This window comes from Chiloscyllium plagiosum, unplaced genomic scaffold, assembly GCF_037043375.1.
Source record: "Chiloscyllium plagiosum isolate Xiang-an unplaced genomic scaffold, Cpla_swu_hap1 HiC_scaffold_33, whole genome shotgun sequence".
Taxonomy (NCBI): Eukaryota; Metazoa; Chordata; class Chondrichthyes; order Orectolobiformes; family Hemiscylliidae; genus Chiloscyllium; species Chiloscyllium plagiosum.
The window spans coordinates 32821293-33398008 of record NW_028270171.1 but is presented as its reverse complement, the minus strand read 5'-3'; the positions used below and the strand labels follow the sequence as shown (position 1 = coordinate 33398008).

Sequence of the window (576716 nt, the reverse complement as noted above, 5' to 3'; positions counted from 1 at the left end):
TTGTGTGTGTCCCTCCCTCGCTGTGTGTGAGCGTGTCCCTCCCTCGCTGTGTGTGAGCATGTCCCTCCCTCGCTGTGTGTATGCGTGTCCCCCACTCGCTGTGTGTGAGCGTGTCCCTCCCTCGCTGTGTGTGTGCGTGTCCCTCCCTCGCTGTGTGTATGCATGTCCCTCCCTCGCTGTGTGTGAGCATGTCCCTCCCTCGCTGTGTGTGTGCGTGTCCCTCCCTCGCTGTGTGTGAGCATGTCCCTCCCTCGCTGTGTGTGAGCGGGTCCCTCCCTCGCTGTGTGTGAGCATGTCCCTCCCTCGCTGTGTGTGAGCGGGTCCCTCCCTCGCTGTGTGTGAGCATGTCCCTCCCTCGCTGTGTGTGAGCGTGTCCCTCCCTCGCTGTGTGTGTGCGTGTCCCTCCCTCGCTGTGTGTGAGCATGTCCCTCCCTCGCTGTGTGTGAGCATGTCCCTCCCTCGCTGTGTGTGAGCGTGTCCCTCCCTCGCTGTGTGTGAGCGGGTCCCTCCCTCGCTGTGTGTGTGCGTGTCCCTCCCTCGCTGTGTGTGAGCATGTCCCTCCCTCGCTGTGTGTGAGCGGGTCCCTCCCTCGCTGTGTGTGAGCGTGTCCCTCCCTCGCTGTGTGTGAGCATGTCCCTCCCTCGCTGTGTGTGAGCGTGTCCCTCCCTCGCTGTGTGTGAGCGGGTCCCTCCCTCGCTGTGTGTGTGCGTGTCCCTCCCTCGCTGTGTGTGTGTGTGTCCCTCCCTCGCTGTGTGTGTGCGTGTCCCTCCCTCGCTGTGTGTGAGCATGTCCCTCCCTCGCTGTGTGTGAGCATGTCCCTCCCTCGCTGTGTGTGTGCGTGTCCCTCCCTCGCTGTGTGTGAGCATGTCCCTCCCTCGCTGTGTGTGAGCATGTCCCTCCCTCGCTGTGTGTGAGCATGTCCCTCCCTCGCTGTGTGTGTGTGTGTCCCTCCCTCGCTGTGTGTGTGCGTGTCCCTCCCTCGCTGTGTGTGAGCATGTCCCTCCCTCGCTGTGTGTGAGCATGTCCCTCCCTCGCTGTGTGTGAGCGTGTCCCTCCCTCGCTGTGTGTGAGCATGTCCCTCCCTCGCTGTGTGTGTGCGTGTCCCTCCCTCGCTGTGTGTGAGCATGTCCCTCCCTCGCTGTGTGTGAGCATGTCCCTCCCTCGCTGTGTGTGTGCGTGTCCCTCCCTCGCTGTGTGTGTGCGTGTCCCCCACTCGCTGTGTGTGAGCATGTCCCTCCCTCGCTGTGTGTGAGTGTGTCCCCCACTCGCTGTGTGTGAGCATGTCCCTCCCTCGCTGTGTGTATGTGTGTCCCTCCCTCGCTGTGTGTGTGTGTGTCCCTCCCTCGCTGTGTGTGCGTGTCCCTCCCTCGCTGTGTGTGTGCGTGTCCCTCCCTCGCTGTGTGTGAGCATGTCCCTCCCTCGCTGTGTGTGAGCATGTCCCTCCCTCGCTGTGTGTGAGCATGTCCCTCCCTCGCTGTGTGTGAGTGTGTCCCCCACTCGCTGTGTGTGAGCATGTCCCTCCCTCGCTGTGTGTCAGCATGTCCCTCCCTCGCTGTGTGTGAGCATGTCCCTCCCTCGCTGTGTGTGAGTGTGTCCCCCACTCGCTGTGTGTGAGCATGTCCCTCCCTCGCTGTGTGTGAGCATGTCCCTCCCTCGCTGTGTGTGAGCGTGTCCCTCCCTCGCTGTGTGTGAGCATGTCCCTCCCTCGCTGTGTGTGAGCGTGTCCCTCCCTCACTGTGTGTGAGCGTGTCCCTCCCTCGCTGTGTGTGAGCATGTCCCTCCCTCGCTGTGTGTGAGCATGTCCCTCCCTCGCTGTGTGTGTGCGTGTCCCTCTGTCGTGGCAGGAATGGAACCCAGGTGCCCAGAACATCACCGATGTCTCTGGGTTAAAAGTCCAGGTAATGATACCGCTCGGCCATCACCTCCACAAGTCTGATTTTGCTGCTAGTGATACTTGGGAAATTTTCCACCCTATCAGATTAATACCAGTGTTGTAGCTCTCCTGGAACAGCATGGTGGCATTATGGAACATCTATTTTCCATGTTCAGAACCACTTAGAGGGAACACTGAGAGAGAAACAACAAAGACTATGCATCGGAGTTTTTGTGTGTGTGTATCTCTCACATGCTCTCTTTGTCTCTCAGAAGTCCTGCTATGACTGGGCAAACACCTGGAAAACTGTGGAGCAAGTTCACACCCAGGCTGACTGGAAACTGCTTCTGTCTGTATCCTCCAAAAAACTGTTAATATTCTCTTCCCTGTTCACTTGCATTGTCAATTTGTGTGGTATCTGAAAATCGGGCGTTTTGTCCTGATAACCCAAATGTCATGATTGTTGTAAGGTCAGCCAGGTGGACCTCATAGAATATGAAATCCCTGTTTTGGACTGTTAATCTAGCTGACAGGTTAAAGAAAAGGAGGAGCAGACATCCTGACAGTTGGCTCTGAGGGAATTGAAGTAGTGTCAAGAACTTTCCCCATGTAAATAAAAGGTGACTTGGTAATGGGATACCAGTCTGGGTGGAGTTATTTTACCAAGTCCAGTAACATTCTGAATATGAGTTGCCATCAGTGAGTCTCAGCTGCCAGAAGCACACATTGGGACATTGTGTCTATACTGATTGTAATTTTCTGTTTGGTATTTTCAAAGGATCGATCCTGTGATGCCAATGCCACTAAATTCAACATTATAGTGTAATAAATCACAAGAATAAGTTATGGAAAACCAAAGACCTTTTCAAGGAAGAGAAAGTCTGAAATGAAGAGGCTGAGTCTGTCTTATATAATATCCAGGAATACCTTCTCCAGAAGCAGCAGAAGTGCTGCTTTCTTGTCCCTGTTTAGCTCAAACACTTTTTTCCTATCTCGATGTTGAACTTGGAATGATTTGGAGCATATGATCTACACTGCTCCCATTTCCTGTGCTACTATTATTTTTTATTGCTTGTATTGTTCTGGAAACTCATTCATCATCAAACCTTAATTGAAATATGCTCTGGTGAACATTTTCAGGATTTTGACAGAGGGACACCGAAGGAATTGCCCCAGATTCAGAGAACTGTTGTCTCATAGAGCGAGAGGGAGACAACCGGTGGTGGGTTTGACCAAAGGATCACCTCGCCTCTCGACGTCTCACATCAGCCATTCAACAGACGGTGTTAACTGACTCTGACTGATGACATAATGATTCAGGGAAAGTCAGTTTTACAGCCACTAAAGATCTTGAGGAAGTCCTGCAGTGAAGTTCTGGAGCTCAGGTGGCTGACCTCTAAGAACCGCAGCAATTTATGTCGGTCTGGAGTCACATGAAGGCCAGACCGGGTCAGGATAGCCATCTTCTTTCCCTAAAGGGCATTAGTGAACCAGATGGGTTTTTACACCAATTGACAATGGTTTCATGGTCAGCATTACATTTATCATTCCATATATTTATTAAATTGAAATTCTGGCATCTGTCATGATAGGATTTGTCCCAGTTCCGTGATAACAGTTCTGAAATGTCTGAAAATGAGCTGATTTGATGGCTTGCTTCCTGGCTGATTTAGAACCCAGCTTGATTATTTCGCTCTAATTTCAAAATAAAGGTTTAACTTTATGTTATTTATCATTGAGTGTATTGTTAAATTGGTCTCTATTCGATCCTTAAAAATGGGAATACAAATACACAAAGTTGGGGCTGTCAACCACAATGACGTGAATTCACTGTGAATAATTGTGAAACCATTCAGTTTAATTCTGAACAAGATGTGTTAGTGTATTTGCTCAATGAGCAGTTTGAAGGAACTATAGAAGAATAACATGAATTGTTTTCCCATACAAAGCAAGGTAACAGCAGGTCACGTAAGCTATTCGAGAGCGGGGACAGTAAACACATAGACAAGGTAGGGTTAAACAGACCTGGTTCCACCTCAGCAAAGAAACATGTAGCCAAGCACATAGACAAGCTAAGCTAGCTTACTGCAACTTGTCTCTGCCACAACTTGCCCCAATTCAGCGAGACATGAAGAAGCTGTAAACCACATTCATTCTGTGTTGGAGGTGATTAAAGTACATGCTAAGTGCTGTGTATCTGAAGCGGATTGTGATTGGTCTATTTTATTGCCAAGGCTTGAAAATGAGTCTGCAATTGTTCAATAAGGATAAACCAGAATATGACGTGGATTTGTGTGTAAAAATATGACTGTAACGGCCAAAAGGCTGACTCTCCAGGCAAGGACGACCACTGACCCTACCCTGTGGCAACACAATAGACCAATCATAATCTGTGTTGGATACATGGCACTTAGCATGAGATCAGGTATTTTAAACTCCTGCAACACAGATTGCTTCCTCCTGACTCGCTCAACTGGGACAAGTTGCGGTTGGGACAAGTTACGGTGAGCTAGCTTAACTTGCCTATGTGCTTGGCTACATGTTTCTTTGCTTTGGTGGAATCAGGTCTGATGAACTCTATTTTGTCTATGTATTCAGCTGCACATTTACTGATCTCATTTTCACATAGTTTCGGTGACCTAAGTTCATTTTCTGGCTTTGTTTTTGAATCCTCCCACAAATGAATGTCTGTTTCACCAATTTTGAGCGGAGGCAGAGATGGGTTTAGGAGCTGTTTTGCAGGTGGAAACATTAAGTCTTGGTGACAATGTGGATATCTTTTGGAATTGATCTAAGACTCCAGTATGAAACTACAAGCAAACAGCGTTCATCCAGAGTCAGTTCCCATTGAGCTTGGTGGAGTCAGTGTGGAGCCAAAAAACCTTTTCAGGGAAGCACTGAGGATGTTGGCTCATCTGTTGCATTTGACCCTATTCCTGAGCTTCAGATCGTGCCTGTCACTGAGTCCTCTGATTGGGCCTTGGATTCTCCAGCAACACAGCAGCTGATTCATGGAAAGAAACAAATCAATGATATCAGTCTCAGGCCAAGGGGAGCTGAATGAAAAAAGACAAAGTTTTGCTGAATACACATTTGCAATTAAGAGACTTTTTTGCAGTATATTGCTCTTTATGTGAGGAAACCTCTCATTTTTTAACTTCTGTCCAGATGCGTTGATCAGCAAATTCAGTGAGGAAGAATGGAGAGGAGCCTGACATTACATTTCCCCATCTGGCTTACAGTGAATGATGATACTTTCTGACAGTTCACTCGCTGAGGACTGATTGCTTGGAATATCTTTTTTAGTGCATGTCTGATTCTTGTTTCGGTTATGATTTTTTTTGTTTAGATTTCTGCTGATTGTTCCTCATTGCTAACAGCACTTGACACATCATTTTGCTCCTCCAGTCTCTCTCATTTCACTTCTCAGATGGAGCCATTCCTTGCCCATTAGAAAAGGAGTATTATCATGTTGCTACTCCTCCTTCTCCTTTCGTTTCATTATCTGCTGCATCCAATGTTGACTCTCAGTTACTTGGATTTGTTCATCAACTGAATTATTTTCAGAACTGGATATTTCACTGCATACTTTAACTGGTCTCTGAAACTGTTCTGTGTCACCACATAGATAAGCGCATTTGTGCAGCAACTTAGGTTCCGCAACATATATGTGACTTGTACAAAGAGTTTAAAAGCAGCAGAATCTAAGGAATGAGCTACATGAAAGAAATATAAAATATACAGCAACCAAAGAAGCATGAAACTGGCAGATATGGCAAAGAGTAAAATCACAGATTTCCTTCTGCTCTGAATCTCTGGATCATCCTTTATTTTTCTCTGACACTTCAGCCCCTTACGCACCTTAATGGTCTCCGAGATGTGTCTGACAGTCAGAACGTTGAGAAAGAGAATGAAAGTGAATGGGAGCATTGGTGTTAGGAATTGTTCAAAATATTGAAAACTTGCCCATCGACGGTCATTATAATAATGATTGCTGATATAACAGAACCATGGAATATTGTTGATGATCTTTCGAGGTTTATATCGAAAGTAGTTGGGAATATTCTTTAAAGAAAAGAAAATACAGATAGTTGCTAGAAGCCTCGTTGCAGTTTTCTCTGTGCAATACTTTGTTTTCATCTGATGAAAACAAATGGCAACAAATCGATCAAAAGAGAAAGCAACGGTGAACCAGACAGAACAATCAATGGTCAAGCAGCTCAGGACATAGAGAACAGAACACACAGGAGTGATGTCCAGGAAACATAGTGGATAATAGTAATATCGAAATTTACGAAGTACAATATCAAAAACAATGAACAGTAGATCAGACACTGTCATGGCCACCAGATAACGAGTGCTGCATGTGGAAAGACCACACTTGCCCCGAGCCAGAAGTACAATCATCACTAGACTAACTGCAAGAAGGAGAGAAAAGGAAAAAGAGACTTGAAGTTACTGATCAAACATTTCTGTGCCTGAGTCCACGCTGTAAGTGATATATTTTAGCACAAAGGTAGTTGTTGTTCCATGTCATATGACATTTAAATAATCTAAACTCTTGAAATGAATCATTTTCACTTTTAAAATACATAGGGAAGAACATAATAGCAGGTTAATCCCAGAAACACTGTCAGCTACTCAATGTTTTATTGGGGTTGACAGTGGTTGATTACTTCTGCTTTATAGGTTACTCTGTTTGGCTGGAGTTTCCAATAATACCACAATATCCACACAAAGACATCCCTGGATTAGGAAAATAAAGAAAGGGAGTCACTTAATGCAGACAGGGATTCAAAATTCCTGTATTCACTTTAGAACTTCCACAGTTGAAATTGTATCCAGAATTGTGCATCCATATGATATGATATGATTTGCAGTGTATCACTGCACTGAATCACTCCACAGTGTCTAAGAATGGATGCCCTCCACAATATATGTGTGAACAAATCATAAGGTATTTAGTCCCTTCCTCTGAACAACCTGGCAATATGAACTCTGAAGATATTCAGCTATAAATCCAAACACCAAGTTCCAGATTGGATACCCATTATAATCAGATGAACTACAATATTTAGCATGGACTGCTCCCACCTGTCCAACACTGTATACCACAGCCCCCACCCAAATAAAACCTGAATCCATGCAGTATTGGTCATTGCAACTTTGCAGTTCAGAAATCACCATCTGGGATTAAGCAAAGCTTCCTGCCTGAGGTCTAGGCTCACGCACCAAACTCCTCTCTGTGAGAACAAAAATCCCTCTCCCAGATTTGGAAAACACACTGGGGCTAGGAATCCTCATCATTCAATCAGCACGCTCCATAAACATCACCACAATTGTACCACAACTTGTTCTCAGAGATACAAGCAGTGTACTATTGCTAGGCATCCGAGATTACTCTCTGGATTCAGGCCAATTATAGAGATTAGGCGAGATGAAGGTCTAAAGGTCTTATCACTTGATTATTAATTCAGAGATCAAGGTAATGTTCTGTAGATTCGATGTCTGCCATGGCAGATCATGAATTTCAATTCAATAAAAATCTAGAGTTCTGATTTTGACAATGAACAGATGTCAGTTGTTGGAAAAAGAAACAATCTCACTCACTAATACCCTGTAGGGAGAGTAATGTGTTATCCTTACCTCATCCGACCTAGATGTGACTCCAGATCTACAACAACTTGATTGATTCTTACCTGTCCTCTGGACAGTTAGGGAAGGCCAAGCCAGAGACACCCACATCATCTCAATGAATAAAAGAAAATGGAGCTCCCCTTTCACTGCTACAGATAGTTGCTCCCTTTTTAGACTACACCCTGGTATTTAAATATCCCGTATTGAATCCATTGTCTCAACTATGAAACTCCTAAAGTTGATCCACTTTCGAGGATAAAGAATCCTCTACTTAGGTGAGTGTAATTTCCTGGAGTAGGGAAACCAACACATAAACCAGTACCCAGCACAGACAGCCACGGCAAAAGGATCTGCCTCCTGCCTTTGAGACGCTCAAGAGTTGGGAAACTCGCTGGACCTGGCAAAGTATGCTATGTCACGGATTATCCGCTGGGATTTGTGATGCCCTGAATTCAGCAGAATCTCAGCACCAACCATCCATCCTTTCCATTTGGACATTTTTCGAGCTCTCTGCCACACGGGACTTCCCTTGGACACTAACCACCCTTCGGGTTCAGAGATATTATATCGCAGGTTTGAGAAAAGTGATTGTTTTTAAAAGTGCTTATGGGCGGCACGGTAGCACAGTGGTTAGCACTGCTGCCTCACAGCGCCAGAGACCCGGGTTCAATTCCCGACTCAGGCGACTGACTGTGTGGAGTTTGCACGTTCTCCCCGTGTCTGCGTGGGTTTCCTCCGGGTGCTCCGGTTTCCTCCCACAGTCCAAAGATGTGCAGGGTCAGGTGAATTGGCCACGCTAAATTGCCCATAGTGTTAGGTTAAAGGGGTAAAGTAGGGGTAGGGGTAGGGGTATGGGTGGGTTGCGCTTCGGCGGGTCAGTGTGGACTTGTTGGGCTGAAGGGCCTGTTTCCACACTGTAAGTAATCCAATCTAATCTAATCTAATCTCAGTCTAGAATGTGAGCTGTTGTGCCTCAGCCAACTCTAATCGGCTTTGTGATAGTGTTGGATATCAATCTTTGTGAACATCTGTATTTCCTGGGGTGCAGAAAAACCCACAGGAATCTGGGGGAGATTTGCAGAATTTTTCCCCAGCAACAGTGATGGAACGACACTATATTTCCAAATCAAAATGAAATCTGCCTTAAAAGGGAACTTGCATGAGAAGGGATTTCTATGCACCTGTTGTCCTTGTTCTTCCAGGTGCTGGAGGTCATGGATTTGCAAAGTGCTGTTGGATTATAACTGTTTTACATGTAGTAGTGGGATTCATTGCTGGGTGTAAATGTTGTTAGTGAAGACACTGAATGTGGTGATTGGCACACTAATCACTTGACTGTTTGTACTGCACAATGTGGAGCTTTATGAGTGTTGCACTCAGTGTTGCACTTGAGCTGCTTTCAGCCAGATATGTGGAGAGCTTTCCATCCCACCCCTGAGCTACACTCCCGCTGGTGGAGGGATGTTTTTCAGACTGGAGGCCTGTGGCCAATGGAGTGCCACAAGGATTGATGCTGGGTCCTTTACTTTTTGCCATTTACGTAAATGATTTGGATGCGAGCATAAGAGGTACAGTTGGTAAGTTTGCAGATGACACCAAAATTGGAGGTGTAGTGGACAGCAATGAAGGTTACCTCAGAGTATAACGTGATCTTGATTAGATGGGCCAATGGGCAGAGAAGTGGCAGTTGGAGTTTAATTTAGATAAATGTGAGGTGCTGCATTTTGGGAAAGCAAATATTAGCAGGACATATACACTTAGTGGTAAGGTCCTGGGGAGTGTTGCTGAACAAAGAGACCTTGGAGTGCAGGTTCACAAAACATTGAAAGTGGAGTCGCAGGTAGCTAGGATCGTGAAGAAGGCGTTTGGTGTGCTTTCTTTTATTGGTCAGAGTATTGAGTACAGGAGTTGGGAGGTCATGTTGCGGCTGTACAGGACATTGGTTAGGCCAGTGTTTGAATATTGTGTGCAATTCTGGTCTCCTTCCTATCGGAAAGATGTTTTGAAACTTGAAAGGGTTCAGAAAAGATTTACAAGGATGTAACTCTTGTAAAGGGTTGGAGGATTTGAGCTATCAGTAGAGGCTGGACAGGCTGGGGCTGTTTTCTCTTGAGTATCGGAGGCTGAGGGGTGACCTTATAGAGGTTTATAAAAGTGTGACGGGCATGGATAGGGTAAATAGGCAAAGCCTTTTCCCCGGGGTCAGGGAGTCCAGAACTAGAGGGCATAGGTTTAGGGTGAGAGGGGAAAGATATAAAAGAGACCTAAGGGGCAAAGTTTTCACGCAGAGGGTGGTACATGTATGGGATGAGCTGTCAGAGGAAGTGGTGGAGCCTGGTACAATTGCAACATTTAAAAGGCAGTTGGAGGGATATGGGCCGGGTGCTGGCAGGTGGGACTAGATTGGGTTGGGATATCTGGTCAGCATGGATGGGTTGGCCCGAAAGGTCTGTTTCCATGACATCTCTATGACTCTATATAGAGTATAAATAATGAGAAACTGGAGCAACTGGAGTTCGTGAATATGGAATATTCATTCAGGATTAGAACACTTGGTAATTTATGGTATAGTAAAGCACCATGTTAAATGCTCTGAATTCTGGACTGTCAATTCTCCTTAATGCTATCAAACTCAGTTATTAAACACAATCATCATCTTGCAGGTGTTAAGTTTCTTTATTTGTTGAATGAAATATTTTAATTCCTATTAGTATTTTTACTTTTATATATTGCCTCAAAACTGACTGGTGGACAGTTCTTATCAAAACCTCTTCCTCCCAAGGAGGACGGACATCACTAAGTGAAGAGCAGCAATCGCTGGTGAATAAACTGTGGAAAGATGATCAATTATAGATTCAAAAACTGTCAATCTAAATATGATCAGATACAGATGTGAAATCATATCAACATTTCCAGCTCTATATTCATCCTTATTAATGCACAGATAATAAATTAGCCATGTCCCACAGCTTGCCCTAACATAGCTGGAAGGTTAATCAGCCTCAATTATTTGATACAACATATCATGTCCATTGGGCATTTTATTGAATTCATATTGTTGCTCTGTCATTTCATTTTATGAAATCACTTTTTTTTATTATTTCCGGGGCACATTTCACTTTGTAAACATAGCATCAAACATATAGAACCAGCTGCAATCCTTTGTACATTTACAAACTATACTGACAGCTCCAACAGTGGGCAGAACAGAAATGAAGAATGTAATATAAATTAAGCTTAACATTGTTATGGTTCTCGTTCCCACTTTGGTAAAATATTCCATTTTATTTAGTTCCCCACAAACAGTTAAAGCCTTTCATTAGAGATCCTCCTACTCACACAAGACCACTGGGATAAGTTGTTACCCTCTAATTAATAACCACACTCAGTGTACTTTTACTTTGAGAGATGCTCCCAGTAACACTTGGACGCTGTGTTAGTTATTCCCCTTTGGCTAGGAACCCACTCCCTGGTAAAATTGAAAGAGGCCCACTGAATCCCATTGCTATTAGAATTGAGTGATCCCTTCTGGCTATTGACCGACATGCAATACAGTTCAATAGGGAAAGATATTCCCCGTAAAGCCTGTGATTGGAGTCACAGGTGGTCTCCTGTTTGTGCTCCACACTTATTACAATGCTGTGTTTACACAGAAAAGCAAGAATACTGAGTCAGGAGTTTCTATTCGAGCAGTTGCTCACATTCTACAATGACACATCCTCCCACCAACATGAGGCCACAGCAGCCTGAGGTTCATGATCCCCATTCAGTACAATTCCATGATCAGTAATACCATCGCTCAGAGTGATTCCTGTAGATCTGGATCAACAGTACCCAAAATTCCAGCCAATCTCTGGATAATGCAGAGTGCCTGTGAGCTACAGTCAAAAGTTTTTTTTTCTGAGTAACGGAATTACAGAGTTAGTTAGGAACTCGTACTGCCCCAGTCCATTGTCCAGTATATCAAGGGTTCACTGCATCTATCATGCACTGCAATGAATCAGCATTCAGACAGCACCTGATATCAGAGAATGGGATCCTCTGGGGAAGTAAAGATTGAATATCAAGGGGAGAATAAAATACTGCAAGAAAGCCCATTACAGAATATTAGTGCCTCAGAAAACTCAGTCTTCGGTATTGTACTAACTTCTGGCATTACATCAGTTACGTATGTTTTCTGAATCTTACAGAATCTTATCAGATACCAAATTCAATTTGTTTAATATCTCATCCAATACTCCAACAATCACATTTTCCTTCAGGGGCACTATTTTGGAATTGAAGAGATAGGTCGTTATTGCATCAGAGAATGTGATCCACTGTGTTACTCCCGTGATGTAAAACACACTGAGTGTAAAACACACTATGTCCCAGCCAGCAGTGTTGATGCTGCAACCCTGATATTTACAATGTACTGTGGGAATGTTCAGCTCGGTGTTATTGTGACTGCAAATATTTATAAACTTCCAAGTGTTCGCTGGCAACAACAAGTCCCTTCAATACTACCTCACTGCCACCATCAACATACCTTCCAGCCCTCAGTAGCCACAAATCTTTCTGAGGTTACTCAGCACTTAAATGTGACCTCCAATAAACCACCTCACCTTGATACAATGATCCGAACAACGTGAAAGATTCCATCTAAGCAGATGGAGCTGAACATACTAACTGCCGTGTGTGGTGTCAGTTCCCTAAATGGCCATCCTCAACCAGCCTAGTTGTACACAACTTCCCACAAAGTGAACACTGGTGAGCAATCATTCCCACTCACCTCTGCTTTCCAATCACCCAAAGTGCAAGGAGGATGTGGCAACATTCCTAAGAGGCAGATTGGCTCAAATTGGCCAGTGAGATCTTGAACTGCATTGATGGGTAACGACAGCAAGTCACATTATAACTGCTGGAATTTATAAATCTAGATAAATCTGTCTCTGTGTTGTAAATCACAATCACTGTTTGGACAGATATTCCGTGTAACAATCAGGGCAATGATGTCCCACACCATGAGGCAAAGAATATCATGTAAATCTGCGTCAACAGATGATTCATATTCATTTAGCTGTTCTCTGCTGTTGGACTATGAATTGTCTGCTGACCCTGACACAGTTTCCAACTCACCAAATCCTACAATGCTAAACATCAAGTTAAATTGAAATCTCAACAGCAGGGCTAACTTTCACTGCCTATGGCTGGATATTGTTCATCCTTATTTGAGCTTCGGAACGGCACAGCAAAATCAAATATCCGAAATCACAATTCAGACCTTGCAAACTAACTTGTCTTCCATCAGCAAAAAGTCCAGTTGTACCACCCAATCTTCACCCTTCTGTGCCCCCTGGACCAGGTACAATAACAGAGATTTCACAAAGTTGACAGAGTACTGCAGTCCATAGTGTAACACTATGAACTCAGATTGAATAGGTCTAAAACTATATCCAGCAACTGCCTTGTGAAATGGAAATGAAATAATTATCAGTCATAGACTGGAAGTAAGTACGATTAAATGCAGAAATTTGTGCAACATAACTTGTTACAATACTTACCAGGAATACTAATAATGGCAAGGATGGTGTAGTATACTTTTTTGACGATTTCCATTGCAAGATACATTTTCTATTTCTGTCAAACAACCTCTCTCTTCCTGCGGCTGACAATCTGTCAGAATTGTAGAATTCTCTCGGAATTGGAACTGACACAGTTCCAGTGACTGTTTTTATATTGTGAGGCATCTCTACTGGGAAACTGTGATGACATTTTCTTTTTTTTTCTCATTTGTAATAAACACACAGCAACATCAGGTTTATTTTAATTATGTGATATCATTGAGATTTAAGACTGTGTTTATATACCCTAAAGGCTGGATTAATCTGATCCTATGAGGTCTCAAATGTTAATTGTAATTTGGTTTCAAACAACAACGCTTCATTATTTCATCACTACCAGTCCCATCAATATATAAATACCTTTTGATATTGTTTTCAGTGTTGTCCTTCATTTTGCTGATGATATTCAGTCATTCAATACCTTATGTTGTAGAACTCGTTCAGAGCTGTCGTATGTTTTTTTTTTAGATTAGATTACTTACAGTGTGGAAACAGGCCCTTCGGCCCAACAAGTCCACACCGACCCGCTGAAGCGCAACCCACCCATAACTCTACACTTATCCCTTTAACCTAACACTACGGGCAATTTAGCATGGCCAATTCACCTGACCCGCACATCTTTGGACTGTGGGTGGAAACCGGAGCACCCGGAGGAAACTCACGCAGACAAGGGAAAAATGTGCAAACTCCACACAGTCAGTCGCCTGAGTCGGGAATTGAACCTGGGTCTCTGGCGCTGTGAGGCAGCAGTGTTAACCACTGTGTACCGTGCCACCCACAAATGTTATACCACTGTCATTTAGTTGGTGTGTAAAAGTTGTAAAATTGTAAAATGAGGGGATGGTACTGTCATCTATTTAAGAAATAGTATTCATTTTGGTGCTAAAGGAGTTGAAATGAATGCCTCTGTCGCTGCAAGTTCTTGAAATGAAACAGTGTATCGAAGGTTTTTACAGTAAGCTGACAGAAGCAACATTTTACCCAGACAACAGTTTAAATGCAGTCAATTAATTTTAAAAGCACTTAAAAACTAAGAACCCATTGAATTTAAAATGGATTTCTTTGAAATCTGGAAACCAGACCAGACCCCCTCAAAACATTTGAAAAAAGTCACCCAGACCCTAACTTTGCTGGTTGTTTCAAGCAGGTTTAACACAGATATTCCAGGAGGGATGCAGCTGGTCAAACCACTTAGCTTTAAACATAACATAATTTATTACAATGAAACGCAGGCAAAAGATAACAGAATGCAGATTAACTTAATCAATCCAAAAACCCAACACATTATACAACTTAATTATGCTTAAAATCAAACACAGGTCCATCCAGGATAGAATTCAGAGAGAGACAAAGGGACCTGCTTCTCTCGGGTTCAACAGTTTCACAACTGCCTTACTGCCTTCAGTGAATATGCAGACCAAACCAAACCAGTGTCGAGCTGAGCTAGGAGAACTGGCCACCCGCCTTACATTGTTCAAGTTATTTTTAAACTTGAAAACCTTTTGTCCGAGGCAGTATCTGTTAGATATAATCAAATTGGCCCTGAAACCCTTCAACTTAGACTTTTTGGAGACTGTGTCTTTTGCGACCTCACTGAAAAAAAAGCCAAGGACACCATAATCTTGTTAAAAGAGCAGCAGCATCATCACACCTCCCTTCTTAAAAAAATGACCATCAATATCCGAAGATTTTAAAATCCCTTAATTTCAAGTTGTTACTACCCTATAATACACACATACATTACACTGACTGTAAACTTACAAACATGCGCAACTACATTCTGTTTCAGTCTGACTTACTCCTGCCACCGAGCACTTCAGTTTCTCTTTCAAGTCTCCACAATGTGTGGCCATTCGTGGTTCCTCATTCTGCACAATTTTCAAATTGAATGGCTATATCAACTAGCTCCATCTAAACAGTCTGGCAGTTTTGTCCTTAAATCTCACTACAAACTCCAATGGGTTATGATCAATCTATATGATTGTCTTCGATATGTTACTTGTAACGTAAACATTGAAATGTTGTGACGGCAACACCAAGCTCAAAGTTTCCTTCTCAACTACGAACATTTCTGCTGCTGAATGTTAAATTTTCTGGAGAAATATCAGATTGGTCTTTCTATCTTCTCGCTGTCTTCCTGTCAGAGTCCTGCACTGACACCCACATCACTCGCATCAATAGCCACCTTGAATGGCTTTGCATAATTGGTTGTGGCTAATACTGGGACAGTGGTTAACACAGTTTTCAGGCTGTCAAATGCCTTCTGACAGTTCCCTGTCCACTGAAATGCCTTGCCTTTCTTTAGCAATTCAGTGACTGCAGCAGCCATACTGCTAAAATTTGCTATAAATTTTCAATAAAATCCACTCAATTCCAGGGACCCTAGTACTGCTCTTTTTGTCGATAGTACGGAATACTTCCCAATTACCTTTGTTTTTGCATTCCGCGGACCATTTGTCCATGTCCAATAACATGGTCCAGGAAGGTGATTTGGTCTTTGGCAAATTCACCTTTAGCCAGGTTTTGCACCAAGCCTGCTTTCCAAAGTTGATCGAATGAGTTTGATAAATGTTCCTTCCATATATGACTAAAAATCAGCATGTCATCTATCTGTATGACACAGTGGGGTAATCCAGCAATGACCTTATTGGTTAGTCTCTGAAAAGTGGCTGGCACATAGTACAAATGTGTGGTCTCTGAATTCTGACTTATCAATTTCTCCTGAATCAATTTTAGCGTTCCTCTCAATTCATGCATTTTTCATGCGAAATGGCATGATTTTAAACTGGCACAGTCCATTTGGCGTTATGAATTCTGAAATTTCCCTTTACTCTTTCTGACAATAAGTATCTGCCAGTTGCCTCTGAGCAAGTCCAACTAAGAAACATAAATTGCTTGTCCCACCTTCTCAACACAGTTATCTAAACACAGAATCGGATATGTATCAGTCATTATAACTGCATTGGCTTTGCGATTGCACACAAATAACCATTGAGTACCATCTAGTTTTGACACCATTACTATGGGTGAGCTCCACTCACTTTCAAGCACTTCGATTATGTTGTCTTGGAGCATGCGCTCAATCTCCTTTTGAATCTGTGCCAGCTTCTAGGTTTATGCCTGTAAGGATGTTGCTTAAGCAGAACCACATCTCCTGTATCGACACCATGCGTAATTAGGTTGGCACTTCCCAGCTTCTGGAACATAGAATATAGAACAGTACAGCACAGAACAGCCCCTTTGGTCCACAATGTTGTGCTGAGCATTTACCTTAATCAAAGATCAACCTAACCCACACACCTCTCAATTTACTGCTGTCCCTGTGCTTGTCCAGCAGACACTTAAATGTCCCTAATGTCTCTGACTCTACTACCACCACAGGCAGTGCATTCCACGAACCCACCACTCTTAGCATAAAGAACTTTACCTCTGACATCTTCAGTATACCTTCCTCCAATCACCTCAAAATTATGCTCCTTTGTCACAGCCATTTCTGCCCTGGGGAAAATGTCTCTGGCTATCTACTCGGTCTATGCCCTTCCTGAAGAACGGCTTATGCCCGAAACGTCGATTCTCCTGTTCCTTGGATGCTGCCTGACCTGCTGCGCTCTTCCAGCAACACATTATACAGCTCTGATCTCCAGCATCTGCAGCCCTCACTTTCTCCTATGCATCTCATTACCTTGTAATCTCTATCAAGTCACCTCTCTTGCTTCTTCTCTCCAGTGTGAAAAGCACTCGCTCCCTCAACCTCGCTTCACAAGAAAGCCCCTCTAATTCAGGCAATATCCTGGTAAATCTCAGCCTATTAACCTGGTCAATGGTGTTCTCGCAATCAACAAGATCCCTCTCTCTCATGAATACTGAAGCAAATAAAATCCATTTAAGGCCTTCCCTATCTCTTCAGACTCCAAGTGCAAGTTCCCTTCACTATCCCCGATCGGCCCTACTCTCTCTCTGATCTTTCTCTTTTGGTTTTCCCTAATCCTTCCCGCCAAGACTTTTCCATGCCCCTCCGCCCCCAGCTCTCCTCAGTCCATTTTTGAGTTCTTTCCGAGCTACTTTCTAAAGCTGTGCCAGATACTTTCTTCCTCAACCTTAAGGAAGCTTTCTTCTTCCTCTTGCTGAGAAGCTCCTCTTCTCTTGTCATCCAAGGCTCCTTCACCTTCCCATTCCTTGCTTGTCTCAGTGGGCCAAAGTCATCCAATACTCGCAACAGTCTGCTCCTGAAACAGCCTCCACATTTCTGTTGTGCATTTCCCTTAGAACAATTGTATCAAATTTATACTCCACAGCCCCTGTCTAATGAATTCCCTTCCCCCAATTAAATATCCTCCCATACTGTCTGTTCTTATCCCTCTCCATGGCTATGGTAAAGGTGAGGCAGTTGTGGTCACTGTCACCAAAATGCTCTTCCACTAAGAGATCTGACATGTGGTCTGACACCAAATCCAATATGGCCTCCCCTAGTCGGACACACCTGACAAAACCAGCTCCATCCAGACCCTCTGCACTAAAGGGGTTCCAATCAATGTTGGAAAACTTGAAGTCACCCATAACAACAACTCTGCTACCTCTGCACCTTTCCAAGATCTGCTGTCCAATCTGTTCTTCCATCTCTCTGCTGCTATTTCGGGGTCTATAAAAAACACCCAGTAAAGTGACTCCTTCTTCCCTGTTACTGACTCAGGAGACAAACCCTCCTCAAAAACCTCCATTTCTGCAGCTGTGATGCACTCTCTCATTAACAATGCTATTCCCCTTCATCTTTTACCCCCTCCCTGTTCTTTTTAAATGATCTAAACCCTGGAACACCCAGCAACTACTCCTGCCCCTGTGAAATCCATGTCTCCGTTATGGCCACAACATTGTATTCCAAGTACTGATCCATGTTCTGAGTTCATCACTCTTATTCCTGACATTCCTTCCATTGAAACAACTTATTTCCACATTTCTCCCTGTGTGCTAGTAATAACTCTTTTAGGTCATTTTGATTTCTGTCTAGAAGGTAAGTCAATATTTTAGCCCAATTTTTGACAACTTCTTCATTGCCCAATTGAATTTGAGGAATGCCCACTTCAGAGTGTCCTCTGAACGTGGTTCTTCCCTCAGTGTTGTAACCAATAAAAATACTGCCTCCTTTGGCTTTCATTTTCTGTCAAAATACATTTTAAGCATCTTCACACGACACTGTTGAAGAGGAGAGTGTGAAACGGACTGGTAAGCTAGAGGAGATACTTGTTAGGAAGGAAGATGTGTTGGATATTTTGAACAACTTGAGGATAGACAAGTCCGCCGGGCCTGACGGGATATATCCTAGGATTATATGGGAAGCAAGAGAGGAAATTGCAGTATCATTGGCAATGATCTTTTTGTCTTCACTGACAACAGGGGTGGTACCAGGGGACTGGAGAATAGCGAATGTTGTACCTCTGTTCAAAAAAGGGAATTGGGATAATCCCGGGAATTACAGGCCAGTTAGTCTTACTTCGGTGGTAGGCAAAGTAATGGAAAGGGTACTGAGGGATAGGATTTATGAGTATCTGGAAAGACACTGCTTGATTAGGGACAGCCAGCACGGATTTGTGAAGGGTAGGTCTTGCCTTACAAGTCTTATTGAATTCTTTGAAGAGGTGACCAAGCATGTGGATGAGGGTAGAGCAGTGGATGTAGTATACATGGATTTTAGTAAGGCATTTGATAAGGTTCCCCATGGTAGGCTTATGCGGAAAGTCAGGAGGCATGGGATAGTGGGAAATTTGGCCAATTGGATAGAAAACTGGCGAACCGGTCGAAGTTGGAGTTCAACCCTGCCAAGTGTGAGGTTGTCCATTTTGGAAAGACAAATAAGAATGCGGAATACAGGGTTAACAGTAGGGTTCTTAGTGAGGTGGAGGAACAGAGGGATCTTGGGGTCTATGTTCATAGATCTTTGAAAGTTGCCACTCAGGTGGATAGAGCTTGTAAGAAGGCCTATGGTGTATTAGCGTTCATTAGCAGAGGGATTGAATTCAAGAGTCGTGAAGTGATGTTGCAACTGTACAGGACTTTGGTTAGGCCGCATTTGGAGTACTGTGTGCAGTTCTGGTCGCCTCACTTTAGGAAAGATGTGGAAGCTTTGGAGAGGGTGCAGAGAAGATTTACCAGGATGTTGCCTGGAATGGAGAATAGGTTGTACGAGGATATGTTGAGAGTGCTAGGCCTTTTCTCGTTGGAATGGCGAAGGATGAGGGGTGACTTGATAGAGGTTTATAAGATGATCAGAGGAATAGATAGAGTAGACAGTCAGAAACTTTTTCCCTGGGTACAACAGAGTGTTACAAGGGGACATAAATTTAAGGTGAAGGGTGGAAGGTATAGGGGAGATGTCAGAGGTGGGTTCTTTACCCAGAGAGTGGTGGGGGCATGGAATGCGCTGCCTGTGGGAGTGGCAGAGTCAGAATCTTTGGTGACCTTTAAGCGGCAATTGGATAGGTACATGGATGGGTGCTTAAGCTAGGACAAATGTTCGGCACAATATCGTGGGCCTAAGGGCCTGTTCTGTGCTGTATTGTTCTATGTTCTATGTTCTATGTTCTACTGTGAGATTTCTTTCTGTCTGGAGTCCTTATCAAACAATTCATCTCACTGAATGTCCTTTTTACTTGATCAGGTGCATTAAACCTTGCTTTTAAACCTTTATCTATCCTGGAAGTAACACTAACACCTTATCTGCTGTAGCATAATTGCGAATTTTTGATTTCTTGTCTACTCCTGCTTCATTGTATGCTGTGATACGTTTAAAAGTTCTCGAGCCAGCTCCCCCACTCTACTTAATCATTCCATAAAATTTGACACTTAGTTCAAATATGTGTTCCCTGAAAGTTGACTTATCAATTTCTCCTCAATTAATTTCAATAGTCAGTGGATAGAGTTTAGATTAGATTAGATTAGATTACTTACAGTGTGGAAACAGGCCCTTCGGCCCAACAAGTCCACACCGACCCGCCGAAGCGCAACCCACCCATACCCCTACATTTACCCCTTTAACCTAACACTACGGGCAATTTAGCATGGCCAATTCACCTGACCCGCACATCTTTGGATTGTGGGAGGAAACCGGAGCACCCGGAGGAAACCCACGCAGACACGGGGAGAACGTGCAAACTCCACACAGTCAGTCGCCTGAGTCGGGAATTGAACCCGGGTCTCTGGCGCTGTGAGGCAGCAGTGCTAACCACTGTGCCACCGTGCCGCCCACTTGATGCTGAAAAAGATACAATTCAAATGGCCTGAACTTGTTTGATATGTTTGGTGCATCTCTGATCGCAAAAAGCACAAGCGGGTTTCCTTTATCCCAATCATCTGGATAGTCTTGACTATAAGCCCTCCACATAGTCTTTAATATCTGATGCCACCTTTTCGGTGATTCTGGATGGTATGCACTAGATTTGAATTGTTTTATTGCTAAGCTGTCCATAACTTCCTTGAATAATTTTGATGTGAACTTTTACTCTTGATCTGATTGCATCTCTGTCGGTAGCCCATATCTAGAGAAAATGTTGAGTAACATTTCCTCAATCCTTTTACTTGTGATATTACATAAAATATCTAGGGGACACATTCATTATTGTTAACAAATACTGATTCCCACATTTTGTTTTGGGTAGGGGACAGCACACACATCTAAGGACAGGGGAAACATAGACACGCATGAGAATTCTTAGAGGCGTGACATTCTAACCAGAACTCCATCAATAAACACATCAATTTAGATCCTATCTACCTTCCCTTGAAAAAAAAGGACATTATGTCATCCACCTTAAGAAACTCAGACCTATAAATAGAAAGGCAGGACATACACCAGCGTTTCACCAGAGACTCTCACCGATGATGTTACCTAGTATTATGATGAAACATCTGAAAACAAACCTTCCAGCTCAGCGAGCTAGCTTATCATCAACCTGAGCTACAAATCTTCTCAAAAAACACTGTCTATCTTTCCGTTACAACAATTTCTATCCCTCATGGATTAAAATTGATATTGGAAGCCAATCTTTCATTGATGATCCAACTCAATCATCAGCCATTTCAGCTGCTAATCTTGCCATTTTAACTCCCTGCTCTTCCACACGAGTTCTCATTAGCTCAGGAAGTGAATTTTTGAACTCCTCCAAAATAATTGTCTCTCTAAAAGCATCATAGGTTTGCTCTATTTTAATGCCCTTAGCCACCTATTCAAGTTACTTTGCTTGATCCTTTCAAACTCCATGTGGGTGGACCAAAGTCCCAGCTGAGATTCCTGAAGCACTGTCAGTAGGCGTCTGGCACAAGCTGTTATGCACTTAAGATGGTTTTCTTCACCTCCTCATACACTCCAGACACATCCTTTGAAAGTGATGCTCATAGCTCACTAGCTCTACCTATGCTTTATTTGGATCAACAAAACCCACATGATCACTGGTCAGTTGATTTGTTTCACCACCTTCTCAAAGGAGATGAAAAAGCCTTCTGCATCTTTCTCATCAAATTTCAGAAATACTTGAATGCATTAAAACAGATTCCCACCAGGCCTTTGGCTGTTATGGGTTTGTTCATCCTCACACTCTTCCTCGGTAAGCTTACCTTCAGCCTTCATCTCCAGCCTTTTGAACTGAAATTCCGGCCTAAGTGCCAATTTATGAAGCTCAAACTCCTCCTCTTTCTTCCTTTCTTCTCTTTCTCTTCTCTTTCTTCCTTTGTGTAATTCCTCTGCTTTTAACCATAATCCAAACTGTTTCATTTGTTTCTCGCTTTTTCTTTTGCATCTGACTCAAGCTGCTTCATTCTCAATTGAATTTTGGCCACCTCCAAAGATTCTGATGGTGTTTCCAGCAAATTTAAATGCTGAGCTATTTGTGTAATTGTCCCTCCTTTTCTTAAGGGTGAAGGTAACTCCAGCTCTGGCTTGTCTGCCAATTGCAGGGGCTTTTCCTTACTCACCTTTTATAAAACTCACAGTCACTTTTTCCACCCCCAGAAAACATTTAGTAACTGAAAGTGCTATTTCTCTGACATTTAATCTAACCAGCTACAAGTAACTGAATATAAACAGATTTTTGTCACCTAAATTTTATTTAAAGATCTTGGATACTAATCAGCAGGAGTGTTTATAGCTGCTGGAACCTTTTGTACCCCAAATCTGTCCAAATCCGCCCAGATCTACTTCTGATCTAAACCTTTCTAATCCTATCCAAACCCCAGACAATGAATCCTCAAACTGTTATCACATGGAGGATGGACCCCTTTGCTAATTAAAACCAAACACCCAGAAATGCTCCCCTCGCCTCCTAATCTGTTAGAAATGTGTGAATGAAAGAAGAAACCTGATTTCCATTGCATAAATAAAAAGTAACGATTGATTCATTTAACCCTCACAGGGAACATTAACCAAAACTATTAACAAACCAAGCACACTTTCCCCTAACTAATCACTACTCCTTAGCTGAACACAAATCTGTTAATATGCCATTCCAATAACACAATTATTAAACATTACATTAAAGTAATTTCTCAAAGTCCATACAGCCTCTTATGCTGTCTTCCTTGCAGTCTTCCAATTTGACGGCCTTTTCCTTGGGCTGTCTTCCTGCCTTTTACTACTTTTACAGGAAAACATACCTTTTGATAAATAATACCTTCTGAGATTTGTTTTTTTAGATTAGATTTCTTACAGTATGGAAACAGGCCCTTCAGCCCAACAAGCCCACACTGACCCTCCGAAGAGCAACCCACCCAGACCCATTCCCCCTAACTAATGCACCTAGCAATTTAGCACGGCCAATTCACCTCACCTGCACATCTTTGGACTGTGGGAGGAAACCAGAGCAAACCCATGTCGACACGGTGAGATTGTACAAACTCCACACAGACAGTTGCCTGAGGCGAGAATTGAACCCAGATTTCTGGTAGTGTGAGGTAGCAGTGCTAATCATTGTGCCATTGTGTCACCGTAGATCTGTCTCTCTCAAAGTTATGTGCGCCCCTTCCCTCAACTCCATGCTAACGAATAGTCATGCAACTACACAGATGTATACCTACTGTCTGTTAGTCTGTTGACTGTAGTAGCACATTGATTGAAATAATCTGTACCCCAACATTTCAATTTATTCAAAGTGCTTTTTTTATGTCCACAGTTTATTGTCCGTCCTTTGTTGACTTAGAAGGTGGTGGTGACCTTCTGCCTTGAACCATGGAGTCTATGTGCCGTAGGTAGATCCACAATGCCTTGAGGGAGGAAGTTCCAGGATTCCAAATTCCAAGACTCAGTGTCACTGCAGAAACGGTGATATATTTCCAAGTCAGGATGATGAGTGGCTTGGAGGGGAATTTGCAGGTGGTGACATTCCCAAGTATCTGCTGCCCTTGTCCTTCTAGGTGGAAGCGGTCATGGATTTGGAAGGTGCAGTCTCAGTATCCTTAACAAATTTCTGCAGCGTATCCTGTCAATAGTACCTACTGCTGCAATGATGCTTTAGTGGGGGAGGGAGTGCATGTTTGTTCCATTCAAGCAGGTTGCTTTGTCCTAGATGGTGTTGAGTTTCTTGTGTGGTTGGATCTGCACCCATCCAGGCAGCTGGGGAGTATGCCAGAACATTCTTGATTTGTTCCTTGTAGATGATGGAAAGGCTTTGCAAGTCAGGAGGTGAGTTGTGTATGGTAGTAAAATCTAGCCTGTGTCCTATTGTTGTAACCATTGTATTGGTACGTTGAACCCTCTCGAATTTCTGGTCAATGACAGTCCCCAGGTTGTTGATTAAGGATGACACCATCGAGCAGTGGTTATTTAGCCTTTTATTGGGGATGGATTTTGTTTGGCATTTGTCTGCTGTGAATGCTACTTGCCACTTGTTAGCCCAATCCTGGATATTATTCTGCTCTATTCTGCATTTGGACATATATTGCTTCAGTATATGAGGAGTTGTAAATGGTGCTGGACACTATGCAGTGATAAAGTCACAGAGTCCTACAGCACAGAGCCAGGCCCTTTGACCAAACTGGTCCATGCCGACCAAATTGTCCATCAGTGCTAGTCCCATTTCCCTGCACTTGGCCCATATCCTTCTAAATCTTTCCTATCCATGTATTTATCTGAATGCCTTTTAAATGTTGTTAATATGCCTGCCTCAACCATTTCCACTGGCAGCTCATTCCATATGCATCCCATCCTCTGTGTAAAAGAATTTGCCCCTCAGTTTCCCTTTTATTCTTTTCCCTGTAATCTCAAACTGATGCCCTCTCATCCTCGATTTCCCAACCCTGGGAAAAAGACTCCTATTGATGCTGCTCATAAAGTTATGCACTTCTGTAAGATTCCCCCTCAGGATCCCATGCTCTAAAGAAAAAAGTCCAAGTTTGTTCAACCTCTCCAATAACTCAGGCCAATGTCATCGGTGAATGTCCTCACTTCTGATCTTATCTCAGCGAGAAGGTCATTGATGAAGCAGCTGAAGATGGTTGCGTGAAGGACAGTGTCCTGTGGAACTCCTGCAGAGATGCCCTGGAACTGAGATAACTGACCTCCAACAACCGCAACCATCTTTGTATGTGCCACATATGACTCCAACCAACAGACATTTCCATTGATCCCAGTTTTGTTCAGGCAACACAATCACTCAGTTAAATATGGTTTTGATGGTGAGAGCTGTCATTTTGGCCTCTCCTCTAGTATTCAGATCTTTTATTCATGCTTGAACCAAGATTGCAGTGAGATGAGGAGCTGAATGGTTCTGGCAGAACTGAAATTAGGCATTACTGAGCAGGAGACTGCATTAGCGCCACCTCGTGCTCCCGCGAGGAGGTTGAGCAATTCATCAACTTCACCAACACATTCCACCCTGACCTTAAATTTACCTGGACCATCTCTGACACCTCCCTCCCCTTCCTGGACCTCTCCATCTCCATCAGTGACGACCAACTTGACACTGACATCTTCTACAAACCCACCGACTCCCACAGCTACCTGGATTACACCTCTTCCCACCCTACCTCTTGCAAAAATGCCATCCCGTATTCCCAATTCCTCTGCCTCCGCCGTATCTGCTCCCAGGAGGAGTGGTTCCACCATAGAACACACCAGATGGCCTCCTTCTTTAGAGACCGCAATTTCCCTTCCCACGTGGTTAAAGATGCCCTCCAACGCATCTCATCCACATCCCGCACCTCCGCCCTCAGACCCAACCCCTCCAACCGCAACAAGGACAGAACGCCCCTGGTGCTCACCTTCCACCCTACTAACCTTCGCATAAACCAAATCATCCGCCGACATTTCCGCCACCTCCAAACAGACCCCACCACCAGGGATATATTTCCCTCCCCACCCCTCTCCGCCTTCCGCAAAGACCGTTCCCTCCGTGACTACCTGGTCAGGTCCACGCCCCCCTACGACCCACCCTCCCATCCTGGCACTTTCCCCTGCCACCGCAGGAACTGTAAAACCTGCGCCCACACCTCCTCCCTCACCTCTATCCAAGGCCCCAAAGGAGCTTTCCACATCCATCAAAGTTTTACCTGCACATCCACTAATATCATCTATTGTATCCGTTGCTCCCGATGTGGTCTCCTCTACATTGGGGAAACTGGGCGCCTCCTAGCAGAGCGCTTTAGGGAACATCTCCGAGACACCCGCACCAATCAACCAAATCGCCCAGTGGCTCAACATTTCAACTCCCCCTCCCACTCTGCCGAGGATATGGAGGTGCTGGGCCTCCTCCACCGCCGCTCCCTCACCACCAGACACCTGGAGGAAGAACGCCTCATCTTCTGCCTCGGAACACCTCAACCCCAGGGCATCAATGTGGATTTCAACAGTTTCCTCATTTCCCCTTCCCCCACCTCATCCTAGCTTCTAACCTCCAGAAACTCGATCCCCTGACTTGTCCGGACTTGTCCGACCTGCCCAGCTCCTTTTCCACCTATCCACTCCACCCTCTCCTCCCTGACCAATCACCTTCATCTCCTTCCCCACTGACCTATTGTACTCTATGCCACTCTCCCCCCACCCCCACCCTCCTCTAGCTTATCTCTCCACGCTTCAGGCTCTCTGCCTTTATTCCTGATGAAGGGCTTTTGCCTGAAACGTCGATTTTGCCTGTCCTCGGATGCTGCCTGAATTGCTGTGCTCTTCCAGCACCACTGATCCAGAATCTGGTTTCCAGCATCTGCAGTCATTGTTTTTACCTTATTGCTGAGCAGTTGCTTGTACTAGTGAGGTCTCCAATATCGATATCATTATTGATGACACCTTCCATCACTATACTGCTGAACATAAATGGGTTGATAATGCACTGTGTTGGACGTGTCCTGCTTTTAACAAACAGGACATATCTGGGCAGTTTTCCACATAAAGTCAAAAGGTGTAATGCGTGAAAAACATAGCAGGTCAGGTAGCATCCAAGGAGAAGGAGAGACACGTTTCAGGCATACGTCCTTCAACAGTAATTGTGGGTAGATGCCAATGTTGCAGCTGCACTGGAAGAGCTTGGCGAGGCTGTGGCAAGTTCTGGAGCACATTTATCAGTACTGTTGTTGGCATGTTGTCATGGCTGGTAACCTTTGCTGTGTGTCATTGACTGCCTGCATGTATCCATCTGACAAAGCCTCCTCAGAGCAGAGAGCAGCCTTCATCAGCTGGAAGGAATTTTACTTTCAAAGTAAAGCTGATTTGTGACTGCCACAAACAAATTTTTCCTGACCGTCCAAGCACGCATATACCTACACATTGTGGCAAAACTTGGTACGTGAATTTTTCAGGTTGCCTCAAGGTTACATCAAGGTGTAGTACTGGATGACAGGAGATGATATGTCACCGAACTAGTAGTCCAAAGCATGCCCATCATTTACAGTGCTTAAGACAGAAGGATGATGGAATGCTGCTCATTTGACTGGACCAGTGCTGTTCCAACAGCTCGCCCTCATTCGGGGACTAAAGGAATCCATTTACTCCATCACCAATATACTGTGCTAGCTGTGTGTACTGTACAGAAGATGCACTGCTGTAACTCATGAACATGTCTTCCACTTGGGACATCAACATTTCAAAAAGAACAGAGACAGCAAACACATGAAGTCATAACAATCTGCAAGTTCCCTCCAAACTACACACCTTACTTGGAACCATATTGCTGTTCCTTTATTGTCACTGGATCAAAACCCTAGCACAACCTTCTGAACAGCATTGCAGTGCGATAGACTGACAGCAGCAAGCCAAGTGTAATTCACAAATACATGCCTGAAGACAGATGGGCAATAAATTCTGGCTATGCCAGAGATACAAAAAAGAGCAAACAAAGCCAAGCTGTACTGTAATGAAGTTGAAGGTGTGCACTGTACTTTTGTGAGAGAGTGAAAGCTGAAAGCTTGCAAGTATCTGTCATGTGACTAACTGGCAGTCACAGAGTGTACTGGAAAATTATTTTATGTAACGTTTGGTTATAGCCTAGCTACCTCACTTGCTTTCATACCAATTCAAAGCTAACAAATCAGTTTAAAGTATGCCCAAAAATACTAAAACACAATTGAATTTAATTTTTTCTGTTTTGACAACTTCAGACAATGAAACAATTGGGGTATAAAAAGCAGGCATTTTGGACAGTTAGCCAACTGCCATTGAAAGATAGCTATTCACCAGACTCTCTGTCAAAGATACCTTTTTCATATGAGACATCTTTGCAGCAGAAGACCGAAGATGACCCAGGGAGATCCATAACCAGAGGAAGGAGGACACCGGAAACCACTGCCCCATCTGCCTTTGAAAATTAAGTTGCTGTAATTGTAATACAGTCGTTATTGGAACAGTATATTGTTACAAAGATAACAAATCCTTAAGAGAAAAGAGGCTTAGAATTGTAAATAGTTGTTGCTTAATGTTCACTTTTTGAGTTAAAGAATAAAATTGATATGTTTGCTTTAAATTGGGTAGTTCTCTGTCACTGATGCTGTAACAGATTTTGAGGCAAGGTGACTTTTTCTGTGTGTTTGGTTTAATTAACAAAAGGGATACTGCCATGTCACAACAGTTTGGGGGATCGGGTCTGGGATTTGGACAGGTTTAAAGAACAAAAAAAAGCAAGAAAATTCGGCCCTCCAAACGTGCGCCAATCCAGATCCTCGATTTAAACCTGTCGTCTATTTTCTAAGGATCTGTACCCCTCTGCTCCCTGCCCATTCAAGTATCTGTCCAGATCTATCTTATATGATGCTGTAGTGCCCGCCTCCACCACCTCCACTGGTAATGCATTCCAGACGCCCACCACCCTCTGCAGAAAGAACTTTCTACGTGTTTCTCCCTTGAACATTCCACCCTCTCACTGTGAACTTGTGACCCCTAGTAATTGAGTTCCCCACTCTGGGAAAAAGCTTCGTGCTGTCCACCCTGTCTATACCTCTCATGATTTTGTAGACCTCAATCAGGTCTCTCCTTAACCTGCGTCTTTCTAATGAAAATAATCCTAATCTGCTCAACATCTCCTCATAGCTCGCACCCTCAATACCAGGCAACATCCCGCTGAACCTCCTCTGCATCCTCTCCAAAGCATCTGCATCGTTTTGGTAATGTGGCGACCAGAACTGTATGCAGTATTCCAAATGTGGCCGACCCAAAGTCTGACACAACTATAACATGATTTGCCAACTCTTGTACTCAATACCCCGTTCGATGATGGAAAACATACTGTATGTCCTCTTGCTCTCTCTATTGACCAGCGCTGCCAACTTCAATGGACCTGAACACTCATATCTTTCTGTACATTAATTTTCCCCAGGACTTTTCCATTTACTGTGAAGTTTACTCTTGAATTGGATCTTCCAAAGTGCATCACCTCGCATTTGCCTGGATTGAATTCCATCTGCCATTTCTCTGCCAAACTCTCCATTCTATCTACATTCTGCTGCACTCTCTGACAGTCCCCTTCACTATCTGCTACTCCACCAATCTTAGTGTCATCTGGAAACTTCCTCCGAATCATATACGCATATTGCAAACAGTAGTGATCCCATGTGGGATCCCTGTGGAACACAACTGCTCAGAGATCTCCATTTTGAGAAACTCCCTTCCATTACTACACTCTGTCTCCTGTTGACCAGTCAATTCTTTATCCATCGAGCGAGTAAACCCTAGACCTCACTCTGGACTTGACCTTCTCCATCAGCCAAAATGGGGATCCTCATCAAACGCCTTATTTAAGTCCATGTATATAACAGCTACAGCCCTTCCCTCATCAATCAACTTTGTCATTTCATCAAAGAATTCTTCTCAATCACTGACAAGATCATTTTCTTCGACTTAGGAATAGATCTAATCCCTCAGTATTTTCTCCAGCAGCTTCCTTACATTTGACGTCAGGCTCACTAGTCTATAATTACCTGTATGATCCCTGCTACCCTTCTTAAACAAGTGGACAACTTTAGCAATTCTCCAGTCCTCTGGGACCTCACCCATGTTCAAGGATGCTGCAAAGATATCTGTTAAGGCCCCAGAAATTTCCTCTCTCGCTTCCCTCAGTAACCTCGAACAGATCCCATCCGGACCTCAGGGGTTGTCCACGTTAGCGCCTTTTAGAATGCCCAACACCTCCTCCTCATTATGCTGAGCTGACCTAAAGCAATCAAACATCCAATCCTAACCTCAATATCCGTCATGTCCCTCTCCTCAGTGAATACCGATGCAAAGTACTCATTATGAGTCTCATCCATTTTCTCTGACTCCACACATAACTTTCCTCCTTTCTCTACTTACACTCTTGCTCCTTATATATGAATAAAGGCTTTGGGATTTTCCCCAACTCTGTTTGCTAAAGATATCTCATGATCCCTTTAAGCCCTCTTAATTCCTCCTTTCAGATTTGTCATACTTTCCTGATATTCTTCCAAAGCTTCGCCTGTCTTCAGTCACCTAGACCTTATGCATGTTTCCTTTTTCCTCATGGCTTGTCTCACAATTTCACCTGTCATCCATCTTTCCCTAATTTCCCATTTCTATCACTCATTTTGACAGGAACATGTCTCTCATGCACTCCAATCAATCACTCTTTAAAAACCTCCCACATATCGAATGTGGATTTACCCTCAAATAGCCGCTCTCAATCCACATTCCCCAGGTCCTGCCGAATTTTGCTATAGTTGGCCTTGCCCCAATTTAACACACTGTCTTTAGGACTACTCTTGTCTTTGTCCATGAATATTCTAAAATTTACTGAATTGTGATCACTATTCCCAAAGTTATCCACTACTGAAACCTCAACCACCTGGCTGGGCTTATTTCCCAACACCAGGTTGAAGCATATATATATATCCTGGGAAATATGGCCCCTTCCTGAGTTGGACTATTTACATACCGCTCTAGAAAACCCTCCTGGATGCACCTTACAAATTCTGCTCCATTTAAACCTTTAACACTAAGTGAATAACAGTCAATGTTGAAAAAATTAAAATCTACTATCGCTACCAACCTGTTGCTCCAATATCTTTCCATAACCTGTTTACATATTTGTACCTGTATCTCATGCTCGCCGTTGGGTGGCTGTAGTACAGCCCCAACATTGCGACCACACCATTTCTATTTCTGAGCACGGCCCGTACTGCCTCTCTGCTTGAGTCCTCCATAGTACCCTCCTTCAGCACAGCTGTGATATTCTTTCCGACCAGTAATACAACTCCCCTTCCCCTTTTACCCCCTCACCATCCCGCTTGAAGCATATATATCCTGGGATACTTAATTGCCAATCATGCCCTTCCCTCAACCAAGTCTTAGTAATAGCAATAACATCATACTCCCAGGTACTAATCCAAGCCCTAAATTCATCTGCCTTACCTACTACACTGCTTGCATTAAAACAAATGCACCTCATTTTGCAGTCCCTTTGCAGTCATTATCTGCTATCTGCCTATTCTTCCCCTTAGTCACGCTGACTTCATTATCTCATTCTTTCCAGGTTTTAGTTACGACCTCCTGACTGTCCACTAACCTCTTCATTTGGTTCCCATCCACCTGACACATTAAGTTAAATCCCCCTCCCCACCACCCCCACCCCCACCCACCCAGCAGTGTTAGAAAAGCAGATTTGGACAGATGCAGTCTGAAATTTGGAAAGTATTGTACAGATTTGGGGTATAAAAGATCCCCACAGATTTAAAAACTTGCCAACTGGTGTCCTAGATCTTTAAATAAAACGTAGTTGAGACAATTTGTTTAATCTCGGTTACTTGTGGTTGGTTGGATTAAAAGTGAGATGGCTCTTAAAATTGCTAAAGAAGTTCTAGTGTTTGAATATGGTTCCCAAATTTGCCATGAAAGTTTAGAAAGAGAAAGAAAGACCATACTTTTAGCATTAGCAAAGAGGTTAGAATTCAGATTACCCGAGAATATAAGTAAAGCTGAAATTGTAAGGGGGTAACTCAAAAACTAATATGTGCCAGAGAAACAGACAAGTGCAGTAGAATTAGAAAAAACTAAATTGCAAGTGAAAACAATGGAGTTAGAAAATAAACAAGGGGGGAGAGAAGGACAAAAAAAAAGAGAGACGGAGAGGAAAAAGAAGGGGAGAGAGAAAGGGAAAGAGAGTGAGAAGAAAGAGAGAGAGAGAAAGAAGTGGAGAATTTGAACTACAAATGCTGTGATGTGGCCAGGAAAGTCAAGTTAACAGGATGGAGGTGAAGAGAGAAGGTAGTTATATATACAAATGTTAAAACACTGCCACATTTAGATGTGAAAGATGTTGAAGCCCTCTTTATTTCATCTGAAAAATTGGCTAAGCAGATGGAGTGGTCAGAGGACTTGTGGGTAATGTTAGTTCAGACTAAACTGGTAGGCAGAGCTAATAAGATATTTGCACTGCTGTCAGATGAAGGGTCAAGAGAGCATAAAGAAGTTTAAGAGGCTATTAAGAGTGCTAATGAATTGGTACCAGAAGTGTATAGACGATAATTCACAAACAGAAAACAGGAAACATGTCAGTCTTATGCAGACTTCGAAAGAATTAAACATAGTCATTTTGATAGATGGGTGTGTGCTTTAAAGATAGATAGGACCTTTGAGACTTTAAGAGAGATTATTCTGCTGGAGGAGTTTAAAAACTCACATCCAGAGATGGTAAGAATTCACGTAGAGGAACAGAAATGTCAAAAAATAAGAAGAGCAGCAGAGTTAGCAGAAGAATATCCATAAGGCAAAATTTAGATTCCAGCAAGATTTTCATTCCTTGAGGGACAAAAATTGGGAGAAGGGGAGATTCTACACCATGAAAGAAATAGTAGAAAACACTGGTATTTGTTTACAGCAAGTTAAAAAAGGAAGCCCAAGAAGATGGAAAGGAGGTGAAAGACCTCAGGTGTTTCCACTGTAGTAAAGTTGGACACATAATGTCACAGTGCTGGTTGTTAAAGAAAGGCACTGTGGGAAACGATGTGGTAATAGAGGCTAAACCAGATGACATTAGTGAAAGTAGTAAAGGAAACCCCAAGAAATGTTGAGGAGCTGCAGGAGAGTGCACTACCTCGGCAGGGGCTAGGTATGGAGTTAGTGCCTGACCTCAATAAAGAACTCAGCTCTGTGGATAAAGTTTACTCAGGGAGAACAGGGGGAGAAGGGCAAGAAGTTATAATGTTGAGAGATACAGGATGTAACGAGTCTCTTATATTAAGAAATGAACCATTTGCACTCTTTCGGATTTGTGACTGAGAAAGTGGTAATCTGTGGATCAGTGAACAAAAATTCAGCATTCCCCTACGTAAGATCAGGCTTGAGTGCCAACCCAAGTAACAGTACTCGGGTAACAGTGGGAGTGATTAACAGAGAGTCAGTTCCAGGAATACAGTTTGTTCTTGGGAACAATTCAGCAGGATCCAAGGTGGGAGAGACACTCCTTGCTGTGGAGAAGCCAAAGGAAGACCACGAAATTGAGGAGTTAAAAGAAAAATACCCTGAAATAGTCCCGAACTGTGTAGAAATGAGATCCCACTATCATAAGTCACAACACGAAGCAAAAACTAAAGTGAAAGATGAAGGGATTGAGGTTCATTCAGCAGACACCCTGTTTGACATAATAGTGCAGGAACAACCTGACCAGGCAAAGGGTCAGAGAAAGGTTTAGTCCTGAAAGGCTCCTGGACTTCCAACAGAAAGACAAGACAATAAATTATATATATATGTTGATGCATCCTCACAAAAGCAGGCAGAGAATATTCCTCAGGGTTATTATCTTAAAGATGGAATCCTGAGATGAAAATGGAGACCACGGGCAGGTTAGCGCAGAGAAGAATTGGGCCAAAGCGCACCAGATTGTTTTGCCAGTAGCATATAGGGAGGAATTGTTAGGGGTAGAACCCGCACAACCAGTAAGAGATCACCTAGATGTACGAAAGACTCAGGCTAAGATACAAAAGCATTTCCATTGGCCTGGAATGCGCAAGGATGTGATCAACTTTTGCCGTACGTGTCAGACATGCCAAATGGGAGGTAAACCACAGGCAGTAAATAAACCAGCATCTTTGTTGCCAATTCCTGCATTCAAAAATCCTTTCTTGTGGGTTATAATTGATTGTGTAGGTCTCCTGCTGAGAATTAAAAATGGGAACCAGTACTTACTCATCACAATGGATGTGTCTACCAGATTTCTGGAGGCAATTCCATTATGGAGTATTCAGGTAAAAAGGGTGGTAGAGGAGTTAGTAGCTTTCTTCACGCATATTTGCTACCCAGAGAGATTCAGTCAGATCAACAGTCAAATTTCACTGCTCGGCGGTTTAAGGAAGTCATGGGTAGCTTACACATACAATTCTTTAAATTAAGTATGTATCATCTTGAATTCTAGGGAGCTTTAGAAAGGTGCCATCAGACCTTGAAGATCATGTTAAGAGTTCATTATCAGGATTACCCAAATGATTGGGATAAAGGTATCCCATTCATATTGTTTGCCTTTAAAGATGCCCCAAATGAATCTCCTCAGCTTAGTCCCTTTGAGTTAAAATTTCGACCTGAAAGGAGAGGATCTTTGAAATTAATTAAAAGGAACTTGACATGTCTGAAGTTGGAGATCTGTCACTTGGATTATGCATGAGAGGTGAGGGAGACATTAACTTGGTTAGGTGATTAGCTAAACAGCATAGAATGAAGCAGGTGGCTCATAAAAACTGAAATTCAAATGTTTTCCTGCAGAGATGACCTATTAGTATTGTTACCAGTAGTAGGAGATCCTTCAAAGCCAAGTTTAGTGGTCCGTATCAAATTGAAAAAGTTGAGTTAGGTAAACTTTCTGGTAAAGATGCTGGATAGATAAAAACTGTATCAGGATGTCATGTGAATATATTGAAATCTTATAATAGAGAGAAGGAACTGGAGAAACAGGAGTTCGTTACTGCCCCACAGAGTGAGGAATGAAATCCAGTTGTTATGGAAACTGATGTGTTTCAAAATACGTTAAACAATGAGGTAGCCCTCGGGAGTGGGATAGGTAAGTAACCTAACGGTCTTCAGAAGAAAGAATGCAGCTGAAAGGTTTATTGCAGCAATATGAGGACATATGCAGGAATAACATGAGGAGGGAAATGTTATTGTGCATGAGTATGAAGTGGTGAATGTTGTTCTGATAAAACAACACCCCATTCAGACTTAATCCTTTCAAAGCCACACAGGTTCAGAAGGAAGTGGACATGACGTTCAATGACCGATATTATGTCCTAAGAACATCACCTGCTTTTGCAAATTCTGTTTTCTTTAAGTTTATTTCCTGATTTGTTCCTCTTAATCGCTCAAAGAGCTCTGTCAACTCTACCATGAGATCTTTCCATGACACACTAAAGATCACTATATCAGCCAAGTAGACTGCACAGTTTGTTAACCCAGCCATAACTTTCTTTATGAGTCTTTGGAATGTGTTGAGTGCATTCTTCATTCCAAAGGGCATCACTTCGAATTGATATAACCCATTTGGTGTCACAAACATAGAAACTTTTTTTGCTTTGTCTGACAAAGGTACCTACCAATGACCACACTGTAAACCCAACTTTGTCATGTAACTGGCTTGTCCAACTTGCTCTATACAATCCTCCAATCTTGGTATTGGGTATGAGTCATTGAACTGAGTCAGAGCGAGTGGGGTTTGCTGAACGTATTAGTTTGCAAACCTAATGGGACTCAACCATTTTGTGTGGACTATCAGAAGGTTAACGTCCTAATAATATCTGACTCATACCCAATACCAAGATTGGAGGATTGTATAGAGCAAATTGGACAAGCCAGTTACATGACAAAGTTGGGTTTACAGTGTGGTCATTGGTAGGTACCTTTGTCAGACAAAGCAAAAAAAGTTTCTATGTTTGTGACACCAAATGGGTTATATCAATTCGAAGTGATGCCCTTTGGAATGAAGAATGCACCCAACACATTCCAAAGACTCATAAAGAAAGTTATGGCTGGGTTAACAAACTGTGCAGTCTACTTGGCTGATATAGTGATCTTTAGTGTGTCATGGAAAGATCTCATGGTAGAGTTGGCAGAGCTCTTTGAGCGATTAAGAGAAACAAATCAGGAAATAAACTTAAAGAACACAGAACTTGCAAAAGCAGGTGATGTTCTTAGGACATAATATCGGTCATGGAAGAGAGACCACAAGGAATGCAAAGATGAAGGCCACCGAGGAATTTCTATGACCAACCTCAAAGAAAGAGATGCTTCGATTTTTGGGGCTAAACAGATTCTACCGGAAGTTTGTTCCAAACTTCAGCAGTGTAGTGGCACCGTACACAGATTTGCTGAAGAACACAACATGTCGGTGGACAGAACAATGCCAGGATGCATTTGATAATTTAAAAGCAGTATTAACCACCAAATCAGTTTTAGCTACACCAAACGTTTTGCATCCCTTCAAAGTTGCCATCAATGCTAGTGACATAGGAGTCGGAGCTGCTATAGGACGATGTTGATGGAATTGAACTGCCAGTTGTTGACTTTTCAAAGAAACTCAACATTCATCAGAAAAAATAGTCTACCATTGAAGACGAGTTATTGAGTTTGGTCCTGGCCTTACAGTAATTTAATGTTTGTCACGAACAATGTGTCAGAGATGGTTGTGTACGCAGATCACAATCCTCTTATATTCTTTGAACAATTTAAAGACTATATGAGGCTTTTTTTTTAAATTAGATTAGATTACAGTCTGGAAACAGGCCCTTCGGCCCAACAAGTCCACACCGACCCGCCGAAGCGAAACCCACCCATACCCCTACATTTACCCCTTACCTAACACTACGGGCAATTTAGTATGGCCAATTCACCTGACCCTGCACATCTTTGGACTGTGGGAGGAAACCGGAGCACCCGGAAGAAACCCACGCAGACACGGGGAGAACGTGCAAACTCCACACAGTCAGTCGCCTGAGGCGGGAAATGAACCCGGGTCTCAGGCGCTGTGAGGCAGCAGTGCTAACCACTGTGCCACCGTGCCGCCCACGGTGGCACAATGTTATGAGTTATGAGTTGTAAGAAAGTTATGAGTTGTAAGAAAGTGATGGCAGATGCGTTATTGTGGATTTCAAGGATAAAGGATAGATGAGGTTGAACAGAATGCATGTGCGTGTGTGTGCAAAAGGTAGTATAAAATTACATTAATGCCCCATGTATTTCATGGTAATGGGGTTAAGAAATAGAAAATAAAATGAACTGATCTTTTCATTATACCGGTTCATTCTTTTTCTTAAGAGAGGAGGTGTTATGAAGTTGAAGGTGTGTACTGTAACTTTCAGAGAGAGTGAAAGCTGAAAGCTTGCAAGCACCTGTCATGTGACTGACTAGTAGTCGGAGTGTTCTGGAAAATTGACTTATGTAACATTTGGCTGTAACCTAGCTACCTCAGTTGCTTTCACAGCAATTCAAATCTAACGAATCATTTTAAAATCTGCTCCAAGATGCTAAAACCCAATCAAACTTCAATTTCACATTATTGACAACATTGAACCAATGAGACAATCTGATGCTTGGAGTGTAAGAAAGCAGGCATTTTGGACAGTCAGCCAGAGAAAATACACTAACTGTCATCGAAAGACTGCTATTCACCACACTCTCTGTCAAAGGTACCTTTCTCATATGAAATATCTTTGCAGCCGAACACTAAAAATGACCCAGGGTGGATCTCCAGCCAGAGGAAGACCGACATTGGAGACACAGCCGCTGTCAGTTTTGAAAATTAAGTTGTTATAATTTTAATATGGTTGATATATTGGTTCAGTATATTGCTATAGACTGGGAGGTAGATAAAGGAGGCATGGATTTGTAAATAGTTGTTGTTTAATGCACACTTTTAGAGTTAAAGAATAAAATTGATATTTTTCTTTAAATACTGGAATTTGGCTAGTTCTCTGCCACTCATACTTTAACAGATTATCAGACAAGGTGTGCTTTCCTGTCTGTTTGGTTTAATTAGCAGAAGGGTTCACCACCATGTTGTAACAGTACATAGTATACTTGGGGCCAATGTGAATCGGTGTGTAACACATGCAGAGGAAAGAGATACCCATCAAATGTCCTGTGTCCTAGTGGATTGCTGTTGTCTGTGTAACCTGGAGTTACTGTGGGAGACGTTTTGAACAATGAGGAAAGCCATCAGTTCTGTCCGTTTTGAACAATCAGGAGCTAGAGACGATGTTAACCAGACACTACACAATGAAGAGCCCCAGGGACCACAAACAAGGCAATGTCAAATGTATGGATGGAAGTCTCGAGATTCAGTCATTTCAATCGACGCTGACTCTCACATCTATTCAATGTCAAATATTGTCCATCTCTGGTGCAATTTTTTGTCATGAAGTTGAAGGTGTGTACAGTACCTTTAAGACAGAGTGAAAACTGTTCTGCACTGAGAGCTTACAGGCATATGTCATGTGATAGATTAGCAGCCTCAGAAATTCTGACATTTTCCCATGGGATGATGTATTAGTATTGCTAACAGTGATAGGAAATCCATTCAAAGCCAGGTTTAGTGGTCCCTATGCAATTGAGTGAATGGTGAGTCAGGTAAACTATCTGGTAAAGATGCTGGATAGATAAAAACTGTATCAGGTATGTCATGTGAATATGTAGAAATCTTATTATAATAGAGAGAAGGAACTGGAGAAACAGGTGTCAGTTACTGCCCTGCAGAATGAGGAATCAATCCAGATGTTGTGGACTTGATGTGCCTCAAAATGTGTTAAACAATGAGGAAGTCATTGAGGAGTGGGATAGGTTAGTAAAATATCTGTCTCAGGAGAAAAGAATGCAGCTGTAAGGTTTGTTGCAGCAATATGAGGACGTATGTAGGCATAAGAGGGGAGGACTAATGCATGAGGTAGAAGTAGGTAAAAATGTTCTGATAAAACAACACCCCTACAGGCTTAAAACTTCCAAAGCCACACAGGTCCAGAAGGAAGTGGATGCAATGCTTAATCAAGATACCATCGAACCAAGTCAGAGTGGGTGGGGTTCACCACTCATGTTAGTCTGCAAACCGAATGGGAGTCAACAATTTTATGTGGATTACTGGAGGTTAACGCGCTAACAAAATCGGATTCCTACCCAATTGCAAGACTGGAGGACTTTATTGACAAAGTTGTACAAACAAGCTAAATCACACAATAATAATAGCGGAGGAAAAAAAGAAATAGCAGGACAATGAAACCGTGGGACAGTGACAGGCAGATAGCAGGGAGCAGAGGCAGTGTCAATGATAAGAAGGGACAGAGATAGTGAGGAGGGTGGGGAGCAGAGGCTGTGTCAGTGACAGGAAGGGGCAGAGACAGTGAGGAAGGTGGGGAACAGAGACAGTGCCAGTGACAGGAAGGGGCAGAGACAGTGAGGACAGTGGGGAGCAGAGGCAGTATTAGTGACAGGAAGGGACAGAGACAGTGAGAGAGGAAGAGTCAAGAGAGGGAAAGTGAAAGTGAGAGAAAGTGACAGTGAGGGAGAGAGGCAGGCAAGAGAAAGGGGAAATAATAATGAGAGTGAGAGAGAGGTCTAAAGACCAGGAGACAGTGAAAATGACCGTGCCATAGACTGAGGAGGAAGGACAATAAGAGAGGGGGGAGAGATGGAGAGAGTGAGAGAGAGAGGCATTGAGAATGGAAGAGAGAGAGGCACAGTGATTAAAAGCCAGTGAGACAGAAAGAGGGGAACATTAAGAAAGGGAGCGTTAGACAGCGACAGTGAAAGAGAGGGTTTCAGTGGGAGTGAGAGAGAGGGACAAGGACATCGAGGGAGGGAGAGTCAGTGAGAAAGGTTGATAATGAGAGGGAATGAAATAGAGACTGACAGCGAGAAAGAGAGTGAGAGAGAATGTCAGTGGGGGACACGGGGAGAGAAATATTGATTGAGAGATGGAAGGAGAAATTGAGAGGAATATTTAGAGAGAGACAAAGAGAGGGACAGTGGGAGTGAGCAGAATGGGGAGAAGTTCAGGAAGTGAGAGAGATAGCGAGCGTGTCAAGGTGCCTGAGGCAGAGAGAGAAAGAGACAGTGACTTAAGAGAGGGAGAGAGCGACCGTGACATAGTGACGAAGGGACAGTGAGAGAGACAGAGAGGGAAAGAGAGTGGGACAGAGAGAGGAGAAGATAGATGGTTGGGGTGGGTGGAACAGAGAGAGAGAGAGAGAAGGATAGTAACAGACAGAGAGGATGGACAGAGATAGTGAGTGAGACAGAGATAGAGAGTGACAGGGAGAGAGAGTGGGCAGTGGCAGTTGGAAAGAGATGGTGACAGTGAGAGAGAGGGAGAGTGAGATAAAGATTGGGAGAGACAGAAAAGTGGGACAGTGAGATTTATAGAGAGAGATAGAGTGTGTGAGAGAGAGAGGAACAAAGACATGAGAGAGAGGGGGGAGAGAGTGACAGAGAGGGCTGGGACTCTGACTGAAAGAGGAGGGGGCAGTGACAGAGACAGTGGGATGGTGAGAGAGAAAGAGGGTAGGGATAGCAGTATGGAAGAAAGGGGGTAGTGTATGAGAGAGGGTGAGGGACAATGAGAGAGGGAGAGAGAAAGAAGGTGACAGAGACAATGTAAGAGTTAGCAGTGTCACAGAGAGTGAGTATGACAGAGAAAACCTCTGTGAGAAACAAAGATGGACATTGAAGGGGAGAGAGAGAGATAGCAACAGAGAGAGAAGGATGGTGAGGAAAAGAGGGGTGGGGACAATGTCAGAGAGAGAAACAGGGCAGTGGCAATGCGAGAGGGAGAGAGTGGGGAACTGAGAGGGTGTGTGGGACAGTGCTTGAGAAAGAGGGACAGAGAGAGAGAGACAGAGACATTGAGATAAATGAAGGGAAAATGAGAGGAGGGTCACAGAGTCTGCGTTAGTGAGAGGGGGTGGCGACAGTGAAAGGGAGTGAGAAAAGGACTGAGAAAATGAGAAAGAATGAGAGATAGGAACAGGAAGAGGGAGACAAAGAGGCAGAGTGAGAGAGTGAGTGTTAGAGAGTGACAGTGAGAACGAGAGAGAAAGGGAGTGATATTGTGGGACGGAGAGAGACAGTGAGCAAGGTCAGTAGTGAGAGAGAAGGAAATAGAGACAGACAGTGACAGAGAGTGTTGCAGAGACAGGGACGGTGAGAGAGAGCCAAGGAAAGAGAGATTGAGTGACTGAGGTTCTGTTTGCCGAGCTGAAAGTTTTTGTTGCAAACGTTTCGTCCCCTGTCTAGGTGACATCCTCAGTGCTTGGGAGCCTCCGGTGAAGCACTTCTGTGGTGTTTCCTCCGGCATTTATAGTGGCCTGTCCCTGCCGCTTCCGGTTGTCAGTTTCAGCTGTCCGCTGTAGTGGCCGGTATATTGGGTCCAGGTCTATGTGTTTGTTGATGGAGTTTGTGGATGAGTGCCATGCTTCTATGGAATTCCCTGGCTGTTCTTTGTTTGGCTTGCCCTATAATGGTAGTGTACAAACTCCATCAACAAACACATCGACCTGGGCCCAATATACCGGCCACTACAGGACAGCTGAAACTGACAACCGGAAGCGGCAGGGACAGGCCACTATAAATGCCGGAGGAAACACCACAGAAGCGCTTCACAAGAGGCTCCCAAGCACTGAGGATGTCACCTAGACAGGGGACGAAACATTTGCAACAAAAACTTCCAGCTCGGCGAACAGCATCACAGCAACGAGCACCCGAGCTACAAATCTTCGCACAAACTTTGAGTGGGTGAGGGAAAGAGAGAAGGAGGGACAGAGACAGTGAAAGACTGAGTTTTCTGTGTCAGAGTGAGTGTGACAGAGAGACAGAGAGTGAGAGAGGACCTGTGACAGAAAGAAAGTGAGACAGTCAGAGAAAGAGAGGGAGGGAGCAATGCAAGAGAGAGGGGGAGAGAGAAAGAGCAAGTGGGTTGGGAATGAGAGGAGAACTGTGAGAGGGAGTGGGGGACATTGAGAGATAGAGACAAAAGTGGACAGTGAGTGAGAGAGAGAGAGGACAGATAGACAGAGATTCAGTGAGGGGAATGGAGAGCGAGAGACAGAGAGAGAGAAGGGAATAGAGACTGCGAGAGTGAGAGTTTGCAGTTTCAGAGAGACATAGTGACGGGGAGGTCTGTGACAGAAAGAGAGAGAGATAATGACAGGAAAACAGAGAGAGATGGATAGTGACAGAGATAGTGAATCGGATTCCTGTGAGTGTGGCGTTGATGATCCGGTGTGTGTTCTCTATTTCTGTGTTTTCTATGGTCTCATTCGATATAACGGCACTGTTCACCTCTATCGACAAAACCCTAGCCAGAGAAACAATAGCCAACCTGCTGGACATACGGAACAGACAACAAGACGGGGAACCTATCAACAAAGACTGCATACTCAAACCTGTGCCTCACAACACACTTCACATTCAACAACCAAATATATGAACAAATCAACGGCACACCCATGGGCTCACCGATCTCTGGACTCATAGCAGAAGCAGTAATGCAAAGGTTACAACAAACAGTCTTACCGTAAGTTCAACCCAAACTCCGGGTCAGATATGTAGATGACACCTTTGTAATAATTAAAAACACGGAAATAGAGAAAACACACCGGATCATCAACTCCACACTCACAGGAATCCGATTCACTAGAGAGGAAGAAAAGGACAACCAACTCCCATTCCTAGACGTGATGGTACAGAGAACACCTAATGAAGAATTCACCACAAGGGTACACAGGAAAGCCACACACACAGACCAAGTCGTAAACTACGAAAGCAACCACCGCAACACACACAAAAGAAGTTGCATCAAGACACTGTTCAAAAGGGCCACAACACACTGCAGCACACCAGAACTGCAAAAAGAGCAAGAGGAACACCTATACAGTGTATTCGCCAAAAACGGATACCCCCGCAATTTCATCAACAGATGCCTAAGGGAAAGACAACGGAATGAGGACATGCCACAACCCAAAGGACTAGCCACACTACCATACATCAAAAACATTTCTGAACTGACAGCCAGCCAACTACTGCGACCACTAGGACTCATAACAGCACGCAAACCAACAGCTACTCTCAGACAACAACTCACCAGGACGAAGGACCCGATACCCAGCATGAGCAAAACCAATGTAGTGTACAAAATCCCGTGCAAGGACTGAACAAAACACTACATAGGACAAACAGGAAGACAGCTAACGATCCGCATCCATGAACACCAGCTAGCCACGAAACGACACAACCAGCTATCCTTAGTAGCCACACACGCAGATGACAAGCAACATGAGTTCGATGGGACAACACTACTATTATAGGACAAACCAACAGAGAACAGCCAGGGAATTCCTAAAGGCATGGCACTCATCCACAGATTCAATTAATAAGCACATTGACCTGGGCCCAATATATCGGCCACTGCAGCGGACAGCTGGAACTGACAACCGGAAGCGGCAGAGGCAAGCCACTATAAATGCTGGAGGAAACATCACAGAAGCGCTTCACAGGAGGCTCCCAAACACTGAGGATGTCACCTAGACAGGGGACAAAACGTCTGCAACACAAATTCCCAGCTTGGGGCACGGTGGCCCAGTGGTTAGCATTGCTGCCTCACAGCGCCTGTCGACCCGGGTTCAATTCCCGACTCAGGCGACTGACTGTGTGGAGTTTGCACATTCTCCCCGTGTCTGCGTGGGTTTCCTCCGGGTGCTCCGGTTTCCTCCCACAGTCCAAAGATGTGCGGGTCAGGTGAATTGGCCATGCTAAATTGCCCGTAGTGTTAGGTTAAAGGGGTAGATGTAGGGGTATGGGTGGGTTGCACTTCGGCGGGTCGGTGTGGACTTGTTGGGCCGAACGGCCTGTTTCCACACTGTAAGTAATCTAATCTAAACCACAACAACGAGCACCCGAGCTACAAATCTTCTGCCAAATTTTGATAATTGGTCGGAGAACAACTGCCATCAATCAGCCGAGCCACTTCCTTCAAACCAGAGAGCGACTGCCCACTTAAAATATCTCTCTCAAAGAAATTAGAAGATATACTCTGACAATGATACTATATGAGTTCTCTGTCACTCGCATTTGAACAGATTATGAGACAAGGCTTTTCTGGATGTTCAGTTTTAATTAACAGAGGAGTTTGATCTCCCCATCGTAACAGTTTGGGAGCTCATCTTCTGGGATTTGGACAGATTTGAACAGATTTGGGGTATGAAAGGTCCCAGCAGATTTAAACACTTGCCAATTAGCATCCTAGATCTTTAAATAAAACTTAGTTGAGAAAATGAGTTTAATTTCAGTTACTTGTAGTGAAGGAAATGGCATTTAATATTGCTAAAGAGGATCTGGTGTTTAAAGATGCTTCCCAAATTTGCCAAGAATTTAAGGAAGACAGAGGAAGGATATGCTTTTAGAAATAGCACAAAGGTTAGAATTGGGTTGAACCAGCGAGAGCTGGTTGGAGTTGTTCAAGCACTTCGGTGTGTCAGAGAAACAGACAAGTGCAGCAGAGTTAGAATTACAAATGAGGCGACGGGAGTTAGAAGATAAAGAAAGGGCGAGAATATTTTTAGCTAAACAAAAAGAAAGGAAAATAGAAAATTTGAACTTCAGAAGTCAAAATTAGTCAAGAAATTCAAGTTAACAGGACGGAGAAGGTAGGAATGTGCGCAAATACATTAACACATTACCATATTTTGATGAGAAAGGTGTTGAAGTATTTTTATTTCATTTGAAAAATTGGCTCGGCAGATGGACTGGCCAGAAAACTTGTAGGTAATGTTAGTTCAGACTAAATGGGTAGGCGGAGCTCGTGAGGTATTTGCAGCGCTGTCCGATGAGGGGTTAAGAGATTATGCAGATGTCAAACAGGCTATTTTGAGTGCCTATGAATTGGTACCAGAAGTGTATAGACAGCAATTCAGAAACACAAAGACACAACCAGGACTGACTTACATTGAATTTGGAAGAATTGAACATCGCAATTTTGATAGATGGGTGTGGGTCTTAAAAATAGACAAGACATAAGAAGCTGTAAGAGAGATTACTCTGCTGGAGGAGTTTAAAAACTCACTTCCAGAGATGATAATAACATATTTAGATGAACAGAATGTTCAAGAAGTGAGAAGAGCTGCAAAGATGGCAGATGAATATGCATTGGTGCATAAGGTGAAACTTAACTTATGACAGGAATTTCTTTCGGTGAGGGCCAGAAATTGGGAGAAGGGGAGAGCCTACATTACAAAACAAAGGGTAGATCACACTAGAAATAGTTTACCTCAGGTGAAAAAAGAAACCCAAGAGGGTGGAAAGTAGGTGTAAAGCCTCAGATGTTTTCACTGTAATGGAGAGGGCACTTGGAGTTTTACAGGGCCTGTGTTTAAGAAGGGCACTGAGGAAAGGTGTCTTCACTGCCATAAAGCCGGTCCCACAAAGTCACAGTGCTAGTCATTGAATAAAGGCATGGTGGGAACTGAGGAGTTAAACGAAAAATATCCTGCAACTTTTTACAGACTGTATAGTTAGAAGATTCCACTGTCAGAAGTTACAGCAAGAGGTAAAAACTAAGAAGAACGATGAAGGAGTTGTGGCTCAGTGAGCTGATGCCCTGTTTGATGTAATGGTACAGGGCAAATTTGAACAGGCAGAGGTGTTTAGTCTTAGAAGGCTAACGGACTTACAGCAGCAAGAGACAAGACAATAAAAAACATATCTATTGATGAATACTCAGAAAAGGATTCAGAATGTATTCCGGAAACTTATTATCTTAAGGATAGAATCTGAAGAAGAAACTAGAGGCCACGGCAGGTTTGTGCAGCGGAGAAATGGATAGAATATGGAATTGCTGGTAGCATGCAGATGGAAGTATTATGGGTAGCAAGTGAATTGACAATATGTGATCAAGCTAAACAGAAGCTGAAGAGGTCGCGGCATAGAATGAAGCAGGTGGCGATAAAAACTCTGAAACTCCAATGTTTTCCTGTGGGAATGATGTATCAGTATTGTTACTAGTGGCAGGAGATCCTTTCAAAGCCAGGTTTAATGGTTCTTATCAAATTGAGAAAGAGTTGAGTAAAGTAAGCTGTCTGGGAAAGATGCCACATGGAAAACAATTTGTATCGGGAATGTCATGTGAATATGTTGAAACCTTACTATAGAGACAAGGAACTGGAGAATGTTAGTTACTGCCCCGCAGAGTGAGGAATCAAATCCAGATTGTGTGGATTTTGATGTGCCACAAAATGCGTTAAATAACGAGGAAGTCCTTGAGGGATGGGATAGGACAATGAACTATCTGTTATAGGAGCAAAGAACTGAGTTGAAAGGTTTGTTGCAGCAGTATAAGGACATATGCAGGAATAGAATGGGGAAGGCTAATATTATTGCGCATGAGGTGGAAATAGGGAATGCTGTTCTGATAGAACAACACCCCTGTAGGCTTAATCCTCTCAAAGTCACATAGGATATGAAGGAAGTAGATGCGATGGTCAATGAAGACATCATCAAAACAAGTCAGAGTGACTGGAGTTCGCCAAAGGTGTTAGTTCCCAAACCTGTTGGGACTCAATAATTTTGTGTGGACTATCAGATGGTCAATGTCCTAACTAAATCATACTCCTAGCTGACACCAAATTTGTAGGACTGGATAGAGAAAGATGGGTAAGCCACTTGCATCTGCATGGTTATTGGCAAGTACATGTCTAGAATCCCAAATGGACTGTCAGTTCAAAGTGATGTCTCTTGGAATAAAGAACGCAACACCCACCTTCCAAAGACTCATGAACAGAGTTTTGGCCTGATTAACAAACTGTGCAGTTTATCTGGATGGTGTAGTGATCTTCAGCTAGTCATACAAAGATCACATGATACAGTTGGCAGGTCACTTTGAACGACTATAAGAAGTAAAGCCGGTAATAAATTTCAAGAGAACAGAACTCACAAAGGGACATAACATCGATCATGGAACAATGATCCAAAAGAATGTGAAGACAAAGGCCATCGAGGAATTTCCACAAACATCCTCGAAGAAAAAGGTACTTTAATTTTTGAGACTGATCCAATTCTACCAGAAGTTTGTACCGAACTTCACAGCATGGTGGCACTACTGACAGATTTATTATAGAAGAACATGGTGGACAGAACAATGCCAGAGGTGTTTGAGAATTTAAAAATCATATTAACCACCATTAGTCCTCTATTGCTAAAACAAACCACAGCACCTACTGGAGGAACAACAAATTATCTTCTGTCTGGGCACCCTACAGCCCAGAGGCCTCAAGACTGAATTCTACAATTTCAAATAGCCTTCCTCCTTATCCCCCGAATCACTTCCCAGACACTCGCCTTCCTTTCCACTGCTCCCTGCCACCAACCGGATTCGTTCCTTTCATTAACTAACCAGGTCATACCCTCTACCTGTCTTCACCTATCCCATTTCACCATCCTGTCCCCGCCTCTTCCTTCATAGAACATAGAACATAGAACAGTACAGCACAGTACAGGCCCTTCAGCCCACGATGTTGTGCCGAACATTGATCCTCATGTATGCACCCTCAAATTTCTGTGAACATATGCATGTCCAGCAGTCTCTTAAATATCCCCAATGACCCTGCCTCCATAAAACGCTGCTGGCAATCCATTCCATGTTCTCACAACTCTGTGTAAAGAACCCGCCTCTGACATCCCCTTTATTCTTTCCTCCAACCAGCTTAATACTATGACCCCTCGTGTTAGTCATTTCTGCCCTGGGAAATAGTCTCTGACTATCGACTCTATCCATGCCTCTCATTACCTTGTATACCTCAATTAGGTCCCCTCTTCTCCTCCTTTTCTCCAATGAAAAAAGTCCGAGTTCAGTCAACCTCTCCTTATAAGATAAGCCCTCCAGTCCAGGCAGCATCCTGGTAAACCTCCTCTGAACCCTCTCCAAAGCATCCACATCTTTCCTATAATAGGGCGACCAGAACTGCACACAGTATTCCAAGTGCGGTCAAACCAAAGTTTTATAGAGCTGCAACAGGATCTCACGACTCTTAAACTCAATACCCCTGTTAATGAAAACCAAAACACCATATGCTTTCTTAACAACCCTGTCCACTTGGGTGGCCATTTTAAGGGATCTATGTACCTGCAAACCAAGATCCCTCTGTTCCTCCACACTGCCAAGAATCCTATCCTTAATCCTGTACTTAGCTTTCAAATTTGACCTTCCAAAATGCATCACCTCGCATTTATTCAGGTTGAACTCCATCTGCCACCTCTCAGCCCATCTCTGCATCCTGTCAATGTCCCGCTGCAGCCTACAACAGCCCTCTATACTGTCAACGACACCTCCAACCCTTGTGTCATCTGCAAACTTGCTGTCCCATCCTTCAATCCCCTCATCCAAGTCATTAATAAAAATTACAAACAATAGAGGCCCAAGGACAGAGTCCTGTGGAACACCACTCACCACAGACTTCCAGACAATATTTTCCTTCTACTACCACTCGCTGTCTTCTGTTGGCCAGCCAATCTATATCCAGACAGCTATGTTCCCCTGAATCCCATTCCTCCTGACTTTCTGAATGAGCCTACCATGGGGAACCTTATCAAATGCCTTGCTGAAGTCCATATACACCACATCCACAGCTCGACCCTCATCAATTTTTCTAGTCACATCCTCAAAGAACTCGATAAGGTTTGTGAGGCATGACCTGCCCCTCACAAAGCCGTGTTGACTGCATTTAATCAAGCCATGCTTTTCCAGATGGTCATAAATCCTATCCCTCAGAATCCTGTCTAACACCTTACAGACGACAGACGTGAGACTTACTGGTCTGTAATTGCCAGGGATTTCCCTATTTCCTTTCTTGAAGAGAGGAATTACATTTGCCTCTCTCCAGTCCTCAGGTACGACTCCAGTGGAGAGTGAGGATGAAAAGATCTTCATAAGTGGCGAATCAATTGCATTTCGCGTTTCCCAAAGCAGTTGAGGACAAATCTGGTCCCGGCCTGGCGACTTGTCAATCTTAATGTTCGTCAAAATTTTCAGCACGTCAGCTTCCTCTATCTCTATCCATTTCAGCATGCACACCTGCTCTTCAAAGTTAAAAATCACTCAACACCAGGTTATAGTCCAACAGGTTTAATTGGAAGCACACTAGCTTTCTGAGCCACGCTCCTTCATCTGATGAAGGAGCGTGGCTCAGAAAGCTAGTGTGCTTCCAATTAAACCTGTTGGACTACAACCTGGTGTTGTGTGATTTTTAACTTTGTACACCCCAGTCCAACACCGGCACCTCCGAATCATGACTGCTCTTCAAAGGTTTCATTCACGACAAAGTTCGTTTCTTTCGTAAAGAAAGAAGCAAAAAAACTCATTTAGGGCTTCCCCTACCTCCTCAGACTCCACACCCAAATTCCCTATGCTATCCCTACTCTTTCTTTGATCATTCTCTTATTCCTCACATAAGTGTAAAATGCCTTTGTGTTCTCCCTAATCCATTCTGCCAAGCCTTTCTCGTGCCCCCTCTTGGCTCTCCTCAGACCATTTTTAAGCTCCTTCCTTGCCTGCCTGTAATCCTGTAGAGCTGAGCTTGACCCTAGCTTCCTCCACCTTACGGAAGCTACCTTTTTCCTTTTGATGAGAAGCTCCACCGTTCTCGTCATTTATCTTACCACTTCTTGCCTGTCTCAGAGGGACATATTTATTCATCACTTGCAACAACTGTTCCTTAAACAGTCTCCACATGTCTATAGTGCCTTTACCATGGAACAATTGCTCCTAATCCATGCTTCCTAACTCATGTCTCATCGCATCATAGTTTCCTCTTCCCCAATTAAATGTCCTCCCATTTTGCCTAATCCTCTCCTTCTCCATAGCTATGTAGAATGTGAGGCAGTTGTGGTCACTATCACCAAAATGCTCTCCCACCACAAGATCTGATACCTGCCCCGGCTCATTGCCGAGCACCAAATCCAAAATGGCCTCCCCCCTCGTTGGCCTGTCAACATACTGAGTTAGGAAACCCTCCTGAACACACCTTACAAAAACAGCTCCATTCAAATCTTCTGCTCGAAGGAGGTTCCAATCAATATTGGGAAAGTTAAAGTCACCCATTACAACAACCCTACTACGTCCACACTTTTCCAAAATCTGCCGACCTATGCTTTCTTCCATCTCCCTGCTGCTATTGGGGGGCCTGTAGTAAACCCCTAAAGAGGTGACTGCTCCCTTGCTGTTCATAATTTCCACCCATAATGACTCAGTAGGCAGATCTTCCTCGACAATGGAAGTTTCTCTAGCTGTGATCCTCTCTCTGATTAGTAGTGCTACACCCCTCTTTTTCCCCCCTCCTTATTCTTTTTAAATGCTCTAAACTCTGGAACATCCAGCCACCATTCCTGCCCCTGAGAAACCCATGTTTCTGTTATGGCCACAACATCATAGCACCAGGTACTGATTCATGCTCTAAGTTCATCACTTTTATTCCTGATACTCCTTGAGTTAAAGCAAACACACTTTAACTGATACCTTGGTTCCTTGCCAGGAAAATCCTTCCCACTGTCTGCGCTACCTCTTGCTATTGCCTCATCTGCATCAACTCTCACCTCCGGTATACAGCTCAGGTTCCCACCCCCCTGCCATACTAGTTTAAACCCTCTCGAACTACTCGAGCAAATCTTCCACCCAGGACATTGGTCCCCTTCCAGTTCAGATTCAACCCGTCCTTTTTGTACAGGTCCCACCTTCCCCAGAAGGCATCCCAATTATCTACACATCTGAAGCCCTCCCTCCTACACCAGCTGCGCAGCCACGTGTTAAGCTGCGCCCGCTCCCTGTTCCTCGCCTCGCTATCTCGTGGCACCGGTAGTAAACTAGAGAACACTACTCTGTTCGTCCTGCTCTGCAGCTTCCATCCTAACTCCCTGAAATCACTTTTTATATCCTCGATCCTTTTCCTGGCTATAACATTAGTGCCAATATGTAACACGATTTCTGGCTGTTCGCCCTCCCCTTTTAGAACCCGATCGGAGACATCCCGGACCCTGGCACCAGGGAGGCAACATACCTTCCGGGAATCCCAATCCTGACCACAAAATCTCCTGTCGATTCCCCTAACTGTCGAGTCCCCTACCACGAGTACTTTTCTATTCTGCCCCCTTCCCTTCTTTGCCACAGTGTCAGGCTCAGTGCCAGAGAACTGACTGCTATGGCTTTCCTCTGGTAGGTCATCCCCCCCCCGCGCAGTATCCAAAACGGTATACTTATTGCTGAGAGGAATGTCCACAGGGAATCTCTGCACTGTCTGACTGTCCCCTTTCCTCCCCCTAACTGTAACCCATTTATCCTTGTCCTGAGCCTTAGGAGTGACCAACTCCCGGTAACTCCTCTCAATTACCCCCTCAGCCTCCCGAATGATCCGTAGTTCATCCAGCTCCAGCTCCAATTCCCTAACACGGTTTTCAAGGAGCTGGAGTTGGGTGCACTTCCCACAGATGTAGCCAGCAGAGAGTGTGCCGTGTCTCCCACCTGCCACATTCTGCAGGAGGAGCAAGCAACTGCCCTAGCATCCATACCCGACTTGCTGATATATATGGTCACTGCTTTCCTTCCCGGCTGCCCCTCTGGTCCTCGTCACTTCCCCCGTTGCTCCCGCTCCTTCTGTGAAAGGGAAAACATGCTGTCCGCTACCGGTAAGTAATTTGTTAAAAACTGCCTTACCTTCACTGCAGTCTTCTGGGTTCGTCTTACCTCCGCTGCTGCTCACACTCAAAATCATCTGCAACTACCCCCAGTCATGAAGAAGTGTTACACCTGAAACGTTGACTGCTGCACTTCCTGATGCTGTCTGGCTTGCTGTATTCTCCCAGCCACACAACTTTTTTAAAAATCCTTCAAATTTACAATTGATGCTGGTGATGTGGGAGTTGGAGCTGCACTAAAGCAGGAAGATGAGGATGGATTTGAATGGTCAATTCGCTACTTCTTAATATCCATCAGAGAAAAAAAACTCTACTATTGAAAAAGAACTATTGAGTTTGGTAACGGCCTTACAGTATTTTAATATTTATGTGATGAACTATGTGTTGGAGACAGTTTTGTACACGGACTACAACCCTCTCACACTTTCGGAGCGATTTTAAGCCAAAAATATAAGACTATTTCATTGCAGTCTTATGTATAGACTTTTATTTATCAAATTGAACATGTTCCAGGTCATAAAAATGTGATAGATGCATTATTGTGGAGTTAAAAGAAAAGGTGTAGACAAAATTTGTCTGCATTGATTCCAATGTTATATATGTGTGCAGAAGTAAAATTAAATGTATAACTTAGATTAATGACATATGTATTTCATCGTAATGGTATTAAGAATTAAAAGGAAAAAACGAAACCATGTCTTCATTACGATGGTTCACTTTTTTCTTAAGGGGGGAGGTGTCACAAAGTCAAAAGCCTGTATGTTCACTTTAAATAAAAAGTGTTTTCTGAATATTGAAACAAACTTAAAATGCATGCTCAGCTGCCTGAATGGAAAGGCTTGGAGATGTGCTGTTCCAAAATAGATACATGTAACAATTGGCTGTTAAATGGATACCTGGGTTTTGGTTGTTGTTTTGGCAACAATTCAAATTATACCAATTAGTTTAAATTATGGTCAGGATACTAAAACCTAACTGAGTTTGAAATGTAGACAACATTGCTAATTGAGATGGTATGATGTTGGGAATATTAAAAAAGCAGGCATTTTGAGAATTGGTCAGAGACCAACTGGCATCGATCAGCCGAGCAACTGCCGTAGAGCCAGAGAGCGAACTGACTATCTAAAATCTTGCGCTCAAAGAGATGAGAACACACTCTCTATCAAAGATACCTTTTCATGTAAAACATCCTCACAGTAAAAAGAAAGAAGAAGAGCCAGGGAGTTCAGTAGATGGAAGATTGAAGACAAAGACTAGGAGAAAGTGAGGACCTCAGATGTGGAGATCAGAGTGGAGAGTGTAGTGCTGGAAAAGCACAGCAGGTCAGGCAGCATCCAAGGAGCATGGGAATCAACGTTTCGGGCATAAGCTCTTCATCAAAAAGACAAAGGCGGCCTGGTCTTGAGATTAAGTTAACGTAATGTTTAATAATTGTAGTATAGGAATTTTTTTTTAAAAAGTTGGTGTCAGATACTAAGTAGTTAGGAAAAGTGGGGGGCTTGGATTTATGAATAGTTTTTCTTAGTGTTCACTCTTAGAGTTTGAAAATAAATTGTTATTTTTCCCTTAAATAGTGGAAATTAGGAATTCTCTGTCACTCACATTTTAACAGATTCTGAAGTGATGTGAACTTTAACTAACAGAGCGGTTTGACCTCCATGTGAGAAAAGAGACAGAGAGAAGGAGTGGCTGTATGAGAGAGAGGGAAAGGGACAGTGAGGGAAAGAGACACAGAGACATTGAGACAGACAGCCGGGGGTGGAGGGAGGGCAATGTGAGAGAGAGGGAGAGAGACACAGTAAGACAGAGAGAGAGTGTAACAGTGGGGAGACAGACAGAGAGGAGCAGTGAGGATAGATTAGGGTGGTGCTGAAAAAGCACAGCAGGTCAGGCAGCATCGAGCAGCAGGAAAATCGACGTTTCGGGCAAAAGCTCCTCGGATGCTACCTGACCTGCTGAGCTTTTCCAGTACCACTCTAATCTAGACTCTGGTTATCAGCATTTGCCGTCCTCACTTTTGCCTAGAGAGGAGCAGTGAGACAATGAGAACATAAGATAATAATTAGGTGCAGGAGTAGGCCAACTGGCCTTCAAGCTTGCTCTACGATTCAATAAGATCATGGCTGATTTTGTTTTTGTGGCCTCAGCTCCACTTACCCGCCCTCTCACCGTAACCCTTACTTTCTATCAGGAAGAGAATGGGACAGTGAGAGAGAGGAGAACAGGGAGAGGGAATGACATTGAATCAGAGAGAGAAAGTCAGAGAAAAAGATGGACAAAATGAGGGAGAGAGAGTGAGAGGAGAACAGTGAGGGGGTCAGTGACAGAAAGAGAGGGACGGATGGTAAGAGAGTGAGTGACAGTGTGAGCACGAAAGGGACAGAGAGATTGTCCGAGCGATAGACATCAGAGAGGGAGAGACTGTGTGATGGAGGGACGGAGAGAGAGGGGCAATGAGACAGCAAGGAAGAGAGAGAGGATCAGTGTAACAGAAAGAGTGATATGGATTATTATCAAGAGAGAGAGAGGGGGACAGTTTGTAAGAGAGGAAAAGAAAGTGTCAGTGAGGAGAACTGTAACACATCCTCAGTCTGTTCTCTTAGCAACAGGTGATATGGAAAGTGTAATGGAATTGGGAGAGGTTGGAGATTGAAAAGGTAGAGAGTGTGCAAGAGGGAAATTGAGTAAAGGAGAAAGGTGGAGAGAGTGGCATGAAAAAGAGACAGAGAAAAAAGGAGCATGCAAAGCTGAGGAGGACATTGTTAGAGTCGGAAGAGATCGGGAGCAAGATTGAGCAGGGGAGAGAGTTGAATTATGCCATGGCCAGCCTAGGGTGGATGATACCAGAGGTAAAAGCAAGGGCAGAGTGACTTCAACCCAACTCCTGATTTTCGCATTGGTCCCCGTTTAGTCTGTGAGGACCAGGACTTAGGGTTGTGTTTGTCTTTCTCCAGCTCAACTTCTTCAACACAAAGACAAATAGCAAAAAATTTTGTTCTGCTGCTTGGCATTATTTAGTGAAAATTTTTATTCTTTAAAAATTGAAACTACAGGTGCAGACAGTGGATGGTGACTTTTTTTCAGTCGCCTCTGAGTTGAAAGTAATGTTGAAATATGTCTTTGCAACCTGTTGTATATGTTTAGACAAGACAGCACAACATTCACTGTTATTTTCATGAAAGACTGCTTCATTGCTGCAAAAATGGAATTGAAGTGAGCAAACCCTGGATAGATTGATTAATGACTGAATTTGATTGATTGGTGAATTTGATTAAAGGGATATTTCAGCACAGTCTTTAGCTGCTGCCTGTACTTAGTCTGGGTAATGGCATAAATCGCAGTGTTTGTGCAGCAACTGAGGAGCTGCAGCATGAAGCCTAATTCCTGCATAAAGAGATGTAGATAAGCAGAGCCATATCCAAAATAATTCATCCGGTGCCATAGAGAATAGACCATTAATGTTGAACATAACAGGATGAAATTGGCTGAAATCACAAATAGTAAAATGATGGACTTTTTGCGACTCTTCATTTCGGTATCACACTGAATGTCCCCGTTGGTGTGAGCTCGGAGTCTCCTGCGGGCTCTGCTGGTCACTAAAATGTGTCTGACGGTGAAAACATTGAGCAGCAGAATCACGAAAAATGGGAGAGCTGGGTTTAGAATATGGTGGAGGGACTCGATTGTGACCCAGACTGGAGAGTGATAAACATTGTTTGTTACAGAACAAAACCAGGGGTCGTTTCCCAGCCAATACCGAGCCGTGAGCATAAAATACCAGGAAATGTTCTTTAAACAGCTCAGCACAGTCACTGCTCCCAGAACCACAGCCGCCGTTTTCTCACTGCAATATTTACTTTTCAGCTTCTGGCAACAAATGGCCACAAATCGATCAAAGGTGAAAGTGACTGTGAACCAGACAGAGCAGTCAGTGGCTGCATAAAGCAGGACGGCGTGGATATTACACACGGGGATGTCCAGTAGGAAATAAAACTGTTCCTGAAAAACAATGGGAATATGCCTCAATATCAGGTCGAGGATAATGACCAGTAGATCCGCCACTGCCATGGCCCCCAGGTAACGACTGACACATGGAGATAATCCACAATCTTTATAAAGCAGGACTTAGATCGTCACTGCATTAACTGTGAGGAAGGAAAACAAACACATTATACATCAACTTGGAGGCAAAGTTACCAGTTATATTGATGACACAGTGAGATTTTCAAATGAGTCATTGATTAGATTAGATTACTTACAGTGTGGAAACAGGCCCTTCGGCCCAACAAGTCCACACCGACCCGCCGAAGCACAACCCACCCATACCCCTACATTTACCCCTTAAACCTAACACTACGGGCAATTTAGCGTGGCCAATTCACCTGACCCACACATCTTTGGACTGTGGGAGGAAACCGGAGCACCCGGAGGAAACCCACGCAGACACGGGGAAAATGTGCAAACTCCACACAGTCAGTCGCCTGAGGCGGGAATTGAACCCGGATCTCTGGCGCTGTGAGGCAGCAGTGCTAACCACTGTGCCACCGTGCCGCCCACGGCACGTAATCAGAGATTTACTAAATAATTAGTGCTGAAATATTGATATGATGAGTTTTGAATTTTTGACAAAAGTGTGACGTAACACAAAAGAAGTACTCCCTCCCCAAACACAGAGACACCGTCTGCTCTTATGGATGTGTGTCTAGAACATTCCTACACACTCGATCACCCAAGAGCAGACACAGGTCATTTCTTTACAGTTCCTAATACAGAAGGTGAAAACGTTGCTGTTCTGAAGGATTCTCTCCCCATTCCCTGAAGGCAATGGAGGTTGAAAACTTCTGTCTTTTAGTCTAAATTATGGTTGATCCTCTGTTTTGAAGAAATGTAAATGCAGGGAAAATGTATTCACCGCTTTAACTGCCTGAGGGGATTTCAAAAGTGTTTCCTTCCCCTTTGAACAGGATTTCTTCCCTTGGGATCTTGTCTTTTATTTTAACTAACTGATGTCAAGCTGTTCACAAATAATATCAATTGTAGAATGCTCCGAGAGTGTCACTTTTGAAATTTTTTGGAGAATTCACATAAAGTTCCAAACAATTTACCAGGTCCAAGAAAATGTCAGTCCTCCAGTATGTAACACACAAGAGGAAGAAGCATATTTGAATTTTGTACGAATCACATCTGATTAATGTCCATTATGAGATCTTTCAGCCCTTCAAATCTATCCCACTAGTCAATAAGATTGGGGCTGATCTGATTGTGCCCTGAGCTCCATGTTACAGTCATTCAATTCCTTGGGCTCCTGTCATTGACTGGACGACACTTGGACGTTATGTCAACACCAGTTTTCATCAAACCATTTCCACAATGACAGACTCTCCAAACAATATATTGCATCATATTTAAACTTTGATGTTATTTTGAGAGTATCTTACACATTGCAATCAAAAACAATGAGGAGATATGGTTATTTCATTTGACTTATCCTATTGTATTTAACCATTTAAGGTTTCTGTGAATATTTGTAGCTCGGGTTGTGGTTGAAGGTGTTACTCGGTTCGCGGAGCTGCTTGATTTTCCTGCCAACATTTCGTCTCCCGACTGGGTGACATCTTCAGTGCTGTGTTGCCTCTGGATGAAGTGCTGTTGTTATGATCTGCCCAGGGGTTATATCTGCTGACAGACAGAGCCGTATAAACAACAATAACAGCGCTTCATCCAATAGCTACATTGCACTGAAGATGTCATCCAGTTGGGAGTTGAAACATTTGCAGAAAAATCAAGCGAATCAGTGAATCGAACAACAATTTCAATGTCAGCATCTCTACCCTTGTTTCATTATTAAATAAAATAAAAAGTGGTCTTGTGCAGGGAATATCAGGAAGTGGGAACCAACTTGAAGGGCAGGACCTCAAGTGCTATACTCTCCGGCTTATTACCCAAACTTTGTGCAAATTGACGTAGAAAGTAGGCAATATGGAGAAATAAACTGAAGGAGCAGGGCAGGAAAAACAGGTTCAGCTTCATGGGGCACAGGCAGCAGTATTAAGATAGGAAGGAACTGCACCACTGGGATAGGGTCCACGTGAACCATTCAGCGAGCAGGATCCAAGCGGTAACGTCCAACTGTGTGGTCACAAGACCAGAAGCTAGTTAAATAGGGGAGGGCTCAGGAGAGGTTTTTAAAGTTTCCAGAACAAGTAAAAGGAGAGCGAGTATGGAGCAGGTCAGTAATCCCACTACAGGCCCAGCACATAAGGGGCAGGTATCAGAAGGGGGTCTGTTAACGCAACACTGAGTGTTGCACTTAAAATGCATGCAGTACATAAAACAAAGTAAATCGGCTTGTAGCTCATTTGAAATTGCTGGGTACAGTGTTGTGAGTTTTACGGAAACATAGCTACAAGGGGATCAGGGCTGGCAAATACATATCCGAGAATATATGTTCCATTGAAAGGACAGACAGATAGGCAGTGCAAGAAGGGACATCTTGTTATTAAGAGATGAAATTAAATCAATTGCAAGAATATGTTCAGAAAGTGTACAATTGGTCTGGGCAGAGATGAGGAACAGTAAAGGAAAAATCATGTCCCTGTAGGAGGTGTGTGCAGGACTCCTAGCAGTAGTTGGGATGTGAGGCAGAAAACAAATTGGAAAATATAGAAGCCATGTAAGAAAGGCAATATTACAATAACCCTGAGGGACTTCAATGTGCAGGTAGTTTGGGAAAATCAGGTAGGCTGAGGATCCAAGAAAAGGAATTTGTGGAATGTATACAAGAAGCTATTTTGGATCAGAGCCCATCAGCAAATGGACTTGTGGTAGAGCTGAAAATGTGTTGCTGGAAAAGCGCAGCAGGTCAGGCAGCATCCAAGGAGCAGGAGAATCGACATTTCGGCATGAGCCCTTCTTCAGGACTTGTGGTAGAGCCCATTAGCAAACAGGTAATTCTGAATTTTGTGATGTGCAATGAAGCAGACTTGATGACAGAGCTGAAGATAAAGGTCAACCTCGATGCAGTGACCACAATATGATCCATGTTACCCTGCAGTGTGAGAGTGAGAAGGTAGAATCAGGTCTAATTTACAGTTGACTAAGTGTAGCTCCAAAGACATGAGTGAGGAGCTGGCCAGAGCTGTTTGGAAGGGTGGCCTAGCAGGAAAGGTGGTGGAGCAGCACTGGTTGGAGTTTCTGGGAGTAATTCAGGAAGCACAACAAAAATCCATTCCAAGGAATAAAACACATACTAAGGGGGAGAGCGCGCGAAGATAGGGAAATGTCTAATATAACACTCTGTTAAAGGCAGGAGGGAGGCTGTTTAGACAGATCTCCGTCAATGGTTATATTTTACACCCATCATTAAGGTCGGGATGGCAGAATACTTGGAAGTAGATGGTAAAATAGGGCCCAGACAGCATAAATTCATCAAACAGCTGTGATTCCTTATAATTCTGTTAGAATTCTTCAAAGAGTTAACGAACAAGTTAGATAAAGGGAAGCCATCAGATGTGATGTATTTGGAGTTCCAGAAGGCCTTTGATAAGATGCCACAAGGTGTTCGGGGCAAGATATTGACATGCATAGAGGATGCTGAGATGAGAAATAAAACAATATCTTCCAGGATTACAAAGTACAGTGTTGGAATCGTAACTGTTCATGTTGCACATTGACGATCTGGATGAAGAAACTGTTGCTAATCTTGCAGATGACACAAGGATAGATGGAGAGACAGGTAATGTTATGGAGGTGGGGCAACAGCAAAAGTAGAGTTTAAAAAGATAATTAAGAACACACAGGATGCTTTATTATTCAAGGCATCGATTAACAGAATTGGGAGGTTATTTTGAGCTGTTCAGATTGTTGGTGAGGCCAGAGCTGGAGTAGTGTGTGCAGGTCTGGCCACCATGCTATAGAAAGAATGTGATAATGCTGCAATGGGTGCAGAGGAGATTCACCGTGATGTTACCAATGGTCAGACCAAACTGGGAGCATTGCGCATCGGTCTGGTCTGTGGATTGCAAGAAAGATAGTACTGGAATTCCAAAGAAGATTTTAAGAATGATACTAAAACCTGAGAGATTCTAACTTTGCACAAATGATTGGACAGTTTGAGGCACATTGCTCCAGAAAAGAGAAAACTGAGAAGCAAATGAACATGTACTTTAAAATTATGGAGAGAATTGACCAGGCAGTTGTAGAGAAGATGTTTTCCATTTGTGGACAAGTAGGGGTTCCAATGAATGGCAATGATAAATAAAAACAATGAGGGTGTCACAAAAATGTCTTTTCATATTGACCAGAAAGTTGAGGTTGTTACTGCATGGAGCAGGGGAGGGAAATTTCACAGGTATATCGCCAACAAAGAGACAAAGGGCTGAATAGCCTTCTTCTGTGTTGTAATGTTTCGACACATTTCATAGGGAAGCTCTACAAGTGCATGAAAGATAAAAGTATAGGAAATGCTGACAGTTTTCAATGTCGTGGATGGGAGGAGGATCATGTGGTACATAAACAGCAGCACAGACCAAGAGGAAAAATTGCCCATTTCCCTGTTGTACATTCCATTGACGAAACCTGCAAAGTAATGTGTGAGACACAAAGTTAACCAACTGAGTGATTACTGGCAGTGGTATAGGACAGAGCAGCAGCATTTCTGTCTGGCAGTCAAACACAAATCACTTCTCATCAGAAAAACTGCGACATTAGGGATATTAATGGGCAGTGTGTCTGCATGTTCTGGACTGAAAAAGAGTGTGACTACAAAGATCAGGATAGACGAAGGCTCAGGAACTGAACCCAGAATAATGTAAATCTCTATATCTTAGAATGATAAATTCATTGATTTACCACGAGAAACCATAACTAGTATTTATATGATGCTTTCAACACAGGCAAATGTCACAAAATGCTTCACATAGCCTCTTCAGTCATAGCTTGACACTGAGCTCGGGGAGGAGATAGGCAGAAAACAAAATCCCATGCTAAAGACTAATGAGGCCTTCAGTTAACAGGAGGAGACCTTTCAGCGCCTCAGCCTTTCACACCATTCAATATGATCAAGGTGGACCTACCACAGACCTCAGTGTTTCTTTTGTGACAGGTTATCATTGTCAACAACTCCATGGTATTTCAAAATGCTATCCATCTCCTCTTTAGATGCTTCCAGTGAACTAGCCTCCATGATTCTCTGGGTAGAGAATTCCAGGCATTCAATAATGTCTGAGAGAAGAAGTACCTTCGCATCTTAAAGTGTCAGGGACCACTAACTGAAAAATGAGTCCCCTAATTCGAGATGCAAACACGAGTAGAAGCTACTTCCCAACATCTACCGTTCAAGTCTTCTCTGAATCATGATTTTGAAGAAGACCATTATTATGCCAAACATTTATGGACTGGCTCTTTGTGCACTATGTGTCTCTATGTCTTGATGTCTTCAAGAACTGAAATGTTTGTCCCAGGAATCAGCCTTGTGAATCTTTATTAAACTGTCTCCAATATCCTCTCCCAACTGTACATCCTGTCTTAAGTTTGGGATCAAAATTGCACACAGTATTCTGGGTATAGTTTCACCAATAGTGTTACAGTTCAAAGTTTGTGAAAAGATTTGTTCCAATTATGGGTGGCAGGGTGGCTCAGTAGTTAGTACTGCTACCTCACAGAACCAGGGTCCCAGGTTCGATTCCAGCCTAAGGTGACTGTGTGGAGTTTGTACATTGTCTCCACGTCTGCGTGGGTTTCCTCCCACAGTCCAAAGACCTGCAGGTTAGGTGAGTTGGCCATGCTAAATTGCCCATAGTGTTAAGTGCATTAGTCAGAGGAAATGTGTCTGGGTGGGTTACTCTTTGAAGCGTCAGTGTGGGCTTTTTGGGCCTGTTTCCACACTGTAGGGAATCTAATCATAACAAGACTTCTCTTGTAAATAAAAAAAATCCAGCCCCCTCAAAATAAAGGCCAACATTCCATTTGCTGTCTTAATTGCTTGCTGTACCTGTATGCTAAAGTTTTCAGTTTCATGCACAAGAATACCCACGTCCCTTTGTGCTCCACTGTTTTTGGAGTATCTCTTCATTTAAATAACAAACAGGAATTTTGATTCCTCTGGCCAAATGACCACACTTTTTTTCTGACACTGAGCTCCATCAGCAAAGTGTGCATAGAGTGAGGCAATCTATCTCTATTCCATTTGAGATTGTTTATGATCTCATCACACCATACACTATCACTAATTTTTTGCATCATTAGCTAATATGAATACATTGCATCCTCCCCCTTGCAAGTTATTCATATGATTAGATTAGATTACATTACAGCGTGGAAACAGGCCCTTCGGCCCAACAAGTCCACACCGACCCGCCGAAGCGCAACCCACCCATGCCCCTACATTTACCCCTTACCTAACACTACGGGCAATTTAGCATGGCCAATTCACCTGACCTGCACATCTTTGGACTGTGGGAGGAAACCGGAGCACCCAGAGGAAACCCACGCAGACACGGGGAGAACGTGCAAACTCCACACAGTCAGTCGCCTGAGGTGGGAATTGAACCCGGGTCTCAGGCGCTGTGAGGCAGCAGTGCTAACCACTGTGCCACCATGCCACCCACAAATGAACCGTAAATAATTGAGGATCTAGGACATATTATGTTGATACTCCACTGAGTCACGTCTTTCCAACCTGAAAAAATAGCCATTAATCCCAACTCTATTGTCTATTTGTTAGTCAATTATAAATCCATTCCTCATATATTACTGTCTTAACTGATATCTCCCCTTTTGAGCAATCACTGTTTGCTGTATTTCATATTTTATCCAATATCTCATGGAAATCCAAATACTGAACACAACATCCACTGGTTCCTCTTCATCAGCTCCACTTCTCTGATCCTCAGAAAACCAAGCAAATCTGTCAAACTTGATTTTGTTTTCACAGCACGGGATTGAATCTGCTTGATAATGTTCAGGATTTATTATGCTATTTCTTTCTTATTAATGGACTCAAGCAATTTCCCAGCACTGGCTATCGAATTAACTGGCCTGCATGTTCCTTCCTGTGCCCATCCATCCTTGAACAGAGGAGTCACTTCATCAGTTTTCCAATTGTCTGGAATCCTTCTTGAATCCAGTGAGCTCAAGAATGTTTAAACCAAGGCGTCCAGTGTCTCTGCAGCAATTTCTCTTAAAACCCATGGGTCAAAGTCGTAAAGTCCCAGTGATCTATCGTGTCTTCAGATCCAGTACTTTGTTCAAAACGCAGTCCCTTGTAAAGAAAGAGACGTTTACAAGTTTTCTTCTCCAATCAGACCTTGCTTATATGCGTTTAGAATATATATATATATATATATATAAAATCCAAATTAAATAATTAACTGAATCAAAGTCAAATAACTAACTGTAATTTTCCGCTTCTCATTTTCAAGTCCCCAGTCCCACATATACTTGAGTTCCTCTCTATCTCTCTTTATGCACACAGAGAATCTTTTGCAATTTTTTTTGAAATTGCTTGCCAATGTACATTCATAACCAATTTTCTTCATCATGTAAGGCTTTTCAGCCAACCGCTGCTGGTTCCTAAAATGAACAATTCTAAACTTCAATTTTTATTGCTTTAAAAAGTCTTTGTTTTTGATTTGATCCTGTTATTGACAGCCTTCGTTAACGAGAGGTGGGTCATCTTGTTCTCGAGTCCTTCATTTTGAGCAGAAGAAATGTTTTCTAAGCGTCGTGAAGTTGGGCTTAAATGTATGTCATCGTTCGGACACTGTCTTCCCTTTAGTTTATTTTCACATCCTGTGTCAATCAACAAATCATTCAAAGCTCCTGAGCAGCTGATTAGACACCGGTTTCCAAACAATGCTTCCATGGGTTTCCTCAACACCTGCTCTGCTTACAGCATTTAACACAGATGTTCTACGGACAAACACAGACCAAGTTTCAAATGTGTCAGTCAAAGCTGCTGGAAAAGCTTAAGTCAAAGGACACTCCTTCGTGGGGCACCACACAGGGCACACGGGGCAGTATCTGAAATTTACAACATTGGCACAACTGCGTCTATAGAATCAAAAGTCATGGTCAGGGAGAAACCCAGAGGGAAACACACTCATTATAAACACAGAAAAGGACCCGACTTGAAGGGGGAAGAAATCAAAGGCATATAGGGAATGCACGGGATGAAAATGAGACTAATTCAAAGAGAAACGGCATTGAGGGGGCAACAGGACGGAGAAAGTTAAAATGGACATGTTAATGCAGCAGAAGCAGGTGCAGGTCGTGAGTCACGGCTGATTGGCAAATGGGGCAGTGTAGGTCAGTGAGCACAGGGTAATGGGTGAATGGGACAGTGCAGGTCATTGGGTACAGGGATGTGGGAGAAGGGGACTGTATAGATCAGTACGTATAGAGGTGATGGGTGAATGGGACAGTGTGGGTCAGTGAGGACAGTGGTGATAAGTGAAGTGGACAGTGTAGGTCAGTGTTCATAGGCATGTTGGGAGAAGGGGATAGCGTAGGTCAGAGTGTACAGGGTAATTTTGACCAGAACAGTGTATGTCAGTGAGGACTGGGGTGATAGGTGAAGGGTACAGTGTAGGTCAGTGGGTGCAGAGGTGTTGGGTGAAGGGGAAGTGTAAGTCTCTTAATACAGGGTTGATGTGTGACTGGAATAGTGTTGGTCAGTGATTAAAGGGTGATGTGTGAAGGGGACAGTGTAGGTCAGTGAGTGTAGGGGCGATGGGTGAACGGGACAGTGCAGGTCAGTGAGTACAGGGGTGATGGGTGAACGGGACAGTGCAGATCAGTGAGTACAGGGGCGATGGGTGAACGGGACAGTGCAGGTCAGTGAGTACAGGGGAGATGGGTGAACGGGACAGTGCAGGTCAGTGAGTACAGGGGTGATGGGTGAACGGGACAGTGCAGGTCAGTGAGTACAGGGGTGATGGGTGAACGGGACAGTGCAGGTCAGTGAGTACAGGGGTGATGGGTGAATGGGATGCTGTCGGTCAGTGATTACAGGGATGATGGTTGAACAAGTCAGTATAGGTCAGTGAGTACAGGGGTGAGTGGTGAAGGGCCCAGAATTAGTCAGTGAGTAGAGGGATGATTGGTAAGTGGAACAGTGCAGATCAGTCAGTACAGGGTGAAGGCGAGAGTGTAGGTTAGTGAGTATGGGGGTGATGAGTGAATGGGACACTGTAGGTCCATGAATACAGGGGTGATGGGTGAAGGGGACATTGTAGGTCTCTGAATACAGGGTTGATGCGTGAGTGACATTGTGTCGGTCAGTGAGTACAGGGGTGATGTGTGAAGGATACAGTGTAGGTTAGTGAGTTTGGGGGTACTAGGTGAACGGGACAGTGTAGGTCAGTGAGTACGGTGTGATGAGTGATTGGGAGAGATTAGATTAGATTAGATTACTTACAGTGTGGAAACAGGCCCTTCGACCCAACAAGTCCACACTGCCCCACCGAAGCGTAACCCACCCATATCCCTACATCTACCCCTTACCTAACACTACAGGCAACTTAGCATGGCCAATTCACCTGACCCTGCACATCTTTGGACTGTGGGAGGAAACCGGAGCACCCGGAGGAAACCCACGCAGACACGGGGAGAATGTGCAAACTCCACACAGTCAGTCGTCTGAGTCGGGAATTGAACCCGGGTCTCTGGCGCTGTGAGGCAGCAGTGCTAACCACAGTGCCACCGTGCCGAGAGTGTAGGTTAATGAGTACAAGGGTGATGCGTGAATGGGACAGTGTACGTTAATCAAAGTTTGTGAGAAGATTTGTAGCTCGGGTGCTCGTTGTTGTGGTTCTGTTTGCCGAGCTGGGAATTTGTGACAAGCAACAAGCTTGTGACTGACAAGCAACATGAGTTCGGCTGGGACACCACTACTATTAGAGGACAAGTCAAACAGAGAACAGCCAGGGAATTCCTAGAGGCATGGCACTCATTCACAGATTCAATCAATAAGCCCATTGACCTGGAACCAATATACCGACCACTGCAACGGACAGCTGGAACTGACAACTGGAAACAGCAGAGACAAACCATTATAAATGCCGGAGGGAAGATCACAGAAGCGCTTCACAGGAGGCTCCCAAGCACTGAGGATGTCACCTAGGCAGGGGAGGAAACGTCTGCAACATAAATTCCCAGCTCAGCGAACAGAACCACAACAGTGTACATTAATGAATACATGGGTTATGCATGGACAGGACAGTATAGGTCAATGCGTATAGGGGTGATGGCTGAATGGATCAGTGTAGGTTAGCGAGAACAGGGATGATGATTAGATTAGATTCCCTACAATGTGGAAACAGGCCCTTCGGCCTGTTTCCACACTCAGACCCATTTCCCTCTGACTAATGTATCTAACACTATGGGCAATTTAACATGGCCATTTTACCTGACCTGCACATCTTTGGACTGTGGGAGGAAACCAAAGCACCCGGAGGAAACCTACGCAGACACTGGGAGAATGTGACAACTCCACACCGACAGCTGCCCGAGCTGGAATCGAACCTGGGATCCTGGTGCTGTGAGGCAGCAGTGCCAACCACTGAGCCACCATGCCGCCCCACATCCCCATGGGATGATGGGTGAAGGGGACAGTGTAGGCCAGTGAGTACATGGGTGATGGGTGAAGGGGATAATCGATCTGAGTGATTAAAGGGGAGATGGGTGAACGGGACAATGTGAGGGAGTAAAGGGGTGATGGGTGAACGGGACAATCGATGTGAGGGAGTAAAGGGGTGATGGGTGAACGGGACAATACGAGGGAGTAGAGGGGTGATGGGTGAACGGGACAGTTTATGTGAGTGTCTACGGGTGACGTGTTATTGGGGCATTGTAGGTCACTGAATACAGGGGTGATGGGTGAAGGGGACCAGTGTAGGTCACTGAATACAGGGGTGGTGGGTAAAGGGGACAGTGTCGGTTAGTGAGTACAGGGGTGATGGGTGACGGGGACAGTGTAGAGTCAGTGAGTACAGGGCTGTGGGAAAATGGGACAGTGCAGGTCAGTGAGTACAGGGGATGTTGGTTGAGCGGGGTAGTTCAGGTCAGTGAGTTCAGTGTAATAGTTGAATGGAATAGTGTAGGTTAGCGCTTACAGGGGTGATATGTGAAGGGGACAGTGTAGCACAGTGAGTGCATGGGTAATGGGTAAATGGGACGGTGTAAGTCAGTGAGAACTGGGGTGATGGGTAAATGGGACGGTGCAAGTCAGTGAGAACTGGGGTGATGGGTGAATGGACAGTGTAGGTCAGTGAGTACAGGGGTGATGGGTGAATGGACAGTGTAGGTCAGTGAGTACAGGGGTGATGGGTGAATGGACAGTGTAGGTCAGTGAGTACAGGGGTGATGGGTGAATGGACAGTGTAGGTCAGTGAGTACAGGGGTGAATGGGGAAATGGGACAATGCAAGCCAGTGAGTACAGGGGTGAATGGGGAATGGGACAGTGTAGGACAATGAGGACAGGGGTGATGGGTGACGGGGACAGTATAGGATCAGTGAGTACAGGGCTGTGGGAAAATGGGACAGTGCAGGTCAGTGAGTACAGGTGATGTTGGTTGAGCGGGGTAGTTCAGATCAGTGAGTTCAGTGTAATGGGTGAATGGAATGGTGTAGATTAGCGCGTACAGGGGTGATATGTGAAGGGGACAGTGTAGCACAGTGAGTGCATGGGTAATGGGTAAATGGGACGGTGTAAGTCAGTGAGAACTGGGGTGATGGGTAAATGGGACGGTGCAAGTCAGTGAGAACTGGGGTGATGGGTGAATGGACAGTGTAGGTCAGTGAGTTCAGGGGTGATGGGTGAACGGGAGAGTGCAACGCGGTGAGTGCAGGGGTGATGGGTGAATGAGAAAGTGTAGGTCAGTGATTACAGAGGTGTGGGTGAATGGGATAGTGTAGGTCAGTGAGTACAGGGGTTTGGGTAAATGGGATAGTGTAGGTCAGTGAGTACAGGGGTGATGGGTGAATGGGGTAGTGTAGGTCAGTGAGTACAGGGGTGATGGGTGAATGGGACAGTGTAGATCAGTGAGTACAGGGGTTTGGGTGAATGGGATAGTGTAGGTCAGTGAATACATGGGTGATGGGTGAACGGGACAGTGTAGGGTCAGTGAGTTACAGGGATGTGGGAAAATGGGACAGTGTAGGTCAGTGAATACAGGGGTGATGGGAAAACAGGACAGTGTAAGTCAGTGAGTACAAGGGGGATGGTTGAGCGAGGCAGTGCAGGTCAGTGAGTACAGGGGTGAATTCTGGAGGATACAGTATTAGTCAGTGAGTACAGGGGTGATGGGTGAACGGGATAGTGTAGGGTCAGTGAGTAGAGAGGGTGATGGGTGAATGGGACAGTGTAGGGTCAGTGAGTACAGGGGTGATGGTTGAGCGGGGCAGTGCAGGTCAGTGAGTACAGGGGGTGATGGTAAAGCGGGCCAGTGCAGGTCAGTGAGTACAGTGATGATGGTTGAATGGGACAGTGTAGGTCAGGAGGTTTAGGGGTGATAGGTGAAGAGGACAGTGTAGATGAGTGAGTACAGGAGTGATGGGTGAACGGCACAGTGTGGGTTAGTGAGAACAGGACTGATGGGTGAACCGGACAGAGTAGGTCAGTGAGTACAGAGGTGTGGGTGAATAGGACAGTGTAGATCAATGAGTACCGAGGTGATGGCTGAATGGGACAGTGTAGGGTCAGTGAGTACAGAGGTGTGGGAAAATGGGACAGTGTAGGTCAGTGAGTACAGTGATGATGCATGAATGGGACAGTGTAGATCAGTGAGTGATGGGGTGATGGGTGGAGGGGACAATGAAGGTCAGGAGGTTTATGGGTGATGGGTGAATGGGACAGTGTAGGTCAGCAAATGCAGGGGTCAGGGGGAAGGCGACAGTGTAGCGCAGTGAGTGCAGGGGCGAAGGGTGAATGGGACAGTGTAACTCATTGAGTATAGGGTGATGGGTGAATGGGACAGTGCAGGTCAGTGAGTACAGGGGTGAATGTGGAATGGTACAGTGTAGGACGGTGAAAACATGGGTGATAGGTGAAAGGGACGGTGAAGGTCTCTGAATACACAGGGTTGATGGGTGAATGAGATAGTGTTGAGGAGAAAGTGAGGTCTGCAGATGCTGGAGATCAAAGCTGAAACTTTATTGCTGGAACAGCACAGCAGGTCAGGCAGCATCCAGGGAACAGGAGATTCGACGTTTCGGGCACAGGCCCTTCTTCAGGAATGAGCAGAGAGTGTTCAGCAGGAGAAGATAAAAGGTAGGGAGGAGGGACTTGGAGGAGGGGCGTTGGAAATGTGATAGGTGGAAAGAGGTCAAGGTGAGGGTGATAGGTCGGAGTAGGATGGAGGCGGAGAGGTCAAGAAGAAGACTGCAGGTCAGGAAGGCGGTGCCGGGCTGGAGGGATCCGGCTGAGACAAGGTGGGGGGAGGGGGGATGAAGAAACTGGTGAAGTCCAAGTTCATCCCCTGCGGTTGGAGGGTTCCCAGTCGGAAGATAAGACGCTCCTCCTCCGACCGTCGGGTTGTTGTGGTTTGGCGGTGGATGAGTCCAATGACCTGCATATCCTCGGTGGAGTGGGAGGGGGAGTTGAAATGCTGTGCTACAGGTTGGTTGGGTTGGTTCGTCCGGGTGGCCCAGAGGTGCTCTCTGAATCGCTCCGCAAGTAGGCGGCCTGTCTCCCCAATATAGAGGAGGCCACACCGGCTGCAGTGGATGCAGTAGATGATGTGGGTGGAGGTGCAGGTGAATCTGTGGCGGATATGGAAGTTTCCTTTGGGGCCTTGGAGAGAAGTGAGGGGGGAGGTGTGGGCGCAAGTGTTGCACCTCCTGCGGTTGCAAGGGAAGGTGCCGGGAGTGGAGGTTGGGTCGGTGGGGGGTGTGGATCTGACAAGGGAGTCGCGGAGGGAGTGGTCTCTACGGAAAGCTGATAGGGGAGGGGAGGGAAATATATCCTTGGTGCTGGGGTCTGTTTGGAGGTGGCGGAAGTGACGGCGGATGATGCGCTGTACATGGAGATTGGTGGGGTGGTAGGTGAGGACCAGTGGGGTTCTGTCCAGGTGGCGGTTGGAGGGGCGGGGCTCAAGGGCGGAGGAGCGGGAAGTGGAGGAGATGCGGTGGAGGGCACCGTCGACCACGTCGGGGGGGAAATTGCGGTCCTTGAAGAAGGAGGCCATCTGTGTTGTACGTATTTTGAACTGGTCCTCCAAACCAACCGACTCCCACAGCTACCTGGAATCTACTACAAACCTACCGACTCCCACAGCTACCTGGACTACACCTCCTCCCATCCTGCCCCCTGTAAAAACGCCATCCCATTCTCCTAATTCCTTCGTCTCCGCCGCATCTGCTCCCAGGAGGACCAGTAATGAGTAATGAGTAATGGATGAATGGGACAGTGTAACTCAGTGAGTACAGGGGTGATGGGTGAACAGGACAATGTAGGTCAGTGAGTCCAGGGGCGATGGGTGAATGGGACAGTGTAACTCAGTGAGTACAGGGTGATGGGTGAATGGGACAATGTAGGTCAGTGAGTACAGGGGCGATGGGTGCAATTCAGTGAGTACAGGGGTGATGGGTGAACGGGACAATGTAGGTCAGTGAGTACAGGGGTGATGGGTGAACGGGACAATGTAGGTCAGTGAGTAAACAGGTGATGGGTGAACGGGTCAGTGCAACTCAGTGAGTACAGGGGTGATGGGTGAATGGGACAATGTAGGTCAGTGAGTATAGGGGTGATGGGTGAACGGGACAATGTAGGTCAGTGAGTACAAGGGTGATGGGTGAACGGGACAGTGTAGGTCAGTGAGTACAGGGGTGATGGGTGAACGGGACAGTGTAGGTCAGTGAGTACAGGGGTGATGGGTGAACGGGACAGTGTAGGTCAGTGAGTACAGGGGTGATGGGTGAACGGGACAGTGTAGGTCAGTGAGTACAGGGGTGATGGGTGAATGGGACAGTGTAGATCAGTGAGTACAGGGGTGATGGGTGAACGGGACAGTGTAGGTCAGTGAGTACAGGGGTGATGGGTGAATGGGACAGTGTAGATCAGTGAGTACAGGGGTGATGGGTGAACGGGACAGAGTAGGTCAGAGAGTACAGGGGTGATGGGTGAACGGGACAGTGTAGGTCAGTGAGTACAGGGGTGATGGGTGAACGGGACAGTGTAGGTCAGTGAGTACAGGGGTGATGGGTGAACGGGACAATGTAGATTAGTGAGTACAGGGGTGATGGGTGAACGGGACAGTGTAGATTAGTGAGTACAGGAGTGATGGATGAACAGGCCAATGTAGGTTAGTGAGTACACTGGTGAATTGTGAAGGGCACAGTACCGGTCAGTGGGTATAGGGGTGATGGGTGATTGGGATAGTGTAGGGCAGCGAATATAGAGGTTCGAGTGAATGAGACAGTGTAGGTCAGTGAGTACAGAGGTGATGGGTGAATGGGACAATGTAGGTCAGTGAGTACAGGGGCGATGGGTGCAATTCAGTGAGTACAGGGGTGATGGGTGAACGGGACAATGTAGGTCAGTGAGTACAGGGGTGATGGGTGAACGGGACAATGTAGGTCAGTGAGTAAACAGGTGATGGGTGAACGGGTCAGTGCAACTCAGTGAGTACAGGGGTGATGGGTGAATGGGACAATGTAGGTCAGTGAGTACAGGGGTGATGGGTGAACGGGACAATGTAGGTCAGTGAGTACAAGGGTGATGGGTGAACGGGACAGTGTAGGTCAGTGAGTACAGGGGTGATGGGTGAACGGGACAGTGTAGGTCAGTGAGTACAGGGGTGATGGGTGAACGGGACAGTGTAGGTCAGTGAGTACAGGGGTGATGGGTGAACGGGACAGTGTAGGTCAGTGAGTACAGGGGTGATGGGTGAATGGGACAGTGTAGATCAGTGAGTACAGGGGTGATGGGTGAACGGGACAGAGTAGGTCAGTGAGTACAGGGGTGATGGGTGAACGGGACAGTGTAGGTCAGTGAGTACAGGGGTGATGGGTGAACGGGACAATGTAGATTAGTGAGTACAGGGGTGATGGGTGAACGGGACAGTGTAGATTAGTGAGTACAGGAGTGATGGATGAACAGGCCAATGTAGGTTAGTGAGTACACTGGTGAATTGTGAAGGGCACAGTACCGGTCAGTGGGTATAGGGGTGATGGGTGATTGGGATAGTGTAGGGCAGCGAATATAGAGGTTCGAGTGAATGAGACAGTGTAGGTCAGTGAGTACAGAGGTGATGGTCACATGGGACAGTGTAGGTCAGTGAGTAAAGGGGTGATGGGCGAACGGGACAGTGTCGGGTCACTGAGTACAAGGATGTGGGATAACGGGACAGTGTAAGTCAGTGAATACAGGGGGTGATGGGTGAGCGGGGCAGTGCAGGTCAGTGAGTACAGTGATGATGGGTGAATGGAACAGTGTAGGCCAGTGAGTGCAGGGGTGATGGGTGAAGGGGACAGTGAAGCTCAGCAAGTGGGCGGCACGGTGGCACAGTGGTTAGCACTGCTGCCTCGCAGCGCCAGAGACCCGGGTTCAATTCCCCCCTCAGGCGACTGACTGTGTGGAGTTTGCACGTTCTCCCTGTGTCTGCGTGGGTTTCCTCCGGGTGCTCTGGTTTCCTCCCACAGTCCAAAGATGTGCAGGTCAGGTGAATTGGCCATGCTAAATTGCCCATAGTGTTAGGTAAGGGGTAAATGTAGGGGTATGGGTGGGTTACGCTTCGGCGGGACGGTGTGGACTTGTTGGGCCGAAGGGCCTGTTTCCACACGGTAAAGTAATCTAATCTAATCTAATCTAAAAAAGTGCATGAGTGATGGGTGAAGGGGACAGTGTAGGGTGAGTGAGAACAGGGGTGATGGGTGAACGGGACAGTCTACGTGAGTGAGTACAGCGGTGATGTGTGAGTGGGACACACAGTGCTACACACAAACACACACACACGCACACAGTCCTACCCACACACAGTGCTAGACACACACTCCTACACACACACAGACACCTACACACACACACGCACGCACACCCATGCAACCTCTCATAGACCTATGCCCATTTATACTCACACCTACAAACATGCACCCACGCCGTCACAGACACTCACAACACCGCGCATACACACACACGCAGGCATGCACATATAAGTTTGTGGGGTGAATTTGTGATTGCAGAGTTACATTTTACAACCTTCAAAATCTGCATGAATCCATAAAAGATTCTGTAAATTCATTTTTTTAGATTAGAATCAGTCTAAACATTATGGCATAGACAGTATCACACAGGGGAACTCACATCTTCAATTCATTATCTGGGCTGCCATCCACCAATTGCTAAAGTTCACTTGAGAATGTAACTTTTAAAAAAAGGTTTTGCGATTTACATGCGAAAAAACTGAAACCAATGTGGTCATTCTAATAGATGAGAGACATAATGAAGGTCTTTTTCAATATTTAATTTAAGTTACATCACACTACAAACTTTTGCTATAAATTCTGTGTCTTACAATCTTATACTCCACAACCACGAGATGAAGGAGCAGCGCTCCAAAAGCTAGTGCTTCCAATTGAACCTGTTGGACTATAACCCTGATGTTGTGCGATTTTTAACTTTGCCAGTCCAACACCGGCATCTTCAAATCATAAATGTATTTGTACACCTTACAGTGTTACTATAAATAACAGACATTAAACGTCTTCCATTAAATCTTTGCCATGTACTTTTCAATTCATTGAAGCCAAATTGCCTTTCACGGCTTGCATGACTTGGAGGAAGGCCAATTTTGATGGTAATAGGCAAGAACTTTCCAACATTGATTGGAGGGAGCTGATGTTTGCAGGTGAGGGGATGGCTGGAAAATGGGAAGTATGTTCCTGGTGGGGTGAAAGGCAAGTCTGGTAGACGTAGGGAATGCTGGATGACCAGACAAATTGAGGTTTTGTCAAAAGAAAAGGAAATATATGCCAGGTACAACAGCAGCGATGGGGTGAATCCTTAGAAGAGTATAAGGGCAGTCAGATCATTCTTAAGAGGGAAATCAAGAGGACTAATAGGAGACTTGAGATAGCTTTGGCAAATAGAGTTAAGGAGAATCTAAAGGGATTTCATAAATACAGTAAGGACAAATGGTCAACTAGGGAGAGAACAAACCCCCTCAAAGATCAGCAAGGCAGCCGATGTGTGGAACCGCAGGAGATGGGGAGTTACTAAACGAGTATTTTGCATCAGTGTTTACCGTGGAGAAGGACATGGAAGATATAGAATTCCGGGCAATAGATGGTGACATCTTGAAAAATGTCCATATCCCAGAGGAGGAGGTGGTGGATATCTTAAATTGCATGAAGGTGGATAAATCTCCAGGACCTGATCAGGTGTACCCTAGAGCTCTGTGGGAATTTCGGCCGTTCGGGCCCAGGAGCATGATGTACAGATACAGGAGGAGGCCAATCAGCCCCTCGAGCCTATAACACTGGGCCCAGAGTCAGCCATGCAGTACCAATATCCTGTTACACCACAACAGCATCATTCTATCCAGCCTCGTCTTGACCCTTGTCCTGTGACACAGGAAATGGACAAGGCCAATGTGACTGGAGAATGGCATCCTGGAATAAGAGGGGGCCATTCAATTCATTGACACTATCGCATAGTAATTGGACAAGGGCACATAACAACTTGAGATTTTTTGACAGGAAAGAAGGAGTTCATTCAGCCACATGTCTGCTGTATGGGAGGAGCAGAAGACTATCCAGTCCCTCAATCCCAATCCAAGGATGCAGGAGACCATTCACAAGCCTGTTATGGAGAAATATGAGGGGACACTTCAGCCTTTCAAACTGTCACACAGCAATTGAAAAATTCCAATAAGCCCTCAAGCCTCATACACATCAACAGGAGGACAGGCAGACCTTGCACCTCTTATTCAGGAATAAGAAAAAGACATTCAGGCCACCAAGACTACCAAGTAGGAACACCAGGAGGTCATTCAACCGATCGAGTTTGCAAGCCAAGAAGGGAATGAGTCCATTCAGCCACTCCTGCCTCAGCCACAGCAATCAGAGCAGACCTTTAAAACCTTGAGCTGTTTAACAAAGGGATTGAAAGGGAATGTGATGGTCATAGAAAGGGAAGAACTTAATCTTCAATAGAGAATAAAAGATCTGTGTGCAAAATATTAGGATTTAACACAAGATATTGAAATCAATTATCAAGTAATTAATGACAGGAGATTTGCAAAGTCAAACCATATCCATCAGAGTTAGCATTGTTTTGTGATGGATAAATCTCCTCCCATGCTCTCTAAAACTTCCACATCTCGCTTCTTTACTCAGCGAGTCGTGAGTTCATGGAATGCCCTGCCAGTAGCAGTGGTGGACTCTCCCTCATTATGGGCATTTAAGCGGGCATTGGATAGGCATATGGAGGATAGTGGGCTAGTGTAGGTTAGGTGGGCTTGGATCGGCGCAACGTCGAGGGCCGAAGGGCCTGTACTGCGCTGTATTCTTCTATGTTCTATGTTCTATCCTTCCTATAATGAGGCAACCAGATCTGAACACAATATTCCAAGTGTGGTCAAACCAGGGCTTTACAGAGCTGCAGCATAACCTTGCAGCTTTTAAACCCAATCCCCCTGCTAATAAATCCAACACACCATATGCCTTCTTGACAATGATATCAATTTGGGTGACAATTTTGAGGGATTTATGGACGTGGACCCCAAGATCCCTCTGTTCCTCACACTGCCAAGATTCCTGCCTTTAACCCTATCAATCTGCATTCACATTTGATCTTCCAAAATGAATCATTTCACACTTTTCCAGGTTGAACTCCAAATGCCAATTCTCAGTCCAGTTCTGCACTTGTCAATGGCCCGTTGCAACTCACAACAGTCCTCCACACTATCCACAACTACACCAACCTTCATGTCATCAACAAACTTACTAACCCACCCTTCCAATTCCTCATCCACATCATTAATAAAAATCACAAAGAGCAGAGGTCCCAGAATAGATTACTGTGGAACACCATTGGTCACCAGCTCCAGGCTGAATACTTTCCATCTATCACCACCCTTTGTCTTCTATGGGCCAGCCACTTTGGTATCCAGGCTGCCAAATTTCCCTGTATCCCATGCCCCTGACTTTCTGGATAAGCCTTTTCAAATGCCTTGATAAAATCCATATAAACTATATCCAATGTTCTACCTTCATCAATGCATTTTGTCACGTCCTCAAAGAATTCAATAAGGCTTGTAAGGCATGACCTGCCCCTCACAAAGCCATATTGACTATCACTAATCAAACTATACTTTTCCAAATAATCATGAATCCCTGTCTCTCAGAATCGTCTCCAATAATTTGCCCAGCAAAGATTTAAGACCAACTGGTCTGTAAATCCCATGGTTGTCCATATTCCCTACTTTGAGCATGTGCCATCCTCTACCCATCTGGTACTACCCCAGTGGACAACGCGGACACAAAGGTGCAGCAATCTCTTTCCTCGCTTCCTGTATTAACTTTGGGCATATGCCAGCTGACCCTGGCGACTTACCTATCCTCATGCGTTTCGAAAGTTCAAGCACAACCTCCCTCTTAACATCAAACTGTTTGAGCATATCAGCCTGTCTCACATTGTCCTCACAAACGAACAGGTCTCTCTCAGTAGTGAATACTGAAGCAAAGTATTCATAATTCTCCTACCTCCTGCAACTCCTGACACGAGTTCCCTCTACTATCCCTAATTGGCCCTCCCTTCACTCTGGCCATCTTCTTGTTCCTCACCTAAGTGTAGAATGCCTTCGGATTTTCCTTCATCCGTCTCGCCCAGGCTTTTTCATGACCCCTTGTAGCTCTAAGTCCATTCTTCAGTTCCTTCCCAGCTACCTTGTAATCCTCCAGAGCCCTGTCTGATCCTTGCTTCCTCAACCTTAACTAAGCTTCCTTCTTCCTCTTGACTAGATGTTTGACATCCCTTGTCACCCAAGGTTCCTTCACTCTACCATCCTTTCCTTGCCTCAGTGGGACAAACCTGTCCAGCTCCCGCAGCAAGTGCTCTCTTAACAACCTCCACGTTGCTGTTGGTAATTTCCCTGAGAATATCTGTTCCCAATTTATGCTCCACAATTTCTGCCTAATAGCATTGCAATTTCCCTTCCCCCAATTAAATACTTGCCCATACAGTGTGCTCCTATCCCTCCCCATGACTATAATAAAGGTCAGGGTATTCTGTCAGGGAATGGATGGGTCATTTTCTGGTTGACAACTTTTGGGGCACGATAGATTTCAGTTCCCAACCCTAAACTATTTGCAATCTGCCTTATTACTTGGATAAGGGGATAGAAAATATTCGATTCAAACTTTCACATAACACTGAATTAGTTGGAAAAGTAGGTTGAAATTTACCAACAGGTTAGGCAAATGGAACAAGATTTGGCAGATGAAATTTAATGTGGATAAGTATGAGGTTATTCATTTTGGTCAGAGAACTAGACAGACAATTCCTTATCTAAACGGAGAGAAATGTCAGCGTGCTTAGGAACAGAGGGACCTGGGTTTCCTCGTACACATCACAGAAAACTCACTTGCAGGTACAGCAGGTAATGAGAAGTGCAATTTCAGCATTTATTTCTCGAAGGATAGATTATAGACACATGGAAATGTTACTGCAACTATGCAAGTCATCAGTGAGCCCACAACTAGAGTATAGTTTGGATGGCCTGATGAGATGGGGGATGTTTTTGCAGTGGAGGCAGATCAGAAGAGGTTCACTGGATTGATTCCAGGGATGACGACTAGGTCTTATGGTGAGAGATTTGGTAGTTCAACCTTTTATTCTTGAGAGTTTAAAAGAATGAAAGGAGATCTCATTGAAGTATGTAAGATGCTAAAGGCGATTGTCACTGGAGATGTGGAGTGGATATTAGCTCCTGTGGACCTATGTAGAACAAGAGATCATAGTTTTTGGAAAACGTGGAGCAAATATGAAACAGGGGTGAGGAGTACTTAGTTTTTTCAAAGTGTTGTGAATCTTTGTAATGAATCACTGTAATTCATTAACCCAGTATACATTGAATGCAGGGAACATTTAGTAAGTGGAGTGTTATGGAGTGATGTTAGGAAAGTGAAAATGTGACCGAAAGGACATCAGTCATGATTATACTGAATGGCAGAGCAGGGACATGGGGCTGAATTGCTGACCTATGCTCCTTGTTCTTATTCGGTCCTTCAAATGCATTACAGTGGAATGGGGGCAGGCTGGTTATCAAACAGGAAGGATGCATTCGAGATAAATCAGTCTTGATGAGTTTGACAGAATGTAACCAAAGCAGTCCCACAGTAACCAGATCTGGGTTCTCAACTATTGATAATCTACATCCTTGATTAGGAGGAGTGGACCAAATATATTGTAACTAAGTTTGGCGATGACTGTAAGATAAGCAGGAAGTTAAATTATCAAGAGAAGGTGAAGAGTCGGCAAATGGGTATATACAGGTAAAGTCATTGGATAATAGTTTGGCAGGTGGAATATAATGTGTTATATAAGCTGCCATCGTACTTTTCTGGAAGAATGTAAGGTAGTATTTTACATAAATGGAGAGACATTAACAGGACTTAGTGGTACAGTGTGTATTGAAGGATGACTCAGTGGTAAAGTGTGTACTGGAGAATTCACTCCGACCCACTCAGACATCGGAAGCATTGTTCCATCTCCCTGACGGTTCCAGTAGCTCCATTGCTGACAGTGCACACGGGATATTTTCATGTGGTTGTTTAGTGGTAGTGAGTGGTGAAGGGGAGGATATATTGAATGATGTATCAAGGGACTGGCCTTTATCCGAGAGGCCATCCTTCCTTTTTACGTGGAGACCTGAAGATGATGGGAATGGCTGACTGCTTCTGAATGAAGAGGCTGTGACTGTTGCCAGGATAATGGGTATTCACCAACGTGGTCACAATCCAACATTAATGGAGTGAGAGTTCCTTCAATTCCTCTACCTCTCCGCATGGGGACCCCGCAGAGTCATATACCCCATCAGGGATCCTGCAAGACTGGGAAAACGAGGATACAACCGGCATCTCCCTGCTGAGGGAGAAAACATTGCATTAACCTCATTTACCATATGTCACCATCACCGAATGATGACATTGATGTTGACGTACTGGGACCGAATCAATATGTCACCCGCTCCAATCTGTAAAGTTCTGGAACAGAGAAGCTCAATGAAACAATGACCCTAACAGTCACTGGCAGCACGGCCCTCCTCCCGGTGTGAAGCTGCAGGTCGTGTTGAAGGAGGTGACACTACTCTGTGACCAGCTCCTTGTTCAGTGACCCCTTGTTAACTAACAGGAAACAAAACGCAGGGATCAGTGGTTATTTTCACATTGAAAAGCTGCAATTTTGTAAAGTGCTTCAGGGATCAGTGTAATGTCATCAACGATTTATAATCTCTTTTCATAATTTGGATGAAGGGACTGATTTGATTGGGTTTTTCTTTTTTTTAGTTTTGTGATTTGTAAAAACTTTTTCTTTCCTTTTTCATTTATCTAAGCTAAGATGGCAGGAGATCTCAGATCTATGTTATGCTCTTCTTGCTCAATGTGGGAGTTCAGGGATGCGGCTGATGTCCCAGACACCTTCATATGCAAGATGTGTGTCCAGCTGCAGCTCTTGTTAGATCGTATGATGGCTCTGTAGTTGCAGATGGACTCACTTTGGAGCAACCGCGATGCTGATGGGGTCGTGGATAGCACATTTAGTGAATTGGTCACAATGCAGATTAGGATTGATTGCTGAGGCAGAGAGGGAATGGGTGACCAAAAGGCAGAGAAAGAGCAGGAAGGCAGTGCCCTGCGGTCATTTCCTTCCAATTCAGGTATACCATTTTGGATACTGTTAGGGGAGATGGGTCACCAGGGGAAGGCGGCAGTAGCCAGGTTCATGACACCATGGCTGGCTCTGACGTACAGAAGGGCAGGAACAAGACTGGAAGGGTTATATTCATAGGGTATTCAATTGTAAGGGAGTAGATAGGTGGTTCTGTGGTCAAAACTGAGACTCCTGAATGGTATGTTGCCTCCCAGGTGCATGGGTCAGGGATGTCTAAGAAAGTTCTGAAGGGGAGGGTGAACAGCCAGCTGTCATGATGCATTTAGGGGTTTACACCAGAGTTTATAGGCGCCAGTGATATTGGAAACAAATGGGATGACGTCCCACAAGCAGAATTTAGGGAGTTAGGAGCCAAGTTAAAAAGTAGGACCTCAGAGGTAGTAATCTCACCACGCGCTAGTCAGAGTAGAAATGATAGAATCGGCAGGATGAATGGGCGGCTTTAGAGATGGAGCAGGAGGGAGGGGTTCAAATTTTTGGGACATTGGGACCTGTTCTGGGGGAGGTGGGACTATTACAAACTGGATAGTCTACACCTGGATAGGACTGCAACCAATGTCCTCGGGGTGCATTTGCTAACGCTGTTGGGGAGGGTTTAGACTAATGTGGTGGGGGATGGAAACTAAATGAGGAGGTTAGTGGACAGTAAGGAGGTAGTGACTAAAGACTGTAAGGAACTAGATAATGAAGTCAGCGTGACTAACGAGAACAGTACGCAGGGAGCAGATAATGATCGCAAAGGGACTGGTGATCTGAGGTCATTTGTTTTTATACAAGCCGTGTAGTAGGTAAAGCAGATGAACTTAGGGTTTGGATTAGTACCTGGGAGTATGATGTTCCTGCTATTACTGAGACTTGGTTGAGGGAAGGGCATGATTGGCAACTAAATACTCAAGGATACCAATGCTTCAGGTGGGATGGAGAGGGAGGTAAAAGGAGTGGAGGAGTTGCATTACTGGTCAGAGAGGATATCACAGCTATGCTGAAGGAGGGGACTGTGGATGACTCGAGCAGTGAGGCAATATGGGCAGAGCTCAGAGATAGGAAGGGTGCAGTAACAATATTGGGGCTGTACTACATGCCTCCCAACAGCGAGCATAAGATAGACGTAAAAAGATGCTAACAGTTATGGAAAGATGTAGGAGAAACAGGGAGGTGGTGATGTGAGATTTTAATTTTCCCAACATTGACTGCAATTCACTTAGTGTTAGAGGTTTAGATGGAGCAGAATTTGTTAGGAGCATCCAGGAGCGTTTTATAGAGGTGTATGTAAATACTCCACCTCGGGCAAGGGCCATACTGAACCTGGTTTTGGGGAATGAGCCAGGTGATTGAGGCTTCAGTTGGTGATAACTTTGGGAGTAGTGATCACAATTCTGTAATTTTGAGAATACTCCATGGACAAAGATAAGAGTGGTCCTAAAGGAAGAGTGCAAAGTTGGGAGAAGGGCAAATAAATCAAAATTCAGCAGAAGCTGGCGAATGTATATTGGGAGCAGATGTTTGAGGGCAAATCCACAATTGATATGCGGGAAGCTATGAAAGAGCGGTTGATTAGAGTGCAGGAGAGAAATGTTCCTGTGAAAATGAGGGTTTAAAATGGCAAGACGAGGGAATCATAGATGATAGGTGAAATTGTGACAATAGCTAAAAGGAAAAAGGAAGCATACATTTAGTCGAGGTGACTGAAATCAGATGAAGCTTTTGAAGAATTTGGGAATGTAAGACCAATGTGAAATGAGGAATTAAGAGGGCGAAAAGGGGTCATGAGATATGTTTAGCAAACAGAGTTAAGGAAAATTTCAAAGCCTTTTATTCATACATAAGGACCAAGGGAGTAACTAGAGAAATGGTTGGCCCATTCAAGGAGGAAAGCTAGGTATGGAGTCAGAGAAAATGGGTGAGATTCTTAATGAGTACTTCACATTGGTATTTACCGAGGAGAGAGATGTGATGGATGCTGAGTTTTGGTATAGATGTTGGATTGCTCTCGGTTAAGTCGGCAAAAGGAGGAATGAAGTATTGGGTATTCTAAAAGGCATTAAGATGGACAAGACCCCAGGTTCGGATGGAATTTCTCCCAGGTTACTGAGAGAAGCAAGAGAGGAAATAGCTGGTGCCTTAACAGATATCTTTGCAGCAACCTTGTACAAGGGTGAGGTCCCTGAGGACTGGAAAATTGCTAATGTTGTTCACTTGTTTCAGGAGGTTACCAGGGATAATCCAGGTAATTATAGACAAATGAGCCTGACATCAGAGGTAGGGAAGCTGCTGGAGAAGATACTGAGGGATTGGATCTATTCCCATTTGGAAGAAAATTGGCTTATCAGTGATAGGCAATATAGTTTTGTACAAGGAAGGTCATGTTTTACCAACTTAATAGAATTCTTGGAGGAAGTGACAAAGTTGATTGATGAAAGAAGGGTTGTAGAAGTTTTATACGTGGACTTCAGTAAGGAATTTGATAAGGTTCCCCATGGTAGGCTGATGAAAAAAGTGAAGGGGTCAACGGTGTGCCCCATGCAAGATGGACAACAAACTGACAGGAGACAGAGAGAAGTGGAAGGGAGTTTCTCAAAATGGAGAACTGTGCCCAGTGGTGTTCCACAGGGATACATGCTGGGACCACCATTATTTGTGATATTCATAAATGATCTGGAGGAATATATATATTTGGTCTGCAGATGACACAAAGGTTAGTGGAGGAGCAGATAGTGAAGGAGACTGTCAGAGAATACAGCAAAATATAGATAGATTGGAGAGTTGGATGGAGAAATGGCAGATGGACTTCAATCTGGAAAAAAGTGAGGTGATGCATTTTGGAAGATCCAATTCAAGTGCAAACTATGCAGTAAATGGAAAAGTCCCAGGGAAAATTGGCATACGGAGAGATCTGGGTTTTCAGGTTCATTGTTCCCTGAAGGTGGCAACACAAGTCAACAGAGTGGTCAAGAAGGCGTACGGCATGTTTTCCTTCATCGGACTGGATATTGAGTACAAGAGTTGGCAGGTCATATTACAGTTGTATAAGATTTTGATTCGGCCACATTTGGAATACGCATACAGTTCTGTTCATCGCATTACCAAAAGGATATGGCTGCTTTGGAGTGGATGTAGAGGAGGTTCACCAAGATGTTGCCTGGTATGGAGGGTGCTAGCTATGGAGAGATGTTGAGTAGATAAGTATTATTTTCATTAAAAAGCCTAAGGTTCGGGGGGACCTGATTGAGGTCTACAAAATCATGAGAGGCACAGACAAGGTGGACAGCAAGAAGCTTTTTCCTAGAGTGGGGGACTCAATTACAAGACGTCACGAGTTCAAAGTGAGAGGGGAAAAGTTTAGGAGAGTTATGCATGGAATGTTCTTTATGCAGAGGACGGTGGGTGCCTGGAACGCGTTATCAGTGGAGGTGGTAGAGACAGGCACGAGTGTCATTTAAGTGTCATGTATCTGGACTGATACATGAATGGGCAGGGAGCAACGGGATACAGACACTGAGAAAATAGGTGACAGGTTTAGCTGGAGGATCTGGATCAGCACAGACTTGGAGGGCTTGTTCCTGTGCTGTAGTTTTCTTTGTTCTTAGTTTTGTTCTAGGAGCTCAACTAGTTCATACACCAGGATAGTCATCCAGAGTAGGGTCACCAGACCCTCAAGTCTCCTCGAATGAATGCAGCAGCTGACAACATAAACCTTCCACAGAACTTCCACTGATTTTCCAGTGACAGAAGCAAGACAAATTTCTGTATGCATGACGTACCCACTCAGTATTGAAAATGCTTTCTCTCAGTGGCACGATGGCACAGTGGTTGTGGCCGCAAGGTGGCACAGTGGTTGTGGGCAGCACGGTGGCACATTGATTAGCACTGCTGCCTCACAACGCTAGAGACCCGGGTTCAATTCCTGCCTCAGGCAACTGTATGTGTGGAGTTTGCACATTCTCCCCGTGTCTGCGTGGTTTCCTTCGGTTGCTCTGGTTTCCTCCCACAGTCCAAAGATGTGCAGGTTAGGTGAATTGGTCATGTTAAATTGCCCGTAGTGTTAGGTGAAGGGGTAAATGTAGGGGAATGGGTCTGGGTGGGCTGCTCTTCGGAAGGTCGGTGTGGACTCGTTGGGCCGAAGGACCTGTTTCTACACTGTAAGTAATCTAATTCTCCGTTTCTTTTCCTGGTTGATAAGCCATTACATCTCTACCCAGTCCCAGTAACCTGAAATGTCTGCTTTCCACAGAAGTAGTTGAAATGCAACTACACAATTTTTTGTTTAGAGAACAGCAACACCATTACTGTTGTTGGAGATGATCGGTGATGCTAGAGAGATGATGATCTAGGAGTATTATATCTAGGCTATTTACCGAGGAACCCAGGTAATCAACCAGACCCGAATTTGAATGTCACTATTGCAGGTTGTGGAATTTGAATTCAATAAAATTTCTGGAATGAAGATTCTAATGAAACTATGAAGCTATTGTTGATTCTCAGGGAAACTATTTGGTTGACTGATATCTTTCAGGAAAGGAAATCTGTCATATTTATCTGGTCTGGCCTACCTGTGACTCCAGACTCACAGAAATATTATTGACTCTCAATTGCCCTTTGAAATGGCTAAGTCAGCTTCACATCTATATCAATCACTGCAAATCCTGAAAGAAATGAACCAAACAGACCTGTGCAGCGGCAATTTACAGTTCGTGGACTGCAGTGGTTCTAGAAGGCAGCTCACCAACCTTTCAAGGGCAACTAAAGAGTCAGCAACTCCCACACCCCATTAATGAATAAAAGACAATTACCTCACTCAGGGAAGAGATACAGAGAGGACAGAACTCACTTTAAACAGGAATTTGGATATATTACAACATGGGAATGATATTCAAGAATATAGAAAAAAAGGCGAAAAATAAAACCACATTTTATTTCTTTTCCATCAACAAACTCTTTGTTTGCTCCTTCTTTTTTCTATCTCTCTCTTTCTCCACCTATTCAACTCATTCCTTCTCTCCTTTAAAACAAACATCAATGTCACCCGCATAAATCACATTATTTCCCAGCTGCTTTCAGTTCTGATATACGGTCAGTGGACTGAAAAATGCTAATTCTGTTTTTCTCTCGGCAGAGGCTTCCAAATCTCCTCAGTTTCCCCAGCACTTGGTGTTTCGTTTCACTTTAGATCTGCAGCACCTTCCTTTGTTTGATTTAACCTTAATTTTGTTATTTGATGGGACATCGGCATCACTGACAAGGGGAGCATTTGTCGACCATCACTAATTGCCCTTGACTGTGAGACCATTCCACAAGGCAGTACAGAGCAAACTGTATTTTTGTAGGTCTCAGGTCACACTGAATCCAGACCAGGCAGTAATGTCAGATTTCCTTGCCAAAGGACATCAGTGAAACAAATTTTAAACAAAATGCTGCTGATTTTATGGTTGTTAGCAGTGAAATTCAATTTTTATTCTAATTGTGATCAGTTGAATATAGGTTTTGCCATCAACTCTGGTAGAATTCGAAACAGAGCTGAAAATGTGTTGCTGGAAAAGCGCAGCAGGTCAGGCAGCATCCATGGAACAGGAGAATCGACGTTTCGGGCATAAGCCCTTCTTCAGGAATGCCCGAAATGTCGATTCTCCTGTTCCCTGGATGCTGCCTGACCTGCTGCGCTTTTCCAGCAACACATTTTCAGCTCTGATCTCCAGCATCTGCAGACCTCACTTTCTCCTCATAGAATTCGAAACAGCATGTTTCATGTCATCACCTGTGTCTCTGAATTATCTGTCCAGTGACAACACTACTTGGACACAGTGTCCCTATCGTGAAGTCAATTGAGAGACAAGAAAAAGTTTGTGATTGAAATATTTATAATTGGGAAAGTGACCAGAAGAGAACTGGAACTGGAAAACCTAAATTTTATCAAAGTGTAGACAATGATTTATTCAGCAGCAGCAGAGATGGAGAATCGTAGTGGACAGGTTTGATAATGGAGAGAATACAAAGACATAAAGTCCAAAGATGTGTAGGTCAGGTGAATTGGCCATGCTAAATTGCCCATAGTGTTGGGAGCATTAGTCAGAGGGAAATGGGTCTGGGTGGGATACTCTTTGGAGGGTTGGTGGACTGGTTGGGCTGAAGGGCCTGTTTCGACACTGTAGGGAATCTAATCTAATAAATCAACTCAGGGCAAAAAAGACATTCGATATTGTGAACAGTCTTGTTCTCAGCTTTTGTGAAGTAGGGACCGGAAATTCATGAATAACAAATGGACATTTCATTGAAGCTGAAGATAATAGTTGTCATCTTTGCCAAATATTAATAACGGAAATAGCAAAGATGTTCACCATAGTTTATGGAATTAATAAATGGACAGAGTTAAAAATCACACAGCATCTGGTTATAGTGCAACTGGTTTATTTGGAAGCACAAGTTTTTGAAGCACTGCTCCTTCATCGAGTGTTTGTGCCACCTGATGAAGGGGCAGCCCTCCAAACGCTAGCACTTTCAAATAATCCTGTTAGACAATAACATGTTGCTGACTGATTTTTAACTTTGTCCACCCCAGTCCATCACCGACACCTCCAAATTGTAAATGGACAGAGAAAGAGAGACTTACCGGGAACACCAACAATAGCAAGGATGGGATAGTAACCCGCCTGAATAATCATAAGTACAGCTTGTATCCGCATTGTTAATGATGCCCACGGAAAGGTAAGATAGACAAGGCCAGCGGATAATCTCCTGTCAATTGTTGTAACATTCCAATCCATTGTTCTCAGATTCTGATCCATTGTTGGAACATTCCAGTCTATTGTTCTCAGATTCTGATCTCTCTTCTCCCTGTCTCTGCAGCTGCTGATTCCTCTTAGTGTTAGAGATGATGCATCCGATGCTACATTGAGAGAAACCCCTTAGTAAAAGGAAAGGGAAAGCCTTCAGTGACATAATTAGAATCAATGGAGACTGACATCAATCACGGTCACTGAACAAACAGTTCCAGTTAACCCCTTTCAGAACAGCACTTTCAGTTCACAATGATAACTGGACTGGTTTGGATGTTGATATAGCTAATGTGTAAAGGGGGTGGGAACCAAATGAGGAGGTTAGTGGACAGTAAGAGGTAGTAACTAAAGACTGTAAGGAACTAGATCATGAAGTCATTGTGACTAAGGGGAGTTGTAGGCAGGGAGCAGATGATGAACACAAGGGGACTGGTGGTCTGGGGTACATTTGTTTTAATCCGAGAAGCGTAGTAGGTAAGGCAGATGAACTTAGGGTTTGGATTAGTACCTGGGAGTATGATGTTCCTGCTATTACTGAGACCTGATTGAGGGAAGGGTATGATTGGCAACTAAATATCCCAGGATAACAATGCTTTAGGTGGGATAGAGAGGGAGGTAAAAGTGGTGGAGGAGTTGCATTACTGATCAGAGAAGACATCACAGCTGTGTTGGGAGGGCACTATGGAGGACTCGAGCAGTGAGGCAATACGGACAGAGCTCAGAGATAGGAAGTGTGCCATAACAATGTTGAGGCTGTACTACAGGCCTCCCAACAGCGAGCATGAGACAGAGGCAGAGTATTTGCACATATTATGAAAGATGTAGCAACAGGATTGTGGTGATGTGAGATTTTAACTTTCTCAACATTGGCTGGGATTCACCCAGTGTTAGAGGTCTCAAGAGAGTAGAATTTATTCACAGCATCCAGGACGGTTTTATAGAGCAGTATGTAAATCGTCCAACTCGGGAAGGGGCCATACTGAACCTGGAATTGGGGAATGAGCCCAGCCAGGTGGTTGGGGTTTCAGGTGGGGATTACTTTGGGAATAGTGATCACAATTCTGTAAGTTTGAGAATATTATGGACAAAAACAAGAGTGGTCCTAAAGAAAAAGTGATAAATTGGGGGAAAGCCAACTATAGCAAAATTCGGCAGTAAGTGGGGAATTTGGATTGGGAGCATTTACCTATTGCACTCTCAGCTACCTTCCCCCCAGCCCCACACCCTTCCTATTTATCTCTCCATCCCTGAGGCTCCCAGACTCATTTGTGATGAAGGGCTTTTGCCTAAAACATCAATTTTCCTGCTCCTCGGATGCTGCCTGGCCTGCTATGCTTTTCCAGCATCACACTGTACACAGTTCTCTACTCCATATTCCTCAGTTAAACCCAGACTGGCAGCACTGTGCATTGTTACCATTACCATAACCCTTGCCTCAAGCTGTTTTGAACACAATTGGAAAGTCACAAGTCCTTTACAGTGCCAATAATGAGCACATTCTCTTTCCGTTATCCAGCTGAAAGTAAAACTTGCGAGGATATTAGAGGTGCCTGCACATAGTACACCTGCCTGAACACAGAACCGGTGAGCTCTGAAATCTGCCCCCATTTGGAGAAATACTGCATCAAATATCCTTATCCAAAAGATAACGTGTCCCTCTCCAGGACATGACCCTGATCCTGCTACACCTTCCCTGTGGTATCCCAGTCCCCACCCGCTGTCCGTTTGCTGACATTCCCGGTTCCTGCACTTCTGACCCACTGCTTCCCGAATGCTCCGAATAAAATTCACTGCATTGATCATCGCCTCTTGTCTTCTCTCAACTCCCACTGATGTGTGTGTGTGTCTGTGTGTGTGAAAGAGAGAGAATGCGTGTATGAGGGAATCAGCTCAGCTCAGTTGGTGGTATTGTTGGTTTACAGAGTAGTGTGATGCCAACAGCGTAGGTTCAATTCTTCTCACTGGTTTGAGGTTACCATGAAGAATTCACTTTCTCAATTTCTTCCCTTGCTTGATGTCTGTTGGCTCTCAGTTTAAATTAGCACCTTAATTCTGAAAGTTTGTAATTTCACACCGAATGTCCATAACCAACTATGTGCAAGTCAACTGAAATGAGGCTTTGTTGTTCCAGTTCATGTCAGAAAATGTGTCACAGTTCAGAAAGAAAAGAAAATTGAAATTGTTGGAGAGAAACCCAACAAGTCTGGCAGCATCTGAACAGAGAGAGACAGAAATATTTTTTTGTCTCCAATATAATTTTTTTCAGGTCAGGATCACATCAGACTCGATTTGTTTGCTGTGTTTGTCTGCTCAGATGCTGCCTCATCTGCATTTCTCCACCATTTTCTGTTTATGTTTCACATTTCCATTACTCTGAACATTTTGCTTTTCTTGCTCGATCTATATGTTGAACTTGGTTAGATTTGGAGAATATTGTTTGTTCCTGTTCCCAACACCCAGTTGTTGTACCAGTGACATGAGCAAAGACATTTTAGAGGCAGTTGCACTTCATGAAACAAAAGGAATAGATTATTGATGATTGCACACTCTGTGTCTTCCACTCAACAAGATTGTCTCCCCAGGCTCTGAAAACTTTTCATCGATAGCACAGAATAATTGCAGAAAAGATGGTGATCACCCAGCCTATCATCTCTGCACCAGCTTAGAATGAGTTACATATCTGTTGTTATTGTCCTGTAGTCTCCCTTTTCCCCTACACATTTTGTTATCTGCGCCTAATTTTTTGAATGACCAGTGCAGATACGAACAATCTTACCGATCTGCATACCCAATATTAAATAGTGGACATATAACATGTTCATCCCTCTATTGAATGTTATCCTTTTCTGTTCACATTGTTGTTCAGCATTCCATCTCCCAAATATAGTTTGTTTCCTTGCTATACATTATATTTAAATCCGTTTGTCAGAAACAGTGATGTTAAAATACTGGTGACTGGGGAATATGATTGTACTCCCCTCCAATCTCCACAGCCACTCTCCCCATTTCTTTCTGTTTCCCAATCAATGTCAAATTCATTCTGTCTCTGACTCATTAATTCATAGGTTTTCACAAATATGTTCATTGTACATGTTAAGCTTGGCTTTGGACTGAAGTCCAAATATTACTGCTTTAAAGAAAATAAATTGCAAAAAGAAGTTTGTCAATTTTTAAAACAATAAGTAACTAAAGCACATTGTGCCTTGAAGTTACAAAGTTGCCTTACTAAAGCAGTTAAAGGAATGTCCAGACATATCCAAACTTCTTCTGTACGGTCAGGGCAAATATGCCCAATGGCATTCTTTTGGTTGGTGGTTGTTCCAGTGGAGGAAAAATAAACACAATAACAATCTTATGACTGTGTTCTTTTCTTTGTGTGGAGGGGGCATGTGCAAAAAGAAAATATCCATCATTCTCCCTCAAAACAACTTTGTCCATCATTTGCCAATGGAATGTAAGACTGATAGCCAGCAAAGTCAAAAGAATAAAGAGAGCAAATAAAATAACAGCATGGAACAGTACATTCGGCTCTCCAAACCTGCGCTGATCCATCCTCTACCTAAACCTGTCACGTATATTCTAAGGGTGTCTATCCCTCTGCTCACTGTCCAATCATGTGTCTGTCTAGATACATCATAGATGATGCTTTCATGCCCGCCTCCACTATCTCCAATAGTAACGCATTCCAGGCATCCACCACCCTCTGCGTAAAGACCATTACACGCATATCTCCCTTAAACATTTCCCCTCTCATGTTGAACTCATGACCCCTATAATTGAATCCCCCACTCTGGTAAAACGCTTCTTGTTATCCACCCTATCTATACCTCATGATTTTGTAGACCTCAATCAGGTATGCCCTCAACCTCTGTCTTTCTAATGAAAATAATCCTAATCTAATCAACCTGTCTTTATAGCTAGCACCCTCCATACCAGGCAACATCCTCTGCACCCTCCCCAAAGCATCCACGTCCTTTTGGTAATGTGGCGACCAGAACAGTGTGCAATATTCAAATGTGGCCAAACCAAAGTCCTATACAACTGTAATATGACCTGGCAATTCTTGTATTTAATACCCCATCCGATGATGGAAAGCATGCCGTATGCCTTCTTTATCACTCTATCGGCCTGCATTGCCAACTTCAGTGTACAATGGACCTGAACACCCAGATCTCTCTGTGCATCAATTTTCCCCACGGCTCTCCATTTACCATACATTTCGCTATTGAATTAGATCTTCCAAAATGCATCACCTCACATTTGCCCAGATTGAACTCCATCTGCTATTTTTTTGCCCAACTCTCCAATCTATCTATATTCCGCTGCATTCTCTGACAGTTCCCTTCATGATCAGCTGCTCCACCAATATTAGTGTCAGATGACTTGCTAATCAGACCACCTATACCTTCGTCTTGATCATTTATGTACATCACAAACAACAGTGGTCCCAACACGGATCCCTGTGGAATACCACTGGTCACAGTTCTCCATTTTGAGAAACTCCCTTCCACTACTACGCTCTATCTCTTGTTGCCCAGCCAATTCTCTATTCATTTAGTTTGTACACCCTGGACGCCATGCGACTTCACTTTCTCCCTCAGCCTACCATGGGAAACATAAACAAATGCCTTACTAAAGTCAATGCATTTGACATCTACAGCTCTGCCCATATCAATCATTTTTGTTGCTTACAGACATAGCCATTACAGACATAGAGACATACAGCATGGAAGTAGACCTTTTGGTCCAACTTATCCATATTCCTGAAATAATGCTATTAGTTTGGTAAGTCTTGACCTTCCCTGTACAAACTTTGTTGCCAATCACTGATAAGCCCATTTTCTTCCAAATGGGAATAGATCCAACCCTCAGTATCTTCTCCAGCAGCTTCTCTACCACTGATATCAGGCTCACTGGTCTATAATTACCTGGGTTATCCCTGCTACCCTTCTTATCTGGATTAGTGGTGCTGGAAAAGCACAGCAGTTTAGGCAGCATCCGAGGAGCAGTAAAATCGATGTTTTGGGCAAAAGCCCTTCATCAGAAAAGGGGACATCAAAGAGGATGCAAACTATGAAAAGATATTTAGTAGATTAGGATTATTTTCATTAGAAAGACAGAGGTTGAGGGGGGATCTGACTGAGGTATACAAAATCATGAGAGACATAGACAGGGTGGATAGCAAGAAGCTTTTTTTCCCAGAGTGGAGAACTCAATTATTAGGGGTAACGAATTCAAGGTGAGAGGGGAAATGTTTAAGGGAGATATGCATGGAAAGTTCTTTATGGAGGGGGTGGTGGATGCCTGGCATGTGTTGCCAGTGGAGGTGGTAGAGGCGGGCACGATAACATCATTTAAGATGTATCTGGACTGATACATGAATGGGCAGGGAGCCGAGGGATACAGATCCTTAGAAAATAGGTGACAGATTTAGATGGAGGATCTGGATCGGCACAGGCTTGGAGGGCCGAAGGGCCTGTATCTATGCTGCAATTTTCTTTGTTCTTTGGTGTTGTGTGATTTTTAACTTTGTCCACCCCAGTCCAACATTGCCTCCCACAAATCGTAATCTATACCAAGGCAGCACTCACTCTGCTGAAACTGCTGGGATGGGGCTGTGTATTTCTCAGCTTAAAGTTACTGCTGATTGAAACTGGTATATGGCACTGTATTCACATGTTGAGAAGCTCATGGTAGCAGCTCCTTGCCTGATCTGATGCATGTTATTAAAATAATGTGGTTCCTGAGTTGTTGGCACCTTGAGCTCAGCCACAATTATCGCCCAGCCCTAATTGCTGTTGATTTGGGTCACTTTTCAGGATGTCTGAAGGAGCAGGAGAATCAACGGTTCAGGCAAAAGCCCTTCATCAGGAATGAGGTTGGGAGCCTAGTGGGTGGAGAGATAAATAGGAGAGGGGTGGAGCTGGGGGGAAGGTAGCTGAGAGTGTGATAGGTAGACGAAGGTGGGGTAATGGTGATAGATCGGAGAGGAGGGTGGAGCAGATAGGTGGGAAGGAAGATGGACAGGTAGGACAGGTCATGAGGGCGGTGCTGAGTTGGAATGTTGGAACTGGGTTAAGGTGGGGGGAGGGGAAATGAGGAAACTGGTGAAATCCACATTGGTGCCATGGGGTTGGAGGATTCTGAGGTAGAACATAAGGTGTTCTTCCTCCAGGCATCAGATGGTTAGGGAGTGGCAATGGAGGAGGCCCAGGACCTGCATGTCCTTGGCAGAGTGGGCAGGGGAGTTGTAGTGGTGGTGGGGTTGGTTTATGGAGTATTCTGGAGCTGATCTCTGACGTGCTTTGTGAGTAGGCATCCTGTCTCCTCAATGAAGAGGAGACCACATCGAGAGCAACGCATACAGTAAATGAGGAGGAACGCCTCATCTTCCACCTCAGGACTCTCCAACTCCATGGCAGCAATGTGGATTTCACCAGTTTCCTCATTTCCCCTCCCCTCATCTTAACCCAGTTCCAACCCTCCAACTCAGCACCACCCTCTTCCCACCTATCTGCTCCACCCTCCCCTCTGACCGATCACCATTACCCCCACCTTTGTTTACCTATCACACTCTCAGCTAACTTCCCCCTAGCCCCACCCCTCTCCCACTTATCTCTTCAGCCCCTAGGCTCCCAGCCTCACTCTGGCTGAAGGGCTTTTGTGCAAAACATTCGCTTCTCCTGCTCCTCGGATGCTGCCTGACCTGCTGTGCTTTTGCAGCACCATACTCTCGACTATGATCTCCAGCATCTGCAGTCCTCACTTTCGCCTAACTGCTCTCTGAACCTGGACTGAGTTGCTGTGTAAACAGTCGCTGGTGTCCCTTCATTCCCAGATGGTAACTTTCAAACTTCAAACTCTGCAGCAATACCTTTAGATTGAGCCTCCTCTTAGATGGTGAGCCCTAGTGACATATTTTTTCTGTCAGGTGCGTGACCTCAATTACAGCAGCTCCTGTTTATTGGCCCTGAGGGTTTCAGCTCTCCCTCAGCATGCTGCCTGTCTTTTACCAGGACTTAACCATGCCCCTCAATGTTTGGAACATATACGTCTCACTCCGGGTCTTCCTAAGTAGTGGTTATCATCAGAGATCCATTGCCCAAGAAGCAGCATCTTCACCATCAAGTGTCTGGAGGGCCATGGGCATGGGAGAGACTAGAGTTGGGGATGTGCTGGGTAGCAGAGACCTGGTCTGGATGTTGCTGCAGTAATTGGCACACAGGACTTCCAACTCATGGCCACTGCCATTTGACACTTAAAAATGGCAATGTTCGGAAAAGACATAGAGTCATAGAGATGTACAGCATGGAAGTAGACCCTTCGGTCCAACCCATCCATGCTGACCAGATATCCCAACCCAATCTTATCCCACCGGCCAGCACCCGGCCCATATCCCTCCAAACCCTTCCTATTCATATACCCATCCAAATGCCTTTTAAATGTTACAATTGTGCCAGCCTTCCCCACTTTCTCTGGCAGCTCATTCCATACACATATACTCTGTGCGAAAAAGTTGCCCGTTAGGTCTCTTTTATATCTTTCCCCTCTCACCCTAAACCTATGCCCTCTAGTTCTGGACTCACTGACCCCAGGGAAAAGACTTTGTCTATTTATCCTATCCATGCCCCTCATTGTTTTGTAAACCTCTATGAGGTCACCCCTCAGCCTCCGACACTCTAGGGAAAACAGCCCTGTTCAGCCTCTCCCTCTAGCTCAAATCCTCCAACCCTGGCAACATCCTTGTCAATCTCTTCTGATATCTTTCAAGTTTCACAACATCTTTCTGATAGGAAGAAGACCAGAATCACATGCTATATTCCAACAGTGGTCTAACCAACTTCCTGTACAGCCGCAACATGACCTCCCAACTCCTGTACTCAATACTCTGACCAAAAACAGAAAGTATACCAAACGCCTTCTTCACTATCCTATCTATCTGTGACTCCACTTTCAAGGAGCTATGAACCTGCACTCCAAGGACTCTTTGTTCAGCAACACTCGCTAGGACCTTACCATTAAGTATATAAGTCCTGCTAAGATTTGCTTTCCCAAAATGCAGCACCTCGCATTTATCTGAATTAAACTCCATCTGCCACTTCTCAGCCCATTAGCCCATCTGGTCAAGATCCCATTGTAATCTGAGGTAACCTTCTTCGCTGTCCACTACATCTCCAATTCTGATGTCATCTACAAACTTACTAACTATACCTCTTATGCTCGCATCCAAATCGTTTATATAAATGATAAAAAATAGAGGACCCAGCACTGATCCTGTGGCACTCCACTGGTCACAGGCCTCCAGTCTGAAACACAACCCTCCACCACCACCATCCTCTGTCTTCTACCTTTGATCCAGTTCTGTATCCAAATGGCTAGTTCTCCCTGTATTCCGTGAGATCTAACCTTGCTCACCAGTCTCCCATGGGGAATCTTGTCAAACGCCTTAGTGAAGTCCATTTAGATCACATCACCCGCTCTGCCCTCATCAATCCTCTTTGTTACTTCTTCAAAAAACTCAATCAAGTTTGTGAGGCATGATTTCCCACGCACAAAGCCATGTTGGCTATCCCTAATCAGTCCTTGCCTTTCCAAATACATGTACATCCTGTTCCTCAGGATTCCCTCCAACAACTTGCCCACCACTGACATCAGGCTCACTGGTCTATAGTTCTCTGGCTTGTCCTTACTGCCCTTATTAAAGGGCAAATATAGGGAGAGGTTGAACAGGCTGGGTCTGTTTTCCCTGGAGCGTCGGAGGCTGAGGGGGTGACCTTATAGAGGTTTACAAAATTATGAGGGGCATGGATAGGATAAATAGACAAAGTCTTTTCCCTGGGGTGAGGGAGTCCAGAACTAGAGGGCATAGGTTTAGGGTGAGAGGGGAAAGATATAAAAGAGACCTAAGGGGCAACTTTTTCATGCAGAGGGTGGTACATGTATGGAATGAGCTGCCAGAGGAAGTGGTGGAGGCTGGTACAATTGCAACATTTAAGAGGCATTTGAATGGGTATATGAATAGGAAGGGTTTGGAGGAATATGGGCCGGGTGCTGGCAGGTGGGACTAGATTGGATTGGGATATCTGGTCGGCATGGACGGGTTGGACCGAAGGGTCTGTTTCCATGCTGTACACCTCTATGACTCTATGACTCTAAGAGACATATCTCAAAAAACATTATCAAGAACGAACCCGCTCTACTCACTACAGCAGACTTTCTGTGAGACACACTTAAAATGATTAACTTATCTGTTTCTGTGCTGTGACTTCACCCAAACAGTTCCTCCAAGATCAGTTGTGAATTTTGCTGTTTATTTTCCCAGGCATACACCGATGTCCAGTGATACATGAATTCAAACAGCAAAGGTAGTAACTGTGCAGGTACACTGTGGTGTCAGTTTCTTTCTCCCTCTCTCTCCTGCACTGACCTCACCATGTGCTTCCTTTTGTCTGCTCTTCTCCCTTTTAAAACTGCTGTTGTTTTGACTTTTTTTTCAAAGTTCCAAAACAATGCAACAGCATATAAAACAGGAATTGCTGCTCCTGGAATTCGAGGAAATCACCTCCAACACATCATGCTCCAGTTGGAGGATGCTCATGTGTGCAGTGGGATCCCCTCTACGTGTACCATTGTTTGGACAGAAATTCACATAGCTACCAGAATGTGGTAACCCTCTTGGGAGCCTGTGTCCTACAGCCTGAGCTGCCTCAGCCATATGTGTTGTATGTCTTTCAGGGAGGCAAAATGGCAAGCTCTGTAAAGACTGCTGCTGCACATCATTCAGCTCTACTCTTTCAAACACCACCTGGGTACACCTTGGTGTTCCTGTTTACCACTGGGCAGTGGGAATTCCCAGTCAGAGTCATCCCTCTTTCCCTGGGGGATCTGAGGTGGAGGGTGTTGCACACCACAGTTCCTCATATGCACAGATTATGGTAGTTCACAGACTCCCAACCCAACTGCTTATTTTGAGGCACTATGGAGTCCATGGACCAAGTGTATATTGGTTGTGGATGTTTGCATTCTGTTTCTAATTACTTGAAAATGCTTTTGTTATGTTTTTAGTTGCATTTCAGCCTCACAATCTGATCTTTGGGCATCCAATGAGGAGTGGTGTGGGCAGTTCAAAGGAGTTTCTTGTGGGCCTGCTCCTGGGACTGGTCAGGCTGGTTATTAACAGGTCCAGGCAGTAGGCCATAGAGGAGTCATCCCTGCGCACTGCCTGTCCCTGTTCTACAGTTACACTCAAGCCCTTGGAGAGGGAGGATGCGGTGTCCACCAATGCTCGCAATGCCTTTAGGGATAAAGGGCTTCATTTTCCCACCAACTCCGTTTTGATTTAATCCCACCCTTCTCTCCCTACTCCTTCTCCTTCACTTGTTGACACAAGCAATTTATCAGGCTTGTTCAAGTTTAACTGACCACATGGATATTTCTCCTGTTGATAGAAAAGGCAGAATAAAGTCTTCAGACAGTGATGTCTTTTTACTGTATCACTATATATGTACACACAGCCATGGACCTTTTGAGGAAAATATAGGCAACTACTGCTCAGTCCCATTTGGGGGCAGTGGGAGTGTGGGAAAGGAAAAGAAAACAAATAGGAGTGTCAGAGGTTCTGCCCCCTCTTGGAGCTGGCGCTGATGAAGCTGGATCGATGGCAATGATTTTCTATGGCTAAATAGAAGGTGACTTGGCGACAGGATACTGGCATTAGTGGAAGTATTTCGATAGCATTGAGAGAAAAATACACTCCTGAAGACATTCACTCACAACAGTTGTCTTTGAGTTGAGGTAAGCATTTTTGGCATCATGCCACTATTTGGGAAGCTTGACTCATTCAATATTGCCATTAAAGCCTGGGCCCAGTATGTGGAAATGATTTTTTTTTCAAGCCAATGACATTGGAGCAGATAAAAAGCATTGGCTAATTCTCCTGACAGCTTGTGGATCCACAGCATTTTCATTTATTAGAATCCTGACTTTCCACGAGGCACCACATACTAAAACCTTTCAAGAGTTGATGGATTTAGTTAAGAAATATTATGATCCCAAACTCCTTTCATTTTGACATGCTGTCAGTTTTACTCGACAATTTGAAACCAGGGGAATACATATTGGGATTTTTGACGAGGTTAAAATGACTGGCAGTGGCATGTGAAAAATTGAGAGACTGTTTGTTTGGTTTCTGGGATTAATGATGTAATCATGCAAAAGCATCTACTAGCTGAAGCCCAAATGGACTTCAAACAGGTACTGCAAGTCACTGCCATTGACTGCCACTGTCGTGTGTGTATATATATATATATATCTGGCTTTGTCATTGGAAAATGTGACAAGTTGAGCTTAGAGTTAGAGGCTATTCCGATGGAAGTGGACACCATCCCAGGCCAACTGAGCCTAGGGAAACATTACTTGAATGAAGAAGGTGAATGCAGATGCTGGAGATCAGAGTCAAAGAGTGTGGTGTTGGAAAAGCACAGCAGGTCAGGCAGCATCCGGAGAGCAGGAGAATCAGGGATGAAGCCATTCCTGCTGAAGAACTTACATCCGCATTTCTCCTGCTCCTCGGATGCTGCCTGACCAGGTGTGCTTTTCCAGCACAATACTCTTCAACCACTTGAATGAAGACAATATCAGAGCATATCTGAGAGAACTCAGGACATATCCTGAATAGACAGACCCTGGATCAGCCTCTGCAAATCTCCAAAACAACACCAAACCAAATGATTGTAAACATTTCGAGGATATGGGTTGGCAGACCATTGTAGTTGCTGCCTGTATGCTGACTGGAGACAGCAAAAGAGTCCCATTCAGCCTGAATTGAATAAGACAACTCATAGGCTGGTATCCAGGGCAGTGCACACCCGGAAAGTCCACCTTCAATTGGGTTGGAACAGTTCAATTGCTTACCAACATCCAAATCTGAACCAATCAAAATAAAAGTACAATTGAACGTCACCCATTCCCAGTGGAGTTCGATACCGGCTGTATTGGTGATTGACGAAACAATCTTTAACAAAATTTGCTCTGGATTCCAATCCTTAATTTTGCATAATACTTGCACTGGATACAGTTCAGAGAAGAATCACTAGGCTGATTCCTGTGTTGAAAAGATCCTTGTCTTAAACGTCCAGTTACACTGGACTAGAAATGTTAACTCTCTGATCCCTCTACAGATGCTGCCAGACTTGCAGAGTTTCTCCAAAGATTTCAGTTTTTTGTGTGTTCCAAGATGTCAGTGTTCCTCTAAATCCAGTTGTTTGCACAACCCCAATTCCTTGCTGTTTTTTGCATACATTAATGATTTCAATACAAATGTAGGTTTGAATAATAACTTTGTAGGTTATATGAAAATTAGTATAGTAAATATGGGAACAAAAGCCTTCGACTACAGAGCAGTTGCAATTGAATTTCATCCTGAAACATGCGGGGGCCCGCATTTTGTGAGGACAAACAAGGGAAGGGAGTGCACAATGAATGGTAAGACTTCAGGAAGTGCAGAAGTATGTTGGTGTGCATGTCTATAGATCCTTGAAGGCAGCAAAGTAGGTAAATAAGGTGATTAAGAAGCTATATGGGATATTTAGCTTTATCAGGCTAGGCTTATACAAGAGCAAGGAGATTAGGGAACTGCATAAGACAATGGTTAGTCCACAGCTGGAGTACTGTGTGCAGTACTGGTTGTGACACAATAGAAAGGATGTGATTGTATGAGAGACAGTACAAAGGGGCTTCACTAGGATGTTGTCTGAGCTGGAGTTGTTTCAGTTTTGAAGTTAAAAATCACACAACACCAGGTTATAGTCCAACAGGTTTATTTGGAAGCACTAGCTTTGGAGCCCTTCATTGGGTAGTTGTGGAGTATAAGATCACAGGACACAGAATTTATAGCGAAAGATTAGTGTCATGCAACTGAAATGATACATTGAACAAACCTGGTTTGTTAACTCTTTCATCTTTAGAGTGGGTTGCAGGTTTTGCTTCATTAATATGTAAATCCTAGAACTTCTTTTAACTTTGTCCATCCCAGAACCTCTTTTAACATTGTCCACACAAGTCCAACTCTGGCTCCTCCACATTCAGTTTTGAAGAGAGACTAAATAGGCTGGGATTGTTTTCCTCAGAGCAAAGAAGGCAGTGAGAGATCTGGATTGTGGCCAACAAATTCATGAGGGTTGATAGGAGGAAACCTTTTCCTTGGAGGTTGGAGGGGTTGGAGGAATGAGAAGAGACTTAAATTAAGGGCCAGGACATTTAAAAGAAAAGTTTTTCACCCAGACAGTGATGGGCATCCAGAAATCATTGCCTCAAAGGGTGGTAGAGGTGTGAACCATGACAACCATTTAAGAAACATTTGGAAGATAATGTAGCACCACAGCATAGAAAGCTAAAGGTCAAGTCCTGGAAAATGGAATTAAAAGTAGATGAATATTTGATGACTGGCAAAGATGGGATGAGTTGAAGGTAGCATTTGTGCTGTAATAAATATCAAAGAGGCCACCTCCCACATTCCAATTTCAAAACCAATCTCTGTCTCCTTCTCTCTTTCTCTACTTCGCTCCCTCATTCTCTGGTCTCCACTGAACCTCAACAAAAAGAACCAAAGAATGATGTGGCACGATGGCTCAGTGGTTAGCACTACTGAGTCACAGCACCAGGAACCCAGGTTCAATTCCAGTCTTAGGCAACTGTCTGTGTGGGTTTCCTCCAGGTGCTTCAGCTTCCTTCCACAGTCCGAAGATTAGATTACTTACAGTGTGGAAACAGGCCCTTCGGCCCCACAAGTCCACACTGACCCTCTGAAGAGCAACCCACCCAGACCCATTCCCTACATTTACCCCTTCACCTAACACTACGGGCAATTTAGCATGGCCAATTCACCTAACCTGCACATTTTTGGACTGTGGGAGGAAATCAGAGCACCCAGAGGAAATCCACGCAGACACGGGGAGAACGTGCAAACTCCACACAGACAGTTGCCTGAGGCGGGAACCCGGGTCTCTGGCGCTGTGAGGCAGCAGTGCTAACCACTGTGCCACCGTGTGAATTGGCCATTTCTAAATTACCCATAGCCTTTGGTGCATTAGTCAGAGGGAAATGGGTCTGGGTGGGTTACTCTTTGGAGGGCCAGTGTGGACTTGTTGGGCTGAAGGGTCTGTTTCCATGCTGTTGGGAATCTAATCTTCCAAAAAAAAACTGTAGATGCTGGAACATCAAAAGAAAAATCTGAAATTGCTGGAAAATGTCAGCAGATCTGGCAGCATCTGTGGGGGAAACTCAGACGAAACGTTGCAGATCAGTGACCCGGCTTCAGAATTTCCATTAACCTGCCCCACTCTCCCTCATTCCAATTTGATACCAATGCCCACCCCACTCCTTTCAGAGATCACCATTCAGAACTCCCGCGCAGTGACGACAAAGGGCCGCCTCGGCCTCCTATTGGCTACTGAAAGTGTAGAGTGGCAGCTTGGTGGGCGAATCGGAAAAGCGGGTGACTGAAGCCCCGCCCACGCCCACGCGGACCCGGAAGCTGGTGTTTGCTACAGTCAGCGGGAGATTTCCGGGTGTCTTGTGCAGACGGTGAGAAATGAGATGAATGTTGTTTCTGGGAAGGTTACCGTGAGGATATGTGGTCACGCTGTAATGTTATTATAAACACAGACTGGTCCGGGAATCTAATGGTTTGAAGGAAAAAGTACCAACTTTCACTTTTCAGGAGGATGGAGGTCCCAGTGAGGTCAGACAGTGTGTGACCCCGGGGGGATGGAGGTCCCAGTGAGGTCAGACAGTGTGTGACCCCGGGGAGGATGGAGGTCCCAGTGAGGTCAGACAGTGTGTGACCCCGGGGAGGATGGAGGTCCCAGTGAGGTCAGACAGTGTGTGACCCCGGGAGGATGGAGATCCCAGAGAGGTCAGACAGTGTGTGACCCCGAGAGGATGGAGATCCCAGAGAGGTCAGACAGTGTGTGACCCCGAGAGGATGGAGATCCCAGAGAGGTCAGACAGTGTGTGACCCCGGGGAGGATGGAGGTCCCAGTGAGGTCAGACAGTGTGTGACCCCAGGGAGGATGGAGATCCCAGAGAGGTCAGACAGTGTGTGACCCCGGGAGGATGGAGGTCCCAGTGAGGTCAGACAGTGTGTACCCCGGCGAGGATGGAGGTCCCAGAGAGGTCAGACAGTGTGTGACCCCGGGAGGATGGAGGTCCCAGTGAGGTCAGACAGTGTGTGACCCCGGGAGGATGGAGGTCCCAGAGAGGTCAGACAGTGTGTGACCCCGGGAGGAGGAGGTCCCAGAGAGGTCAGACAGTGTGTGACCCCGGGAGGATGGAGGTCCCAGTGAGGTCAGACAGTGTGTGACCCCGGGAGGATGGAGGTCCCAGTGAGGTCAGACAGTGTGTGACCCCGGGAGGATGGAGGTCCCAGAGAGGTCAGACAGTGTGTGACCCCGGGAGGAGGAGGTCCCAGAGAGGTCAGACAGTGTGTGACCCCGGGAGGATGGAGGTCCCAGAGAGGTCAGACAGTGTGTGACCCCGGGAGGATGGAGGTCCCAGTGAGGTCAGACAGTGTGTGACCCCAAGAGGATGGAGATCCCAGAGAGGTCAGACAGTGTGTGACCCCGGGAGGATGGAGGTCCCAGTGAGGTCAGACAGTGTGTGACCCCGGGAGGATGGAGGTCCCAGTGAGGTCAGACAGTGTGTGACCCCCCGGGGAGGATGGAGGTCCCAGAGAGGTCAGACAGTGTGTGACCCCGGGAGGATGGAGGTCCCAGAGAGGTCAGACAGTGTGTGACCCCGGGAGGATGGAGGTCCCAGTGAGGTCAGACAGTGTATGACCCCGGGGAGGATGGAGGTCCCAGAGAGGTCAGACAGTGTGTGACCCCGGGGAGGATGGAGGTCCCAGAGAGGTCAGACAGTGTGTGACCCCGGGAGGATGGAGGTCCCAGAGAGGTCAGACAGTGTGTGACCCTGGGAGGATGGAGGTCCCAGTGAGGTCAGACAATGTGTGACCCCGGGAGGATGGAGGTCCCAGTGAGGTCAGACAGTGTATGACCCCGGGAGGATGGAGGTCCCAGTGAGGTCAGACAGTGTGTGACCCCGGGAGGATGGAGGTCCCAGTGAGGTCAGACAGTGTGTGACCCCCCTGAAGGATGGAGGTCCCAGAGAGGTCAGACAGTGTGTGACCCCGGGGAGGATGGAGGTCCCAGTGAGGTCAGACAGTGTGTGACCCCGGGGAGGATGGAGGTCCCAGGGAGGTCAGACAGTGTGTGACCCCGGGAGGATGGAGGTCCCAGAGAGGTCAGACAGTGTGTGACCCCGGGAGGAGGAGGTCCCAGAGAGGTCAGACAGTGTGTGACCCCGGGAGGATGGAGGTCCCAGAGAGGTCAGACAGTGTGAGACCCCGGGGAGGATGGAGGTCCCAGAGAGGTCAGACAGTCTGTGACCCCGGGAGGAGGAGGTCCCAGAGAGGTCAGACAGTGTGTGACCCCGGGAGGATGGAGGTCCCAGAGAGGTCAGACAGTGTGTGACCCCGAGAGGATGGAGATCCCAGAGAGGTCAGACAGTGTGTGACCCCGGGGAGGATGGAGGTCCCAGTGAGGTCAGACAGTGTGTGACCCCGAGAGGATGGAGATCCCAGTGAGGTCAGACAGTGTGTGACCCCGGGAGGATGGAGATCCCAGAGAGGTCAGACTGTGTGACCCCCCCGGGGAGGATGGAGATCCCAGTGAGGTCAGACAGTGTGTGACCCCGGGAGGATGGAGATCCCAGAGAGGTCAGACTGTGTGACCCCCCCGGGGAGGATGGAGATCCCAGAGAGGTCAGACAGTGTGTGACCCCGGGGAGGATGGAGGTCCCAGTGAGGTCAGACAGTGTGTGACCCCGAGAGGATGGAGATCCCAGTGAGGTCAGACAGTGTGTGACCCCGGGAGGATGGAGATCCCAGAGAGGTCAGACAGTGTGTGACCCCGGGAGGATGGAGGTCCCAGAGAGGTCAGACAGTGTGTGACCGCAGGAGGATGGAGGTCCCAGTGAGGTCAGACAGTGTGTGACCCCGGGAGGATGGAGGTCCCAGTGAGGTCAGACAGTGTGTGACGCCCCTGGAGGATGGAGGTCCCAGTGAGGTCAGACAGTGTGTGACCCCGGGAGGATGGAGGTCCCAGAGAGGTCAGACAGTGTGTGACCCCGGGAGGATGGAGGTCCCAGAGAGGTCAGACAGTGTGTGACCCCAGGAGGATGGAGGTCCCTGAGAGGTCAGACAGTGTGTGACCCCAGGAGGATGGAGGTCCCAGTGAGGTCAGACAGTGTGTGACCCCGGGAGGATGGAGGTCCCAGTGAGGTCAGACAGTGTATGACCCCGGAGAGGATGGAGGTCCTAGAGAGGTCAGACAGTGTGTGACCCCCTGGGGAGGATGGAGGTCCCAGAGAGGTCAGACAGTGTGTGACCTCAGGAGGATGGAGCTCCCAGAGAGGTCAGACAGTGTATGACCCCGGGGAGGATGGAGGTTCCAGAGAGGTCAGACAGTGTATGACCCCGGAGAGGATGGAGGTCCCAGAGAGGTCAGACAGTGTATGACCCCGGGGAGGATGGAGGTCCCAGAGAGGTCAGACAGTGTGTGACCCCCTGAAAGAATGGAGGTCCCAGAGAGGTCAGGCAATGTGTGTCTCCTGGGGAGGATGGAGGTCCCAATGAGGTCAGACAGTGTGTGACCCCAGGAGGATGGAGCTCCCAGAGAGGTCAGACAGTGTGTGTCCCACCGGGAGGATGGAGGTCCCAGTAAGGTCAGACAGTGTATGACCCCCCCGGGAGGATGGAGGTCCCAGAGAGGTCAGGCCGTGTGTGTCTCCTGGGGAGGATGGCGGTCCCAGTAAGGTCAGACAGTGTGTGACCCCCTGGGAGAATGGAGGTCCCAGAGAGGTCAGGCAGTGTGTGTCTCCTGGGGAGGATGGCGGTCCCAGTAAAGTCAGACAGTGTGTGACCCCGGGGAGGATGGAGGTCCCAGTAAGGTCAGACAGTGTGTGACCCTGAGGAGGATGGAGGTCGCAGTGAGGTCAGACAGTGTGTGTCCCACCGGGAGGATGGATGTCCCAGAGAGGTCAGGCAGTGTGTGTCTCCTGGGGAGGACAGAGGTCCCAGTGAGGTCAGACAGTGTGTGACCTCCCAGGAGGATGGAAATCCCAGAGAGGTCAGAAAGTGTGTGTCTCCTGGGGAGGATGGAGGTCGCAGTGAGGTCAGACAGTGTGTGACCCCCCGGGAGGGTGGAGGTCCCAGAGAGGTCAGACAGTGTGTGACCCCCCGGGAGGGTGGAGGACCCAGAGAGGTCAGACAGTGTGTGACCCCCCGGGAGGGTGGAAGTCCCAGAGAGGTCAGACAGTGTGTGACCCCCCCCGGGAGGGTGGAGGTCCGAGAGCGGTCAGACAGTGTGTGACCCTGGGGAGGATGGAGGTCCCAGAGAGGTTCACAGTGTATGACCCCGGGGAGGATGGAGGTCCCAGAGAGGTCAGACAGTGTATGACCCCGGGGAGGATGGAGGTCCCAGAGAGGTCAGACAGTGTGTGACCCCGGGGAGGATGGAGGTCCCAGAGAGGTCAGGCAGTGTGTGACCCCCTGGAAGAATGGAGGTCCCAGAGAGGTCAGACAGTGTGTGTCCCACTGGGAGGATGGAGGTCCCAGAGATGTCAGACAGTGTGTGACCCCAGGAGGATGGAGCTCCCAGAGAGGTCAGACAGTGTATGACCCCAGGGAGGATGGAGGTTCCAGAGAGGTCAGACAGTGTATGACCCCGGGGAGGATGGAGGTCCCAGAGAGGTCAGACAGTGTATGACCCCCTGGAAGAATGGAGGTCCCAGTGAGGTCAGACAGTGTATGACCCCGGGGAGGATGGAGGTCCCAGAGAGGTCAGACAGTGTGTGACCCCCTGGAAGAATGGAGGTCCCAGAGAGGTCAGGCAGTGTGTGTCTCCTGGGGAGGATGGAGGTCCCAGTGAGGTCAGACAGTGTGTGACCCCAGGAGGATGGAGCTCCCAGAGAGGTCAGACAGTGTATGACCCCGGGGAGGATGGAGGTCCCAGAGAGGTCAGACAGTGTGTGTCCCACCGGGAGGATGGAGGTCCCAGAGAGGTCAGACTGTGTGTGTCCCACCGGGAGGATGGAGGTCCCAGAGAGGTCAGACAGTGTGTGACCCCGGGGAGGATGGAGGTCCCAGAGAGGTCAGACAGTGTGAGACCCCGTGAGGATGGAGGTCCCAGAGAGGTCAGACAGTGTATGACCCCGGGGAGGATGGAGATCCCAGAGAGGTCAGACAGTGTGTGACCCCGGGAGGATGGAGGTCCCAGAGAGGTCAGACAGTGTATGACCCCGGGGAGGATGGAGATCCCAGAGAGGTCAGACAGTGTGTGACCCCGGGAGGATGGAGGTCCCAGAGAGGTCAGACAGTGTATGACCCCGGGGAGGATGGAGGTCCCAGAGAGGTCAGACAGTGTGTGACCCCGGGAGGATGGAGGTCCCAGAGAGGTCAGACAGTGTGTGACCCTGGGAGGATGGAGGTCCCAGAGAGGTCAGACAGTGTGTTTGTCCCCCAGGAGGTTGAAGGTCCTAGTGAGGTCAGACAGTGTGTACCCCTGAGAGTCGGTCCCAGTGAGGTCAGTCGGCGTGTGACTCACCCCCCCCGCCTCCGCCCCGCCCCACCCCACCCCAGGAGGATGGAGGTCCCAGGGTATGATACAACAGCCAATGGCCACCAATATCCCGACTACTACTATCAGGGAAGTAAGGATGGAAACTACCACCCCCTTCCATTTTCCAAACCAGGGTTCAAGCCATCCCGTGAGAGATGTGTCTACTCCTGAATTCTCAGCCAGTTCCTCTGCTTAGGTAGTCAATCCCCTTAAGGCCTGAGTAATTGAACCATCAGGTGCAGTGTTATTAGGAATAAAGGTACAACAGCTTCCTCCTAGCGTCACACACACACACTTTTTCTGCTAAAATCATATCAAGGGCCATTCTGTTCTCCCATGCCATCCTCCTTGTCGCATCAAGCTGGTCTGATATTCCTTTAACCGCATCTCTTGTATAATTTATAAATCGCTGTTGATTATAGAAAATGTAAGTTATCCAATCTACATTTTTATTAATTGTTACCCACCAAAAGAGAGCTGACTCAAAACCTGCTGCAATCTGGTTGCGAGCCTTGAATTCATCAGATACCCCCCCCCCAGGAACTCCTACCGAATCAAGATAAATCCTGTCATCGAAAGAAGTATCTAACAGTGATCTCTTACCCCTTCCCTTTTTCCCTACTACCTTTTCCTTCTCAAATGCCAGGGTAAATGGAATTGCCAATTGTACAAATGCACATATCCCTCTCCAATCCGGAGGGAGGGAGGGTCTCAGTATTTTGCCTCCACAGTACCACCACAGATCCACTCGGGGAACCTTTAGTGCTGAGTAGTTCCCTCCTTTCTCCGTTTTGGTGACATTCTTAATCTCTGTCCATAATTTCAGCTCCCCCAAATCTCTCGACCGACTTGTATCTTGTCTACGCACACACAACGTGTGATGTCCAACTGCGGCAGAAAATGTGGGGGGGACTTTTGCATCTATCTTCTCCAAGGGAGGGAACATCAGAGATAGGGAGGTACAATTCCTATCATTCCATGCAGTCTCATCCTGATACAGGGCTATCATACATTTCATGCTCTTCCTGTCTCGCTTCCACCCGAGCGGAAAGGGAACCACCTGGGCCACTGGCCTACCGGAGGCACATCCATAGCAATTGCTTTTGTTCAGACTTTTTACAGTATACTTTACCCATTCAACCCAGGCATTTGCATCCTCGTACCCAGTTTCTATTTCGATAGTCTGTTTCAAGTCCTTTACCTCTATAATTTTTACTACTTTAGGATCAGTGGGACGGGTGAAAGGTTGTATCTCATTATCCAGTAGTTCTACCCATTTTCCCTGTCCTAAACTAATTCAAAAACAACAGCCCAAGAAATCCTTCCCATTTGCTTTCATTTCTATCCCAAATGTTTCATTTAATTGTATCTCATAGGTGCCCCCCTCCCAGAATTGCTTCGTGCCATGTGGTTTTCTTTATCGTTAGGTATATTGGGTTACACTTTTTATCGGGACAATCGCGAGCTGGTCGGAAGGGGGCCCGGTGTACTGTGACGAGACCATTATACCAAGTACCATTCCCAAGGCCATCCCCATAGGACTCAAGGTGTATCTCAGAGCTGCGGTACTGTCTCTGATTATCTACATCCCCACAATTTACTAAGCTGCATGCATCAGCGTCTATTACTTGTGGATTATTAACAGTTAATAATACATATGAAAATGATATTTGACAATATCCCAATACCAAGAGGGCTAGCATCATAACTCTAAACATTCCCAGTATTCTAATCATCATGCTGAAGCACAAAAAGACTTAATATACAATCTTACAGAAATAATCCCGCGCTCGCGTCGCTACTGTACAATCAGTTACTCAAAGTCTCTTTAGTCTGAGTTTCAGCGGGTCTTGCGTTGATTCGGCTGTCCAGACTTCTTCCTCCACTGGAGGGTCCACAGGCCCTTTGATCTAAGTGTAGTGAGTCCAGCCTTTCTCCGCCGTCCTTATTGCCGTTTCGGTGGTCAAAAGAGCCTGGTACGGCCCTTCCCAGTCTGGCTGCAATTTAGTCTCTCTCCATGATTTTACTAAGACCCAATCTCCTGGCCGGATGGGATGAACGGTGAATTCAAGGGGTGGAGTCTGTGCCAATAAACCCTGTTTCCTGAGGAAAGACAAAGAGGAGAACAAGCCCAGTATATACTTCTTTAAAAACAAATCTTTAGTTTCGGGAATTGGCAATTCTCCATTCGTTCCCAGATAAGGTAATCCAAATAAGATTTCATAGGGGAATAGTTCAAAGTTTGTGCGAAGATTTGTAGCTCTGGTGCTCGTTGTTGTGGTTCTGTTCGCCGAGCTGGAAGTTTTTGTTGCAAACGTTTTGTCCCCTGGCTAGGCGACATCATCAGTGCTTGGGAGCCTCCTGCAAAGCGCTTCTTTGATGTTTCCTCCGGTGTTTATAGTGGTCTGTCCCTGCCGCTTCCGGTTGTCAGTTTCAGCTGTCCGCTGTAGTGGTTGGTATATTGGGTCCAGGTCGATGTGTTTGTTGATGGAGTTTGAGGATGAATGCCATGCCTCTAGGAATTCCCTGGCTGTTCTCTGTCTGGCTTGCCCTATGATAGTAGTGTTGTCCCAGTCGAATTCCCCATAGGGGAATAGTCCTAAATCTTTCCTCCGCCAAGGGACAAGCCCAAAAGGTATCCTTTAAATCTATCACACTAAACCATCTGTGGTCATGAGGGACCTTACTTAATAACGTGTAGGGGTTTGGCACCACTGGGTGCCTGATCTGTACTATTCGATTTAATGTTCTCAAATCCTGCACCAATCGATAAGTTCCATCAGATTTCCATACTGGTAGAATTGGGGTATTATAAGGAAACATACATGGCTCCAACAGTCCATCTCTAATCAGTCCCTCAATTACTGGCTGCAGTCCTCGTTTACCTTCTATGGAAATGGGATATTGTCGCTCACTGACAATATCTCCTTTCCTTTTTAAATTTACTTCAAGGGGAGGGATCTGTAGTCCTCCACGATTCCCTTCCCTAGCCCATACAATAGGGTCTATCTCTCTCTCTCTATCCTCTGTCAACATTGCCATTTGTACAACTAATTCTTTTTCCTGAATTCCAATCTCCAGTCCTAAGAGGATAATTAAGTCTCTCCCTAGTAAGTTACTTCCTATATCAGGGATATACAGCAGTTCCCCTGTGATCCTATCCTTAGGACCTTCTATCATCATAGTTCAAATACTGGAACAGTAAATCCTTCCCCTTTTACCCCCGAAATAGTAATTGACGGTGTCGACATTTCTACTTTCTTTGGTTTAAAATTCAGCAATGACCGTGCTGCCCCCATATCTACGAGGAAGACTACCTCTTCCCTACAGGGTCCCACCTTCAAGTTTATCAAGGGTTCCTGGTGGGCCCCCGAGGGCAGGAACCCCTGACACCCCTATTCTTCATCAAAATTCATAAGCGGAATTGCCCTTTCTTCCCTTTGTAGATCAGGACACTCCCGCTTAAATGCCCTATCTTTCCGCAATAATAACATCCTGCCTGTGGAGACCTCCATCTCTGCCCCTGTCGCTCGAACCCTCTATCAAATGCTCTCCCTCTCCCTCTCCCTCTCCCTCTCCCTCTCCCTCTCTGTCCTACATGCTGCCTCCCGCCGCTCCGGTTGCTCAATATTGGTTCCATTCTCCTCTTAACTACCTCATCAACTGTAGCTACCATCATTTTCGCCTTCTGTTTTTGTCTCTCATCCTCTCTCTTTACAAACACTTTCTGTGCCTCTCTTAACAATTCATCTAATGGTTTTTCGCCCCACCCTTCTATCTTCTGTATCTTTCTCTGTATGTCTGGCCATGCCTTTGTCACAAAATATACTTTCAAAAGACCCTGTGCCACTGGGTCCTCAGGGTTCATTCCAGAATATTTCTGCATTGAGTCTCTTAATCTTTGCAAGAAAGCTGAGGGAGTCTCATCTTTCTCCTGTCTAACTTCAAAGGCTTTAGTCAGATACTGCGACTTCGGAACTGCCTCTCTTATTCCTTTTAGAATCAGGTCTTTCAATTCCCTCATTTCTTCTCTATGCACCGGGTTTTGGTTTTCCCACTGGGGATCTCTGAGGGGAAACTTCGTCTCTCCCTTTCAGCATCCCCATCTCCAATCTGGTGTTCCCTGTCCCATATTTTAATGGCTGCTCCCCATATAAGTCCCCTTTCCTGCCCAGCAAATAGTATATTCAAAATAGACATTAACTCAGCCCATGTATACAGACTGGGCCCCAAAATTTGATCAATTTGTTCAGACAACCCTACCGGATCCTCAACCAGGACCTTCATTTCCTTTTTAAATGTTCTGATCTCCCCACTGGTGAGGGGGGCACTCACAAACCCAATCTCTTTGTCCCCTATTGGTACCTCCCGAAGGGGATAAGTCATTACGTTCTTCCCCTTTTTCTTTTTTAAAGAAATATTGCAATATTTCTAGCTCCCCATCAATTCATGCTTGACTAACTTTAAAGCCTGTTCCAAACTTGTAAATATATTTATATATTTATGTTCATTTATTCAGTTTTTAATATTTAAAATGTAAAATGCATACAGTTCCTAATTTTGAAATCCACTGTAATCACCCAGTTTTAGTCCCTTAATTTAAATCCAAAATTAGTTTTCTTAAGTAGTCCTGACCAATCATTGCTCAATTACAATACTATAGGTCGTGAAATAATCAGAGCTGCCTTAAAAGAATTTGTCTATTCAAGTTTAAAAAAAAAACTTCTAATGCATGAACAATGGCCGAATCCAAGGTCACAGATATTAACCATAGGAGTTTCGTTTTTACTACAATCTAATGTTGAACTGAAACTTCAACTGTCCTCCATAAATTGCTTTTATGTAAAGATAAAAGAGATTAGTTAGAAACTGATAGTAAGGCAGTCATGACCTGTAAAAAGAACAGGAGTTATCATTCTTTTTTTCATAATCTCTATAGAATCCTTAACCTTAAAAGAAATCATGTTAAGTTTCCATAATAAAAATCAGATTCAAAACAGTCCTGGAACTCAAGCTCCAGGGAATAAAACACAAACATTCAATCACCAACAAACAAATGTTCACTCAAACCAAATCAGAAAGGGTTAAACTTTCTACCAGCTGTACAGCTTTTTTCATTCTCTTTCTCTCTCTCACTCATTGACATATAAATTCAGATATTTACAAACCCAGTCTTCGTCCGATCTGTACTTTGGCCAGAAGACGGCGGGACGAAGAATGGATTCCTTAGTCCATACAAAGCGACAATATTTAATCATCTTTTTCCCTTGTACAAGTATTATTTTGCCAATTCCACAACATCCTGCCCAACGGACTTTCTGGAGGTATGTTGTAAGGGACCCCGCCTCCATTTCCATTGCCTTGTCCGTCTTTTGTTCTCCCGGAGGCTTTTCCTTACCCACGGCACAATCCATATTGAGTTCCTTCGTTAGTCCCTTATTAACTACTAAAACTCAATCCCGGCCACCAAGGCAATACTTAAAAGTCAATTTTCTTACCTTGGTCTGTGCACAGAGTTGCCTGGCCCCTTTTCTATCGACTTCCTCTCACTGTCTGATTCAGATGTCTCTCTTGTGGGATCCGTACCAGTTGCCAAGGGAGCAGACCAAACCGGGACACGAGACCGCTCCTCAATGGGGAACGGGAAGCGTCTTCCCAGAGTCCAGGGCCAACCACTCCCCCCGGCGATGGAAGAAAATCCCGGACAGCCCCCAATTGTGAGAAACAAAGCTCACTCACTTCAATAATTGCAGTCCGAGACAAAATCTGAATCAGCAGTGTCCTTTATTTTACACTTGCGAGAGGGTGTGATGTCCAGTGCCTATAAGGCAGAGGACATACACACCCCAAATTCAATTCATACACAATATTTATATAATTTGGTTTCTTTTGTTTTACATTGCTCCTCCCCTGTTTACATCTTCCACTTCCCTAAGACTGGCCCCCATTACTCCTGTTTATCTCTTGCCTTATCCGGCCTTGTCTGTGACAAAATGCTTATTCTGGCCTCACAAGGCCGTTTGACCTCATCCCGCTGTAGGTCATTGTTAGGCATATTCTTTCTTCATCATTATCTCCCCCCTCCATCTGTGCCTTTCCCGAGGCCGTTCTGATCCCTATGACCCTTTTAATTGGGGTTTGTTCCTGTGTCTCTGTAAAGGTGGGAAACATATGTTTATACCTACTGTTTGTACAGGCGTATCTAGCTTAACTTCACCCCCCACAACATCTTATCTATTCGCCCTTAATATCTACCATTGTTTTGCTGTCCCGTTTCATTCTGGCATACAATTTTAGCTAATACAAAAACAATTATATATTTCCTCCACATCGTTTCCATTCTTGTTGACTCAGCTCTTGGCTAAAACAATTACACACTGATGTGAGTTCATTTACTTTTATATAATCAATTATAATTGCAGAATTGCAGAAGTAACATTAATTTATCTATATCCCACAGTGACCCTGGGGAGGATGGAGGTTCCAGAGAGGTCAGACAGTGTGTCCCCCCTCAGGAGGCTGGAGGTCCCAGAGAGGTCAGGCAGTGTGTGACCCCCCGGGATGGTGGAGGTCCCAGTGAAGTCAGACAGCATGTGACCCCGGAGAGGATGGAGGTCCCAGTGAGGTCAGACAGTGTGTGACCCCCCCGGGAGGATGGATGTCCCAGTGAGGTCAGACAGTGTGTGACCCCGGAGAGGATGGAAGTCCCAGTGAGGTCAGTCAGTGAGGAGGTCCCAGTGAGGTCAGAAGGTGTGTGACCCTACCCCCCCCTCCAGGAGGATAGAGGTCCCAGAGAGATCAGACAGTGTGTGTCCCCCCGGGAGGATGGAGGTCCCAGAGAGGTCAGACGGTGTGTGACCCCGGGGAGGATGGAGGTCCCAGTGAGGTCAGACGGTGTGTGACCCCGGGGAGGATGGAGGTCCCAGTGAGGTCAGATAGTGTGTGACCCCACCCACCCCTCCATCGGTGCCAGTGATGTCAGACAGTGTGTACCCCCGGGAGGATGGAGGTCCCAGAGAGGTCAGACGGTGTGTGACCCCGGGGAGGATGGAGGTCCCAGTGAGGTCAGACGGTGTGTGACCCCGGGGAGGATGGAGGATGGAGGTCCCAGTGAGGTCAGACAGTGTGTTACCCCGGGAGGATGGCGGTCCCAGTGAGGTCAGACTGTGTGACCCCCCCGGGGAGGATGGAGATCCCAGTGAGGTCAGGCAGTGTGTGACCCCGGGAGGATGGAGGTCCCAGTGAGGTCAGACGGTGTGTGACCCCGGGGAGGATGGAGGTCCCAGAGAAGTCAGACAGTGTGTGACCCCCCAGGGAGGATGGAGGTCGCAGTGAGGTCAGACAGTGTGTGACCCCGGGAGGATGGAGGTCCCAGTGAGGTCAGATGGTGTGTGACCCCGGGGAGGATGGAGGTCCCAGAGAAGTCAGGCAGTGTGTGTCTCCTGGGGAGGATGGAGGTCCCAGTGAGGTCAGACAGTGTGTGACCCCGGGGAGGATGGAGGTCCCAGAGAAGTCAGGCAGTGTGTGACCCACCGGGGAGGATGGAGGTCCCAGTGAGGTCAGACAGTGTGTGACCCCGGGAGGATGGAGGTCCCAGTGAGGTCAGACGGTGTGTGACCCCGGGGAGGATGGAGGTCCCAGAGAAGTCAGGCAGTGTGTGACCCCGGGAGGATGGAGGTCCCAGAGAAGTCAGGCAGTGTGTGACCCACCGGGGAGGATGGAGGTCCCAGTGAGGTCAGACAGTGTGTGACCCCGGGAGGATGGAGGTCCCAGTGAGGTTAGACGGTGTGTGACCCCGGGGAGGATGGAGGTCCCAGTGAGGTCAGACAGTGTGTGACCCCGGGAGGATGGAGGTCCCAGTGAGGTCAGACGGTGTGTGACCCCGGGGAGGATGGAGGTCCCAGAGAAGTCAGACAGTGTGTGACCCCCCAGGGAGGATGGAGGTCCCAGAGAAGTCAGGCAGTGTGAGACCCACCGGGGAGGATGGAGGTCCCAGAGAAGTCAGGCAGTGTGTGACCCCGGGAGGATGGAGGTCCCAGAGAAGTCAGGCAGTGTGTGACCCACCGGGGAAGATGGAGGTCCCAGTGAGGTCAGACAGTGTGTGACCCCGGGAGGATGGAGGTCCCAGTGAGGTTAGACGGTGTGTGACCCCGGGGAGGATGGAGGTCCCAGTGAGGTCATACAGTGTGTGACCCCGGGATGATGGAGGTCCCAGTGAGGTCAGACAGTGTGTGACCCAGGGAGGATGGAGGTCCCAGTGAGGTCAGACTGTGTGTGACCCAACCCAGGAGGATGGAGGTCCGAGAGCGGTCAGACAGTGTGTGACCCCAGGGTGGATGGAGGTCCCAGTGAGGTCAGAAAGTGTGTACCCCGGGAGGATGGAGGTCCGAGAGAGGTCAGACAGTGTGTGACCCAACCCAGGAGGATGGAGGTCCGAGAGCGGTCAGACAGTGTGTGACCCCGGGGTGGATGGAGGTCCCAGTGAGGTCAGAAAGTGTGTACCCCGGGAGGATGGAGGTCCCAGAGAGGTCAGACAGTGTGTGACCCCGGGGAGGATGGAGGTCCCAGTGAGGTCAGACAGTGTGTGACCCCGGGAGGATGGAGGTCCCAGTGAGGTCAGACGGTGTGTGACCCCGGGGAGGATGGAGGTCCCAGAGAAGTCAGGCAGTGTGTGACCCCGGGAGGATGGAGGTCCCAGAGAAGTCAGGCAGTGTGTGACCCACCGGGGAGGATGGAGGTCCCAGTGAGGTCAGACAGTGTGTGACCCCGGGAGGATGGAGGTCCCAGTGAGGTTAGACGGTGTGTGACCCCGGGGAGGATGGAGGTCCCAGTGAGGTCAGACAGTGTGTGACACCCCTGGATGATGGAGGTCCCAGAGAGGTCAGACAGTGTGTGACCCCGGGAGGATGGAGGTCCCAGAGAAGTCAGGCAGTGTGAGACCCACCGGGGAGGATGGAGGTCCCAGAGAAGTCAGGCAGTGTGTGACCCCGGGAGGATGGAGGTCCCAGAGAAGTCAGGCAGTGTGTGACCCACCGGGGAAGATGGAGGTCCCAGTGAGGTCAGACAGTGTGTGACCCCGGGAGGATGGAGGTCCCAGTGAGGTTAGACAGTGTGTGACCCCGGGGAGGATGGAGGTCCCAGTGAGGTCAGACAGTGTGTGACCCCGGGAGGATGGAGGTCCCAGTGAGGTCAGACAGTGTGTGACCCCGGGAGGATGGAGGTCCCAGTGAGGTCAGACAGTGTGTGACCCAACCCAGGAGGATGGAGGTCCGAGAGCGGTCAGACAGTGTGTGACCCCGGGGTGGATGGAGGTCCCAGTGAGGTCAGACAGTGTGTGACCCCGGGAGGATGGAGGTCCCAGTGAGGTCAGACAGTGTGTGACCCAACCCAGGAGGATGGAGGTCCGAGAGCGGTCAGACAGTGTGTGACCCCGGGGTGGATGGAGGTCCCAGTGAGGTCAGACAGTGTGTGACCCCGGGAGGATGGAGGTCCCAGTGAGGTCAGACAGTGTGTGACCCAACCCAGGAGGATGGAGGTCCGAGACCGGTCAGACAGTGTGTGACCCCGGGAGGATGGAGGTCCCAGTGAGGTCAGACAGTGTGTGACCCCGGGAGGATGGAGGTCCCAGTGAGGTCAGACAGTGTGTGACCCCGGGAGGATGGAGGCATAAGCAAAAGAACGGCTATTCTCGACTGGTCTACTCAAGATATCAAACCCACAGCAAGGTTGTTGACCCTTCTCTGCTATCTGGGTACTTGGGGATGGGCAATGAATACTGGTTTATTTAGTGATGTTTAGATTAGAATTCCCTACAGTGTGGAATCACGCCATTTGGCCCAACAAGTCTCCACTGACCCTCTGAAGAGTTACCCTCCCAGACCCATTCTCCTACCCTATTGTCTTGCATTTACCCCTGACTAATGGATTGAACACAATGGGTAATTTAGTCTGGCCAATTCACCTGATCTGCACATGGACTGTGGGAGGAAACCCACGCAGACGTGAGCAGAATGTGCAGATAATACACAGACGGTGGCCCAAGGCTGAATTGAACCCAGGTCCCTGGTGCTTTGGGCACCAGTGCTAATCACTATGCCCCCCCTCACCCTCACTCCCATCCCATGAACGAATAACAAAAAGAAATCTGATGTGGAGAGTTTATAAATTTCAATGATCGGTGAAAGGAGGGAAGGTTGATCTGTTTAGCAAGAACATGTTCTCCTCACTGCAGTATTCTTTATCTCAGCTATTGTTATGGATCTATTACAGAATCTGAGAATACTTGTCACTGCATTGCTGAAGGACTAAACAGGGAAGAACATCCCACATTTCTCAAAGTGTTAGCATGGATGCAGGTATGTTGGCAAGTTGTGACGCATTTATTTTCTTGAACTGGGCACCTGAACCCGTGCAACAACCTGCAGTTCGGACTGGAAGAGGGTATAAGATGGGCTGTGTCGAAAGAGGGAAGTGAGTAATCACCTTTGTTCTTCACGTTGGAAAAGATATGGACTTCAGGAAAAGGGACTATGAGAAACTTGCACAGTTTGATATAAGAGCCAGGGAGTTAATGGAAACTCTAACTGGCTTAAAAATGGACAAATCCCCTGGCCTGGATGAATTGCAACTCAGTTAGCTCTGGAAGGTAAAGTAGGAAATTGCAGGAACTCTGTGTGTGGATGAAGAAAGTTCAGGTCATAGAATCAGAGCTGTACAGACCCTTCGGACCAACCCGTCCATGCCGATCAGATATCCCAACCCAATCTTGTCCCACCTGCCAGCACCATATCCCTCTAAACCATTCCTATTCATATACCCATCCAGATGCCTTTTACGTGTTGCAATTGTACCAGCCTCCACCACTTCCTCTGGCAGCTCATTCCATACACGTACCACTCTCTGTGTAAAAAAGTTGCCCCTTAGGTCTCTCTCATATCTTTCCCCTCTCGCCCTAAACCTGTGCCCTCTAGTTCTGGACTCCCTGACCCCAGGGAAAAGACTTTGCCTATTTACCCTATCCATGCCCCTCATAATTTTGTAAACCTATTTAAGGTCACCCATCAGCCTCCAATGATCCAGGGAAAACAGCCCCAGGCTGTTCTGCCTTTCCCTATAGCTCAGATCCTCCATCTTTTCTGAACCCTTTCAAGTTTCACAACATCTTTCCAATAGGAAGACCAGAATTGCACACAATATTCCAACCAATGTACTGTACAGCCGCAACGTGACCTCCCAACACCTGTACTCAATACTCCGACCAATAAAGTGATGTAGTTTATATAGATTTCAGCAAAGCATTTGGCTGGGTCCCATATGGGAAACTGAGAAGGTGAAAGGACATTGAATTGAGGGAAACTTGGTGAGATGGATCAAAAACTGGCTTTATAGTAGGACACAAAGGGTAGTAGGAGAAGGCTGTTTGCGTGACTGGAGCCCAATGTCTGGCGGTGTACCTAATCAAGGATTAGTACTGGGACCCTTATTGTTTATTATATACATAAATGATTTAGATGAAAATGTGGGCAAGATGTTAAGCAAGTTTGCAGCCAACAAAGGTTGGTAGAGTGGTTAATAGTAAAGGAGGAGAAAGTGAGGATGGCAGATGCTGGAGACCAGAGTTGAAAAATGTGGTGCTGGAAAAACACAGCAGGCTAGGCAGCATCCGAGGAGCAGGAGAATCGACGTTTCAGGCATAAGCCTTTCTTCAGGAATGATTAATAGTAAAGAAGATGGTTGCAAGAAGATATAGATGGGTTTGTCAGATGGGCAGTGGCAGTTGACATTTAACCTGATAAGTCTGAGGTGATGCACTTTCGAAGAAACAACAAGATTAGGGATTACTTAATGGCAGGTCACTGGGAGTCTAAGAGGATTATCTTGGGGTAATTATTCACAGATTCCTTCAGTCGACAGAGCATGTGAATAAGATATTTAAGAGGGCAGATGGTTTCATCAGTTGTGGCTGAGAGTATAAAAGCAAGGAGGTAATGTTGGGGTCGTACAGGGTATCAGTTAGGCCACAGCTGGAACACTGTGTGCAGTTCCGGTCACCTCACTGCAAGAAGGATGTATTAGCACTAGAGGGAGTACAGAGGACGTTCACCAGGATATTGCCTGGACTGGAGCAATTGAGATATAAGGAGACACTCGATCATAGAACATAGAAGAATACAGCGCAGTACAGGCCCTTGGGCCCTCGATGTTGCGCCGATCCAAGCCCACCTAAACTACACTAACCCACTATCCTCCATATACCTATCCAATGCCCTCTTAAATGCCCATAAAGAGGGAGAGTCCACCACTGTTACTGGCAGGGCATTCCATGAACTAACGACTCGCTGAGTGAAGAACCTACCCCTAACATCAGTCCTATATCTACCCCCCCTTAATTTAAAGCTATGCCCCCTTGTAATACCCGACTCAATACGCGGGAAAAGGTTCATACTGTCGACCCTATCTAACCCCCTAATCATCTTGTACACCTCAATCAAGTCACCCCTAAACCTTCTTTTCTCTAGTGAAAACAGCCCCAAGTGCCTCAGTCTTTCCTCATACGATTTTCCTTCCATACCAGGCAACATCCTGGTAAACCTCCTCTGCACCCGTTCCAATGCCTCCACATCCTTCCTATAGTATGGCGACCAAAACTGCACACAATATTCCAGATGCGGCCGTACCAGAGTCTTATACAACTGCATCATGACCTCAGGACTCCGGAACTCAATTCCTCTACCAATAAAAGCCAGATTTTTTTTTTTTTTTTTTTTTTTTTTAAATTGGTGGCATTATAGACAGTGAAGTAGGCTTTATTAGATTAGATTCCCTACAGTATGGAAACAGGCCCTTCGGCTCAACAAGTCCACAGAGATCCTCTGAAGAATAACTCACCCAGATCCATTTTCCTCTGATTAATGCACCTAACACTACGGGCAATTTAGCATGGCCAACTCACCTGACCTGCACATCTTTGGACTGTGGGAGGAAACTGGAGCACCCGAAGGAAACCCACGCAGACACGGGGAGAATGTGCAAACTCCACACAGACAGTTGCCTGAGGGTGGAATTGAACCCAGGTCCCTGGCGCTGTGAGGCAGCAGTGCTAACCACTGAGCCACCGTGCCGCCCGTTTGGATTGTTTTCTTTCAAGCAGAGAAGACTGAGGCAGGGACGTGATTTGAGGGGGATAAGATTGAGGGGGTATAGACAGGGTGATTAGAGACCAGCTGTTTCCCTTGGTTGAGGGGTTAATCACAAGAGGGCATAAGAGGCAGAAGATTCAGAGGGAATTTGGGAAAAATCTTTTTCACTGAGAGTGTTATGAGCATCTGGAATGTAGTAGAAACCTTACAACCTTTAAAAATATTTGGATGAGCATTTGAAATATCATAACATTCAAAGATATGGGGGCAGTCCAAGAAATTAGAATTAATGCATTTTTAGTGGTAGTTATGTCAGTGTAGACTCAATGGACCCAAGTACCTTTTCTGCACTGTATGACTCTGACTCTATATTGAAAGCTGTTACAGTCATAGATGAAGGGAGCTCCTGAGTGCTGAAACTGTCCGGTTTGTAACTGGTATTGGGACTGGAAGGGAGATAAAGGTAGTGATTCAGAGCAGAGTCTTCCTGAACAACAGTGAGACACCAAGGTGGCCACCCTGAGTGTGCCATCAATGAGAGGCAAGTGGATTAAGGAATCGGAAAAAGGTAATAGTTGGAGATTCTATAGTCAGTAGATTAGAAGGACTCGTAGACCAGATCAGGAAGGGTAAGGCACCTTCCTAAAGAGAAAAAACATTGTGTTCATAGAAGGAATATTTAAGTAAAGCATAAGACTTAATAGACAAGGCTTTGGGGTTGATGATTTCGGGGTTATTTTGCAGTGTCTGCTTGAGGAGAGGAATGTGAGGCAGGTCAAAGTGTGGTTAAGGTCTTAAGTAGGTGGGAAGTGTTCATGTTCTTGGGTAATTGAAGTAAGTTCAGAGAGAAGGGAAAGAACGGCTGTGATTTTTAAAATTCTTTATTGGAGTGTTGGCATCATTGGCATTTATTGCCCATCTCGAATTTCCTTGAACTGAATGACTTGGCGAGTTCAGTCAGTATTTCCAATTTGACCACACCACTGTCTGTGGAGTCATATCCAGGCCAGATCAGTTAAGGAAGTTTTGGCTTTTTGTAAAGGACATTTGTGAATGAGATAAATTTTTTTAAAACAGTGTTTGTTTGTTTCTGGTCCAGGTTTCAATTCCAGCTCTGACTAATGAATTGAACTTAACTTCCAGCAGCTGCTGTGTCCCAGCATATTAGCTTCAGCCCAGTGACATTACCAATCACACCATTAACTGGACCAATCCACTACCAACACTGACCTTGAATCAGTGGCCGAGTGTTACCTGATGTGATGGAGCTTCTGAAGTATCCAGGTCTTAGGCAGTTCATAAAGCTATTGGAGATTACACTGTTTGGAAAGTCCCTGTCTCACAGGGACTTTGACCCTGTGAGACAGGAAGGACAATATGTGTTTAAATCTGTCAGGGAAGCCTGGTGGCTCAATGGTTAACTCTGTTGCCTCACAGTGCTAGGGACCTGGGTTCGATTCCAACCTTGGGCGATTGTCTGTGTAGAGTTTGCATGTTCTCCCTGTCTGCGTGGGTTTCCATCAGGTGCGTCAGTTCCCCGTCACAGTTCAAAAATGTGCAAGTTAGGTTGTACGTTTGCTCACTGAGCTGGTGGGCTTGTTTTCAGATGTTTCATCACCATGTTAGGCAACATCATCAGTGAGCCTCCAGTGAAGCACTGGTGTTCTGTCCTGCTTGCTATTTATCTGTGTTGGTCTGCTGTGGTGGGTAATAATCACTTCTGGTTCTTTTTCTGAGGGTGCGGTAAATGGGATCCAAATCAATATGTTTGTTAATGGAGTTCCGGATTGAATGGCAGGCCTCTAGGAATCCCCATTTGTGTCTTTGTTTAGCCTGTCCCAGGATTGTCCCAGTCGAACTGGTGTCCCTTTTCATCTGTGTGCATGGATATAGTGATAGTTGCTCATGTATCCTGGTATCTGGGTTTCTGCCCGTCTGTCTGATGTAGTGTTTGTTGTAGTCCTTGCAGAGTATTTTGTTGATGATGTTTGTTCTGCTGGTTGTTGGTACAGCGTCCTTCAAATGTATCAGGAGCTGTTTGTGTGGTGGTAGGTTTGTGGGCTACCATGATGCTGATGGCCGGAATAGTCTGGTCGCCATCTCAGAGACGTCTTTAATGTATGGCCGGGTGGCTAAAGGTTCAGGGCGTGTTGTGTCTTCTTGTTTAGGCCTGTTGTGTAGGAATCGGCAGACTGCAGTTATTGGTACCAGTTGTTTGTGAATGCGTTGTACAGGGGTTTTTCCTCAACTTCTCTTAGTTCCTGGGTGCTGCAGTGTGTTGTGGCTCATTTAAATAATGTCATAGGACATAGAACATACAGCACAGAACAGGCCCTTTGGCCCACGATGTTGTGCCGAACATTTGTCCTAGCTTAAGCACCCATCCATGTACCTATCCAATTGCCGCTTAAAGGTCGCCAATGATTCTGACTCTGCCACTCCCACAGGCAGCGCATTCCATGCCCCCACCACTCTCTGGTTAAAGAACCTACCCCTGACATCCCCCCTATACTTCCACCCTTCACCTTAAATTTATGTCCCCTGGTAACACTGTTGTACCCGGAAATGATGCAGCTCCTTTTTTTGGGTGTTGGGGTGATGCTCCTGTAGTTCAGTGTCTGATCAGTGTGTGTGGCTTTCCTGTAATCGCTGATCTGTAGCTCTCCATTGGCTCTGCATTTTGTTGTGATGTCTAGGAAGGGGAGTCTGTTGTTGTTGTCTTACTCTTTGGTGAACATTATACCAGTAAGGATGTTGTTTTTGTGGGTTTCTTCTAATTATTTCCGTTTCATGATGACAAAGGTGTCATCCACACAGCGGACCCAAAGCTTGGGCTGGATCGTGGGAAGGGCTGGTCGTTCTAATCTCTACATAACTGCTTCTGCTAAGAATCCTGACATTGGTGATCCCATAGGCGTCCCGTGGTTTGTTTGTAGGTCTTGTTGTTGAAGTGAAGTGGGTTGTGAGGCACAGGTGTGAGGATGCTGTCCTTGCTGATGGAGTTGGTGTTGTTGGGACTTGTGACCAAGTTGCAAATCTAGCGATCTGTGGCAGACATTTTAAAAGTAAAGTCAGAACTTCTGAATGAATGGAAAGTAGAGATTTAAAAAAAGAGATTTGTGTGGCCAAGACATAAGGATCAATACATTTCTTGATAGGTTGTGAAAGCTGTTCAAGAGTGACTAAGTTGGACAAGGATTATACTTTGTAAGGAACTCTGGATTTCATATTTCAAGGTCAAAGTAATGAAACTTAATGATGTACAGTGTGATCAGAGGAGGCTGTCACAGGTAGGATGTTTGACAGAGATGGTCAATTTTGAAGAACACCGGACAGGCAGATTGTACAGGTTTGAAGACTGTGCTTGATATTGTGGTTCATACATATATTTAATACTCAGTATAAGAGGAATTATATCCAACTGATTAGAAAGGTAATAATTTGTTTTATTAATTTGTCCTCACAGATCCAGACTCCACAATCATTGAGTTCTTGACAGAATGTAAGACTTACCATTTATTCTGGTTGACAAAGTTTTACCAGGACAGACTTGAACAGGCGATTGAAGAAGGGGTAGATGGTGTCAGCTCATTGTTAACATATAAGAGGATTTTCAGTGGAAAGGAACATTCGGTAAGTGGGAGAAGCACAGAATGGGTTCCAAATATCTAAGTCATAACAGTTACAGAATAATAGAAAAGGAAATGCTCACAGCCTCATGCTGTATTAATATTGGAGTTTAATAACGGATCACCAGTCATCCGTTCATCTACAACAAACCCAGACATGAAATAAGAAAAACACCTGCAGTTCTGAGTTTCAGAACTACAGATAAGTCACTTGTGTCTCCTAAGCCTGTTATATGTGTCATCGGGAAAAGTTTAGCTTTCAATTTTAACAAAATCTTCAACATTTTACAGCAAAAATCAGGACGGGTCTTCCCCCATTCTTTGCTTATATCTAATTTTTCTGCTTAAACCAACCTTTTTTTGTTTAATTTTTAAATGTTGACTCTTAGCTGCTCTCTGGGCAAAATAAAAATGGGCAATAACTGCTGGCGCAGCCAGTGGCTTCCTTTATCCTGTGAATGAATTTAAAGAAATATGATGTTCACATGTCGAGATGGGACCAGCAAAAAACCTGCACTTTCATCATGAGTCAGATAACATGGGAGAATGGCATTGAGCTCTACAGACCAGAGCACAAGCGTATCCAGATTCGGATAGACATTTTCGTAGCAATTTTAAAATCATATACCATGAGAAATCTGAGATGGTGATGCCATTGAATGAAAATGCTAACGTCGCAGGTAATTGCAGAAAGTGATCAGTTGACAATTCCCTGCCATGAGCATTACTTGCCACTTTAAAATCAATCCTGGCTGTCAATCAGGGCTTGCTGTACATAGTTGAAAGCAGTTGGTCCTAGGAGCCAACGCAGAGAAACTTAGTGATGTCTGGAGCTGAACAATAATTGTGTGCCTTTGCACAAGATATGAGGCCAACAAGTGAAGTGTTTTCCAGAAAAAAGGTTATTGACCTGAACCATAATTTTGAATGATGAACAGGTTAGGCTCAAGGGGCTGAATGGCCCAGTTCAGTTCTTCACTGTTTCGCTTCTGATCAGAATAGATCTGTAAATCGCTCCTGACCAGTAACTACTTGCTGTCCTAAAAACTATTCTGAGGTAGTACTGTTGATGGACAGATCATGCTTGGTGGTGCAACAGCCTATTTCAGATTGCATCTTTCCAGAAGATGTTTACAATATACTCATCCATATTCATGGGGGATTGGGATATGATGCAGTGACTGCTTTCCAGGCTCAGAATAAGAGGGATCCCACGACTGAGGAGATCCTTTCCTTCTCATTCAGAGTATCTGTCTTTCACTTTATTGCTCAATCTATTAATGATTATTCTTTACAGGAAATCACTGAGCTCGCGAAGAAGAGAAACCGAGCGGATAGTTCCAAACTTCTCCTAAACCTGGTGATGGAGAAAGGCTCTCAGGCCCAAAGGGTGATGTGGGAATCCTTTGTAAAAATGCGCCATGGTTTGCCAAAGTTGGATAAATTACTGAAAACGATAGAGGAACATGGTACAGTAAAGTCTCACATTATTTAATTTCGGATTGGAGCATTTCATATTTTGCTGAAGTATTACACTAATCTAAATTAATGAAATCTAAATCTGAACAGGTTCTGATCCAATTCGTTATATGGATAATGTCCGAAGTTTGTCTGAAATACCCAGTCACCTGAAAGGTAATTAACAACATGGAAATCTTAAACCGATTTATTTTCAATTCTGAAAAACAGATTGTCTGATCTTAGCCATTTATATGGAGTTTCATAGTCTAATAATCTAAAATTCAGAAGCTGGGAAACACAAATCTAAGTAATTGGAGCATCCTTCAAATATCAACTGTTTTACATAGATTCAACTTAGGATTGATCCCATTTCTCCTGTATGCTGTAGATGTGTGAGAATTGAATTATTTCATCAAATGAAACTGCTGGTAACTGTTGTGTACGACTTTTAGACAGAGAATCCCAATACCATGTGCAACCCTGTACACACCTGACAGGATCCCAATATACTTTAACGTCTATCCCTATGCACTTGGCATTTGAAAATAACAGCATTTTTAGTTTGACATATTTAGATATGCCTTTCCGATAGAGGGACAGAGAAGTGAAAATAAGTGAATTGAAACACTTTGTTTTTATTCCTTCATGCGATGTAGCTCTCTGTAGCCAGGCCATTTATTGCTCATCCCTGTTTGCCCAGAGGGTAGTTAAGAGTCAACCACATTGCTGTTGGTCTGCAGTCACATGCAGACCAGATAAGGTAAGGATGGCTGATTTCTTTCCCTTAAGGATATTAGTGACCCAAGTGAGGTTTTTTTTGCAATCAACAATGGATTCATGGTCGTCATTAGTCTCTTAATTTCAGGTTCTTTATTGAATTCAAATTCCACCATTTGCCTAGGTGGGATTTGAACCCACCTCCTCAAAACATTAGCTGAGTTTTCCGTTTAATAGTCTAGCAATAATACCACTAGGTCATTGCCTCCCTGAATTGACATTACGTCTATACCATGCAAGTTGGCAGTTCAACTGAATTGTTCGTAAATCTTCTGGTTGCTTATTCATCTGACTAGTTCCTTTTGTAGTGAGGTTCACATTCTAAATCTATCTGTGGTAATGCTGTTTTCACCTGTGTCACTTTCTGGGATGATTGGTGACCACCTTCATTTTCAAATGAATGTCTCCACTCCGTTCGGAGTGGCGAGGAGAGAGGGAGTGGTGAAGCAGGGGCTGCCAGGAAGGGTGAGTTTTCCCGCATTAAAAGGGACTTGACTCGGGAGTCGAGCCTCTATTTGCCGAGAGGTGCCAGGGAGGAGCGAAGGATTTCTGGGAAGTCATATATTTGTGTGGTTGCGTTACCAGAAACACCAATCGGGTAGTGTCTCCCACCCATCATCCTCTAACCAAAAACAAAGATTCTGTGCACCAGATTGGTAAGGTAACGAGTTTATTTTTTATTCCTTATTTTTCAACAGTCTCTTTGGGAATTTAGAATAGTGGAAATGGAGGTTAGGGCAGTTGAATGTTCCTCCTGCAGAATGTGGGAGGTAAGGGTCACCACTAGTGTCCCTACTGACTACATCTGTGGGAAGTGCACCCAACTCCAGCTCCTCAAACTGCGTTAGAGAACTGGAACTGGAGCTGGATGAACTTCGGATCATTCGGGAGGCAGAGGGGGTTATTGAGAGGAGTTACAGGGAGGTAGTCACTCCTCAGATACAAGAAAAATGCAGAGGGGTAGAAAGGGAACCGGCAGGCAGTGCAGGGATCCCCTGTGGCCATCCACCTCAACAATAAGTATACTGTTTTGGATACTGTTGGGGGGGACGACTTACCAGGGGAAAGCAATGGGGCACAGGGCTCTGGCACAGAGTCTGTCCCTGCTGTTCAGAAGGAAGGGGGAAGAGGAGCAGAGCAGTAGTCATTGGGGACTCCATAGTTAGGGGGACAGATAGGAGGTTCTGTGGGGACGAGAGAGACTCATGGTTAGTGTGTTGCCTCCCAGGTGCCAGGGTTCGTGATGTCTCTGATCGTGTTTTTGGGATCCTCAAGGGGGAGGGGGAGCAGCCCCAAGTTGTGGTCCACATAGGCACCAAAGGCATAGGTAGGAAGAGAGATGGGGATTTAAATCAGAAGTTCAGGGAGCTAGGATGGAAGCTTAGAGCTAGAACGAACAGAGTTGTCATCTCTGGTTTGTTGCCCGTGCCACGTGCCAATGAGGTGGGGAATAGGGAGAGAGAGGAGTTGAACACATGACTACAGGGATGGTGCAGGAGGGAGGGTTTTGGATTCTTGGATTATTGGGGCTCTTTCTGGGGTAGGTGGGACCTCTACAAGCAGGATGGTCTTCACCTGAACCAGAGGGATACCAATATCCTGGGGCGGGGGGGTAATTCGCTAAGGCTGTTGGGATGGGTTTAAACTAATCCAGCAGGGGGATGGGAACCAAAATTGTAGTTCGGGTATCGAAAAGGTTGAGAGTAGGGAGGTCCGAAATCAAGTTTCAGGGACGCAAGATGGCACCGGCAAGCAAGACGTTGGTCTGAAGTGTGTCTACTTCAACGCCAGGAACATCCAGAATAAGATGGGTGAACTTGCAGCATGGGTTGGTACCTGGGACTTTCAGAGACATGGATAGAGCAGGGACTGGAATGGTTGTTGCAAGTTCCAGGATTTAGATGTTTCAGTAAAAACAGAGAAGATGGCAAAAGAGGGGGAGGTGTGACAATGTTGGTCAAGGACAGTATTACAGTTGCAGAAAGGATGTTTGGGGACCTGTCAACTAAGGTAGTATGGGCTGAGGTTAGAAACAGAAAAGGAGAGATCACCCTGTTGGGAGTTTTCTATAGGCCTCCGAATAGTTCCAGAGATGATTCTCAATAGGAGTGAGAGAGACAGGGTAGTTGTCATGGGGGACTTCACCTTTCCAAATATTGACTGGGAACACTATAGTACGAGTACTATAGATGGGTCAGTTTTTGTCCAATGTGTGTAGGAGGGCTTCCTGACACAGTATGTAGACAGGCCAACAAGGGGCGAAGCCACATTAGATTTGGTACTGGGTAATGAGCCCGGCCAGGTGTTAGACTTGGAAGTAGGTGAGCACTTTGGTGATAGGTGTATACCACTGGGCAAGAGTAACAGCTGGGGGAAAGGCAATTATGATGTGATTAGGCAAGAATTAGGAAGCATAGGATGGGGAAGGAAGCTGCAGGGGATGGGCACATTAGAAATGTGGAGCTTATTCAAGGAAAAGCTCCTGAGTGTCCTTGATAAGTATGTACCTGTCAGGCAGGGAGGAAGCTGTAGAGCGCGGGAGCCGTGGTTTACGAAGGAAGTGGTCAAGAGGAAGAAGAAGGCTTATGTTAGGATGAGATGTGAAGACTCAGGTAGGGTGCTTGAGGATTACAAGGTAGCCAGGCAAGACCTAAAGAGAGAGCTCAGAAGAGCCAGGAGAAGACATGAGAAGTTGTTGCCGGTAGGATCAGGGTAAACCCTAAGGCTTTCTATAGGTATTTATGGAATAAAAGAATGACGAGTAAGATTAGGGCCAATCAAGGATAGTAGTGGGAAGTTATTCTTTTCTAGATGATTATAAATCCTGTCTCTTATAACCTTTTCCAACACTTTGCCAACAACTGAAGTAAGGCTCACTGGTCTATAATTCCCAGGGTTGTCTCTACTCCCCTTCTTGAACAGGGGAACCACATTTGCTATCCTCCAGTCTTCTGGCACTATTCCTGTAGACAATGACGATTTAAAGATCAATGCCAAAGGCTCGGCAATCTCCTCCCTGGCTTCCCAGAGGATCCTACGATAAATCCCATCCGGCCCAGGGGACTTATCTATTTTCACACTACGCAGGATTTCTAATATCTCTTCCTTGTGAACCTCAATCCCACCTAGTCTAGTAGCCTGTATCTCAGTATTCTCCTCGACAACATTGTCATTTTCTAGGGTGAATACTGTCGAAAAATGTTCATTTAGTGCTTCCCCTATCTCCTCTGACTCCACACACATTTTTCGACAATGTTGTCGAGGAGAATACTGAGATACAGGCTACTAGACTAAGTGGGATTGAGGTTCACAAGGAAGAGATATTAGAAATCCTGCGTAGTGTGAAAATAGATAAGTCCCCTGGGCCGGATGGGATTTATCGTAGGATCCTCTGGGAAGCCAGGGAGGAGATTGCCGAGCCTTTGGCATTGATCTTTAAATCGTCATTGTCTACAGGAATAGTGCCAGAAGACTGGAGGATAGCAAATGTGGTTCCCCTGTTCAAGAAGGGGAGTAGAGACAACCCTGGGAATTATAGACCAGTGAGCCTTACTTCAGTTGTTGGCAAAGTGTTGGAAAAGGTTATAAGAGATAGGATTTATAATCATCTAGAAAAGAATAATTTGATTAAGGATAGTCAGCAGGGTTTTGTGAAGGGTAGGTCATGCCTCACAAACCTTATTGAGTTCTTTGAGAAGGTGACCAAACAGGTAGATGAAAGTAAACCGGTTGATGTGGTCTATATGGACTTCAGCAAGGCGTTCGATAAGATTCTCCACTGTAGGTTATTGTACAAAATGAAGAGGAATGGGATTGTGAAAGATATAGCAGTTTGGATCAGTAATTGGCTTGCTGAAAGAAGACAGAGGGTGGTGGTCGATGAGAAATGTTCATCCTGGAGTCCAGTTACCAGTGGTGTACCGCAAGGGTCGGTGTTGGGTCCACTGCTGTTCGTCATTTTTATAAACGACCTGGATGAGGGCGCAGAAGGGTGGGTTAGTAAATTTTCAGACGACACTAAGGTCGGTGGAGTTGTGGGTAGTGACGAAGGCTGTTGTAGGTTACAGAGAGGCATAGATAAGCTGCAGAGCTGGGCTGAGAGGTGGCAAATGGAGTTTAATGCTGACAACTGTGAGGTGATTCCCTTTGGTTGGAGTAACCGGAATGTAAAGTACTGAGCTAATGGTAAGATTCTTGGTAGTGTAGATGAGCAGAGAGATCTCGGTGTCCAGGTACACAGATCCTTGAAAGTTGCCACCCAGGTTGGCAGGGTTGTTAAGAAGGCACACGGTGTTTTAGCTTTTATTAATAGAGGGATCAAGTTCCGGAACCATGAGGCTATGCGACAGCTGTACAAAACTCTGGTGCAGCCTCACTTGGAGTATTGTGTACAGTTCTGGTCACCGCACTATAAGAAAGATGTGGAAGCTTTGGAAAGGGTGCAGAGGAGATTTACTAGGATGTTGCCTGGTATGGAGGGAAGGTCTTACGAGGAAAGGCTGAGGGACTTGAGGCTGTTTTCGTTGGAGAGAAGAAGGTTGAGAGGTGACTTAATAGAGGCATATAAGATAATCAGAGGGTTAGATAGAGTAGACAGGGAGAGCCTTTTTCCAAATATGATGACGGCGAGCACAAAGGGGCATAGCTTTAAATTGAGGGGTTATAGATATAGGACAGATGTCAGAGGTAGTTTCTTTACTCAGTAGTAAGGGTATGGAATGCTTTGCCTGCAACGGTAGTAGATTCGCCAACTTTAAGTACATTTAAGTCGTCATTGGACAAGCATATGGACGTACGTGGAATAGTGTAGGTTAGCTGGGCTTCAGATTGGTATGACAGGTCGGCGCAACATTGAGGGCCCAAGGGCCTCTACTGCACTGTGATGATCTAAAAATAATGTTCCACTATCCGTCTACTCTGTCATTCAGCCGTATTCATGATAAGAAATACCTTTAACATGTGAACCTTGCCCTTCACTCCCTTGGAGTGAGCAGATTCCTTATCTGTTCAGCCTTTCTTGATCAGGATAACCTTCCACTCCTGTTTGATCAGGATAACCTTCCACTCCTGTTTGATCAGGATAACCTTCCACTCCTGTTTGATCAGGATAACCTTCCACTCCTGTTTGAATGTTTTGAACCATATTGCTTTCATATTTATTATATGGAAACGAGAACATTTCTGTGATGTGTAATTCTTATTCAGTCTAATATATTAACCATTAGAGGGAAATGATCACTTTTGTCGAAATCTTCACGTTCAGTTATTACCAAAACTAAAAGAATTTGAATTTTTTTCTCAACCATCCTTCACTTCCAAGTGACGTTTTCATGAACTGCGGTTTAATTTCTATACAATCCTAGACTGAATCTGTGCACTAAATGCAACATTTCACTGTCCAGTTAAAACAAATTGAGACTTTTTATTTTTCTTTGATGTTAATATAACTAACAGTGAGAACCACTTTCTGTCTATTTTAATTGAAGATGTTCAGCAGAAACACAAGGAAACTCTCCGGGTACAAACTGAAACATTGAGAGTGAACACTATCCTAATAAAGGAGAAGGTGAAGGTTTTTCAGCTGATTGATCGATATGCTGAGCTAACGGTCATTTCTACTGTTCGAGATCGGACACTTGTAGAACACGAGCTACTGGCAAGAGGCCGAGACCATGAAGAGTGGAGAGAAAAGCATCTCCGTCATGAACTGGAAAAAATCAGAGCTGATCAATTGTTCTATAGCAGCTTTTCTCAGAGAAAATTTAACTCTGGGGGTTCAGCAGCAGTGAGTGGAGTCCCGGGAATTGGAAAAACAACAATGGTACAAAAGATTGTTTATGATTGGGCCATTGGAAAAATATACCCAGAATTTCAGTTTGTTTTCAGTTTTAAATTCCGGGATTTGAATGCTATCAACTGCAGAATAAACCTGAAGAGTCTGATACTAGATCTATATCCTTACTTTGGGAATGTTCTTGGAGAGCTCTGGAAGAACCCAGAGGGTTTGCTGTTTATATTTGATGGTTTGGATGAATTCAAGGACAGTATTGATTTTTCTGACAGTCGGAGAAATACAGAGCCTCCGCTGATGTGTATGGATCCTGATTGCTGGTGTGAAGTGTCTGATGTTGTGTATGGTTTAATCCAGCACAAGCTGCTCCCAGGATGTTCAGTGCTAGTGACCAGCCGTCCCATTGCATTGCATTTATTGGAAAAGGCTGAGATCAGTGTCTGGGCTGAAATCCTGGGATTTGTTGGTGATGACCGGAAGGAATATTTCAACAGGTTTTTTGAGGATCAGAAAGTGGCAGCAGCTGTTTTCAAATATGTGGAGGAGAATGAGATCCTTTACACCATGTGCTACAACCCTTCGTACTGCTGGATCCTCGGTCTGTCACTGGGTCCCTTTTTCACAGAAAAAGACATGAAACAGCAGCAGGTGCCCAAGACCATCACCCAACTCTATTCCTACTATATTTACAACATTCTGAAAAACCATAGCCGAGAGATTGAAGACCCCCATGATGTGTTGCTGAAGCTTGGTGAGATGGCCTTCACAGGAGTCTCTGAGAAGAAAATTGTGTTTCGGAATGGAGATTTGATCCAGTACAATCTGCAACCCTCCCAGTTCCTGTCTGGGTTCCTGATGGAACTTTTGGAGCGAGATGATTCTGTCCACAGTGTGTTTTACACGTTTCCACATCTCACCATCCAAGAGTTTGTAGCTGCACTCGCACAATTCCTGATCGCACATCCCAAAAACATCCAGAACCTCCTTCGTGAAGCCCATGGTAAGGAGGATGGGAGATTTGAAATATTTCTCCGTTTTGTAGCTGGTCTCTCTTCCCCACAGGCCGCACAGCCCCTGGTGAAGTTTCTCGGTCCATTTCTTCATCAAACAACCTGTCAAGTTATTGAATGGGTGAAGAAAACCGTTATCAACCTGGCTGGAAGTGTAATGGATCACAGTGGGAAAAGAAGCCTCCTGATGATGATGCACTGTCTGTTTGAATCTCAGAATACAGCACTGGCTCAGGCCACAGTGGGATCTGTGAAACTACTTAACTTTGATGGATTGCAACTGACCCCTATTGACTGTGTGGTCCTCTCTCATGTCATTGGGTTCTGTGATTCAATAAAAGAGCTCAGACTACGTGAATGCTATATTCATTGTGAAGGACTCCAGCGGCTGGCATCCGTTCTGCACAAATGCCACATCTTGAGGTACCGGCTTGTTCAATACTTTGATTGATGATAAACCACTTGCTATGTTGCCAAAAAAAGCACCTTTTTGAGCTCAAATGAAGGAGGCAGAGTCAGAAAAACTTTGGAAGATAAGACTAGTGTGAAATGCTGAGGTATAAAATAAGAATGATGCTTTTGCTGACCAGTTGTTGGTCTGCTTAGTGGATTCTTGTAGAACCTGACCATGGAAGTGAGATGAAAAGGAAAAATGTGGTATTTATTCACTAATCTAGAATATAGGTCCTCTCAGTATTTTAAACATCAATGGTGTGGAAAGTGTCATCGGAAATAATACTCTGGTTCCTTAAAAGAAATGGGACGTATTTGAAATTGAGATAATTACTTTAAATGACTTTTTTAAGTCTAATTATTTATGTGGATCACAGTTCAGTCAAAGAAGTAACCTGCTGTTTTAAAGACTCCAAATCACTAAATGTCCAACACATTGATAAGATCTTGCATGTAGGATACAGTCTCTGAAAAAATTGCAATGATAAATAACAGAGGTTTTTAACGGTCCATTCCCACTGAGTTTATGCCTGGAGTAGACTCCGAGAAATTCCCTTGAAATATCAAGAACAGCTGCACCTACTGTAAACATGCCTTGTATTGACTGACGAATGCAGTAAGAAACTCCCCTTCCCTATAAACCAAGACAACTGTGATATTTCAACAATATAATGACCGAGAATAAAATTTCTTCCTTACATAAAATTTCTTCCTTACATAAAATTCAGTGGACTGGATTTTATAGCAACAGCTAATGTAGTTTCATAGTGTTAGTCACCATGAAATAGTCGAATAGTATGGTGCTGGAAAAACACAGCCGGTCAGGCAGCATCCGAGGAGCAGGAGAGTCGATGTCTTGGGCATAAGCCCTTCTTCATCCACCCCAAAATAGTATAAAGATTAAAATGATGTGCAGTTATCAAGTAAAAGGAATTGCTGGTTTCTGATTTAATGTGTGGAAAATTGTGCCATTCCCTCAAATTCCCAGATTTCGAAAGATCCAAAATGAGAGAAATTTTTCAGAACTTGGCAGGGCCAGCCACTGAGCTTCTGGAGATTTAAATCTGATTATTGAGGAATGAGACCAATATGAAAGGAAAGAGTTGAATTATTGTTTACTGTTCTCTTCTGTCTGTAATAAGAGTGATTTTAGTTTATTTTCTTATCTCTTTTCCTTTTGGAATTAGGCCATGCTGTTTAATCTCAAAATCCATGTTTGTGAAGTTCAGTTTTTAAATGACTCTCAACAACTCTTGAGGATTAAGACCAAGAAACTGGTTTAATCCACGCAGGCTAGTGGGGATTAAATTATAGCCAATGTATTGGCAAGTGGGCAAACGTACAGACCCAAGGAAGCAGGAAGACAAAAGCAGGAAAGAGAATTTAAAAATATGAATTACTCTTTTTTTTTTCCAGCAAAGGAAAGGTATTAGCTTAAGTAATGTGAATTTGACTCCAATAAAATGAATGTTTGTAGTTAGCTTGCAGCAGCTCTGCTGGTGGATTACAGTTGAAATTACAGCAATAATGTTATTTTATCTGGGGTATTGGTTTACTTTGCAGGATTCTCACCAGAAATAAAACCTGAATAACTTTTCTCAGTTTCTCATGTATAAGTTTATTAAGTAAAACTCTATTAAAGTAAATAAAAGACTTACTTCCAGGGACTCAATTAAAAAAAAACTGCTGTTGGATAAAGGGAGAAAACATTATTGATCGAATATAATAGCCCCTCTCCATTGAGGTCACTGAGATGTTTTTATTTGCCGGTACATGCTGATCTTCTCTAGGTTCGCTTCCTTGCAGGAAGCACTGAGTGACTAGAAATTATGAAGTTCTCTAACTTATTGGTTAAAAGCAACACCTTCCAGTAAATAGTGACGACGAATAAACTGACTTTCCTCAAGCTTCAAGTGTTTCCTACTGCTATGAGACACACCACTTCATCTTCAATAGATCTGAAGACTTGTGGCAGTATTGTTCACATTTACGAGCTGTTCACTGCCCAAAACCCAATCACACATTTGTTGGCAGACAGCTGGCCTTTGTCATCCACAGCTGGTCACATCTCCACAAACCAATCAGCAATTTTTGCAGACTAAATCTGATTTTGTGTACACACGATGGTATCACCCTGTCTGCAGCCAGTCATGAGGTATGGTGGTTAAGTGGTTAAGATCTGTTGTCTCAGAGCAGCAGTGACCCAGGTTCAATTCCAGCCTTGGACGACTGTCTGTGTGGAGTTAGCACATTCTCCCCGTGTCTGCGTGGGTTTCCTCTGGGTGCTCCGATTTCGTCCCGCATTCAAAAGATGTGCTGGTCAGGTGTGTTGGCCATTCCAAATTGCCATTCCTGAAGAAGGGCTTATGCCCGAACCGTCGATTCTCCTGTTCCCTGGATGCTCCCTGACCTGCTGTGCTTTTCCAGCAACACATTTCCATTCCAAATTGCCCATAGCGTTAGATGTATTAGTCAGAGGGAAATGGGACTGGGTGGGTTACTCCTCGGGGAGTCAGTGTGGACTTGTTGGACAGAAGGGCCTGTTTCCACACTGTAGGGAATCTAATCTAATCTAATCTAATCCTCACTGATTGAACAAGGCAACAGTGTAAATGCCATTTAAACTGAGTGTTGGCAACTTATTTTAGTGTGGTGCAATACGTTCCAAAATTTTCAATTTTAACATTGTTCTTTTCCTATTTCAGTCCACAATCAAAAACTACTTCCTATTTCTCAGCCTCCTGATAAAAACTCAATTCATATTAATGCACATTTCTCTCTGTTTAGACTGCGCGGTAATGATCTGGAAGATTCCAGAGTGAGAATCGTGTGTACAGCTCTGAAGAATCCAGACTGTGAAATAGAGAGACTGGAGTAAGTACCTGAGTGAGAGACTATTTACAAAAACTGGATGTCTGACATTGTGTATTATCGTCATCATCAGGAATACTGCTAGCTGTAATATACATTATGGGTAACTGTATTAGTAGAGACAGTGATATCAGGTAGAGAAAATGGACATGGGGAAGAATGTAAAAAAAGAGAACATTGCATTTGTTGGTGGTTATAGGAACACGTGATATTCCAGAATAGACCACACTGTTGTTATATCTGCATCAAAATACAGTTGCAGACGACTGTGAAGTGTTAACAAGGTGAATCTCTGGCTCACTGTCAATTTTATCATGTTTCAGTAATTGGTTTCTATCCCTGAGATCTTGTTTTCTTGTGCTATTATCTTCATCTTGCTTCATTAACGACCTAACCTGCTCCTCCAGTGCCCCTCTCATCTATTCCTCACCCACTCCTGCTCACATATCCTAGAGTAGTCCAGCATCCCTGGTGCATTTTTTAAAAAACAGTTATTATGCATCCAGAAAAACAGTATCAGTCCAGAACTGCCCTTCATGGAGCCTGACATTTATCATAGACATAGCTGAAATGGGGAAATTCGGCATCCTGCTCTACAGTTAGACGACTGGAGGTCCTACTGAATCATGTTATCCTGAAGGGGGCCCTTTTCTTCTGCCAGAACTGACAGAGTAGGCCACAACACCAGACCCTGTGAGCCTGGTCTGAGGATGCCACCTGGAACAGTATGGTCTCAGCCGCCTGGAAGAAAGCCCTGCACTGTAGGAGGAAGGAAAATGATTTTCTCTAAACCACCCCACAGTAAATTACAGAATCTACTCTCTGCTACCTCATACTAACTCTGTCTCTGCTGCTGCATGTACCTCACACCCGTCCTGGTACATACTGTTCCATCTTCCCTTACTCACCCAATTCTCCCCCTCCCCACATCCTTAACCCTGCATGGTCTCTGTGCTGCCTACTCAGAAGGCCACACCACATTTTTCCCACCATCGCTAGCTGTAACAGCTGTATCACCCACTATCATTTCCCTTAATCTATCCCTTTTCCTATTTCAGCAGAAAATTGCCCACAATAAGGCAGAGAGAGTCAAGACAGATGGTGGGCTGCCCAATGTTCAGCTCCTTCTCCCTTATGAGGAGAGGATCCTGACTGACCACCCCAAGCGGCTGTCTGACAGTGTCCCAGCTCCTGGACTGGTATCAGAGGCTGCCCTTGATTCTCCTATGACTGTGTACAGTTGGCGCACACATTTCCTTGCTTTACTTCTGCTCTAAACAACAGGGCAGTCAGTAGTATTGTAAGCTTGGTATCTTTGCTTAAAGGGGGAAAGTGCTTAAAGGCAAGGCAAAGCAAAGATGCTGTGAGCATCTGGACAGCACGCAGTCACTGAGCCCAAGAGGTAAGCTGGTCTGATCCATCAGCTTGGTCTGTGTCACTGAGCACAAAATGTCTTTACAGCAGCATTGTAATGCAGTGCTGACTTCGTCCATTGGAAGTGCACCCAGCTCCAGCTGCACAAAAACCACATTAGGGAACTGAAGCTGGATGAGTTTTGGATCATTCGGGAGATGGGGGGATTATTAAGAGAAGTTGGAAGGTAGTCACACCTCAGGTACAAGAAAAAGGCAGATGGGTTACTGTCAGAAGACAGAAAGGGACCTGGCAGACAGTGTAGGGAACCCCTGTAGCCATTCCCTTCAATAACAAGTCGGATATTGTTGGGGAGGATGACTTACCGGGGTAAGCCATGGGATACAGGTCTCTGGCACGGAGTCTGTCCCTGTTGCTCAGACGGGAAGGTGGAAGAAGAGTAGAGCATTAGTCATTGGGGACTCCTAGTTAGGGGGACAGACAGGAGGTTCTGTAGGAATCAGAGAGACTCACAGTTGGTGGGCTGCCTCCCATGTGCTGGGGGAGGGGGAGCATCCCCAAGTCGTGGTCTACATAGATAGGAAAAGGGATGGGCATTTAAGGCAGAAATTCATAGAGCGAGGGTGGAGGTTTAGAGCTAGAACAAAGAGTTGTTATCTCTGGTTTGTTGCCCTTGCCATGTGCCAGCAAGGCCAGGAATAGGGACAAAGAGGAGTTGAACACGGCCACAGGGATGGTGCAGGAGACTGTATTTTGGATACCTGGATAATTGGGGCTCATTCTGGGGCAGCTGGAACCTCTACAAACAGATGGTCTACACCTGAACCAGAGGGATACCAATATCCTTTGTGGAAATTTGCTAATGCCCTTTGAGAGGGTTTAAGCTAATTCAGCCGTGGGATGGGAACCTAAATTGTAGCTCCAGTGTCCAGGAGATTGAGAGTAGTGTGGTCACAAAAATGGTTTCAAGGTCACAAGTTTGCACTGACGAGCAGGAAGGTGATTTGCAGTATATCTATTTCAATGCCAGGAGCATCCGGAATAAGGTGGGTGAACTTGCAGCATAGCTTGGTACCTGGGGCTTCGATGTTGTGCCATTTCAGAGACATGGATAGAACAGAGACTGGAATGGCTGTTGCAGGTTCTGGGGTTTAGATGTTTCAGTAAGAACAAAGAAGATGGGGAGGTGAGGCATGTTAGACAAGGACAGTATTATGGCTGCAGAAAGGATGTTTGAGGACTCATCTACTGAGGTGGTATGGGCTGAGGTTCGATACAGGAAAGGAGAGGTCACCTTGTTGGGAGTTTTCTATTGGCCTCCGAATAGTTCAAGATGTAGAGGAAAGGAAATCAAAGATGATTCTGGATAGGAGTGAGAGTAACAGGGTAGTCATTATGGCATATTTAGTTTTCCAAATATTGGCAAGAAATACTATACCTTGAGTAGTTCACATGAGTCAGTTTTTCTCCAATGTGTGAAGGAGGGTTCCCTGACTCAGTATGAAGATAGGCCAACAAGAGGTGAGGCTACATTGGATTTAGTACTGGGGAATGAACCTGGCCAGGTGTCAGACTTAGATGAACACTTTAGTGATAATGACCACAATTAAGTTATGTTTACTTTAGCGATGGAAAGGGATAGGTAATGCCACAAGAGTTTTAACAGGGAGGGAAAGGCAATTATGATGCGATTAGGCAAGATTTAGGACACGTAGGATGGGGAAGGAAAGTGTGGGGAATGGGAGAGTTGAAATGTGGAGCTTATTCAAGGACCAGCTACTGCATGTCCTTGATAATTATGTACCTGTCAGACAGGGAGGAAGTGGTCGAGTGAAGGAGCCATGATTTACTAAATAACTTGAATCTGTTATCAAGAGGAGGAAGAAAGCTTATGTTAGGATGAGACGTGAAGGCTCAGTTAGGGCACTTGACAGTTACAAGCTTACCAGGAAAGACCTAAAGAGAGAACTAAGAAGAGCCAGGAGGAGACATGAGAAGTTGTTGGCAGATAGGATCAAGGAAACCTATAAAGCTTTCTCTAGGTATATTCGGAATAAAAGAATGACAAGAGTAAGATTAGGGCCAATCAAGGACAGTAGTGGGAAGTTGTACATGGAGTCCGAGGAGATAGGAGAAGTAAATGAATATTTTTTTGTTGGTTTTCATACTGGAAAAAGACAATATTGTTGAGGAGAATACTGAGGTACAGGCTACTAGACTAGATGGGATTGAGGTTCACAAGGAGGTGTTAGCAATTCTGGAAAATATGAAAATAGATAAGTCCCCTGGGCCATACAGGATTTATCTTAGGATTCTCTGGGAAGCCAGGGAGGAGATTGCAGAGCCTTTGGCTTTGATCTTTGTCATCATTGTCTACAGTAATAGTGCCAGAAGACTGGAGGATAGCAAATGCTGTCCCCTTGTTCAAGAAGGGGAGTAGTGACACTCCTGGTAATTATAAACCAATGAGCCTTACTTCAGTTGTGGGTAAAGTGTTGGAAAATGCTATAAGAGGTAGAGTTTATAATCATCTAGAGAGGAATAAGTTGATTAGGGATAGTCAACACGATTTTGTGAAGGTTAGGTTGTGCCTTACGTACCTTATTGAGTTCGTTGAGATGGTGACTAACAAGGTGGATGAGGATAAAGTAGTTAGTGTGATGTGTATGGATTTCAGTAAGGCATTTGAAAAGGTTCACCATGGTAGGGTATTGCACAAAGTACAGAGGCATGGGATTGAGGGTGGTTTTGCGGTTTGGATCAGAAATTGGTGAGCTGAAAGAAGACAGAGGGTGGTGGTTGATGGGAATGGGTTAGTGAATTTGTGGATGACACTGAGATCAGTGGAGTTGTGGACAGTGCGGAAGGATGTTGCAGGTTACAAGGAGACATAATGCTGGGTTGAGAGGTGGCAAATTAAGTTTAATGTGGAAAAGTGTCAGGTGATTCACTTTGGAAGGAGCAACAGGAATAAAGAGTACAGTACTAATGGTAAGATTCTTGGTAGTGTAGATGAGCAGAGAGATTTCTGTGTCCATGTGCATAGATCCCTGAAAGTTGCCACCCAGGTTGATAGGGTTGTTAAGAAGTCATACTTTTTGCTTTTATTGGGAGAGGGATTGAGTTTCGGAGCCATGAGGTCACATTGCAGCTGTACAAAACTTTGGTTCAGCCGCACTTGTAGTATTGCATACAGTTCTGGTCACCATATTATGGAAGGATGTGGAAGCTTTGGAAAGGGTTCAGAGGCGATCTACTCGGATGTTGCCTGGTATGGAGGGAAGGTCTTGTGAGGAAAAGCTGAGGAACATGAGGCTGTTTTCGTTAGAGAGAAGAAGGCTGAGAGGTGACTTAATTAAGACATATAAGATAATCAGAGGGTTAGATAAGGTGGACAGTGAGAGCCATTTTTCCTGGGATTGTGATGGCTAGCATGAGGGGAAGTAGCTTTAAATTAAGGGGTGATAGATATAGGAGAGATGTCAGAGGTAGTTCCTTTTTACTCAGAGAGTAGTAGAGGCGTGGAATGCTCTGCCTGCAACAGTAGTAGACTTGCCAACTTTACGGGCATTTAAATGATCATTGGATAAACATATGGATGAAAATGGAATAGTGTAGGATAGATAGGCTTCAGATTGGTTCCACAGTTTGGTGCAACATTGAGGGCCGAAGGGCACTGTTCTATGATGATCTCTGGTGCACCACATCCTTGTGCAGTCCAGGCCATTAGAAAAGCTTTTGTACCTTAGCCTGAGTCTTCCGTACACCGAGATGACCTGCTACAGGTAATTCATGTACGACCCAGAACACTTCCTGTCTTTATGCTACCGGCAAAACAATCTGGTGTACTTCTGCCCATTTCTCCTCTGCACTAACCTGCCGTGGTCTCCATTTTCATCTTTGGATTCTATCTTTAAGATAATGACCCTCAGGAGTATCCTCTGCCTCCTTTTCTGAGTATGCATCAACATGTTTCTCTTTTATTGTCTCGTCTTTCTGTTGCAAGTCCCTTAGCCTTTCAGGACTACACACGTCTGTCTGACCCTCTGACTGTACAGGTTCTTCCTGCACCATTACATTAAACAGGGGGTCCACTAACTGAACCTCAACTCCTTCATCTGTCTCTTTAGTTTTTGTCTTGTGCTGTGACTTTGACAGTGGGATCTGGTTACTAGCAGTCTGGGAAAATATCTGGGTTTTTTTAAACTCCTCAGTTCCCATGTCTTCTTTGGGCTTTTCTGCAACAAGGGGTGCTGCTCCTACCTTGGATGCTGCTAAATCATTCCCAAGAACTGAATTCCTGGAACTGACACTCTTGTCAATTACTCCTATGGATACTTCCCCAGTCTTGGGTTGGCACTGCAACCTGATCTTACATAGGGGAATGTTGTATTTCTGTCCATCTATCCCACAAATTACACTCTCTTGGCTAACACGGCAGACGGTGTGCAAATACGTTCATTGGGTTTTGAGAAGATTTGTAGCTCAGGTTGAGGTTCTGGATGTAGGTTTGCTCACTGAGCTGGAAAGTTTGTTTTCAGACGTTTCATCACCATACTAGGTAACATCATCAGTGAGCCTCCAGATGAAGCACTGGTGGTATGGCCTGCTTTCTATTTGTGTTTAGGTTTCCTTGGGTTGGTGACATCATTTCTTGTGGTAACATCATTCCATGTTCTTTTTCTCAGGAGGTGGTAAATGGGATCCAAGTCAATGTGTTTGTTGATAGCATTCTGGTTGGAATGCCATGCTCCTAGGAATTCTCGTGTGTGTCTCTCTGGCTTGTCCTCGGATGGATGTGTTGTCCCAGCCGAAGGGTGTCCTTCCTCATCCATGTGTAAGGATACTAGTGAGAGGTGGGGGTGGAGGGAGGTTGGGGGTTCATGTCTTTTTGTGGCCAGTTGATGTTCATGAATACTGGTGGCTAGTTTTCTGCCTGTTTGTGCAATGTAGTGTTTGTTACAGTTCTTGCATGGTATTTTGTAAATGACATTAGTGTTAAGTGTCTGTATCTGGTCTCTCAAGTTCATTAGCTGTTGTTTTAGTGTGTTGATGAGTTTGTGGGCTACCATGATGCCAAGTGGCCTTTGATGTAGGGGAGGGTGGCAAGGGTTTCTGGATGTGTTTTGTCTGCTTGTTAGGGTTTGTTGCTGAGAAATCAGTGGACTGTGTTCATTGGTACCCGTTCTTTTTGAACACTGTATAGGTGATTTTCCTCTGCTTTGCATAGTTCCTCTGTGCTGCAGTGTGTTGTTGAAATAATGTTTTAATACAACTCCATTTGTGGGTGTTGGGATGATTGCTTCTGTAGTCCAGTATGTGGTCCGTGTGTGTTGTTTTCCTGTAGATGCTGGTTTGAAGCTCCCCATTGGCTTTTTGCTCTACTGTGACATCTAGGAATGGCAGTTTGTAGTTTTTTTCCTCTTCTTTAGTGAATGTTATGCCAGTAAGGGTATAATTGATGTTCTTGAAGGTTTCCTCTAATTTGTTTTGTTTAATGATGACAAAGGATTCATCCACATAGCGAACCCAAAGTTGGGGTTGGATGATTGGCAGATCTGTTTGTTTGAGTCTTTGCAATACTGTCTTTGCTAAGAACTCTGATATTGGAGATCCCATGGATGTTCTGTTGGTTTGTCTGTAGGTTTTAATGTTAAAGGTGAAGTGGGTGGTAAGGCATAGGTCTACTGTCCTTTCCACGATGAAGTTGGTGGTGTTTGGTGCATGTGTCTTTGGTTCTTCCAATAGCATAGTCAGTGTTCCTTGGCCACGTTGATGTTGGTAGATGTGAACAGGGCAGTTACATCAAAGGAGACCATTGTTTCACCCTTTTCGATCTTGGTGCCTTTGGTCTTCAGGAATTCTTGGATGGAGTGGCGTGAGTCGTCTTCTCAGTGTTTAGTCTTTGGTGTAGCTCCTTGGCCAATGTGTGCAGGAGGGTTTCCTGACACAATATGTAGACAGGCCAACAAGAGGTGAGGCCATACTGGATTTGGTTCTGGGTAACGAACCAGGCCAGGTGTTAGAATTAGAGGTAGGTGAGCACTTTGGGGACAGTGACCACAATTCGGTGACTTTTACTCTAGTGATGGAGAGGGATAAGTGTGCACTACAGGGCAAGAGTTATAGCTGGGGGCAGGGAAATTATAATGCTGTGAGGCATGACTTAGGATGCGTGGGTTGGAAAAGTAGGCTTCAAGGCAAGGGCGTAATTGATATGTGGAACTTGTTCAAGGAGCAACTATATAGTGTTCTTGATAAGTATGTGCCCATCAGGCAGGGAGGAAAGGGTCGTGTGAGGGAGCCATGGTTTAATAAGGAATTGGAATCCCTTGTTAAATGGAAGAGGGCGGCCTATGTAAAGATGAGGCGTGAAGGTTCAATTGGGGCTATTGAGAGTTATAAGGTAGCCAGGAAGGACCTGAAGAGAGAGCTAAGAGCAGCAAGGAGGGGACATGAAAGGTCCTTAGTTGGTAGGATTAGGGAAAACCCTAAGGCTTTCTATAGGTATGTCAGGAATAAAAGAATGACTAGGGTAGGAATAGGTCCAGTCAAGGATAGTAGTGGGAAGTTGCGTGTGGAGGCTGAAGAGATTGGGGAGACACTGAATGAATACTTTTCGTCAGTATTCACTCAGGAACAGGACATTGTTGCTGATGTGAATACTGAGTCACAATTAAGTAGAATGAATGGCTTTGAGGTATGTAGGGAAGAGGTGTTGGAAATTCTGGAAAGGGTGAAAATAGATAAGTTCTCTGGGCCTGATGGCATTTATCCTAGGATTCTCTGGGAAGCAAGGGAGGAGATTGCAGAGCCATTGGCCTTGATTTTTATGTCCTCGTTGTCTACAGGAGTAGTGCCAGAAGACTGGAGGCGAGCAAATGTGGTTCCCTTGTTCAAGACGGGGAGTAGGGATAACCCTAGTAACTATAGGCCGGTGAGTCTCACATCTGTTGTGGGCAAAGTCTTAGAGAGAATTGTAAGGGATACGATTTATGAACATCTGGATAGGAATAATGTGATCAAGGATAGTCAGCATGGTTTTGTGAAGGGCAGGTCATGCCTCACAAACCTTATTGAATTCTTTGAGAAGGTGACTAAGGAGGTGGACGAGGGTAAAGCGGTAGATGTGGTGTATATGGATTTTAATAAGGCGTTTGATAAGGTTCCCCATGGTAGACTACTGCAAAAAATACGGAGGTATGGCATTGAGGGAGAGTTGGAGGTTTGGATTAGGAGTTGGCTGGCTGGAAGAAGACAGAGGGTAGTAGTTGATGGTAAAGGTTCATCTTGGAGTGCCGTTACTAGCGGTGTTCCGCAAGGATCTGTTTTGGGACCATTGCTGTTTGTCATTTTTATAAATGACCTGGAAGAGGGGTTAGAAGGTTGGGTGAGCAAGTTTGCGGATGATACGAAAGTCGGAGGAGTCGTTGACAGTGAGGAAGGATGTGGCAGGTTACAGCGGGATATAGACAAGCTGCAGAACTGGGCAGAAAGGTGGCAAATGGAGTTCAATGTCGCTAAGTGTGAGATGATTCACTTTGGTAAGAGTAACAAAAAGATGGGGTACTGGGCTAATGGTCGGATACTTGGTAGTGTGGATGAGCAGAGGGATCTTGGTGTCCATGTACACAGATCTTTGAAAGTTGCCACCCAGGTAAATAGTGCGGTGAAGAAGGCATATGGCGTACTGGCTTTTATTGGTAGAGAAATTGAGTTCCGGAGTCCTGAGATATATACTATAGGAAGGATGTGGAGGCACTGGAACGGGTGCAGAGGAGGTTTACCAGGATGTTGCCTAGTATGGGAGGAAGATCGTATGAGGAAAGGCTGAGGCACTTGGGGTTGTTTTCATTGGAGAAAAGAAGGTTTAGGGGTGACTTGATAGAGGTGTACAAGATGATTAGGGGTTTAGATAGGGTTGACCGTGAGAACCTTTTTCCACGTATGGAGTCAGCTATTACAAGGGGGCATAGCTTTAAATTAAGGGGTGGTAGGTATAGGACAGATGTTAGGGGTAGGTTCTTTACCCAGCGAGTCGTGAGTTCATGGAATGCCCTGCCAGTAGCAGTGGTGGACTCTCCCTCTTTATGGGCATTTCAGCGGGCATTGGATAGGCATATGGAGGATAGTGGGCTAGTGTAGGTTAGGTGGGCTTGGATCGGCGCAACATCGAGGGACAAAGGGCCTGTACTGCGCTGTATTCTTCTATGTTCTATGTTCATGTCTTGCTTTTGGAGATTGATTAGATTCTGTATCTCTCAAAATGATAACTGCTTTCCCTTGTCTTTACCCACAGAGGCGCATTCTTTATCGAGATCCGGCACTAACTCCATAGCCAGTCCCTGCCGAGGCTGTGCACTCTCCTGCAGCTCCTCGACTTTTCTTGGGTCTCCTTTACTACTTTCACTAATGCCACTGGCTTAGCTCCTTTTACCACGTCTTTTCCCACAGTGCCTTTCTTCAACAGCCAGCACTGTGTCTTTACATGTCCCACCTTTTGGCAGTGAAAACACCTTTTCCCAGTACCCTCCTTAAACCACCAGCACTGAAATGTTTTGTGTCCCACTCCATTACAGTGAAAACACCCAAGTCTTTTAACTCCTGTCCACACTCTTGGGGTTCTTTTATCACCTGTGATAAACTGTTACCAGTGTACTCTACTCTACTCTATGTTTGGCATGTAGGATCTCCCCCTCTCCCAATATCTATCCCTCACAGGATGAAGTTCTTGCCGGAAGCTAAATTTTGCCGCATGTACCAATATTCATGTGCCACCTCTGCTGCTGTTCTCACTTCTTGAACTTTCTGTTCTTCCACATGAATTCTTATCATCCCTGGAAGTGAGTTTTTAAACTGCTTCAGCAGAAGAATCTCTCATAGTGCCTCAGGTATCTTTAAGTCCCGCACCCATCTATCAAAATTACTATGTTTAAGTCTTTCAACTCAACTTGGTTCCTTCTTTATGTTTCTGAACCGCTGTCTATACGCTTCTGGTACCAATTCATAAGTACTCAAAATAGCCTGTTTGATATCTTCATAATTGGTTGACTCCTCAGATGACAGCGCTGCCAATACCTCACTAGTTCAGCTCACCGGCTTAGTCTGAACTAGCATTACTCACAAGTCCTCTGACCACTCCATCTGCCTAGCCAATTCTTCAAATGAAATAAAGAAGGTTTCTACATCTTTCTGATCAAATTGTGGCAGTGTTTTAACATTTTTGTATATATCACTATCTTCTGTCTTCATCTCCGTCCTGTTAACTTGACTTTCCTGACTAAGTCGTAAGTTCTGAGGTTCAAATTCTCTCTCCTATTCTCTTTCATTTCTCTCTATCTCTCTCTCTTTGCTCAGCTAAGAGCCTTCTATCTCTTTTTATTTTTCCTCTCTGTCTTTGTTTATCTTCTAACTCATGGTGGCTCAGTGGTTAACACTGATGCCTCACAGCACCAGGGTCCCAGGTTCAATTCCAGCCTCAGGTCTGTGTGGAGTTTGCACATTCTCCCCTTGACGTGCGTGGTTTTCCTCCGGGTGCTCCGGTTTCCCCCCACAGTCCAAAGATGTGCAGGTTAGGGGAATTGGGAGTGGTAAATTGCCCATAGTGAGAGGTGCATAGTCAGAGGGAAGTGGGTCTGAGTGGGTTACTCTTCGGAGGGTCAGTGTGGACTTGTTGGGCCGAAGGGCCTGTTTCCACACTAGTAATTGTAATTTAGGTTTTTCTAACTCTACTGCATTTGTCTGTTTCTCTGACACACCTAAGTGCTTGACCAACTCCTTTACTATTTCAGCTTTACTTTTGTCTTGGTTAAACCCAATTCTAACCTCTTTGCTAATTCTAAAGCAATGATCTTTTTCTGTCCTTCTAAAGATTCTTGGCAAATTTGGGAATCTTCTTCAGACCCCAGAACCTCTTTAGCAATCTTAAGAGCCACTTTTAATTTAACCAACCACAAGTAACCAAAATTATATAAATTGTCTCACCTATTTTTTTTTAAAAAGATCTAGGACACTAATCGGCAAGTGTTTAAATCTGCTGGGATCTTTCATACCCCAAATCTGTTTAAATTTGTCCTAATCTCAGACTGGATCTGTCTAAACCTGTCAAAATCTCGGACCTGAGTTCCCAAACTGTTACATCACAGCGGTATGCTTCTGCTAATTAAAGTGAACACCCAGAAAAGCTCACCTTGCCTCCTAATCAGCTAAAATATGAGTGACAGAGAAGTCCCAAATTCTACTATTTTAAAAAAAAACAATTTATTCTTTAACTCCAAAAGTGAACTCTAAAAAACAACTGTCTACAACTCTAAGCCTCCTTTCCCTTAAATGTTTATCTGCTTCCCATTCTATAACATTATACTCTTCCCATAAAACCCTTATTAAAATTCACTGGGACTGCTAGTCAGTCACATGACAGGTACCTGGAAGCTCTGTGCAAACAGCTTTTACTCTCTCTTACTGCGCATGCCTTCAACTTCATAACAATACTGAGCACATACCACGCACTGACATAGCAAAGCAGTGTTTTCCCAGTCTTTGCCACCACAAGTATATGCCCTTCCTCCTCAATGTGCCTGTCCTCCATGACTTGTCAGTGCCTTCTTGCTATTCCTTGCTTTTCCCAATTTTTTCTTTCCTCCTCTTCCATATCCCTTTTTAAAATCGACTATTTGCACTTGCTTAAATGTGATTCTGCTGCTGTCATTTGTTGCTTGGGGCCTTTTGAGTCTGCTTGCTTTGTGCCACATTTGCCCATCAGTTCCCTAACAGACAGAGTTTGTTCCCTTCTGATTGTGCTTTAATCATTATGGCTCCAGCCTCTTGTGGTCCTCTGGCAGATTCTTCTAACTCCTTAATTATAGTCTCATGTTCTAGATGTATCTACCCACCCTCCCCCCAACTCCATGTTACCTTACAATCATGTAACTACCCAAGAGCACACTGACTGTCTGTTAGTATCTGATGAGTGTTGTAGCATATTGAAAACAAAATCAAAATGTAGGGTAGAGGTCATTACACTCAGTGTCATTTCTTCTGTCCACCACACTTGAAGATGTGATGATTATTGTCTCTGTCTCTCTGGTAGCAGCAACACCAAATCACTCCACTCTCAAACAGAAACTATTTCTAATTCTTAATTCCTGGCATTAAGACTGCCAATCTGTCTTATTCATGAGTCCTAGAGAGCCTTCAAGAATATTGTAAGAATACTTCTTTGGATTGTAAAACACCAATCAAACATTTCTATTTGATTCCAGGCACAAACATTACTTGAATGTTCCTTCTTTACATTTGAGTACTTTGGTTTCCCAAAAGAAACTTATTAATTTCTGTAAGCATTTCATATTTCAAAATGTTTCTAATTTCAATTTCTTTTTAAATAAAATTGTTTTCAGGGATTCATCTGTTTTTCTTTCTATTCTCCATCCCAGGCTGCATTGTGGGAATGGAGAACAATGGGAAGTGCCTTGCTTCAAACAGTAGCCAGTCCACCAATGAGGTCATAGCTTCCTTTTTAGCACCAACAAATCTTTTTCATGTTTTAAAATTCACCTTCCAATTTCTCTCCAGGCGGCAATTATTTCACCTGCCTGTGCGGTCTTAGTTTCCGAGGGAAAAACACTGACTGCAGATGCTGGAAACCAGAGTCTAGATTAGAATGATGCTGGAAAAGCACAGCAGTTCAGGCAGCATCCGAGGAGCAGGAAAATCTACCTTTCTGGCAAAAGCCCTTCATCAGGAATACAGGCAGAGAGCCTGAAGGGTGGAGAGATAAATGAGAGGAGGGTGGGGGTGGGGATGGGGAGAAAGTAGCATAGAGTACAGTGGGTGAGGAAATGACCTGGGAGTTGCAGTGGGAGAGGGACTCCCTGAGATTCTTGTAGAGAGAGGAGGAAAACTTCTTCAAGGCAGGCATCCTTGCAAGATTCCTAACCTATTTTGGCCTCACTCATCTGCTTGCAACTCCTGAAGGATCTGCCCTCTATCTTTGGATTTTTGTCTGTCCCACTCAGTTACTTACTTGGTTCCATCCTGACCTGGCCTATCCTGAATTTACATTACGTTCTTTGGGTCTCGTCCCTAACTCTTTGGTGCAGCTTTCTACCATGACCACTGGTGGTAAATGAAAACATACTTGTCTCAATGCAGTGATGGTTCTGGTGATGTGGCCTGAGATCCTCCTGACTCAGCAAATTGGTAGGAAACTCAGGTGACAGATATATGATCATTTTATTTTCATACATTCGCAAGGAGAGCTAGTCTTATTGCTGAGGTGTAAAACCAGCATTATAGACATCGACGAGCTTCATTCTAATATTGCAATCTTACTTATTGTAGTTCTCATTTTCATCATCCATGTGTATTATGTAATCTCCTGCCCCCATTTACACAGTCACTGTCTATATTTTGCCCAAGGCATATGCTATCCTGCTGACAGTGCAACGTCTGCACACCATGCTTGTCTTTTTACCTCTGTGGTTACCATTTGCTTTGACTATTACTGACAATATGATTGAAAAGTAGCCCTTAACTAGCTATAACTCCTTTGGATGAGAAAGGAGCACAGAAAAGGCGACACAGGAAAGCACCCTTTTGTGCATAGACTGCATTACTCATTAAATATGTTTACCATCAGGCTTCCTGCCTGTATTAGGGCAGCTTTGTTGCTGGAGGCAGTGCCTCTCCAGAAAAGCCATTATTGAACAGCGAGATATGATGGAAGATAAATGGAGCCTTCTGGGAAGTGGCGAATGCCTCATGCCAATTGATATTACCAGTCACTGTGGCACTGAATTTCCAGAGCTCAGTTTAATTCCAAAGATCTTGTGCAGATGTTTGTTGTAATTCTCAGTCTGTGGATCTTCGTGACATCAGTGTTTTCTTTAAGAGCACCAGCCAATACAAGTGATTCAACACCAGTTCAGTCAGTTAGGCTGTAGGGCTCAGGTGCAGGGATGGAGGTGTTGCTGGCTGGACCAGCACTAGTTGCCCTTGAGAAGGGGGTGATGAGCTTCTGCCTTGACCTTCTACCATGCCCTATAGGTAGATCCACAATGCTATTACAGAGGGAATTCCAGGATTTTGACCCAGTGACGATGGCGATATATTTCCAAATCAGGATGGTAAATGTCTTGGAGGGGAACTTGCAGGTAATGGGGCGTTCCCAAGTATCTGCTGCCCTTGTCCTTCTAGATGGAAGTGGTCATAGATGTGGAAGGTGCTGTCCACGTATCTTTTGCAAATTTCTGCCGTGTATCTTATCAATAATATAAACTGATGCTATAAGGTGTTAGAGGTCACACGACATCAGGTTATAGTCCAACAGGCTTATTTGAAATCACAAGCTTTCAAAGCGCTGCTTCTTCGTTACTTCATCTGATGAAGGAGCAACATTCCAAAAGCTTGTGATTTCAAATAAGACACTTAGACTATAATCTTGTGTCGTGTGACTTCAGATCTTGTTGATAGGGGAGGGAGTACACATTTGTGCAGGTGGTGCTATATATAAAGAGTTGCAAATGGTGCTGAACATTGTGAAGTCATCGGCGAATGTCCCCATTTCTGACCTTGTGACGGAAGGGAGGTCATTGATGAAGCAGCTGAAGAGGGTTGGGCCAAGGGCACCTCTCTGAGGAACTCCTGCAGAGATAAGCTGGAGCTGAGATGACTGACCTTCAGTCATCTTCCATCTTCCTGTTCGCCAGATAGTACTGCTACTAGCGGAGATCCCCAATCACTCTCGCTGTGTTCAGGCTCCATGGTGCTCCATTCAGTCAAATGCGATCTTAATGCTGAGGGCTGTCACTTTCACTTCACCTCTGGAATTGGGCTGTTTTGTCCATGTTTGAGCCAAGGCTGTAATGAGATCATGAGCTGAGTGGCCCTGGCAGAACCCAAACTGGGTGTCACTGAGCGGGTTATTGCTGATCAGGGCTCGTACTAGTGATGTCATCAATAGTGCTATCACTAGTAGATTGGAGTGTAGATTGAAGTGATGAGGGTTTTTTCTGCTTTATACATACAAGGTTATACTTGGGCAATTTTCCTTGAGCTGGGTTAGGTTCCAACATTGTAACTATATTGGAACAGATTGGTGAGGCATACAACAAGTTTTGGAGTATACCTCTTCAGAACTATTGTCGGCATACTGTAAGGGCCCATAGCTTTTGCTATTTACTATTGACTGCATGCATGTATCCATCTGACAGCTTTCACAGAGCATACAGCAGCCTTCTTCAGTAGGAATTATTTTCAGTCTCAAATGAGAACTCAACTGTGACCACCATCAACAAATCCTTCATGACTGTGCAAACCCCCACAATACCTACAAATTGTGGCAATTCTTGATGCTTGACTTTTTTCAGCATCTCTCTTTGCCATTAAGCCTTGGTACTGGATGACAGGAGTTGGTAGTTTAATAGAAATATCACTGAACTAGCCCAAAGCATGTCCATCATTTACGAGGCTCCAGACAGGAGGATGATGGATTGCTGCTCACGTGTCTGGATCAGTGTTGGTCCAACAACACTTACAGCTCAACCTCTTCCAGGGAACAAAGGAATCCACTCACTCCATCACCATAGCACTCTGCTAGCTGTGTGAACTGTATGGAAGATGCATGCTTAACTCATCAGCATTTCGTCCAGTCGGGACATTGATATCTCGCAAATCCTTTACACCCTGGAAGATTAAATGCAAACAGATGAAGGCAGCATGATCTGCAAGTTCCCTCCAAGCTACACACCATCCTGGCGTGGACCCATATCACTGCTCCCTTGCTGTCACTGGATCAAAATTCAAAGTTTGTGAGAAGATTTGTAGCTCGGGTGCTCGTTGCTGTGGTTCTGTTCGCCGAGCTGGAAGTTTTTGTTGCAAACGTTTTGTCCCCTGTCTAGGTGACATCCTCAGTGCTTGGGAGTCTTCTGTGAAGCGCTTCTGTGGTGTTTCCTCCGGCATTTATAGTGGCCTGTCCCTGCCGCTTCCGGTTGTCAGTTTCAGCTGTCCGCTGTAGTGGCCGGTATATTGGGTCCAGGTCGATGTATTTGTTGATGGAGTTTGTGGATGAGTGCCATGCTTCTAGGAATTCCCTGGCTGTCATACTACCAGCAGACAAAGGCAGAATGACGGTCATCCTGGACAAAGCAGAGTACATCCAAAAAGCACAACAACTACTTGCAAATACCAACACCTACCAAAAGAGGGAGTTTGACCCCACCCCACTGCTCACCAATAGGATAAACAACACACTGAGGAACCTACAAAAAAACGGAGAGATAACCAGGTCTGACCAACAGGGAATGAAACCTGAAAGCAACAACACCCCCAGATTCTATGGACTACCTAAAGTGCACAAACCAGACATCCCACTCAGACCCATAGTATCACTACCAGGGACACCATCACACAAACTGGCTAAAGAACTACAGCAGAAACTGAAACACCTGATCAGCGGATCCAGACACTCTATACAATCAACACAGGAATTCTTGGACATCATCAGAAATACACACATAGACAAGGAAGAAACTATGGTCTCATTCGACGTAACGGCACTGTTCACCTCTATTGACAAAGCCCTAGCCAGAGAAACAACAGCTAACCTGCTGAACAGACATAACAGGCAACAGGATGTTGAACCCATCAACAAAGTCGGCATACTTAAACTACTGGACCTGTGCCTCACAACACACTTCACATTCAACACCAGATATACGAACAAATCAACGGAACACCCATGGGCTCACCGATCTCGGGACTCATAACAGAAGCAGTAATGCAAAGGTTACAACAAACAGTCTTACCACAAATTCAACCCAAACTCTGGGTCAGATATGTGGATGACACCTTTGTAATCATTAAAAACACGGAAATAGAGAAAACACACCGGATCATCAACTCCACACTCACAGGAATCCGATTCACGAGAGAGGAAGAAAAGGACAACCAACTCCCATTCCTAGACATGATGGTACAAAGAACACGTAACGGAGCATTCACCACAAAGGTATACAGGAAAGCCACACACAGAGACCTAGTCCTGAACTATGAAAGCAACCACCCCAATACACACAAACGAAGTTGCATTAAGACACTATTCAAAAGGGCCACAACACACTGCAGCACACCAGAACTACAAAAAGAGGAAGAGGAACACCTATACAAGATATTTGCCAAAAACGGATATCCTCGCAATTTCATCAACAGATGCCTAAGGGAAAGACAACGGAACGAGGACATGCCGCAACCCAAAGGACTAGCCACACTACCATACATCAAGAACATCTCTGAAATGACAGCCAGACTACTGTGACCACTAGGACTTATAACAGCACACAAACCAACAGCCACACTCAGACAACAACTCACCAGAATGAAGGACCCGATACCCAGCATGAGCAAAACTAATGTCGTGTACAAAATACCATGCAAGGACTGCACAAAATACTATATAGGACAAACAGGAAGACAGCTAACGATCCGCATCCACGTACATCAATAGCCATGAAACGACATGACCAACTATCCCTAGTAGCCACACACGCAGATGACAAGCAACATGAATTTGACTGGGACAACACTACCATTATAGGGCAAGCGAAACAAAGAACCGCCAGGGAATTCCTAGAAGCATGGCACTCATCCACAAACTCCATCAACAAACACATCGACCTGGACCCAATATACCGGCCACTACAGCGGACAGCTGAAACTGACAACCGGAAGCGGCAGGGACAGGCCACTATAAATGCCGGAGGAAACACCACAGAAGCGCTTCACAGGAGGCTCCCAAGCACTGAGGATGTCACCTAGACAGGGGACGAAACGTTTGCAACAAAAACTTCCAGCTCGGCGAACAGAACCACAGCACTGGATCAAAATTCTAGTACTTCCTTATGAACAGCATCGTGGATGTATATACACCAGATGGGCAGCAGCAAGTCAAGGTAGCTCACAAATACACACTCGAGGACAATTAGGATGGGCAACAAATGCCAGAGACGCATAAAAGAATAAGCAAAAGCAAGCTATACTCCTGCGAAGGGTACTTGAGCTACTTGTGGAACGCATGCAGAGGAGTGATACACCCAGCAAAAGTCCTGTGTGCTGTGGTATGTGTAACTTGGAACCACAGTGGGGAGAAGTTTTTTCAGTGAGGAAAACCCTGAGTTCTTTCCCTTCTGAACAATCAGGAGTGAGAGTCCATGTTAACTAGAGACAATATAATTAGGAGCCCCAGGGATCACAGACAAGGCAATGTCAGATGTGTGCAAGTGAGGCTCGAGATTCTGTCGTGCAGGTGGATTTCAACTGAGGCTGACCCTTTTATCCATTAGATGTAGAAAAAGATTTTCTCCCTTTGTTAGCCCTAGTGCTGTTGTTTGAATGTCTTTGCTGTCTTGTGGACTCACGACAATATGAATTACAGTAACTAGAAACGTTTTGTCATTTGGCACTTTCTTTCTCATTCTCACTGTTTGCAGGAGCGAATGAACTCTTGAAGAAACAGTGGTGTGCAAAAGTGAAGGGAATTTTTGTCATATGTTCTCTCAGAATTAATTTTAAAAGGCCTATACAGCAAGGTGACATCTAATAAGAGTTTAATCATGTGAAATCTAAAGGCTTCAAGGTCATCAAGAGTGGATTTACCCTCAGTTCTCATTTTATTCTCTCTGATTCCTAGACTGGGTTATAATGGCCTCACAGATTCTTGTGCCGAGGATCTTGCCTCTGCTCTCAGCACAAAGCAGTCGTTGACACATTTGGATCTGATGTCAAACTCCTTCACAGATGAATCCGCCCCCTTTCTCTTCCACCTCATACAGACCTGCAACAGTCTCCAGGAGATTGTGTGAGTATTGATGTTAATTTTTAATATAATGAAGCCTGAGTAGGATTCATTAAATATTAGGCTTAAAACTTAGATCAGAATTATGAAAATATGAACTCCAGTGAAATGAAGTGAGAAAGCGTCATATTTATAACACTAAATATACGCAGTATTTTAAACACCAGTTCTGTGAATAACAAATTCTAAAAACAATGCAACTAATTTAGAAGATTGATCTGAAGCTGCATTGATCATAATGACAACTGATGTGTCATTAGAAATAATACACTGGTTCTTGACCAAAAATGGAAAGTGCTTTAGGTTGTGAAATTCGTAAGATGACTTTTTCAAGTCTAATTCTTCAAATGCATCTCGGTTCAGTAAAAAGAACCTGCTGTTTTAAAAGAAGCTCAAAATCATCCATTATCCACGACATAGGATCTTGCCCATGGGGGACAGTCTCTGATAAAATTCTCAGTGTTAAACAACAGGATTTTTTGACAGTCCCCTCCCATACATGAGCATCTGTGGAGTGTTGGGGTCTCCTAGAAAGATCACAAGAACTGCACCCACGGCAATAAACATGCAGAGTGTTGAGTGCTGAACAAAGTGACAAACTCCCCTTCCCGACAAACCAAAAGAACTGATATTTCAACAATGTAATGACAGAATAAAATTTCTTCCTTGCATGAAATTTGCAGAATAGATTTTATAGCAGCAGTTAGTATAGTTTAATGATATTAAAATAGGATGAAGATTAAAATGATGTTGATTATAACTCACTACTTTGTCATTTACCAGTCTGGAAAATTGTGTCATTGTCATAAATTTCCAGACTTAGAAACACCCGAAATGAGAGAAGTTTTATTTAACTTGGCAGGACCAGTTACTGAGCTTCTGTAGATTCAATCTGATTATTATGGACTGATACTGATGTGAACAGAAAAAGTTGAATTATTTTTACCATTCCCTTCTGTTTGTAACAAAAACGGTTTCAGTTTATTTTCCTTTTGGAATTAGGCCATGCTATCTCCCCCAAAAACCCATGTTTGTGAAGTTCAATTTTTAAGTAACTGCCAAAATCACACTGATGAAAACAAAAAGCTTGATTTAGCAACAGATGATAGGAGCATAAATGAGAACAAATGCTTATGCAAGCACGTACACTTACAAACAGATACAAGAAAGCAGAAAGAGAAAAGGAGGAAACAAATTTAAAAATAGGTATTACTTTAATCGATGCTGACATCTTATTTCTTTTAATATGTATTTGAGTCCAGTAATTGGATGTCAAAGGAATGTTTGCATTTACCTAATGAATTACAGTTGAAGATGCAGCAATAAAATTATTTTGTGGGTTATTAGTTTACATTGCAGATGATATGAGGGATATCAGAACTAAACCTTTTGAGAAATTGATGTTGCTGTATAATTTTGCTAATTACAACTCTAACACTGTTATTGAACTCCCCGTATACACAAACGTATACATACACAAACACATAGAATAAAAGAAATGGTGTTACGGATGGAGGGCAAAAAGAAACATGAAGATAAAGCAATAGCCACTCTCCATTGAGTTCACTGAGATGTATTTACTTGCCAGGACTTGCTGTTCTTCGGTCACCTTTCTCTCATTGAAGGAGACACAGAGTTTATGATTTGTGAAGCAGTCAGTTTCTGACTTATTAATTAAAAACAGCACCTTACAACAAATGGTAATGAGAAATAAACTGGCTTTCCTCAAGCTTCAAGCATTTCCTACTGCAGTGAGACACACCACCTCCTCTTCAAGAGATCTGAAGACTTCTGTCAGTGTCGTTCACATCCACAAGCTGTTCAGCTCCCCAGGAGCCAGTCATACATTTGTCATCCACAGCTGGTCATAATTGCACAAACCAATCAGCCACTTGCTGCAGGCTGAGTCTCATTGTGTACGCACTCTGTCTACCACAGTCAGTCATCCTCACTGACAAAACAGCAGTGTAAATGCAACTTACAATGTCACTGCTTTCTAGTGCTGCAATTGCTTCAAACTTTTCAGTTTTAACATCATCCTTTTTCTATTTCAATCTGTGATGATGCTGCTCCTTTAACAATGTTATGTTGTCCTTCTTTTTTCAAAAGGAGTTGTAAAATGCAGAGGTTCTGCTGTGTTTTGGATTAAGCCACTTTGGTTTTGGCTAACAGATACTGCCTAAGGCAGCAGTCAGTGAGATGAGCTGTTAAAACACTTGTATGAATGAAAGGGGAGTGCCCAGTTCTGCCATTTCAGGGATTTTAACCCTGGTTTGGTTTGGTTTTAGCAAGCAGACTGTTTGGAGCTGCTAGGGTAAAAGGCTCCCTGGTTCAGCAGTTCCCGCGCTGATTCCCTCTCTCTAACATCTTTCCTAAAAGAACCTGGGTTTGAATTGACCTTTTTTGCGCAAGGGTGTTTTTATGAGGATGTTGTAGAAAACCAGGACAGCTCTTTGTTAAGTTGTGGGGAATATCGTGTGTCCGAGTTTTCAAATAGCTGTTATTCTAAATTCTGTTTTCTTTTGCTTGTTTTATTCAGTAGTCTGTAAATAAATTCTGTTTTGTTTAAAAGTGAGTAGTTGGGCCAGCTGCATCACTCTTGGAATATCCACTTTACATCCGCTTAAAACAACTAGCAAATTTATGGTCAGGCAACCTTCTTGAAATGTTTTAAGGGGATCTGGTCTGGTCCATAAATCCACAATCAAAAATACAGCAAAATTGCTTTTATACTAATAATGCTTTTATACTAATACAAAGCCAAAACTAGCTTCTGTTTTTCAGCCTACCAGTGTAAATTTAATCCATATTAATACATTTTTCCTGCTGTTTAGACTGAGTGAAAATAAATTGGGAGATTCTGGAGTGAGATTACTGTGTGCAGCTCTGAAGAATCCAGAGTGTAAAATTGAGAGGCTGGGGTAAGTACCAGAGAGAGACTGTTTACAATCACCGGGCGTCTGACATTGTTCATTATCATCGTCATCAGGAATAGTGTTATATGCCATGTTATATTATTGGTATCTATAATAACATTAATGTCAAATAACAGGAACTAAAATGGATGTGGTGGGGTAGAATGCAAAGAAAGACAAAATTGCATTTGTTTGTGGTTTTTGGGACTCCTGACATTGAGATTTAATCCTGTAATGTATTGCATCTGCATCAAATTATAGTTGTAGACAAGGGAAAGATGAATTGAATATGGCCTTTCTGTCTAGAAGAGCAAAATCTTGAATTTTTGATTCATGACCAACTGTGAAGAGAGTTAACAGGCTGAATGTTACTTTCTTTTGGCTCTGTCAATTTTGTTATGTTTTGTCTAAGGTTTCTGTCTCTGAGACCATACGAATTTTCTAGTGCTATCATCTCAATCTTGCCTCATTAACTACCATGTATATTTGTATATAGGTTAATTTTGAAGACAGTTTTTTAAATCTGAAATTAGACTTATACATGAAGTATTGTTTTCGAGGGATGAATATTTATCTACAAAATAGACAAAATGGGAAATTTACCTTCCTGGTAGCCCCGGTTCCTGGTTCTGGAACGTTCCCTGTAAACTGTATCTGACTTGTTGATCTTGCTTATAGTTCCCAAACAATTAATCATTCCAATCCGAATTTTATCCCTTCTATATTTCTTTCATCTGCACTTGCCTTCGCTCTAACTTGTTTAAATTTCCAAATCAATATCCTCAATTAAATTTCACTCTAATAAATTAATCCTTGTTCTCAAAGCATATTTGTTGCTTATGTCATGTCTTCTAATTGAGGCATTTCATGACTGCTATTCTGTCTTATTCATGAGCCTTCAGGAGCTTTCACAATTCAATAAAGTATTCTTAAAACAGAAATCAAACGTTTTGAATTGATTCCAGTTACTAATATCACTTCAATGTTCCTATTTGACACCTCACCATTTTGAGTTTTCAAAAGCAACTTATTAATTTATGTAGGCATTTCACATTTCACAATCTATCCAAATTCAAATAAATAATGGATGCTCTTTAATTCATTCCTATTTTTAAAAATATTGTTTTCATGGGAAGCAATTTGTGTTCACTGTTGTGGTTCTGTTCGCCGAGCTGGAAGTTTTTGTTGCAAACATTTCGTCCCCTGGCTAGGCGACATCATCAGTGCTTGGGAGCCTCCTGCGAAGCACTTCTTTGATGTTTCCTCCGGTGTTTATAGTGGTCTGTCCCTGCCGCTTCCGGTTGTCAGTTTCAGCTGTCCGCTGTAGTGGTTGGTATATTGGGTCCAGGTCGATGTGTTTGTTGATGGAGTTTGTGGATGAATGCCATGCCTCTAGGAATTCCCTGGCTGTTCTCTGTCTGGCTTGCCCTATGATAGTAGTGTTGTCCCAGTCGAATTCATGTTGCTTGTTGTCTGCGTGTGTGGCTACTAAGGATAGCTGGTCGTGTCGTTTCGTGGCTAGTTGATGTTCATGTATGCGGATTGTTAGCTGTCTTCCTGTTTGTCCTATATAGTGTTTTGTGCAGTCCTTGCATGGTAGTGTACAAAATACCATGCAAGGACTGCACAAAACACGATATAGGACAAACAGGAAGACAGCTAACAATCTGCATACATGAATATCAACTAGCCACGAAACGACATGAATATCAACTAGCCACGAAACGACACGACTAGCTATCTTTAGTAGCCACACACGCAGACAACAAGCAACATGAATTCGACTGGGACAACACTACTATCATAGGGCAAGCCAAACAGAGAACAGCCAGGGAATTCCTAGAGGCAGGGCATTCATCCACAAACTCCATCAACAAACACATCGACCTGGACCCAATATACCAACCACTACAGCGGACAGCTGAAACTGACAACCGGAAGCGGCAGGGACAGACCACTATAAACACTGGAGGAAACATCAAAGAAGCGCTTCGCAGGAGGCTCCCAAGCACTGATGATGTCGCCTAGCCAGGGGACGAAACGTTTGCAACAAAAACTTCCAGCTCGGCGAACAGAACCATAACAACGAGCACCCGAGCTACAAATCTTCGCACAAACTTTGAATTTGTGTTCACCTTTTGTTCTTTCTATTGTCTATCCCAATTTCATTCTGGGAATCCAGGCTGCATTCTGGGAATGGAGAACAAGGGGCAATGTCTTGCTTCAAACATTCGCCCGCCCACCAATGAGGGTTTAGTTTTCCTATCAGCATAAATTCACCTTTGGCTTTGTTGGAAAATACACTATAGCTATACACTATACACTATAGCTATAGCTCAAGTTCGTTAGATGGGTCAGTGTTTGTTCAATGTGTGCAGGAGAGTTTCCTGACACAATATGTAGACAGGCCAACAAGAGGTGAGGCCATACTGGATTTGGTTCTGGGTAACGAACCAGGCCAGGTGTTAGAATTAGAGGTAGGTGAGCACTTTGGGGATAGTGACCATAATTCGGTGATTTTTACACTCGTGATGGAGAGGGATAAGTGTGTACTACAGGGCAAGAATTATAGCTGGGGTAAGGGAAATTATGATGCGGTGAGGCATGACTTAGGATGTGTGGCTTGGAAAAGTAGACTCCAAGGCAAGAGTGTAAATGATATGTGGAACTTGTTCAAGGGGCAACTATTGAGTGTCCTTGATAATTATGTACCTGTCAGGCAGGGAGGAAAGGGTCGTGCGAGGGAGCCGTGGTTTAATAAGGAATTGGAATCCCTTGTTAAATGGAAGAGGGCGGCCTATCTCAAGATGAGACGTGAAGGTTCAATTGGGGCGATTGAGAGTTATAGGGTAGCCAGGAAGGACCTGAAGAGAGAGCTAAAAGCAGCAAGGAGGGGACATGAAAGGTCCTTAGTCGATAGGATTAGGGAAAACCCTAAGGCTTTCTATAGGTATGTTAGGAATAAAAGAATGACTAGGGTAGGAATAGGTCCAGTCAAGGATAGTAGGGGAAGTTGCGTGTGGAGGCGGAAGAGATTGGGGAGACACTGAATGAATACTTTTCTTCAGTATTTACTCAGGAACAGGGTATTGTTGTCGATGAGAATACTGAGTCACAAATAAGTAGAATGGATGGCTTTGAGGTATGTAGAGAAGAGGTGTTGGAAATCCTGGAAAAGGTGAAAATAGATAAGTCCCCTGGGCCTGATGGCATTTATCCTAGGATTCTCTGGGAAGCAAGGGAGGAGATTGCAGAGCCATTGGCCTTGATTTTTATGTCCTCTTTGTCTACAGGAGTAGTCCCAGAAGACTGGAGGATAGCAAATGTGGTTCCCTTGTTCAAAAAGGGGAGTAGGGATAGCCCTAGTAACTATAGGCCGGTGAGTCTCACTTCTGTTGTGGGCAAAGTCTTAGAGAGAATTGTAAGGGATAGGATTTATGCACATCTGGATAGGAATAATGTGATCAAGGATAGTCAGCATGGTTTTGTGAAGGGCAAGTCGTGCCTCACAAACCTTATTGAATTCTTTGAAAAGGTGACGAAGGAGGTTGATGAGGGGAAAGCGGTAGATGTGGTATATATGGATTTTAGTAAGGCGTTTGATAAGGTTCCCCATGGTAGGCTACTGCAGAAAATACGGAGATATGGCATTGAGGGTGAGTTGGAGGTTTGGATTAGGAATTGGCTGGATGGAAGAAGACAGAGGGTAGTAGTTGATGGCAAAGTTTCTTCATGGAGTGCCGTCACTAGCGGTGTTCCGCAAGGATCTGTTTTGGGACCATTGCTGTTTGTCATTTTTATAAATGACCTGGAAGAGGGGTTAGAAGGTTGGGTGAGCAAGTTTGCGGATGATACGAAAGTCGGAGGAGTTGTTGACAGTGAGGAAGCATGTGGCAGGTTACAGCAGGATATAGAGAAGCTGCAGAGCTGGGCAGAAAGGTGGCAGATGGAATTCAATGTAGCTAAGTGCGAGGTGATTCACTTTGGGAAGAATAACAAAAAGATGGGGTACTGGGCTAATGGTCGGATACTTGGTAGTGTGGATGAGCAGAGGGATCTTGGTGTCCATGTACACAGATCTCTGAAAGTTGACACCCAGGTAAATAGTGCGGTGAGGAAGGCATATGGCGTACTGGCTTTTATTGGTAGAGGAATTGAGTTCCGGAGTCCTGAGGTCATGATGCAGTTGTATAAGACTCTGGTACGGCCGCATCTGGAATATTGTGTGCAGTTTTGGTCGCCATACTATAGGAAGGATGTGGAGGCATTGGAACGGGTGCAGAGGAGGTTTACCAGGATGTTGCCTGGTATGGAAGGAAAATCGTATGAGGAAAGACTGAGGCACTTGGGGCTGTTTTCACTAGAGAAAAGAAGGTTTAGGGGTGACTTGATTGAGGTGTACAAGATGATTAGGGGGTTAGATAGGGTCGACAGTATGAACCTTTTCCCGCGTATTGAGTCGGGTATTACAAGGGGGCATAGCTTTAAATTAAGGGGGGGTAGATATAGGACTGATGTTAGGGGTAGGTTCTTCACTCAGCGAGTCGTTAGTTCATGGAATGCCCTGCCAGTAACAGTGGTGGACTCTCCCTCTTTATGGGCATTTAAGAGGGCATTGGATAGGTATATGGAGGATAGTGGGTTAGTGTAGTTTAGGTGGGCTTGGATCGGCGCAACATCGAGGGCCCAAGGGCCTGTACTGCGCTGTATTCTTCTATGTTCTATGTTCTATGTTCTACTTTGCAATTTCTTTTTCAGGCAGCCATCATTTCACTTGCCTATGCAGTCTTAGTTTCCTGACCTACCTTCTCCTTCTGACCTGAGCTCTCACACCCACCTGCATGGTTCCATCCTCACCAGTCCAGTCCCGACACCTCATTGAGATTTTTTCGATCCTGTCCATATCTGCCTGGTGCAGCTCTCTGCCCTAATCACTGATGATAAATGAATACATACTTGCCTAAATACAGTGATAGTTCAGGAGATGTGGCATGAGAACCTGCTGACTGCATCAAAATCTTTTGTCTCAACTTGACCTTGTCTGTTTCCAGAGGTTCATATCAATCATTTATTTTCATGCATGCGCAAGAAGAGCTAATTTTATCACCTGAAAGATAAAACCAATTCCACAGGATTATAGGCATTTACAAGTCTCATACAAATATTAACAATATTACATATTGCAGTTCTCATGTTTCGTCATCCATGTGTTTTATGTGATCAAATGTTTTCCCTCTGTTCACACAGACATTGTTTATACTTTGCCAAGTCATGTGTTATCCTGTTTACAGTGCAGCTCCCAGACACCACACTTGACTTTGTACCTGTGTGGTTCCTATTTGCTTTGACGAGTGCTTACAATATGATTGACAATTTAACCATTAACTACTGCAAGCCCTTTAGGTGGGAAAGGAGCACCGAAAATCAGAGTAAGGAACACTGTGACCATTTTTGTGCATAGACCTGCTAAACAGTTTTACCATCAGAGGCTTCCTGCTTGTATTAGGGCAGCTTTGTTGCTGCAGTCAATGCCTCTCCAGAGAAACCATTATTGAACAACGTGATAAAATGGTGGATAAACAGAGCCCTATAGGAAGTGGCAAATGCCTCATGACATTGGTATTATCAGTCACTGTGGCACTGAATTTCTGTACCTCAGGTTAATTCTTCATGGCATTAGTGTTTTCTTTAAGAACACCAGCCAATTCAAGAGCTTTGGCACCAGTTCAGTCATAAAGTCATCATCATAGAGATGTACAGAAGGGAAACAGATGCTTCGGTCCAACCCGTCCTTGCTGACCAGATATCCCAGCCCATATCCCTCCAAACCCTTCTTATTTATATTGCCATTCAGATGCCTTTTAAATGTTGCAATTGTACCAGTCTCCACCACTTCCTCTGGCAGCTCATTCCATACACGCACCACTCACTGCATGAAAAAGCTGCCACTGCCCTCTAGGTCTGGACTTCCCCACCTCAGGGAAAAGACCTTGTCTATATATCCATGTCCTTCATGATTTTAAAAACCTCTATAAGGTCACCCCTCAGTCAGTTAAGCTGTAGGGCTCAGGGGCTTCATTAGGTTACCACAGGTGCAGGGATGGAGGTGTTGCTAGCTGGACCAGTGCTAGTTGCCCTTGAGAAGGGGGTGATGAGCTTTTGCCTTGAAAAGCTGCAGTCCATGTGCTATAGGTAGATCCACAATGCTGTTACGGAGAGAATTCCAGGATTTTGACCAGGTGACACTGTGAGAATGGTGATATATTTCCAAATCAGTGTGGTGCGTGGTGTGGAGGGCAACTTGTAGGTGGTGCTGTTCTCAAGTATCCACTGCCCTTGTCCTTCTCTATGGAAGTGGCCATATACATGCACAGCACCTTCCACATCTCTTTTGGAAATTTCTGCTGTGTATCTTGTCAGAAATATAAACTGCTGCTATAAAGTGTTAGAGGTCACATGACATCAGGTTATAGTCCAACAGGTTTATTTGAAATTACAAGCTTTCAAAGCGCTGCTCCTTCGTCACGTCACCTAATGAAGGAGCAGCATTCCAAAAGCTTGTGCTTTCAGATAAACCTGTAATGTTGACAATATTTTGTCATTTGACTTCTGATCTTGTCTATTCTGGTCCAACACTGGCATCGCCACACCATGGCTGTACTGGGTTGGTGGGGAAGGGAGTGTACATTTGTGCATGTGTTGCCATTCAAGTGGGTTACTTTGTCCTGATTGGTGTTGAGTTTCTTGTGTTGTTGGAGCTGCACCCATCCAGGCAAGTCGGGAGTATTCCATCACACTGTTGATTTGTGTAGATGGTGGAACGGCTTTGTGAAGTCAGGCTTTGCGTGCAGAATTCCTCGCGTGTGACCTGCTCTTGTAAATACAGAGGCTACATGGTGAACCCTGTTGAAATTCTGGTCAATGGCAACCCTCCATAGTGTTGATAGAAGGTGACACAATTGAACATCCAGGGAAGTAGTTATTTAGTCTTTACTGAGGATGGACATTGCCTGGCATTTGTCTGGTGTGAATGTCACTTGCCACTTGTTATCCCAATCCTGGATATTGTCCAAGTCTTGCTGCACTTGGACATTGATTACTTCAGTATATAAGGAGGTGTGAATGGTGCTGAACGCTGTGCAGTCATTGGTGACGGTCTTCACTTCTGATCCTATGACAGAAGAAAAGTCATTGACCCAACAATTCACAGCTGCTTCATCAATGAGCATCCCGCTGAAGAATGCTTGCAGATATGTTCTAAAGCTGTGATGACTGTCCTTGAGCAACCACAGCCATCATCTTATGTGCCAGATATGACTTCAACCAGTGGAGACTCCAGTTTTGTTCAGGCTCCAGGATGCCACATTCACTCAAATGCAGCCTTGAGGGCTGTCACTCTCTCCTCACTTCAGGAATTCAGCTCTTCTGTCCATGTTTGAACCAAGCATTTGAGAGGTCAGGAGCTGAGTGGCCCTGATAGAACTGAAACTGGGTGTCACTGAGCAGGCTGTTGCTGAGCAGGTGCAAGTACGAGTGATGTCATCAATAACACTATCACTGTTATAACACTTTCCACCACTAGACTGATGATTGAGAGTAGACATTGTACAAGACGTTGGTTTGGCTGCATTTAGAATACTGTGTACGTTCTGGTCGCCACATTACCAAAAGGATGTGGACGCTTTGGAGAGGGTGCAGAGAAGGTTTACAAGGATGTTGCCTGGTATGAAAGGTGCTAGCTACGAAGAAAGGTTGAGTAGGTTAGGCTTATTTTCATTAGAACAAAGGAGATTGAGGAGGGACCTGATTGAGGTTTATAAAATCATGAAGGGTATAGATAGGGTGAAGGATTCAGTAACGAGAGGTCACACTTTCAAGGTGAGGGGTGGAAAGTTTAAGGGGGATACACGCAGCAAGTACTTCACATAGAGGGTGGTGGGCGTTTGGAATGCGTTGCCAGCAGAGGTGGTAGAGGCAGGCGCAGTAGATTCATTTAAGATGCGTCTGGATAAATGCATGATTAGGTGGGAAGTAGAGGGATACAGATCCTTAGGAATTGACCGACAGGTTTAGACGGTACATTTGGATCAGCTCAGGCTTGGAGGGCTGAAGGGCCTGTTCCTGGGCTGTAAATTTTCTTTGTTCTAGACTAATGGGGTGATAATTCACCGGGTTAGATTTGACCTGCTTCTAACATATAGGACATTACCTGGGCAGATTTGCATATAGTGAGGTAGATGCCAATGTTCGAGCTGTACTGGAACAGCTTGCCAAGTGGTGTGACCAATTCTGGAGCACTTGTCTTTCGTCCTGTTGTTGGCTTGTCAGGGCCTGTAGCCTTTGCTATGTGTCATTGACTGCATGCATGTATCCATTAGACAAAGCTTCCACAGAGCATATAGCATCCTTCATCAGCAGGTAGGAATTTCACTCTCAAAGTACAACTGATCTGTGACCACCACAAATAAATCCCTAATCAATGTGCTAGCTTCCACGATACTTAAAAGTTGTTGCATGATTTTTCAGGCTTTGCCTTTTCTATTTAGGCTTAGTACTGGATGACAGGAGATAATAGTTTAATAGAAATGTCACTAAACAAGTAGTTCAAAGCATGTAAATTTTGTACATGGTGGACAACATTCTCAAGATGGGGATGATGGAATGCTGCTCACGTGTCTGGATCAGTGCTGGTCCAACAACACTTGCAGCTCAACCTCTTCCAGGGAACAAAGGAGTCCACTCACTCCAAGACCAAAGCACTCTGCTAGCTGTGTGAACTGTATGGAAGATTCACTGCAGTAACACACAGATATCTCGCAACACTTAGAGCAAAGGAGGCAAACACACGAAGGCAGCACCATCTGTACATTCCCTTTAAGCTACACACCAACCTGACTTGAAACAATACTGCCATTCCTTTGCTGGCACTGGATCCAAATCCTAGCCCAACCTTCAGAGCAGCGTTGTGGATGCATGTACACCAGGTGGGCATCAGCAAGCCAAGGTAGCTCTCAGGACAATTAGAATGAGCAACAAATGCTGCCAGCGATGCATAAAAGAATAAACAACAGCAAGCTGTACTCACTGAAAGGTAGGCCAATTTGCATTTTTTTGGAACATATTTGGAGAGGAGGGAGACACCCAGAAAAAAGCCCTGTGTCCTGATGTGTGTTGGGTTCTGTGTAACTTGGAGCTACAGTGGGAGAATTTTTTGAACAATGAAAAAAGCCCTGAGTTCTATGCTGCTTTGAACAGTCAAGAGCTGGGGTCTATGTTAAGCAGAGACTACATAATATGAAGAGCCCAAGGCACCACACAAGGCAATCTCCGATGTGTGCAAGTGAAGCTCGGGAATCAGTAATGCAGGCGAATGTCAGGGTATTGAGTACAGGAGTTGGGAGGTCATGTTGCGACTGTACAGGGCATTGGTTAGGCCACTGTTGGGATATTGTGTGCAATTTTGATCTCCTTCCTATCAGAAAGATATTGTGAAACTTGAAAGGGTTCAGAAAAAATGTACAAGGATGTTTCCAGGGTTGGAAGATTTGAGCTATAGGGAGAGATTGAATAGGCTAGGGCTGTTTTCCTGGAGCGTGGGAGGCTGTGTGATGACCTTATAGAAGTTTATAAAACCATGAAGGATATGGATTGGATAAATAGAAAAAGTTTTTTTTCCTGGGGTGGGGGAGTCCAGAACTAGAGGGCATAGGTTTAGGGTGAAAGTGGAACGATATAAAAGAGACCTAAGGGACAACTTTTTCATGCAGAGGGTGATAAGTATATGGAATGAGCTGCCAGAGGAAGTGGTGGAGGCTGGTACAATTGCAACATTTAAAAGGCATCTGGATGGATATATGAATAGGAAGGGTTTGAGGCGATACTGGTACTGGCAGCTGGGATTAGATTGGGTTGGGATATCTGGTCGGCACGGACGAGTTGGACCAAAGGGTCTGTTTCCGTGCTGTATGTCTCTAGGACTCTCCTATAGACTTTTCTACCTTTGTTAGCCCTGGTGCTGTTCTTTGAATGTTCTTTACTATCTCTTGGACCCCTCACTATATGAAACATAGTAATTGGAAATGCTTTGATATCATTTGGCACTTTCTTTCTCATCTCCGTGTTTGCAGGAGCCACTAAACTTTTGAAGACCCAGTGGTGTGCAAAATTGAAGGGTTTTTAATCCATACCTTGCCCACATCGCCACAACTCCTGCCTTCAATCCTGTTAACAGGATCCAGTGATATCATGACCCTTATCTTCGACACCAGCGCCAACTCCTTTTCTGCTCCACTGACTTATCCCATTATCCTTCCGAGCATCTCTAGGCAAGAACGTAAGGATGGAGAGATTATTTTGCACTCTTATCCTCTTATCATTTAATCACTAGTGCACTTCTGTTATGTTCTTTTTTTCCCCTCTGTATACCCTCCTCTTTCTATGTCACTAAATCCTTTTCAATTGGTGCTTTTTCCCAGTTCTGATGAAAGCGGATGTGACTGTGATGTTAATTTTGCAGGATCAGTGCAAGTTCTAAATCAAATCTTGAGGACTTCACACTTCACATTATTATTGTCATTGGGAACACTAGATTTATCCTCGTTTCTCATTTTACTCTCTCTGATTCCCAGACTGGCTGATAATCATCTCTCAGATTCTTGTGCTGAGGATCTTGCCTCTGCTCTCAGTTCAAAGCAGTCGTTGACACATTTGGATCTGGAGGCAAACTCCTTCACAGAACAATCCGCTCCCTTTCTCTGCCGCCTCATACAGACCTGCAAGAGTCTACAGGATATTCAGTGAGTAGTTACAATACTTCATTGACTATATAAAAAATTATGAATTGGATTCATTGAATTTAAGGCTTAATGCTTATTATTTGGTTGGAACTGAGAAATAAGAAAATGATGATCACCTTATTGGGATTGTACTTTAGACTCTCCATAGTCAGTGGGGCAATGAGAAACAAATTTGTAAGGAGATCTCAGTTATCAGCAAGAATTATAGGGTGTTGTGGTAGGGGATTTTAACTTTCCAAACATAGACTGGGACTGCCATAGTGTTAAGGGGAGAGGAATTTAAGTGTTACAAGAAAATTTTCTGATTCAATTTGGAGGCACTGCTGTTTGTCATTTTTATAAATGATCTGGATGTGGACATAGAAGGATGGGTTAGTAAATTTGCAGGTGACACTCAGGTAGGCACAGTTGTGGATAGTGCCCAAGGATGTTGTGGGTTACAGAGGGACATAGACAAGATGTACAGCTGGGCTGAGAAGTGGCAAGTGGAGTTTAATGCAGAAAAGTGTGAGGTAGTTCACTTCGGAAGAAGTAACAGGAAAGCAGAGTACTAGGCTAATGGTAAAGTTCTTGGCAGTGTAGACAAACAGAGAGATCTGTGTCCAGGTGGATATATCCCTGAGAGCTGCAACCCAGGTTGATATGATTGTGAAGAAGGCATGTGGTGTGTTGGTGGACGGGGCGGGGGGGCGCTGAGTTTCAGAGCCATGAGGTCATGCTTCAGCTGTATAAGACACTGATAAGGCCACACCTGGAGTATTGTGTACAGTTCTGGTCACCGCATTAGAGGAAGGATGTGGAAGCTTTGGAAAGGGTTCAAAGGAGATTGACTAGGATGTTGCCTGGTATGAAAGGAAGGTTTTATGAGGAAAGGCTGAGGAAACTGATGCTGTTTTCATTGGAGGGAAGAAGGTCAAGATGTGACTTAATCGAGGCATATAATCAGAGGGTTAGATCGGGTGGACAGTGAGAGCCTTTTTCCTCGGATAGTGAAGGCTAACATGAGGGGACATAGCTATAAATTGAGGGGTGGCAGATTTAGGGCAGATATCAGGGGTAGTTTCTTTACTCAAAGTAGTAGGGGTGTTTAACTGCCTGCCTGCAGCAGTCGTAGACTTTAAATGGGCATTGGGCATACATATGATAATAATGGAACGATGTAGGTTAGATGGGCATCAGAGCTGAAAATGTGTTGCTGGAAAAGCGCAGCAGGTCAGGCAGCATCCAAGGAACAGGAGAATTGACGTTTCGGGCATAAGCCCTTCTTCAGGAACTTCTTCAGGGCTTATGCCCGAAATGTCGATTCTCCTGTTCCTTGGATGCTGCCTGACCTGCTGCGCTTTTCCAACAACACATTTTCAGCTCTGATCTCCAGCATCTGCAGTCCTCACTTTCTCCTCCTAGATGGGCATCAGATTGATTCCATAGAATGGTGCAACATCGAGGGCCGAAGGGCTTGTACTGCACTGTAACATTCTATGTTCTAACATGTGGAACATGCAAACCTTAGCCACTGAACATGATTCTATTAGTTTTGCATTAGTGATGGAAAAGGATAGACCAGATCAAAAAGTTAATGTTCTAAATTGGAGAAAGGCCAGTTGAGGTGGTATTTGGCAAGAACTTCCAAAAGTTGATTGGGGCGGATGTATGCAGCTAAAGGACAGTCTTCAGAAATGAGAATGAGAAAATGAAGTCCAGAGACAGTATGTTCCTGTTGGGGTGAAGGGCAAGGCTGGTGGGTGTAGGGAATGCTGGATGACGAGAGAAGTGGATGTTTTGGTCAAGAGAAAGAAGGAAACATATGTCAGGTTGAGACTGCAGAGATTGAGTGAATCCTTAATGGATGACCGCAATAGGAGTATACTTAAGAGGGAAATCAGGAGGGCAAAAAGGGGCACATGAGATAGCTTTGGCAAATATCGTTAAGAAAATCCAAAGGGATTCTACGAATACAATAGAGATAAAAGGATAACTAGGGTGCGAATAGGGCTACTCAAAGGTCAGTGAGGCAGCCTATGTGTGGAACCACAGAAGATGGTGGAAGATGCTAAATGAGAATTCTGCATCAGTATTTACTGTGGCAAAGGATATTGCAAGATATAGAAGTGGGGGATTAAATGACGATATCTTGAAAAATATCCATATTACAGAAGGGGGTGCTGGACAGCTTGAAACACATAAATGTGGATAAATCTCCAGGACCTGATCAGGTGTATCTGAGAACTCTGTGGGAAGCCGGGGAAGTGATTGCTAGGCCCCTTGCTGAGATATTTGTGTCATTGATAGCCACAGGTGAGGTACCAGAATTGGAGGTTGGCTATCATGATGCCACTATTTAGAAAGGTGGTAAGGAAGAGCCAGGGAACTTTAGACCGGTGAGCCTGATGTTGGGCGAGTTATTGGAGGGAATCCTGAGGGAGAGGGTTTGCATGTATTTGGAAAGGCAAAGACTGATTAGGGATAGTCAGCATGGCTTTGTGCATGGGAAATCATGTCTCACAAACTTGATTGAGTGTTTTGAAGAAGTAACAAAAGGGATTGATGAGGTTAGAGCGGTGGATATGATCTATATGGACTTCAATAAAGTGTTTGACAATGTTCCTCATAGTAGCCTGGTTAGTAAGATTAGATCACATGCAATTCAGGGAGAACTCGCCATTTGGATACAGAACTGGCTCAAAGATGGAAGATAGAGGTGGCGCAGGGTTGCTTTTCGGACTGGAGGCCTGTGACCAGTGGTGTGCCACAAGGATCAGTGCAGGGTCCATATTTTTTCATTGTTTTATATAAGCACTTTGGATGTGAACATACGAGGTATAGTTAGTGAGTTTCAAATCACATTGAAATTGGAGGTGTAGTGGACATCGAAGAGGTTTACCTCCAGGGTACAACGAGATCTTGATCAGATGGGCCAATGGGCTGAGGAGTGGCAAAAGACTTGAATTTAGATAAATATGAGGTGCTGCAATTTGGTAAGGCAAGTCAGGGCAGGACTTACACACTTAATGTTAAGGTTCTGGGGAGTGTTACTAAACAAAGAAACTTGGAGTGTAGGTTCATAGTTCCTTGACTGTAGAGTAGCAAGTAGATAGGATTGTGACAAAGGCATTTGATATGCTTGCCTTTATTGGTTATTGCACTGAGAATAGGAGTTGAGAGGCCATGTTGCAGCTGTACAGGGATTGGTTCGGCCACTTTTGGAGTACTGCATGCAGTTCTGGTCTCCCTGCTATCGGAAGAATGTTATGAAACTTGAAAGGTTTCAGAAAAGGTTTACAAGGATGTTCCCAGGGTAGGAGGGTTTGAGTTATGGGGGGCGGCTGAATAAGCTGGGGCTGTTTTCCCTGGCGGCTGAGGGGTGATCTTTATAGATCTTTATAAAATCATGAGCGGTATTGATAGGGTAAATAGACAAGATCTTTTCCCAGGGGTGGGGGAGTCCAAAACTAGAGGACAAAGGTTTACAGTGAGGGGGGCAAGATTTAAAGGGGGACTCGGTGGCTCAGTAGTTAGCACAGCCTCACAGCGCCAGGGACCTGTGTTCGATTCCAGCCTCGGGCGACTGTGTGGAGTTTGCACATTGTCTCCGTGTCTGCATGGGTTTCCTCCGGGTGCTCTAGTCTCCTCTCTCAGTGCAAAAATGTGCATGTAGGTTGAATTGGCCATGCTAAATTGCCCATTGTGTTCAGGGATGTGTCTTTTAGGCACATTAGTCAGGGGAAAATGGAAAAGTAATAGGATGGGGGATGGGTCTGGTTGGGATTCTTCAGAGGGTTGGTGTGGACTTATTGGGCCAAATGGCCTGTTTACACACTGTAGGGATTCTATAGAACCTAAGGGCAACTTTTTCACGCAGAGTGTAGTACTTGTATGAAATGAACTGCCAGCGGATATGTGTTGGTTGGTACAATTACAGCATTTTAAAGACATCTGGATGGTTATATGAATAGAAAAGGTTTAGAAGGATATTGGCCAATTGCTGGCAAATGGGACCAGATTAATTTCGAATATCTGGTTGGCATGGACAAGTTGGATTGAAGGGTTTGTTTCCATGCTGTACATGTGTATGACCCCAAATCATTCATTGTCCTCAATGTTAAACAACTGTATTTTCTAACAGACAATCCCATATGTGAGCATCTGCCAGGAGTTGGGGACTCCTGAAAATGCTCTTCAAATATAACAATAGCTCCACCCACCTCCAGTATATGTGCAACCTGTTCACTGGTGAACTGCCTTCCTTCCAAACCAAGAGAACAGTAATACTTCAACAGTTTTAATGACAGAGAATTAGATCTCTTCTTTGCATAAAAGTCAGTTGAATAGATTTTATAGCAGCAGTTAATTTGGTTTCATATTACTCACTCTGAAATAGTATAAAGATTAAAAGTGCAGTTATGAAATACAAGGAATGATATTTTTACTTGTCAAGACTTGCTGTTCTTCAATCGCTGTTCTGTAGGTTCACTGTCTTGCAGGAGGCACAGAGTTTATGATTTGTAAATCAGACTCTGACTTATTAACTAAAAGCAACACCTTTCAGCAAATGTAGACGATAAATAAGCTGTCTTTCCTCAAGCTTCAAATATTTCCTACTGCAGTGAAAAATACCACCTCCTCTTCAAGAGATCTGAAGACTTCTGACAGTGTCGTTCAGCTCCCCAGGAGCCAATCTCACATTTGCTGGTCATCCACAGCTGGTCACAGCTCCACAAACCAATGAGCTACCTGTGGCAGGCTAAATGTCATTTTGTACACACCCTGTGGTACCAGCCTGTCTGCAGCCAGTCATTCTCACTCAGTGTAATTGTCACTTACGATGAGTGTTGGTAACTTACTTTAGAGTGGTGTGATACCTTCCATAATTCTTGTACTTCACACTGTTGTTTTCCTATTTCAGCTCACAGTGAAAAATAGAGCTTTTATACTAACACAAAACCAAAACTATCTCCTGTTTCTCAGCGTCTTGGTGAAAATTCAGTCCATATTAATGGGAGGGTTTAAACTTGGTGGGGGGAGGGGTGTGAACCAGAACTACATATCTGATAGAGGGGTACTTGTAGGTGGGGCAGTGACAGGATTTAGTGAATCTATCAGGGAGGTTTTTCACGTGATGAAACGAAGGGATTGATTAAAGTGTGTCTGGTTTAACGCAAGGAGTGTCAGAAATAAGTGTCACGAACTTAGAACATGGATCAGTACTTGAAACTATGATGTTGTACTCAACGGAGATGTGGGTTTCACAGGGGCAGGAATGGTTGCTAGATTTCAGGGTTTAGAACATTCAAAAAGGGAGGGGGGGAAGAGGAGGGGGTGTAGCGTTGCTAATCACAGCTACAGAAATGAAGGTTGTTGAGGAAGGTTTGTCTACTGAGTCAGTATGGTGAAGGTTAGGGAGCAACCACATCATTGGGAGTTTTCTGCAGACCCCCTAATGGCAGTAAGAAGATCGAAGAACTCAGGCTGGCAGGTTTTGGGAAAATGCAGATGTAGCAGAGTTGTTGTTATGGGTGACTCCAACTTTCCCAATATTTACTGGAACTTCTTTAGTGCAGATGGTTTGGATGGAGCCGTTTTTGTCAGGTGTGTTCAGGAGGATTTCCTTACTCAGTATGTAGACAGACCGACAAGGGAGAGGCCATTTTGGATTTGGTGCACGGCCATGAGCCAGGACAGGTGTCAGATCTCACGGTGGGAGAACACTTTGGTGAAAGTGATCACATTTAACATATCCTTACAGAGGGAAAGGAGCAGTTACCGAGGGAAGATATTTAAGTGGGGAAAAGGAAATTATGATGCTATCAGACATGAGTTGGGAAGTACAGACTGGGAGCAATTGTTCCACAGAAAGGGCACAACAGACATGTGGAAACTGGTTAAGGAGCAGTTATTATGAGTGATGCATAAAATTTGTTTCTCTGAGACAGGCAAGCAGGGGTAAGATTGAGGAGTCTTAGATAATGAGAACAGAGGAGCTTCTCCTCAAAAGGAAGAAGGCAGCTTACGTAAGGTGGAGGAAGCAAGGATCAAGCAAAGCTTTAGAGGATTACAGGCTTGCTAGAAAGGAGCTGAAAAATGGACTGAGGGTGAGCCAGGATGGAGCACAAAAAAGGCTTGGCAAGAAGAATTAGGGAGAACCCAAAGGCATTTTACTCATACGTGAGGAATAAGAAAATGATCAGGGAGAGGGTAGGGCTGATCAGGGATAGCGTAGGGAACTTGTGCGTGGAGTCTGAGCAGATAGAGGATGCCCTAAATGAGTTTTTTGCTTCGGTTTTCACTAAGGAAAGGCACCTTGGCGTGAGTGAGAACTTTGAGGACCCGGGAAGCAGGCTTGAACAGATCAAGATTAAGGAAGCTGATGGGCTGGAAATTTTGGCAAACATTAAGATTAATAAGTCTCCTCAGCCAGACCAGATTTATCCTCAGTTGCTCCGGGAAGTGAGAAAGGAGGTTGCTAAGCTGCTGGCAACGATCTTTGCTTCTGCATTCTCCACAGGAGTTGTACCAGAGGATAGCGCCAGAGTTCCGGGTTCAATTCCCGCCTCAGGCGACTGACTGTGTGGAGTTTGCACGTTCTCCCCGTGTCTGCATGGGTTTCCTCCGGGTGCTCCGGTTTCCTCCCATAGTCCAAAGATGTGCAGGTCGGGTGAATTGGCCATGCTAGGTTGCCCGTAGTGTTGGGTAGGGGGTAGGTGTAGGGGTATGGGTGGGTTGCGCTTCGGCGGGTTGGTGTGGACTTGTTGGGCCAAGGGGCCTGTTTCCACACTGTAATGTAATGTAAAAAAAAGGGATTGGAGGGAGGCGAATATTGTTCCTCTTTTCTAGAAGGGTAATAGGGAAATCCCTGGCAATTACAGACCAGTTAGTCATACATCTGTGGTCAGCAAGGTTTTGGAAAGAATTCTGAAGAATGGATTTATGACTACTTGGAAAAGCATAGCCTGATTAAAAGCAGTCAGCATGGCTTTGTGAGGGGCAGGTCATGCCTCACAAATCTTACTGAGTTCTTTGAGAAGGGTCGACGAAGGTCGGGAAATGGATGTGGTGTATATGGACTTCAAGTAATTTGATAAGGTTCCCCATGATAGGCTCATTAATAAAGTCAGGACGTATGGGATATAGGGAGATTTGACTCTCTGGATTCAGAATTGGTTGGCTGACAGAAGGCAGAGAGTGGTTGTAAATGGAAAGTATTCTGCCTGGAGGTCAGTGGTGGGTGGTGTCCCATAGGGCTCTGTTCTCGGGCCTTTGCTCTTTGTAGTTTTTATAAATGACTTGGATGAGGAGGTTAAGGCGTGGGTTAGTAAATTTACAGATGACACAAAGGTTGGAGGTACTGTCAATAGTATATCGGGCTATTGCAGGCTGCAGCGTGACATAGACAGGATGCAGCGCTGGGCTGAGAAATGGCAAATGGGGTTCAACCCGGATAAATGCAAAGTGATGCATTTTGAAACATAGAACTCGAATGCTGAATATAGGATTAAAGACAGGATTCTTGGCAGTGTGGAGGAACATGGGATCCTGGTGTTCAAATACATAGATCCCTCAAAGTTGCCAACTAAGTGGATAGGGTTGTTAAGAAAACATATGGTGTTTTGGCTTTCATTAACAGGGGGATCATGTTTAAGAGCCACGAAGTTTTCCTGCAGATTTACAAAACCCTGTGAGACCACATTTGGAATATTGTGTTCAGTTCTGGTCACCCAACTATAGGAGAGGGTGCAAAGAAGGCTTACCAGGATGCTGCCTGGACTGGAGGGCTTGCCTTATGAAGAAAGGTTGACTAAGCTTGGACTTTTCTCTCTGAAGAGAAGGAGGAAGGGAGGAGACCTGATCGAGGTGTACAAGGTAATGAGAAGCATGGATAGAGTCGATAGCCAGAGACCTTTCCCTCAGAGTTTGGTTCTTTACGCAGAGAGTTGTGAGCTCATGGAATGCATTGCCAGAGCGGTGATGGTGGAAACAGAGTCATTAGGGACATTCAAGTGACTGCTGGGCATGCACATGGACAGCAGTGAATTGAGGGGTGTGCAGGTTAGGTTATTTTATGTTAGATTAGGGTTAATCATTGACATTACATTGTGGGCCGAAGGGCCTGTTCTGTGCTGTATTTTTCTACGGACGATGTTCTAATTAATGACATAGGTAGGGAAATGGAGGAGCACCTGAAAAGTGAATATTAGAAGCTAGAAGGCAGGAAAAGCAGAGTAGTAATCTCCGGATTGCTGCCCGTGTCACATGCGAGTGAGGTTAGGAACAGAGAGTGAGTGCAGTTGAACACGTGGCTGCAGGGCTGGTGTAGGAGGGAGGGCTTCAGATGTGTAGATCATTGGGCTGTCTTCTAGGGGAGGTGGGACCTGTACAAGAAAGACTGGTTGCACCTGAACTGAAGGGCACCAATAGCCTTGGCGGGAGGTTGGGTAAAGATCTTCTGGAGAGTGTAAACTAAATTGCCAGGGTGGTGGGAACCGGAGCTATGAGTCAGATAATGGAGTAGGTAGTGAACAACCAAATATAACATGCAAAGAGTCTGTGAGGAGGGAGAGGCACTTGATAGGGTAAAGGTGCAGTCAGTGTGGTGGGTTGAAGTGTGTTTATTTTAATGCAAGAAGTACCAGGAATAAGGGTGATAAACTTAGAGCAAGAATCAGTCCTTGGATCTATGACGTTGTGACCATTACAGAGACTTGGATATCTCAGGGGCAGGAATGGTTGTTGAATGTTCCAGGGTTTAGAAGTTTCGAAAGGAATAGGGGGGAGAGGTAAAAGAGGTGCAGGAATGGCATTGCTAATCAGGGATAGTATCATAGCTACAGAAAGGGAGGTCATTGAAGAGCCTTTGTCTACAGAGTCACCAAGGGTGGAAGTCAGAAACAGGAAAAGAGCAGTCACTTTATTAGCAGTTTTCTGCAGACCCCATCTCCAAATAGCAACAGAGACATTGAGGAGCAGATTGAGAGGCAGATTTTAGAAAGGTGCAGAAGTAACAGGGTTGTTGTCATGAGTGACTTTAACTGCCCAATATTGATTGGAAACTCCTTAGTTCAAATAGTTTGGATGGAGCAGTTTTTGTCAGGTGTGTTGCGAAGTGTTCCTGACTCAATACATAGGCCGAACTAGAGGGGAGGCCATCTTGCATTTGGTGCTTGGCAATGAGCCATGCCAGGTGTCAGATCTCAGTGGAAGAGCATTTTGGTGATAGTGATCACAACATCCTGACCTTTACTATACTCACAGAGAAGGATAGGAACAGATGGTGTGGGAAAATATTTAATTGGGGGGGAGGGGCATTATGATGCTATTAGGCAGGAACTGGGGCCTAAATTGAGAATAGACCTTCCCAGGGAAATGCATGACAGAAATGTGGAGGTTGTTTAGGAAACACTTGCTGACAGTGCTGGACAGGTTTATCCCACTGAGGCAAGGAAGGAACGGTAGGTTGAAAGAACCTTGTGTTAAGAGATGTGGGATATCTTTTTTGTTAAGATTAGATTACTTACAGTGTGGAAACAGGCCCTTCGACCCGCCGAAGTGGAACCCACCCAGACCCATTCCCCTACATTTACCCCTTCACCTAACACTACAGGCAATGTAGCATGGCCAATTCACCGAACCTGCACATTTTCGGACTGTGGGAGGAAACCGGAGCACCCGGAGGAAACCCACGCAGACACGGGGAGAATGTGTCAGCCGTCTGAGGTGGGAATTGAACCCAGGTGTCTGGCGCTGTGAGGCAGCAGCGCTAACCACTGTGCCACCGTGCTGCCCACTAATCAAGAGGACGAAGGAAGCTTATTAAATGTTGAAGAGGCAAGGATCAGAGGGTTACTAGGTAGCCAGGAAGGAACTCAAAAAGTATGGTGCTGGAAAAGCACAGCCAGTCAGGCAATATCCAAGGTTTTGAGCATGAGCTCTTCATCAGGAATGAGAGGGTGGCTCAAGGGGGCTGACAGATAAATGGGGATGAGGGGGTGTGAGTCTGGTGGCAAGGTAGCTGCGATTGTGACAGGTAGATGAAGGTGGGGGTAATGGTGATAGGTTGGCGAAGGGAGTGGAGCGGATAGGTGGGAAGGAAAATGAACAGGTAGGACAGTTCAAGAGGGCAATGCTGAGTTGGAATGTTGGATCTGGGATAAGGTGGGGGGAGAGCAAATGAGGAAACTGGTGAAATCGACAAGTTGGCATCCTGTCCCCCCGTGTAGAATGTCCCAGAGAATATTCTACTGGCCTCCACTGCCAAACTCTAGCCGCTTGATGCCTGGAGGAAAAATGCCTCATCTTCTGCCTTGGGGCTATCCAACCACACTCAATCAATGTGGACTTCACAGTTTCCTAATTTCCCCACCCCCCCAAATTATCCCAGCTCAAACCTTCCAACTCGGCACCGCGCTCTTGAAATGTCCATCTTCCTTCCCACCTATTCGCTTCACCTTCCTCTCTGACTGATTACCATCACCACCACCTTCATCTACCTATCACGTTCCCAACTACCATCCCCCTAATTCCTGATGAAGAGCTCATGCTCAAAGCATCAATTTCCCTGCTCCTTGGATACTGCTTGATTGGCTGTGCTTTCCCAGCACCACATCTTTAGACTCTGATCTCCAGTGTCTGCCGTCCTCACTTTTTCCTAACCAGAAAGGAACTGAAGAATGGACTTAGGAGAGCGAGAAGGGGGCATGAAAAAGCTTTCGCAGACAGGATGAAGGAAAACCCTAAGGCATTCTACGCTTATGTGAGGAACAGGAGGATTCCCGGAGTGAGCGTAGGGCTGATCAGGGATAGTGGAGGGTATTTGCACCTGGAATTGGAGGAGGTTCGGGAAGTCATGAATGAATACTTGGCGTCAGTATTCACTACTGAGAGGGACCTTGATGTTTCTGAGGACGGCGTGACACAGACTGATATGCTCGAAAAGGTTGATGTTAAGAAGGAGGATGTGCTGAAAATTTTGAAAGTCATGATAGATAAATCCCCTGGGCCACATGGGATATACCCAAGGTTTCTACAGAAGTGAAGGAAGAGATTACTGTGCCTTTGGCAATGGTCTTTGCATCCTCACTGTCCACTGGAGTAGTGCTAGATGATTTAAGGGTGGAAAATGTTATTTCCTTGTTCAAGAAAGGGAATAGGGCTGATCCTCAGAATTACAGACCAGTCAATCTAATGTCTGTGGTGGGTGAAGTACTGGAGAGACAGGATTTATGATTTATTGGAAAGCATTAGCTTGAATAGAGATAGTCAGCATGGCTTTGTGAGGGCTTGGTCATGCCTCATAAATCTTATTGAACTCCTTGAGAATGTGACGAAACAATTGATGAATGTAGAGTAGTGGATGTGGTGGGCATGGATTTTAGCAAGGCGTTTGATAAGATTCTTCATGGTAGATTCATTCAGAAAGTCAGGAAGCATGGGATACAGAGAACTCAGCTGTCTGGGTACAGAATTGGCTGGCCCATAGAAAACAGAGGGTGGTGGTAGGTGGAAGGTATTCAGCCTGGAGCTTGATGACTGGCGGCGTTACGCAGGAATCGGTTCTGGGACCTCAGCTCTTTGTGATTTTTATAAATGACCTGGGTGAGGAAGTGGATGGGTGGGTTAGTAAGTTTGCCGATGATGTGAGCATTGATGGAGTGGTAGATAGTGTGGAGGGCTGTTGTAGGTTGCAACGGGACATTGCCAGGATGCAGAACTGGGCTAATAAGTGTCAGATGGGGTTCAACCTGGAAAAGTGTGAAGTCATTCACCTTGGAAGGTCAAATTTGATTGCAGAATATAGGGTTAAAGGCAGGATTTTTAGCAGTGTGGAGGAACAGAGGGACCTTGGGGTCTGTGTCCATAGATCCCTTAAAGTTGCCACTCGAGTTGTTAGGGTTTTGAAGAAGGCATGTGGTATGTTTGCTTTCATTAGTAGAGGGATTGAGTTTAAGAGCTGCAAGGTTATGCTGCAACTCTATAGATTCCTGGTTAGACCACACTTGGAATATTGTGTTCAGTTCTGGTCACCTCATTATAGGAAGGACATTGAAACTTTAGAGAGGGTGCAGAGATTTACCAGGATGCTGTCTGGACTGGAGGGCATGTCTTATGAAGAAAGGCTGAGGGAGCTGAGGTGTTTCTCACTGGAGCGAAGAAGGATGAGAGGTAACTTGCTAGAGGTGTACAAGATGATGAGAGGCATAGATAGAGTAGATAGCCAGAGACTTTTTTCCCCAGGGCAGAAATGACTATCACGAGGAGGCATAATTTCAGGGTGAGTGGAGGAAGGTTTCGGGGAGATGTCAAGTAGTTTCTTTACACAGAGGTGGGTGTGTGGAATACACTGCCAGCAGTGGTAGTAGAATCAGATACTTTAGGGACATTTAAGCAACTCTTGCATGGATACATGGAAGATTGTACAATGAAGGATATGTAGGTTAGCCTGATCTTAGAGTAGAATAAAAGGTAGGCACAACATTGAAGGCTGAAGGGCCTGTCTTGTGCTGTACCATGCTATGTTCTATTAATGCATTTTTCACTCTCTCTCTATGTTCAGATTTTATGTTAATAAATTGGGAGATTCTGGAGTGAGATTACTGTGTGCAGCTCTGAAGAATCCAGAGTGTAAAATTGAGAGACTGGGGTAAGTACCAGAGAGAGACTGTTTACAATCACCGGGCGTCTGACATTGTTCATTATCATCGTCATCAGGAATAGTGTTATCTGTCATGTTTTGTAATATGGATATTTGTAATAGTATTAATATCAAGCATGAAAATGAACATGGAACAAAATGCAAAAATGACACAATTACTGGTGGGTATAGGAACACCTAATATTGAAATCTGATGCTGTAATATTCTATTTGCATCAAATAATAGTTGTCGATAAGGGAAAGGTGAATTGAATTATTTTATGGCTTTTCTATCTGTAAGAGCTAATTTTTGAAAATTTTTGATTAATGATCAACTGAAGAAAGCTAACGGGCTGAATCTTACTTTGTTTTGGCTCAGTGTCAATGTTATCATGTATCATCGAGGGTTGCTGTCTCTGACACCTTGAGTCGTCTTCTGCTATCCTCCCAATCTTGCCTCATTAACTACCTAGCCTCCCCTACAATGCCCCTCTTGTCTGTTGCTAACCTGATTTCAACGTCATTGCCCGCATGTCATAGATTAGACTGACATCCCTGCTGTATCTTTGAAAGGTAATTGCGCACCCAGATAAGCAGTGCCAGTTCAAAACTGCCCTTTGTGGAGACTTACATTTTGCCCAAACTTGATAGATAAGAGGAATTTGGCACTCTGCCTTACAGATAGGTGACTGGAGGCCCTATTGAAAGGGGTTGTGCAGAACAGGGCCCTTTTCTTCTGCCAGAACTGACAGAGTAGGCCACAACACCAGACCCTGTGAGCCTGGTCTGAGGATGCCACCTGGAACAGTATGGTCTCAGCCGCCTGGAAGAAAGCCCTGAACTGTAGGAGGAAGGAAAATGATTTTCTCTAAACCACCCCACAGTAAATTATAGAATCTACTCTCTGCTACCTCATAGTCACTCTGTCTCTGCTGCTGCATGCACCTCACACCCATCCTGGTACATACTGTTCCATCTTCCATTACCCAATCCCCCCCCCACATCCTTAACCCTGCATGGTCTCTGTGCTGCCTACTCAGAAGGCCACACCACATTTTTCCCACCATCGCTAGCTGTAACAGCTGTGTCACCCACTATCATTTCCCTTAATCTATCCCTTTTCCTCATTTCAGCAGAAAATTGCCCACAATAAGGCAGAGAGAGTCAAGACAGATGGTGGGCTGCCCAATGTTCAGCTCCTTCTCCCTTATGAGGAGAGGATCCTGACTGACCACCCCAAGCGGCTGTCTGACAGTGTCCCAGCTCCTGGACTGGTATCAGAGGCTGCCCTTGATTCTCCTATGACTGTGTACAGTTGGCGCAAACATTTCCTTGCTTTACTTCTGCTCTAAACAACAGGGCAGTCAGTAGTATTGTAAGCTTGGTATCTTTGCTTAAAGGGGGAAAGTGCTTAAAGGCAATGCAAAGCAGAAGGTCCTCTCTAACAGTGTTATGGGTCAACCTACAGCATGGAGATTGCTGCATTTCAAGGATGCAGCTCTTCCCGCACCTTAAGGGCAACTAGGGACAGACGATACATGCTGGCCAGCCAGTGATGCCTAATCCCATGAATGAATAAAAAGAAAATGTAGTTAGGCAGAGAGTGTAAAGAGGAAGGATAATGAATAGGGGAATATGAGTAATAGAAGGCAAGAAAGGCAAAATATCAAAATACAGATGGTGCAAAACAAAAAGGGGATAAAACATCCTGAAGACATGAGCCTTAATTGTATCAGCAATGTAGAGATGGGCTGAGGGCTGGGATTTGTGTAAAAATGGCTGCAGCTGTGGTTCAGGGGAGAGCCCAATGCTTTCACATTGGAAGTGGATATTACTGGGGATGGCCTGGCTGACAGATCTTGCTTGAATCCAATGGGATGGTAATTAACCCTCATAAACAGGCAGTTAACTGATTTCACAAGCTTTTTAGATCCATTATAAGGAGGATGCATTTATTCAAATGAGCATCAATTCTAAGTGGGCAAAAGTGGGTACTGCAGATGCTGGAGATCAAAGTCTAGATTAGAGTGGAGCAGGCAAATCAACATTTCGGGCAAAAGCCCTTCGTCAGGAATGAAGCAATGCCATCAATTCTAGGTGGAAGGTCAATCTTGCAATTGGCATTCATTGTGACAGGTAATATGTCTTGGTGATGCTGGTTGCATACAGCAGTAACAGTTTGGTATAAAGACAATGTTTCCGTCATAGTGAAGCACTGAGTGTTCTTTCTGACTTGGAATTTATATTGACTGACCCCGAACTTCTTGCTTCAATTCATGCAACTACTTGCACAGCTTTCCCACTGATCGTCTAACTCTGTGTTCTGCCATAACATCAACAGTAATCACCCTGCTGTCATTAATCCATGTGGAGTTGATCTGTTTTGCTCTACTGAATGTTGTCCTAAGTTCTATTTAAGATATGTGGTAGCAGATCTGTCCATCTCTGTCCTGTGTTCTGTACAGCTTTAGCTAACACTCTCTTTAATATCCTGTTCATTCGCATGACCATTCCCAAGATCTGCAGATGATCGAGGCTGTGAAATCTTTATTTCATTCCCAGCAACTTACAAACTTCATGAGAACTTAGGACCAGAAGTAGGCCATTTGGCCCCTCAAGACTGACCCACCATTCATAAAATTGTGGCTGATCCCCAGGACTTGAGACATTTTTTGTGCTATCTCCTTAAAGCCCTTCACTCCCTGATATTTCAGAAATCTCTCTACTTCCTCTTTAGATAGTTTGTGATCCATGCTCCACAACTCTCTGAGCCAGAGAATTCCCAACATTCACTATTCTCTGGGAAAATAAGTTCTTTTGCATTTCAATTTGAAATCTGTTTTCTCTTTTTCTGTAACTCTGCCCCCTAGTTTGAGATTCACACACTAGTGGAAACATCTACTCTGTCAAGCTGCCAATCCCAAAATCTTGTATGTTTCAATAGATCTTCCCTCATTCTTAAGAATAAAAGCCTCATCCTTGAGTCAACATCTACATCCCACAAATTGGCCTAGTGGACCTATTTTGAACTGCCTCCAGTACTGACATCCCTTTTGTTAAATATAGTCTGGGTTCAACCTCATCAAAACCCTGTAGAGTTGTTGTAAGACTTTTCAAATTTAAACTCCATCCCCTGCAGCGATGAAGACTTTGCCTTCTGAATTGCTTGTTGCCTCTGAATCATTCCTTAATGCTTTAAAACTCATTGTGATCTGAATCCATCTGTAATGGTATTCCCCATCGAGGGGATTACCCCCTCTACCATTAGTTGAGTGAGAGGTGTGGGTGAACAGTCTCGTGTGAAAGAGATTTCATCCACATTGTAAATCGGCCAGTAACAATCAAACAATAAACCTTTCCCTTGCCCGGTGAGTGGTCTTGAGGAATATTTGGAACTGCTCCCATGGCTCCTTTGGTCAGGGCTGTTACAACACTGGGACCTTGTTTGGTGCTCCCAGGTTATGCTGAGCACATACCATACATCAACATAGTGCTTTACTGTGCCTCTTCCCATTCCGTGCCATCACAAGAATCTGCTCTTCCTCCTCAGTGTGGCTTCCCTCCCATGCTGTGTATTTTTGTGAAAAGCTGGGGTTAAGGTGCTGCCATCTTTCCTCTCTTCATCAGACTCGTCGGTGCCTTTTTGCCATTCTTTGTTTTTCCTGTTGCTATTGTTCCCCTTCCTCCTCTTCTGTATCCCTGCTTACACTTCCTCATTCTCGATTGCTGTCATTTGTTGTTTGGGGTCTGTTGTGCTGCTTGCTTTGTTTCACATTTGCCAATTAGCTACCTGACTGGATAAGTCTGATCACACCTGATATGCTTTAATTGTAGTGTCTGTAGCCTCTTGTGGTCCTCCAGTAGCTTCTTCGAATTCCTTAATTATAGCCACATGTTGTAGGGGTGTCTCTCCCAGAGTGATATAGCTTCCATCCTGACCTCTGACGCCATGCTACCACACAATCATGTATCTACCCAAAGGCATACCTACTGGCCGTTAGCCTGTTAAGTGTGAGAGTATATTGAGTATAATAATCTGTACCAGACACTTCTGTTTGTTTTGAAGGTGTTAGTTCTTCTCCCCACCACAGCTGAAAATGTGATGGTCACTCCCTCTTGATGGTATTGGTTACCTCTAGATGACTTCACTCTCAAAGAGAAATTATTCCTAATTCTTAATTCCTGGCATTAAAGCATAAATATATACCAAATCGAAAGAACTTAAAAGATCCTACTGTTGTCTCCTTTAAACTGTATTTAACTTGTTAGTATTATTTGCTGTCCTTATTGTAGCTCCCAAACAATTAATTGTTCAGTCTAAACTTTATCTCTTATATACAAGTCTTATCTGCACTTTGTTTTAACATGAATAAATTCAAAATTAATATCCTCAATCAAATCAATAAAGTTCTCAATCTAATAAACTATTCCAAATGATTTGGAGATGCCGGTGTTGGACTGGGGTGTGCTAAGTTAAAAATCACGTAACACCAGGTTATAGTCTAGGTTATTTGGAAGCACTAGCTATTCGGAGTGCTGCTCCTTCATCAGGTGATTATGAAGAATAGGATTCTAAGACACAGAATTTATAGCAAAAGTTTGCAGTCTGGTGTAACAGAAATTACATATTGAAAAAGACCTGGATTGCTTGTTAAGTCTCTCATCTTTTAGAATGACCATGTTGGTTTCAGTTCTTTCATATGTAAATCACAACATTTTTAAAAACTTTTTGGTAACTTTTAAAAAATGTTTTGTGATTTACATATAAAAGAACTGAAACCAACATGGTCATACTAAAAGATGAGAGACTTATCAAACAATTTGGGTCTTTTTCAATATATGAACTTTTGCTATAAATTCTGTGACTTACGATCTTATACTCCACAATCACCTGATGAAGGAGCAGTGCTCCAAAAGCTAGTGCTTCCAAATAAACCTGTTGGACTATAAACTGGTGTTGCATGATTTTAAACAATTTCTAGTTCTCAAAACTTGGATTTGCTGTTTCTATCATTGTTGAATTGGATCTTCCAAAATGCACCCCCTCGTATTTGCCCAGATTGAATTCCATCTGCCACTTCTCTGCCCAACTCTCCAATCTATCCATATTCTGTTGTATTCTCTGACAGTCCTCTTCATTATCTGCTATTTCACCAAAATTAACAACATCTGCAAACTTGCTAATCAGACCACCAAAACCTTCCTCTAGACCATTTATGTATATCACAAACAGCATTGATCGCAGCACGGATCCCTGTGGAACACCACTGCTCACAGTTCTCTATTTTGATAAATTCTCTTCCCCTACTACTCTCTGTCTCCTGCTGCCCAGCCAGATTTCTATCCATCTAACTAGTACACCCTGGGGCCCATGCAACTTCACCTCCTCTATCAGCCTACCATAGAGAACATTATCAAATGCCTTACTGAAGTCCATGTATAAAACATCTACAGCCCTCCCCGCATCAATCAACTTTGTCACTTCTTCAAAGAGTTCTATTAAGTTTGTAAGACATGACCTTCCCTGCACAAAACCAGGTTATTCTTTCACTGATAAATCCATTTTCTTCCAAATAGGAATAGATCCTATCCCTCAGTATCTTCTCCAAGAGCTTCCCTACCACTGATGTCAGGCTCATCGGTCTATAATTACCTGGATTACCCTGCTATCCTTCCTAAACAAGGGGACGACATTAGCAATTCTCCAGTCCACCAAGACCTCACCCATTTTTAAGGATGCTGCAAAAACCTCTGTTAAGGCTCCAGCTATTTCTCCTCTTGCTTCTTTCAGTAACCTGGGATAGATCCCATCTGGAATTGGACATTTGTCCACCTTAATTCATTTTAGAATACCCAACACTTGCTCCCTTATGACCTAGAGTAATCAAACACTTGACCTAGAGTAATCAAGCATCTATCCCGAACCTGTCATCTGTCATGTCCCTCTCCTTGCTGAATACTGAGGCAAAGTACTCATTAAGAATCTCACCCATTTTCATTGACTCATGCATAACTTTACTGCTTTGTCCTGGAGTGGGCCAAGCCTTTCTCTAGTTACCCTCTTACTCCTTATATATGATTAAAAGGCTTTGGGATTTTCCTTAACCTAGTTTGTTAAAGACATTTCATCACCCCTTTTAGCCCTCTTAATTCCTCTTTTCAGATTGGTTCGACTTTCTCGATATTCATCCAAAGCTTCATCTGTTTTCAGTTGCCTAGACCTTATAGAACATAGAACATTGCAGCACAGTCCAGGCCCTTCAGTCCTCAATGTTTTCACAGGTTGGTGCAACAATCTGAAGCCCATCCAACTTGAATTACTTTATTATCATCCATATGTTTATCCAATGACCATTTAAATGCCCTTAAAGTTGGCAAGACTACTGCTGTTTCAGGCAGGCCGTTCTACGCCCCTACTACTCTCTGAATAAAGAAACCATCTCTGGCATCTGATCTATATCTATCACCCCTCAATTTAAAGTCATATCCCCTCATGCTGGCCATCACCATCTGAAGAAAAAGGCTGTCACCATCCACCCTATCTAACCCTCTGTTAATCTTTTATGTCTCAATTAAGTCACCTTTAAACCTTCTCTCTAATGAAAACTGCCTCAAGTCCCTGAGCATCTCCTTATCTATTCCCTCCATACCAAGCAACATCCTAGTAAATCTCCTCTGAACCCTTTCCAATGCTTCCACATCCTTCCTAGAATACTGTGACCAGAACTCCATGCAATACTTCAAGTGCGGCCGCACCAGACTTTTGTACAGCTGCAGCATGATTTCATGGTTCCAAAACCCAATCCCTCTACCAATAAAAGCCAATACGCCATATGCCTTCTTAACAACCTTCTCAACCTGGGTGGCAACTTTAGGGGATTTATGCACATGGACACCAAGATCTCTCTGCTCATCTACACTACCAAGAATCTTAGCATTAACCTCGTACTCTCTATTCCTGTTGCTCCTTCCAAATTGAATCATCTCACACTTTTCCACATTAAACTCTATTTGCCACCTCTCATAAATCAAAACAAAATAAAAATTAGACACCTTACCAATCCAGCACATAAAACCTTTTTTATTAGATTAGAGAAGGAGAATGAATTGGAAACACTACTTTACTTTAATAGTGTTCCGGGTAAAGCAACCACCACATATATTACTTTATTTACCCAGCAGCCCTCCAGTCCTCACTCCTGCTGTTAAAATGGAGGTCTGACTTATGTATGATTCCTTTTTCCTCTTAGGTCATCTCACAATTTCACCTGTCATCCATGATTCCCTAATCTTGCCATTTCTATCCCTCATATTCACAGGGACATGTCTTCACTGCATTCTAGTCAAAATCTCTTTAAAAGCCTCCCACACTGTTTCTGAGTTCTGTGCATATTGCCTCACTGCCTGAATTGTCCATAATGCCACTCCTCGAACCCTTTTACCTCCGTCTCTGTCCTGCCTGAAACATTTAAATTGTGGGATATTTAGTTGCCAATTATGCCATTCCCTCAACCAAGTCTCAGTAATAGCAATAACATCATACTCCCAGGTACTAATCCAAGTACATTCATGTGCCTTACCTACTACACTTCTCGCATTAAAACAAATGCATCTCAGACCAGTCTGACTCTGTTCTACAAAGCTTCCAACAACATACAGCAGCCATCATCAGTAGGAATGACTTTCACACTCAGAATGTAACTGATCTGTGACTGCTGCAAACAAATCCTTACTAACTGTGCAAGCTCCCTGATGCCTACACATTGCAGTAATCCTGGATGCTTGACTTTTTCAGCCTCTCTGTTTGCCATCAAGGTTTGGTACTAGTGCTGGAAAAGCACAGCCGATCAGGCAGCATCCAAGGAGCAGGAGAGTCGATGTTTCAAGCATAGGCTCTTCATCAGGAATGAGGGGGTGGCATAAGGGGGCTGAGAGATAAATGGGAGGGGGTGGGGCTAGAGGGAAGGTAGCTTGGAATGTCACAGGTCGATGGAGGTGGGGGTGATAGTGACAGGTCAGAAAGGAGGGTGGAGCAGATAGATGGGAAGGAAGAACAGTTCAAGAGAGCGATGCTGGGTTGTAGGGTTTGGTCGAGGATTGGGTGAGGGCAGGGCAGATGAGGAAACTGGTGAAATCAACATTAATTCCATATGATTGGAGGGGCCCAAGGTGGAAGATGAGGTGTTCTGCCTCCAGTCATCGGGTGGCTAGGATTTGGCAGTGGAGGAGACCCAGGACTTGCATGTCCTTGGCTGAGTGGGAGGGGGAGTTGAAGTGGTCACCCACAGGGCAGTGGGGTTGTTTAGTGTGTGTGTCCCAGAGATGTTCTCTGAAACATTCCACATGTTTGCGTCCTGTCTCCCCAGTGTAGAGACCACATTGAGAACAATAGATGCAGCAGATGAGGTGTTTGGATGTTCAGGAAATTCTCTACCAGATGTGGAAGGATCCTTTGGGGCCTTAGGTGGAGATGAGGGGGGAGGTGTGGCACAGGTTTTATAACTCTTGCGGTTGCAAAGGAAGATGCTGGGAGTGGAGAGTGGGTTGGTGGGATGTGGACCGAATGAGGGAGTTGCGGAGGGAATGGTCTCTGCGGAATGCAGGTAGGGATGGGGCGGGAAATATATCACTGGTGGTGAGGTCTGTTTAGAGGTGGCGGAAATGACGGAGTATGATGCAATGTATCCGGAGATTGGTAGGGTGGAAGGTGAGGACCGGGGAGAGGGGAGGGGAGGGGAGGGGAGGGAGAGGGTTCGATCATTATTGCGTTGGGAGAGGTGGGGTTCTAGGGCAAAGGTATGGGAAGTGGAGGAGATGCGCTGGAGGGCAATGTTAACCATGTGGGAGGGGAAATTTCGGTCCTTTAAGGAGGAGGCCATCGGGGATTTCCTGGAGTGGAATTGATCCTCCTGGGAGCAGATACAGGGGAGGTGGAGTAATTAGGTGTAAGGAATAGCGTTTTTACAGGAGTAAGGGTGGGAGGAGATGTAGCTGCGGGAGTCGATCGGTTTGTAGTAGATGTCCATATTGAGTTGGTTGCCAGATATGGAGATTCAGAGGTCCAGGAAGGGCAGGGAGGTGTCCGAGATGGTCCAGGTGAACTTGAGGTCGGCGTGGAAGGTGGTTGTGAAGTTGATGAACTGCTCAACGTCCTTGAGCGCATGTGGTGGTGCCGACACAGTCATCGATGTAGCAGATGAAAACGTGGGGAGTGGTGCCGATGTAACTATGGAAGATGGGCTGTTCCACATACCCGGTGTAGAGCAGGCCCATGTGGGTGCCCATGACTACCCCTTTAGTTTGAAGGAAGTGGGGGAGGGCGGGGTGGGGTGGAATTGCTGCTGACTTGTCTGGATCAGTGATGCTCCAACAATATTTGCAGCTCAACATCGTTGTTACGACACGGAAATTAAACTCTCTGTTAATTAAGCCAAACACCCAGAAAAGCTCATCTCACCTCGCCTCATAATCTGTTAAAATACGAGTGACAGAGAACTCCCAAATTCCACTCTTTAAAGGAAATATCATCAATTTATTTTTTAATTCTGAGTGAACATTAAACAACAACTGTTCATAACTCTGAGTCAGCACTCACCGCCCCCCCCCCCCCCCCCCCTTTCTCTTAACAGCTTATTATCTGCCTCTAACTCTATAACAATGCACTTCCAGTAAGGCACTTATTAAAATACATCAACTTCATTTCAAAGCCATACAGGCACTGTCTTCACTCTTCCAGCTGGAGATTTCCCTGGGTCATTGTCTTTCTTTATACTGCCATTATGTTTCACATGAAAAGGTACCTTTGATAGTGTTTTCTAAGTTCTTTGAGAGCAAGATATTAGCTGGGCAATTAGCTCTCCAGGGCTTTTTCTCTCTCTGCGGCAGTTGCTCTCTGACCAATTTTCAAAATGTCCACATTCTTTTACCCCCAGCTTTGGCTCATCTCATTGGTTCAATGTTGACAAAACAATAAATTCAAACTCGATTGGGTTTTAGTATCTTTGGGCATAATTTTAACAGGTTAAATTTGAATTGTCAAAACAGCCACCAAAACTCAGGTATCCATTTCTCAGCCAAATGTTACGCATTTATAATTTTCCAGTGCACTCTTGGACTGCCATTTAGTCATATACGCAGGTGCTTGTAATCTCTCAGTTCAGAACAACACTGTCTCTCTTAAAGGTACAGTACACGCCTTCAACTTCATACCATCATCTCAGGTTCAAAGGAATCCACTCACTCCGTACCAATGGATTGTGCTAGCTGTGTGGAACTTTATGGACGATGCACTGTTGAGCACTACTTCCACTTACCGTATGGATATCTCGGAAAAAGAGTTAAGGCAGCACCATCTGCAAATTCCCTTCAAGCTGCACACCATCCTGACTTGGAACTATATCGCTGTTCCTTTGCTGTCACTGGGAAAAAAAATCTTAGCACTATGTTCTGAACAACATTGCAGGTGGACAGCAGCTTGCTGGCAATAAATGCTGGCTTTGCCACAGACACGTAAAAGAATAAACAAAAGCAAGCTGTATTCACTTGGGAACTCGGGCCATTGTGCACCTGGGTGGAAGCTGTGCTTAGGAAAGAGATCTGTGTTCTGGTGGTGGATGGCATTCTGTGTAACCTGGAGCTACAGTGGGCTGCACTGTAATTGTCTGGCTCTGACAATATTGCATTCATGACTCTCCATACCCTGCCCATGTGGCCAAGCCATCTGATTCCAATCCTGTTAACAGGATTTTCTAACATCATGTCCTTATCTTAAGTACTAGCACCAAATCTATTCCTACTCCACTGACTTATCCCATCATGCTTCCGAGCAACTCGGGACAAGAAAGTGAAGATGTAGAGGTTCTGTTTTGCAACCTTATCCTGATCACTCCTATGCTTCTATTTTGTTCTTTCTTTCTGTCCGTATCCCCTCCCCTTTCTTTGCCACTAAACCCTTTTCAATTGCTGCTTTTTCCATTTCTGATGAAAGCAGATGGCGCTCAGACATTAATTTTACAGGACTAATGTAACTTTTCTTCTAAATCAAATCTTGAGGACTTTACACGCTACATTATTGTCATCAAGGGTGGGTTTTCCCCTCATTTCTCATTTTACTCTCTCTGATCCCCAGACTCGGTTATAACAGTCTCTCAGATTCTTGTGCCGAAGATCTTGCCTCTGCTCTCAGTACAAAGCAGTCGTTGACATACTTGGATCTGGGGGGGAACTCCTTCACAGACCAATCCATCCCCTCTCTGCTCCACCTGATACAGACCTGTAAGAGTCTACAGGAGATTCGGTGAGCATTTATGTTAATTTGAAGTTTGAATAGAATTATTTAAAGTTTAGAAACAAAATAGAAATTGCTGGAAAAGCTCAGCAAGTCTGGTAGCATCAGTGAAGAGAAATCAGAGTTAAGGTTTCGGGTCTAGTGACATTTTCTTCTAAGTCAAACAGACCTGAAACGTTAACTCTGATTTCTCTGCACAGATGCTACCTGCTGCGCTTTTCCAGCAGTTTCAGTTTCTGTTTTACAGTATCCTCAGTTCTTTAAGTTTTCATTAAATTTTAGGTTTAATATTTATAGGTATCATTGAATTATGAACTCCAGTTCCCCCATTACTTATATTGTTAAACTTTTTCCTGATTTAATTTTCATATTTCAGATTTTGGAGCAATCAGTTCAGTTCAAGTGGGAGAACACAATTGGCATCGCTGCAGTCACTGAAACCCAACCTTCGTGTGCATATGTGAGCATTTCAATTTCTCTCACTGTATGAACAATTTGATCTAATTTCCGCCCCCCCCCCCCCCCCCCCCCCTTTAAGTGGCCGTGCTCCAGGCTGAAATCCTATTGGCTGTTGCCAGGTCTCCAGCTCGAGCTGAGTGAGGGTCATCTCCCATTGTGAGGTCAGCGGCCCAGCCACAGGGCCAGGAGAGTCAAGACCTGGCCCCACAGCGCAACTTCTGTAGAATATCCAGGTCTCGATGTTTCCCCAATGGGAAATACACAACCAGGAAGGAGCCACTGTGGGGCTTACTCAGGACTGCGAAGGGGGTACGACATTTATACTTGGGGCTTGGAGGGGAAGTCCCACTGGTTTCTATGTGGTATCTATGCCCAGGGACCCTGCTTGGGAAGTGAACCTACATATGTTTAGGATAGGATCGTTTCAGCTGGGATGTATTCTATCATTCAAAAGGGTCAAATATCTACTGTATGGGGCACCTATTGCTGCAGATTATAGTGGATTGGCAACCAAGGAATTACACTGAAAATATAAATACTTTTCTGAGTTACCTCAGTAAGAAAGGAACAATTCCAGTGACCAGGAACTTGTAGGAGCAGCACAGATTGGAATTGCATGTCAGGAACCTGCAGAAACCTGGACATAGCAGACTCTGTGGAAATCCCCTGGGGAATTGAAGACTCTGATGTGAGACCATTATCGGGTACCCTTCTAAAGGATCCATTAAAATTGGAACAATTGAAGGTTCTAATTCTGTACAGTTAATAGTTGCCCAGGAAATGTTAGACAATGAGGGCGCCAACCCAATACCATTTGCAGTCAGTTTGGCCATTGCCTGTTCTAACATATACTGCCCATTATCCCTTTCCTCCAACCCCGATGTTTTCTGAAACCTTCCAATTAGCCCCAAAATCCCCAGCCCATAGCCCTAGCGTCACTCAACTCTAACACTTAACTTACATAATTAGCCTTTCACAGCAAATGTCAGGGTCTGGCTGTACTGTTGGGTGTTTAATTCATGTACTCAGTGCACTCTTGCAAAAAAGGATTGGCATGAATTCTCCAGTACCCCTGAACTAGGGAAAATTCTGTTCATTTCAGCTACACTGTGCATTTCTGATGAGGCTGGAATCTGAATGTCCAACTATAAATGTGAATCTCAAGTACTAACATTAAAAAAAAGTGGAATAGCAATCACAGTCAGAATATCTGAGCCAGTGTATTTAATGCAGACTTGTCCAATTGTTATTGGTATGACTTTTAACTGAACAATAAGTTTTCATAACTGCTGAAATGGCACATGTCATCTGGAGAATATCAAATACAGAATTGATCAGATAAATTTTCCTGCATTCACCAAAAATAACAAATGTAGAACTTGCTGATTCAGTGTAAACTGCACTGCAGTAAATAGAACAGAGAACATAGAAGAATACAGCGCAGTACAGGCCCTTTGGCCCTCGATGTTGCGCCGATCCAAGCCCACCTAACCTACACTAGCCCACTATCCTCCATATGCCTATCCAATGCCCGCTGGGGGACTTTAACTTTCCTGATATTAATTGGGAAAGCTATAGCTCAAGTTCATTAGATGGATCAGTGTTTGTCCAATGTGTGCAGGAGGGTTTCCTGACACAATATGTAGATAGGCCAACAAGAGGTGAGGCCATACTGGATTTGGTTCTGGGTAATGAACCAGGCCAGGTGTTAGAATTAGAGGTAGGTGAGCACTTTGGGGACAGTGACCACAATTCGGTGACCTTTACTCTAGTGATGGAGAGGGATAAGTGTGCACTACAGGGCAAGAGTTATAGATGGGGGCAGGGAAATTATGATGCTGTGAGGCATGACTTAGGATGTGTGGCCTGGAAAAGTAAGCTTCAAGGCAAGGGTGTAATTGATATGTGGAGCTTGTTCAAGGAGCAACTATTGAGTGTCCTTGATAAGTATGTGCCCGTCAGGGAGGGAGGAAAGGGTCGTGTGAGGGAGCCGTGGTTTAATAAGGAATTGGAATCCCTTGTTAAATGGAAGAGGGCGACCTATGTAAAGATGAGGCGTGAAGGTTCAATTGGGGCGATTGAGAGTTATAAGGTAGCCAGGAAGGACCTGAAGAGAGAGCTAAGAGCAGCAAGGAGGGGACATGAAAGGTCCTTAGTTGGTAGGATTAGGGAAAACCCTAAGGCTTTCTATAGGTATGTCAGGAACAAAAGAATGACTAGGGTAGGAATAGGTCCAGTCAAGGATAGTAGTGGGAAGTTGCGTGTGGAGGCTGAAGAGATTGGGGAGACACTGAATGAATACTTTTCGTCAGTATTCAATCAGGAACAGGACATTGTTGTCAATGTGAGTACTGAGTCACAATTAAGTAGAATGGATGGCTTTGAGGTATGTAGAGAAGAGGTGTTGGAAATTCTGGAAAGGGTGAAAATAGATACGTCCCCTGGGCCTGATGGCATTTATCCTAGGATTCTCTGGGAACCAAGGGAAGAGATTGCAGAGCCATTGGCCTTGATTTTTATGTCCTCGTTGTCTACAGGATAGTGCCAGAAGATTGGAGGCTAGCAAATGTGGTTCCCTTGTTCAAGAAGGGGAGTAGGGATAACCCTAGTAACTATAGGCCGGTGAGTCTCACTTCTGTTGTGGGCAAAGTCTTAGAGAGAATTGTAAGGGATAGGATTTATGTACATCTGGATAGGAATAATGTGATCAAGGATAGTCAGCATGGTTTTGTGAAGGGCAAGTTGTGGCTCACAAACCTTATTGAATTCTTTGAGAAGGTGACTAAGGAGGTGGACGAGGGTAAAGCGGTAGATGTGGTGTATATGGATTTTAGTAAGGCGTTTGATAAGGTTCCCCATGGTAGACTACTGCAAAAAATACGGAGGGATGGCATTGAGGGTGAGTTGGAGGTTTGGATTAGGAGTTGGCTGGCTGGAAGAAGACAGAGGGTAGTAGTTGATGGCAAATTTTCATCTTGGAGTGCCGTCACTAGCGGTGTTCCGCAAGGATCTGTTTTGGGACCATTGCTGTTTGTCATTTTTATAAATGACCTGGAGGAGGGGTTAGAAGGTTGGGTGAGTAAGTTTGCGGATGATACGAAAGTCGGAGGAGTTGTAGACAGTGAGGAAGGATGTGGCAGGTTACAGCGGGATATAGATAAGCTGCAGAACTGGGCAGAAAGGTGGCAAATGGAGTTCAATGTAGCTAAGTGTGAGGTGATTCACTTTGATAAGAGTAATAAAAAGATGGGGTACTGGGCTAACGGTCGGATACTTGGTAGTGTGGATGAGCAGAGGGATCTTGGTGTCAATGTACACAAATCTTTGAAAGTTGCCACCCAGGTAAATAGTGCGGTGAAGAAGGCATATGGCGTACTGGCTTTTATTGGTAGAGGAATTGAGTTCCGGAGTACTGAGGTCATGTTGCAGTTGTATAAGACTCTGGTGCGGCCACATCTGGAGTATTGTGTGCAGTTTTGGTCGCCATACTATAGGAAGGATGTGGAGGCACTGGAACGGGTGCAGAGGAGGTTTACCAGGATGTTGCCTGGTATGGTAGGAAGATCGTATGAGGAAAGGCTGAGGCACTTGGGGCTGTTTTCATTGGAGAAAAGAAGGTTTAGGGGTGACTTGATAGAGGTGTACAAGATGATTAGGGGTTTAGATAGGGTCGACAGTGAGAATCTTTTTCCACGTATGGAGTCAGCTATTACAAGGGGGCATAGCTTTAAATTAAGGGGGGGTAGGTATAGGACAGATGTTAGGGGTAGGTTCTTTACTCAGCGAGTCGTGAGTTCATGGAATGCCCTGCCAGTAGCAGTGGTGGACTCTCCCTCATTATGGGCATTTAAGCGGGCATTGGATAGGCATATGGAGGATAGTGGGCTAGTGTAGGTTAGGTGGGCTTTGATCGGCGCAACATCGAGGGCCGAAGGGTCTGTACTGCGCTGTATTCTTCTATGTTCTATGAAATGCCCATAAAGAGGGAGAGTCCACCACTGCTACTGGCAGGGCATTCCATGAACTCACGACTCACTGAGTAAAGAACCTACCCCTAACATCTGTCCTATACCTACCCCCCCGTAATACCTGACTCCATACGTGGAAAAAGGTTCTCACTGTCGACCCTATCTAAACCCCTAATCATCTTGTACACCTCTATCAAGTCACCCCTAAACCTTCTTTTCTCCAATGAAAACAACCCCAAGTGCCTCAGCCTTTCCTCATACGATCTTCCTACCATACCAGGCAAAATCCTGGTAAACCTCCTCTGCACCCGTTCCAGTGCCTCCACATCCTTCCTATAGTATGGCGACCAAAACTGCACACAGTACTCCAGGTGCGGCCGCACCAGAGTCTTATACAACTGCAACATGACCTCAGGACTCCGGAACTCAATTCCTCTACCAATAAAAGCCAGTACGCCATATGCCTTCTTCACCGCACTATTTACCTGGGTGGCAACTTTCAAAGATCTGTGTACATGGACACCAAGATCCCTCTGCTCATCCACACTACCAAGTATCCGACCATTAGCCCAGTACCCCATCTTTTTGTTACTCTTACCTTACACTTAGCGACATTGAACTCCATTTACCACCTTTCTGCCCAGTTCTGCAGCTTATCTATATCCCACTGTAACCTGCCACATCCTTCCTCACTGTCAACGACTCCTCCGACTTTCGTATCATCCGCAAACTTGCTCAACCAACCTTCTAGCCCCTCCTCCAGGTCATTTATAAAAATGACAAACAGCAATGGTCCCAAAACAGATCCTTGCGGAACACCGCTAGTAACGGCACTCCAAGATGAACCTTTACCATCAACTACTACCCTCTGTCTTCTTCCAGCCAGCCAATTCCTAATCCAAACCTCCAACTCACCCTCAATGCCATACCTCCGTATTTTTTGAAGTAGCCTACCATGGGGAATCTTATCAAACGCCTTACTAAAATCCATATACACCACATCTACCGCTTTACCCTCGTCCACCTCCTTAGTCACCTTCTCAAAGAATTCAATAAGGTTTGTGAGCCACAACTTGCCCTTCACAAAACCATGCTGACTATCCTTGATCACATTATTCCTATCCAGATGTTCATAAATCCTATCCCTTACAATTCTCTCTAAGACTTTGCCCACAACAGAAGTGAGACTCACCGGCCTATAGTTACTATGGTTATCCCTACTCCCCTTCTTGAACAAGGGAACCACATTTGCTAGCCTCCAGTCTTCTGGCACTACTCCTGTAGACAACGAGGACATAAAAATCAAGGCCAATGGCTTTGCAATCTCCTCCCTTGCTTCCCAGAGAATCCTAGGATAAATGCCATCAGGCCCAGGGGACTTATCTATTTTCACCCTTTCCAGAATTTCCAACACCTCTTCCCTACATACCTCAAAGCCATTCATTCTACTTAATTGTGATTCAGTACTCACATTGACAACAATGTCCTGTTCCTGAAACATATATGATCCACATCTAAGCTACTGAGTATAATGCATGGCTTCTGGCCTTAACAGAGCAAGGGTATCAGCAGTTAATCAGAGGGACGGTAGTTTGATATTCTGGGTCAGTTCATTATGACATAACTCTATTCTTTTAATACTGTTTTTCAGAATCTGATGGATCTACAATACATTATGTTGTTTCCTGCTTTATTTTACATTCCGATCCTTTATGGTCTGACCATTCTCTCCTCCCTCTTGGATAATAAATGGTAAGGTTTCGCTGTATTTATCAGACTTCAAAAATCACAGACTGGGAAGAATCAAAGATTCAAGAAGGCAGCCCAACAGCAACATCTTGGGGCAATTGATGTCAGTGACTTTACCAGCGATTCCCACAGCTGCAAAATGAATGGAGAAGAAACATTGCTCAAACATAAAACTTGTTTCATAGAATAGAATCCCGGCAGTGCGGAAAGAGGCCCAACGTGTCTGCACCATTCCTCTGAACAGTATCCCAGCCTATCCCCAAAACCATGCGTTTAATGTGGTCAATCCACCAAACCTGCACCTCTTTGGACTGTGGGAGGAAGCCAGAGCACCCAGTGGAAACCCACAGAGATACAAGGTAACGCTACACCTGAGAATCCAAGTCAGGTCCCTGGTCCTGTGAGGCAGCCAGGCTAACTGTTGAGCCACCATGCTGCTCTTTCAATCTTTGAAATGTATGGGTCAGTCAAAGAGACAGGATAGTTTCTGAGTATTCTCTCTCCGGTTCCAGCTCTGGTCTGACTATTCCTCACGGCGGAATGATTTGATTCTCTCTGTCTCTGCATCATTTGAGCTGCCGCTCCCAAATCAAACCAAATAAGTGTCTCTTGGGCTAACCGAGATTGTTATGTGCGTTTACTGGAAGGATTGAGCAGTGCAATTTCCCTCGAGGTCTGAATATTGCTCATGGTTTATATGGCAGATTATTGTAACAAGTGTATTTATCTGCATCAATGTCAATGGAAGCAGCAGCGTTAAAAATCACACAACACCAGGTTATAGTCCAACAGGTTTAATTGGAAGCACTAGCTTTCGGAGTGACGCTCCTTCATCACGAGGATAATCACCTGATGAAGGAGCGTCGCTCCGAAAGCTGGTGTGCTTCCAATTAAACCTATTGGTCTATAACCTGGTGTTGGGTGATTTTTAACTTTGTACACCCCAGTCCAACACCGGCATCTCCGAATAATGGAAACAGCAATGACAGCATTGATGCCCCAGGACACCTTGGCTTTGCTGCAATTTGACACTGCCAAGGGTCCCCACTCTGGGCTCCCTGCTGCCAGTGGTCCCCACTCTGGGCTCCCTGCTGTTTATGTGCTGTTATATTGGTAAGTGGATATGATAGAATTAATAGGCATGTCTGACTGTATCTATGAGCGTGAGACTGCATTTACAATTGTGTGAGTGTATCAATGAGTGCGGATGAGTATTTATTTCAATATATCTCACCCCAGGCTGTCGGTATGCTTGGAATGTTTACACACAGTTAGGAGAGCTTTCTTCTATAGTGGGTTGAAGAACCTTCACCACTTCCACTGAGAGTGCAGATTGCAGGAGAATTTCAAAAGCATTGATTGATCAGGGGAGAGGGAATCCTGAATAGGGGTGGGTGACCAGAAACTGGGTTCACCGAACTGGATCAGGGGAACAAGTCCTGGAATAGTTATACTCCTCGTATTGGTATAGTCCCCGTCCCAAGCACCACCGCTGAGAGTCCCGGCTCTGGACAGTGCCATCACCAAGAGGCCAGGGTACGTGTCCTTATCACCCTTTCAGAAGACGGTAGGCTGCCGCCTTCATCTGCTGCAATCCGTCTGCTGTAGGTTGCCCCACAATGCCCTTAAGGAGGGATTTCCTCAATTTTGGTCCAGTGACACTGAAGGAGCAGTGATATATTCCCAAGCCAGGTCAGTGAGAGACTTGCAGGGGATGCTGAAGTTGATGGTGTTCCCATGTATTGCTGCCCTTGTGCTTCCAGATGGAAGTGGTCATGGGTCTGGAAGGTGCTGTCTGAGGATATTTGATCAATGTCTGCTGTGCATCTTGTAGATAGTATCACCAGCGTGTACTGTTAGTGGTGGAGGGAGTGGAAGGATGTGGTACTAATCAAGCTGACTGCTTAGTCCTGGATGGTTTCAAGCTTATTGAGGGTTGTTGGACCTGCACCCATCCAGGCAAGTGGGGTGTCTTGTAGATGGTGGACAGGCTTTGGGAGTCTGAAGGTGACTTCCTCACTGTAGTATTCTTAGCATCTTACCTGCTAAAAATCTGTCCAGTCTGTTGACGGGGTGAGACCCGTTTTTAGGATCCGTTCAGTGGTAACCCCCAGAACCATTGAATGTCAACGGGCAGAGTTTCGATTCTCTCTTGTTGGAAATGGTAAATACCAGGCAATAAGAGAGAATCTAATCACCTTCCCTTGCCAATAAAATATTATGATTTGCACTGCTCTCTCGCCTCTCTCTACCATACCTATTGGCCTCTCCTTGTCTCCATACCAATCAATCAGCACCCCTGTGTTTCACATTGTGCCCACACTGCCCAATACTCCATCTGTTCCTGACAGGCTTGTTTCACTCCAGACCTGATTGTTCTACTGGTCCCCAGGTATCACCCTGCATCTACCCAGCTCCAGCTCCTGGGTTTCCTCCACTGAGTATACCTATTCCAGGACTTGTTCCCCTGATCCAGTTCGGTGAACCCAGTTTTTGGTCACCCACCCCTATTCAGGATTCCCTCTCCCCTGATCAATCAATGCTTTTGAAATTCCTCCTGCAATCTGCATTCTCAGTGGAGGTGGTGAAGGTTCTTAAACCCACTACAGAAAAAAGCTCTTCTAACTGTGTGTAAATATTTCCAGCATATGGACAGCCTGGGGTGAGATATATTGAAATAAATACTCATCCGCACTAATTGATATACTCTCACAATTGTAAATGCAGTCTCACAGTCACACATGTCTGTTAATTCAATAATATCCACTTACCAATATGACAGCACATAACTAGTCTTGTGGGTTAAAACTGTGACAAACATCCATGAATACAGCCACAAATACTCGTAATACAAGTCACATTCATTAATGCAATCACAGATGCTCATTGAATCCAGTCACATGAGTACAATTGCCCATGCTCATTAATACATTCAAGCACACTCATCAGTAGTCACACGATATTAATGCAGTCACACATTTGTAAATAATCAAATTAGTCATTCTAAAACACTGTCACTCGTTAATTGTTGCACACCTTGGCTAATGCAGAACATATCATGTTAATACTGCAACACACTCAAATACAGTCACATAATTGCATCTTGTTGGTAAATGCATTCACACCGCCTCATAATTCGTCTCTCACTTATAATTACAATCTTTCATACTCCTTACAGCTCCACCTACGTACAAATACAGCAGTCACTCTCTGATAAACACCCACACACATACAAGTACAATCACAAACACAATGCATTTGCACACATTCATTCATACAGCCTCACATTCATATTGTCAAATGTCTTACTAAAATTCATGTAGACAAGGTGCTGTTTTAGTGTCCATGTACATTTTTAAAGATATTTTATGAATGAAGTATATTTTTAAAATTAAAAAGAATTGACATTGCTCAAAGCAGTGAAGTCCATAGGATTCAGGGTGATGTGTCAATTTGGATCCAAAGTTGCCTTAGTAACAGGAAACAAAGAGTTTGTGAATGGAATGCTATTTCAACTGTTTCAAGTGGTGTTCTGTCGAGCTCAGTGTTGAGACCCCTGTAGTTTGCTTCGTACATTAATGATTTGGTATTGAACATGGGAGTCTCAATCGGAAAATTTACAATTATGCCAAAACTGCCCATGCAGTGGATAGTGTTGAGGATAGTTGTAAGCCCCAAAATGATATAGGTGGATTGGTGGAACAGGCAGGAAAGTGGCAGATGGAGTTCAACTCTGATAAATGTGAGGTAATGTGGTGGGGTCAAACATTAACTGGGAATACACAGTAAACGGGAATATACTGAGGCGGGGTGGGGAGAGTCGATGAAGTGAGAGATCATGAAGTGCCAGTCCACAGATCCTGTACAGCTGTATAGGTAGATACGGTTGTGAAGAAGGTTAACGGAATGTTGTCCTTCATTGGCAGGGAAGTAGAACACAAAAATGATGGAAATGGTATAAGACATAATTGAGGCCATAATTGGAGTAATATGTGCATTCTAGTCACCACATTACAGAAAAGGTGAAAGCGCAGAGAAGATTTACCAGGGCTGGAGAATTGTAGCTACGAGGAGAGATTGGATAAATTGGGTTGTTTCCCTTGGAACAGCGAAGACAGACCTGATTGAGGTATACAACATTGTGAGGGGTAGAGATGGGGTAGAGGTAGAGTAGACAGGAGGAACTTGTTTCACTTGGCAGAGAGGTCAAATACCAGGGGTCACAGAGTCAAGCTGAGTGGCTGCAGGATTAGAAGAAAACCCTTTTTATGGTGGTGGATGCCTGGAGTTTGTTTCCTGACTTGGTGGTGAAGGCAGAGACCATAAACTCTTTGAAAAATTACCTGGGTCTGCTTCAGCTGTCAGCTGTGTGAGGGAAGTTAGGATTAGAAAGGGCATCTTGGTGTCTTGCATCAGCATGGGCAAGATGGCCCAAATAGCCTGTTTCTGTGCCATAACATTTTATCGTGTAGATGTGTTTCCAACCTTTCAGAACAGCAAGACAATTCAACACAACGCAGCACAACACAATCCTCCATCCCCATCTTGACAAAAGCTGCAAGACCTGCTGTGCATGTACAGCATCTTCTCTGATGATTGGAGATTCCCAGTGGGATCAGGAAGTATTAAAAGAATCCCTGTACATGAATAGAGGTTGAAATACAGATTGGAAAGTAGCAAGGGGAATGTTTCAGGAATTCAGAGAATCTGAGGATCACTTTCCCATTCCACACTGGAATCCTCAGATAACTATCATTATGAAAAATAAGAAACCATTTGAATGTTATGTTTTCATTGATAAAGCAGCTGAAAATGGTTGGATCAAGGACATTCCCTGAGGAGCCCTTGCAGGGATGTCCTGGAGCTGAGATTACAGATATAAATGATGACAACCATCTTCCTTATTGGTTATCACTGCACCCAGCAGAGAATTTTCTCTGGCCTCCCATTGACTTTGGTTTTGCTTGGGTTCCTAATGTCACACTCCACCATCTGGTGCCTTGATGTTAAGAGTAGTCACTCTCCCTTCTCTGGAGCTCAACTTCTTGGAAGCAAGGCTGTAATCAGCTGAGTGCCAGTGGCAGAACCCAAACTGGGTGGCAGTGAGCAGACTGTTGCTGACCAGATATTGATTTATAAGAGTCATAGTCATAGAGATGTACAGCAGGGAAACAGACCCTTTGGTCCAACCTGTCCATGCCAACCAGATATCCCAACCCAATCTAGTCTCACCTGCCAGTACCTGGCCCATAACTCTCCAAAGCCTTCCTATTCATATACCCATCCAGATGCCTTTTAAATGTTGCAATTGTGCTAGCCTCCACCACTTCCTCTGGCAGCTCATTCCATGCATGTACCACCCTCTGAGTGAAAGATTTGCCCCTTAGGTCTCTTTTATATCTTTCCCCTCTCACCCTAAACCTATGCCCTCTAGTTCTGGGGTCCCCCGACCCCAGAGAAAAGACTTTGACTATTTATAGAACATAGAAGAATACAGCGCAGTACAGGCCCTTCGGCCCTCGATGTTGCGCCGATCCAAGCCCACCTAACCTACACTAGCCCACTATCCTCCATATGCCTATCCAATGCCCGCTTAAATGCCCATAATGAGGGAGAGTCCACCACTGCTACTGGCAGGGCATTCCATGAACTCACGACTCGCTGAGTAAAGAACCTACCCCTAACATCTGTCCTATACCTACCACCCCTTAATTTAAAGCTTTGCCCCCTTGTAATAGCTGACTCCATACGTGGAAAAAGATTCTCACTGTCAACCCTATCTAAACCCCTAATCATCTTATACACCTCTATCAAGTCACCCCTAAACCTTCTTTTCTCCAATGAAAACAACCCCAAGTGCCTCAGCCTTTCCTCATGCGATCTTTCTACCATACCAGGCAACATCCTGGTAAACCTCCTCTGCACCCGTTCCAGTGCCTCCACATCCTTCCTATAGTATGGCGACCAAAACTGCACACAATACTCCAGATGCGGCCGCACCAGAGTCTTATACAACTGCAACATGACCTCAGTACTCCGGAACTCAATTCCTCTACCAATAAAAGCCAGTACGCCATATGCCTTCTTCACCGCACTATTTACCTGGGTGGCAACTTTCAAAGATTTGTGTACATGGACACCAAGATCCCTCTGCTCATCCACACTACCAAGTATCCGACCGTTAGCCCAGTACCCCATCTTTTTATTACTCTTACCAAAGTGAATCACCTCACACTTAGCTACATTGAACTCCATTTGCCACCTTTCTGCCCAGTTCTGCAGCTTATCTATATCCCGCTGTAACCTGCCACATCCTTCCTCACTGTCTACAACTCCTCCGACTTTCGTATCATCCGCAAACTTGCTCACCCAACCTTCTAACCCCTCCTCCAGGTCATTTATAAAAATGACAAACAGCAATGGTCCCAAAACAGATTCTTGCGGAACACCGCTAATGACGGCACTCCAAGATGAACCTTTGCCATCAACTACTACCCTCTGTCTTCTTCCAGCCAGCCAACTCCTAATCCAAACCTCCAACTCACCCTCAATGCCATACCTCCGTATTTTTTGCAGTAATCTACCATGGGGAACCTTATCAAACGCCTTACTAAAATCCATATACACCACATCTACTGCTTTCCCCTCGTCCACCTCCTTAGTCACCTTCTCAAAGAAATCAATAAGGTTTGTGAGGCACGACCTGCCCTTCACAAAACCATGCTGACTATCCTTGATCACATTATTCCTATCCAGATGTTCATAAATCCTATCCCTTATAATTCTCTCTAAGATTTTGCCCACAACAGAAGTGAGACTCACCGGCCTATAGTTACTAGGGTTATCCCTACTCCCCTTCTTGAACAAGGGAACCACATTTGCTAGCCTCCAATCTTCTGGCACTACTCCTGTAGACAAAGAGGACATAAAAATCAAGGCCAATGGCTCTGCAATCTCCTCCCTTGCTTCCCAGAGAATCCTAGAATAAATGCCATCAGGCCCAGGGGACTTATCTATTTTCACCCTTTCCAGAATTTCCAACACCTCTTCTCTACATACCTCAAAGCCATCCATTCTACTTAATTGTGACTCAGTACTCACATTGACAACAATGTCCTGTTCCTGATTGAATACTGACGAAAAGTATTCATTCAGTGTCTCCCCAATCTCTTCAGCCTCCACACGCAACTTCCCACTACTATCCTTGACTGGACCTATTCCTACCCTAGTCATTCTTTTATTCCTGACATACCTATAGAAAGCCTTAGGGTTTTCCCTAATCCTACCAACTAAGGACCTTTCATGTCCCCTCCTTGCTGCTCTTAGCTCTCTCTTCAGGTCCTTCCTGGCTACCTTATAACTCTCAATAGCCCCAATTGAACCTTCACGCCTCATCTTTACATAGGCCGCCCTCTTCCATTTAACAAGGGATTCCAATTCCTTATTAAACCACGGCTCCCTCACACAACCCTTTCCTTCCTGCCTGACGGGCACATACTTATCAAGGACACTCAATAGTTGCTCCTTGAACAAGCTCCACATATCAATTACACCCTTGCCTTGAAGCTTACTTTTCCAGGCCACACATCCTAAGTCATGCCTCACAGCATCATAATTTCCCTGCCCCCATCTATAACTCTTGCCCTGTAGTGCACACTTATCCCTCTCTATCACTAGAGTAAAAGTCAATTTAAAATTTAACCTATCCATGCCCCTCACAATTTTATAAACCTCTATAAGGTCACCCCTCAGACTCTGATGCGGCAAGGAAAATAGCCCCAGCCTGTTCAGCCTCTCCCTGTAGCTCAAATCCTCCAACCCTGGCAACATCCTTGTCAATATTTTCTGAACTGTTTCAAGTTTCACAACATCTTTCCGATAGGAAGGAGACCAGAACTGCACGCAATATTCCAACAGTGGCCTAACCAATCTCCTGTACAGCCACAACATGACCTCCCAACTCCTGTACTCAGTACTCTGACCAGTAAAGGAAAGCATACCAAACGCCTTCTTCACTATCCTATCTACCTGCGACTCCACTTTCAAGGAGCTATGAACCTGCACTCCAAGGACTCTTTGTTCAGCAACACTCGCTAGGACCTTACCATTAAGATTTGCTTTCCCAAAATGCAGCACCTCGCATTTATCTGAATTAAACTGCATTTGCCACTTCTCAGCCCATTGGCCCATCTGATCAAGATCGCGTTGTAATCTGAGGTAACCTTCTTCACTGTCCACTACACCTCCAATTTTGGTATCATCTGCAAACTTACTAACTGTATCTCTTATGCTCACAATCAAATCATTTATATAAATGATGAAAAGTAGTGCACCCAGTACGGATCTTTGCAGCACTCCCATTGGTCACAGGCCTCCAGTCTGAAAAACAACCCTCCACCACCACCCTCTGTCATCTACCTTTGAGCCAGTTCTGTATTCAAATGGCTAGTTCTTCTGTATTCCATGAGATCTAACCTTGCTAACCAGTCTCCCACGGGGAATCTTGTTGAACGCCTTACTGAAGTCCATATAGATCACGTCTACTGCTCTGCCCTCATCAATCTTCTTTGTTACTTCTTCAGAAAACTCAATCAAGTTTGTGAGATATGATTTCCCACGCACAAAGCCATGTTGATTATCCCTAATCAGTCCTTGCCTTTCCAAATAGGTGTACATCCTGTCCCTCAGGATTCCCTCCAACAACATGCCCACTACCAACGCCAGGCTTACTGATGTGTAGTTCCCTGGCTTGTCCTTACCACCCTTCTTAAACAGTGGCACCTCGTTAGCCAACCTCCAGTCTTCCGGCACCTCACCTGTGACTATCAATGAGACAAATACCTCAGCAAGGGGCCCAGCAATGAGACATTCCTTCACATTTTCACATTAGAGAATGGACAGACTAGTCATTAATTGGTTGCATTAGATTTGTCCTCATTTTTGTGCGCAGAACATACCTGAGTAGGTTTTCACACTTTGGGTACATGCCAGCACTGTAGCTGCACTGGATCACCTTAACTAGGCATGTGACCATTTTTAGAGACTAATGTCAGGACCCACAACCTTTGCAGTATCTGTGGGTCCAGTCTGGTGACGCTTTATGGAACAGGGAGGGTTAAAGCTGGACTAAGTGGGATTTCCAGCTGCAGGACCCAGCCTAGGAGCCCCCACCATCCCCACACCCACACACTAACCTTTGTCTCTGTCACGCTCGCCTGTTAGAAATATGTTACATGGTGGTCTTTCTCCACCGCACCTTAGCGGCAGCTCTCCCAAGCTTCAGCGTATCCCTCAACATGGAGTCCTTGACCTTGGAATGTGCCAGTCTGCAACACTCAGTCGGGGTCAACAGGTTTTGGACCGCCCTAAGAGCGTCTTTCACCGAGTTGATGATCCTCCAGGCACAGTTGATGTTCGTCTCGGTGTGCGTCCCGGGGAACAGGCCGTAGAGCACGGAGTCCCGCGTCACAGCGCTGCTCAGGACAAACCTCGACAAACACCACTGCATTCCTCTCCAGACTTCCTCTGCGTAGGCACATTCCAGAAGGAGGTGAGTGACAGTCTCGTCCCCCCCCCCCCCCCCCCCCCAACCGCAGCTACTTTGAGGGCAGCGTGTGGTGCAGCAGAGAATCCGGGCTTGCATAAAGGATCTCACAGGCAGAGCCCTTCTCACCACCAGCCAAGCCATGTCTTGGTGCTTGTTGGAAAGTTCTGGCGATGAGGCATTCTGCCAAATAGCTTTGACAGTCTGCTCAGGGAACCGCTCGATAGGATCCGCCCTCTCCTTTTCCCGAAGGGTCTCAAGGACACTACGTGCTGACCACTTCCTAATGGACTTGTGGTCAAAGGTGTTTTTCTTCATAAATTTCTCCACAAAGGACAGGTGATACGGAACGGTCCAACTACTCGGAGCGTTCCGCGGCAGCGAGGCCAGGCCCATCCTTCACTATACCGGGGACAGGTAGAATCTCTATACGTAGTGACACTCTGTGTTTGCGTACCGGGTATTCACGCACAGCTTGATGCAGTCACACAAAAGGTGGCCATCAGGGTGAAGGTGGTATTGTGTGTGTTTTTTCCTTCGTTGCCCAGATCTTTATACATCGAGTCTCTTCGGACCTAATCCATCTTTGATCTCCAAATAAAATGGAATATGGCCTGGGTGACTGCAGCAGCACAGGTTCTGGGAATAGGCCAGACCTGTGCCACGTATAACAGCAGTGACAGTGCCTCACACCTGATGACCAGGTTTTTTCCCGTGATGGAGAGTGACCGTAGCTTCCATCTGCCCAGTTTCTGCCTCACTTTGCTGATAAGCTCCTCCCAAGACTTAGCTCACACCCCAGCCCCCGCCCCCCAATCTAATACCCAGCACCTTCAGGTGGTCAGCCCTGACGGTGAAGGGGATCGAGGATTGGTCGGCCCAGTTCCCTGAAGAGCATGGCCTCGCTCTTGCCTCGGTTTACCTTGGCCCCCTAGGCCCATTGGAGCTTGTCACAGATGCACATGAGTCTGTGCACAGACAGCGGATCTGAGCAGACAACTGCCTTAACTTATAGGCCCCCACTGCCAGGAATAGTCACCCTCTCAGGCTCGCACCCTTCCTGATGGACTCGGCAAATGGCTCTACACAGCACACAAACAAGGCAGGAGAGAGAGGGGGCAGCCCTGCCTGACTCCAGATCTGACTGGGAAGCTATCTGATTCCCACCCATTGATTGAGACTGCACTGACAATGTTGGTGTAGAGCAGTCTGATCCAATTGCAGATTCCCTCCCCAAAGCCCATTTTGGAGAGAACATCTCGCATATATGTTTGTGATATCCTGTCAAAGGCTTTCTCCTGGTCCAGGCTGATGAGACAGGTGTCCAATCCTCTGTCCTGCACGTAGGCGATCGCATCCCTGAGGAGTGCGAGACCCTCAGAGATCTTCCTGCCCAGTACAGCACAGGTTTGGTCAGGGTGGATCAGTCCCAAAGCAGACCTCACGCGGTTGGCAATGACCTTTCACAAGACTGTAATCCACATTTAATAGTGAGATTGGTCTCCAGTTTCTGATTTCCTCCCTCTCCCCCTTCCGCTTGTAGATGAGGGTGATGATGCTTTTCCTCATGGATTCACTCATGGTACCTGCCCGAAGCATACTGACATACACCTCCAGCAGGTCCCGACCAATCAAGTCCCACAGAGCGGAATAGAGCTCGACCGGTAAGCCGTCGCTTCCGGGAGTTTTATTCTTTTCGAAGGACTCGAGGGTCTTGGTCAGCTCATCCAGAGATAGTGGCTGGTCCAGTCTCTCCCGTGTTCTGTCGTCTAAGACCTCTGTGATAGAGGACAGGAACGACTGGGAGGCCGCGGTGTTGGTTGGCTTCTAGTCGCACAGACTGGCATAGAAAGATTTGGTGATCCTCATGACGTCAGCCTGAGATTACGTTATCGAGCCATCTTCTTCCATCAGGCTGCTGAGCACGGAGCTCTCTTTGTGCACCTTCTGGAAGAAGAAACGTGAGCACGTCTCGTCCTGCTCCACGGAGCGGACCCTGGACCGGAAGATTATCTTGGAGGCCTCCGAAGCAAAGAGCGAGGCTTGCTGGCCCTTCACCTCCTTGAGGTCCTCCGTGACGTCAACCCCCATTGTCTGCAGCAGGAGCAGGTTCTGCATACTTTCCTGGAGCTGGGACAGTTTTCCCAGCCCCTCTCAGGGGCCTCCTGAACACCTTTGAGGATGAAGAACCTCTTGATGTTCCCTTTTACTGTTTCCCACCAGTCTGCTGGGGACTCAAAGAGGAGCTTCACAGTTCTCCAACCTCCGTAATCCCTCTTGAGCTCCTCAATGTTTCCCAGGGTCAACAGCTTCCACATTCCCTTACCAGCCCGCTGCTCGTCCTGTAGGTGACAGACGGCCAGCAGGAGGCAGCGGTCAGAGAAGAACACCGGCTTGACGTCGGTGGATCTGACCGAGAGCGTTCGGGACACAAACAGGTGATCTATCCTTGAGCGGATAGACCCGTCTGCCCGTGACCAGGTGTATCTACGCTACACTCTGTCTGCCGTTTACTGTCCACACCGCCCGGATCGTCCATCTGCATCAATGATACAGGTGAAGTCTCCGGACAGCAGTGTGAGGGAGCGGGCAGTGTGAGGGCGAGAGAGAGTGGGAGTGGGCAGTGTGAGGGAAAGGGAGAGAGTGGAAGCGGCCAGTGTGAGGGAGAGGGAGAGAGTGGGAGCGGGCAGTGTGAGGGAGAGGGAGAGAGTGGGAGCGGGCAGTGTGAGGGAGAGAGAGTGGGAGCGGGCAGTGTGAGGGAGAGGGAGAGAGTGGGAGCGGGCAGTGTGAGGGAGAGAGAGTGAAGCGGGCAGTGTGAGGGCGAGAGAGAGTGTGTGGCAGAGAGTGAGTGGGAGGGGGCAGTGTGAGGGAGAGGGAGAGTGGGAGCAGGCAGTGTGAGGGAGCGAGAGAGAGTGGGAGCCGGCGGTGTGGTAGAGAGAGCGTGGGAGAGGGCAGTGTGAGGGAGACTGAACGCGACCACTCTCTCTCTCCCTCACACTGCCCGCTCCCACTCTCTCTCTCCCTCACACTGCCCGCTCCCACTCTCTCTCTCACTCACACTGCCCGCTCCCACTCTCTCTCTCTCCCTCACCCTGCCCGCTCCCACTCTCTCTCTCCCTCACACTGCCCACTGCACTCTCTCTCCCTCACACTGCCCGCTCCCACTCTCTCTCTCTCCCTCACCCTGCCCGCTCCCACTCTCTCGCTCCCTCACACTGCCCGCTCCCACTCTCTCTCTCCCCCACCCTGCCCGCTCCCACTCTCTCACACTGCCCGCTCACTCTCTCTCTCTCTCGCTCACACTGCCCGCTCCCACTCTCTCGCTCCCTCACACTGCCCGCTCCCACTCTCTCTCTCCCTCACACTGCCCGCTCCCACTCTCTCTCTCCCTCACACTGCCCGCTCCCACTCTCTCTCTCCCTCACCCTGCCCGCTCCCACTCTCTCTCGCTCCCTCACACTGCCCACTGCCACTCTCTCGCTCCCTCACCCTGACCGCTCCCACTCTCTCGCTCCCTCACCCTGCCCGCTCCCACTCTCTCTCTCCCTCACCCTGCCCGCTCCCACTCTCTCTCTCCCTCACCCTGCCCGCTCCCACTCTCTCACACTGCCCGCTCACTCTCTCTCGCTCACACTGCCCGCTCCCACTGTCTCTCTCTCTCTCACACAGCCGGCTCCCACTCTCTCTCGCCCTCACTCTGCCCGCTCCACTCTCTCTCTCCCTCACACAGCCCGCTCCCACTCTCTCTCTCCCTCACACTGCCCGCTCCCACTCGCTCGCGCCCTCACACTGCCCGCTCCCACTCTCTCTCTCTCCCTCACACTGCCCGCTCCCACTCTCTCTCTCCCTCACACTGCCCGCTCCCACTCTCTCTCTCTCCCTCACACTGCCCGCTCCCACTCTCTCTCTCTTCCTCACACTGCCCGCTCCCACTCTCTCTCTCCCTCACACTGCTCGCTCCCACTCTCTCTCTCTCTCCCTCACACTGCCCGCTCCCACTCCCTCTCTCCCTCACACTGCCCTCTCCCACTCTCTCTCTCCCTCACACTGCTCGCTCCCACTCTCTCTCTCTCCCTCACACTGCCCACTCCCACTCTCTCTCTCTCCCTCACACTGCCGGCTCCCACTCTCTCTCGCTCCCTCACACTGCCCGCTCCCACTCTCTCTCTCTTCCTCACACTGCCCGCTCCCACTATCTCTCTCTTCCTCACACTGCCCGCTCCCACTCTCTCTCTCTCTCTCACACTGCCCGCTCCCACTCCCTCTCTCCCTCACACTGCCCTCTCCCACTCTCTCTCTCCCTCACACTGCCCGCTCCCACTCTCTCTCTCCCTCTCACTGCCTGCTCCCAATCTCTCTCTCCCTCACGCTGCCCGCCCCCACTCTCTCTCTCTCTCCCTCACACTGCCGGCTCCCACTCTCTCTCTCTCCCTCACACTGCCCGCTCCCACTCTCTCTCTCTTCCTCACACTGCCCGCTCCCACTCTCTCTCTCTCACACTGCCCGCTCCCACTCCCTCTCTCCCTCACACTGCCCTCTCCCACTCTCTCTCTCCCTCACACTGCCCGCTCCCACTCTCTCTCTCCCTCTCACTGCCCGCTCCCAATCTCTCTCTCCCTCACGCTGCCCGCCCCCACACTCTCTCTCCCTCACTCGGCCCGCCCCCACTCTCTCTCTCCCTCACTCTGCCCGCTCCCACTTTCTCTCTCTCTCTCCCTCACACTGCCCACTCCCACTCTCTCGCTCCCTCACACTGCCCGCTCCCACTCTCTCGGTCCCTCACACTGCCCGCTCCCACTCTCTCGCTCCCTCACACTGCCCGCTCCCACTCTCTCTCTCCCTCACACTGCCCGCTCCCACTCTCTCGCTCCCTCACACTGCCCGCTCCCACTCTCTCGCTCCCTCACACTGCCCACTCCCACTCTCTCTCTCCCCCACCCTGCCCGCTCCCACTCTCTCACACTGCCCGCTCACTCTCTCTCTCTCTCGCTCACACTGCCCGCTCCCACTCTCTTGCTCCCTCACTCTGCCCGCTCCCACTCTCTCTCTCCCTCACACTGCCCGCTCCCACTCTCTCGCTCCCTCACACTGCCCACTGCCACTCTCTCGATCCCTCACCCTGCCCGCTCCCACTCTCTCGCTCCCTCACACTGCCCACTGCCACTCTCTCGATCCCTCACCCTGCCCGCTCCCACTCTCTCGCTCCCTCACACTGCCCACTCCCACTCTCTCTCTCCCCCACCCTGCCCGCTCCCACTCTCTCACACTGCCCGCTCACTCTCTCTCTCTCTCGCTCACACTGCCCGCTCCCACTCTCTTGCTCCCTCACTCTGCCCGCTCCCACTCTCTCTCTCCCTCACACTGCCCGCTCCCACTCTCTCGCTCCCTCACACTGCCCACTGCCACTCTCTCGATCCCTCACCCTGCCCGCTCCCACTCTCTCGCTCCCTCACCCTGCCCGCTCCCACTCTCTCTCTCCCTCACCCTGCCCGCTCCCACTCTCTCTCTCCCTCACCCTGCCCGCTCCCACTCTCTCTCTCTCTCACACAGCCGGCTCCCACTCTCTCTCGCCCTCACTCTGCCCGCTCCACTCTCTCTCTCCCTCACACTGCCCGCTCCCACTCTCTCTCTCCCTCACACTGCCCGCTCCCACTCTCTCTCTCCCTCACACTGCCCGCTCCCACTCGCTCGCTCCCTCACACTGCCTGCTCCCACTCTCTCTCTCTCCCTCACACTGCCCGCTCCCACTCTCTCTCTCCCTCACACTGCCCGCTCCCACTCTCTCTCTCTCCCTCTCACTGCCCGCTCCCACTCTCTCTCTCTTCCTCACACTGCCCGCTCCCACTCTCTCTCTCCCTCACACTGCTCGCTCCCACTCTCTCTCTCTCTCCCTCACACTGCCCGCTCCCACTCCCTCTCTCCCTCACACTGCCCTCTCCCACTCTCTGTCTCCCTCACACTGCTCGCTCCCACTCTCTCTCTCTCCCTCACACTGCCCACTCCCACTCTCTCTCTCGCTCCCTCACACTGCCCGCTCCCACTCTCTCTCTCCCTCACACTGCCCGCTCCCACTCTCTCTCTCTTCCTCACACTGCCCGCTCCCACTCTCTCTCTCTCTCCCTCACACTGCCCGCTCCCACTCTCTCGCTCCCTCACACTGCCCGCTCTCTCTCTCTCTCTCCCTCACACTGCCCGCTCCCACTCCCTCTCTCCCTCACACTGCCCTCTCCCACTCTCTCTCTCTCCCTCACACTGCCCGCTCCCACTCTCTCTCTCCCTCTCACTGCCCGCTCCCACTCTCTCTCTCCCTCACTCTGCCCGCCCCCACTCTCTCTCTCACTCACTCTGCCCGCTCCCACTCTCTCTCCCTCACAATGCCCACTCCCACTCTCTCTCTCCCTCACACTGCCCGCTCCCACTCTCTCTCTCCCTCACACTGCCCGCTCCCACGCTCTCTCTCTCCCTCACACTGCCCGCTCCCACTCTCTCTCGCTCCCTCACACTGCCCGCTCCCACTCTCTCTCCCTCACACTGTCCACTCCCACTCTCTCGCTCCCTCCACTGTCCGATCCCACTCTCTCGCTCCCTCACCCTGACCACTCCCACTCTCTCTCTCCCTCACCCTGCCCGCTCCCACTCTCTCTCTCCCTCACCCTGCCCGCTCCCACTCTCTCACACTGCCCGCTCACTCTCTCTCTCTCGCTCACACTGCCCGCTCCCACTCTCTCTCTCTCTCACACAGCCGGCTCCCACTCTCTCTCGCCCTCACTCTGCCCGCTCCCACTCTCTCTCTCCCTCACACTGCCCGCTCCCACTCTCTCTCTCCCTCACACTGCCCGCTCCCACTCTCTCTCTCCCTCACACTGCCCGCTCCCACTCGCTCGCTCCCTCACACTGCCCGCTCCCACTCTCTCTCTCTCCCTCACACTGCCTGCTCCCACTCTCTCTCTCCCTCACACTGCCCGCTCCCACTCTCTCTCTCTCCCTCTCACTGCCCGCTCCCACTCTCTCTCTCTCCCTCACACTGCTCGCTCCCACTCTCTCTCTCTCTCCCTCACACTGCCCGCTCCCACTCCCTCTCTCCCTCACACTGCCCTCTCCCACTCTCTCTCTCCCTCACACTGCTCGCTCCCACTCTCTCTCTCTCCCTCACACTGCCCGCTCCCACTCTCTCTCTCTCTCCCTCACATTGCCGGCTCCCACTCTCTCTCGCTCCCTCACACTGCCCGCTCCCACTCTCTCTCTCTTCCTCACACTGCCCGCTCCCACTCGCTCGCTCCCTCACACTGCCCGCTCCCACTCTCTCTCTCTCCCTCACACTGCCCGCTCCCACTCTCTCTCTCCCTCACACTGCCCGCTCCCACTCTCTCTCTCTCCCTCACACTGCCCGCTCCCACTCTCTCTCTCTTCCTCACACTGCCCGCTCCCACTCTCTCTCTCCCTCACACTGCTCGCTCCCGCTCTCTCTCTCTCTCCCTCACACTGCCCGCTCCCACTCCCTCTCTCCCTCACACTGCCCTCTCCCACTCTCTCTCTCCCTCACACTGCTCGCTCCCACTCTCTCTCTCTCTCCCTCACACTGCCCACTCCCACTCTCTCTCTCTCCCTCACACTGCCGGCTCCCACTTTCTCTCGCTCCCTCACACTGCCCGCTCCCACTCTCTCTCTCTTCCTCACACTGCCCGCTCCCACCCTCTCTCTCTTCCTCACACTGCCCGCTCCCACTCTCTCTCTCTCTCACACTGCCCGCTCCCACTCCCTCTCTCCCTCACACTGCCCTCTCCCACTCTCTCTCTCCCTCACACTGCCCGCTCCCACTCTCTCTCTCCCTCTCACTGCCCGCTCCCAATCTCTCTCTCCCTCACGCTGCCCGCCCCCACTCTCTCTCTCTCTCCCTCACACTGCCGGCTCCCACTCTCTCTCTCTCCCTCACACTGCCCGCTCCCACTCTCTCTCTCTCTTCCTCACACTGCCCGCTCCCACTCTCTCTCTCTCTCACACTGCCCGCTCCCACTCTCTCGCTCCCTCACACTGCCCACTCCCACTCTCTCGCTCCCTCACACTGCCCGCTCCCACTCTCTCTCTCCCTCACACTGCCCGCTCCCACTCTCTCGCTCCCTCACACTGCCCGCTCCGACTCTCTCGCTCCCTCACACTGCCCGCTCCCACTCTCTCGCTCCCTCACACTGCCCGCTCCCACTCTCTCCCTCACACTGCCCGCTCCCACTCTCTCGCTCCCTCACACTGCCCACTCCCACTCTCTCTCTCTCTCCCTCACACTGCTCGCTCCCACGCTCTCTCTCTCTCCCTCACACTGCCGGCTCCCACTCTCTCGCTCCCTCACACTGCCCGCTCCCACTCTCTCGCTCCCTCACACTGCCCGCTCCCAATCTCTCTCCCTCACACTGCCCGCTCCCACTCTCTCTCTCCCTCACACTGCCCGCTCCCACTCTCTCGCTCCCTCACACTGCCCGCTCCCACTCTCTCTCTCCCTCACACTGCCCGCTCCCACTCTCTCTCTCCCTCACACTGCCCGCTCCCTCTCTCTCTCCCTCACACTGCCCGCTCTCACTCTCTCTCTCTCCCTCACACTGCCCGCTCCCACTCTCTCTCTCCCTCACACTGCCCGCTCCCACTCTCTCTCTCTCTACCTCGCACTGCCCGCTCCCACTCTCTCTCGCTCCCTCACACTGCCCGCTCCCACTGCCTCTCTCCCTCACACTGCCCTCTCCCACTCTCTCTCTCTCCCTCACACTGCCCGCTCCCACTCTCTCTCTCTCTCTCACTGCCCGCTCCCACTCTCTCTCTCCCTCACTCTGCCCGCCCCCACTCCCTCTCTCCCTCACACTGCCCTCTCCCACTCTCTCTCTCTCCCTCACACTGCCCGCTCCCACTCCCTCTCTCCCTCACACTGCCCTCTCCCACTCTCTCTCTCTCCCTCACACTGCCCGCTCCCACTCTCTCTCTCTCTCTCACTGCCCGCTCCCACTCTCTCTCTCCCTCACACTGCCCGCTCCCACTCTCTCTCTCTCTCTCGCTCACACTGCCCACTCCTACTCTCTCGCTCCCTCACACTGCCCGCTACCACTCTCTCTCTCTCCCTCACACTGCCCACTCCCACTCCCTCGCTCCCTCACACTGCCCTCTCCCACTCGCTCTCTCCCTCACACTGCCCGCTTCCACTCTCTCTCTTCCTCACACTGCCCACTCCCACTCTCTCTCTCTCCCTCACAATGCCCACTCCCACTCTCTCTCTCCCTCTCACTGCCGTCTCCCTCTCTCTCCCTCACACTGCCCGCTCACACTCTCTCTCCCTCACACTGCCCACTCCCACTCTCTCTCTCTCCCTCAGACTGCCCGCTCCCACTCTCTCTCTCTCCCTCACACTGCCCACTCCCACTCTCTCTCCCTCACACTGCCCACTCCCACTCTCTCTCTCTCCCTCACACTGCCCGCTCCCACTCTCTCTCTCTCCCTCACACTGCCCGCTCCCACTCTCTCTCTCTCCCTCACACTGCCCGCTCCCACTCTCTCTCTCTCCCTCACACTGCCCGCTCCCACTCTCTCTGTCCCTCACACTGCCCGCTCCCACTCTCTCTCTCCCTCACACTGCCCGCTCCCACTCTCTCTCTCTCTCCCTCACACTGCCCGCTCCCACTCTCTCTGTCCCTCACACTGCCCACTCCCACTCTCTCTCTCTCCCTCACACTGCCCGCTCCCACTCTCTCTCTCCCTCACACTGCCCGCTCCCACTCTCTCTGTCCCTCACACTGCCCGCTCCCACTCTCTCTCTCCCTCACACTGCCCGCTCCCACTCTCTCTCTCTCTCCCTCACACTGCCCGCTCCCACTCTCTCTCCCTCACACTGTCCACTCCCACACTCTCGCTCCCTCACACTGTCCGATCCCACTCTCTCGCTCCCTCACACTGTCCGATCCCACTCTCTCGCTCCCTCACACTGCCGGCTCCCACTCTCTCTCCCTCACACTGCCCACTCCCACTCTCTCACACAGCCGGCTCCCACTCTCTCTCTCTCTCTCACACAGCAGGCTCCCACTCTCTCTCGCCCTCACTCTGCCCGCTCCATTCTCTCTCTCCCTCACACTGCCCGCTCCCACTCTCTCTCTCCCTCACACTGCCTGCTCCCATTCTCTCTCTCTCCCTCACACTGCCCGCTCCCATTCTCTCTCTCCCCCTCACACTGCCCGCTCCCACTCGCTCGCTCCCTCACACTGCCCGCTCCCACTCTCTCTCCCTCACACTGCCCGCACCCACTCTCTCTCTCCCTCACACTGCCCGCTCCCACTCTCTCTCTCCCTCACACTGCCCGCTCCCACTCTCTCTCTCTCCCTCACACTGCCCGCTCCCACTCTCTCGCTCCCTCACACTGCCCGCTCCCACTCTCTCTCTCTCCCTCACACAGCCTGCTCCCACTCTCTCTCTCTCACACTGCCCGCTCCCACTCTCTCTCTCCCTCTCACTGCCCGCTCCCAATCTCTTTCTCCCTCACGCTGCCCGCCCCCACACTCTCTCTCCCTCACTCTGCCCGCCCCCACTCTCTCTCTCCCTCACTCTGCCCGCTCCCACTCTCTCTCTCTCTCCCTCACATTGCCCGCTCCCACTCTCTCGCTCCCTCACACTGCCCGCTCTCACTCTCTCTCTCCCTCACACTGCCCGCTCCCACTCTCTCGCTCCCTCACACTGCCCGCTCCCACTCTCTCGCTCCCTCACACTGCCCGCTCCCACTCTCTCTCTCCCTCACACTGCCCGCTCGCACTCTCTCTCTCTCTCCCTCACACTGCCCGCTCCCACTCTCTCACTCCCTCACACTGCCCGCTCTCACTCTCTCTCTCCCTCACACTGCCCGCTCCCACTCTCTCTCTCTCCCTCACACTGCTCGCTCCCACTCTCTCTCTCTCTCCCTCACACTGCCCGCTCCCACTCTCTCTCGCTCCCTCACACTGCCCGCTCCCACTCCCTCTCTCCCTCACACTGCCCTCTCCCACTCTCTCTCTCTCCCTCACACTGCCCGCTCCCACTCTCTCTCTCCCTCTCACTGCCCGCACCCACTCTCTCTCTCCCTCACTCTGCCCGCTCCCACTCTCTCTCTCCCTCACTCTGCCCGCTCCCACTCTCTCTCTCTCTCCCTCACACTGCCCACTCCCACTCTCTCGCTCCCTCACACTGCCCGCTCCCACTCTCTCGCTCCCTCACACTGCCCACTCCCACTCTCTCGCTCCCTCACACTGACCGCTCCCACTCTCTCTCTCTCCCTCACACTGCCCGCTCCCACTCTCTCTCTCCCTCACACTGCCCGCTCTCACGCTCTCTCTCTCCCTCACACTGCCCGCTCCCACTCTCTCACACAGCCGGCTCCCACTCTCTCTCTCTCTCTCACACAGCCGGCTCCCACTCTCTCTCTCTCCCTCACTCTGCCCACTCCACTCTCTCTCTCCCTCACACTGCCCGCTCCCACTCTCTCTCTCCCTCTCACTGCCCGCTCCCAATCTCTCTCTCCCTCACGCTGCCCGCCCCCACACTCTCTCTCCCTCACTCTGCCCGCCCCCACTCTCTCTCTCCCTCACTCTGCCCGCTCCCACTCTTTCTCTCTCTCCCTCACACTGCCCACTCCCACTGTCTCGCTCCCTCACACTGCCCGCTCCCACTCTCTCTCTCCCTCTCACTGCCCGCTCCCAATCTCTCTCTCCCTCACGCTGCCCGCCCCCACACTCTCTCTCCCTCACTCTGCCCGCCCCCACTCTCTCTCTCCCTCACTCTGCCCGCTCCCACTCTTTCTCTCTCTCCCTCACACTGCCCGCTCCCACTCTCTCTCTCCCTCACACTGCCCGCTCCCACTCTCTCGCTCCCTCACTCGGCCCGCTCCCACTCTCTCGCTCCCTCACACTGCCCACTCCCACTCTCTCGCTCCCTCACACTGCCCGCTCCCACTCTCTCTCTCCCTCACACTGCCCGCTCCCACTCTCTCGCTCCCTCACACTGCCCGCTCCCACTCTCTCTCTCTCTCCCTCACACTGCCCGCTCCCACTCTCTCTCTCCCTCACACTGCCCGCTCCCACTCTCTCTCTCTCTCCCTCACACTGCCCGCTCCCACTCTCTCGCTCCCTCACACTGCCCGCTCTCTCTCTCTCTCTCCCTCACACTGCCCGCTCCCACTCCCTCTCTGCCTCACACTGCCCTCTCCCACTCTCTCTCTCTCCCTCACACTGCCCGCTCCCACTCTCTCTCTCCCTCACACTGCCCGCTCCCACTCTCTCTCTCCCTCACTCTGCCCGCCCCCACTCTCTCTCTCACTCACTCTGCCCGCTCCCACTCTCTCTCCCTCACACTGCCCACTCCCACTCTCTCTCTCCCTCACACTGCCCGCTCCCACTCTCTCTCTCCCTCACACTGCCCGCTCCCACTCTCTCTCTCTCCCTCACACTGCCCGCTCCCACTCTCTCTCTCTCCCTCACACTGCCCGCTCCCACTCTCTCTCGCTCCCTCACACTGCCCGCTCCCACTCTCTCTCCCTCACACTGTCCACTCCCACTCTCTCGCTCCCTCACACTGTCCGATCCCACTCTCTCGCTCCCTCACACTGTCCGATCCCACTCTCTCGCTCCCTCACACTGCCGGCTCCCACTCTCTCTCCCTCACACTGCCCACTCCCACTCTCTCACACAGCCGGCTCCCGCTCTCTCTCTCTCTCACACAGCCGGCTCCCACTCTCTCTCGCCCTCACTCTGCCCGCTCCACTCTCTCTCTCCCTCACACTGCCCGCTCTCACTCTCTCTCTCCCTCACACTGCCCGCTCCCATTCTCTCTCTCTCCCTCACACTGCCCGCTCCCATTCTCGCTCGCTCCCTCACACTGCCCGCTCCCACTCTCTCTCTCCCTCACACTGCCCGCTCCCACTCTCTCTCTCCCTCACACTGCCCGCTCCCACTCTCTCTCCCTCACACTGCCCGCTCCCACTCTCTCTCTCTCCGTCACACTGCCTGCTCCCACTCTCTCTCTCTCTCACACTGCCCGCTCCCACTCTCTCTCTCCCTCTCACTGCCCGCTCCCAATCTCTTTCTCCCTCACGCTGCCCGCCCCCACACTCTCTCTCCCTCACTCTGCCCGCCCCCACTCTCTCTCTCCCTCACTCTGCCCGCTCCCACTCTCTCTCTCTCTCCCTCACACTGCCCGCTCCCACTCTCTCGCTCCCTCACACTGCCCGCTCTCACTCTCTCTCTCCCTCACACTGCCCGCTCCCACTCTCTCTCTCCCTCTCACTGCCCGCTCCCACTCTCTCGCTCCCTCACACTGCCCGCTCCCACACTCTCTCTCCCTCACTCTGCCCGCCCCCACTCTCTCTCTCCCTCACTCTGCCCGCTCCCACTCTCTCTCTCTCTCCCTCACACTGCCCGCTCTCACTCTCTCTCTCCCTCACACTGCCCGCTCCCACTCTCTCTCTCCCTCACACTGCCCGCTCCCACTCACTCTCTCCCTCACACTGCCCGCTCCCACTCTCTCTCTCCCTCACACTGCCCGCTCCCACTCTCTCGCTCCCTCACACTGCCCGCTCCCACTCTCTCTCTCCCCCTCACACTGCCCGCTCCCACTCTCTCTCTCCCTCACACTGCCCGCTCCCACTCCCTCTCTCCCTCACACTGCCCGCTCCCACTCTCTCGCTCTCTCACACTGCCCACTCCCACTCTCTCTCTCTCTCTCCCTCACACTGCCCACTCCCACTCTCTCGCTCCCTCACACTGCCCACTCCCACTCTCTCGCTCCCTCACACTGACCGCTCCCACTCTCTCTCTCTCCCTCACACTGCCCGCTCCCACTCCCTCTCTCCCTCACACTGCCCGCTCTCACGCTCTCTCTCTCCCTCACACTGCCCGCTCCCACTCTCTCGCTCCCTCACACTGCCCGCTCCCACTCTCTCGCACCCTCACACTGCCCGCTCCCACTCTCTCTCTCCCCCTCACACTGCCCGCTCCCACTCTCTCTCTCTCTCACACTGCCCGCTCCCACTCCCTCTCTCCCTCACACTGCCCGCTCCCACTCTCTCTCCCTCTCACTGCCCGCTCCCAATCTCTCTCTCCCTCACGCTGCCCGCCCCCACACTCTCTCTCCCTCACTCTGCCCGCCCCCACTATCTCTCTCCCTCACTCTGCCCGCTCCCACTCTCTCTCTCTCTCCCTCACACTGCCCACTCCCACTGTCTCGCTCCCTCACACTGCCCGCTCCCACTCTCTCGCTCCCTCACACTGCCCACTCCCACTCTCTCGCTCCCTCACACTGCCCGCTCCCACTCTCTCTCTCCCTCACACTGCCCGCTCCCACTCTCTCGCTCCCTCACACTGCCCGCTCCCACTCTCTCTCTCCCTCACACTGCCCGCTCCCACTCTCTCTCTCCCTCACACTGCCCGCTCCCACTCTCTCTCTCTCCCTCACACTGCCCGCTCCCACTCTCTCGCTCCCTCACACTGCCCGCTCTCACTCTCTCTCTCTCCCTCACACTGCCCGCTCCCACTCCCTCTCTCCCTCACACTGCCCTCTCCCACTCTCTCTCTCTCCCTCACACTGCCCGCTCCCACTCTCTCTCTCCCTCTCACTGCCAGTTCCCACTCTCTCTCTCTCTCTCACTGCCCGCTCCCACTCTCTCTCTCTCTCTCACTGCCCGCTCCCACTCTCTCTCTCCCTCACTCTGCCCGCCCCCACTCCCTCTCTCCCTCACACTGCCCTCTCCCACTCTCTCTCTCTCCCTCACACTGCCCGCTCCCACCCCCTCTCTCCCTCACACTGCCCTCTCCCACTCTCTCTCTCTCCCTCACACTGCCCGCTCCCACTCTCTCTCTCTCTCTCACTGCCCGCTCCCACTCTCTCTCTCCCTCACACTGCCCGCTCCCACTCTCTCTCTCTCTCTCGCTCACACTGCCCACTCCTACTCTCTCGCTCCCTCACACTGCCCGCGACCACTCTCTCTCTCTCCCTCACACTGCCCACTCCCACTCCCTCGCTCCCTCACACTGCCCTCTCCCACTCGCTCTCTCCCTCACACTGCCCGCTTCCACTCTCTCTCTTCCTCACACTGCCCACTCCCACTCTCTCTCTCTCCCTCACAATGCCCGCTCCCACTCTCTCTCTCCCTCTCACTGCCGTCTCCCTCTCTCTCCCTCACACTGCCCGCTCACACTCTCTCTCCCTCACACTGCCCACTCCCACTCTCTCTCTCTCCCTCAGACTGCCCGCTCCCACTCTCTCTCTCTCCCTCACACTGCCCACTCCCACTCTCTCTCTCTCCCTCACACTGCCCGCTCCCACTCTCTCTCTCTCCCTCACACTGCCCGCTCCCACTCTCTCTGTCCCTCACACTGCCCGCTCCCACTCTCTCTCTCCCTCACACTGCCCGCTCCCACTCTCTCTCTCTCCCTCACACTGCCCGCTCCCACTCTCTCTCCCTCACACTGTCCACTCCCACTCTCTCGCTCCCTCACACTGTCCGATCCCACTCTCTCGCTCCCTCACACTGTCCGATCCCACTCTCTCGCTCCCTCACACTGCCGGCTCCCATTCTCTCTCCCTCACACAGCCGGCTCCCACTCTCTCTCTCTCTCTCACACAGCCGGCTCCCACTCTCTCTCGCCCTCACTCTGCCCGCTCCACTCTCTCTCTCCCTCACACTGCCTGCTCCCATTCTCTCTCTCTCCCTCACACTGCCCGCTCCCATTCTCTCTCTCCCCCTCACACTGCCCGCTCCCACTCGCTCGCTCCCTCACACTGCCCGCTCCCACACTCTTTCTCCCTCACGCTGCCCGCCCCCACACTCTCTCTCCCTCACTCTGCCCGCCCCCACTCTCTCTCTCCCTCACTCTGCCCGCTCCCACTCTCTCTCTCTCTCTCTCACATTGCCCGCTCCCACTCTCTCGCTCCCTCACACTGCCCGCTCTCACTCTCTCTCTCCCTCACACTGCCCGCTCCCACTCTCTCGCTCCCTCACACTGCCCGCTCCCACTCTCTCGCTCCCTCACACTGCCCGCTCCCAATCTCTCTCTCCCTCACACTGCCCGCTCGCACTCTCTCTCTCTCTCCCTCACACTGCCCGCTCCCACTCTCTCTCTCCCTCACACTGCCCACTCCCACTGTCTCGCTCCCTCACACTGCCCGCTCCCACTCTCTCTCTCTCTCCCTCACACTGCCCGCTCCCACTCTCTCGCTCCCTCACACTGCCCGCTCTCACTCTCTCTCTCCCTCACACTGCCCGCTCCCACTCTCTCTCTCCCTCACACTGCCCGCTCCCACTCTCTCGCTCCCTCACTCTGCCCGCTCCCACTCTCTCGCTCCCTCACACTGCCCGCTCCCACTCTCTCGCTCCCTCACACTGCCCGCTCCCACTCTCTCGCTCCCTCACACTGCCCGCTCCCACTCTCTCTCTCCCTCACACTGCCCGCTCCCACTCTCTCGCTCCCTCACACTGCCCGCTCCCACTCTCTCTCTCCCTCACACTGCCCGCTCCCACTCTCTCTCTCTCCCTCACACTGCCCGCTCCCACTCTCTCGCTCCCTCACACTGCCCGCTCTCACTCTCTCTCTCTCCCTCACACTGCCCGCTCCCACTCCCTCTCTCCCTCACATTGCCCTCTCCCACTCTCTCTCTCTCCCTCACACTGCCCGCTCCCACACTCTCTCTCCCTCACTCTGCCCGCCCCCACTATCTCTCTCCCTCACTCTGCCCGCTCCCACTCTCTCTCTCCCTCACACTGCCCACTCCCACTGTCTCGCTCCCTCACACTGCCCGCTCCCACTCTCTCGCTCCCTCACACTGCCCACTCCCACTCTCTCGCTCCCTCTCACTGCCCGCTCCCAATCTCTCTCTCCCTCACGCTGCCCGCCCCCACACTCTCTCTCCCTCACTCTGCCCGCCCCCACTATCTCTCTCCCTCACTCTGCCCGCTCCCACTCTCTCTCTCCCTCACACTGCCCACTCCCACTGTCTCGCTCCCTCATACTGCCCGCTCCCACTCTCTCGCTCCCTCACACTGCCCACTCCCACTCTCTCGCTCCCTCACACTGCCCGCTCCCACTCTCTCTCTCCCTCACACTGCCCGCTCCCACTCTCTCGCTCCCTCACACTGCCCGCTCCCACTCTCTCTCTCCCTCACACTGCCCGCTCCCACTCTCTCTCTCCCTCACACTGCCCGCTCCCACTCTCTCTCTCTCCCTCACACTGCCCGCTCCCACTCTCTCGCTCCCTCACACTGCCCGCTCTCACTCTCTCTCTCTCCCTCACACTGCCCGCTCCCACTCCCTCTCTCCCTCACACTGCCCTCTCCCACTCTCTCTCTCTCCCTCACACTGCCCGCTCCCACTCTCTCTCTCCCTCTCACTGCCAGCTCCCACTCTCTCTCCCTCACACTGCCCGCTCCCACTCTCTCTCTCTCTCTCACTGCCCGCTCCCACTCTCTCTCTCCCTCACTCTGCCCGCCCCCACTCCCTCTCTCCCTCACACTGCCCTCTCCCACTCTCTCTCTCTCCCTCACACTGCCCGCTCCCACTCCCTCTCTCCCTCACACTGCCCTCTCCCACTCTCTCTCTCTCTCCCTCACACTGCCCGCTCCCACTCTCTCTCTCTCTCTCTCACTGCCCGCTCCCACTCTCTCTCTCCCTCACACTGCCCGCTCCCACTCTCTCTCTCTCTCTCGCTCACACTGCCCACTCCTACTCTCTCGCTCCCTCACACTGCCCGCTACCACTCTCTCTCTCTCCCTCACACTGCCCACTCCCACTCCCTCGCTCCCTCACACTGCCCTCTCCCACTCGCTCTCTACCTCACACTGCCCGCTTCCACTCTCTCTCTTCCTCACACTGCCCACTCCCACTCTCTCTCTCTCCCTCACAATGCCCGCTCCCACTCTCTCTCTCCCTCTCACTGCCGTTTCACTCTCTCTCCCTCACACTGCCCGCTCACACTCTCTCTCCCTCACACTGCCCACTCCCACTCTCTCTCTCTCCCTCAGACTGCCCGCTCCCACTCTCTCTCTCTCCCTCACACTGCCCACTCCCACTCTCTCTCTCTCCCTCACACTGCCCACTCCCACTCTCTCTCTCTCCCTCACACTGCCCGCTCCCACTCTCTCTCTCTCCCTCACACTGCCCGCTCCCACTCTCTCTGTCCCTCACACTGCCCGCTCCCACTCTCTCTCTCCCTCACACTGCCCGCTCCCACTCTCTCTCTCTCCCTCACACTGCCCGCTCCCACTCTCTCTCCCTCACACTGTCCACTCCCACTCTCTCGCTCCCTCACACTGTCCGATCCCACTCTCTCGCTCCCTCACACTGTCCACTCCCACTCTCTCGCTCCCTCACACTGTCCGATCCCACTCTCTCGCTCCCTCACACTGTCCGATCCCACTCTCTCGCTCTCTCACACAGCCGGCTCCCACTCTCTCTCGCCCTCACTCTGCCCGCTCCACTCTCTCTCTCCCTCACACTGCCCGCTCCCACTCTCTCTCTCCCTCACACTGCCTGCTCCCACTCTCTCTCCCTCACACTGCCCACTCCCACTCTCTCACACAGCCGGCTCCCACTCTCTCTCGCCCTCACTCTGCCCGCTCCACTCTCTCTCTCCCTCACACTGCCCGCTCCCACTCTCTCTCTCCCTCACACTGCCCGCTCCCACTCTCTCTCCCTCACACTGTCCACTCCCACTCTCTCGCTCCCTCACACTGTCCGATCCCACTCTCTCGCTCCCTCACACTGTCCGATCCCACTCTCTCGCTCCCTCACACTGCCCGCTCCACTCTCTCTCTCCCTCACTCTGCCCGCTCCACTCTCTCTCTCCCTCACACTGCCCGCTCCCACTCTCTCTCTCCCTCACACTGCCCGCTCCCATTCTCTCTCTCCCCCTCACACTGCCCGCTCCCACTCGCTCGCTCCCTCACACTGCCCGCTCCCACTCTCTCTCTCTCCCTCACACTGCCCGCACCCACTCTCTCTCTCCCTCACACTGCCCGCTCCCACTCTCTCTCTCCCTCACACTGCCCGCTCCCACTCTCTCTCTCTCCCTCTCACTGCCGTCTCACTCTCTCTCCCTCACACTGCCCGCTCACACTCTCTCTCTCTCCCTCACACTGCCCGCTCCCACTCTCTCGCTCCCTCACACTGCCCGCTCCCACTCTCTCTCTCTCCCTCACACTGCCTGCTCCCACTCTCTCTCTCTCTCACACTGCCTGCTCCCACTCTCTCTCTCCCTCTCACTTCCCGCTCCCAATCTCTTTCTCCCTCACGCTGCCCGCCCCCACACTCTCTCTCCCTCACTCTGCCCGCCCCCACTCTCTCTCTCCCTCACTCTGCCCGCTCCACTCTCTCTCTCCCTCACACTGCCCACTCCCACTCTCTCTCTCCCTCACACTGCCCGCTCCCACTCTCTCTCTCCCTCACGCTGCCCGCTCCCACTCTCTCTCTCTCCCTCACACTGCCCGCTCCCACTCCCTCTCTCCCTCACACTGCCCTCTCCCACTCTCTCTCTCTCTCCCTCACACTGCCCGCTCCCACTCTCTCTCTCTCTCTCACTGCCCGCTCCCACTCTCTCTCTCCCTCACACTGCCCGCTCCCACTCTCTCTCGCTCACACTGCCCACTCCTACTCTCTCGCTCCCTCACACTGCCCGCTACCACTCTCTCTCTCTCCCTCACACTGCCCACTCCCACTCCCTCGCTCCCTCACACTGCCCTCTCCCACTCGCTCTCTCCCTCACACTGCCCGCTTCCACTCTCTCTCTTCCTCACACTGCCCACTCCCACTCTCTCTCTCTCCCTCACAATGCCCGCTCCCACTCTCTCTCTCCCTCTCACTGCCGTCTCACTCTCTCTCCCTCACACTGCCCGCTCACACTCTCTCTCTCTCCCTCACACTGCCCGCTCCCACTCTCTCGCTCCCTCACACTGCCCGCTCCCACTCTCTCTCTCTCCCTCACACTGCCTGCTCCCACTCTCTCTCTCTCTCACACTGCCTGCTCCCACTCTCTCTCTCCCTCTCACTTCCCGCTCCCAATCTCTTTCTCCCTCACGCTGCCCGCCCCCACACTCTCTCTCCCTCACTCTGCCCGCCCCCACTCTCTCTCTCCCTCACTCTGCCCGCTCCCACTCTCTCTCTCTCTCCCTCACATTGCCCGCTCCCACTCTCTCGCTCCCTCACACTGCCCGCTCTCACTCTCTCTCTCCCTCACACTGCCCGCTCCCACTCTCTCGCTCCCTCACACTGCCCGCTCCCACTCTCTCGCTCCCTCACACTGCCCGCTCCCACTCTCTCTCTCCCTCACACTGCCCGCTCGCACTCTCTCTCTCTCTCCCTCACACTGCCCGCTCCCACTCTCTCACTCCCTCACACTGCCCGCTCTCACTCTCTCTCTCCCTCACACTGCCCGCTCCCACTCTCTCTCTCCCTCACACTGCTCGCTCCCACTCTCTCTCTCTCTCCCTCACACTGCCCGCTCCCACTCTCTCTCGCTCCCTCACACTGCCCGCTCCCACTCCCTCTCTCCCTCACACTGCCCTCTCCCACTCTCTCTCTCTCCCTCACACTGCCCGCTCCCACTCTCTCTCTCCCTCTCACTGCCCGCACCCACTCTCTCTCTCCCTCACTCTGCCCGCTCCCACTCTCTCTCTCCCTCACTCTGCCCGCTCCCACTCTCTCTCTCTCTCCCTCACACTGCCCACTCCCACTCTCTCGCTCCCTCACACTGCCCGCTCCCACTCTCTCGCTCCCTCACACTGCCCACTCCCACTCTCTCGCTCCCTCACACTGACCGCTCCCACTCTCTCTCTCTCCCTCACACTGCCCGCTCCCACTCTCTCTCTCCCTCACACTGCCCGCTCTCACGCTCTCTCTCTCCCTCACACTGCCCGCTCCCACTCTCTCACACAGCCGGCTCCCACTCTCTCTCTCTCTCTCACACAGCCGGCTCCCACTCTCTCTCTCTCTCTCACACAGCCGGCTCCCACTCTCTCTGTCTCCCTCACTCTGCCCGCTCCACTCTCTCTCTCCCTCACACTGCCCACTCCCACTCTCTCTCTCCCTCACACTGCCCGCTCCCACTCTCTCTCTCCCTCACGCTGCCCGCTCCCACTCTCTCGCTCCCTCACACTGCCCGCTCCCACTCTTTCTCTCTCTCCCTCACACTGCCCGCTCCCACTCTCTCTCTCCCTCACACTGCCCGCTCCCACTCTCTCTCTCTCTCCCTCACACTGCCCGCTCCCACTCTCTCGCTCCCTCACACTGCCCGCTCTCTCTCTCTCTCTCTCCCTCACACTGCCCGCTCCCACTCCCTCTCTCCCTCACACTGCCCTCTCCCACTCTCTCTCTCTCCCTCACACTGCCCGCTCCCACTCTCTCTCTCCTTCTCACTGCCCGCTCCCACTCTCTCTCTCCCTCACTCTGCCCGCTCCCACTCTCTCTCTCTCCCTCACACTGCCCGCTCCCACTCTCTCTCGCTCCCTCACACTGCCCGCTCCCACTCTCTCTCCCTCACACTGTCCACTCCCACTCTCTCGCTCCCTCACACTGTCCGATCCCACTCTCTCGCTCCCTCACACTGTCCGATCCCACTCTCTCGCTCCCTCACACTGCCGGCTCCCACTCTCTCTCCCTCACACTGCCCACTCCCACTCTCTCACACAGCCGGCTCCCGCTCTCTCTCTCTCTCTCACACAGCCGGCTCCCACTCTCTCTCGCCCTCACTCTGCCCGCTCCACTCTCTCTCTCCCTCACACTGCCCGCTCCCACTCTCTCTCTCCCTCACACTGCCCGCTCCCATTCTCTCTCTCTCCCTCACACTGCCCGCTCCCATTCTCGCTCGCTCCCTCACACTGCCCGCTCCCACTCTCTCTCTCTCCCTCACACTGCCCGCACCCACTCTCTCTCTCCCTCACACTGCCCGCTCCCACTCTCTCTCTCCCTCACACTGCCCGCTCCCACTCTCTCTCTCTCCCTCACACTGCCCGCTCCCACTCTCTCTCTCTCCCTCACACTGCCCGCTCCCACTCTCTCTCTCTCCGTCACACTGCCTGCTCCCACTCTCTCCCTCTCTCACACTGCCCGCTCCCACTCTCTCTCTCCCTCTCACTGCCCGCTCCCAATCTCTTTCTCCCTCACGCTGCCCGCCCCCACACTCTCTCTCCCTCACTCTGCCCGCCCCCACTCTCTCTCTCCCTCACTCTGCCCACTCCCACTCTCTCTCTCTCCCTCACACTGCCCGCTCCCACTCTCTCGCTCCCTCACACTGCCCGCTCTCACTCTCTCTCTCCCTCACACTGCCCGCTCCCACTCTCTCTCTCCCTCTCACTGCCCGCTCCCACTCTCTCGCTCCCTCACACTGCCCGCTCCCACACTCTCTCTCCCTCACTCTGCCCGCCCCCACTCTCTCTCTCCCTCACTCCGCCCGCCCCCACTCTCTCTCTCCCTCACTCCGCCCGCTCCCACTCTCTCTCTCTCCCTCACACTGCCCGCTCTCACTCTCTCTCTCCCTCACACTGCCCGCTCCCACTCTCTCTCTCCCTCACACTGCCCGCTCCCACTCACTCTCTCCCTCACACTGCCCGCTCCCACTCTCTCTCTCCCTCACACTGCCCGCTCCCACTCTCTCGCTCCCTCACACTGCCCGCTCCCACTCTCTCTCTCCCCCTCACACTGCCCGCTCCCACTCTCTCTCTCTCTCACACTGCCCGCTCCCACTCCCTCTCTCCCTCACACTGCCCGCTCCCACTCTCTCGCTCTCCCACACTGCCCACTCCCACTCTCTCTCTCCCTCACACTGCCCGCTCCCACTCTCTCTCTCTCTCTCACACTGCCCGCTCCCACTCCCTCTCTCCCTCACACTGCCCGCTCCCTCTCTCTCGCTCTCTCACACTGCCCGCTCCCACTCTCTCTCTCCCTCTCACTGCCCGCTCCCAAACTCTCTCTCCCTCACGCTGCCCGCCCCCACACTCTCTCTCCCTCACTCTGCCCGCCCCCACTCTCTCTCTCCCTCACTCTGCCCGCTCCCACTCTCTCTCTCTCTCCCTCACACTGCCCACTCCCACTGTCTCGCTCCCTCACACTGCCCGCTCCCACTCTCTCTCTCCCTCACACTGCCCGCTCCCACTCTCTCGCTCCCTCACTCTGCCCGCTCCCACTCTCTCGCTCCCTCACACTGCCCACTCCCACTCTCTCTCTCCCTCACACTGCCCGCTCCCACTCTCTCTCTCCCTCACACTGCCCGCTCCCACTCTCTCGCTCCCTCACACTGCCCGCTCCCACTCTCTCTCTCCCTCACACTGCCCGCTCCCACTCTCTCTCTCCCTCTCACTGCCCGCTCCCACTCTCTCTCTCCCTCACTCTGCCCGCCCCCACTCTCTCTCTCACTCACTCTGCCCGCTCCCACTCTCTCTCTCTCTCTCCCTCACACTGCCCACTCCCACTCTCTCGCTCCCTCACACTGCCCACTCCCACTCTCTCGCTCCCTCACACTGACCGCTCCCACTCTCTCTCTCTCCCTCACACTGCCCGCTCCCACTCTCTCTCTCCCTCACACTGCCCGCTCTCACGCTCTCTCTCTCCCTCACACTGCCCGCTCCCACTGTCTCGCTCCCTCACACTGCCCGCTCCCACTCTCTCGCACCCTCACACTGCCCGCTCCCACTCTCTCTCTCCCCCTCACACTGCCCGCTCCCACTCTCTCTCTCTCTCACACTGCCCGCTCCCACTCCCTCTCTCCCTCACACTGCCCGCTCCCACTCTCTCTCCCTCTCACTGCCCGCTCCCAATCTCTCTCTCCCTCACGCTGCCCGCCCCCACACTCTCTCTCCCTCACTCTGCCCGCCCCCACTATCTCTCTCCCACACTCTGCCCGCTCCCACTCTCTCTCTCTCTCCCTCACACTGCCCACTCCCACTGTCTCGCTCCCTCACGCTGCCCGCTCCCACTCTCTCGCTCCCTCACACTGCCCACTCCCACTCTCTCGCTCCCTCACACTGCCCGCTCCCACTCTCTCTCTCCCTCACACTGCCCGCTCCCACTCTCTCGCTCCCTCACACTGCCCGCTCCCACTCTCTCTCTCCCTCACACTGCCCGCTCCCACTCTCTCTCTCCCTCACACTGCCCGCTCCCACTCTCCCTCACACTGCCCGCTCCCACTCTCTCGCTCCCTCACACTGCCCGCTCTCACTCTCTCTCTCTCCCTCACACTGCCCGCTCCCACTCCCTCTCTCCCTCACACTACCCTCTCCCACTCTCTCTCTCTCCCTCACACTGCCCGCTCCCACTCTCTCTCTCCCTCTCACTGCCAGCTCCCACTCTCTCTCCCTCACACTGCCCACTCCCACTCTCTCTCTCTCCCTCGCACTGCCCAGTCCCACTCTTTCGCTCCCTCACACTGCCCGCTCCCACTCTCTCTCTCTCTCCCTCGCACTGCCCACTCCCACTCTCTCGCTCCCTCACACTGCCCGCTCCCACTCTCTCTCTCCCTCACACTGCCCACTCCCACTCTCTCGCTCCCTCACACTGCCCGCTCCCACTCTCTCGCTCCCTCACACTGCCCGCTCCCACTCTCTCTCTTCCTCACTCTGCCCGCCCCCACTCTCTCTCTCCCTCACTCTGCACACTCCCACTCTCTCTCTCCCTCACACTGCTCGCTCCCACTCTCTCTCTCCCTCACACTGCCCGCTCCCACTCTCTCTCGCTCGCTCACACTGCCCGCTCCCACTCCCTCTCTCCCTCACACTGCCCTCTCCCACTCTCTCTCTCCCTCACACTGCTCGCTCCCACTCTCTCTCTCTCTCCCTCACACTGTCCGCTCCCACTCCCTCTCTCCCTCACACTGCCCACTCCCACTCTCTCTCGCTCCCTCACACTGCCTGCTCCCACTCTCTCTCTCTTCCTCACACTGCCCGCTCCCACTCTCTCTCTCTCTTCCTCACACTGCCCGCTCCCACTCTCTCTCTCCCTCACACTGCCCTCTCCCACTCTCTCTCTCCCTCACACTGCCCGCTCCCACTCTCTCTCCCTCTCACTGCCCGCTCCCAATCTCTCTCTCCCTCACGCTGCCCGCCCCCACTCTCTCTCTCTCTCCCTCACACTGCCGGCTCCCACTCTCTCTCTCTCCCTCACACTGCCCGCTCCCACTCTCTCTCTCTTCCTCACACTGCCCGCTCCCACTCTCTCTCTCTCTCTCTCACACTGCCCGCTCCCACTCCCTCTCTCCCTCACACTGCCCTCTCCCACTCTCTCTCTCCCTCTCACTGCCCGCTCCCAATCTCTCTCTCCCTCACGCTGCCCGCCCCCACACTCTCTCTCCCTCACACTGCCCGCTCCCACTCTCTCTCTCTCCCTCACACTGCCCGCTCCCACTCTCTCGCTCCCTCACACTGCCCGCTCCCAATCTCTCTCTCCCTCACACTGCCCGCCCCCACTCTCTCTCTCTCTCCCTCACACTGCCGGCTCCCACTCTCTCTCTCTCCCTCACACTGCCCGCTCCCACTCTCTCTCTCTCCCTCACACTGCCCGCTCCCACTCTCTCTCTCTCCCTCACACTGCCCGCTCCCACTCTCTTGCTCCCTCACACTGCCCGCTCTCACTCTCTCTCTCCCTCACACTGCCCGCTCCCACTCCCTCTCTCCCTCACACTGCCCTCTCCCACTCTCTCTCTCTCCCTCACACTGCCCGCTCCCACTCTCTCTCTCCCTCTCACTGCCCGCTCCCACTCTCTCTCTCTCCCTCACACTGCCCACTCCCACTCTCTCTCTCTCCCTCACACTGCCCACTCCCACTCTCTCGCTCCCTCACACTGCCCGCTCCCACTCTCTCTCTCTCCCTCACACTGCCCACTCCCACTCTCTCGCTCCCTCACACTGCCCGCTCCCACTCTCTCTCTCCCTCACACTGCCCGCTCCCACTCTCTCGCTCCCTCACACTGCCCGCTCCCACTCTCTCGCTCCCTCACACTGCCCGCTCCCACTCTCTCTCTTCCTCACTCTGCCCGCCCCCACTCTCTCTCTCCCTCACTCTGCACGCTCCCACTCTCTCTCTCCCTCACACTGCTCGCTCCCACTCTCTCTCTCCCTCACACTGCCCGCTCCCACTCTCTCTCGCTCGCTCACACTGCCCGCTCCCACTCCCTCTCTCCCTCACACTGCCCTCTCCCACTCTCTCTCTCCCTCACACTGCTCGCTCCCACTCTCTCTCTCCCTCACACTGCCCGCTCCCACTCCCTCTCTCCCTCACACTGCCCACTCCCACTCTCTCTCGCTCCCTCACACTGCCCGCTCCCACTCTCTCTCTCTTCCTCACGCTGCCCGCTCCCACTCTCTCTCTCTTCCTCACACTGCCCGCTCCCACTCTCTCTCTCTCTCTCTCACACTGCCCGCTCCCACTCCCTCTCTCCCTCACACTGCCCTCTCCCACTCTCTCTCTCCCTCACACTGCCCGCTCCCACTCTCTCTCCCTCTCACTGCCCGCTCCCAATCTCTCTCTCCCTCACGCTGCCCGCCCCCACTCTCTCTCTCTCTCCCTCACACTGCCGGCTCCCACTCTCGCTCTCTCCCTCACACTGCCCGCTCCCACTCTCTCTCTCTTCCTCACACTGCCCGCTCCCACTCTCTCTCTCTCTCACACTGCCCGCTCCCACTCCATCTCTCCCTCACACTGCCCTCTCCCATTCTCTCTCTCCCTCTCACTGCCCGCTCCCAATCTCTCTCCCTCACGCTGCCTGCCCCCACACTCTCTCTCCCTCACACTGCCCGCCCCCACTCTCTCTCTCCCTCACTCTGCCCGCTCCCACTCTCTCTCTCTCTCCCTCACTCTGCCCGCTCCCACTCTCTCACACAGCCGGCTCCCACTCTCTCTCTCTCTCTCACACAGCCGGCTCCCACTCTCTCTCTCCCTCACACTGCCCGCTCCCACTCTCTCTCTCCCTCTCACTGCCCGCTCCCAATCTCTCTCTCCCTCACGCTGCCCGCCCCCACACTCTCTCTCCCTCACTCTGCCCGCCCCCACTCTCTCTCTCCCTCACTCTGCCCGCTCCCACTCTCTCTCTCTCTCCCTCACACTGCCCACTCCCACTGTCTTGCTCCCTCACTCTGCCCGCTCCCACTCTCTCTCTCCCTCACACTGCCCGCTCCCACTCTCTCGCTCCCTCACTCTACCCGCTCCCACTCTCTCGCTCCCTCACACTGCCCACTCCCACTCTCTCGCTCCCTCACACTGCCCGCTCCCACTCTCTCTCTCCCTCACACTGCCCGCTCCCACTCTCTCGCTCTCTCACACTGCCCGCTCTCACTCTCTCTCTCCCTCACACTGCCCGCTCTCACTCTCTCTCTCCCTCACACTGCCCGCTCCCACTCTCTCTCTCCCTCTCACTGCCCGCTCCCACTCTCTCGCTCCCTCACACTGCCCGCTCCCACACTCTCTCTCCCTCACACTGTCCGATCCCACTCTCTCGCTCCCTCACACTGCCCGCTCCCACTCTCTCTCTCCCTCTCACTGCCCGCTCCCACTCTCTCTCTCCCTCACACTGTCCACTCCCACTCTCTCGCTCCCTCACACTGTCCGATCCCACTCTCTCGCTCCCTCACACTGTCCGATCCCACTCTCTCGCTCCCTCACACTGCCGGCTCCCACTCTCACTCCCTCACACTGCCCACTCCCACTCTCTCACACAGCCGGCTCCCGCTCTCTCTCTCTCTCACACAGCCGGCTCCCACTCTCTCTCGCCCTCACACTGCCCGCTCCCACTCTCTCGCTCCCTCACACTGCCCGCTCCCACTCTCTCTCTCCCTCACACTGCCCGCTCCCACTCTCTCTCTCCCTCACACTGCCCGCTCCCACTCTCTCTCTCTCCCTCACACTGCCCGCTCCCACTCTCTTGCTCCCTCACACTGCCCGCTCTCACTCTCTCTCTCCCTCACACTGCCCGCTCCCACTCCCTCTCTCCCTCACACTGCCCGCTCCCACTCTCTCTCCCTCTCACTGCCCGCTCCCAATCTCTCTCTCCCTCACGCTGCCCGCCCCCACTCTCTCTCTCTCTCCCTCACACTGCCGGCTCCCACTCTCGCTCTCTCCCTCACACTGCCCGCTCCCACTCTCTCTCTCTTCCTCACACTGCCCGCTCCCACTCTCTCTCTCTCTCACACTGCCCGCTCCCACTCCATCTCTCCCTCACACTGCCCTCTCCCATTCTCTCTCTCCCTCTCACTGCCCGCTCCCAATCTCTCTCCCTCACGCTGCCTGCCCCCACACTCTCTCTCCCTCACACTGCCCGCCCCCACTCTCTCTCTCCCTCACTCTGCCCGCTCCCACTCTCTCTCTCTCTCCCTCACTCTGCCCGCTCCCACTCTCTCACACAGCCGGCTCCCACTCTCTCTCTCTCTCTCACACAGCCGGCTCCCACTCTCTCTCTCCCTCACACTGCCCGCTCCCACTCTCTCTCTCCCTCTCACTGCCCGCTCCCAATCTCTCTCTCCCTCACGCTGCCCGCCCCCACACTCTCTCTCCCTCACTCTGCCCGCCCCCACTCTCTCTCTCCCTCACTCTGCCCGCTCCCACTCTCTCTCTCTCTCCCTCACACTGCCCACTCCCACTGTCTCGCTCCCTCACTCTGCCCGCTCCCACTCTCTCTCTCCCTCACACTGCCCGCTCCCACTCTCTCGCTCCCTCACTCTACCCGCTCCCACTCTCTCGCTCCCTCACACTGCCCACTCCCACTCTCTCGCTCCCTCACACTGCCCGCTCCCACTCTCTCTCTCCCTCACACTGCCCGCTCCCACTCTCTCGCTCCCTCACACTGCCCGCTCCCACTCTCTCTCTCCCTCTCACTGCCCGCTCCCACTCTCTCTCTCCCTCTCACTGCCCGCTCCCACTCTCTCGCTCCCTCACACTGCCCGCTCCCACACTCTCTCTCCCTCACACTGTCCGATCCCACTCTCTCGCTCCCTCACACTGCCCGCTCCCACTCTCTCTCTCCCTCTCACTGCCCGCTCCCACTCTCTCTCTCCCTCACACTGTCCACTCCCACTCTCTCGCTCCCTCACACTGTCCGATCCCACTCTCTCGCTCCCTCACACTGTCCGATCCCACTCTCTCGCTCCCTCACACTGCCGGCTCCCACTCTCACTCCCTCACACTGCCCACTCCCACTCTCTCACACGGCCGGCTCCCACTCTCTCTCTCCCTCACACTGCCCGCTCCCACTCTCTTGCTCCCTCACACTGCCCGCTCTCACTCTCTCTCTCCCTCACACTGCCCGCTCCCACTCCCTCTCTCCCTCACACTGCCCTCTCCCACTCTCTCTCTCTCCCTCACACTGCCCGCTCCCACTCTCTCTCTCCCTCTCACTGCCCGCTCCCACTCTCTCTCTCCCTCACACTGCCCACTCCCACTCTCTCTCTCTCCCTCACACTGCCCACTCCCACTCTCTCGCTCCCTCACACTGCCCGCTCCCACTCTCTCTCTCTCCCTCACACTGCCCACTCCCACTCTCTCGCTCCCTCACACTGCCCGCTCCCACTCTCTCTCTCCCTCACACTGCCCGCTCCCACTCTCTCGCTCCCTCACACTGCCCGCTCCCACTCTCTCGCTCCCTCACACTGCCCGCTCCCACTCTCTCTCTTCCTCACTCTGCCCGCCCCCACTCTCTCTCTCCCTCACTCTGCACGCTCCCACTCTCTCTCTCCCTCACACTGCTCGCTCCCACTCTCTCTCTCCCTCACACTGCCCGCTCCCACTCTCTCTCGCTCGCTCACACTGCCCGCTCCCACTCCCTCTCTCCCTCACACTGCCCTCTCCCACTCTCTCTCTCCCTCACACTGCTCGCTCCCACTCTCTCTCTCCCTCACACTGCCCGCTCCCACTCCCTCTCTCCCTCACACTGCCCACTCCCACTCTCTCTCGCTCCCTCACACTGCCCGCTCCCACTCTCTCTCTCTTCCTCACGCTGCCCGCTCCCACTCTCTCTCTCTTCCTCACACTGCCCGCTCCCACTCTCTCTCTCTCTCTCACACTGCCCGCTCCCACTCCCTCTCTCCCTCACACTGCCCTCTCCCACTCTCTCTCTCCGTCACACTGCCCGCTCCCACTCTCTCTCCCTCTCACTGCCCGCTCCCAATCTCTCTCTCCCTCACGCTGCCCGCCCCCACTCTCTCTCTCTCTCCCTCACACTGCCGGCTCCCACTCTCGCTCTCTCCCTCACACTGCCCGCTCCCAATCTCTCTCTCTTCCTCACACTGCCCGCTCCCACTCTCTCTCTCTCTCACACTGCCCGCTCCCACTCCATCTCTCCCTCACACTGCCCTCTCCCATTCTCTCTCTCCCTCTCACTGCCCGCTCCCAATCTCTCTCCCTCACGCTGCCTGCCCCCACACTCTCTCTCCCTCACACTGCCCGCCCCCACTCTCTCTCTCCCTCACTCTGCCCGCTCCCACTCTCTCTCTCTCTCCCTCACTCTGCCCGCTCCCACTCTCTCACACAGCCGGCTCCCACTCTCTCTCTCTCTCTCACACAGCCGGCTCCCACTCTCTCTCGCCCTCACTCTGCCCGCTCCACTCTCTCTCTCCCTCACACTGCCCGCTCCCACTCTCTCTCTCCCTCTCACTGCCCGCTCCCAATCTCTCTCTCCCTCACGCTGCCCGCCCCCACACTCTCTCTCCCTCACTCTGCCCGCCCCCACTCTCTCTCTCCCTCACTCTGCCCGCTCCCACTCTCTCTCTCTCTCCCTCACACTGCCCACTCCCACTGTCTTGCTCCCTCACTCTGCCCGCTCCCACTCTCTCTCTCCCTCACACTGCCCGCTCCCACTCTCTCGCTCCCTCACTCTACCCGCTCCCACTCTCTCGCTCCCTCACACTGCCCACTCCCACTCTCTCGCTCCCTCACACTGCCCGCTCCCACTCTCTCTCTCCCTCACACTGCCCGCTCCCACTCTCTCGCTCCCTCACACTGCCCGCTCCCACTCTCTCTCTCCCTCACACTGCCCGCTCCCACTCTCTCTCTCCCTCTCACTGCCCGCTCCCACTCTCTCGCTCCCTCACACTGCCCGCTCCCACACTCTCTCTCCCTCACTCTGCCCGCCCCCACTCTCTCTCTCCCTCACTCTGCCCGCTCCCACTCTCTCTCTCTCTCCCTCACACTGCCCGCTCTCACTCTCTCTCCCTCACACTGCCCGCTCCCACTCTCTCTCTCCCTCACACTGCCCGCTCCCACTCACTCTCTCCCTCACACTGCCCGCTCCCACTCTCTCTCTCCCTCACACTGCCCGCTCCCACTCTCTCTCTCCCTCACACTGCCCGCTCTCACGCTCTCTCTCTCCCTCACACTGCCCGCTCCCACTCTCTCGCTCCCTCACACTGCCCGCTCCCACTCTCTCTCTCCCCCTCACACTGCCCGCTCCCACTCTCTCTCTCTCTCACACTGCCCGCTCCCACTCCCTCTCTCCCTCACACTGCCCGCTCCCACTCTCTCGCTCTCTCACACTGCCCACTCCCACTCTCTCTCTCCCTCACACTGCCAGCTCCCACTCTCTCTCTCTCTCACACTGCCCGCTCCCACTCCCTCTCTCCCTCACACTGCCCGCTCCCACTCACTCGCTCTCTCACACTGCCCGCTCCCACTCTCTCTCTCCCTCTCACTGCCCGCTCCCAATCTCTCTCTCCCTCACGCTGCCCGCCCCCACACTCTCTCTCCCTCACTCTGCCCGCCCCCACTCTCTCTCTCCCTCACTCTGCCCGCTCCCACTCTCTCTCTCTCTCCCTCACACTGCCCACTCCCACTGTCTCGCTCCCTCACACTGCCCGCTCCCACTCTCTCTCTCCCTCACACTGCCCGCTCCCACTCTCTCGCTCCCTCACTCTGCCCGCTCCCACTCTCTCGCTCCCTCACACTGCCCACTCCCACTCTCTCGCTCCCTCACACTGCCCGCTCCCACTCTCTCTCTCCCTCACACTGCCCGCTCCCACTCTCTCGCTCCCTCACACTGCCCGCTCCCACTCTCTCTCTCTCCCTCACACTGCCCGCTCCCACTCTCTCGCTCCCTCACACTGCCCGCTCTCACTCTCTCTCTCTCCCTCACACTGCCCGCTCCCACTCCCTCTCTCCCTCACACTGCCCTCTCCCACTCTCTCTCTCTCCCTCACACTGCCCGCTCCCACTCTCTCTCTCCCTCTCACTGCCCGCTCCCACTCTCTCTCTCCCTCACTCTGCCCGCCCCCACTCTCTCTCTCACTCACTCTGCCCGCTCCCACTCTCTCTCTCTCCCTCACACTGCCCACTCCCACTCTCTCGCTCCCTCACACTGCCCACTCCCACTCTCTCGCTCCCTCACACTGACCGCTCCCACTCTCTCTCTCTCCCTCACACTGCCCGCTCCCACTATCTCTCTCCCTCACACTGCCCGCTCTCACGCTCTCTCTCTCCCTCACACTGCCCGCTCCCAATCTCTTGCTCCCTCACACTGCCCGCTCCCACTCTCTCTCTCCCCCTCACACTGCCCGCTCCCACTCTCTCTCTCTCTCACACTGCCCGCTCCCACCCCCTCTCTCCCTCACACTGCCCGCTCCCACTCTCTCTCCCTCTCACTGCCCGCTCCCAATCTCTCTCTCCCTCACGCTGCCCGCCCCCACACTCTCTCTCCCTCACTCTGCCCGCCCCCACTATCTCTCTCCCTCACTCTGCCCGCTCCCACTCTCTCTCTCTCTCCCTCACACTGCCCACTCCCACTGTCTCGCTCCCTCACACTGCCCGCTCCCACTCTCTCGCTCCCTCACACTGCCCACTCCCACTCTCTCGCTCCCTCACACTGCCCGCTCCCACTCTCTCTCTCCCTCACACTGCCCGCTCCCACTCTCTCGCTCCCTCACACTGCCCGCTCCCACTCTCTCTCTCCCTCACACTGCCCGCTCCCACTCTCTCTCTCCCTCACACTGCCCGCTCCCACTCTCTCTCTCTCCCTCACACTGCCCGCTCCCACTCTCTCGCTCCCTCACACTGCCCGCTCTCACTCTCTCTCTCTCCCTCACACTGCCCGCTCCCACTCCCTCTCTCCCTCACACTGCCCTCTCCCACTCTCTCTCCCTCACACTGCCCGCTCCCACTCTCTCTCTCCCTCTCACTGCCCGCTCCCACTCTCTCTCTCTCCCTCACACTGCCCACTCCCACTCTCTCTCTCTCCCTCACACTGCCCACTCCCACTCTCTCGCTCCCTCACACTGCCCGCTCCCACTCTCTCTCTCTCCCTCACACTGCCCACTCCCACTCTCTCGCTCCCTCACACTGCCCGCTCCCACTCTCTCTCTCCCTCACACTGCCCACTCCCACTCTCTCGCTCCCTCACACTGCCCGCTCCCACTCTCTCGCTCCCTCACACTGCCCGCTCCCACTCTCTCTCTTCCTCACTCTGCCCGCCCCCACTCTCTCTCTCCCTCACTCTGCACGCTCCCACTCTCTCTCTCCCTCACACTGCTCGCTCCCACTCTCTCTCTCCCTCACACTGCCCGCTCCCACTCTCTCTCGCTCGCTCACACTGCCCGCTCCCACTCCCTCTCTCCCTCACACTGCCCTCTCCCACTCTCTCTCTCCCTCACACTGCTCGCTCCCACTCTCTCTCTCTCTCCCTCACACTGCCCGCTCCCACTCCCTCTCTCCCTCACACTGCCCACTCCCACTCTCTCTCGCTCCCTCACACTGCCCGCTCCCACTCTCTCTCTCTTCCTCACACTGCCCGCTCCCACTCTCTCTCTCTTCCTCACACTGCCCGCTCCCACTCTCTCTCTCTCTCACACTGCCCGCTCCCACTCCCTCTCTCCCTCACACTGCCCTCTCCCACTCTCTCTCTCCCTCACACTGCCCGCTCCCACTCTCTCTCCCTCTCACTGCCCGCTCCCAATCTCTCTCTCCCTCACGCTGCCCGCCCCCACTCTCTCTCTCTCTCCCTCACACTGCCGGCTCCCACTCTCTCTCTCTCCCTCACACTGCCCGCTCCCACTCTCTCTCTCTTCCTCACACTGCCCGCTCCCACTCTCTCTCTCTCTCTCTCTCTCACACTGCCCGCTCCCACTCCCTCTCTCCCTCACACTGCCCTCTCCCACTCTCTCTCTCTTCCTCACACTGCCCGCTCCCACTCTCTCTCTCTCCCTCACACTGCCCGCTCCCACTCTCTCTCTCTTCCTCACACTGCCCGCTCCCACTCTCTCTCTCTCTCTCCCTCTCACTGCCCGCTCCCAATCTCTCTCTCCCTCACGCTGCCCGCCCCCACACTCTCTCTCCCTCACACTGCCCGCCCCCACTCTCTCTCTCCCTCACTCTGCCCGCTCCCACTCTCTCTCTCTCTCCCTCACACTGCCCACTCCCACTCTCTCGCTCCCTCACACTGCCCGCTCCCACTCTCTCGCTCCCTCACACTGCCCACTTCCACTCTCTCGCTCCCTCACACTGCCCGCTTCCACTCTCTCTCTCCCTCACACTGCCCGCTCCCACTCTCTCGCTCCCTCACACTGCCCGCTCCCACTCTCTCGCTCCCTCACACTGCCCGCTCCCACTCTCTCTCTCCCTCACACTGCGCACTCCCACTCTCTCCCTCACACTGCCCGCTCCCACTCTCTCGCTCCCTCACACTGCCCGCTCTCACTCACTCTCTCTCCCTCACACTGCCCGCTCCCACTCTCTCTCTCTCCCTCACACTGCCCGCTCCCACTCTCTCTCGCTCCCTCACACTGCCCGCTCCCACTCTCTCTCCCTCACACTGTCCACTCCCACTCTCTCGCTCCCTCACACTGTCCGATCCCACTCTCTCGCTCCCTCACACTGTCCGATCCCACTCTCTCGCTCCCTCACACTGCCGGCTCCCACTCTCTCTCCCTCACACTGCCCACTCCCACTCTCTCACACAGCCGGCTCCCGCTCTCTCTCTCTCTCTCACACAGCCGGCTCCCACTCTCTCTCGCCCTCACTCTGCCCGCTCCACTCTCTCTCTCCCTCACACTGCCCGCTCCCACTCTCTCTCTCCCTCACACTGCCCGCTCCCAATATCTCTCTCTCCCTCACACTGCCCGCTCCCATTCTCGCTAGCTCCCTCACACTGCCCGCTCCCACTCTCTCTCTCTCCCTCACACTGCCCGCACCCACTCTCTCTCTCCCTCACACTGCCCGCTCCCACTCTCTCTCTCCCTCACACTGCCCGCTCCCACTCTCTCTCTCTCCCTCACACTGCCCGCTCCCACTCTCTCGCTCCCTCACACTGCCCGCTCCCACTCTCTCTCTCTCCGTCACACTGCCTGCTCCCACTCTCTCTCTCTCTCACACTGCCCGCTCCCACTCTCTCTCTCCCTCTCACTGCCCGCTCCCAATCTCTTTCTCCCTCACGCTGCCCGCCCCCACACTCTCTCTCCCTCACTCTGCCCGCCCCCACTCTCTCTCTCCCTCACTCTGCCCGCTCCCACTCTCTCTCTCTCTCCCTCACACTGCCCGCTCCCACTCTCTCGCTCCCTCACACTGCCCGCTCTCACTCTCTCTCTCCCTCACACTGCCCGCTCCCACTCTCTCTCTCCCTCTCACTGCCCGCTCCCACTCTCTCGCTCCCTCACACTGCCCGCTCCCACACTCTCTCTCCCTCACTCTGCCCGCCCCCACTCTCTCTCTCCCTCACTCTGCCCGCTCCCACTCTCTCTCTCTCTCCCTCACACTGCCCGCTCTCACTCTCTCTCTCCCTCACACTGCCCGCTCCCACTCTCTCTCTCCCTCACACTGCCCGCTCTCACGCTCTCTCTCTCCCTCACACTGCCCGCTCCCACTCTCTCGCTCCCTCACACTGCCCGCTCCCACTCTCTCTCTCCCCCTCACACTGCCCGCTCCCACTCTCTCTCTCTCTCACACTGCCCGCTCCCACTCCCTCTCTCCCTCACACTGCCCGCTCCCACTCTCTCTCTCCCTCTCACTGCCCGCTCCCAATCTCTCTCTCCCTCACTCTGCCCGCCCCCACTCTCTCCCTCACTCTGCCCGCTCCCACTCTCTCTCTCTCTCCCTCACACTGCCCACTCCCACTGTCTCGCTCCCTCACACTGCCCGCTCCCACTCTCTCTCTCCCTCACACTGCCCGCTCCCACTCTCTCGCTCCCTCACACTGCCCGCTCCCACTCTCTCTCTCTCTCCCTCACACTGCCCGCTCCCACTCTCTCTCTCGCTCCCTCACACTGCCCACTCCCACTGTCTCGCTCCCTCACACTGCCCGCTCCCACTCTCTCTCTCCCTCACACTGCCCGCTCCCACTCTCTCGCTCCCTCACTCTGCCCGCTCCCACTCTCTCGCTCCCTCACACTGCCCACTCCCACTCTCTCGCTCCCTCACACTGCCCGCTCCCACTCTCTCTCTCCCTCACACTGCCCGCTCCCACTCTCTCGCTCCCTCACACTGCCCGCTCCCACTCTCTCTCTCCCTCACACTGCCCGCTCCCACTCTCTCTCTCTCCCTCACACTGCCCGCTCCTACTCTCTCGCTCCCTCACACTGCCCGCTCTCACTCTCTCTCTCTCCCTCACACTGCACTCTCCCACTCCCTCTCTCCCTCACACTGCCCTCTCCCACTCTCTCTCTCTCCCTCACACTGCCCGCTCCCACTCTCTCTCTCCCTCTCACTGCCCGCTCCCACTCTCTCTCTCCCTCACTCTGCCCGCCCCCACTCTCTCTCTCACTCACTCTGCCCGCTCCCACTCTCTCTCTCTCTCTCTCTCTCACACTGCCCACTCCCACTCTCTCGCTCCCTCACACTGCCCACTCCCACTCTCTCGCTCCCTCACACTGACCGCTCCCACTCCCTCTCTCCCTCTCACTGCCCGCTCCCAATCTCTCTCTCCCTCACGCTGCCCGCCCCCACACTCTCTCTCCCTCACTCTGCCCGCCCCCACTCTCTCTCTCCCTCACTCTGCCCGCTCCCACTCTCTCTCTCTCTCTCTCCCTCACACTGCCCGCTCCCACTCTCTCTCTCTCTCTCCCTCACACTGCCCACTCCCACTGTCTCGCTCCCTCACACTGCCCGCTCCCACTCTCTCGCTCCCTCACACTGCCCACTCCCACTCTCTCGCTCCCTCACACTGCCCGCTCCCACTCTCTCTCTCTCCCTCACACTGCCCGCTCCCACTCTCTCGCTCCCTCACACTGCCCGCTCCCACTCTCTCTCTCCCTCACACTGCCCGCTCCCACTCTCTCTCTCCCTCACACTGCCCGCTCCCACTCTCTCTCTCTCCCTCACACTGCCCGCTCCCACTCTCTCGCTCCCTCACACTGCCCGCTCTCACTCTCTCTCTCTCCCTCACACTGCCCGCTCCCACTCCCTCTCTCCCTCACACTGCCCTCTCCCACTCTCTCTCTCTCCCTCACACTGCCCGCTCCCACTCTCTCTCTCCCTCTCACTGCCCGCTCCCACTCTCTCTCTCTCCCCCTCACACTGCCCACTCCCACTCTCTCTCTCTCCCTCACACTGCCCACTCCCACTCTCTCGCTCCCTCACACTGCCCGCTCCCACTCTCTCTCTCTCCCTCACACTGCCCACTCCCACTCTCTCGCTCCCTCACACTGCCCGCTCCCACTCTCTCTCTCCCTCACACTGCCCGCTCCCACTCTCTCGCTCCCTCACACTGCCCGCTCCCACTCTCTCGCTCCCACACACTGCCCGCTCCCACTCTCTCTCTTCCTCACTCTGCCCGCCCCCACTCTCTCTCTCCCTCACTCTGCACGCTCCCACTCTCTCTCTCCCTCACACTGCTCGCTCCCACTCTCTCTCTCCCTCACACTGCCCGCTCCCACTCTCTCTCGCTCGCTCACACTGCCCGCTCCCACTCCCTCTCTCCCTCACACTGCCCTCTCCCACTCTCTCTCTCCCTCACACTGCTCGCTCCCACTCTCTCTCTCTCTCCCTCACACTGCCCGCTCCCACTCCCTCTCTCCCTCACACTGCCCACTCCCACTCTCTCTCGCTCCCTCACACTGCCCGCTCCCACTCTCTCTCTCTTCCTCACACTGCCCGCTCCCACTCTCTCTCTCTTCCTCACACTGCCCGCTCCCACTCTCTCTCTCTCTCACACTGCCCGCTCCCACTCCCTCTGTCCCTCACACTGCCCTCTCCCACTCTCTCTCTCCCTCACACTGCCCGCTCCCACTCTCTCTCCCTCTCACTGCCCGCTCCCAATCTCTCTCTCCCTCACGCTGCCCGCCCCCACTCTCTCTCTCTCTCCCTCACACTGCCGGCTCACACTCTCTCTCTCTCCCTCACACTGCCCGCTCCCACTCTCTCTCTCTCTCTCTCTCACACTGCCCGCTCCCACTCTCTCGCTCCCTCACACTGCCCGCTCCCACTCTCTCGCTCCCTCACACTGCCCACTCCCACTCTCTCGCTCCCTCACACTGCCCGCTCCCACTCTCTCCATCCCTCACACTGCCCGCTCCCACTCTCTCGCTCCCTCACACTGCCCGCTCCCACTCTCTCGCTCCCTCACACTGCCCGCTCCCACTCTCTCTCTCCCTCACACTGCCCACTCCCACTCTCTCGCTCCCTCACACTGCCCGCTCCCACTCTCTCTCCCTCACACTGCCCGCTCCCACTCTCTCTCTCCCTCACACTGCCCGCTCCCACTCTCTCTCCCTCACACTGCCCGCTCTCACTCTCTCTCTCTCCCTCACACTGCCCGCTCCCAATCACTCTCTCCCTCACACTGCCCGCTCCCACTCTCTCTCTCTCTACCTCACACTGCCCGCTCCCACTCTCTCTCGCTCCCTCACACTGCCCGCTCCCACTCCCTCTCTCCCTCACACTGCCCTCTCCCACTCTCTCTCTCTCCCTCACACTGCCCGCTTCCACTCTCTCTCTCTCTCTCACTGCCCGCTCCCACTCTCTCTCTCCCTCACTCTGCCCGCCCCCACTCTCTCTCTCCCTCACTCTGCCCGCCCCCACTCTCTCTCTCCCTCACTCTGCCCGCTCCCACTCTCTCTCTCTCGCTCACACTGCCCACTCCTACTCTCTCGCTCCCTCACACAGCCGGCTCCCACTCTCTCTCTCTCTCTCTCACACAGCCGGCTCCCACTCTCTCTCGCCCTCACTCTGCCCGCTCCACTCTCTCTCTCCCTCACACTGCCCGCTCCCACTCTCTCTCTCCCTCACACTGCCCGCTCCCACTCTCTCTCTCCCTCACACTGCCCGCTCCCACTCTCTCTCTCTCCCTCACACTGCCCGCTCCCACTCTCTCGCTCCCTCACACTGCCCGCTCTCACTCTCTCTCTCTCCCTCACACTGCCCGCTCCCACTCCCTCTCTCCCTCACACTGCCCTCTCCCACTCTCTCTCTCTCCCTCACACTGCCCGCTCCCACTCTCTCTCTCCCTCTCACTGCCCGCTCCCACTCTCTCTCTCTCCCCCTCACACTGCCCACTCCCACTCTCTCTCTCTCCCTCACACTGCCCACTCCCACTCTCTCGCTCCCTCACACTGCCCGCTCCCACTCTCTCTCTCTCCCTCACACTGCCCGCTCCCACTCTCTCGCTCCCTCACACTGCCCGCTCCCACTCTCTCTCTCCCTCACACTGCCCGCTCCCACTCTCTCGCTCCCTCACACTGCCCGCTCCCACTCTCTCGCTCCCTCACACTGCCCGCTCCCACTCTCTCTCTTCCTCACTCTGCCCGCCCCCACTCTCTCTCTCCCTCACTCTGCACGCTCCCACTCTCTCTCTCCCTCACACTGCTCGCTCCCACTCTCTCTCTCCCTCACACTGCCCGCTCCCACTCTCTCTCGCTCGCTCACACTGCCCGCTCCCACTCCCTCTCTCCCTCACACTGCCCTCTCCCACTCTCTCTCTCCCTCACACTGCTCGCTCCCACTCTCTCTCTCTCTCCCTCACACTGCCCGCTCCCACTCCCTCTCTCCCTCACACTGCCCACTCCCACTCTCTCTCGCTCCCTCACACTGCCCGCTCCCACTCTCTCTCTCTTCCTCACACTGCCCGCTCCCACTCTCTCTCTCTTCCTCACACTGCCCGCTCCCACTCTCTCTCTCTCTCACACTGCCCGCTCCCACTCCCTCTGTCCCTCACACTGCCCTCTCCCACTCTCTCTCTCCCTCACACTGCCCGCTCCCACTCTCTCTCCCTCTCACTGCCCGCTCCCAATCTCTCTCTCCCTCACGCTGCCCGCCCCCACTCTCTCTCTCTCTCCCTCACACTGCCGGCTCACACTCTCTCTCTCTCCCTCACACTGCCCGCTCCCACTCTCTCTCTCTCTCTCTCTCACACTGCCCGCTCCCACTCTCTCGCTCCCTCACACTGCCCGCTCCCACTCTCTCGCTCCCTCACACTGCCCACTCCCACTCTCTCGCTCCCTCACACTGCCCGCTCCCACTCTCTCCATCCCTCACACTGCCCGCTCCCACTCTCTCGCTCCCTCACACTGCCCGCTCCCACTCTCTCGCTCCCTCACACTGCCCGCTCCCACTCTCTCTCTCCCTCACACTGCCCACTCCCACTCTCTCGCTCCCTCACACTGCCCGCTCCCACTCTCTCTCCCTCACACTGCCCGCTCCCACTCTCTCTCTCCCTCACACTGCCCGCTCCCACTCTCTCTCCCTCACACTGCCCGCTCTCACTCTCTCTCTCTCCCTCACACTGCCCGCTCCCAATCACTCTCTCCCTCACACTGCCCGCTCCCACTCTCTCTCTCTCTACCTCACACTGCCCGCTCCCACTCTCTCTCGCTCCCTCACACTGCCCGCTCCCACTCCCTCTCTCCCTCACACTGCCCTCTCCCACTCTCTCTCTCTCCCTCACACTGCCCGCTTCCACTCTCTCTCTCTCTCTCACTGCCCGCTCCCACTCTCTCTCTCCCTCACTCTGCCCGCCCCCACTCTCTCTCTCCCTCACTCTGCCCGCCCCCACTCTCTCTCTCCCTCACTCTGCCCGCTCCCACTCTCTCTCTCTCGCTCACACTGCCCACTCCTACTCTCTCGCTCCCTCACACAGCCGGCTCCCACTCTCTCTCTCTCTCTCTCACACAGCCGGCTCCCACTCTCTCTCGCCCTCACTCTGCCCGCTCCACTCTCTCTCTCCCTCACACTGCCCGCTCCCACTCTCTCTCTCCCTCACACTGCCTGCTCCCATTCTCTCTCTCTCCCTCACACTGCCCGCTCCCATTCTCTCTCTCTCCCTCACACTGCCCGCTCCCACTCGCTCGCTCCCTCACACTGCCCGCTCCCACTCTCTCTCTCTCCCTCACACTGCCCGCTCCCACTCTCTCTCTCCCTCACACTGCCCGCTCCCACTCTCTCTCTCCCTCACACTGCCCGCTCCCACTCTCTCTCTCTCTCCCTCACACTGCCCACTCCCACTCTCTCGCTCCCTCACACTGCCCGCTCCCACTCTCCCGCTCCCTCACACTGCCCGCTCCCACTCTCTCGCTCCCTCACACTGCCCGCTCCCACTCTCTCGCTCCCTCACATTGCCCGCTCCCACTCTCTCGCTCCCTCACACTGCCCGCTCCCACTCTCTCGCTCCCTCACACTGCCCGCTCCCACTCTCTCTCTCTCTCCCTCACACTGCCCGCTCCCACTCTCTCGCTCCCTCACTCTGCCCGCTCCACTCTCTCTCTCCCTCACACTGCCCGCTCCCACTCTCTCTCTCCCTCACACTGCCTGCTCCCATTCTCTCTCTCTCCCTCACACTGCCCGCTCCCATTCTCTCTCTCTCCCTCACACTGCCCGCTCCCACTCGCTCGCTCCCTCACACTGCCCGCTCCCACTCTCTCTCTCTCCCTCACACTGCCCGCTCCCACTCTCTCTCTCCCTCACACTGCCCGCTCCCACTCTCTCTCTCCCTCACACTGCCCGCTCCCACTCTCTCTCTCTCTCCCTCACACTGCCCACTCCCACTCTCTCGCTCCCTCACACTGCCCGCTCCCACTCTCTCGCTCCCTCACACTGCCCGCTCCCACTCTCTCGCTCCCTCACACTGCCCGCTCCCACTCTCTCGCTCCCTCACACTGCCCGCTCCCACTCTCTCTCTCTCCCTCACACTGCCCGCTCCCACTCTCTCGCTCCCTCACACTGCCCGCTCTCACTCTCTCTCCCTCACACTGCCCGCTCCCACTCTCTCTCTCCCTCACACTGCTCGCTCCCACTCTCTCTCTCTCTCCCTCACACTGCCCGCTCCCACTCTCTCTCGCTCCCTCACACTGCCCACTCCCACTCTCTCTCTCTCCCTCACAATGCCCGCTCCCACTCTCTCTCTCCCTCTCACTGCCGGCTCCCACACTCTCTCGCTCCCTCACACTGCCCGCTCCCAATCTCTCTCACCCTCACGCTGCCCGCCCCCACACTCTCTCTCCCTCACTCTGCCCGCCCCCACTCTCTCTCACACTGCCCTCTCCCACTCTCTCTCTCTCCCTCTCACTGCCCGCTCCCACTCTCTCTCTCCCTCTCACTGCCCGCTCCCACTCTCTCTCTCCCTCACTCTGCCCGCCCCCACTCTCTCTCTCCCTCACTCTGCCCGCTCCCACTCTCTCTCTCTCTCCCTCACACTGCCCACTCCCACTCTCTCGCTCCCTCACACTGCCCGCTTCCACTCTCTCGCTCCCTCACACTGCCCGCTCCCACTCTCTCTCTCTCCCTCACACTGCCCGCTCCCACTCTCTCTCTCTCCCTCACACTGCCCGCTACCACTCTCTCTCTCCCTCACACTGCCCGCTCTCACGCTCTCTCTCTCCATCACACTGCCCTCTCCCACTCTCTCTCCCTCACACTGCCCGCTCCCACTCTCTCTCTTCCTCACACTGCCCGCTCCCACTCTCTCTCTCTTCCTCACACTGCCCGCTCCCACTCTCTCTCTCTTCCTCACACTGCCCACTCCCACTCTCTCTCTCTCCCTCACAATGCCCGCTCCCACTCTCTCTCTCCCTCTCACTGCCGGCTCCCACACTCTCTCGCTCCCTCACGCTGCCCGCCCCCACACTCTCTCTCCCTCACTCTGCCCGCTCCCACTCTCTCTCTCTCTCCCTCACACTGCCCACTCCCACTGTCTCGCTCCCTCACACTGCCCGCTCCCACTCTCTCGCTCCCTCACACTGCCCGCTCCCACTCTCTCTCTCCCTCACACTGCCCGCTCCCACTCTCTCTCTCCCTCACACTGCCCGCTCCCACTGTCTCGCTCCCTCACACTCCCCGCTCCCACTCTCTCTCTCCCTCACACTGCCCGCTCCCACTCTCTCTCTCCCTCACACTGCCCGCTCCCACTCTCTCGCTCCCTCACACTGCCCGCTCTCACTCTCTCTCTCTCCCTCGCACTGCCCGCTCCCACTCTCTCTCTCCCTCACACTGCCTGCCCCCACTCTCTCTCTCCCTCACTCTGCACGCTCCCACTCTCTCTCACTCTCCCTCACACTGCCCACTCCCACTCTCTCGCTCCCTCACACTGCCCGCTCCCACTCTCTCGCTACCTCACACTGCCCACTCCCACTCTCTCTCTCCCTCACACTGCCCGCTCCCACTCTCTCTCTCCCTCACACTGCCCACTCCCACTCTCTCTCTCTTCCTCACACTGCCCGCTCCCACTCTCTCTCTCTCCCTCACACTGCCCACTCCCACTCTCTCGCTCCCTCACACTGCCCGCTCCCACTCTCTCTCTCCCTCACACTGCCCGCTCCCACTCTCTCTCTCTCCCTCACACTGCCCACTCCCACTCCCTCGCTCCATCACACTGCCCTCTCCCACTCTCTCTCCCTCACACTGCCTGCTCCCACTCTCTCTCTTCCTCACACTGCCCACTCCCACTCTCTCTCTCTCCCTCACAATGCCCGCTCCCTCTCTCTCTCTCCCTCTCACTGCCGGCTCCCACTCTCTCTCTCTCCCTCACACTGCCCGCTCCCACTCTCTCTCTCTCCCTCACACTGCCCGCTCCCACTCTCTCTCTCTCCCTCACACTGCCCGCTCCCACTCTCTCTCTCTACCTCACACTGCCCGCTCCCACTCTCTCTCTCTCCCTCACACTGCCCGCTCCCACTCTCTCTCTCCCTCACACTGCCCGCTCCCACTCTCTCTCTCTCCCTCACACTGCCCGCTCCCACTCTCTCTCGCTCCCTCACACTGCCCTCTCCCATTCTCTCTGTCTCCCTCACACTGCCCGCTCCCTCTCTCTCTCTCCCTCACACAGCCCGCTCCCACTCTCTCTCTCTCCCTCACACTGACCGCTCCCACTCTCTTCCTCACACTGCCCGCTCCCACTCTCTCTCTCCCTCACACTGCCCGCTCCCACTCCCTCTCTCATTCACACTGCCCTCTCCCCCTCTCTCTCCCTCACACTGCCCGCTCCCACTCTCTCTCTTCCTCACTCTGCCCGCCCCCACTCTCTCTCCCTCACTCTGCCCGCTCCCACTCTCTCTCTCTCTCCCTCACACTGCCCACTCCCACTCTCTCGCTCCCTCACACTGCCCACTCCCACTCCCTCGCTCCATCACACTGCCCTCTCCCACTCTCTCTCCCTCACACTGCCCGCTCCCACTCTCTCTCTTCCTCACACTGCCCACTCCCACTCTCTCTCTCCCTCTCACTGCCGGCTCCCACACTCTCTCGCTCCCTCACACTGCCCGCTGCCAATCTCTCTCTCCCTCACGCTGCCCGCCCCCACTCTCTCTCTCCCTCACTCTGCCCGCTCCCACTCTCTCTCTCTCTCCCTCACACTGCCCACTCCCACTGTCTCGCTCCCTCACACTGCCTGCTCCCACTCTCTCGCTCCCTCACACTGCCCGCTCCCACTCTCTCTCTCCCTCACACTGCCCGCTCCCACTGTCTCGCTCCCTCACACTGCCCGCTCCCACTCTCTCTCTCCCTCACACTGCCCGCTCCCACTCTCTCTCTCCCTCACACTGCCCGCTCCCACTCTCTCGCTCCCTCACACTGCCCGCTCTCACTCTCTCACTCTCCCTCACTCTGCCCGCCCCCACTCTCTCTCACACTGCCCTCTCCCACTCTCTCTCTCTCCCTCTCACTGCCCGCTCCCACTCTCTCTCTCCCTCTCACTGCCCGCTCCCACTCTCTCTCTCCCTCACTCTGCCCGCCCCCACTCTCTCTCTCCCTCACTCTGCCCGCTCCCACTCTCTCTCTCTCTCCCTCACACTGCCCACTCCCACTCTCTCGCTCCCTCACACTGCCCGCTTCCACTCTCTCGCTCCCTCACACTGCCCGCTCCCACTCTCTCTCTCTCCCTCACACTGCCCGCTCCCACTCTCTCTCTCTCCCTCACACTGCCCGCTACCACTCTCTCTCTCCCTCACACTGCCCGCTCTCACGCTCTCTCTCTCCATCACACTGCCCTCTCCCACTCTCTCTCCCTCACACTGCCCGCTCCCACTCTCTCTCTTCCTCACACTGCCCGCTCCCACTCTCTCTCTCTTCCTCACACTGCCCGCTCCCACTCTCTCTCTCTTCCTCACACTGCCCACTCCCACTCTCTCTCTCTCCCTCACAATGCCCGCTCCCACTCTCTCTCTCCCTCTCACTGCCGGCTCCCACACTCTCTCGCTCCCTCACGCTGCCCGCCCCCACACTCTCTCTCCCTCACTCTGCCCGCTCCCACTCTCTCTCTCTCTCCCTCACACTGCCCACTCCCACTGTCTCGCTCCCTCACACTGCCCGCTCCCACTCTCTCGCTCCCTCACACTGCCCGCTCCCACTCTCTCTCTCCCTCACACTGCCCGCTCCCACTCTCTCTCTCCCTCACACTGCCCGCTCCCACTGTCTCGCTCCCTCACACTCCCCGCTCCCACTCTCTCTCTCCCTCACACTGCCCGCTCCCACTCTCTCTCTCCCTCACACTGCCCGCTCCCACTCTCTCGCTCCCTCACACTGCCCGCTCTCACTCTCTCTCTCTCCCTCGCACTGCCCGCTCCCACTCTCTCTCTCCCTCACACTGCCTGCCCCCACTCTCTCTCTCCCTCACTCTGCACGCTCCCACTCTCTCTCACTCTCCCTCACACTGCCCACTCCCACTCTCTCGCTCCCTCACACTGCCCGCTCCCACTCTCTCGCTACCTCACACTGCCCACTCCCACTCTCTCTCTCCCTCACACTGCCCGCTCCCACTCTCTCTCTCCCTCACACTGCCCACTCCCACTCTCTCTCTCTTCCTCACACTGCCCGCTCCCACTCTCTCTCTCTCCCTCACACTGCCCACTCCCACTCTCTCGCTCCCTCACACTGCCCGCTCCCACTCTCTCTCTCCCTCACACTGCCCGCTCCCACTCTCTCTCTCTCCCTCACACTGCCCACTCCCACTCCCTCGCTCCATCACACTGCCCTCTCCCACTCTCTCTCCCTCACACTGCCTGCTCCCACTCTCTCTCTTCCTCACACTGCCCACTCCCACTCTCTCTCTCTCCCTCACAATGCCCGCTCCCTCTCTCTCTCTCCCTCTCACTGCCGGCTCCCACTCTCTCTCTCTCCCTCACACTGCCCGCTCCCACTCTCTCTCTCTCCCTCACACTGCCCGCTCCCACTCTCTCTCTCTCCCTCACACTGCCCGCTCCCACTCTCTCTCTCTACCTCACACTGCCCGCTCCCACTCTCTCTCTCTCCCTCACACTGCCCGCTCCCACTCTCTCTCTCCCTCACACTGCCCGCTCCCACTCTCTCTCTCTCCCTCACACTGCCCGCTCCCACTCTCTCTCGCTCCCTCACACTGCCCTCTCCCATTCTCTCTGTCTCCCTCACACTGCCCGCTCCCTCTCTCTCTCTCCCTCACACAGCCCGCTCCCACTCTCTCTCTCTCCCTCACACTGACCGCTCCCACTCTCTTCCTCACACTGCCCGCTCCCACTCTCTCTCTCCCTCACACTGCCCGCTCCCACTCCCTCTCTCATTCACACTGCCCTCTCCCCCTCTCTCTCCCTCACACTGCCCGCTCCCACTCTCTCTCTTCCTCACTCTGCCCGCCCCCACTCTCTCTCCCTCACTCTGCCCGCTCCCACTCTCTCTCTCTCTCCCTCACACTGCCCACTCCCACTCTCTCGCTCCCTCACACTGCCCACTCCCACTCCCTCGCTCCATCACACTGCCCTCTCCCACTCTCTCTCCCTCACACTGCCCGCTCCCACTCTCTCTCTTCCTCACACTGCCCACTCCCACTCTCTCTCTCCCTCTCACTGCCGGCTCCCACACTCTCTCGCTCCCTCACACTGCCCGCTGCCAATCTCTCTCTCCCTCACGCTGCCCGCCCCCACTCTCTCTCTCCCTCACTCTGCCCGCTCCCACTCTCTCTCTCTCTCCCTCACACTGCCCACTCCCACTGTCTCGCTCCCTCACACTGCCTGCTCCCACTCTCTCGCTCCCTCACACTGCCCGCTCCCACTCTCTCTCTCCCTCACACTGCCCGCTCCCACTGTCTCGCTCCCTCACACTGCCCGCTCCCACTCTCTCTCTCCCTCACACTGCCCGCTCCCACTCTCTCTCTCCCTCACACTGCCCGCTCCCACTCTCTCGCTCCCTCACACTGCCCGCTCTCACTCTCTCACTCTCCCTCGCACTGCCCGCTCCCACTCTCTCTCTCCCTCACACTGCCCGCCCCCACTCTCTCTCTCCCTCACACTGCCCGCCCCCACTCTCTCTCACTCTCCCTCACACTGCCCACTCCCACTCTCTCGCTCCCTCACACTGCCCGCTCCCACTCTCTCGCTACCTCACACTGCCCACTCCCACTCTCTCTCTCCCTCACACTGCCCGCTCCCACTCTCTCTCTCCCTCACACTGCCCACTCCCACTCTCTCTCTCTTCCTCAGACTGCCCGCTCCCACTCTCTCTCTCTCCCTCACACTGCCCACTCCCACTCTCTCGCTCCCTCACACTGCCCGCTCCCACTCTCTCTCTCCCTCACACTGCCCGCTCCCACTCTCTCTCTCTCCCTCACACTGCCCACTCCCACTCCCTCGCTCCATCACACTGCCCTCTCCCACTCTCTCTCCCTCACACTGCCCGCTCCCACTCTCTCTCTCCCTCACACTGCCCGCTCCCACTCTCTCTCTCTCCCTCACACTGCCCACTCCCACTCCCTCGCTCCATCACACTGCCCTCTCCCACTCTCTCTCCCTCACACTGCCCGCTCCCACTCTCTCTCTTCCTCACACTGCCCACTCCCACTCTCTCTCTCTCCCTCACAATGCCCGCTCCCTCTCTCTCTCTCCCTCACACTGCCCGCTCCCACTCTCTCTCTCTCCCTCACACTGCCCGCTCCCACTCTCTCTCCCTCACACTGTCCACTCCCACTCTCTCGCTCCCTCACACTGTCCGATCCCACTCTCTCGCTCCCTCACACTGTCCGATCCCACTCTCTCGCTCCCTCACACTGCCGGCTCCCACTCTCTCTCCCTCACACTGCCCACTCCCACTCTCTCTCTCCCTCACACTGCCCGCTCCCACTCTCTCTCTCTCCCTCACACTGCCCACTCCCATTCTCTCTCTCTCCCTCACACTGCCCGCTCCCACTCTCTCTCTCTCCCTCACACTGCCCACTCCCACTCTCTCGCTCCCTCACACTGCCCGCTCCCACTCTCTCTCTCCCTCACACTGCCCGCTCCCACTCTCTCTCTCTCCCTCACACTGCCCACTCCCACTCCCTCGCTCCATCACACTGCCCTCTCCCACTCTCTCTCCCTCACACTGCCCGCTCCCACTCTCTCTCTTCCTCACACTGCCCACTCCCACTCTCTCTCTCTCCCTCACAATGCCCGCTCCCTCTCTCTCTCTCCCTCTCACTGCCGGCTCCCACTCTCTCTCTCTCCCTCACACTGCCCGCTCCCACTCTCTCTCTCTCCCTCACACTGCCCGCTCCCACTCTCTCTCTCTCCCTCACACTGCCCGCTCCCACTCTCTCTCTCTCCCTCACACTGCCCGCTCCCACTCTCTCTCTCTCCCTCACACTGCCCGCTCCCTCTCTCTCTCTCTCCCTCACACTGCCCGCTCCCACTCTCTCTCTCTCCCTCACACTGCCCGCTCCCACTCTCTCTCTCTCCCTCACACTGCCCGCTCCCACTCTCTCTCGCTCCCTCACACTGCCCTCTCCCATTCTCTCTGTCTCCCTCACACTGCCCGCTCCCACTCTCTCTCTCCCTCACACTGCCGGCTCCCACTCTCTCTCTCTCCCTCACACTGCCCGCTCCCACTCTCTCTCTCTCCCTCACACTGCCCGCTCCCACTCTCTCTCTCTCCCTCACACTGCCCGCTCCCACTCTCTCTCTCTCCCTCACACTGCCCGCTCCCACTCTCTCTCTCTCCCTCACACTGACCGCTCCCACTCTCTCTCTCTCCCTCACACTGCCCGCTCCCACTCTCTCTCTTCCTCACTCTGCCCGCCCCCACTCTCTCTCCCTCACTCTGCCCGCTCCCACTCTCTCTCTCTCTCTCCCTCACACTGCCCTCTCCCACTCTCTCGCCCCCTCACACTGCCCGCTCCCACTCTCTCGCTCCCTCACACTGCCCACTCCCACTCTCTCGCTCCCTCACACTGCCCACTCCCACTCTCTCGCTCCCTCACACTGCCCGCTCCCACTCTCTCTCCCTCACACTGCCCGCTCCCACTCTCTCTCTCCCTCACACTGCCCGCTCCCACTCTCTCGCTCCCTCACACTGCCCGCTCCCACTCTCTCTCCCTCACACTGCCCGCTCCCACTCTCTCTCTCCCTCACACTGCCCGCTCCCACTCTCTCGCTCCCTCACACTGCCCGCTCTCACTCTCTCTCTCTCCCTCACACTGCCCGCTCCCACTCTCTCTCTCCCTCATACTGCCCGCTCCCGCTCTCTCTCTCTCTACCTCACACTGCCCGCTCCCACTCTCTCTCGCTCCCTCACACTGCCCGCTCCCACTCCCTCTCTCCCTCACACTGCCCTCTCCCACTCTCTCTCTCTCCCTCACACTGCCCGCTCCCAATCTCTCTCTCTCTCACTGCCCGCTCCCACTCTCTCTCTCCCTCACTCTGCCCGCCCCCACTCTCTCTCTCCCTCACTCTGCCCGCCCCCACTCTCTCTCTCCCTCACTCTGCCCGCTCCCACTCTCTCTCTCTCTCTCGCTCACACTGCCCACTCCTACTCTCTCGCTCCCTCACACTGCCCGCTCCCTCACACTGCCCACTCCCACTCTCTCGCTCTCTCACACTGCCCGCTCCCACTCTCTCGCTCCCTCACACTACCCGCTCCCACTCCCTCTCTTCCTCACTCTGCCCGCTCCCACTCTCTCGCTCCCTCACACTGCCCACTCCCACTCTCTCGCTCCCTCACACTGCCCGCTCCCACTCTCTCTCTCCCTCACACTGCCCGCTACCACTCTCTCTCTCTCCCTTACACTGCCCACTCCCACTCCCTCGCTCCCTCACACTGCCCTCTCCCACTCGCTCTCTCCCTCACACTGCCCGCTCCCACTCTCTCTCTTCCTCACACTGCCCACTCCCACTCTCTCTCTCTCCCTCACAATGCCCGCTCCCACTCTCTCTCTCCCTCTCACTGCCGGCTCCCTCTCTCTCCCTCACACTGCCCGCTCACACTCTCTCTCCCTCACACTGCCCACTCCCACTCTCTCTCTCTCCCACAGACTGCCCGCTCCCACTCTCTCTCTCTCTCCCTAACACTGCCCACTTCCACTCTCTCTCTCCCTCACACTGCCCACTCCCACTCTCTCTCTCTCCCTCACACTGCCCACTCCCACTCTCTCTCTCCCTCACACTGCCCGCTCCCACTCTCTCTCTCCCTCACACTGCCCGCTCCCACTCTCTCTCTCCCTCACACTGCCCGCTCCCACTCTCTCTCTCTCCCTCACACTGCCCGCTCCCACTCTCTCTCTCTCCCTCACACTGCCCGCTCCCACTCTCTCTCCCTCACACTGTCCACTCCCACTCTCTCGCTCCCTCACACTGTCCGATCCCACTCTCTCGCTCCCTCACACTGTCCGATCCCACTCTCTCGCTCCCTCACACTGCCGGCTCCCACTCTCTCTCCCTCACACTGCCCACTCCCACTCTCTCACACAGCCGGCTCCCACTCTCTCTCTCTCTCTCACACAGCCGGCTCCCACTCTCTCTCGCCCTCACTCTGCCCGCTCCTACTCTCTCTCTCCCTCACACTGCCCGCTCCCATTCTCTCTCTCTCCCTCACACTGCCCGCTCCCATTCTCTCTCTCTCCCTCACACTGCCCGCTCCCACTCTCACTCTCCCTCACACTGCCCGCTCCCACTCTCTCTCTCTCTCACACTGCCCGCTCCCACTCTCTCGATCCCTCACACTGCCCGCTCCCACTCTCTCTCTCTCCCTCACACTGCCCGCTCCCACTCTCTCTCTCTCTCCCTCACACTGCCCGCTCCCACTCTCTCGCTCCCTCACACTGCCCGCTCTCACTCTCTCTCTCCCTCACACTGCCTGCTCCCACTCTCTCTCTCCCTCACACTGCTCGCTCCCACTCTCTCTCTCTCCCTCACACTGCCCGCTCCCACTCTCTCTCGCTCCCTCACACTGCCCGCTCCCACTCCCTCTCTCCCTCACACTGCCCTCTCCCACTCTCTCTCCCTCACACTGCCCGCTCCCACTCTCTCTCTCCCTCTCACTGCCCGCTCCCACTCTCTCTCCCTCACTCTGCCCTCCCCCACTCTCTCTCTCCCTCACTCTGCCCGCTCCCACTCTCTCTCTCTCTCCCTCACACTGCCCACTCCCACTCTCTCGCTCCCTCACACTGCCCGCTCCCACTCTCTCGCTCCCTCACACTGCCCACTCCCACTCTCTCGCTCCCTCACACTGACCGCTCCCACTCTCTCTCTCTCCCTCACACTGCCCGCTCCCACTCTCTCTCTCCCTCACACTGCCCGCTCTCACGCTCTCTCTCTCCCTCACACTGCCCGCTCCCACTCTCTCGCTCCCTCACACTGCCCGCTCCCACTCTCTCTCTCCCCCTCACTCTGCCCGCTCCCACTCTCTCTCTCTCTCACACTGCCCGCTCCCACTCCCTCTCTCCCTCACACTGCCCGCTCCCACTCTCTCTCTCCCTCTCACTGCCCGCTCCCAATCTCCCTCTCCCTCACGCTGCCCGCCCCCACACTCTCTCTCCCACACTCTGCCCGCTCCCACTCTCTCTCTCTCCCTCACACTGCCCGCTCCCACTCTCTCTCTCCCTCGCACTGCCCGCTCCCACTCTCTCTCTCTCCCTCACACTGCCTGCTCCCACTCTCTCGCTCCCTCACACTGCCCGCTCCCACTCTTTCTCCCTCACTCTGCCCGCCCCCACACTCTCTCTCCCTCACTCTGCCCGCCCCCACTCTCTCTCTCCCTCACTCTGCCCGCTCCCACTCTCTCTCTCTCTCCCTCACACTGCCCACTCCCACTCTCTCGCTCCCTCACACTGCCCGCTCTCACTCTCTCTCTCTCCCTCACACTGCCCGCTCCCACTCTCTCTCTCCCTCACACTGCTCGCTCCCACTCTCTCTCTCCCTCACACTGCCCGCTCCCACTCTCTCTCGCTCGCTCACACTGCCCGCTCCCACTCCCTCTCTCCCCCACACTGCCCTCTCCCACTCTCTCTCTCCCTCACACTGCCCGCTCCCACTCTCTCTCCCTCGCACTGCCCGCTCCCACTCTCTCTCTCCCTCACTCTGCCCGCCCCCACTCTCTCTCTCACTCACTCTGCCCGCTCCCACTCTCTCTCTCTCTCCCTCACACTGCCCACTCCCACTCTCTCGCTCCCTCACACTGCCCGCTCCCACTCTCTCTCTCTCCCTCACACTGCCCACTCCCACTCTCTCGCTCCCTCACACTGCCCGCTCCCACTCTCTCTCTCCCTCACACTGCCCGCTCCCACTCTCTCGCTCCCTCACACTGCCCGCTCACACTGCCCGCTCCCACTCTCTCTCTTCCTCACTCTGCCCGCCCCCACTCTCTCTCTCCCTCACTCTGCACACTCCCACTCTCTCTCTCCCTCACACTGCTCGCTCCCACTCTCTCTCTCCCTCACACTGCCCGCTCCCACTCTCTCTCGCTCGCTCACACTGCCCGCTTCCACTCCCTCTCTCCCTCACACTGCCCTCTCCCACTCTCTCTCTCCCTCACACTGCTCGCTCCCACTCTCTCTCTCTCTCCCTCACACTGCCCGCTCCCACTCCCTCTCTCCCTCACACTGCCCTCTCCCACTCTCTCTTTCCCTCACACTGCTCGCTCCCACTCTCTCTCTCTCTCCCTCACACTGCCCACTCCCACTCTCTCTCTCTCTCCCTCCCACTGCCGGCTCCCACTCTCTCTCGCTCCCTCACACTGCCGGCTCCCACTCTCTCTCGCTCCCTCACACTGCCCGCTCCCACTCTCTCTCTCTTCCTCACACTGCCCGCTCCCACTCTCTCTCTCTCTCACACTGCCCGCTCCCACTCCCTCTCTCCCTCACACTGCCCTCTCCCACTCTCTCTCTCCCTCACACTGCCCGCTCCCACTCTCTCTCTCCCTCTCACTGCCCGCTCCCAATCTCTCTCTCCCTCACGCTGCCCGCCCCCACACACTCTCTCCCTCACTCTGCCCGCACCCACTCTCTCTCTGCCTCACTCTGCCCGCTCCCACTCTCTCTCTCTCTCTCCCTCACACTGCCCACTCCCACTCTCTCGCTCCCTCACACTGCCCGCTCCCACTCTCTCGCTCCCTCACACTGCCCACTCCCACTCTCTCGCTCCCTCACACTGCCCGCTCCCACTCTCTCGCTCCCTCACACTGCCCGCCCCCACTCTCTCTCTCCCTCACTCTGCCCGCTCCCACTCTCTCTCTCTCTCCCTCACACTGCCCACTCCCACTCTCTCGCTCCCTCACACTGCCCGCTCCCACTCTCTCGCTCCCTCACACTGCCCACTTCCACTCTCTCGCTCCCTCACACTGCCCGCTCCCACTCTCTCTCTCCCTCACACTGCCCGCTCCCACTCTCTCGCTCCCTCACACTGCCCGCTCCCACTCTCTCGCTCCCTTACACTGCCCGCTCCCACTCTCTCTCTCCCTCACACTGCCCACTCCCACTCTCTCCCTCACACTGCCCGCTCCCACTCTCTCGCTCCCTCACACTGCCCGCTCTCACTCACTCTCTCTCCCTCACACTGCCCGCTCCCACTCTCTCTCTCTCCCTCACACTGCCCGCTCCCACTCTCTCTCGCTCCCTCACACTGCCCGCTCCCACTCTCTCTCCCTCACACTGTCCACTCCCACTCTCTCGCTCCCTCACACTGTCCGATCCCACTCTCTCGCTCCCTCACACTGTCCGATCCCACTCTCTCGCTCCCTCACACTGCCGGCTCCCACTCTCTCTCCCTCACACTGCCCACGCCCACTCTCTCACACAGCCGGCTCCCACTCTCTCTCGCCCTCACTCTGCCCGCTCCACTCTCTCTCTCCCTCACACTGCCCGCTCCCACTCTCTCTCTCCCTCACACTGCCCGCTCCCAATATCTCTCTCTCCCTCACACTGCCCGCTCCCACTCTCTCTCTCTCCCTCACACTGCCCGCACCCACTCTCTCTCTCCCTCACACTGCCCGCTCCCACTCTCTCTCTCCCTCACACTGCCCGCTCCCACTCTCTCTCTCTCCCTCACACTGCCCGCTCCCACTCTCTCGCTCCCTCACACTGCCCGCTCCCACTCTCTCTCTCTCCGTCACACTGCCTGCTCCCACTCTCTCTCTCTCTCACACTGCCCGCTCCCACTCTCTCTCTCCCTCTCACTGCCCGCTCCCAATCTCTTTCTCCCTCACGCTGCCCGCCCCCACACTCTCTCTCCCTCACTCTGCCCGCCCCCACTCTCTCTCTCCCTCACTCTGCCCGCTCCCACTCTCTCTCTCTCTCTCCCTCACACTGCCCGCTCCCACTCTCTCGCTCCCTCACACTGCCCGCTCTCACTCTCTCTCTCCCTCACACTGCCCGCTCCCACTCTCTCTCTCCCTCTCACTGCCCGCTCCCACTCTCTCGCTCCCTCACACTGCCCGCTCCCACACTCTCTCTCCCTCACTCTGCCCGCCCCCACTCTCTCTCTCCCTCACTCTGCCCGCTCCCACTCTCTCTCTCTCTCCCTCACACTGCCCGCTCTCACTCTCTCTCTCCCTCACACTGCCCGCTCCCACTCTCTCTCTCCCTCACACTGCCCGCTCTCACGCTCTCTCTCTCCCTCACACTGCCCGCTCCCACTCTCTCGCTCCCTCACACTGCCCGCTCCCACTCTCTCTCTCCCCCTCACACTGCCCGCTCCCACTCTCTCTCTCTCTCACACTGCCCGCTCCCACTCCCTCTCTCCCTCACACTGCCCGCTCCCACTCTCTCTCTCCCTCTCACTGCCCGCTCCCAATCTCTCTCTCCCTCACTCTGCCCGCCCCCACTCTCTCCCTCACTCTGCCCGCTCCCACTCTCTCTCTCTCTCCCTCACACTGCCCACTCCCACTGTCTCGCTCCCTCACACTGCCCGCTCCCACTCTCTCTCTCCCTCACACTGCCCGCTCCCACTCTCTCGCTCCCTCACACTGCCCGCTCCCACTCTCTCTCTCTCTCCCTCACACTGCCCGCTCCCACTCTCTCTCTCGCTCCCTCACACTGCCCACTCCCACTGTCTCGCTCCCTCACACTGCCCGCTCCCACTCTCTCTCTCCCTCACACTGCCCGCTCCCACTCTCTCGCTCCCTCACTCTGCCCGCTCCCACTCTCTCGCTCCCTCACACTGCCCACTCCCACTCTCTCGCTCCCTCACACTGCCCGCTCCCACTCTCTCTCTCCCTCACACTGCCCGCTCCCACTCTCTCGCTCCCTCACACTGCCCGCTCCCACTCTCTCTCTCCCTCACACTGCCCGCTCCCACTCTCTCTCTCTCCCTCACACTGCCCGCTCCTACTCTCTCGCTCCCTCACACTGCCCGCTCTCACTCTCTCTCTCTCCCTCGCACTGCACTCTCCCACTCCCTCTCTCCCTCACACTGCCCTCTCCCACTCTCTCTCTCTCCCTCACACTGCCCGCTCCCACTCTCTCTCTCCCTCTCACTGCCCGCTCCCACTCTCTCTCTCCCTCACTCTGCCCGCCCCCACTCTCTCTCTCACTCACTCTGCCCGCTCCCACTCTCTCTCTCTCTCTCTCACACTGCCCACTCCCACTCTCTCGCTCCCTCACACTGCCCACTCCCACTCTCTCGCTCCCTCACACTGACCGCTCCCACTCTCTCTCCCTCTCACTGCCCGCTCCCAATCTCTCTCTCCCTCACGCTGCCCGCCCCCACACTCTCTCTCCCTCACTCTGCCCGCCCCCACTCTCTCTCTCCCTCACTCTGCCCGCTCCCACTCTCTCTCTCTCTCTCTCCCTCACACTGCCCGCTCCCACTCTCTCTCTCTCTCTCCCTCACACTGCCCACTCCCACTGTCTCGCTCCCTCACACTGCCCGCTCCCACTCTCTCGCTCCCTCACACTGCCCACTCCCACTCTCTCGCTCCCTCACACTGCCCGCTCCCACTCTCTCTCTCTCCCTCACACTGCCCGCTCCCACTCTCTCGCTCCCTCACACTGCCCGCTCCCACTCTCTCTCTCCCTCACACTGCCCGCTCCCACTCTCTCTCTCCCTCACACTGCCCGCTCCCACTCTCTCTCTCTCCCTCACACTGCCCGCTCCCACTCTCTCGCTCCCTCACACTGCCCGCTCTCACTCTCTCTCTCTCCCTCACACTGCCCGCTCCCACTCCCTCTCTCCCTCACACTGCCCTCTCCCACTCTCTCTCTCTCCCTCACACTGCCCGCTCCCACTCTCTCTCTCCCTCTCACTGCCCGCTCCCACTCTCTCTCTCTCCCCCTCACACTGCCCACTCCCACTCTCTCTCTCTCCCTCACACTGCCCACTCCCACTCTCTCGCTCCCTCACACTGCCCGCTCCCACTCTCTCTCTCTCCCTCACACTGCCCACTCCCACTCTCTCGCTCCCTCACACTGCCCGCTCCCACTCTCTCTCTCCCTCACACTGCCCGCTCCCACTCTCTCGCTCCCTCACACTGCCCGCTCCCACTCTCTCGCTCCCTCACACTGCCCGCTCCCACTCTCTCTCTTCCTCACTCTGCCCGCCCCCACTCTCTCTCTCCCTCACTCTGCACGCTCCCACTCTCTCTCTCCCTCACACTGCTCGCTCCCACTCTCTCTCTCCCTCACACTGCCCGCTCCCACTCTCTCTCGCTCGCTCACACTGCCCGCTCCCACTCCCTCTCTCCCTCACACTGCCCTCTCCCACTCTCTCTCTCCCTCACACTGCTCGCTCCCACTCTCTCTCTCTCTCCCTCACACTGCCCGCTCCCACTCCCTCTCTCCCTCACACTGCCCACTCCCACTCTCTCTCGCTCCCTCACACTGCCCGCTCCCACTCTCTCTCTCTTCCTCACACTGCCCGCTCCCACTCTCTCTCTCTTCCTCACACTGCCCGCTCCCACTCTCTCTCTCTCTCACACTGCCCGCTCCCACTCCCTCTGTCCCTCACACTGCCCTCTCCCACTCTCTCTCTCCCTCACACTGCCCGCTCCCACTCTCTCTCCCTCTCACTGCCCGCTCCCAATCTCCTTCTCCCTCACGCTGCCCGCCCCCACTCTCTCTCTCTCTCCCTCACACTGCCGGCTCACACTCTCTCTCTCTCCCTCACACTGCCCGCTCCCACTCTCTCTCTCTCTCTCTCTCACACTGCCCGCTCCCACTCTCTCGCTCCCTCACACTGCCCGCTCCCACTCTCTCGCTCCCTCACACTGCCCACTCCCACTCTCTCGCTCCCTCACACTGCCCGCTCCCACTCTCTCTCTCCCTCACACTGCCCGCTCCCACTCTCTCGCTCCCTCACACTGCCCGCTCCCACTCTCTCTCTCCCTCACACTGCCCACTCCCACTCTCTCCCTCACACTGCCCGCTCCCACTCTCTCGCTCCCTCACACTGCCCGCTCTCACTCACTCTCTCTCCCTCACACTGCCCGCTCCCAATCTCTCTCTCCCTCACACTGCTCGCTCCCACTCTCTCTCTCTCTCCCTCACACTGCCCGCTCCCACTCTCTCTCGCTCCCTCACACTGCCCGCTCCCACTCCCTCTCTCCCTCACACTGCCCTCTCCCCCTCTCTCTCCCTCACACTGCCCTCTCCCCCTCTGTCTCCCTCACACTGCCCGCTCCCACTCTCTCTCGCTCGCTCACACTGCCCGCTCCCACTCCCTCTCTCCCTCACACTGCCCTCTCCCACTCTCTCTCTCCCACACTCTGCCCGCCCCCACTCTCTCTCCCTCACTCTGCCCGCTCCCACTCTCTCTCTCTCTCCCTCACACTGCCCACTCCCACTCTCTCGCTCCCTCACACTGCCCGCTCCCACTCTCTCGCTCCCTCACACTGCCCACTCCCACTCTCTCGCTCCCTCACACTGCCCGCTCCCACTCTCTCTCCCTCACACTGCCCGCTCCCACTCTCTCGCTCCCTCACACTGCCCGCTCCCACTCTCTCGCTCCCTCACACTGCCCGCTCCCACTCTCTCTCCCTCACACTGCCCACTCCCACTCTCTCGCTCCCTCACACTGCCCGCTCCCACTCTCTCTCCCTCACACTGCCCGCTCCCACTCTCTCTCCCTCACACTGCCCGCTCCCACTCTCTCTCCCTCACACTGCCCGCTCTCACTCTCTCTCTCTCCCTCACACTGCCCGCTCCCAATCACTCTCTCCCTCACACTGCCCGCTCCCACTCTCTCTCTCTCTACCTCACACTGCCCGCTCCCACTCTCTCTCGCTCCCTCACACTGCCCGCTCCCACTCCCTCTCTCCCTCACACTGCCCTCTCCCACTCTCTCTCTCTCCCTCACACTGCCCGCTTCCACTCTCTCTCTCTCTCTCACTGCCCGCTCCCACTCTCTCTCTCCCTCACTCTGCCCGCCCCCACTCTCTCTCTCCCTCACTCTGCCCGCCCCCACTCTCTCTCTCCCTCACTCTGCCCGCTCCCACTCTCTCTCTCTCGCTCACACTGCCCACTCCTACTCTCTCGCTCCCTCACACAGCCGGCTCCCACTCTCTCTCTCTCTCTCTCACACAGCCGGCTCCCACTCTCTCTCGCCCTCACTCTGCCCGCTCCACTCTCTCTCTCCCTCACACTGCCCGCTCCCACTCTCTCTCTCCCTCACACTGCCTGCTCCCATTCTCTCTCTCTCCCTCACACTGCCCGCTCCCATTCTCTCTCTCTCCCTCACACTGCCCGCTCCCACTCGCTCGCTCCCTCACACTGCCCGCTCCCACTCTCTCTCTCTCCCTCACACTGCCCGCTCCCACTCTCTCTCTCCCTCACACTGCCCGCTCCCACTCTCTCTCTCCCTCACACTGCCCGCTCCCACTCTCTCTCTCTCTCCCTCACACTGCCCACTCCCACTCTCTCGCTCCCTCACACTGCCCGCTCCCACTCTCTCGCTCCCTCACACTGCCCGCTCCCACTCTCTCGCTCCCTCACACTGCCCGCTCCCACTCTCTCGCTCCCTCACATTGCCCGCTCCCACTCTCTCGCTCCCTCACACTGCCCGCTCCCACTCTCTCGCTCCCTCACACTGCCCGCTCCCACTCTCTCTCTCTCCCTCACACTGCCCGCTCCCACTCTCTCGCTCCCTCACTCTGCCCGCTCCACTCTCTCTCTCCCTCACACTGCCCGCTCCCACTCTCTCTCTCCCTCACACTGCCTGCTCCCATTCTCTCTCTCTCCCTCACACTGCCCGCTCCCATTCTCTCTCTCTCCCTCACACTGCCCGCTCCCACTCGCTCGCTCCCTCACACTGCCCGCTCCCACTCTCTCTCTCTCCCTCACACTGCCCGCTCCCACTCTCTCTCTCCCTCACACTGCCCGCTCCCACTCTCTCTCTCCCTCACACTGCCCGCTCCCACTCTCTCTCTCTCTCTCCCTCACACTGCCCACTCCCACTCTCTCGCTCCCTCACACTGCCCGCTCCCACTCTCTCGCTCCCTCACACTGCCCGCTCCCACTCTCTCGCTCCCTCACACTGCCCGCTCCCACTCTCTCGCTCCCTCACACTGCCCGCTCCCACTCTCTCTCTCTCTCCCTCACACTGCCCGCTCCCACTCTCTCGCTCCCTCACACTGCCCGCTCTCACTCTCTCTCCCTCACACTGCCCGCTCCCACTCTCTCTCTCCCTCACACTGCTCGCTCCCACTCTCTCTCTCTCTCCCTCACACTGCCCGCTCCCACTCTCTCTCGCTCCCTCACACTGCCCACTCCCACTCTCTCTCTCTCCCTCACAATGCCCGCTCCCACTCTCTCTCTCCCTCTCACTGCCGGCTCCCACACTCTCTCGCTCCCTCACACTGCCCGCTCCCAATCTCTCTCACCCTCACGCTGCCCGCCCCCACACTCTCTCTCCCTCACTCTGCCCGCCCCCACTCTCTCTCACACTGCCCTCTCCCACTCTCTCTCTCTCCCTCTCACTGCCCGCTCCCACTCTCTCTCTCCCTCTCACTGCCCGCTCCCACTCTCTCTCTCCCTCACTCTGCCCGCCCCCACTCTCTCTCTCCCTCACTCTGCCCGCTCCCACTCTCTCTCTCTCTCCCTCACACTGCCCACTCCCACTCTCTCGCTCCCTCACACTGCCCGCTTCCACTCTCTCGCTCCCTCACACTGCCCACTCCCACTCTCTCGCTCCCTCACACTGCCCGCTCCCACTCTCTCTCTCTCCCTCACACTGCCCGCTACCACTCTCTCTCTCCCTCACACTGCCCGCTCTCACGCTCTCTCTCTCCATCACACTGCCCTCTCCCACTCTCTCTCCCTCACACTGCCCGCTCCAACTCTCTCTCTTCCTCACACTGCCCGCTCCCACTCTCTCTCTCTTCCTCACACTGCCCGCTCCCACTCTCTCTCTCTTCCTCCCACTGCCCACTCCCACTCTCTCTCTCTCCCTCACAATGCCCGCTCCCACTCTCTCTCTCCCTCTCACTGCCGGCTCCCACACTCTCTCGCTCCCTCACGCTGCCCGCCCCCACACTCTCTCTCCCTCACTCTGCCCGCTCCCACTCTCTCTCTCTCTCCCTCACACTGCCCACTCCCACTGTCTCGCTCCCTCACACTGCCCGCTCCCACTCTCTCGCTCCCTCACACTGCCCGCTCCCACTCTCTCTCTCCCTCACACTGCCCGCTCCCACTCTCTCTCTCCCTCACACTGCCCGCTCCCACTGTCTCGCTCCCTCACACTCCCCGCTCCCACTCTCTCTCTCCCTCACACTGCCCGCTCCCACTCTCTCTCTCCCTCACACTGCCCGCTCCCACTCTCTCGCTCCCTCACACTGCCCGCTCTCACTCTCTCTCTCTCCCTCGCACTGCCCGCTCCCACTCTCTCTCTCCCTCACACTGCCTGTCCCCACTCTCTCTCTCCCTCACTCTGCACGCTCCCACTCTCTCTCACTCTCCCTCACACTGCCCACTCCCACTCTCTCGCTCCCTCACACTGCCCGCTCCCACTCTCTCGCTACCTCACACTGCCCACTCCCACTCTCTCTCTCCCTCACACTGCCCGCTCCCACTCTCTCTCTCCCTCACACTGCCCACTCCCACTCTCTCTCTCTTCCTCACACTGCCCGCTCCCACTCTCTCTCTCTCCCTCACACTGCCCACTCCCACTCTCTCGCTCCCTCACACTGCCCGCTCCCACTCTCTCTCTCCCTCACACTGCCCGCTCCCACTCTCTCTCTCTCCCTCACACTGCCCACTCCCACTCCCTCGCTCCATCACACTGCCCTCTCCCACTCTCTCTCCCTCACACTGCCTGCTCCCACTCTCTCTCTTCCTCACACTGCCCACTCCCACTCTCTCTCTCTCCCTCACAATGCCCGCTCCCTCTCTCTCTCTCCCTCTCACTGCCGGCTCCCACTCTCTCTCTCTCCCTCACACTGCCCGCTCCCACTCTCTCTCTCTCCCTCACACTGCCCGCTCCCACTCTCTCTCTCTCCCTCACACTGCCCGCTCCCACTCTCTCTCTCTCCCTCACACTGCCCGCTCCCACTCTCTCTCTCTACCTCACACTGCCCGCTCCCACTCTCTCTCTCTCCCTCACACTGCCCGCTCCCACTCTCTCTCTCCCTCACACTGCCCGCTCCCACTCTCTCTCTCTCCCTCACACTGCCCGCTCCCACTCTCTCTCGCTCCCTCACACTGCCCTCTCCCATTCTCTCTGTCTCCCTCACACTGCCCGCTCCCTCTCTCTCTCTCCCTCACACAGCCCGCTCCCACTCTCTCTCTCTCCCTCACACTGACCGCTCCCACTCTCTTCCTCACACTGCCCGCTCCCACTCTCTCTCTCCCTCACACTGCCCGCTCCCACTCTCTCTCGCTCCCTCACACTGCCCGCTCCCACTCCCTCTCTCATTCACACTGCCCTCTCCCCCTCTCTCTCCCTCACACTGCCCGCTCCCACTCTCTCTCTCCCTCACACTGCCCGCTCCCACTCTCTCTCTCTCCCTCACACTGCCCGCTCCCACTCTCTCTCGCTCCCTCACACTGCCCTCTCCCATTCTCTCTGTCTCCCTCACACTGCCCGCTCCCTCTCTCTCTCTCCCTCACACAGCCCGCTCCCACTCTCTCTCTCTCCCTCACACTGACCGCTCCCACTCTCTTCCTCACACTGCCCGCTACCACTCTCTCTCTCCCTCACACTGCCCGCTCCCACTCTCTCTCGCTCCCTCACACTGCCCGCTCCCACTCCCTCTCTCATTCACACTGCCCTCTCCCCCTCTCTCTCCCTCACACTGCCCGCTCCCACTCTCTCTCTTCCTCACTCTGCCCGCCCCCACTCTCTCTCCCTCACTCTGCCCGCTCCCACTCTCTCTCTCTCTCCCTCACACTGCCCACTCCCACTCTCTCGCTCCCTCACACTGCCCACTCCCACTCCCTCGCTCCATCACACTGCCCTCTCCCACTCTCTCTCCCTCACACTGCCCGCTCCCACTCTCTCTCTTCCTCACACTGCCCACTCCCACTCTCTCTCTCCCTCTCACTGCCGGCTCCCACACTCTCTCGCTCCCTCACACTGCCCGCTGCCAATCTCTCTCTCCCTCACGCTGCCCGCCCCCACTCTCTCTCTCCCTCACTCTGCCCGCTCCCACTCTCTCTCTCTCTCCCTCACACTGCCCACTCCCACTGTCTCGCTCCCTCACACTGCCTGCTCCCACTCTCTCGCTCCCTCACACTGCCCGCTCCCACTCTCTCTCTCCCTCACACTGCCCGCTCCCACTGTCTCGCTCCCTCACACTGCCCGCTCCCACTCTCTCTCTCCCTCACACTGCCCGCTCCCACTCTCTCTCTCCCTCACACTGCCCGCTCCCACTCTCTCTCTCCCTCACACTGCCCGCTCCCACTCTCTCGCTCCCTCACACTGCCCGCTCTCACTCTCTCACTCTCCCTCGCACTGCCCGCTCCCACTCTCTCTCTCCCTCACACTGCCCGCCCCCACTCTCTCTCTCCCTCACACTGCCCGCCCCCACTCTCTCTCACTCTCCCTCACACTGCCCACTCCCACTCTCTCGCTCCCTCACACTGCCCGCTCCCACTCTCTCGCTACCTCACACTGCCCACTCCCACTCTCTCTCTCTCCCTCACACTGCCCGCTCCCACTCTCTCTCTCCCTCACACTGCCCACTCCCACTCTCTCTCTCTTCCTCACACTGCCCGCTCCCACTCTCTCTCTCTCCCTCACACTGCCCACTCCCACTCTCTCGCTCCCTCACACTGCCCGCTCCCACTCTCTCTCTCCCTCACACTGCCCGCTCCCACTCTCTCTCTCTCCCTCACACTGCCCACTCCCACTCCCTCGCTCCATCACACTGCCCTCTCCCACTCTCTCTCCCTCACACTGCCCGCTCCCACTCTCTCTCTTCCTCACACTGCCCACTCCCACTCTCTCTCTCTCCCTCACAATGCCCGCTCCCTCTCTCTCTCTCCCTCACACTGCCCGCTCCCACTCTCTCTCTCTCCCTCACACTGCCCGCTCCCACTCTCTCTCCCTCACACTGTCCACTCCCACTCTCTCGCTCCCTCACACTGTCCGATCCCACTCTCTCGCTCCCTCACACTGTCCGATCCCACTCTCTCGCTCCCTCACACTGCCGGCTCCCACTCTCTCTCCCTCACACTGCCCACTCCCACTCTCTCTCTCCCTCACACTGCCCGCTCCCACTCTCTCTCTCTCCCTCACACTGCCCACTCCCATTCTCTCTCTCTCCCTCACACTGCCCGCTCCCACTCTCTCTCTCTCCCTCACACTGCCCACTCCCACTCTCTCGCTCCCTCACACTGCCCGCTCCCACTCTCTCTCTCCCTCACACTGCCCGCTCCCACTCTCTCTCTCTCCCTCACACTGCCCACTCCCACTCCCTCGCTCCATCACACTGCCCTCTCCCACTCTCTCTCCCTCACACTGCCCGCTCCCACTCTCTCTCTTCCTCACACTGCCCACTCCCACTCTCTCTCTCTCCCTCACAATGCCCGCTCCCTCTCTCTCTCTCCCTCTCACTGCCGGCTCCCACTCTCTCTCTCTCCCTCACACTGCCCGCTCCCACTCTCTCTCTCTCCCTCACACTGCCCGCTCCCACTCTCTCTCTCTCCCTCACACTGCCCGCTCCCACTCTCTCTCTCTCCCTCACACTGCCCGCTCCCACTCTCTCTCTCTCCCTCACACTGCCCGCTCCCTCTCTCTCTCTCTCCCTCACACTGCCCGCTCCCACTCTCTCTCTCTCCCTCACACTGCCCGCTCCCACTCTCTCTCTCTCCCTCACACTGCCCGCTCCCACTCTCTCTCGCTCCCTCACACTGCCCTCTCCCATTCTCTCTGTCTCCCTCACACTGCCCGCTCCCACTCTCTCTCTCCCTCACACTGCCGGCTCCCACTCTCTCTCTCTCCCTCACACTGCCCGCTCCCACTCTCTCTCTCTCCCTCACACTGCCCGCTCCCACTCTCTCTCTCTCCCTCACACTGCCCGCTCCCACTCTCTCTCTCTCCCTCACACTGCCCGCTCCCACTCTCTCTCTCTCCCTCACACTGACCGCTCCCACTCTCTCTCTCTCCCTCACACTGCCCGCTCCCACTCTCTCTCTTCCTCACTCTGCCCGCCCCCACTCTCTCTCCCTCACTCTGCCCGCTCCCACTCTCTCTCTCTCTCCCTCACACTGCCCACTCCCACTCTCTCGCCCCCTCACACTGCCCGCTCCCACTCTCTCGCTCCCTCACACTGCCCACTCCCACTCTCTCGCTCCCTCACACTGCCCACTCCCACTCTCTCGCTCCCTCACACTGCCCGCTCCCACTCTCTCTCCCTCACACTGCCCGCTCCCACTCTCTCGCTCCCTCACACTGCCCGCTCCCACTCTCTCGCTCCCTCACACTGCCCGCTCCCACTCTCTCTCCCTCACACTGCCCGCTCCCACTCTCTCTCTCCCTCACACTGCCCGCTCCCACTCTCTCGCTCCCTCACACTGCCCGCTCTCACTCTCTCTCTCTCCCTCACACTGCCCGCTCCCACTCTCTCTCTCCCTCATACTGCCCGCTCCCGCTCTCTCTCTCGCTCCCTCACACTGCCCGCTCCCACTCTCTCTCGCTCCCTCACACTGCCCGCTCCCACTCCCTCTCTCCCTCACACTGCCCTCTCCCACTCTCTCTCTCTCCCTCACACTGCCCGCTCCCAATCTCTCTCTCTCTCACTGCCCGCTCCCACTCTCTCTCTCCCTCACTCTGCCCGCCCCCACTCTCTCTCTCCCTCACTCTGCCCGCCCCCACTCTCTCTCTCCCTCACTCTGCCCGCTCCCACTCTCTCTCTCTCTCTCGCTCACACTGCCCACTCCTACTCTCTCGCTCCCTCACACTGCCCGCTCCCTCACACTGCCCACTCCCACTCTCTCGCTCTCTCACACTGCCCGCTCCCACTCTCTCGCTCCCTCACACTACCCGCTCCCACTCCCTCTCTTCCTCACTCTGCCCGCTCCCACTCTCTCGCTCCCTCACACTGCCCACTCCCACTCTCTCGCTCCCTCACACTGCCCGCTCCCACTCTCTCTCTCCCTCACACTGCCCGCTACCACTCTCTCTCTCTCCCTTACACTGCCCACTCCCACTCCCTCGCTCCCTCACACTGCCCTCTCCCACTCGCTCTCTCCCTCACACTGCCCGCTCCCACTCTCTCTCTTCCTCACACTGCCCACTCCCACTCTCTCTCTCTCCCTCACAATGCCCGCTCCCACTCTCTCTCTCCCTCTCACTGCCGGCTCCCTCTCTCTCCCTCACACTGCCCGCTCACACTCTCTCTCCCTCACACTGCCCACTCCCACTCTCTCTCTCTCCCACAGACTGCCCGCTCCCACTCTCTCTCTCTCTCCCTAACACTGCCCACTTCCACTCTCTCTCTCCCTCACACTGCCCACTCCCACTCTCTCTCTCTCCCTCACACTGCCCGCTCCCACTCTCTCTCTCTCCCTCACACTGCCCACTCCCACTCTCTCTCTCCCTCACACTGCCCGCTCCCACTCTCTCTCTCCCTCACACTGCCCGCTCCCACTCTCTCTCTCTCCCTCACACTGCCCGCTCCCACTCTCTCTCTCTCCCTCACACTGCCCGCTCCCACTCTCTCTCCCTCACACTGTCCACTCCCACTCTCTCGCTCCCTCACACTGTCCGATCCCACTCTCTCGCTCCCTCACACTGTCCGATCCCACTCTCTCGCTCCCTCACACTGCCGGCTCCCACTCTCTCTCCCTCACACTGCCCACTCCCACTCTCTCACACAGCCGGCTCCCACTCTCTCTCGCCCTCACTCTGCCCGCTCCTACTCTCTCTCTCCCTCACACTGCCCGCTCCCATTCTCTCTCTCTCCCTCACACTGCCCGCTCCCATTCTCTCTCTCTCCCTCACACTGCCCGCTCCCACTCTCACTCTCCCTCACACTGCCCGCTCCCACTCTCTCTCTCTCTCACACTGCCCGCTCCCACTCTCTCTCTCCCTCACACTGCCCGCTCCCACTCTCTCTCCCTCACACTGCCCGCTCCCACTCTCTCGCTCCCTCACACTGCCCGCTCCCACTCTCTCTCTCTCCCTCACACTGCCTGCTCCCACTCTCTCTCTCTCACACTGCCCGCTCCCACTCTCTCTCTCCCTCTCACTGCCCGCTCCCAATCTCTCTCCCTCACGCTGCCCGCCCCCACACTCTCTCTCCCTCACTCTGCCCGCCCCCACTCTCTCTCTCCCTCACTCTGCCCGCTCCCACTCTCTCTCTCTCTCCCTCACACTGCCCACTCCCACTCTCTCGCTCCCTCATACTGCCCGCTCCCACTCTCTCGCTCCCTCACACTGCCCGCTCCCACTCTCTCTCTCCCTCACACTGCCCGCTCCCACTCTCTCGCTCCCTCACACTGCCCGCTCCCACTCTCTCGATCCCTCACACTGCCCGCTCCCACTCTCTCTCGCTCCCTCACACTGCCGGCTCCCACTCTCTCTCCCTCACACTGCCCACTCCCACTCTCTCACACAGCCGGCTCCCACTCTCTCTCTCTCTCTCACACAGCCGGCTCCCACTCTCTCTCGCCCTCACTCTGCCCGCTCCTACTCTCTCTCTCCCTCACACTGCCCGCTCCCATTCTCTCTCTCTCCCTCACACTGCCCGCTCCCATTCTCTCTCTCTCCCTCACACTGCCCGCTCCCACTCTCTCTCTCTCTCACACTGCCCGCTCCCACTCTCTCTCTCCCTCACACTGCCCGCTCCCACTCTCTCTCCCTCACACTGCCCGCTCCCACTCTCTCGCTCCCTCACACTGCCCGCTCTCACTCTCTCTCTCCCTCACACTGCCTGCTCCCACTCTCTCTCTCCCTCACACTGCTCGCTCCCACTCTCTCTCTCTCCCTCACACTGCCCGCTCCCACTCTCTCTCGCTCCCTCACACTGCCCGCTCCCACTCCCTCTCTCCCTCACACTGCCCTCTCCCACTCTCTCTCCCTCACACTGCCCGCTCCCACTCTCTCTCTCCCTCTCACTGCCCGCTCCCACTCTCTCTCCCTCACTCTGCCCTCCCCCACTCTCTCTCTCCCTCACTCTGCCCGCTCCCACTCTCTCTCTCTCTCCCTCACACTGCCCGCTCCCACTCTCTCGCTCCCTCACACTGCCCACTCCCACTCTCTCGCTCCCTCACACTGCCCACTCCCACTCTCTCGCTCCCTCACACTGACCGCTCCCACTCTCTCTCTCTCCCTCACACTGCCCGCTCCCACTCTCTCTCTCCCTCACACTGCCCGCTCTCACGCTCTCTCTCTCCCTCACACTGCCCGCTCCCACTCTCTCGCTCCCTCACACTGCCCGCTCCCACTCTCTCTCTCCCCCTCACTCTGCCCGCTCCCACTCTCTCTCTCTCTCACACTGCCCGCTCCCACTCCCTCTCTCCCTCACACTGCCCGCTCCCACTCTCTCTCTCCCTCTCAATGCCCGCTCCCAATCTCCCTCTCCCTCACGCTGCCCGCCCCCACACTCTCTCTCCCACACTCTGCCCGCTCCCACTCTCTCTCTCTCCCTCACACTGCCCGCTCCCACTCTCTCTCTCCCTCGCACTGCCCGCTCCCACTCTCTCTCTCTCCCTCACACTGCCTGCTCCCACTCTCTCGCTCCCTCACACTGCCCGCTCCCACTCTTTCTCCCTCACTCTGCCCGCCCCCACACTCTCTCTCCCTCACTCTGCCCGCCCCCACTCTCTCTCTCCCTCACTCTGCCCGCTCCCACTCTCTCTCTCTCTCCCTCACACTGCCCACTCCCACTCTCTCGCTCCCTCACACTGCCCGCTCTCACTCTCTCTCTCTCCCTCACACTGCCCGCTCCCACTCTCTCTCTCCCTCACACTGCTCGCTCCCACTCTCTCTCTCCCTCACACTGCCCGCTCCCACTCTCTCTCGCTCGCTCACACTGCCCGCTCCCACTCCCTCTCTCCCCCACACTGCCCTCTCCCACTCTCTCTCTCCCTCACACTGCCCGCTCCCACTCTCTCTCCCTCGCACTGCCCGCTCCCACTCTCTCTCTCCCTCACTCTGCCCGCCCCCACTCTCTCTCTCACTCACTCTGCCCGCTCCCACTCTCTCTCTCTCTCCCTCACACTGCCCACTCCCACTCTCTCGCTCCCTCACACTGCCCGCTCCCACTCTCTCTCTCTCCCTCACACTGCCCACTCCCACTCTCTCGCTCCCTCACACTGCCCGCTCCCACTCTCTCTCTCCCTCACACTGCCCGCTCCCACTCTCTCGCTCCCTCACACTGCCCGCTCACACTGCCCGCTCCCACTCTCTCTCTTCCTCACTCTGCCCGCCCCCACTCTCTCTCTCCCTCACTCTGCACACTCCCACTCTCTCTCTCCCTCACACTGCTCGCTCCCACTCTCTCTCTCCCTCACACTGCCCGCTCCCACTCTCTCTCGCTCGCTCACACTGCCCGCTTCCACTCCCTCTCTCCCTCACACTGCCCTCTCCCACTCTCTCTCTCCCTCACACTGCTCGCTCCCACTCTCTCTCTCTCTCCCTCACACTGCCCGCTCCCACTCCCTCTCTCCCTCACACTGCCCTCTCCCACTCTCTCTTTCCCTCACACTGCTCGCTCCCACTCTCTCTCTCTCTCCCTCACACTGCCCACTCCCACTCTCTCTCTCTCTCCCTCCCACTGCCGGCTCCCACTCTCTCTCGCTCCCTCACACTGCCGGCTCCCACTCTCTCTCGCTCCCTCACACTGCCCGCTCCCACTCTCTCTCTCTTCCTCACACTGCCCGCTCCCACTCTCTCTCTCTCACACTGCCCGCTCCCACTCCCTCTCTCCCTCACACTGCCCTCTCCCACTCTCTCTCTCCCTCACACTGCCCGCTCCCACTCACTCTCTCCCTCTCACTGCCCGCTCCCAATCTCTCTCTCCCTCACGCTGCCCGCCCCCACACACTCTCTCCCTCACTCTGCCTGCACCCACTCTCTCTCTGCCTCACTCTGCCCGCTCCCACTCTCTCTCTCTCCCTCACACTGCCCACTCCCACTCTCTCGCTCCCTCACACTGCCCGCTCCCACTCTCTCGCTCCCTCACACTGCCCACTCCCACTCTCTCGCTCCCTCACACTGCCCGCTCCCACTCTCTCTCTCCCTCACACTGCCCGCTCCCACTCTCTCGCTCCCTCACACTGCCCGCTCCCACTCTCTCGCTCCCTCACACTGCCCGCTCCCACTCTCTCTCTCCCTCACACTGCCCGCTCCCACTCTCTCCCTCACACTGCCCGCTCCCACTCTCTCTCTCCCTCACACTGCCCGCTCTCACTCTCTCTCTCTCCCTCACACTGCTCGTTCCCACTCTCTCTCTCCCTCACACTGCCGGCTCCCACTCTCTCACGCTCCCTCACACTGCCCGCTCCCACTCCCTCTCTCCCTCACACTGCCCTCTCCCCCTCTCTCCCTCACACTGCCCGCTCCCACTCTCTCTCTTCCTCACTCTGCCCGCCCCCATTCTCTCTCCCTCACTCTGCCCGCTCCCACTCTCTCTCTCTCCCTCACACTGCCCACTCCCACTCTCTCGCTCCCTCACACTGCCCGCTCCCACTCTCTCGCTCCCTCACACTGCCCACTCCCACTCTCTCGCTCCCTCACACTGCCCGCTCCCACTCTCTCTCCCTCACACTGCCCGCTCCCACTCTCTCGCTCCCTCACACTGCCCGCTCCCACTCTCTCTCTCCCTCACACTGCCCTCTCCCACTCTCTCTCTCTCCCTCACACTGCCCGCTCCCACTCTCTCTCTCTCTCTCACTGCCCGCTCCCACTCTCTCTCTCCCTCACTCTGCCCGCCCCCACTCTCTCTCTCCCTCACTCTGCCCGCCCCCACTCTCTCTCTCCCTCACTCGACCCGCTCCCACTCTCTCTCTCTCTCTCTCGCTCACACTGCCCACTCCTACTCTCTCGCTCCCTCACACTGCCCGCTCCCACTCTCTCGCTCCCTCACACTGCCCACTCCCACTATCTCGCGCTCTCACACTGCCCGCTCCCACTCTCTCGCTCCCTCACACTGCCCGCTCCCACTCTCTCTCTTCCTCACTCTGCCCGCTCCCACTCTCTCGCTCCCTCACACTGCCCACTCCCACTCTCTCGCTCCCTCACACTGCCCGCTCCCACTCTCTCTCTCCCTCACACTGCCCGCTACCACTCTCTCTCTCTCCCTCACACTGCCCACTCCCACTCCCTCGCTCCCTCACACTGCCCTCTCCCACTCGCTCTCTCCCTCACACTGCCCGCTCCCACTCTCTCTCTTCCTCACACTGCCCACTCCCACTCTCTCTCTCTCCCTCACAATGCCCGCTCCCACTCTCTCTCTCCCTCTCACTGCCGGCTCCCTCTCTCTCACTCACACTGCCCGCTCACACTCTTTCTCCCTCACACTGCCCAGTCCCACTCTCTCTCTCTCCCTCACACTGCCCACTCCCACTCTCTCTCTCTCCCTCACACTGCCGGCTCCCACTCTCTCTCTCTCCCTCACACTGCCCACTCTCACTCTCTCTCTCCCTCACACTGCCCGCTCCCACTCTCTCTCTCCCTCACACTGCCCACTCCCACTCTCTCTCTCCCTCACACTGCCCACTCCCACTCTCTCTCTCCCTCACACTGCCCGCTCCCACTCTCTCTCTCCCTCACACTGCCCGCTCCCACTCTCTCTCTCCCTCACACTGCCCACTCCCACTCTCTCTCCCCCTCACACTGCCCGCTCCCACTCTCTCGCTCCCTCACACTGTCCGATCCCACTCTCTCGCTCCCTCACACTGCCGGCTCCCACTCTCTCTCCCTCACACTGCCCGCTCCCACTCTCTCTCTCCCTCACACTGTCCACTCCCACTCTCTCGCTCCCTCACACTGTCCGATCCCACTCTCTCGCTCCCTCACACTGTCCGATCCCACTCTCTCGCTCCCTCACACTGCCGGCTCCCACTCTCTCTCTCTCTCTCACACAGCCGGCTCCCACTCTCTCTCGCCCTCACTCTGCCCGCTCCACTCTCTCTCTCCCTCACACTGCCCGCTCCCACTCTCTCTCTCCCTCACACTGCCCGCTCCCATTCTCTCTCTCTCCCTCACACTGCCCGCTCCCATTCTCTCTCTCTCCCTCACACTGCCCGCTCCCACTCGCTCGCTCCCTCACACTGCCCGCTCCCACTCTCTCTCTCTCCCTCACACTGCCCGCTCCCACTCTCTCTCTCCCTCACACTGCCCGCTCCCACTCGCTCGCTCCCTCACACTGCCCGCTCCCATTCTCTCTCTCTCCCTCACACTGCCCGCTCCCACTCGCTCGCTCCCTCACACTGCCCGCTCCCACTCTCTCTCTCTCCCTCACACTGCCCGCTCCCACTCTCTCTCTCTCCCTCACACTGCCCGCTCCCACTCTCTCGCGCCCTCGCACTGCCCGCTCCCACTCTCTCTCTCTCCCTCGCACTGCCTGCTCCCACTCTCTCTCTCTCTCACACTGCCCGCTCCCACTCTCTCTCTCCCTCTCACTGCCCGCTCCCAATCTCTTTCTCCCTCACGCTGCCCGCCCCCACACTCTCTCTCCCTCACTCTGCCCGCCCCCACTCTCTCTCTCCCTCACTCTACCCGCTCCCACTCTCTCTCTCTCTCCCTCACACTGCCCACTCCCACTCTCTCGCTCCCTCACACTGCCCGCTCCCACTCTCTCTCTCCCTCACACTGCCCGCTCCCACTCTCTTGCTCCCTCACACTGCCCGCTCCCACTCTCTCTCTCCCTCACACTGCCCGCTCCCACTCTCTCTCTCTCCCTCACACTGCCCGCTCCCACTCTCTCGCTCCCTCACACTGCCCGCTCTCACTCTCTCTCTCCCTCACACTGCCCGCTCCCACTCTCTCTCTCCCTCACACTGCTCGCTCCCACTCTCTCTCTCTCTCCCTCACACTGCCCGCTCCCACTCTCTCTCGCTCCCTCACACTGCCCGCTCCCACTCCCTCTCTCCCTCACACTGCCCTCTCCCACTCTCTCTCTCCCTCACACTGCCCGCCCCCACTCTCTCTCTCCCTCACACTGCCCGCCCCCACTCTCTCTCTCCCTCACTCTGCCCGCCCCCACTCTCTCTCTCCCTCACTCTGCCCGCTCCCACTCTCTCTCTCCCTCACTCTGCCCGCTCCCACTCTCTCGCTCCCTCACACTGCCCGCTCTCACTCTCTCTCTCTCCCTCACACTGCCCGCTCCCACTCTCTCTCTCTACCTCACACTGCCCGCTCCCACTCTCTCTCGCTCCCTCACACTGCCCGCTCCCACTCCCTCTCTCCCTCACACTGCCCGCTCCCACTCTCTCTCTCCCTCTCACTGCCGGCTCCCACTCTCTCTCCCTCACTCTGCCCGCTCCCACTCTCTCTCTCTCTCCCTCACACTGCCCACTCCTACTCTCTCGCTCCCTCACTCTGCCCGCTCCCACTCTCTCTCTCTCCCTCACACTGCCCACTCCTACTCTCTCGCTCCCTCACACTGCCCGCTCCCACTCTCTCTCTCTCCCTCACACTGCCCATTCCTACTCTCTCGCTCCCTCACCCTGCCCGCTCCCACTCTCTCGCTCCCTCACACTGCCCGCTCCCACTCTCTCTCTTCCTCACACTGCCCGCTCCCACTCTCTCTCTCCCTCACACTGCCCACTCCCACTCTCTCGCTCCCTCACACTGCCCGCTCCCACTCTCTCTCTCCCTCACACTGCCCGCTCCCACTCTCTCTCTCTCCCTCACTCTGCCCGCTCCCACTCTCTCTCTCCCTCACACTGCCCACTCCCACTGTCTCGCTCCCTCACACTGCCCGCTCCCACTCTCTCGCTCCCTCACACTGCCCACTCCCACTCTCTCGCTCCCTCACACTGCCCGCTCCCACTCTCTCTCTCCCTCACACTGCCCGCTCCCACTCTCTCGCTCCCTCACACTGCCCGCTCCCACTCTCTCTCTCCCTCACACTGCCCGCTCCCACTCTCTCTCTCCCTCACACTGCCCGCTCCCACTCTCTCTCTCTCTCCCTCACACTGCCCGCTCCCACTCTCTCGCTCCCTCACACTGCCCGCTCCCACTCTCTCGCTCCCTCACACTGCCCGCTCTCACTCTCTCTCTCTCCCTCACACTGCCCGCTCCCACTCTCTCTCTCCCTCACACTGCCCGCTCCCACTCTCTCTCTCTCTCCCTCACACTGCCCGCTCCCACTCTCTCGCTCCCTCACACTGCCCGCTCCCACTCTCTCTCTCCCTCTCACTGCCCGCTCTCACTCTCTCTCTCTCCCTCACACTGCCCGCTCCCACTCTCTCTCTCCCTCACACTGCTCGCTCCCACTCTCTCGCTCCCTCACACTGCCCGCTCCCACTCTCTCTCGCTCGCTCACACTGCCCGCTCCCACTCCCCCTCTCCCTCACACTGCCCTCTCCCACTCTCTCTCTCTCCCTCACACTGCCCGCTCCCACTCTCTCTCTCCCTCTCACTGCCCACTCCCACTCTCTCTCTCCCTCACACTGCCCGCCCCCACTCTCTCTCTCACTCACTCTGCCCGCTCCCACTCTCTCTCTTTCCCTCACACTGCCCACTCCCACTCTCTCGCTCCCTCACACTGCCTGCTCCCACTCTCTCTCTTCCTCACACTGCCCGCTCCCACTCTCTCTCTCCCTCACACTGCTCGCTCCCACTCTCTCTCTCCCTCACACTGCCCGCTCCCACTCCCTCTCACTCGCTCACACTGCCCGCTCCCACTCCCTCCCTCCCTCACACTGCCCTCTCCCACTCTCTCTCTCTCCCTCACACTGCCCGTTCCCACTCTCACTCTCCCTTTCACTGCCCGCCCCCACTCTCTCTCTCCCTCACTCTGCCCGCCCCCACTCTCTCTCTCACTCACTCTGCCCGCTCCCACCATCTCTCTCTCTCCCTCACACTGCCCACTCCCACTCTCTCGCTCCCTCACACTGCCCGCTCCCACTCTCTCGCTCCCTCACACTGCCCACTCCCACTCTCTCGCTTCCTCACACTGCCCGCTCCCACTCTCTCTCTCCCTCACACTGCCCACTCCCACTCTCTCGCTCCCTCACACTGCCCGCTCCCACTCTCTCGCTCCCTCACACTGCCCGCTCCCACTCTCTCTCTTCCTCACTCTGCCCGCCCCCACTCTCTCTCTCCCTCAGTCTGCACGCTCCCACTCTCTCTCACTCTCCCTCACACTGCCCACTCCCACTCTCTCGCTCCCTCACACTGCCCGCTCCCATTCTCTCTCTCTCCCTCACACTGCCCGCTCCCACTCGCTCGCTCCCTCACACTGCCCGCTCCCACTCTCTCTCTCTCCCTCACACTGCCCGCTCCCACTCTCTCTCTCCCTCACACTGCCCGCTCCCACTCGCTCGCTCCCTCACACTGCCCGCTCCCATTCTCTCTCTCTCCCTCACACTGCCCGCTCCCACTCGCTCGCTCCCTCACACTGCCCGCTCCCACTCTCTCTCTCTCCCTCACACTGCCCGCTCCGACTCTCTCTCTCTCCCTCACACTGCCCGCTCCCACTCTCTCGCGCCCTCGCACTGCCCGCTCCCACTCTCTCTCTCTCCCTCACACTGCCTGCTCCCACTCTCTCTCTCTCTCACACTGCCCGCTCCCACTCTCTCTCTCCCTCTCACTGCCCGCTCCCAATCTCTTTCTCCCTCACGCTGCCCGCCCCCACACTCTCTCTCCCTCACTCTGCCCGCCCCCACTCTCTCTCTCCCTCACACTGCCCACTCCCACTCTCTCGCTCCCTCACACTGCCCGCTCCCACTCTCTCGCTCCCTCACACTGCCCGCTCCCACTCTCTCTCTCCCTCACACTGCCCGCTCCCACTCTCTTGCTCCCTCACACTGCCCGCTCCCACTCTCTCTCTCCCTCACACTGCCCGCTCCCACTCTCTCTCTCTCTCCCTCACACTGCCCGCTCCCACTCTCTCTCTCCCTCACACTGCCCGCTCCCACTCCCTCTCTCCCTCACACTGCCCTCTCCCACTCTCTCTCTCCCTCACACTGCCCGCCCCCACTCTCTCTCTCCATCACACTGCCCGCCCCCACTCTCTCTCTCCCTCACTCTGCCCGCCCCCACTCTCTCTCTCCCTCACTCTGCCCGCTCCCACTCTCTCTCTCCCTCACTCTGCCCGCTCCCACTCTCTCGCTCCCTCACACTGCCCGCTCTCACTCTCTCTCTCTCCCTCACACTGCCCGCTCACACTCTCTCTCTCTACCTCACACTGCCCGCTCCCACTCTCTCTCGCTCCCTCACACTGCCCGCTCCCACTCCCTCTCTCCCTCACACTGCCCGCTCCCACTCTCTCTCTCCCTCTCACTGCTGGCTCCCACTCTCTCTCCCTCACTCTGCCCGCTCCCACTCTCTCTCTCTCTCCCTCACACTGCCCACTCCTACTCTCTCGCTCCCTCACTCTGCCCGCTCCCACTCTCTCTCTCTCTCCCTCACACTGCCCACTCCTACTCTCTCGCTCCCTCACACTGCCGGCTCCCACTCTCTCTCTCTCCCTCACACTGCCCACTCCTACTCTCTCGCTCCCTCACCCTGCCCGCTCCCACTCTCTCGCTCCCTCACACTGCCCGCTCCCACTCTCTCTCTTCCTCACACTGCCCGCTCCCACTCTCTCTCTCCCTCACACTGCCCACTCCCACTCTCTCGCTCCCTCACACTGCCCGCTCCCACTCTCTCTCTCCCTCACACTGCCCGCTCCAACTCTCTCTCTCTCCCTCACACTGCCCACTCCCACTCCCTCGCTCCATCACACTGCCCTCTCCCACTCTCTCTCCCTCACACTGCCCGCTCCCACTCTCTCTTCCTCACACTGCCCACTCCCACTCTCTCTCTCTCCCTCACAATGCCCGCTCCCACTCTCTCTCTCCCTCACACTGCCGGCTCCCTCTCTCTGTCTCTCCCTCACACTGCCCGCTCCCACTCTCTCTCTCTCCCTCACTCTGCCCGCTCCCACTCTCTCTCTCCCTCACACTGCCCACTCCCACTGTCTCGCTCCCTCACACTGCCCGCTCCCACTCTCTCGCTCCCTCACACTGCCCACTCCCACTCTCTCGCTCCCTCACACTGCCCGCTCCCACTCTCTCGCTCCCTCACACTGCCCGCTCCCACTCTCTCTCTCCCTCACACTGCCCGCTCCCACTCTCTCTCTCCCTCACACTGCCCGCTCCCACTCTCTCTCTCTCTCCCTCACACTGCCCGCTCCCACTCTCTCGCTCCCTCACACTGCCCGCTCCCACTCTCTCGCTCCCTCACACTGCCCGCTCTCACTCTCTCTCTCTCCCTCACACTGCCCGCTCCCACTCTCTCTCTCCCTCACACTGCCCGCTCCCACTCTCTCTCTCTCTCCCTCACACTGCCCGCTCCCACTCTCTCGCTCCCTCACACTGCCCGCTCCCACTCTCTCTCTCCCTCTCACTGCCCGCTCTCACTCTCTCTCTCTCCCTCACACTGCCCGCTCCCACTCTCTCTCTCCCTCACACTGCTCGCTCCCACTCTCTCGCTCCCTCACACTGCCCGCTCCCACTCTCTCTCGCTCGCTCACACTGCCCGCTCCCACTCCCCCTCTCCCTCACACTGCCCTCTCCCACTCTCTCTCTCTCCCTCACACTGCCCGCTCCCACTCTCTCTCTCCCTCACACTGCCCGCTCCCACTCTCTCTCTCCCTCTCACTGCCCGCTCCCACTCTCTCTCTCCCTCTCACTGCCCGCTCCCACTCTCTCTCTCCCTCACTCTGCCCGCCCCCACTCTCTCTCTCACTCACTCTGCCCGCTCCCACTCTCTCTCTTTCCCTCACACTGCCCACTCCCACTCTCTCGCTCCCTCACACTGCCTGCTCCCACTCTCTCTCTCTCCCTCACACTGCCCACTCCCACTCTCTCGCTCCCTCACACTGCCCGCTCCCACTCTCTCTCTCCCTCACACTGCCCGCTCCCACTCTCTCGCTCCCTCACACAGCCCGCTCCCACTCTCTCGCTCCCTCACACTGCCCGCTCCCACTCTCTCTCTTCCTCACTCTGCCCGCCCCCACTCTCTCTCTCCCTCACTCTGCACGCTCCCACTCTCTCTCTCCCTCACACTGCTCGCTCCCACTCTCTCTCTCCCTCACACTGCCCGCTCCCACTCTCTCTCGCTCGCTCACACTGCCCGCTCCCACTCCCTCCCTCCCTCACACTGCCCTCTCCCACTCTCTCTCTCTCCCTCACACTGCCCGTTCCCACTCTCACTCTCCCTTTCACTGCCCGCCCCCACTCTCTCTCTCCCTCACTCTGCCCGCCCCCACTCTCTCTCTCACTCACTCTGCCCGCTCCCACCCTCTCTCTCGCTCCCTCACACTGCCCGCTCCCACTCTCTCGCTCCCTCACACTGCCCACTCCCACTCTCTCGCTTCCTCACACTGCCCGCTCCCACTCTCTCTCTCCCTCACACTGCCCACTCCCACTCTCTCGCTCCCTCACACTGCCCGCTCCCACTCTCTCGCTCCCTCACACTGCCCGCTCCCACTCTCTCTCTTCCTCACTCTGCCCGCCCCCACTCTCTCTCTCCCTCAGTCTGCACGCTCCCACTCTCTCTCACTCTCCCTCACACTGCCCACTCCCACTCTCTCGCTCCCTCACACTGCCTGCTCCCACTCTCTCGCTACCTCACACTGCCCACTCCCACTCTCTCTCTCCCTCACACTGCCCGCTCCCACTTCTCTCTCCCTCACACTGCCCGCTCCCACTCTCTCTCGCTCCCTCACACTGCCCGCTCCCACTCTCTCTCTCCCTCACACTGCCCGCTCCCACTCTCTCTCTCCCTCACACTGCCCGCTCCCACTCTCTCGCTCCCTCACACTACCCGCTCTCACTCTCTCTCTCTCCCTCACACTGCCCGCTCCCACTCTCTCTCTCCCTCACACTGCCCGCTCCCACTCTCTCTCTCCCTCACACTGCCCGCTCTCACTCTCTCTCTCTCCCTCACACTGCCCGCTCCCACTCTCTCTCTCTACCTCACACTGCCCGCTCCCACTCTCTCTCGCTCCCTCACACTGCCCGCTCCCACTCCCTCTCTCCCTCACACTGCCCTCTCCCACTCTCTCTCTCCCTCACACTTCCCGCTCCCACTCTCTCTCTCCCTCTCACTGCCCGCTCCCACTCTCTCTCCGTCACACTGCCCACTCCCACTCTCTCTCTCCCACACACTGCCGGCTCCCTCTCTCTCTCCCTCACACTGCCGGCTCCCTCTCTCTCTCCCTCACACTGCCGGCTCCCACTCTCTCTCCCTCACACTGCCCGCTCCCATTCTCTCTCTCTCCCTCACACTGCACACTCCCACTCTCTCCCTCCCTCACTCTGCCCGCTCCCACTCTCTCTCCCTCACACTGCCCACTCCCATTCTCTCTCTCTCCCTCACACTGCCCGCTCCCACTCTCTCTCCCGCACTCTGTCCACTCCCACTCTCTCGCTCCCTCACACTGTCCACACCCACTCTCTCGCTCCCTCACACTGTCCAATCCCACTCTCTCGCTCCCTCACACAGCCGGCTCCCACTCTATCTCCCTCACACTGCCCACTCCCACTCTCTCTCTCCCTCACACTGCCCGCTCCCACTCTCTCTCTCCCTCACGCTGCCGGCTACCACTCTCTCTCTCTCTCCCTCACACAAACCACTCCCACTCTCTCTCTCCCTCACACTGCCCGCTCCCACTCTCTCGCTCCCTCACACTGCCCGCTCCCACTCACTCTCTCTCCCTCACACTGCCCGCTCCCACTCTCTCTCCCTCACAATGCCCACTCCCACTCTCTCGCTCCCTCACACTGCCCGCTCCCACTCTCGCTCTCTCCCTCACACTGCCCGCTCCCACTCTCTCTTCCTCACAATGCCCGCTCCCACTCTCTCGCTCCCTCACACTGCTGGCTCCCACTCTCTCGCTCTCTCACACTGCCCGCTCCAATCTCTCTCTCGCTCACACTGCCCGCTCCCACTCTCTCCCTCACACTGCCCGCTCCCACTCTCTCTCTCCCTCACACTGCCCGCTCCCACTCTCTTTCTCTCCCTCACACTGCCGGCTCCCTCTCCTCTCCCTCACACTGCCCACTCCCACTCTCTCTCCCTCACACTGCCCGCTCCCACTCTCTTTCTCTCCCTCACACTGCCGGCTCCCACTCTCTCTCCCTCACATTGCCCACTCCCACTCTCTCTCCCTCACACTGCCCGCTCCCACTCTCTCTCTCCCTCACACTGCCCACTCCCACTCTCTTTCTCTCCCTTACACTGCCCGCTCCCACTCTCTCTCCCTCACAATGCCCGCTCCCATTCTCTCTCTCCCTCACACTGCCCGCTCCCACTCTCCCTCACACTGCCCACTCCCACTCTCTCGCTCCCTCACACTGTCCGCTCCCACTCTCTCGCTCCCTCACACTGCCAGCTCCCTCTCTCTCTCGCTCCCTCAAACTGCCAGCTCCCACTCCCTCTCTCCCTCACACTGCCGGCTCCCTCTCTCTCCCTCACTCAGCCCGCTCCCACTCTCTCTCTCCCTCACTCTGCCCCCTCCACCCTCTCTCTCCCTCACAATGCCCGCTCCCACTCTCTCTCTCCCTCACACTGCCCGCTCCCACTCTCTCGCTCCCTCACACTGTCCGCTCCCACTCTCTCGCTCCCTCACCCTGCCCGCTCCCACTCCCTCTCTCCCTCACACTGCCCACTCCCACTCTCTCTCTCTCCCTCACACTGCCCACTCCCACTCTCTCTCTCACCCTCACTCTGCCCGCTCCCACTCTCTCTCTCTCCCTCACACTGCCCACTCCCACTCTCTCTCTTTCCCTCACACTGCCGGCTCCCTCTCTCTCTCCCTCACACTGCTTGCTCCCACTCTCTCTCCCTCACACTGCCCACTCCCATTCTCTCTCTCTCCCTCACACTGCCCACTCCCACTCTCTCTCTCTCCCTCACACTGCCCACTCCCACTCTCTCTCTCTCCCTCACTCTGCCCGCTCCCACTCTCTCTCTCTCCCTCACACTGCCCACTCCCACTCTCTCTCTCTCCCTCACACTGCCCTCTCCCACTCTCTCGCTCCCTCACCCTGCCCGCTCCCACTCCCTCTCTCCCTCACACTGCCGGCTCCCTCTCTCTCTCCCTCACGCTGCCCGCTCCCACTCTCTCGCTCCCTCAAACTGCCAGCTCCCACTCTCTCTTCCTCACTCTGCCCGCTCCCACTCTCTCGCTCCCTCAAACTGCCAGCTCCCACTCTCTCTTTCTCACTCTGCCCGCTCCCACTCTCTCGCTCCCTCACACTGCCCGCTCCCACTCTCTCTCTCTCCCTCACACTGCCCGCTCCCACTCTCTCTCTCTCCCTCACACTGCCCTCTCCCACTCTCTCGCTCCCTCACCCTGCCCGCTCCCACTCCCTCTCTCCCTCACACTGCCGGCTCCCTCTCTCTCTCCCTCACGCTGCCCGCTCCCACTCTCTCGCTCCCTCAAACTGCCAGCTCCCACTCTCTCTTCCTCACTCTGCCCGCTCCCACTCTCTCGCTCCCTCAAACTGCCAGCTCCCACTCTCTCTTTCTCACTCTGCCCGCTCCCACTCTCTCGCTCCCTCAAACTGCCAGCTCCCGCTCTCTCTCCCTCACTCTGCCCGCTCCCACTCTCTCTCTCCCTCACTCTGCCCCCTCCACCCTCACTCTTCGTCACACTGCCCGCTCCCACTCTCTCTCTCCCTCACAATGCCCGCTCCCATTCTCTCTCTCCCTCACACAGCCCGCTCCCACTCTCTCTCACTCCCTCACACTGCCCGCTCCCACTCTCTCTCTCCCTCACACTGCCCGCTCCCACTCTCTCTCTCTCTCCCTCGCACTGCCCGCTCCCACTCTCTCTCTCTCCCTCACACTGCCCGCTCCCACTCTCTCTCTCCCACACACTGCCTGCTCCCACTCTTTCTCCCTCACAATGTCCGCTCCCACTCTCTCGCTCCCTCACACTGTCCGATCCCACTCTCTCGCTCCCTCACACTGCCGGCTCCCACTCTCTCTCCCTCACACTGCCCACTCCCACTCTCTCGCTCTCTCACACTGCCCGCTCCCACTCTCTCTCTCCCTCACACTGCCCGCTCCCACTCTCTCTCTCCCTCACACTGCCCGCTCCCACTCTCTCTCTCTCCCTCACACTGCCCGCTCCCACTCTCTCTCTCCCTCACTCTGCCCGCTCCCACTCTCTCTCGCTCTCTCACACTGCCCGCTCCCACTCTCTCTCTCCCTCACACTACCCGCTCCCACTCTCTCTCTCCCTCACACTGCCCGCTCCCACTCTCTCTCCCTCACACTGCCCGCTCCCACTCTCTCTCTCCCTCACACTGCCCGCTCCCATTCTCTCTCTCTCCCTCACACTGCCCGCTCCCACTCTCTCTCTCTCCCACACACTGTCCGCTCCCACTCTCTCGCTCCCTCACACTGCACGCTCCCACTCTCTCTCTCCCTCACACTGCATGCTCCCACTCTCTCTCTCTCCCTCACACTGCCCGCTCCCACTCTCTCTCTCCCTCACACAGCCCGCTGCCACTCTCTCTCTCAGTCCCTCACACTGCCCGCTCCCACTCTCTCTCTCTCTCCCTCACACTGCCCGCTCCCACTCTCTCTCTCTCCCTCGCACTGCCCGCTCCCACTCTCTCTCACTCCCTCACACTGCCCGCTCCCACTCTCTCTCTCCCTCACACTGCCCGCTCCCACTCTCTCTCTCTCCCTCGCACTGCCCGCTCCCACTCTCTCTCTCTCCCTCACACTGCTCGCTCCCACTCTCTCTCTCCCTCACACTGCCCGCTCCCACTCTCTCTCCCTCACACTGTCCGCTCCCACTCTCTCGCTCCCTCACACTGTCCGATCCCACTCTCTCGCTCCCTCACACTGCCCGCTCCCACTCTCTCTCTCCCTCACACTGCCCGCTCCCACTCTCTCTCTCTCCCAAACACTGCCCGCTCCCACTCTCTCTCTCCCAAACACTGCCCGCTCCCACTCTCTCTCTCCCTCACACTGTCCGCTCCCACTCTCTCGCTCCCTCACACTGCCCGCTCCCACTCTCTCTCTCTCCCTCACACTGCCCGCTCCCACTCTCTCTCTCCCTCACACTGCATGCTCCCACTCTCTCTCTCTCCCTCACACTGCCCGCTCCCACTCTCTCTCCCTCACACAGCCCGCTCCCACTCTCTCTCACTCCCACACACTGCCCGCTCCCACTCTCTCTCCCTCATACTGCCCGCTCCCACTCTCTCTCTCTCCCTCGCACTGCCCGCTCCCACTCTCTCTCTCTCTCTCCCACACACTGCCCGCTCCCACTCTCTCTCTCCCTCACACTGCCCGCTCCCATTCTCTCTCTCTCCCTCACACTGCCCGCTCCCACTCTCTCTCTCCCTCGCACTGCCCGCTCCCACTCTCTCTCTCCCTCACACTGCCCGCTCCCACTCTCTCTCTCTCCCACACACTGCCCGCTCCCACTCTCTCTCTCCCTCACACTGTCCGCTCCCACTCTCTCTCCCTCACACTGCATGCTCCCACTCTCTCTCTCCCTCACACTGCATGCTCCCACTCTCTCTCCCTCACACTGCCCGCTCCCACTCTCTCTCTCCCTCACACAGCCCGCTCCCACTCTCTCTCTCACTCCCTCACCCTGCCCGCTCCCACTCTCTCTCCCTCACACTGCCCGCTCCCACTCTCTCTCTCTCCCTCGCACTGCCCGCTCCCACACTCTCTCTCTCCCTCGCACTGCCCGCTCCCACTCTCTCTCTCTCTCTCCCACACACTGCCCGCTCCCACTCTCTCGCTCCCTCACACTGCCCGCTCCCACTCTCTCTCTCCCTCACAATGCCCGCTCCCATTCTCTCTCTCCCTCACACAGCCCGCTCCCACTCTCTCTCTCTCCCTCACACTGCCCGCTCCCACTCTCTCTCTCCCTCACACTGCCCGCTCCCACTCTCTCTCTCTCTCCCTCGCACTGCCCGCTCCCACTCTCTCTCTCTCCCTCACACTGCCCGCTCCCACTCTCTCTCTCCCACACACTGCCCGCTCCCACTCTCTCTCTCCCTCACACTACCCGCTCCCACTCTCTCTCTCCCTCACACTGCCCGCTCCCATTCTCTCTCTCTCCCTCACACTGCCCGCTCCCACTCTCTCTCTCCCTCACACGCCCGCTCCCACTCTCTCGCTCCCTCACACTGCCCGCTCCCACTCTCTCTCTCTCCCTCACACTGCACGCTCCCACTCTCTCTCTCCCTCACACTGCATGCTCCCACTCTCTCTCTCTCCCTCACACTGCCCGCTCCCACTCTCTCTCTCCCTCACACAGCCCGCTGCCACTCTCTCTCTCACTCCCTCACACTGCCCGCTCCCACTCTCTCTCTCTCTCTCCCTCACACTGCCCGCTCCCACTCTCTCTCTCTCCCTTGCACTGCCCACTCCCACTCTCTCTCACTCCCTCACACTGCCCGCTCCCACTCTCTCTCTCCCTCACACTGCCCGCTCCCACTCTCTCTCTCTCCCTCGCACTGCCCGCTCCCACTCTCTCTCTCTCCCTCACACTGCTCGCTCCCACTCTCTCTCTCCCTCACACTGCCCGCTCCCACTCTCTCTCCCTCACACTGTCCGCTCCCACTCTCTCGCTCCCTCACACTGTCCGATCCCACTCTCTCGCTCCCTCACACTGCCCGCTCCCACTCTCTCTCTCCCTCACACTGCCCGCTCCCACTCTCTCTCTCTCCCAACCACTGCCCGCTCCCACTCTCTCTCTCCCTCACACTGTCCGCTCCCACTCTCTCGCTCCCTCACACTGCCCGCTCCCACTCTCACTCTCTCCCTCACACTGCCCGCTCCCACTCTCTCTCTCTCCCTCACACTGCCCGCTCCCACTCTCTCTCTCCCTCTCACTGCCTGCTCCCACTCTCTCGCTCCCTCACACTGCCCGCTCCCACTCTCTCGCTCCCTCACACTGCCCGCTCCCACTCTCTCGCTCCCTCACACTGCCCGCTCCCACTCTCTCTCTCTCCCTCGCACTGCCCTCTCCCACTCTCTCTCTCTCCCTCACACTGCTCGCTCCCACTCTCTCTCTCCCTCACACTGCCCGCTCCCACTCTCTCTCTCCCTCACACTGCATGCTCCCACTCTCTCTCTCTCCCTCACACTGCCCGCTCCCATTCTCTCTCTCTCCCTCACACTGCCCGCTCCCACTCTCTCTCTCCCTCACACTGCCCGCTCCCCCTCTCTCTCTCCCTCACACTGCCCGCTCCCACTCTCTCTCTCCCTCACACTGTCCGCTCCCACTCTCTCTCTCCCTCACACTGCATGCTCCCACTCTCTCTCTCTCCCTCACACTGCCCGCTCACACTCTCTCTCTCCCTCTCACTGCCCGCTCCCACTCTCTCTCTCCCTCGCACTGCCCTCTCCCACTCTCTCTCTCTCCCTCACACTGCTCGCTCCCACTCTCTCTCTCCCTCACACTGCCCGCTCCCACTCTCTCTCTCTCCCTCACACTGCCCGCTCCCACTCTCTCTCTCTCCCTCACACTGCCCGCTCCCACTCTCTCTCTCCCTCTCACTGCCTGCTCCCACTCTCTCGCTCCCTCACACTGCCCGCTCCCACTCTCTCTCTCCCACACACTGCCCGCTCCCACTCTCTCTCTCCCTCACACTACCCGCTCCCACTCTCTCTCTCCCTCACACTGCCCGCTCCCATTCTCTCTCTCTCCCTCACACTGCCCGCTCCCACTCTCTCTCTCCCTCACACGCCCGCTCCCACTCTCTCGCTCCCTCACACTGCCCGCTCCCACTCTCTCTCTCTCCCTCACACTGCACGCTCCCATTCTCTCTCTCCCTCACACTGCATGCTCCCACTCTCTCTCTCTCCCTCACACTACCCGCTCCCACTCTCTCTCTCCCTCACACAGCCCGCTGCCACTCTCTCTCTCACTCCCTCACACTGCCCGCTCCCACTCTCTCTCTCTCTCTCCCTCACACTGCCCGCTCCCACTCTCTCTCTCTCCCTTGCACTGCCCACTCCCACTCTCTCTCACTCCCTCACACTGCCCGCTCCCACTCTCTCTCTCCCTCACACTGCCCGCTCCCACTCTCTCTCTCCCTCGCACTGCCCGCTCCCACTCTCTCTCTCTCCCTCACACTGCTCGCTTCCACTCTCTCTCTCCCTCACACTGCCCGCTCCCACTCTCTCTCCCTCACACTGTCCGCTCCCACTCTCTCGCTCCCTCACACTGTCCGATCCCACTCTCTCGCTCCCTCACACTGCCCGCTCCCACTCTCTCTCTCCCTCACACTGCCCGCTCCCACTCTCTCTCTCTCCCAACCACTGCCCGCTCCCACTCTCTCTCTCCCTCACACTGTCCGCTCCCACTCTCTCGCTCCCTCACACTGCCCGCTCCCACTCTCTCTCTCTCCCTCACACTGCCCGCTCCCACTCTCTCTCTCTCCCTCACACTGCCCGCTCCCACTCTCTCTCTCCCTCTCACTGCCTGCTCCCACTCTCTCGCTCCCTCACACTGCCCGCTCCCACTCTCTCGCTCCCTCACACTGCCCGCTCCCACTCTCTCGCTCCCTCACACTGCCCGCTCCCACTCTCTCTCTCTCCCTCGCACTGCCCTCTCCCACTCTCTCTCTCTCCCTCACACTGCTCGCTCCCACTCTCTCTCTCCCTCACACTGCCCGCTCCCACTCTCTCTCTCCCTCACACTGCATGCTCCCACTCTCTCTCTCTCCCTCACACTGCCCGCTCCCATTCTCTCTCTCTCCCTCACACTGCCCGCTCCCACTCTCTCTCTCCCTCACACTGCCCGCTCCCCCTCTCTCTCTCCCTCACACTGCCCGCTCCCACTCTCTCTCTCCCTCACACTGTCCGCTCCCACTCTCTCTCTCCCTCACACTGCATGCTCCCACTCTCTCTCTCTCCCTCACACTGCCCGCTCACACTCTCTCTCTCCCTCTCACTGCCCGCTCCCACTCTCTCTCTCCCTCGCACTGCCCTCTCCCACTCTCTCTCTCTCCCTCACACTGCTCGCTCCCACTCTCTCTCTCCCTCACACTGCCCGCTCCCACTCTCTCTCTCCCTCACAATGTCCGCTCCCACTCTCTCGCTCTCTCACACTGCCCGCTCCCACTCTCTCGCTCCCTCAAACTGCCCGCTCCCACTCTCTCTCTCCCTCTCACTGCCCTCTCCCACTCTCTCTCTCCCTCTCACTGCCCGCTCCCACTCTCTCTCTCCCTCACACTGCCCGCTCCCACTCTCTCTCTCCCTCTCACTGCCCGCTCCCACTCTCTCTCTCCCTCACTCGACCCGCCCCCACACTCTCTCTCCCTCACACTGCCCGCTCCACTCTCTCTATCCCTCACACTGCCCGCTCCCACTCTCTCTCTCTCCCTCACACTGCCCGCTACACTCTCTCTCTCCCTCACACTGCCCGACCCCATTCTCTCTCTCTCCCTCACACTGCCCGCTCCCACTCTCTCTCTCTTCCTCACACTGCTCGCTCCCACTCTCTCTCTCCCTCACACTGCCCGCTCCCACTCTCTCTCCCTCACACTGTCCGCTCCCACTCTCTCGCTCCCTCACACTGTCCGATCCCACTCTCTCGCTCCCTCACACTGCCCGCTCCCACTCTCTCTCTCCCTCACACTGCCCGCTCCCACTCTCTCTCTCTCCCAAACACTGCCCGCTCCCACTCTCTCTCTCCCTCACACTGTCCGCTCCCACTCTCTCGCTCCCTCACACTGCCCGCTCCAACTCTCTCTCTCCCTCACACTGCCCGCTCCCACTCCCTCTCTCCCTCACACTGCCCGCCCCCATTCTCTCTCTCTCCCTCACACTGCCCGCTCCCACTCTCTCTCTCCCTCACACTGCCCGCTCCCACTCTCTCTCTCTCCCTCACACTGCCCGCTCCCACTCTCTCTCACTCCCTCACACTGCCCGCTCCCACACTCTCTCTCCCTCACACTGCCCGCTCCCACCATCTCTCTCCCTCACACTGCCCGCTCCCACTCTCTCTCTCTCCCTCACACTGCCCGCTCCCACTCTCTCTCTCTCCCCCCACTGCCCGCTCCCATTCTCTCTCTCGCTCACACTGCCCACTCCCACTCTCTCTCTCCCTCACACTGCCCGCTCCCACTCTCTCTCTCCCTCACACTGCCCGCTCCCACTCTCTCGCTCCCTCACCCTACACGTTCCCACTCCCTCTCTCCCTCACACTACCGGCTCCCTCTCTCTCTCCCTCACACTGCCGGCTCCCTCTCTCTCGCCCAACCACTGCCGGCTCCCACTCTCTCTCTCTCCCTCGCACTGCCCACTCCCACTGTCTCACCCTCACACTGCCCGCTCCCACTCTCTCTCTCTCCCTCACACTGCCCACTCCCACTCTCTCTCTCTCTCCCTCACACTGCCCGCTCCCACTCTCTCTCTCTCCCTCACACTGCCCACTCCCACTCTCTCTCTCTCTCCCTCACACTGCCCGCTCCCACTCTCTCTCTCCCTCACACTGCCCGCTCCCACTCTCTCTCTCCCACACACTGCCTGCTCCCACTCTCTCTCTCCCTCACACTGCCCGCTCCCACTCTCTCTCTCCCTCACACTGCCCGCTCCCACTCTCTCTCCCTCACACTGCCCGCTCCCACTCTCTCGCTCCCTCACACTGCCCGCTCCCACTCTCTCGCTCCCTCACACTGCCCGCTCCCACTCTCTCTCTCCCTCACACTGCCCGCTCCCACTCTCTCTCTCTCCCTCGCACTGCCCTCTCCCACTCTGTCTCTCTCCCTCACACTGCCCGCTCCCACTCTCTCGCTCCCTCACACTGCCCGCTCCCACTCTCTCTCTCCCTCACACTGCCCGCTCCCACTCTCTCTCTCTCCCTCGCACTGCCCTCTCCCACTCTCTCTCTCTCCCTCACACTGCTCGCTCCCACTCTCTCTCTCCCTCACACTGCCCGCTCCCACTCTCTCTCTCCCTCACACTGCATGCTCCCACTCTCTCTCTCTCCCTCACACTGCCCGCTCCCATTCTCTCTCTCTCCCTCACACTGCCCGCTCCCACTCTCTCTCTCCCTCACACTGCCCGCTCCCACTCTCTCTCTCCCTCACACTGCCCGCTCCCACTCTCTCTCTCTCCCACACACTGCCCGCTCCCACTCTCTCTCTCCCTCACACTGTCCGCTCCCACTCTCTCTCTCCCTCACACTGCATGCTCCCACTCTCTCTCTCTCCCTCACACTGCCCGCTCCCACTCTCTCTCTCCCTCTCACTGCCCGCTCCCACTCTCTCTCTCTCCCTCGCACTGCCCTCTCCCACTCTCTCTCTCTCCCTCACACTACTCGCTCCCACTCTCTCTCTCCCTCACACTGCCCGCTCCCACTCTCTCTCTCCCTCACACTGTCCGCTCCCACTCTCTCGCTCCCTCACACTGCCCGCTCCCACTCTCTCGCTCCCTCAAACTGCCCGCTCCCACTCTCTCTCTCCCTCTCACTGCCCGCTCCCACTCTCTCTCTCCCTCTCACTGCCCGCTCCCACTCTCTCTCTCCCTCACACTGCCCGCTCCCACTCTCTCTCTCCCTCTCACTGCCCGCTCCCACTCTCTCTCTCCCTCACTCGACCTGTCCCCACACTCTCTCTCCCTCACACTGCCCGCTCCACTCTCTCTATCCCTCACACTGTCCGCTCCCACTCTCTCTCTCTCCCTCACACTGCCCGCTACACTCTCTCTCTCCCTCACACTGCCCGACCCCATTCTCTCTCTCTCCCTCACACTGCCCGCTCCCACTCTCTCTCTCTCCCTCACACTGCCCGCTCCCACTCTCTCTCTCTCCCTCACACTGCCCGCTCCCACTCTCTCTCCCTCACACTGTCCGCTCCCACTCTCTCGCTCCCTCACACTGTCCGATCCCACTCTCTCGCTCCCTCACACTGCCCGCTCCCACTCTCTCTCCCTCACACTGCCCACTCCCACTCTCTCGCTCCCTCACACTGCCCACTCCCACTCTCTCTCTCCCTCACACTGCCCGCTCCCACTCTCTCTCTCTCCCAAACACTGCCCGCTCCCACTCTCTCTCTCCCTCACACTGTCCGCTCCCACTCTCTCGCTCCCTCACACTGCCCGCTCCAACTCTCTCTCTCCCTCACACTGCCCGCTCCCACTCCCTCTCTCCCTCACACTGCCCGCCCCCATTCTCTCTCTCTCCCTCACACTGCCCGCTCCCACTCTCTCTCTCTCCCTCACACTGCCCGCTCCCACTCTCTCTCACTCCCTCACACTGCCCGCTCCCACACTCTCTCTCCCTCACACTGCCCGCTCCCACCATCTCTCTCCCTCACACTGCCCGCTCCCACTCTCTCTCTCTCCCTCACACTGCCCGCTCCCACTCTCATTCTCCCTCACACTGTCCGCTCCCACTCTCTCGCTCCCTCACACTGCCCGCTCCCACTCTCTCTCTCTCTCACACTGCCCGCTCCCACTCTCTCTCTCTCCCTCACACTGCCCGCTCCCACTCTCTCTCTCCCCCCACTGCCCGCTCCCATTCTCTCTCTCGCTCACACTGCCCACTCCCACTCTCTCTCTCCCTCACACTGCCCGCTCCCACTCTCTCTCTCCCTCACACTGCCCGCTCCCACTCTCTCGCTCCCTCACCCTACACGTTCCCACTCCCTCTATCCCTCACACTACCGGCTCCCTCTCTCTCTCCCTCACACTGCCGGCTCCCTCTCTCTCGCCCAACCACTGCCGGCTCCCACTCTCTCTCTCTCCCTCACTGCCCGCTCCCACTCTCTCACCCTCACACTGTCCGCTCCCACTCTCTCTCTCCCTCACTCTGCCGACTCCCACTCTCTCGCTCTCTCACACAGCCGGCTCCCACTCTCTCTCTCCCTCACACTGCCCACTCCCATTCTCTCTCTCTCCCTCACACTGCACGCTCCCACTCTCTCTCTCCCTCACACTGCCCGCTCCCACTCTCTCACCCTCACACTGTCCGCTCCCACTCTCTCTCCCTCACACTGCCGACTCCCACTCTCTCGCTCTCTCAAACAGCCGGCTCCCACTCTCTCTCTCCCTCTCACTGCCCACTCCCATTCTCGCTCTCTCCCTCACACTGCCGGCTCCCACTCTCTCTCCCTCACCCTGCCCGCTCCCTTTCCCTGTCTCCCTCACACTGCCGGCTCCCTCTCTCTCTCCCTCACACTGCCCGCTCCCACTCTCTCTCTCTCCCTAACACTGCCCACTCCCACTCTCTCTCTCCCTCACACTGCCCACTCCCACTCTCTCTCTCCCTCACTCTGCCCGCTCCCACTCTCTCGCTCCCTCACCCTGCCGGCTCCCACTCCCTGTCTCCCTCACACTGCCGGCTCCCTCTCTCTCACTCCCTCACACTCCCCGCTCCCACTCTCTCTCCCTCACACTGCCCGCTCCCACTCTCTCTCTCTCCCTCGCACTGCCCTCTCCCACTCTCTCTCTCTCCCTCACACTGCTCGTTCCCACTCTCTCTCTCCCTCACACTGCCCGCTCCCACTCTCTCTCTCCCTCACACTGTCCGCTCCCACTCTCTCGCTCCCTCACACTGCCCGCTCCCACTCTCTCGCTCCCTCAAACTGCCCGCTCCCACTCTCTCTCTCCCTCACACTGCCCGCTCCCACTCTCTCTCTCCCTCTCACTGCCCGCTCCCACTCTCTCTCTCCCTCACACTGCCCGCTCCCACTCTCTCTCTCCCTCTCACTGCCCGTTCCCACTCTCTCTCTCCCTCACTCGACCCGCCCCCACACTCTCTCCCTCACACTGCCCGCTCCACTCTCTCTCTCCCTCACACTGCCCGCTCCCACTCTCTCTCTCTCCCTCACACTGCCCGCTCCCACTCTCTCTCTCCCTCTCACTGCCCGCTCCCACTCTCTCTCTCCCTCACTCGACCCGCCCCCACACTCTCTCCCTCACACTGCCCGCTCCACTCTCTCTCTCCCTCACACTGCCCGCTCCACTCTCTCTCCCTCACACTGCCCAACCCCATTCTCTCTCTCTCCCTCACACTGCCCGCTCCCACTCTCTCTCTCTCCCTCACACTGCCCGCTCCCACTCTCTCTCTCCCTCACACTGCCCGCTCCCACTCTCTCTCTCTCCCTCACACTGCCCGCTCCCACTCTCTCTCGCTCCCTCAAACTGCCCGCTCCCACTCTCTCTCTCCCTCTCACTGCCCGCTCCCACTCTCTCTCTCCCTCTCACTGCCCGCTCCCACTCTCTCTCTCTCTCCCTAACACTGCCCGCTCCCACTCTCTCTCTCTCCCTCACACTGCCCACTCCCACTCTCTCTCTCCCACTCACTGCCCGCTCCCACTCTCTCTCTCCCTCACTCTACCCGCCCCCACACTCTCTCTCCCTCACACTGCCCGCTCCACTCTCTCTCTCCCTCACACTGCCCGCTCCCACTCTCTCTCTCTCCCTCACACTACCCGCTCCCACACTCTCTCTCCCTCACACTGCCCGCTCCAACTCTCTCTCTCTCCCTCACACTGCCCGCTCCCACTCTCTCTCTCTCCCTCACACTACCCGCTCCCACCATCTCTCTCCCTCACACTCCCCGCTCCAACTCTCTCTCTCTCCCTCACACTGCCCGCTCCCACTCTCATTCTCCCTCACACTGTCCGCTCCCACTCTCTCGCTCCCTCACACTGCCCGCTCCCACTCTCTCTATCTCCCTCACACTGCCCGCTCCCACTCTCTCTCTCTCCCTCACACTGCCCGCTCCGACTCTCTCTCTCTCCCTACACTGCCCGCTCCCATTCTCTCTCTCGCTCACACAGCCCACTCCCACTCTCTCTCTCCCTCACACTGCCCGCTCCCACTCTCTCTCTCTCGCTCACACTGCCCGCTCCCACTCTCTCTCTCCCTCACACTGCCCGCTCCCACTCTCTCACCCTCACACTGTCCGCTCCCACTCTCTCTCCCTCACACTGCCGACTCCCACTCTCTCGCTCTCTCACACAGCCGGCTCCCACTCTCTCTCTCCCTCTCACTGCCCACTCCCATTCTCGCTCTCTCCCTCACACTGCCGGCTCCCACTCTCTCTCCCTCACACTGCCCACTCCCATTCTCTCTCTCTCCCTCACACTGCCCGCTCCCACTCTCTCTCTCTCGCTCACACTGCCCGCTCCCACTCTCTCTCTCCCTCACACTGCCCGCTCCCACTCTCTCACCCTCACACTGTCCGCTCCCACTCTCTCTCCCTCACACTGCCGACTCCCACTCTCTCGCTCTCTCACACAGCCGGCTCCCACTCTCTCTCTCCCTCACACTGCCCACTCCCATTCTCTCTCGCTCCCTCACCCTGCCCGCTCTCACTCCCTGTCTCCCTCACACTGCCGGCTCCCTCTCTCTCTCCCTCACACTGCCCGCTCCCACTCTCTCTCTCTCTCCCTCACACTGCCCACTCCCACTCTCTCTCTCCCTCACACTGCCCACTCCCACTCTCTCTCTCCCTCACACTGCCGGCTCCCTCTCTCTCTCCCTCACACTGCCCGCTCCCACTCTCTCTCTCTCTCCCTAACACTGCCCACTCCCACTCTCTCTCTTCCTCACACTGCCCACTCCCACTCTCTCGCTCCCTCACACTGCCGGCACCCACTCTCTCTCCCTCACACTGCCCACTCCCACTCTCTCGCTCTCTCACACAGCCGGCTCCCACTCTCTCTCTCCCTCATTCTGCCCGCTCCCACACTCTCTCTTCCTCACACTGCCCGCTCCACTCTCTCACTCCCTCACTCTGCCCGCTCCCATTCTCTCTCTCTCCCTCACACTGCCCGCTCCCACTCTCTCTCTCCCTCACACTGCCCGCTCCCACTCTCTCTCTCTCTCTCCCTCACACTGCCCGCTCCCATTCTCTCTCTCTCCCTCACACTGCCCGCTCCCACTCTCTCTCTCCCTCACACTGTCCGCTCCCACTCTCTCTCTCCCTCACACTGCCCGCTCCCACTCTCTCTCTCCCTCACACTGCATGCTCCCACTCTCTCTCTCTCCCTCACACTGCCCGCTCCCACTCTGTCTCTCCCTCACACAGCCCGCTCCCACTCTCTCTCTCACTCCCTCACACTGCCCGCTCCCACTCTCTCTCTCTCCCTCGCACTGCCCGCTCCCACTCTCTCTCTCTCCCTCACACTGCTCGCTCCCACTCTCTCTCTCCCTCACACTGCCCGCTCCCACTCTCTCACCCTCACACTGTCCGCTCCCACTCTCTCGCTCCCTCACACTGTCCGCTCCCACTCTCTCGCTCCCTCACACTGTCCGATCCCACACTCTCGCTCCCTCACACTGCCCGTTCCCACTCTCTCTCTCCCTCACACTGCCCGCTCCCACTCTCTCTCTCTCTCTCCCACACACCGCCCGCTCCCACTCTCTCGCTCCCTCACATTGCCCGCTCCCACTCTCTCTCTCCCTCACACTGCCCGCTCCCACTCTCTCTCTCCCTCACACTGCATGCTCCCACTCTCTCTCTCTCTCCCTCACACTGCCCGCTCCCACTATCTCTCTCCCTCACACTGCATGCTCCCACTCTCTCTTTCTCCCTCACACTGCCCGCTCCCACTCTCTCTCTCCCTCACACAGTCCGCTCCCACTCTCTCTCTCCCTCACACAGTCCGCTCCCACTCTCTCTCTCCCTCTCACTGCCCGCTCCCACTCTCTCTCTCACTCCCTCACACTGCCCGCTCCCACTCTCTCTCCCTCACACTGCCCGCTCCCACTCTCTCTCTCTCCCTCGCACTGCCCGCTCCCACTCTCTCTCTCCCTCACACTGTCCGCTCCCACTCTCTCGCTCCCTCACACTGCCCGCTCCCACTCTCTCGCTCCCTCAAACTGCCCGCTCCCACTCTCTCTCTCCCTCTCACTGCCCGCTCCCACTCTCTCTCTCCCTCTCACTGCCCGCTCCCACTCTCTCTCTCCCTCACACTGCCCGCTCCCACTCTCTCTCTCCCTCTCACTGCCCGCTCCCACTCTCTCTCTCCCTCACACTGCCCGCTCCCACTCTCTCTCTCCCTCTCACTGCCCGCTCCCACTCTCTCTCTCCCTCACTCGACCCGCCCCCACACTCTCTCCCTCACACTGCCCGCTCCACTCTCTCCCTCCCTCACACTGCCCGCCCCCACTCTCTCTCTCCCTCACTTGACCCGCCCCCACACTCTCTCCCTCACACTGCCCGCTCCCACTCTCTCTCTCTCCCTCACACTGCCTGCTCCCACTCTCTCTCTCTCCCGCCAGTGCCCGCTCACATTCTCTCTCTCGCTCACACTGCCCGCTCCCACTCTCTCTCTCCCTCACACTGCCCGCTCCCACTCTCTCACCCTCACACTGTCCGCTCCCACTCTCTCTCCCTCACACAGCCGGCTCCCACTCTCTCTCTCCCTCTCACTGCCCACTCCCATTCTCGCTCTCTCCCTCACACTGCCCACTCCCAATCTCTCGCTCCCTCACCCTGCCCGCTCTCACTCCCTGTCTCCCTCACACTGCCGGCTCCCTCTCTCTCTCCCTCACACTGCCCGCTCCCACTCTCTCTCTCTCTCCCTAACACTGCCCACTCCCACTCTCTCTCTCCCTCACACTGCCCACTCCCACTCTCTCTCTCCCTCACTCTGCCCGCTCCCACTCTCTCGCTCCCTCACCCTGCCCGCTCCCACTCCCTGTCTCCCTCACACTGCCGGCTCCCTCTCTCTCTCCCTCACACTGCCCGCTCCCACTCTCTCTCTCTCTCCCTAACACTGCCCACTCCCACTCTCTCTCTTCCTCACACTGCCCACTCCCACTCTCTCGCTCCCTCACACTGCCGGCACCCACTCTCTCTCCCTCACACTGCCCACTCCCACTCTCTCGCTCTCTCACACAGCCGGCTCCCACTCTCTCTCTCCCTCATTCTGCCCGCTCCCACACTCTCTCTTCCTCACACTGCCCGCTCCACTCTCTCACTCCCTCACTCTGCCCGCTCCCATTCTCTCTCTCTCCCTCACACTGCCCGCTCCCACTCTCTCTCTCCCTCACACTGCCCGCTCCCACTCTCTCTCTCTCTCTCCCTCACACTGCCCGCTCCCATTCTCTCTCTCTCCCTCACACTGCCCGCTCCCACTCTCTCTCTCCCTCACACTGTCCGCTCCCACTCTCTCTCTCCCTCACACTGCCCGCTCCCACTCTCTCTCTCCCTCACACTGCATGCTCCCACTCTCTCTCTCTCCCTCACACTGCCCGCTCCCACTCTGTCTCTCCCTCACACAGCCCGCTCCCACTCTCTCTCTCACTCCCTCACACTGCCCGCTCCCACTCTCTCTCTCTCCCTCGCACTGCCCGCTCCCACTCTCTCTCTCTCCCTCACACTGCTCGCTCCCACTCTCTCTCTCCCTCACACTGCCCGCTCCCACTCTCTCACCCTCACACTGTCCGCTCCCACTCTCTCGCTCCCTCACACTGTCCGCTCCCACTCTCTCGCTCCCTCACACTGTCCGATCCCACACTCTCGCTCCCTCACACTGCCCGTTCCCACTCTCTCTCTCCCTCACACTGCCCGCTCCCACTCTCTCTCTCTCTCTCCCACACACCGCCCGCTCCCACTCTCTCGCTCCCTCACATTGCCCGCTCCCACTCTCTCTCTCCCTCACACTGCCCGCTCCCACTCTCTCTCTCCCTCACACTGCATGCTCCCACTCTCTCTCTCTCTCCCTCACACTGCCCGCTCCCACTATCTCTCTCCCTCACACTGCCGGCTCCCTCTCTCTCTCCCTCACACTGCCCGCTCCCACTCTCTCTCTCTCTCCCTAACACTGCCCACTCCCACTCTCTCTCTTCCTCACACTGCCCACTCCCACTCTCTCGCTCCATCACACTGCCGGCACCCACTCTCTCTCCCTCACACTGCCCACTCCCACTCTCTCGCTCTCTCACACAGCCGGCTCCCACTCTCTCTCTCCCTCATTCTGCCCGCTCCCACACTCTCTCTTCCTCACACTGCCCGCTCCACTCTCTCACTCCCTCACTCTGCCCGCTCCCATTCTCTCTCTCTCCCTCACACTGCCCGCTCCCACTCTCTCTCTCCCTCACACTGCCCGCTCCCACTCTCTCTCTCTCTCTCCCTCACACTGCCCGCTCCCATTCTCTCTCTCTCCCTCACACTGCCCGCTCCCACTCTCTCTCTCCCTCACACTGTCCGCTCCCACTCTCTCTCTCCCTCACACTGCCCGCTCCCACTCTCTCTCTCCCTCACACTGCATGCTCCCACTCTCTCTCTCTCCCTCACACTGCCCGCTCCCACTCTGTCTCTCCCTCACACAGCCCGCTCCCACTCTCTCTCTCACTCCCTCACACTGCCCGCTCCCACTCTCTCTCTCTCCCTCGCACTGCCCGCTCCCACTCTCTCTCTCTCCCTCACACTGCTCGCTCCCACTCTCTCTCTCCCTCACACTGCCCGCTCCCACTCTCTCACCCTCACACTGTCCGCTCCCACTCTCTCGCTCCCTCACACTGTCCGCTCCCACTCTCTCGCTCCCTCACACTGTCCGATCCCACACTCTCGCTCCCTCACACTGCCCGTTCCCACTCTCTCTCTCCCTCACACTGCCCGCTCCCACTCTCTCTCTCTCTCTCCCACACACCGCCCGCTCCCACTCTCTCGCTCCCTCACATTGCCCGCTCCCACTCTCTCTCTCCCTCACACTGCCCGCTCCCACTCTCTCTCTCCCTCACACTGCATGCTCCCACTCTCTCTCTCTCTCCCTCACACTGCCCGCTCCCACTATCTCTCTCCCTCACACTGCATGCTCCCACTCTCTCTCTCTCCCTCACACTGCCCGCTCCCACTCTCTCTCTCCCTCACACAGTCCGCTCCCACTCTCTCTCTCCCTCACACAGTCCGCTCCCACTCTCTCTCTCCCTCTCACTGCCCGCTCCCACTCTCTCTCTCACTCCCTCACACTGCCCGCTCCCACTCTCTCTCCCTCACACTGCCCGCTCCCACTCTCTCTCTCTCCCTCGCACTGCCCGCTCCCACTCTCTCTCTCCCTCACACTGTCCGCTCCCACTCTCTCGCTCCCTCACACTGCCCGCTCCCACTCTCTCGCTCCCTCAAACTGCCCGCTCCCACTCTCTCTCTCCCTCTCACTGCCCGCTCCCACTCTCTCTCTCCCTCTCACTGCCCGCTCCCACTCTCTCTCTCCCTCACACTGCCCGCTCCCACTCTCTCTCTCCCTCTCACTGCCCGCTCCCACTCTCTCTCTCCCTCACTCGACCCGCCCCCACACTCTCTCCCTCACACTGCCCGCTCCACTCTCTCCCTCCCTCACACTGCCCGCCCCCACTCTCTCTCTCCCTCACTTGACCCGCCCCCACACTCTCTCCCTCACACTGCCCGCTCCACTCTCTCTCTCCCTCACACTGCCCGCACCACACTCTCTCCCTCACACTGCCCGACCCCATTCTCTCTCTCTCCCTCACACTGCCCGCTCCCACTCTCTCTCTCTCCCTCACACTGCCCGCTCCCACTCTCTCTCTCCCTCACACTGCCCGCTCCCACTCTCTCTCTCTCCCTCACACTGCCCGCTCCCAATCTCTCGCTCCCTCAAACTGCCAGCTCCCACTCTCTCTCTCGCCCTCACACTGCCCGCTCCCACTCTCTCTCGCTCCCTCAAACTGCCCGCTCCCACTCTCTCTCCCTCTCACTGCCCGCTCCCACCGTCTCTCTCCCTCACACTGCCCGCTCCCACTCTCTCTCTCTCCCTCACACTGCCCGCTCCGACTCTCTCTCTCTCCCTACACTGCCCGCTCCCACTCTCTCTCTCCCTCACGCTGCCCGCTCCCACTCTCTCTCTCTCCCTCACACTGCCCGCTCCCACTCTCTCTCTCTCCCGCCACTGCCCGCTCCCATTCTCTCTCTCGCTCACACTGCCCGCTCCCACTCTCTCTCTCTCCCTCACACTGCCCGCTCCCACTCTCTCTCTCTCCCGCCACTGCCCGCTCCCATTCTCTCTCTCGCTCACACTGCCCGCTCCCACTCTCTCTCTCCCTCACACTGCCCGCTCCCACTCTCTCACCCTCACACTGTCCGCTCCCACTCTCTCTCCCTCACACTGCCGACTCCCACTCTCTCGCTCTCTCACACAGCCGGCTCCCACTCTCTCTCTCCCTCACACTGCCCACTCCCATTCTCTCTCTCTCCCTCACACTGCCCGCTCCCACTCTCTCTCACTCCCTCACTCTGCCCGCTCCCACTCTCTCGCTCCCTCACCCTGCCCGCTCCCACTCCCTGTCTCCCTCACACTGCCGGCTCCCTCTCTCTCTCCCTCACACTGCCCGCTCCCACTCTCTCTCTCTCTCCCTAACACTGCCCACTCCCACTCTCTCTCTCCCTCACACTGCCCACTCCCACTCTCTCTCTCCCTCACACTGCCCGCTCCCACTCTCTCTCGCTCCCTCAAACTGCCCGCTCCCACTCTCTCTCTCCCTCTCACTGCCCGCTCCCACTCTCTCTCTCTCCCTAACACTGCCCGCTCCCACTCTCTCTCTCTCCCTCACACTGCCCGCTCCCACTCTCTCTCTCTCCCTCACACTGCCCGTTCCCACTCTCACTCTCCCTTTCACTGCCCGCCCCCACTCTCTCTCTCCCTCACTCTGCCCGCCCCCACTCTCTCTCTCACTCACTCTGCCCGCTCCCACCCTCTCTCTCTCTCCCTCACACTGCCCACTCCCACTCTCTCGCTCCCTCACACTGCCCGCTCCCACTCTCTCGCTCCCTCACACTGCCCACTCCCACTCTCTCGCTTCCTCACACTGCCCGCTCCCACTCTCTCTCTCCCTCACACTGCCCACTCCCACTCTCTCGCTCCCTCACACTGCCCGCTCCCACTCTCTCGCTCCCTCACACTGCCCGCTCCCACTCTCTCTCTTCCTCACTCTGCCCGCCCCCACTCTCTCTCTCCCTCAGTCTGCACGCTCCCACTCTCTCTCACTCTCCCTCACACTGCCCACTCCCACTCTCTCGCTCCCTCACACTGCCTGCTCCCACTCTCTCGCTACCTCACACTGCCCACTCCCACTCTCTCTCTCCCTCACACTGCCCGCTCCCACTTCTCTCTCCCTCACACTGCCCGCTCCCACTCTCTCTCGCTCCCTCACACTGCCCGCTCCCACTCTCTCTCTCCCTCACACTGCCCGCTCCCACTCTCTCTCTCTCTCCCTCACACTGCCCGCTCCCACTCTCTCGCTCCCTCACACTACCCGCTCTCACTCTCTCTCTCTCCCTCACACTGCCCGCTCCCACTCTCTCTCTCCCTCACACTGCCCGCTCTCACTCTCTCTCTCTCCCTCACACTGCCCGCTCCCACTCTCTCTCTCTACCTCACACTGCCCGCTCCCACTCTCTCTCGCTCCCTCACACTGCCCGCTCCCACTCCCTCTCTCCCTCACACTGCCCTCTCCCACTCTCTCTCTCCCTCACACTGCCCGCTCCCACTCTCTCTCTCCCTCTCACTGCCCGCTCCCACTCTCTCTCCGTCACACTGCCCACTCCCACTCTCTCTCTCCCACACACTGTCGGCTCCCTCTCTCTCTCCCTCACACTGCCGGCTCCCTCTCTCTCTCCCTCACACTGCCGGCTCCCACTCTCTCTCCCTCACACTGCCCGCTCCCATTCTCTCTCTCTCCCTCACACTGCACACTCCCACTCTCTCCCTCCCTCACTCTGCCCGCTCCCACTCTCTCTCCCTCACACTGCCCACTCCCATTCTCTCTCTCTCCCTCACACTGCCCGCTCCCACTCTCTCTCCCGCACTCTGTCCACTCCCACTCTCTCGCTCCCTCACACTGTCCACACCCACTCTCTCGCTCCCTCACACTGTCCAATCCCACTCTCTCGCTCCCTCACACAGCCGGCTCCCACTCTATCTCCCTCACACTGCCCACTCCCACTCTCTCTCTCCCTCACACTGCCCGCTCCCACTCTCTCTCTCCCTCACGCTGCCGGCTACCACTCTCTCTCTCTCTCCCTCACACAAACCACTCCCACTCTCTCTCTCCCTCACACTGCCCGCTCCCACTCTCTCGCTCCCTCACACTGCCCGCTCCCACTCACTCTCTCTCCCTCACACTGCCCGCTCCCACTCTCTCTCCCTCACAATGCCCACTCCCACTCTCTCGCTCCCTCACACTGCCCGCTCCCACTCTCGCTCTCTCCCTCACACTGCCCGCTCCCACTCTCTCTTCCTCACAATGCCCGCTCCCACTCTCTCGCTCCCTCACACTGCTGGCTCCCACTCTCTCGCTCTCTCACACTGCCCGCTCCAATCTCTCTCTCGCTCACACTGCCCGCTCCCACTCTCTCCCTCACACTGCCCGCTCCCACTCTCTCTCTCCCTCACACTGCCCGCTCCCACTCTCTTTCTCTCCCTCACACTGCCGGCTCCCTCTCCTCTCCCTCACACTGCCCACTCCCACTCTCTCTCCCTCACACTGCCCGCTCCCACTCTCTTTCTCTCCCTCACACTGCCGGCTCCCACTCTCTCTCCCTCACACTGCCCGCTCCCACTCTCTCTCTCCCTCACACTGCCCACTCCCACTCTCTTTCTCTCCCTTACACTGCCCGCTCCCACTCTCTCTCCCTCACAATGCCCGCTCCCATTCTCTCTCTCCCTCACACTGCCCGCTCCCACTCTCCCTCACACTGCCCACTCCCACTCTCTCGCTCCCTCACACTGTCCGCTCCCACTCTCTCGCTCCCTCACACTGCCAGCTCCCTCTCTCTCTCGCTCCCTCAAACTGCCAGCTCCCACTCCCTCTCTCCCTCACACTGCCGGCTCCCTCTCTCTCCCTCACTCAGCCCGCTCCCACTCTCTCTCTCCCTCACTCTGCCCCCTCCACCCTCTCTCTCCCTCACAATGCCCGCTCCCACTCTCTCTCTCCCTCACACTGCCCGCTCCCACTCTCTCGCTCCCTCACACTGTCCGCTCCCACTCTCTCGCTCCCTCACCCTGCCCGCTCCCACTCCCTCTCTCCCTCACACTGCCCACTCCCACTCTCTCTCTCTCCCTCACACTGCCCACTCCCACTCTCTCTCTCACCCTCACTCTGCCCGCTCCCACTCTCTCTCTCTCCCTCACACTGCCCACTCCCACTCTCACTCTTTCCCTCACACTGCCGGCTCCCTCTCTCTCTCCCTCACACTGCTTGCTCCCACTCTCTCTCCCTCACACTGCCCACTCCCATTCTCTCTCTCTCCCTCACACTGCCCACTCCCACTCTCTCTCTCTCCCTCACACTGCCCACTCCCACTCTCTCTCTCTCCCTCACTCTGCCCGCTCCCACTCTCTCTCTCTCCCTCACACTGCCCACTCCCACTCTCTCTCTCTCCCTCACACTGCCCTCTCCCACTCTCTCGCTCCCTCACCCTGCCCGCTCCCACTCCCTCTCTCCCTCACACTGCCGGCTCCCTCTCTCTCTCCCTCACGCTGCCCGCTCCCACTCTCTCGCTCCCTCAAACTGCCAGCTCCCACTCTCTCTTCCTCACTCTGCCCGCTCCCACTCTCTCGCTCCCTCAAACTGCCAGCTCCCACTCTCTCTTTCTCACTCTGCCCGCTCCCACTCTCTCGCTCCCTCACACTGCCCGCTCCCACTCTCTCTCTCTCCCTCACACTGCCCGCTCCCACTCTCTCTCGCTCCCTCAAACTGCCAGCTCCCGCTCTCTCTCCCTCACTCTGCCCGCTCCCACTCTCTCTCTCCCTCACTCTGCCCCCTCCACCCTCACTCTTCGTCACACTGCCCGCTCCCACTCTCTCTCTCCCTCACACTGCCCGCTCCCACTCTCTCTCTCTCTCCCTCGCACTGCCCGCTCCCACTCTCTCTCTCTCCCTCACACTGCCCGCTCCCACTCTCTCTCTCCCACACACTGCCTGCTCCCACTCTCTCTCCCTCACAATGTCCGCTCCCACTCTCTCGCTCCCTCACACTGTCCGATCCCACTCTCTCGCTCCCTCACACTGCCGGCTCCCACTCTCTCTCCCTCACACTGCCCACTCCCACTCTCTCGCTCTCTCACACTGCCCGCTCCCACTCTCTCTCTCCCTCACACCGCCCGCTCCCACTCTCTCTCTCCCTCACACTGCCCGCTCCCACTCTCTCTCTCTCCCTCACACTGCCCGCTCCCACTCTCTCTCTCCCTCACTCTGCCCGCTCCCACTCTCTCTCGCTCTCTCACACTGCCCGCTCCCACTCTCTCTCTCCCTCACACTACCCGCTCCCACTCTCTCTCTCCCTCACACTACCCGCTCCCACTCTCTCTCTCCCTCACACTGCCCGCTCCCACTCTCTCTCTCCCTCACACTGCCCGCTCCCACTCTCTCTCTCTCCCTCACACTGCCCGCTCCCACTCTCTCTCTCCCTCACTCTGCCCGCTCCCACTCTCTCTCGCTCTCTCACACTGCCCGCTCCCACTCTCTCTCTCCCTCACACTACCCGCTCCCACTCTCTCTCTCCCTCACACTGCCCGCTCCCACTCTCTCTCCCTCACACTGCCCGCTCCCACTCTCTCTCTCCCTCACACTGCCCGCTCCCATTCTCTCTCTCTCCCTCACACTGCCCGCTCCCACTCTCTCTCTCTCCCACACACTGTCCGCTCCCACTCTCTCGCTCCCTCACACTGCACGCTCCCACTCTCTCTCTCCCTCACACTGCATGCTCCCACTCTCTCTCTCTCCCTCACACTGCCCGCTCCCACTCTCTCTCTCCCTCACACAGCCCGCTGCCACTCTCTCTCTCAGTCCCTCACACTGCCCGCTCCCACTCTCTCTCTCTCTCCCTCACACTGCCCGCTCCCACTCTCTCTCTCTCCCTCGCACTGCCCGCTCCCACTCTCTCTCACTCCCTCACACTGCCCGCTCCCACTCTCTCTCTCCCTCACACTGCCCGCTCCCACTCTCTCTCTCTCCCTCGCACTGCCCGCTCCCACTCTCTCTCTCCCTCACACTGCTCGCTCCCACTCTCTCTCTCCCTCACACTGCCCGCTCCCACTCTCTCTCCCTCACACTGTCCGCTCCCACTCTCTCGCTCCCTCACACTGTCCGATCCCACTCTCTCGCTCCCTCACACTGCCCGCTCCCACTCTCTCTCTCCCTCACACTTCCCGCTCCCACTCTCTCTCTCTCCCAAACACTGCCCGCTCCCACTCTCTCTCTCCCAAACACTGCCCGCTCCCACTCTCTCTCTCCCTCACACTGTCCGCTCCCACTCTCTCGCTCCCTCACACTGCCCGCTCCCACTCTCTCTCTCTCCCTCACACTGCCCGCTCCCACTCTCTCTCTCCCTCACACTGCATGCTCCCACTCTCTCTCTCTCCCTCACACTGCCCGCTCCCACTCTCTCTCTCCCTCACACAGCCCGCTCCCACTCTCTCTCACTCCCACACACAGCCCGCTCCCACTCTCTCTCCCTCACACTGCCCGCTCCCACTCTCTCTCTCTCCCTCGCACTGCCCGCTCCCACTCTCTCTCTCTCTCTCCCACACACTGCCCGCTCCCACTCTCTCGCTCCCTCACACTGCCCGCTCCCATTCTCTCTCTCTCCCTCACACTGCCCGCTCCCACTCTCTCTCTCCCTCGCACTGCCCGCTCCCACTCTCTCTCTCCCTCACACTGCCCGCTCCCACTCTCTCTCTCTCCCACACACTGCCCGCTCCCACTCTCTCTCTCCCTCACACTGTCCGCTCCCACTCTCTCTCCCTCACACTGCATGCTCCCACTCTCTCTCTCCCTCACACTGCATGCTCCCACTCTCTCTCCCTCACACTGCCCGCTCCCACTCTCTCTCTCCCTCACACAGCCCGCTCCCACTCTCTCTCTCACTCCCTCACACTGCCCGCTCCCACTCTCTCTCCCTCACACTGCCCGCTCCCACTCTCTCTCTCTCCCTCGCACTGCCCGCTCCCACTCTCTCTCTCTCCCTCGCACTGCCCGCTCCCACTCTCTCTCTCTCTCTCCCACACACTGCCCGCTCCCACTCTCTCGCTCCCTCACACTGCCCGCTCCCACTCTCTCTCTCCCTCACAATGCCCGCTCCCATTCTCTCTCTCCCTCACACAGCCCGCTCCCACTCTCTCTCTCTCTCCCTCACACTGCCCGCTCCCACTCTCTCTCTCCCTCACACTGCCCGCTCCCACTCTCTCTCTCTCTCCCTCGCACTGCCCGCTCCCACTCTCTCTCTCTCCCTCACACTGCCCGCTCCCACTCTCTCTCTCCCACACACTGCCCGCTCCCACTCTCTCTCTCCCTCACACTACCCGCTCCCACTCTCTCTCTCCCTCACACTGCCCGCTCCCATTCTCTCTCTCTCCCTCACACTGCCCGCTCCCACTCTCTCTCTCCCTCACACGCCCGCTCCCACTCTCTCGCTCCCTCACACTGCCCGCTCCCACTCTCTCTCTCTCCCTCACACTGCACGCTCCCACTCTCTCTCTCCCTCACACTGCATGCTCCCACTCTCTCTCTCTCCTCACACTGCCCGCTCCCACTCTCTCTCTCCCTCACACAGCCCGCTGCCACTCTCTCTCTCACTCCCTCACACTGCCCGCTCCCACTCTCTCTCTCTCTCTCCCTCACACTGCCCGCTCCCACTCTCTCTCTCTCCCTTGCACTGCCCACTCCCACTCTCTCTCACTCCCTCACACTGCCCGCTCCCACTCTCTCTCTCCCTCACACTGCCCGCTCCCACTCTCTCTCTCCCTCGCACTGCCCGCTCCCACTCTCTCTCTCTCCCTCACACTGCTCGCTTCCACTCTCTCTCTCCCTCACAGTGCCCGCTCCCACTCTCTCTCCCTCACACTGTCCGCTCCCACTCTCTCGCTCCCTCACACTGTCCGATCCCACTCTCTCGCTCCCTCACACTGCCCGCTCCCACTCTCTCTCTCCCTCACACTGCCCGCTCCCACTCTCTCTCTCTCCCAACCACTGCCCGCTCCCACTCTCTCTCTCCCTCACACTGTCCGCTCCCACTCTCTCGCTCCCTCACACTGCCCGCTCCCACTCTCTCTCTCTCCCTCACACTGCCCGCTCCCACTCTCTCTCTCTCCCTCACACTGCCCGCTCCCACTCTCTCTCTCCCTCTCACTGCCTGCTCCCACTCTCTCGCTCCCTCACACTGCCCGCTCCCACTCTCTCGCTCCCTCACACTGCCCGCTCCCACTCTCTCGCTCCCTCACACTGCCCGCTCCCACTCTCTCTCTCTCCCTCGCACTGCCCTCTCCCACTCTCTCTCTCTCCCTCACACTGCTCGCTCCCACTCTCTCTCTCCCTCACACTGCCCGCTCCCACTCTCTCTCTCCCTCACACTGCATGCTCCCACTCTCTCTCTCTCCCTCACACTGCCCGCTCCCATTCTCTCTCTCTCCCTCACACTGCCCGCTCCCACTCTCTCTCTCCCTCACACTGCCCGCTCCCCCTCTCTCTCTCCCTCACACTGCCCGCTCCCACTCTCTCTCTCCCTCACACTGTCCGCTCCCACTCTCTCTCTCCCTCACACTGCATGCTCCCACTCTCTCTCTCTCCCTCACACTGCCCGCTCACACTCTCTCTCTCCCTCTCACTGCCCGCTCCCACTCTCTCTCTCCCTCGCACTGCCCTCTCCCACTCTCTCTCTCTCCCTCACACTGCTCGCTCCCACTCTCTCTCTCCCTCACACTGCCCGCTCCCACTCTCTCTCTCCCTCACACTGTCCGCTCCCACTCTCTCGCTCTCTCACACTGCCCGCTCCCACTCTCTCGCTCCCTCAAACTGCCCGCTCCCACTCTCTCTCTCCCTCTCACTGCCCTCTCCCACTCTCTCTCTCCCTCTCACTGCCCGCTCCCACTCTCTCTCTCCCTCACACTGCCCGCTCCCACTCTCTCTCTCCCTCTCACTGCCCGCTCCCACTCTCTCTCTCCCTCACTCGACCCGCCCCCACACTCTCTCTCCCTCACACTGCCCGCTCCACTCTCTCTATCCCTCACACTGCCCGCTCCCACTCTCTCTCTCTCCCTCACACTGCCCGCTACACTCTCTCTCTCCCTCACACTGCCCGACCCCATTCTCTCTCTCTCCCTCACACTGCCCGCTCCCACTCTCTCTCTCTTCCTCACACTGCTCGCTCCCACTCTCTCTCTCCCTCACACTGCCCGCTCCCACTCTCTCTCCCTCACACTGTCCGCTCCCACTCTCTCGCTCCCTCACACTGTCCGATCCCACTCTCTCGCTCCCTCACACTGCCCGCTCCCACTCTCTCTCTCCCTCACACTGCCCGCTCCCACTCTCTCTCTCTCCCAAACACTGCCCGCTCCCACTCTCTCTCTCCCTCACACTGTCCGCTCCCACTCTCTCGCTCCCTCACACTGCCCGCTCCAACTCTCTCTCTCCCTCACACTGCCCGCTCCCACTCCCTCTCTCCCTCACACTGCCCGCCCCCATTCTCTCTCTCTCCCTCACACTGCCCGCTCCCACTCTCTCTCTCCCTCACACTGCCCGCTCCCACTCTCTCTCTCTCCCTCACACTGCCCGCTCCCACTCTCTCTCACTCCCTCACACTGCCCGCTCCCACACTCTCTCTCCCTCACACTGCCCGCTCCCACCATCTCTCTCCCTCACACTGCCCGCTCCCACTCTCTCTCTCTCCCTCACACTGCCCGCTCCCACTCTCTCTCTCTCCCCCCACTGCCCGCTCCCATTCTCTCTCTCGCTCACACTGCCCACTCCCACTCTCTCTCTCCCTCACACTGCCCGCTCCCACTCTCTCTCTCCCTCACACTGCCCGCTCCCACTCTCTCGCTCCCTCACCCTACACGTTCCCACTCCCTCTCTCCCTCACACTACCGGCTCCCTCTCTCTCTCCCTCACACTGCCGGCTCCCTCTCTCTCGCCCAACCACTGCCGGCTCCCACTCTCTCTCTCTCCCTCGCACTGCCCACTCCCACTGTCTCACCCTCACACTGCCCGCTCCCACTCTCTCTCTCTCCCTCACACTGCCCACTCCCACTCTCTCTCTCTCTCCCTCACACTGCCCGCTCCCACTCTCTCTCTCTCCCTCACACTGCCCACTCCCACTCTCTCTCTCTCTCCCTCACACTGCCCGCTCCCACTCTCTCTCTCCCTCACACTGCCCGCTCCCACTCTCTCTCTCCCACACACTGCCTGCTCCCACTCTCTCTCTCCCTCACACTGCCCGCTCCCACTCTCTCTCTCCCTCACACTGCCCGCTCCCACTCTCTCTCCCTCACACTGCCCGCTCCCACTCTCTCGCTCCCTCACACTGCCCGCTCCCACTCTCTCGCTCCCTCACACTGCCCGCTCCCACTCTCTCTCTCCCTCACACTGCCCGCTCCCACTCTCTCTCTCTCCCTCGCACTGCCCTCTCCCACTCTCTCTCTCTCCCTCACACTGCCCGCTCCCACTCTCTCGCTCCCTCACACTGCCCGCTCCCACTCTCTCTCTCCCTCACACTGCCCGCTCCCACTCTCTCTCTCTCCCTCGCACTGCCCTCTCCCACTCTCTCTCTCTCCCTCACACTGCTCGCTCCCACTCTCTCTCTCCCTCACACTGCCCGCTCCCACTCTCTCTCTCCCTCACACTGCCCGCTCCCACTCTCTCTCTCCCTCACACTGTCCGCTCCCACTCTCTCGCTCCCTCACACTGCCCGCTCCCACTCTCTCTCTCCCTCTCACTGCCCGCTCCCACTCTCTCTCTCCCTCTCACTGCCCGCTCCCACTCTCTCTCTCCCTCTCACTGCCCGCTCCCACTCTCTCTCTCCCTCACTCGACCTGTCCCCACACTCTCTCTCCCTCACACTGCCCGCTCCACTCTCTCTATCCCTCACACTGCCCGCTCCCACTCTCTCTCTCTCCCTCACACTGCCCGCTACACTCTCTCTCTCCCTCACACTGCCCGACCCCATTCTCTCTCTCTCCCTCACACTGCCCGCTCCCACTCTCTCTCTCTCCCTCACACTGCCCGCTCCCACTCTCTCTCTCTCCCTCACACTGCTCGCTCCCACTCTCTCTCTCCCTCACACTGCCCGCTCCCACTCTCTCTCCCTCACACTGTCCGCTCCCACTCTCTCGCTCCCTCACACTGTCCGATCCCACTCTCTCGCTCCCTCACACTGCCCGCTCCCACTCTCTCTCCCTCACACTGCCCACTCCCACTCTCTCGCTCCCTCACACTGCCCACTCCCACTCTCTCTCTCCCTCACACTGCCCGCTCCCACTCTCTCTCTCTCCCAAACACTGCCCGCTCCCACTCTCTCTCTCCCTCACACTGTCCGCTCCCACTCTCTCGCTCCCTCACACTGCCCGCTCCAACTCTCTCTCTCCCTCACACTGCCCGCTCCCACTCCCTCTCTCCCTCACACTGCCCGCCCCCATTCTCTCTCTCTCCCTCACACTGCCCGCTCCCACTCTCTCTCTCCCTAACACTGCCCGCTCCCACTCTCTCTCTCTCCCTCACACTGCCCGCTCCCACTCTCTCTCACTCCCTCACACTGCCCGCTCCCACACTCTCTCTCCCTCACACTGCCCGCTCCCACCATCTCTCTCCCTCACACTGCCCGCTCCCACTCTCTCTCTCTCCCTCACACTGCCCGCTCCCACTCTCATTCTCCCTCACACTGTCCGCTCCCACTCTCTCGCTCCCTCACACTGCCCGCTCCCACTCTCTCTCTCTCTCACACTGCCCGCTCCCACTCTCTCTCTCTCCCTCACACTGCCCGCTCCCACTCTCTCTCTCCCCCCACTGCCCGCTCCCATTCTCTCTCTCGCTCACACTGCCCACTCCCACTCTCTCTCTCCCTCACACTGCCCGCTCCCACTCTCTCTCTCCCTCACACTGCCCGCTCCCACTCTCTCGCTCCCTCACCCTACACGTTCCCACTCCCTCTATCCCTCACACTACCGGCTCCCTCTCTCTCTCCCTCACACTGCCGGCTCCCTCTCTCTCGCCCAACCACTGCCGGCTCCCACTCTCTCTCTCTCCCTCACTGCCCGCTCCCACTCTCTCACCCTCACACTGTCCGCTCCCACTCTCTCTCCCTCACACTGCCGACTCCCACTCTCTCGCTCTCTCACACAGCCGGCTCCCACTCTCTCTCTCCCTCACACTGCCCACTCCCATTCTCTCTCTCTCCCTCACACTGCACGCTCCCACTCTCTCTCTCCCTCACACTGCCCGCTCCCACTCTCTCACCCTCACACTGTCCGCTCCCACTCTCTCTCCCTCACACTGCCGACTCCCACTCTCTCGCTCTCTCAAACAGCCGGCTCCCACTCTCTCTCTCCCTCTCACTGCCCACTCCCATTCTCGCTCTCTCCCTCACACTGCCGGCTCCCACTCTCTCTCCCTCACCCTGCCCGCTCCCTTTCCCTGTCTCCCTCACACTGCCGGCTCCCTCTCTCTCTCCCTCACACTGCCCGCTCCCACTCTCTCTCTCTCCCTAACACTGCCCACTCCCACTCTCTCTCTCCCTCACACTGCCCACTCCCACTCTCTCTCTCCCTCACTCTGCCCGCTCCCACTCTCTCGCTCCCTCACCCTGCCGGCTCCCACTCCCTGTCTCCCTCACACTGCCGGCTCCCTCTCTCTCACTGCCCGCTCCCACTCTCTCTCACTCCCTCACACTCCCCGCTCCCACTCTCTCTCCCTCACACTGCCCGCTCCCACTCTCTCTCTCTCCCTCGCACTGCCCTCTCCCACTCTCTCTCTCTCCCTCACACTGCTCGTTCCCACTCTCTCTCTCCCTCACACTGCCCGCTCCCACTCTCTCTCTCCCTCACACTGTCCGCTCCCACTCTCTCGCTCCCTCACACTGCCCGCTCCCACTCTCTCGCTCCCTCAAACTGCCCGCTCCCACTCTCTCTCTCCCTCACACTGCCCGCTCCCACTCTCTCTCTCCCTCTCACTGCCCGCTCCCACTCTCTCTCTCCCTCACACTGCCCGCTCCCACTCTCTCTCTCCCTCTCACTGCCCGCTCCCACTCTCTCTCTCCCTCACTCGACCCGCCCCCACACTCTCTCCCTCACACTGCCCGCTCCACTCTCTCTCTCCCTCACACTGCCCGCTCCCACTCTCTCTCTCTCCCTCACACTGCCCGCTCCCACTCTCTCTCTCTCCCTCTCACTGCCCGCTCCCACTCTCTCTCTCCCTCACTCGACCCGCCCCCACACTCTCTCCCTCACACTGCCCGCTCCACTCTCTCTCTCCCTCACACTGCCCGCTCCACTCTCTCTCCCTCACACTGCCCAACCCCATTCTCTCTCTCTCCCTCACACTGCCCGCTCCCACTCTCTCTCTCTCCCTCACACTGCCCGCTCCCACTCTCTCTCTCCCTCACACTGCCCGCTCCCACTCTCTCTCTCTCCCTCACACTGCCCGCTCCCACTCTCTCTCGCTCCCTCAAACTGCCCGCTCCCACTCTCTCTCTCCCTCTCACTGCCCGCTCCCACTCTCTCTCTCCCTCTCACTGCCCGCTCCCACTCTCTCTCTCTCTCCCTAACACTGCCCGCTCCCACTCTCTCTCTCTCCCTCACACTGCCCACTCCCACTCTCTCTCTCCCACTCACTGCCCGCTCCCACTCTCTCTCTCCCTCACTCTACCCGCCCCCACACTCTCTCTCCCTCACACTGCCCGCTCCACTCTCTCTCTCCCTCACACTGCCCGCTCCCACTCTCTCTCTCTCCCTCACACTACCCGCTCCCACACTCTCTCTCCCTCACACTGCCCGCTCCAACTCTCTCTCTCTCCCTCACACTGCCCGCTCCCACTCTCTCTCTCTCCCTCACACTACCCGCTCCCACCATCTCTCTCCCTCACACTCCCCGCTCCAACTCTCTCTCTCTCCCTCACACTGCCCGCTCCCACTCTCATTCTCCCTCACACTGTCCGCTCCCACTCTCTCGCTCCCTCACACTGCCCGCTCCCACTCTCTCTATCTCCCTCACACTGCCCGCTCCCACTCTCTCTCTCTCCCTCACACTGCCCGCTCCGACTCTCTCTCTCTCCCTACACTGCCCGCTCCCATTCTCTCTCTCGCTCACACAGCCCACTCCCACTCTCTCTCTCCCTCACACTGCCCGCTCCCACTCTCTCTCTCTCCCTCACACTGCCTGCTCCCACTCTCTCTCTCTCTCCCGCCAGTGCCCGCTCACATTCTCTCTCTCGCTCACACTGCCCGCTCCCACTCTCTCACCCTCACACTGCCGACTCCCACTCTCTCGCTCTCTCACACAGCCGGCTCCCACTCTCTCTCTCCCTCTCACTGCCCACTCCCATTCTCGCTCTCTCCCTCACACTGCCGGCTCCCACTCTCTCTCCCTCACACTGCCCACTCCCATTCTCTCTCTCTCCCTCACACTGCCCGCTCCCAATCTCTCGCTCCCTCACCCTGCCCGCTCTCACTCCCTGTCTCCCTCACACTGCCGGCTCCCTCTCTCTCTCCCTCACACTGCCCGCTCCCACTCTCTCTCTCTCTCCCTCACACTGCCCACTCCCACTCTCTCTCTCCCTCACACTGCCCACTCCCACTCTCTCTCTCCCTCACTCTGCCCGCTCCCACTCCCTCACCCTGCCCGCTCCCACTCCCTGTCTCCCTCACACTGCCGGCTCCCTCTCTCTCTCCCTCACACTGCCCGCTCCCACTCTCTCTCTCTCTCCCTAACACTGCCCACTCCCACTCTCTCTCTTCCTCACACTGCCCACTCCCACTCTCTCGCTCCCTCACACTGCCGGCACCCACTCTCTCTCCCTCACACTGCCCACTCCCACTCTCTCGCTCTCTCACACAGCCGGCTCCCACTCTCTCTCTCCCTCATTCTGCCCGCTCCCACACTCTCTCTTCCTCACACTGCCCGCTCCACTCTCTCACTCCCTCACTCTGCCCGCTCCCATTCTCTCTCTCTCCCTCACACTGCCCGCTCCCACTCTCTCTCTCCCTCACACTGCCCGCTCCCACTCTCTCTCTCTCTCTCCCTCACACTGCCCGCTCCCATTCTCTCTCTCTCCCTCACACTGCCCGCTCCCACTCTCTCTCTCCCTCACACTGTCCGCTCCCACTCTCTCTCTCCCTCACACTGCCCGCTCCCACTCTCTCTCTCCCTCACACTGCATGCTCCCACTCTCTCTCTCTCCCTCACACTGCCCGCTCCCACTCTGTCTCTCCCTCACACAGCCCGCTCCCACTCTCTCTCTCACTCCCTCACACTGCCCGCTCCCACTCTCTCTCTCTCCCTCGCACTGCCCGCTCCCACTCTCTCTCTCTCCCTCACACTGCTCGCTCCCACTCTCTCTCTCCCTCACACTGCCCGCTCCCACTCTCTCACCCTCACACTGTCCGCTCCCACTCTCTCGCTCCCTCACACTGTCCGCTCCCACTCTCTCGCTCCCTCACACTGTCCGATCCCACACTCTCGCTCCCTCACACTGCCCGTTCCCACTCTCTCTCTCCCTCACACTGCCCGCTCCCACTCTCTCTCTCTCTCTCCCACACACCGCCCGCTCCCACTCTCTCGCTCCCTCACATTGCCCGCTCCCACTCTCTCTCTCCCTCACACTGCCCGCTCCCACTCTCTCTCTCCCTCACACTGCATGCTCCCACTCTCTCTCTCTCTCCCTCACACTGCCCGCTCCCACTATCTCTCTCCCTCACACTGCATGCTCCCACTCTCTCTCTCTCCCTCACACTGCCCGCTCCCACTCTCTCTCTCCCTCACACAGTCCGCTCCCACTCTCTCTCTCCCTCACACAGTCCGCTCCCACTCTCTCTCTCCCTCTCACTGCCCGCTCCCACTCTCTCTCTCACTCCCTCACACTGCCCGCTCCCACTCTCTCTCCCTCACACTGCCCGCTCCCACTCTCTCTCTCTCCCTCGCACTGCCCGCTCCCACTCTCTCTCTCCCTCACACTGTCCGCTCCCACTCTCTCGCTCCCTCACACTGCCCGCTCCCACTCTCTCGCTCCCTCAAACTGCCCGCTCCCACTCTCTCTCTCCCTCTCACTGCCCGCTCCCACTCTCTCTCTCCCTCACACTGCCCGCTCCCACTCTCTCTCTCCCTCTCACTGCCCGCTCCCACTCTCTCTCTCCCTCACTCGACCCGCCCCCACACTCTCTCCCTCACACTGCCCGCTCCACTCTCTCCCTCCCTCACACTGCCCGCCCCCACTCTCTCTCTCCCTCACTTGACCCGCCCCCACACTCTCTCCCTCACACTGCCCGCTCCACTCTCTCTCTCCCTCACACTGCCCGCACCACACTCTCTCCCTCACACTGCCCGACCCCATTCTCTCTCTCTCCCTCACACTGCCCGCTCCCACTCTCTCTCTCTCCCTCACACTGCCCGCTCCCACTCTCTCTCTCCCTCACACTGCCCGCTCCCACTCTCTCTCTCTCTCCCTCACACTGCCCGCTCCCAATCTCTCGCTCCCTCAAACTGCCAGCTCCCACTCTCTCTCTCGCCCTCACACTGCCCGCTCCCACTCTCTCTCGCTCCCTCAAACTGCCCGCTCCCACTCTCTCTCCCTCTCACTGCCCGCTCCCACTCTCTCTCTCCCTCTCACTGCCCGCTCCCACTCTCTCTCTCTCCCTAACACTGCCCGCTCCCACTCTCTCTCTCTCCCTCACACTGCCCACTCCCACTCTCTCTCTCCCACTCACTGCCCGCTCCCACTCTCTCTCTCCCTCACTCTACCCGCCCCCACACTCTCTCTCCCTCACACTGCCCGCTCCACTCTCTCTCTCCCTCACACTGCCCGCTCCCACTCTCTCTCTCTCCCTCACACTACCCGCTCCCACCGTCTCTCTCCCTCACACTTCCCGCTCCAACTCTCTCTCTCTCTCCCTCACACTGCCCGCTCCCACTCTCTCGCTCCCTCACACTGCCCGCTCCCACTCTCTCTATCTCCCTCACACTGCCCGCTCCCACTCTCTCTCTCTCCCTCACACTGCCCGCTCCGACTCTCTCTCTCTCCCTACACTGCCCGCTCCCACTCTCTCTCTCCCTCACGCTGCCCGCTCCCACTCTCTCTCTCTCCCTCACACTGCCCGCTCCCACTCTCTCTCTCTCCCGCCACTGCCCGCTCCCATTCTCTCTCTCGCTCACACTGCCCGCTCCCACTCTCTCTCTCCCTCACACTGCCCGCTCCCACTCTCTCACCCTCACACTGTCCGCTCCCACTCTCTCTCCCTCACACTGCCGACTCCCACTCTCTCGCTCTCTCACACAGCCGGCTCCCACTCTCTCTCTGCCTCTCACTGCCCACTGCCATTTTCGCTCTCTCCCTCACACTGCCGGCTCCCACTCTCTCTCCCTCACACTGCCCACTCCCATTCTCTCTCTCTCCCTCACACTGCCCGCTCCCACTCTCTCTCACTCCCTCACTCTGCCCGCTCCCACTCTCTCGCTCCCTCACCCTGCCCGCTCCCACTCCCTGTCTCCCTCACACTGCCGGCTCCCTCTCTCTCTCCCTCACACTGCCCGCTCCCACTCTCTCTCTCTCTCCCTAACACTGCCCACTCCCACTCTCTCTCTCCCTCACACTGCCCACTCCCACTCTCTCTCTCCCTCAAACTGCCAGCTCCCGCTCTCTCTCTCCCTCACACTGCCCGCTCCCACTCTCTCTCGCTCCCTCAAACTGCCCGCTCCCACTCTCTCTCTCCCTCTCACTGCCCGCTCCCACTCTCTCTCTCTCCCTAACACTGCCCGCTCCCACTCTCTCTCTCTCCCTCACACTGCCCGCTCCCACTCTCTCTCTCCCTCTCACTGCCCGCTCCCACTCTCTCTCTCCCTCACACTGCCCGCTCCCACTCTCTCTCTCCCTCACACTGCCCGCTCCCACTCTCTCGCTCCCTCACCCTACACGTTCCCACTCTCTCTCTCCCTCACACTGCCCGCTCCCACTCTCTCTCTCCCTCACACTGCCCGCTCCCACTCTCTCTCTCTCCCTCACACTGCCCGCTCCCACTCTTTCTCTCCCTCTCACTGCCCGCTCCCACTCTCTCTCTCCCTCACACTGCCCGCTCCCACTCTCTCTCTTCCTCTCACTGCCCGCTCCCACTCTCTCTCTCCCTCACACTGCCCGCTCCCACTCTCTCTCTCCCTCACTCTACCCACCCCCACACTCTCTCTCCCTCACACTGCCCGCTCCACTCTCTCTCTCCCTCACACTGCCCGCTCCCACTCTCTCTCTCTCCCTCACACTGCCCGCTCCACTCTCTCTCTCCCTCACACTGCCCGCCCCCATTCTCTCTCTCTCGCTCACACTGCCCGCTCCCACTCTCTCTCTCCCTCACACTGCCCGCTCCCACTCTCTCTCTCTCCCTCACACTGCCCGCTCCCACTCTCTCTCACTCCCTCACACTGCCCGCTCCCACACTCTCTCTCCCTCACACTGCCCGCTCCCACCATCTCTCTCCCTCACACTGCCCGCTCCCACTCTCTCTCTCTCTCTCTCTCTCCCTCACACTGCCCGCTCCCACTCTCATTCTCCCTCACACTGTCCGCTCCCATTCTCTCTCTCGCTCACACTGCCCGCTCCCACTCTCTCTCTCTCTCACACTGCCCGCTCCCACTCTCTCTCTCTCCCTCACACTGCCCGCTCCCACTCTCTCTCTCTCCACCCACTGCCCGCTCCCATTCTCTCTCTCGCTCACACTGCCCACTCCCACTCTCTCTCTCCCTCACACTGCCCGCTCCCACTCTCTCTCTCCCTCACACTGCCCGCTCCCACTCTCTCGCTCCCTCACCCTACACGTTCCCACTCCCTCTCTCCCTCACACTACCGGCTCCCTCTCTCTCGCCCAACCACTGCCGGCTCCCACTCTCTCTCTCTCCCTCACACTGCCCGCTCCCACTGTCTCACCCTCACACTGCCCGCTCCCACTCTCTCTCTCTCCCTCACACTGCCCGCTCCCACTCTCTCTCTCTCCCTCACACTGCCCACTCCCACTCTCTCTCTCTCTCCCTCACACTGCCCGCTCCCACTCTCTCTCTCCCTCACACTGCCCGCTCCCACTCTCTCTCTCTCCCACACACTGCCCGCTCCCACTCTCTCTCTCCCTCACACTTTCCGCTCCCACTCTCTCGCTCCCTCACACTGCCCGCTCCCACTCTCTCTCTCTCCCTCACACTGCCCGCTCCCACCATCTCTCTCCCTCACACTGCCCGCTCCCACTCTCTCTCTCTCCCTCACACTGCCCGCTCCCACTCTCTCTCTCCCTCACACTGCCCGCTCCCACTCTCTCTCTCCCCAACACTGCATGCTCCAATTCTCTCTCTCTCCCTCACACTGCCCGCTCCCACTCTCTCTCTCCCTCACACAGCCCGCTCCCACTCTCTCTCGCTCCCTCACACTGCCCGCTCCCACTCTCTCTCTCCCTCACACAGCCCGCTCCCACTCTCTCGCTCCCTCACACTGCCCGCTCTCTCTCTCTCTCTCTCCCTCACACAGCCCGCTCCCACTCTCTCTCTCTCCCTAACACTGCCCGCTCCCACTCTCTCTCTCTCCCTCACACTGCCCACTCCCACTCTCTCTCTCCCTCACTCTACCCGCCCCCACACTCTCTCTCCCTCACACTGCCCGCTCCACTCTCTCTCTCCCTCGCACTGCCCGCTCCCACTCTCTCTCTCTCCCTCACACTGCCCGCTCCCACACTCTCTCTCCCTCACACTGCCCGCTCCCACCATCTCTCTCCCTCACACTGCCCGCTCCAACTCTCATTCTCCCTCACACTGTCCGCTCCCACTCTCTCGCTCCCTCACACAGCCGGCTCCCACTCTCTCTCTCCCTCTCACTGCCCACTCCCATTCTCGCTCTCTCCCTCACACTGCCGGCTCCCACTCTCTCTCCCTCACACTGCCCACTCCCATTCTCTCTCTATCCCTCACACTGCCCGCTCCCACTCTCTCTCACTCCCTCACTCTGCCCGCTTCCACTCTCTCGCTCCCTCACACTGCCCGCTCCCACTCTCTCTCTCTCTCCCTAACACTGCCCACTCCCACTCTCTCTCTCCCTCACACTGCCCACTCCCACTCTCTCTCTACCTCACTCTGCCCGCTCCCATTCTCTCTCTCCCTCACTCTACCCACCCCCACACTCTCTCTCCCTCACACTGCCCGCTCCACTCTCTCTCTCCCTCACACTGCCCGCTCCCACTCTCTCGCTCCCTCACCCTGCCCGCTCCCACTCTCTCTCTCTCTCCCTAACACTGCCCACTCCCACTCTCTCTCCCTCACTCTGCCCGCTCCCACTCTCTCGCTCCCTCACCCTGCCCGCTCCCACTCACTGTCTCCCTCACACTGCCGGCTCCCTCTCTCTCTCCCTCACACTGCCCGCTCCCACTCTCTCGCTCCCTCAAACTGCCAGCTCCCACTCTCTCTCTTCCTCACTCTGCCCGCTCCCACTCTCTCGCTCCCTCAAACTGCCAGCTCCCACTCTCTCTCTCTCCCTCATACTGCCCGCTCCCACACTCTCTCGCTCCCTCAAGCTGCCCGCTCCCACTCTCTCTCTCCCTCTCACTGCCCGCTCCCACTCTCTCTCTCCCTCTCACTGCCCGCTCCCACTCTCTCTCTCCCTCACACTGCCCGCTCCCACTCTCTCTCTCCCTCACTCTACCCGCCCCCACACTCTCTCTCCCTCACACTGCCCGCTCCACTCTCTCTCTCCCTCACACTGCCCGCTCCCACTCTCTCTCTCTCCCTCACACTGCCCGCTCCACTCTCTCTCTCCCTCACACTGCCCGCACCCATTCTCTCTCTCTCCCTCACACTGCCCGCTCCCACTCTCTCTCTCCCTCACACTGCCCGCTCCCACTCTCTCTCTTCCTCTCACTGCCCGCTCCCACTCTCTCTCTCCCTCACACTGCCCGCTCCCACTCTCTCTCTCCCTCACTCTACCCGCCCCCACACTCTCTCTCCCTCACACTGCCCGCTCCACTCTCTCTCTCCCTCACACTGCCCGCTCCCACTCTCTCTCTCTCCCTCACACTGCCCGCTCCACTCTCTCTCTCCCTCACACTGCCCGCCCCCATTCTCTCTCGCTCGCTCACACTGCCCGCTCCCACTCTCTCTCTCCCTCACACTGCCCGCTCCCACTCTCTCTCTCTCCCTCACACTGCCCGCTCCCACTCTCTCTCACTCCCTCACACTGCCCGCTCCCACACTCTCTCTCCCTCACACTGCCCGCTCCCACCATCTCTCTCCCTCACACTGCCCGCTCCCACTCTCTCTCTCTCCCTCACACTGCCCGCTCCCACTCTCATTCTCCCTCACACTGTCCGCTCCCATTCTCTCTCTCGCTCACACTGCCCGCTCCCACTCTCTCTCTCACACACTGCCCGCTCCCACTCTCTCTCTCTCCCTCACACTGCCCGCTCCCACTCTCTCTCTCTCCACCCACTGCCCGCTCCCATTCTCTCTCTCGCTCACACTGCCCACTCCCACTCTCTCTCTCCCTCACACTGCCCGCTCCCACTCTCTCTCTCCCTCACACTGCCCGCTCCCACTCTCTCTCTCCCTCACACTGCCCGCTCCCACTCTCTCGCTCCCTCACCCTACACGTTCCCACTCCCTCTCTCCCTCACACTACCGGCTCCCTCTCTCTCGCCCAACCACTGCCGGCTCCCACTCTCTCTCTCTCCCTCACACTGCCCACTCCCACTCTCTCTCTCCCTCACTCTACCCGCCCCCACACTCTCTCTCCCTCACACTGCCCGCTCCACTCTCTCTCTCCCTCACACTGCCCGCTCCCACACTCTCTCTCCCTCACACTGCCCGCTCCCACCATCTCTCTCCCTCACACTGCCCGCTCCAACTCTCATTCTCCCTCACACTGTCTGCTCCCACTCTCTCGCTCCCTCACACAGCCGGCTCCCACTCTCTCTCTCCCTCTCACTGCCCACTCCCATTCTCGCTCTCTCCCTCACACTGCCGGCTCCCACTCTCTCTCCCTCACACTGCCCACTCCCATTCTCTCTCTATCCCTCACACTGCCCGCTCCCACTCTCTCTCACTCCCTCACTCTGCCCGCTTCCACTCTCTCGCTCCCTCACACTGCCCGCTCCCACTCTCTCTCTCTCTCCCTAACACTGCCCACTCCCACTCTCTCTCTCCCTCACACTGCCCACTCCCACTCTCTCTCTACCTCACTCTGCCCGCTCCCATTCTCTCTCTCCCTCACTCTACCCACCCCCACACTCTCTCTCCCTCACACTGCCCGCTCCACTCTCTCTCTCCCTCACACTGCCCGCTCCCACTCTCTCGCTCCCTCACCCTGCCCGCTCCCACTCTCTCTCTCTCCCTAACACTGCCCACTCCCACTCTCTCTCCCTCACTCTGCCCGCTCCCACTCTCTCGCTCCCTCACCCTGCCCGCTCCCACTCACTGTCTCCCTCACACTGCCGGCTCCCTCTCTCTCTCCCTCACACTGCCCGCTCCCACTCTCTCGCTCCCTCAAACTGCCAGCTCCCACTCTCTCTCTTCCTCACTCTGCCCGCTCCCACTCTCTCGCTCCCTCAAACTGCCAGCTCCCACTCTCTCTCTCTCCCTCATACTGCCCGCTCCCACACTCTCTCGCTCCCTCAAGCTGCCCGCTCCCACTCTCTCTCTCCCTCTCACTGCCCGCTCCCACTCTCTCTCTCCCTCACACTGCCCGCTCCCACTCTCTCTCTCCCTCTCACTGCCCGCTCCCACTCTCTCTCTCCCTCACACTGCCCGCTCCCACTCTCTCTCTCCCTCACTCTACCCGCCCCCACACTCTCTCTCCCTCACACTGCCCGCTCCACTCTCTCTCTCCCTCACACTGCCCGCTCCCACTCTCTCTCTCTCCCTCACACTGCCCGCTCCACTCTCTCTCTCCCTCACACTGCCCGCCCCCATTCTCTCTCTCTCCCTCACACTGCCCGCTCCCACTCTCTCTCTCCCTCACACTGCCCGCTCCCACTCTCTCTCTCCCTCACACTGCCCGCTCCCACTCTCTCTCACTCCCTCACACTGCCCGCTCCCACACTCTCTCACTCCCTCACACTGCCCGCTCCCACCATCTCTCTCCCTCACACTGCCCGCTCCCACTCTCTCTCTCCCTCACACTGCCCGCTCCCACTCTCTCTCTCTCCCTCACACTGCCCGCTCCCACTCTCTCTCTCTCCCTCACACTGCCCGCTCCCACTCTCTCTCTCTCCCTCACACTGCCCGCTCCCACTCTCTCTCACTCCCTCACACTGCCCGCTCCCACACTCTCTCACTCCCTCACACTGCCCGCTCCCACCATCTCTCTCCCTCACACTGCCCGCTCCCACTCTCTCTCTCTCCCTCACACTGCCCGCTCCCACTCTCTCTCACTCCCTCACACTGCCCGCTCCCACTCTCTCTCTCCCTCACACTGCCCGCTCCCACCATCTCTCTCCCTCACACTGCCCGCTCCCACTCTCTCTCTCTCCCTCACACTGCCCGCTCCCACTCTCATTCTCCCTCACACTGTCCGCTCCCACTCTCTCGCTCCCTCACACTGCCCGCTCCCACTCTCTCTCTCTCCCTCACACTGCCCACTCCCACTCTCTCTCTCTCCCTCACACTGCCCGCTCCGACTCTCTCTCTCTCCCTCCACTGCCCTCTCCCATTCTCTCTATCGCTCACACTGCCCGCTCCCACTCTCTCTCTCACACTGCCCGCTCCCACTCTCTCTCTCTCCCCCCACTTCCCGCTCCCATTCTCTCTCTCGCTCACACTGCCCACTCCCACTCTCTCTCTCCCTCACACTGCCCGCTCCCACTCCCTCTCTCCCTCACACTACCGGCTCCCTCTCTCTCTCCCTCACACTGCCGGCTCCCTCTCTCTCTCCCAACCACTGCCGGCTCCCACTCTCTCTCTCTCTCCCTCACACTGCCCGCTCCCACTCTCTCTCTCCCTCACACTGCCCGCTCCCACTGTCTCACCCTCACACTGCCCGCTCCCACTCTCTCTCTCTCCCTCACACTGCCCGCTCCCACTCTCTCTCTCTCCCTCACACTGCCCACTCCCACTCTCTCTCTCTCTCCCTCACTCTGCCCGCTCCCACTCTCTCTCTCCCTCACACTGCCCGCTCCCACTCTCTCTCTCTCCCACACACTGCCCGCTCCCACTCTCTCTCTCCCTCACACTGTCCGCTCCCACTCTCTCGCTCCCTCACACTGCCCGCTCCCACTCTCTCTCTCTCCCTCACACTGCCCGCTTCCACTCTCTCTCTCCCCAACACTGCATGCTCCAACTCTCTCTCTCTCCCTCACACTGCCCGCTCCCACTCTCTCTCTCCCTCACACTGCCCGCTCCCCCTCTCTCTCTCCCTCACACTGCCGGCTCCTTCTCTCTCTCCCTCACACTGCCGGCCCCCTCTCTCTCTCCCTGACACTGCCCGCTCCCAATCTCTCTCTCCCTCACACTGCCCGCTCCCACTCTCTCTCTCCCTCTCACTGCCCGCTCCCACTGTCTCACCCTCACACTGCCCGCTCCCACTCTCTCTCCTTCACACTGCCCGCTCCCACTGTCTCACCCTCACACTGCTCGCTCCCACTCTCTCTCTCTCCCTCACACTGCCCGCTCCCACTCTCTCTCTCTCCCTCACACTGCCCACTCCCACTCTCTCTCTCTCTCCCTCACACTGCCCGCTCCCACTCTCTCTCTCCCTCCCACTGCCCGCTCCCACTCTCTCTCTCTCCCACACACTGCCCGCTCCCACTCTCTCTCTCCCTCACACTGTCCGCTCCCACTCTCTCGCTCCCTCACACTGCCCGCTCCCACTCTCTCTCGCTCCCTCACACTGCCCGCTCCCACTCTCTCTCTCTCCCTCACACTGCCCGCTCCCACTCTCTCTCTCCCTCACACAGCCCGCTCCCACTCTCTCTCGCTCCCTCACACTGCCCGCTCCCACTCTCTCGCTCCCTCACACTGCCCGCTCTCTCTCTCTCTCTCGCTCACACTGCCCGCTCCCACTCTCTCTCTCCCTCACACTGCCCGCTCCCCCTCTCTCTCTCCCTCACACTGCCGGCTCCTTCTCTCTCTCCCTCACACTGCCGGCCCCCTCTCTCTCCCTGACACTGCCGCTCCCAATCTCTCTCTCCCTCACACTGCCCGCTCCCACTCTCTCTCTCCCTCTCACTGCCCGCTCCCACTCTCTCTCTCCCTCACTCTGCCCGCCCCCACACTCTCTCTCCCTCACACTGCCCGCTCCACTCTCTCTCTCCCTCACATTGCCCGCTCCCACTCTCTCTCTCTCCCTCACACTGCCAGCTCCCAGTCTCTCGCTCCCTCACACTGCCCGCTCCCACTCTCTCTCTCTCCCTCACACTGCCCGCTCCCACTCTCTCTCTCTCCCTCACACTGCCCGCTCCCACTCTCTCTCTCTCCCTCACACTGCCCACTCCCACTCTCTCTCTCTCTCCCTCACACTGCCCGCTCACACTCTCTCTCTCTCTCCCTCACACTGCCCGCTCCCACTCTCTCTCTCTCCCTCACACTGCCCGCTCCCACTCTCTCTCTCTCCCTCACACTGCCCATTCCCACTCTCTCTCTCTCCCTCACACTGCCCGCTCCCACTCTCTCTCTCTCCCTCACACTGCCCGCTCCCACTCTCTCGCTCCCTCACTCTGCCCGCTCCCACTCTCTCTCTCCCTCACACTGCCCGCTCCCACTCTCTCGCTCCCTCACCCTGCCCGCTCCCACTCTCTCTCTCTCTCCCTAACACTGCCCACTCCCACTCTCTCTCTCCCTCACACTGCCCACTCCCACTCTCTCTCTCTCCCTCACTCTGCCCGCTCCCACTCTCTCGCTCCCTCACCCTGCCCGCTCCCACTCTCTCGCTCCCTCAAACTGCCAGCTCCCACTCTCTCTCTCTCCCTCACACTGCCCGCTCCCACTCTCTCTCTCTCCCTCACACTGCCCGCTCCCACTCTCTCTCTCTCCCTCATACTGCCCGCTCCCACTCTCTCTCGCTCCCTCAAGCTGCCCGCTCCCACTCTCTCTCTCCCTCTCACTGCCCGCTCCCACTCTCTCTCTCCCTCACACTGCCCGCTCCCACTCTCTCTCTCCCTCTCACTGCCCGCTCCCACTCTCTCTCTCCCTCACTCTACCCGCCCCCACACTCTCTCTCCCTCACACTGCCCGCTCCACTCTCTCTCTCCCTCACACTGCCCGCTCCCACTCTCTCTCTCTCCCTCACACTGCCCGCTCCACTCTCTCTCTCCCTCACACTGCCCGCCCCCATTCTCTCTCTCTCCCTCACACTGCCCGCTCCCACTCTCTCTCTCCCTCACACTGCCCGCTCCCACTCTCTCTCACTCCGTCACACTGCCCGCTCCCACACTCTCTCACTCCCTCACACTGCCCGCTCCCACCATCTCTCTCCCTCACACTGCCCGCTCCCACTCTCTCTCTCTCCCTCACACTGCCCGCTCCCACTCTCTCTCTCCCTCACACTGCCCGCTCCCACTCTCTCTCACTCCCTCACACTGCCCGCTCCCACTCTCTCTCTCTCCCTGACACTGCCCGCTCCCAATCTCTCTCTCCCTCACACTGCTCGCTCCCACTCTCTCTCTCCCTCACACTGCCCGCTCCCACTCTCATTCTCCCTCACACTGTCCGCTCCCACTCTCTCGCTCCCTCACACTGCCCGCTCCCACTCTCTCTCTCTCCCTCACACTGCCCACTCCCACTCTCTCTCTCTCCCTCACACTGCCCGCTCCGACTCTCTCTCTCTCCCTCCACTGCCCTCTCCCATTCTCTCTATCGCTCACACTGCCCGCTCCCACTCTCTCTCTCTCACACTGCCCGCTCCCACTCTCTCTCTCTCCCCCCACTTCCCGCTCCCATTCTCTCTCTCGCTCACACTGCCCACTCCCACTCTCTCTCTCCCTCACACTGCCCGCTCCCACTCCCTCTCTCCCTCACACTACCGGCTCCCTCTCCCTCTCCCTCACACTGCCGGCTCCCTCTCTCTCTCCCAACCACTGCCGGCTCCCACTCTCTCTCTCTCTCCCTCACACTGCCCGCTCCCACTCTCTCTCTCCCTCACACTGCCCGCTCCCACTGTCTCACCCTCACACTGCCCGCTCCCACTCTCTCTCTCCCTCACACTGCCCGCTCCCACTCTCTCTCTCTCCCTCACACTGCCCACTCCCACTCTCTCTCTCTCTCCCTCACACTGCCCGCTCCCACTCTCTCTCTCCCTCACACTGTCCGCTCCCACTCTCTCGCTCCCTCACACTGCCCGCTCCCACTCTCTCTCTCTCCCTCACACTGCCCGCTTCCACTCTCTCTCTCCCCAACACTGCATGCTCCAACTCTCTCTCTCTCCCTCACACTGCCCGCTCCCACTCTCTCTCTCCCTCACACAGCCCGCTCCCACTCTCTCTCGCTCCCTCACACTGCCCGCTCCCACTCTCTCTCTCCCTCACACTGCCCGCTCCCACTCTCTCTCTCCCTCACACTGCCCGCTCCCCCTCTCGCTCTCCCTCACACTGCCGGCTCCTTCTCTCTCTCCCTCACACTGCCGGCCCCCTCTCTCTCTCCCTGACACTGCCCGCTCCCAATCTCTCTCTCCCTCACACTGCCCGCTCCCACTCTCTCTCTCCCTCTCACTGCCCGCTCCCACTGTCTCACCCTCACACTGCCCGCTCCCACTCTCTCTCTCCCTCACACTGCCCGCTCCCACTGTCTCACCCTCACACTGCCCGCTCCCACTCTCTCTCTCTCCCTCACACTGCCCGCTCCCACTCTCTCTCTCCCTCCCACTGCCCGCTCCCACTCTCTCTCTCCCTCACACTGTCCGCTCCCACTATCTCGCTCCCTCACACTGCCCGCTCCCACTCTCTCTCGCTCCCTCACACTGCCCGCTCCCACTCTCTCTCGCTCCCTCACACTGCCCGCTCCCACTCTCTCTCCCTCACACTGCCCGCTCCCACTCTCTCTCTCCCTCACACAGCCCGCTCCCACTCTCTCTCGCTCCCTCACACTGCCCGCTCCCACTCTCTCGCTCCCTCACACTGCCCGCTCTCTCTCTCTCTCTCGCTCACACTGCCCGCTCCCACTCTCTCTCTCCCTCACACTGCCCGCTCCCCCTCTCTCTCTCCCTCACACTGCCGGCTCCTTCTCTCTCTCCCTCACACTGCCGGCCCCCTCTCTCTCTCCCTGACACTGCCCGCTCCCAATCTCTCTCTCCCTCTCACTGCCCGCTCCCACTCTCTCTCTCCCTCACTCTTCCCGCCCCCACACTCTCTCTCCCTCACACTGCCCGCTCCACTCTCTCTCTCCCTCACACTGCCCGCTCCCACTGTCTCTCTCTCCCTCACACTGCCAGCTCCCACTCTCTCGCTCCCTCACACTGCCCGCTCCCACTCTCTCTCTCTCCCTCACACTGCCCGCTCCCACTCTCTCTCTCTCCCTCACACTGCCCGCTCCCACTCCCTCTCTCTCCCTCACACTGCCCACTCCCACTCTCTCTCTCTCTCCCTCACACTGCCCGCTCACACTCTCTCTCTCTCTCCCTCACACTGCCCGCTCCCACTCTCTCTCTCTCTCCCTCACACTGCCCGCTCCCACTCTCTCTCTCTCCCTCACACTGCCCATTCCCACTCTCTCTCTCTCCCTCACACTGCCCGCTCCCACTCTCTCTCTCTCCCTCACACTGCCCGCTCCCACTCTCTCGCTCCCTCACTCTGCCCGCTCCCACTCTCTCTCTCCCTCACACTGCCCGCTCCCACTCTCTCTCTCTCCCACACACTGCCCGCTCCCACTCTCTCGCTCCCTCACTCTGCCCGCTCCCACTCTCTCTCACCCTCACACTGCCCGCTCCCACTCTCTCTCTCTCCCTCACACTGCCCGCTCCCACTCTCTCTCTCTCCCTCACACTGCCCGCTCCCACTCTCTCTCTCTCCCACACACTGCCCGCTCCCACTCTCTCTCTCCCTCACACTGTCCGCTCCCACTCTCTCGCTCCCTCACACTGCCCGCTCCCACTCTCTCTCTCTCCCTCACACTGCCCGCTCCGACTCTCTCTCTCCCCAACACTGCATGCTCCAACTCTCTCTCTCTCCCTCACTGCCCGCTCCCACTCTCTCTCTCCCTCACACAGCCCGCTCCCACTCTCTCACGCTCCCTCACACTGCCCGCTCCCACTCTCTCTCTCCCTCACACTGCCCGCTCCCACTCTCTCTCTCCCTCGCACAGCCCGCTCCCACTCTCTCTCGCTCCCTCACACTGCCCGCTCCCACTCTCTCTCTCCCTCACACTGCCCGCTCCCACTCTCTCTCTCCCTCACACAGCCCGCTCCCACTCTCTCTCGCTCCCTCACACTGCCCGCTCTCTCTCTCTCTCTCCCTCACACTGCCGGCCCCCTCTCTCTCCCTGACACTGCCCGCTCCCAATCTCTCTCTCCCTCACACTGCCCGCTCCCCCTCTCTCTCTCCCTCTCACTGCCCGCTCCCACTCTCTCTCTCCCTCACTCTGCCGGCCCCCACACTCTCTCTCCCTCACACTGCCCGCTCCACTCTCTCACTCCCTCACACTGCCCGCCCCCACACTCTCTCTCCCTCACACTGCCCGCTCCCACTCTCTCTCTCCCTCTCACTGCCCGCCCCCACACTCTCTCTCCCTCACTCTGCCCGCCCCCACACTCTCTCTCCCTCACACTGCCCGCTCCCACTCTCTCTCTCTCCCTCACACTGCCCGCTCACACTCTCTCTCTCTCTCCCTCACACTGCCCGCTCCCACTCTCTCTCTCTCCCTCACACTGCCCGCTCCCACTCTCTCTCTCTCCCTCACACTGCCCATTCCCACTCTCTCTCTCTCCCTCAAACTGCCCGCTCCCACTCTCTCTCTCTCCCTCACACTGCCCGCTCCCACTCTCTCGCTCCCTCACTCTGCCCGCTCCCACTCTCTCGCTCCCTCACACTGCCCATTCCCACTCTCTCTCTCTCCCTCACACTGCCCGCTCCCACTCTCTCTCTCCCTCACACTGCCCGCTCCCACTCTCTCGCTCCCTCACCCTGCCCGCTCCCACTCCCTCTCTCCCTCACACTGCCGGCTCCCTCTCTCTCCCTCACACTGCCCGCTCCCACTCTCTCGCTCCCTCACACTGCCCGCTCCCACTCTCGCTCCCTCACACTGCCCGCTCCCACTCTCTCTCACTCCCTCACTCTGCCCGCTCCCACTCTCTCGCTCCCTCACCCTGCCCGCTCCCACTCCCTGTCTCCCTCACACTGCCGGCTCCCTCTCTCTCTCCCTCACACTGCCCGCTCCCACTCTCTCTCTCTCTGCCTAACACTGCCCACTCCCACTCTCTCTCTCCCTCACACTGCCCACTCCCACTCTCTCTCTCCCTCACTCTGCCCGCTCCCACTCTCTCGCTCCCTCACCCTGCCCGCTCCCACTCCCTGTCTCCCTCACCCTGCCGGCTCCCTCTCTCTCTCCCTCACACTGCCCGCTCCCACTCTCTCGCTCCCTCAAACTGCCAGCTCCCACTCTCTCTCTCCCTCACACTGCCCGCTCCCACTCTCTCTCGCTCCCTCCAACTGCCCGCTCCCACTCTCTCTCTCCCTCTCACTGCCCGCTCCCACTCTTTCTCTCCCTCTCACTGCCCGCTCCCACTCTCTCTCTCTCCCTAACACTGCCCGCTCCCACTCTCTCTCTCTCCCTCACACTGCCCGCTCCCACTCTCTCTCTCCCTCACACTGCCCGCTCCCACTCTCTCTCTCCCTCACACTGCCCGCTCCCACTCTCTCTCTCCCTCACACTGCCCGCTCCCACTCTCTCGCTCCCTCACCCTACACGTTCCCACTCTCTCTCTCCCTCACACTGCCCGCTCCCACTCTCTCTCTCCCTCACACTGCCCGCTCCCACTCTCTCTCTCTCCCTCACACTGCCCGCTCCCACTCTTTCTCTCCCTCTCACTGCCCGCTCCCACTCTCTCTCTCCCTCACACTGCCCGCTCCCACTCTCTCTCTTCCTCTCACTGCCCGCTCCCACTCTCTCTCTCCCTCAAACTGCCCTCTCCCACTCTCTCTCTCCCTCACTCTACCCGCCCCCACACTCTCTCTCCCTCACACTGCCCGCTCCTCTCTCTCTCTCCCTCACACTGCCCGCTCCCACTCTCTCTCTCTCCCTCACACTGCCCGCTCCACTCTCTCTCCCCCTCACACTGCCCGCCCCCATTCTCTCTCTCTCCCTCACACTGCCCGCTCCCACTCTCTCTCTCCCTCACACTGCCCGCTCCCACTCTCTCTCTCTCCCTCACACTGCCCGCTCCCACTCTCTCTCACTCCCTCACACTGCCCGCTCCCACACTCTCTCACCCTCACACTGCCCGCTCCCACCATCTCTCTCCCTCACACTGCCCGCTCCCACTCTCTCTCTCTCCCTCACACTGCCCGCTCCCACTCTCATTCTCCCTCACACTGTCCGCTCCCACTCTCTCTCTCCCTCACACTGCCCACTCCCACTCTCTCTCTCTCCCTCACACTGCCCGCTCCGACTCTCTCTCTCTCCCTACACTGCCTGCTCCCATTCTCTCTCTCGCTCACACTGCCCGCTCCCACTCTCTCTCTCTCTCTCACACTGCCCGCTCCCACTCTCTCTCTCTCCCTCACACTGCCCGATCCCACTCTCTCTCTCTCCCCCCACTGCCCGCTCCCATTCTCTCTCTCGCTCACACTGCCCACTCCCACTCTCTCTCTCCCTCACACTGCCCGCTCCCACTCTCTCTCTCCCTCACACTGCCCGCTCCCACTCTCTCGCTCCCTCACCCTACACGTTCCCACTCCCTCTCTCCCTCACACTACCGGCTCCCTCTCTCTCTCCCTCACACTGCCGCCTCCCTCTCTCTCGCCCAACCACTGCCGGCTCCCACTCTCTCTCTCTCCCTCACACTGCCCGCTCCCACTGTCTCACCCTCACACTGCCCGCTCCCACTCTCTCTCTCTCCCTCACACAGCCCGCTCCCACTCTCTCTCTCTCCCTCACACTGCCCACTCCCACTCTCTCTCTCTCTCCCTCACACTGCCCGCTCCCACTCTCTCTCTCCCTCACACTGCCCGCTCCCACTCTCTCTCTCTCCCACACACTGCCCGCTCCCACTCTCTCTCTCCCTCACACTGTCTGCTCCCACTCTCTCGCTCCCTCACACTGCCCGCTCCCACTCTCTCTCTCTCCCTCACACTGCCCGCTCCCACTCTCTCTCTCCCCAACACTGCATGCTCCAACTCTCTCTCTCTCCCTCACACTGCCCGCTCCCACTCTCTCTCTCCCTCACACAGCCCGCTCCCACTCTCTCTCGCTCCCTCACACTGCCCGCTCCCACTCTCTCTCTCCCTCACACAGCCCGCTCCCACTCTCTCGCTCCCTCACACTGCCCGCTCCCACTCTCTCTCTCTCCCTCACACAGCCCGCTCCCACTCTCTCTCTCCCTCACTCGACCCGCCCCCACACTCTCTCCCTCACACTGCCCGCTCCACTCTCTCTCTCCCTCACACTGCCCGCTCCCACTCTCTCTCTCTCCCTCACACTGCCCGCTCCACTCTCTCTCTCCCTCACACTGCCCGACCCCATTCTCTCTCTCTCCCTCACACTGCCCGCTCCCACTCTCTCTCTCTCCCTCACACTGCCCGCTCCCACTCTCTCTCTCTCCCTCACACTGCCCGCTCCCACTCTCACTCTCTCCCTCACACTGCCCGCTCCCACTCTCTCGCTCCCTCAAACTGCCAGCTCCCACTCTCTCTCTCTCCCTCACACTGCCCACTCCCACTCTCTCTCTCTCCCTCACACTGCCCACTCCCACTCTCTCTCTCCCACTCACTGCCCGCTCCCACTCTCTCTCTCCCTCACTCTACCCGCCCCCACACTCTCTCTCCCTCACACTGCCCGCTCCACTCTCTCTCTCCCTCACACTGCCCGCTCCCACTCTCTCTCCCTCACACTGCCCGCTCCCACACTCTCTCTCCCTCACACTGCCCGCTCCCACCATCTCTCTCCCTCACACTGCCCGCTCCAACTCTCATTCTCCCTCACACTGTCCGCTCCCACTCTCTCGCTCCCTCACACAGCCGGCTCCCACTCTCTCTCCCTCACACTGCCCACTCCCATTCTCTCTCTATCCCTCACACTGCCCGCTCCCACTCTCTCTCACTCCCTCACTCTGCCCGCTCCCACTCTCTCGCTCCCTCACACTGCCCGCTCCCACTCTCTCTCTCTCTCCCTAACACTGCCCACTCCCACTCTCTCTCTCCCTCACTCTGCCCGCTCCCATTCTCTCTCTCCCTCACTCTACCCACCCCCACACTCTCTCCCTCACACTGCCCGCTCCACTCTCTCTCTCCCTCACACTGCCCGCTCCCACTCTCTCGCTCCCTCACCCTGCCCGCTCCCACTCTCTCTCTCTCTCTCCCTAACACTGCCCACTCCCACTCTCTCTCTCCCTCACACTGCCCACTCCCACTCTCTCTCTCCCTCACTCTGCCCGCTCCCACTCTCTCGCTCCCTCACCCTGCCCGCTCCCACTCACTGTCTCCCTCACACTGCCGGCTCCCTCTCTCTCTCCCTCACACTGCCCGCTCCCACTCTCTCTCTCTCCCTCACACTGCCCGCTCCACTCTCTCTCTCCCTCACACTGCCCGCCCCCATTCTCTCTTTCTCCCTCACACTGCCCGCTCCCACTCTCTCTCTCCCTCACACTGCCCGCTCCCACTCTCTCTCTTCCTCTCACTGCCCGCTCCCACTCTCTCTCTCCCTCACACTGCCCGCTCCCATTCTCTCTCTCCCTCACTCTACCCGCCCTCACACTGCCCGCTCCACTCTCTCTCTCCCTCACACTGCCCGCTCCCACTCTCTCTCTCTCCCTCACACTGCCCGCTCCACTCTCTCTCTCCCTCACACTGCCCGCCCCCATTCTCTCTCGCTCGCTCACACTGCCCGCTCCCACTCTCTCTCTCCCTCACACTGCCCGCTCCCACTCTCTCTCTCTCCCTCACACTGCCCGCTCCCACTCTCTCTCACTCCCTCACACTGCCCGCTCCCACACTCTCTCTCCCTCACACTGCCCGCTCCCACCATCTCTCTCCCTCACACTGCCCGCTCCCACTCTCTCTCTCTCCCTCACACTGCCCGCTCCCACTCTCATTCTCCCTCACACTGTCCGCTCCCATTCTCTCTCTCGCTCACACTGCCCGCTCCCACTCTCTCTCTCTCTCACACTGCCCGCTCCCACTCTCTCTCTCTCCCTCACACTGCCCGCTCCCACTCTCTCTCTCTCCACCCACTGCCCGCTCCCATTCTCTCTCTCGCTCACACTGCCCACTCCCACTCTCTCTCTCCCTCACACTGCCCGCTCCCACTCTCTCTCTCCCTCACACTGCCCGCTCCCACTCTCTCTCTCCCTCACACTGCCCGCTCCCACTCTCTCGCTCCCTCACCCTACACGTTCCCACTCCCTCTCTCCCTCACACTACCGGCTCCCTCTCTCTCGCCCAACCACTGCCGGCTCCCACTCTCTCTCTCTCCCTCACACTGCCCGCTCCCACTCTCTCTCTCTCCCTCACACTGCCCACTCCCACTCTCTCTCTCTCCCTCACACTGCCCACTCCCACTCTCTCTCTCTCCCTCACACTGCCCACTCCCACTCTCTCTCTCTCTCCCTCACACTGCCCGCTCCCACTCTCTCTCTCCCTCACACTGCCCGCTCCCACTCTCTCTCTCTCCCACACACTGCCCGCTCCCACTCTCTCTCTCCCTCACACTTTCCGCTCCCACTCTCTCGCTCCCTCACACTGCCCGCTCCCACTCTCTCTCTCTCCCTCACACTGCCCGCTCCCACTCTCTCTCTCCCCAACACTGCATGCTCCAACTCTCTCTCTCTCCCTCACACTGCCCGCTCCCACTCTCTCTCTCCCTCACACAGCCCGCTCCCACTCTCTCTCGCTCCCTCACACTGCCCGCTCCCACTCTCTCTCTCCCTCACACAGCCCGCTCCCACTCTCTCGCTCCCTCACACTGCCCGCTCTCTCTCTCTCTCTCTCCCTCACACAGCCCGCTCCCACTCTCTCTCTCTCCCTAACACTGCCCGCTCCCACTCTCTCTCTCTCCCTCACACTGCCCACTCCCACTCTCTCTCTCCCTCACTCTACCCGCCCCCACACTCTCTCTCCCTCACACTGCCCGCTCCACTCTCTCTCTCCCTCACACTGCCCGCTCCCACACTCTCTCTCCCTCACACTGCCCGCTCCCACCATCTCTCTCCCTCACACTGCCCGCTCCAACTCTCATTCTCCCTCACACTGTCTGCTCCCACTCTCTCGCTCCCTCACACAGCCGGCTCCCACTCTCTCTCTCCCTCTCACTGCCCACTCCCATTCTCGCTCTCTCCCTCACACTGCCGGCTCCCACTCTCTCTCCCTCACACTGCCCACTCCCATTCTCTCTCTATCCCTCACACTGCCCGCTCCCACTCTCTCTCACTCCCTCACTCTGCCCGCTTCCACTCTCTCGCTCCCTCACACTGCCCGCTCCCACTCTCTCTCTCTCTCTCCCTAACACTGCCCACTCCCACTCTCTCTCTCCCTCACACTGCCCACTCCCACTCTCTCTCTACCTCACTCTGCCCGCTCCCATTCTCTCTCTCCCTCACTCTACCCACCCCCACACTCTCTCTCCCTCACACTGCCCGCTCCACTCTCTCTCTCCCTCACACTGCCCGCTCCCACTCTCTCGCTCCCTCACCCTGCCCGCTCCCACTCTCTCTCTCTCTCCCTAACACTGCCCACTCCCACTCTCTCTCCCTCACTCTGCCCGCTCCCACTCTCTCGCTCCCTCACCCTGCCCGCTCCCACTCACTGTCTCCCTCACACTGCCGGCTCCCTCTCTCTCTCCCTCACACTGCCCGCTCCCACTCTCTCGCTCCCTCAAACTGCCAGCTCCCACTCTCTCTCTTCCTCACTCTGCCTGCTCCCACTCTCTCGCTCCCTCAAACTGCCAGCTCCCACTCTCTCTCTCTCCCTCATACTGCCCGCTCCCACACTCTCTCGCTCCCTCAAGCTGCCCGCTCCCACTCTCTCTCTCCCTCTCACTGCCCGCTCCCACTCTCTCTCTCCCTCACACTGCCCGCTCCCACTCTCTCTCTCCCTCTCACTGCCCGCTCCCACTCTCTCTCTCCCTCACACTGCCCGCTCCCACTCTCTCTCTCCCTCACTCTACCCGCCCCCACACTCTCTCTCCCTCACACTGCCCGCTCCACTCTCTCTCTCCCTCACACTGCCCGCTCCCACTCTCTCTCTCTCCCTCACACTGCCCGCTCCACTCTCTCTCTCCCTCACACTGCCCGCTCCCACTCTCTCGCTCCCTCACCCTGCCCGCTCCCACTCTCTCTCTCTCTCCCTAACACTGCCCACTCCCACTCTCTCTCTCCCTCACACTGCCCACTCCCACTCTCTCTCTCCCTCACTCTGCCCGCTCCCACTCTCTCGCTCCCTCACCCTGCCCGCTCCCACTCACTGTCTCCCTCACACTGCCGGCTCCCTCTCTCTCTCCCTCACACTGCCCGCTCCCACTCTCTCTCTCTCCCTCACACTGCCCGCTCCACTCTCTCTCTCCCTCACACTGCCCGCCCCCATTCTCTCTTTCTCCCTCACACTGCCCGCTCCCACTCTCTCTCTCCCTCACACTGCCCGCTCCCACTCTCTCTCTTCCTCTCACTGCCCGCTCCCACTCTCTCTCTCCCTCACACTGCCCGCTCCCACTCTCTCTCACTCCCTCACACTGCCCGCTCCCACACTCTCTCACTCCCTCACACTGCCCGCTCCCACCATCTCTCTCCCTCACACTGCCCGCTCCCACTCTCTCTCTCCCTCACACTGCCCGCTCCCACTCTCTCTCTCTCCCTCACACTGCCCGCTCCCACTCTCTCTCTCTCCCTCACACTGCCCGCTCCCACTCTCTCTCTCTCCCTCACACTGCCCGCTCCCACTCTCTCTCACTCCCTCACACTGCCCGCTCCCACACTCTCTCACTCCCTCACACTGCCCGCTCCCACCATCTCTCTCCCTCACACTGCCCGCTCCCACTCTCTCTCTCTCCCTCACACTGCTCGCTCCCACTCTCTCTCACTCCCTCACACTGCCCGCTCCCACTCTCTCTCTCCCTCACACTGCCCGCTCCCACCATCTCTCTCCCTCACACTGCCCGCTCCCACTCTCTCTCTCTCCCTCACACTGCCCGCTCCCACTCTCATTCTCCCTCACACTGTCCGCTCCCACTCTCTCGCTCCCTCACACTGCCCGCTCCCACTCTCTCTCTCTCCCTCACACTGCCCACTCCCACTCTCTCTCTCTCCCTCACACTGCCCGCTCCGACTCTCTCTCTCTCCCTCCACTGCCCTCTCCCATTCTCTCTATCGCTCACACTGCCCGCTCCCACTCTCTCTCTCTCACACTGCCCGCTCCCACTCTCTCTCTCTCCCCCCACTTCCCGCTCCCATTCTCTCTCTCGCTCACACTGCCCACTCCCACTCTCTCTCTCCCTCACACTGCCCGCTCCCACTCCCTCTCTCCCTCACACTACCGGCTCCCTCTCTCTCTCCCTCACACTGCCGGCTCCCTCTCTCTCTCCCAACCACTGCCGGCTCCCACTCTCTCTCTCTCTCCCTCACACTGCCCGCTCCCACTCTCTCTCTCCCTCACACTGCCCGCTCCCACTCTCTCTCTCCCTCACACTGCCCGCCCCCATTCTCTCTCTCTCCCTCACACTGCCCGCTCCCACTCTCTCTCTCCCTCACACTGCCCGCTCCCATTCTCTCTCTCGCTCACACTGCCCGCTCCCACTCTCTCTCTCCCTCACACTGCCCGCTCCCACTCTCTCTCTCCCTCACTCTACCCGCCCCCACACTCTCTCTCCCTCACACTGCCCGCTCCACTCTCTCTCTCCCTCACACTGCCCGCTCCCACTCTCTCTCTCTCCCTCACACTGCCCGCTCCACTCTCTCTCTCCCTCACACTGCCCGCTCCCACTCTCTCGCTCCCTCACCCTGCCCGCTCCCACTCTCTCTCTCTCTCCCTAACACTGCCCACTCCCACTCTCTCTCTCCCTCACACTGCCCACTCCCACTCTCTCTCTCCCTCACTCTGCCCGCTCCCACTCTCTCGCTCCCTCACCCTGCCCGCTCCCACTCACTGTCTCCCTCACACTGCCGGCTCCCTCTCTCTCTCCCTCACACTGCCCGCTCCCACTCTCTCTCTCTCCCTCACACTGCCCGCTCCACTCTCTCTCTCCCTCACACTGCCCGCCCCCATTCTCTCTTTCTCCCTCACACTGCCCGCTCCCACTCTCTCTCTCCCTCACACTGCCCGCTCCCACTCTCTCTCTTCCTCTCACTGCCCGCTCCCACTCTCTCTCTCCCTCACACTGCCCGCTCCCACTCTCTCTCACTCCCTCACACTGCCCGCTCCCACACTCTCTCACTCCCTCACACTGCCCGCTCCCACCATCTCTCTCCCTCACACTGCCCGCTCCCACTCTCTCTCTCCCTCACACTGCCCGCTCCCACTCTCTCTCTCTCCCTCACACTGCCCGCTCCCACTCTCTCTCTCTCCCTCACACTGCCCGCTCCCACTCTCTCTCTCTCCCTCACACTGCCCGCTCCCACTCTCTCTCACTCCCTCACACTGCCCGCTCCCACACTCTCTCACTCCCTCACACTGCCCGCTCCCACCATCTCTCTCCCTCACACTGCCCGCTCCCACTCTCTCTCTCTCCCTCACACTGCCCGCTCCCACTCTCTCTCACTCCCTCACACTGCCCGCTCCCACTCTCTCTCTCCCTCACACTGCCCGCTCCCACCATCTCTCTCCCTCACACTGCCCGCTCCCACTCTCTCTCTCTCCCTCACACTGCCCGCTCCCACTCTCATTCTCCCTCACACTGTCCGCTCCCACTCTCTCGCTCCCTCACACTGCCCGCTCCCACTCTCTCTCTCTCCCTCACACTGCCCACTCCCACTCTCTCTCTCTCCCTCACACTGCCCGCTCCGACTCTCTCTCTCTCCCTCCACTGCCCTCTCCCATTCTCTCTATCGCTCACACTGCCCGCTCCCACTCTCTCTCTCTCACACTGCCCGCTCCCACTCTCTCTCTCTCCCCCCACTTCCCGCTCCCATTCTCTCTCTCGCTCACACTGCCCACTCCCACTCTCTCTCTCCCTCACACTGCCCGCTCCCACTCCCTCTCTCCCTCACACTACCGGCTCCCTCTCTCTCTCCCTCACACTGCCGGCTCCCTCTCTCTCTCCCAACCACTGCCGGCTCCCACTCTCTCTCTCTCTCCCTCACACTGCCCGCTCCCACTCTCTCTCTCCCTCACACTGCCCGCTCCCACTCTCTCTCTCCCTCACACTGCCCGCCCCCATTCTCTCTCTCTCCCTCACACTGCCCGCTCCCACTCTCTCTCTCCCTCACACTGCCCGCTCCCATTCTCTCTCTCGCTCACACTGCCCACTCCCACTCTCTCTCTCCCTCACACTGCCCGCTCCCACTCCCTCTCTCCCTCACACTACCGGCTCCCTCTCTCTCTCCCTCACACTGCCCGCTCCCACCATCTCTCTCCCTCACACTGCCCGCTCCCACTCTCTCTCTCTCCCTCACACTGCCCGCTCCCACTCTCATTCTCCCTCACACTGTCCGCTCCCACTCTCTCGCTCCCTCACACTGCCCGCTCCCACTCTCTCTCTCTCCCTCACACTGCCCACTCCCACTCTCTCTCTCTCCCTCACACTGCCCGCTCCGACTCTCTCTCTCTCCCTCCACTGCCCTCTCCCATTCTCTCTATCGCTCACACTGCCCGCTCCCACTCTCTCTCTCTCACACTGCCCGCTCCCACTCTCTCTCTCTCCCCCCACTTCCCGCTCCCATTCTCTCTCTCGCTCACACTGCCCACTCCCACTCTCTCTCTCCCTCACACTGCCCGCTCCCACTCCCTCTCTCCCTCACACTACCGGCTCCCTCTCTCTCTCCCTCACACTGCCGGCTCCCTCTCTCTCTCCCAACCACTGCCGGCTCCCACTCTCTCTCTCTCTCCCTCACACTGCCCGCTCCCACTCTCTCTCTCCCTCACACTGCCCGCTCCCACTCTCTCTCTCCCTCACACTGCCCGCCCCCATTCTCTCTCTCTCCCTCACACTGCCCGCTCCCACTCTCTCTCTCCCTCACACTGCCCGCTCCCACTCTCTCTCTCCCTCACACTGCCCGCTCCCACTCTCTCTCACTCCCTCACACTGCCCGCTCCCACACTCTCTCACTCCCTCACACTGCCCGCTCCCACCATCTCTCTCCCTCACACTGCCCGCTCCCACTCTCTCTCTCCCTCACACTGCCCGCTCCCACTCTCTCTCTCTCCCTCACACTGCCCGCTCCCACTCTCTCTCTCTCCCTCACACTGCCCGCTCCCACTCTCTCTCTCTCCCTCACACTGCCCGCTCCCACTGTCTCTCACTCCCTCACACTGCTCGCTCCCACACTCTCTCACTCCCTCACACTGCCCGCTCCCACCATCTCTCTCCCTCACACTGCCCGCTCCCACTCTCTCTCTCTCCCTCACACTGCCCGCTCCCACTCTCTCTCACTCCCTCACACTGCCCGCTCCCACTCTCTCTCTCCCTCACACTGCCCGCTCCCACCATCTCTCTCCCTCACACTGCCCGCTCCCACTCTCTCTCTCTCCCTCACACTGCCCGCTCCCACTCTCATTCTCCCTCACACTGTCCGCTCCCACTCTCTCGCTCCCTCACACTGCCCGCTCCCACTCTCTCTCTCTCCCTCACACTGCCCACTCCCACTCTCTCTCTCTCCCTCACACTGCCCGCTCCGACTCTCTCTCTCTCCCTCCACTGCCCTCTCCCATTCTCTCTATCGCTCACACTGCCCGCTCCCACTCTCTCTCTCTCACACTGCCCGCTCCCACTCTCTCTCTCCCCCCCACTTCCCGCTCCCATTCTCTCTCTCGCTCACACTGCCCACTCCCACTCTCTCTCTCCCTCACACTGCCCGCTCCCACTCCCTCTCTCCCTCACACTACCGGCTCCCTCTCTCTCTCCCTCACACTGCCGGCTCCCTCTCTCTCTCCCAACCACTGCCGGCTCCCACTCTCTCTCTCTCTCCCTCACACTGCCCGCTCCCACTCTCTCTCTCCCTCACACTGCCCGCTCCCACTGTCTCACCCTCACACTGCCCGCTCCCACTCTCTCTCTCTCCCTCACACTGCCCGCTCCCACTCTCTCTCTCTCCCTCACACTGCCCACTCCCACTCTCTCTCTCTCTCCCTCACACTGCCCGCTCCCACTCTCTCTCTCCCTCACACTGCCCGCTCCCACTCTCTCTCTCCCTCACACTGTCCGCTCCCACTCTCTCGCTCCCTCACACTGCCCGCTCCCACTCTCTCTCTCTCCCTCACACTGCCCGCTTCCACTCTCTCTCTCCCCAACACTGCATGCTCCAACTCTCTCTCTCTCCCTCACACTGCCCGCTCCCACTCTCTCTCTCCCTCACACTGCCCGCTCCCCCTCTCTCTCTCCCTCACACTGCCGGCCCCTTCTCTCTCTCCCTCACACTGCCGGCCCCCTCTCTCTCTCCCTGACACTGCCCGCTCCCAATCTCTCTCTCCCTCACACTGCCCGCTCCCACTCTCTCTCTCCCTCTCACTGCCCGCTCCCACTGTCTCACCCTCACACTGCCCGCTCCCACTCTCTCTCTCCTTCACACTGCCCGCTCCCACTGTCTCACCCTCACACTGCTCGCTCCCACTCTCTCTCTCTCCCTCACACTGCCCGCTCCCACTCTCTCTCTCTCCCTCACACTGCCCACTCCCACTCTCTCTCTCTCTCCCTCACACTGCCCGCTCCCACTCTCTCTCTCCCTCCCACTGCCCGCTCCCACTCTCTCTCTCTCCCACACACTGCCCGCTCCCACTCTCTCTCTCCCTCACACTGTCCGCTCCCACTCTCTCGCTCCCTCACACTGCCCGCTCCCACTCTCTCTCGCTCCCTCACACTGCCCGCTCCCACTCTCTCTCTCTCCCTCACACTGCCCGCTCCCACTCTCTCTCTCCCTCACACAGCCCGCTCCCACTCTCTCTCGCTCCCTCACACTGCCCGCTCCCACTCTCTCGCTCCCTCACACTGCCCGCTCTCTCTCTCTCTCTCTCGCTCACACTGCCCGCTCCCACTCTCTCTCTCCCTCACACTGCCCGCTCCCCCTCTCTCTCTCCCTCACACTGCCGGCTCCTTCTCTCTCTCCCTCACACTGCCGGCCCCCTCTCTCTCCCTGACACTGCCCGCTCCCAATCTCTCTCTCCCTCACACTGCCCGCTCCCACTCTCTCTCTCCCTCTCACTGCCCGCTCCCACTCTCTCTCTCCCTCACTCTGCCCGCCCCCACACTCTCTCTCCCTCACACTGCGCGCTCCACTCTCTCTCTCCCTCACATTGCCCGCTCCCACTCTCTCTCTCTCCCTCACACTGCCAGCTCCCAGTCTCTCGCTCCCTCACACTGCCCGCTCCCACTCTCTCTCTCTCCCTCACACTGCCCGCTCCCACTCTCTCTCTCTCCCTCACACTGCCCGCTCCCACTCTCTCTCTCTCCCTCACACTGCCCACTCCCACTCTCTCTCTCTCTCCCTCACACTGCCCGCTCACACTCTCTCTCTCTCTCCCTCACACTGCCCGCTCCCACTCTCTCTCTCTCCCTCACACTGCCCGCTCCCACTCTCTCTCTCTCCCTCACACTGCCCATTCCCACTCTCTCTCTCTCCCTCACACTGCCCGCTCCCACTCTCTCTCTCTCCCTCACACTGCCCGCTCCCACTCTCTCGCTCCCTCACTCTGCCCGCTCCCACTCTCTCTCTCCCTCACACTGCCCGCTCCCACTCTCTCGCTCCCTCACCCTGCCCGCTCCCACTCACTGTCTCCCTCACACTGCCGGCTCCCTCTCTCTCTCCCTCACACTGCCCGCTCCCACTCTCTCTCTCTCCCTCACACTGCCCGCTCCCACTCTCTCTCTCTCTCCCTCATACTGCCCGCTCCCACTCTCTCTCGCTCCCTCAAGCTGCCCGCTCCCACTCTCTCTCTCCCTCTCACTGCCCGCTCCCACTCTCTCTCTCCCTCACACTGCCCGCTCCCACTCTCTCTCTCCCTCTCACTGCCCGCTCCCACTCTCTCTCTCCCTCACTCTACCCGCCCCCACACTCTCTCTCCCTCACACTGCCCGCTCCACTCTCTCTCTCCCTCACACTGCCCGCACCCACTCTCTCTCTCTCCCTCACACTGCCCGCTCCACTCTCTCTCTCCCTCACACTGCCCGCCCCCATTCTCTCTCTCTCCCTCACACTGCCCGCTCCCACTCTCTCTCTCCCTCACACTGCCCGCTCCCACTCTCTCTCACTCCGTCACACTGCCCGCTCCCACACTCTCTCACTCCCTCACACTGCCCGCTCCCACCATCTCTCTCCCTCACACTGCCCGCTCCCACTCTCTCTCTCTCCCTCACACTGCCCGCTCCCACTCTCTCTCTCCCTCACACTGCCCGCTCCCACTCTCTCTCACTCCCTCACACTGCCCGCTCCCACTCTCTCTCTCTCCCTGACACTGCCCGCTCCCAATCTCTCTCTCCCTCACACTGCTCGCTCCCACTCTCTCTCTCCCTCACACTGCCCGCTCCCACTCTCATTCTCCCTCACACTGTCCGCTCCCACTCTCTCGCTCCCTCACACTGCCCGCTCCCACTCTCTCTCTCTCCCTCACACTGCCCACTCCCACTCTCTCTCTCTCCCTCACACTGCCCGCTCCGACTCTCTCTCTCTCCCTCCACTGCCCTCTCCCATTCTCTCTATCGCTCACACTGCCCGCTCCCACTCTCTCTCTCTCTCACACTGCCCGCTCCCACTCTCTCTCTCTCCCCCCACTTCCCGCTCCCATTCTCTCTCTCGCTCACACTGCCCACTCCCACTCTCTCTCTCCCTCACACTGCCCGCTCCCACTCCCTCTCTCCCTCACACTACCGGCTCCCTCTCCCTCTCCCTCACACTGCCGGCTCCCTCTCTCTCTCCCAACCACTGCCGGCTCCCACTCTCTCTCTCTCTCCCTCACACTGCCCGCTCCCACTCTCTCTCTCCCTCACACTGCCCGCTCCCACTGTCTCACCCTCACACTGCCCGCTCCCACTCTCTCTCTCCCTCACACTGCCCGCTCCCACTCTCTCTCTCTCCCTCACACTGCCCACTCCCACTCTCTCTCTCTCTCCCTCACACTGCCCGCTCCCACTCTCTCTCTCCCTCACACTGTCCGCTCCCACTCTCTCGCTCCCTCACACTGCCCGCTCCCACTCTCTCTCTCTCCCTCACACTGCCCGCTTCCACTCTCTCTCTCCCCAACACTGCATGCTCCAACTCTCTCTCTCTCCCTCACACTGCCCGCTCCCACTCTCTCTCTCCCTCACACAGCCCGCTCCCACTCTCTCTCGCTCCCTCACACTGCCCGCTCCCACTCTCTCTCTCCCTCACACTGCCCGCTCCCACTCTCTCTCTCCCTCACACTGCCCGCTCCCCCTCTCTCTCTCCCTCACACTGCCGGCTCCTTCTCTCTCTCCCTCACACTGCCGGCCCCCTCTCTCTCTCCCTGACACTGCCCGCTCCCAATCTCTCTCTCCCTCACACTGCCCGCTCCCACTCTCTCTCTCCCTCTCACTGCCCGCTCCCACTGTCTCACCCTCACACTGCCCGCTCCCACTCTCTCTCTCTCCCTCACACTGCCCGCTCCCACTCTCTCTCTCCCTCACACTGCCCGCTCCCACTGTCTCACCCTCACACTGCCCGCTCCCACTCTCTCTCTCTCCCTCACACTGCCCGCTCCCACTCTCTCTCTCTCCCTCACACTGCCCACTCCCACTCTCTCTCTCTCTCCCTCACACTGCCCGCTCCCACTCTCTCTCTCCCTCCCACTGCCCGCTCCCACTCTCTCTCTCCCTCACACTGTCCGCTCCCACTATCTCGCTCCCTCACACTGCCCGCTCCCACTCTCTCTCGCTCCCTCACACTGCCCGCTCCCACTCTCTCTCGCTCCCTCACACTGCCCGCTCCCACTCTCTCTCTCTCCCTCACACTGCCCGCTCCCACTCTCTCTCTCCCTCACACAGCCCGCTCCCACTCTCTCTCGCTCCCTCACACTGCCCGCTCCCACTCTCTCGCTCCCTCACACTGCCCGCTCTCTCTCTCTCTCTCTCTCTCGCTCACACTGCCCGCTCCCACTCTCTCTCTCCCTCACACTGCCCGCTCCCCCTCTCTCTCTCCCTCACACTGCCGGCTCCTTCTCTCTCTCCCTCACACTGCCGGCCCCCTCTCTCTCTCCCTGACACTGCCCGCTCCCAATCTCTCTCTCCCTCTCACTGCCCGCTCCCACTCTCTCTCTCCCTCACTCTTCCCGCCCCCACACTCTCTCTCCCTCACACTGCCCGCTCCACTCTCTCTCTCCCTCACACTGCCCGCTCCCACTGTCTCTCTCTCCCTCACACTGCCAGCTCCCACTCTCTCGCTCCCTCACACTGCCCGCTCCCACTCTCTCTCTCTCCCTCACACTGCCCGCTCCCACTCTCTCTCTCTCCCTCACACTGCCCGCTCCCACTCCCTCTCTCTCCCTCACACTGCCCACTCCCACTCTCTCTCTCTCTCCCTCACACTGCCCGCTCACACTCTCTCTCTCTCTCCCTCACACTGCCCGCTCCCACTCTCTCTCTCTCCCTCACACTGCCCGCTCCCACTCTCTCTCTCTCCCTCACACTGCCCATTCCCACTCTCTCTCTCTCCCTCACACTGCCCGCTCCCACTCTCTCTCTCTCCCTCACACTGCCCGCTCCCACTCTCTCGCTCCCTCACTCTGCCCGCTCCCACTCTCTCTCTCCCTCACACTGCCCGCTCCCACTCTCTCTCTCTCCCACACACTGCCCGCTCCCACTCTCTCGCTCCCTCACTCTGCCCGCTCCCACTCTCTCTCACCCTCACACTGCCCGCTCCCACTCTCTCTCTCTCCCTCACACTGCCCGCTCCCACTCTCTCTCTCTCCCTCACACTGCCCGCTCCCACTCTCTCTCTCTCCCACACACTGCCCGCTCCCACTCTCTCTCTCCCTCACACTGTCCGCTCCCACTCTCTCGCTCCCTCACACTGCCCGCTCCCACTCTCTCTCTCTCCCTCACACTGCCCGCTCCGACTCTCTCTCTCCCCAACACTGCATGCTCCAACTCTCTCTCTCTCCCTCACTGCCCGCTCCCACTCTCTCTCTCCCTCACACAGCCCGCTCCCACTCTCTCTCGCTCCCTCACACTGCCCGCTCCCACTCTCTCTCTCCCTCACACTGCCCGCTCCCACTCTCTCTCTCCCTCGCACAGCCCGCTCCCACTCTCTCTCGCTCCCTCACACTGCCCGCTCCCACTCTCTCTCTCCCTCACACTGCCCGCTCCCACTCTCTCTCTCCCTCACACAGCCCGCTCCCACTCTCTCTCGCTCCCTCACACTGCCCGCTCTCTCTCTCTCTCTCCCTCACACTGCCGGCTCCTTCTCTCTCTCCCTCACACTGCCGGCTCCCAATCTCTCTCTCCCTCACACTGCCCGCCCCCACACTCTCTCTCCCTCACACTGCCCGCTCCCACTCTCTCTCTCCCTCTCACTGCCCGCCCCCACACTCTCTCTCCCTCACTCTGCCCGCCCCCACACTCTCTCTCCCTCACACTGCCCGCTCCCACTCTCTCTCTCTCCCTCACACTGCCCACTCCCACTCTCTCTCTCTCTCCCTCACACTGCCCGCTCACACTCTCTCTCTCTCTCCCTCACACTGCCCATTCCCACTCTCTCTCTCTCCCTCAAACTGCCCGCTCCCACTCTCTCTCTCTCCCTCACACTGCCCGCTCCCACTCTCTCGCTCCCTCACTCTGCCCGCTCCCACTCTCTCGCTCCCTCACACTGCCCATTCCCACTCTCCCTCTCTCCCTCACACTGCCGGCTCCCTCTCTCTCCCTCACACTGCCCGCTCCCACTCTCTCGCTCCCTCACACTGCCCGCTCCCACTCTCGCTCCCTCACACTGCCCGCTCCCACTCTCTCTCTCTCCCTCTCACTGCCCACTCCCATTCTCGCTCTCACCCTCACACTGCCGGCTCCCACTCTCTCTCCCTCACACTGCCCGCTCCCACTCTCTCTCACTCCCTCACTCTGCCCGCTCCCACTCTCTCGCTCCCTCACCCTGCCCGCTCCCACTCCCTGTCTCCCTCACACTGCCGGCTCCCTCTCTCTCTCCCTCACACTGCCCGCTCCCACTCTCTCTCTCTCTCCCTAACACTGCCCACTCCCACTCTCTCTCTCCCTCACACTGCCCACTCCCACTCTCTCTCTCCCTCACTCTGCCCGCTCCCACTCTCTCGCTCCCTCACCCTGCCCGCTCCCACTCCCTGTCTCCCTCACCCTGCCGGCTCCCTCTCTCTCTCCCTCACACTGCCCGCTCCCACTCTCTCGCTCCCTCAAACTGCCAGCTCCCACTCTCTCTCTCTCTCACACTGCCCGCTCCCACTCTCTCTCGCTCCCTCAAACTGCCCGCTCCCACTCTCTCTCTCCCTCTCACTGCCCGCTCCCACTCTTTCTCTCCCTCTCACTGCCCGCTCCCACTCTCTCTCTCTCCCTAACACTGCCCGCTCCCACTCTCTCTCTCTCCCTCACACTGCCCGCTCCCACTCTCTCTCTCCCTCACACTGCCCGCTCCCACTCTCTCTCTCCCTCACACTGCCCGCTCCCACTCTCTCTCTCCCTCACACTGCCCGCTCCCACTCTCTCGCTCCCTCACCCTACACGTTCCCACTCTCTCTCTCCCTCACACTGCCCGCTCCCACTCTCTCTCTCCCTCACACTGCCCGCTCCCACTCTCTCTCTCTCCCTCACACTGCCCGCTCCCACTCTTTCTCTCCCTCTCACTGCCCGCTCCCACTCTCTCTCTCCCTCACACTGCCCGCTCCCACTCTCTCTCTTCCTCTCACTGCCCGCTCCCACTCTCTCTCTCCCTCAAACTGCCCTCTCCCACTCTCTCTCTCCCTCACTCTACCCGCCCCCACACTCTCTCTCCCTCACACTGCCCGCTCCTCTCTCTCTCTCCCTCACACTGCCCGCTCCCACTCTCTCTCTCTCCCTCACACTGCCCGCTCCACTCTCTCTCCCCCTCACACTGCCCGCCCCCATTCTCTCTCTCTCCCTCACACTGCCCGCTCCCACTCTCTCTCTCCCTCACACTGCCCGCTCCCACTCTCTCTCTCTCCCTCACACTGCCCGCTCCCACTCTCTCTCACTCCCTCACACTGCCCGCTCCCACACTCTCTCACCCTCACACTGCCCGCTCCCACCATCTCTCTCCCTCACACTGCCCGCTCCCACTCTCTCTCTCTCCCTCACACTGCCCGCTCCCACTCTCATTCTCCCTCACACTGTCCGCTCCCACTCTCTCTCTCCCTCACACTGCCCACTCCCACTCTCTCTCTCTCCCTCACACTGCCCGCTCCGACTCTCTCTCTCTCCCTACACTGCCTGCTCCCATTCTCTCTCTCGCTCACACTGCCCGCTCCCACTCTCTCTCTCTCTCACACTGCCCGCTCCCACTCTCTCTCTCTCCCTCACACTGCCCGCTCCCACTCTCTCTCTCTCCCCCCACTGCCCGCTCCCATTCTCTCTCTCGCTCACACTGCCCACTCCCACTCTCTCTCTCCCTCACACTGCCCGCTCCCACTCTCTCTCTCCCTCACACTGCCCGCTCCCACTCTCTCGCTCCCTCACCCTACACGTTCCCACTCCCTCTCTCCCTCACACTACCGGCTCCCTCTCTCTCTCCCTCACACTGCCGCCTCCCTCTCTCTCGCCCAACCACTGCCGGCTCCCACTCTCTCTCTCTCCCTCACACTGCCCGCTCCCACTGTCTCACCCTCACACTGCCCGCTCCCACTCTCTCTCTCTCCCTCACACAGCCCGCTCCCACTCTCTCTCTCTCCCTCACACTGCCCACTCCCACTCTCTCTCTCTCTCCCTCACACTGCCCGCTCCCACTCTCTCTCTCCCTCACACTGCCCGATCCCACTCTTCTCTCTCCCACACACTGCCCGCTCCCACTCTCTCTCTCCCTCACACTGTCTGCTCCCACTCTCTCGCTCCCTCACACTGCCCGCTCCCACTCTCTCTCTCTCCCTCACACTGCCCGCTCCCACTCTCTCTCTCCCCAACACTGCATGCTCCAACTCTCTCTCTCTCCCTCACACTGCCCGCTCCCACTCTCTCTCTCCCTCACACAGCCCGCTCCCACTCTCTCTCGCTCCCTCACACTGCCCGCTCCCACTCTCTCTCTCCCTCACACAGCCCGCTCCCACTCTCTCGCTCCCTCACACTGCCCGCTCCCACTCTCTCTCTCTCCCTCACACAGCCCGCTCCCACTCTCTCTCTCCCTCACTCGACCCGCCCCCACACTCTCTCCCTCACACTGCCCGCTCCACTCTCTCTCTCCCTCACACTGCCCGCTCCCACTCTCTCTCTCTCCCTCACACTGTCTGCTCCCACTCTCTCGCTCCCTCACACTGCCCGCTCCCACTCTCTCTCTCTCCCTCACACTGCCCGCTCCCACTCTCTCTCTCCCCAACACTGCATGCTCCAACTCTCTCTCTCTCCCTCACACTGCCCGCTCCCACTCTCTCTCTCCCTCACACAGCCCGCTCCCACTCTCTCTCGCTCCCTCACACTGCCCGCTCCCACTCTCTCTCTCCCTCACACAGCCCGCTCCCACTCTCTCGCTCCCTCACACTGCCCGCTCCCACTCTCTCGCTCCCTCACACTGCCCGCTCCCACTCTCTCTCTCTCCCTCACACAGCCCGCTCCCACTCTCTCTCTCCCTCACTCGACCCGCCCCCACACTCTCTCCCTCACACTGCCCGCTCCACTCTCTCTCTCCCTCACACTGCCCGCTCCCACTCTCTCTCTCTCCCTCACACTGCCCACTCCCACTCTCTCTCTCCCACTCACTGCCCGACCCCATTCTCTCTCTCTCCCTCACACTGCCCGCTCCCACTCTCTCTCTCTCCCTCACACTGCCCGCTCCCACTCTCTCGCTCCCTCACTCTGCCCGCTCCCACTCTCTCTCTCCCTCACACTGCCCGCTCCCACTCTCTCTCTCTCCCACACACTGCCCGCTCCCACTCTCTCTCTCTCCCTCACACTGCCCGCTCCCACTCTCACTCTCTCCCTCACACTGCCCGCTCCCACTCTCTCGCTCCCTCAAACTGCCAGCTCCCACTCTCTCTCTCTCCCTCACACTGCCCACTCCCACTCTCTCTCTCTCCCTCACACTGCCCACTCCCACTCTCTCTCTCCCACTCACTGCCCGCTCCCACTCTCTCTCTCCCTCACTCTACCCGCCCCCACACTCTCTCTCCCTCACACTGCCCGCTCCACTCTCTCTCTCCCTCACACTGCCCGCTCCCACTCTCTCTCCCTCACACTGCCCGCTCCCACACTCTCTCTCCCTCACACTGCCCGCTCCCACCATCTCTCTCCCTCACACTGCCCGCTCCAACTCTCATTCTCCCTCACACTGTCCGCTCCCACTCTCTCGCTCCCTCACACAGCCGGCTCCCACTCTCTCTCCCTCACACTGCCCACTCCCATTCTCTCTCTATCCCTCACACTGCCCGCTCCCACTCTCTCTCACTCCCTCACTCTGCCCGCTCCCACTCTCTCGCTCCCTCACACTGCCCGCTCCCACTCTCTCTCTCTCTCCCTAACACTGCCCACTCCCACTCTCTCTCTCCCTCACTCTGCCCGCTCCCATTCTCTCTCTCCCTCACTCTACCCACCCCCACACTCTCTCCCTCACACTGCCCGCTCCACTCTCTCTCTCCCTCACACTGCCCGCTCCCACTCTCTCGCTCCCTCACCCTGCCCGCTCCCACTCTCTCTCTCTCTCCCTAACACTGCCCACTCCCACTCTCTCTCTCCCTCACACTGCCCACTCCCACTCTCTCTCTCCCTCACTCTGCCCGCTCCCACTCTCTCGCTCCCTCACCCTGCCCGCTCCCACTCACTGTCTCCCTCACACTGCCGGCTCCCTCTCTCTCTCCCTCACACTGCCCGCTCCCACTCTCTCGCTCCCTCAAACTGCCAGCTCCCACTCTCTCTCTCTCCCTCATACTGCCCGCTCCCACTCTCTCTCGCTCCCTCAAACTGCCCGCTCCCACTCTCTCTCTCCCTCTCACTGCCCGCTCCCACTCTCTCTCTCCCTCACACTGCCCGCTCCCACTCTCTCTCTCCCTCTCACTGCCCGCTCCCACTCTCTCTCTCCCTCTCACTGCCCGCTCCCACTCTCTCTCTCCCTCACTCTACCCGCCCCCACACTCTCTCTCCCTCACACTGCCCGCTCCACTCTCTCTCTCCCTCACACTGCCCGCTCCCTCTCTCTCTCTCTCCCTCACACTGCCCGCTAAACTCTCTCTCTCCCTCACACTGCCCGCCCCCATTCTCTCTCTCTCCCTCACACTGCCCGCTCCCACTCTCTCTCTCCCTCACACTGCCCGCTCCCACTCTCTCTCTCCCTCACACTGCCCGCTCCCACTCTCTCTCACTCCCTCACACTGCCCGCTCCCACACTCTCTCACTCCCTCACACTGCCCGCTCCCACCATCTCTCTACCTCACACTGCCCGCTCCCACTCTCTCTCTCTCCCTCACACTGCCCGCTCCCACTCTCTCTCTCTCCCTCACACTGCCCGCTCCCACTCTCTCTCTCTCCCTCACACTGCCCGCTCCCACTCTCTCTCTCTCCCTCACACTGCCCGCTCCCACTCTCTCTCACTCCCTCACACTGCCCGCTCCCACACTCTCTCACTCCCTCACACTGCCCGCTCCCACCATCTCTCTCCCTCACACTGCCCGCTCCCACTCTCTCTCTCTCCCTCACACTGCCCGCTCCCACTCTCTCTCACTCCCTCACACTGCCCGCTCCCACTCTCTCTCTCTCCCTCACACTGCCCGCTCCCACCATCTCTCTCCCTCACACTGCCCGCTCCCACTCTCTCTCTCTCCCTCACACTGCCCGCTCCCACTCTCATTCTCCCTCACACTGTCCGCTCCCACTCTCTCGCTCCCTCACACTGCCCGCTCCCACTCTCACTCTCTCCCTCACACTGCCCACTCCCACTCTCTCTCTCTCTCTCGCACTGCCCGCTCCGACTCTCTCTCTCTCCCTCCACTGCCCTCTCCCATTCTCTCTCTCGCTCACACTGCCCGCTCCCACTCTCTCTCTCTCACACTGCCCGCTCCCACTCTCTCTCTCTCCCCCCACTGCCCGCTCCCATTCTCTCTCTCGCTCACACTGCCCACTCCCACTCTCTCTCTCCCTCACACTGCCCGCTCCCACTCCCTCTCTCCCTCACACTACCGGCTCCCTCTCTCTCTCCCTCACACTGCCGGCTCCCTCTCTCTCTCCCAACCACTGCCGGCTCCCACTCTCTCTCTCTCTCCCTCACACTGCCCGCTCCCACTCTCTCTCTCTCTCCCTCACACTGCACGCTCCCACTCTCTCTCTCCCTCACACTGCCCGCTCCCACTCTCTCTCTCTCCCACACACTGCCCGCTCCCACTCTCTCTCTCCCTCACACTGTCCGCTCCCACTCTCTCGCTCCCTCACACTGCCCGCTCCCACTCTCTCTCTCTCCCTCACACTGCCCGCTCCCACTCTCTCTCTCCCCAACACTGCATGCTCCAACTCTCTCTCTCTCCCTCACACTGCCCGCTCCCACTCTCTCTCTCCCTCACACAGCCCACTCCCACTCTCTCTCGCTCCCTCACACTGCCCGCTCCCACTCTCTCTCTCCCTCACACAGCCCGCTCCCACTCTCTCGCTCCCTCACACTGCCCGCTCCCACTCTCTCTCTCCCTCACACAGCCCGCTCCCATTCTCTCTCTCGCTCACACTGCCCGCTCCCACTCTCTCTCTCCCTCACACTGCCCGCTCCCCCTCTCTCTCTCCCTCACACTGCCGGCTCCTTCTCTCTCTCCCTCACACTGCCGGCCCCCTCTCTCACTCCCTCACACTGCCCGCTCCCACCATCTCTCTACCTCACACTGCCCGCTCCCACTCTCTCTCTCTCCCTCACACTGCCCGCTCCCACTCTCTCTCTCTCCCTCACACTGCCCGCTCCCACTCTCTCTCTCTCCCTCACACTGCCCGCTCCCACTCTCTCTCTCTCCCTCACACTGCCCGCTCCCACTCTCTCTCACTCCCTCACACTGCCCGCTCCCACACTCTCTCACTCCCTCACACTGCCCGCTCCCACCATCTCTCTCCCTCACACTGCCCGCTCCCACTCTCTCTCTCTCCCTCACACTGCCCGCTCCCACTCTCTCTCACTCCCTCTCACTCCCTCACACTGCCCGCTCCCACTCTCTCTCTCTCCCTCACACTGCCCGCTCCCACCATCTCTCTCCCTCACACTGCCCGCTCCCACTCTCTCTCTCTCCCTCACACTGCCCGCTCCCACTCTCATTCTCCCTCACACTGTCCGCTCCCACTCTCTCGCTCCCTCACACTGCCCGCTCCCACTCTCTCTCTCTCCCTCACACTGCCCACTCCCACTCTCTCTCTCTCTCTCGCACTGCCCGCTCCGACTCTCTCTCTCTCCCTCCACTGCCCTCTCCCATTCTCTCTCTCGCTCACACTGCCCGCTCCCACTCTCTCTCTCTCACACTGCCCGCTCCCACTCTCTCTCTCTCCCCCCACTGCCCGCTCCCATTCTCTCTCTCGCTCACACTGCCCACTCCCACTCTCTCTCTCCCTCACACTGCCCGCTCCCACTCCCTCTCTCCCTCACACTACCGGCTCCCTCTCTCTCTCCCTCACACTGCCGGCTCCCTCTCTCTCTCCCAACCACTGCCGGCTCCCACTCTCTCTCTCTCTCCCTCACACTGCCCGCTCCCACTCTCTCTCTCTCTCCCTCACACTGCACGCTCCCACTCTCTCTCTCCCTCACACTGCCCGCTCCCACTCTCTCTCTCTCCCACACACTGCCCGCTCCCACTCTCTCTCTCCCTCACACTGTCCGCTCCCACTCTCTCGCTCCCTCACACTGCCCGCTCCCACTCTCTCTCTCTCCCTCACACTGCCCGCTCCCACTCTCTCTCTCCCCAACACTGCATGCTCCAACTCTCTCTCTCTCCCTCACACTGCCCGCTCCCACTCTCTCTCTCCCTCACACAGCCCGCTCCCACTCTCTCTCGCTCCCTCACACTGCCCGCTCCCACTCTCTCTCTCCCTCACACAGCCCGCTCCCACTCTCTCGCTCCCTCACACTGCCCGCTCCCACTCTCTCTCTCCCTCACACAGCCCGCTCCCATTCTCTCTCTCGCTCACACTGCCCGCTCCCACTCTCTCTCTCCCTCACACTGCCCGCTCCCCCTCTCTCTCTCCCTCACACTGCCGGCTCCTTCTCTCTCTCCCTCACACTGCCGGCCCCCTCTCTCTCTCCCTGACACTGCCCGCTCCCAATCTCTCTCTCCCTCACACTGCCAGCTCCCACTCTCTCGCTCCCTCACACTGCCCGCTCCCACTCTCTCTCTCTCCCTCACACTGCCCGCTCCCACTCTCTCTCTCCCTCACACTGCCCGCTCCCACTCTCTCTCTCTCCCTCACACTGCCCACTCCCACTCTCTCTCTCTCTCCCTCACACTGCCCGCTCACACTCTCTCTCTCTCTCCCTCACACTGCCCGCTCCCACTCTCTCTCTCTCCCTCACACTGCCCGCTCCCACTCTCTCTCTCTCCCTCACACTGCCCATTCCCACTCTCTCTCTCTCCCTCACACTGCCCGCTCCCACTCTCTCTCTCTCCCTCACACTGCCCGCTCCCACTCTCTCGCTCCCTCACTCTGCCCGCTCCCACTCTCTCGTTCCCTCACACTGCCCATTCCCACTCTCTCTCTCTCCCTCACACTGCCCGCTCCCACTGTCTCTCTCCCTCACACTGCCCGCTCCCACTCTCTCGCTCCCTCACCCTGCCCGCTCCCACTCCCTCTCTCCCTCACACTGCCGGCTCCCTCTCTCTCCCTCACACTGCCCGCTCCCACTCTCTCGCTCCCTCACACTGCCCGCTCCCACTCTCGCTCCCTCACACTGCCCGCTCCCACTCTCTCTCTCTCCCTCACACTGCTGGCTCCCACTCTCTCTCCCTCACTCTGCCCGCTCCCAATCTCTCTCTCCCTCACTCTGCCCGCTCCCACTCTCTCTCTCCCTCACACTGCCCGCTCCCACTCTCTCTCCCTCACACAGCCCGCTCCCACTCTCTCTCTCACTCCCTCACACTGCCCGCTCCCACTCTCTCTCTCCCTCACACTGCCCGCTCCACTCTCTCTCTCCCACACACTCCCCGCTCCCATTCTCTCTCTCTCCCTCACACTGCCCGCTCCACTCTCTCTCTCCCTCACACTGCCCGCTCCACTCTCTCCCTCACACTGCCCGCTCCCACTCTCTCTCTCTCCCTCACACTGCCCGCTCCCATTCTCTCTCTCTCCCTCACACTGCCCGCTCCCACTCTCTCTCTCCCTCACACTGCCCGCACCCACTCTCTCTCTCCCTCACACTGCCCGCTCCCACTCTCTCTCCATCACACTGTCCGCTCCCACTCTCTCACTCCCTCACACTGCCCGCTCCCACTCTCTCTCTCCCTCAAACTGCCCGCTCCCACTCTCTCTCTCCCTCACACTGCATGCTCCCACTCTCTCTCTCTCCCTCACACTGCCCGCTCTCTCTCTCACTCCCTCACACTGCCTGCTCCCACTCTCTCTCTCTCCCTCGCACTCCCCGCTCCCACTCTCTCTCTCTCCCTCACACTGCTCGCTCCCACTCTCTCTCTCCCTCATACTGCCCGCTCCCACTCTCTCTCCCTCACACTGTCCGCTCCCACTCTCTCGCTCCCTCACACTGTCCGATCCGACTCTCTCGCTCCCTCACACTGCCCGCTCCCACTCTCTCTCTCCCTCACACTGCCCGCTCCCACTCCCTCTCTCCCTCACACTGCATGCTCCCACTCTCTCTCTCCCTCACACTGCCCGCTCCCACTCTCTCTCTCCCTCACACTGCATGCTCCCACTCTCTCTCTCTCCCTCACACTGCCCGCTCCCACTCTCTCTCTCCCTCACACTGCCCGCTCCCACTCTCTCTCTCCCTCACACTGCATGCTCCCACTCTCTCTCTCTCCCTCACACTGCCCGCTCCCACTCTCTCTCTCCCTCACACAGCCCGCTCCCACTCTCTCTCTCCCCCTCACTGCCCGCTCCCACTCTCTCTCTCACTCCCTCACACTGCCCGCTCCCACTCTCTCTCCCTCACACTGCCCGCGTCCACTCTCTCTCTCCCTCGCACTGCCCTCTCCCACTCTCTCTCTCTCCCTCACACTGCTCGCTCCCACTCTCTCTATCCCTCACACTGCCCGCTCCCACTCTCTCTCTCCCTCGCACTGTCCGCTCCCACTCTCTCGCTCCCTCACACTGCCCGCTCCCATTCTCTCGCTCCCTCTCACTGCCCGCTCCCACTCTCTCTCTCCCTCTCACTGCCCGCTCCCACTCTCTCTCTCTCCCTCACACTGCCCGCTCCCACTCTCTCTCTCCCTCTCACTGCCCGCTCCCACTCTCTCTCTCCCTCACTCGACCCGCCCCCACAATCTCTCTCCCTCACACTGCCCGCTCCACTCTCTCTCTCCCTCACACTGCCCGCTCCCACTCTCTCTCTCCCTCACACTGCCCGCTCCACTCTCTCTCTCCCTCACACTGCCCGCCCCCATTCTCTCTCTCTCCCTCACACTGCCCGCTCCCACTCTCTCTCCCTCACACTGCCCGCTCGCACTCTCTCTCTCTCCGTCACACTGCCCGCTCCCACTCTCTCTCACTCCCTCACACTGCCCGCTCCCACACTCTCTCTCCCTCACACTGCCCGCTCCCATTCTCTCTCTCGCTCACACAGCCCGCTCCCACTCTCTCTCTCCCTCACACTGCCCGCTCCCACTCTCTCTCTCTCACTCACACTGCCCGCTCCCACTCTCTCTCTCTCCCCTCACTGCCCACTCCCATTCTCTCTCTCGCTCACACTGCCCGCTCCCACTCTCTCTCTCCCACACACTGCCCGCTCCCACTCTCTCTCTCCCTCACACTGCCCGCTCCCACTCTCTCTCTCTCCCTCACACTGCCCGCTCCCACTCTCATTCTCCCTCACACTGTCCGCTCCCACTCTCTCGCTCCCTCACACTGCCCGCTCCCACTCTCTCTCTCTCCCTCACATTTCCCGCTCCCACTCTCTCTCTCTCCCTCACACTTCCCGCTCCCACTCTCTCTCTCTCCCTCACACTGCCCGCTCCGGCTCTCTCTCTCTCCCTACACTGCCCGCTCCCATTCTCTCTCTCTCCCTCACACTGCCCGCTCCCACTCTCTCTCTCCCTCACACAGCCCGCTCTCACTCTCTCACTCCCTCACACTGCCCACTCCCACTCTCTCTCTCCCTCACACTGCATGCTCCCACTCTCTCTCTCTCCCTCACACTGCCCGCTCCCACTCTCTCTCTCCCTCACACTGCATGCTCCCACTCTCTCTCTCTCCCTCACACTGCCCGCTCCCACTCTCTCTCTCCCTCACACAGCCCGCTCCCACTCTATCTCTCCCTCTCACTGCCCGCTCCCACTCTCTCTCTCACTCCCTCACACTGCCCGCTCCCACTCTCTCTCCCTCACACTGCCCGCTCCCACTCTCTCTCTCTCCCTCGCACTGCCCTCTCCCACTCTCTCTCTCTCCCTCACACTGCTCGCTCCCACTATCTCTCTCCCTCACACTGCCCGCTCCCACTCTCTCTCTCCCTCACACTGTCCGCTCCCACTCTCTCGCTCCCTCTCACTGCCCACTCCCACTCTCTCTCTCCCTCTCACTGCCCGCTCCCACTCTCTCTCTCCCTCACACTGCCCGCTCCCACTCTCTCTCTCCCTCTCACTGCCCGCTCCCATTCTCTCTCTCCCTCACTCGACCCGCCCCCACACTCTCTCTCCCTCACACTGCCCGCTCCACTCTCTCTCTCCCTCACACTGCTCGCTCCCACTCTCTCTCTCTCCCTCACACTGCCCGCTCCACTCTCTCTCTCCCTCACACTGCCCGCCCCCATTCTCTCTCTCTCCCTCACACTGCCCGCTCCCACTCTCTCTCTCCCTCACACTGCCCGCTCCCACTCTCTCTCTCTCCGTCACACTGCCCGCTCCCACTCTCTCTCACTCCCTCACACTGCCCGCTCCCACACTCTCTCTCCCTCACACTGCCCGCTCCCACCATCTCTCTCCCTCACACTGCCCGCTCCCACTCTCTCTCTCTCCCTCACACTGCCCGCTCCCCCTCTCATTCTCCCTCACACTGCCCGCTCCCACTCTCTCGCTCCCTCACACTGCCCGCTCCCACTCTCTCTCTCTCCCTCACACTGCCAGCTCCCACTCTCTATCTCTCCCTCACACTGCCCGCTCCGACTCTCTCTCTCTCCCTCACACTGCCCGCTCCCATTCTCTCTCTCGCTCACACAGCCCGCTCCCACTCACTCTCTCCCTCACACTGCCCGCTCCCACTCTCTCTCTCTCCCTCACACTGCCCGCTCCCATTCTCTCTCTCGCTCACACTGCCCGCTCCCACTCTCTCTCTCCCTCACACTGCCCGCTCCCACTCTCCAACCCTCACACTGTCCGCTCCCACTCTCTCGCTCCCTCACACTGTCCGATCCCACTCTCTCGCTCCCTCACACTGCCCGCTCCCACTCTCTCTCCCTCACACTGCCGACTCCCACTCTCTCGCTCTCTCACACTGCCCACTACCATTCTCGCTCTCTCCCTCACACTGCCGGCTCCCACTCTCTCTCTCTCCCCCCACTGCCCACTCCCATTCTCTCTCTCCCTCACACTGCCCGCTCCCACTCTCTCTCTCTCCCTCACACTGCCCGCTCCCACTCTCTCTCTCTCCCCCCACTGCCCACTCCCATTCTCTCTCTCGCTCACACTGCCCGCTCCCACTCTCTCTCTCCCTCACACTGTCCGCTCCCACTCTCTCGCTCCCTCACACTGTCCGATCCCACTCTCTCGCTCCCTCACACTGCCCGCTCCCACTCTCTCTCTCCCTCTCACTGCCCACTACCATTCTCGCTCTCTCCCTCACACTGCCGGCTCCCACTCTCTCTCCCTCACACTGCCCACTCCCACTCTCTCTCTCTCCCTCACACTGTCCGCTCCCACTCTCTCGCTCCCTCACACTGCCCGCTCCCACTCTCTCTCTCTCCCTCACACTGCCCGCTCCGACTCTCTCTCTCTCCCTACACTGCCCGCTCCCATTCTCTCTCTCGCTCACACTGCCCGCTCCCACTCTCTCTCTCCCTCACACTGCCCGCTCCCACTCTCTCTCTCTCCCTCACACTGCCCGCTCCCACTCTCTCTCTCTCCCTCGCACTGCCCTCTCCCACTCTCTCTGTCTCCCTCACACTGCTCGCTCCCACTATCTCTCTCCCTCACACTGCCCGCTCCCACTCTCTCTCTCCCTCACACTGTCCGCTCCCACTCTCTCGCTCCCTCACACTGCCCGCTCCCACTCTCTCGCTCCCTCTCACTGCCCACTCCCACTCTCTCTCTCCCTCTCACTGCCCGCTCCCACTCTCTCTCTCCCTCACACTGCCCGCTCCCACTCTCTCTCTCCCTCTCACTGCCCGCTCCCATTCTCTCTCTCCCTCACTCGACCCGCCCCCACACTCTCTCTCCCTCACACTGCCCGCTCCACTCTCTCTCTCCCTCACACTGCTCGCTCCCACTCTCTCTCTCTCCCTCACACTGCCCGCTCCACTCTCTCTCTCCCTCACACTGCCCGCCCCCATTCTCTCTCTCTCACTCACACTGCCCGCTCCCACTCTCTCTCTCCCTCACACTGCCCGCTCCCACTCTCTCTCTCTCCGTCACACTGCCCGCTACCACTCTCTCTCACTCCCTCACACTGCCCGCTCCCACACTCTCTCTCCCTCACACTGCCCGCTCCCACCATCTCTCTCCCTCACACTGCCCGCTCCCACTCTCTCTCTCTCCCTCACACTGCCCGCTCCCCCTCTCATTCTCCCTCACACTGCCCGCTCCCACTCTCTCGCTCCCTCACACTGCCCGCTCCCACTCTCTCTCTCTCCCTCACACTGCCAGCTCCCACTCTCTATCTCTCCCTCACACTGCCCGCTCCGACTCTCTCTCTCTCGCTCACACAGCCCGCTCCCATTCTCTCTCTCGCTCACACAGCCCGCTCCCACTCTCTCTCTCCCTCACACTGCCCGCTCCCACTCTCTCTCTCTCCCTCACACTGCCCGCTCCCACTCTCTCTCTCTCCCCCCACTGCCCACTCCCATTCTCACTCTCGCTCACACTGCCCGCTCCCACTCTCTCTCTCCCTCACACTGCCCGCTCCCACTCTCTCACCCTCACACTGTCCGCTCCCACTCTCTCGCTCCCTCACACTGTCCGATCCCACTCTCTCGCTCCCTCACACTGCCCGCTCCCACTCTCTCTCCCTCACACTGTCCGATCCCACTCTCTCGCTCTCTCACACAGCCGGCTCCCACTCTCTCTCTCCCTCTCACTGCCCACTACCATTCTCGCTCTCTCCCTCACACTGCCGGCTCCCACTCTCTCTCCCTCACACTGCCACTCCCACTCTCTCTCTCTCCCTCACACTGTCCGCTCCCACTCTCTCGCTCCCTCACACTGCCCGCTCCCACTCTCTCTCTCTCCCTCACACTGCCCACTCCCACTCTCTCTCTCTCCCTCACACTGCCCGCTCCGACTCTCTCTCTCTCCCTACACTGCCCGCTCCCATTCTCTCTCTCGCTCACACTGCCCGCTCCCACTCTCTCTCTCCCTCACACTGCCCGCTCCCACTCTCTCTCTCACCCTCACACTGCCCGCTCCCACTCTCTCTCTCTCCCCCCACTGCCCGCTCCCGTTCTCTCTCTCGCTCACACTGCCCACTCCCACTCTCTCTCCCTCACACTGCCTGCTCCCACTCTCTCTCTCCCGCACACTGCCCACTCCCACTCTCTCGCTCCCTCACACTGCCCGCTCCCACTCTCTCTCTCCCACACACTGCCCGCTCCCACTCTCTCTCTCCCTCACACTGTCCGCTCCCACTCTCTCGCTCGCTCACACTGCCCGCTCCCACTCTCTCTCTCTCCCTCACACTGCCCGCTCCCACTCTCTCTCTCCCCAACACTGCATGCTCCAACTCTCTCTCTCTCCCTCACACTGCCCGCTCCCACTCTCTCTCTCCCTCACACAGCCCGCTCCCACTCTCTCGCTCCCTCACACTGCCCGCTCCCACTCTCTCTCTCCCTCACTCTGCCCGCCCCCACAATCTCTCTCCCTCACACTGCCCGCTCCCATTCTCTCTCTCGCTCACACTGCCCGCTCCCACTCTCTCTCCCTCACACTGCCCGCTCCCCCTCTCTCTCTCCCTCACACTGCCGGCTCCCTCTCTCTCTCCCTCACACTGCCGGCCCCCTCTCTCTCCCTGACACTGCCCGCTCCCAATCTCTCTCTCCCTCACACTGCCCGCTCCCACTCTCTCTCTCCCTCTCACTGCCCGCTCCCACTCTCTCTCTCCCTCACACTGCCCGCTCCCACTCTCTCTCTCCCTCTCACTGCCCGCTCCCACTCTCTCGCTCCCTCACACTGCCCGCTCACACTCTCTCTCCCTCACTCTGCCCGCCCCCACAATCTCTCTCCCTCACACTGCCCGCTCCCATTCTCTCTCTCGCTCACACTGCCCGCTCCCACTCTCTCTCCCTCACACTGCCCGCTCCCCCTCTCTCTCTCCCTCACACTGCCGGCTCCCTCTCTCTCTCCCTCACACTGCCGGCCCCCTCTCTCTCCCTGACACTGCCCGCTCCCAATCTCTCTCTCCCTCACACTGCCCGCTCCCACTCTCTCTCTCCCTCTCACTGCCCGCTCCCACTCTCTCTCTCCCTCACTCTGCCCGCTCCCACTCTCTCTCTCCCTCACACTGTCCGCTCCCACTCTCTCGCTCCCTCACACTGCCCGCTCCCACTCTCTCTCTCCCTAACACTGCCCGCTCCCACTCTCTCTCTCCCTCACACTGCCCGCTCCCTCTCTCTCTCTCTCCCTCACACTGCCCGCTAAACTCTCTCTCTCCCTCACACTGCCCGCCCCCATTCTCTCTCTCTCCCTCACACTACCCGCTCCCACTCTCTCTCTCCCTCACACTGCCCGCTCCCACTCTCTCTCTCCCTCACACTGCCCGCTCCCACTCTCTCTCACTCCCTCACACTGCCCGCTCCCACCATCTCTCTACCTCACACTGCCCGCTCCCACTCTCTCTCTCTCCCTCACACTGCCCGCTCCCACTCTCTCTCTCTCCCTCACACTGCCCGCTCCCACTCTCTCTCTCTCCCTCACACTGCCCGCTCCCACTCTCTCTCACTCCCTCACACTGCCCGCTCCCACACTCTCTCACTCCCTCACACTGCCCGCTCCCACCATCTCTCTCCCTCACACTGCCCGCTCCCACTCTCTCTCTCTCCCTCACACTGCCCGCTCCCACTCTCTCTCACTCCCTCACACTGCCCGCTCCCACTCTCTCTCTCTCCCTCACACTGCCCGCTCCCACCATCTATCTCCCTCACACTGCCCGCTCCCACTCTCTCTCTCTCCCTCACACTGCCCGCTCCCACTCTCATTCTCCCTCACACTGTCCGCTCCCACTCTCTCGCTCCCTCACACTGCCCGCTCCCACTCTCTCTCTCTCCCTCACACTGCCCACTCCCACTCTCTCTCTCTCCCTCGCACTGCCCGCTCCGACTCTCTCTCTCTCCCTCCACTGCCCTCTCCCATTCTCTCTCTCGCTCACACTGCCCGCTCCCACTCTCTCTCTCTCACACTGCCCGCTCCCACTCTCTCTCTCTCCCCCCACTGCCCGCTCCCATTCTCTCTCTCGCTCACACTGCCCACTCCCACTCTCTCTCTCCCTCACACTGCCCGCTCCCACTCCCTCTCTCCCTCACACTACCGGCTCCCTCTCTCTCTCCCTCACACTGCCGGCTCCCTCTCTCTCTCCCAACCACTGCCGGCTCCCACTCTCTCTCTCTCTCCCTCACACTGCCCGCTCCCACTGTCTCACCCTCACACTGCCCGCTCCCACTCTCTCTCTCTCCCTCACACTGCCCGCTCCCACTCTCTCTCTCTCCCTCACACTGCCCACTCCCACTCTCTCTCTCTCCCTCACACTGCACGCTCCCACTCTCTATCTCCCTCACACTGCCCGCTCCCACTCTCTCTCTCTCCCACACACTGCCCGCTCCCACTCTCTCTCTCCCTCACACTGTCCGCTCCCACTCTCTCGCTCCCTCACACTGCCCGCTCCCACTCTCTCTCTCTCCCTCACACTGCCCGCTCCCACTCTCTCTCTCCCCAACACTGCATGCTCCAACTCTCTCTCTCTCCCTCACACTGCCCGCTCCCACTCTCTCTCTCCCTCACACAGCCCGCTCCCACTCTCTCTCGCTCCCTCACACTGCCCGCTCCCACTCTCTCTCTCCCTCACACAGCCCGCTCCCAATCTCTCTCTCCCTCACACTGCCCGCTCCCACTCTCTCTCTCCCTCTCACTGCCCGCTCCCACTCTCTCTCTCCCTCACTCTGCCCGCTCCCACTCTCTCTCTCCCTCACACTGTCCGCTCCCACTCTCTCGCTCCCTCACACTGCCCGCTCCCACTCTCTCTCTCCCTAACACTGCCCGCTCCCACTCTCTCTCTCCCTCACACTGCCCGCTCCCTCTCTCTCTCTCTCCCTCACACTGCCCGCTAAACTCTCTCTCTCCCTCACACTGCCCGCCCCCATTCTCTCTCTCTCCCTCACACTGCCCGCTCCCACTCTCTCTCTCCCTCACACTGCCCGCTCCCACTCTCTCTCTCCCTCACACTGCCCGCTCCCACTCTCTCTCACTCCCTCACACTGCCCGCTCCCACACTCTCTCACTCCCTCACACTGCCCGCTCCCACCATCTCTCTACCTCACACTGCCCGCTCCCACTCTCTCTCTCTCCCTCACACTGCCCGCTCCCACTCTCTCTCTCTCCCTCACACTGCCCGCTCCCACTCTCTCTCTCTCCCTCACACTGCCCGCTCCCACTCTCTCTCACTCCCTCACACTGCCCGCTCCCACACTCTCTCACTCCCTCACACTGCCCGCTCCCACCATCTCTCTCCCTCACACTGCCCGCTCCCACTCTCTCTCTCTCCCTCACACTGCCCGCTCCCACTCTCTCTCACTCCCTCACACTGCCCGCTCCCACTCTCTCTCTCTCCCTCACACTGCCCGCTCCCACCATCTCTCTCCCTCACACTGCCCGCTCCCACTCTCTCTCTCTCCCTCACACTGCCCGCTCCCACTCTCATTCTCCCTCACACTGTCCGCTCCCACTCTCTCGCTCCCTCACACTGCCCGCTCCCACTCTCTCTCTCTCCCTCACACTGCCCACTCCCACTCTCTCTCTCTCCCTCGCACTGCCCGCTCCGACTCTCTCTCTCTCCCTCCACTGCCCTCTCCCATTCTCTCTCTCGCTCACACTGCCCGCTCCCACTCTCTCTCTCTCACACTGCCCGCTCCCACTCTCTCTCTCTCCCCCCACTGCCCGCTCCCATTCTCTCTCTCGCTCACACTGCCCACTCCCACTCTCTCTCTCCCTCACACTGCCCGCTCCCACTCCCTCTCTCCCTCACACTACCGGCTCCCTCTCTCTCTCCCTCACACTGCCGGCTCCCTCTCTCTCTCCCAACCACTGCCGGCTCCCACTCTCTCTCTCTCTCCCTCACACTGCCCGCTCCCACTGTCTCACCCTCACACTGCCCGCTCCCACTCTCTCTCTCTCCCTCACACTGCCCGCTCCCACTCTCTCTCTCTCCCTCACACTGCCCACTCCCACTCTCTCTCTCTCCCTCACACTGCACGCTCCCACTCTCTATCTCCCTCACACTGCCCGCTCCCACTCTCTCTCTCTCCCACACACTGCCCGCTCCCACTCTCTCTCTCCCTCACACTGTCCGCTCCCACTCTCTCGCTCCCTCACACTGCCCGCTCCCACTCTCTCTCTCTCCCTCACACTGCCCGCTCCCACTCTCTCTCTCCCCAACACTGCATGCTCCAACTCTCTCTCTCTCCCTCACACTGCCCGCTCCCACTCTCTCTCTCTCTCACACAGCCCGCTCCCACTCTCTCTCGCTCCCTCACACTGCCCGCTCCCACTCTCTCTCTCCCTCACACAGCCCGCTCCCACTCTCTCGCTCCCTCACACTGCCCGCTCCCACTCTCTCTCTCCCTCACACAGCCCGCTCCCATTCTCTCTCTCGCTCACACTGCCCGCTCCCACTCTCTCTCTCCCTCACACTGCCCGCTCCCCCTCTCTCTCTCCCTCACACTGCCGGCTCCTTCTCTCTCTCCCTCACACTGCCGGCCCCCTCTCTCTCTCCCTGACACTGCCCGCTCCCAATCTCTCTCTCCCTCACACTGCCAGCTCCCACTCTCTCGCTCCCTCACACTGCCCGCTCCCACTCTCTCTCTCTCCCTCACACTGCCCGCTCCCACTCTCTCTCTCCCTCACACTGCCCACTCCCACTCTCTCTCTCTCTCCCTCACACTGCCCGCTCACACTCTCTCTCTCTCCCTCACACTGCCCGCTCCCACTCTCTCTCTCTCCCTCACACTGCCCGCTCCCACTCTCTCTCTCTCCCTCACACTGCCCATTCCCACTCTCTCTCTCTCCCTCACACTGCCCGCTCCCACTCTCTCTCTCTCCCTCACACTGCCCGCTCCCACTCTCTCGCTCCCTCACTCTGCCCGCTCCCACTCTCTCGCTCCCTCACACTGCCCATTCCCACTCTCTCTCTCTCCCTCACACTGCCCGCTCCCACTCTCTCTCTCCCTCACACTGCCCGCTCCCACTCTCTCGCTCCCTCACCCTGCCCGCTCCCACTCTCTCGCTCCCTCACACTGCCCGCTCCCACTCTCGCTCCCTCACACTGCCCGCTCCCACTCTCTCTCTCTCCCTCACACTGCCGGCTCCCACTCTCTCTCCCTCACTCTGCCCGCTCCCAATCTCTCTCTCCCTCACTCTGCCCGCTCCCACTCTCTCTCTCCCTCACACTGCCCGCTCCCACTCTCTCTCCCTCACACAGCCCGCTCCCACTCTCTCTCTCACTCCCTCACACTGCCCGCTCCCACTCTCTCTCTCCCTCACACTGCCCGCTCCACTCTCTCTCTCCCACACACTCCCCGCTCCCATTCTCTCTCTCTCCCTCACACTGCCCGCTCCACTCTCTCTCTCCCTCACACTGCCCGCTCCACTCTCTCCCTCACACTGCCCGCTCCCACTCTCTCTCTCTCCCTCACACTGCCCGCTCCCATTCTCTCTCTCTCCCTCACACTGCCCGCTCCCACTCTCTCTCTCCCTCACACTGCCCGCTCCCACTCTCTCTCTCCCTCACACTGCCCGCTCCCACTCTCTCACTCTCCCACACACTGCCCGCTCCCACTCTCTCTCCATCACACTGTCCGCTCCCACTCTCTCGCTCCCTCACACTGCCCGCTCCCACTCTCTCTCTCCCTCAAACTGCCCGCTCCCACTCTCTCTCTACCTCACACTGCATGCTCCCACTCTCTCTCTCTCCCTCACACTGCCCGCTCTCTCTCTCACTCCCTCACACTGCCCGCTCCCACTCTCTCTCTCTCCCTCGCACTGCCCGCTCCCACTCCCTCTCTCTCCCTCACACTGCTCGCTCCCACTCTCTCTCTCCCTCACACTGCCCGCTCCCACTCTCTCTCCCTCACACTGTCCGCTCCCACTCTCTCGCTCCCTCACACTGTCCGATCCGACTCTCTCGCTCCCTCACACTGCCCGCTCCCACTCTCTCTCTCCCTCACACTGCCCGCTCCCACTCCCTCTCTCCCTCACACTGCATGCTCCCACTCTCTCTCTCTCCCTCACACTGCCCGCTCCCACTCTCTCTCTCCCTCACACTGCATGCTCCCACTCTCTCTCTCTCCCTCACACTGCCCGCTCCCACTCTCTCTCTCCCTCACACTGCATGCTCCCACTCTCTCTCTCTCCCTCACACTGCCCGCTCCCACTCTCTCTCTCCCTCACACAGCCCGCTCCCACTCTCTCTCTCCCCCTCACTGCCCGCTCCCACTCTCTCTCTCACTTCCTCACACTGCCCGCTCCCACTCTCTCTCCCTCACACTGCCCGCGTCCACTCTCTCTCTCTCCCTCGCACTGCCCTCTCCCACTCTCTCTCTCTCCCTCACACTGCTCGCTCCCACTCTCTCTATCCCTCACACTGCCCGCTCCCACTCTCTCTCTCCCTCGCACTGTCCGCTCCCACTCTCTCTCTCCCTCACACTGCCCGCTCCCATTCTCTCGCTCCCTCTCACTGCCCGCTCCCACTCTCTCTCTCCCTCTCACTGCCCGCTCCCACTCTCTCTCTCTCCCTCACACTGCCCGCTCCCACTCTCTCTCTCCCTCTCACTGCCCGCTCCCACTCTCTCTCTCCCTCACTCGACCCGCCCCCACAATCTCTCTCCCTCACACTGCCCGCTCCACTCTCTCTCTCCCTCACACTGCCCGCTCCCACTCTCTCTCTCCCTCACACTGCCCGCTCCACTCTCTCTCTCCCTCACACTGCCCGCCCCCATTCTCTCTCTCTCCCTCACACTGCCCGCTCCCACTCTCTCTCCCTCACACTGCCCGCTCCCACTCTCTCTCTCTCCGTCACACTGCCCGCTCCCACTCTCTCTCACTCCCTCACACTGCCCGCTCCCACACTCTCTCTCCCTCACACTGCCCGCTCCCACCATCTCTCTCCCTCACACTGCCCGCTCCCACTCTCTCTCTCTCCCACACACTGCCCGCTCCCACTCTCATTCTCCCTCACACTGTCCGCTCCCACTCTCTCGCTCCCTCACACTGCCCGCTCCCACTCTCTCTCTCTCCCTCACATTTCCCGCTCCCACTCTCTCTCTCTCCCTCACACTTCCCGCTCCCACTCTCTCTCTCTCCCTCACACTGCCCGCTCCGGCTCTCTCTCTCTCCCTACACTGCCCGCTCCCATTCTCTCCCTCTCCCTCACACTGCCCGCTCCCACTCTCTCTCTCCCTCACACAGCCCGCTCCCACTCTCTCACTCCCTCACACTGCCCACTCCCACTCTCTCTCTCCCTCACACTGCATTCTCCCACTCTCTCTCTCTCCCTCACACTGCCCGCTCCCACTCTCTCTCTCCCTCACACTGCATGCTCCCACTCTCTCTCTCTCCCTCACACTGCCCGCTCCCACTCTCTCTCTCCCTCACACAGCCCGCTCCCACTCTATCTCTCCCTCTCACTGCCCGCTCCCACTCTCTCTCTCACTCCCTCACACTGCCCGCTCCCACTCTCTCTCCCTCACACTGCCCGCTCCCACTCTCTCTCTCTCCCTCGCACTGCCCTCTCCCACTCTCTCTCTCTCCCTCACACTGCTCGCTCCCACTATCTCTCTCCCTCACACTGCCCGGTCCCACTCTCTCTCTCCCTCACACTGTCCGCTCCCACTCTCTCGCTCCCTCACACTGCCCGCTCCCACTCTCTCGCTCCCTCTCACTGCCCACTCCCACTCTCTCTCTCCCTCTCACTGCCCGCTCCCACTCTCTCTATCCCTCACACTGCCCGCTCCCACTCTCTCTCTCCCTCTCACTGCCCGCTCCCATTCTCTCTCTCCCTCACTCGACCCGCCCCCACACTCTCTCTCCCTCACACTGCCCGCTCCACTCTCTCTCTCCCTCACACTGCTCGCTCCCACTCTCTCTCTCTCCCTCACACTGCCCGCTCCACTCTCTCTCTCCCTCACACTGCCCGCCCCCATTCTCTCTCTCTCCCTCACACTGCCCGCTCCCACTCTCTCTCTCCCTCACACTGCCCGCTCCCACTCTCTCTCTCTCCGTCACACTGCCCGCTCCCACTCTCTCTCACTCCCTCACACTGCCCGCTCCCACACTCTCTCTCCCTCACACTGCCCGCTCCCACCATCTCTCTCCCTCACACTGCCCGCTCCCACTCTCTCTCTCTCCCTCACACTGCCCGCTCCCCCTCTCATTCTCCCTCACACTGCCCGCTCCCACTCTCTCGCTCCCTCACACTGCCCGCTCCCACTCTCTCTCTCTCCCTCACACTGCCAGCTCCCACTCTCTATCTCTCCCTCACACTGCCGGCTCCCACTCTCTCGCTCCCTCACAATGCCCGCTCCGACTCTCTCTCTCTCCCTCACACTGCCCGCTCCCATTCTCTCTCTCGCTCACACAGCCCGCTCCCACTCTCTCTCTCCCTCACACTGCCCGCTCCCACTCTCTCTCTCTCCCTCACACTGCCCGCTCCCACTCTCTCTCTCTCCCCCCACTGCCCACTCCCATTCTCTCTCTCGCTCACACTGCCCGCTCCCACTCTCTCTCTCCCTCACACTGCCCGCTCCCACTCTCTCACCCTCACACTGTCCGCTCCCACTCTCTCGCTCCCTCACACTGTCTGATCCCACTCTCTCGCTCCCTCACACTGCCCGCTCCCACTCTCTCTCCCTCACACTGCCGACTCCCACTCTCTCGCTCTCTCACACAGCCGGCTCCCACTCTCTCTCTCCCTCTCACTGCCCACTACCATTCTCGCTCTCTCCGTCACACTGCCCGCTCCCACTCTCTCTCACTCCCTCACACTGCCCGCTCCCACACTCTCTCTCCCTCACACTGCCCGCTCCCACCATCTCTCTCCCTCACACTGCCCGCTCCCACTCTCTCTCTCTCCCTCACACTGCCCGCTCCCACTCTCATTCTCCCTCACACTGCCCGCTCCCACTCTCTCGCTCTCTCACACTGCCCGCTCCCACTCTCTCTCTCCCTCACACTGCCAGCTCCCACTCTCTATCTCTCCCTCACACTGCCCGCTCCGACTCTCTCTCTCTCCCTCACACTGCCCGCGCCCATTCTCTCTCTCGCTCACACAGCCCGCTCCCACTCTCTCTCTCCCTCACACTGCCCGCTCCCACTCTCTCTCTCTCCCTCACACTGCCCGCTCCCACTCTCTCTCTCTCCCCCCACTGCCCACTCCCATTCTCTCTCTCGCTCACACTGCCCGCTCCCACTCTCTCTCTCCCTCACACTGCCCGCTCCCACTCTCTCACCCTCACACTGTCCGCTCCCACTCTCTCGCTCCCTCACACTGTCCGATCCCACTCTCTCGCTCCCTCACACTGCCCGCTCCCACTCTCTCTCCCTCACACTGCCGACTCCCACTCTCTCGCTCTCTCACACAGCCGGCTCCCACTCTCTCTCTCCCTCTCACTGCCCACTACCATTCTCGCTCTCTCCCTCACACTGCCCACTCCCACTCTCTCTCTCTCCCTCACACTGTCCGCTCCCACTCTCTCGCTCCCTCACACTGCCCGCTCCCACTCTCTCTCTCTCCCTCACACTGCCCACTCCCACTCTCTCTCTCTCCCTCACACTGCCCGCTCCGACTCTCTCTCTCTCCCTACACTGCCCGCTCCCATTCTCTCTCTCGCTCACACTGCCCGCTCCCACTCTCTCTCTCCCTCACACTGCCCGCTCCCACTCTCTCTCTCACCCTCACACTGCCCGCTCCCACTCTCTCTCTCCCCCCACTGCCCGCTCCCGTTCTCTCTCTCGCTCACACTGCCCACTCCCACTCTCTCTCTCCCTCACACTGCCTGCTCCCACTCTCTCTCTCCCTCACACTGCCCACTCCCACTCTCTCGCTCCCTCACACTGCCCGCTCCCACTCTCTCTCTCCCACACACTGCCCGCTCCCACTCTCTCTCTCCCTCACACTGTCCGCTCCCACTCTCTCGCTCGCTCACACTGCCCGCTCCCACTCTCTCTCTCTCCCTCACACTGCCCGCTCCCACTCTCTCTCTCCCCAACACTGCATGCTCCAACTCTCTCTCTCTCCCTCACACTGCCCGCTCCCACTCTCTCTCTCCCTCACACAGCCCGCTCCCACTCTCTCGCTCCCTCACACTGCCCGCTCCCACTCTCTCTCTCCCTCACTCTGCCCGCCCCCACAATCTCTCTCCCTCACACTGCCCGCTCCCATTCTCTCTCTCGCTCACACTGCCCGCTCCCACTCTCTCTCCCTCACTCTGCCCGCCCCCACAATCTCTCTCCCTCACTCTGCCCGCTCCCATTCTCTCTCTCGCTCACACTGCCCGCTCCCACTCTCTCTCCCTCACACTGCCCGCTCCCCCTCTCTCTCTCCCTCACACTGCCGGCTCCCTCTCTCTCTCCCTCACACTGCCGGCCCCCTCTCTCTCCCTGACACTGCCCGCTCCCAATCTCTCTCTCCCTCACACTGCCCGCTCCCACTCTCTCTCTCCCTCTCACTGCCCGCTCCCACTCTCTCTCTCCCTCACTCTGCCCGCTCCCACTCTCTCTCTCCCTCACACTGCCCGCTCCCACTCTCTCTCTCTCCCTCACACTGTCCGCTCCCACTCTCTCGCTCCCTCACACTGCCCGCTCCCACTCTCTCTCTCCCTCACACTGCCCACTCCCACTCTCTCTCTCTCCCTCACACTGCCCGCTCCGACTCTCTCTCTCCCTACACTGCCCGCTCCCATTCTCTCTCTCGCTCACACTGCCCGCTCCCACTCTCTCACTCCCTCACACTGCCCGCTCCCACTCTCTCTCTCTCCCTCACCCTACACGCTCCCACTCCCTGTCTCCCTCACACTACCGGCTCCCTCTCTCTCTCCCTCACACTGCCGGCTCCCACTCTCTCTCTCTCCCTAACACTGCCCGCTCCCACTCTCTCTCCCTCACACTGCCCACTCCCACTCTCTCTCTCTCCCTTACACTGCCCGCTCCCACTCTCTCTCTCCCTCACACTGCCCACTCCCACTCTCTCTCTCTCCCTCACACTGCCCGCTCCCACTCTCTCTCTCCCTCACACTGCCCACTCCCACTCTCTCTCTCTCCCTCACACTGCCAGATCCCACTCCCTCTCTCTCTCACACTGCCGGCTCCCTCTCTCTCTCCCTCACACTGCCCGCTCCCACTCTCTCGCTCCCTCACACTGCCCGCTCCCACTCTCTCTTCCTCACTCTGCCCGCTCCCACTCTCTCGCTCCCTCAAACTGCCAGATCCCACTCTCTCTTCCTCACTCTGCCCGCTCCCACTCTCTCACTCCCTCACACTGCCCGCTCCCACTCTCTCTTCCTCACACTGCCCACTCCCACTCTCTCGCTCCCTCACACTGCCCGCTCCCACTCTCTCGCTCCCTCACACTGCCCACTCCCACTCTCTCGCTCCCTCACACTGCCCGCTCCCACTCTCTCGCTCCCTCACACTGCCCACTCCCACTCTCTCTCTCTCTCCCTCACACTGCCCGCTCCCACTCTCTCTCGCTCCCTCACACTGCCAGCTCCCACTCTCTCTCCCTCACTCTGCCAGCTCCCACTCTCTCTCTCCCTCACTCTGCCCCCTCCACACTCTCCCTCTCCCTCACTCAGCCCGCTCCCACTCTCTCTATCACTCCCTCACACTGACCGCTCCCTCTCTCTCTCTCCCTCTCACTGCCCGCTCCCACTCTATCTCTCCCTCACTCTGCCCGCTCCCACTCTCTCTCTCCCCAACACTGCATGCTCCAACTCTCTCTCTCTCCCTCACACTGCCCGCTCCCACTCTCTCTCTCCCTCACACAGCCCGCTCCCACTCTCTCGCTCCCTCACACTGCCTGCTCCCACTCTCTCACTCTCCCACACACTGCCCGCTCCCACTCTCTCTCCCTCATACTGCCCGCTCCCACTCTATCTCCCTCACACTGCCAGCTCCCACTCTCTCTCCCTCACACGGCCAGCTCCCACTCTCTCTCTCCCTCACATTGCCGGCTCCCCCTCTCCATCACACTGCCCGCTCCCACTCTCTCTCTCTCCCTCACACTGCCCACTCCGAATCTCTCTCTCCCTCACACTGCCGGCTCCCTCTCTCTCTCCTTCACACTGCCGGCTCCCACTCTCTGTCTCTCTCCTTCACACTGCCCGCTCCCACTCTCTGTCTCTCTCCCTCACACTGCCCACTCCCACTCTCTCTCTCTCCCTCACACTGCCCGCTCCCACTCTCTCTCTCCCTCAAACTGCCCACTCCCACTCTCTCTCCCTCACTCTGCCCGCTCCCAATCTCTCTCCCTCACTCTGCCCGCTCCCACTCTCTCTCTCCCTCACAATGCCCGCTCCAACTCTCTCTCTCTCCCTCACACAGCCCGCTCCCACTCTCTCTCTCACTCCCTCACACTGCCCGCTCCCACTCTCTCTCTCCCTCACACAGCCCGCTCCCACTCTCTCGCTCCCTCACACTGCCCGCTCCCACTCTCTCTCTCCCTCACTCTGCCCGCCCCCACAATCTCTCTCCCTCACACTGCCCGCTCCCACTCTCTCTGTCCCTCACACTGCCCGCTCCCACTCTCTCTCTCCCTCACACTGCCCGCTCCCACTCTCTCGCTCCCACACACTGCCCGCTCCACTCTCTCTCTCCCTCACACTGCCCGCTCCCACTCCCTCTCTCTCCCTCACACTGCCCACTTCCACTCTCTCGCTCCCTCACACTGCCCGCTCCCACTCTCTCTCGCTCCCTCACACTGCCCGCTCCCACTCCCTCTCTCTCCCTCACACTGCCCACTCCCACTCTCTCGCTCCCTCACACTGCCCGCTCCCACTCCCTCTCTCTCCCTCACACTGCCCACTTCCACTCTCTCGCTCCCTCACACTGCCCGCTCCCACTCTCTCTCGCTCCCTCACACTGCCCGCTCCCACTCCCTCTCTCTCCCTCACACTGCCCACTTCCACTCTCTCGCTCCCTCACACTGCCCGCTCCCACTCCCTCTCTCTCCCTCACACTGCCCGCTCCCACTCCCTCTCTCTCCCTCACACTGCCCACTCCCACTCTCTCGCTCCCTCACACTGCCCGCTCCCACTCTCTCTCTCCCACACACTGCCCGCTCCCACTCTCTCTCTCCCTCACACTGTCCGCTCCCACTCTCTCGCTCCCTCACACTGCCCGCTCCCACTCTCTCTCTCCCTCACACTGCCCGCTCCCACTCTCTCTCTCCCCAACACTGCATGCTCCAACTCTCTCTCTCTCCCTCACACTGCCCGCTCCCACTCTCTCTCTCCCTCACACAGCCCGCTCCCACTCTCTCGCTCCCTCACACTGCCCGCTCCCACTCTCTCTCTCCCTCACTCTGCCCGCCCCCACAATCTCTCTCCCTCACACTGCCCGCTCCCACTCTCTCGCTCCCTCACACTGCCCGCTCTCACTCTCTCTCCCTCACACTGCCCGCTCCTATTCTCTCTCTCGCTCACACTGCCCGCTCCCACTCTCTCTCTCCCTCACACTGCCCGCTCCCACCATCTCTCTCCCTCACACTGCCCGCTCCCACTCTCTCTCTCTCCCTCACACTGCCCGCTCCCACTCTCATTCTCCCTCACACTGCCCGCTCCCACTCTCTCGCTCTCTCACACTGCCCGCTCCCACTCTCTCTCTCTCCCTCACACTGCCAGCTCCCACTCTCTATCTCTCCCTCACACTGCCCGCTCCGACTCTCTCTCTCTCCCTCACACTGCCCGCTCCCATTCTCTCTCTCGCTCACACAGCCCGCTCCCACTCTCTCTCTCCCTCACACTGCCCGCTCCCACTCTCTCTCTCTCCCTCACACTGCCCGCTCCCACTCTCTCTCTCTCCCCCCACTGCCCACTCCCATTCTCTCTCTCGCTCACACTGCCCGCTCCCACTCTCTCTCTCCCTCACACTGCCCGCTTCCACTCTCTCACCCTCACACTGTCCGCTCCCACTCTCTCGCTCCCTCACACTGTCCGATCCCACTCTCTCGCTCCCTCACACTGCCCGCTCCCACTCTCTCTCCCTCACACTGCCGACTCCCACTCTCTCGCTCTCTCACACTGCCCACTCCCACTCTCTCTCTCCCTCACACTGCCCGCTCCCACTCTCTCTCTCTCCCTCACACTGCCCGCTCCCATTCTCTCTCTCGCTCACACAGCCGGCTCCCACTCTCTCTCTCCCTCTCACTGCCCACTACCATTCTCGCTCTCTCCCTCACACTGCCCACTCCCACTCTCTCTCTCTCCCTCACACTGTCCGCTCCCACTCTCTCGCTCCCTCACACTGCCCGCTCCCACTCTCTCTCTCTCCCTCACACTGCCCACTCCCACTCTCTCTCTCTCCCTCACACTGCCCGCTCCGACTCTCTCTCTCTCCCTACACTGCCCGCTCCCATTCTCTCTCTCGCTCACACTGCCCGCTCCCACTCTCTCTCTCCCTCACACTGCCCGCTCCCACTCTCTCTCTCACCCTCACACTGCCCGCTCCCACTCTCTCTCTCTCCCCCCACTGCCCGCTCCCGTTCTCTCTCTCGCTCACACTGCCCACTCCCACTCTCTCTCTCTCTCACACTGCCTGCTCCCACTCTCTCTCTCCCTCACACTGCCCACTCCCACTCTCTCGCTCCCTCACACTGCCCGCTCCCACTCTCTCTCTCCCACACACTGCCCGCTCCCACTCTCTCTCTCCCTCACACTGTCCGCTCCCACTCTCTCGCTCGCTCACACTGCCCGCTCCCACTCTCTCTCTCTCCCTCACACTGCCCGCTCCCACTCTCTCTCTCCCCAACACTGCATGCTCCAACTCTCTCTCTCTCCCTCACACTGCCCGCTCCCACTCTCTCTCTCCCTCACACAGCCCGCTCCCACTCTCTCGCTCCCTCACACTGCCCGCTCCCACTCTCTCTCTCCCTCACTCTGCCCGCCCCCACAATCTCTCTCCCTCACACTGCCCGCTCCCATTCTCTCTCTCGCTCACACTGCCCGCTCCCACTCTCTCTCCCTCACTCTGCCCGCCCCCACAATCTCTCTCCCTCACACTGCCCGCTCCCATTCTCTCTCTCGCTCACACTGCCCGCTCCCACTCTCTCTCCCTCACACTGCCCGCTCCCCCTCTCTCTCCCTCACACTGCCGGCTCCCTCTCTCTCTCCCTCACACTGCCGGCCCCCTCTCTCTCCCTGACACTGCCCGCTCCCAATCTCTCTCTCCCTCACACTGCCCGCTCCCACTCTCTCTCTCCCTCTCACTGCCCGCTCCCACTCTCTCTCTCCCTCACTCTGCCCGCTCCCACTCTCTCTCTCCCTCACACTGCCCGCTCCCACTCTCTCTCTCTCCCTCACACTGTCCGCTCCCACTCTCTCGCTCCCTCACACTGCCCGCTCCCACTCTCTCTCTCCCTCACACTGCCCACTCCCACTCTCTCTCTCTCCCTCACACTGCCCGCTCCGACTCTCTCTCTCCCTACACTGCCCGCTCCCATTCTCTCTCTCCCTCACACTGCTCGCTCCCACTCTCTCTCTCTCCCTCACACTGCCCGCTCCACTCTCTCTCTCCCTCACACTGCCCGCCCCCATTCTCTCTCTCTCCCTCACACTGCCCGCTCCCACTCTCTCTCTCCCTCACACTGCCCGCTCCCACTCTCTCTCTCTCTCCGTCACACTGCCCGCTCCCACTCTCTCTCACTCCCTCACACTGCCCGCTCCCACACTCTCTCTCCCTCACACTGCCCGCTCCCACCATCTCTCTCCCTCACACTGCCCGCTCCCACTCTCTCTCTCTCCCTCACACTGCCCGCTCCCCCTCTCATTCTCCCTCACACTGCCCGCTCCCACTCTCTCGCTCCCTCACACTGCCCGCTCCCACTCTCTCTCTCTCCCTCACACTGCCAGCTCCCACTCTCTATCTCTCCCTCACACTGCCCGCTCCGACTCTCTCTCTCTCCCTCACACTGCCCGCTCCCATTCTCTCTCTCGCTCACACAGCCCGCTCCCACTCTCTCTCTCCCTCACACTGCCCGCTCCCACTCTCTCTCTCTCCCTCACACTGCCCGCTCCCACTCTCTCTCTCTCCCCCCACTGCCCACTCCCATTCTCTCTCTCGCTCACACTGCCCGCTCCCACTCTCTCACCCTCACACTGCCCGCTCCCACTCTCTCACCCTCACACTGTCCGCTCCCACTCTCTCGCTCCCTCACACTGTCCGATCCCACTCTCTCGCTCCCTCACACTGCCCGCTCCCACTCTCTCTCCCTCACACTGCCGACTCCCACTCTCTCGCTCTCTCACACAGCCGGCTCCCACTCTCTCTCTCCCTCTCACTGCCCACTACCATTCTCGCTCTCTCCGTCACACTGCCCGCTCCCACTCTCTCTCACTCCCTCACACTGCCCGCTCCCACACTCTCTCTCCCTCACACTGCCCGCTCCCACCATCTCTCTCCCTCACACTGCCCGCTCCCACTCTCTCTCTCTCCCTCACACTGCCCGCTCCCACTCTCATTCTCCCTCACACTGCCCGCTCCCACTCTCTCGCTCTCTCACACTGCCCGCTCCCACTCTCTCTCTCTCCCTCACACTGCCAGCTCCCACTCTCTATCTCTCCCTCACACTGCCCGCTCCGACTCTCTCTCTCTCCCTCACACTGCCCGCTCCCATTCTCTCTCTCGCTCACACAGCCCGCTCCCACTCTCTCTCTCCCTCACACTGCCCGCTCCCACTCTCTCTCTCTCCCTCACACTGCCCGCTCCCACTCTCTCTCTCTCCCCCCACTGCCCACTCCCATTCTCTCTCTCGCTCACACTGCCCGCTCCCACTCTCTCGCTCCCTCACACTGCCCGCTCCCACTCTCTCGCTCCCTCACACTGTCCGATCCCACTCTCTCGCTCCCTCACACTGCCCGCTCCCACTCTCCCTCCCTCACACTGCCGACTCCCACTCTCTCGCTCTCTCACACAGCCGGCTCCCACTCTCTCTCTCCCTCTCACTGCCCACTACCATTCTCGCTCTCTCCCTCACACTGCCCACTCCCACTCTCTCTCTCTCCCTCACACTGTCCGCTCCCACTCTCTCGCTCCCTCACACTGCCCGCTCCCACTCTCTCTCTCTCCCTCACACTGCCCACTCCCACTCTCTCTCTCTCCCTCACACTGCCCGCTCCGACTCTCTCTCTCTCCCTACACTGCCCGCTCCCATTCTCTCTCTCGCTCACACTGCCCGCTCCCACTCTCTCTCTCCCTCACACTGCCCGCTCCCACTCTCTCTCTCACCCTCACACTGCCCGCTCCCACTCTCTCTCTCTCTCCCCCCACTGCCCGCTCCCGTTCTCTCTCTCGCTCACACTGCCCACTCCCACTCTCTCTCTCCCTCACACTGCCTGCTCCCACTCTCTCTCTCCCTCACACTGCCCACTCCCACTCTCTCGCTCCCTCACACTGCCCGCTCCCACTCTCTCTCTCCCACACACTGCCCGCTCCCACTCTCTCTCTCCCTCACACTGTCCGCTCCCACTCTCTCGCTCGCTCACACTGCCCGCTCCCACTCTCTCTCTCTCCCTCACACTGCCCGCTCCCACTCTCTCTCTCCCCAACACTGCATGCTCCAACTCTCTCTCTCTCCCTCACACTGCCCGCTCCCACTCTCTCTCTCCCTCACACAGCCCGCTCCCACTCTCTCGCTCCCTCACACTGCCCGCTCCCACTCTCTCTCTCCCTCACTCTGCCCGCCCCCACAATCTCTCTCCCTCACACTGCCCGCTCCCATTCTCTCTCTCGCTCACACTGCCCGCTCCCACTCTCTCTCCCTCACTCTGCCCGCCCCCACAATCTCTCTCCCTCACACTGCCCGCTCCCATTCTCTCTCTCGCTCACACTGCCCGCTCCCACTCTCTCTCCCTCACACTGCCCGCTCCCCCTCTCTCTCTCCCTCACACTGCCGGCTCCCTCTCTCTCTCCCTCACACTGCCGGCCCCCTCTCTCTCCCTGACACTGCCCGCTCCCAATCTCTCTCTCCCTCACACTGCCCGCTCCCACTCTCTCTCTCCCTCTCACTGCCCGCTCCCACTCTCTCTCTCCCTCACTCTGCCCGCTCCCACTCTCTCTCTCCCTCACACTGCCCGCTCCCACTCTCTCTCTCTCCCTCACACTGTCCGCTCCCACTCTCTCGCTCCCTCACACTGCCCGCTCCCACTCTCTCTCTCCCTCACACTGCCCACTCCCACTCTCTCTCTCTCCCTCACACTGCCCGCTCCGACTCTCTCTCTCCCTACACTGCCCGCTCCCATTCTCTCTCTCGCTCACACTGCCCGCTCCCACTCTCTCACTCCCTCACACTGCCCGCTCCCACTCTCTCTCTCTCCCTCACCCTACACGCTCCCACTCCCTCTCTCCCTCACACTACCGGCTCCCTCTCTCTCTCCCTCACACTGCCGGCTCCCTCTCTCTCTCCCTCACACTGCCGGCTCCCACTCTCTCTCTCTCCCTAACACTGCCCGCTCCCACTCTCTCTCCCTCACACTGCCCACTCCCACTCTCTCTCTCTCCCTTACACTGCCCGCTCCCACTCTCTCTCTCCCTCACACTGCCCACTCCCACTCTCTCTCTCTCCCTCACACTGCCCGCTCCCACTCTCTCTCTCCCTCACACTGCCCACTCCCACTCTCTCTCTCTCCCTCACACTGCCCACTCCCACTCTCTCTCTCTCCCTCACACTGCCAGATCCCACACCCTCTCTCTCTCACACTGCCGGCTCCCTCTCTCTCTCCCTCACACTGCCCGCTCCCACTCTCTCGCTCCCTCACACTGCCCGCTCCCACTCTCTCTTCCTCACTCTGCCCGCTCCCACTCTCTCGCTCCCTCAAACTGCCAGATCCCACTCTCTCTTCCTCACTCTGCCCGCTCCCACTCTCTCGCTCCCTCACACTGCCCGCTCCCACTCTCTCTTCCTCACACTGCCCACTCCCACTCTCTTGCTCCCTCACACTGCCCGCTCCCACTCTCTCGCTCCCTCACACTGCCCACTCCCACTCTCTCGCTCCCTCACACTGCCCGCTCCCACTCTCTCGCTCCCTCACACTTCCCACTCCCACTCTCTCTCTCTCTCCCTCACACTGCCCGCTCCCACTCTCTCTCGCTCCCTCACACTGCCAGCTCCCACTCTCTCTCCCTCACTCTGCCAGCTCCCACTCTCTCTCTCCCTCACTCTGCCCCCTCCACACTCTCCCTCTCCCTCACTCAGCCCGCTCCCACTCTCTCTATCACTCCCTCACACTGACCGCTCCCTCTCTCTCTCTCCCTCTCACTGCCCGCTCCCACTCTCTGTCTCTCTCCTTCACACTGCCCGCTCCCACTCTCTGTCTCTATCCCTCACACTGCCCACTCCCACTCTCTCTCTCTCCCTCACACTGCCCGCTCCCACTCTCTCTCTCCCTCAAACTGCCCACTCCCACTCTCTCTCCCTCACTCTGCCCGCTCCCAATCTCTCTCCCTCACTCTGCCCGCTCCCACTCTCTCTCTCCCTCACAATGCCCGCTCCAACTCTCTCTCTCTCCCTCACACAGCCCGCTCCCACTCTCTCTCTCACTCCCTCACACTGCCCGCTCCCACTCTCTCTCTCCCTCACACAGCCCGCTCCCACTCTCTCGCTCCCTCACACTGCCCGCTGCCACTCTCTCTCTCCCTCACTCTGCCCGCCCCCACAATCTCTCTCCCTCACACTGCCCGCTCCCACTCTCTCTGTCCCTCACACTGCCCGCTCCCACTCTCTCTCTCCCTCACACTGCCCGCTCCCACTCTCTCGCTCCCACACACTGCCCGCTCCACTCTCTCTCTCCCTCACACTGCCCGCTCCCACTCCCTCTCTCTCCCTCACACTGCCCACTTCCACTCTCTCGCTCCCTCACACTGCCCGCTCCCACTCTCTCTCGCTCCCTCACACTGCCCGCTCCCACTCCCTCTCTCTCCCTCACACTGCCCACTCCCACTCTCTCGCTCCCTCACACTGCCCGCTCCCACTCTCTCTCTCCCACACACTGCCCGCTCCCACTCTCTCTCTCCCTCACACTGTCCGCTCCCACTCTCTCGCTCCCTCACACTGCCCGCTCCCACTCTCTCTCTCCCTCACACTGCCCGCTCCCACTCTCTCTCTCCCTCACACAGCCCGCTCCCACTCTCTCGCTCCCTCACACTGCCCGCTCCCACTCTCTCTCTCCCTCACTCTGCCCGCCCCCACAATCTCTCTCCCTCACACTGCCCGCTCCCACTCTCTCGCTCCCTCACACTGCCCGCTCTCACTCTCTCTCCCTCACACTGCCCGCTCCTATTCTCTCTCTCGCTCACACTGCCCGCTCCCACTCTCTCTCTCCCTCACACTGCCCGCTCCCCTTCTCTCTCCCTCACACTGCCGGCTCCCTCTCTCTCTCCCTCACACTGCCGGCCCCCTCTCTCTCTCCCTGACACTGCCCGCTCCCAATCTCTCTCTCCCTCACACTGCCCGCCCCCACACTCTCTCCCTCACACTGCCCGCTCCCACTCTCTCTCTCCCTCACACTGCCTGCTCCCACTCTCTCTCTCTCCCTCACACTGTCCACTCCCACTCTCTCGCTCCCTCACACTGCCCGCTCCCACTCTCTCTCTCCCTCACACTGCCCACTCCCACTCTCTCTCTCTCCCTCACACTGCCCGCTCCGACTCTCTCTCTCTCCCTCACACTGCCAGCTCCCACTCTATCTCCCTCACACTGCCCGCTCCCACTCTCTCTCCCTCACACTGCCCGCTCCCACTCTATCTCCCTCACACTGCCCACTCCCACTCTCTCTCTCCCTCACACTGCCAGCTCCCACTCTCTCTCCCTCACACGGCCAGCTCCCACTCTCTCTCTCCCTCACATTGCCGGCTCCCCCTCTCCCTCACACTGCCCGCTCCGAATCTCTCTCTCCCTCACACTGCCGGCTCCCTCTCTCTCTCCTTCACACTGCCGGCTCCCACTCTCTGTCTCTCTCCTTCACACTGCCCGCTCCCACTCTCTGTCTCTCTCCCTCACACTGCCCACTCCCACTCTCTCTCTCTCCCTCACACTGCCCGCTCCCACTCTCTCTCTCCCTCAAACTGCCCACTCCCACTCTCTCTCCCTCACTCTGCCCGCTCCCAATCTCTCTCCCTCACACTGCCCGCTCCCACTCTCTCTGTCCCTCACACTGCCCGCTCCCACTATCTCTCTCCCTCACAATGCCCGCTCCAACTCTCTCTCTCCCTCACACAGCCCGCTCCCACTCTCTCTCTCACTCCCTCACACTGCCCGCTCCCACTCTCTCTCCCTCACACTGCCCGCTCCCACTCTCTCTCTCCCTCACACTGCCCGCTCCCACTCTCTCTCTCCCTCACATTGCCCGCTCCCACTCTCTCTGTCCCTCACACTGCCCGCTCCCACTCTCTCGCTCCCTCACACTGCCCACTCCCACCCTCTCTCTCTCCCTCACACTGCCGGCTCCCACTCTCTCGCTCCCTCACAATGCCAGCTCCCACTCTCTCTCCGTCACTCTGCCAGCTCCCACTCTCTCTCTCCCTCACTCTGCCACCTCCACACTCTCCCTCTCCCACACTCAGCCCGCTCCCACTCTCTCTATCATTCCCTCACACTGACCGCTCCCTCTCTCTCTCTCTCCCTCACTCTGCCCGCCCCCACACTCTCTCTACCTCACACTGCCCACTTCCACTCTCTCGCTCCCTCACACTGCCCGCTCCCACTCTCTCTCTCGCCCTCACACTGCCCGTTCCCACTCTCTCGCTCCCTCACACTGCCCGCTCCCACTCTCTCGCTCCCTCACACTGCCCGCTCCCACTCTCTCGCTCCCTCACACTGCCCACTCCCACTCTCTCTCTCCCTCACACTGCCCGGCTCCACTCTCTCTCTCCCTCACACTGCCGGCTCCCACTCTCTCGCTCCCTCACACTGCCCGCTCCCACTCTCTCGCTCCCTCACACTGCCCGCTCCCACTCTCTCGCTCCCTCACACTGCCCGCTCCCACTCTCTCGCTCCCTCACACTGCCCGCTCCCACTCTCTCGCTCCCTCACACTGCCCGCTCCCACTCTCTCGCTCCCTCACACTGCCCGCTCCCACTCTCTCGCTCCCTCACACTGCCCGCTCCCACTCTCTCGCTCCCTCACACTGCCCACTCCCACTCTCTCGCTCCCTCACACTGCCTGCTCCCACTCTGTCACTCTCCCACACACTGCCCGCTCCCACTCTATCTCCCTCACACGGCCAGCTCCCACTCTCTCTCTCCCTCACACGGCCAGCTCCCACTCTCTCTCCCTCACATTGCCGGCTCCCCCTCTCCATCACACTGCCCGCTCCCACTCTCTCTCTCTCCCTCACACTGCCCGCTCCGAATCTCTCTCTCCCTCACACTGCCGGCTCCCTCTCTCTCTCCTTCACACTGCCGGCTGCCACTCTCTGTCTCTCCTTCACACTGCCCGCTCCCACTCTCTGTCTCTCTCCCTCACACTGCCCACTCCCACTCTCTCTCTCTCCCTCACACTGCCCGCTCCCACTCTCTCTCTCCCTCAAACTGCCCACTCCCACTCTCTCTCCCTCACTCTGCCCGCTCCCAATCTCTCTCCCTCACTCTGCCCGCTCCCACTATCTCTCTCCCTCACAATGCCCGCTCCAACTCTCTCTCTCCCTCACACTGCCCGCTCCCACTCTCTCTCTCACTCCCTCACACTGCCCGCTCCCACTCTCTCTCTCCCTCACACTGCCCGCTCCCACTCTCTCTCTCCCTCACACTGCCCGCTCCCACTCTCTCTCTCCCTCACACTGCCCGCTCCAACTCTCTCTCTCCCTCACACTGCCCGCTCCCACTCTCTCGCTCCCACACACTGCCCGCTCCACTCTCTCTCTCCCTCACACTGCCCGCTCCCACTCCCTCTCTCTCCCTCACACTGCCCACTTCCACTCTCTCGCTCCCTCACACTGACCGCTCCCACTCTCTCTCGCTCCCTCACACTGCCCGCTCCCACTCTCTCGCTCCCTCACACTGCCCGCTCCCACTCTCTCGCTCCCTCACACTGCCCGCTCCCACTCTCTCGCTCCCTCACACTGCCCGCTCCCACTCTCTCGCTCCCTCTCACTGCCCGCTCCCACTCTCTCTCTCCCTCACACTGCCCACTCCCACTCTCTCGCTCCCTCACACTGCCCGCTCCACTTTCTCTCTCCCTCACACTGCCCACTCCCACTCTCTCGCTCCCTCACACTGCCTGCAACCCACTCTCTCTCTCTCCCTCACACTGCCCACTCCCACTCTCTCGTTCCCTCACACTGCCCGCTCCCACTCTCTCTCTCTCCCTTACACTGCCCGCTCCCGTTCTCTCTCTCTCCCTCACACTGCCCGCTCCACTCTCTCTCTCCCTCACACTGCCCGCTCCCACTCTCTCTCTCTCCCTCACTCTGCCCGCTCCCACTCTCTCTCTCCCTCACACTGCCCGCTCCCACTCTCTCTCTCCCTCACACTGCCCGCTCCCACTCTCTCTCTCCCTCACACTGCCCGCTCCCACTCTCTCGCTCCCTCACCCTGCCCGCTCCCACTCCCTCTCTCCCTCACACTGCCGGCTCCCTCTCTCTCTCCCTCACACTGCCCGCTCCCACTCCCTCTCTCCCTCACACTGCCGGCTCCCTCTCTCTCTCCCTCACACTGCCCGTTCCCACTCTCTCGCTCCCTCAAACTGCCAGCTCCCACTCTCTCTTCCTCACTCTGCCCGCTCCCACTCTCTCGCTCCCTCACACTGCGCGCTCCCACTCTCTCTCTCCCTCACACTGCCCGCTCCCACTCTCTCTCGCTCCCTCAAACTGCCAGCTCCCACTCTCTCTCCCTCACTCTGCCCGCTCCCACTCTCTCTCCCTCACACTGCCCACCCCCACTCTCTCTCTCCCTCACTCTGCCCCCTCCACACTCTCTTTCCCTCACACTGCCCGCTCCCACTCTCTCGCTCCCTCACACTGCCCACTCCCACTCGCTCGCTCCCTCACACTGCCTGCTCCCACTCTCTCACTCTCCCACACACTGCCCGCTCCCACTCTCTCTCCCTCATACTGCCCGCTCCCACTCTATCTCCCTCACACTGCCCGCTCCCACTCTCTCTCCCTCACACTGCCAGCTCCCACTCTATCTCCCTCACACTGCCCGCTCCCACTCTCTCTCCCTCACACTGCCCGCTCCCACTCTATCTCCCTCACACTGCCCACTCCCACTCTCTCTCTCCCTCACACTGCCAGCTCCCACTCTCTCTCCCTCACACGGCCAGCTCCCACTCTCTCTCTCCCTCACATTGCCGGCTCCTCCTCTCCCTCACACTGCCCGCTCCGAATCTCTCTCTCCCTCACACTGCCGGCTCCCTCTCTCTCTCCTTCACACTGCCGGCTCCCACTCTCTGTCTCTCTCCCTCACACTGCCCACTCCCACTCTCTCTCTCTCCCTCACACTGCCCGCTCCCACTCTCTCTCTCCCTCAAACTGCCCACTCCCACTCTCTCTCCCTCACTCTGCCCGCTCCCAATCTCTCTCCCTCACACTGCCCGCTCCCACTCTCTCTGTCCCTCACACTGCCCGCTCCCACTATCTCTCTCCCTCACAATGCCCGCTCCAACTCTCTCTCTCCCTCACACAGCCCGCTCCCACTCTCTCTCTCACTCCCTCACACTGCCCGCTCCCACTCTCTCTCCCTCACACTGCCCGCTCCCACTCTCTCTCTCCCTCACACTGCCCGCTCCCACTCTCTCTCTCCCTCACATTGCCCGCTCCCACTCTCTCTGTCCCTCACACTGCCCGCTCTAACTCTCTCTCTCCCTCACACTGCCCGCTCCCATTCTCTCGCTCCCACACACTGCCCGCTCCCACTCTCTCTGTCTATCACACTGCCCGCTCCAACTCTCTCTCTCCCACACACTGCCCGCTCCACTCTCTCTCTCCCTCACACTGCCCGCTCCCACTCTCTCGCTCCCACACATTGCCCGCTCCCACTCTCTCTGTCCCTCACACTGCCCGCTCCAACTCTCTCTCTCCCACACACTGCCCGCTCCACTCTCTCTCTCCCTCGCACTGCCCGCTCCCACTCCCTCTCTCTCCCTCACACTGCCCACTTCCACTCTCTCGCTCCCTCACACTGCCCACTCCCACTCTCTCTCGCTCCCTCACACTGCCCGGTCCCACTCTCTCGCTCCCTCACACTGCCCGCTCCCACTCTCTCGCTCCCTCACACTGCCCGCTCCCACTCTCTCGCTCCCTCTCACTGCCCGCTCCCACTCTCTCTCTCCCTCACACTGCCCACTCCCACTCTCTCGCTCCCTCACACTGCCCGACTCAACTCTCTCTCTCCCTCACCTGCCAGCTCCCACTCTCTCTCTCCCTCACACTGCCCGCTCCCACTCTCTCGCTCCCTCACACTGCCCGCTCCCACTCTCTCGCTCCCTCACACTGCCCGCTCCCACTCTCTCGCTCCCTCACACTGCCCGCTCCCACTCTCTCTCTCCCTCACACTGCCCACTCCCACTCTCTCGCTCCCTCACACTGCCTGCTCCCACTCTCTCGCTCCCTCACGCTGCCCGCTCCCACTCTCTCTCCCTCATACTGCCCGCTCCCACTCTATCTCCCTCACACTGCCCGCTCCCACTCTCTCTCTCCCTCACACTGCCCGCTCCCACTCTCTCGCTCCCTCACACTGCCCGCTCCCACTCTCTCGCTCCCTCACACTGCCCGCTCCCACTCTCTCGCTCCCTCACACTGCCAGCTCCCACTCTCTCTCCCTCACACGGCCAGCTCCCACTATCTCTCTCCCTCACATTGCCGGCTCCCCCTCTCCATCACACTGCCCGCTCCCACTCTCTCTCTCTCCCTCACACTGCCCGCTCCGAATCTCTCTCTCCCTCACACTGCCCACTCCCACTCTCTCGTTCGCTCACACTGCCCGCTCCCACTCTCTCTCTCTCCCTTACACTGCCCGCTCCCGTTCTCTCTCTCTCCCTCACACTGCCCGCTCCACTCTCTCTCTCCCTCACACTGCCCGCTCCCACTCTCTCTCTCTCCCTCACACTGCCCGCTCCCACTCTCTCTCCCTCACACTGCCCGCTCCCACTCTCTCTCTTTCCCTCACACTGCCCGCTCCCATTCTCTCTCTCGCTCAAACTGCCCGCTCCCACTCTCTCTCCCTCACACTGCCCGCTCCCACTCTCTCTCTCCCTCACACTGCCCGCTCCCACTCTCTCTCTCCCTCACACTGCCCGCTCCCACTCTCTCGCTCCCTCACCCTGCCCGCTCCCACTCCCTCTCTCCCTCACACTGCCGGCTCCCTCTCTCTCTCCCTCACACTGCCCGCTCCCACTCTCTTGCTCCCTCACACTGCCCGCTCACACTCTCTCTTCCTCACTCTGCCCGTTCCCACTCTCTCGCTCCCTCAAACTGCCAGCTCCCACTCTCTCTTCCTCACTCTGCCCGCTCCCACTCTCTCGCTCCCTCACACTGCGCGCTCCCACTCTCTCTCTCCCTCACACTGCCCGCTCCCACTCTCTCTCGCTCCCTCAAACTGCCAGCTCCCACTCTCTCTCCCTCACTCTGCCCGCTCCCACTCTCTCTCCCTCACACTGCCCACCCCCACTCTCTCGCTCCCTCACACTGCCCGCTCCACTTTCTCTCTCCCTCACACTGCCCACTCCCACTCTCTCGCTCCCTCTCACTGCCCGCTCCCACTCTCTCTCTCCCTCACACTGCCCACTCCCACTCTCTCGCTCCCTCACACTGCCCGCTCCACTTTCTCTCTCCCTCACACTGCCCACTCCCACTCTCTCGCTCCCTCACACTGCCTGCAACCCACTCTCTCTCTCTCCCTCACACTGCCCACTCCCACTCTCTCGTTCCCTCACACTGCCCGCTCCCACTCTCTCTCTCTCCCTTACACTGCCCGCTCCCGTTCTCTCTCTCTCCCTCACACTGCCCGCTCCACTCTCTCTCTCCCTCACACTGCCCGCTCCCACTCTCTCTCTCTCCCTCACTCTGCCCGCTCCCACTCTCTCTCTCCCTCACACTGCCCGCTCCCACTCTCTCTCTCCCTCACACTGCCCGCTCCCACTCTCTCTCTCCCTCACACTGCCCGCTCCCACTCTCTCGCTCCCTCACCCTGCCCGCTCCCACTCCCTCTCTCCCTCACACTGCCGGCTCCCTCTCTCTCTCCCTCACACTGCCCGCTCCCACTCTCTTGCTCCCTCACACTGCCCGCTCACACTCTCTCTTCCTCACTCTGCCCGTTCCCACTCTCTCGCTCCCTCAAACTGCCAGCTCCCACTCTCTCTTCCTCACTCTGCCCGCTCCCACTCTCTCGCTCCCTCACACTGCGCGCTCCCACTCTCTCTCTCCCTCACACTGCCCGCTCCCACTCTCTCTCGCTCCCTCAAACTGCCAGCTCCCACTCTCTCTCCCTCACTCTGCCCGCTCCCACTCTCTCTCCCTCACACTGCCCACCCCCACTCTCTCTCTCCCTCACTCTGCCCCCTCCACACTCTCTTTCCCTCACACTGCCCGCTCCCACTCTCTCGCTCCCTCACACTGCCCACTCCCACTCGCTCGCTCCCTCACACTGCCTGCTCCCACTCTCTCACTCTCCCACACACTGCCCGCTCCCACTCTCTCTCCCTCATACTGCCCGCTCCCACTCTATCTCCCTCACACTGCCCGCTCCCACTCTCTCTCCCTCACACTGCCAGCTCCCACTCTATCTCCCTCACACTGCCCGCTCCCACTCTCTCTCCCTCACACTGCCCGCTCCCACTCTATCTCCCTCACACTGCCCACTCCCACTCTCTCTCTCCCTCACACTGCCAGCTCCCACTCTCTCTCCCTCACACGGCCAGCTCCCACTCTCTCTCTCCCTCACATTGCCGGCTCCTCCTCTCCCTCACACTGCCCGCTCCGAATCTCTCTCTCCCTCACACTGCCGGCTCCCTCTCTCTCTCCTTCACACTGCCGGCTCCCACTCTCTGTCTCTCTCCCTCACACTGCCCACTCCCACTCTCTCTCTCTCCCTCACACTGCCCGCTCCCACTCTCTCTCTCCCTCAAACTGCCCACTCCCACTCTCTCTCCCTCACTCTGCCCGCTCCCAATCTCTCTCCCTCACACTGCCCGCTCCCACTCTCTCTGTCCCTCACACTGCCCGCTCCCACTATCTCTCTCCCTCACAATGCCCGCTCCAACTCTCTCTCTCCCTCACACAGCCCGCTCCCACTCTCTCTCTCACTCCCTCACACTGCCCGCTCCCACTCTCTCTCCCTCACACTGCCCGCTCCCACTCTCTCTCTCCCTCACACTGCCCGCTCCCACTCTCTCTCTCCCTCACATTGCCCGCTCCCACTCTCTCTGTCCCTCACACTGCCCGCTCTAACTCTCTCTCTCCCTCACACTGCCCGCTCCCATTCTCTCGCTCCCACACACTGCCCGCTCCCACTCTCTCTGTCTATCACACTGCCCGCTCCCACTCTCTCGCTCCCACACATTGCCCGCTCCCACTCTCTCTGTCCCTCACACTGCCCGCTCCAACTCTCTCTCTCCCACACACTGCCCGCTCCACTCTCTCTCTCCCTCGCACTGCCCGCTCCCACTCCCTCTCTCTCCCTCACACTGCCCACTTCCACTCTCTCGCTCCCTCACACTGCCCACTCCCACTCTCTCTCGCTCCCTCACACTGCCCGGTCCCACTCTCTCGCTCCCTCACACTGCCCGCTCCCACTCTCTCGCTCCCTCACACTGCCCGCTCCCACTCTCTCGCTCCCTCTCACTGCCCGCTCCCACTCTCTCTCTCCCTCACACTGCCCACTCCCACTCTCTCGCTCCCTCACACTGCCCGACTCAACTCTCTCTCTCCCTCACCTGCCAGCTCCCACTCTCTCGCTCCCTCACACTGCCCGCTCCCACTCTCTCGCTCCCTCACACTGCCCGCTCCCACTCTCTCGCTCCCTCACACTGCCCGCTCCCACTCTCTCGCTCCCTCACACTGCCCGCTCCCACTCTCTCGCTCCCTCACACTGCCCGCTCCCACTCTCTCGCTCCCTCACACTGCCCGCTCCCACTCTCTCTCTCCCTCACACTGCCCACTCCCACTCTCTCGCTCCCTCACACTGCCTGCTCCCACTCTCTCGCTCCCTCACGCTGCCCGCTCCCACTCTCTCTCCCTCATACTGCCCGCTCCCACTCTATCTCCCTCACACTGCCCGCTCCCACTCTCTCTCTCCCTCACACTGCCCGCTCCCACTCTCTCGCTCCCTCACACTGCCCGCTCCCACTCTCTCGCTCCCTCACACTGCCCGCTCCCACTCTCTCGCTCCCTCACACTGCCAGCTCCCACTCTCTCTCCCTCACACGGCCAGCTCCCACTATCTCTCTCCCTCACATTGCCGGCTCCCCCTCTCCATCACACTGCCCGCTCCCACTCTCTCTCTCTCCCTCACACTGCCCGCTCCGAATCTCTCTCTCCCTCACACTGCCGGCTCCCTCTCTCTCTCCTTCACACTGCCGGCTCCCACTCTCTGTCTCTCTCCTTCACACTGCCCGCTCCCACTCTCTGTCTCTCTCCCTCACACTGCCCACTCCCACTCTCTCTCTCTCCCTCAAACTGCCCACTCCCACTCTCTCTCCCTCACTCTGCCCGCTCCCAATCTCTCTCCCTCACTCTGCCCGCTCCCACTATCTCTCTCCCTCACAATGCCCGCTCCAACTCTCTCTCTCCCTCACACAGCCCGCTCCCACTCTCTCTCTCACTCCCTCACACTGCCCGCTCCCACTCTCTCTCTCCCTCACACTGCCCGCTCCCACTCTCTCTCTCCCTCACACTGCCCGCTCCCACTCTCTCTCTCTCCCTCACACTGCCCGCTCCTACTCTCTCTGTCCCTCACACTGCCCGCTCCAACTCTCTCTCTCCCTCACACTGCCCGCTCCCACTCTCTCGCTCCCACACACTGCCCGCTCCACTCTCTCTCTCCCTCACACTGCCCGCTCCCACTCCCTCTCTCTCCCTCACACTGCCCACTTCCACTCTCTCGCTCCCTCACACTGACCGCTCCCACTCTCTCTCGCTCCCTCACACTGCCCGGTCCCACTCTCTCGCTCCCTCACACTGCCCGCTCACACTCTCTCGCTCCCTCACACTGCCCGCTCCCACTCTCTCGCTCCCTCACACTGCCCGCTCCCACTCTCTCGCTCCCTCTCACTGCCCGCTCCCACTCTCTCTCTCCCTCACACTGCCCACTCCCACTCTCTCGCTCCCTCACACTGCCCGCTCCACTTTCTCTCTCCCTCACACTGCCCACTCCCACTCTCTCGCTCCCTCACACTGCCTGCAACCCACTCTCTCTCTCTCCCTCACACTGCCCACTCCCACTCTCTCGTTCGCTCACACTGCCCGCTCCCACTCTCTCTCTCTCCCTTACACTGCCCGCTCCCGTTCTCTCTCTCTCCCTCACACTGCCCGCTCCACTCTCTCTCTCCCTCACACTGCCCGCTCCCACTCTCTCTCTCTCCCTCACACTGCCCGCTCCCACTCTCTCTCCCTCACACTGCCCGCTCCCACTCTCTCTCTTTCCCTCACACTGCCCGCTCCCATTCTCTCTCTCGCTCAAACTGCCCGCTCCCACTCTCTCTCCCTCACACTGCCCGCTCCCACTCTCTCTCTCCCTCACACTGCCCGCTCCCACTCTCTCTCTCCCTCACACTGCCCGCTCCCACTCTCTCGCTCCCTCACCCTGCCCGCTCCCACTCCCTCTCTCCCTCACACTGCCGGCTCCCTCTCTCTCTCCCTCACACTGCCCGCTCCCACTCTCTTGCTCCCTCACACTGCCCGCTCACACTCTCTCTTCCTCACTCTGCCCGTTCCCACTCTCTCGCTCCCTCAAACTGCCAGCTCCCACTCTCTCTTCCTCACTCTGCCCGCTCCCACTCTCTCGCTCCCTCACACTGCGCGCTCCCACTCTCTCTCTCCCTCACACTGCCCGCTCCCACTCTCTCTCGCTCCCTCAAACTGCCAGCTCCCACTCTCTCTCCCTCACTCTGCCCGCTCCCACTCTCTCTCCCTCACACTGCCCACCCCCACTCTCTCTCTCCCTCACTCTGCCCCCTCCACACTCTCTTTCCCTCACACTGCCCGCTCCCACTCTCTCGCTCCCTCACACTGCCCACTCCCACTCTCTCGCTCCCTCACACTGCCTGCTCCCACTCTCTCTCCGTCACTCTGCCAGCTCCCACTCTCTCTCTCCCTCACTCTGCCACCTCCACACTCTCCCTCTCCCACACTCAGCCCGCTCCCACTCTCTCTATCATTCCCTCACACTGACCGCTCCCTCTCTCTCTCTCTCCCTCACTCTGCCCGCCCCCACACTCTCTCTACCTCACACTGCCCGCTCCCACTCTCTCTCTCGCCCTCACACTGCCCGTTCCCACTCTCTCGCTCCCTCACACTGCCCGCTCCCACTCTCTCGCTCCCTCACACTGCCCGCTCCCACTCTCTCGCTCCCTCACACTGCCCACTCCCACTCTCTCGCTCCCTCACACTGCCTGCTCCCACTCTCTCACTCTCCCACACACTGCCCGCTCCCACTCTATCTCCCTCACACTGCCAGCTCCCACTCTCTCTCCCTCACACGGCCAGCTCCCACTCTCTCTCTCCCTCACATTGCCGGCTCCCCCTCTCCATCACACTGCCCGCTCCCACTCTCTGTCTCTCCCTCACACTGCCCGCTCCGAATCTCTCTCTCCCTCACACTGCCGGCTCCCTCTCTCTCTCCTTCACACTGCCGGCTCCCACTCTCTGTCTCTCCTTCACACTGCCCGCTCCCACTCTCTGTCTCTCTCCCTCACACTGCCCACTCCCACTCTCTCTCTCTCCCTCACACTGCCCGCTCCCACTCTCTCTCTCCCTCAAACTGCCCACTCCCACTCTCTCTCCCTCACTCTGCCCGCTCCCAATCTCTCTCCCTCACTCTGCCCGCTCCCACTATCTCTCTCCCTCACAATGCCCGCTCCAACTCTCTCTCTCCCTCACACAGCCCGCTCCCACTCTCTCTCTCACTCCCTCACACTGCCCGCTCCCACTCTCTCTCTCCCTCACACTGCCCGCTCCCACTCTCTCTCTCCCTCACACTGCCCGCTCCCACTCTCTCTCTCCCTCACACTGCCCGCTCCTACTCTCTCTGTCCCTCACACTGCCCGCTCCAACTCTCTCTCTCCCTCACACTGCCCGCTCCCACTCTCTCGCTCCCACACACTGCCCGCTCCACTCTCTCTCTCCCTCACACTGCCCGCTCCCACTCCCTCTCTCTCCCTCACACTGCCCACTTCCACTCTCTCGCTCCCTCACACTGACCGCTCCCACTCTCTCTCGCTCCCTCACACTGCCCGGTCCCACTCTCTCGCTCCCTCACACTGCCCGCTCCCACTCTCTCGCTCCCTCACACTGCCCGCTCCCACTCTCTCGCTCCCTCACACTGCCCGCTCCCACTCTCTCGCTCCCTCTCACTGCCCGCTCCCACTCTCTCTCTCCCTCACACTGCCCACTCCCACTCTCTCGCTCCCTCACACTGCCCGCTCCACTTTCTCTCTCCCTCACACTGCCCACTCCCACTCTCTCGCTCCCTCACACTGCCTGCAACCCACTCTCTCTCTCTCCCTCACACTGCCCACTCCCACTCTCTCGTTCCCTCACACTGCCCGCTCCCACTCTCTCTCTCTCCCTTACACTGCCCGCTCCCGTTCTCTCTCTCTCCCTCACACTGCCCGCTCCACTCTCTCTCTCCCTCACACTGCCCGCTCCCACTCTCTCTCTCTCCCTTACACTGCTCGCTCCCGTTCTCTCTCACTCCCTCACACTGCCCGCTCCCACTCTCTCTCTCTCCCTCACACTGCCCGCTCCCACTCTCTCTCCCTCACACTGCCCGCTCCCACTCTCTCTCTTTCCCTCACACTGCCCGCTCCCATTCTCTCTCTCGCTCAAACTGCCCGCTCCCACTCTCTCTCCCTCACACTGCCCGCTCCCACTCTCTCTCTCCCTCACACTGCCCGCTCCCACTCTCTCTCTCCCTCACACTGCCCACTCCCACTCTCTCGCTCCCTCACCCTGCCCACTCCCACTCCCTCTCTCCCTCACACTGCCGGCTCCCTCTCTCTCTCCCTCACACTGCCCGCTCCCACTCTCTTGCTCCCTCACACTGCCCGCTCACACTCTCTCTTCCTCACTCTGCCCGTTCCCACTCTCTCGCTCCCTCAAACTGCCAGCTCCCACTCTCTCTTCCTCACTCTGCCCGCTCCCACTCTCTCGCTCCCTCACGCTGCGCGCTCCCACTCTCTCTCTCCCTCACACTGCCCGCTCCCACTCTCTCGCTCCCTCACACTGCCTGCTCCCACTCTCTCACTCTCCCACACACTGCCCGCTCCCACTCTCTCTCCCTCATACTGCCCGCTCCCACTCTATCTCCCTCACACTGCCCGCTCCCACTCTCTCTCCCTCACACTGCCAGCTCCCACTCTATCTCCCTCACACTGCCCGCTCCCACTCTCTCTCCCTCACACTGCCCGCTCCCACTCTATCTCCCTCACACTGCCCACTCCCACTCTCTCTCTCCCTCACACTGCCAGCTCCCACTCTCTCTCCCTCACACGGCCAGCTCCCACTCTCTCTCCCTCACATTGCCGGCTCCCCCTCTCCCTCACACTGCCCGCTCCGAATCTCTCTCTCCCTCACACTGCCGGCTCCCTCTCTCTCTCCTTCACACTGCCGGCTCCCACTCTCTGTCTCTCTCCTTCACACTGCCCGCTCCCACTCTCTGTCTCTCTCCCTCACACTGCCCACTCCCACTCTCTCTCTCTCCCTCACACTGCCCGCTCCCATTCTCTCTCTCCCTCAAACTGCCCACTCCCACTCTCTCTCCCTCACTCTGCCCGCTCCCAATCTCTCTCCCTCACACTGCCCGCTCCCACTCTCTCTGTCCCTCACACTGCCCGCTCCCACTATCTCTCTCCCTCACAATGCCCGCTCCCACTATCTCTCTCCCTCACAATGCCCGCTCCAACTCTCTCTCTCCCTCACACAGCCCGCTCCCACTCTCTCTCTCTCTCCCTCACACTGCCCGCTCCCACTCTCTCTCCCTCACACTGCCCGCTCCCACTCTCTCTCTCCCTCACACTGCCCGCTCCCACTCTCTCTCTCCCTCACATTGCCCGCTCCCACTCTCTCTGTCCCTCACACTGCCCGCTCCAACTCTCTCTCTCCCTCACACTGCCCGCTCCCACTCTCGCTCCCACACACTGCCCGCTCCCACTCTCTCTGTCCCTCACACTGCCCGCTCCAACTCTCTCTCTCCCACACACTGCCCGCTCCACTCTCTCTCTCCCTCACACTGCCCGCTCCCACTCTCTCGCTCCCACACATTGCCCGCTCCCACTCTCTCTGTCCCTCACACTGCCCGCTCCAACTCTCTCTCTCCCACATACTGCCCGCTCCAACTCTCTCTCTCCCACACACTGCCCGCTCCACTCTCTCTCTCCCTCACACTGCCCGCTCCCACTCTCTCGCTCCCACACACTGCCCGCTCCCACTCTCTCTGTCCCTCACACTGCCCGCTCCCACTCTCTCGCTCCCACACATTGCCCGCTCCCACTCTCTCTGTCCCTCACACTGCCCGCTCCAACTCTCTCTCTCCCACATACTGCCCGCTCCAACTCTCTCTCTCCCACACACTGCCCGCTCCACTCTCTCTCTCCCTCACACTGCCCGCTCCACTCTCTCTCTCCCACACACTGCCCGCTCCCACTCTCTCTGTCCCTCACACTGCCCGCTCCAACTCTCTCTCTCCCACACACTGCCCGCTCCACTCTCTCTCTCCCTCACACTGCCCGCTCCCACTCTCTCGCTCCCACACATTGCCCGCTCCCACTCTCTCTGTCCCTCACACTGCCCGCTCCACTCTCTCTCTCCCTCACACTGCCCGCTCCCACTCCCTCTCTCTCCCTCACACTGCCCACTTCCACTCTCTCGCTCCCTCACACTGCCCGCTCCCACTCTCTCTCGCTCCCTCACACTGCCCGGTCCCACTCTCTCGCTACCTCACACTGCCCGCTCCCACTCTCTCGCTCCCTCACACTGCCCGCTCCCACTCTCTCGCTCCCTCACACTGCCCTCTCCCACTCTCTCGCTCCCTCTCACTGCCCGCTCCCACTCTCTCTCTCCCTCACACTGCCCACTCCCACTCTCTCGCTCCCTCACACTGCCCGCTCCACTTTCTCTCTCCCTCACACTGCCCACTCCCACTCTCTCGCTCCCTCACACTGCCTGCTCCCACTCTCTCTCTCTCCCTCACACTGCCCACTCCCACTCTCTCGTTCCCTCACACTGCCTGCTCCCACTCTCTCTCACCCCCTCACACTGCCCGCTCCCGTTCTCTCTCTCTCCCTCACACTGCCCGCTCCACTCTCTCTCTCCCTCACACTGCCCGCTCCCACTCTCTCGCTCCCACACACTGCCCGCTCCACTCTCTCTCTCCCTCACACTGCCCGCTCCCACTCCCTCTCTCTCCCTCACACTGCCCACTTCCACTCTCTCGCTCCCTCACACTGACCGCTCCCACTCTCTCTCGCTCCCTCACACTGCCCGGTCCCACTCCCTCGCTCCCTCACACTGCCCGCTCCCACTCTCTCGCTCCCTCACACTGCCCGCTCCCACTCTCTCGCTCCCTCACACTGCCCGCTCCCACTCTCTCGCTCCCTCTCACTGCCCGCTCCCACTCTCTCTCTCCCTCACACTGCCCACTCCCACTCTCTCGCTCCCTCACACTGCCTGCAACCCACTCTCTCTCTCCCTCACATTGCCCGCTCCCACTCTCTCGCTCCCTCACACTGCCCGCTCCCACTCTCTCGCTCCCTCACACTGCCCGCTCCCACTCTCTCGCTCCCTCTCACTGCCCGCTCCACTTTCTCTCTCCCTCACACTGCCCACTCCCACTCTCTCGCTCCCTCACACTGCCTGCAACCCACTCTCTCTCTCTCCCTCACATTGCCCACTCCCACTCTCTCGTTCCCTCACACTGCCCGCTCCCACTCTCTCTCTCTCCCTTACACTGCCCGCTCCCGTTCTCTCTCTCTCCCTCACACTGCCCGCTCCACTCTCTCTCTCCCTCACACTGCCCGCTCCCACTCTCTCTCTCTCCCTCACACTGCCCGCTCCCACTCTCTCTCCCTCACACTGCCCGCTCCCACTCTCTCTCTTTCCCTCACACTGCCCGCTCCCATTCTCTCTCTCGCTCAAACTGCCCGCTCCCACTCTCTCTCCCTCACACTGCCTGCTCCCACTCTCTCTCTCCCTCACACTGCCCGCTCCCACTCTCTCTCTCCCTCACACTGCCCACTCCCACTCTCTCGCTCCCTCGCCCTGCCCGCTCCCACTCCCTCTCTCCCTCACACTGCCGGCTCCCTCTCTCTCTCCCTCACACTGCCCGCTCCCACTCTCTCTTCCTCACTCTGCCCGTTCCCACTCTCTCGCTCCCTCACACTGCGCGCTCCCACTCTCTCTCTCCCTCACACTGCCCGCTCCCACTCTCTCTCGCTCCCTCAAACTGCCAGCTCCCACTCTCTCTCCCTCACTCTGCCCGCTCCCACTCTCTCTCCCTCACACTGCCCACCCCCACTCTCTCTCTCCCTCACTCTGCCCCCTCCACACTCTCTTTCCCTCACACTGCCCGCTCCCACTCTCTCGCTCCCTCACACTGCCCACTCCCACTCTCTCGCTCCCTCACACTGCCTGCTCCCACTCTCTCACTCTCCCACACACTGCCCGCTCCCACTCTCTCTCCCTCATACTGCCCGCTCCCACTCTATCTCCCTCACACTGCCCGCTCCCACTCTCTCTCCCTCACACTGCCAGCTCCCACTCTATCTCCCTCACACTGCCCGCTCCCACTCTCTCTCCCTCACACTGCCCGCTCCCACTCTATCTCCCTCACACTGCCCACTCCCACTCTCTCTCTCCCTCACACTGCCAGCTCCCACTCTCTCTCCCTCACACGGCCAGCTCCCACTCTCTCTCTCCCTCACATTGCCGGCTCCCCCTCTCCCTCACACTGCCCGCTCCGAATCTCTCTCTCCCTCACACTGCCGGCTCCCTCTCTCTCTCCTTCACACTGCCGGCTCCCACTCTCTGTCTCTCTCCTTCACACTGCCCGCTCCCACTCTCTGTCTCTCTCCCTCACACTGCCCACTCCCACTCTCTCTCTCTCCCTCACACTGCCCGCTCCCATTCTCTCTCTCCCTCAAACTGCCCACTCCCACTCTCTCTCCCTCACTCTGCCCGCTCCCAATCTCTCTCCCTCACACTGCCCGCTCCCACTCTCTCTGTCCCTCACACTGCCCGCTCCCACTATCTCTCTCCCTCACAATGCCCGCTCCCACTATCTCTCTCCCTCACAATGCCCGCTCCAACTCTCTCTCTCCCTCACACAGCCCGCTCCCACTCTCTCTCTCACTCCCTCACACTGCCCGCTCCCACTCTCTCTCCCTCACACTGCCCGCTCCCACTCTCTCTCTCCCTCACACTGCCAGCTCCCACTCTCTCTTCCTCACTCTGCCTGCTCCCACTCTCTCGCTCCCTCACACTGCCCGCTCCCACTCTCTCTCTCCCTCACACTGCCCGCTCCCACTCTCTCTCGCTCCCTCAAACTGCCAGCTCCCACTCTCTCTCCCTCACTCTGCCCGCTCCCACTCTCTCTCCCTCACACTGCCCACCCCCACTCTCTCTCTCCCTCACTCTGCCCCCTCCACACTCTCTTTCCCTCACACTGCCCGCTCCCACTCTCTCGCTCCCTCACACTGCCCGCTCCCACTCTCTCTCTCTCCCTCACACTGCGGGCTCCCACTCTCTCTCCCTCACTCTGCCCGCTCCCACTCTCTCTCTCCCTCACAATGCCCGCTCCAACTCTCTCTCTCCCTCACACTGCCCGCTCCCACTCTCTCTCTCACTCCCTCACACTGCCCGCTCCCACTCTCTCTCTCCCTCACACTGCCCGCTCCCACTCTCCCTCTCCCTCACACTGCCCGCTCCCACTCTCTCCCTCCATCACACTGCCCGCTCCCACTCTCTCTCTCCCTCACACTGCCCACTTCCACTCTCTCGCTCCCTCACACTGCCCGCACCCACTCTCTCCCTCCATCACACTGCCCGCTCCCACTCCCTCTCTCTCCCTCACACTGCCCACTTCCACTCTCTCGCTCCCTCACACTGCCGGCTCCCACTCTCTCGCTCCCTCACACTGCCCACTCCCACTCTCTCTCTCCCTCACACTGCCCGCTCCCACTCTCTCGCTCCCTCACACTGCCCGCCTCCACTCTCTCTCTCCCTCACCTGCCAGCTCCCACTCTCTCGCTCCCTCACACTGCCCGCTCCCACTCTCTCGCTCCTTCACACTGCCCGCTCCCACTCTCTCGCTCCCTCACACTGCCCGCTCCCACTCTCTCGCTCCCTCACACTGCCCGCTCCCACTCTCTCGCTCCCTCACACTGCCCGCTCCCACTCTCTCTCTCCCTCACACTGCCCGCTCCCACTCTCTCGCTCCCTCACACTGCCTGCTCCCACTCTCTCGCTCCCTCACGCTGCCCGCTCCCACTCTCTCTCCCTCATACTGCCCGCTCCCACTCTATCTCCCTCACACTGCCCGCTCCCACTCTCTCTCTCCCTCACACTGCCCGCTCCCACTCTCTCGCTCCCTCACACTGCCCGCTCCCACTCTCTCGCTCCCTCACACTGCCCGCTCCCACTCTCTCGCTCCCTCACACTGCCAGCTCCCACTCTCTCTCCCTCACACGGCCAGCTCCCACTATCTCTCTCCCTCACATTGCCGGCTCCCCCTCTCCATCACACTGCCCGCTCCCACTCTCTCTCTCTCCCTCACACTGCCCGCTCCGAATCTCTCTCTCCCTCACACTGCCGGCTCCCTCTCTCTCTCCTTTACACTGCCTGCTCCCACTCTCTGTCTCTCTCCTTCACACTGCCCGCTCCCACTCTCTGTCTCTCTCCCTCACACTGCCCACTCCCACTCTCTCTCTCTCCCTCAAACTGCCCACTCCCACTCTCTCTCCCTCACTCTGCCCGCTCCCAATCTCTCTCCCTCACTCTGCCCGCTCCCACTATCTCTCTCCCTCACAATGCCCGCTCCAACTCTCTCTCTCCCTCACACAGCCCGCTCCCACTCTCTCTCTCACTCCCTCACACTGCCCGCTCCCACTCTCTCTCTCCCTCACACTGCCCGCTCCCACTCTCTCTCTCCCTCACACTGCCCGCTCCCACTCTCTCTCTCCCTCACACTGCCCGCTCCTACTCTCTCTGTCCCTCACACTGCCCGCTCCAACTCTCTCTCTCCCTCACACTGCCCGCTCCCACTCTCTCGCTCCCACACACTGCCCGCTCCACTCTCTCTCTCCCTCACACTGCCCGCTCCCACTCCCTCTCTCTCCCTCACACTGCCCACTTCCACTCTCTCGCTCCCTCACACTGCCCGGTCCCACTCTCTCGCTCCCTCACACTGCCCGCTCCCACTCTCTCGCTCCCTCACACTGCCCGCTCCCACTCTCTCGCTCCCTCACATTGCCCGCTCCCACTCTCTCGCTCCCTCTCACTGCCCGCTCCCACTCTCTCTCTCCCTCACACTGCCCACTCCCACTCTCTCGCTCCCTCACACTGCCCGCTCCACTTTCTCTCTCCCTCACACTGCCCACTCCCACTCTCTCGCTCCCTCACACTGCCTGCAACCTACTCTCTCTCTCTCCCTCACACTGCCCACTCCCACTCTCTCGTTCCCTCACACTGCCCGCTCCCACTCTCTCTCTCTCCCTTACACTGCCCGCTCCCGTTCTCTCTCTCTCCCTCACACTGCCCGCTCCACTCTCTCTCTCCCTCACACTGCCCGCTCCCACTCTCTCTCTCTCCCTCACACTGCCCGCTCCCACTCTCTCTCCCTCACACTGCCCGCTCCCACTCTCTCTCTTTCCCTCACACTGCCCGCTCCCATTCTCTCTCTCGCTCAAACTGCCCGCTCCCACTCTCTCTCCCTCACACTGCCCGCTCCCACTCTCTCTCTCCCTCACACTGCCCGCTCCCACTCTCTCTCTCCCTCACACTGCCCGCTCCCACTCTCTCTCTTTCCCTCACACTGCCCGCTCCCATTCTCTCTCTCGCTCAAACTGCCCGCTCCCACTCTCTCTCTCCCTCACACTGCCCGCTCCCACTCTCTCGCTCCCTCACCCTGCCCGCTCCCACTCCCTCTCTCCCTCACACTGCCGGCTCCCTCTCTCTCTCCCTCACACTGCCCGCTCCCACTCTCTTGCTCCCTCACACTGCCCGCTCACACTCTCTCTTCCTCACTCTGCCCGTTCCCACTCTCTCGCTCCCTCAAACTGCCAGCTCCCACTCTCTCTTCCTCACTCTGCCCGCTCCCACTCTCTCGCTCCCTCACACTGCGCGCTCCCACTCTCTCTCTCCCTCACACTGCCCGCTCCCACTCTCTCTCGCTCCCTCAAACTGCCAGCTCCCACTCTCTCTCCCTCACTCTGCCCGCTCCCACTCTCTCTCCCTCACACTGCCCACCCCCACTCTCTCTCTCCCTCACTCTGCCCCCTCCACACTCTCTTTCCCTCACACTGCCCGCTCCCACTCTCTCGCTCCCTCACACTGCCCACTCCCACTCTCTCGCTCCCTCACACTGCCTGCTCGCACTCTCTCACTCTCCCACACACTGCCCGCTCCCACTCTCTCTCCCTCATACTGCCCGCTCCCACTCTATCTCCCTCACACTGCCCGCTCCCACTCTCTCTCCCTCACACTGCCCGCTCCCACTCTCTCTCCCTCACACTGCCCGCTCCCACTCTATCTCCCTCACACTGCCCACTCCCACTCTCTCTCTCCCTCACACTGCCAGCTCCCACTCTCTCTCCCTCACACGGCCAGCTCCCACTCTCTCTCTCCCTCACATTGCCGGCTCCCCCTCTCCCTCACACTGCCCGCTCCGAATCTCTCTCTCCCTCACACTGCCGGCTCCCTCTCTCTCTCCTTCACACTGCCAGCTCCCACTCTCTGTCTCTCTCCTTCACACTGCCCGCTCCCACTCTCTGTCTCTCTCCCTCACACTGCCCACTCCCACTCTCTCTCTCTCCCTCACACTGCCCGCTCCCATTCTCTCTCTCCCTCAAACTGCCCACTCCCACTCTCTCTCCCTCACTCTGCCCGCTCCCAATCTCTCTCCCTCACACTGCCCGCTCCCACTCTCTCTGTCCCTCACACTGCCCGCTCCCACTATCTCTCTCCCTCACAATGCCCGCTCCCACTATCTCTCTCCCTCACAATGCCCGCTCCAACTCTCTCTCTCCCTCACACAGCCCGCTCCCACTCTCTCTCTCACTCCCTCACACTGCCCGCTCCCACTCTCTCTCCCTCACACTGCCCGCTCCCACTCTCTCTCTCCCTCACACTGCCCGCTCCCACTCTCTCCCTCACATTGCCCGCTCCCACTCTCTCTGTCCCTCACACTGCCCGCTCCAACTCTCTCTCTCCCTCACACTGCCCGCTCCCACTCTCGCTCCCACACACTGCCCGCTCCCACTCTCTCTGTCCCTCACACTGCCCGCTCCAACTCTCTCTCTCCCACACACTGCCCGCTCCACTCTCTCTCTCCCTCACACTGCCCGCTCCCACTCCCTCTCTCTCCCTCACACTGCCCACTTCCACTCTCTCGCTCCCTCACACTGCCCGCTCCCACTCTCTCTCGCTCCCTCACACTGCCCGGTCCCACTCTCTCGCTCCCTCACACTGCCCGCTCCCACTCTCTCGCTCCCTCGCACTGCCCGCTCCCACTCTCTCGCTCCCTCACACTGCCCTCTCCCACTCTCTCGCTCCCTCTCACTGCCCGCTCCCACTCTCTCTCTCCCTCACACTGCCCACTCCCACTCTCTCGCTCCCTCACACTGCCCGCTCCACTTTCTCTCTCCCTCACACTGCCCACTCCCACTCTCTCGCTCCCTCACACTGCCTGCTCCCACTCTCTCTCTCTCCCTCACACTGCCCACTCCCACTCTCTCGTTCCCTCACACTGCCTGCTCCCACTCTCTCTCACCCCCTCACACTGCCCGCTCCCGTTCTCTCTCTCTCCCTCACACTGCCCGCTCCACTCTCTCTCTCCCTCACACTGCCCGCTCCCACTCTCTCGCTCCCACACACTGCCCGCTCCACTCTCTCTCTCCCTCACACTGCCCGCTCCCACTCCCTCTCTCTCCCTCACACTGCCCACTTCCACTCTCTCGCTCCCTCACACTGACCGCTCCCACTCTCTCTCGCTCCCTCACACTGCCCGGTCCCACTCCCTCGCTCCCTCACACTGCCCGCTCCCACTCTCTCGCTCCCTCACACTGCCCGCTCCCACTCTCTCGCTCCCTCACACTGCCCGCTCCCACTCTCTCGCTCCCTCTCACTGCCCGCTCCCACTCTCTCTCTCCCTCACACTGCCCACTCCCACTCTCTCGCTCCCTCACACTGCCTGCAACCCACTCTCTCTCTCCCTCACATTGCCCGCTCCCACTCTCTCGCTCCCTCACACTGCCCGCTCCCACTCTCTCGCTCCCTCACACTGCCCGCTCCCACTCTCTCGCTCCCTCTCACTGCCCGCTCCACTTTCTCTCTCCCTCACACTGCCCACTCCCACTCTCTCGCTCCCTCACACTGCCTGCAACCCACTCTCTCTCTCTCCCTCACATTGCCCACTCCCACTCTCTCGTTCCCTCACACTGCCCGCTCCCACTCTCTCTCTCTCCCTTACACTGCCCGCTCCCGTTCTCTCTCTCTCCCTCACACTGCCCGCTCCACTCTCTCTCTCCCTCACACTGCCCGCTCCCACTCTCTCTCTCTCCCTCACACTGCCCGCTCCCACTCTCTCTCCCTCACACTGCCCGCTCCCACTCTCTCTCTTTCCCTCACACTGCCCGCTCCCATTCTCTCTCTCGCTCAAACTGCCCGCTCCCACTCTCTCTCCCTCACACTGCCTGCTCCCACTCTCTCTCTCCCTCACACTGCCCGCTCCCACTCTCTCTCTCCCTCACACTGCCCACTCCCACTCTCTCGCTCCCTCGCCCTGCCCGCTCCCACTCCCTCTCTCCCTCACACTGCCGGCTCCCTCTCTCTCTCCCTCACACTGCCCGCTCCCACTCTCTCTTCCTCACTCTGCCCGTTCCCACTCTCTCGCTCCCTCACACTGCGCGCTCCCACTCTCTCTCTCCCTCACACTGCCCGCTCCCACTCTCTCTCGCTCCCTCAAACTGCCAGCTCCCACTCTCTCTCCCTCACTCTGCCCGCTCCCACTCTCTCTCCCTCACACTGCCCACCCCCACTCTCTCTCTCCCTCACTCTGCCCCCTCCACACTCTCTTTCCCTCACACTGCCCGCTCCCACTCTCTCGCTCCCTCACACTGCCCACTCCCACTCTCTCGCTCCCTCACACTGCCTGCTCCCACTCTCTCACTCTCCCACACACTGCCCGCTCCCACTCTCTCTCCCTCATACTGCCCGCTCCCACTCTATCTCCCTCACACTGCCCGCTCCCACTCTCTCTCCCTCACACTGCCAGCTCCCACTCTATCTCCCTCACACTGCCCGCTCCCACTCTCTCTCCCTCACACTGCCCGCTCCCACTCTATCTCCCTCACACTGCCCACTCCCACTCTCTCTCTCCCTCACACTGCCAGCTCCCACTCTCTCTCCCTCACACGGCCAGCTCCCACTCTCTCTCTCCCTCACATTGCCGGCTCCCCCTCTCCCTCACACTGCCCGCTCCGAATCTCTCTCTCCCTCACACTGCCGGCTCCCTCTCTCTCTCCTTCACACTGCCGGCTCCCACTCTCTGTCTCTCTCCTTCACACTGCCCGCTCCCACTCTCTGTCTCTCTCCCTCACACTGCCCACTCCCACTCTCTCTCTCTCCCTCACACTGCCCGCTCCCATTCTCTCTCTCCCTCAAACTGCCCACTCCCACTCTCTCTCCCTCACTCTGCCCGCTCCCAATCTCTCTCCCTCACACTGCCCGCTCCCACTCTCTCTGTCCCTCACACTGCCCGCTCCCACTATCTCTCTCCCTCACAATGCCCGCTCCCACTATCTCTCTCCCTCACAATGCCCGCTCCAACTCTCTCTCTCCCTCACACAGCCCGCTCCCACTCTCTCTCTCACTCCCTCACACTGCCCGCTCCCACTCTCTCTCCCTCACACTGCCCGCTCCCACTCTCTCTCTCCCTCACACTGCCAGCTCCCACTCTCTCTTCCTCACTCTGCCTGCTCCCACTCTCTCGCTCCCTCACACTGCCCGCTCCCACTCTCTCTCTCCCTCACACTGCCCGCTCCCACTCTCTCTCGCTCCCTCAAACTGCCAGCTCCCACTCTCTCTCCCTCACTCTGCCCGCTCCCACTCTCTCTCCCTCACACTGCCCACCCCCACTCTCTCTCTCCCTCACTCTGCCCCCTCCACACTCTCTTTCCCTCACACTGCCCGCTCCCACTCTCTCGCTCCCTCACACTGCCCGCTCCCACTCTCTCTCTCTCCCTCACACTGCGGGCTCCCACTCTCTCTCCCTCACTCTGCCCGCTCCCACTCTCTCTCTCCCTCACAATGCCCGCTCCAACTCTCTCTCTCCCTCACACTGCCCGCTCCCACTCTCTCTCTCACTCCCTCACACTGCCCGCTCCCACTCTCTCTCTCCCTCACACTGCCCGCTCCCACTCTCCCTCTCCCTCACACTGCCCGCTCCCACTCTCTCCCTCCATCACACTGCCCGCTCCCACTCTCTCTCTCCCTCACACTGCCCACTTCCACTCTCTCGCTCCCTCACACTGCCCGCACCCACTCTCTCCCTCCATCACACTGCCCGCTCCCACTCCCTCTCTCTCCCTCACACTGCCCACTTCCACTCTCTCGCTCCCTCACACTGCCGGCTCCCACTCTCTCGCTCCCTCACACTGCCCACTCCCACTCTCTCTCTCCCTCACACTGCCCGCTCCCACTCTCTCGCTCCCTCACACTGCCCGCCTCCACTCTCTCTCTCCCTCACCTGCCAGCTCCCACTCTCTCGCTCCCTCACACTGCCCGCTCCCACTCTCTCGCTCCTTCACACTGCCCGCTCCCACTCTCTCGCTCCCTCACACTGCCCGCTCCCACTCTCTCGCTCCCTCACACTGCCCGCTCCCACTCTCTCGCTCCCTCACACTGCCCGCTCCCACTCTCTCTCTCCCTCACACTGCCCGCTCCCACTCTCTCGCTCCCTCACACTGCCTGCTCCCACTCTCTCGCTCCCTCACGCTGCCCGCTCCCACTCTCTCTCCCTCATACTGCCCGCTCCCACTCTATCTCCCTCACACTGCCCGCTCCCACTCTCTCTCTCCCTCACACTGCCCGCTCCCACTCTCTCGCTCCCTCACACTGCCCGCTCCCACTCTCTCGCTCCCTCACACTGCCCGCTCCCACTCTCTCGCTCCCTCACACTGCCAGCTCCCACTCTCTCTCCCTCACACGGCCAGCTCCCACTATCTCTCTCCCTCACATTGCCGGCTCCCCCTCTCCATCACACTGCCCGCTCCCACTCTCTCTCTCTCCCTCACACTGCCCGCTCCGAATCTCTCTCTCCCTCACACTGCCGGCTCCCTCTCTCTCTCCTTTACACTGCCTGCTCCCACTCTCTGTCTCTCTCCTTCACACTGCCCGCTCCCACTCTCTGTCTCTCTCCCTCACACTGCCCACTCCCACTCTCTCTCTCTCCCTCAAACTGCCCACTCCCACTCTCTCTCCCTCACTCTGCCCGCTCCCAATCTCTCTCCCTCACTCTGCCCGCTCCCACTATCTCTCTCCCTCACAATGCCCGCTCCAACTCTCTCTCTCCCTCACACAGCCCGCTCCCACTCTCTCTCTCACTCCCTCACACTGCCCGCTCCCACTCTCTCTCTCCCTCACACTGCCCGCTCCCACTCTCTCTCTCCCTCACACTGCCCGCTCCCACTCTCTCTCTCCCTCACACTGCCCGCTCCTACTCTCTCTGTCCCTCACACTGCCCGCTCCAACTCTCTCTCTCCCTCACACTGCCCGCTCCCACTCTCTCGCTCCCACACACTGCCCGCTCCACTCTCTCTCTCCCTCACACTGCCCGCTCCCACTCCCTCTCTCTCCCTCACACTGCCCACTTCCACTCTCTCGCTCCCTCACACTGCCCGGTCCCACTCTCTCGCTCCCTCACACTGCCCGCTCCCACTCTCTCGCTCCCTCACACTGCCCGCTCCCACTCTCTCGCTCCCTCACATTGCCCGCTCCCACTCTCTCGCTCCCTCTCACTGCCCGCTCCCACTCTCTCTCTCCCTCACACTGCCCACTCCCACTCTCTCGCTCCCTCACACTGCCCGCTCCACTTTCTCTCTCCCTCACACTGCCCACTCCCACTCTCTCGCTCCCTCACACTGCCTGCAACCTACTCTCTCTCTCTCCCTCACACTGCCCACTCCCACTCTCTCGTTCCCTCACACTGCCCGCTCCCACTCTCTCTCTCTCCCTTACACTGCCCGCTCCCGTTCTCTCTCTCTCCCTCACACTGCCCGCTCCACTCTCTCTCTCCCTCACACTGCCCGCTCCCACTCTCTCTCTCTCCCTCACACTGCCCGCTCCCACTCTCTCTCCCTCACACTGCCCGCTCCCACTCTCTCTCTTTCCCTCACACTGCCCGCTCCCATTCTCTCTCTCGCTCAAACTGCCCGCTCCCACTCTCTCTCCCTCACACTGCCCGCTCCCACTCTCTCTCTCCCTCACACTGCCCGCTCCCACTCTCTCTCTCCCTCACACTGCCCGCTCCCACTCTCTCTCTTTCCCTCACACTGCCCGCTCCCATTCTCTCTCTCGCTCAAACTGCCCGCTCCCACTCTCTCTCTCCCTCACACTGCCCGCTCCCACTCTCTCGCTCCCTCACCCTGCCCGCTCCCACTCCCTCTCTCCCTCACACTGCCGGCTCCCTCTCTCTCTCCCTCACACTGCCCGCTCCCACTCTCTTGCTCCCTCACACTGCCCGCTCACACTCTCTCTTCCTCACTCTGCCCGTTCCCACTCTCTCGCTCCCTCAAACTGCCAGCTCCCACTCTCTCTTCCTCACTCTGCCCGCTCCCACTCTCTCGCTCCCTCACACTGCGCGCTCCCACTCTCTCTCTCCCTCACACTGCCCGCTCCCACTCTCTCTCGCTCCCTCAAACTGCCAGCTCCCACTCTCTCTCCCTCACTCTGCCCGCTCCCACTCTCTCTCCCTCACACTGCCCACCCCCACTCTCTCTCTCCCTCACTCTGCCCCCTCCACACTCTCTTTCCCTCACACTGCCCGCTCCCACTCTCTCGCTCCCTCACACTGCCCACTCCCACTCTCTCGCTCCCTCACACTGCCTGCTCGCACTCTCTCACTCTCCCACACACTGCCCGCTCCCACTCTCTCTCCCTCATACTGCCCGCTCCCACTCTATCTCCCTCACACTGCCCGCTCCCACTCTCTCTCCCTCACACTGCCCGCTCCCACTCTCTCTCCCTCACACTGCCCGCTCCCACTCTATCTCCCTCACACTGCCCACTCCCACTCTCTCTCTCCCTCACACTGCCAGCTCCCACTCTCTCTCCCTCACACGGCCAGCTCCCACTCTCTCTCTCCCTCACATTGCCGGCTCCCCCTCTCCCTCACACTGCCCGCTCCGAATCTCTCTCTCCCTCACACTGCCGGCTCCCTCTCTCTCTCCTTCACACTGCCAGCTCCCACTCTCTGTCTCTCTCCTTCACACTGCCCGCTCCCACTCTCTGTCTCTCTCCCTCACACTGCCCACTCCCACTCTCTCTCTCTCCCTCACACTGCCCGCTCCCATTCTCTCTCTCCCTCAAACTGCCCACTCCCACTCTCTCTCCCTCACTCTGCCCGCTCCCAATCTCTCTCCCTCACACTGCCCGCTCCCACTCTCTCTGTCCCTCACACTGCCCGCTCCCACTATCTCTCTCCCTCACAATGCCCGCTCCCACTATCTCTCTCCCTCACAATGCCCGCTCCAACTCTCTCTCTCCCTCACACAGCCCGCTCCCACTCTCTCTCTCACTCCCTCACACTGCCCGCTCCCACTCTCTCTCCCTCACACTGCCCGCTCCCACTCTCTCTCTCCCTCACACTGCCCGCTCCCACTCTCTCCCTCACATTGCCCGCTCCCACTCTCTCTGTCCCTCACACTGCCCGCTCCAACTCTCTCTCTCCCTCACACTGCCCGCTCCCACTCTCGCTCCCACACACTGCCCGCTCCCACTCTCTCTGTCCCTCACACTGCCCGCTCCAACTCTCTCTCTCCCACACACTGCCCGCTCCACTCTCTCTCTCCCTCACACTGCCCGCTCCCACTCCCTCTCTCTCCCTCACACTGCCCACTTCCACTCTCTCGCTCCCTCACACTGCCCGCTCCCACTCTCTCTCGCTCCCTCACACTGCCCGGTCCCACTCTCTCGCTCCCTCACACTGCCCGCTCCCACTCTCTCGCTCCCTCGCACTGCCCGCTCCCACTCTCTCGCTCCCTCACACTGCCCTCTCCCACTCTCTCGCTCCCTCTCACTGCCCGCTCCCACTCTCTCTCTCCCTCACACTGCCCACTCCCACTCTCTCGCTCCCTCACACTGCCCGCTCCACTTTCTCTCTCCCTCACACTGCCCACTCCCACTCTCTCGCTCCCTCACACTGCCTGCTCCCACTCTCTCTCTCTCCCTCACACTGCCCACTCCCACTCTCTCGTTCCCTCACACTGCCTGCTCCCACTCTCTCTCACCCCCTCACACTGCCCGCTCCCGTTCTCTCTCTCTCCCTCACAATGCCCGCTCCACTCTCTCTCTCCCTCACACAGCCCGCTCCCACTCTCTCTCTCACTTCCTCACACTGCCCGCTCCCACTCTCTCTCTCCCTCACACTGCCCGCTCCCACTCTCTCTCTCCCTCACACTGCCCGCTCCCACTCTCTCTCTCCCTCACACTGCCCGCTCCTACTCTCTCTGTCCCTCACACTGCCCGCTCCCACTCTCTCTCTCCCTCACACTGCCCGCTCCAACTCTCTCTCTCCCTCACACTGCCCGCTCCCACTCTCTCGCTCCCACACACTGCCCGCTCCACTCTCTCTCTCCCTCACACTGCCCGCTCGCACTCCCTCTCTCTCCCTCACACTGCCCACTTCCACTCTCTCGCTCCCTCACACTGACCGCTCCCACTCTCTCTCGCTCCCTCACACTGCCCGGTCCCACTCTCTCGCTCCCTCACACTGCCCGCTCCCACTCTCTCGCTCCCTCACACAGCCCGCTCCCACTCTCTCGCTCCCTCACATTGCCCGCTCCCACTCTCTCGCTCCCTCTCACTGCCCGCTCCCACTCTCTCTCTCCCTCACACTGCCCACTCCCACTCTCTCGCTCCCTCACACTGCCCGCTCCACTTTCTCTCTCCCTCACACTGCCCACTCCCACTCTCTCGCTCCCTCACACTGCCTGCAACCTACTCTCTCTCTCTCCCTCACACTGCCCAATCCCACTCTCTCGTTCCCTCACACTGCCCGCTCCCACTCTCTCTCTCTCCCTTACACTGCCCGCTCCCGTTCTCTCTCTCTCCCTCACACTGCCCGCTCCACTCTCTCTCTCCCTCACACTGCCCGCTCCCACTCTCTCTCTCTCCCTCACACTGCCCGCTCCCACTCTCTCTCCCTCACACTGCCCGCTCCCACTCTCTCTCTTTCCCTCACACTGCCCGCTCCCATTCTCTCTCTCGCTCAAACTGCCCGCTCCCACTCTCTCTCCCTCACACTGCCCGCTCCCACTCTCTCTCTCCCTCACACTGCCCGCTCCCACTCTCTCTCTCCCTCACACTGCCCGCTCCCACTCTCTCGCTCCCTCACCCTGCCCGCTCCCACTCCCTCTCTCCCTCACACTGCCGGCTCCCTCTCTCTCTCCCTCACACTGCCCGCTCCCACTCTCTTGCTCCCTCACACTGCCCGCTCACACTCTCTCTTCCTCACTCTGCCCGTTCCCACTCTCTCGCTCCCTCAAACTGCCAGCTCCCACTCTCTCTTCCTCACTCTGCCCGCTCCCACTCTCTCGCTCCCTCACACTGCGCGCTCCCACTCTCTCTCTCCCTCACACTGCCCACTTCCACTCTCTCGCTCCCTCACACTGCCCGCTCCCACTCTCTCTCGCTCCCTCACACTGCCCGGTCCCACTCTCTCGCTCCCTCACACTGCCCGCTCCCACTCTCTCGCTCCCTCGCACTGCCCGCTCCCACTCTCTCGCTCCCTCACACTGCCCTCTCCCACTCTCTCGCTCCCTCTCACTGCCCGCTCCCACTCTCTCTCTCCCTCACACTGCCCACTCCCACTCTCTCGCTCCCTCACACTGCCCGCTCCACTTTCTCTCTCCCTCACACTGCCCACTCCCACTCTCTCGTTCCCTCACACTGCCTGCTCCCACTCTCTCTCACCCCCTCACACTGCCCGCTCCCGTTCTCTCTCTCTCCCTCACACTGCCCGCTCCACTCTCTCTCTCCCTCACACTGCCCGCTCCCACTCTCTCTCTCCCTCACACTGCCCGCTCCCACTCTCTCTCCCTCACACAGCCCGCTCCCACTCTCTCTCTCACTCCCTCACACTGCCCGCTCCCACTCTCTCTCCCTCACACTGCCCGCTCCCACTCTCTCTCTCCCTCACACTGCCCGCTCCCACTCTCTCCCTCACATTGCCCGCTCCCACTCTCTCTGTCCCTCACACTGCCCGCTCCAACTCTCTCTCTCCCTCACACTGCCCGCTCCCACTCTCGCTCCCACACACTGCCCGCTCCCACTCTCTCTGTCCCTCACACTGCCCGCTCCAACTCTCTCTCTCCCACACACTGCCCGCTCCACTCTCTCTCTCCCTCACACTGCCCGCTCCCACTCTCTCGCTCCCACACATTGCCCGCTCCCACTCTCTCTGTCCCTCACACTGCCCGCTCCAACTCTCTCTCTCCCACACACTGCCCGCTCCACTCTCTCTCTCCCTCACACTGCCCGCTCCCACTCCCTCTCTCTCCCTCACACTGCCCACTTCCACTCTCTCGCTCCCTCACACTGCCCGCTCCCACTCTCTCTCGCTCCCTCACACTGCCCGGTCCCACTCTCTCTCTCCCTCACACTGCCCGCTCCCACTCTCTCGCTCCCTCGCACTGCCCGCTCCCACTCTCTCGCTCCCTCACACTGCCCTCTCCCACTCTCTCGCTCCCTCTCACTGCCCGCTCCCACTCTCTCTCTCCCTCACACTGCCCACTCCCACTCTCTCGCTCCCTCACACTGCCCGCTCCACTTTCTCTCTCCCTCACACTGCCCACTCCCACTCTCTCGCTCCCTCACACTGCCTGCTCCCACTCTCTCTCTCTCCCTCACACTGCCCACTCCCACTCTCTCGTTCCCTCACACTGCCTGCTCCCACTCTCTCTCACCCCCTCACACTGCCCGCTCCCGTTCTCTCTCTCTCCCTCACACTGCCCGCTCCCACTCTCTCTCTCCCTCACACTGCCCGCTCCCACTCTCTCTCCCTCACACTGCCCGCTCCCACTCTCTCTCTTTCCCTCACACTGCCCGCTCCGATTCTCTCTCTCGCTCAAACTGCCCTCTCCCACTCTCTCTCCCTCACACTGCCCGCTCCCACTCTCTCTCTCCCTCACACTGCCCACTCCCACTCTCTCTCTCCCTCACACTGTCCGCTCCCACTCTCTCGCTCACCCACCCTGCCCGCTCCCACTCCCTCTCTCCCTCACACTGCCGGCTCCCTCTCTCTCTCCCTCACACTGCCCGCTCACACTCTCTCTTCCTCACTCTGCCCGTTCCCACTCTCTCGCTCCCTCAAACTGCCAGCTCCCACTCTCTCTTCCTCACTCTGCCCGCTCCCACTCTCTCGCTCCCTCACACTGCCCGCTCCCACTCTCTCTCTCCCTCACACTGCCCGCTCCCACTCTCTCTCGCTCCCTCAAACTGCCAGCTCCCACTCTCTCTCCCTCACTCTGCCCGCTCCCACTCTCTCTCCCTCACACTGCCCACCCCCACTCTCTCTCTCCCTCACTCTGCCCCCTCCACACTCTCTTTCCCTCACACTGCCCGCTCCCACTCTCTCGCTCCCTCACACTGCCCGCTCCCACTCTCTCTCTCTCCCTCACACTGCGGGCTCCCACTCTCTCTCCCTCACTCTCCCCGCTCCCACTCTCTCTCTCCCTCACAATGCCCGCTCCAACTCTCTCTCTCCCTCACACTGCCCGCTCCCACTCTCTCTCTCACTCCCTCACACTGCCCGCTCCCACTCTCTCTCTCCCTCACACTGCCCGCTCCCACTCTCCCTCTCCCTCACACTGCCCGCTCCCACTCTCTCCCTCCATCACACTGCCCGCTCCCACTCCCTCTCTCTCCCTCACACTGCCCACTTCCACTCTCTCGCTCCCTCACACTGCCCGCTCCCACTCTCTCCCTCCATCACACTGCCCGCTCCCACTCCCTCTCTCTCCCTCACACTGCCCACTTCCACTCTCTCGCTCCCTCACACTGCCGGCTCCCACTCTCTCGCTCCCTCACACTGCCCACTCCCACTCTCTCTCTCCCTCACACTGCCCGCTCCCACTCTCTCGCTCCCTCACACTGCCCGCCTCCACTCTCTCTCTCCCTCACCTGCCAGCTCCCACTCTCTCGCTCCCTCACACTGCCCGCTCCCACTCTCTCGCTCCTTCACACTGCCCGCTCCCACTCTCTCGCTCCCTCACACTGCCCGCTCCCACTCTCTCGCTCCCTCAAACTGCCCGCTCCCACTCTCTCGCTCCCTCACACTGCCCGCTCCCACTCTCTCTCTCCCTCACACTGCCCGCTCCCACTCTCTCGCTCCCTCACACTGCCTGCTCCCACTCTCTCGCTCCCTCACGCTGCCCGCTCCCACTCTCTCTCCCTCATACTGCCCGCTCCCACTCTATCTCCCTCACACTGCCCGCTCCCACTCTCTCTCTCCCTCACACTGCCCGCTCCCACTCTCTCGCTCCCTCACACTGCCCGCTCCCACTCTCTCGCTCCCTCACACTGCCCGCTCCCACTCTCTCGCTCCCTCACACTGCCAGCTCCCACTCTCTCTCCCTCACACGGCCAGCTCCCACTATCTCTCTCCCTCACATTGCCGGCTCCCCCTCTCCATCACACTGCCCGCTCCCACTCTCTCTCTCTCCCTCACACTGCCCGCTCCGAATCTCTCTCTCCCTCACACTGCCGGCTCCCTCTCTCTCTCCTTCACACTGCCGGCTCCCACTCTCTGTCTCTCTCCTTCACACTGCCCGCTCCCACTCTCTGTCTCTCTCCCTCACACTGCCCACTCCCACTCTCTCTCTCTCCCTCAAACTGCCCACTCCCACTCTCTCTCCCTCACTCTGCCCGCTCCCAATCTCTCTCCCTCACTCTGCCCGCTCCCACTATCTCTCTCCCTCACAATGCCCGCTCCAACTCTCTCTCTCCCTCACACAGCCCGCTCCCACTCTCTCTCTCACTCCCTCACACTGCCCGCTCCCACTCTCTCTCTCCCTCACACTGCCCGCTCCCACTCTCTCTCTCCCTCACACTGCCCGCTCCCACTCTCTCTCTCCCTCACACTGCCCGCTCCTACTCTCTCTGTCCCTCACACTGCCCGCTCCAACTCTCTCTCTCCCTCACACTGCCCACTCCCACTCTCTCGCTCCCACACACTGCCCGCTCCACTCTCTCTCTCCCTCACACTGCCCGCTCCCACTCCCTCTCTCTCCCTCACACTGCCCACTTCCACTCTCTCGCTCCCTCACACTGACCGCTCCCACTCTCTCTCGCTCCCTCACACTGCCCGGTCCCACTCTCTCGCTCCCTCACACTGCCCGCTCCCACTCTCTCGCTCCCTCACACTGCCCGCTCCCACTCTCTCGCTCCCTCACATTGCCCGCTCCCACTCTCTCACTCCCTCTCACTGCCCACTCCCACTCTCTCGCTCCCTCACACTGCCCGCTCCACTTTCTCTCTCCCTCACACTGCCCACTCCCACTCTCTCGCTCCCTCACACTGCCTGCAACCCACTCTCTCTCTCTCCCTTACACTGCCCGCTCCCGTTCTCTCTCTCTCCCTCACACTGCCCGCTCCACTCTCTCTCTCCCTCACACTGCCCGCTCCCACTCTCTCTCTCTCCCTCACACTGCCCGCTCCCACTCTCTCTCCCTCACACTGCCCGCTCCCACTCTCTCTCTTTCCCTCACACTGCCCGCTCCCATTCTCTCTCTCGCTCAAACTGCCCGCTCCCACTCTCTCTCCCTCACACTGCCCGCTCCCACTCTCTCTCTCCCTCACACTGCCCGCTCCCACTCTCTCTCTCCCTCACACTGCCCGCTCCCACTCTCTCGCTCCCTCACCCTGCCCGCTCCCACTCCCTCTCTCCCTCACACTGCCGGCTCCCTCTCTCTCTCCCTCACTCTGCCCGCTCCCACTCTCTTGCTCCCTCACACTGCCCGCTCACACTCTCTCATCCTCACTCTGCCCGCTCCCACTCTCTCGCTCCCTCACACTGCGCGCTCCCACTCTCTCTCTCCCTCACACTGCCCGCTCCCACTCTCTCTCGCTCCCTCAAACTGCCAGCTCCCACTCTCTCTCCCTCACTCTGCCCGCTCCCACTCTCTCTCCCTCACACTGCCCACCCCCACTCTCTCTCTCCCTCACTCTGCCCCCTCCACACTCTCTTTCCCTCACACTGCCCGCTCCCACTCTCTCGCTCCCTCACACTGCCCACTCCCACTCTCTCGCTCCCTCACACTGCCTGCTCCCACTCTCTCACTCTCCCACACACTGCCCGCTCCCACTCTCTCTCCCTCATACTGCCCGCTCCCACTCTAGCTCCCTCACACTGCCCGCTCCCACTCTCTCTCCCTCACACTGCCAGCTCCCACTCTATCTCCCTCACACTGCCCGCTCCCACTCTCTCTCCCTCACACTGCCCGCTCCCACTCTATCTCCCTCACACTGCCCACTCCCACTCTCTCTCTCCCTCACACTGCCAGCTCCCACTCTCTCTCCCTCACACGGCCAGCTCCCACTCTCTCTCTCCCTCACATTGCCGGCTCCCCCTCTCCCTCACACTGCCCGCTCCGAATCTCTCTCTCCCTCACACTGCCGGCTCCCTCTCTCTCTCCTTCACACTGCCGGCTCCCACTCTCTGTCTCTCTCCTTCACACTGCCCGCTCCCACTCTCTGTCTCTCTCCCTCACACTGCCCACTCCCACTCTCTCTCTCTCCCTCACACTGCCCGCTCCCACTCTCTCTCTCCTTCAAACTGCCCACTCCCACTCTCTCTCCCTCACTCTGCCCGCTCCCAATCTCTCTCCCTCACTCTGCCCGCTCCCACTATCTCTCTCCCTCACAATGCCCGCTCCAACTCTCTCTCTCCCTCACACAGCCCGCTCCCAATCTCTCTCTCACTCCCTCACACTGCCCGCTACCACTCTCTCTCTCCCTCACACTGCCCGCTCCCACTCTCTCTCTCCCTCACACTGCCCGCTCCCACTCTCTCTCTCCCTCACATTGCCCGCTCCCACTCTCTCTGTCCCTCACACTGCCCGCTCCAACTCTCTCTCTCCCTCACACTGCCCGCTCCCACTCTCTCGCTCCCACACACTGCCCGCTCCACTCTCTCTCTCCCTCACACTGCCCGCTCCCACTCCCTCTCTCTCCCTCACACTGCCCACTTCCACTCTCTCGCTCCCTCACACTGCCCGCTCCCACTCTCTCTCGCTCCCTCACACTTCCCGGTCCCACTCTCTCGCTCCCTCACACTACCCGCTCCCACTCTCACGCTCCCTCACACTGCCCGCTCCCACTCTCTCGCTCCCTCACACTGCCCGCTCCCACTCTCTCGCTCCCTCTCACTGCCCGCTCCCACGCTCTCTCTCCCTCACACTGCCCACTCCCACTCTCTCGCTCCCTCACACTGCCCGCTCCACTTTCTCTCTCCCTCACACTGCCCACTCCCACTCTCTCGCTCCCTCACACTGCCTGCTCCCACTCTCTCTCTCTCCCTCACACTGCCCACTCCCACTCTCTCGTTCCCTCACACTGCCTGCTCCCACTCTCTCTCACCCCCTCACACTGCCCGCTCCCGTTCTCTCTCTCTCCCTCACACTGCCCGCTCCACTCTCTCTCTCCCTCACACTGCCCGCTCCCACTCTCTCTCTCTCCCTCACACTGCCCGCTCCCACTCTCTCTCCCTCACACTGCCCGCTCCCACTCTCTCTCTTTCCCTCACACTGCCCGCTCCCATTCTCTCTCTCGCTCAAACTGCCCGCTCCCACTCTCTCTCCCTCACACTGCCCGCTCCCACTCTCTCTCTCCCTCACACTGCCCACTCCCACTCTCTCTCTCCCTCACACTGCCCGCCCCCACTCTCTCGCTCACCCACCCTGCCCGCTCCCACTCCCTCTCTCCCTCACACTGCCGGCTCCCTCTCTCTCTCCCTCACACTGCCCGCTCACACTCTCTCTTCCTCACTCTGCCCGTTCCCACTCTCTCGCTCCCTCAAACTGCCAGCTCCCACTCTCTCTTCCTCACTCTGCCCGCTCCCACTCTCTCGCTCCCTCACACTGCCCGCTCCCACTCTCTCTCTCCCTCACACTGCCCGCTCCCACTCTCTCTCGCTCCCTCAAACTGCCAGCTCCCACTCTCTCTCCCTCACTCTGCCCGCTCCCACTCTCTCTCCCTCACACTGCCCACCCCCACTCTCTCTCTCCCTCACTCTGCCCCCTCCACACTCTCTTTCCCTCACACTGCCCGCTCCCACTCTGTCGCTCCCTCACACTGCCCGCTCCCACTCTCTCTCTCTCCCTCACACTGCGGGCTCCCACTCTCTCTCCCTCACTCTGCCCGCTCCCACTCTCTCTCTCCCTCACAATGCCCGCTCCAACTCTCTCTCTCCCTCACACTGCCCGCTCCCACTCTCTCTCTCACTCCCTCACACTGCCCGCTCCCACTCTCTCTCTCCCTCACACTGCCCGCTCCCACTCTCCCTCTCCCTCACACTGCCCGCTCCCACTCTCTCCCTCCCTCACACTGCCCGCTCCCACTCTCTCGCTCCCTCACACTGCCCACCTCCACTCTCTCTCTCCCTCACCTGCCAGCTCCCACTCTCTCGCTCCCTCACACTGCCCGCTCCCACTCTCTCGCTCCCTCACACTGCCCGCTCCCACTCTCTCGCTCCCTCACACTGCCCGCTCCCACTCTCTCGCTTCCTCACACTGCCCGCTCCCACTCTCTCGCTCCCTCACACTGCCCGCTCCCACTCTCTCTCTCCCTCACACTGCCCACTCCCACTCTCTCGCTCCCTCACACTGCCTGCTCCCACTCTCTCGCTCCCTCACGCTGCCCGCTCCCACTCTATCTCCCTCACACTGCCAGCTCCCACTCTCTCTCCCTCACACAGCCAGCTCCCACTCTCTCTCTCCCTCACATTGCCGGCTCCCCCTCTCCATCACACTGCCCGCTCCCACTCTCTCTCTCTCCCTCACACTGCCCGCTCCGAATCTCTCTCTCCCTCACACTGCCGGCTCCCTCTCTCTCTCCTTCACACTGCCGGCTCCCACTCTCTGTCTCTCTCTCCTTCACACTGCCCGCTCCCACTCTCTGTCTCTCTCCCTCACACTGCCCACTCCCACTCTCTCTCTCTCCCTCACACTGCCCGCTCCCACTCTCTCTCTCCCTCAAACTGCCCACTCCCACTCTCTCTCCCTCACTCTGCCCGCTCCCAATCTCTCTCCCTCACTCTGCCCGCTCCCACTCTCTCTCTCCCTCACAATGCCCGCTCCAACTCTCTCTCTCCCTCACACAGCCCGCTCCCACTCTCTCTCTCACTCCCTCACACTGCCCGCTCCCACTCTCTCTCTCCCTCACACTGCCCGCTCCCACTCTCTCTCTCCCTCACACTGCCCTCTCCCACTCTCTCTCTCTCTCACACTGCCCGCTCCCACTCTCTCTGTCCCTCACACTGCCCGCTCCCACTCTCTCTCTCCCTCACACTGCCCGCTCCCACTCTCTAGCTCCCACACACTGCCCGCTCCACTCTCTCTCTCCCTCACACTGCCCGCTCCCACTCCCTCTCTCTCCCTCACACTGCCCACTTCCACTCTCTCGCTCCCTCACACTGCCCGCTCCCACTCTCTCTCGCTCCTTCACACTGCCCGGTCCCACTCTCTCGCTCCCTCACACTGCCCGCCTCCACTCTCTCTCTCCCTCACACTGCCCACTCCCACTCTCTCGCTCCCTCACACTGCCCGCTCCCACTCTCTCGCTCCCTCACACTGCCCGCTCCCACTCTCTCTCTCCCTCACACTGCCCGCTCCCACTCTCTCGCTCCCTCACACTGCCCGCTCCCACTCTCTCGCTCCCTCACACTGCCCGCTCCCACTCTCTCTCTCCCTCACACTGCCCACTCCCACTCTCTCTCTCCCTCACACTGCCGGCTCCCTCTCTCTGTCTCTCTCCTTCACACTGCCCGCTCCCACTCTCTGTCTCTCTCCTTCACACTGCCCGCTCCCACTCTCTGTCTCTCTCCCTCACACTGCCCACTCCCACTCTCTCTCTCTCCCTCACACTGCCCGCTCCCACTCTCTCTCTCCCTCAAACTGCCCGCTCCCACTCTCTCTGTCCCTCACACTGCCCGCTCCCACTATCTCTCTCCCTCACAATGCCCGCTCCAACTCTCTCTCTCCCTCACACAGCCCGCTCCCACTCTCTCTCTCACTCCCTCACACTGCCCGCTCCCACTCTCTCTCCCTCACACTGCCCGCTCCCACTCTCTCTCTCCCTCACACTGCCCGCTCCCACTCTCTCTCTCCCTCACATTGCCCGCTCCCACTCTCTCTGTCCCTCACACTGCCCGCTCCAACTCTCTCTCTCCCTCACACTGCCCGCTCCCACTCTCTCGCTCCCACACACTGCCCGCTCCACTCTCTCTCTCCCTCACACTGCCCGCTCCCACTCCCTCTCTCTCCCTCACACTGCCCACTTCCACTCTCTCGCTCCCTCACACTGCCCGCTCCCACTCTCTCTCGCTCCCTCACACTGCCCGGTCCCACTCTCTCGCTCCCTCACACTGCCCGCTCCCACTCTCTCGCTCCCTCACACTGCCCGCTCCCACTCTCTCGCTCCCTCACACTGCCCTCTCCCACTCTCTCGCTCCCTCTCACTGCCCGCTCCCACTCTCTCTCTCCCTCACACTGCCCACTCCCACTCTCTCGCTCCCTCATACTGCCCGCTCCACTTTCTCTCTCCCTCACACTGCCCACTCCCACTCTCTCGCTCCCTCACACTGCCTGCTCCCACTCTCTCTCTCCCTCACACTGCCCACTCCCACTCTCTCGTTCCCTCACACTGCCTGCTCCCACTCTCTCTCACCCCCTCACACTGCCCGCTCCCGTTCTCTCTCTCTCCCTCACACTGCCCGCTCCACTCTCTCTCTCCCTCACACTGCCCGCTCCCACTCTCTCTCTCCCTCACACTGCCCGCTCCCACTCTCTCTCCCTCACACTGCCCGCTCCCACTCTCTCTCTTTCCCTCACACTGCCCGCTCCCATTCTCTCTCTCGCTCAAACTGCCCGCTCCCACTCTCTCTCCCTCACACTGCCCGCTCCCACTCTCTCTCTCCCTCACACTGCCCACTCCCACTCTCTCTCTCCCTCACACTGTCCGCTCCCACTCTCTCGCTCACCCACCCTGCCCGCTCCCACTCCCTCTCTCCCTCACACTGCCGGCTCCCTCTCTCTCTCCCTCACACTGCCCGCTCACACTCTCTCTTCCTCACTCTGCCCGTTCCCACTCTCTCGCTCCCTCAAACTGCCAGCTCCCACTCTCTCTTCCTCACTCTGCCCGCTCCCACTCTCTCGCTCCCTCACACTGCCCGCTCCCACTCTCTCTCTCCCTCACACTGCCCGCTCCCACTCTCTCTCGCTCCCTCAAACTGCCAGCTCCCACTCTCTCTCCCTCACTCTGCCCGCTCCCACTCTCTCTCCCTCACACTGCCCACCCCCACTCTCTCTCTCCCTCACTCTGCCCCCTCCACACTCTCTTTCCCTCACACTGCCCGCTCCCACTCTCTCGCTCCCTCACACTGCCCGCTCCCACTCTCTCTCTCTCCCTCACACTGCGGGCTCCCACTCTCTCTCCCTCACTCTGCCCGCTCCCAATCTCTCTCTCCCTCACTCTGCCCGCTCCCACTCTCTCTCTCCCTCACAATGCCCGCTCCAACTCTCTCTCTCCCTCACACTGCCCGCTCCCACTCTCTCTCTCACTCCCTCACACTGCCCGCTCCCACTCTCTCTCTCCCTCACACTGCCCGCTCCCACTCTCCCTCTCCCTCACACTGCCCGCTCCCACTCTCTCCCTCCATCACACTGCCCGCTCCCACTCCCTCTCTCTCCCTCACACTGCCCACTTCCACTCTCTCGCTCCCTCACACTGCCCGCTCCCACTCTCTCCCTCCATCACACTGCCCGCTCCCACTCCCTCTCTCTCCCTCACACTGCCCACTTCCACTCTCTCGCTCCCTCACACTGCCGGCTCCCACTCTCTCGCTCCCTCACACTGCCCACTTCCACTCTCTCGCTCCCTCACACTGCATGCTCCCACTCTCTCGCTCCCTCACACTGCCCACTTCCACTCTCTCGCTCCCTCACACTGCATGCTCCCACTCTCTCGCTCCCTCACACTGCCCGCTCCCACTCTCTCTCTCCCTCACACTGCCCGCTCCCACTCTCTCTCTCCCTCACTCTGCCCGCTCCCACTCTCTCCCTCCATCACACTGCCCGCTCCCACTCCCTCTCTCTCCCTCACACTGCCCACTTCCACTCTCTCGCTCCCTCACACTGCCGGCTCCCACTCTCTCGCTCCCTCACACTGCCCGCTCCCACTCTCTCGCTCCCTCACGCTGCCCGCTCCCACTCTCTCGCTCCCTCACACTGCCCGCTCCCACTCTCTCGCTCCCTCACACTGCCCGCTCCCACTCTCTCGCTCCCTCACACTGCCCGCTCCCACTCTCTCTCTCCCTCACACTGCCCACTCCCACTCTCTCGCTCCCTCACACTGCCTGCTCCCACTCTCTCGCTCCCTCACGCTGCCCGCTCCCACTCTCTCTCCCTCATACTGCCCGCTCCCACTCTATCTCCCTCACACTGCCCGCTCCCACTCTCTCTCCCTCACACTGCCCGCTCCCACTCTCTCGCTCCCTCACACTGCCCGCTCCCACTCTCTCGCTCCCTCACACTGCCAGCTCCCACTCTCTCTCCCTCACACGGCCAGCTCCCACTATCTCTCTCCCTCACATTGCCGGCTCCCCCTCTCCATCACACTGCCCGCTCCCACTCTCTCTCTCTCCCTCACACTGCCCGCTCCGAATCTCTCTCTCCCTCACACTGCCGGCTCCCTCTCTCTCTCCTTCACACTGCCGGCTCCCACTCTCTGTCTCTCCTTCACACTGCCCGCTCCCACTCTCTGTCTCTCTCCCTCACACTGCCCACTCCCACTCTCTCTCTCTCCCTCACACTGCCCGCTCCCACTCGCTCTCTCCCTCAAACTGCCCACTCCCACTCTCTCTCCCTCACTCTGCCCGCTCCCAATCTCTCTCCCTCACTCTGCCCGCTCCCACTATCTCTCTCCCTCACAATGCCCGCTCCAACTCTCTCTCTCCCTCACACAGCCCGCTCCCACTCTCTCTCTCACTCCCTCACACTGCCCGCTCCCACTCTCTCTCTCCCTCACACTGCCCGCTCCCACTCTCTCTCTCCCTCACACTGCCCGCTCCCACTCTCTCTCTCCCTCACACTGCCCGCTCCTACTCTCTCTGTCCCTCACACTGCCCGCTCCAACTCTCTCTCTCCCTCACACTGCCCGCTCCCACTCTCTCGCTCCCACACACTGCCCGCTCCACTCTCTCTCTCCCTCACACTGCCCGCTCCCACTCCCTCTCTCTCCCTCACACTGCCCACTTCCACTCTCTCGCTCCCTCACACTGACCGCTCCCACTCTCTCTCGCTCCCTCACACTGCCCGGTCCCACTCTCTCGCTCCCTCACACTGCCCGCTCCCACTCTCTCGCTCCCTCACACTGCCCGCTCCCACTCTCTCGCTCCCTCACACTGCCCGCTCCCACTCTCTCGCTCCCTCTCACTGCCCGCTCCCACTCTCTCTCTCCCTCACACTGTCCACTCCCACTCTCTCGCTCCCTCACACTGCCCGCTCCACTTTCTCTCTCCCTCACACTGCCCAGTCCCACTCTCTCGCTCCCTCACACTGCCCGCTCCCACTCTCTCTCTCTCCCTTACACTGCCCACTCCCACTCTCTCGTTCCCTCACACTGCCCGCTCCCACTCTCTCTCTCTCCCTTACACTGCCCGCTCCCGTTCTCTCTCTCTCCCTCACACTGCCAGCTCCACTCTCTCTCTCCCTCACACTGCCCGCTCCCACTCTCTCTCTCTCCCTCACACTGCCCGCTCCCACTCTCTCTCCCTCACACTGCCCGCTCCCACTCTCTCTCTTTCCCTCACACTGCCCGCTCCCATTCTCTCTCTCGCTCAAACTGCCCGCTCCCACTCTCTCTCCCTCACACTGCCCGCTCCCACACTCTCTCCCTCACACTGCCCGCTCCCACTCTCTGTCTCCCTCACACTGCCCGCTACCACTCTCTCTCTCCCTCACACTGCCCGCTCCCACTCTCTCGCTCCCTCACCCTGCCCGCTCCCACTCCCTCTCTCCCTCACACTGCCGGCTCCCTCTCTCTCTCCCTCACACTGCCCGCTCCCACTCTCTTGCTCCCTCACACTGCCCGCTCACACTCTCTCTTCCTCACTCTGCCCGTTCCCACTCTCTCGCTCCCTCAAACTGCCAGCTCCCACTCTCTCTTCCTCACTCTGCCCGCTCCCACTCTCTCGCTCCCTCACACTGCGCGCTCCCACTCTCTCTCTCCCTCACACTGCCCGCTCCCACTCTCTCTCGCTCCCTCAAACTGCCAGCTCCCACTCTCTCTCCCTCACTCTGCCCGCTCCCACTCTCTCTCCCTCACACTGCCCACCCCCACTCTCTCTCTCCCTCACTCTGCCCCCTCCACACTCTCTTTCCCTCACACTGCCCGCTCCCACTCTCTCGCTCCCTCACACTGCCCGCTCCCACTCTCTCGCTCCCTCACACTGCCCACTCCCACTCTCTCGCTCCCTCACACTGCCTGCTCCCACTCTCTCACTCTCCCACACACTGCCCGCTCCCACTCTCTCTCCCTCATACTGCCCGCTCCCACTCTAGCTCCCTCACACTGCCCGCTCCCACTCTCTCTCCCTCACACTGCCAGCTCCCACTCTATCTCCCTCACACTGCCCGCTCCCACTCTCTCTCCCTCACACTGCCCGCTCCCACTCTATCTCCCTCACACTGCCCACTCCCACTCTAGCTCCCTCACACTGCCAGCTCCCACTCTCTCTCCCTCACATTGCCGGCTCCCCCTCTCCCTCACACTGCCCGCTCCGAATCTCTCTCTCCCTCACACTGCCGGCTCCCTCTCTCTCTCCTTCACACTGCCCGCTCCCACTCTCTGTCTCTCTCCTTCACACTGCCCGCTCCCACTCTCTGTCTCTCTCCCTCACACTGCCCACTCCCACTCTCTCTCTCTCCCTCACACTGCCCGCTCCCACTCTCTCTCTCCCTCAAACTGCCCACTCCCACTCTCTCCCTCACTCTGCCCGCTCCCAATCTCTCTCCCTCACTCTGCCCGCTCCCACTATCTCTCTCCCTCACAATGCCCGCTCCAACTCTCTCTCTCCCTCACACAGCCCGCTCCCACTCTCTCTCTCACTCCCTCACACTGCCCGCTCCCACTCTCTCTCTCCCTCACACTGCCCGCTCCCACTCTCTCTCTCCCTCACACTGCCCGCTCCCACTCTCTCTCTCCCTCACATTGCCCGCTCCCACTCTCTCTGTCCCTCACACTGCCCGCTCCAACTCTCTCTCTCCCTCACACTGCCCGCTCCCACTCTCTCGCTCCCACACACTGCCCGCTCCACTCCCTCTCTCCCTCACACTGCCCACTTCCACTCTCTCGCTCCCTCACACTGCCCGCTCCCACTCTCTCTCGCTCCCTCACACTGCCCGGTCCCACTCTCTCGCTCCCTCACACTACCCGCTCCCACTCTCTCGCTCCCTCACACTGCCCGCTCCCACTCTCTCGCTCCCTCACACTGCCCGCTCCCACTCTCTCGCTCCCTCTCACTGCCCGCTCCCACTCTCTCTCTCCCTCACACTGCCCACTCCCACTCTCTCGCTCCCTCACACTGCCCGCTCCACTTTCTCTCTCCCTCACACTGCCCACTCCCACTCTCTCGCTCCCTCACACTGCCTGCTCCCACTCTCTCTCTCTCCCTCACACTGCCCACTCCCACTCTCTCGTTCCCTCACACTGCCTGCTCCCACTCTCTCTCACCCCCTCACACTGCCCGCTCCCGTTCTCTCTCTCTCCCTCACACTGCCCGCTCCACTCTCTCTCTCCCTCACACTGCCCGCTCCCACTCTCTCTCTCTCCCTCACACTGCCCGCTCCCACTCTCTCTCCCTCACACTGCCCGCTCCCACTCTCTCTCTCGCTCAAACTGCCCGCTCCCACTCTCTCTCCCTCACACTGCCCGCTCCCACTCTCTCTCCCTCACACTGCCCACTCCCACTCTCTCTCTCCCTCACACTGCCCGCCCCCACTCTCTCGCTCACCCACCCTGCCCGCTCCCACTCCCTCTCTCCCTCACACTGCCGGCTCCCTCTCTCTCTCCCTCACACTGCCCGCTCACTCTCTCTCTTCCTCACTCTGCCCGTTCCCACACTCTCGCTCCCTCAAACTGCCAGCTCCCACTCTCTCTTCCTCACTCTGCCCGCTCCCACTCTCTCGCTCCCTCACACTGCCCGCTCCCACTCTCTCTCTCCCTCACACTGCCCGCTCCCACTCTCTCTCGCTCCCTCAAACTGCCAGCTCCCACTCTCTCTCCCTCACTCTGCCCGCTCCCACTCTCTCTCCCTCACACTGCCCACCCCCACTCTCTCTCTCCCTCACTCTGCCCCCTCCACACTCTCTTTCCCTCACACTGCCCGCTCCCACTCTCTCGCTCCCTCACACTGCCCGCTCCCACTCTCTCTCTCTCCCTCACACTGCGGGCTCCCACTCTCTCTCCCTCACTCTGCCCGCTCCCACTCTCTCTCTCCCTCACAATGCCCGCTCCAACTCTCTCTCTCCCTCACACTGCCCGCTCCCACTCTCTCTCTCACTCCCTCACACTGCCCGCTCCCACTCTCTCTCTCCCTCACACTGCCCGCTCCCACTCTCCCTCTCCCTCACACTGCCCGCTCCCACTCTCTCCCTCCATCACACTGCCGACTTCCACTCTCTCGCTCCCTCACACTGCCCGCTCCCACTCTCTCCCTCCATCACACTGCCCGCTCCCACTCCCTCTCTCTCCCTCACACTGCCGACTTCCACTCTCTCGCTCCCTCACACTGCCCGCTCCCACTCTCTCCCTCCATCACACTGCCCGCTCCCACTCCCTCTCTCTCCCTCACACTGCCCACTTCCACTCTCTCGCTCCCTCACACTGCCGGCTCCCACTCTCTCGCTCCCTCACACTGCCCACTCCCACTCTCTCTCTCCCTCACACTGCCCGCTCCCACTCTCTCGCTCCCTCACACTGCCCGCCTCCACTCTCTCTCTCCCTCACCTGCCAGCTCCCACTCTCTCGCTCCCTCACACTGCCCGCTCCCACTCTCTCGCTCCCTCACACTGCCCGCTCCCACTCTCTCGCTCCCTCACACTGCCCGCTCCCACTCTCTCGCTCCCTCACACTGCCCGCTCCCACTCTCTCGCTCCCTCACACTGCCCGCTCCCACTCTCTCTCTCCCTCACATTGCCCACTCCCACTCTCTCGCTCCCTCACACTGCCTGCTCCCACTCTCTCGCTCCCTCACGCTGCCCGCTCCCACTCTCTCTCCCTCATACTGCCCGCTCCCACTCTATCTCCCTCACACTGCCAGCTCCCACTCTCTCTCCCTCACACAGCCAGCTCCCACTCTCTCTCTCCCTCACATTGCCGGCTCCCCCTCTCCATCACACTGCCCGCTCCCACTCTCTCTCTCTCCCTCACACTGCCCGCTCCGAATCTCTCTCTCCCTCACACTGCCGGCTCCCTCTCTCTCTCCTTCACACTGCCGGCTCCCACTCTCTGTCTCTCTCTCCTTCACACTGCCCGCTCCCACTCTCTGTCTCTCTCCCTCACACAGCCCGCTCCCACTCTCTCTCTCCCTCACTCTGCCCGCTCCCAATCTCTCTCCCTCACTCTGCCCGCTCCCACTCTCTCTCTCCCTCACAATGCCCGCTCCAACTCTCTCTCTCCCTCACACAGCCCGCTCCCACTCTCTCTCTCACTCCCTCACACTGCCCGCTCCCACTCTCTCTCTCCCTCACACTGACCGCTCCCACTCTCTCTCTCCCTCACACTGCCCTCTCCCACTCTCTCTCTCCCTCACACTGCCCGCTCCCACTCTCTCTCTCCCTCACACTGCCCGCTCCCACTCTCTAGCTCCCACACACTGCCCGCTCCACTCTCTCTCTCCCTCACACTGCCCGCTCCCACTCCCTCTCTCTCCCTCACACTGCCCACTTCCACTCTCTCGCTCCCTCACACTGCCCGCTCCCACTCTCTCTCGCTCCTTCACACTGCCCGGTCCCACTCTCTCGCTCCCTCACACTGCCCGCTCCCACTCTCTCGCTCCCTCACACTGCCCGCCTCCACTCTCTCTCTCCCTCACACTGCCCACTCCCACTCTCTCGCTCCCTCACACTGCCCGCTCCCACTCTCTCGCTCCCTCACACTGCCCGCTCCCACTCTCTCGCTCCCTCACACTGCCCGCTCCCACTCTCTCGCTCCCTCACACTGCCCGCTCCCACTCTCTCTCTCCCTCACACTGCCCACTCCCACTCTCTCGCTCCCTCACACTGCCCGCTCCACTTTCTCTCTCCCTCACACTGCCCACTCCCACACTCTCGCTCCCTCACACTGCCTGCTCCCACTCTCTCTCTCTCCCTCACACTGCCCACTCCCACTCTCTCTCCCTCATACTGCCCGCTCCCACTCGCTCTCCCTCACACTGCCAGCTCCCACTCTCTCTCCCTCACACTACCAGCTCCCACTCTCTCTCTCCCTCACATTGCCGGCTCCCTCTCTCCCTCACACTGCCCGCTCCCACTCTCTCTCTCCCTCACACTGCCCGCTCCGAATCTCTCTCTCCCTCACACTGCCGGCTCCCTCTCTCTCTCCTTCACACTGCCGGCTCCCACTCTCTGTCTCTCTCCTTCACACTGCTCACTCCCACTCTCTCTCTCTCTCCCTCACACTGCCCGCTCCCACTCTCTCGCTCCCTCAAACTGCTAGCTCCCACTCTCTCTTCCTCACTCTGCCCGCTCCCACTCTCTCGCTCCCTCACACTGCCCGCTCCCACTCTCTCGCTCCCGCACACTGCCCGCTCCCAATCTCTCTCGCTCCCTCAAACTGCCAGCTCCCACTCTCTCTCCCTCACTCTGCCCGCTCCCACTCTCTCGCTCCCTCACACTGCCCGCTCCCACTCTCTCGCTCCCTCACACTGCCGGCTCCCACTCTCTCTCCCTCATTCTGCCCGCTCCCAATCTCTCTCTCCCTCACTCTGCCCGCTCCCACTCTCTCTCTCACTCCCTCGCACTGCCCGCTCCCACTCTCTCTCTCCCTCACACTGCCCGCTCCCACTCTCTCTCTCCCTCACACTTCCCGCTCCCACTCTCTCGCTCCCTCACCCTAACAGCTCCCACTCCCTCTCTCCCTCACACTGCCGGCTCCCTCTCTCTCTCCCTCACAATGCCGGCTCCCTCTCTCTCCCTCACACTGCCGGCTCCCACTCTCTCTCTCTCCCTCACACTGCCCGCTCCCACTCTCTCTCCCTCACACTGCCCGCTCCCACTCTCTCTCTCTCCCTCACACTGCCCACTCCCACTCTCTCTCTCTCCCTCCCACTGCCCGATCCCTGTCTCTCTCTCTCTCTCCCTCACACTGCCAGCTCCCACACTCTCTCTCGCCCTCCCACTGCCCGCTCCAACTCCCTCTCTCTCCCTCCCACTGCCCGCTCCCACTCTCTCTCTCTCCCTCCCACTGCCCGCTCCCACTCTCTCTCTCTCTCCCTCCCACTGCCCGCTCCCACTCTCTCTCTCTCTCCCTCCCACTGCCCGATCCCTCTCTCTCTCTCTGTCCCTCACACTGCCAGCTCCCACTCACTCTCTCTGCCTCACACTGCCCGCTCCACTTTCTCTCTCCTTCACATTGCCCGCTCCCACACTCTCGCTCCCTCACACTGCATGCTCCACTCTCTCTCTCCCTCACACTGCCCGCTTCTACTCTCGCTCTCTCGCTCCCTCACACTGCCCGCTCCCAGTCTCTCTCTCGCCCTCACACTGCCCGCTCCCACTCTCTCGCTCCCTCACACTGCCCGCTCCCACTCTCTCGCTCCCTCACACTGCCCACTCCCACTCTCTCGCTCCCTCACACTGCCCACTCCCACTCTCTCTCTCTCCCTCACACTGCCCGCTCCCACTCTCTCTCGCTCCCTCAAACTGCCAGCTCCCCCTCTCTCTCCCTCACTCTGCCCCCTCCACACTCTCTCTCTCCCTCACACAGCCCGCTCCCACTCTCTCTCTCCCTCACACTGCCCGCTCCCACTCTCTCTCTCCCTCACACTGCCCGCTCCCACTCTCTCGCTCCCTCACACTGCCCGCTCCCACTCTCTCTCTCACTCCCTCACACTGCCCGCTCCCACTCTCTCTCTCTCCCTCCCACTGCCCGATCCCTCTCTCACTCTCTCTCCCTCACATTGCCCACTCCCACTCTCTCTCTCTCCCTCCCACTGCCCGCTCCAACTCCCTCTCTCTCCCTCCCACTGCCCACTCCCACTCTCTCTCTCTCCCTCCCACTGCCCGATCCCTCTCTCTCTCTCTCTGTCCCTCACACTGCCGACTCCCACTCTCTCTCGCTCCCTCACACTGCCCGCTCCCACTCTCTCGCTCCCTCATACTGCCCACTCCCACTCTCTCGCTCCCTCACACTGCCCACTCCCACTCTCTCTCTCCCTCACACTGCCCGCTCCCACTCTCTCTCTCCCTCACACTGCCCGCTCCCACTCTCGCTCCCTCACCCTAACCGCTCCCACTCCCTCTCTCCCTCACACTGCCGGCTCCCTCTCTCTCTCCCTCACACTGCTGGCTCCCTCTCTCTCCCTCACACTGCCGGCTCCCACTCTCTCTCTCTCTCCCTCACACTGCCTGCTCCCACTCTCTCTCCCTCACACTGCCAGCTCCCACTCTCTCTCTCCCTCCCACTGCCCGATCCCTCTCTCTCTCTCTCTCTCCCTCACACTGCCCACTCCCACACTCTCTCTCTCCCTCCCACTGCCCGCTCCAACTCCCCCTCTCTCCCTCCCAGTGCCCGCTCCCACTCTCTCTCTCCCTCCCACTGCCCGATCCCTCTCTCTCTCTCTCGCTCCCTCACACTGCCCACTCCCACTCTCTCTCTCACTCCCTCACACTGCCCGCTCCCACTCTCTCTCTCTCCCTCCCACTGCCCGATCCCTCTCTCTCTCTCTCTGTCCCTCACACTGCCGACTCCCACTCTCTCTCGCTCCCTCACACTGCCTGCTCCACTCTCTCTCTCCCTCACACTGCCCGCTTCTACTCTCGCTCTCTCGCTCCCTCACACTGCCCGCTCCCAGTCTCTCTCTCTCGCTCTCACACTGCCCGCTCCCACTCTCTCGCTCCCTCACACTGCCCGCTCCCACTCTCTCGCTCCCTCACACTGCCCACTCCCACTCTCTCGCTCCCTCACACTGCCCACTCCCACTCTCTCTCTCTCCCTCACACTGCCCGCTCCCACTCTCTCTCGCTCCCTCAAACTGCCAGCTCCCCCTCTCTCTCCCTCACTCTGCCCCCTCCACACTCTCTCTCTCCCTCACACAGCCCGCTCCCACTCTCTCTCTCCCTCACACTGCCCGCTCCCACTCTCTCTCTCCCTCACACTGCCCGCTCCCACTCTCTCGCTCCCTCACACTGCCCGCTCCCACTCTCTCTCTCACTCCCTCACACTGCCCGCTCCCACTCTCTCTCTCTCCCTCCCACTGCCCGATCCCTCTCTCTCTCTCTCTCCCTCACCTTGCCCACTCCCACTCTCTCTCTCTCCCTCCCACTGCCCGCTCCAACTCCCTCTCTCTCCCTCCCACTGCCCACTCTCACTCTCTCTCTCTCCCTCCCACTGCCCGATCCCTCTCTCTCTCTCTCTGTCCCTCACACTGCCGACTCCCACTCTCTCTCGCTCCCTCACACTGCCCGCTCCCACTCTCTCGCTCCCTCATACTGCCCACTCCCACTCTCTCGCTCCCTCACACTGCCCACTCCCACTCTCTCTCTCCCTCACACTGCCCGCTCCCACTCTCTCTCGCTCCCTCCAACTGCCAGCTCCCACTCTCTCTCCCTCACTCTGCCCCCTCCACACTCTCTCTCTCCCTCACACAGCCCGCTCCCACTCTCTCTCTCCCTCACACTGCCCGCTCCCACTCTCTCTCCCTCACACTGCCCGCTCCCACTCTCTCGCTCCCTCACACTGCCCGCTCCCACTCTCTCTCTCACTCCCTCACACTGCCCGCTCCCACTCTCTCTCTCCCTCACACTGCCCGCTCCCACTCTCTCTCTCCCTCACACTGCCCGCTCCCACTCTCGCTCCCTCACCCTCACCGCTCCCACTCCCTCTCTCCCTCACACTGCCGGCTCCCTCTCTCTCTCCCTCACACTGCTGGCTCCCTCTCTCTCCCTCACACTGCCGGCTCCCACTCTCTCTCTCTCTCCCTCACACTGCCCGCTCCCACTCTCTCTCCCTCACACTGCCAGCTCCCACTCTCTCTCTCCCTCCCACTGCCCGATCCCTCTCTCTCTCTCTCTCTCCCTCACACTGCCCACTCCCACACTCTCTCTCTCCCTCCCACTGCCCGCTCCAACTCCCTCTCTCTCCCTCCCAGTGCCCGCTCCCACTCTCTCTCTCCCTCCCACTGCCCGATCCCTCTCTCTCTCTCTCTGTCCCTCACACTGCCAGCTCCCACTCTCTCTCTCTGCCTCACACTGCCCGCTCCACTTTCTCTCTCCCTCACACTGCCCGCTCCCACTCTCTCTCTCCTTCACATTGCCCGCTCCCACTCTCTCTCTCCCTCACACTGTCCGCTCCCACTCTCTCTCTCTCTCCCTCACATTGCCCGCTCCCACTCCCTCTCTCTCCCTCACACTTCCCGCTTCCACTCCCTCTCTCTCCCTCACACTGCCCGCTCCCACTCTCTCTCTCCCTCGCACTGCCCACTCCCACTCTCTCGCTCCCTCACACTGCCTGCTCCCACTCTCACGCTCCCTCACACTGCCCGCTCCCACTCTCTCGCTCCCTCACCCTAACAGCTCCCACTCCCTCTCTCCCTCACACTGCCCGCTCCCTCTCTCTCTCCCTCACAATGCCGGCTCCCTCTCTCTCCCTCACACTGCCAGCTCCCACTCTCTCTCTCTCCCTCACACTGCCCGCTCCCACTCTCTCTCCCTCACACTGCCCGCTCCCACTCTCTCTCTCTCCCTCACACTGCCCACTCCCACTCTCTCTCTCCCTCCCACTGCCTGCTCCCACTCTCTCTCTCTCTCCCTCCCACTGCCCGATCCCTCTCTCTCTCTCTGTCCCTCACACTGCCAGCTCCCACTCACTCTCTCTGCCTCACACTGCCCGCTCCACTCTCTCTCTCCTTCACATTGCCCGCTCCAACTCTCTCTCTCCCTCACACTGCCCGGTCCCACATTCTCGCTCCCTCACACTGCCTGCTCCACTCTCTCCCTCACACTGCCCGCTTCTACTCTCGCTCTCTCGCTCCCTCACACTGCCCGCTCCCAGTCTCTCTCTCGCCCTCACACTGCCCGCTCCCACTCTCTCGCTCCCTCACACTGCCCGCTCCCACTCTCTCGCTCCCTCGCACTGCCCACTCCCACTCTCTCGCTCCCTCACACTGCCCACTCCCACTCTCTCTCTCTCCCTCACACTGCCCGCTCCCACTCTCTCTCGCTCCCTCAAACTGCCAGCTCCCCCTCTCTCTCCCTCACTCTGCCCCCTCCACACTCTCTCTCTCCCTCACACAGCCCGCTCCCACTCTCTCTCTCCCTCACACTGCCCGCTCCCACTCTCTCTCTCCCTCACACTGCCCGCTCCCACTCTCTCTCGCTCCCTCACACTGCCCGCTCCCACTCTCTCGCTCCCTCATACTGCCCACTCCCACTCTCTCGCTCCCTCACACTGCCCACTCCCACTCTCTCTCTCCCTCACACTGCCCGCTCCCACTCTCTCTCTCCCTCACACTGCCCGCTCCCACTCTCGCTCCCTCACCCTAACCGCTCCCACTCCCTCTCTCCCTCACACTGCCGGCTCCCTCTCTCTCTCCCTCACACTGCTGGCTCCCTCTCTCTCCCTCACACTGCCGGCTCCCACTCTCTCTCTCTCTCCCTCACACTGCCCGCTCCCACTCTCTCTCCCTCACACTGCCAGCTCCCACTCTCTCTCTCCCTCCCACTGCCCGATCCCTCTCTCTCTCTCTCTCTCCCTCACACTGCCCACTCCCACACTCTCTCTCTCCCTCCCACTGCCCGCTCCAACTCCCTCTCTCTCCCTCCCAGTGCCCGCTCCCACTCTCTCTCTCCCTCCCACTGCCCGATCCCTCTCTCTCTCTCTCTGTCCCTCACACTGCCAGCTCCCACTCTCTCTCTCTGCCTCACACTGCCCGCTCCACTTTCTCTCTCGCTCACACTGCCCGCTCCCACTCTCTCTCTCCTTCACATTGCCCGCTCCCACTCTCTCTCTCCCTCACACTGTCCGCTCCCACTCTCTCTCTCCCTCACATTGCCCGCTCCCACTCCCTCTCTCTCCCTCACACTGCCCGCTTCCACTCCCTCTCTCTCCCTCACACTGCCCGCTCCCACTCTCTCTCCCTCGCACTGCCCACTCCCACTCTCTCGCTCCCTCACACTGCCCGCTCCCACTCTCTCCCTCATACTGCCCGCTCCCACTCTCTCTCCCTCACACTGCCCGCTCCCACTCTCTCTCCCTCACACTGCCCGCTCCCACTCTCTCTCCCTCATATTGCCCGCTTCCACTCCCTCTCTCTCCCTCACACTGCCCGCTCCCACTCTCTCTCCCTCGCACTGCCCACTCCCACTCTCACGCTCCCTCACACTGCCCGCTCCCACTCTCTCCCTCATACTGCCCGCTCCCACTCTCTCTCCCTCACACTGCCCGCTCCCACTCTCTCTCCCTCATACTGCCCGCTCCCACTCTCTCTCCCTCATACTGCCCGCTCCCACTCTCTCTCCCTCATACTGCCCGCTCCCACTCTCTCTCCCTCACACTGCCAGCTCCCACTCTCTCTCCCTCACACTGCCAGCTCCCACTCTCTCTCTCCCTCACACTGTCCGCTCCCTCTCTCTCTCTCCCTCGCACTGCCCGCTCCCACTCTCTCGCTCCCTCACACTGCCCGCTCCCACTCTCTCGCTCCCTCACACTGCCCGCTCCCACTCTCTGTCTCTCTCCCTCACACTGCCCGCTCTCACTCTCTCTCTCTCTCCCTCACACTGCCCGCTCCCACTCTCTCGCTCCCTCACACTGCCGCTCCCACTCTCTCTCTCTCCCTCAAACTGCCCACTCCCACACTCTCTCTCTCTCTCCCTCACACTGCCCGCTCCCACTCCCTGTCTCTGCCTCACACTGCCCACTACCACTCTCTCTCTCTCTTCCTCACACTGCCCGCTCCCACTCTCTCTCTCTCTCACACTGCCCGCTCCCACTCTCTCGCTCCCTCACACTGCCTGCTCTCACTCTCTCTCTCTCCCTCATACTGCCCACTCCCACTCTCTCTCTCTCTCCCTCACACTGCCCGCTCCCACTCTCTCTCTCTCCCTCACACTGCCCGCTCCCATTCTCTCTCTCGCTCACACTGCGCCCTCCCACTCTCTCTCTCCCTCACACTGCCCGCTCACACTCTCTCTCTCCCTCACACTGCCAGCTCCCACTCTCTCTCTCTCCCTCCCACTGCCCGCTCCAACTCCCTCTCTCTCCCTCCCACTGCCCGCTCCCACTCTCTCTCTCTCTCCCTCCTACTGCCCGCTCCCACTCTCTCTCTCTCCCTCCCACTGCCCGATCCCTCTCTCTCTCTCTGTCCCTCACACTGCCAGCTCCCACTCTCTCTCTCTGCCTCACACTGCCCGCTCCACTTTCTCTCTCCCTCACACTGCCCGCTCCCACTCGCTCTCTCCTTCACAATGCCCGCTCCCACTCTCTCTCTCCCTCACACTGCCCGCTCACACTCTCTCTCTCCCTCACACTGCCCGCTCCCACTCCCTCTCTCTCCCTCACACTGCCCGCTTCCACTCTCTCTCTCCCTCACACTGCCCGCTCCCACTCCCTCTCTCTCCCTCACACGCTCCGCTCCCACTCTCTCGCTCCCACACACTGCCTGCTCCACTCTCTCTCTCCCTCACACTGCCCGCTCCCACTCCCTCTCTCTCCCTCACACTGCCCGCTTCCACTCTCTCTCCCTCACACTGCCTGCTCCCACTCCCTCTCTCTCCCTCACACGCTCCGCTCCCACTCTCTCGCTCCACACACTGCCCGCTCCACTCTCTCGCTCCCTCACACTGCCCGCTCCCACTCTCTCGCTCCCTCACACTGCCCGCTCCCACTCTCTCTCCCTCACACTGCCCACTCCCACTCTCTCGCTCCCTCACACTGCCCGCTCCACTCTCTCTCTCCCTCACATTGCCGGCTCCCCCTCTCCCTCACACTGCCCGCTCCCACTCTCTCTCTCCCTCACACTGCCCGCTCCGAATCTCTCTCTCCCTCATACCCGGCTCCCTCTCTCTCCTTCACACTGCCTGCTCCCACTCTCTCTCTCTCTCACACTGCCCGCTCCCACTCCCTCTCTCTCCCTCACACTGCCCACTTCCACTCTCTCGCTCCCTCACACTGCCCGCTCCCACTCTCTCTCTCTCGCCCTCACACTGCCCGGTCCCACTCTCTCGCTCCCTCACACTGCCCGCCTCCACTCTCTCTCTCCCTCACACTGCCCACTCCCACTCTCTCGCTCCCTCACACTGCCCGCTCCCACTCTCTCGCTCCCTCACACTGCCCGCTGCCACTCTCTCGCTCCCTCACACTGCCCGCTCCCACTCTCTCGCTCCCTCACACTGCCCGCTCCCACTCTCTCGCTCCCTCACACTGCCCGCTCCCACTCTCTCTCTCCCTCACACTGCCCGCTCCCATTCTCTCTCTCTCCCTCACACTGCCCGCTCCCACTCTCTCGCTCCCTCACACTGCCCGCATCCACTCTCTCTCTCTCCCTCACACTGCCCGTTCCCACTCTCTCTCCCTCACACTGCCCGCTCCCACTCTCTCTCTCTCCCTCACACTGCCCGCTCCCACTCTCTCTCTCTCCCTCACACTGCCCGCTCCCACTCTCTCGCTCCCTCACACTGCCCGCTCCCACTCGCTCTCTCTCCCTCACACTGCCCGCTCCCACTCTCTCTCCCTCACAATGCCCGCTCCCACTCTCTCGCTCTCTCACACAACCGGCTCCCACTCTCTCTCTCCCTCACACTGCCCGCTCCACTCTCTCTCTCCCTCACACTGCCCGCTCCCACTCTCTCACCCTCACACTGCCCGCTCCCACTCTCTCGCTCCCTCACACTGCCCGCTCCACTTTCTCTCTCCCTCACACTGCCCGCTCCCACTCTCTCTCTCCCTCACATTGCCGGCTCCCCCTCTCCCTCACACTGCCCGCTCCCACTCTCTCTCTCCCTCACACTGCCCGCTCCGAATCTCTCTCTCCCTCACATTGCCGGCTCCCCCTCTCCCTCACACTGCCCGCTCCCACTCTCTCTCTCCCTCACATTGACGGCTCCCCCTCTCCCTCACACTGCCCGCTCCCACTCTCTCGCTCCCACACACTGCCCGCTCCCACTCTCTCGCTCCCTCACACTGTCCACTCCCACTCTCTCGCTCCCTCACACTGCCCGCTCCCACTATCTCGCTCCCTCACACTGCCCGCTCCCACTCTCTCGCTCCCTCCCACTGCCCGCTCCCACTCTCTCTCTCTCCCTCACACTGCCCACTCCCACTCTCTCTCTCTCTCTCTCTCCCTCACACTGCCCGCTCCCACTCTCTCTCTCTCCCTCACACTGCCCGCTCCCATTCTCTCTCTCGCTCACACTGCCCGCTCCCACTCTCTCACTCCCTCACACTGCCCGCTCCCACTCTCTCGCTCCCTCACACTGCCCCCTCCCACTCTCTCGCTCCCTCACACTGCCCGCTCCCACTCTCTCGCTCCCTCACACTGCCCGCTCCCACTCTCTCGCTCCCTCACACTGCCCGCTCCCACTCTCTCGCTCCCTCACACTGCCCGCTCCCACTCTCTCGCTCTCTCCCACTGCCCGCTCCCACTCTCTCGCTCCCTCACACTGCCCGCTCCACTTTCTCTCTCCCTCACACTGCCCGCTCCCACTCTCTCTCTCCCTCACATTGCCGGCTCCCCCTCTCCCTCACTGCCCGCTCCCACTCTCTCTCTCCCTCACACTGCCCGCTCCGAATCTCTCTCTCCCTCACACTGCCGGCTCCCTCTCTCTCTCCTTCACACTGCCGGCTCCCTCTCTCTCTCCTTCACACTGCCAGCTCCCACTCTCTGTCTCTCTCCTTCACACAGCCCGCTCCCACTCTCTGTCTCTCTCCCTCACACTGCCCACTCCCACTCTCTCTCTCTCTCCCTCACACTGCCCGCTCCCACTCTCTCGGTCCCTCACACTGCCTGCTCCCACTCTCTCTCTCTCTCCCTCAAACTGCCCACTCCCACTCTCTCTCTCCCTCAAACTGCCCGCTCCCACTCTCTCTCTCTCTCCCTCAAACTGCCCACTCCCACTCTCTCTCTCTCTCTCTCTCTCCCTCACACTGCCCTCTCCCACTCCCTGTCTCTCCCTCACACTGCCCACTCCCACTCTCTCTGTCTCTTCCTCACACTGCCCGCTCCCACTCTCTCGCTCCCTCACACTGCCCGCTCTCACTCTCTCTCTCTCCCTCCCTCACACTGCCCACTCCCACTCTCTCTCTCTCTCCCTCACACTGCCCGCTCCCACTCTCACTCTCTCCCTCACACTGCCCGCTCCCATTCTCTCTCTCGCTCACACTGCCCGCTCCCACTCTCTCTCTCCTTCACACTGCCCGCTCCCACTCTCTCGCTCCCTCACACTGCCCGCTCCCACTCTCTCTCTCCCTCACACTGCCCGCTCCATTTTCTCTCTCCCTCGCACTGCCCGCTCCCACTCTCTCGCTCCCTCACACTGCCCGCTCCCACTCTCTCGCTCCCTCACACTGCCCGCTCCCACTCTCTCTCTCTCCCTCACACTGCCCGCTCCCACTCTCTTGCTCCCTCACACTGCCCGCTCCCACTCTCTCTCTCTCCCTCACACTGCCCGTTCCCACTCTCTCTCCCTCACAATGCCCGCTCCCATTCTCTCTCTCCTCACACTGCCCGCTCCCACTCGCTCTCTCTCCCTCACACTGCCCGCTCCCACTCGCTCTCCCTCACAATGCCCGCTCCCACTCTCTCGCTCTCTCACACAGCCGGCTCCCACTCTCTCTCTCCCTCACTCTGCCCGCTTCCACACTCTCTCTCCCTCACACTGCCTGCTCCACTCTTTCTCTCCCTCACACTGCCCGCTCCCACTCTCTCTCTCTCCCTCACACTGCCCGCTCCCACTCTCTCGCTCCCTCACACTGCCCGCTCCCACTCGCTCTCTCTCCCTCACACTGCCCGCTCCCACTCTCTCTCCCTCACAATGCCCGCTCCCACTCTCTCGCTCTCTCACACAGCCGGCTCCCACTCTCTCTCTCCCTCACACTGCCCGCTCCACTCTCTCTCTCCCTCACACTGCCCGCTCCCACTCTCTCACCCTCACACTGCCCGCTCCCACTCTCTCACTCCCTCACACTGCCCGCTCCACTTTCTCTCTCCCTCACACTGCCCGCTCCCACTCTCTCTCTCCCTCACATTGCCGGCTCCCCCTCTCCCTCACACTGCCCGCTCCCACTCTCTCTCTCCCTCACACTGCCCGCTCCGAATCTCTCTCTCCCTCACATTGCCTGCTCCCCCTCTCCCTCACACTGCCCGCTCCCACTCTCTCTCTCCCTCACATTGCCGGCTCCCCCTCTCCCTCACACTGCCCGCTCCCACTCTCTCGCTCCCTCCCACTGCCCGCTCCCACTCTCTCGCTCCCTCACACTGTCCGCTCCCACTCTCTCGCTCCCTCACACTGCCCGCTCCCACTCTCTCGCTCCCTCACACTGCCCGCTCCCACTCTCTCGCTCCCTCCCACTGCCCGCTCCCACTCTCTCTCTCTCCCTCACACTGCCCACTCCCACTCTCTCTCTCTCTCTCTCTCTCCCTCACACTGCCCGCTCCCACTCTCTCTCTCGCTCACACTGCCCGCTCCCACTCTCTCTCTCCTTCACACTGCCCGCTCCCACTCTCTCGCTCCCTCACACTGCCCGCTCCCACTCTCTCGCTCCCTCACACTGCCCGCTCCCACTCTCTCGCTCCCTCACACTGCCCGCTCCCACTCTCTCGCTCCCTCACACTGCCCGCTCCCACTCTCTCGCTCCCTCCCACTGCCCGCTCCCACTCTCTCGCTCCCACACAGTGCCCGCTCCACTTTCTCTCTCCCTCACACTGCCCACTCCCACTCTCTCTCTCCCTCACATTGCCGGCTCCCCCTCTCCCTCACTGCCCGCTCCCACTCTCTCGCTCCCTCACACTGCCCGCTCCCACTCTCTCGCTCCCTCCCACTGCCCGCTCCCACTCTCTCTCTCCCTCACACTGCCCGCTCCCACTCTCTCGCTCCCTCACACTGCCCGCTCCACTTTCTCTCTCCCTCACACTGCCCGCTCCCACTCTCTCTCTCCCTCACATTGCCGGCTCCCCCTCTCCCTCACTGCCCGCTCCCACTCTCTCTCTCCCTCACACTGCCCGCTCCGAATCTCTCTCTCCCTCACACTGCCGGCTCCCTCTCTCTCTCCTTCACACTGCCAGCTCCCACTCTCTGTCTCTCTCCTTCACACAGCCCGCTCCCACTCTCTGTCTCTCTCCCTCACACTGCCCACTCCCACTCTCTCTCTCTCTCCCTCACACTGCCCGCTCCCACTCTCTCGCTCCCTCACACTGCCCGCTCCCACTCTCTCTCTCTCTCCCTCAAACTGCCCACACCCACTCTCTCTCCCTCACACTGCCCGCTCCCACTCCCTGTCTCTCCCTCACACTGCCCACTCCCACTCTCTCTCTCTCTTCCTCACACTGCCCGCTCCCACTCTCTCTCTCCCTCACACTGCCCGCTCCCACTCTCTCTCTCTCTCTCCCTCAAACTGCCCGCTCCCACTCTCTCGCTCCCTCCCACTGCCCGCTCCCACTCTCTCTCTCTCCCTCACACTGCCCACTCCCACTCTCTCTCTCTCTCTCTCTCTCCCTCACACTGCCCGCTCCCACTCTCTCTCTCGCTCACACTGCCCGCTCCCACTCTCTCGCTCCCTCACACTGCCCGCTCCCACTCTCTCGCTCCCTCACACTGCCCGCTCCCACTCTCTCGCTCCCTCACACTGACCGCTCCCACTCTCTCGCTCCCTCACACTGCCCGCTCCCACTCTCTCGCTCCCTCCCACTGCCCGCTCCCACTCTCTCGCTCCCTCACACTGCCCGCTCCACTTTCTCTCCTTCTCACACTGCCCACTCCCACTCTCTCTCTCCCTCACATTGCCGCTCCCCCTCTCCCTCACTGCCCGCTCCCACTCTCTCGCTCCCTCACACTGCCCGCTCCCACTCTCTCGCTCCCTCCCACTGCCCGCTCCCACTCTCTCTCTCCCTCACACTGCCCGCTCCCACTCTCTCGCTCCCTCAAACTGCCCGCTCCACTTTCTCTCTCCCTCACACTGCCCGCTCCCACTCTCTCTCTCCCTCACATTGCCGGCTCCCCCTCTCCCTCACTGCCCGCTCCCACTCTCTCTCTCCCTCACACTGCCCGCTCCGAATCTCTCTCTCCCTCACACTGCCGGCTCCCTCTCTCTCTCCTTCACACTGCCAGCTCCCACTCTCTGTCTCTCTCCTTCACACAGCCCGCTCCCACTCTCTGTCTCTCTCCCTCACACTGCCCACTCCCACTCTCTCTCTCTCTCCCTCACACTGCCCGCTCCCACTCTCTCGCTCCCTCACACTGCCCGCTCCCACTCTCTCTCTCTCTCCCTCAAACTGCCCACACCCACTCTCTCTCCCTCACACTGCCCGCTCCCACTCCCTGTCTCTCCCTCACACTGCCCACTCCCACTCTCTCTCTCTCTTCCTCACACTGCCCGCTCCCATTCTCTCTCTCCCTCACACTGCCCGCTCCCACTCTCTCTCTCTCTCTCCCTCAAACTGCCCACTCCCACTCTCTCTCTCCCTCAAACTGCCCGCTCCCACTCTCTCTCTCTCTCCCTCAAACTGCCCACTCCCACTCTCTCTCTCTCTCCCTCACACTGCCCTCTCCCACTCCCTGTCTCTCCCTCACACTGCCCACTCCCACTCTCTCTCTCCCTCACACTGCCCGCTCCAACTCTCTCTCTCTCCCTCACACTGCCCGCTCCCACTCTCTTGCTCCCTCACACTGCCCGCTCCCACTCTCTCTCTCTCCCTCACACTGCCCGTTCCCACTCTCTCTCCCTCACAATGCCCGCTCCCATTCTCTCTCTCCTCACACTGCCCGCTCCCACTCGCTCTCTCTCCCTCACACTGCCCGCTCCCACTCGCTCTCCCTCACAATGCCCGCTCCCACTCTCTCGCTCTCACACAGCCGGCTCCCACTCTCTCTCTCCCTCACACTGCCTGCTCCACTCTCTCTCTCCCTCCCACTGCCCGCTCCCACTCTCTCTCTCTCCCTCCCACTGCCCGCTCCCACTCTCTCGCTCCCGCGCACTGCCCGCTCCCACTCTCTTTCTCTCCCTCACACTGCCCGCTCCCACTCTCTCTCCCTCACAATGCCCGCTCCCATTGTCTCTCTCCCGCACACTGCCGGCTCCCACTCTCTCTCTCTCCCTCACACTGCCCGCTCCCACTCTCTCGCTCCCTCACACTGCCCGCATCCACTCTCTCTCTCTCCCTCACACTGCCCGTTCCCACTCTCTCTCCCTCACACTGCCCGCTCCCACTCTCTCTCTCCCTCACACTGCCCGCTCCCACTCTCTCTCTCTCCCTCACACTGCCTGCTCCCACTCTCTCGCTCCCTCACACTGCCCGCTCCCACTCGCTCTCTCTCCCTCACGCTGCCCGCTCCCACTCTCTCTCCCTCACAATGCCCGCTCCCACTCTCTCGCTCTCTCACACAGCCGGCTCCCACTCTCTCTCTCCCTCACTCTGCCCGCTCCCACACTCTCTCTCCCTCACACTGCCCGCTCCCACTCTCTCACCCTCACACTGCCCGCTCCCACTCTCTCGCTACCTCACACTGCCCGCTCCACTTTCTCTCTCCCTCACACTGCCCGCTCCCACTCTCTCTCTCCCTCACATTGCCGGCTCCCCCTCTCCCTCACACTGCCCGCTCCCACTCTCTCTCTCCCTCACACTGCCCGCTCCGAATCTCTCTCTCCCTCATACCCGGCTCCCTCTCTCTCTCCTTCACACTGCCTGCTCCCACTCTCTCTCTCTCTCCCTCACACTGCCCGCTCCCACTCCCTCTCTCTCCCTCACACTGCCCACTTCCACTCTCTCGCTCCCTCACACTGCCCGCTCCCACTCTCTCTCTCGCCCTCACACTGCCCGGTCCCACTCTCTCGCTCCCTCACACTGCCCGCTCCCACTCTCTCGCTCCCTCACACTGCCCGCCTCCACTCTCTCTCTCCCTCACACTGCCCGCTCCCACTCTCTCGCTCCCTCACACTGCCCGCTCCCACTCTCTCGCTCCCTCACACTGCCCGCTCCCACTCTCTCGCTCCCTCACACTGCCCGCTCCCACTCTCTCGCTCCCACACACTGCCCACTCCCACTCTCTCGCTCCCTCACACTGCCCGCTCCCACTCTCTCGCTCCCTCACACTGCCCGCTCCCACTCTCTCGCTCCCTCACACTGCCCGCTCCCACTCTCTCGCTCCCTCACACTGCCCGCTCCCACTCTCTCGCTCCCTCACACTGCCCGCTCCCACTCTCTCTCTCTCCCTCACACTGCCCACTCCCACTCTCTCTCTCTCTCCCTCACACTGCCCGCTCCCTCTCTCTCTCTCTCGCTCACACTGCCCGCTCCCATTCTCTCTCTTGCTCACACTGCCCGCTCCCACTCTCTCTCTCCCTCACACTGCCCGCTCCCACTCTCTCTCTCCCTCACACTGCCCGCTCCCACTCTCTCTCTCCCTCACACTGCCCGCTCCCACTCTCTCTCTCTCCCTCCCACTGCCCGATCCCTCTCTCTCTCTCTCTCCCTCACACTGCCCACTCCCACTCTCTCTCTCTCCCTCCCACTGCCCGCTCCAACTCCCACTCTCTCGCTCCCTCACACTGCCCACTCCCACTCTCTCTCTCTCCCTCCCACTGCCCGATCCCTCTCTCTCTCTCTCTGTCCCTCACACTGCTAGCTCCCACTCTCTCTCTCTGCCTCACACTGCCCGCTCCACTTTCTCTCTCCCTCACACTGCCCGCTCCTACTCTCTCTCTCTCCTTCACATTGCCCGCTCCCACTCCCTCTCTCTCCCTCACACTGCCCGCTTCCACTCCCTCTCTCTCCCTCACACTGCCCGCTTCTACTCTCTCTCTCGCTCCCTCACACTGCCCGCTCCCACTCTCTCTCTCCCTCGCACTGCCCACTCCCACTCTCTCGCTCCCTCACACTGCCTGCTCCCACTCTCACGCTCCCTCACACTGCCCGCTCCCACTCTCTCTCCCTCATACTGCCCGCTCCCACTCTCTCTCCCTCACACTGCCAGCTCCCACTCTCTCTCTCCCTCACACTGTCCGCTCCCTCTCTCTCTCTCCCTCGCACTGCCCGCTCCGAATCTCTCTCTCCCTCGCACTGCCGGCTCCCTCTCTCTCTCCTTCACACTGCCGGCTCCCACTCTCTGTCTCTCTCCTTCACACTGCCCGCTCCCACTCCCTGTCTCTGCCTCACACTGCCCACTCCCACTCTCTCTCTCTCTTCCTCACACTGCCCGCTCCCACTCTCTCGCTCCCTCACACTGCCCGCTCTCACTCTCTCTCTCTCTCCCTCACACTGCCCGCTCCCACTCTCTCTCTCTCCCTCACACTGCCCTCTCCCATTCTCTCTCTCGCTCACACTGCCCGCTCCCACTCTCTCTCTCCCTCACACTGCCCGCTCACACTCTCTCTCTCCCTCACACTGCCAGCTCCCACTCTCTCTCTCTCCCTCACACTGCCCGATCCCTCTCTCTCTCTCTCTCCCTCACACTGCCCACTCCCACTCTCTCTCTCTCCCTCCCACTGCCCGCTCCAACTCCCTCTCTCTCCCTCCCACTGCCCGCTCCTACTCTCTCTCTCTCCCTCCTACTGCCCGCTCCCACTCTCTCTCTCTCCCTCCCACTGCCCGATCCCTCTCTCTCTCTCTGTCCCTCACACTGCGAGCTCCCACTCTCTCTCTCTGCCTCACACTGCCCGCTCCACTTTCTCTCTGCCTCACACTGCCCGCTCCCACTCGCTCTCTCCTTCACAATGCCCGCTCCCACTCTCTCTCTCCCTCACACTGCCCGCTCCCACTCTCTCTCTCCCTCACACTGCCCGCTCCCACACTCTCGCTCCCTCACACTGCCTGCTCCACTCTCTCTCTCCCTCACTGCCCGCTCCCACTCCCTCTCTCTCCCTCACACTGCCCGCTTCCACTCTCTCTCTCCCTCACACTGCCCGCTCCCACTCCCTCTCTCTCCCTCACACGCTCCGCTCCCACTCTCTCGCTCCCACACACTGCCCGCTCCACTCTCTCGCTCCCTCACACTGCCCGCTCCCACTCTCTCGCTCCCTCACACTGCCCGCTCCCACTCTCTCTCCCTCACACTGCCCACTCCCACTCTCTCGCTCCCTCACACTGCCCGCTCCACTTTCTCTCTCCCTCACACTGCCCGCTCCCACTCTCTCTCTCCCTCACATTGCCGGCTCCCCCTCTCCCTCACATTGCCGGCTCCCCCTCTCCCTCACACTGCCCGCTCCCACTCTCTCTCTCCCTCACACTGCCCGCTCCGAATCTCTCTCTCCCTCATACCCGGCTCCCTCTCTCTTTCCTTCACACTGCCTGCTCCCACTCTCTCTCTCTCTCTCCTTCACACTGCCCGCTCCCCCTCCCTCTCTCTCCTTCACACTGCCCGCTCCCACTCTCTCTCTCTCTCGCCCTCACACTGCCCGGTCCCACTCTCTCACTCCCTCACACTGCCCGCCTCCACTCTCTCTCTCCCTCACACTGCCCACTCCCACTCTCTCGCTCCCTCACACTGCCCGCTCCCACTCTCTCGCTCCCTCACACTGCCCGCTCCCACTCTCTCGCTCCCTCACACTGCCCGCTCCCACTCTCTCGCTCCCTCACACTGCCCGCTCCCACTCTCTCGCTCCCTCACACTGCCCGCTCCAACTCTCTTGCTCCCTCACACTGCCCGCTCCCACTCTCTCGCTCCCTCACACTGCCCGCTCCACTTTCTCTCTCCCTCACACTGCCCACTCCCACTCTCTTGCTCCCTCACACTGCCTGCTCCCACTCTCACGCTCCCTCACACTGCCCGCTCCCACTCTCTCTCCCTCATACTGCCCGCTCCCACTCTCTCTCTCCCTCACATTGCCGGCTCCCCCTCTCCCTCACTGCCCGCTCCCACTCTCTCCTTCCCTCACACTGCCCGCTCCGAATCTCTCTCTCCCTCACACCGCCGGCTCCCTCTCTCTCTCCTTCACACTGCCAGCTCCCACTCTCTGTCTCTCTCCTTCACACTGCCCGCTCCCACTCTCTGTCTCTCTCCCTCACACTGCCCATTCCCACTCTCTCTCTCTCCCTCACTCTGCCCGCTTCCACACTCTCTCTCCCTCACACTGCCTGCTCCACTCTCTCTCTCCCTCACACTGCCCGCTCCCACTCTCTCACCCTCACACTGCCCGCTCCCACTCTCTCGCTCCCTCACACTGCCCGCTCCCACTCTCTTTCTCTCCCTCACACTGCCCGCTCCCACTCTCTCTCCCTCACAATGCCCGCTCCCATTGTCTCTCTCCCGCACACTGCCCGCTCCCACACTCTCTCTCTCCCTCACACTGCCCGCTCCCACTCTCTCGCTCCCTCACACTGCCCGCATCCACTCTCTCTCTCTCCCTCACACTGCCCGTTCCCACTCTCTCTCCCTCACACTGCCCGCTCCCACTCTCTCTCTCCCTCACACTGCCCGCTCCCACTCTCTCTCTCTCCCTCACACTGCCCGCTCCCACTCTCTCGCTCCCTCACACTGCCCGCTCCCACTCGCTCTCTCTCCCTCACACTGCCCGCTCCCACTCTCTCTCCCTCACAATGCCCGCTCCCACTCTCTCGCTCTCTCACACAGCCGGCTCCCACTCTCTCTCTCCCTCACTCTGCCCGCTCCCACTCTCTCTCCCTCACACTGCCCGCTCCACTCTCTCTCTCCCTCACACTGCCCGCTCCCACTCTCTCACCCTCACACTGCCCGCTCCCACTCTCTCGCTCCCTCACACTGCCCGCTCCACTTTCTCTCTCCCTCGCACTGCCCGCTCCCACTCTCTCTCTCCCTCACATTGCCGGCTCCCCCTCTCCCTCACACTGCCCGCTCCCACTCTCTCTCTCCCTCACACTGCCCGCTCCGAATCTCTCTCTCCCTCATACCCGGCTCCTCTCTCTCTCCTTCACACTGCCCGCTCCCACTCCCTCTCTCTCCCTCACACTGCCCACTTCCACTCTCTCGCTCCCTCACACTGCCCGCTCCCACTCTCTCTTTCGCCCTCACACTACCCGGTCCCACTCTCTCGCTCCCTCACACTGCCCGCTCCCACTCTCTCGCTCCCTCACATTGCCCGCCTCCACTCTCTCTCTCCCTCACACTGCCCACTCCCACTCTCTCGCTCCCTCACACTGCCCGCTCCCACTCTCTCGCTCCCTCACACTGCCCGCTCCCACTCTCTCGCTCCCTCACACTGCCCGCTCCCACTCTCTCGCTCCCTCACAATGCCCGCTCCCACTCTCTCTCTCTCCCTCACACTGTCCGCTCCCACTCTCTCTCCCTCACAATGCCCGCTCCCACTCTCTCGCTCCCTCACACTGCCTGCTCCCACTCTCTCGCTCCCTCACACTGCCCGCTCCCACTCTCTCGCTCCCTCACACTGCCCACTCCCACTCTCTCGCTCCCTCACACTGCCCGCTCCAACTCTCTCTCACTCCCTCACACTGCCGGCTCCCTCTCTCTCTCGCTCACACTGCCTGCTCCCACTCTCTCTCTCCCTCACACTGCCCGCTCCCACTCCCTCTCTCCCTCACACTGCCCGCTACCACTCTCTCTCTCCCTCTCACTGCCCGCTCCCACTCTCTCTCTCTCTCCCTCACACTGCCTGCTCCCACTCTCTCTCTCCCTCACACTGCCCGCTCCCACTCTCTCTCTCCCTCACACTGCCGGCTCCCTCTCTCTCTCCCTCACTCTGCCGGCTCCCTCTCTCTCTCCCTCACACTGCCCGCTCCCAATCTCTCTCTCACTCACTCTGCCCGCTCCCACACTCTCTCTCTCCCTCACACTGCCAGCTCCCACTCTCTCGCTCCCTCACACTGCCCGCTCCCACTCTCTCTCTCTCCCTCACACTGCCCGCTCCTATTCTCTCTCTCTCCCTCACACTGCCCGCTCCCACTCTCTCTCTCTCCCTCACACTGCCCGCTCCCACTCCCTCTCTCCCTCACACTGCCCTCTCCCACTCTCTCTCCCTCACACTGCCCGCTCCCACTCTCTCTCTTCCTCACACTGCACGCGCCCACTCTCTCTCTCCCTCACTCTGCCCGCTCCCACTCTCTCTCTCCCTCACACTGCCCGCTCCCACTCTCTCTCTCCCTCACACTGCCAGCTCCCACTCTCTCTCTCCCTCACACTGCCCGCTCCCACTCTCTCTCTCTCCCTCACACTGCCCGCTCCCACTCTCTCTCTCCCTCTCACTGCCCGCTCCCACTCTATCTCTCCCTAACTCTGCCCGCACCCACACTCTCTCTCCCTCACTCTGCCCGCTCCCACTCTCTCTCCCTCACACTGCCCGCTCCCACTCTCTCTCTCCCTCACTGCCGGCTCCCTCTCCCTCTCCCTCACTCTGCCGGCTCCCTCTCTCTCTCCCTCACTCTGCCCGCTCCCACTCTCTCCTTCCCTCACACTGCCCGCTCCGAATCTCTCTCTCCCTCACACCGCCGGCTCCCTCTCTCTCTCCTTCACACTGCCAGCTCCCACTCTCTGTCTCTCTCCTTCACACTGCCCGCTCCCACTCTCTGTCTCTCTCCCTCACACTGCCCATTCCCACTCTCTCTCTCTCCCTCACTCTGCCCGCTTCCACACTCTCTCTCCCTCACACTGCCTGCTCCACTCTCTCTCTCCCTCACACTGCCCGCTCCCACTCTCTCACCCTCACACTGCCCGCTCCCACTCTCTCGCTCCCTCACACTGCCCGCTCCCACTCTCTTTCTCTCCCTCACACTGCCCGCTCCCACTCTCTCTCCCTCACAATGCCCGCTCCCATTGTCTCTCTCCCGCACACTGCCCGCTCCCACACTCTCTCTCTCCCTCACACTGCCCGCTCCCACTCTCTCGCTCCCTCACACTGCCCGCATCCACTCTCTCTCTCTCCCTCACACTGCCCGTTCCCACTCTCTCTCCCTCACACTGCCCGCTCCCACTCTCTCTCTCCCTCACACTGCCCGCTCCCACTCTCTCTCTCTCCCTCACACTGCCCGCTCCCACTCTCTCGCTCCCTCACACTGCCCGCTCCCACTCGCTCTCTCTCCCTCACACTGCCCGCTCCCACTCTCTCTCCCTCACAATGCCCGCTCCCACTCTCTCGCTCTCTCACACAGCCGGCTCCCACTCTCTCTCTCCCTCACTCTGCCCGCTCCCACTCTCTCTCCCTCACACTGCCCGCTCCACTCTCTCTCTCCCTCACACTGCCCGCTCCCACTCTCTCACCCTCACACTGCCCGCTCCCACTCTCTCGCTCCCTCACACTGCCCGCTCCACTTTCTCTCTCCCTCGCACTGCCCGCTCCCACTCTCTCTCTCCCTCACATTGCCGGCTCCCCCTCTCCCTCACACTGCCCGCTCCCACTCTCTCTCTCCCTCACACTGCCCGCTCCGAATCTCTCTCTCCCTCATACCCGGCTCCTCTCTCTCTCCTTCACACTGCCCGCTCCCACTCCCTCTCTCTCCCTCACACTGCCCACTTCCACTCTCTCGCTCCCTCACACTGCCCGCTCCCACTCTCTCTCTCGCCCTCACACTACCCGGTCCCACTCTCTCGCTCCCTCACACTGCCCGCTCCCACTCTCTCGCTCCCTCACATTGCCCGCCTCCACTCTCTCTCTCCCTCACACTGCCCACTCCCACTCTCTCGCTCCCTCACACTGCCCGCTCCCACTCTCTCGCTCCCTCACACTGCCCGCTCCCACTCTCTCGCTCCCTCACACTGCCCGCTCCCACTCTCTCGCTCCCTCACAATGCCCGCTCCCACTCTCTCTCTCTCCCTCACACTGTCCGCTCCCACTCTCTCTCCCTCACAATGCCCGCTCCCACTCTCTCGCTCCCTCACACTGCCTGCTCCCACTCTCTCGCTCCCTCACACTGCCCGCTCCCACTCTCTCGCTCCCTCACACTGCCCACTCCCACTCTCTCGCTCCCTCACACTGCCCGCTCCAACTCTCTCTCACTCCCTCACACTGCCGGCTCCCTCTCTCTCTCGCTCACACTGCCTGCTCCCACTCTCTCTCTCCCTCACACTGCCCGCTCCCACTCCCTCTCTCCCTCACACTGCCCGCTACCACTCTCTCTCTCCCTCTCACTGCCCGCTCCCACTCTCTCTCTCTCTCCCTCACACTGCCTGCTCCCACTCTCTCTCTCCCTCACACTGCCCGCTCCCACTCTCTCTCTCCCTCACACTGCCGGCTCCCTCTCTCTCTCCCTCACTCTGCCGGCTCCCTCTCTCTCTCCCTCACACTGCCCGCTCCCAATCTCTCTCTCACTCACTCTGCCCGCTCCCACACTCTCTCTCTCCCTCACACTGCCAGCTCCCACTCTCTCGCTCCCTCACACTGCCCGCTCCCACTCTCTCTCTCTCCCTCACACTGCCCGCTCCTACTCTCTCTCTCTCCCTCACACTGCCCGCTCCCACTCTCTCTCTCTCCCTCACACTGCCCGCTCCCACTCCCTCTCTCCCTCACACTGCCCTCTCCCACTCTCTCTCCCTCACACTGCCCGCTCCCACTCTCTCTCTTCCTCACACTGCACGCGCCCACTCTCTCTCTCCCTCACTCTGCCCGCTCCCACTCTCTCTCTCCCTCACACTGCCCGCTCCCACTCTCTCTCTCCCTCACACTGCCAGCTCCCACTCTCTCTCTCCCTCACACTGCCCGCTCCCACTCTCTCTCTCTCCCTCACACTGCCCGCTCCCACTCTCTCTCTCCCTCTCACTGCCCGCTCCCACTCTATCTCTCCCTAACTCTGCCCGCACCCACACTCTCTCTCCCTCACTCTGCCCGCTCCCACTCTCTCTCCCTCACACTGCCCGCTCCCACTCTCTCTCTCCCTCACTGCCGGCTCCCTCTCTCTCTCCCTCACTCTGCCGGCTCCCCCTCTCTCTCCCTCACTCTGCCCGCTTCCACTCTCTCTCTCTCTCCCTCACACTGCCCGCTCCCACTCTCTCTCTCCCTCACACTGCCGGCTCCCTCTCTCTCTCCCTCACTCTGCCCGCTCCCACTCTCTCTCTCTCCCTCAGACTGCCCGCTCCCACTCTCTCTCTCCCTCACACTGCCCGCTCCCACACTCTCTCCCTCACACTGCCCGCTCCCACTCTCTCTCTCTCCCTCACACTGCCGGATCCCTCTCTCTCTCTCCCTCACTCTGCCCGCTCCCAATCTCTCTCTCCCTCACTCTGCCCGCTCCCACTCTCTCTCTCCCTCACACTGCCCGCTCCACACTCTCGCTCCCTCACACTGCCAGCTCCCACTCTCTCTCTCCCTCACACTGCCCGCTCCCACTCTCTCTCTCCCTCACACTGCCCGCTCCCACTCTCTCGCTCCCTCACCCTACACGCTCCCACTCCCTCTCTCCCTCACACTACCGGCTCCCCCTCTCTCTCCCTCACACTACCGGCTCCATCTCTCTCTCCCTCACACTGCCGGCTCCCACTCTCTCTCTCTCCCTCACACTGCCGGCTCTCACTCTCTCACGCTCCCTCACACTGCCCGCTCCCACTCTCTCTCCCTCATACTGCCCGCTCCCACTCTCTCTCTCCCTCACTTTGCCGGCTCCCCCTCTCCCTCACTGCCCGCTCCCACTCTCTCTCTCCCTCACTCTGCCCGCTCCACTCTCTCTCTCCCTCACACTGCCCGCTCCCACTCTCGCTCTCTCCCTCACACTGCCAGCTCCCACTCTCTCGCTCCCTCACACTGCCCGCTCCCACTCACTCTCTCCCTCTCAGTGCCCGCTCCCACTCTCTCTCTCTCTCCCTCACACTGCCGGCTCCCTCTCTCTCTCGCTCACACTGCCCGCTCCCACTCCCTCTCTCCCTCACACTGCCCGCTACCACTCTCTCTCTCCCTCTCACTGCCCGCCCCCACTCTCTCTCTCTCTCCCTCACACTGCCCGCTCCCACTCTCTCTCCCTCACTCTGCCGGCTCCCTCTCTCTCGCTCACACTGCCTGCTCCCACTCTCTCTCTCCCTCACACTGCCCGCTCCCACACTCTCTCTCCCTCACACTGCCGGCTCCCTCTCTCTCTCCCTCACTCTGCCGGCTCCCTCTCTCTCTCCCTCACACTGCCCGCTCCCAATCTCTCTCTCCCTCACTCTGCCCGCTCCCACTCTCTCTCTCTCCCTCACACTGCCCGCTCCCACTCTCTCACTCCCTCACTCTGCCCGCCCCCACAATCTCTCTCCCTCACTCTGCCCGCTCCACTCTCTCTCTCCCCCTCACACTGCCCGCTCCCACTCTCTCGCTCCCTCACACTGCCCGCTCCCACTCTCTCTCTCTCCCTCACACTGCCCGCTCCTACTCTCTCTCTCTCCCTCACACTGCCCGCTCCCACTCTCTCTCTCTCCCTCACACTGCCCGCTCCCACTCCCTCTCTCCCTCACACTGCCCTCTCCCACTCTCTCTCTCCCTCACACTGCCAGCTCCCACTCTCTCGCTCCCTCACACTGCCCGCTCCCACTCTCTCTCTCCCTCACACTGCCCGCTCCCACTCTCTCTCTCTCCCTCACACTGCCAGCTCACACTCTCTCGCTCCCTCACACTGCCCGCTCCCACTCTCTCTCTCCCTCACACTGCCCGCTCCCACTCTCTCTCTCCCTCACACTGCCCGCTCCCACTCTCTCTCTCCCTCACACTGCCCGCCCCCACACTCTCTCTCCCTCACACTGCCCGCTCCACTCTCTCTCTCCCTCACACTGCCCGCTCCCACTCTCTCTCTCTCCCTCACACTGCCAGCTCCCACTCTCTCGCTCCATCACACTGCCCGCTCCCACTCTCTCTCTCCCTCACACTGCCCGCTCCCACTCTCTCTCTCTCCCTCACACTGCCAGCTCCCACTCTCTCGCTCCCTCACACTGCCCGCTCCCACTCTCTCTCTCCCTCACACTGCCCGCTCTCACTCTCTCTCTCCCTCACACTGCCCGCTCCCACTCTCTCTCTCCCTCACACTGCCCGCTCCGAATCTCTCTCTCCCTCACACTGCCGGCTCCCTCTCTCTCCTTCACATTGCCAGCTCCCACTCTCTGTCTCTCTCCTTCACACTGCCCGCTCCCACTCTCTGTCTCTCTCCCTCACACTGCCCACTCCCACTCTCTCTCTCTCTCCCTCACACTGCCCGCTCCCACTCTCTCGCTCCCACACACTGCCCGCTCCCACTCTCTCTCTCTCTCCCTCAAACTGCCCACTCCCACTCTCTCTCCCTCACACTGCCCGCTCCCACTCCCTGTCTCTCCCTCACACTGCCCACTCCCACTCTCTCTCTCTCTCCCTCAAACTGCCCACTCCCACTCTCTCTCCCTCACACTGCCCGCTCCCACTCCCTGTCTCTCCCTCACACTGCCCACTCCCACTCTCTCTCTCTCTTCCTCACACTGCCCGCTCCCACTCTCTCTCCCTCACACTGCCCGCTCCCACTCTCTCTCTCTCTCCCTCAAACTGCCCACTCCCACTCTCTCTCTCTATCCCTCAAACTGCCCGCTCCCACTCTCTCTCTCTCTCCCTCAAACTGCCCACTCCCACTCTCTCTCTCTCCCTCACACTGCCCTCTCCCACTCCCTGTCTCTCCCTCACACTGCCCACTCCCACTCTCTCTGTCTCTTCCTCACACTGCCCGCTCCCACTCTCTCGATCCCTCACACTGCCCGCTCTCACTCTCTCTCTCTCTCCCTCACACTGCCCACTCCCACTCTCTCTCTCTCTCCCTCTCACTGCCCGCTCCCACTCTCTCTCTCCCTCTCACTGCCCGCTCCCATTCTCTCTCGCTCACACTGCCCGCTCCCATTCTCTCTCTCGCTCACACTGCCCGCTCCCACTCTCTCGCTCCCTCACACTGCCCGCTCCCACTCTCTCGCTCCCTCACACTGCCCGTTCCCACTCTCTCTCTCCCTCACACTGCCCGCTCCCATTCTCTCTCTCCTTCACACTGCCCGCTCCCACTCTCTCGCTCCCTCACACTGCCCGCTCCCACTCTCTCGCTCCCTCACACTGCCCGCTCCCACTCTCTCGCTCCCTCACACTGCCCGTTCCCACTCTCTCGCTCCCTCACACTGCCTGCTCCCACTCTCTCTCTCTCTCCCTCACACTGCCCGCTCCCACTCTCTCGCTCCCTCACACAGCCCGCTCCCACTCTCTCTCTCCCTCACACTGCCCGTTCCCACTCTCTCTCCCTCACAATGCCCGCTCCCATTCTCTCTCTCCTCACACTGCCCGCTCCCACTCGCTCTCTCTCCCTCACACTGCCCGCTCCCACTCTCTCTCTCACACTGCCCGCTCCCACTCTCTCTCTCCCTCACTCTGCCCGCTCCCACACTCTCTCTCCCTCGCACTGCCCGCTCCACTCTCTCTCTCCCTCACACTGCCCGCTCCCACTCTCTCACCCTCACACTGCCCGCTCCCACTCTCTCGCTCCCTCACACTGCCCGCTCCCACTCTTTTTCTCTCCCTCACACTGCCCGCTCCCACTCTCTCTCTCTCCCTCACACTGCCCGCTCCCACTCTCTCGCTCCCTCAAACTGCCAGCTCCCACTCTCTCTTCCTCACTCTGCCCGCTCCCACTCTCTCTCTCTCCCTCACACTGCCCGCTCCCACTCCCTCTCTCCCTCACACTGCCGGCTCCCTCTCTCTCTCCCTCACACTGCCCGCTCCCACTCTCTCGCTCCCTCACACTGCCCGCTCCCACTCTCTCTCGCTCCCGCACACTGCCCGCTCCCTCTCTCTCTCCCTCACTCTGCCCCCTCCACACTCTCTCTCTCCCTCACACAGCCCGCTCCCACTCTCTCTCTCCCTCTCACTGCCCGCTCCCACTCTCTCTCTCCCTCACTCTGCCCGCACCCACACTCTCTCTCCCTCACTCTGCCCGCTCCCACTCTTCTCTCTCCCTCACACTGCCCGCTCCCACTCTCTCTCTCCCTCACACTGCCCGCTCCCACTCTCTCTCTCTCTCCCTCACACTGCCCGCTCCCACTCTCTCTCTCCCTCAGACTGCCGACTCCCTCTCTCTCTCCCTCACTCTGCCCGCTCCCACTCTCTCTCTCCCTCCCTCACACTGCCAGCTCCCACTCTCTCTCTCCCTCACACTGCCCGCTCCCACTCACTCTCTCCCTCACACTGCCCGCTCCCACTCTCTCTCTCCCTCACACTGCCCGCTCCACGCTCTCGCTCCCTCACACTGCCAGCTCCCACTCTCTCTCTCCCTCACACTGCCCGCTCCCACTCTCTCTCTCCCTCACACTGCCCGCTCCCACTCTCTCTCTCTCCCTCACACTGCCGGCTCCCTCTCTCTCTCCCTCACTCTGCCCGCTCCCAATCTCTCTCTCCCTCACTCTGCCCGCTCCACTCTCTCTCTCCCTCACACTGCCCACTCCCACTCTCGCTCTCACCCTCACACTGCCAGCTCCCACTCTCTCGCTCCCTCACACTACCCGCTCCCACTCTCTCTCTCCCTCTCACTGCCCGCTCCCACTCTCTCTCTCTCTCCCTCACACTGCCCGCTCCCACTCTCTCTCCCTCACTCTGCCGGCTCCCTCTCTCTCGCTCACATTGCCTGCTCCCACTCTCTCTCTCCCTCACACTGCCCGCTCCCACTCCCTCTCTCCCTCACACTGCCGGCTCCCTCTCTCTCTCCCTCACTCTGCCGGCTCCCTCTCTCTCCCTCACACTGCCCGCTCCCAATCTCTCTCTCCCTCACTCTGCCCGCTCCCACTCTCTCTCTCTCCCTCACACTGCCCGCTCCCACTTTCTCTCTCCCTCACTCTGCCCGCCCCCACAATCTCTCTCCCTCACACTGCCCGCTCCACTCTCTCTCTCCCCCTCACACTGCCCGCTCCCACTCTCTCTCTCTCCCTCACACTGCCCGCTCCCACTCTCTCTCTCTCTCCCTCACACTGCCCGCTCCCACTCCCTCTCTCCCTCACACTGCCCTCTCCCACTCTCTCTCTCCCTCACACTGCCCGCTCCCACTCTCTCTCTCCCTCACGCTGCCCGCCCCCACACTCTCTCTCCCTCACACTGCCCGCTCCACTCTCTCTCTCCCTCACACTGCCCGCTCCCACTCTCTCTCTCTCCCTCACACTGCCAGCTCCCACTCTCTCGCTCCCTCACACTGCCCGCTCCCACTCTCTCTCTCTCCCTCACACTGCCCGCTCCAACTCTCTCTCTCTCCCTCACACTGCCCGCTCCCACTCCCTCTCTCCCTCACACTGCCCTCTCCCACTCTCTCTCTCCCTCACACTGCCCGCTCCCACTCTCTCTCTTCCTCACACTGCCCGCTCCCACTCTCTCTCTCCCTCACGCTGCCCGCCCCCACACTCTCTCTCCCTCACACTGCCCGCTCCACTCTCTCTCTCCCTCACACTGCCCGCTCCCACTCTCTCTCTCTCCCTCACACTGCCAGCTCCCACTCTCTCGCTCCCTCACACTGCCCGCTCCCACTCTCTCTCTCCCTCACACTGCCCGCTCCCACTCTCTCTCTCTCCCTCACACTGCCAGCTCCCACTCTCTCGCTCCCTCACACTGCCCGCTCCCACTCTCTCTCTCCCTCACACTGCCCGCTCTCACTCTCTCTCTCCCTCACACTGCCCGCTCCCACTCTCTCTCTCCCTCACACTGCCCGCTCCGAATCTCTCTCTCCCTCACACTGCCGGCTCCCTCTCTCTCTCCTTCACATTGCCAGCTCCCACTCTCTGTCTCTCTCCTTCACACTGCCCGCTCCCACTCTCTCTCTCTCTCCCTCACACTGCCCGCTCCCACTCTCTCGCTCCCACACACTGCCCGCTCCCACTCTCTCTCTCTCTCCCTCAAACTGCCCACTCCCACTCTCTCTCCCTCACACTGCCCGTTCCCACTCTCTCTCCCTCACAATGCCCACTCCCATTCTCTCTCTCCTCACACTGCCCGCTCCCACTCGCTCTCTCCCTCACACTGCCCGCTCCCACTCTCTCTCCCTCACAATGCCCGCTCCCACTCTCTCGCTCTCTCACACAGCCGGCTCCCACTCTCTCTCTCCCTCACTCTGACCGCTCCCACACTCTCTCTCCCTCACACTGCCCGCTCCACTCTCTCTCTCCCTCACACTGCCCGCTCCCACTCTCTCACCCTCACACTGCCCGCTCCCACTCTCTCGCTCCCTCACACTCCCCGCTCCCACTCTCTTTCTCTCCCTCACACTGCCCGCTCCCACTCTCTTTCTCTCCCTCACAATGCCCGCTCCCATTGTCTCTCTCCCGCACACTGCCCGCTCCCACTCTCTCTCTCTCCCTCACCCTGCCCGCTCCCACTCTCTCGCTCCCTCACACTGTCCGCTCCCACTCTGTCTCTCCCTCACACTGCCCGCTCCCACTCTCTCGCTCCCTCACACTGTCCGCTCCCACTCTGTCTCTCCCTCACACTGCCCGCTCCCACTCTCTCTCTCCCTCACACTGCCCGCTCTCACTCTCTCTCTCTCCCTCACACTGCCCACTCCCACTCTCTCTCTCTCTCACTCACACTGCCCGCTCCCATTCTCTCTCTCTCTCGCTCACACTGCCCGCTCCCACTCTCTCTCTCTCCCTCACACTGCCCGCTCCCACTCTCTCGCTCCCTCACACTGTCCGCTCCCACTCTGTCTCTCCCTCACACTGCCCGCTCCCACTCTCTCGCTCCCTCACACTGCCCGCTCCCACTCTCTCTCTCCCTCACACTGCCCGCTCCCACTCTCTCGCTCCCTCACCCAACACGCTCCCACTCCCTCTCTCCCTCACACTACCGGCTCCCCCTCTCTCTCCCTCACACTGCCGGCTCCCTCTCTCTCCCTCACACTGCCGGCTCCCACTCTCTCTCTCTCCCTCACACTGCCCGCTCCCACTCTCTCTCTCTCCCTCACACTGCCCGCTCCCACTCTCTCTCTCTCCCTCACACTGCCCGCTCCCACTCTCTCTCTCTCCCTCACACTGCCCGCTCCCACTCTCTCTCTCCCTCACACTGCCCACTCCCACTCTCTCTCTCTCCCTCACACTGCCCGCTCCCACTCTCTCTCTCCCCCTCACACTGCTCGCTCCCACTCCCTCTCCCCCTCACACTGCCGGCTCCCTCTCTCTCTCCCTCACACTGCCCGCTCCCACTCTCTCGCTCCCTCAAACTGCCAGCTCCCACTCTCTCTTCCTCACTCTGCCCGCTCCCACTCTCTCTCTCTCCCTCACACTGCCCGCTCCCACTCCCTCTCTCCCTCACACTGCCGGCTCCCTCTCTCCCTCACACTGCCCGCTCCCACTCTCTCGCTCCCTCACACTGCCCGCTCCCACTCTCTCTCCCTCACTCTGCCCCCTCCACACTCTCTCTCTCCCTCACACAGCCCGCTCCCACTCTCTCTCTCCCTCTCACTGCCCGCTCCCACTCTATCTCTCCCTCACTCTGCCCGCACCCACACTCTCTCTCCCTCACTCTGCCCGCTCCCACTCTCTCTCTCTCCCTCACACTGCCCGCTCCCACTCTCTCTCTCCCTCACTGCCGGCTCCCTCTCTCTCTCCCTCACTCAGCCGGCTCCCTCTCTCTCTCTCCCTCACTCTGCCCGCTCCCACTCTCTCTCTCTCTCCCTCACACTGCCCGCTCCCACACTCTCGATCCCTCACACTGCCGGCTCCCTCTCTCTCTCCCTCACTCTGCCCGCTCCCACTCTCTCTCTCTCTCCCTCACACTGCCAGCTCCCACTCTCTCTCTCCCTCACACTGCCCGCTCCCACTCTCTCTCTCTCCCTCACACTGCCGGATCCCTCTCTCTCTCTCTCTCCCTCACTCTGCCCGCTCCCAATCTCTCTCTCCCTCACTCTGCCCGCTCCCACTCTCTCTCTCCCTCACACTGCCCGCTCCACACTCTCGCTCCCTCACACTGCCAGCTCCCACTCTCTCTCTCCCTCACACTGCCCGCTCCCACTCTCTCTCTCCCTCACACTGCCCGCTCCCACTCTCTCTCTCTCCCTCACACTGCCGGATCCCTCTCTCTCTCTCTCTCCCTCACTCTGCCCGCTCCCAATCTCTCTCTCCCTCACTCTGCCCGCTCCCACTCTCTCTCTCCCTCACACTGCCCGCTCCACACTCTCGCTCCCTCACACTGCCAGCTCCCACTCTCTCTCTCCCTCACACTGCCCGCTCCCACTCTCTCTCTCCCTCACACTGCCCGCTCCCACTCTCTCGCTCCCTCACCCTACGCGCTCCCACTCCCTCTCTCCCTCACACTACCGGCTCCCCCTCTCTCTCCCTCACACTACCGGCTCCCTCTCTCTCTCCCTCACACTGCCGGCTCCCACTCTCTCTCTCTCCCTCACACTGCCGGCTCTCACTCTCTCACGCTCCCTCACACTGCCCGCTCCCACTCTCTCTCCCTCATACTGCCCGCTCCCACTCTCTCTCTCCCTCACATTGCCGGCTCCCCCTCTCCCTCACTGCCCGCTCCCACTCTCTCTCTCCCTCACTCTGCCCGCTCCACTCTCTCTCTCCCTCACACTGCCCGCTCCCACTCTCGCTCTCTCCCTCACACTGCCAGCTCCCACTCTCTCGCTCCCTCACACTGCCCGCTCCCACTCACTCTCTCCCTCTCAGTGCCCGCTCCCACTCTCTCTCTCTCTCCCTCACACTGCCGGCTCCCTCTCTCTCTCGCTCACACTGCCCGCTCCCACTCCCTCTCTCCCTCACACTGCCCGCTACCACTCTCTCTCTCCCTCTCACTGCCCGCCCCCACTCTCTCTCTCTCTCCCTCACACTGCCCGCTCCCACTCTCTCTCCCTCACTCTGCCGGCTCCCTCTCTCTCGCTCACACTGCCTGCTCCCACTCTCTCTCTCCCTCACACTGCCCGCTCCCACACTCTCTCTCCCTCACACTGCCGGCTCCCTCTCTCTCTCCCTCACTCTGCCGGCTCCCTCTCTCTCTCCCTCACACTGCCCGCTCCCAATCTCTCTCTCCCTCACTCTGCCCGCTCCCACTCTCTCTCTCTCCCTCACACTGCCCGCTCCCACTCTCTCTCTCCCTCACTCTGCCCGCCCCCACAATCTCTCTCCCTCACTCTGCCCGCTCCACTCTCTCTCTCCCCCTCACACTGCCCGCTCCCACTCTCTCGCTCCCTCACACTGCCCGCTCCCACTCTCTCTCTCTCCCTCACACTGCCCGCTCCTACTCTCTCTCTCTCCCTCACACTGCCCGCTCCCACTCTCTCTCTCTCCCTCACACTGCCCGCTCCCACTCCCTCTCTCCCTCACACTGCCCTCTCCCACTCTCTCTCTCCCTCACACTGCCAGCTCCCACTCTCTCGCTCCCTCACACTGCCCGCTCCCACTCTCTCTCTCCCTCACACTGCCCGCTCCCACTCTCTCTCTCTCCCTCACACTGCCAGCTCACACTCTCTCGCTCCCTCACACTGCCCGCTCCCACTCTCTCACTCCCTCACACTGCCCGCTCCCACTCTCTCTCTCCCTCACACTGCCCGCTCCCACTCTCTCTCTCCCTCACACTGCCCGCCCCCACACTCTCTCTCCCTCACACTGCCCGCTCCACTCTCTCTCTCCCTCACACTGCCCGCTCCCACTCTCTCTCTCTCCCTCACACTGCCAGCTCCCACTCTCTCGCTCCATCACACTGCCCGCTCCCACTCTCTCACTCCCTCACACTGCCCGCTCCCACTCTCTCTCTCTCCCTCACACTGCCCGCTCCCACTCACTCTCTCCCTCACACTGCCCGCTCCCACTCTCTCTCTCCCTCACACTGCCCGCTCCACGCTCTCGCTCCCTCACACTGCCAGCTCCCACTCTCTCTCTCCCTCACACTGCCCGCTCCCACTCTCTCTCTCCCTCACACTGCCCGCTCCCACTCTCTCTCTCTCCCTCACACTGCCGGCTCCCTCTCTCTCTCTCTCCCTCACACTGCCCGCTCCCAATCTCTCTCTCCCTCACTCTGCCCGCTCCACTCTCTCTCTCCCTCACACTGCCCGCTCCCACTCTCGCTCTCACCCTCACACTGCCAGCTCCCACTCTCTCGCTCCCTCACACTACCCGCTCCCACTCTCTCTCTCCCTCTCACTGCCCGCTCCCACTCTCTCTCTCTCTCCCTCACACTGCCCGCTCCCACTCTCTCTCCCTCACTCTGCCGGCTCCCTCTCTCTCGCTCACACTGCCTGCTCCCACTCTCTCTCTCCCTCACACTGCCCGCTCCCACTCTCTCTCTCCCTCACACTGCCGGCTCCCTCTCTCTCTCCCTCACTCTGCCGGCTCCCTCTCTCTCCCTCACACTGCCCGCTCCCAATCTCTCTCTCCCTCACTCTGCCCGCTCCCACTCTCTCTCTCTCCCTCACACTGCCCGCTCCCACTCTCTCTCTCCCTCACTCTGCCCGCCCCCACAATCTCTCTCCCTCACACTGCCCGCTCCACTCTCTCTCTCCCCCTCACACTGCCCGCTCCCACTCTCTCTCTCTCCCTCACACTGCCCGCTCCCACTCTCTCTCTCTCTCTCCCTCACACTGCCCGCTCCCACTCCCTCTCTCCCTCACACTGCCCTCTCCCACTCTCTCTCTCCCTCACACTGCCCGCTCCCACTCTCTCTCTCCCTCACGCTGCCCGCCCCCACACTCTCTCTCCCTCACACTGCCCGCTCCACTCTCTCTCTCCCTCACACTGCCCGCTCCCACTCTCTCTCTCTCCCTCACACTGCCAGCTCCCACTCTCTCGCTCCCTCACACTGCCCGCTCCCACTCTCTCTCTCTCCCTCACACTGCCCGCTCCAACTCTCTCTCTCTCCCTCACACTGCCCGCTCCCACTCCCTCTCTCCCTCACACTGCCCTCTCCCACTCTCTCTCTCCCTCACACTGCCCGCTCCCACTCTCTCTCTTCCTCACACTGCCCGCTCCCACTCTCTCTCTCCCTCACGCTGCCCGCCCCCACACTCTCTCTCCCTCACACTGCCCGCTCCACTCTCTCTCTCCCTCACACTGCCCGCTCCCACTCTCTCTCTCTCCCTCACACTGCCAGCTCCCACTCTCTCGCTCCCTCACACTGCCCGCTCCCACTCTCTCTCTCCCTCACACTGCCCGCTCCCACTCTCTCTCTCTCCCTCACACTGCCAGCTCCCACTCTCTCGCTCCCTCACACTGCCCGCTCCCACTCTCTCTCTCCCTCACACTGCCCGCTCTCACTCTCTCTCTCCCTCACACTGCCCGCTCCCACTCTCTCTCTCCCTCACACTGCCCGCTCCGAATCTCTCTCTCCCTCACACTGCCGGCTCCCTCTCTCGCTCCTTCACATTGCCAGCTCCCACTCTCTGTCTCTCTCCTTCACACTGCCCGCTCCCACTCTCTCTCTCTCTCCCTCACACTGCCCGCTCCCACTCTCTCGCTCCCACACACTGCCCGCTCCCACTCTCTCTCTCTCTCCCTCAAATTGCCCACTCCCACTCTCTCTCCCTCACACTGCCCGTTCCCACTCTCTCTCCCTCACAATGCCCACTCCCATTCTCTCTCTCCTCACACTGCCCGCTCCCACTCGCTCTCTCCCTCACACTGCCCGCTCCCACTCTCTCTCCCTCACAATGCCCGCTCCCACTCTCTCGCTCTCTCACACAGCCGGCTCCCACTCTCTCTCTCCCTCACTCTGACCGCTCCCACACTCTCTCTCCCTCACACTGCCCGCTCCACTCTCTCTCTCCCTCACACTGCCCGCTCCCACTCTCTCACCCTCACACTGCCCGCTCCCACTCTCTCGCTCCCTCACACTCCCCGCTCCCACTCTCTTTCTCTCCCTCACACTGCCCGCTCCCACTCTCTTTCTCTCCCTCACAATGCCCGCTCCCATTGTCTCTCTCCCGCACACTGCCCGCTCCCACTCTCTCTCTCTCCCTCACCCTGCCCGCTCCCACTCTCTCGCTCCCTCACACTGTCCGCTCCCACTCTGTCTCTCCCTCACACTGCCCGCTCCCACTCTCTCGCTCCCTCACACTGTCCGCTCCCACTCTGTCTCTCCCTCACACTGCCCGCTCCCACTCTCTCTCTCCCTCACACTGCCCGCTCTCACTCTCTCTCTCTCCCTCACACTGCCCACTCCCACTCTCTCTCTCTCTCACTCACACTGCCCGCTCCCATTCTCTCTCTCTCTCGCTCACACTGCCCGCTCCCACTCTTTCTCTCTCCCTCACACTGCCCGCTCCCACTCTCTCGCTCCCTCACACTGTCCGCTCCCACTCTGTCTCTCCCTCACACTGCCCGCTCCCACTCTCTCGCTCCCTCACACTGCCCGCTCCCACTCTCTCTCTCCCTCACAGTGCCCGCTCCCACTCTCTCGCTCCCTCACCCAACACGCTCCCACTCCCTCTCTCCCTCACACTACCGGCTCCCCCTCTCTCTCCCTCACACTGCCGGCTCCCTCTCTCTCTCCCTCACACTGCCGGCTCCCACTCTCTCTCTCTCCCTCACACTGCCCGCTCCCACTCTCTCTCTCTCCCTCACACTGCCCGCTCCCACTCTCTCTCTCTCCCTCACACTGCCCGCTCCCACTCTCTCTCTCTCCCTCACACTGCCCGCTCCCACTCTCTCTCTCCCCCTCACACTGCTCGCTCCCACTCCCTCTCTCCCTCACACTGCCCGCTCCCACTCTCTCGCTCCCTCAAACTGCCAGCTCCCACTCTCTCTTCCTCACTCTGCCCGCTCCCACTCTCTCTCTCTCCCTCACACTGCCCGCTCCCACTCCCTCTCTCCCTCACACTGCCGGCTCTCTCTCTCTCCCTCACACTGCCCGCTCCCACTCTCTCGCTCCCTCACACTGCCCGCTCCCACTCTCTCTATCCCCCACACTGCCCGCTCCACTCTCTCTCTCCCTCACACTGCCCGCTCCCACTCTCTCTCTCCCTCACACTGCCGGCTCCCTCTCTCTCGCTCACACTGCCTGCTCCCACTCTCTCTCTCCCTCACACTGCCCGCTCCCAATCTCTCTCTCCCTCACTCTGCCCGCTCCCACTCTCTCTCTCTCCCTCACACTGCCCGCTCCCACTCTCTCTCTCCCTCACTCTGCCCGCCCCCACACTCTCTATCCCCCACACTGCCCGCTCCACTCTCTCTCTCCCTCACACTGCCCGCTCCCACTCTCTCTCTCCCTCACAGTGCCAGCTCCCACTCTCTCGCTCCCTCACACTGCCCGCTCCCACTCTCTCTCTCTCCCTCACACTGCCCGCTCCTACTCTCTCTCCCTCCCTCACACTGCCCGCTCCCACTCTCTCTCTCTCTCCCTCACACTGCCCGCTCCCACTCCCTCCCTCCCTCACACTGCCCTCTCCGACTCTCTCTCTCCCTCACACTGCCCGCTCCCACTCTCTCTCTCCCTCACTCTGCCCGCTCCCACTCTCTCTCTCCCTCTCACTGCCCGCTCCAACTCTCTCTCTCCCTCACTCTGCCCGCCCCCACACTCTCTCTCCCTCACACTGCCCGCTCCACTCTCTCTCTCCCTCACACTGCCCGCTCTCACTCTCTCTCTCTCCCTCACACTGCCCACTCCCACTCTCTCTCTCTCTCTCCCTCACACTGCCCGCTCCCACTCTCTCTCTCTCCCTCACACTGCCCGCTCCCACTCTCTCTCTCTCCCTCACACTGCCCGCTCCCATTCTCTCTCTCGCTCACACTGCCCGCTCCCACTCTCTCTCTCCCTCACACTGCCCGCTCCCACTCTCTCGCTCCCACACCCTACCGGCTCCCTCTCTCTCTCCCTCACACTGCCCGCTCCCACTCTCTCTCTCTCCCTCACACTGCCCGCTCCCACTCTCTCTCTCTCCCTCACACTGCCCGCTCCCATTGTCTCTCTCCTCACACTGCCCGCTCCCACTCTCTCTCTTCCTCACACTGCCCGCTCCCACTCTCTCTCTCCCTCACTCTGCCTGCTCCCACTCTCTCTCTTCCTCACACTGCCCGCTCCCACTCTCTCTCTCCCTCACTCTGCCTGCTCCCACTCTCTCTCTCCCTCTCACTGCCCGCTCCCACTCTCTCTCCCTCACTCTGCCCGCCCCCACACTCTCTCTCCCTCACACTGCCCGCTCCACTCTCTCTCTCCCTCACACTGCCCGCTCCCACTCTCTCTCTCTCCCTCACACTGCCAGCTCCCACTCTCTCGCTCCTTCACACTGCCCGCTCCCACTCTCTCTCCCTCACACTGCCCGCTCCCACTCTCTTTCTCTCCCTCACACTGCCCGCTCCCACTCTCTTTCTCTCCCTCCCAATGCCCGCTCCCATTGTCTCTCTCCTGCACACTGCCCACTCCCACTCTCTCCCTCCCTCACACTGTCCGCTCCCACTCTGTCTCTCCCTCACACTGCCCGCTCCCACTCTCTCGCTCCCTCACACTGCCCGCTCCCACTCTCTCTCTCCCGCACACTGCCCACTCCCACTCTCTCTCTCTCTCACTCACACTGCCCGCTCCCACTCTCTCTCTCCCGCACACTGCCCACTCCCACTCTCTCTCTCTCTCCCTCACACTGCCCGCTCTCACTCTCTCTCTCTCCCGCACACTGCCCACTCCCACTCTCTCTCTCTCTCACTCACACTGCCCGCTCCCACTCTCTCTCTCTCCCTCACACTGCCCGCTCCCACTCTCTCTCTCCCTCACACTGCCCGCTCCCACTCTCTCTCTCCCTCACACTGCCCGCTCCCACTCTCTCGCTCCCTCACCCTACACGCTCCCACTCCCTCTCTCCCTCACACTACCGGCTCCCCCTCTCTCTCCCTCACACTGCCGGCTCCCTCTCTCTCTCCCTCACACTGCCGGCTCCCACTCTCTCTCTCTCCCTCACACTGCCGGCTCCCACTCTCTCTCTCTCTCCCTCACACTGCCCGCTCCCACTCTCTCTCTCTCCCTCACACTGCCCGCTCCCACTCTCTCTCTCTCCCTCACACTGCCCGCTCCCACTCTCTCTCTCCCTCACACTGCCCACTCCCACTCTCTCTCTCTCCCTCACACTGCCCGCTCCCACTCTCTCTCTCCCCCTCACACTGCTCGCTCCCACTCCCTCTCCCCCTCACACTGCCGGCTCCCTCTCTCTCTCCCTCACACTGCCCGCTCCCACTCTCTCGCTCCCTCAAACTGCCAGCTCCCACTCTCTCTTCCTCACTCTGCCCGCTCCCACTCTCTCTCTCTCTCCCTCACACTGCCCGCTCCCACTCCCTCTCTCCCTCACACTGCCGGCTCCCTCTCTCTCTCCCTCACACTGCCCGCTCCCACTCTCTCGCTCCCTCACACTGCCCGCTCCCACTCTCTCTCCCTCACTCTGCCCCCTCCACACTCTCTCTCTCCCTCACACAGCCCGCTCCCACTCTCTCTCTCCCTCTCACTGCCCGCTCCCACTCTATCTCTCCCTCACTCTGCCCGCACCCACACTCTCTCTCCCTCACTCTGCCCGCTCCCACTCTCTCTCTCTCCCTCACACTGCCCGCTCCCACTCTCTCTCTCCCTCACTGCCGGCTCCCTCTCTCTCTCCCTCACTCAGCCGGCTCCCTCTCTCTCTCTCCCTCACTCTGCCCGCTCCCACTCTCTCTCTCTCTCCCTCACACTGCCCGCTCCCACACTCTCTCTCCCTCACACTGCCGGCTCCCTCTCTCTCTCCCTCACTCTGCCCGCTCCCACTCTCTCTCTCTCTCCCTCACACTGCCAGCTCCCACTCTCTCGCTCCCTCACCCTGCCCGTTCCCACTCTCTCTCCCTCACACTGCCCGCTCCCACTCTCTCTCTCTCCCTCACAATGCCCGCTCCCACTCTCTCTCTCCCTCTCACTGCCGGCTCCCACTCTCTCTCTCCCTCACTCTACCCGCTCCCACTCTCTCTCTCCCTCACTCTACCCGCACCCACACTCTCTCTCCCTCACACTGCCCGCTCCCACTCTCTCTCCCTCACACTGCCCGCTCCCACTCTCTCTCGCTACCTCACAATGCCCGCTCCCATTGTCTCTCTCCCGCACACTGCCCGCTCCCACTCCCTCGCTCCCTCACACTGTCCGCTCCCACTCTCTCGCTCCCTCACCCTTCCCGCTCCCACTCCCTCTCTCCCTCACACTGCCGGCTCCCTCTCTCTCTCCCTCACACTGCCGGCTCCCTCTCTCTCTCCCTCACACTGCCGGCTCCCACTCTCTCTCTCTCCCTCACTCTGCCCGCTCCCACTCTCTCTCTCTCCCTCACACTGCCCGCTCCCATTCTCTCTCTCCCTCACACTGCCCGCTCCCATTCTCTCTCTCCCTCACTCTGCCCGCTCCCACTCTCTCTGTCTCCCTCACACTGCCTGCTCCCACTCCCTCTCTCCCTCACACTGCCCGCTCCCTCCCTCTCTCCCTCACACTGCCGGCTCCCTCTCTCTCTCCCTCACACTGCCCGCTCCCACTCTCTCTCTCTCCCTCACACTGCCCGCTGCCACTCTCTCTCTCTCCCTCACTCTGCCCGCTCCCACTCTCTCTCTCTCCCTCACACTGCCCGCTCCCACTCTCTCTCCCTCACACTGCCGGCTCCCTCTCTCTATCCCTCACTCTGCCGGCTCCCTCTCTCTCTCCCTCACTCTGCCCGCTCCCACTCTCTCTCTCTCCCTCACACTGCCCGCTCCCACTCTCTCTCTCCCTCACACTGCCGGCTCCCTCTCTCTCTCCCTCACTCTGCCCACTCCCACTCTCTCTCTCTCCCTCACACTGCCAGCTCCCACTCTCTCTCTCCCTCACACTGCCCGCTCCCACTCTCTCTCTCCCTCACACTGCCCGCTCCCACTCTCTCTCTCTCCCTCACACTGCCGGCTCCCTCTCTCTCTCTCTCCCTCACTCTGCCCGCTCCCAATCTCTCTCTCCCTCACTCTGCCCGCTCCACTCTCTCTCTCCCTCACACTGCCCGCTCCCACTCTCTCTCTCTCCCTCACACTGCCAGCTCCCACTCTCTCGCTCCCTCACACTGCCCGCTCCCACTCTCTCTCTCCCTCTCACTGCCCGCTCCCACTCTCTCTCTCTCTCCCTCACACTGCCGGCTCCCTCTCTCTCTCGCTCACACTGCCTGCTCCCACTCTCTCTCTCCCTCACACTGCCCGCTCCCACTCTCTCTCTCCCTCACACTGCCCGCTCCCACTCTCTCTCTCCCTCTCACTGCCCGCTCCCACGCTCTCTCTCTCTCCCTCACACTGCCGGCTCCCTCTCTCTCTCGCTCACACTGCCTGCTCCCACTCTCTCTCTCCCTCTCACTGCCCGCTCCCACTCTCTCTCTCTCTCCCTCACACTGCCGGCTCCCTCTCTCTCGCTCACACTGCCTGCTCCCACTCTCTCTCTCCCTCAAACTGCCCGCTCCCACTCTCTCTCTCCCTCTCACTGCCCGCTCCCACTCTCTCTCTCTCTCCCTCACACTGCCGGCTCCCTCTCTCTCGCTCACACTGCCTGCTCCCACTCTCTCTCTCCCTCACACTGCCCGCTCCCAATCTCTCTCTCCCTCACTCTGCCCGCTCCCACTCTCTCTCTCTCCCTCACACTGCCCGCTCCCACTCTCTCTCTCCCTCACTCTGCCCGCCCCCACACTCTCTATCCCCCACACTGCCCGCTCCACTCTCTCTCTCCCTCACACTGCCCGCTCCCACTCTCTCTCTCCCTCACAGTGCCAGCTCCCACTCTCTCGCTCCCTCACACTGCCCGCTCCCACTCTCTCTCTCTCCCTCACACTGCCCGCTCCTACTCTCTCTCCCTCCCTCACACTGCCCGCTCCCACTCTCTCTCTCTCTCCCTCACACTGCCCGCTCCCACTCCCTCCCTCCCTCACACTGCCCTCTCCGACTCTCTCTCTCCCTCACACTGCCCGCTCCCACTCTCTCTCTCCCTCACTCTGCCCGCTCCCACTCTCTCTCTCCCTCTCACTGCCCGCTCCAACTCTCTCTCTCCCTCACTCTGCCCGCCCCCACACTCTCTCTCCCTCACACTGCCCGCTCCACTCTCTCTCTCCCTCACACTGCCCGCTCTCACTCTCTCTCTCTCCCTCACACTGCCCACTCCCACTCTCTCTCTCTCTCTCCCTCACACTGCCCGCTCCCACTCTCTCTCTCTCCCTCACACTGCCCGCTCCCACTCTCTCTCTCTCCCTCACACTGCCCGCTCCCATTCTCTCTCTCGCTCACACTGCCCGCTCCCACTCTCTCTCTCCCTCACACTGCCCGCTCCCACTCTCTCGCTCCCACACCCTACCGGCTCCCTCTCTCTCTCCCTCACACTGCCCGCTCCCACTCTCTCTCTCTCCCTCACACTGCCCGCTCCCACTCTCTCTCTCTCCCTCACACTGCCCGCTCCCATTGTCTCTCTCCTCACACTGCCCGCTCCCACTCTCTCTCTTCCTCACACTGCCCGCTCCCACTCTCTCTCTCCCTCACTCTGCCTGCTCCCACTCTCTCTCTTCCTCACACTGCCCGCTCCCACTCTCTCTCTCCCTCACTCTGCCTGCTCCCACTCTCTCTCTCCCTCTCACTGCCCGCTCCCACTCTCTCTCCCTCACTCTGCCCGCCCCCACACTCTCTCTCCCTCACACTGCCCGCTCCACTCTCTCTCTCCCTCACACTGCCCGCTCCCACTCTCTCTCTCTCCCTCACACTGCCAGCTCCCACTCTCTCGCTCCTTCACACTGCCCGCTCCCACTCTCTCTCCCTCACACTGCCCGCTCCCACTCTCTTTCTCTCCCTCACACTGCCCGCTCCCACTCTCTTTCTCTCCCTCCCAATGCCCGCTCCCATTGTCTCTCTCCTGCACACTGCCCACTCCCACTCTCTCCCTCCCTCACACTGTCCGCTCCCACTCTGTCTCTCCCTCACACTGCCCGCTCCCACTCTCTCGCTCCCTCACACTGCCCGCTCCCACTCTCTCTCTCCCGCACACTGCCCACTCCCACTCTCTCTCTCTCTCACTCACACTGCCCGCTCCCACTCTCTCTCTCCCGCACACTGCCCACTCCCACTCTCTCTCTCTCTCCCTCACACTGCCCGCTCTCACTCTCTCTCTCTCCCGCACACTGCCCACTCCCACTCTCTCTCTCTCTCACTCACACTGCCCGCTCCCACTCTCTCTCTCTCCCTCACACTGCCCGCTCCCACTCTCTCTCTCCCTCACACTGCCCGCTCCCACTCTCTCTCTCCCTCACACTGCCCGCTCCCACTCTCTCGCTCCCTCACCCTACACGCTCCCACTCCCTCTCTCCCTCACACTACCGGCTCCCCCTCTCTCTCCCTCACACTGCCGGCTCCCTCTCTCTCTCCCTCACACTGCCGGCTCCCACTCTCTCTCTCTCCCTCACACTGCCGGCTCCCACTCTCTCTCTCTCTCCCTCACACTGCCCGCTCCCACTCTCTCTCTCTCCCTCACACTGCCCGCTCCCACTCTCTCTCTCTCCCTCACACTGCCCGCTCCCACTCTCTCTCTCCCTCACACTGCCCACTCCCACTCTCTCTCTCTCCCTCACACTGCCCGCTCCCACTCTCTCACTCCCTCACACTGCCCGCTCCCACTCTCTCTCTCCCTCTCACTGCCCGCTCCCACTCTCTCTCTCTCTCCCTCACACTGCCCGCTCCCACTCTCTCACTCCCTCACACTGCCCGCTCCCACTCTCTCTCTCCCTCTCACTGCCCGCTCCCACTCTCTCTCTCTCTCCCTCACACTGCCGGCTCCCTCTCTCTCTCGCTCACACTGCCTGCTCCCACTCTCTCTCTCCCTCACACTGCCCGCTCCCACTCTCTCTCTCCCTCTCACTGCCCGCTCCCACTCTCTCTCTCTTCCTCACACTGCCGGCTCCCTCTCTCTCTCGCTCACACTGCCTGCTCCCACTCTCTCTCTCCCTCACACTGCCCGCTCCCACTCTCTCTCTCCCTCACACTGCCGGCTACCTCTCTCTCTCCCTCACTCTGCCGGCTCCCTCTCTCTCTCCCTCTCTCTGCCCGCCCCCACAATCTCTCTCCCTCACACTGCCCGCTCCACTCTCTCTCTCCCTCACACTGCCCGCTCCCACTCTCTCTCTCTCTCCCTCACACTGCCCGCTCCCACTCACTCTCTCCCTCACACTGCCCGCTCCCACTCTCTCTCTCTCCCTCACACTGCCCGCTCCCACTCTCTCTCTCTCCCTCACACTGCCCGCTCCCACTCCCTCTCTCCCTCACACTGCCCTCTCCCACTCTCTCTCTCCCTCACACTGCCCGCTCCCACTCTCTCTCTTCCTCACACTGCCCGCTCCCACTCTCTCTCTCCCTCACACTGCCCACTCCCACTCTCTCTCTCTCCCTCACACTGCCCGCTCCCACTCTCTCTCTCTCCCTCACACTGCCCGCTCCCACTCTCTCTCTCCCTCACACTGCCCGCTCCCACTCTCTCTCTCCCTCTCACTGCCCGCTCCCACTCTCTCTCTCTCTCCCTCACACTGCCGGCTCCCTCTCTCTCTCCCTCACACTGCCTGCTCCCACTCTCTCTCTCCCTCACACTGCCCGCTCCCACTCTCTCTCTCCCTCTCACTGCCCGCTCCCACTCTCTCTCTCTTCCTCACACTGCCGGCTCCCTCTCTCTCTCGCTCACACTGCCTGCTCCCACTCTCTCTCTCCCTCACACTGCCCGCTCCCACTCTCTCTCTCCCTCACACTGCCGGCTACCTCTCTCTCTCCCTCACTCTGCCGGCTCCCTCTCTCTCTCCCTCTCTCTGCCCGCCCCCACAATCTCTCTCCCTCACACTGCCCGCTCCACTCTCTCTCTCCCTCACACTGCCCGCTCCCACTCTCTCTCTCTCCCTCACACTGCCCGCTCCCACTCACTCTCTCCCTCACACTGCCCGCTCCCACTCTCTCGCTCCCACACCCTACCGGCTCCCTCTCTCTCTCCCTCACACTGCCCGCTCCCACTCTCTCTCTCTCCCTCACACTGCCCGCTCCCACTCTCTCTCTCTCCCTCTCACTGCCCGCTCCCATTGTCTCTCTCCTCACACTGCCCGCTCCCACTCTCTCGCTCTCACACACAGCCGGCTCCCACTCTCTCTCCCTCACTCTGCCCGCTCCCACACTCTCTCTCCCTCACACTGCCCGCTCCCACTCTCTCTCTCCCTCACACTGCCCGCTCCCACTCTCTCTCTTCCTCACACTGCCCGCTCCCACTCTCTCTCTCCCTCACTCTGCCTGCTCCCACTCTCTCTCTTCCTCACACTGCCCGCTCCCACTCTCTCTCTCCCTCACTCTGCCTGCTCCCACTCTCTCTCTCCCTCTCACTGCCCGCTCCCACTCTCTCTCCCTCACTCTGCCCGCCCCCACACTCTCTCTCCCTCACACTGCCCGCTCCACTCTCTCTCTCCCTCACACTGCCCGCTCCCACTCTCTCTCTCTCCCTCACACTGCCCGCTCCCACTCTCTCGCTCCTTCACACTGCCCGCTCCCACTCTCTCTCCCTCACACTGCCCGCTCCCACTCTCTTTCTCTCCCTCACACTGCCCGCTCCCACTCTCTTTCTCTCCCTCCCAATGCCCGCTCCCATTGTCTCTCTCCTGCACACTGCCCACTCCCACTCTCTCCCTCCCTCACACAGTCCGCTCCCACTCTGTCTCTCCCTCACACTGCCCGCTCCCACTCTCTCGCTCCCTCACACTGCCCGCTCCCACTCTCTCTCTCCCGCACACTGCCCACTCCCACTCTCTCTCTCTCACTCACACTGCCCGCTCCCACTCTCTCTCTCCCGCACACTGCCCACTCCCACTCTCTCTCTCTCTCCCTCACACTGCCCGCTCTCACTCTCTCTCTCTCCCGCACACTGCCCACTCCCATTCTCTCTCTCTCTCACTCACACTGCCCGCTCCCACTCTCTCTCTCTCCCTCACACTGCCCGCTCCCACTCTCTCTCTCCCTCACACTGCCCGCTCCCACTCTCTCGCTCCCTCACACTGCCCGCTCCCACTCTCTCGCTCCCTCACCCTACACGCTCCCACTCCCTCTCTCCCTCACACTGCCGGCTCCCTCTCTCTCTCCCTCACACTGCCGGCTCCCTCTCTCTCTCCCTCATACTGCCGGCTCCCACTCTCTCTCTCTCCCTCACACTGCCGGCTCCCACTCTCTCTCTCTCTCCCTCACACTGCCCGCTCCCACTCTCTCTCTCTCCCTCACACTGCCCGCTCCCACTCTCTCTCTCTCCCTCACACTGCCCGCTCCCACTCTCTCTCTCCCTCACACTGCCCACTCCCACTCTCTCTCTCTCCCTCACACTGCCCGCTCCCACTCTCTCTCTCTCCCTCACACTGCCCGCTCCCACTCTCTCACTCCCTCACACTGCCCGCTCCCACTCTCTCTCTCCCTCTCACTGCCCGCTCCCACTCTCTCTCTCTCTCCCTCACACTGCCGGCTCCCTCTCTCTCTCCCTCACACTGCCTGCTCCCACTCTCTCTCTCCCTCACACTGCCCGCTCCCACTCTCTCTCTCCCTCTCACTGCCCGCTCCCACTCTCTCTCTCTTCCTCACACTGCCGGCTCCCTCTCTCTCTCGCTCACACTGCCTGCTCCCACTCTCTCTCTCCCTCACACTGCCCGCTCCCACTCTCTCTCTCCCTCACACTGCCGGCTACCTCTCTCTCTCCCTCACTCTGCCGGCTCCCTCTCTCTCTCCCTCTCTCTGCCCGCCCTCACAATCTCTCTCCCTCACACTGCCCGCTCCACTCTCTCTCTCCCTCACACTGCCCGCTCCCACTCTCTCTCTCTCCCTCACACTGCCCGCTCCCACTCACTCTCTCCCTCACACTGCCCGCTCCCACTCTCTCTCTCCCTCACACTGCCCGCTCCCACTCTCTCTCTCTCCCTCACACTGCCCGCTCCCACTCTCTCTCTCCCTCACACTGCCCGCTCCCACTCTCTCTCTCTCCCTCACTCTGCCCGCTCCCACTCTCTCTCTCTCCCTCACACTGCCCGCTCCCACTCTCTCTCTCCCTCACACTGCCGGCTCCCTCTCTCTATCCCTCACTCTGCCGGCTCCCTCTCTCTCTCCCTCACTCTGCCCGCTCCCACTCTCTCTCTCTCCCTCACACTGCCCGCTCCCACTCTCTCTCTCCCTCACACTGCCGGCTCCCTCTCTCTCTCCCTCACTCTGCCCACTCCCACTCTCTCTCTCTCCCTCACACTGCCAGCTCCCACTCTCTCTCTCTCCCTCACACTGCCAGCTCCCATTCTCTCTCTCCCTCACACTGCCCGCTCCCACTGTCTCTCTCCCTCACACTGCCCGCTCCCACTCTCTCTCTCTCCCTCACACTGCCGGCTCCCTCTCTCTCTCTCTCCCTCACTCTGCCCGCTCCCAATCTCTCTCTCCCTCACTCTGCCCGCTCCCACTCTCTCTCTCCATCACACTGCCCGCTCCACTCTCTCGCTCCCTCACACTGCCAGCTCCCACTCTCTCTCTCCCTCACACTGCCCGCTCCCACTCTCTCTCTCCCTCACACTGCCCGCTCCCACTCTCTCTCTCTCCCTCACACTGCCGGCTCCCTCTCTCTCTCTCTCCCTCACTCTGCCCGCTCCCAATCTCTCTCTCTCCCTCAATCTGCCCGCTCCACTCTCTCTCTCCCTCACACTGCCCGCTCCCACTCTCTCTCTCTCCCTCACACTGCCAGCTCCCACTCTCTCGCTCCCTCACACTGCCCGCTCCCACTCGCTCTCTCCCTCTCACTGCCCGCTCCCACTCTCTCTCTCTCTCCCTCACACTGCCGGCTCCCTCTCTCTCGCTCACACTGCCTGCTCCCACTCTCTCTCTCCTTCAAACTGCCCGCTCCCACTCTCTCTCTCCCTCTCACTGCCAGCTCCCACTCTCTCGCTCCCTCACACTGCCCGCTCCCACTCTCTCTCTCCCTCTCACTGCCCGCTCCCACTCTCTCTCTCTCTCCCTCACACTGCCGGCTCCCTCTCTCTCGCTCACACTGCCTGCTCCCACTCTCTCTCTCCCTCAAACTGCCCGCTCCCACTCTCTCTCTCCCTCTCACTGCCCGCTCCCACTCTCTCTCTCTCTCCCTCACACTGCCGGCTCCCTCTCTCTCGCTCACACTGCCTGCTCCCACTCTCTCTCTCCCTCACACTGCCCGCTCCCACTCTCTCTCTCCCTCACACTGCCTGCTCCCTCTCTCTCACCCTGACTCTGCCGGCTCCCTCTCTCTCTCTCCCTCACACTGCCCGCTCCCAATCTCTCTCTCCCTCACTCTGCCCGCTCCCACTCTCTCTCTCTCCCTCACACTGCCCGCTCCCACTCTCACTCTCCCTCACTCTGCCCGCCCCCACACTCTCTATCCCCCACACTGCCCGCTCCACTCTCTCTCTCCCTCACACTGCCCGCTCCCACTCTCTCTCTCCCTCACAGTGCCAGCTCCCACTCTCTCGCTCCCTCACACTGCCCGCTCCCACTCTCTCTCTCCCTCACACTGCCCGCTCCCACTCTCTCTCTCCCTCACTCTGCCCGCCCCCACACTCTCTCTCCCTCACACTGCCCGCTCCACTCTCTCTCTCCCTCACACTGCCCGCTCCCACTCTCTCTCTCTCCCTCACACTGCCAGCTCCCACTCTCTCGCTCCTTCACACTGCCCGCTCCCACTCTCTCTCCCTCACACTGCCCGCTCCCACTCTCTCTCTCTCCCTCACACTGCCAGCTCCCATTCTCTCGCTCCCTCACACTGCCAGCTCCCACTCTCTCTCTCCCTCACACTGCCCGCTCCCACTCTCTCTCTCCCTCACACTGCCCGCTCCCACTCCCTCTCTCCCTCACACTGCCCTCTCCCACTCTCTCTCTCCCTCACACTGCCCGCTCCCACTCTCTCTCTCTCCCTCACACTGCCCGCTCCCACTCTCTCTCTCTCCCTCACACTGCCCTCTCCCACTCTCTCTCTCCCTCACACTGCCCGCTCCCACTCTCTCTCTCTCTCCCTCACACTGCCCGCTCCCACTCTCTCTCTCTCCCTCACACTGCCGGCTCCCACTCTCTCTCTCTCTCTCCCTCACACTGCCCGCTCCCACTCCCTCTCTCCCTCACTCTGCCCGCCCCAACTCTCCCTCTCCCTCACACTGCCCGCTCCCACTCTCCCTCTCCCTCACACTGCCCGCTCCCACTCTCTCTCTCCCTCACACTGCCCGCTCACACTCTCTCGCTCCCTCACACTGCCCGTTCCCACTCTCTCTCCCTCACACTGCCCGCTCCCACTCTCTCTCTCCCTCACTCTACCCGCACCCACACTCTCTCTCCCTCACACTGCCCGCTCCCACTCTCTCTCTCCCTCACACTGCCGGCTCCCTCTCTCTCTCCCTCACACTGCCGGCTCCCACTCTCTCTCTCCCTCACTCTGCCCGCTCCCACTCTCTCTGTCTCCCTCACACTGCCTGCTCCCACTCCCTCTCTCCCGCACACTGCCCGCTCCCACTCCCTCTCCCTCACACTGCCGGCTCCCTCTCTCTCTCCCTCACACTGCCCGCTCCCACTCTCTCTCTCTCCCTCACACTGCCCGCTCCCATTCTCTCTCTCCCTCACACTGCCCGCTCCCACTCTCTCTCTCTCCCTCACTCTGCCCGCTCCCACTCTCTCTCTCTCCCTCACACTGCCGGCTCCCTCTCTCTATCCCTCACTCTGCCGGCTCCCTCTCTCTCTCCCTCACTCTGCCCGCTCCCACTCTTTCTCTCTCCCTCACACTGCCCGCTCCCACTCTCTCTCTCCCTCACACTGCCGGCTCCCTCTCTCTCTCCCTCACTCTGCCCACTCCCACTCTCTCTCTCTCCCTCACACTGCCAGCTCCCACTCTCTCTCTCTCCCTCACACTGCCAGCTCCCACTCTCTCTCTCCCTCACACTGCCCGCTCCCACTGTCTCTCTCCCTCACACTGCCCGCTCCCACTCTCTCTCTCTCCCTCACACTGCCGGCTCCCTCTCTCTCTCTCTCCCTCACTCTGCCCGCTCCCAATCTCTCTCTCCCTCACTCTGCCCGCTCCCACTCTCTCTCTCCATCACACTGCCCGCTCCACTCTCTCGCTCCCTCACACTGCCAGCTCCCACTCTCTCTCTCCCTCACACTGCCCGCTCCCACTCTCTCTCTCCCTCACACTGCCGGCTCCCTCTCTCTATCCCTCACTCTGCCGGCTCCCTCTCTCTCTCCCTCACTCTGCCCGCTCCCACTCTTTCTCTCTCCCTCACACTGCCCGCTCCCACTCTCTCTCTCCCTCACACTGCCGGCTCCCTCTCTCTCTCCCTCACTCTGCCCACTCCCACTCTCTCTCTCTCCCTCACACTGCCAGCTCCCACTCTCTCTCTCTCCATCACACTGCCCGCTCCACTCTCTCGCTCCCTCACTCTGCCCGCCCCAACTCTCCCTCTCCCTCACACTGCCCGCTCCACTCTCCCTCTCCCTCACACTGCCCGCTCCCACTCTCTCTCTCCCTCACACTGCCCGCTCACACTCTCTCGCTCCCTCACACTGCCCGCTCTCACTCTCTCTCTCCCTCACACTGCCCGCTCTCACTCTCTCTCTCCCTCACACTGCCCGCTCTCACTCTCTCTCTCCCTCACACTGCCCGCTCCCACTCTCTCTCTCTCCCTCACACTGCCCGCTGCCACACTCTCTCTCTCGCTCACACTGCCCGCTCCCACTCTTTCTCTCCCTCACACTGCCGGCTCCCTCTCTCTCTCCCTCACACTACCGGCTCCCACTCTCTCTCCCTCACACTGCCCACTCCCACTCTCTCTCTCTCCCTCACACTGCCCGCTCCCACTCTCTCTCTCTCTCTCCCTCACACTGCCCGCTCCCACTCTCTCTCCCTCACACTGCCCGCTCCCACTCTCTCTCTCTCCCTCACACTGCCCGCTCTCACTCTCTCTCTCTCCCTCACACTGCCCACTCCCACTTTCTCTCTCTCTCCCTCACACTGCCCGCTCCCACTCTCTCTCTCCCTCACACTGCCCGCTCCCACTCTCTCTCTCCCTCACACTGCCCGCTCCCACTCTTTCTCTCGCTCACACTGCCCGCTCCCACTCACTCTCTCCCTCACACTGCCCGCTCCCACTCTCTCGCTCCCTCACACTGCCCGCTCCCACTCTCTCGCTCCCTCACCCTACCGGCTCCCTCTCTCTCTCCCTCACACTGCCCGCTCCCACTCTCTCTCTATCCCTCACACTGCCCGCTCCCACTCTCTCGCTCCCTCACCCTGCCCGTTCCCACTCTCTCTCCCTCACACTGCCCGCTCCCACTCTCTCTCTCCCTCACTCTACCCGCACCCACACTCTCTCTCCCTCACACTGCCCGCTCCCACTCTCTCTCTCCCTCCCACTGCCCGCTCCCACTCTCTCTCTCCCTCACTCTACCCGCACCCACACTCTCTCTCCCTCACACTGCCCGCTCCCACTCTCTCTCTCCCTCACTCTACCCGCACCCACACTCTCTCTCCCTCACACTGCCTGCTCCACTCTCTCTCACCCTCACACTGCCCGCTCCCACTCTCTCTCCCTCACACTGCCCGCTCCCATTCTCTCTCTCCCTCACACTGCCCGCTCCCACTCTCTCTCTCTCCCTCACTCTGCCCGCTCCCACTCTCTCTCTCTCCCTCACACTGCCCGCTCCCACTCTCTCTCTCCCTCACACTGCCGGCTCCCTCTCTCTATCCCTCACTCTGCCGGCTCCCTCTCTCTCTCCCTCACTCTGCCCGCTCCCACTCTCTCTCTCTCCCTCACACTGCCCGCTCCCACTCTCTCTCTCCCTCACACTGCCGGCTCCCTCTCTCTCTCCCTCACTCTGCCCACTCCCACTCTCTCTCTCTCCCTCACACTGCCAGCTCCCACTCTCTCTCTCTCCCTCACACTGCCAGCTCCCATTCTCTCTCTCCCTCACACTGCCCGCTCCCACTGTCTCTCTCCCTCACACTGCCCGCTCCCACTCTCTCTCTCTCCCTCACACTGCCGGCTCCCTCTCTCTCTCTCTCCCTCACTCTGCCCGCTCCCAATCTCTCTCTCCCTCACTCTGCCCGCTCCCACTCTCTCTCTCCATCACACTGCCCGCTCCACTCTCTCGCTCCCTCACACTGCCAGCTCCCACTCTCTCTCTCCCTCACACTGCCCGCTCCCACTCTCTCTCTCCCTCACACTGCCCGCTCCCACTCTCTCTCTCTCCCTCACACTGCCGGCTCCCTCTCTCTCTCTCTCCCTCACTCTGCCCGCTCCCAATCTCTCTCTCTCCCTCACTCTGCCCGCTCCACTCTCTCTCTCCCTCACACTGCCCGCTCCCACTCTCTCTCTCTCCCTCACACTGCCAGCTCCCACTCTCTCGCTCCCTCACACTGCCCGCTCCCACTCGCTCTCTCCCTCTCACTGCCCGCTCCCACTCTCTCTCTCTCTCCCTCACACTGCCGGCTCCCTCTCTCTCGCTCACACTGCCTGCTCCCACTCTCTCTCTCCCTCAAACTGCCCGCTCCCACTCTCTCTCTCTCTCTCACTGCCAGCTCCCACTCTCTCGCTCCCTCACACTGCCCGCTCCCACTCTCTCTCTCCCTCTCACTGCCCGCTCCCACTCTCTCTCTCTCTCCCTCACACTGCCGGCTCCCTCTCTCTCGCTCACACTGCCTGCTCCCACTCTCTCACCCTGACTCTGCCGGCTCCCTCTCTCTCTCTCCCTCACACTGCCCGCTCCCAATCTCTCTCTCCCTCACTCTGCCCGCTCCCACTCTCTCTCTCTCCCTCACACTGCCCGCTCCCACTCTCACTCTCCCTCACTCTGCCCGCTCCCACTCTCTCTCTCCATCACACTGCCCGCTCCACTCTCTCGCTCCCTCACACTGCCAGCTCCCACTCTCTCTCTCCCTCACACTGCCCGCTCCCACTCTCTCTCTCCCTCACACTGCCCGCTCCCACTCTCTCTCTCTCCCTCACACTGCCGGCTCCCTCTCTCTCTCTCTCCCTCACTCTGCCCGCTCCCAATCTCTCTCTCTCCCTCACTCTGCCCGCTCCACTCTCTCTCTCCCTCACACTGCCCGCTCCCACTCTCTCTCTCTCCCTCACACTGCCAGCTCCCACTCTCTCGCTCCCTCACACTGCCCGCTCCCACTCGCTCTCTCTCTCCCTCACACTGCCGGCTCCCTCTCTCTCGCTCACACTGCCTGCTCCCACTCTCTCTCTCCCTCAAACTGCCCGCTCCCACTCTCTCTCTCCCTCTCACTGCCAGCTCCCACTCTCTCGCTCCCTCACACTGCCCGCTCCCACTCTCTCTCTCCCTCTCACTGCCCGCTCCCACTCTCTCTCTCTCTCCCTCACACTGCCGGCTCCCTCTCTCTCGCTCACACTGCCTGCTCCCACTCTCTCTCTCCCTCACACTGCCCGCTCCCACTCTCTCTCTCCCTCACACTGCCTGCTCCCTCTCTCTCACCCTGACTCTGCCGGCTCCCTCTCTCTCTCTCCCTCACACTGCCCGCTCCCAATCTCTCTCTCCCTCACTCTGCCCGCTCCCACTCTCTCTCTCTCCCTCACACTGCCCGCTCCCACTCTCACTCTCCCTCACTCTGCCCGCCCCCACACTCTCTATCCCCCACACTGCCCGCTCCACTCTCTCTCTCCCTCACACTGCCCGCTCCCACTCTCTCTCTCCCTCACAGTGCCAGCTCCCACTCTCTCGCTCCCTCACACTGCCCGCTCCCACTCTCTCTCTCCCTCACACTGCCCGCTCCCACTCTCTCTCTCCCTCACTCTGCCCGCTCCCACTCTCTCTCTCCCTCTCACTGCCCGCTCCCACTCTCTCTCTCCCTCACTCTGCCCGCCCTCACACTCTCTCTCCCTCACACTGCCCGCTCCACTCTCTCTCTCCCTCACACTGCCCGCTCTCACTCTCTCTCTCTCCCTCACACTGCCCACTCCCACTCTCTCTCTCTCTCTCCCTCACACTGCCCGCTCCCACTCTCTCTCTCTCGCTCACACTGCCCGCTCCCACTCTCTCTCTCTCCCTCACACTGCCCGCTCCCATTCTCTCTCTCGCTCACACTGCCCGCTCCCACTCTCTCTCTCCCTCACACTGCCCGCTCCCACTCTCTCGCTCCCTCACCCTACCGGCTCCCTCTCGCTCTCCCTCACACTGCCCGCTCCCACTCTCTCTCTCTCCCTCACACTGCCCGCTCCCACTCTCTCTCTCTCCCTCACACTGCCCGCTCCCATTGTCTCTCTCCTCACACTGTCCGCTCCCACTCTCTCGCTCTCTCACACAGCCCGCTCCCACACTCTCTCTCCCTCACACTGCCCGCTCCACTCTCTCTCTCCCTCACACTGCCCGCTCCCACTCTCTTTCCCTCACACTGCCCGCTCCCATTGTCTCTCTCCTCACACTGCCCGCTCCCACTCTCTCTCTCTCCCTCACACTGCCCGCTCCCACTCTCTCTCCCTCACAATGCCCGCTCCCACTCTCTCGCTCTCTCACACAGCCGGCTCCCACTCTCTCTCCCTCACTCTGCCCGCTCCCACACTCTCTCTCCCTCACACTGCCCGCTCCACTCTCTCTCTCCCACACACTGCCCGCTCCCACTCTCTTTCCCTCACACTGCCCGCTCCCACTCTCTCGCTCCCTCACACTGCCCGCTCCCACTCTCTTCCTCTCCCTCACACTGCCCGCTCCCACTCTCTCCCTCACACTGCCCGCTCCACTCTCTCTCTCCCTCACACTGCCCACTCCCACTCTCTCTCTCTCTCCCTCACACTGCCCACTCCCACTCTCTCTCTCTCCCTCACACTGCCCGCTCCCACTCTCTCTCTCTCCCTCACACTGCCCGCTCCCACTCTCTCTCTCTCCCTCACACTGCCCGCTCCCACTCTCTCTCCCTCACACTGCCCGCTCCCACTCTCTCGCTCGCTCACACTGCCCGCTCCCACTCTCTCTCTCCCTCACACTGCCCGCTCCCACTCTCTCTCTTCCTCACACTGCCCGCTCCCACTCTCTCTCTCCCTCACTCTGCCTGCTCCCACTCTCTCTCTTCCTCACACTGCCCGCTCCCACTCTCTCTCTCCCTCACTCTGCCTCCTCCCACTCTCTCTCTCCCTCTCACTGCCCGCTCCCACTCTCTCTCTCCCTCACTCTGCCCGCCCCCACACTCTCTCCCTCACACTGCCCGCTCCACTCTCTCTCTCCCTCACACTGCCCGCTCCCACTCTCTCTCTCTCCCTCACACAGCCAGCTCCCACTCTCTCGCTCCCTCACACTGCCAGCTCCCACTCTCTCTCTCCCTCACACTGCCCGCTCCCACTCTCTCTCTCCCTCACACTGCCCGCTCCCACACCGTCTCTCCCTCACACTGCCCTCTCCCACTCTCTCTCTCCCTCACACTGCCCGCTCCCACTCTCTCTCTCTCCCTCACACTGCCCGCTCCCACTCTCTCTCTCTCCCTCACACTGCCCGCTCCCACTCTCTCTCTCTCCCTCACACTGCCCTCTCCCACTCTCTCTCTCCCTCACACTGCCCGCTCCCACTCTCTCTCTCTCCCTCACACTGCCCACTCCCACTCTCTCTCTCTCCCTCACACTGCCGGCTCCCACTCTCTCTCTCTCTCTCCCTCACACTGCCCGCTCCCACTCCCTCTCTCCCTCACTCTGCCCGCCCCCACAATCTCTCTCCCTCACACTGCCCGCTCCACTCTCCCTCTCCCTCACACTGCCCGCTCCCACTCTCTCTCTCCCTCACACTGCCCGCTCACACTCTCTCTCTCCCTCACACTGCCCGCTCTCACTCTCTCTCTCCCTCACACTGCCCGCTCTCACTCTCTCTCTCCCTCACACTGCCCGCTCCCACTCTCTCTCTCGCTCACACTGCCCGCTCCCACTCTTTCTCTCCCTCACACTGCCGGCTCCCTCTCTCTCTCCCTCACACTGCCCACTCCCACTCTCTCTCTCTCCCTCACACTGCCCGCTCCCACTCTCTCTCTCTCTCTCCCTCACACTGCCCGCTCCCACTCTCTCTCTCTCCCTCACACTGCCCGCTCTCACTCTCTCTCTCTCCCTCACACTGCCCACTCCCACTTTCTCTCTCTCTCCCTCACACTGCCCGCTCCCACTCTCTCTCTCCCTCGCACTGCCCGCTCCCACTCTCTCTCTCCCTCACACTGCCCGCTCCCACTCTCTCTCTCGCTCACACTGCCCACTCCCACTCACTCTCTCCCTCACACTGCCCGCTCCCACTCTCTCGCTCCCTCACACTGCCCGCTCCCACTCTCTCGCTCCCTCACCCTACCGGCTCCCTCTCTCTCTCCCTCACACTGCCCGCTCCCACTCTCTCTCTATCCCTCACACTGCCCGCTCCCACTCTCTCGCTCCCTCACCCTGCCCGTTCCCACTCTCTCTCCCTCACACTGCCCGCTCCCATTCTCTCTCTCCTCACACTGCCCGCTCCCACTCTCTCTCTCTCCCTCACAATGCCCGCTCCCACTCTCTCTCTCCCTCTCACTGCCGGCTCCCACTCTCTCTCTCCCTCACTCTACCCGCTCCCACACTCTCTCTCCCTCACACTGCCCGCTCCCACTCTCTCTCTCCCTCACTCTACCCGCACCCACACTCTCTCTCCCTCACACTGCCCGCTCCACTCTTTCTCACCCTCACACTGCCCGCTCCCACTCTCTCTCCCTCACACTGCCCGCTCCACTCTCTCTCGCCCTCACACTGCCCGCTCCCACTCTCTCTCACCCTCACACTGCCCGCTCCCACTCTCTCTCCCTCACACTGCCCGCTCCCACTCTCTCGCTCCCTCACACTGCCCGCTCCCACTCTCTCTCTCTCCCCCACAATACCCGCTCCCATTGTCTCTCTCCCGCACACTGCCCGCTCCCACTCCCTCGCTCCCTCACACTGTCCGCTCCCACTCTCTCGCTCCCTCACCCTTCCCGCTCCCACTCCCTCTCTCCCTCACACTGCCGGCTCCCTCTCTCTCTCCCTCACACTGCCGGCTCCCTCTCTCTCTCCCTCACACTGCCGGCTCCCACTCTCTCTCTCTCCCTCACTCTGCCCGCTCCCACTCTCTCTGTCTCCCTCACACTGCCCGCTCCCACTCCCTCTCTCCCTCACACTGCCCGCTCCCTCTCTCTCTCCCTCACACTGCCGGCTCCCTCTCTCTCTCCCTCACACTGCCCGCTCCCACTCTCTCTCTCGCCCTCACACTGCCCGCTCCCATTCTCTCTCTCCCTCACACTGCCCGCTCCCATTCTCCCTCTCCCTCACACTGCCCGCTCCCACTCTCTCTCTCTCCCTCACTCTGCCCGCTCCCACTCTCTCTCTCTCCCTCACACTGCCCGCTCCCACTCTCTCTCTCCCTCACACTGCCGGCTCCCTCTCGCTATCCCTCACTCTGCCGGCTCCCTCTCTCTCTCCCTCACTCTGCCCGCTCCCACTCTCTCTCTCTCCCTCACACTGCCCGCTCCCACTCTCTCTCTCTCCCTCACTCTGCCCGCTCCCACTCTCTCTCTCTCCCTCACACTGCCCGCTCCCACTCTCTCTCTCCCTCACACTGCCCGCTCCCACTCTCTCTCTCTCCCTCACACTGCCCGCTCCCACTCTCTCTCTCTCCCTCACTCTGCCCGCTCCCACTCTCTCTCTCTCCCTCACTCTGCCGGCTCCCTCTCTCTCTCCCTCACTCTGCCCGCTCCCACTCTCTCTCTCTCCCTCACACTGCCCGCTCCCACTCTCTCTCTCTCCCTCACTCTGCCCGCTCCCACTCTCTCTCTCTCCCTCACACTGCCCGCTCCCACTCTCTCTCTCCCTCACACTGCCGGCTCCCTCTCGCTATCCCTCACTCTGCCGGCTCCCTCTCTCTCTCCCTCACTCTGCCCGCTCCCACTCTCTCTCTCTCCCTCACACTGCCGGCTCCCTCTCTCTCTCCCTCACACTGCCAGCTCCCACTCTCTCTCTCCCTCACACTGCCCGCTCCCACTCTCTCTCTCCCTCACACTGCCCGCTCCCACTCTCTCTCTCTCCCTCACACTGCCGGCTCCCTCTCTCTCTCTCTTCCTCACTCTGCCCGCTCCCAATCTCTCTCTCCCTCACTCTGCCCGCTCCCACTCTCTCTCTCCATCACACTGCCCGCTCCACTCTCTCGCTCCCTCACACTGCCAGCTCCCACTCTCTCTCTCCCTCACACTGCCCGCTCCCACTCTCTCTCTCCCTCACACTGCCCGCTCCCACTCTCTCTCTCTCCCTCACACTGCCGGCTCCCTCTCTCTCTCTCTCCCTCACTCTGCCCGCTCCCAATCTCTCTCTCCCTCACTCTGCCCGCTCCACTCTCTCTCTCCCTCACACTGCCCGCTCCCACTCTTTCTCTCTCCCTCACACTGCCAGCTCCCACTCTCTCGCTCCCTCACACTGCCCGCTCCCACTCTCTCTCTCCCTCTCACTGCCCGCTCCCACTCTCTCTCTCTCTCCCTCACACTGCCGGCTCCCTCTCTCTCTCGCTCACACTGCCTGCTCCCACTCTCTCTCTCCCTCACACTGCCCGCTCCCACTCTCTCTCTCCCTCTCACTGCCCGCTCCCACTCTCTCTCTCTCTCCATCACACTGCCGGCTCCCTCTCTCTCGCTCACACTGCCTGCTCCCACTCTCTCTCTCCCTCAAACTGCCCGCTCCCACTCTCTCTCTCCCTCTCACTGCCCGCTCCCACTCTCTCTCTCTCTCCCTCACACTGCCGGCTCCCTCTCTCTCGCTCACACTGCCTGCTCCCACTCTCTCTCTCCCTCAAACTGCCCGCTCCCACTCTCTCTCTCCCTCTCACTGCCCGCTCCCACTCTCTCTCTCTCTCCCTCACACTGCCCGCTCCCACTCTCTCTCTCCCTCACACTGCCTGCTCCCTCTCTCTCACCCTGACTCTGCCGGCTCCCTCTCTCTCTCTCCCTCACACTGCCCGCTCCCAATCTCTCTCTCCCTCACTCTGCCCGCTCCCACTCTCTCTCTCTCCCTAACACTGCCCGCTCCCACTCTCTCTCTCCCTTACTCTGCCCGCCCCCACTCTCTCTATCCCCCACACTGCCCGCTCCACTCTCTCTCTCCCTCACACTGCCCGCTCCCACTCTCTCTCTCCCTCACAGTGCCAGCTCCCACTCTCTCGCTCCCTCACACTGCCCGCTCCCACTCTCTCTCTCTCCCTCACACTGCCCGCTCCTACTCTCTCTCCCTCCTTCACACTGCCCGCTCCCACTCTCTCTCTCTCTCCCTCACACTGCCCGCTCCCACTCCCTCCCTCCCTCACACTGCCCTCTCCAACTCTCTCTCTCCCTCACACTGCCCGCTCCCACTCTCTCTCTCCCTCACACTGCCCGCTCCCACTCTCTCTCTCCCTCACTCTGCCCGCTCCCACTCTCTCTCTCCCTCTCACTGCCCGCTCCCACTCTCTCTCTCCCTCACTCTGCCCGCCCCCACACTCTCTCTCCCTCACACTGCCCGCTCCACTCTCTCTCTCCCTCACACTGCCCGCTCTCACTCTCTCTCTCTCCCTCACACTGCCCACTCCCACTCTCTCTCTCTCCCTCACACTGCCCGCTTCCACTCTCTCTCTCTCCCTCACACTGCCCGCTCCCACTCTCTCTCTCTCCCTCACACTGCCCGCTCCCATTCTCTCTCTCGCTCACACTGCCCGCTCCCACTCTCTCTCTCCCTCACACTGCCCGCTCCCACTCTCTCGCTCCCTCACCCTACCGGCTCCCTCTCTCTCTCCCTCACACTGCCCGCTCCCACTCTCTCTCTCTCCCTCACACTGCCCGCTCCCACTCTCTCTCTCTCCCTCACACTGCCGGCTCCCACTCTCTCTCTCTCCCTCACACTGCCCGCTCCCATTGTCTCTCTCCTCACACTGCCCGCTCCCACTCTCTCGCTCTCTCACACAGCCGGCTCCCACTCTCTCTCCCTCACTCTGCCCGCTCCCACACTCTCTCTCCCTCACACTGCCCGCTCCACTCTCTCTCTCCCTCACACTGCCCGCTCCACTCTCTCTCTCCCTCACACTGCCCGCTCCCACTCTCTCTCTCTCCCTCACACTGCCAGCTCCCACTCTCTCGCTCCCTCACACTGCCCGCGCCCATTCTCTCTCTCCCTCACACTGCCCGCTCCCACTCTCTCTCTCTCCCTCACTCTGCCCGCTCCCACTCTCTCTCTCTCCCTCACACTGCCCGCTCCCACTCTCTCTCTCCCTCACACTGCCGGCTCCCTCTCTCTATCCCTCACTCTGCCGGCTCCCTCTCTCTCTCCCTCACACTGCCGGCTCCCTCTCTCTCTCCCTCACACTTCCGGCTCCCACTCTCTCTCCCTCACACTGCCCGCTCCCACTCTCTCTCTCCCTCACACTGCCGGCTCCCTCTCTCTCTCCCTCACACTGCTGGCTCCCTCTCTCTCTCCCTCACACTACCGGCTCCCTCTCTCTCTCCCTCACACTGCCGGCTCCCTCTCTCTCTCCCTCACACTACCGGCTCCCACTCTCTCTCCCTCACACTGCCCGCTCCCTCTCTCTCGCTCCCTCACACTGCCCGCTCCCACTCTCTCTCTCTCCCTCACACTGCCTGCTCCCACTCTCTCTCTCTCCCTCACACTGCCCGCACCCACTCTCTCTCCCTCACACTGCCTGCTCCCACTCTCTCTCTCTCCCTCACACTGCCCGCTCCCACTCTCTCTCCCTCACACTGCCGGCTCCCTCTCTCTCTCCCTCACACTGCCCGCTCCCACTCTCTCGCTCCCTCACCCTGCCCGCTCCCACTCCCTCTCTCCCTCACACTGCCGGCTCCCTCTCTCTCTCCCTCACACTGCCGGCTCCCTCTCTCTCTCCCTCACACTTCCGGCTCCCACTCTCTCTCCCTCACACTGCCCGCTCCCACTCTCTCTCCCTCACACTGCCGGCTCCCTCTCTCTCTCCCTCACACTGCCGGCTCCCTCTCTCTCTCCCTCACACTACCGGCTCCCTCTCTCTCTCCCTCACACTGCCGGCTCCCTCTCTCTCTCCCTCACACTACCGGCTCCCACTCTCTCTCCCTCACACTGCCCGCTCCCTCTCTCTCGCTCCCTCACACTGCCCGCTCCCACTCTCTCTCTCTCCCTCACACTGCCTGCTCCCACTCTCTCTCTCTCCCTCACACTGCCCGCTCCCACTCTCTCTCTCTCCCTCACACTGCCCGCTCCCACTCTCTCTCCCTCACACTGCCGGCTCCCTCTCTCTCTCCCTCACACTGCCGGCTCCCTCTCTCTCTCCCTCACACTTCCGGCTCCCACTCTCTCTCCCTCACACTGCCCGCTCCCACTCTCTCTCTCCCTCACACTGCCGGCTCCCTCTCTCTCTCCCTCACACTGCCGGCTCCCTCTCTCTCTCCCTCACACTGCCGGGTCCCTCTCTCTCTCCCTCACACTACCAGCTCCCTCTCTCTCTCCCTCACACTGCCGGCTCCCTCTCTCTCTCCCTCACACTACCGGCTCCCACTCTCTCTCCCTCACACTGCCCGCTCCCTCTCTCTCGCTCCCTCACACTGCCCGCTCCCACTCTCTCTCTCTCCCTCACACTGCCTGCTCCCACTCTCTCTCTCTCCCTCACACTGCCCGCTCCCACTCTCTCTCTCTCCCTCACACTGCCCGCTCCCACTCTCTCTCCCTCACACTGCCGGCTCCCTCTTTCTCTCCCTCACACTGCCCGCTCCCACTCTCTCGCTCCCTCACCCTGCCCGCTCCCACTCCCTCTCTCCCTCACACTGCCGGCTCCCTCTCTCTCTCCCTCACACTGCCGGCTCCCTCTCTCTCTCCCTCACACTGCCCGCTCCCACTCTCTCTCTCTCCCTCACACTGCCGGCTCCCTCTCTCTCTCCCTCACACTGCCCGCTCCCACTCTCTCTCTCACTCCCTCACACTGCCCGCACCCACTCTCTCTCTCTCCCTCACACTGCCCGCTCCACTCTCTCTCTCCCTCACACTGCCCGCTCCCACTCTCTCTCCCTCACACTGCCGGCTCCCTCTCTCTCTCCCTCACACTGCCGGCTCCCTCTCTCTCTCCCTCACACTGCCGGGTCCCTCTCTCTCTCCCTCACACTACCAGCTCCCTCTCTCTCTCCCTCACACTGCCGGCTCCCTCTCTCTCTCCCTCACACTACCGGCTCCCACTCTCTCTCCCTCACACTGCCCGCTCCCTCTCTCTCGCTCCCTCACACTGCCCGCTCCCACTCTCTCTCTCTCCCTCACACTGCCTGCTCCCACTCTCTCTCTCTCCCTCACACTGCCCGCTCCCACTCTCTCTCTCTCCCTCACACTGCCCGCTCCCACTCTCTCTCCCTCACACTGCCGGCTCCCTCTTTCTCTCCCTCACACTGCCCGCTCCCACTCTCTCGCTCCCTCACCCTGCCCGCTCCCACTCCCTCTCTCCCTCACACTGCCGGCTCCCTCTCTCTCTCCCTCACACTGCCGGCTCCCTCTCTCTCTCCCTCACACTGCCCGCTCCCACTCTCTCTCTCTCCCTCACACTGCCGGCTCCCTCTCTCTCTCCCTCACACTGCCCGCTCCCACTCTCTCTCTCACTCCCTCACACTGCCCGCACCCACTCTCTCTCTCTCCCTCACACTGCCCGCTCCACTCTCTCTCTCCCTCACACTGCCCGCTCCCACTCTCTCTCCCTCACACTGCCGGCTCCCTCTCTCTCTCCCTCACACTGCCCGCTCCACTCTCTCTCTCCCTCTCACTGCCCGCTCCCACTCTCTCTCTCTCTCCCTCACACTGCCGGCTCCCTCTCTCTCTCCCTCACACTGCCCGCCCCCACTCTCTCTCTCACTCCCTCACACTGCCTCCTCCCACTCTCTCTCTCTCCCTCACACTGCCCGCTCCCACTCTCTCTCTCCCTCTCACTGCCCGCTCCCACTCTCTCTCTCCCTCACTCTGCCCGCCCCCACACTCTCTCTCCCTCACACTGCCCGCTCCACTCTCTCTCTCCCTCACACTGCCCGCTCCCACTCTCTCGCTCCCTCTCACTGCCCGCTCCCACTCTCTCTCTCTCCCTCACTCTGCCCGCCACCACACTCTCTCTCCCTCACACTGCCCGCTCCCACTCTCTCTCTCACTCCCTCACACTGCCCGCTCCCACTCTCTCTCTCTCCCTCACACTGCCCGCTCCCACTCTCTCTCTCCCTCACTCTGCCTGCCCCCACACTCTCTCTCCCTCACACTGCCCGCTCCACTCTCTCTCTCCCTCACACTGCCCACTCCCACTCTCTCTCTCTCCCTCACACTGCCCGCTCCCACTCTCTCGTTCCCTCACACTGCCCGCTCCCACTCTCTCTCTCTCTCCCTCACACTGCCCGCTCCCACTCTCTCTCTCTCCCTCACACTGCCCGCTCCCACTCTCTCTCCCTCACACTGCCCGCTCCCACTCTCTCTCTCTCCCTCACTCTGCCCGCTCCACTCTCTCTCTCCCTCACACTGCCCGCTCCCACTCTCTCTCTCTCCCTCACACTGCCCGCTCCCACTCTCTCGTTCCCTCACACTGCCCGCTCCCACTCTCTCTCTCTCTCCCTCACACTGCCCGCTCCCACTCTCTCTCCCTCACACTGCCCGCTCCCACTCTCTCTCGCCCCCTCACACTGCCCGCTCTCACTCTCTCTCCCTCACACTGCCCGCTCCCACTCTCTCTCTCTCTCCCTCACACTGCCCGCTGCCACTCTATCTCTCCCTCACACTGCCCGCTACCACTCTCCCACTCCCTCTCACTGCCCGCTCCCACTCTCTCTCTCTCTCCCTCACACTGCCCGCTCCCACTCTCTCTCTCCCTCACACTGCCCGCTACCACTCTCTCTCTCCCTCTCACTCCCCGCTCCCACTCTCTCTCTCCCTCACACTGCCCGCTACCACTCTCTCTCTCCCTCACACTGCCCGCTCCCACTCTCTCTCTCTCCCTCACACTGCCCGCTCCCATTCTCTCTCAGGCTCACACTGCCCGCTCCCACTCTTTCTCTCCCTCACACTGCCCGCTCCCACTCTCTCTCTCCCTCACACTGCCCGCTCCCACACTCTCGCTCCCTCACACTGCCCGCTCCCACTCTCTCGCTCCCTCACACTGCCCGCTCCCACTCTCTCTCTCTCTCTCACTGCCCGCTCCCACTCTCTTCTCCCTCACACTGCCCGCTCACACTCTCTCTCTCTCTCTCCCTCACACTGCCAGCTCCCACTCTCTCTCCCCCTCACTGTGCCCGCTCACACTCTCTCGCTCCCTCACACTGTCCACTCCTACTTTCTCTCCCTCACACTGTCTGCTCACACTCTCTCTCTCTCTCTCCTTCACACTGCCCGCTCCCACTCTCTCTCTCCCTCACACTGCCTGCTCACACTCTCTCTCTCTCCCTCACACTGCCAGCCCCCACTCTCTCTCCCCCTCACTGTGCCCGCTCACACTCTCTCGCTCCCTCACACTGTCCACTCCTACTTTCTCTCCCTCACACTGTCTGCTCACACTCTCTCTCTCTCTCCTTCACACTGCCTGCTCCCAGTCTCTCGCTCCTTCTCACTGTCGGGTCCCTCTCTCTCTCTCACACTGCCCGCTCCCACTCTCTCGCTCTCTCACACTGCCCGCTCCCACTCTCTCGCTCCCTCACACTGCCCACTCCCACTCTCTCTCTCTCCCTCACACTGCCCGCTCCACTCACTCTCTCCCTCACACTGCCCGCTCCATTCTCTCGCTCCCTCACACTGCCCGCTCCCACTCTCTCGCTCCCTCACACTATCCGCTCCCACTCTCTCTCTCCCTCACACTGCCCGCTCCCACTCTCTCACTCTCTCTCCCTCACACTGCCCACTCCCACTCTCTCTCCCTCACACTGTCCGCTCCCACTCACTGTCTCTCCCTCACACTGCCCGCTCCCACTCACTGTCTCTCCCTCACACTATCCGCTCCCACTCTCTCTCTCCCTCACACTGTCTGCTCCCACTCACTGTCTCTCCCTCACACTGCCCACTCCCACTCTCTCTCCCTCACACTGTCCGCTCCCACTCACTGTCTCTCCCTCACACTGCCCGCTCCCACTCTCTCTCTCCCTCACTCTGCCCGCCCCCACACTCTCTCTCCCTCACACTGCCCGCTCCACTCTCTCTCTCCCTCACACTGCCCGCTCCCACTCTCTCGCTCCCTCTCACTGCCCGCTCCCACTCTCTCTCTCTCCCTCACTCTGCCCGCCCCCACACTCTCTCTCCCTCACACTGCCCGCTCCCACTCTCTCTCTCACTCCCTCACACTGCCCGCTCCCACTCTCTCTCTCTCCCTCACACTGCCCGCTCCCACTCTCTCTCTCCCTCACTCTGCCTGCCCCCACACTCTCTCTCCCTCACACTGCCCGCTCCACTCTCTCTCTCCCTCACACTGCCCACTCCCACTCTCTCTCTCTCCCTCACACTGCCCGCTCCCACTCTCTCGTTCCCTCACACTGCCCGCTCCCACTCTCTCTCTCTCTCCCTCACACTGCCCGCTCCCACTCTCTCTCTCTCCCTCACACTGCCCGCTCCCACTCTCTCTCCCTCACACTGCCCGCTCCCACTCTCTCTCTCTCCCTCACTCTGCCCGCTCCACTCTCTCTCTCCCTCACACTGCCCGCTCCCACTCTCTCTCTCTCCCTCACACTGCCCGCTCCCACTCTCTCGTTCCCTCACACTGCCCGCTCCCACTCTCTCTCTCTCTCCCTCACACTGCCCGCTCCCACTCTCTCTCCCTCACACTGCCCGCTCCCACTCTCTCTCGCCCCCTCACACTGCCCGCTCTCACTCTCTCTCCCTCACACTGCCCGCTCCCACTCTCTCTCTCTCTCCCTCACACTGCCCGCTGCCACTCTATCTCTCCCTCACACTGCCCGCTACCACTCTCCCACTCCCTCTCACTGCCCGCTCCCACTCTCTCTCTCTCTCCCTCACACTGCCCGCTCCCACTCTCTCTCTCCCTCACACTGCCCGCTACCACTCTCTCTCTCCCTCTCACTCCCCGCTCCCACTCTCTCTCTCCCTCACACTGCCCGCTACCACTCTCTCTCTCCCTCACACTGCCCGCTCCCACTCTCTCTCTCTCCCTCACACTGCCCGCTCCCATTCTCTCTCAGGCTCACACTGCCCGCTCCCACTCTTTCTCTCCCTCACACTGCCCGCTCCCACTCTCTCTCTCCCTCACACTGCCCGCTCCCACACTCTCGCTCCCTCACACTGCCCGCTCCCACTCTCTCGCTCCCTCACACTGCCCGCTCCCACTCTCTCTCTCTCTCTCACTGCCCGCTCCCACTCTCTTCTCCCTCACACTGCCCGCTCACACTCTCTCTCTCTCTCTCCCTCACACTGCCAGCTCCCACTCTCTCTCCCCCTCACTGTGCCCGCTCACACTCTCTCGCTCCCTCACACTGTCCACTCCTACTTTCTCTCCCTCACACTGTCTGCTCACACTCTCTCTCTCTCTCTCCTTCACACTGCCCGCTCCCACTCTCTCTCTCCCTCACACTGCCTGCTCACACTCTCTCTCTCTCCCTCACACTGCCAGCCCCCACTCTCTCTCCCCCTCACTGTGCCCGCTCACACTCTCTCGCTCCCTCACACTGTCCACTCCTACTTTCTCTCCCTCACACTGTCTGCTCACACTCTCTCTCTCTCTCCTTCACACTGCCCGCTCCCAGTCTCTCGCTCCTTCTCACTGTCGGGTCCCTCTCTCTCTCTCACACTGCCCGCTCCCACTCTCTCGCTCTCTCACACTGCCCGCTCCCACTCTCTCGCTCCCTCACACTGCCCACTCCCACTCTCTCTCTCTCCCTCACACTGCCCGCTCCACTCACTCTCTCCCTCACACTGCCCGCTCCATTCTCTCGCTCCCTCACACTGCCCGCTCCCACTCTCTCGCTCCCTCACACTATCCGCTCCCACTCTCTCTCTCCCTCACACTGCCCGCTCCCACTCTCTCACTCTCTCTCCCTCACACTGCCCACTCCCACTCTCTCTCCCTCACACTGTCCGCTCCCACTCACTGTCTCTCCCTCACACTGCCCGCTCCCACTCACTGTCTCTCCCTCACACTATCCGCTCCCACTCTCTCTCTCCCTCACACTGTCTGCTCCCACTCACTGTCTCTCCCTCACACTGCCCACTTCCACTCTCTCTCCCTCACACTGTCCGCTCCCACTCACTGTCTCTCCCTCACACTGCCCGCTCCCACTCTCTCTCTCTCCCTCACACTGCCCGCTCCCACTCTCTCGCTCCCTCACACAGGCCGCTCCCACTCTCTCTCTCCTTCACACTGCCCGCTCCCACTCTCTCTCTCTCTCCCTCACACTGCCCGCTCCACTCTCTCTCTCCCTCACACTGCCCGCTTCCACACTCTCTCTCCTTCACACTGCCCGCTCCACTCTCTCTCTCCCTCATACTGCCGGGTCCCACTCTCTCTCTCTCTCCCTCACACTGTCCGCTCCCACATTTCCCTCCCTCACACTGTCCGCTCCCACTCTCTCTCCTTCACACTGCCCGCTCCCACTCTCTCGCTCTCTCACACTACCCACTCCCACTCTCTCTCTCCCTCACACTGTCCGCTCCCACTTTTTCCCTCCCTCACACTGTACGCTCCCACTCTCTCTCTCCCTCACACTGACCACTCCCACTCTCACTCTCCCTCACACTGCCCACTCCCACTCTCTCACCCCTCACACTGCCCGCTCCACTCTCTCTCTCTCCCTCTCACTGCCCGCTCCCACTCTCTCTCTCCTTCACACTGCCCGCTTCACTCTCTCTCTCCCTCACACTGACCGCTCCCACTCGCTCTCTCCCTCACACTGCCCGCTCCCACTCTCTCACTCACTCTCCCTCACACTGCCCACTCCCACTCTCTCTCTCCCTCACACTGACCGCTCCCACTCTCTCTCCCTCACACTGACCGCTCCCACTCGCTCTCTCCCTCACACTGCCCGCTCCCACTCTCTCACTCTCTCTCCCTCACACTGCCCACTCCCACTCTCTCTCTCCCTCAAACTGACCGCTCCCACTCTCTCTCCTTCACACTGGCCGCTCCACTCTCTCTCTCCCTCACACTGCCGGGTCCCACTCTCTCTCTCCTTCACACTGCCCGCTCCCACTCTCTCGCTCTCTCACACTGCCCACTCCCACTCTCTCTCTCTCTCACACTGACCACTCCCACTCTCTCTCTCCCTCACACTGTCCGCTCCCACTTTTTCCCTCCCTCTCACTGCACGCTCCCACTCTCTCTCTCCTTCACACTGCCCGCTCCACTCTCTCTCACCCTCACACTGACCGCTCCCACTCTCTCTCTCCATCGCACTGCCCGCTCTCTCACTCTTTCCCTCACACTGCCGGCTCCCTCTCACTCTCCCTCACACTGCTCGCTCCCTCTCTCTTCCTCACACTGCCTGCTCCCACTCTCTCTGTCTCCCTCTCACTGCCGGCTCCCACTCTCTCTCTCCCTCACACTGCCCGCTCCCACTCTCTCTCTCCCTCACACTGCCCGCCCCCACTCTCTCTCTCACTCCCTCACACTGCCCGCTCCCACTCTCTCTCTCTCCCTCACACTGCCCGCTCCCACTCTCTCTCTCCCTCTCACTGCCCGCTCCCACTCTCTCTCTCCCTCACTCTGCCCGCCCCCACACTCTCTCTCCCTCACACTGCCCGCTCCACTCTCTCTCTCCCTCACACTGCCCGCTCCCACTCTCTCTCTCTCCCTCACACTGCCCGCTCCCACTCTCTCGTTCCCTCACACTGCCCGCTCCCACTCTCTCTCTCTCCCTCACACTGCCCGCTCCCACTCTCTCTCTCTCCCTCACACTGCCCGCTCCCACTCTCTCTCTCTCCCTCACACTGCCCGCTCCCACTCTCTCGCCCCCTCACACTGCCCGCTCTCACTCTCTCTCCCTCACACTGCCCGCTCCCACTCTCTCTCTCTCCCTCACACTGCCCGCTCCCACTCTCTCTCTCCCTCACACTGCCCGCTACCACTCTCTCTCTCCCTCTCACTGCCCGCTCCCACTCTCTCTCTCCCTCACTCTGCCAGCCCCCACAATCTCTCTCTCTCCCTCACACTGCCCGCTCCCACTCTCTCTCTCTCCCTCACACTGCCCGCTCCCATTCTCTCTCTCGCTCACACTGCCCGCTCCCACTCTCTCTCTCCCTCACACTGCCCGCTCCCACTCTCTCTCTCCCTCACACTGCCCGCTCCCACACTCTCGCTCCCTCACACTGCCCGCTCCCACTCTCTCGCTCCCTCACACTGCCCGCTCCCACTCTCTCTCTCTCTCTCACTGCCCGCTCCCACTCTCTTCTCCCTCACACTGCCCGCTCACACTCTCTCTCTCTCTCCCTCACACTGCCAGCTCCCACTCTCTCTCCCCCTCACTGTGCCCGCTCACACTCTCTCGCTCCCTCACACTGTCCACTCCTACTTTCTCTCCCTCACACTGTCTGCTCACACTCTCTCTCTCTCTCTCCTTCACACTGGCCGCTCCCACTCTCTCTCTCCCTCACACTGCCCGCTCACACTCTCTCTCTCTCCCTCACACTGCCCACTCCCACTCGCTCTCTCCCTCACACTGCCGGCTCCCACTCTCTCTCTCCCTCACACTGCCCGCTCCATTCTCTCGCTCCCTCACACTATCCGCTCCCACTCTCTCTCTCCCTCACACTGCCCGCTCCCACTCTCTCAATCTCTCTCCCTCACACTGCCCACTCCCACTCTCTCTCCCTCACACTGTCCGCTCCCACTCACTGTCTCTCCCTCACACTGCCCGCTCCCACTCACTGTCTCTCCCTCACACTATCCGCTCCCACTCTCTCTCTCCCTCACACTGTCTGCTCCCACTCACTGTCTCTCCCTCACACTGCCCACTCCCACTCTCTCTCCCTCACACTGTCCGCTCCCACTCACTGTCTCTCCCTCACACTGCCCGCTCCCACTCTCTCTCTCTCCCTCACACTGCCCGCTCCCACTCTCTCGCTCCCTCACACAGGCCGCTCCCACTCTCTCTCTCCTTCACACTGCCCGCTCCCACTCTCTCTCTCTCTCCCTCACACTGCCCGCTCCACTCTCTCTCTCCCTCACACTGCCCGCTTCCAAACTCTCTCTCCTTCACACTGCCCGCTCCACTCTCTCTCTCCCTCATACTGCCGGGTCCCACTCTCTCTCTCTCTCCCTCACACTGTCCGCTCCCACATTTCCCTCCCTCACACTGTCCGCTCCCACTCTCTCTCTCCTTCACACTGCCCGCTCCCACTCTCTCGCTCTCTCACACTACCCACTCCCACTCTCTCTCTCCCTCACACTGTCCGCTCCCACTTTTTCCCTCCCTCACACTGTACGCTCCCACTCTCTCTCTCCCTCACACTGACCACTCCCACTCTCACTCTCCCTCACACTGCCCACTCCCACTCTCTCACCCCTCACACTGCCCGCTCCACTCTCTCTCTCTCCCTCTCACTGCCCGCTCCCACTCTCTCTCTCCTTCACACTGCCCGCTTCACTCTCTCTCTCCCTCACACTGACCGCTCCCACTCGCTCTCTCCCTCACACTGCCCGCTCCCACTCTCTCACTCACTCTCCCTCACACTGCCCACTCCCACTCTCTCTCTCCCTCACACTGACCGCTCCCACTCTCTCTCCCTCACACTGACCGCTCCCACTCGCTCTCTCCCTCACACTGCCCGCTACCACTCTCCCACTCCCTCTCACTGCCCGCTCCCACTCTCTCTCTCTCTCCCTCACACTGCCCGCTCCCACTCTCTCTCTCCCTCACACTGCCCGCTACCACTCTCTCTCTCCCTCTCACTCCCCGCTCCCACTCTCTCTCTCCCTCACACTGCCCGCTACCACTCTCTCTCTCCCTCACACTGCCCGCTCCCACTCTCTCTCTCTCCCTCACACTGCCCGCTCCCATTCTCTCTCTCGCTCACACTGCCCGCTCCCACTCTTTCTCTCCCTCACACTGCCCGCTCCCACTCTCTCTCTCCCTCACACTGCCCGCTCCCACACTCTCGCTCCCTCACACTGCCCGCTCCCACTCTCTCGCTCCCTCACACTGCCCGCTCCCACTCTCTCTCTCTCTCTCACTGCCCGCTCCCTCTCTCTTCTCCCTCACACTGCCCGCTCACACTCTCTCTCTCTCTCTCCCTCACACTGCCAGCTCCCACTCTCTCTCCCCCTCACTGTGCCCGCTCACACTCTCTCGCTCCCTCACACTGTCCACTCCTACTTTCTCTCCCTCACACTGTCTGCTCACACTCTCTCTCTCTCTCTCCTTCACACTGCCCGCTCCCACTCTCTCTCTCCCTCACACTGCCTGCTCACACTCTCTCTCTCTCCCTCACACTGCCAGCCCCCACTCTCTCTCCCCCTCACTGTGCCCGCTCACACTCTCTCGCTCCCTCACACTGTCCACTCCTACTTTCTCTCCCTCACACTGTCTGCTCACACTCTCTCTCTCTCTCCTTCACACTGCCCGCTCCCAGTCTCTCGCTCCTTCTCACTGTCGGGTCCCTCTCTCTCTCTCACACTGCCCGCTCCCACTCTCTCGCTCTCTCACACTGCCCGCTCCCACTCTCTCGCTCCCTCACACTGCCCACTCCCACTCTCTCTCTCTCCCTCACACTGCCCGCTCCACTCACTCTCTCCCTCACACTGCCCGCTCCATTCTCTCGCTCCCTCACACTGCCCGCTCCCACTCTCTCGCTCCCTCACACTATCCGCTCCCACTCTCTCTCTCCCTCACACTGCCCGCTCCCACTCTCTCACTCTCTCTCCCTCACACTGCCCACTCCCACTCTCTCTCCCTCACACTGTCCGCTCCCACTCACTGTCTCTCCCTCACACTGCCCGCTCCCACTCACTGTCTCTCCCTCACACTATCCGCTCCCACTCTCTCTCTCCCTCACACTGTCTGCTCCCACTCACTGTCTCTCCCTCACACTGCCCACTCCCACTCTCTCTCCCTCACACTGTCCGCTCCCACTCACTGTCTCTCCCTCACACTGCCCGCTCCCACTCTCTCTCTCTCCCTCACACTGCCCGCTCCCACTCTCTCGCTCCCTCACACAGGCCGCTCCCACTCTCTCTCTCCTTCACACTGCCCGCTCCCACTCTCTCTCTCTCTCCCTCACACTGCCCGCTCCACTCTCTCTCTCCCTCACACTGCCCGCTTCCACACTCTCTCTCCTTCACACTGCCCGCTCCACTCTCTCTCTCCCTCATACTGCCGGGTCCCACTCTCTCTCTCTCTCCCTCACACTGTCCGCTCCCACATTTCCCTCCCTCACACTGTCCGCTCCCACTCTCTCTCCTTCACACTGCCCGCTCCCACTCTCTCGCTCTCTCACACTACCCACTCCCACTCTCTCTCTCCCTCACACTGTCCGCTCCCACTTTTTCCCTCCCTCACACTGTACGCTCCCACTCTCTCTCTCCCTCACACTGACCACTCCCACTCTCACTCTCCCTCACACTGCCCACTCCCACTCTCTCACCCCTCACACTGCCCGCTCCACTCTCTCTCTCTCCCTCTCACTGCCCGCTCCCACTCTCTCTCTCCTTCACACTGCCCGCTTCACTCTCTCTCTCCCTCACACTGACCGCTCCCACTCGCTCTCTCCCTCACACTGCCCGCTCCCACTCTCTCACTCACTCTCCCTCACACTGCCCACTCCCACTCTCTCTCTCCCTCACACTGACCGCTCCCACTCTCTCTCCCTCACACTGACCGCTCCCACTCGCTCTCTCCCTCACACTGCCCGCTCCCACTCTCTCACTCTCTCTCCCTCACACTGCCCACTCCCACTCTCTCTCTCCCTCAAACTGACCGCTCCCACTCTCTCTCCTTCACACTGGCCGCTCCACTCTCTCTCTCCCTCACACTGCCGGGTCCCACTCTCTCTCTCCTTCACACTGCCCGCTCCCACTCTCTCGCTCTCTCACACTGCCCACTCCCACTCTCTCTCTCTCTCACACTGACCACTCCCACTCTCTCTCTCCCTCACACTGTCCGCTCCCACTTTTTCCCTCCCTCTCACTGCACGCTCCCACTCTCTCTCTCCTTCACACTGCCCGCTCCACTCTCTCTCTCCCTCACACTGACCGCTCCCACTCTCTCTCTCCATCGCACTGCCCGCTCTCTCACTCTTTCCCTCACACTGCCGGCTCCCTCTCACTCTCCCTCACACTGCTCGCTCCCTCTCTCTTCCTCACACTGCCTGCTCCCACTCTCTCTGTCTCCCTCTCACTGCCGGCTCCCACTCTCTCTCTCCCTCACACTGCCCGCTCCCACTCTCTCTCTCCCTCACACTGCCCGCCCCCACTCTCTCTCTCACTCCCTCACACTGCCCGCTCCCACTCTCTCTCTCTCCCTCACACTGCCCGCTCCCACTCTCTCTCTCCCTCTCACTGCCCGCTCCCACTCTCTCTCTCCCTCACTCTGCCCGCCCCCACACTCTCTCTCCCTCACACTGCCCGCTCCACTCTCTCTCTCCCTCACACTGCCCGCTCCCACTCTCTCTCTCTCCCTCACACTGCCCGCTCCCACTCTCTCGTTCCCTCACACTGCCCGCTCCCACTCTCTCTCTCTCCCTCACTGCCCGCTCCCACTCTCTCTCTCCCTCACTCTGCCAGCCCCCACAATCTCTCTCTCTCCCTCACACTGCCCGCTCCCACTCTCTCTCTCTCCCTCACACTGCCCGCTCCCATTCTCTCTCTCGCTCACACTGCCCGCTCCCACTCTCTCTCTCCCTCACACTGCCCGCTCCCACTCTCTCTCTCCCTCACACTGCCCGCTCCCACACTCTCGCTCCCTCACACTGCCCGCTCCCACTCTCTCGCTCCCTCACACTGCCCGCTCCCACTCTCTCTCTCTCTCTCTCACTGCCCGCTCCCACTCTCTTCTCCCTCACACTGCCCGCTCACACTCTCTCTCTCTCTCCCTCACACTGCCAGCTCCCACTCTCTCTCCCCCTCACTGTGCCCGCTCACACTCTCTCGCTCCCTCACACTGTCCACTCCTACTTTCTCTCCCTCACACTGTCTGCTCACACTCTCTCTCTCTCTCTCCTTCACACTGGCCGCTCCCACTCTCTCTCTCCCTCACACTGCCCGCTCACACTCTCTCTCTCTCCCTCACACTGCCCACTCCCACTCGCTCTCTCCCTCACACTGCCGGCTCCCACTCTCTCTCTCCCTCACACTGCCCGCTCCATTCTCTCGCTCCCTCACACTATCCGCTCCCACTCTCTCTCTCCCTCACACTGCCCGCTCCCACTCTCTCAATCTCTCTCCCTCACACTGCCCACTCCCACTCTCTCTCCCTCACACTGTCCGCTCCCACTCACTGTCTCTCCCTCACACTGCCCGCTCCCACTCACTGTCTCTCCCTCACACTATCCGCTCCCACTCTCTCTCTCCCTCACACTGTCTGCTCCCACTCACTGTCTCTCCCTCACACTGCCCACTCCCACTCTCTCTCCCTCACACTGTCCGCTCCCACTCACTGTCTCTCCCTCACACTGCCCGCTCCCACTCTCTCTCTCTCCCTCACACTGCCCGCTCCCACTCTCTCGCTCCCTCACACAGGCCGCTCCCACTCTCTCTCTCCTTCACACTGCCCGCTCCCACTCTCTCTCTCTCTCCCTCACACTGCCCGCTCCACTCTCTCTCTCCCTCACACTGCCCGCTTCCAAACTCTCTCTCCTTCACACTGCCCGCTCCACTCTCTCTCTCCCTCATACTGCCGGGTCCCACTCTCTCTCTCTCTCCCTCACACTGTCCGCTCCCACATTTCCCTCCCTCACACTGTCCGCTCCCACTCTCTCTCTCCTTCACACTGCCCGCTCCCACTCTCTCGCTCTCTCACACTACCCACTCCCACTCTCTCTCTCCCTCACACTGTCCGCTCCCACTTTTTCCCTCCCTCACACTGTACGCTCCCACTCTCTCTCTCCCTCACACTGACCACTCCCACTCTCACTCTCCCTCACACTGCCCACTCCCACTCTCTCACCCCTCACACTGCCCGCTCCACTCTCTCTCTCTCCCTCTCACTGCCCGCTCCCACTCTCTCTCTCCTTCACACTGCCCGCTTCACTCTCTCTCTCCCTCACACTGACCGCTCCCACTCGCTCTCTCCCTCACACTGCCCGCTCCCACTCTCTCACTCACTCTCCCTCACACTGCCCACTCCCACTCTCTCTCTCCCTCACACTGACCGCTCCCACTCTCTCTCCCTCACACTGACCGCTCCCACTCGCTCTCTCCCTCACACTGCCCGCTCCCACTCTCTCACTCTCTCTCCCTCACACTGCCCACTCCCACTCTCTCTCTCCCTCAAACTGACCGCTCCCACTCTCTCTCCTTCACACTGGCCGCTCCACTCTCTCTCTCCCTCACACTGCCGGGTCCCACTCTCTCACTCCTTCACACTGCCCGCTCCCACTCTCTCGCTCTCTCACACTGCCCACTCCCACTCTCTCTCTCTCTCACACTGACCACTCCCACTCTCTCTCTCCCTCACACTATCCGCTCCCACTTTTTCCCTCCCTCTCACTGCACGCTCCCACTCTCTCTCTCCTTCACACTGCCCGCTCCACTCTCTCTCTCCCTCACACTGACCGCTCCCACTCTCTCTCTCCATCGCACTGCCCGCTCTCTCACTCTTTCCCTCACACTGCCGGCTCCCTCTCACTCTCCCTCACACTGCTCGCTCCCACTCTCTCTCTCCCTCACACTGCCTGCTCCCACTCTCTCTGTCTCCCTCTCACTGCCGGCTCCCACTCTCTCTCTCCCTCACACTGCCCGCTCCCACTCTCTCTCTCCCTCACACTGCCCGCCCCCACTCTCTCTCTCACTCCCTCACACTGCCCGCTCCCACTCTCTCTCTCTCCCTCACACTGCCCGCTCCCACTCTCTCTCTCCCTCTCACTGCCCGCTCCCACTCTCTCTCTCCCTCACTCTGCCCGCCCCCACACTCTCTCTCCCTCACACTGCCCGCTCCACTCTCTCTCTCCCTCACACTGCCCGCTCCCACTCTCTCTCTCTCCCTCACACTGCCCGCTCCCACTCTCTCGTTCCCTCACACTGCCCGCTCCCACTCTCTCTCTCTCCCTCACACTGCCCGCTCCCATTCTCTCTCTCTCCCTCACACTGCCCGCTCCCACTCTCTCTCTCTCCCTCACACTGCCCGCTCCCACTCTCTCGCCCCCTCACACTGCCCGCTCTCACTCTCTCTCCCTCACACTGCCCGCTCCCACTCTCTCTCTCTCCCTCACACTGCCCGCTCCCACTCTCTCTCTCCCTCACACTGCCCGCTACCACTCTCTCTCTCCCTCTCACTGCCCGCTCCCACTCTCTCTCTCCCTCACTCTGCCAGCCCCCACAATCTCTCTCTCTCCCTCACACTGCCCGCTCCCACTCTCTCGCCCCCTCACACTGCCCGCTCCCACTCTCTCTCTCCCTCACACTGCCCGCTCCCACTCTCTCTCTCCCTCACACTGCCCGCTCCCACACTCTCGCTCCCTCACACTGCCCGCTCCCACTCTCTCGCTCCCTCACACTGCCCGCTCCCACTCTCTCTCTCTCTCTCTCACTGCCCGCTCCCACTCTCTTCTCCCTCACACTGCCCGCTCACACTCTCTCTCTCTCTCCCTCACACTGCCAGCTCCCACTCTCTCTCCCCCTCACTGTGCCCGCTCACACTCTCTCGCTCCCTCACACTGTCCACTCCTACTTTCTCTCCCTCACACTGTCTGCTCACACTCTCTCTCTCTCTCTCCTTCACACTGGCCGCTCCCACTCTCTCTCTCCCTCACACTGCCCGCTCACACTCTCTCTCTCTCCCTCACACTGCCCACTCCCACTCGCTCTCTCCCTCACACTGCCGGCTCCCACTCTCTCTCTCCCTCACACTGCCCGCTCCATTCTCTCGCTCCCTCACACTGCCCGCTCCCACTCTCTCGCTCCCTCACACTATCCGCTCCCACTCTCTCTCTCTCTCACACTGCCCGCTCCCACTCTCTCTCTCTCTCCCTCACACTGCGAGCTCCCACTCTCTCTCCCTCACACTGCCCACTCCCACTCTCTCTCTCCCTCACACTGCCCGCTCCCACTCTCTCGGCCCTCACACTGCCCACTCCCACTCTCTCTCCCTCACAATGCCCGCTCCAACTCTCTCTCTCCCTCACACTACCCACTCCCTCACTCTCGCTCCCTCACACTGCCTGCTCCCACTCTCTCTGTCTCTCCCTCACACTGCCGGGTCCCACTCTCTCTCTCTCCCTCACACTGCCGGGTCGCACTCTCTCTCTCTCCTTCACACTGCCCGCTCCCACTCTCTCTCTCTCTCTCTCCTTCACACTGTCCGCTCCTACTCTCTCGCTCCCTCTCACTGTCGGGTCCCTCTCTCTCTCTCACACTGCCCACTCCCACTCTCTCTCCCTCACACTGACCACTCCCACTCTCACTCTCCCTCACACTGCCGCTCCCACTCTCTCGCCCCACACACTGCCCGCTCCACTCTCTCACTCTCCCTCACACTGCCCGCTCCCACTCTCTCTCTCCCTCACACTGTGAGCCCCCACTCTCTCTCCCTCACACTGTCCGCTCCCACTCTCTCTCTCTCTCTCTCTCTCCCTCACACTGCCTGCTCCCACTCTCTCTCTCCCTCACACTGCCCACTCCCACTCTCTCTCTCTCCCTCACACTGCCCACTCCCACTCTCGCCCCTCACACTGCCCGCTCCCACTCTCTCTCTCCCTCACACTGCCAGCTCCCACTCTCTCTCTCCCTCACTGTGCCCACTCCCACTCTCTCTCTCTCCCTCACACTGCCCACTCCCACTCGCTCTCTCCCTCACACTGCCGGCTCCCACTCACTCGCTCCCTCACACTGCCCGGTCCCACTCTCTCTCTCTCACACTGCCCGCTCCCACTCTCTCTCTCCCTCACACTGCCCGCTCCCACTCTCTCTCTCCCTCACACTGCCCGCTCCCACACTCTCGCTCCCTCACACTGCCCGCTCCCACTCTCTCTCTCTCTCTCACTGCCCGCTCCCACTCTCTCTCTCCCTCACACTGCCAGCTCCCACTCTCTCTCCCCCTCACTGTGCCCGCTCACACTCTCTCGCTCCCTCACACGGTCCACTCCTACTTTCTCTCCCTCACACTGTCTGCTCACACTCTCTCTCTCTCTCCTTCACACTGCCCGCTCCCACTCTCTCTCTCCCTCACACTGCCCGCTCACACTCTCTCTCCCTCACACTGCCAGCTCCCACTCTCTCTCCCCCTCACTGTGCCCGCTCACACTCTCTCGCTCCCTCACACTGTCCACTCCTACTTTCTCTCCCTCACACTGTCTGCTCACACTCTCTCGCTCCCTCTCACTGTCGGGTCCCTCTCTCTCTCTCACACTGCCCGCTCCCACTCTCTCGCTCTCTCACACTGCCCGCTCCCACTCTCTCGCTCCCTCACACTGCCCACTCCCACTCTCTCTCTCTCCCTCACACTGCCCGCTCCACTCTCTCTCTCCCTCACACTGCCCGCTCCCACTCTCTCTCTCCCTCACACTGCCCGCTCCCACTCTCTCTCTCCCTCACACTGCCCGCTCCATTCTCTCGCTCCCTCACACTGCCCGCTCCCACTCTCTCGCTCCCTCACACTATCCGCTCCCACTCTCTCTCTCTCTCACACTGCCCGCTCCCACTCTCTCTCTCTCTCTCCCTCACACTGCGAGCTCCCACTCTCTCTCCCTCACACTGCCCACTCCCACTCTCTCTCTCCCTCACACTGCCCGCTCCCACTCTCTCAGCCCTCACACTGCCCACTCCCACTCTCTCTCCCTCACAATGCCCGCTCCAACTCTCTCTCTCCCTCACACTACCCACTCCCTCACTCTCGCTCCCTCACACTGCCTGCTCCCACTCTCTCTGTCTCTCCCTCACACTGCCGGGTCCCACTCTCTCTCTCTCCCTCACACTGCCGGGTCGCACTCTCTCTCTCTCCTTCACACTGCCCGCTCCCACTCTCTCTCTCTCTCTCTCCTTCACACTGCCCACTCCCACTCTCTCTCCCTCACACTGACCACTCCCACTCTCACTCTCCCTCACACTGCCGCTCCCACTCTCTCGCCCCTCACACTGCCCGCTCCACTCTCTCACTCTCCCTCACACTGCCCACTCCCACTCTCTCTCTCCCTCACACTGCGAGCCCCCACTCTCTCTCCCTCACACTGTCCGCTCCCACTCTCTCTCTCTCTCTCTCTCTCCCTCACACTGCCCGCTCCCACTCTCTCTCTCCCTCACACTGCCCACTCCCACTCTCTCTCTCTCTCCCTCACACTGCCCACTCCCACTCTCGCCCCTCACACTGCCGGCTCCCACTCACTCGCTCCCTCACTGCCCGGTCCCACTCTCTCTCTCTCCCTCACTGCCCGGTCCCACTCTCTCTCTCTCCCTCACACTGCCCACTCCCACTCTCTCTCTCCCTCACACTGCCCGCTCCCACACTCTCTCTCCCTCACACTGCCGGCTCCCACTCACTCGCTCCCTCACTGCCCGGTCCCACTCTCTCTCTCTCCCTCACACTGCCCACTCCCACTCTCTCTCTCCCTCACACTGCCCGCTCCCACACTCTCGCTCCCTCACACTGCCCGCTCCCACTCACTCGCTCCCTCACTGCCCGGTCCCACTCTCTCTCTCTCCCTCACACTGCCCACTCCCACTCTCTCTCTCCCTCACACTGCCCGCTCCCACGCTCTCGCTCCCTCACACTGCCCGCTCCCACACTCTCACTCACTCACACTGCCCGCTCCCACTCTCTCGCTCCCTCACACAGCCCGCTCCCACTCTCTCTCCCTCACACTGCCCGCTCACACACTCTCTCTCTCCCTCACGCTGCCAGCTCCCACTCTCTCTACCCCTCACTGTGCCCGCTCACACTCTCTCGCTCCCTCACACTGTCCACTCCTACTTTCTCTCCCTCACACTGTCTGCTCACACTCTCTCACTCTCTCTCCTTCACACTGCCCGCTCCACTCTCTCGCTCCCTCGCACTGCCGAGTCCCAATCTCTCCCTCCCTCACACTGTCCGCTCCCACTCTCTCGCACTCTCACACTGCCCGCTCCCACTGTCTCGCTCCCTCACACTGCCCACTCCCACTCTCTCTCTCCCTCACACTGCCTGCTCCACTCTCTCTCTCTCTCTCTCTCTCCCTCACACTGCCGGCTCCCACTCTCTCTCTCCCTCACACTGCCGGCTCCCACTCACTCGCTCCCTCACACTGCCCGCTCCCACTCTCTCGCTCCCTCACACTATCCGCTCCCACTCTCTCTCTCCCTCACACTGCCCGCTCCCACTCTCTCACTCTCTCTCCCTCACACTGCCCACTCCCACTCTCTCTCTCCCTCACAGTGCCCGCTCCCACTCTCTCTCCCTCACACTGCCCGCTCCCACTCTCTCTCTCCCTCACACTGACCGCTCCCACTCTCTCTCCCTCACACTGCCCGCTCCCACTCTCTCTCTCCTTCACAGTGCCCGCTCCACTCTCTCTCTCCCTCACACTGCCGAGTCCCACTCTCTCTCTCCCTCACACTGTCCGCTCCCACTTTTTCCCTCCCTCACACTGTCCGCTCCCACTCTCTCTCTCCTTCACACTGCCCGCTCCCACTCTCACGCTCTCTCACACTGCCCACTCCCACTCTCTCTCTCTCCCTCACACTGCCCACTCCCACTCTCACTCTCCCTCACACTGCCCGCTCCACTCTCTCTCTCTCCCTCACACTGCCCGCTCCACTCTCTCTCTCCCTCACACTGACCGCTCCCACTCTCTCTCTCCATCACACTGCCCGCTCTCTCACTCTTTCCCTCACACTGCCCGCTCCCACTCTCTCTCTCTCCCTCACAGTGCCGGCTCCCTCTCACTCTCCCTCACACTGCCCGCTCCCTCTCTCTTCCTCACACTGCCCGCTCCCACTCTCTCTCTCTCCCTCAAACTGCCAGCTCCCACTCTCTCTCTCTCTCCCTCACACTACCCACTCCCTCTCTCTCTCTCTCCCTCACACTGCCTGCTCCCACTCTCTCTATCTCTCCCTCACACTGCCGGGTCCCACCCTCTCTCTCTCCCTCACACTGCCGGTCGCACTCTCTCTCTCTCCTTCACACTGCCCGCTCCCACTCTCTCTCTCTCTCCCTCACACTGCCCGCTCCCACTCTCTCGCTCCCTCTCACTGTCGGGTCCCTCTCTCTCTCTCACACTGCCCGCTCCCACTCTCTCTCTCTCCCTCACACTGCCCGCTCCCACTCTCTCGCTCTCTCACACTGCCCACTCCCACTCTCTCTCTCTCCCTCACACTGCCCACTCCCACTCTCTCTCTCTCCCTCACACTGCCCGCTCCCACTCTCTCTCTCTCTCTCCCTCACACTGCCCGCTCCCACTCTCTCTCTCCCTCACACTGCCCGCTCCCACTCTCTCTCTCCCTCACACAGCCCGCTCCCACTCTCTCTCACTCCCTCACACTGCCCGCTCCCACTCTCTCTCTCTCCCTCACACTGCCCGCTCCCACTCTCTCTCTCCCTCACACTGCCCGCTCCCACTCTCTCTCTCCCTCACACTGCCCGCTCCCACTCTCTCTCTCCCTCACGCTGCCCGCTCCCACTCTATCTCCCTCACAATGCCCGCTCCAACTCTCTCTCTCCCTCACACAGCCCGCTCCCACTCTCTCTCTCTCCCTCACACTGCCCGCTCCCACTCTCTCGCTCCCTCACCCTAACCGCTCCCACTCCCCCTCTCCCTCACACTGCCGGCTCCCTCTCTCTCTCCCTCACTCTGCCGGCTCCCACTCTCTCTCACACTGTCCGCTCCCTCTCTCTTCCTCACACTGCCCGCTCCCACTCTCTCACCCCCACACACTGCCGGCTCCCACACTCTCTCTCCCTCAAACTGCCAGCTCCCACTCTCTCCCTCACACTACCCGCTCCCTCTCTCTCGCTCCCTCACATTGCCCGCTCCCACTCTCTCTGTCTCTCCCTCACACTGCCGGGTCCCACTCTCTCTCCCTCACACTGCCGGGTCCCACTGTCTCTCTCTCCCTCACACTGTCCTCTCCTACTTTCTCTCCCTCACACTGCCCACTCCCACTCTCCCTCTCTCTCTCTCTCTCCTTCACACTGCCCGCTCCCACTCTCTCGCTCCCTCTCACTGTCGGGTCCCTCTCTCTCTCACACTGCCCTCTCCCACTCTCTCTCTCTCCCTCACACAGGCCGCTCCCACTCTCTCTCTCTCCCTAACACTGCCCACTCCCACTCTCTCTCTCCCTCACACTGCCCACTCCCACTCTCTCTCTCTCCCTCACACTGCCCACTCCCACTCTCTCTCTCTCCCTCACACTGCCCGCTCCCACTCTCTCTCTCCCTCACACTGCCCGCTCCCACTCTCTTGCTCTCTCACACTGCCCACTCCCACTCTCTCTCTCTCCCTCACACTGACCACTCCCACTCTCTCTCTCTCCCTCACACTGCCCACTCCCACTCTCTCTCTCTCCCTCACACTGCCCGCTCACACTCTCTCTCTCCCTCACACCGTCCGCTCCCACTTTTTCCCTCCCTCACACTGTCCGCTCCCACTCACTCTCTCCTTCACACTGCCCGCTCCCACTCTCTCGCTCCCTCACACTGACCACTCCCACTCTCACTCTCCCTCACACTGCCCGCTCCCACTCTCTCGCCCCTCACACTGCCCGCTCCCTCTCTCTTCCTCACACTGCCCGCTCCCACACTCTCTCTCCCTCAAACTGCCAGCTCCCACTCTCTCTCTCTCTCCCTCACACTACCCGCTCCCTCTCTCTCGCTCGCTCACACTGCCTGCTCCCACTCTCTCTCTCCCTCACACTGCCTGCTCCCACTCTCTCTGTCTCTCCCTCACACTGCCGGGTCCCACTCTCTCTCTCTCCCTCACACTGCCGCGTCCCACTCTCTCTCTCTCCTTCACACTGCCCGCTCCCACTCTCTCTCTCTCTCTCCCTCACACTGCCCGCTCCCACTCTCTCGCTCCCTCACACTGCCTGCTCCCACTCTCTCTCTCACACTGTCCGCTCCCACTCTCTCGCCCCTCACACTGCCCGCTCCCACCATCTCTCTCCCTCACACTGCCCGCTCCCACTCTCTCTCCCTCACACTGCCCACTCCCATTCTCTCTCTCTACCTCACACTGCCCACTCCCACTCTCCCTCTCCCTCACATTGCCGGCTCCCACTCTCGCTCCCTCACACTGCCCACTCCCACTCTCTCTCTCCCTCACACTGCCCGCTCCCATTCTCTCGCTCCCTCACACTGCCCGCTCCCACTCTCTCGCTCCATCACACTGCCCGCTCCCACTCTCTCTCTCTCTCTCTCACTGCCCGCTCCCACTCTCTCTCTCTCTCTCTCACTGCCCGCTCACACTCTCTCGCTCCCTCACACTGTCCGCTCCTACTTTCTCTCCCTCACACTGTCTGCTCACACTCTCTCTCTCTCTCTCCTTCACACTGCCTGCTCCCACTCTCTCGCTCCCTCACACTGCCCGCTCACACTCTCTCTCTTTCCCTCACATTGACCACTCCCACTCTCTCTCTTTCCCTCACATTGACCACTCCCACTCTCTCGCTCCCTCATACTGCCCGCTCCCACTCTCTCTCTCGCCCTCACACTGCTCGCTCCCACTCTCTCGCCCCTCACACTGCCCACTCCCACTCTCTCTCTCACTCACACTGACCACTCCCACTCTCACTCTCCCTCACATTGCCCGCTCCCACTCTCTCCCCCTCACACGGCCCGCTCCCTCTCTCTCTCTCTCCGTCACTCTGCCCGCTCCCACTCTCTCGCTGCTTCACACTGCCCGCTCCCACTCTCTCGCTCCCTCACACTGCCCGCTCGCACTCTCTCTCCCTCCGTCACACTGCCCGCTCCCACTCTCTCGCTCCCTCACACTGCCCGCTCCCACTCTCTCGCTCCCTCACACTGCCCGCTCCCACTCTCTCTCTCCCTCACACTGCCCGCTCCCATTCTCTCTCTCGCTCACACTGCCCACTCCCACTCTCTCTCTCCCTCACACTGCCCGCTCCCACTCCCTCTCTCCCTCACACTACCGGCTCCCACTCTCTCTCTCTCTCGCCCTCACACTGCCCGCTCCCACTCTCTCTCTCTCCCTCACACTGCCCACTCCCACTCTCTCTCTCCCACATACTGCCGTCTCCCACTCTCTCGCTCCCTCACATTGCCCGCTCCCAGTCTCTCGCTCTCTCACACTGCCCGCTCCACTCTCTCTCTCTCCCTCACACTGCCCGCTCCCACTCTCTCTCTCTCCCTCACACTGCCCGCTCCCACTCTCTCTCTCTCCCTCACTCTGCCCGCTCCCACTCTCTCTCTCTCCCTCACACTGCCCGCTCCCACTCTCTCTCCCTCACACTGCTAGCTCCCACTCTCTCTCTCTCTCACACTGCCCACTCCCACTCTCTCGCTCCCTCACAATGCCCGCTACCACTCTCTCGCTCCCTCACACTGCCTGCTCCCAATCTCTCTCTCTCCCTCACACTGCCCACTCCCACTCTCTCTCTCTCTCTCCTTCACACTGCACGCTCCAACTCTCTCGCTCCCTCTCACTGTCATGTCCCTCTCTCTCACACTGCCCGCTGCCACTCTCTCTCCCTCACACTGCCCGCTCCCACTCTCTCTCTCTCCCTCACACTGCCCGCTCCCACTCTCTCTCTCCTTCACACTGCCCGCTCCCACTCTCTCTCCCTCACACTGCCCGCTCCCACTCTCTCTCTCCCTCACACTGCCCGCTCCCACTCTCTCTCTCCTTCACACTGCCCGCTCCACTCTCTCTCTCCCTCACACTGCTGGGTCCCACTCTCTCTCTCCCTCACACAGTCCGCTCCCACTCTCCCTCTCCCTCACACTGCCTGCTCCCACTCTCTCGCTCTCTCACACTGCCCACTCCCACTCTCCCTCTCCCTCACACTGCCTGCTCCCACTCTCTCGCTCTCTCACACTGCCCACTCCCACTCTCACTCTCCCTCACACTGCCCGCTCCCACTCTCTCGCTCCTCACACTGCACGCTCCCACTCTCTCGCTCCCTCACACTGCCCGCTCCCACACTCTCGCTCCATCACACTGCCCGCTCCCACTCTCTCTTTCTCTCTCACTGCCCGCTCCCACTCTCTCTCTCCCTCACACTGCCCGCTCACACTCTCTCTCTCTCTCCCTCACACTGCCCGCTCCCACTCTCTCTCCCCCTCACTGTGCCCGCTCACACTCTCTCGCTCCCTCACACTGTCCGCTCCTACTTTCTCTCCCTCACACTGTCTGCTCACACTCTCTCTCTCTCTCCTTCACACTGCCCGCTCCCACTCTCTCGCTCCCTCTCACTGCTGGGTCCCACTCTCTCTCTCCCTCACACTGTCCGCTCCCACTTTTTCGCTCCCTCACACTGCCCGCTCCCACTCTCTCGCTCCCTCACACTGCCCACTCCCACTCTCTCTCTTTCCCACACACTGACCACTACCACTCTCACTCTCTCTCATACTGCCCGCTCCCACTCTCTCGCCCCTCACACTGCCCACTCCACTCTCTCTCTCGCCCTCACACTGACCACTCCCATTCTCACTCTCCCTCACACTGCCCACTCCCACTCTCTCTCCCTCACACTGCCTGCTCCCACTCTCTCTCTCTCCCTCACACTGCCCACTCCCACTCTCTCTCTCCCTCACACTGCCCACTCCCACTCTCTCTCCCTCACTCTGCCCGCTCCCACTCTCTCGCTCCCTCACACTGCCCGCTCCCACTCTCTCTCCCTCCATCACACTGCCCGCTCCCACTCTCTCGCTCCCTCACACTGCCCGCTCCCACTCTCTCGCTCCCTCACACTGCCCGCTCCCACTCTCTCTCTCTCTCTCCCTCACACTGCCCGCTCCTACTCTCTCTCTCTCCCTCACACTGCCCGCTCCCACTCTCTCGCTGCCTCACACTGTCCGCTCCCACTCTCTCGCTCCCTCACACTGCCCGCTCCCACTCTCTCTCTCCCTTACACTGCCCGCTCCCACTCCCACTCTCTCCCTCACACTGCCCACTCCCACTCTCTCTCTCCCACACACTGCCCACTACCACTCTCTCTCTCCCTCACACTGCCCACTCCCACTCTCTCTCTCCCTCACACTGCCCACTCCCACTCTCGCTCTCTCCCTCACTCTGCCCGCTCCCACTCTCTCGCTCCCTCACACTGCCCGCTCCCACTCTCTCGCTCCCTCACACTGCCCGCTCCCACTCTCTCTCTCTCTCTCCCTCACACTGCCCGCTCCTACTCTCTCTCTCTCCCTCACACTGCCCGCTCCCACTCTCTCGCTGCCTCACACTGTCCGCTCCCACTCTCTCGCTCCCTCACACTGCCCGCTCCCACTCTCTCTCTCTCCCTCACACTGCCGGCTCCCACTCTCTCTCTTCCTCACACTGCCTGCTCCCACTCTCTCTCTCTCCCTCACACTGCCCACTCCCACTCTCTCTCTCCCACACACTGCCGTCTCCCACTCTCTCGCTCCCTCACATTGCCCGCTCCCACTCTCTCGCTCTCTCACACTGCCCACTCCCACTCTCTCGCCCCTCACACTGCCCGCTCCACTCTCTCTCTCCCTCACACTGCCCGCTCCCACTCTCTCTCTCTCCCTCACACTGCCCGCTCCCACTCTCTCTCCCTCACACTGCTAGCTCCTACTCTCTCTCTCTTCCTCACACTGCCCACTCCCACTCTCTCGCTCCCTCACAATGCCCGCTACCACTCTCTCGCTCCCTCACACTGCCCGCTCCCAATCTCTCTCTCTCCCTCACACTGCCCACTCCCACTCTCTCTCTCTCTCCTTCACACTGCCCGCTCCAACTCTCTCGCTCCCTCTCACTGTCGTGTCCCTCTCTCTCTCACACTGCCCGCTGCCACTCTCTCTCCCTCACACTGCCCGCTCCCAAACTCTCCCTCACACTGCTAGCTCCCACCCTCTCTCTCTCCCTCACACTGCCCATTTCCACTCTCTCGCTCCCTCACACTGCCCGCTCCCACTCTCTCTCTCTCTCCCTCACACTGCCCGCTCCCACTCTCTCGCTCCCTCACACTGCCCGGTCCCACTCTCGCGCTCTCTCTCACACTGCCCACTCCCACTCTCTCTCTCCCTCACACTGCCCGCTCCCATTCTCTCTCTCCCTCACACTGCCCGCTCCCACTCTCTCTCCCTCACACTGCCTGCTCCCACTCACGCTCCCTCACACTGTCCGCTCCCACTCGCTGTCTCTCTCTCTCACTGCCCGCTCCCACTCTCTGTCTCTCTCTCTCTCTCACTGCCCGCTCCCACTCTCTCTCTCTCCCTCACACTGCCCGCTCACACTCTCTCTCTTCCTCACACTGCCCGCTCCCACTCTCTTCTCTCCCTCACACTGCCCACTCCCACTCTCTCTCTCTCTCACACTGTCCACTCCACTCTCTCGCTCCCTCACACTGCCCACTCCCACTCTCTCTCTCCCTCACACTGCCCACTCCCTCACTCTTTCCCTCACACTGCCGGCTCCCTCTCACTCTCCCTCACACTGCCCGCTCCCTCTATCTTCCTCACACTGCCTGCTCCCACTCTCTCTCTCTCTCCCTCACACTGCCCACTCCCACTCTCTCACTCCCACACACTGCCGGCTGCCACACTCTCTCTCCCTCAAACTGCCAGCTCCCACTCTCTCTCTCCCTCACACTACCCGCTCCCTCTCTCTCGCTCCCTCACATTGCCTGCTCCCACTCTCTCTGTCTCTCCCTCACACTGCCGGGTCCCACTCTCTCTCTCTCTCTCCCTCACACTCCCGGGTCCCACTCTCTCTCTCTCCTTCACACTGCCCGCTCCCACTCTCTCTCTCTCTCTCCTTCACACTGCCCGCTCCCACTCTCTCGCTTCCCTCTCACTGTCGGGTCCCTCTCTCTCGCTCCCTCACACTGCCCGCTCCCACTCTCTCTCCCTCACACTGCCCACTCCCACTCTCTCGCTCCCTCACACTGCCCGCTCCCACTCTCACTCTCTCCCTCACACTGCCCGCTCCCACTCTCTCGCTCTCTCACACTGCCCACTCCCACTATCTCTCTCTCCCTCACACTGACCACTCCCACTCACACTCTCCCTCACACTGCCGGCTCCCATTCTCTCTCCCTCACACTGCCCGCTCCCACTCTCTCTCTCCCTCACACTGCCCGCTCCCACTCTCTCTCCCTCACACTGCCCGCTCCCACTCTCTCTCTCCCTCACACTGCCCGCTCCCACACTCTCTCTCCCTCACACTGCCCACTCCCACTTTCTCTCTCCCTCACACTGCCCACTCCCACTCTCTCTCCCTCACACAGCCCGCTCCCACTCTCTCTCTCCCTCACACTGCCCACTCCCACTCTCTCTCTCCCTCACACTGCCCGTCCCACTCTCTCTCTCCCTCACACTGCCCGCTCCCACTCTCTCTCCCTCACACTGCCGGCTCCCATTCTCTCTCCCTCACACTGCCCGCTCCCACTCTCTCTCTCTCTCCCTCACACTGCCCGCTCCCACTCTCTCTCCCTCACACTGCCCGCTCCCACTCTCTCTCTCTCCCTCACACTGTCCGCTCCCATTCTCTCTACCTCATACTGCCCGCTCCTACTCTCTCTCTCCCTCACACTGCCCCCTCCCACTCTCTCTCTCCCTCATACTGTCCGCTCCCACTCTCTCTCTCCCTCATACTGTCCGCTCCCACTCTCTCTCTCCCTCACACTGTCCGCTCCCACTCTCTCTCTCCCTCACTCTGCCCGCTCCCACTCTCTCTCCCTCACAATGCCTGCTCCCACACTCTCTCTCTCCCTCACACTGCCCACTCCCACTCTCTCTCTCCCTCACACTGCACACTCCCACTCTCTCTCTCCCTCACTTGCCCGCTCCCACTCTCTCGCTGCCTCACACTGTCCGCTCCACTCTCTCGCTCCCTCACACTGCCCACTCCCACTCTCTCTCTCCCTTACACTGCCCGCTCCCACTCTCTCTCTCCCTCACACTGCCCACTCCCACTCTCTCTCTCCCTCACACTGCCCACTCCCACTCTCTCTCTCTCCCTCACACTGCCCGCTCCCACTCTCTCTCTCCCACACACTGCCCACTCCCACTCTCTCTCCCTCACACTGCCCACTCCCACTCTCTCTCTCTAGCTCACACTGCCGGCTCCCACTCACTCGCTCCCTCACACTGCCGGGTCCCACTCTCTCTCTCTCCCTCACACTGCCGGGTCCCACTCTCTCTCTCTCCTTCACACTGCCCGCTCCCACTCTCTCTCTCTCTCCTTCACACTGCCCGCTCCCACTCTCTCGCTTCCCTCTCACTGTCGGGTCCCTCTCTCTCTCTCACACTGCCCGCTCCCACTCTCTCTCTCCCTCACACTGCCCGCTCCCACTCTCTCGCTCTCTCACACTGCCCACTCCCACTATCTCTCTCTCCCTCACACTGACCACTCCCACTCACACTCTCCCTTACACTGCCCGCTCCCACTCTCTCGCCCCTCACACTGCCCGCTCCCACTCTCTCTCTCCCTCACACTGCCCACTCCCACTCTCTCTCTCCCTCACACTGCCCACTCCCACTTTCTCGCCCCTCACACTGCCCGCTCCACTCTCTCTCTCTCCCTCACACTGCCCGCTCCCACTCTCTCTCTCCCTCACACTGCCCGCTCCCACTCTCTCTCTCTCCCTCACACTGCCCGCTCCCACTCTCTCTCCCTCACACTGCCCGCTCCCACTCTCTCTCTCCCTCACACTGCCCGCTCCCACACTCTCTCTCCCTCACACTGCCCACTCCCACTCTCTCTCTCCCTCACACTGCCCACTCCCACTCTCTCTCCCTCACACAGCCCGCTCCCACTCTCTCTCTCCCTCACACTGCCCGCTCCCACTCTCTCCCTCCCTCACACAGCCCGCACCCACTCCCACTCTCTCTCTCCCTCACACTGCCGGCTCCCATTCTCTCACCCTCACACTGCCCGCTCCCACTCTCTCTCTCCCTCACACTGCCGGCTCCCATTCTCTCTCCCTCACACTGCCGGCTCCCATTCTCTCTGCCTCATACTGCCGCTCCCACTCTCTCTCTCCCTCACACTGCCCGCTCCCACTCTCTCTCTCCCTCACACTGCCCGCTCCCATTCTCTCTCCCTCACACTGCCCGCTCCTACTCTCTCTCTCCCTCACACTGCCCGCTCCCACTCTCTCTCTCTCCCTCACACTGCCCGCTCCTACTCTCTCTCTCCCTCACACTGCCCGCTCCCACTCTCTCGCTGCCTCACACTGTCCGCTCCCACTCTCTCGCTCCCTCACACTGCCCGCTCCCACTCTCTCTCTCTCCCTCACACTGCCGGCTCCCACTCTCTCTCTTCCTCACACTGCCTGCTCCCACTCTCTCTCTCTCCCTCACACTGCCCACTCCCACTCTCTCTCTCCCTCACACAGCCCGCACCCACTCTCTCTCTCCCTCACACTGCCCGTCCCACTCTCTCTCTCCCTCACACTGCCCGCTCCCACTCTCTCTCCCTCACACTGCCGGCTCCCATTCTCTCTCCCTCACACTGCCGGCTCCCATTCTCTCTCCCTCACACTGCCCGCTCCCACTCTCTCTCTCTCCCTCACACTGCCCGCTCCCATTCTCTCTACCTCATACTGCCCGCTCCTACTCTCTCTCTCCCTCACACTGCCCCCTCCCACTCTCTCTCTCCCTCATACTGTCCGCTCCCACTCTCTCTCTCCCTCATACTGTCCGCTCCCACTCTCTCTCTCCCTCACACTGTCCGCTCTCACTCTCTCTCTCCCTCACACTGCCCGCTCCCACTCTCTCTCTCCCTCACACTGCCCGCTCCCACTCTCTCTCCCTCACAATGCCTGCTCCCACACTCTCTCTCTCCCTCACACTGCCCACTCCCACTCTCTCTCTCCCTCACACTGCACACTCCCACTCTCTCTCTCCCTCACTTGCCCGCTCCCACTCTCTCGCTGCCTCACACTGTCCGCTCCACTCTCTCGCTCCCTCACACTGCCCACTCCCACTCTCTCTCTCCCTTACACTGCCCGCTCCCACTCCCACTCTCTCCCTCACACTGCCCACTCCCACTCTCTCTCTCCCTCACACTGCCCACTCCCACTCTCTCTCTCCCTCACACTGCCCACTCCCACTCTCTCTCTCCCTCACACTGCCCACTCCCACTCTCGCTCTCTCCCTCACACTGCCCGCTCCCACTCTCTCTCTCCCTCACACTGCCCACTCCCACTCTCTCTCCCTCACACTGCCCACTCCCACTCTCTCTCTCTAGCTCACACTGCCGGCTCCCACTCACTCGCTCCCTCACACTGCCGGGTCCCACTCTCTCTCTCTCCCTCACACTGCCGGGTCCCACTCTCTCTCTCTCCTTCACACTGCCCGCTCCCACTCTCTCTCTCTCTCCTTCACACTGCCCGATCCCACTCTTTCGCTTCCCTCTCACTGTCGGGTCCCTCTCTCTCTCTCACACTGCCCGCTCCCACTCTCTCTCCCTCACACTGCCCGCTCCCACTCTCTCGCTCTCTCACACTGCCCACTCCCACTATCTCTCTCTCCCTCACACTGACCACTCCCACTCACACTCTCCCTTACACTGCCCGCTCCCACTCTCTCGCCCCTCACACTGCCCGCTCCCACTCTCTCTCTCTCTCCCTCACACTGCCCACTCCCACTCTCTCTCTCCCTCACACTGCCCACTCCCACTTTCTCGCCCCTCACACTGCCCGCTCCACTCTCTCTCTCTCCCTCACACTGCCCGCTCCCACTCTCTCTCTCCCTCACACTGCCCGCTCCCACTCTCTCTCTCTCCCTCACACTGCCCGCTCCCACTCTCTCTCCCTCACACTGCCCGCTCCCACTCTCTCTCTCCCTCACACTGCCCGCTCCCACACTCTCTCTCCCTCACACTGCCCACTCCCACTCTCTCTCTCCCTCACACTGCCCACTCCCACTCTCTCTCCCTCACACAGCCCGCTCCCACTCTCTCTCTCCCTCACACTGCCCACTCCCACTCTCTCTCTCCCTCACACAGCCCACACCCACTCCCACTCTCTCTCTCCCTCACACTGCCGGCTCCCATTCTCTCACCCTCACACTGCCCGCTCCCACTCTCTCTCTCCCTCACACTGCCGGCTCCCATTCTCTCTCCCTCACACTGCCGGCTCCCATTCTCTCTCCCTCACACTGCCGGCTCCCATTCTCTCTGCCTCATACTGCCCGCTCCCACTCTCTCTCTCCCTCACACTGCCCGCTCCCATTCTCTCTCCCTCACACTACCCGCTCCTACTCTCTCTCCCTCACACTGCCCGCTCCCACTCTCTCTCTCTCCCTCACACTGCCCGCTCCTACTCTCTCTCTCCCTCACACTGCCCGCTCCTACTCTCTCGCTGCCTCACACTGTCCGCTCCCACTCTCTCGCTCCCTCACACTGCCCGCTCCCACTCTCTCTCTCTCCCTCACACTGCCGGCTCCCACTCTCTCTCTTCCTCACACTGCCTGCTCCCACTCTCTCCCTCTCCCTCACACTGCCCGCTCCCACTCTCTCGCTCCCTCACATTGCCCGCTCCCACTCTCTCGCTCTCTCACACTGCCCGCTCCCACTCTCTCTCTCTCCCTCACACTGCCCGCTCCACTCTCTCTCTCTCCCTCACACTGCCCGCTCCCACTCTCTCTCTCTCCCTTACACTGCCCGCTCCCACTCTCTCTCTCTCCCTCACACTGCCCACTCCCACTCTCTCGCTCCCTCACAATGCCCGCTACCACTCTCTCGCCCCTCACACTGCCCGCTCCACTCTCTCACTCTCCCTCACACTGCCCGCTCCCACTCTCTCTCTCCCTCACACTGCAAGCTCCCACTCTCTCTCTCTCACTCTGCCCACTCCCACTCTCTCTCTCCCTCACACTGCCCACTCCCACTCTCTCTCTCCCACGCACTGCCGTCTCCCACTCTCTCGCCCCTCACACTGCCCGCTCCACTCTCTCTCTCTCTCCCTCACACTGCCCGCTCCCACTCTCTCTCTCTCCCTCACAATGCCCGCTACCACTCTCTCGCTCCCTCACACTGCCCGCTCCCAATCTCTCTCTCTCCCTCACACTGCCCACTCCCACTCTCTCTCTCTCTCCTTCACACTGCCCGCTACAACTCTCTCGCTCCCTCTCACTGTCGTGTCCCTCTCTCTCTCACACTGCCCGCTGCCACTCTCTCTCCCTCACACTGCACGCTCCCAAACTCTCCCTCACACTGCTAGCTCCCACCCTCTCTCTCTCCCTCACACTGCCCACTCCCACTCTCTCGCTCCCTCACACTGCCTGCTCCCTCTCTCTCTCCCTCACACTGCCGGCTCCCACTCACTCGCTACCTCACACTGCCCACTCCCACACTCTCTCTCACCCTCACACTGCCCGCTCCCACTCTCTCTCTCCCTCACACTGCCCGCTCCCACTCTCTCTCTCTCCCTCACACTGCCCACTCCCACTCTCTCTCTCACCCTCACACTGCCCGCTCCCACTCTCTCTCTCCCTCACACTGCCCGCTCCCACTCTCTCTCTCTCTCTCTCTCACTGCCCGCTCCCATTCTCTCTCTCCCTCACACTGCCCGCTCACACTCTCTCTCTCTCCCTCACACTGCCAGCTCCCACTCTCCCTCCCCCTCACTGTGCCCGCTCACACTCTCTCTCTTCCTCACACTGCCTGCTCCCACTCTCTCTCCCTCACACTGCCCGCTCCCACTCTCTCTCTCCCTCACACTGCCCACTCCCACTCTCACTCTCCCTCACACTGCCCACTCCCACTCTCTCTCTCTCCCTCACACTGCCGGCTCCCACTCACTCGCTCCCTCACACTGCCCGGTCCCACTCTCGCTCTCTCCCTCACACTGCCCACTCCCACTCCCTCTCTCCCTCACACTGCCCGCTCTCATTCTCTCTCTTCCTCACACTGCCCACTCCCACTCTCTCGCTCCCTCACACTGTCCGCTCCCACTCTCTGTCTCTCTCTCACACTGCCCGCTCCCACTCTCTCTCTCCCTCACACTGCCCGCTCACACTCTCTCTCTCTCCCTCACACTGCCCACTCCCACTCTCTCTCTCTCCCTCACACTGACCACTCCCACTCTCACTCTCCCTCACACTGCCCGCTCCCACTCTCTCGCTCCTCACACTGCCCGCTCCACTCTCTCTCTCTCTCCCTCTCACTGCCCGCTCCCACTCTCTCGCTCCTCACTCTGCCCGCTCCCACTCTCTCTCTCCTTCACACTGCCCGCTCCCTGCACTCTTTCCCTCACACTTCCGGCTCCCTCTCACTCTCCCTCACACTGCCCGCTCCCTCTCTCTCTCTCCCTCACACTGCCCTCTCCCACTCTCTCTCTTCCTCACACTGCCCGCTCCCACTCTCTTCTCTCCCTCACACTGCCCACTCCCACTCTCTCTCCCTCACACTGCCCTCTCCCACACTCTCTCTCTCCCTCACACTGCCCACTCCCACTCTCTCTCTCTCTCACACTGTCCGCTCCCTCACTCTTTCCCTCACACTGCCGGCTCCCTCTCACTCTCCCTCACACTGCCCGCTCCCTCTCTCTTCCTCACACTGCCTGCTCCCACTCTCTCTCTCTCTCCCTCACACTGCCCACTCCCACTCTCTCACTCCCACACACTGCCGGCTGCCACACTCTCTCTCCCTCAAACTGCCAGCTCCCACTCTCTCTCTCTCTCCCTCACACGACCCGCTCCCTCTCTCTCGCTCCCTCACACTGCCCGCTCCCTCTCTCTCTCTCCCTCACACTGCCCGCTCCCACTCTCTCTCTCCCTCACACTGCCCGCTCCCACTCTCTCTCCCCCTCACTGTGCCCGCTCACACTCTCTCGCTCCCTCACACTGTCCGCTCCTACTTTCTCTCCCTCACACTGTCTGCTCACATTCTCTCTCTCTCTCCTTCACACTGCCTGCTCCCACTCTCTTGCTCCCTCTCACTGCCGGGTCCCGCTCTCTCTCTCCCTCACCCTGTCCGCTCCCACTTTTCGCTCCCTCACACTGTCCGCTCCCACTCTCTCTCTCCCTCACACTGCCCGCTCCCACTCTCTCGCCCCTCACACTGCCCGCTCCACTCTCTCTCTCGCCCTCACACTGCTCGCTTCCACTCTCTCTCTCTCTCCCTCACACTGACCACTCCCTTTCTCACTCTCCCTCACACTGCCCGCTCCCACTCTCTCTCCCTCACACTGCCCGCTCCCTCTCTCTCTCTCTCCCTCACACTGCCCACTCCCACTCTCTCTCGCCCTCACACTGCCCGCTCGCACTCTCTCTCCCTCCGTCACACTGCCCGCTCCCACTCTCTCTCTCCCTCACACTGCCCGCTCCCACTCTCTCGCTGCTTCACACTGCCCGCTCCCACTCTCTCGCTCCCTCACACTGCCCGCTCGCACTCTCTCTCCCTCCGTCACACTGCCCGCTCCCACTCTCTCGCTCCCTCACACTGCCTGCTCCCACTCTCTCGCTCCCTCACACTGCCCGCTCCCACTCTCTCTCTCCCTCACACTGCCCGCTCCCACTCTCTCGCTGCCTCACACTGTCCGCTCCCACTCTCTCGCTCCCTCACACTGCCCGCTCCCACTCTCTCTCTCTCCCTCACACTGCCGGCTCCCACTCTCTCTCTTCCTCACACTGCCTGCTCCCACTCTCTCTCTCTCTCTCCCTCACACTGCCCGCTCCCACTCTCTCTCTCTCCCTCACACTGCCCGCTCCCACTCTCTCTCTCCCACATACTGCCGTCTCCCACTCTCTCTCTTCCTCACACTGCCTGCTCCCACTCTCTCTCTCTCTCTCCCTCACACTGCCCGCTCCCACTCTCTCTCTCTCCCTCACACTGCCCGCTCCCACTCTCTCTCTCCCACATACTGCCGTCTCCCACTCTCTCGCTCCCTCACATTGCCCGCTCCCACTCTCTCGCTCTCTCACACAGCCCGCTCCACTCTCTCTCTCTCCCTCACACTGCCCGCTCCCACTCTCTCTCTCTCCCTCACTCTGCCCGCTCCCACTCTCTCTCTCTCCCTCACACTGCCCGCTCCCACTCTCTCTCCCTCATACTGCTAGCTCCCACTCTCTCTCTCTCTCTCTCACACTGCCCACTCTCACTCTGTCGCTCCCTCACAATGCCCGCTACCACTCTCTCGCTCCCTCACACTGCCCGCTCCCAATCTCTCTCTCTCCCTCACACTGCCCACTCCCACTCTCTCTCTCTCTCTCCTTCACACTGCACACTCCAACTCTCTCGCTCCCTCTCACTGTCATGTCCCTCTCTCACACACTGCCCGCTGCCACTCTCTCTCCCTCACACTGCCCGCTCCCACTCTCTCTCTCTCCCTCACAGTGCCCGCTCCCACTCTCTCTCTCCTTCACACTGCCCGCTCCCACTCTCTCTCCCTCACACTGCCCGCTCCCACTCTCTCTCTCCCTCACACTGCCCGCTGCCACTCTCTCTCCCTCACACTGCCCGCTCCCATTCTCTCTCTCTCCTTCACACTGCCCGCTCCACTCTCTCTCTCCCTCACACTGCCGGGTCCCACTCTCTCTCTCCCTCACACTGTCCGCTCCCACTCTCTCTCTCTCCCTCACACTGCCCACTCCCACTCTCTCGCTCTCTCACACTGCCCACTCCCACTCTCTCTCTCCCTCACACTGACCACTCCCACTCTCACTCTCCCTCACACTGCCCGCTCCCACTCTCTCGCTCCTCACACTGCCCGCTCCCACTCTCTCGCTCCCTCACACTGCCCGCTCCCACACTCTCGCTCCATCACACTGCCCGCTCCCACTCTCTCTTTCTCTCTCACTGCCCGCTCCCACTCTCTCTCTCCCTCACACTGCCCGCTCACACTCTCTCTCTCTCTCCCTCACACTGCCCGCTCCCACTCTCTCTCCCCCTCACTGTGCCCGCTCACACTCTCTCGCTCCCTCACACTGTCCGCTCCTACTTTCTCTCCCTCACACTGTCTGCTCACACTCTCTCTCTCTCTCTCTCTCCTTCACACTGCCCGCTCCCACTCTCTCGCTCCCTCTCACTGCTGGGTCCCACTCTCTCTCTCCCTCACACTGCCCGCTCCCACTCTCTCGCTCCCTCACACTGCCCACTCCCACTCTCTCTCTTTCCCACACACTGACCACTACCACTCTCACTCTCCCTCATACTGCCCGCTCCCACTCTCTCGCCCCTCACACTGCCCACTCCACTCTCTCTCTCGCCCTCACACTGCTCGCTCCCACTCTCTCTCTCTCCCTCACACTGACCACTCCCATTCTCACTCTCCCTCACACTGCCCACTCCCACTCTCTCTCCCTCACACTGCCCGCTCCCACTCTCTCTCTCTCCCTCACACTGCCCACTCCCACTCTCTCTCTCCCACACACTGCCCACTCCCACTCTCTCTCTCTCTCCCTCACTCTGCCCGCTCCCACTCTCTCGCTCCCTCACACTGCCCGCTCCCACTCTCTCTCCCTCCATCACACTGCCCGCTCCCACTCTCTCGCTCCCTCACACTGCCCGCTCCCACTCTCTTGCTCCCTCACACTGCCCGCTCCCACTCTCTCTCTCTCTCCCTCACACTGCCCGCTCCTACTCTCTCTCTCTCCCTCACACTGCCCGCTCCCACTCTCTCGCTGCCTCACACTGTCCGCTCCCACTCTCTCGCTCCCTCACACTGCCCGCTCCCACTCTCTCTCTCTCCCTCACACTGCCGGCTCCCACTCTCTCTCTTCCTCACACTGCCTGCTCCCACTCTCTCTCTCCCTCACACTGCCCACTCCCACTCTCTCTCTCTCCCTCACACTGCCCACTCCCACTCTCTCTCTCCCACACACTGCGGTCTCCCACTCTCTCGCTCCCTCACACTGCCCGCTCCCACTCTCTCTCTCTCCCTCACACTGCCCACTCCCACTCTCTCTCTCCCACACACTGCGGTCTCCCACTCTCTCGCTCCCTCACACTGCCCGCTCCCACTCTCTCTCTCTCCCTCACACTGCCGGCTCCCACTCTCTCTCTCCCTCACACTGCCCGCTCCCACTCTCTCTCTCCCTCACACTGCCCGCCCCCACTCTCTCTCTCACTCCCTCACACTGCCCGCTCCCACTCTCTCTCTCTCCCTCACACTGCCCGCTCCCACTCTCTCTCTCCCTCTCACTGCCCGCTCCCACTCTCTCTCTCCCTCACTCTGCCCGCCCCCACACTCTCTCTCCCTCACACTGCCCGCTCCACTCTCTCTCTCCCTCACACTGCCCGCTCCCACTCTCTCTCTCTCCCTCACACTGCCCGCTCCCACTCTCTCGTTCCCTCACACTGCCCGCTCCCACTCTCTCTCTCTCCCTCACACTGCCCGCTCCCACTCTCTCTCTCTCCCTCACACTGCCCGCTCCCACTCTCTCTCTCTCCCTCACACTGCCCGCTCCCACTCTCTCGCCCCCTCACACTGCCCGCTCTCACTCTCTCTCCCTCACACTGCCCGCTCCCACTCTCTCTCTCTCCCTCACACTGCCCGCTCCCACTCTCTCTCTCCCTCACACTGCCCGCTACCACTCTCTCTCTCCCTCTCACTGCCCGCTCCCACTCTCTCTCTCCCTCACTCTGCCAGCCCCCACAATCTCTCTCTCTCCCTCACACTGCCCGCTCCCACTCTCTCGCCCCCTCACACTGCCCGCTCCCACTCTCTCTCTCCCTCACACTGCCCGCTCCCACTCTCTCTCTCCCTCACACTGCCCGCTCCCACTCTCTCGCCCCCTCACACTGCCCGCTCCCACTCTCTCTCTCCCTCACACTGCCCGCTCCCACTCTCTCTCTCCCTCTCACTGCCCGCTCCCACTCTCTCTCTCCCTCACTCTGCCAGCCCCCACAATCTCTCTCTCTCCCTCACACTGCCCGCTCCCACTCTCTCGCCCCTCACACTGCCCGCTCCACTCTCTCTCTCCCTCGCACTGCCCGCTCCCACCCTATCTCTCTCCCTCACACTGCTAGCTCCTACTCTCTCTCTCTCCCTCACACTGCCCACTCCCACTCTCTAGCTCCCTCACAATGCCCGCTACCACTCTCTCGCTCCCTCACACTGCCCGCTCCCAATCTCTCTCTCTCCCTCACACTGCCCATTCCCACTCTCTCTCTCTCTCTCTCCTTCACACTGCCCGCTCCCACTCTCTCGCTCCCTCACACTGCCCGCTCCCACTCTCTTGATCCCTCACACTGCCCGCTCCCACTCTCTCTCTCTCTCCCTCACACTGCCCGCTCCTACTCTCTCTCACTCCCTCACACTGCCCGCTCCCACTCTCTCGCTGCCTCACACTGTCCGCTCCCACACTCTCTCTCCCTCACTCTGCCCACTCCCACTCTCTCGCTCCCTCACACTGTCCGCTCCTACCCTCTCTCTCTCCCTCACACTGCCCACTTCCACTCTCTCGCTCCCTCACACTGCCCGCTCCCACTCTCTCTCTCTCCCTCACACTGCCCGCTCCCACTCTCTCGCTCCCTCACACTGCCTGCTCCCACTCTCCCTCTCTCCCTCACACTGCCCGCTCCAACTCTCTCGCTCCCTCACACTGCCCGCTCCCACTCTCTCGCTCCCTCACACTGCCCGCTCCCACTCTCCCTCTCTCCCTCACACTGCCCGCTCCAACTCTCTCGCTCCCTCACACTGCCCGCTCCAACTCTCTCGCTCCCTCACACTGCCCGCTCCCACTCTCTCGCTCCCTCACACTGCCCGCTCCCACTCTCTCTCTCTCCCTCACACTGCCCGCTCCAACTCTCTCGCTCCCTCACACTGCCCGCTCCCACTCTCTCGCTCCCTCACACTGCCAACTCCCAAACTCTCACTCCCTCACACTGCCGGCTCCCACTCACTCGCTCCCTCACACTGCCCACTCCCACTCTCTCTCTCACCCTCACACTGCCCGCTCCCACTCTCTCTCTCCCTCACACTGCCCGCTCCCACTCTCTCTCTCTCTCTCTCTCTCTCTCACTGCCCGCTCCCACTCTCTCTCTCCCTCACACTGCCCGCTCACACTCTCTCTCTCCCTCACACTGCCCACTCCCACTCTCTCTCTCCCTCACACTGCCCACTCCCACTCTCTCTCTCTCTCTCACACTGCCCGGTCCCACTCTCGCTCTCTCCCTCACACTGCCCACTCCCACTCTCTCTCTCCCTCACACTGCCCGGTCCCATTCTCTCTCTCCCTCACACTGCCCGCTCCCACTCTCTGTCTCTCTCTCACTGCCCGCTCCCACTCTCTGTCTCTCTCTCACTGCCCGCTCCCACTCTCTCTCTCTCCCTCTCACTGCCCGCTCCCACTCTCTCTCTCTCTCTCTCACTGCCCGCTCACACTCTCTCTCTTCCTCACACTGCCTGCTCCCACTCTCTCGCTCCCTCACACTGCCCGCTCCCACTCTCTCTCTTCCTCACACTGCCCGCTCCCACTCTCTTCTCTCCCTCACACTGCCCACTCCCACTCTCTCTCTCTCTCACACTGTCCGCTCCACTCTCTCGCTCCCTCACACTGCCCACTCCCACTCTCTCTCTCCCTCACACTGCTCGCTCCCTCACTCTTTCCCTCACACTGCCGGCTCCCTCTCACTCTCCCTCACACTGCCCGCTCCCTCTCTCTTCCTCACACTGCCTGCTCCCACTCTCTCTCTCTCTCCCTCACACTGCCCACTCCCACTCTCTCACTCCCACACACTGCCGGCTGCCACACTCTCTCTCCCTCAAACTGCCAGCTCCCACTCTCTCTCTCTCTCTCCCTCTCACTGCCCGCTCCCTCTCTCTCGCTCCCTCACATTGCCTGCTCCCACTCTCTCTGTCTCTCCCTCACACTGCCGGGTCCCACTCTCTCTCTCTCTCTCCCTCACACTCCCGGGTCCCACTCTCTCTCTCTCCTTCACACTGCCCGCTCCCACTGTCTCTCTCTCTCTCCTTCACACTGCCCGCTTCCACTCTCTCGCTTCCCTCTCACTGTCGGGTCCCTCTCTCTCTCTCACACTGCCCGCTCCCACTCTCTCTCTCTCCCTCACACTGCCCGCTCCCACTCTCTCGCTCTCTCACACTGCCCACTCCCACTATCTCTCTCTCCCTCACACTGACCACTCCCACTCACACTCTCCCTTACACTGCCCGCTCCCACTCTCTCGCCCCTCACACTGCCCGCTCCCACTCTCTCTCTCCCTCACACTGCCCGCTCCCACTCTCTCTCCCTCACACTGCCCGCTCCCACTCTCTCTCCCTCACACTGCCCGCTCCCACTCTCTCTCTCCCTCACACTGCCCGCTCCCACACTCTCTCTCCCTCACACTGCCCACTCCCACTCTCTGTCTCCCTCACACTGCCCACTCCCACTCTCTCTCCCTCACATAGCCCGCTCCCACTCTCTCTCTCCCTCACACTGCCCACTCCCACTCTCTCTCTCCCTCACACAGCCCGCACCCACTCTCTCTCTCTCTCCCTCACACTACCCACTCCCACTCTCTCTCTCCCTCACACTGCCCACTCCCACTCTCTCTCTCCCTCACACTGCCCACTCCCACTCTCTCTCTCCCTCACACTGCCCGCTCCCACTCTCTCTCTCCCTCACACTGCCCGCTCCCACTCTCTCTCCCTCACACTGCCGGCTTCCATTCTCTCTCCCTCACACTGCCGGCTCCCATTCTCTCTCCCTCACACTGCCCGCTCCCACTCTCTCTCTCTCCCTCACACTGCCCGCTCCCATTCTCTCTACCTCACACTGCCCGCTCCTACTCTCTCTCTCCCTCACACTGCCCCCTCCCATTCTCTCTCTCCCTCATACTGTCCGCTCCCACTCTCTCTCTCCCTCACACTGTCCGCTCCCACTCTCTCTCTCCCTCACACTGCCCGCTCCCACTCTCTCTCCCTCACAATGCCTGCTCCCACACTCTCTCTCTCCCTCACACTGCCCACTCCCACTCTCTCTCTCCCTCACACTGCACACTCCCACTCTCTCTCTCCCTCACTTGCCCGCTCCCACTCTCTCGCTGCCTCACACTGTCCGCTCCACTCTCTCGCTCCCTCACACTGCCCACTCCCACTCTCTCTCTCCCTTACACTGCCCGCTCCCACTCCCACTCTCTCCCTCACACTGCCCACTCCCACTCTCTCTCTCCCTCACACTGCCCACTCCCACTCTCTCTCTCTCCCTCACACTGCCCGCTCACACTCTCTCTCTTCCTCACACTGCCTGCTCCCACTCTCTCTCCTTCACACTGCCCGCTCCCACTCTCTCTCTCCCTCACCCTGCCCACTCCCACTCTCTCTCCCTCACACTGCCCACTCCCACTCTCTCTCTCTCCCTCACACTGCCGGCTCCCACTCACTCGCTCCCTCACACTGCCGGGTCCCACTCTCTCTCTCTCCCTCACACTGCCGGATCCCACTCTCTCTCTCTCTCCTTCACACTGCCCGCTCCCACTCTCTCGCTTCCCTCTCACTGTCGGGTCCCTCTCTCTCTCTCACACTGCCCGCTCCCACTCTCTCTCTCCCACACACTGCCCGCTCCCACTCTCTCGCTCTCTCACACTGCCCACTCCCACTATCTCTCTCTCCCTCACACTGACCACTCCCAATCACACTCTCCCTTACACTGCCCGCTCCCACTCTCTCGCCCCTCACACTGCCTGCTCCCACTCTCTCTCTCCCTCACACTGCCCACTCCCACTCTCTCTCTCCCTCACACTGCCCACTCCCACTTTCTCGCCCCTCACACTGCCCGCTCCACTCTCTCTCTCTCCCTCACACTGCCCGCTCCCACTCTCTCTCTCCCTCACACTGCCCGCTCCCACTCTCTCTCTCTCCCTCACACTGCCCACTCCCACTCTCTCTCGCTCCCTCACACTGCCCGCTCCCACTCTCTCTCTCCCTCACACTGCCCGCTCCCACTCTCTCTCCCTCACACTGCCCGCTCCCACTCTCTCTCTCCCTCACACTGTCCGCTCCCACTCTCTCTCTCCCTCACACTGCCCGCTCCCACTCTCTCTCCCTCACAATGCCTGCTCCCACACTCTCTCTCTTCCTCACACTGCCTGCTCCCACTCTCTCTCTCTCTCCCTCACACTGCCCACTCCCACTCTCTCTCTCCCTCACACTGCCGGCTCCCACTCGCGCTTCCTCACACTGCCCGCTCCCACTCTCTCGTGCCCTCACACTGCCCGCTCCTACTCTCTCGTGCCCTCACACTGCCCGCTCCCACTCTCTCGTGCCCTCACACTGCCCGCTCCCACTCTCTCGTGCCCTCACACTGCCCGCTCCCACTCTCTCCCCCTCACTGTGCCCGCTCACACTCTCTCGCTCCATCACACTGTCCGCTCCTACTTTCTCTCCCTCACACTGCACGCTCCCACTCTCTCTCTCCCTCACCCTGCCCACTCCCACTCTCTCTCTCCCTCACACTGTCCGCTCCCACTCTCTCTCTCCCTCACACTGCCCGCTCCCACTCTCTCTCTCCCTCACACTGCCCGCTCCCACTCTCTCTCTCTCCCTCACACTGCCCGCCCCCACTCTCTCTCTCGCCCTCACACTGCCCGCCCCCACTCTCTCTCTCGCCCTCACACTGCCCGCTTCCACTCTCTCGCTCCCTCACACTGCCCGCTCCCACTCTCGCTCCCTCACACTGCCCGCTCCCTCACACTGCCCGCTCCCACTCTCTCTCTCCCTCACACTGCCCGCTCCCACTCTCTCGTGCCCTCACACTGCCCGCTCCCACTCTCTCTCCCCCGCACACTGCCCGCTCACACTCTCTCGCTCCATCACACTGTCCGCTCCTACTTTCTCTCCCTCACCCTGCCCGCTCCCACTCTCTCTCTCCCTCACACTGCGCGCTCCCACTCTCCCTCTCCCTCACACTGCCCGCTCCCACTCTCTCTCTCCCTCACACAGCCCGCTCCCACTCTCTCGCTCCCTCACACTGCTCGCTCCCACTCTCTCTCTCCCTCACACTGCCCGCTCCCACTCTCTCTCCCTCACACTGCCCGCTCCCACTCTCTCTCTCTCTCCCTCACACTGCCTGCTCCCACTCTCCCTCTTCCTCACACTGCCCGCTTCCACTCTCTCGCTCCCTCACACTGCCCGCTCCCACTCTCTCTCTCCCTCACACTGCCCGCTCCCACTCTCTCTCTCTCCCTCACACTGCCCGCTCCCACTCTCTCTCTCCCTCACACTGCCCGCTCCCACTCTCTCTCTCCCTCACACTGCCCGCTCCCACTCTCTCTCTCCCTCACACTGCCCGCTCCCACTCTCTCTCTACCTCACACTGCCCGCTCCCACTCTCTCTCTCCCTCACACTGCCCGCTCCCACTCTCTCTCTCCCTCACACTGCCCGCTCCCACTCTCTCTCTCCCTCACACTGCCCGCTCCCACTCTCCCTCTTCCTCACACTGCCCGCTCCCACTTTCTCTCTCCCTCACACTGCCCGCTCCCACTCTCCCTCTTCCTCACTCTGCCCGCTCCCACTCTCTCTCTCCCTCACACTGCCCGCTCCCACTCTCTCTCTCTCCCTCACACTGCCCGCTCCCACTCTCTCTCTCTCCCTCACACTGCCCACTCCCACACTCTCTCTCCCTCACACTGCCCACTCCCACACTCTCTCTCCCTCACACTGCCCGCTCCCACTCTCTCTCTCTCCCTCACACTGCCCGCTCCCACTCTCTCGTGCCCTCACACTGCCCGCTCCCACTCTCTCGTGCCCTCACACTGCCCGCTCCCACTCTCTCTCCCCCGCACACTGCCCGCTCCCACTCTCTCTCTCTCCCTCACACTGCCCGCTCCCACTCTCTCTCTCCCTCACACTGCCCGCTCCCACTCTCTCTCTCTCTCCCTCACACTGCCCGCTCCCACTCTCTCTCTCTCCCTCACACTGCCCGCTCCCACTCTCTCTCTCTCCCTCACACTGCCCGCTCCCACTCTCTCTCTCTCCCTCACACTGCCCGCTCCCACTCTCTCTCTCCCTCACACTGCCCGCTCCCACTCTCTCTCTCTCCCTCACACTGCCCGCTCCCACTCTCTCTCTCTCCCTCACACTGCCCGCTCCACTCTCTCTCTCCCTCACACTGCCCGCTCCCACTCTCTCTCTCTCCCTCACACTGCCCACTCCCACTCTCTCTCTCTCCCTCACACTGCCCACTCCCACTCTCTCTACTTTGCAATGCTGGGGTTGCATGCTTTTATTGTCATTGCATTGAATATTTTGGAGTAGGGTGGTCATGTTGTGGCTGTCAAGGACCGTGGTTCGGTCACTATTTAAATATTGCTTTCAATTATGTTCTTCCTGCTATAGGAAGAATGTTATAAAACTTGTAAGGATTCAGAAAAGCTTTCGAAGGGTGTTGTAGGATTGAAGGTTTTGAGCTATAGGAGAGACTGAATAGATTGGGGCTATTTTCACTGCAACATTGGAGGTTGAGGGGTGACCTTGTAGAGACTTATAAAACATGAGGGGCATGGATATGGGAAATAGCCAAGACTAGACTAGACATTGTAGGTACAAGGTGAGAGGGGAAAGACTTAAAAGGGATTTAAGGGGCAGTTTTCTATTTATCCTATCTCTGCCTCTCATAATTTTATAAATCTCTAGAAGGTCACCCCCTCAGCCTTCAATGCTCCAGGAAAAAACAGCCCCAGCCTGTTCAGCCTCAAATCTTCCAAACCTGGCAATATCTTTGGAAATTTTTTCAGAACTCTTTTCAAGTTTCGCAACATGTTTCCGATAGGAAGGAGACCAGAATTGCACGCAGTATTCCAACAGTGGCCTAATCAATGACCTGTACAGCTGTAACTTGACCTCCCAACTCATGTACTCAACACTCTGACCAATAAACGAAAGCATACAAAACGCTTTCTTCATTATCCTATCTACCTGCGACTCCACTTTCAAAGAGCTATGAACCTGCACTCCAAGGTCTCTTTGTTCAGCAACAGGTCACTTCTCAGTCTCCAATAGCTCAAACCCTCGAGCTCCAGTGACATTCTTATACATTTCACCCGCAACATTTCAAGTTTAACAACGTCTTTCCCACAGCAGGGAGACCATAATTGAATATAGTATTCCAAAAGTGCCTAACTAATGTCATGTACAGCCTACACTCTATGCACTGACCAATAAAGGCTCTTTACTTCTGCACCCTGGACCAGCTCCTTCACGAAAGTGTTACAAAAGTGATGGAATACTGCAGCACATGGGGTCTTACGTTGAATCCCTCATCAACCATATCCAGTGCATGTCAGCTCCAAATGGAATTGTGCATTGACATTGATGTCTGGCATAATCCCAGCCAACATCTTTGAGTGTGACTCAAGTCAGAATGTCAATGATTTCAAGTTTGTCCTGAACCTTCAACAGCAAAGTCTAATTATTGAAGGTCATAAATCTTTTGACCATATCCAAAAAAAAACTGCAGATGCTTTAAATCAGAAACAAAAGCAAAATTTGCTGGAAAAGCTCAGCAGCATCTGTGAAGAGAAACCAGAGTTAACCTTTCATATCCAGTGATTGTTCTTCAATACTAACCGTGTCCACTTTGATCGTCCAATAAACACAGGTCCACCCATTCGTTTGGTTTAATTTTCAGACTGAAATCTGTTGAAAACATAGAGCACGAACATGCCTGGTTATCACACCCAGATCAAATTATTATAAAGTTCAAGCACTTTGAAAATATCTAATTTGGAAATAACTTCCTTATCAGATTGTATTCATGACAATATTTTTAATTGTGTTTCCAAATATTCTTCAGTACAGATACAAATACATTTTAAATTGCTTCCACTGATCTCCCGTGTGAGTAATCTGGTATATGAATGTCAGTGTCTGTGTGACACTATATATGTAGGCCATGCCTCTGAAAGACTGACAGATTGTTCCAAACAGCATTTCTCTTCAGGTCTTCATAACAAACAGGTTACTGCTTGGACCCAACCAGCTTACACTTACAAAACTTAAAACCCAGTGCCCACCATTGATTGGACAACATTCTAATCCATTCCTGGGCATCGCTGGTTGGGCCGGCAATTATTGCCCATCCTTTGTGGTTGTTGAAAATGTGCTGTGGGTTTGGAAAGTGCTGTCTAAGGAGCTTCTGTGAATTTCTGGAGGTCACCTTGTCGCTGGTGCACATTGCTGCTCCTGCAGATCAGTGCTGAAAATAACATGGATGTTTGTGGATGTCGTGGCAATCAAGTGGACTTTTTTATCCCGGCTGGTGCCAAGCTTCTGAAATACTGTTGGAGCTGCCCCCATCCAGGCCTGTGGGGAGTGTTCCATCACAATCCTGACTGGTGTATTGTAGATGGCGGAGGTGAGTCATTCATTGCAGTATTCCGAGCCTCTGACCTGCTCTGTTGTTACTGTATTTATATCGCTAGTACAATTCAGTTTCAGGTCAATGGTAACCCCAAGATGTTGACCATTGAGGATTCAGCAACAGTAACCCAATTGATTATCAGTGGATGATGGTTTGATTCTCTGTTGTTGGAGATGATCAGTGTCTCGAATTAATGTGGCACGAATGTTCTTTGTCACTTTTCTTCCTAGTCTTGGATATTATCCGGGTTTTACTGCACTTGACAAGTGCTGCTTCAGTATCTGAGTAGTCACACATGCTGTTGAACATTGTGCAAACATTGGCTAACATCCTTAAGATGGAGGGATGTACATTTATAAAACTATTGAAGATTGTTGTGCCGAGGACATTCTCCTGAGGAACTCCAGCAGAAATGTTCTTTCGTTGTGATGACTAACCGTCAACAATCACAACCTTCTTCCTTTGTGCCAGGTACAACTCCAACCAGCAGAGAGTTTTCCTCGATTTCCATTGGCTCCAGATTTGCTCAGGTTCCTTGATGTCACACTCAGTCAAATGCAGCCTTAACATTAAACCCAGTCATACTCACACCACTCTCTGGCATCATCTCTTTTTCTCCAAGGCACACACCACTCCCTCATCAGAGAGGGGCAACAAGTGCTGAGTGTAACCTTGGGGTCACCATAGCTCAGGCCAGGGTAAGAAGAAGAGTCCTTCCTGGTAACATCAGCTAATGTGGGAACAGGGCCAATGCAGTTGGTGTGCCTCTACATTGTAAACCAGCTATCCAGCTCACTGAGGGAATGGGTTACTGAGTGGGCATTCTTGAGAGAACGCTACCTTTGGAACACAATGAGATTTAGAGATGGAAGTGTTTGTTTGGCAAACAATATTGATTGTGGAATTAAAGTTCTCATTTCATTAATTAATGTGATCAGAATTGTCCAGTCTTTAAAACTTAATTTTAGAAATACATATATATTTATGTGAGCACTTAATGTGCATTGACATAATCTGTTTGTTCACATTTGAATGAAACACTCAGTTGAAGAGTGGTGGCACCTCACAATCCCCAGGTGATCCCCCATGGTATAGGTTAAAGGGCTGGGCAATGTGGGACATCAGTGTTTGATGGAGAGAGATTGACTGCAGCACGAAAACACAGATGACCTCAATGCTTAAAATATTTGGAATTATCAATAAATTATTCAAAATGATTCTTGCCATGGAAGTATTCCTGATAAGCGATTTCAACTATTGAGGCTTTGTAAATCTGGGTGAGAGCTGCTCCCTGCACTTTGTGATGGAAGATGTTACATTCTGGTCTAGTGGTCACCATTTTACAGACACTCTAACATTGATGTCTCTTATTATGTCAGGTGCTATGAATGTTCTCTGTGGTTTAATTCTGATTTGTGAGGGCTTTTGTGGTGTAGTGGCAATGTCCCTACCTCTGAACCACAAGGACTGTGTTCAAATGCAAACCTGCACTGGAGGTGCAGGTAGGGAGCTCGCCAAAGGCTGTAAGAATGATAGGGTAACAAGAAAAGGGGATTTTAACCTTCCAAATATAGACTGGAACTGGATTGGAGAACTTACTAGGTATATCCAGGAAAACTTCCTCAATTAATATGAAGGTGACCCTTCATGAGAAGGGGCAAAACCCAACCTTCTCTCGGGAAATAAGGCAGGGCAAGTGACTGGGGTATTAGTGGGGGAGCACTAACTGCTATTCGATTAGTTTTAAAACAGCTATGGAAAAAGATAGACTGGTCCACAAGTTAAAGTGTATGGAGCTGACAGTGGGGTCTTTGGGCATTACAATCTGTAAGTGTGATTTGTAGAATCTTTTTCTAGGTCTTTGATATTGTAAATGAGAATGAGATTCACTCTTCATTCAGGTCTCTGTTACTCTTTACAAGTCTAATGGAATATGTTCATATATTTAATGCTTATCTCTATTTGTGTTTGTAATTGTATCTTTAAAATTGCAGTGTACAAATAATTTTCTATGTGGTATATCAATTATAAAGAACCTGAACTCTAATGGGAATATCCATTTGAATTGAATAACTTGCGTGCCTTCTGAACATGGAGTGAACCTACATGCTGTAAAACAGAAACTGCTGTAAATAATCTGTAGGTAGGGCAGCATTTGTAGAGAGAAAAACAGAATGAACGTTTCTGGTCAATGACCTTTCATCAGAGAAAGTGACTGAGTATTTCCAGCAGACTCTGTTTTCATTTAATGTTCACAGGATCTGGAGTATACAGCTTTTCAAATTATATATCTCCATAACATATTATTCAGTTGGTTGCTGCGGGTTACTATTGAGAGATTAATACAGTCATTTTTAATCTTATCGTCAATGTGATTTGGAGGCTGGGATTTGTTTCCAGACCAGTTTGGAGTGAAATATAAATCATTTGTTTCTCTCTGTTTGAGTATTACAATAAAAACATGTCACTGGAAGGTGGGATCATAGTGGGATTGAACACTGGATTGATGACCCTTCTGTGTCTCTGTATCTGTCAGTGATAATGTGAGTGTGTGTGAGAGGGAACTACCTGCATTGTTACTTGTGTCTCAGCTAAAAGGTGGGAAGAAGAGCAGAAGGGAAAGGTTGTGATGGGCTGGAGGACAAAAGAGGCTTAAATGACAGAGTAACAATATTGACCAAAATGGTGAAAGAACAGGGTGGGGCAGAGGGTGGGGGTGAGGCGGGAGAATGGGAGAAGAGAAGGAACAAAAGATTGGGGTGTAAATGATCCTCATTAACTGTTATCTGAAAACAAACAAAACAAAAAAATGTTGACAGAGATAAGAAGGTGAGGTACTCTGTCATGTCCCCCTTCACTGTTTGCAGGATGCACATTTACTCTGAGTCTGAATGAATACTATCTGTTTTCTCATCATTAACTCTCGCATTGCCAGTTACTCTCAGTTTTAAAGGATCTTGTTTCAGCAAACGGACCTGGAGTCAAGCGACCAATTCATTGGATTTACAGAAATTCTGTTCCAGCCCAGTTTCAGTGGGAAGACACAGGGAAATGTCCTCTGGCTGTTGGTGTGATGGGCCTTTCCACTCAGATCCTGAAAACTTCGCATGAAACAAAGAGTCTGTCACTAATGAGCAATTTTTGTGCACGTGACATGTCTCCTACATGTGCACTGGACATGACAGAGCCTGCTTGTGGTGAAGAACCTGGGGGATACAGAAAGAGGGAGGGGTGGAGATGCTAGAGCAGTTTACAGAGATAGGAAAGGGGTGGTAGGGTCTGAAGGTGTTACAATGATAGGGTGGTGTTTTGGGGCAGGATGATGTTACAGAAACGTGGAGGAGTGCACATCTTAGAGAAGGTTACATTGACAAGGAAGCATGTTACTACTATTGGTCATCCAGCATTCCCTACACTTATAAGCCTTGCCCTTCACCCTAACAGGAACATACTGTCCCTGAACTCTCACTATCTCATTTTCAAAGGCTTCCCATTTTCCAACCATCCGTTTACCTGTGAACATCTGCCCCTAATCAATTTCTGAAAAGTCTTGCCCAATCCTTTCACCAATTTACAAATTAACTTTTGGATCCAATCCATCCTTTTCCGTCATGATTTTGAAGCAAGTAGAATTATGGTCACTGACCCCAAAGTGCTCCCCAGCTGACACCTCAGTCACTTGCTCTGCCTTATTTCCCAAAAGAAGATCACGCTTTGCTCCTTTTCTAGTAGATACACCCACGTACAGAAGCCTGCTCTCCCCGGGTCAGTGACAGAGACACAGTGGGGTCAGTCTGCTCTCCCCGGGTCAGTGACAGAGACACAGTGGGGTCAGTCTGCTCTCCCCGGGTCAGTGACAGAGACACAGTGGGGTCAGTCTGCTCTCCCCGGGTCAGTGACAGAGACACAGTGGGGTCAGTCTGCTCTCCCCGGGTCAGTGACAGAGACACAGTGGGGTCACTCTGCTCTCCCCGGGTCAGTGACAGAGACACAGTGGGGTCAGTCAGCTCTCCCCGGGTCAGTGACAGAGACACAGTGGGGTCACTCTGCTCTCTCCGGGTCAGTGACAGTGACACAGTGGGGTCACTCTGCTCTCCCATGGCAAAAGTGAGGACTGCAGATGCTAGAAACCAGAGTTTAAATCAGAGTGGTGCTGGAAAAGCACAGCAGGTCAGGCAGCATCCGAGGAGCAGGAAAATTGATGTTTCGGGCAAAAGCCCTTCATCAGGAATAGAGACAGGAAACCTCCAGGGTGGAGAGATAAATGGGGGTGGGGGGTTTGGGGTGCTGAGGAGAAGGTAGCAAAGTGTACAATGGGGGTGGGGACGGAGGTGATAGGTCAGAGGGGAGGGTGAAGTGGTCAGGTGGAAAGGGAGATTGGCAGGTAGGACAGGTCATGAGGACAGTGCTGAGCTGGAAGGTTGGAACTGGGGTAATGTGGGGGTAGGGGAAATGAAGAAACTGGTGAAGTCCACATTGATGCCCTGTGGTTGAAGTGTTCCGAGGTGGAAGATGAGGCATTCTTCCTCCATGCGTTGGGTGGTGAGGGAGTGGTGGTGGAGGAAGCCCAGGACCTGCATGTCCTCAGCAGAGTGGGAGGGGGAGTTGAAATGTTGGTCCATGGGGCAGTGGGGTTGATTGGTGTGGGTGTCCCGGAGATGTTACCTAAAGCGCTCTGCGAGGAGTCATCCAGTCTCTCCAATGTACAGGAGGCTGCATCAATAGACAAGACCGTGTTAGGGAACTGGAGCTGGAGTTGGATGAACTTCGGATCATTCGGGAGGCAGAGGGGGTCATAGATCAGAGTTATAGGGAAGTAGTAACTCCAAAGATGGCAGATAGATGGGTGACAGTGAGGGGGACTGGGAGGAAGCAGCCAGTGCAGGGACCCCCTGCGGCCGTTCCCCTCAAGAACAAGTATACCGTTTTGGATACTTGTGGGGGGGGTGACTTACCAGGGGTAAGTAACGGGGCTCAGGTCTCTGGCACGGAGCCTGTCCCCGTTACTCAGAAGGGAAGGGTGAAGAAGAGCAGAGCAGTAGTAATTGGGGACTTGATAGTTAGGGGCACAGATAGGCGGTTTTGTGGGAACGAGAGAGACTCACGTTTGGTATGTTGCCTCCCAGGTGCAAGGGTACGTGATGTCTCTGATCGTGTTTACCGGGTCCTGGAGGGGGAGGGGGAGCAGCCCGAAGTCGTGGTCCACATTGGCACCAACGACATAGGTAGGAGGAGTGCCGAGGATGTTAGACAGGCTTTCAGGGAGCTAGGTTGGAAGCTCATAGTTAGAACGACCAGAGTTGTTGTCTCTGGTTTGTTACCTGTGCCACGTGATCGAGAGTCGAGGAATAGGGAAAGAGAACACTTAAATGCGTGGCTACAGGGATGGTGCAGGAGGAAGGGATTCCGGTTTTTGGATAACTGGGGTTCTTTCTGGGGACGGTGGGACCTCTATAAACAGGATGGTCTACACCTGAACCTGAGGGGCACCAGTATCCTTGGGGGGAGGTTTGCTAGTGCTCTTGGGGGGGGTTTAAACTAACTCTGCAGGGGCATGGGAACCCAGATTGTAGCTTCAGGGTGCAGGGCCTGGAGTGTAGGGAGGTTAGGAACATGGCATCAATTTCCAAGGAGGGTGCTTGTAAACAGGAAAGTGGCTTGAAGTGTGTATACTTCAATGCAAGAAGTATACGAAATAAGGTAGGTGAACTTGCAGCGTGGGTTGGCACCTGGGACTTCGATGTTGTGGCTATTACGGAGACATGGCTAGAACAGGGACAGGATTGGCTGTTGCAGGTTCCAGGATTTAAATGTTTTAGTAGGGTCAGAGGTGGGGGTAAAAGAGGGGGAGGTGTGGCATTGCTTGTCAAAGATAATATTACAGTGGTGGAAAGGACGATGGATGAGGACTTGCCATCTGAGGTAGTTTGGGCTGAGGTTAGGAATAGGAAAGGTGAGGTCACCCTGTTAGGAGTCTTTTACAGGCCTCCTAATAGTCCTAGAATCATTGAAGAAAGGATAGGGAAGGTGATTCAGGAGATGAGTGACAGTAATAGGGTGGTTGTTATGGGGGACTTTAACTTTCCTGATATTGATTGGGAAAGCTATAGCTCAAGTTCGTTAGATGGGTCAGTGTTTGTTCAATGTGTGCAGGAGAGTTTCCTGACACAATATGTAGACAGGCCAACAAGAGGTGAGGCCATACTGGATTTGGTTCTGGGTAACGAACCAGGCCAGGTGTTAGAATTAGAGGTAGGTGAGCACTTTGGGGATAGTGACCATAATTCGGTGATTTTTACTCTCGTGATGGAGAGGGATAAGTGTGTACTACAGGGCAAGAGTTATAGCTGGGGTCAGGGAAATTATGATGCAGTGAGGCATGACTTAGGATGTGTGGCTTGGAAAAGTAGACTCCAAGGCAAGAGTGTAAATGATATGTGGAGCTTGTTCAAGGAGCAACTATTGAGTGTCCTTGATAATTATGTACCTGTCAGGCAGGGAGGAAAGGGTCGTGCGAGGGAGCCGTGGTTTAATAAGGAATTGGAATCCCTTGTTAAATGGAAGAGGGCGGCCTATCTCAAGATGAGACGTGAAGGTTCAATTGGGGCGATTGAGAGTTATAGGGCAGCCAGGAAGGACCTGAAGAGAGAGCTAAGAGCAGCAAGGAGGGGACATGAAAGGTCCTTAGTCGGTAGGATTAGGGAAAACCCTAAGGCTTTCTATAGGTATGTTAGGAATAAAAGAATGACTAGGGTAGGAATAGGTCCAGTCAAGGATAGTAGTGGGAAGTTGCGTGTGGAGGCGGAAGAGATTGGGGAGACACTGAATGAATATTTTTCTTCAGTATTTACTCAGGAACAGGGCATTGTCGTCGATGTGAATACTGAGACACAAATAAGTAGAATGGATGGCTTTGAGGTATGTAGAGAAGAGGTGTTGGAAATCCTGGAAAAGGTGAAAATAGATAAGTCCCCTGGGCCTGATGGCATTTATCCTAGGATTCTCTGGGAAGCAAGGGAGGAGATTGCAGAGCCATTGGCCTTGATTTTTATGTCCTCTTTGTCTACTGGAGTAGTGCCAGAAGACTGGAGGATAGCAAATGTGGTTCCCTTGTTCAAAAAGGGGAGTAGGGATAACCCTAGTAACTATAGGCCGGTGAGTCTCACTTCTGTTGTGGGCAAAGTCTTAGAGAGAATTGTAAGGGATAGGATTTATGAACATCTGGATAGGAATAATGTGATCAAGGATAGTCAGCATGGTTTTGTGAAGGGCAGGTCGTGCATCACAAACCTTATTGAATTCTTTGAAAAGGTGACGAAGGAGGTTGATGAGGGGAAAGCGGTAGATGTGGTATATATGGATTTTAGTAAGGCGTTTGATAAGGTTCCCCATGGTAGGCTATTGCAGAAAATACGGAGATATGGCATTGAGGGTGAGTTGGAGGTTTGGATTAGGAATTGGCTGGATGGAAGAAGACAGAGGGTAGTAGTTGATGGCAAAGTTTCTTCATGGAGTGCCGTCACTAGCGGTGTTCCGCAAGGATCTGTTTTGGGACCATTGCTGTTTGTCATTTTTATAAATGACCTGGAAGAGGGGTTAGAAGGTTGGGTGAGCAAGTTTGCGGATGATACGAAAGTCGGAGGAGTTGTTGACCGTGAGGAAGGATGTGGCAGGTTACAGCAGGATATAGAGAAGCTGCAGAGCTGGGCAGAAAGATGGCAAATGGAATTCAATGTAGCTAAGTGTGAGGTGATTCACTTTGGGAAGAATAACAAAAAGATGGGGTACTGGGCTAATGGTCGGATACTTGGTAGTGTGGATGAGCAGAGGGATCTTGGTGTCCATGTACACAGATCTCTGAAAGTTGCCACCCAGGTAAATAGTGCGGTGAGGAAGGCATATGGCGTACTGGCTTTTATTGGTAGAGGAATTGAGTTCCGGAGTCCTGAGGTCATGATGCAGTTGTATAAGACTCTGGTGCGGCCGCATCTGGAATATTGTGTGCAGTTTTGGTCGCCATACTATAGGAAGGATGTGGAGGCACTGGAACGGGTGCAGAGGAGGTTTACCAGGATGTTGCCTGGTATGGAAGGAAGATCGTATGAGGAAAGACTGAGACACTTGGGGCTGTTTTCATTAGAGAAAAGAAGGTTTAGGGGTGACTTGATTGAGGTGTACAAGATGATTAGGGGGTTAGATAGAGTTGACAGTGTGAACCTTTTCCCGCGTATGGAGTCGGGTATTACAAGGGGGCATAGCTTTAAATTAAGGGGGGGTAGATATAGGACTGAAGTTAGGGGTAGGTTCTTCACTCAGCGAGTCGTAAGTTCATGGAATGCCCTGCCAGTAGCAGTGGTGGACTCTCCCTCTTTATGGGCATTTAAGCGGGCATTGGATAGGTATATGGAGGATAGTGGGTTAGTATAGGTTAGGTGGGCATGGATCGGCGCAACATCGAGGGCCAAAGGGCCTGTACTGCGCTGTATGTTCTATGTACAATAGACAATAGGTGCAGGAGTAGGCCATTCTGCCCTTTGAGCCTGCACCACCATTCAATATGATCATGGCTGATCATCCTCAATCAGTATCCTGTTCCTGCCTTATCCCCATAACCCTTGATTCCACTATCCTTGAGAGCTCTATCCAACTCTTTCTTAAATGAATCTAGAGACTGGGCCTCCACTGCCCTCTGGGGCAGAGCATTCCACACAGCCACCACTTTCTGGTGAAGACGTTTCTCCTCATCTCTGTCCTAAATGGTCTACCCCATATTTTTAAGCTGTGTCCTCTGGTTCGGCACTCACCCATCAGCGGAAACATGTTTCCTGCCGCCAGAGTGTCCAATCCTTTAATATCAGGATGAAGGGCTTTTGCCCGAAACACAATCCTTGAAAAATCAGGAGCAACGGATACAATAAATGACGTGGGTGGATGTGCAGGTGAAACTTTGATGGGTGTGTAAGGCTCCTTTAGGGCCTTGGATGGAGGTGAGGGAGGAGGTGTGGGCGCAGGTTTTGCAATTCTTGAGGTGGCAGGGGAAGGTGCCAGGACAGGAGGGTGGGTTGTTAGGGGGCGTGGACCTGCCCGGGTAGTCATGGAGGGAATGGTCTTCGCAGAAAGTGGAAAGGGATGGGGAGGGAAATATATTTCTGGTGGTGGGGTCCATTTGGAGGTGGCGGAAATGTCGGCAGATGATATGGTTAATGCAAAGGTTGGTAGGGGAAAGTGAGGACCAGAGGGCTTCTGTCCTTGTTACGGTTGGAGGGGTGGGGTCTGAGGGCGGAGGTGTGGGATGTGAATGATATGCGTTGGAGGGCATCTTCAACCACGTGAGAAGGGAAATTACGATCTCTTAAGAAGAAGGCCATCTGGTGTGTTCTGTGGTGGAACTGCTCCTCCTGGGAGCAGATACGGCCGAGGCGGAGTAATTGGGAATACGGGATGGCATTTTTGCAGGAGGTAGGGTGGGAAGAGGTGTAATCCAGGTAACTGTGGGTCAGTGACAGAGACACAGTGAGGTCAGGCTGCTCTCCCCTGGGTCAGTGACAGAGACACAGTGCTCTCCTTCCCCCTTCCCCATGTCGATGGTGGTGATGATGTTTGTATTTGGACATGCTGCTCAGCAGAGTCATGCTGTTGGAGAAAGTGAAGATTGCAGATGCTGGAGATCAGAGTCAAAAATTGTCATGCTGGAAAAGCATCTGAGGAGCAGGAGAGTTGACATTTCAAGCATAAGCTCTTCATCAGGAATGAGGGGGTGGCCCAAGGGGGCTGAGAGATAAATGGGAGGGGGGGTCGGGCTGGAGGCAAGGTAGCTGGGAATGTAATAGGTATTTGGAGGTGGGGTGATGATTATATGTCAGAAAGGAGGGTGGATTGGACAGGTGGGAAGGAAGATGGTCAGGTAGGACAGTTCAAGAGGGCAGTGCTGAGTTGGATGGTTGGGTCGGAGGTATGGTGAGGGGAGATGAAATGAAGAAACTGGCGAAATCTACATTGACCCCATGTGGTTGGAGGGTCCCAAAGTGGAAGATGAGGCATTCTTCCTCCAGGCATCGGGTGGCTAGAGTTGGCGGTGGCAGAGGCCTAGGACTTCTATGTCCATGGCAGAGTGGGAGGGGGAGTTAAAGTGTTCGGCCACAGACTGGTGAGGTTGTTTAGTGCATGCATCCCAGAGATGTTCTCTGCAACATTCCACAAATAGGCGTCCTGTCTCCTCAATGTAGAGGAGACCACACTGAGAGCAATGGACACAGTAGATGACATGTGTGGAAGTACAGGTAAATCTCTGTTCGATGTGGGGAAGGATCCTTTGGGGCCTTGAATGGAGGTGAGGGGGGAGGTGTGGGCACAGGCTTTGCACAGCTTGCAGTGGCAGGGGACGGTGCCGGGAGTGGACAGTGGGTTGGTGGGGAGTGTGGACCTAACAAGGCGTTGTGGAGGGAATGGTCTCTGCAGAACATTGAAAAGGTATGGGGAGGGAAATATATGGTGGGGTCTGTTTATAGGTGCCAGAAATGGCAGAGGATGAAGTGTTGTATCCAGAGGTTGGAGGAGTAGAAGGTGAGGACTGGGGGTTCTGTCCATGTTGTGATTGGAGAGGTGGGGTTCAAGGGCAGAGGTGCAGGAAGTGGAGGAGATGCACTGGAGCGTAACATTGACTACGTTGGAGGGGAAACTGCAGTCCTTGAAGAAGGAGGCCATCTGGAATATTCGATGGTGGAATTGATCCTCCTGGGAGCAGATGTGGCAGAGGTGGAGGAATTGGGAATAAGGGAAGGCGTTTTTACAGGAGTGGGGGTGGGAGGAGTGTAGTCCAGGTAGCTGTGGGAGTCTGTGGGTTTGAAGTAAATGTCCATGTTGACTCTGTCACCGGAAATGGAGATGGAGAGGTCATTTCCTAACATGGTGCCATTATTTAAGGAGGTAGCAAGGAAATGCCGGGATTGGTGAACCTGCCTTGAGAGAAAAATATTAAGTTAAAAAAGTATATGAAGAAGGACAGATTGTTTATACACGGAGCTTGTGGAGAGGCGTGCATAGGGACGGCCCGGGAGAGGTTTTTGTATCTGGACATTGAAAGCTGAGTATTGGATTATTTGAGGACGAATTGTTTTTTCATTTGTTCAGTTAAGCGTTTGATTTCTTTTTAATATTTATGTTTTTAATTTTTCTTTGTATGCTTCATATTAAATCTGTGAGTAAGGAAAGGTATTAAATATATAAGGTGCTATTGAGAGCTTCTTCTTTTTAGGATTAATGTTACTAATGGCCTGCAAGAGATATTGAGTGTGATGACTGGGAGATTTAGTGAAGTGATTACACAGCAGGATCATTCAGATCGATAATTGCCTGTCAGGAAAGGTTTGAAGGTGGTTTCTTCTCTCAAACAGGCATTCCGTTTTGGGTATTGTTGAATGAGAAAAATAGAAGTGGTCATCAGATCTTGGGCGCTAACAATGAATTTTATGTTAAATGAGTTTGTCGAGATTTAAACGAATAATTGTTTTCAGGAAGTCTCCTGCAAGGGGTATAGACATGAGATTCTGTGGTAGTGAGTGCGAATCTAGGATAGTACGTTGCTTTCCTGGTCCCAGAGTGAAGGATATCTCGAAATGTTTGAAGCAGATTATCAAAGGGGAGAGTGAGAAGCCGGAAGGTGGTGTACACGTTGATAGGAATTACATAGTCAGGGAAAGGGTTAAAGCTTTACAGAGTGAGTGTAACTGGCTAGATAAAAGGCTATGAAAAGGAATAATCTCTGGTTTACGTCTGGCGCCAAGTTCTAATGAGGGAAGGAATAAAAGGACAGGGCAGATAAATCAATGGTTGACGAGATGCTGCAATGTGCAGGGAGTCACTTTCTTGGAGCATTGGGATCTCTTCTGGGACAGAAAAGACCTGTTTAAAAGAATGGGTTTCAACTGAACTGGAAGGGGACCAATATCCTGGTGGGGTGATTTGCTAGTTCTATTTTGGAAAATTGTAAGATTTGAGAGGGGTGGAGGCTTTCTAAACAACAATGAAAATAGAAAGAAAGCTGACAATGATTCTGAATCAGAAAACAGCAAGTTATTTTGAAAAGACAGACAAGAACAAGTCCGAGAACAAAGAAACACTGAATACTTAAACTGCATTTATTTCAATGCAAGAGGTCTTATGGATCAGTCTGATGAACTCAGGGCATGTAAGGGAACATGGGCCTGGGATGTCATTGCTATTACAGAAACTTGGCTGAAGAATGGAAAAGACTGGCAGCTCAATGTTCTGGGTTTTAGATGGTACAGAAAGGACAGAAAGAGGCAAGGTGGGAGAAGGACTGGATTTTTGATTAAGGAAAATAATACTCTTGTAATTCGAAGATATTTCTGAGGGATCATTTAGTGAAAATATATGGAATGAAATTAGAAATAAGATTAGAAATAATCCCTTGATGGGATTGTACTATCGGCTCCCCAATAATCAGAGGGCATTTGAGAAGCAAATATGCAGAGATCTCAAATATATGTAAGAATAATAAGGTTGCAATAGTAGGGGATTTTAATTTTACAAACATTGACTCAGACTGCAATGGTGTTAAAGGTTCTGATGGTGAAGGATTTGTTCAATTGCAAGAAAATTTTCGCTATCAACATGTTCCTACGAGAGATGGATCAAAATTTAAACTTCTCTTGGGAAATAAGGCAGAGCAAGTGACCGATGTGTTAGTCGGGGAACCCTTTTGGACCAGTGATCATAATACCAGTAATATTAAAATAGTTATGTAAAAGGATGAAAGTTAAAGTTCTTAATTGGAGTAAGGCAAATGGGTATGAAAGGGTATGAAGCAAGAACTTTCAAAAGTTGATTGGAACAGAATGATCGCAGGTAAAAGGATGACTGACAAGTGGGAGACCTTCCAAAGTGTGATAACAAAAGTTCAGGAGCATTCTGTTCCTGTGAGTGAAAGGCAAGGCTGGTAAGATTAGGGAACAATGGATGAATAAAGATGTTGAAGTTCAAGTCGAGAATAAAATATATATCAGAGAGACAATTAGGATCAACTGAATGTCTTGAAGAGTATAAAGATTGTGGGGACATCCTTAAGAAGGAAATGAGGAAAGCAAAGAGGGAATAGGAGATGGATGGAAAAAGCTTTGGCAGATAAGGTAAAGACAATCTAAAGAGATTCTATAAATACATTAAGAGTGAGGGAGCAACTGGAGAGAGAGTAGGATCCCTTAAAGACCAACGAGATTGTTGAACCTCGAGAGATGTAAGAGATATAAATGAATATTTTACACCAGCATTTACTGTTGGGAAAGATTTGGAGGCTAGAGAAATCAGAAAAATAATTATTGATGTTTTGGGAACAGTTCACAGTCCAGAAGAGGAATGCTGGAAATCTTAAAAATCATAAAGATAGATAAACCTCCAGGACCTGATCAAATGTGTCCCAGGACATTTTAGGAAGTTAGGGTGAAAACTGCAGTGCCCCTAGCTGAAATATTTGTATAATCTATAAACATGGGTGAAGAACTGGAGGACTGGGTTGTGGCGAATGTGTCATTGTTTATGAAGGAATGTGAGGAGAAGCCTGGAAACTATTAACCTGTGAGTCTGACTTCGGGGGTGGATAGGTTGTTAGAGCTGATTTTGAAAGATAGGATTTACACAGGTTGGAGAGGAAAGAATTGATCAGAGATGGTCAGTATGGTTTAGTGTGAGGAAAGTCATGTCTCACACACTTGACTGGGTTTGTTTTTAGAAGTAACCAAAATGATTGATGAGAACAAAGCAATAAATGTTGTTTGCTTGACCCTTAGTGAGGCCTTTGATGATGGTAGACAGATTAGTAAAAGTTAGTAAAGTTAGACTAATTAGTAAAGTTAGATCACATGATATTCAGGATGGGCTTGCGAATTGAATAAATAATTGGCTTTGTGGTAGAAGACAGCAGGTGATGGTGGATCATTGTTTTTTAGACTGGAGGCCTGTGACCAGCGGTGTTCCACAGGGATCGGTATTGGCTCTACTTGTGTTTAACATCTATGTGAAGGATTTGGATGAGAATATAGGTGCCATGTTTGGTAAGTTTGTGGATGACACCAAAATGATAAAATGGACAGTGAAGAATGTGACCCAAGATTACAAAGAGATCTTGAACAATTGGGTCAATGGTGGATGGAGTTTAATTTGGATACAGGTGAGGCATTGCATTGTGGTAATACAAACAAGGACAGGACTTAATGGGTAGTGTTGTAGAGCAGAGAGACCTCAGGTTCAGGTACATAATTCTTTGAAATTTGCATCACAGTTAGACAGGGTGGCTAAGAAGGTGTTTAGCATGCATGCCTTCAGTGCTCAGACCTTTGAATAAAGGAGTTCTGACATTATATTGAATTTGTACAGGACAGTGATGAGGCCTCTTCTGGATTAATATGTGCAATTCTCATCGCCCTATTATAGGAAGGATATTATTAAACTGGAGAGGGTTCAGTAAAGATTTACCAAGATGTTGCCAGAAATGGAGTGTTTGAAATATAAAAATGGGCTGTTGTATTGGAGGCCGAGTAGTGACCTTATTGATGTTTAAAAAGTTTTCAGATGCATAGATAAGGTGAATGACAAGGATCTTTTCCCTAGGGTGGGGGAGTTCAAACCTCAGGAGTATATTTTTAAGGTGGGAGGAGAAAGATTTAAAAAGGACATGAGAGGCAATGTTTTTAGTAGTTTGTGTGAAATGAACTACCAGAGGAAGTGATGGATGAAGGTATGGTTACAATATTTAAAATAAATTTGGATAAGTTAATGAAATAGGAAACGTTTGGAGGGATATAGGCAAGCGCAGGCAGTTTAGGTTTGGAACATGGTCAGTGTGGCCTGGTTGGTCTGAAAGGTCTGTCTCCATGCTGTATGGTTCTATGACTCCGTGACATAATGGTATGCAGTTAAAAGACATGGTAGTCTCTGCACACGCTCACTTTGTCCTCCAGCCCAGGGGCTGGGACACAGCACGGGGGAAGGGTATTGTTGATGGGATTTTATATGCAGTGGGTGTGTAATGGAGGAACTACAGAGGGACAGTTCAGGGGAGATGAAGCAGCACAAGGAGGGCAATTAGACAGGGGCCATGGAGGAGACAGGGCTAAATTTGTGGTGAGGGGGAGGTTGTCCAGAATTGAAGGGGGTGGGGTGTGCAGATTCAGGACTGAAGGATGGATATAGGGAAGAAAAGGAAGAGAAAGAAAGAAAGAGAAAATGAGATAAGAGGAAAGAGCAAGAGAGTGAAAAAGAACATAGATAAAGATAGAAAGAAGGGGCAGGACAGAAAAATACAGATGAAGCTGTCAGTAAAAGAGAGAGAGAAAGATACTGTGAGAGAGAAAAGTTGAGAGGGAGAGAGAGATATATAGAGTGATACAGACAGAGAGTGAGAGACAGGCAAATTGAGAGACCGAGAGAGGGAAAAGAGGCAATATTAGACAGATACAAGCAGGTGATGGGGAAAGATATGGCGAGATTAAAGAGGTGATAGTCACAATTCCGGGTGGTCTGAACTCTCTCAATGCTCTCACACTCTCTCTCTCTCTCCCATTTAGGACAGACTCTGCTCCAGGGGCTACTTTCGAGATTCAAACATTCCACACACTCTCACGCACAGAGACAGACAGAAGCTCACCCCCTGCTCAGTGCACACGGTGAAAGGGAAAATGGCTGCCAGAACCTGTCTGAAACACCCCCAGGTCTCTCACTCAAAGCCCCCTCTCTGCCCAAGTCCCAGTTTGTCCAGTCAGCTCCCAGCTCCATCTACCAGGGGCATACCTCCCTCAGGGATAGAGCACAGCCAGAGTCACCTCAGTGGGATTGGAGGGTCGAGGGAGGGAGGAGGTGTGAGAGAATGCAGCAGGTAAACAGTTTCATCCTGTCTGCCTGTCTTCTCCAGCTTTGCATTTTATTGTCTTGGAATAAAACCCAAGTGTATTGTCAACATGATTAAATTCCTTTTGTCTTTAGGGGTTTCCTTTTGATCAACGCGATTGCATGGAACCTAACTCAGGTCACCTGCTTGGAAGACAGCTACACTAACCACGATAGCACCATTACTGTGTACTTTAACACAACACGGTCCCCCAAATATAGTTAAAAAGCCCTTTCTCATGACAAATTAATCAGAATTCATGTCGATTCACTGAAGATGATATTCAGTCAGGTGACAATAACTTACATGAAGAGGTAGATTTGAAGGAGCATCTGAAATTGGAGAGGGAGCTGGGTCATTGTGCAGGTGCAGGGAGGAGTCCAGAAATCCCTCTAGTTGGGATTGGATTCCCTCGCCAATGCATCAGCTGGTTCATGGAAAGGAACAAATAAAGAAACAGAATGATAACAGAGAAATAGTTTAGTCTAGACTGCCTTTGTCTTCTCCTGTTCGCATTTTACTGTCTTGGAATGAAAGCCACATGTATTCACAAACTGATCAAATTCCTTGAGTAGATGTAGATTTGCTCGCTGAACTGGAACTTTCGTTTTTAGACATTCCATCACCAGACGTAACATCTTCAGTGAGCCTCTGAATGAAGCAGCCTGTTTTCTGTTTTATATGTTTGCATTTTCTTGGGTTGGTGATGTCTTTTCCTGTGGTGACATCATTTCATATGGTCCTGTTCTTTTTCTTGGGTGTGGTAAATGGGATCCAAGTCAATGTGTTTGTTGATGAGTTCCTCACCCTAGAAACTCAACGTGAGCTACAAATTTTCTCAAAACTTACCAAATTCCTTAAGTCTTTGGATTTTCCTACTGATAATAGTGAAAATCTCAACTTGTGATTGCCAGGAATCAAAGTGAGGAATTAAATAGAAATAGAGTAAATTATTATTGAAAAAAAATGTGCAATCAAAAGATAAAGAATCTTTACAATATGTTATTTCCTCTTTCTAACAGGAAACATCTCTTTTTTTTTAGTTTGCCCAGATGTGTGGATCAGAGAATTCTGTGAGGAAGAGCCTGTCATTGCATTTCCCACTTTGGCCTGCAGCGAACGATTACACCTTCCTCCATGTCATTTATTTTTCTACCCACTTCACTCACTGAGAACTGATTACTTGGATGAATGTATCTAATTCCTCTTTTGGTTTGATCTGTGTTATTCCATTTTTTACGGATTGTTGCTGATTGCTAACAGCACTTTACACTGGCTTTACACCTCCGGTCTCTGTCATTTTGCTCCTCGGATGGAGTCATTCCATGCCCATTAGGAAAGGAGTGTTATCATGTTGCTGCTCCTCCTTCTCCTTTCAGTCCATTCCTCACATGGACTCCTCATTCCGTTGTCTGCTACATCTAATGTTGGCTCTCAGTTACTTGGATTGATTCATCAATTGAATTATTTTTATAACTGGATATGTCATGGTATACTTTAACTGATCTCCGAAATGTTTCTGCATCACCACATAAATAAGGGCATTTGTGCAGCAACTTAAGTTCCTCAGCATATATCCACTCTGAACAAAGAGACCAAAAGAAACATAATCCAAGGAATAACTGGCATTAAAATAATGTAAAATATGCAACATCCAGAGAAGTATGAAGCTGGCAGCTATGGCAAAGAGTACAATCACAGAATTCTTCCTGCTCTCTACCTCTGGATCATTCCCTGCTTTTCTCTGACCCCTCAGTTCCTTCTGCACCTTAATGGCCTCAAAAATATGTCTGACAGTCAGAATGTTGATAAAGAGAATAAAGGTGAATGGGAACAGTGGTGTTAAAAACATCTCAAAATATTTAAAACTTGTCCACCGAGGGTCAGAAACATAACTGTTTGTGACATAGCAGTACCACGGAACATTGTTGATGATCTTTCCAGGTTTATATACAAAGGAGTTGGGAATGTTCTTTAAACAAAACAAGATGCAGATTGTTGCTAGAACCCTCATTGCAGTTTTCTCTGTGCAATATTTAGTTTTCATCTCATGAAAACAAATGGCAACAAATCGATCAAAGGAAAAAGCAATGGTGAACCATACAGAACAATCAATGGTCAAGCGGCTGAGGACATAGAGAACACCACAAACAGGAGTGATTTGCAGGAAACATAGTGGATAATAATAACGTTGAAATTGGCAAAGGATGATATAAAAAACAATGAACAGTAGATCTGATGCTGTCATGGCACCAGAGTGCTGCATGTAGAAAGGCCACATTTGCCCCGAGCTAAGATTACAACCAAGCTTAGACTAACTGTAAGAGAATGGAAAAAAGGAGACTTGAGGTTATTAATCAAACATTCTCTGGGCCTGAACCATGTTATATGAAGTTTAACAAAACTGAACTCTCTCTAAATTGGTACTTTTCAAGGACATAGAGAAGAACATGAGCAACTGATTGCACACAGAAACATGGTCATGTACTCAAGGTCTTTTTTTGGTTAGACAGTCGATTTGACCTACTTTATAGGTTACTCTGACTGGCTGGCATTTGCAAGAAGACTACAGCATCCACACAAAGACACCTGGGATCAGGAAAACAAAGAAGAGGAGACACCAAATATGGACATCGGTTGCAAAATTTCTGTATTTAGTTCTGGAGTGTTCACAGTTCAGTTTGCCTCCAGAATTCTATATCCGCACTGTATGAACTACAATGTACTGTACTGAGTACTGAGCATTGAATCAGTCCACAGCATCCAGGAATGGATGAGCTCCACAATATGGATGATAGGGCATTGAGTCCCTTTTTCATGAAGATATTCAGCAGTGAATCCATCACCATGACCCAGGTTGGATAGCCACCTCAATCAAAAAAACTTTAACATTTGATACGACTCCTCCCACCAGTCCAAGATAGTACAGCATAGCCCTCACGCAAATAAAATCTGATCATGGTAATGCTCTGGTGTAGAAAGCAGACACTTTATCTGGGATGGAGCAAAGCTTCCTCCCTGATGTCCAGGCTCACAATCCCAAGCTCCCCTCCTCAGGCCCTCTCCTTGTGAAGGGAGATGCCCCCTCCCAGATTCGGAGGACACACTGGGCTGGAATACCCCACAGTTTACCCAGCATTCTCCACAGAGATCACTAGAATTGTACATTGGCTTGGCATTACAGCCTAATAAACATTTATCGAAATTGATAGCCAAAGACAAAATAACAATCCCAAATGAAAGCACCTTCTCGTAGGCTGTTATTCTTTGGGGAACATCAAAGGGTAACAGCAACAGAGGCCAACGTGGGAAACTTCCTGTTGGACAAAGTTGTTTGATCCTCTGTGGGAGAGCAGGTAACACAACACTCCAGATCTCAGTGTTTTTCCTATTAGACATTGCACCACAGCACTGGCACACTCACACATCTTTTTGACAATTCAATAACTCAACAATACACTTCATAACTGGACCCCTGTGCACAACAGCCCTCCCAGTCATCTGTCCTCACAAATACCATGCCTCCACACATTCACAGACTGACAAAAGCACACAAGGTTATCAAAGTCATCCGTGCTGATCATTACCTATCCCTCCTAATGACCTGAGTTGATACAGCATGGTGCTGGAAAACGCACAGCATCCCAGGAACCAGAAAGTTGACATTTCAAGCTGGACTCCTCCCACCTGTCCACGATGGTACAGCATAGTCCTCACGCAAACAAAATCTGAATCCACGCGACATTGGTCATTGTAACTGTGCTGAAGAAGAGTCCTGCTTGAAACCTTGACTCTCTTGCTCCTTGAATGCTGCTTGACCTGCTGTTCCTTTTCCAGCACCGCGCTCTATCTGCAGCCCCCACTGTTGCCTCATTCCAAATGACCTGCTGAACCCACCCATTGCCCTGTTTTATCTGGGCTCCCATTTGGAGCAAGCTGCCTGAGCAAGATCCACCAACACAATCCCTTTCCATCAAAGAATGGGACAACCAGGTGTCACTGAGAGGTGGGTTGTTACAAAACCCATTTGACCGATAGCAGGCTGTGAATTACCACAGAGAGAGGGTGATCTTCCGAAACCCTTTCTAGACCAGCCAGGGCTGGTGCTCAGCTAAACTCCATCAATGTGGCCTCAGTGTAAACCATTCTACACAGTATAGGGAAACACACAATGCTGCACATTACTGAGGAGCCTCCAAACTGACAAACTATTCAGTTTAAACTCAGTAAGTGAGGACCCCAATGTCTGACATCGGGATTTGCCTGGCTAAATGGAAATATAACAATTATCAGGTGTCAGTAGAAATGAGGATGATTCATAGCAGACATTTATATAAGTTAAGTTGTTAAAATACTTACGAGGAACACCAACAACAGCAAGAATGGTATCGTACACTTTCTCGACCCTTTCCCTGAGAAGATGCATTTCGTTGTTTGTGACACAACCTTTCCCTTCCTGTTGCTGGGAGTCTGTCGGAATCGGAGAATTTGCTCAGAGATGGAGCTGACACAGTTCCAGAGACTTTATTTTATATTGTGTGGTATCTCCACTGGGAAACTGTGATGACATCTTCAAATTTTTTGTATCATTTTGAACAAACAAATTATGATGTGATATCACTGAGATTTACATCTTTATTTGAATCCCCCAAAGACTGGATTAATCTGATCCAATTAGGTCTCAAACGTTAGTTCCAATTTGTCTTCAAGCAATAGTTCTTGCAATATTTCACCCACTATCAGTCCCACTAAATATCTTTCGATATTCTTTTCAGTGATGCCCTTCGTTGTTCTGAGGCTATTCAGACATTCAATACCTCGTGTTGGAGAGCTCCTTGAGAGCTGTTCCACTGCACACTGTTATCCCACAGCTTTCCTTGTTCATTCAGTTATACGACTGAGTTGGGAAATTCTGTATGTGGGTGAGCACTCTCACACAGAACCTGAAGCTGATGCCAACCAGACCAACAGTTGGAATTTCCACTCAGTTACATTTTCTCAAAACAAAGACAAAAAAATCAGAACCTTCAGTCCAAGACCATAGAACGATGGCATCATACGGGACAGAGGTGGCCCTTTGCTCCATCGGGTTTGTGTCTCTAAAATCACACTCAAAGTTACATGGGCCAATGAGCCCATGTGGCAAATGGAGTTTAATTCAGATAAATGCAAGGTGCTGCATTTTGGGAAAGCAAATCTTAATGATAAGGTCCTAGGGAGTGTTGCTGAACAAAGAGACCTTGGAGTGCAGGTTCATAGCTCCTTGAAAGTGGAGTCGCAGGTAGATAGGATAGTGAAGAAGGCGTTTGGTATGCTTTCCTTTACTGGTCAGAGTACTGAGTACAGGAGTTTAGATTTTTTTAGATTAGATTACATTACAGTGTGGAAACAGGCCCTTCGGCCCAACAAGTCCACACCGACCCGCCGAAGCTCAACCCACCCATACCCCTACATTTACCCCTTACCTAACACTACGGGCAATTTAGTATGGCCAATTCACCTGACCTGCATATCTTTGGACTGTGGGAGGAAACCAGAGCACCCGGAGGAAACCCACGCAGACACGGGGAGAACGTGCAAATTCCACACAGTCAGTCGCCTGAGGCGGGAATTGAACCTGGGTCTCAGGCGCTGTGAGGCAGCAGTGCTAACCACTGTGCCACCGTGCCGCCCACAAATTGCCCACAAGTTGGGAGGTCATGTTGCGGCTGTACAGGACATTGGTTAGGCCACTGTTGGAATATTGCATGCAATTCTGGTCTCCTTCCTATCGGAAAGATGTGGTGAAACTTGAAAGGGTTCAGAAAAGATTTACAAGGATCTTGGCAGGGTTGGAAGATTTGAGCTATCGGGAGAGGCTGAACAGGCTGAGGTTTTTTTCCCTGGAGCGTCGGAGGTTGAGGGGTGACCTTATAGAGGTTTACAAAATCATGAGTGGCATGGATAGGGTAAATAGACAAGAACTTTTCCCGAGGTTTGGGGAGATATTGAAACTTTTTCATGCAGGGGGTGGTGCGTGTATGGAATGAGCTGCCAGGTGAAGTGGTGGAAGCTGGTACAATTACAATATTTAAAAGGCATCTGGATGGGTATATGAACAGTAAGGGTTTGGAGGGATATGGGCCAAGTGCTGGCAAATCGGACCAGATTAATTTAGGATATCTGGATGAGATGGACCAAAGGGTCTGTTTCTGTGTTGTATATTTTTATGATTCTCTCTCTCTCTCTCTCTCTCTCTCTCTCTCTGTGTGAGAGAGCAGCAAGGAAGGTTTCAGATACCCGGATAATTAGGGCTCTTTCTGGGGTAGGTGGGATATCTACAAACAGCATGGTCTACACCTGACCAGAGGGTTTCAATATCTTGGGGGCAATTTGCTTGTCCGCTTCGGGAATGTTTAAGCTAATTTGTGTCTCTCACACACAAACAGACAAGATATATAACACACACATGTAAATAATGTTTCTGTCTTTCTAAGTAACACCTTCCTTTGCATGGGAAAACAATTCACTCTGTTCATCTGTTGTTCATGTAAAACAACTCACTCTATTCATCTGTAGTTCCTTCAAACTTCGTAATGAGTGAATTCACTAAGCTGTCTCAAACTGGGTGATGTCACAATTGTTCAGATAGGTTTCAAGTTCATGTAGTTGACAGCCCTCTCTTAGTCTGTGTGTATTCCCATTTTCAAGGGACCAAATAAAGACAAACTAATATTACACTCAATGTGAAATTATAAAACTTCAACCTTTATTTCATTATTGTGACAGAAATGTCAAGTTGGATTCTGAATCAGCCAGGAGGCCAGCCATCGAACTGGCTCCTATTCAGATACTTCCCAACTCTTATCGTGGACCCGGGTCAAATCCTATCAATGACAGATGTCAGAACTTCAATTTAATAAACATGTGAAGTTATGACTCTAATGGTGACCACAAAACCCTTGTCAATTGTTGTTAAAACCCATCTGGTTCTCTAATGCCCTTTAGGGATTAGGGCTGTCCTTACCTGGTCTGGGCTACACGTGACTCCAGACCCACAGCAATTGGTGCGATTGGTGGAGGTCAGCCAACTAAGCTCCAGGGCCTCACAACAGGAGGTCATCAAGATTGTGTCCTGGCCCTAACTATCTTTAGTGACTGTATAACTGACCTTCCCTCAGGCAGAATGTCATGAGTCCGAGGGTTCGCTAATACTCACACAATGTTCAGCAGCATTCTTCCCTCCTCAGATACTGAAGCACTCCATGTGGCTCTGCAGCAAGATCCTGGCAACTTCAGCTCCTCAGAAACGGCATTAGGGAACTGGAGCTGGAGCTGGATCATTTGGGAGGCTGAGGGAGTAATTGAGAGGAGTTACAGGGAGGTAGTCACACCTCAGGTACAGTCAGGAGACAGAAAGGGAACCGGCAGACAGTGCAGGGATCTTCTGTGGCCGTTCCCCTCAATAACAAGTATACTGTTGTGGATACTGTTGGGGGGTTGACTTGCCAGGGGTAAGCCATGGGGTACAGATCTCAGGCACAGAGTCTGTCTCTGTATCTCAGAAGCGAAGGGGAAAGATAAGCAGAGCATTCATCACTGCGGACTCCATAGTTAGGGGAACAGATAAAAGGTTTCTGGGAATGAGAGAGACTCACGGTTGATGTATCGCCTCCCAGGGTCCGTGATGTCTCGGATCGTGATTTTGGGATCTTTGCAAGGGAGGGGGAGCAGCCCCAAGGTGGTCCACATAAGCATCAACGACATAGATAGGAAAAGGGATGGGGATTTAAGGCAGAAATTTAGGGAGCTAGGGTGAAAGCTTAGGGCTAGAACAAACAGAATTGTTGTCTCTGGTTTGTTACCATGTCACTTGCTAGCGAGGTGAGGAATAGGGAGACAGAGCAGTTGAACACGTGGCTATAGGGATGGTGCAGCAGGGAGGATTTCAGATACCCAGATAATTGGGGCTCTTTCTGGGGTAGGTGGGACATCTACAAACAGCATGGTCTACACCTGACCAGAGGGGTTTCAATATCTTGGGGGGCAATTTGCTTATGCACTTCGGGAATGTTTAAGCTAATTCAGCAAGGAGTGGGAATCTGAATTGTAGCTCCAGTGTAGAGGAGGTTGAGAGTAGTGATGCCATGAATAAGGTTTCAAAGTCGCAGGAGTGTAGCGGCAGGCAGGATGGTGGTTTGATGCGTGTCTACTTCAACGCCAGGAGCATCCGGAATAAGTTGGGTGAACTTGCAGCATGGGTTGGTGTCTGGGATTTCGATGTTGTGGTCATTTCAGAGACATGGATAGAGCAGGGACAGGAATGGTTGTTGCATGTTCCGGGAATTAGAAGGGAAGGTGGTGAACGAGGGGGAGGTGTATCATTGTTAGACAAGGACAGTATTACGGTAGCAGAAAGCACATTTGATGAGGACTCGTCTACTGAGGTAGAATGGGCTGAGGTTAGTAACAGGAAAGGTGAGGTCACCCTGTTAGGAGTTTTGTATAGGCTTCTGAAAACCTCCAGAGACATAAAGGATTGCAAAGATAATTCTGGATAGGAGAGAAAGTAACAGGGTAGTTGCTATGGGAGCCTTTAACTTTGCAAATATTAACTGGAAACACTGTAGTTCGAGTACTTTAGTTAGGTCAGCTTTTGTCCAATGTGTGCAGGAGGGTTTCCTGTCACAGTATGCAGATAGGCCAACAAGGGGCAAGGCCACAGTGAATTTGGTACTGGATATTGAACCGGGCTTGGTGTTAGATTTGGAGGAAGGTGAGCATTTTGGTGATAGTGACTACAATTCCATTACATTCACTTCATACACTGCAGGACAAGAGTTACAGTTGGGGGAAAGGCAATTATGATGTGATTAGGCAAGGTTTAAGATGCATAGGATGGGAAGGAAACTGCAGGGAATGGGTAAAATTGAATTGTGGAGCTGTTTCAAGGAACAGCTACTGCATGTCCTTGATAAGTATGTGCCTGTCAGGCAACAAGGAAGTGGTTGAGCGAGGGAACCATGGTTGTATCTCTTGTAAAGAGGAAAAAGAAGGCTTAAGATGAGATGTGAAGGCTCAGTTAGGGCACTTGAGATTTACAAATTAGCCAGGAAGGATCTAAAGAGAGAGCTAAGAAGAGCCAGGAGGGGACTTGGCAGGTAGAAACAAGGAAACCCTAAAGCTTTCAAGAGTTATATCAGGAATAAAAGAATGACTTGAGTAAGATTAGGACCAGTCAGGGACAGTAATGGGAAGTTGTGCGTGGAGTCCGAGAAGATAGAAGAGGTACAAAATGAATATTTTTCATCAGTATTCACACAGAAAAAAGGCAATGATGTCAAGGAGAATACTGAGATACAGACTACTGGACAAGATGGGATTGAGGTTCATAAGGAGGAAGTGTTACTAATTCTGGAAAGTGTGAAAATAGATACGTCTCCTGGGCCAGATGGGATTTATCCCAGGACTCTCTGGGAAGCCAGGCAGGAGATTGCAGTGCCTTTGGTTTTGACCTTTATGTCGTCATTGTCTTCAGGAATAGTGCCAGAAGACTGGAGGATAGTAAATGTTGTCCCCTTGTTCAAGAAGCGGGGTAGAGACAATCCTGGTAATTATAGACCAGTGAGCCTTACTTCAATTGTGGGCAAAGTGTTGGCAAAGGTTATAAGAGTTAGTATTTATAATCATCCAGAAAGGACAAAGTTGATTAGGGATAGTCAACATGGTTTGGTGAAGGGTAGGTCATGCCTCACTAACCTAATTGAGTTCTTTGAGAAGGTGACCAAACAGGTGGATGAGGGTAAGGTGGTCGATGCAGTGTATGTGGATTTCAGTCAGGCATTTGATAAGGTTCTCCACAGTAGGCTATTGCACAAAATACGGAAGCATGGGATTGAGGGTGATTTAGCGGTTTGGATCAGAAATTTGTAAGATGTAAGAAGACAGAGGTTAATGGGAAATGTTTATCCTGGAGTTCAGTTATAGTGGTGTAGCGCAAGGATCTGTTTTGGGGCCACTGCCATTTGTCATTTATATAAATGACATGAATGAGTGTGTAGAACGATGGGTTCATTAAATTTGTGGATAACAGTAAATTCGATGGAGTTTTGGATATTGCGGAAGAATGCTGCAGATTACAGAAGGACATAGATAAGCTGCAGAGCTGGGCTGAGAGGTGGCAATGGAGTTTAATGCAGAAAAGTGTGAGGTGATTTGCTTTGGAAGGAGTAACAGGAATACAGAGGACTAGATTAATGGTAAGATTCATTGAACAGATTCTAGACGAGCAGAGAGATCTCATTGTTCATGTACATAGATCCCTGAAAGTTGCACCCATGCTGATAGGGTTGTTAAGAAGGCGCACAGTGCGTTACCTATTATTGGTAGAGGGATTGAGTTTCGGAGCCATGAGGTTATGTTGGAGCTGTACAAAACTCTGGTGCAACTGTACTTGGAGTATTGGGTACAGTTTTGGTCACAGTATTATAAGAAGAATGTGGAAGCTTTGGAAAGGATGCAGATGAGATTTCCCAGGATGTTGCCTGGGATGGAGGGAAGGTCTTATGAGGAAAGGCTCAGGGAGTTGAGCCTGGTTTTGTTGGAGAGTAAAAGAAAAATACAAGATGATCAGAGGATTAGAAAGGGTGGACAGTGAGAGCCTTTTTCCTCGGATGGAGGTGGCTAGCATGTTGGGGACATAGCTTCAAATTGAGGGGTGATAAATATAGGACATATGTCAGAGGCAGTTTCATTACTCAGAGAGTAGCAAGGGCATGGAACACCCAGCCTGTAACAGTAGTAGTTGCCAACTTTATGAACATTTAAATGGTCATATGGATGAGAATGGAATAATGTAGGTTAGATGGGCTTGAGATTGGATTTTACAGGTCAGGGGCCTGTAACATTGAGGGCCGAATGGCCTGTACTGTGCTGTAATGTTCTGTGTTCTATGTTCCAGGCCTGGGCTGACAAACATCCGTGTCACACAAATGTGAAACAATTACCACCTCCAATAGGAGTTCACATAAATAACTCCTTTTGGCATTCAATGGCTTTGCTGTTGCTGAATCAGCTATGATCAACAAGCTGGGAGCTATCATTGAGCTGAAAATGAAATGGATTTACATTGTAAATTCTGTGGCTACAAGAGCAGGTCGGGGAGCAAGAACACTGCAGTGATGATGTACCTCATGGCTCCAAAAGCCTCTCCACCATCTCCAAGGCACATGCAAGGAGTGTGATGGATTACTCCCCACTTGCCTGGATGGAAATATCTCCAAGATCCCTCAAGACATGTGATCCCAACATGACCAAGCATAAAAATGTTGCAAACACTCAAAATCCAAAATGAAATCTGAAAGACACATGACTGGTGGTGTGTTTAACCTCAGGAGAGTGGGAGGTTGAGAAGATGGGACTTTCATGGTGATCTCAACCAGTGTGATTTGGAGGAGCCAGTTTGGAAGCTCTTGCTTTTGAAGCACTGATGAAGAAGCAGTGTTTCAAAAGCTAGTGCTTCTAAATAAACCTGTTGCACTATAACCTGATGTTGTGTGATTTTTAACTTCAACCCGTGTGGGAATTGAACCTGAGCTGTTAACGTAGAACATAGAACAGTACAGTACAATGGCCCTCGATGTTGTGCTGATCTTTTAATACTACTTGAAGATCAAAGGAACCTACATACCATTCATTGTTCCACCTTCCATGTGCCTATCCAAGAATCACTTAAATATCCCTCATGTATCTCACTCTACTACCACTGTTGGCAGTGCATTCCATGTACCCACCACGCTCTGTGTAAAGAACACGCTCTGACATCCTCCAATCACCTTCAGATTTATGCCCGCTTGTGATAGCCATTTCCAGACTGGGAAAGAGTCACTGGCTATTTACTCTCTCTATACCTCATCATCATGGACACCTCTATCATGTCATCTCACATCTGTCTTCACTCCAATGAGAAAAGCACTAGCTTCCTCAACCTTTCTTCATAAGACATGCCCTCCAGTCCAGGCAGCATCCTGCTAAATCTCCGCAGCACCATCTCTAAAGCTTCCACATCCTTCCTGTAATGAGGCGACCACAACTGAACACAATACTCCAAGTGTGGTCGAACAAGGGCTCTACAGAGCTGCAGCATGACCTCGCAGCTCTTAAACTCAATCCCCTGCTAATGAAAGCAAACACGCCATACATCTTCTGAACAACCCTCTCAAATTTGGTGGCAACTTTGAGGGATCAATGGACATGGAACCCCAATATCCCTCTGTTCCTCCTCACTGCCAAGAATCCTGCCTTTAACCCTGTATTCTGCATTTAAATACAACCTTCCAAAATTAATCATTTTCAGGTTGAACTCCATCTGACACCTCTGCAAATTGTCAATGTCCCATTGCAACCTACAACAGTCCTCCACACTATTTACCACTCCACCAACCTTCATGTCATCGGCAAACTTACTAACCAACCCTTCCACTTCCTCATCCAGGTCATTTATAAAAATCACAAAGAGCAGAGGTCCCAGAACCAATGCCTGCAGAACATCACTGGTCACCAAGCTCCAATACTTTACATTTCCCATGACCCTCTTTCTTCTATGGGCCAGACAATTCTGTATCCAGACAGCCAAGTTTCCCTGTATCCCATGCCTCCACTTTCTGAATAAGCCTACCATGGGGAATCTTCTTAAACATCCATGTTCACCACATCCACTGCTCTGTCTTCATCAATGCATTTTGTCACATCCTCAAAGAATTCAATAAGATTTGTGAGGCATGACCTGCCCCTCAAAAAGTCATGCTGACTGTTTCTAATCAAGCTATGGTGCTCCAAGTAATCAAAAATCATGTCTCTCAGAATCCTCTCCAATACTTGGTTTACCACAAATGTAAGACTGACTGGTTTGTAGTTCTCAGCGTTATCCCTATTCCCTTTCTTGAACAAGGGAATAACATTTGTCACCCTTCGATCATTTAACAAACTCCAGTGGACAGTGAGGATGCAAAGGTCATCGTCAAAGTTGCAGCAATCTCTTCCCTCGCTTCCTGTAGTGTCCGAGATATATCCCATCTGGCCCAGGGGACTTATATATCATGACCTTTTTCAAAGTTTTCAGCACATCCTCCTAATAAACATTTTGAGCATAAACTGTTTGAGCAGACCAGCCTGTTTCACGCTGTCCTCTCCGTAGTGAATAATGAAGCAAAGTATTCATTAAGGACCTTCCCTACCTCCTCCTCCGACTCCAGGCACAAGTTTCCTCCACTGTCCTTGATCAGCCCTACCCTCACCCTGGCCATCCTATTGTTCCTTACACAAGTGTAGAAAGCCTTAGGGTTTTCCTTAATCCTACCCGCTAAAGCCTTTCTATGCCCCCTCCTAGCTCTCCTAAGTCCATTCTTCAGTTCCTTCCTGGCTACCTTGTAACCCTCTGGAGTCCTGTCTGAGCCTTGCCTCCTCAACCTGAAGTAAGCTTCCTTTTTCCTCTTGACTAGATGTTCCACATCCCTTGTCTCCCAAGGTTCCTTCACCCCACCATCCCTTCCTTGCCTCAGTGGGACAAACCTGTCCAGCACTATCAGCAAGTGCTCCCTAAACAACCTCCACATTTCAGTTGAGCATTTCCCTGAGAACATCTGTTCCCAATTTCGATGCCCCAGACAAGATTATGGCTGCTAGAAAATTCAGACAGGAAGAGGCGTAACCATTAGAATTCAATCAGAATCCTTACAGTGTGGAAACAGGCCCTTCGGCCCTTCATCCCAACAAGTCCCCATTGACCTTCCAAACAGGAACCCACCCAGACTCTACCCTATATTTACCTCTGACTAATGCACCTAACCTACACATCCCTGAACTCTCTGGGCAATTTAGCATGGCCAATTCACCTAACCTGCACATCTTTGGATTGTAGAAGGAAACACATACAGACACTGGGAGAATGTGCAAACTCCACACAGGTAGTCGGCCGAGGATGGGATTGAGCCCAGGTCTCTGGTGCTGTGAGGCAACAGTACGAACCACTGAACAACCGTGCCAGCCCATTGCTGTAAGAGAATGCAGCAAATTGCCGAACACTCAGTTCAATCACATTGTAACCATGATAATATACATTGAGCAGAGAGCAGTGCTGGCTGAATTTACTTTGAAATGTTTCTGACCTTAGCATTTTCATACAGCACTGTCAGGAAGTGGTTAGTCCCTGCTGCTAAAAGCAGGAATAACTTCTTATAATCCTAAATAATCATCTGGTATTGGTCTGGTCTTGTGTCTCAGATGTTCTTGTACCCCTTGTAATCCAAGGACGGTCAGTGTTTGTGTTTGAGTGGAATAAAACACACTGCCTGTGCCAACAGCACAGCAAATCAGTTACTGTCATTCTAACGAGAGTGTGTTCTGTAACCAGCGTTGGAGCTGGAATTGTATTTTGAGAGTGTGTTGCTGGAAAAGCACAGCAGGTCAGGCAGCATCCGAGGAGCGGGAGAATCGACGTTTCCGGCTGATTCCAGATGAAGGGCTCCGGCCCGAAACGCGATTCTCCTGCTCCTCGGATGCTGCCTGACCTGTTGTCCTTTTACAGCAACACACTCTTTACTCTGATCTCCAGCATCTACAGACCCCACTTCCTCCCTGTAATTGTATTTGAAGAATACCGTTATCTCTGGTGTAATTGTGGATTAACACAAGTAGCAGAAGAGCACACTAACTTCTAGAGTGGGCAGTTTCACATCCAAACTGACAATGATTGATTCCTGCTAGTGTAAGGGTGTGATATCAAAAAACCTGATCTGAAGGAGATGGGGAATGAGACCTAGGACAAGAGCATGCTCAGGGTGATCTGTCTGAGAACAGTTCCCATCACCTGTCCTGTGGGGATTGACTCACAGCCAGCACTTCAAACCCTCACTTTCCAGGTGGAAATATTGTCTTAATTAACTATCTCATATCGTTACCAGCTAATGATTTCAATCAGATGTATACAAAACAAACAATACTTGTTAAATGACTGTAAAAAATTTACCAATTTACTGAAGAAGGGCTTATGCCCGAAACACCGATTCTCCTTCTCCTTTGATGCTGCCTGACCTGCTGCGCTTTTCCAGCAATACATTTTTAAACAAACTTTACTTCCCATATATTAGATATAACATCTCAATAATTGCTGAATATGTGTAGATTCCAGAAAAGTGTTCAGTTTCATCACAAACATTACACTTAAGTCTTCAGACTTGATTTTCTTTGCTGATCCCCATCCTGAGGGAACTGCTCAGTAAATGTGCAGCACCGAGTCCAAATTCCCCAGTTCCTTCTGGTGGATAAGGGACCCTGGAATGAGGGCTATTCCTGAAATCTGTTCCATGAACAACATGACATTCACTGTCCATGAAGACAAAACATTGTCTTACCAAGGCTGCAATAACAGGAGAGTGAATGTTCTTTATCTGGAGAACTGTTACCCGCATTATTTTGTGAAGAATGAGCAAATATCCTCAAATTTTCTTTTTCCAAGTGAAAAACATCTGAGATCCTTAATTTCACCTCCTTTATAGATCATGCCATGTCCCTGAGAGGAAATGGGGGGGTGGAAGGTGACCCCACCAGAACAGCTGAAGATGGAGTGACAGGGAGAATGGAGTGGAATCCTTTCAGGAGTCAGGATGTGAGGAAGTGTATTCCAGGTAACTTTGGGAGTCCATGTGTTTGGAATGGATATTGGTGTACAGCCTTTCCCCACAATTGGGAACAGAGAGGCCAAGGAAGGGAAAAGTCAGAAATGTGGTCTTGAGGGAAAGATAGAAATTGGATACAAATTAATATATTTTTCCTCTAATTCTGGTGAGAGCAGGGATAGTAGTAATTGCAGCATGGTGGCTCAGTTGTTAGCACTGCTGCCTTACAGTGCCAGGGATCTGGGTTCAATTCCCTCTTCAGGCAACTGCCTGTATGGAATTTGCACATTCTCCCCGTGTCTACATGGGTTTCCTCCTGGTGCTATCTACCCTATCTAATCCTCTGATCATCTTGTATGCCTCTATCAAATCCCCCCTTAGCCTTCTTCTTTCCAATGAGAACAGACCCAAGTCTCTCAGCCTTCCCTCCAGATCCAGCAACATCCTGGTAAATCGCCTTTTCCACATTCTTCCCGAAATATGGCAACCAGAACTGTACACAATATTCCAAGTGTGGCCGCACCAGGGTTTTGTATAGCTGCAGCATGATATTGCAGCTCCAGAACTCAATCCCTCTTCCAATGAAACCTAACACATCGTATGCCTCCTTAACGGCACTATCCACCTGGGTGGCAACTTTCAGGGATCTATGTACATTGACCCCAAGATCCCTCTGCACATCCACACTGCTAAGAATCTTTCCATTGACCCAGTCTCTGCCTTCCTGTTATTCTTCCCAAAGTACATCACATCACATTTAACTCCATTTGCCACCTCTCAGCCCAATTCTGCACTTTATCCAAGTCCCCTTGCAACCTGTAACATTCTTCCAAACTGTCCACTACTCCAACGACTTTAGTGTCATCTGCAAATTTACTAATCCATCCACCTATGCCTGCGTCTAAGTTATTTATAAAAATGACAAACAGCAGTGGCTCCAAAAATGATCCTTGTGGCACACCACTAGTAACGACACCAGGCTGAATATTTTCCATCAACCACCACTCACTGCCTTCCTTCAGAAAGGCAGTTTCTAATCCAAACTGCTAAACCACCCCCAGTAATACCTTCGAACAGTTTCCCTGTGGCATGTTAAGCTAACTGGCCGATGCTTCCTGCTTTCTGACTCCCTTTTTTAATGCAGGGCTTCCACCTGCTATCTTCCACTGGGGCTGAACCATGAATCACCAGGAAGAGAAATAGTTTCAGGATACGGATAGTAAAGCTCTTTCACTGGCTGAATAGCAGTTGCCCCATCTTCCATTAGAGTGGATGATTTCTTTCAGAGCTGACAGATTCTGATTAGTTAGGTAAAAACAATGACTGCAGATGCTGGAAACCAGATTCTGGATCAATGGTGCTGGAAGAGCACAGCAGTTCAGGCAGCATTCGAGGAGCTTCAGCTTCAGCAAAATCACCTCGGATGCTGCCTGAACTGCTGTGCTCTTCCAGCACCATTGATCCAGATTCTGATTAGTGTATGGCCAAGGTAATGGAAGTGAGACTATATTATTGCAGGTGGCACTGGAGAATGGTGACTCTGTCCACTTTTCACTGTCCTCATGTAGTCCTATACTTGAGTACATGTGGTAATAAAACCTAATTCTCGCTCTAAACTGAAACCCCAGGGAATCAATTTGGTAAACTAAACAGTAAATTGGTAAATTTTTTACAGTCATTTAACAAGTATTGTTTGTTTTGTATACATCTGATTGAAATCATTAGCTGGTAACGATATGAGATAGTTAATTAAGACAATATTTCCACCTGGAAAGTGAGGGTTTGAAGTGCTGGCTGTGAGTCAATCCCCACAGGACAGGTGATGGGAACTGTTCTCAGACAGATCACCCTGAGCATGCTCTTGTCCTAGGTCTCATTCCCCATCTCCTTCAGATCAGGTTTTTTGATATCACACCCTTACACTAGCAGGAATCAATCATTGTCAGTTTGGATGTGAAACTGCCCACTCTAGAAGTTAGTGTGCTCTTCTGCTACTTGTGTTAATCCACAATTACACCAGAGATAACGGTATTCTTCAAATACAATTACAGGGAGGAAGTGGGGTCTGTAGATGCTGGAGATCAGAGTAAAGAGTGTGTTGCTGTAAAAGGACAACAGGTCAGGCAGCTTCCGAGGAGCAGGAGAATCGGGTTTCAGGCCGGAGCCCTTCATCTGGAATCAGCCGGAAACGTCGATTCTCCTGCTCCTCGGATGCTGCCTGACCTGCTGTGCTTTTCCAGCAACACACTCTCAAAATACAATTCCAGCTCCAACGCTGGTTACAGAACACACTCTCGTTAGAATGACAGTAACTGATTTGCTGTGCTGTTGGCACAGGCAGTGTGTTTTATTCCACTCAAACACAAACACTGACCGTCCTTGGATTACAAGGGGTACAAGAACATCTGAGACACAAGACCAGACCAATACCAGATGATTATTTAGGATTATAAGAAGTTATTCCTGCTTTTAGCAGCAGGGACTAACCACTTCCTGACAGTGCTGTATGAAAATGCTAAGGTCAGAAACATTTCAAAGTAAATTCAGCCAGCACTGCTCTCTGCTCAATGTATATTATCATGGTTACAATGTGATTGAACTGAGTGTTCGGCAATTTGCTGCATTCTCTTACAGCAATGGGCTGGCACGGTTGTTCAGTGGTTCGTACTGTTGCCTCACAGCACCAGAGACCTGGGCTCGATCCCAGCCTCGGCCGACTATCTGTGTGGAGTTTGCACATTCTCCCAGTGTCTGTATGTGTTTCCTTCTACAATCCAAAGATGTGCAGGTTAGGTGAATTGGCCATGCTAAATTGCCCAGAGAGTTCAGGGATGTGTAGGTTAGGTGCATTAGTCAGAGGTAAATATAGGGTAGAGTCTGGGTGGGTTCCTGTTTGGAAGGTCAATGGGGACTTGTTGGGATGAAGGGCCGAAGGGCCTGTTTCCACACTGTAAGGATTCTGATTGAATTCTAATGGTTACGCCTCTTCCTGTCTGAATTTTCTAGCAGCCATTATCTTGTCTGGGGCATCGAAATTGGGAACAGATGTTCTCAGGGAAATGCTCAACTGAAATGTGGAGGTTGTTTAGGGAGCACTTGCTGATAGTGCTGGACAGGTTTGTCCCACTGAGGCAAGGAAGGGATGGTGGGGTGAAGGAACCTTGGGAGACAAGGGATGTGGAACATCTAGTCAAGAGGAAAAAGGAAGCTTACTTCAGGTTGAGGAGGCAAGGCTCAGACAGGACTCCAGAGGGTTACAAGGTAGCCAGGAAGGAACTGAAGAATGGACTTAGGAGAGCTAGGAGGGGGCATAAAAAGGCTTTAGCGGGTAGGATTAAGGAAAACCCTAAGGCTTTCTACACTTGTGTAAGGAACAATAGGATGGCCAGGGTGAGGGTAGGGCTGATCAAGGACAGTGGAGGAAACTTGTGCCTGGAGTCGGAGGAGGAGGTAGGGAAGGTCCTTAATGAATACTTTGCTTCATTATTCACTACGGAGAGGACAGCGTGAAACAGGCTGGTCTGCTCAAACAGTTTATGCTCAAAATGTTTATTAGGAGGATGTGCTGAAAACTTTGAAAAAGGTCATGATATATAAATCCCCTGGGCCAGGTGGGATATATCTCGGACACTACAGGAAGCGAGGGAAGAGATTGCTGCAACTTTGACGATGACCTCTCCACTGGAGTTGTGTCAAATGATCGAAGGGTGACAAATGTTATTCCCTTGTTCAAGAAAGGGAATAGGGATAACGCTGAGAACTACAAACCAGTCAGTCTTACATTTGTGGTAAACCAAGTATTGGAGAGGATTCTGAGAGACATGATTTTTGATTACTTGGAGCACCATAGCTTGATTAGAAACAGTCAGCATGACTTTTTGAGGGGCAGATCATGCCTCACAAATCTTATTGAATTCTTTGAGGATGTGACAAAATGCATTGATGAAGACAGAGCAGTGGATGTGGTGAACATTGGATGTTTAAGAAGATTCCCCATGGTAGGCTTATTCAGAAAGTGGAGGCATGGGATACAGGGAAACTTGGCTGTCTGGATACAGAATTGTCTGGCCCATAGAAGAAAGAGGGTCATGATAGATGTAAAGTATTGGATGTGAAGCCTGGAGCTTGGTGACCAGTGATGTTCTGCAGGCATTGGTTCTGGGACCTCTGCTCTTTGTGATTTTTATAAATGACCTGGATGAAGAAGTGGAAGGGTTGGTTAGTAAGTTTGCCAATGACATGAAGGTTGGTGGAGTGGTAAATAGTGTGGAGGACTGTTGTAGGTTGCAATGGGACATTGACAATTTGCAGAGGTGTCAGATGGAGTTCAATCTGAAAAAGTGTAAAATGATTAATTTTGGAAGGTTGAATTTAAATGCAGAATACAGGGTTAAAGACAGGATTCTTGGCAGTGTGGAGGAACAGAGGGATCTTGGAGTTCCATGTCCATAGATCCCTCAAAGTTGCCACCAAATTTGAGAGGGTTGTTCAGAAGATGTATGGCGTGTTTGCTTTCATTAGCAGGGGATTGAGTTTAAGAGCTGCGAGGTTTGCTGCGCTTTTCCAGAACACATTTTTAAGCTCTGATCCCCAGCATCTGCAGTCCTCACTTTCTCCAAGTAAAGTTTGTTGAAAAGACAAATATGTTAAATCTTCAAAGATTTCTTTTCCTCAGACAAATTGTCAGAAGCATTGATCTGTAGCATGAAAACAAATCTGTGGAAAGCTCTCTGGAATATCACATACCAATACATCCCAAACATTTGCTGTGGTATTTTCTATATGGAGGTCCTCGTTGCTATCTCTTCTCTCTCCCTCTTGCAGCAAACCAATGCCCATCATCATTCTCTCCAATGGAAAGTGTGGACTTTCCCAATGTATCTCAGTGCACATGATCTCCATGGCAACAGCAGATTTCCTGGTCCTGTTTTTCTGTGTCATATCACATTTTGAGATGTCACGTTCCAGATTTATTTCTGTCCTCCGCTGCAGTTTGTAAATTCATCCTGTGTGGTATTCCTGCCACACTGGATATGTTTGTCTTGTTGACTGTCTTAGTTGCATGGCCGCCTTTTTGTTTGAGATTACTGTTTAACTGTTTAACAATCCGGTGTATTTAGTGGA

General features: G+C 55.5%; 1 protein-coding gene, 1 long non-coding RNA gene and 1 pseudogene across 4 annotated transcripts; 1 reads left to right on the top strand and 2 right to left on the bottom strand.

Annotated features, from left to right (window-relative positions):
• Nucleotides 1-54301: 54301 nt before the first annotated feature.
• On the bottom strand, nucleotides 54302-60337 carry LOC148141478 (uncharacterized; annotated as a pseudogene).
• Nucleotides 60338-100453: 40116 nt separating this feature from the next.
• On the top strand, nucleotides 100454-557581 carry LOC148141477 (NACHT, LRR and PYD domains-containing protein 3-like). 3 transcript variants are annotated; one of them, XR_015752584.1, is made up of 15 exons: nucleotides 100454-100472; nucleotides 115835-115920; nucleotides 122171-122337; nucleotides 123631-123802; nucleotides 123903-123968; nucleotides 130058-131795; nucleotides 134613-134699; nucleotides 153757-153924; nucleotides 156756-156842; nucleotides 167465-167632; nucleotides 180177-180263; nucleotides 191383-191550; nucleotides 191918-192001; nucleotides 197620-198076; nucleotides 556983-557581. XR_015752584.1 is itself a non-coding variant. In XM_087978414.1 (14 exons), exons 2-14 carry the CDS (start codon nucleotides 115911-115913, stop codon nucleotides 197624-197626), a joined length of 3009 nt encoding a protein of 1002 aa, XP_087834540.1. In that variant the 5' UTR covers nucleotides 100454-100472; nucleotides 115835-115910; the 3' UTR covers nucleotides 197627-198463. The 3 variants fall into 3 exon arrangements, 2 of the variants coding, with proteins under 2 accessions (XP_087834540.1, XP_087834541.1); XM_087978414.1 differs by lacking the exon at nucleotides 556983-557581 and having other exon boundaries at nucleotides 197620-198463; XM_087978415.1 differs by lacking the exons at nucleotides 100454-100472; nucleotides 122171-122337; nucleotides 556983-557581 and having other exon boundaries at nucleotides 115853-115920; nucleotides 197620-198463.
• Nucleotides 161862-560327, bottom strand: LOC148141476 (uncharacterized). Its single transcript, XR_015752585.1, has 3 exons — nucleotides 560299-560327; nucleotides 167024-167157; nucleotides 161862-161943 (listed from the first exon to the last, which is right to left on the bottom strand). It is a non-coding gene; the product is annotated as an uncharacterized LOC148141476 (long non-coding RNA).
• Nucleotides 560328-576716: the final 16389 nt, after the last annotated feature.

Coding starts and splice junctions, on each gene's coding strand:
- LOC148141477 (XM_087978414.1), top strand. Junction 134,700..153,756: donor TGTGAAATAGAGAGACTGGA/GTAAGTACCTGA, acceptor TCTGATTCCTAG/ACTGGGTTATAATGGCCTCA. Junction 180,264..191,382: donor TGTAAAATTGAGAGACTGGG/GTAAGTACCAGA, acceptor TCTGATCCCCAG/ACTCGGTTATAACAGTCTCT.